A 448,758-nucleotide genomic window follows, 5' to 3' on the forward strand; every position below is an offset into this window, starting at 1 on the left:
GTACCACTTCTCTATATTGTAATTCAGTCCACATTAACAGGAAGCCTAAAGTTAGGCAAATAAAGTACCATAGGCAGCACTTGCTATAGATTGTATGAAACTCGCGCAAGTTTAAATACACAGCAATGGTAATAACCATACAAGAAACAAAGACAACTTTAATAGCACTATTTTGGTCAAAAAGATCCCTTTTACTTTGAGCCTGTTCATCAGTGTCCCTACCCTCAATTGATTGCACGATATTTCAAGCTTTACTCGCACTGCGAATCCTTTTAAAACATCTACCAGCACTCCTGTTCCGTTGTTAAGAATTATATTCACGATGATTTTGCGGATCGCCTTGTGTGGTTCACAGCAGAAAAGCACACAAGACTTCACTTGACAGATGCATCCTCTCGGGTAGCTGTCAACCTCTATCACAGCACCGTAGACCGATGTCTGATTTGTGTAGTAACCAACTTTGTCAATTGGTATTAAAGTATCTTAGCTTATTGTATTGCTAAGATCGACTGTATCAAAGTAGTCACACCCGGGAATATCCGCTGTTAGTTCAGAAATAATAATGCTCAATATTATTAGAGAATAGCTTGATTTGCACATTCTCAGCAATATAAATGTAGTCCAATAACAAATATACTCTAAAACAATATCTAAATGAATTAAAATATTTCTTTATAGAAATATAGGTGTGCGTATCTCGAAGCTTTAATACAAACTGACGAATTTGACTGTACACTCGTATTGTTGTTTCAATCTGACTCTACAATTTGTTATTTTGGATAAAGCCAAAATTTAACATAAAATTTTTATTTTTTGATTTACCGTATTTACGGGAAATACCCTCACATTTGTACAGAGTAAACGAAAAAGCTATATAAAGCAGGCCCTTGTGTGGAGGGAAACAAAAATTGTAAAACGCACAGGGGCTGGTCCCAAGTAACACATTACACAAAACATAGACAATAATTTAATTATTATTACGCAACGTCTTAGTCACACTTGAATGCAATCTACTAATATTAATAGTCTACTTAGTATTAGTCTACGAGTATTAATAGTCTTCTCAATTATTGCTAAACAACTAAAAAAATTAAATTGCGCGCCGCTTCAGATTGTGGTTAAAGTATGACCGCAATACCAAGATGTAATCTAACATTTATTAAACAGAAATATAAAATCCATAGAGCTGTCGAGATCCCGACCATAGACAGTGGCACAAATAATTTTTTTTGACAAAAGCGTACGTAAAAAATAATAAAAATAGTAATCTTCAAAGATTACGAATTCAAAAAATTATTGAAATCTTATTAAATAAAAGGGATGCAACCTCGCAATAAAATGGTAGTAGAGGAGGAAGAACGCAGTGCAATTTCAATCGTTTTCGCTGTGCCAGGCATCAAACAAGACTTTTCAAAAAAATTTTAATTTTTAAACAATGATGTTTAAGTGATGATAAAGATTAAAATGAATCTTTTGGACAAAAAAAATTGATTATTTTTCAATTTTATATGTAAAATATGCACAAAAAATATTTTTCAACTTTGACCAACAAGCCTGAGTAGGCCAATAAGTTGTAATTGTAAAGCTTAAGAAGTTTTCTATGAAATGGTTTTTAAATTTTAAAATTGTTTTCACTATTTCAAAAGATATGATTTTTGTAACGCAAAATGAGAAATGGCCCCACTGTGCACCATTGGGATCTACGTGCCAAATTTGGTTGCTCTATCTCCTATAGTCTCTGAGAGTCACACAGACCGACGGACTTGGCTATATCGACTGGGCTGTTGATGCTGCTCAAGAATATATATACTTTATAGGGCCGGAGATGCCTCCATCTCCCTGTTACATACTATAAAGGGTGTTTTTCTTAGAGGTTAATTTTTCGACAAAGCTGAAATTTTTTTGTTAAATTTGGCAACTCTAATGCCATTATGTTTAGTTTACTTTGCCATTTTATCATGAACATCGCTTGCAAATTGTGCAAATGTATCTCGAAAATAATGGTTTAGTTCGTGAACTCCTTCCATTTTATGGCCGACATAGCTCAATTAATTCGGTTAACCATAGATTGATTTCGCACTACGTTTACTTTATGTGACAATACGCAACCGCAGGGACGTCGAACAGTGCGCACCGAAGAAACAATTGCCGCTGTAGAGCAAAGGGTTGAAGAGGACCCAAATGAATCGATTCTACACCCAGCACCGTCCATCAGCTTGTTCAAGAATTAAAGCCGCGAGACCATGCAATGCGTCGTGATTTTGGTGTATGGGCCGAAAATGAGATTGATCTCGATGCTGGTGTTCATCGCAAAATTTTGTTCAGTGATGAGGCTCATTTTTATTTGAATGGCTACGTCAGCAAGCAAAATTGCCGAATTGGGGTGAAGATAATCCACATGAGACCCTTGAGAGGCCATTACATCCACAAAAACTGACTGTATGGTGTGCTCTATGGGCTGGTGGAGTCATTGGGCCATACTTGTTCCGAAATGAAGCTGTTACCGTTAATGGAAATGTGGAAATGAATGTGGATGAGATATGGTTCCAACAAGACGGCGCTACATGCCACACAGCGCACGTCACAATCGATTTATTGACGGAAACATTCCGGAGGGTAGCAATTTTAAAATTTTTTTTATGATCGAGCTTTGGAAATATCCAGATCTAGCTACAAAAGAGCTAAAGTGGGAACAATGAATCGTGCAGCTAACTTTTTTAGAGTTCATCTCATTCAAAATGGAAATTTCTTATATTTTATATTCTCTGAGTAGAAACGACAATAAATATATTCGAATAATTTTGAACAATTGCCGAATTTGCTCTTTTGAACATATTTATAATTTGCAGAGCTTTCATAAATAAAACGTTTGGAATTTGTTTTAAATATTTTTTATTTTTGCACTAAACTAAAGTTCAACAGGTTGTTTTTTGTATTTTTATTAATTTATAATTTTCGGTTTATCGCTTTTTTACGAACGTACGAACTAATTAACTTAAAAATTATTATTTTTACAACTGAAGACGAAAATGTGCTGCTCGGAAAGATAATCTCTTAGGCTAAATATCGTACCTATGACAATCAGTTTTTAACGTACAGAACGGGGCCCAAATGGAGCTCTTTTACAATTTGCAATGTATCTTTGTGATTTTAAATTTTATTTCAAAATTTTTTAAATTTTAGTGTTTTTGTTTTTTTTTTTTAGAAAATTCTTATGCTATTTTGTTTCCCAACAAACCGTAATTCATGCAACTCTTTCTCCCATTCTCTTAAGTTGGATCTTCGCATAGCGCCTAATTTCCAATCTAATGCATTTCTGCTTTACATTAACAACTACAAAAACATTTGCGATTTACAATTGCTAAAAACTATAAAATTTGTTGTTTATATGCATACGTTTGTAATTATTGTATTCTATTAATTAGAATTATAATTAATTACGGTAATTTTAATGCGTACGCCTCGCCTTGCCTCGCCGCTGTTGACTTTCTTCCTAACACTCATTTTCATTCTTTGTGGTTTAATTTTGCTTGAAACTTATTTAATTGCTTTGTGAATGTTACACAAAATCTCTAAAAGTAATATATGCATAATTTAATAAAGTTAGGCATATAATTTAAAGCATTTTCTTTCTTTGTAATACAAAAATATAATAATAATAATAATAACTACAACGGAATTGGATAGAGTGTGCGACATACTTACTATTATAAGTAGCATATAATTTATGTATTTCTAGTGGATATTCCTTTATCCCGTTTTTTTTTGTTTTTGGCAAAGAATGGATTAATGGGAGGACTAAGAATCTCTTGTTTTTGCTGATTTAGTTATGGTTTTAGTTCGTGACTGCCTCATTATCTGCTAGAATAAAATGCGCTAAGTAGCTCTTGAAATTGCTAAATGCTTGGGCTTCGTTTTTAATTGAGTTTAATTTAGAGCTTAGGGCCTACGAGTAATTAAATTACAGTTAGTAGTTGACGCCGCCCGACGACAGCTGCATTTAAAATTTATTTGTATGTATCTCTCACTTCCCCTCTGTCTATCTTGCATTATATTAAAAATATAACAACTAGTGCCCCTAGTAGCTGGCCTCGTGACCGGCTAAAATGTACAGATCATGTCCCTCCTCGCTGCCCAGCGAACCAGTGCGCAACAGTTGACTCTCCAAGGCGACAACCCTGTAAAGAATATGAGTTAAGTATATTGGGTAATGATTTGGGAGTAACACTCACTTATCACTGCCCAGCAGCCTATAGGTGCGACTCATGTCCTTGATCTCCTGCGTTATTTCGCCGTTGCGCAGCGACTTGCCCTGCATGCCGTGCTTGTGGAATGCTAATACACTGTCCGGTAGACAAACTGCAAGAGGATTACAATTGTTAACAATAGTGGATACATCAATTGCTAATGTGTTAATCCTCGCTTACCAATACTGTCCACATTGAAATCAAAATTGAGTTGGGCAACCATTTTCTTGTGCTGCTTGGGATTGCCCTGAAGTGTGACCACCTGCATTACATTGCCATAGCAGACGAGAATGGCGTCCTTATCCACCTGGTGGACGCGCACCACCTTTAGCAGGTCGCGACGCGGCACCATCGTGGCCATGGCGTCATACTCCAGATCCTCTGAGTGGAACCAACTGGCACCTGTCAAATAAAATTAAATATCATTAAAATGCTGTTAATTTAATGACAGAGCTGCTCAAAACTGCAATCAATTTAATAGCAATCCACTATGGACAATTTTATAATTTAGGTATCATAAAGTTCAAGATTTGGAGCTAGTATAATTAAAAGTAGATACTTTAAGTGTTGAACTAAAATTTTAGACTTTTTACCAATATATTGAATTTTTTGGTGAGGCTGATGGTCCAATTTCAAAAAAAAATTATATTAATCCAGTCTATTTAACATGCAAAATAAATTTCAAGTCTCTAACTTTATATTTAGAGTTTATGCCGGAATAATCCAAATATCGCCGAAGGGCAATCGCAAAATTTATATAAAGTATTCAATCTTTTATGATTGAAACCAAAAATGTTTAAATTTAATTTAATTGTAAAAGTTGCAATAGGCAACAAATTTTTAAGTAAATTATGCAAACAATTATTACAAAGATTTGGTTAAAATAACTAATCAAATCAAGATCTTTGATCTGTCCTTATTAAATTTGTCAACTGACTTTAAAATTGGCTCCTATGTAACATATAAGCAGAATTCTTGAATTTTACGGAATTGCAATTAAAAATATTGAATTAATTAATAACTGAAATCAGAATGAGTTTCCAATCATTTGTTTTAAATTGATAATAGATAATAATTTGTACTATCATAATAAATGCAATCAAATCAGTAGCAGCAATATTGATTTTGAGCATGATTGCAGTTTCTTATAGCTTTGATCAATGGGAACAACTGTCAACTGACTGTTCATGTTGATGAGCTCCAGTTTGAGGCAGCCGTTGAGGGCCTTGCGTACGCCCGTGCACACAATGGGATACTCCAGTTCCGGCGTGATGATCATCTCAAAGACCGGCGTATGGCCATTCTGAACGCATCCATAGCCTCCGCCTAGAATACTTGTGGCGGGCCAATCGCAATGCTTGAGCAACATGAACTTGTTGAGGGGATCGTACCACTGCATCAGGAATATGCCACTGGGTGTCGCTCCGCACAGATACTTGTAGCCGTTGTACGGATTGCGAGTGACGCAGCACTGTGTGCAGCCCTTGGTGTCCGGAACTTTGGTGGTCAGGGCAAATTTGCGCGGCACCAGACGCTCGGGTATCTTGTTCATGTGGAGCGAGAAGCGCACCGTCTGCTTCGAGTGCAACGCGACCAGATCATGGCGGTAAAGCTGGCAGGATTTGCCGGATAGACTCATGAGGACATCCTTGATCACATACAGCCAGGTGGTGCGACGTGGGAACAGTTGATCAATGGTCGCATCGTGGAGCTCGTTCATGTTGAGGTTGTAAATGCCCTCCTCGGCTCCGATCAACAGATGCTGATCCCGTGTCTCCGGATGAATCCACGAGGCGGTACAGTGCACTCGCAGTGGGCATCCATTGAAGATCTTTGAGAAACAGGCGCCCATGTGCACCTTGGGCGTCGGTGGCAGACCATTGGAGATGGGCCTGGGCGGCGTATGACGACGCCGATGAGAACGCTTTGGCGGCACAGGCGGCGTATTGTTCAGCAGATCCGGTTGCGCCTCTTTCTCCACTGCGAGGGGAGTGGGAAAAATTGAATGATTAAAATTGTTGATTTTAATTAAGCATTCAACCCAAAGAGTCCTTTTCCCACTATCAAAAGTCTTTATTTTATATTGTAGTTAGTAGTAAACAGTTGTAGTTTTTTCTTGCATCAAATATTGAATCAGTTAAAACTTTGTGAATACGACAAAAATGGTTGTTCTTTTATAAATTAAAATTATTTTTTTTCGTTAAGAAAAACTTTTATTTTCTTTTTATTTTTTATTTTTTACTATTATTTAAAATAAATAAATAAATTGTGATAGCAAAAGACAAGCTTATTTGTTACAATAAACATAGATATAAATTCAATTGAGATTTCTCTAAAAAAACTGTTTTATGGACATAAGACATTGACATTATGGGTGAATTAAAAATAATGCATCAATCGGTTGTTAAAATTGTAATCTACGACGAATTCTAATTGCCCCAGCAACCATGGGTCTAAAATTCAAATCGAGCGTGCCATTTTCAAAGTAAAACTATCGGTATTATATATTTTGATAATGGTCTGTTGGCGACGGACTACCTCTAATAAAAAAACCCCCAAATATAGGGCAATTTATTTAGGGTTACGAATTAGTTGTTTTAGCAAACATAAGTTTCGTAAAAGATTTAATAAAAAAAGTAGGGTATCCTCGAAAGTCGGATACCCTGAGCCCCAGTAGGATACCCCAGCTATTTGATATATGGAACCGTATTAAACCAAATTTGGTCAGAATGTACAAAACCAACTTAAACGCATATTCAGGGGTGTCACAGAAAGCGAAACCAACCGAAAATCTTTCAAAACTTCATACATTTTTGGGACATTTTCCGTTGGTTTCGTTTTCTGTGGCACCCCTGGTACTAACAGTTTGGTTAAGATATCTCAATAAACAAAAAACTTTATCATACTAAGAGTTAAATTTCGATTGAGCGTCTCTATTGCAGCTATATGATATAGTGGAACCATATTTGAACCAAATATGGTCAGGTTGTATAATACCAGCCCAGATGCATATTCTGTCAGTTTTGTTTAGATATCTAAAAAAAAAAGAACTTTTTATACCCAGAGCCCATTGAAAATGGGCGAAAAATGGTATAATGTGTTTGGCAGAATGTATATAACATGCAGAATGTATGTAACATCCGTCTGTCTGTCCATCTGACTGTCTGTCCGTCTGTTTGAACGCGTCGATTTCAGAGACCATAAGAGCTAGAGACTTCAAACTTGGTATGTAGGTATCGGGATATCATAGGCAGATCAAGTTATTTTGTATATTTGGATCGGACCACTAAATCATATAGCTGCCATTAAACGATACATCGAAAATGAAGTTTTAGTATGCAATAATAATAAAAAATTTAATAATACCTATACCGGAACCGGAGCCAGAACCGATATTTGTTTCGGTTTGATTCCCTGGTTGCAATATTTTCAAAATGTAGTTGGAATATTTATTTATTTTAGTTTTTTCATTGAATTTTTCTTCATTTTTATTTAACTGATTTAACTGAGGTACTACTCAACTCACCCTCGTCATCGTCCTGGGCACCGCCGTCGCTGAGGCTGCGCGTTCGCGACGACTTGCCCATGTCATTAAGCAGTCCAATCAGCTGATCCATTGAGCTATGGCGACGCGGTGAGTCCTCCACTCCATTCTAAAGAGGGGATGAATGATTCTGAGAACTGCAAGATGATTTAGCTGCAGTTACTCACCTGGTTGCTCTCGTTACGGTAATCACAGTTGCTGTTCTCACTCGTTCCTGCCGCTCCCGCTCCCGTTGCCGTCTGTGGTGTCTCTGTGCTGCTGGCAGCGCTGCTCCGCAGTAGATTCTGGTAGAGATGGGATGAGTTGCCCGCTGTGGCACCAGCACCAGTTGCTGTGGATGCTGCAGTCTCAGCCGCTGCAGCTGCTGTGCTTGTGGAGGCGCAGTTGGAATGCATGAAGCCATCACCGGCTGACTGAGTGACAATCGGAGGCGTGGCACTGACCTCATGCTTGTCCAGGCCATTGCTGCCACCGATTCCGCCGCCGACTGCATCGCCGCTGGAATTATCGAGGAGTAGTAGGCGATTATAAAACGATGCTGTTGACGCTGCTGCTGCTGTTGTTGTTGCTGCTGCTGTTGTGCTGCTGGATGCGAGCGATGTTGATGAAAGCAACCCAAGACCAAGACCAAGGCCAAGGCCAAGACCATGACCATCAGCACTATAAGATGATGCTTGAGCGGCTGAGCTGACCGCAGCCGCCGCCGAGCGATAGTTGCTGCTATGACGCAAATAATGCGCAGCGGAGGCGGAGCAGCCGGCACCTGAGCCAGAGCCAGAGCCCGAGCCAGCGGCGGTAGGAGCAACACCCAAACCGAGAGGAGCTGCATTATTCATAGCAATGTCAACGTCCAGACTGATATCGTCATCGCCATCGCCATCGCCAATGCTGGTCGTACGCAAATTGGATAAGCCCAGATAGGCGCTCAATCCGGGCATGGAGGCCAGCGAGGCGGACATGCTCAAGGGATTCGGATTGGAATTGGAATTTGAATTGGCATTGGAATTACAGTTCGAGTTGGAGCTTGAGTTGGAGTTGACCGATGTGGCCAAGGCGCTGCTGGTGCTGGACGAAGTCAGTGCACTGCTTGATTGGTGGTTAAGATGGTGGTGGTGATTGTGGTTGTGCTGTGTGCCAGTTGCAGTGCCCAAATGTAGCTGTTGTTGTTGTTGTTGTTGCTGTTGTTGATGATGATGATGATGATGATGGTGGTGATGATGATAATGGCCTCCACCGTTGCCGCTGTCGATTACGCTGGCGCGGCTGCTGTTGCCGCTGCCTCCGCCTCCGCCTCCGCCACCGTTACCGCCGACTCCTCCTGCTCCGCCCCCATTTATGGAGGCCATGCCCCCACCTCCACCTCCGCTTGCAACGGCGCCTCCAGCGACGCCATTGTGGGCGCAACTGCACTCGGCACCGAGTGCCGAATCTTTGGTGTCGTTCAATGGTAATGTTGCTCTAAGAGCGAGACAGACCGAAGAGAGACGCGTTTGGAAGAGAAAGAGAGAAAGAGAAAGCCAAAGGTGTTTGAGCTTCTTTCGTTGAAACACGCACAACAAACATACACTTTAGTGGTCATCCCTCTAGGAGGGACTGGGCAAACGTTGGCTGGGGTGAGAGGAGGGGTTAAGTGTTGCAACTGTTGTGTTTAGTAATGGGGCAGTTGCAGGTGTGTGTGGAGTGTTGGGTGGCTGTCAGTTGCATGCCCTTTCCTCTCAGACAGGTTACAGTATGCGTGTGCGTGTGTGTGTGTGTGTCTCCCTCTCTCTCCCATTGGGTGAATAAGGAGATGTGCCTCAGACTACACTAACTAATAGAATTATTTGACCAAAACAGTCGTCTTACTTTTTATTTCTTATTTTTAACAATGTAAAATGTAGAGAATACATCAGAAATCGGCAACTGTTCGTCTAAGTGCTTGTGCGTCTTTTTGGCGCCACTTTCTAAAACATAACTGTTTGAGCACAGCGAGCAGCAAGAGCAAAGACGTGCCTGCTTGTAAATTATTTACTATGTAGTTTTTAATTTTAAATATAAAAAAAAACACTATATAAAATGTTATGTAATTAAAATGAAATTAATTTTAACGTTTAAAGATTTAAATTTAACAAAATCTAATTATTTAATAACACTTTTAGGAAACGGTTTGCAACAAAGTTCATAGAAGAATTTCGATATTATTAATTATTTGCCTTATTTATATATATTTTTAAAAAAATATTACACTGTTTAAAATTCGAAATAAATAATAGGAAAGACAATTGTCTGTTTTGTCAAAACAATGATGTCAACTAGTGTACTTCTTATGCTTCTTCTTATAGTTTAAATGGTGCTGGTGGTTCTAGTTGTTATTTGTGTTAGCGTGCAGGATTGAAAATAAGACTTTAAGAGCTCGCCATGACGAATTTAGAAAGGATTAACAAACGTTTGAAGATATTAACTCAATTATTGTCTCGCCACTTGTGCTTTTTGTGGTTGTTTATTGTTTCTCTTATTGTTGTTGTTGTTGTTATTGTGTTTTGTTGAGTAGACACAATATAAATAAATGAGTCATAAGTTATGCATGAGATGCAAAACAAATGCGAATCAAATACACTCAACAAAAACACACATACACTCTCATATTCACATGCAAATTTTCACAAACACACACACACACATACATGCTCCACATAGAAAATTGCCACGCACATGAATGCACATAAAAAACAGAAAACATAGAGAGGAAAAGAGAAAATGAAACAACATGAAGAAAATGCTGGAAAATTAATTCTTCATAAACGAAAAGTAAAAGATTTTCCAAATAAAATGCGAAATGAGACGAACATAAAATGCAGCAGCAGCAAGAAAAACTAGTAGAGTCTGCTAGACTTGAATATACCCAGTAAGCTTTGCTAATGAGCTAAGAAATTTAAAAACTAAATATATCTTTAGTATCTTAATCTGTTAAAGATATAAAACTGCTGAATTATGTTAATAGAACCAAAGATAAACCGACTCTTTCGGCTAATGCAGTCTCTTTAAACCCTCTTTAAACATGTTGTGAAAAAATATACCCGTTTTAAGAGTTATGTAATTTGTACTGGGTATCGAATAGAAAATAAATGTGCTGTAAAATGTTAGCAGCAGGTGTTGCTGCCTTCAGAAAAGATGGGCGTGAAACAGTGGGAAGAAAGTGGAAAAGATGGAATAGAGTTGTCTGTTCATTCGTAAATTAGTTTCTTGGATTGTCTGTAAACATAATTGCAATTTGTTCGTCCTGAGGCACGCAATGTCTCAACTTATCAGTTCTTCAATTAGCACAAGAGTGTCAGAGAAAATAAAGGAGCGGGGAGTGCGTTGGAAAGAGAGTGAACTTTTTATACATTTGAAAATTCTTTGCTATTTGGTCTAATAGAAAAAGTTACGCTTGTGCGCATATTTTAACAAGCTTTGCATTCTATTTAGTAAAATGTTTGCTTCAGGCAAATGAAAATTGCTCAAATAAAAGCAACGAAAGAAATGGATTATTTTGCTGTCTATCTAAAGGGTTCCACAGGGTAAATAAATATATATATATATTGTATTTTCAGTCACATTAAAATCACCAAAGAAATATAAAAGTGTAGTCCCCCATTTTTTAATTCAATATAAAATGAATATATTAAATGTATTTTAAATTATATTTTAAGATATGAGTTTTGGCAGAATATATTTTTTTTGTTTTACAAAACCAAACCAAAATTGTAGATTTAAAACTGCAAATACTTTTACTAAGGATAACATAAATTTAACTAAGCTTGCGGATTATGAACGGAATTTTAAATGGTTGATATTTTGCTCTTGGTCCACCAAAAAGACAAACTAGTATTCTTGGTAATTGTTGTGTGTTTAAAAATTACTGATGTTTTTTACAAATTTCCCACATTGCTTTCCCCAAATTTTCTCAAAAAAAAAATAAAAATAAACATTGTCTTATTGTCTTATAAACAAGCATCATTATGGAAATATATATAGGGAATCCTCTCTTAAAATTCATTAAACAAATGTCTCCTCTGCCAGAATTCTTACAAAAATGAACAAACAAACAAACAAATAAATAAAGAAAGCAAACACACGCTTACCCTGGGATTATTGGCACTAGTTAGCCGCGCCAATAATAATAATAACAATAAAAGCAATGTGCGGACAACCATTGGCACACTCACACACACATTCACATAAAATAAATAAACAGTAAAAATTGAAAAAGGGTCGAAATGCTTTGGGGTCACGAATAGGCGACAAATGGAGCGTGTTCCTTTGAGCCTGTTTAGACCGTAAAGTTTCGTGTTTTGAGCGATCGCAAATTTGTTGTGAGATTTGTTCTTAGATGTCGTATTATGTGTGTTTGCTGTGCATAACTTAGTTATGAGGCGTGCACAGTGCGTATGCGTAATGTGCGTACTAGACAAAAAGCAAATTACGTATACGTACAGCAAAAGTTTTACCGAATAGAGACACAACAACATACAATAGACAATACACAAAACAAAAGACAATACACACAATGTAACAAAGTAACAAAAAGTAAGAGAGACAACCACAAATAATGATAGAAAGAGAGGTGGAAATTGTATAGAAAAATCTTAACTTAATATGAGTTGAATGAAAGTTAACAATAACCGAAAAAAAACAATGCAGGATGAAATTGTTTAAGAATAAAAACTGAGCTGATGATAATGCTGCTTACTTGACTAAGAAACACACTGAGGGAATTAAACTTAACACTAACTTAAAGTAAGAACATCAACCGTTAGTTTACAATACGTTTGCGTGTTGTGTGTGTAGAAGTATTGGTAAATGTTGGAGGTGGGGTGTTGTTTCTAGGGTGTCAGTTGCCCAGCTATGTCTAATTTGGGTTTTTCGTTTTCGCATTAGAAATTAATTCATGTGTAGTTACCTTAGCTTTAGTTCCTCATCAATATACTGTAAGAGGCTCCTACAAAAATCAAACACATAAAAATATACGAAAAAAGAAAACGAAGAAAATAAAAAAGAAATCGTGGTTAAGATTCCAGTTCAAAAACAAAATGAAAGAAAAAAATTATGTAATAAACAGTAACAAATCAAAAATCATTCAAAATCGCCCCAGATATTGTTATAGAAAAATATCGAATAAAATATTTGAACTAGCATTAAAACTACAGCCAGAATTTGTAGATGAAGCATTACGAAATCCTTTGATGAATCAACTAATTATATTTATAAAATTATGATAGCTTTTTATTTGTACATTTCGGTGTTGATTTGCTGCAAAATTAAGTAAGAGGCAAAGCAAAGAAAAGGCGACAAGAAAAACACGCCTCGGGATCAGGCAAACCGTGCAAAAAAAGTTAAATAGAAAATTGGGAAAATACTTAGAAAAGGAAGAAAAAAGGCGACAAGATGATGAGAAAAAATGCTGCCTCTCACACTCTCTTGGCTGTTACGGCCAATTAAACGCATTAGCCAATTTTCAAAGGCCATAATTTGTTTTAATATCACATTTTCCAGCACATAAATGAAAGCTAAACCCAAAATGGGTATATTAAAAACAAGATGAGGAAAATAACAAATCAAGGAAAACAGCAAAAATATGAGCTCATATTTTCTCAGTACTTTGGGCCAATTAATGTTGTTTGTTGCTTGTTGTTTGGTGTTTGAATTACTTGGAATATCCTAAAAGCAAACTTCTGGGACGCCACTTAGAGCAGTGCTCTTAGAAGTGGGCGTGGCAGTTCGCCAAGTAAGCGCTTTTTTGGCAACACATCAGCATTGATGCTGTCAATTTAATGGGGACAATAAAAATAAGTGAAGAAGTAACAAAGCCACAACATGAGGCAAGATGGATCCTGGCAAGTGGCTCAAACTCATGAGCATAAGCAAAAGGTAAAAAGGATTTTGACAATGTAATCGTGTAATATAACTTATGGGGCAGCTGAGCGTACAACGTGGCGTATGTGTGCTGCGCGAGTTTTCTTCTAATTGATTTCATTGCAAATGTTGCAATTTTCATTTATTGTATAGCATTTTCATTCTTTTCTTTTACTTTCCAACTCGCTGCCACTCTTGAGTCGAGCAAAATAAATAGCCAGGGAGCTTAGCTACAAATTGCAGCATTGCCACTGGGTGGCAAGATGGAGGAAATTCAACTGCCACAGCCGAGTGGTAATTATTTATCACGGCGTAATCCACGTTGCAGGCACGTAACGCGAACGAGTAACTTCAATTGTGTGTACGTGTCTTTCACTCTTTGAAAGTGTGTGTGTGTGTCAGTGTGTGTGCATGCAACAATATGCGGCAAGTACAAGTAGTAAGCACAGCTCTGGCACACGTGCAACTCAGGCCAATGAAGCTGTGCCTTGTTGAGAGGCGCGTGCCTCGACGCCTGTGTCAAATATGCCACCAAATGTGTGGCAAGCTGCAAGCTGCAGGTGGCAAGCACTGTCGCAAATTCTACAGGCAGCCAAGGCTAAAGCTAAATGTCATTAACGCGACAGACACAAAAGAGCTGCGACTGCGGAAGCAACAACTTGGCTGTGCCACAAAAAGCGGCACGGCAACAAAACGAGCAATTCTCTAGCGAGGCAGCTTTGAGCCAGACTCTAACCTTAAGGACATGTTCATAATCAAAGTGCCGCTGCAGCTCGGTCGCTCTATCGATGGACTACTAAAAGAAAAATACAGAGAGAGATAGGGAGAGTAATAGAAACAGTGTGAGAACAAGAGGCAACATACAAGATGAGCGAGAGGCAATGAAAGAATCAGCAATTTTCCAGGTGAGCTTTTCTGTATGCATATCTCAGGGACCGAGAATGACTGTTAAATGGAACCAAATTTAAACTAAAGAAATAAATCATTTTTAATTCGAATTTAAGATTTTTAATAATAATACTAATATTGTACAATATTTAATATTTTTTTAAGTTTCGATATACAATTTTTTTATATTCAATTTATTTTTACCTACAACTTATTTAAGATTTTAAAAAAGTTTCAAAATAACTCTTAATTGCAACTGTAAGTAAAGTAAAAATCGTAGATCATTCTGTAACTTTTAAATACAAATTGAAATTTAATTATTATTCTGCAATTTTAAGATACAAATTTCAAAAGAAATGTTGTAAGCAATATATAACAAATTGAAACTGAATTGATATGTCGCAATTTTGATTTGAAAATTTATAACAGTTACGGTCCCTGGTTTATAAGCATGTTTATGTATGGGCGTATTTGTGAGTGTATATGTTTTGTATGTATGAATTAAAAACAAATGACAATCTAAAGCAGTTAACGAAAGGCAGCAAATGCAACAAATATTCAAAGCTGTAGCAAAGTTTCAGGCAACGCGACTCAAGTAACTGTTATACACATACTGTTATAAGTATATATGTATTATATGTGGAAATGTTATAGTATATTCTGGGCCAACTTACATGTCACTTGGCAACGTTTCGGGACTAGAAGAACGCTCGTACCACGTCGAGTTCGTCATCATGCCTGCAGAAAGTAACAAAGAGTAAAGAATAAAAAGAAAGAGGAACAGAGAGATACAGGGTGATGGAGACGTAATTAATAGTGAGTTCCATTTGGGCCAGGTGATGAAATTGCTAACTTGCCTGTCTTGAGCGTGTGATTCTGAGCTGGAATCCCATTGGTGCGCGACGTCATCTTGCTGGCAATGCGCTGTGGAACGCCGGCAACTGTCTGTGAAAGGAGAGGGAGAGAGAGAGAGAGAGAGAGAGAGAGAGTGTTAGCAAGAGGACAGATAAAGTTATTGAGTTAGAGAGCAGACTTAGGCGGAGGGTTAGCCAAAGTGCCGTTATGATCCATCGTCAGGCAGTGACAAAGTTTTCAAGTTTCTGATAAAATCTCATAAATCAAAATCAAAATCATATTCGCCTTTTGCCCAGAGCCCAGAGCCACAGTGTTGCCTTACTTTAAGGCATTTAGGCAAAAACTTGGCGCTAAGTAAAATTTGAATATACACAAGTATATACAGTGGGGAGCAAAAGTGAGTACAAGTTCACAATCTTTGTCTTTCGTCATTCACAATAGCAAAACAATAAAAGCAACGGCCAAAATATGATTTTTTTTATATTTATCATATAATTTGTAAAAAATATGAGTAACTAGCAAACCTAATATATGTTAGTTGTATTCAAAGAGTTTAAAATAAAAATAAATAAAATTTGTGACGAACAAAATTCAGTTTAATCTAAAAATTTTAATTAAAAATATAAATTAATAAAATAAAAAGCGAAAATTGGCATTGTGCACTGTGAGCAAAATGTAAGCTAAAAAACCTTATTTCACCTATAAAATGTTACCTGAGTACTTAAGATAAAAAGTTCAAAGGTAAAGGTGCCTTAAAGCACTCTAACACACCTTTCCAATGATATATAGGACATATCTGTAGCTTCTATGGTTTGAAAACTGTTGAGTTATAAATTTTAGCGGGATTTAGCGTTTTACCGCTAAACTAGCGGTTTTTTCAATAAGTCGTAGAACAAACATTTCTAGATTTTCGCTTCTTTAGCGCGTTGATGCAAACGGAAAAACAGACAAACAAACAAACTGACTTTTCATTTCATTTTGAGAAGTCCACTAAAATGTGCCAATTTATTTATCTTTTGACCAGTTATCGGATTTGGGTGATCGAGGTATCAATCGGCGCGTATTTTTAATTAGAATTTTTAAAAAAAGGCCCCAACAGCCCCATTAGCTGCAATCATTTAATGACCCAGGTGAATTAGAGAAAGTTTTGGTATGCCATTTTAGTTAGGACTAAACCTTTTGATCGGTATATAACTTGATCTGATCGGACAGTCATAGAAAATTTTCCAAGTTAGCTGTATATATTGCTAGTCGCCTTTTGCACCCTGCTTTCGTCACTAGCGCGAACTGCCGTCCGCCGTGTACAAGTGGAGTGGAATCAAATTCCAAAATACATATTTGAGAATATGGTAGAGAATGTACCAAAGTTTATAAATTAAGAAAAACAGAAATTTCTTTTCTATGTCAAAATAATTTTAATTATTTGATCTCTTCAGTTTTCACGAAAAGTGCAAAAGTGAGTACATGCGAGTTCTTTTGGTTTTTTATTTTAAACTCTTTGAAAATAACTATTTTAGGCTTGCTTTTAGTGTTTTGTTATTGTGGATGACGAAAGACAAAGATAGTGAGCTTGTACTCACTTTTGCTACCCACTGTATGTGCAAGTCTGACACTCCTCCTTCCCCTCTTGGCCCTACCATCCATTCACCTCTCTTGGTTCGTGACAGGCAGTGAAAAGTTTTGCCTCAAAACATCCAAACAAATTGAAGATTTATGAGTTGACATGCGGCACACAAAATCTTACAAAAGCGTATCAAAAATGTGTCTCTTCCCTTAAATTTGCGTTTGTGAGTTCGGAATTTACATGTCTAGACTGTGGCATTAAGTTTTGACCTCCCAAATTACTGGGTATATAAGTTAGCATAAACTAGCTACAATTTTCATTTAAAAGTTAATAATAAAATAGTTTCTAGTTTGAATTTTTTTTTAGATTAAATAAAAAGCAAGTATATTACAAAGCGCACATATTTCAAATTTTAATTCTAGAATACAGAATATTTATTAAGCATATGCCAAAAATCTTTGAATGTTTTTAAAGATAAATCGTATTTTTCTAGCTTAAAGAAATTCTTTTAAAATCTGTCGCACAATTTAGGATAAAAGCAATATATCATTCAGCTGTCAAATAAATATAAAAAAATAAATTATAACAAACAAAATCGCAGTTTATGTCCACAAATCAAAGTTATATGAAATATTTTATATTTTATTTGGGCTTGACTCAACGGTTGTTATGCATAATTAATTATATTTTATCAACACACAGCCAAAAATGTTATTATTTCAAGAACCAAAAGAGTTTTTTATGTTTACCTAGCGATTTTTTCTCATTCATTTTAAATTTATTTTGTTTGTCTTTTTACTAAATTTAAGTTTATGTATTATATGTTTTGTCCATCTGCACAAAACTATAAGTTCATCTCTTAGAATTGGAATTATACTCTATTGTTTATCAATTAAGTATCAAAACTTTCCCCAATTTTTCAGACAGCAGTGGCAAGAGTTGCAAGTTGGCATATCATTAACGTGGCAGGCATTAGCTTTGGATAGCCACCATTATATTAAACTCCCAAGGTGTCTAATGGCCCACTAAATCTTCAATTTTGTACGCCACACAAAGCAAACTCGAAGTAAGTAAGAACGTGGCTCCGTTTCTGGCTCTGGTCTAGACTCTAGAGGCAACGAGGCAACACTAAAAGCGCAAATAAATTACATAAAAGGTGGCAAGTGGCTTTGCAACAAAGTCGTTGGCCTTGCCACAGTTTGAAGTGGACGGAAAAGGGACGGGACGGTAAAAGGGAAAGGGAGCATTGTCCTCACCTCCTCGTCGCCATCGAGACAATAATAGAATTGCTGATTGGGACTCTGGTACTTCAGGAGCAGCTCCTTTGCCACACGCTGTGGCATCTCGCACTGGACAAAAGGATGCTGCAACAGTCGCTCGGCGGTTGGCCGTTTCTTTGGATTCTTTGTCAGTGCGGTCTTGATGAAATTGTGAAACGTTGGACTCCATTTGTCCTTATTGCTCAGTGTGGGCGGCTTGAAGCCACTCTTTGACATCAGGAACAGGGCGCGCATTGGATGCAAATCGAACATTGGCGGTTGCAATTCAGCCAGTTCTATTATTGAAACGATAAAGGTTTAATACAGTCATCATTTCGAGATTAACTTGCATTGATTACTTACCAATTGCTGTTATGCCGCAGGCCCAAATATCACAAAGTTGATTGTAGCCGCCCTTTCGCTCCACAGCGGCCACCTCGGGAGCCATCCAATAGGGAGTGCCTGACAATGAGAGAAACAGAGAGAAAGAGAGAGAAAGAGATCAGAGATTGCATTATTATCGATTCGTATGCTAATTATCCCTTTATGCGAGTTTTCATTGCATTTTCCCCTTCAATTGTTCGTCATTTATTCATGTTGCCTTTTTGGCTGCTTTAATTTTAATTGAATTAACTTTATTGGCGCGATATGTGCTAATTATGCAGTAAACAATTTGCTGAATTATGCAATCCAACCGATTTATGGCCTGACACTGTGAATTACGCATACGCCATGTTGATGTCGTTTGTGTATGCGTGTGTGTGCGTGTTCCCGCTTTTAAATGTATTTATAATTGAATTAGGACAAAAATTCAATTAAATTTCGTACAATTTTCAACGTTTTGGAATTCCATATTCAATATGCAACGTTAAACGTTGAATGTAAAAGGTGACGCGTTGATAGCTGCCACAGTTGGCACACAATTTAATTAATAAGTGAGAGACGCGAACATAAACTGGCATCAGCCTGACTCAAGTGTCGTTTTATTAATTGCCACGTGTCAACAGTGTGAATGCCAATGTGAATGAGACCTGCGAATACCCTAAACGCAATCAGACGCTGCCAGTTGCACTTGGCATAGGGAAGATTATTTTTCAATCGAAAAATCTGTGTATGCAAACAACAAATTCACTTTGGAATCCTTTTCTCAATTGTTTACAATTTTTGCAACCTCTCATAGTTAATAACTATGATACAAATTCTAAATATAAATGCGATAAATACACACCTCTGATAGATAATAACTATAATAAATCTTCAAAATATACATTTCATTTTATCAACGCTTTTAAAAAGTGTATACAATGTTGCCTCATAGGACTTACAGCCAGAATGTTTTGCTAAACTGCTCCTTAACCTGATGTCAATGGGCAGTTAAGACTCTCACAGCCAACAGAGAGACAGACAGACAGACAGACGGACACAGTCAACCACATTTGTAGCTGTTGCCAAGTCATGGTTGTGGATGCTTGTTGCAAGGTGGCAACGATGACGTTGAACGACGCGTCGTTTGTTGTCGCTGACTTTTTAATGATACTAAACACAAACGTAAGCATCCTTTCGTATTTTTTTTATTTAATAATGAAACGCAGGCAGCTGTCGCCAACCCTTCTGGCTTGTATTGACAATGTGTGTGTGTTTTATTTGTCTTGTTTGTGGTTTCATATGCAGACACAGCAATAGACAGGGAGAACAGACAGACAGCCAGGCAGACAGACAGACAGACAACGTTTGTGTGCTTATCACCACATTTGTCACAGCAGCTGCGACAACAACAATGTCGCATTGAAGAAGCACTCGAGATGATAACAGTAAGCGACGTCACATTGTTTGACAACTGCAGACATAAACACCACACACACACACACCCACATATACCACATGCCACATACACCCAACCCACATACCTTACAGTCACTGTCATAGGTCGTCGTTCACAGTTACACTTATGTTGTCCTTACGGTGGCACAGTGGTACCAATAGATCATATAAGCTCGAATTAATTAATCACTTTGCTCAAAAATATTCAATCGTTATTTTAAAATCTACTTTGTGCTAAACAAATTTAATGTTTCTTAAAACCTATTTTAACTTACAAATAAACATTAAAAATTGGAATATTTCGTGTCGCCAAACTATTTATTTATTGACGCTTTTTAAACAGCAGGGACCTGAAATAATAATGATGAGCTTGAAAAATTAAACCCCACAAATCGTCCAAAAACAGTGGCGAAAAATAAACATATATTTTTGTACGCTAAATTCTAAAAAATGAAAAGCTTTTGTATTTAACTTTTATTTTAAAAATCATTTTTAATTATTACAATTAATTTAAATAATAAAAATAAAAAATAATTATTATTTTTCAAATAAAATGGCATTTGAATTCAATTTTTATTTTAAATTTTTTTTATAAAAATTTACAAGTAATACTTATTATGATTTTTATAAACGGTACTTAAAAACTAAGTAAATGGGTATATTATATGGAAAGTATGTAACACGCCTAAAATGGCCAGTTGAACCACTGTTCGTCGGTGGAAGGTTTTGTGTCTTTCCTTTGCAGCGTCATCGCTGGGCGCACAATTGAAATGTGTGGCAAGAACTCGCTAATTGTTGCCACAAAAAAGAAAGTTGAGCTCTCAAAAAATGTCATAAAGTGCAACAAAGTGGCAAGTGGCATGTGGCAAAGTTGCGGGCAACAAAAGGCAATCGAGCGCAATGAACTTTGCACCCAAGTTCAAAGATTATTAATGGCCAACGTTGGAAGCAGCAAATATTAAATTGCTCGCACAATTAGCAACAATTGCAATTTGCAATTGCAAAAACAATAAAAATGAAAACCAAAAAAGGGGATAAAAATAAAGAGCAGAAAATGCTGTAAAAGCTAAAAATTTATGCCAAAGCACTTTGATTTTTATGACGACTGCAAACACATTTCGATTTGAAGGAACTAAAAGCCTGTTAGCTTCATCCTTAGCCAGGTCAAGGCTTCTCATAAATCACATTCTCAGTGTTGGTAATCGTAAAAAAAACAAATCATTTTCATACCGCTTTTTTATGTCAATCACAGCTCAAATGTCACCCCACTTTATTGTCGTTGGACTTAACGGGAAGGAGGAAGCACTTTAATAGGCTTAAGACAAATGGGAGTTAAAACGAGGGGGCAGGGGCGTGTTTGATGTCATAATTTAATTAACGCCCAGTCTTGACTGCTGATTAAGCGAACAAAGCTCAAAAGTTTTCATTAACTGCACTCTCGCTGGGAATTTCAAGGCTTAAATTAATTGTTCGGCTCAAAGCTGTGGGCTGATTTATGGTCAAGATTTAAAACGTTTTATATAAACGTCTTCTGCATTCTTGTCACCTTTGGCAGAAAAACAACAATAGATGAGTAGAGTGTTATCAAATAGCAAGTACGTGAATTTCAAATAAATTACTTTTATTCATAAGCATTTATTAGAGCTTTTGAGGCTAAGAATAAGACAGGAGAATTAATTCTGAAATCGATTGTTCACGGCAAAAGTTTGATTTATGTTTTTTGTTTCTTTCCTTTTTTTTTTTTTTTATATATTCATGACAGTATCAACTAAAAAAATAAACGTCCGAAAGTACTATATAATTCTATTACCTTAAAGTTATATTTATATTTCTGTAGATTTTCCAAATAAATAAATTATTTGTATGATGTCAAAAAATATATATTTCTAGTAAGCAAGATAAATTAGACACAATTTAATAACCTGAATGCTAGTCAAGTGATGCTTTCAACTGTCTGTTGCGTAGTTTTGTAGAAAGTAATAACAGTCATTTATGTAAGGGTAAAATAAATGACATTAAAGGTCTTTTGTGCTTTGCGTATTTCAACTCGGTAAAAAAAACATTGCGCTACTCATTATAATGACTATTTTATGATTCCAGTTTCGGTTACATAAGTACTCACTTTATAGGCATATAGGAGAACCCTTTCCTTTGACCAGATTATACAGCTTTATTATAGCCTTTTGAGTCATTTGCTGACTACAGGGTATGAAAATTCATGCAAATGACTCTCTCTTTCTTCTCCTTACACATAGTGAGTATATAAGTACATATATACTCGTTGTATTTGAGGGTCTGCGTGTCATGAGATTGCATGTTGTCATGAAAATTGCAAAATGGCTGACGAATAACGTACCGCTTTCCCACTTACCCACTTTTCCTGTGCTGTCTGTCTGTCTCGATGCCAACAATTTGCTGTGCGGGGTGTCTGGACTGATAAGTTGGATATTTACATTTAAATTGCGTATACGACACGTTGTTTGTGTCATTGACTGCAGCTTAGCGTGCTTGGCAGAAGCATTTTAAAGACGCGACGAACACAAATGTTCATGTCCAGTTGTTGGACGCTGCTTTAAGCAGTTAAAAGCTTTCGCAAAGCTGCTCAACGCATCGCAGCAGAAATCTATTAGTCGTGAAAAAAGTCGCACACAAACGGAGGACATTTAAAACATACAAATAAAAACGAGGAAAATTATATTTTCCTTTGTGCTTGACGGCAACTCAACGGGAGCTCGACAGCTGCACAGCGGTTGCCATACAATGGCCAAAATCCATACTAAGTCTGCCAAAACGTCTACCTGACCCAACTGAATTGTAGTTCTCTTTCTCCCTTATCTTTTCATCTTAGTTTTTCGTTCTCGTCTTTGTCGCAGTTCTGTCGACGCTTTGGTTGCTTTTATTGCAATTCCCTGCTTTGCCATTTCGAGTTGTAACATTGTCTGCATTTGATATTTTCTTTCAAATTGAATTGTTTAAAATTCCTTTAACTCTCCCTGCTACTTCACTGTCGGTCTCTCGAGTGGTTGGCGTATCTTAATGGCATTTTATTATTTTTTATAAAACGTATTATTATTTGTATTATTCCTATTTATTATATTTTGCTTTGCTGTTATTGAGTTTACTTTTCTTTCATTGTGCTTCTCATTCTCTCTGACTACCTCTCTCTCTCTCTCTCTCTCTCTCGCATTACCTCTGAGTGTTATGTCCGTTATTACTGACAGCTGTTGTGTGTGTGTGTGTGCTTAAAAGCGTGAAAAGCAATTGTGGTTACTGTCAGAATCCTGTCAATACTATGAAACCGTTTTCTTAGCACTCCACACTGTGCCAGCCTCTCTCTCTCTCTCTCTCTATTACATCTCTATATCTTTCTCTTTTCTATATTTTATATGTTTCTGCATACACAATATGCCAGCACACACAGCACGATAAACACTTATGCCAACTTGATGAAAACTGTCTGTCATTTGGTTGTTCAAGTTGTCTGCAGTTTGGTTTCAGTGTCTCTCCTTCGTGTATCCTTTTTACAGCTTGCCTGTGACTAAGATTTGTGGTTTTTTATGCCAGTTAAATTTGGCCAAACTACCAAAATGCTACTTGTATATTCAGCAAACACATTCCCTTCTCTCTCTCCCTCTCTCTATCACAGTTTTTCTATCTTTTTCGTCTAATCGTAAAAATGGCTCTATTAAATTTGCATAAAGCCAGTGGCAAAATACCGCAACGAGAACACAGTTGTTGCAGCCGAAGGGAAGTTGCAAAAGGGGGAAGGGACAGGGGGCAATATGTTTGCAAATTTGTTTCAACTCAATATGTGCGAATTTTCAACAGATATACGAATCGTGCACAGCAACAGGGCATCAGTCATCGTCCTGGGAACTGTTGTACCAACTCCATAAATTCAATTAAAATTTATAAATAAATAAAACAATTCCATAACAACTCTAACTAATTGACTGCAGCTCTAGCTCTACAGTTCCTACATCACGCATACGCAGCATAACACATATGAAATATTTGCTGGCTTCCTTTATAAAAGAATTTCTCAATTAGCTACATGCGAGTATGTTAAATAACTTGAATAACATTAGTAGTTTTTGGCAGATAATCTACTTCAATATATAATTTAGGTCTGACTGATAGCCATGACTATATCATAGAATTACAATATATACAAGAACTACCTTAAAATATATCTGTTTAATGACCTCTTTTGTTTATTTAACGTTGGAAAAGAATAGGAGTTAAGCTTTGAAATAAGTGTGATTTTTATTTTTAATAATAGCAGAGAATATGATCGAAAGTCTAGAAGTTCCCTTCATTAAATATAATTGGTAAAATTATCAATCTCTACACTTAGCGTACGATATTCATATTAGATACATTTTAATAAAAATATTTAATATTTATCACGACTCTTGAATTTTTCTCACACTCACCTATGAAACTCTTGCGCTTATTTATGGTTGCCGTTATCTGTGCGGAGACTCCAAAGTCAGCCAGTTTAACGTCGCCATATTCGGTGAGTAGAATGTTGGCACCCTTGATATCACGATGCATTTTGCCCATCTGGTGCAGATATTCCAATCCTTTAAGTGTCTCGCGGCACATGTACGCGATTTGGACTTCGGTGAGGGGTCCAGTCACCTGGTAGATATCCTGTAGACTGCCACCGCCACAGAACTCCATGCAGATCCATAACTTATCCCGTCGCAGATAGGAGCCGTAGTAGGCAATGATGTTGGGATGTCGACAGTCGCGCATCATAAAGATCTCCTGCTGGATGATCCCAATGTCATCGGAGGGCTCCAATTTGATGACTTTGATGGCGGCCAACTCATTGCTCTGTATGCGTTTCGCCTGTAAGAACAAATGAAATGAATAGATTTAATATTAATTGAAATTCTGCAAAAGAAAGCTTTTCCAATCGCCAATCAATCGGTGTTCATCGGTACATAAAGATTCCCGCATTCCAAATACTGTTACCCTGATCATCACACACACACACAGACTACTATATTTACACACACTCTGAAATATGCGCTTTACCACCTTTCCCCGTTGTTCAGCTGCATTCATGCAAATATTTTTTTTCGTTTTCAATAAATTGTTTTGTGCGCTCGCCTATAAAAATGCAATCACTTGCCACGCCCCCCTATGCATGCCATAAAAGGCAGTGCGTAGATACAACATCAACATCTAAAGAGCTGTGAGCACCTGCTGAGTATATTAATATGCTGCTCACACAGAGCATCAACCTTCATTGCCATTAAATTGGTATATGAATATCGATCAATAAATTTATACTATCACTCAGTGTTTTCTCAGTAATAACCACTTAGGCCAAATTGAATTTTTCTTTCATAAAAACTATTTTCATTGCAATGCGTTTAAGTTAAAGCCTGATATAATAAATTTCAAGGGAAATTTGCTCAGAAGGACTTCTATAAAACGAATTATAGAAATTTTTAAATTTGAAAATTAATTGCAATTGACTTAAAATAATTTTTATGACAACATTATTAATCTTCTGAGAATGTCAGCTTCACAACAAATTGCTATTACTTCCGAGAGCTACTGTATTCTTTTAATGCAAAAAATAATTTTTATATGATATAGTATTTGATTTGCTAAATGAACTGTGGTCATCAACATTATTTTAAATTAATAATACTATAAATATTTAAAATCTATATGTATATTATTAATTTTATAGAATATAATTAATATGATTAATGCTATAGAATTAATTTTTTTACAATTTCAGAATACTACAAAATAAATTATAAATAGCTTTATCCATACCTCTAATTATATACTTATTTTGTTTATTTATTTATATATAAAATTTAGCATATTTTCCAAATGAAAATTTGAATACAAATTTAATTTAAATAAATAACTCATAGATTAATAAATGTTATTTAAATGTTAGAAATGTTAGTAACAGTTTACAAATAGCTATGTCGATTTAACCGTGTTTCGTTGGCTGTGGTTGCGACAACGCTAATTGCGTTCAATTGCCGCTTAAATGGGTTTAACCTTTTGCACTTTCTCAATGACTTTTAGCAGTAAATGAGGACATATTCGTTTCTGAGTGTGTGCACACATGTGTGTGTAACATATATAGTTGCTGTATCCACCTCATGGCCGTATTCATTTGCAACTCTGATGAGGCGTTCATTTCGTGGTATGACAGCTGACCAAACTGTCCAACTGACTGTCCAACTGACTGTCTCTTTATCTCTCTTCTCTTCTCTGCCGCTTTCTCTCTACATCTGACCACACGTTAGTCAAACAGCTAAAGTAAGTTAAGTTAAGCAAGTTACACCTCTTCCTGGAACTGCAATTGAAACTGGAACAAGACTTGTATGCACCGCTAAAAAACAATTCACGTTCTCATGGCGTTCATGTATCCACTGTTTATCCTTCAGGTAGTTGGTGAACGTGTATGTACATGATTCTACCATTTATCCAAACATCCCTGTACTTTATATTTTCTGCCTCTGGCTCGAGCGAGTTCTCTCTGACTGCCGAGTTTTTCTTTTTCCCTTTCTTTATTTTTATTTTCGTTGCATTTATTATTCAATGTGGTAACAGGAGCACCGTACTGGTCCTAGACTGCTCTCGGCGCTGTCTCTCCTCGTTGTTTGGCTTGTTGCCTGTTTCTATATCTGTATCTGTATCTGTGTGTGTGTGTGTGTGTGTGCATGTGTGAGAAGCAATGATATCTTTGCTTGCCTTAATGAAGATAAAGCGGATTTTATTGCTGTACTCATTCTTCGGTTCATGCTGTTGTTTGTTGTTCAATGTTGTTTTTCAATTTTTGCACGTTGCATGCATTTTTCATATATATTGGAATGTTTCAGTAGCAGCAACAGCATCCTTCATAAATTGGACAACAATCCCTAAAGCAATGCAGGCAAACGTTGCGTATACGTAATATTGCTCGGCACATGTGCAAAGTGTAACGCTGACAGGCAGCAACTTTAACCAGAGACAGTCATGTCTGTCTGTATGTCCAAGGACATCAGAGACGTGGCCGCCCGTTGTCGGCTTTACTTGTTCATCATCTTGCTTATGGTAAATAAATTATGCGTGATTTTTAGACAAGTTTCGCCCTTGCTCGCTTGCTCGTAAACCGGGCAAAAATGAAATGGCAAAGATGCTGCTGCTCTTGCGCTGCTGCTGCTGTAAGCATAAAAAGCTGCTGATATGGCCAAGGCAACAGCAGGATAACAGCAGCAGAAGCTGGCAGGAAACGAGCGCAGCACATCCTGCTATCCTGACATCCTTCCATATAACCAAAGCCTGAGATATGCAGCATCAACAAATTTATAATGAGCTGTGCCAGCATCAAAGGCAAGATGCAAATAAGCGCAGCATATATTTCTCATGCCACACCCAATCACTCATACACTCACTCTGGCATTCACTTCTGCACTCACTCCCACAATCACTCAGTCTTCATGCCGCAAAACTTGCTTTTGAAGTTTTCTATTTTTGCAACTACAAAAATCATGGCAAAACTTTTAATGACCTTTTTGTTGGGTTCAATTTCGAGCAGTCGTTTTGCTCTGTGAGAGACAGACACTGAGATAAAGAGAGTGATAGTAAAAGAGATATAGAGAGAGTCTGTCTTATATTTGTTTTAATTTAAAATGCATTAAAACAACAATAAACGCATAGTCAGAAGGATTAAAAATTACACAATAAATTCAAAAGCTATTAGCACAAATGATGTTTGTACTCGTAATTACGAGCACTCGTTTAATGTATAGCGAATACAATCGAGTATTCGCAATCGGCGCTATTAAGTAGACTACATACAATTTTCTCTTACGGACCATGTGCTGATCCTGGCTGAAATGAACACTAATAAGCATAATCAGCTCAACAAGCGTTTTGAACGATGTAAGATGGTTAGGGCAAAAGGTGGAACAGCAAAGCGGAGCAAAGAAGGGGGTGTAGTAAAGGTGATGGGCTACGGCGTTTCCTGTGCGTGTCCGGCGTATAATCGTTACAATTTCCGACATATGCATATGCATGAATAAGCAACAACATTAACAACAACAACAACCTGAGAAATACAGTGTATGTGCCACATACACACACACATAAATGCTATATATTTTATTTTATATATATATACAGACAATATACCATGGTTGACCTCAAAAACAAAAGGGTTGCCGTTCAATCCTCTTGACTGACGCATTTAAGCTGCCTCGGCTTTCAATATTTTTCGTAATGGATTTTGCGCAATAAACACACTGTTTAATTGCTTGTTGTCGTTGTTGTTGTTGCTGCTGCTGGCTGTCATTGTTTGCTAATTGCATCATAAGAACAATTGTATTAACCCGCATGTGTGACTGCACTAAAAACCAGACCTCCACATTGAGTTCAGGTAATTAATTAATATAAAGGAACCCAAACATGCAAGTGTAATTCGATTGCAGGACATTCTGATATGTGCAGCTAACGATGTTATTAGGTGTTTTCTACAAACTCTGGAAGTTTTTCATTGAATTGCTTTTAAAAACATCCAAACAAAATTTCAGTGTTTGTTAAAATGTCAAAATGTCATTTTCCTCGAATATATATTTTTGGAGTCACAAAAATTGACTGTCATAAATATATTTTAGATTTTAATTTAAACTTAGTTAAAGCAATAAAGAAATTCATTTGAAGCGTATTTATTTTCTTTTTGATTTGATTAAAAAATTTATTAAATTTAACTCAATACATTTTTAATTTTATTATATGTTACACAAAATATTTGGACATTTAAAAGGATTGCTTGCGCTTGTTCAGCACATCTTTCAAATTTCATTTCATTGTCTCTACAGCAACCATAGAATTTTCCCTCAAATTATAATAAGCGAGCGTTCACTGTAATTGCATAAATGCATGCAAGTTTGTCTGTATTTCTATAAAATATAGCTAGAGCATTCCAGTTGATTTCGTTTAAAAAACCAGTTTAAGCACGAAACGAAACGAAATTCTTAAAAAATTGTAAATTGCCAACGGAAAGTATTCAAACAGCATTCATATTATTATTTAAGAATTTAATTATATAAGCCTTGACATTTACATATAATACTCGTACTTTCCCAGTGAAATTAATACGAGTACTTAACCTGTGAGTCACGGAAAATGGAAAAGCTGCAGGAAAATAGGCCAGATCAAGTGGCAATTGATGAAATCGAAGGCCACCACTAGGTAGAGCAATTAAATGAGTACTCGAAACTTAAAATTCATATTACACTCTCGATGAGTGCAGAATTTTCCAGAGTTTCCAAAAAGATAATAAAAAAAAAAAATAAAAAAAAATTTGTATTATTTTTTTTTTAATTCTACGGTATTGCAAACCTTGCGCCGCAGAGCTCGATGCTTGGGGCAGAGCCCGGTGGTTACGCTCAAGTGGCAGTAATTGGATAGGGTCTGGGTCATTGCCAAGACGAACACCATAAAACAAAGACGATGTCGGCAATTTTCTTGTGCTGGTTTGATAACATATTTTTGTCTTTTTTTACAATTGACATGACATAAAGACTGGGAGACAGAGAGTACTGAAAATTTATCAAATTTGTCACTTGCAGAGGCGGCAAAAGAAAAACAAAACAAAGCGTAAAACAAAAATGGGCAATCAATCAAAATCGACAGCACAGCAAATCGATGAGTTCAATTTGTGCAGGAAAAAAACAAAACAAAAAACTCAAAACATTGAAACTATCCCCCCCCCCCTTCTTCATTCTTAATTATACCCTGTGAATGAAACGGATAAAGGATACAATAATCTTGCACTTGACGCTGATAGTCTCAGAATACTTGTTACAGGGTATCTTAAAGTACAACACTCAATAGTTCTTAACGATCTTTTGTGTCGCGTCAAAACAAAGCTGGCCCCTCGGGAAAGTGGGGAAAATGGACAAGGAAATGGGTCTACCGGCATTTTTCAAGCCAGCGTGAAATTTATCTTTTAAAACAATTGACAACAATTTTCGTTGTCATTTTTAAAGCAACATCCCCATCCTGGGCACCAAAAAAAAAAAAAAAAAACAAACAAACAAACAAACCAAACCAAATGTGTAGCATTTCTCTTATTTTTTCCTTTTCATTCTGTCGTATTATTTATTTCTTGCATAAAAAATGTACATACATTCAGACATTTATACATTCATTCATTCCACCGCAAATATTTGCCATTTTTCGCTGTCGGTTTTGTCGTTTAATGCGAGCATTATGTCAGCTTTTCAAATTGTTTATTCGTGTATGAAAGTGTCGTGAAAGGAATGAGAACGAGATAGACTAAGAAAAAGAGAAGGAAAAGTACACATAAAAAGTCATGTATTCACCTGCCGAATGTTTCTGTGACAAGGATATCAATTTAATCTTATTGTTAATATTACTTTCTTTTTTATTATTATTACAATTATAGTTATTTTGGTTATCGATGTACACATCTGCATAACAGTCCATAATGGAAAATGCAATATACATATTTTGCTTTCTATTTAAAGTTAATTGCAGCTTAATTGCCGCATAGATCCGTGAAAAGCGCGATAACAACAATTTTCCGAACCAGACAATAATTGTGTCTATTCTACCGTTAATTGCACACACATACACACAAACGGTCAGACGATGTGTGCATGTATTGGTGTATTCGTTCATTTCACGGTGTCCGGCAATTAAAAAGGAATTTTTATCGCTTGACACTCAATAAACAGACATAAAATGTAAAGCGCAGAATATAAAGAGAAAAGAATATGAGACACACACATACACATGTACTAAGCTTCTACACACAATGTACGACAACTTATCCGCCCACTTTTCCTCTCACAGTCTGATAATATTCATAATGAGCGCACACTTGGACGCGGCGTCAGATAAAACAAGTTAAATATGGCGCAGCGGAAGGAAGCATGCTAAAAGCCCCCACTGGAAGAAAGAACGAGGAAGAGGGAAAAGAAGAGGAAAAAGCTTAGTGTAGGGTAGAGCATTTTGAGCATACGTGTAGACAACAAAGAAAGATCGAGCGAAACAAAGCAACGTTGTCCAGTTGTGAAAGGCAACGCCTTATTCTTCCTATTTCCATTCCCAACCCTTTCTGTAGTTCATTAGATTTGTGGATGAAGCACGCCTACACAGAGAGAAATATTATGCAGCATTTATGATTAATATAATCATAAACATAACATTTATGCACATAAATTACCCATTAGATTAATTACAAATAAAACATGAATTATTCAGATTTGTATGTTAATAAATGTGGTCTTTCTTATGATTTATTCAACTATTCGTATTAAAATTTAACACTTTTATAAATCAAAACTAGCTTTTGTTTATTTATTTATTTACAAATTTATTTACCAATGCGATATTTGTATAATTATTAATTCGATTGTGATAACTGTTTAAAAGAAGATTCTCTTTAATATATTATTTATATTCATTGTGTTTATTCAGTTAAAATGTCCATAGCATTTTCCATTCCTTACTAAATATTTTCATGGAATTAAAGTAGATGTTTCACTGTGTGGAAGCCAAATTCAGTGTGAAGCTTTATTTTCAGTTGCCTGACCATGTAAGTGCTTTGAACCCTTTACGAGTACGAATATGTGCAGGGTCATTATCATTATCATTATCAGCGTATCGCGCGCTACTTAATCTGTCGACGGGAGCTAAACCTCTATACTCAGACATGGCAGAGTCAACGGGTCGAATCACATTCGAGGCGTCATTACAGTTTATGATTTGCAAATGCAACGCAGCAGCTGTGCATTTATTCCATCCGTGGGACTCGACAGAGGTTTTTTTCCCCCTCCGATAAGTACACGGACTCACGGACTTTTAAATCCGATGCTAGGATCAATACTGTGTAGACTCTTGAACCCAAAATGGATGTATGCGAGTACGTAGGAGTGTGCTCGCATGTACTTGAAATTGAACGAATAGTGAATATGTATTCGTGAGTGGAATGGGTGTTAATCGCCTGGTCACGAAAGCATAGTTGTCTGTAACGTTTAGTTTAATGAGTATCGCGTTTCATAGCCAGGACATGACAGGAATGTTGCAGCTATTTATTTACCACTCGAAAATGAGCTGAAAATATTTAATGGCCAACTAATTGTCGAATATTGTTAACCTAATTCTAGTTTCGTTATTAATTGTAATTTATTTGATATACCTTAATACCTGTAATAATACCTTTTAGATTTAAAAGTCACTGAAGTTAAAACGGTTTTTTTTATTCAATTTCGAACTTCAAGAATTACACATGTATATTTGTTACATACAATTGATTTCATTTTTTCTCCGGCTTTAATTTACATTAAATTAATAAAATCATATATATAGATAACCCTTTTTTTCTGATTAATCTCTTAAGCTTAAATCAAGCTCATTTAATGTTTACCCGTTTTCTATAATAATTATAACTCAGATTATAGCTGAATTGTCCCTGAGCTGGCGTTGTGCCCAATTAAGCAAACTACTTTACAGTCACGTGTATTTAGATCGTTCTCTTACCCACTTAACTGACCCACTGACACCGTCCGGTGGTTGAGCCACATCCACTGATTACCCTAAGCGTTTTTTCCATCTCTTTATGAGCCTCTTTAGCTTTTATTTGCTTTTAATTTACACCGTTCTTTTTGTACGCTTTATCCTTGCAAAGAGATGTGTTACAGCTCCCCATAAATTTAAGTAAAAGGGAAAAGAAGCTATCAACCATATTCTGAAACAGCTGCTTATAGAGAATCTGTGAGCTGTCTGCAGGAAATTTTGTCGTTTAACTCTTTAACTATCTTTTTTGACACTCTCTCTGCTTTCCTCTTTTACTTTACGTTTATTAGGCTCGAAATTAACGATTTCATTTTATTTCGCGCGCTCCTCTCATTTATTTCTATAAGAGCTGCTGGGGCAATAAAGACAGATGAGAATGAGAATGGTGGTGGAAGCTGAAATTGGGATCTTAACTCAGACTCAATTGACGCTTGTTGTGTGGGCGTGTAGAAAGGTCAAGCAATGTACAATCTGAGACTGTTTAACCTTATATAACTTCTATCGTTGTGTGTGTACGAGACACAAAATGCTAATTGAAAATACAAAATGATTTACATTTAAATTAGTTTGGTTGAACATGGCCTCAACCTGCTTTGGACGTTGACTGGTTGTTAAAGCCATTGGCATTAGGGTTAGAGCTATATGCAAATGTTGCCCAGATAAAGAATAAATAAAAACAAGAATAAAATGTATTATTATCGGAATGACGAAAATTTGATACCCTTACAGGTTGCTGTTTTCCATACTCGTAAGTATGTAAAAGGATTAAAAAAATCTTCTTCTTGGTTATATATTTCAAGAAACAAAAAAGCTGTTTGTACTAAAACTTAATTTTCGAATTATCATTTCTATGACAGGTATAGGATATAGTGGATAGTGTAAGTGTAAGATTGGTTACGTAATCTCAACAAAATAAGAAAGTTTTTCATAAAAAGGTTGAATTTCAACCGATCGTTTACATGGGAGCTATTATATAAGACAATATCAAATTTACAATCTGTGAGTTTATTTGAGAGAACATTTTTCTTACTAAATGCGGCATATACATTTTGATGGGTCTGTCACGACCCTTTTGATGCATTGCACATTTCGTTTTAAAATTTTAATACCTTCTGCATGGGTATAAAAACTTTAAGGAAGGCATTACTCATAGATGTGTTTCACTTGTTGTAGCACTCATAGAGCTCATCTATCTGTTGCCACTCTTTTCCTCTTGTCGGTTCATAACACAAGCAAATCACGTACTCTCATATGGTTAAGAATGTGGAAATGGAAATGGATATGTGGATATGGTTGTCAGAAGAAGAAGAAGATGAAGAGTTTTCCTTTTTACGCCCACTTGCACCTGCCGTTAGTTATCAGTGTAAAAGTTTATCACCCGTGCCACAAAGTCGTGCCACAGACCGCCACGTAACGTGCGTAACTAGCTGCCACTGCCACTGAAACTGCTGCTGTGGAGCAGCTAAATTTTTAACGAACTGGTTTATGCATGAGCTACTTTACAGCATTATGCATTGACAACGAGCGAGCCTTCAACCTTCACCCATTTACAAAGTGTGCAAGAAGCAGAAGAAACAACCTTGGACAACACTGGGATACACAAGGATACTCGCATCCATCATAGAGGAAACTCTGCGACGTGCGAATTGCTTTGATAAAGTCACAAAAACTCAAACTCCATTGCGGCCCATTGACCAAAACGCACCAATAAAATTGTGTACACGCTCCTGGCCACAAGAAACAGGGAATGAAGCGGTGAGGTAGGTGGGAAGGCAGATAAGGGGTTTGTCATGTTAACAAAGTGTGTCAACCGCTTGAGTGTGTTGCAGGTGTACAGTCACCTTTCAACTCGCTGCATAAATGCATGAGCTGTATGTGTGTGTACTTGCCACATGTGGCAAGGCAACTCTTTGTAAGAAGACAGAGTGGAAAAAGGACACTGAAAGGGACAGTGGAAAGGTAGAAGGGGAAATATGGGGCTGCCTCAACCTCATTAAGTCAGTCACATAAAGTTCTCGCACATTTTGCATGCTGCTAAACTAATTTGCTTCGGTTGAGTGCGTCTGCGACATGGCAAAAGTTGAGACAAACGTTTAGCAAGTGCTACAGCAACAACGGCAACAACAGCAACAACTACTACAACAACAATAACTTCAACGATTGCAACAAGCAGATGAAGAATGTGCAAAGGTGTCGCCTGAAGCGCCTAGTTACAAGAAAAAGAAAAAAAAACTGGTAAAAAAGGCTAAAGCCGAGACAATCCAACTATGAGAGATCCTGTACCTAAGCAGTAAAAGATACATGCACAATCGAGCAAACATTCCGAAAAACAAACTTATATTAAATAATTTCGAATTTTATGTTTTAAATCGTAATTAAATTTATTTATGGCACATCAAAACTGTTGTACGTATTTTGGATGTAGCTTTTTTCGATTCGAAGGGTCATGTGATATGATTAGAATAAACAAGAACCCACTTGCCTGTTGATACTAAAAATAAGTATATATATAACTTTTACCTGTTAAGAACATTTCGATGTTTCTTTTTTTCGAAAAACCAAATAGTTCCTCCTCACTTTTTATGTACAGGGTCTTAAAACACAATTGAAGTAGTTTAGTTTTTACTTGGCGACGCGGCAAATTAATGTGCATGAATTAAAGTTTGTCAACCTGCCTGACAGCCACGCCCACTCATCTTGCAGCCCTCTAGAGACCCACTGTCGTTGTTTTTTGTTGCCTGCTTTTAGGCTAACGCCTTGGAGGTCGACATCCTTCCGACATTTTTGCTATGGCGATTTCGTGTCGCGATTGCAAAATGAAAGCGCGTTTTATTGTAGTTGAAAACTGTTCCCTTACTTTTATTCCACTCTTCTTCTTCCCCTCTTTCGCGAGGGTTTTACGAGCAGCTGTTTTGAAAGCACTAAGCTCTAAGTGAGTGCCGCTCATGATTCATTTTTGAATCTGATTTTGGGAGGGAAATTTGGGAGCAAAAAAAAAGCAGAAAATAGTAATAAACGTGCTCTTCAGCTCAAATATTTATCATTGTTTTATTTTATGACCACGCATAAAAAACGCTCGGCCAAAATTTGTCATACAGCAAGGTTGGTAAATAAAACGAAAGTTTCTAATTCGTGCAAGAGTTTTTAATGCATAAAATAAATGCATGATTTTTTTTTAAAATTGAAATTATAATTCTTATTTATATCGAGATTAATTTCCTAAAAGTATATTTTTAAATCAAGAGTGATGACTACATTTTAATTTAGACAAAAACGCATGATTACCAAGACTAATAGCGTTCACTGAACTTGCACTAGAAATTGTTTAAAATCAAAATTAAATAAATAAAACCGAACTAAGCAAATCGATCTAAGTAATAGAGCTGAGGGCAAAGGTCATGATAAATGAAATGTGTTGAGAAAAACAAAAACAGCATTTACTGTTTATTTTCACACAAAATTAAAATAGAAAATTAACAACAACACATTACGTTTATAAACAGACATAAAAGCATCAAGAAGCTTGAATACACTTTCAGATGAATTATAAACATTTTATATCTGTAAAAAAAACATGAGTTAAGGATTATATATATTATCTAATCTTTAAGGAAAGAAAGACACCAGATACGTTGGTAGAAATAAGCGTCTAAAGCCCTGTTAACCCTTGGTGTTACCAACTGGCGGATACGCGACAAGACAGGAACGCGTGAAGGCAAATCGTGCATCAGGCTTATATTTGTTTCAAGCCAAAATTTTTTTTAGTATTTCTTTCACTATTCAAAGAAGTATCCAAAATCTTACCATGTATGAAAAGCATAACTAATTTTTTTTTTTTTAATTTTGTGTGCAGAGCATTATAAACAATAACATTATAATAAGAATGGAAAACATAGTCAAGAGTGGAATGAGCACGATCTATAAACAGCGTGCAAATTTTCCAAATGAAAATTTATAATTCGATTCTAAATGAAGCAAAAGAAAATGTCTATTCTTTTTTTATTTTCCGAGGAAAGTTAATTTTTTTTACATTCTTGACCTTAAAATGCCATTTATGATACACGGTGTATATTTTTTTTTATAAATTATTTCATTCAAGGCTGTTCTTCTTTAGCTTGTTAAAGAAAATGTCTAAATAGTTTAAGAAATTTCTTACGGCTCAGCTTATTGTTGTTTAGGTAATAGATGAAACCGCAGAGGTTGTCCACTCAGCCTTTCTAGACCATTTAACACGGCCCAAACTTCAATTAGAAAGCGGCTCAAGCTTAAGGGCAAACAATAAAATTGGCTACTTGAACAGTACACGATTTAGCCATGGCCAAATCCCTCGGCTGTCTAACCAATCCGCCCAGGATTACTGTGTGTGTGTGTGTGTGTGTGTGAAGGCGGGACAGATAGATAAAGAGCGAGACAGAGTAGATGATATGGTAAAGGACGAAGGCCACGGCTTGGCAATTCCCGTAGGATAATCATGTAAATTAAATTATGCTCTTTCCATGCATATAAAACTACCAATCGCACGAGGCTAAAACTGAATTGTGTACAACAACCCAAAACAAGTCAAACAGCAGCAAAAACAACAACAATGAGGAGGCAACTTTGGTGAGGCAGGTGAGTGTCAAAATGTGGGTCCCAAGTGCCAAGGGTAAACCAACATCGCTAAGCTCTAAGGTGAGATGATACTAATGAAAATACTTGTCATATGCTTGGATATCTGTTTACCTAAAAGAGAATACTGAGATATGAGATGAGAGTGTTCTCGTGACACGAAGTCTAACCAAAGCTATTGAGTGTTTACGAAATGCTAAGTTACTTAAACGGAATGAAAGAAGTGAAGTAAAATAAAACTATATGTGTATGTGCAAAGAAAGTAGATAGTTTAAAATTTTAGCTGCCTATTAGTTAAACATTACTAATTACTATTACTAATTTTCAATGATAGCTGACGTAACAATAAAAAATATGGCTGTGATTGTGATTGATATATTTTATATATTTACTTCTTTTAATATTTCTTTGAGTTCGTGACACGTCCCCATCTCTATACGAAAATAATTTTGAATGTTCGTGTGTTTTCATCAACTTTGAGTAAACATGCTCCCGAAATTTACCTAATTTTAAAGCTTATTTTTGCTCTCCTTTCTTTTGATTATTATATTTAAATAATTTTCTTATGCATTTTCATTTATTTTTATCATTTGTCTGCCCTCTTCTTCGTTCGACAGTCGACTTGGCAACGGCTTAAAATGCTTCCATATTGATACCATTAATTCGCATAGCATATCGCTGGGATTGAACAACTTATGGCCACTGAGGAGGCCAATTAGCATTGCTTCAATGACGCCGATGATAAATGCCGAGGAATTTCTTGCTGCGACACTGCAAATTTACAACAAAGCCCAGAGGCTAACGAAAATAGCTGTGGAATGGCAGCATCAAAAGCAAAAACAACGACACCAACAACAGAATTTGCAACTAAAACAACAACAACAACTGAGTCTAAATATTGAACGTGGTCGGTTGGTCAACGGGCCTAGTCTGAAAATAGCCGCAAACTATCCTGGGCGACGAGTACTCGGAAATTGGGTCATCCCCGTGGATGTTGTTGATGTTGATGCTAAAGCTGATGCACTGCAGCCGACGTACAGTGGGACTAGACTAACTTGTATTAATTATAGTTTTAGTGTCTCAAAAGCGTTTTTTTAAATATGTCTTTGTCCATATGACATCCTTAAAAAATTCCACAATTTACACTAGACAAAGATAATATTAATTGCTTACTAGTTTTTCCCACTGTACGTTGTGATAAAATTCCACAATATTTTGGGATTGTTCAGCGGGGTCCAGCTTAAGTGGCAACCCAACACTCCTCTTGCATAAATTGATAAACAATTTGCAACAGCAACAGCAGGAGCAGCAGCAACAACAGCAGCTGCAACAGGGGCAACCACTTGAACGCATTTGCCGCACGGGAAATACAAAATACGCCATAAATTTGCTGCTAATAAAGCAAAGTGCAATGTGATAGCGGATAAGGTGGATAGCTGAGCTCAGCCTGGAAGCTTTATGAAATATTCATGGACAGAGACATCTTCCCATGCCTCCACTTCCCTTCCATTCCATTCCATGCCCTCCCTCCATCATTCTCCTTCTCAGTTCAACGCTCAGCTCAGCACCTGATCTGAGCATCGATATGCGTCCTCTGTTTACGGCGTGACGGAAATTTAATTTATTTACAAGCCCAACGAGAGCAACGACAGACAAGTCCGAGGCCCAGGTCCAATCGAATGGCATCTTCATCTACTTTATTGGACTCATTACACATGAGTGTCTTCACTCTGCCTGTCGTTGCTTTCTTTCGGAAAAAAGGGGGGATTCAATAAATTGACTTTGGTCAATTTGTACGTGTTGTAATCAACAATCGCTGCTCGTTGCCAATGCCAAGGCGTTGTCATAATCATATAATCATATAATGACCTTATCAATATGAGTATCTACGTATTATTATTATTATTACGCATCCGCAGTGTGTTACACACAATGTGGTAACTGGGTTTGTTGCCAAAATGAAAGCAGAAACTGTTGCAAGTGTCTGCCAAAACAAAATAAGCCAGAGAGAAGTTATCTTGGGCACGCCGAAGATTTGATACCCTTACTGTACACAATTTTGGTCGGATTATTCCTATGACAACAATATGATATAGTAGTTTAATTTTAGCCGAATTTATTCAGGATTTACTAAATTGTAAAGCTGTGACATTCTTTGAGACATTTCAAGAAACAATAGTTTCTCATGCAAAATTTTAAAACCCTTTGCAAGAGTAGAAAAAGAAAAGACAGGCAAAAGAGCAAAAATCTCAGTAAAAGTGTCAGACAGCACGTGATGCACATACACATCAATGAGAGTGTGTGTGTGTGTGTAAGTGTTTGCCTCTAGCGCAAACTGTTTCCAATTTTGTGTGGTATTTTTTGAACATTTCATGCTGAAAATTGAACAAACGCAGCGAAGCAGAATCCAGGATTTAAAAGAGCAAGCAAAACTAACTAACGATAATCGATGGCTGTATTTTTGCTATTTGCCTTGCACTTGCTAAATCAAATTTATTGGGCCAAGATGAGAAATTGATGCCAGCCAAAAACTCGAATGGAAAACTTTACGACGACTTGGACTTTTTCGGTGTCGGTGTCAGACCTCAGTCGACATTTGCATCGATGTTTTTGGCGTACGTTTAAAACTTTCGCTAAATTGAATTTTTTATTACGTAAATATTGAAGTAGCTACACGTCAATCCCCTGCAGCAAGAAACCCTTGCTCTTTCTTCTCCTCGTTCTTTTTCTCTTCTCTTCTCTCTCTTTTCCCGCGCTGCTTGTCTGACATTTGCCTTTTGCTTTTTGCGCACTTTTTACAAGGATTTGCGCACGAACGCCCATGAGCATTCTATAATATTTAAAGCAGACGACTTTTGTCTCCAGCTGCCAGCATCAATTCCCCTCGCCACACCTCCCAACTCCATCTGTGTAGCAACTGAAACTGCTTGCGCGAAATTTATGTGCATTTTCTTTTATAGCATTTTCACACCGTCCAGCGCAGAAAGAAAGAGAGATAGAAAGAAAGTCGAGAGAAAGAGTTGCGATAATGTTGATAAGCCTTGGGTTATATATGAAATGGCAATGCAATTAGTCGACTGGCTATATATAAATTATATACTATATATATATTAGACATATTTCTGTGTGATATCGAAAAGCGGCAAAGCGTTTGAACATCTTATCTTTACCCTGAGCTGTTGTTGATTTATGGCAAAGCTCTCTGCTTTGTTTACTGCATACTTTTCGGGTTGAAGAGGCGATTCATGGGTTCAAGGTTCATGCGTAACAATTCGGCAATATTTCAATTCATGCCTTAGTCCTCAGCATTTTCATTATCATCATCATCAGCATCATCATTATTAGCTTCGTTCGATTTGTTTGCTGATTATCATAACAATTGGGCCAATATTATAATTATATTTGCAGCTGCTTTACACCACAAGATTTGGTGCATAGGATGAAACGATAAAGCGCGTACACACTCAGAATATGAAAGGAATAAAGAGACGTGAAGATAGCAAGAGAGAGAGAAATTGAAACGAGTGTATAAAGCGGACGAGGAAAATTAGACACCGACAAGAGTTGATTGAGTGCGAACTAAACGAAGACTTGGCCTGGTTTAAGCCAGGAAGGCAGGCATCCCTCCCACTTTGCCCCTCCCATCACCTACCCCTCTAACCCTCAACCACTGTCAGTTAACAATACACTCTCGTTGCTTTTTATTTGCATCAGCAAAAGATTTTTTTACGTCGCCGTCGCGTTTCGCATCTACAGGGAAAATAATGAATTTTCACGCTGCCTGTGTTGTTGTCGTTGCATTTGCTACTGCTCTCGGCCAGTTTTTAGTTTTGATTCTTTTTTTTTTTTTGTCATTTTTGCACAATTTTCCCCCAGCGTCAGAAACTTGTGGACGTCTGGCTGCCCCAGCGAACTTTCCCCCACGTTTGCCCTTGGCGTAATAGTTTTTTTTTTTTTGCCGACTTTGCCAAAAACTCCGCCGGCAGCGGCGACGCCATTGTCATTGCCTGTTTCACTTACTGTTGTTGTTGTTTCCTGTGCCGCCATTGCCGGCGGGAAAATTGCAATTGCAATTTAATTAAGCTGCTCGACCAACCTCGACACACCCTCCACCCACCCCACTTTCAACGCCCACCGACGAGCTTACATCGATAAGCGAATTCAAATTGTTTAGGGCTCAATATCAGTTAATTTTACCAACTGAATTTTAAATTTTTTCCACATTAGAAGAATGTGGAAAAAGAAAGAAAAACATATTTCCTCTCCTTTCGTTCAAAATATAGCTACAAATTTAATGCGCTATTCTAATTTCTAAGTTCGTTCCAATTTTAAAACGTTAAATTTAAATGATAGTTTCAATTTGACACAAAAATATATCATGGACTCTGAAAAAAAAAATCAAGATTTACGTTCTTAAACAGGCCATTTCCAAGTACAAACGATCTCAAAAGCTGCCTAAGTTCGGAATTTCCAAAGCTAAGGACAAAAATCTACGGAAATCTTAAAATGAGACTTTTCGGGGATACTTTAAGCACGTTTTGGGTTTAATTCGAGACTGAAAAAATTGAAAACACTACTTTAAGTATACAAAAATCTAGAACTAAATCCAAAATTTACTTGTTTCTAGTTAAAAATATTGTCACAACAAATTAATTTTAATGTTAATACATACACTAGCATGTGTCTTAAAATTAAGCAAAATACCAAATTTAAATAACATTTAATAATGTTGTATTTTCTTAGTCAGCGACATTTCGGAATAGGTGCTGATTTTCCCAGCGATCCCAGCTTAACGCCATATTTGCGTCGCTAAAACTAGTTGAGAATTCTAAGGTTCCACAATGTACGAAACGTCCTTTTTTTTACTTCCTTTAAATCTTGAAAAAAAACTATTTTAGGTACAAAAACATCTTAAACTAGTTTAGTACAAATAACTCAGTTGTTTCTGGAAGTAGACTGACGGATTATATATTTGCCTTGGTCTGGTTGAAATCGGACTACTATTTCGGATTGCTGCCATAGGAATGTGAATCCAGAATTCTAAATTTAAGATTGACTTATACTTAATTCAAGAATTTTAGTACACAGCAATCTTAAAATTTTAAGAACGAAACGGTATAAATTTAAGTACGGTCGTACCTAATTTTAGGATGGCATATTTTTCTTAGTGTACCTGTTCCGTCTTTCACTTTCGGTAAGATTTTTCGGAAGTGAAGTGTTTTAATCTCACTATGTGTTTTATTGCATGCTATAAATATAATGTTTAAGTCTGAACCATTCTGTATTAATTTAAAAATATTAAACTTAGAGTAAAAAATAAAATAAATTCTATATTTTTGGTTGAATACATCTTTCCAATATTTTAATATTTTCCATGGGAAATATGTGACTTGTATAAAATGTTATATTTAACGAACGACTACTGTATTAATCTACTCGTTTTTATAATTTTCCCTGAAATGTAAAAGCATTCAAACTGAAACTCGTTGCTTGATAGGTATTTCTCATCGTATAGTTGTGTACTTAGTTCATCATACACAAGAAAATAAGACCTTCAGCATATTTTCTCCGAGATATTCTTCATGACTGTTACTCCCCCCTCACATTCCCTTGCTCTTTGGCACAGACAGCGCCTCGGCATAAACAGATTCCATTTGGCTGCATTGGAGGCGCTGTTGGGGTGGGCGAGGAGGAAACAGGGCAATGGTAACCAACTGTTTGTTTACGCTGTGCGCATTTTATTTTTGGCACGCTACATATTGAGGGAGCTTAGAGGGAGATGGGAGTCAGGGAGGCGAAGCGAAACGCGAATCTCGACGCATGTTGCAGAGGAGTCGGTTTGGAATTCTTTTTTTGTGTATTACAACGCATTGCTGGCATTGTTCACCATATGTTGGCTCCAATCAATTGGCATGCTCCACAAAATTCCAACCAGTTGGTTTTGTGGTCGCACTTCTGAAGATGTTTCCCAGAGGATTCAAAATATTCGGTATTAATCTAATCGACGACTAACTTTGTGAATACTACGTTGGAAAAAGGATGGCATTATACTAATCGGGAGTAACGAGACCCACGCGGTTTCTGGGGCTGGTTCTCAATCGACACTTAAACCACTTAAAAACTTTATATTGTCTTATCAGGATGATGACAGCAGACGCCACAACAATAGCAACAATAACAAAAACAACGTCAACTAGCCACAATTTCAATATGTGTATGGTAAAAGGGAGGCAACAAACCGCAGAAAACAAAAATTGTTCCCCTCCCACAATGTAGTTGGTTGCATGCAACACAAAGCGGGGCGACATCGTTGTCTGCCTGTGGTAAAGTTCCTCTGACTTTCCGTCTACCCTTCTCTCTCTTCTAACTATGTCTTTCGCTCTCTGGCTGTGTGATGTGCATAGTTGTAAACAATAGGGAAATTAGTGCAAATGGTGAACAAATGAAAAAGCAGACAAATAGAAAAACCTAAAACGCCTGACGTACATCGAATTCGGTCGACGGCGGAAAACTACGCCAAATAACATTTGAAAGTGGCAAAATGAAAGAGTGAAAAAGCGGGAAATTGCTTAAACTGTACAGAAGATTTAATACTCTTTCTCTGTGGTAGTTCTTAAATAGTCACTTTTTATTTTACAGCAGTTATTAAAATGATATTTTTAAAACGTCGCACTTATGCTTAGTATTTAAAAATCGATATTCACTTTATTTTACATAAATTCACCAACTTACGGTATTCTTCCGAAAAATCTTGCCGAAAATGAAAACAGGAACAGTCCTAATTGTTTGATTTATCTTGAAATATAATTATCTTATGGCGTTTAATAATATTCTATTTTTTCTAATTCGATTCAATATCAAGCTAATAAAATTTTAAATGTGTTATTCAATAAAGTTAAAGAACACATTCTTAATCTAGTAAAAAAAGTTTTTGTCATATTTATTTTAATAAAATAAAAGTTTGTTTCTTTAAAAAAAAAGTAAAATAGTAAATTGTTGAAAAACTATTCATTTTTCTGTAAGGGTATAAAAATAAATGAGGTTCAGCTATTGTGACTAAAACTACAATTTGGCAATTCAGGCGACAGACAAAGAGTCTGAGAGACACATACAACCACACACACAACTTGATACAAACACATATGTATAAACGTATATAAAGTTTGTTTGTGGTTAAATTAGGGCGAGTCTTGGGCGTGGCACGTTGCTCACAAGCCCCTTATGATATGTTTAAGGTATATAAGTGTCTGCAAGCGAAGAGTTGAAGTGACAAAACGATTCAAAGAACCCCCGTTTGGACTCTCTCTGAAGATACACAACTTCTAGAACTCCACAAAGTGGGCAAACAGTCTTGTTTTCATCAGAAAACATTATTCGCAGAACTGGATAGTCTGATAAATCTTTCCCTTTCTGTTGACTTACGGAATTCTGACTATTTAGGTTTATTATTGACACTATTTTAGTCTGAATTTTACAAAAATTAGCTCCATGTCAACTCCAATATATGTTGGATTAAAGAATTACAATAAGAGAATTTAGAAGATTTTAAAATTTTTAACAAAACATATAACATTATAAATAAATTTAAACGTTTTAATTGTTAACTTGATTCTAATTTTGAAAAACTTTATTTATAATTAAAACTTTCTTTACTTGGAATGCAGTAAGTCGTAAAAATTTGATTATGATCTGTATAATATTATTATTAGTATTATTAAGATACGAATGTATTATAGTTTATTTTAAATAATAGCAAATACCCATTGCCTTAACACTTAATGTTAATTTCTTACCTTTTTAAATACTTTATTATGTTTAAAAAAGGGTTAATTGATTGGCTGTAAATTCCCAAGAGTTTAAATTTTAAATAAGGGGAAAAAAGTAAAAACTATTTAAACTCTGTAGTGGATATATTTACATCAATTTATGCATTAACTAATAAAGTGATAATCAACTGGTACTTAGAATTGAGCTTCTTAATGTAGGAGTTTCCAAGAAAGTGTTTTTTTTTTTACATTTGCAGCACATGTGATGGGGCACACTTCGTTTTGTTTCATTTTCTGCACTCATTAGCCTGGCAATCAGTTGAGCACCAGCTGCACCCACCCACACACACACATCTTTTAAGGTGGGGAGCAATTACTGACTGACCCAGGACGCGTTCCCATTAGAAATACCACTGGGAGGGTATGCTATACACTCAGAGCTGCTTTAACCTTTTCCTGTTGTGCTGAAACCCACATTTCGCCATTGTTATTGGCATTTACTGGCTGGGATTGCGTGCAAAATTGCTTTCCTGGCCCCCATCGGAGCTGTTTCCTGTCCTATTTTCTTGTCTTACAAGCGGCAGTTCCCTTTATTAATTTCATTCCGGCGGGTTTTCCAAAAGGGGGGCAGGGGATCGAAAAAGCGGCCACAACAGTTTTAGTTATATTGATTTTAGATTTGCCTTTGCTCTGTCTCACTCTCTGCCTCCCTCTCTCATTCTTTCTATGTCTCATATGTGTCAGTGCATTCACCTTTCTGATAGCCGACTTGTCCCCCATTTTCCCCATTTTCCGTCTAACCATGCCATAAATTATGCAGTGTCATGATAGGGCGCCACAAATACTGCTTATAGTGTTTGTTTTGTCGGCCTTCTCTTTGATTTACGACGCCTTCTACTGGACATGGTCCAGGACTCGCTTCGACGGTTGCCAATTAAAATAAACGCCTTAAATTGGCGAGCGGAAAGACGGAACTTCAATCAAATTACCTGACGGTGAAAGTTTTTCTCTTGCTGATTTCCAATTCGACGTTCTCAAAAGACGATTACGCTGGCAATTAAGAGGCGACCAAGTCAAAGTCGAATTAAATTAAACTTAATTTAAAATTCAATGCGAGTTTGGTCAACTTTTTATTCAACGAGCGGAAGTAACTTTTTCATTTCCATTAAATTGAAAAATGCAATCAAGTGCTCTTTAATATATGCTACATATTTTTGAATACGCCCAGATTTATGCTACAAGCTAACTAGAAATGTGCAACATTTGGTAGCAAGTTGGTAACTTTAACAGGATGAGATTTACCAATTATGTGGCTTCCAAATTGAGTTGTCTTCCGGCCCAGAAGACTTGCTCAGTTCCAAATGTAAAGCGAGTAAACTAAATTGAAGTAAGAAAAGAAGGACAAAACAAAGAAAGGAAAGCACAGACGGAAATGTAATTGAAAATATATTTAATTTCACAGTCAAAAGGATTGACAAGGGCAAGAACAAACTTTGGACGTTCTCAAATCGCCGCAACTAATTGCAACAATTGAGCAAAGCAGGAGCAAATGACAAAGTACACGTAGGTCGGATTGCTCCTCTAATGAGTTCACCCATTATTCACTCCATTCGAAATTTGAGCAATTTGTCAACGCTTCTCGTCGCAATTTCCGGAATGCCGACTGACGGAATTTTTGAAGTGACAGGTAAAAAGAGAAGAGCTCTGTGAAAAATGGCGACTTAACGCTCTCTATCTGCTCTCTCTCTCTTTCTCTCTCTTTCTTTCTCTGTGTTTATACTCCCTAGGGTGCTTAAGCATTTCGAACATTGTGTACCTTTTAAACTAATTGAATTCATGTTTTATTAATTACGGCTCAAAATACAGACCAAAAAACATCATGAATTTCCGGTTCACACACACATGCACAGCTCGTAAATAAGCGATTATGTTGGAGGACACACAACGTCCCAAAACGGTTCCGAGCAGCTTCTTGTCCACCTTCATACAAAATGTAGTACTAAAATGCAAACACTCAACAACCCAACTCCCACACACACTCAATCATATACGCATACACACACTCACACACACACACATGCAAGAGAGAAGGCAGCAAAGTTGGCTTAAACTTGTCTCTAATCCAGACATATGTTTCCATTTACTTTACCGTAAAGTGACTGTTCCCAGTCCTATCTTCTGTCTGTTCACAGCAATGAACAAATCAATTAGCAAAACTAATCCCACTAAATGCTCAGCCTCTGAATGTTTTTTACTTTCATTTTCAGAGCTATCTGCTGACTGTTCCTAGTTCAATTAGCCATATTAATCTCGTTCTATGTTCAGAAATATTTTACTTTTCATATTGATGTATAAATAAGACACACAATGGGTCAAGTAATAAAAAATCACAGTTATACTAAGCAAAATAAAAGTCTTTTCTTAATATTTTTCATTTCCCTTAGATTCCCTTAAACTATTTTTAAAACAATTAAAACAAAAATGTAATGATATAAAAACGCTAAGTACAAAGTGTATCTATTCCCAGAGCAATTTTCCACCTGTTCCCATCACAATTCAATTAGCTAAAGTTTAGTTTAGCTGCTAAACTAATGCCACTCTATACACAGTCTTTTTATGAAAGCAACTTGGTCTAAAAAGTATCAACTTGCCCCGCACACACTTAACCAAATTGCAATCATTGGCCTGAAACAAGAACTGGCAATGCAATTGGGGCAGGGACAGGGGAAGGAAATGGAAACAGAGTTTCAAGAGTTGTACAAAGTTTTTACTCCCGATGGTTTTCTGTATAGCTCCGCCCTGTCGGTCAGGAGCTGAAAGTAGTCGCATTTGAATTGGCCGTACTTAAGGTTCATTAGTTTTATGCAGAGTCGAGTTTCCGTTTTCCCCCCTTCCCTATATTTTACTTTGATAAAGTTCGATTTTGTTTTTTTTTGTTTCAAAACATTTGCTACAAATTGAATATCAACTGTAACTTTCTCTATTTCCATATTTCTTGGCGGTTGCCATGCAAATGACGATGCGTTTTTCACCTAGCATCGACCTTTGACACACCACCCACTTAAAGTGAATGCTTTAATTACTTTTAGGCAATGGACCTTTGGGAGACCCATTACACTTTCTTGCCCCCTGTCCCCGCCTTTGCTCTTCTTTATTTAAATGCCTTTTGCCCTCAAATAAAATTGAAAAGTTCAACTGCAAGGGACAAGCATTTTTCGATGTCGTTGTCGATGTTGATGATGATGTGAATGTACTCAATGCCGTTGGCATTTTCGTTTTATTAACAAGTTGACTGACCAAATATTTATGCAAAAGGAATCCAATACACGATGAAGCCCGTGTCCAGATCCTGAACAACACAGACAAGTGCAAACAAACAAGATGTCGCAAAAAGCGTAGGACATTGACTGAAAACATATGATAAACTACGTTTTTAAAATACAGTCAACAGTCTGAAAACAATATTGGTAAAAATGCTGAAGTATTATTCAGACAGCTTTTAGAAAATTTAACAATTAGGGTTTTCACTTGACAGTGGCAGCATGGCAGTGAGCACTTGTGCCAGACGTCACAACAACAACTTGTACTGAAAAATTTCCTGCCAGGGTGCTAGAACCAGACCCTTGACTACGAAAAGTCAGGCACATATGCCAATATAAAGATGATAAAAAAACACGATTAAAAGTCAATAATTTCAATTAAAAGTTAGTATTTTTGGCATACTTTAGGGTGAAAGTTTGACAACATTTGTTTAGTGACGTCACGACACAAAAGCATTTGTTTGACTGTAGGAAAATTTTACAATGCAACCCACAACATTTTTGGCAAGTCAAAACAACAAAAAATTAACGGTATTTTCATATTTTATAAATATATAAATTGTTAATAATGGGCGCATCAAATAAAAATAAATTAAAAACATTGAATGAGATTCCAGATTTGAGCCGGCAACTTTTGTACCTAGATCGTCAGCTCTAGCATCTAAACTACAAGGCGCTCAAAAATTTTCAAACCAAATTATAAAACTGAAATACAAATTCCTGGGCAGGACTGAAATGTGAAGGGATTCTCACGATTTCAGTAGTTCACATGTGACAACTGCCATGCTGCCACTGTGAAGTGAAACCCAAAATATTTTTAATATTTCTTTTTGTTAAAAGCTGCCTTGATTTTACTTCCAGAGTTGACTAAATCTATATGCCACCTTCCGTTGATAAATAATTTGACTTATCGCTCCACTTAAAATTTTATTTCTCTCTGCATATATTTAAACATAATATTGGAGCTAAGAAACAATAAATAATTATTTATTTTGAGATATATTGCGCTGAAATTTATATTTCTTAAAAGATTAAGATTGTGTCCTTTAATCATAAATAAAGCACAAAATGTAAAAAAAAGAGAAAAGGTATTTTAAAATGTATAATTTTTCACATAGAATTTTTTTTTTATATTGCTGTCTATTTACGTATGATCTATGACTTTCAAGCTCTCCTAAACTCAGCAGACGACAGAGAATAATAAAGTTAACCTACCTCCCAAGCACACACACAATCACACAGAGCACACTCAAATACCCACAGTAAAATTACATTCAGTCATTTGACTAAGGCTGGGTTGTTGTACTGTCTCTGTGTGGGCGTCAAGTGCCTGTGGCAAGTGTGGTGCGTAAAAGGTGAAAGGTTCTCGAGAGCATGACGATAAAGAGACAGAGTTCCACACTAAGGGAAATTTAAAATGCCTTTTACAGTAAAAAGGATACAAAATAAAATTTGTCACGTTGAATTAACTTGCCCTTCTACTCCTCCAGTCTTTCCAGCTGAACTCAACGATGCAACGAGGATTTTGCTTTTAATTTCTTGTGTCTAGTTTTTCTCTTTTTTTTGTGTGTGTGTTTTTTTTTTTTTGTGGCTTCAGCTAAAAGCTTTGGCCAGCTTTGGCCAGTTATCACCCTGGCCACCAGGTATCTATCTAAATTCTGCTTCTGCTTTTGCAATGAATGTTTTTCATTTATTTGTCTTTTGTTTCGAATGACCCCGACCCGATAACTAACAACAAGGACAACGACAACGACAACCACAACTACAAAATAAAACATGGCCATTGATTGACATCGACAATTCACAGTTGAATGACAGTCTACTGTATGCGGTTGGGCGGTGGGCGTGGCACGTGACAAAGCTGCATTGAGTTGGCTTTTAAAGGGATCAAGATGAGACTTAACCGGTTTAAGGTCAAACATCTGTACAATTTTCAACTATGCTCTAATTGAAAATCTGCAACAGCAGTCGAAGTGTATTTTATTGCCAAACACAATGAACTTGTTTTAAATTAAACAGTACAGTAAGCAGGCGCTAATGATAAAGTGAAGATTTAAAATAATATTCAAATCATATAAATACCTACATAAAAAATATATCATTAACATATTAACCAAAGTCTTATATTTGATTATAAAATTCGTTTAGTTTTAGTGCGAATAAGTTTATAAAATTCAATCATTTGTTGCAAATCTCTGGCAATTTCATTTAAAACTGGTTTTATTTATCGAGTAAATACTGTAGCAACATGGTTGCTCATTAAACTGCCTGCTTAATCTCAAAATGCAATAAATGTTCCTCCTCAGGATCAGGATTTGTTTGCATTGACTGTATGAGTGTTTGCCCCAGGCAAAGGCACCTCAAACTGAAGCGATCCATGACTATGGTAGATAGGGAGTGGCAAACACCATTCCACGCCGCCCCCGCTTGCCATCAGTCTCATCATAAATGGCAAACGTTGTTCTGTCAACGACTTCTCATCATCAAAGCCGTATGCTAATTTCCTCAGTTGATGCGAGTGTGCCACTCACCGAGCAGGCGGGCGAATCAATGAATGAGTCGGGTGCATGAATGAGTGCACGCGTTGATTCGCCACTCTGCGCCCGTTTTTTCAATTAGTTGGTAGGAGACAGGCATTTGTAGGGATAGCGGAGTAGGTGGTCGGTGAGCTCTCCTGCCTGACTTTAAGTCTTCAAGCGATAACAAAACCACACCAGACTGGCTAATTCAACATATCGCTTTATCGAGCCACATTCCGTGCTGTGTTACACTTTCAGCTTTTATAGCTCTTTCCGCAGATAACAAGCAACGACACAGCTGTTAAAGCTGCTTATAATCAACAGACATACAAATTTATACATATGCACAGAGATTGGTACCACTGTCGAGCAACTCGTGTAACTCCTTATCTAATCGACGCGACTGTTAACTTTTACTTCTTTCTAATATCAATGAGTAAATATTCTAGTTTTGTGAAAAAATAACTGATTTAAATTGATTTTTGATAATGATTTGACCATTTAATCAATCTTATTAAATTTCGAATTAATATCAACATTTTTTTTATGAGCTATGTTGATTAATGAATAAAATGTATCTTTAAACAAATTTGGTTAGTTGCACGAATTGTCGAATATCTTTTCAAATGGTCAAAATTAATCGTGATTAATTTGAAACTAATATATCAAGAAGAGTATATAAGCTTCAACATTATGCCTGTACGTAGCTGTGCTTTTCTTCTGTTTTTCATTTGCCTCATCATTTTACTTTTCCATGTGCTTTTTCACTTTTCTCTTTTCATTATTCATTTAGCGCTGACTTCGCACTACACCCATCCATTGTTTCAAATGTGCTGCACTCATTCACTGACTCTCTCCCTCTCTCTATATTCATTTCTCTTTCAGCAACTACAGCAACACCTTCGCATTCATCACATTCAACGAGGTGGGGCCAAAACTGCGAGTGTTCTCTACCTGACAGCGGTTTCCCAAATCGAAACGTGACCATTTGAACAACGTGTCTGCGGCAATGACAGTTAACAGTACTTTAAAATAAAAAACCAACTAACTTCCGGTTACCGAAGAATTAATACCCTACGTACTACAGTAAACCAATATTGATTAAACATATAATAACTGATACTAAGATTTTTGATCATTTTTCTTGTCGATTGTCTTAAGAAGTCTATAGTCTATAATATGGGTCTGGCATATATTTGAATTATTCTTCACAGAAGAAAACATCTGTATAAAATTGTACTCCAATAGTTTTTGACGACCTAGTAAATATTACTACCCTTTTTGGGACTATAATACTCTCCCCGAATTAAATTAATTACGTCTTCCCAAACCTTGTACAAATCGTTAAATTAAATCAAGGTTGAAGTCTTGACAAAGAAAAGTCCTTAAAACAAAAACTTTTCAGCTATTGGGACTACAAAATAGCCATATACAGTTGTACAATAAAGTGGCAACTACTTAGCACAATTTGCACAACATTCACAATCTATTTGCCACAATTTTCCGCCGACATTCACAAAAATAACAAGGGCGTAAAACCAAAGTACACAAGTGGCAGTGCAAATTTACTGCCGCATTTTGCGGCACTTGAAATTAATAATATGGGAAAACTCATAACCAGCCATCAATTGGGCGCCCATGCAGCCATTATTTCTACCATACATATATATTGCCCCACAAAAGTGATGCTCTTTGGGGGGAGACTTAGAAATCAAGTGCGACAAGAGCCTAGAACAGAGCGTTGCCAATGGATACTTCATGTAAATTTTCTTATATCGTTCCATTAGAGAGGGGCAGAGAGAGAAGAGGCAAAAGCACTTGAAGCAACGTCAATTATTTCCTATTTTTATGTGTACTGAAAAATTGGCATCTGACTCATTGCGAGCAACTCTTAAACTCAAGTGATAACAAGCGATAAGAGAAATTGATTTGCCAGGCACGTGACACAAGAGAAGCCTCCTCTTCGTAGGGGGAAACACACAGTAAATAATTTATGTGTACGAGATGAGCTTTTTTAGAGTTATGCAACAGCCAATAGAATGGTAATAGAAGGCTTGCAACAATGCCTGCCCCATTGTGTGCGCTCCAATTGCAAAGCACAAATTGAAAGCAGGCACAAGTCGGAGCTGCAACTGAAGTTGCAATTCTGATTGTGATAACAAAAAACTTAATCAAAAACTTGGAGAATAATGGTAGAATTTCCCAAATAGGTCATGCCTAGACAGGTAGCCACGCCTACTCCGACGACCACACTCCGCCTCTGCTAAACTCTATAGTTACAAATTGTGCAAAAATAGAAAATTGCATAATTGAAGGATCTGTGCTGGGGGAAAAATCCAGACTGCCATTCTGCCGTTCCCACAGAGCAGGAACAGAGCTCCACCTTTGCAGCAAACTGAGGCGGAGGATTGCGGGTGCGTTGGGTGGGTGGTTGGGTTGGTTTTTCACAGCGGTTGCATGCCACAGCAGGCCGTAGTTTTGATGCTGTTTGGTTGCATCCGCCTTTGGCATTGTTTGTGAAATATTGGTCAGCGGTTTGGACAGGGCGTCCGCCTGTCCGCCTGTCTGCCTCAACTGCCCATTGTTGCATAGTTGTGGGCGTTGCACGTAAAATATTGACACAGTTGCACAGTTGCTGCGTCGCCATCCGACGATCATTTACGTAAGTAATGCCTTGAAAAAAGAAACTGCTGAATTCTCTGCTATACAGAAAGTTGGCTCCTTTAGCAAACTTGATTAACTTTATTTTTATAACCTGCACTAAAAAAGACAAATGGTCTTTCAACTTTGTATAAAGAGAAAAGTGCTAAAGCGTCAGAGGTTTTCTTATATTAAATATTTTTAAATAAAAGTTTTTTCATTTTTTTTCTTTCGAATAACATTTTATATATTATTTATAATATTTTATTTTGTTATTATTCTGATACTGTCTAAAGAATTACAGGGTCTCTAACAGTTCGGCTCGCTCGACTTTTTTCTTTACCCTCCAGTTTTTCTCCTGCAATCGCGATGGGCCCCGACATAAATCAGAGACTTTGCGGCGCCCCTCGGTGAGTTACGTGCTCAACTTTTCAGCTGTCTCGTAATGAGCTGCGCTTGACTTTATTATCATCTTTAACAGCATCATCATCATCATCATCAGCTACACAGCATCGTTTGGTTCGAGGCATACCTCATCAGTCATTCCGTGGTTTCTGCTGTTCACACATTTGTCAAGGTCAAGGCCCCTGTGCGCCAGTCCCTCCCCTCTCCCCATTCGAAGAAAAAAAAAAACGGAATGTGAAAAGCGGAGCGAGAAATTCGAGCTGAGCAAATTCTCATCATCATCATCAGCTGTCAACAAACAAAAAATACAATTATATAACGAGTCGAAGAGTTATAAAGTTAGTTTGCTCTGACCAACCTCACAACACCCTACCTAACCCCGATCCTACCCGCCTGTTAAGTCTCTCCTTGTCTACACATGCTGCTTCGGTCTAATGAAGCGCATTTCCCTGCAAAACATTGAACTTGGACAACAAAGAAGGCGAGGACAACTTATAAGTAAACAGATACATAGTCGCCACTCTCTACATATGTACCCACATACATAACCATATGTATGTGTCTATATATACTACATATAGAAGCGGAAAACTAAGAGACAATGGCACATAAATTATTTGCTGGGGCCAAACACAAAAGCGTCGCTAAAGACTTTTTATTTGACTTTTGTCTCGAGGCGTTTCTTCATTTCATTCATTTAATTTCATTTGTTTTTTTATGTCGTTGCTCGTACTTCATTTTTATCATATTTTTCACATTTTCATTGTGTGTGCTGTAACTTTTCTTTTCGCTTTCATTTTCTCTGTTTAACTTTTGGTATTACTAACATTTTATGGTCTTTCTTGTTCCCTGTTGTCTCTCTGTTCTGTGTGATTCTGTTATTTTTTTCGGTATATTTATCTTTCTCTGTGTATGTTTAACTCGCTCTCTAGCTCTTATTGATTATGCCTCTTTTATTGTCAATTTTCAAAGAAATAAGTAAAATGCTCACTCTCATATAAATAGCTTTTTAAATATTACTTTTTTTTAGTTATTTTTTATAAAAAGTTCTTATATTCCAATTCAAAATTTTTATTTAATTGGCTAATCTTTTTAAAAAACTTCCACTTTTTGAGTCACTATTATCTCTTTCTGTTGTATTGCTGTATTTTCCTTTATTGCGAATATGTTTTTATATGTGTGTGGAAACTCCATTAGCTAATTGCTTCAGCAAACAAGTTCAATTCATTGGCCAAGTTTCGTTCTAAGCACTACTCCTCTCTCTCTCTCTCTCTATCTCTCTATTTTCTCTAGAGTATTTTTTTGTCTTTCTCTGAGTTCACAAAGTTTATTTCAAACGCAATTATTTTCTTTGATTGTATTTTTGTGTCCGCTTCTCACTTTCTTTTGTTCTCTCTAAAGGAATTTCTCTTTTGGGCCTTTGATAGCATCTTCTTTGAAACATTTCCATCACGTTTTTCTTTTTCCCTCGGCCCAACCACCCAATTCCACTACCGTCCTCGACTTACACCCATTCCAAGCTGTCAGGCCTTATAATTTTCATAATTTCATCATGTCTTCTTCAATTAAAGTCAGTTTAGTGTTTTGCGGCCTTTTTTTGCGTCGCAATCTTTGGCTTTGTCTAGAAAAGTAGGCGTCGACCTCACCCACTTTTCCGCTCAAATGGGCGAAAATGCGGATTAATTATGCGCAGGCTGTTATGCAAATCGCTTTTAGGGTTAATCACTATTTTCACAAGTATCTACTAGCTTTTAGATTTAAGAATATTTCGAGTATTTCGGTTGATGCAAAAAAAAATTTAATTCATCTTCTTTTACATGTTTTCAACTATTTTTTTTTTTTTGCTAATTGAGTGAAAATGAACGCAATTTTATGCTGTTCTCTACAGCATTTTTAATATAATTTAGATAAAGAATTTTTTGGTTTTAGCTTCATCACAAAGTAATAATTGTGTCTAATATTTTGACAGTTACATAATCCATAAGACCACAAAAGGTTAAAAGTTGTCATAAAGTTACAACAGAAAGTTTATACTTTTAAATAAATGAGGAATGCAGGCAATTTCGACAAACAAGAAGTATATAAAGTAAGTGTGACTGGGGCTTTATTGTTATCTTGCATCTTGGATTTCTTCTCCCATCACTCTCTCTGATGTTCTCAAACTTGTGTGGGAAGACGTTGAGAATATTGAGTCGTTAGTTTAATGCTCGTAAATGTTTGTGAATTGTTCTTGAGTGATTTTTCTAATTTATAATTATGCGCAGCTGCTTTTGCTTGGAGGCTTTTAATCGATTTTGCAATTGCAGCTGCCTCAAATGAATTTACTAGGCAAAACTTTTTCCGGTTTCCCCAAAATACACAAACAACAACACTTAATTCACATTTCTCATCAGTTGCTCGGTTCACAATGGATAGGGGGGCTTAAAATTGGAATTACATATTTTAATGCGAATTTGTTTGCAATTTGGAAAAGTTTTTGGCTCAGCAGCCCAAAGACTAATGAAATTATGGAAAGCAACAAACGAAAACTTTTTGCTCTCGATTATGAAACCTCTTCCGACCCGCAGCAGCACCCTGTACAGAGGGATGGAAGGTAGAGGGGAGGCAAACAGGCAGCAGCCGTTGTAAATAGCTCATTTTATTTGCATAATTTTACAAGTTTATAATCAACTACCCGGAGGCATCAAAACTTTGCAACGACAACAAGTCGCGGTCAGGTTGCCTTTCCACACTGTGCAACATCCTCTCTTGTTGGATGCAACACAACAACAACAACAACAACAACAACTGCAGCTACAACTACAACTATTGTCACTTTGCCTCAGAGCTGTGCAATTAAAACAAGAGTTCACTGAACCTTATCTCGAGACAAGAGACATTGATAGTTTCATTCTTCAGTTTCTGCTTCTTTTGCGCATGCGCAGCGTTGCCTGTCGAAACGAAGGCGTTACCTCCAACTCCCCCTTCTCATCTTCACTGAGGAGTGACTTTATGTTACAAATATTTGGATGGGGGGCAAGTTCATAATATTTCTGACTAAGTTTCTGCCATTCGACGATTTTAATATGGCAAATTCTTGGCCCAAGTCGACGACGCTGTAATCCGTGGCAAACTTTTCCGGCTTCGCCCAAGAAACGGACGCAGCTAAAAGGCTTGACTTATACTTGTCTTGGGCCCGAAAGCAAAGGGCAAAGTTTTGGCAACGTCATGTAGGAATCAACGTACGAGGGTGAGGATGAGGATGAGGACAGATCCCAGCAGCTCAACTCAGCTGTCCCCTCGGCAAATGATGCCAAAATTGGCCAAATAACAAGCTGAAGAGCCGCATAACTGAAGAGCACAACAACTGTAAATACTTCCTTTTGGATGGTGCCCCAAGGACAGGCCACCCAGCGAGAGTAAAAGAGACAAACAGAAAGAGAGAGAGAGAGAGAGAGAGAGACGATATAAGGGTGCTTCAGCTCTGGCATATATCCAATTTAAATGGCGACTGTGTAACCTTCGACTCGCCAAGTGGAAAACAAGAAAAAAAAATGGAGTTCAAGCTCAAGATGGAGGAATAAAGCATAAAGGCAAAAACAGATGAATCTCTCAATAGTCAAAGAAATGTCGAAACGAGATAGTTACAAAAAAATAAGTAAAAATCACCAGCAAAAAGGGAAATGAGAAAGGCTCATTGGGCAGTTGCGGCTTCTTACGAGGGTTGTGCAAACAACACCTAATTTTTTTTAAAAATTCTTTCAGTTGAAGAGAAAACCAACTATTTAGAGTAAATTGTATTTAATGACAACACTTAAATAAATCTTTATTCAACCAAAATAATAAATATAAATATAATATTTGAAGAGAATAATTAAATTGGTGCTGAAGGGATTTGGCAGACCTAAAAACAATATAAATGCATTTATTTTTAGAACATCTGATTTGCTATCTCAAACTATATTCTGCTTCAACACTTAAAAAAACGTCCAAGAAATAAAACATGTTTTCCTAAAGTTTGTAGCTATGTACTTCAGAAACAGCCTTCGTAGGATTGCCAGCAAGAACTACAATGATGAATGTGAGAAGCTAAAGGGTTAGAATAGAAAGACATAAAGTGAAAGATCTGAAGAGAGCATACACTGATAAAAAATAGTTTTTTTCACCCATTTTTTTTAAAAAGAAAAGCCAAAATAAAATGGATCCCTTGTTCTGTTATTTACCGGTCTTTTTTTGAGTATACACTCAATCCTAAAAAGAAATGAAAAATATTTGCAGAGAGAAGGCAGTGCAGAATCTCTTTCTGCGTGGTAAAGTTGTCCAAAATGATATCAGAGTGAGATAAATGTAAGCTCTGGCCACGCCCACACCTAGTAGGCGACAGACAGATAAATGGCATAAAAAGGATGTATTTGCCTCCCTTCAGCACCACCAAATACAGGACTTTAAACACAACAAGCAAAAATAAATAAATAAAATAAAAAAAGGACCTGGATTACCTTTTTTTTATTAGTCGACTTAGGGACATTTGCTGATGTCGGTGATGGGACTAAAGGGCGTGGCACAAACTGTGTAATACTCCTGAAATGGTTTAGAGCCAAATGGGATGAGGCGACAAGTCGAGTGAGTTGAAAAGAGAACAGGGAAAGGAGAATGGAGTCGGGATAAAGAAGAGGACATCTCCCCAATATTTGCACAACTGGGATTTAGGGTTTTGCGGGCGAGACAAGATTGGGGGCAACAAAATTGCTGGGAAAGCCGTGTAAAAAAGATATGGTAAGAGAATGTGAAAAAGGATGAATCCGGGCATTTTATTTAAATTTGGTTCGTTTAAGTTGATTTGGCGAGTGGATTAGTTAGGGTCAACTGAAGTTGCCAGTTCTAAACGATTGCAGGTGAGCTACGTTTATACTCGTATTCCCCGAAGTCATTTCCGTTCTTTGATAAGTTTTCCAACCATCACAAGTCAGTTGCAGCAGCATGTGGCATGTTGTCACAGCCAAGAAGTGTCCACAAAAAGAGCACACAATCCCAACCCCAGTGCCAACCCCTAAACCTAGCCCAACTAACCGCTCCACGCACCACATCCAACCGCCGTCAACCCTTCCAACAAAGAAGATGTGCAAATTATTGCGACGATGCGGAATTAGGTCATTGGGTTGAACTCCTCCTCTCATTGTTGGTGTTGTTGTTGTGTTCGCTCTTCTGAACTTTAACACAACTACGATGTATTTCCTAGAATATTTATTAAAAATTTAAATCACGAGAGGTAGAAAGTGGGCGTGTTAACCGCCCATTTGCATATCTCCCAGCAGTTAGTTATCTCTTCAAACCGAAACGCTTTGTCATGTGTTTGTTTTTGTTTTCGCTTGTGTCAAGGAGAGGGAAGAAAAAGCGTTAAATCGTAGGCAACCCTTTGACAATCTGTGTTTGCTTTTGTCCCGTTCGTTGTCCATTCAATTTCACTATTTTTTTTATTTTTGCTGCTTATTGAGACGTAGCGTCATTCAAGGCGCATATTTTTTTGGCTAGTCGCAGTCTGTTGGCTGTTTCCGCTAACCCCTTTTTCCTCTACTCGATCTTTTCTCCTTTGTGGCTGTGTCGCTGTGTCGCCTGACAAGGTTGTAACGTTTACATAGTGCGAATGATTGCTGCTGATTTGTTTGTGTTTCGATGCCAGCAGCACAAAAAAGATGAAAAACTGGTAAAACTGTCCCTATGGTTGACTCTTGCCAAAAACGAGGAACAGGAACACTGTTTTTCCTGACATCAAATCTGGCAATATAAAAGTTTGAATGCGAAATAAATTGGATTTTGGGTGGTGAGAACTGAATTTTCAACTGAATTTGATTAAAAGCATAAAATAATTTTAACTAAAGGTAGGCTTATGTTGTTACTTTTTAAACAAAAAAAGCTGACGTAGATATTAAAATACCTATGTAAGTGGAAAAGTGGCAAAATCGTAATCGAAAAAATCTACATTTATATTTGTTTAGCTTTAATAAATTTCGGTTAGTAAGGAAGAGTAATCTTAAAGAGGGCACCAATTTGGTAATTAATTACCTCAAAATTGATTTATCATACGGATTTTTATCAAGCAACTTAAAAAATTTGAGTTTAAAATAACATAGATAATAAATTTTCATGAAACATGAATGTTAGAGTGCATTGTTTTGTATGGGCCAAAAAAAATTTAAAAAGGGTAACCCAAATTCGTAATCTACGGTCAATTCTAAGAAATTTTCCCTAAGAAACAATAGTTTTAAAATCAGTTCCTAGTCCCCGCTTTTTGAGTTGAAAAACGTATTTTTCGAAATGGTTATTATTAGCATATCTTTAGTGTTTTTAGTCTGATCCTGACAAGATTGAATTCAAAACTTTTGTTCGGACCAGGACATTTAAAATTTTCTAGAACCATTATAGTCTCAAAGGACTAATTGTCCTTAAAACATAATTTTATAATCTTAAATTTAGACTAAAAACAAAAAATGTTTCACCTTAAAAAGAGGGGACTAGGAATTGATTTTAGAACTATGGTTTCTTGTTGAAAACATCTTAGAATTTACGGGTTACCATTTTTATTTTTTTTTTCGAAATAATCAATGCACCCTTATGTATATATCTGCATGACAAAATAAAATGAATTTTGCTTAGCAGAGTTGTTATAATAATAATTAAAATATATTCCAAATAAGTGTATTATTGAGGAACGTAAAGAATTCAATATTTATGCTATTTTTAACTATTTTATTTTTACAGAGAGAACCATTAAATGGTTTACATATGAATATAAATGTGTATGTGCGCACATGTTGCTGTAATTTATGCAAAATAAACGCATCTAAACAAACATACACACACACACATATACTGTTACGTGACCCGCCTTCTGATCTGCCTCCCCTTTTCAAATTTTTTCTATTCTATTCTCTGGGCCACTTCACTGCACTGCTTCAATTCACTTCGTTCTTCGTTCTTTTCTATAGTAATTTTCTCTATGCTCTCGACACAAACAACCACCCACCACCCACAATTCACCCACCCACTCACACACTCACTTATTCCTCTATGTCGAGTGGTTTGCACCAATTTTTTCATGTTTTCATGCGTGTTGCGTGCACAAGAAAAACAAAAACAAAAACCCAACAATGACGACGTTGATTGTAAAAATGTGTAGTACAATAACAACAACAAAAGCAACAGCAACAATGGCAAACAACACCAACCACAACAATGGCAACAATGGTGTAGCGAAGTCAAGTGCCTGGCTAAGGCAATCATCCTATGTATGTATTTGTGTGTATGTGTGCCATATTTCATTGCATAACTGTAACTGGCACTTTCTTCCACTATTCCTATTCCTACACTTATTTCTATTTCAACTTCCACTTCCATTTCTACCTCAGCTTCCTTTCGCTCTCATTCGCGCCTTTAAGTAGACTTTGTTTTGCGCCATTCTCAATTTGCCTCAATAATGAATTGCTCCTTCGGTAAGTTGTACTCCCCATTCTACTTTTATTTCCCCCTCTATCATCCATTACAACTTCTACTGCGGAAGTAACTCTGTCGTATTGTGCAATTTATTTGCACTGTTTGTTTGTTTGTCTGTTTTCGTTTGTTTCGTTTGTTTTGTTTGTTTGTTGCTCTCATTTTGCTCCTTCGAAGAATTTTCTGGTTGCCTTCGCACTAATTTCAACCTTTTGTCCGACTAATGACAACTTATACACATACATCTGTGTATATGCTTGCGTGTGTGTGTGTGTGTACTTTATTTGATTCAACAGCAACAAAAAATTGAAATATTTGAACTTTAGTCAGCTTTGTTGTTGTTCTAACTATTGCTGCTTTTATAGCTGTAAATTGATACCGACGGCAAGTCATAAAGTTAACAACAACAACAAAGCACACACACACACGGACAAAGGCAGACCTCGATAATGATGACGTGTGTTTTGATTGCTCAAATTATCGAATTTCGTTCATTTTTTGTCAAAGTGAAAACTTTGGTAAAGACATTTAGATATAAAATATACAAAAGTATAAAATGTAAAGTAATTTTACAAATAGTATTTTATAAGTTTTATTCACAATTGATTTCTACCTCAAATAAACTGCAAAGACAAAGACAAAAATTCACTTAAGAAGTTTATAGCTTTCTCGATAAAATAAAATTATAGAAAAACAAGTGGGAAATGCTATAGTCGAGATCCAATATATAAAACTAATAGATGACCTCAATTACCATAAAAAACGTATAATCTTAAAAATGTGGGTGTGGGGGTTTTTCGCGATTTGCGGGGGCGGAAGGGGGCGTGGCTTAAATTTGAAACAAACTTGACCTGCTCCAACGTCTTTGGAGTCTGTGTGTGAAAATTTGGTATCTATATCTCTAATAGTCTCTGAGATCTAGGCGGACAGACAGACGTCTACACGGACGGACAGACGGACATGGCTATATCGACTCGGCTGTTGATAGGGTCGAAGATGCCTCCTTCACCCTGTTCCATACATTCCAACGAACACAATATACCCTTTTACTTATTTTTTAAGTAACGGGTATAACAATTAACGCTACTAAAATAATAACGATAATAAAAAAAAATTGCACAATGGATTAGCTGCGTAGTTATAGGAAACAAATTTTCAGGATCTAGACTTTGAAAAAGGTAAACAGCACTCAAAACACTAAAATACAATGATCAGTTCAATTTGTCAATGAACTTTCAATTACATAAAATTTAAATAAAAATAACTCTATTTAAATTTTAAAACATTGTTCTTTTTTATGCTGTCCCCACACAACATATCAAATATCATACTTAAATAAACAGTCGAAACTCAAAACAGAGAACCAAAAAGTTTTTTCTCCTCTGCTTCAGCTCTTGGCAAACATCGTATTGTAAACATAGAAAGAATGAAGACTGAGTAAAGGAGTGAAAAAAAGGGGTATGAAAAAGAGAGACAGAGTTTGGTGGGGTGTATAATATTCATGTCTTAGTGTGTGTGTGGCGTCATAAATTCCAGCATGAGTACAACAAATTCCGCATGTGCAAATAAATAAATGTGCCAACACTGGCAACGGGACTGGGACTGGGACTGAGACTGTGACGACCATTGGGATTCATGCGCAGTTGGCTTTGCCGCATGACGCATGCAACACAACAACAGATTTACAGATCCACAGACCCAAGTGCAATACAGGCAGACATATGTTTTCCTATATATGTATGTAAATCTCTGTGCCCTTCCCAATGCCCAAGTTCTTAATCAATTTCCAAGTATTTTTATTATTTTGCTCTATTGATTTATAAAGATATTTTTGGATAATAAAATGTTACAATGTTAGAAATTACTTACATTTTAATATAGATGAATAATTTAATTTTATATAAATATAATTTTTTTAATTAGTTAATTTCTAGTTTAAGGCTTATAGCTTGACAATAAAATAATAAATATAAATATAATATAAGGACATTCAGACTAGATCGGACTCTCCAACCCACACTAAATAAACAACCACAGCTACCTTGTCCGATTTCCAGGCAATTTTATTTTGTCTAAGATGACTTTGGATTAACCAAATATCCCTTTTCCACATTTCTATTTGTGACTCCATTTTATTACTTATATTTTCTTCTCCAAAAATGTGAAGGTCTTTTATTTTTATGACCACATAAATAAATACTCGTAGTCACATATAAGCAGCATTAACAATTGTTCGCCCTACTGAGTTTCTACTGTATTTGTATCATCACATTTGATTACACAACGAAATGCAGATGTGTAAACATAAATACGCACATTCGAAATTGAAATTAATCCGCATAATCAATGCGAGCGCGTCTCTCACTGTGCCAAAAGAGAGGGGAATTTTTGGGGTGAGTGGAGGGGAAGGGACATAAAAATTACAGCTTTTTACCATTTTCAATTCACAATTTCCAACTAGATTCAGTTTATAAAGCGCATTGCTCTTTGCGTGGACTACGCGCGCCTTACATCAGAAATGCATTATGGCCACGCCCACTGCCCACTTTTCCTCCCTTCCCCCTCCCTGTCCACACCACAGCACCTTACGCACGCTCTTTAAAGTGCAAGGGCAACTCTACACACTGACAGTGAGTGCGAGAGTATTTTGTCATATTTTGTGCAGCTTCAACGTCGCAGCACTCGACGTGCACCAAAATAAACAAAAGTAAGAATAGAAGAAAAGGAGCAAAAAATAAACTGAAAAAACGGCGCATACTTATTTAGAATCCACATATTTACAAGGAGCGCCATAGAGCCAAGCGGAGCAAACAGATGTACAAATAAGTGAAGATGCAGCGAGGGGAAGGTAGGGGTCTCAAAGCGGCTGCACGTGCACTCATGCAGATGCAGATGCACCATGAGCAGCAGTAGCAATAGGGTATGCATCAGGAATGCAAAACAAAACAAAAGGCAATGCCTGAGTGGGTTGGAGGGAGGAGTGAGAGGTGAGGGGTGAGTGAAGCAGTGTATGCACATACATTCATACATAAATTCTAAATTGCAAACATGCTTTCATTTGCTTGTTTTAGCTGTGTGCGTGCGTGTGTGTGTGTGTTTTGGGAGAGAGGAATTCTTTTCTACAAAGTGGCGCTTAGTCTCTGTCTCTTTCTCTGTCTGTGTGCGTGTACATTGGCTTGTGTGTGGGTGTGGTTGAGTGATAGAGCAACCAAATTGGCAGCACTGCTCGTGGCTCGTGGCTGCACTGGCTGGCAGTGAATGAATGAGAGTGAATGATCAGTGCAATTTTAAACTTACCTTATATACATCGCCATATGTGCCAGAGCCAATTTTCTGTATGAGCTCGTACTCATCCTGCGGATTGCGTCGCGAGATGTCCGAGCTGAGCAAGTTGGCGTTGTGGTGACTGTGAGCGGCGGCCATGACGAGACGAGGTGAGACAAGGTGAGAGCGTGAAATTAGCTGAGAGGCAGCGCTGCTCCTTCAGTTGTGGTTCTGCTTCTTATTGGAGTTCTTTCTAGCTGTTGTCTTCTCTCTCTCTCCCACTCTATTTGTTATTGTTGTTGTGCCTCCGCCCGTTTCGGCAGCTTCAGAATTTAAAATTGTGCGCTGCTTTATTTTGGCCGTTGTTTTAGATTTATTTTTTGTTAATTTTAATTATTGTTAATTTGAGAAAGGGTGTTGCATTTTGTTTTGGAGGCCTTTGTTGGCCTTTATTGGCGGGAGGGGAGTAAAAAGTGTGTAGAGTTGCGTAACGTTAACTATTTGCGTATTTATAGAACTGGAAATTGAATCAAAATTAAAATTAGTTCAAAAACAAAACAAAAACACAAGCACACAATCACATAAAAATTATTAAGAGTGAATATCTTTTTGCACTCTCTCAATAATCACAAAATGCTCGTAACAACGGAATAGAACAGAAGAATCTAAACGAAATCAAAGCGAGCACGGCAAACAAATACAAAAACAAAAACAACATCATCAACAACAATAACAACGGCCAAAGATTATGATAAACGCGACGGCGGTGACGAAGTTTTGGCGTTGGCGTTGCACTGCGAGAGAAAGCGAGAGCGGTGGCAGAGACGGAGTCGTCGACGTCGACATCGACAACGGCGTCGCGGTCGCAAAAGTGGAAAAACAAGTGTCAGCCGCAGCAGCGATGACAAAAATTTGCGCTTAATTTATTTATTTCATTTAATTCTTTTTTGCTTCTTTTTTTTTGCTTTTTGTGTTTTATATTATTTGGATTTATCGGATGGCGTTTTATGATTTTATATTTATTATATGCAAGCATAAACAGATGCCAATTGGAAATATATCGCACACACACACACCGACACGACACGGACATGCGACAGACACGGCGGCGTTGGCAAACAGCATAGACACACACACACACGCACTCACAGACACTGGTACACACGCGACAACAACACGAAAACAACGCAACGGCGACGGCGACTGCGACGCAACGCTGCTGTGGCTGGCTGTTTTTTTTTTCTCTCTCAGCTTACTGCCGTATGATTTTTGAACATGTCGAGGCGTGTCTTTGTCGTTTCTTGGGCAAACTTACAACGCAGCAATAATTTTTCTTGTTGCTGGCGTTTGCTGCGAAGCACTCTGCGACAATGCACTTTTTTTGGTGCACACACGTGCTCACTCGATGAATTTTTCCAATTTTTATGAATAATTTTTACGCACCACAATCAAACACACACACGCGCGCGACCAACCGACGAGTGCAGCGCAAGAACACAAAAAAATCACAAATACAGCGACAGAACGTAACATTTTGAGGTGCTGCTAGTTAACAGAGAGCCACCACCAGTTTTGTTTGTGCTCAATTGGAGCTGTTAACTTAATGTAAATCTGGAAAGAAACCTTGGAAATGTTGCTCTGACAATGAGTATAAAGTTAATTTAAGTGCTTTTAAAGCACTGTGTCTAGTTATTACGAGTTTATATGCTTCTTTTAAGCGTCTGTTACAAAAGCCACTGTGTTACAGGTAATCGATAATTTTGTGGAGTCATATCGATAGCTGTGCACACAGTGCTGCCACTTGCTAACGGATGTCTAAAATAGTGCTACCCATCGATAGCTCGGAGTCAAAAACGGTTGACGCAAATTTAAAATTCGAATTTAGACAAAATTAAGGTAAACATTTTAATGAAGGTTTGAAGTTCGTCAGCCCTCGGGAAGAGAAGTTAGAAAATTTAATTTAAAAAAAAAAAAAAAAATTATATAAAAAATCAAGAAAATTCAAAAATAAAATATGCGAATATTTAAAAATTTCTGGAAAAAAAAATAAAATCTGAAAATGGGTGCAAAAGTTAAGAATACCCATTTTCGGAATTGTACTTTTTTTTAAGTACGAAAGATCAAACCAGATCGGGAAATTTTGCAGGGTGGCAGCCTTTGCACCAGGTGGCATTCAAAGTTAAACTCCATTTTTCAGTTTACCAGTAATTTTTTATTCAAAAAGTTTTTTTTATTGTACAATTATTATTCGTGATGGTAAAAAAAGAAATTCAAAATTCCATTAGGTTCGGTTTGTTGATGCATTGCAGTAAAAACTATTTAGTTTTAAGACAAAATCAAAATATTGCACTCGTGTATAAAATAAATAACATAATTAAAGATATTATTAAGTAGATTCATAAACATACATAAATACATTTTGTAAATACGTATGCGCAAGCATTTCCGTTTGTCTGAGTTCGGGAGTTTCAATTCTTTTTTCAGATTTTTCCGACATTTTTCTTAGTGTTAATAATGCAAACTATTTAAAATTATTATTTCGATTCGTTTTCTCTTGTTGTATTGTAGATTTTTTTTACAATTTCCTAATGCTACGATCGGCCGCAGCTGAGTTTAGTTTCGTTCTGTGAATAGAGAAATTGATAATATTATTAGTAAGTTTATACAGAAAGATTAATGAATAATAATATTGAACATTAAACGAAACGGATTTTCAGGCGGTACAATAAGCAGAAGACTCCAATAAGATTTTTTGTTTAAATTTTGAGTGATAAATTTAAATCCAAAAAATATAAAATATAAATTGTATATTTAGCTGTCATGCTAAAACAATTGAATAAGTTGCGTGTTAATTTTGTTTATAACAAGATGACATTTAACGAAAGTGGAACTCCATGCAAATGGTGGAAAGAAAGTCTTACCCATATGTTCCTAAGTTAATAACAATACTCTTAAGCCCCAACTTCAGGTGGCAACCGGACGGGAAGCTTGCCTATCGACTGCCTGATTAAATACATATATGTATACGTAATGTATGTATGTATTTTTGGAAAACACTCTTCGCACTTGGCGTCAAAATTACAAAATGCTGAATTAATCCGATATTTGATTTTTGCCTCTTATTTTACTTGCAGTTTATTTTGTGCGCTTAAATTTTACTGATCATTAGGCATCCTGTTTCCATGATTTCAGTATATTGTGACAGATGGTATTTGGTATGAGTATTTTTATTGTATTGTTTTGTTTGTTGTGAAATAGAAAAATTAAAATATATGTTAGAAATCTGTTGAAATGATAACGTTTTGCATAAGCAATCCATATAAGTATGTAAGTGCGTATATTGGTGTGTGTGTGTTTGTGTGTTAATAAATTGAATACAAGTTAGTATATGCCAAGCAAGCGATAGCATTGAAATACCGCAAATAAATACCAAATGCCAGTCAATTTTTCTACATATTCTTTTGTAATTCTGACGCCAATTGCAAGTTGAAAAGCTGAACAAAAATAAAGTTTTCGATAGAAATGAAAATTGCTTGTAATAAAAATTAAACTGCAATTAGCGGACTTTATAATAAATAGATAGAATAGTATTATATTGGATTTTTAAGTATAAATAGATATATATTGCTTCAGTTAACTAGGTTCAAATCTCGCTCTGTGAGTACCGGAAATGAGGTTCTATTATTGCGTAGGAGTTCGGGGGGAATTTTGTATATAAATATGTGTGTGGATTTTTGTTTGTTTGTGTGTGTGTGTGAAAAGAGAAAAAATAAAATAAATTTGTAAATTAGTTAGGTAAGTATTAGAGCCGACCACCAAATCAACGATAATCAAATGAATAAATGAAATAATTAAATAAATACGTAATAATCTAATAACTAAGCACAATTGCGAAGACGTCACTGTTAACAGGCACATCCCACATTATGCTCGTAAGTACTTACAGTTCCATGGAGAGTACTGTTGGATTGGGACACGCCTGTGGCGCCCTTATGTGACACTGCTTGTGGCAGATCAACTGACAGTCGCGGCACTCATAGCCCTGCTTGCCCGGTCGCCTTGGTATGGACTTCATGCAGATGGAGCACTGTAAGCCGCTTCTGTAATTGCACAGGATTGAAATGAGGTCAAAGTTGGAGTTTAGTTATGGACTAACAATCTCAAAAAATAATGGTAAATTGCTAAATATCAATATTGTTAAGAAAAAATATTACATCTGAGATATATATTGAGAGGCAAACGACTAATTATTTTATAAGTAACGGAAACAAAAATTAAAACACTACAAATTTTAGTGAAATAATATATTTTAGTTAGACCACAATGTGACTCGCTTGCGAGGAGTTTAAAAAAAATTAAAACCACATTGATAAAATATAAAATGCAAGCAATTTATGATACTTAAAAATTATCAATTGGAAAATTTGGTATTGAGCTAAAATTTAAAAAATCGACTTGTAAAAATCAATATATCGACGTTCCGCGGTTTATAGCATCACTCTTCAAAATGATTTATAATTTTAGTCAATAGATTTAACTTTGAACTTTGAAAATAAGGAACAAAAGTAGACTTAATAATTTTTTTTAAAATACATCTCGGCCTCAGAATTTAAAAAAGAGATCCTCAGAAACTGTATAGAAGGTTTCGTTTACCAGTAAGGTGACAAAATGTAAATAAATTGCTCAAGGCTTTTATGTGATAAATTGCTAAATTTTAATATTTTAAGAAATATTCCACTTCATTTAATTTGTCAAAAAAAACTATTTTCCACAAAACAAATTAATAAGTTAAGTTGATCGGAGAAAAGATCACATTGAAAGATGAAAACAATCAAAAAATATTTAAGTAAAACAAATATATTACTTGTTTTTTTATTGTATTGTATTGTCTGCGTGACAGACCCCCAAAAGTATATATATTCTTGATCAGGATCAAAAGCCAAGTCGATTGAGCCTTGTCCGTCTGTTTGACCGCGTCGATCTCAGAGACCATGGTAATTAGGTTCCTGGAGACCGTCACAGATCAAGTTTGTTTTTTTTTTTGATCGGATCTCTATATCATATAGCTGCTATAGGAACGATAGATCGAAAGTGAAGTTTTAGCATGAGAAACTTTTTGGTTTTTTGAGATATCTCGACCAATCTGACACAATATACATCTGAGCTGGTAATGTACATCCTGCCTAAATTTGGTTCAAATCGGACCACTATATCATATAGCTGCCATAGAGACGCTCAGTCGAAAATCAAGTTGTAGTATGAAAAAGTTTTTTGTTTTTTAAGATATCTTAGCTAAACTGATAGAATATGTATTTTAGTTGGTGTTATACATCCTGGACAAATTTGGTTCAGATCGGTTTCCTATATTATATAGCTGCCATAGGAACAATCGTTCGAAAATCAACTTTCAGTACGGAGTATCCTACTGTCGAGCGTGCTCGACTGTAACCGAACACTTGTTTTATTTAATTTTTTATGTCAATTTGGGTAAATTAGTATATGTTCATGTTTTCCCACCTATTTAAATCAGTATAGGGGGACAAGGGAGCACTTACCCGCTCAAATGCTTGGCTATGAAGGTGTGATCGTTGTAGATGTGCAACTTGGTGCCCTTGCGTCGCCAGCGAGGTCTTTGTGCAATCGCCAGAGGCACGACAAAATGACTGCAACAATAAGTACATAAGTAACTAGTTACATTTATGGATTGACTACTGTACTGTACCGCTTAACGCCATTCTCGACTGTCTCCAGCACGAGAGTGGAGGCCTCGTGTACGTAAGTTTTGTTGCTGGCCGAGGAGAAACCTGAGATGGCCGAAGATTCTGAAATTGAAGAGCGTCGTGAGTGGTCGGTCATGGACGAGCCAATGCCCATGCGGGGTCCTGTTGTTGTTGTTGTTGCAGTGTTTTATCATATACGTATATATATATAAATGTGTTATATCCATAGCCAAACAGTGTGGAGACCCACAAAATCACCCAAATTTTATTATATGCACATATGAAAGTAAATGAAAGAAAAACAAAAATACCAGAAAAATAATAATCAAGAATTGTTTAAAATGAATTAAATTAAATATGCAAATTATTAAGAAATAATATTTAATAGTGTTTTTTGTGTATTGTATTTATCGTTAATAATGTGCAGTTTTGAAAGCATTAAAAATATTACGTATACGTAAAAGAATCGGTATATACGAGTAAATGGAAACATACATACAGATTAGATTTGAGTGTGTTGTTGGTTAGCGTTCAGTTTGTAGATAGAGAGAGAGTATATGGGAGAAAGAGTAATACAAAGAACTGCATATAGATAAATACACAACATTTAAAGAAAATGACAGACAGTTGATACAATGGAAATAAATATAGAATGTATGTATATATTTAGTGCATAATTTGGGTTTGATCAAAGGCATACAATTGGAATTATTATGGCAAATGAAATGAGATATTTTGAATCAAATTAGTTTATATGAACATAACTAGAACTTAATCTCTTAACTGTGTTGAGTATTAAAACAAATCAGTTTTCTATAAAGAGTTAAAACTTTTCCAAAAAGATTTTAGTTCAAGTTTTCAAATATAATTTTATAATACTATTTTCATCTTAAAAAAAGTTTTTTTAAGCATGCAAGTGCAGAATTAATTGAATTATGTAATTACAAATATAAAAATGTATATTTAACTGGTTAAAAATATTAGTAGAGGAACTCTAAATATCCCAATTAGTAGAAATTGCAGAAAAGGAATATTAAAATCTTCAGTAAACTGTATTTTTAATCCATTAATATTTATAGCATAGTAAATACTCAACCCATTTTAATTCAAAATTATTTAAAAAATATTGTAGATAAAATGAAAAACAAATATGTGTTACTTTCTAAATTGTTGTTCTAATTTTAACTGTTTAGTCATAGAGAAATGCTACTCTATATATAGTGTTTTTAAGTGATAAAAGAGTAAGTGAAGTCTTGGAAATGTTAATGAATTCAAACAGATAATCACAAAATTCACAAATGTTGAAGCATTTTAGGGACATGTAGTTAAATGCTGTGCGTGTGGTTGTGTGTGGTGTGGCTGTGTGTGTCTGGTGTGGTGTGGTGTGGTGTTAATGTGTGTGATGTGACTCGAGACACGTGATCTGTTGTGGGTAATTACCAAGTGAATTGCTTTTAGACAGAGTAGCACGATCGACAGATAATGAACGGGAAGATTCACCATTGAGGGGTCCAGTGGTTGTTCTTGTTATTCCTGTGGTTGTTGTTGTTGTTGTATTTGTGACTGATTTATGATTATTATTGGGCTGATCGGCCGATAGGGTACGTGTCTTGGAGCGACTTAGCCGCTTCTTGAGGGTGCCAAAGAAATTACGTTTTTTGCTCCGACCGCGATCATCCAGCTCCGGTCCCATTCCCGCGCCAACTCCCGCTCCCATCTGCTGTCCGGGATATGGTAAGGTTGCACCGTTTCTGGACAAGCTATTCGAGTTGTAACCGGAGCCGCTGCCATTGGGTTGTCCGGTGAGATTGCTGCTGCCATTAAGGCTGTAATTATTGTGATAGCTACTTCCATTGGGGGATGATGCGGCATTTGGCTGGCCAAACTGCAAGTAATGGAATCACAATGGAATCGTAACGAATGGAGAGTTGGGAGTAAGTAACACTACAGTAGAAGGGATTCCCCTTGAAAACTGCATGCCATGCATTGCAAAAATCAACGAAACTCAAGTTTAACAATATACTCACCTCGGCGGTGCTCTCCTCGTTGGGGTTACCTGTTTCGTTGGCGGTTTCATTGACCAGGCCACTATCTACCTGATCCGATGTATCGATGGACTCGACATTAGCCGTTGCCTCGTTGGCGGCACGTTCAAAGGCCTCGGCAACGGCTTTATCGAGTGCTGTAGGAGTTTCGATCACCTCGATGCGACCATCTTTATTCATCTCGACCTGGCGGATGATGTGGCGTTGTGTTGTTGTGTTGTGGTGCGGTTAGAGAAGCGCAGGGTTAGGCAAAACGATCAATAAACAGAACGGGAAACAAATTCAGATTAGCTCGACATATTTTAATGTATTCATATGACTTGCGGTATACGATTAGTTTAAATAAATTTGAAATCAACCAAATACTGGAAACAGGAAGATGGCAGAATCATTACCTTGTATGCATTGGGATTGCTCGAGTTCTGGACGGGATCAAAAATAAAAGTGGAAAATAAAAAAAGGAGTTGAACAACAAGAAATAAAGCTTATATTCGGCATGCCGAAGATTTAATACCCTTGCAGAGTCCGGTTTAGAATATAGTAGACCGATTTTACAGGGTGTATTATTTCTTAAGTTTATATTATAAAAATTTAAAATCAACAACATACCCTTTAACATTTTTTTATGTAACGGGTATAAAAACACAAGCATAAATAAAAAAAAAAATAGATTCTATGATTATTATTAAATTAAAATGAAAATTTACTTATAATATCACAACTTTTTTAAATTCCGATCAAAAATAAAAGCCGATATTTATATTTTCTAAAAAGAATTGAAAATAAAAGTGATTGCTGTTTTCAAGATAACATATCTAAAAATAGCAAGATGCAAACTCAATCAAATATCGGTTTAACTTAAGATTTTTGTTATATCGGTAGTTGGGTTTTCGGTTCCTTGAAACTTGGTTTATCGGTTTCGTAACGGATACTGTTTTTATGATTTCTTGATTTCAAATAAGATCTGTTTAATGAGATAAATATTCAATTTTTAAATCAAAATTCGTTTGAAAAACGATGATTACCTCTTAGCAACATAATTAAATGCTTGACTGAACCAAAACTAACCTTTATACATGAATATATCGGTTATATCGGTTTAAATAATTTCACTAATTCGGTGTCGGTATAAAAAAGTCTTTTTTTGGGGTTAGGGTTTCAGTTACGGTTACCAATTTGAATCGGTTAATACCGGTTAAAGGTTGTGGTTTCGATAAAGGTTTAAGCCCTGAAAAATAGTATATCAGGAGTGCCACAGAAATACAAACCAAACGAAGGTTGGTTTTCGTCCCATTTTTTTTTGGGAGATTTTCGGTGAACTTTTGGTTGGTTTCATTTCTGTGGCACTCCTGTATATCAAGGATTTTCCCATTCATTCACATAAAATTTTTTCAGGTCTAATTTTGTAAAACTCATAACTTCAGTTGTAAAACAGTTACAATGCCCTCTGCAAGGGACTAGGAATCTAAATTAAATATATACTTTTGAAAAGGGGAAATGGAAGACGGAAGATGGCGAGAAGATGTTGGAAGTCACTTACCCGCTGCACGCTGTGTATGATCAGTGTGCTCTTGCTGGGCTGTCCTCCACTTGTGCCGGAGAGTGCTCCATCCTGAAGAGCACGGACAGCCGCATCGGCTAAATCGGCGCCATTGCGTATGTGCTCATTGATCGCGGGCGTGCTGAGGCGTAGTGCCTCCTTCAGGCGATTTGGACGAGCGCCGGCGGGAATCTCAGCACCTTCGATGAACACAAAGTCCACGGTGATGGCGCCAGCCACTGGCTGTGTCTCGTAGGGACGTGGCTGCAGCTGGAGCAGTTGTGTGGAGGCCGGACCCACGGCCAGCTCATCGATGCCAACCAGGCCGAGACCAAGGAACTTGGGTGGATCCGATGCAATCACTGGACGGTCATAGACCTCAAATAGTATTTCGGCAGACTGTGGGGAGAGTTCACTAAAATGAAATGGAATAAAATCAAATAAGTTTGGTAAGGATTTGGGATTTGTTTGACCTACAATAGGAAGTGCTCATCCCAGTAGGGTTTGCTGCCACGTTGAGTGCCCGTTTGATTCTTTTGGGCTGGCTCGTCCATCTCGATGACCACATAGGGATCGTGGGCATCTCGCAGTCCCTCGCCCTTGACAATCTTCACCAGCAGCCGACGACCGGATACCATGTGCTGAGAGTCACGCAAGATTCCCCCTCCCAGATGCTCCATGTTGTGCTGTGTATTTTTCCGAGCATGCAATGAGCGAGTGACAAGTGAATGGAATTAACAGAATTCAAAAGATTCAGAAGAGAACACACTTAAGAGTAGAAATTGCAACTTATGAAATTCGCCTTTAATTGTTTCAAATGGAGCCAAGGTGCATAAAGGGGGGAAAAATGGAGAGAGGGGGGAGATTTAAAAATTGTAATAATATTGAAAGTATTGATTGCCCTGAAAAAGAGAGAAAACTTTTACTTAGGCATTGCAATGCGCGAGAGAAAACGAGAGAGTGAAAGAGAAAGGAATTGAAACGGTAACGGAATCATGCGGACATTGTGAGATATGGAAAGCAGAGCTGCAAACCAATTTTGAAAAAATATAAACGGATTTAACGTTCTATATTTTTAATAATATCGAATTTAAGTTCAAAAAAACAAGTTTCAAGACCGTTCAATATCAGTTCTCGAACAGATCCTTTTCCTAATTACCTTACCGAGCTCATTTCCTTATTTTTGGCAAATTGGCAGACAACGACAAAATACTGCAAATGATAATTTGCTTACGATAATTATTGAGGACAAACTTCAAATTTTAGATTTATAATTTTTTATCCGGAGTTTGTATTAGGTTTGCAGCCCTGGCGATTAGGACGAAAGGCGAATTTCATAAAACGAACAGTCAAAATAACTGAGAACGTCTAACATATGAAAAGATATACACAAGAGAGACGATACGAGTATATGTATCTGAATGTTTTCAAGTGAGAGAGCAAGAGTTGTTGGTGTGGCGTAAGAACAATGAGAAGTGTTGTTTCTTGTTTGTGTGGAGAACAGTTGAAAGAGGAAGAGATAGAGAGAGGGGGAACCATCACTTTACAGTAGTGTTCTCCGATTTAGGTTGTGTAGTAGGGTGACGTATATGTCGAGTATATGCTGAATAATAACACACACACATAAACACATAAAGAGAGGGAGAGAGACAGAGAAGAAGAAGGGGAAACCACACACAAAATGGCTGAAGAAACAGCTTCTCACTGCTCTACACGCTCACCGCCAGCGAGTCATAATGGACGGGATAGATTACAGGTAGATCCAAAGGCTCCACTTCGGCACGTGGACAGGTCGAGTAGATGGAGAAGTCCACTGGATAGACGGTATCACGCAGTGCCGTCGTCAATATGTCGCTGATAACCGTCTGCAGTTGTTGCTCATCCTGATCCATGGCCTTGATGGCGCCCACCGAGTTCATCGCAATGCGCACCTGTTAATGAATCAGTTTCATTTCAGTTACATTCCGTGATATCTTCAGTAATATCTTTGAAAATCTTACGTCTGGATAGCCATCGACACGCATCTCACCCTTGAGCGTATTGTAGTTCATGGGTATGGACATGCGTGCACGGAATCGCGACACGGTGACCTTATAATGCGATGTCTCCACCTTGCCCGACTTTTGTCTGAAGGTCTTCACCTGCAGCACCGGCATCGCGTCACAGTCAAAGGTGATGAGCTGTAATTATCAAAAATTACCTCATTTAGTTGAAGGTCCTTTACCAAATTGAGTTCATTTCACCATTTCAGCGGGATTCTGCTCCTCGCAGTTACAGAAGATGTTGTTCAGACCTGGAGCTGGACTATCGGGCAGTACACGGACTACTTCAACGGCCACACCATGCTGCAATTGTAGAATATAGTAAGGTTAGAGATACCCAAGACTACAACTATCGATAGTACTATCGTTTCACTAACTACAAGTTTAATAATTAGGTAAACTCTTTTAATTCCATTATTTTATAATTATTGTCAGTTGATAGTTTGATGAAGTGTTCGACTACAAAACACTCTCTACTTTAGCTGCTTTACTATCGATTTAACTATCGTAACAGTACAAGAGGCGAATTTAATACATAAATTAAGATTACATTTTTTAATTCCTTAACAGTTTTTCTATTATTATAAACTTACAATGACTTACTTCACTTTTAATACGGTACAATCTTTAAAACTATCGCCACAGTAATCGAGCTCAAATAAATTATATATAAATATATATATTTTAATATTCCCTTTCCATTTATAAATATACCGCATTTTACTCATAATTGGGCTTAAAAGATACCTAAAATAAAACCAATATTTATCTCAAATTAAACCATATGTACAAAAAAGTTACAGTAAATACAGAAAATTTGAGTAAATTTTTCAATTCAAAAATCTTTTCTTAAAGCAGAGAATATATGAGTAACCGTAGAGCATTCGAGCTTATTCCTAAAATCTTATGAAATTTTCAGAATATATAGATAAAAAGCTAATGTAAATGCCAAAATTGAGAAATTATTCAAAAAATAAAACAGTTCGAACAAGGCGGAAGTAAAATAAACTTGATTTTCAAGAAATCTTCTGAATAAATTAACTTGACTTCTTAGAGCATCAAACTTTATACTTGACCATATTAAAACCGTTTTAAATGTAGAAAGGTCTACTGTCCTAAATGCTTGAGAAATCATTAGAGAACAAAACCAGTTTTAAGCCGGCGTTTTGGAAATGCTTTCTTGTTTTTTTCGGGAACATTACGTAAGCGATAATTATATTGAAATAGTTCATATAAATATGTGAACAATCCGGAATGACGAGAACCTGCGATAATGACTAACCGCACTCGAGTTTAGTCATAAACAAAATGCTGACCTTGGCCTACGTTCGGGGAGCGGACTCAGCGTACAAAAGGCGATAAAAAAGTTGAGCTCAAAACGCGTTTTTTCATGCCGGTTACGGCTGAGCAGATACACAAGCTTATGAAGCAGAGAAGGTAGCATTGAGGATGGGGGAATGACGATGAATTCAAGTTCAGAGAGACGCAGAGAACAGAGTTCAATGGACGAGATAAAGTACCAAATGACATCACAACTAGGTGACAATCAATGGGGCGTGTTGATGTTGATGATGATGTCAAGTCTTATAGCTGATGTCATGCCATGAACTTACCTCTTCCACGGACTTTCGTAGGGTATCATTGATGGCAATCACCCAGGACATCAGAAGTTCGTTGACAATAACCAGATCGCTGTACAGCCAACGGAATACCTGACTTGTCCAGGTGACGGAGCTCTGAAAATTATAATGAAAATAAATAAATCACACTTTAGGATTTTGAAACGCCGTAGTCGAGTGGCCGACAAAAAGACCCCCATTACTTTATCTAAATATGATATCTATGAATTTTAAAACTGCAACTGTAGTTAATTTACTGCAGACAATCAGACGATCTTAAAACAGCCATAACTACCGATATATTTTCTGATCTTGATGCGATTAAGTTTGTTTATTGAGAACAATAAATGCAAATGTTTACTAAAGAATTTAGTCAAAAAAAATACGTCGAAAACATAAAATTCTTTAAGTTTGAAAACACATTTTGGTTTTGAAAATATTTTAAATAAGACCAACATCTTATTATAAGAATAAATGTTTTTAAAATTGAAGTACACAAAAAAAAATAATATTTGGCATATGTTCAAATTTATAAAAAAAATTAGGATTATTTTCAAATTTTTAACTTGTTTTATTAAATATATTTTTATTTTTTCTGTCATGATAATTTTAAAGATACTCCAATAATGTTTTTCCCTGGACAGATTGGGGATTCGAACCCTAGCTTGCTTTCAACTGAAGCAGCGATTCTAACTAAAGCGCCAGGGGACCATTTTTGGCTCCAAATAAAATATGACATATTTATGCTTTCCTAACAACTTAAGATATTTATTTTTATATTAAGAACAGATATTTTTTAGAATTATATTCCTTATATTAGTAATTTGGTCTTAAAATGGTCATATTTTAAGAACAAAATAGTTAAGATGAATGATTTTGTTTTTACTCATTTTCAGGGTATAGGATCTTAAAAAAGAAGAAAAGAATCTCTAACTTACCGTTTCGGGTCCGACCACATTCGAAGGCGGTGGCACATATCGTTTCTTGCGATTCTCTGGTCCCGTGGAGCTTTGTCGCACCATACGACGTCGTGCACCGGCAGCACCACCAGCACCACCGCTGCCACCGCCCATGGGCGAGGCACTGGAACGTCCACGTCCCGCCGAACCACCGCTCGTTAGAGGTTTGGATAAATCATCGACTTTGCTTTTGGTGGCCAACAGTTCGCGTGGCTCCGAGAGTCGTTTCTCGGTCTTTGCACCACCGCTGGCTAAGGCACCACCGACTGGTGCAACGCTGCCCTGGCGACTGTTGCTGGCGCTGACAGATGCATTGGCGCCCTTATTGAGATACTTATGGTAAAGCAGCTTGCACAGCCAAACGGAGAAGAGGGCCAAAACGGCCCACAAGAATATGAACATGGCTAGGGAGTCCATTGTTAAGTCACCAAGTCCCTCGAACGAACAGATATAGTCATCGATTTGATCTGCTAGATCCATTATTCAATTATCCATGACATTGTTCCAGCGAGCGACAACATCATAAACATCGTTAAACCTAAAAGAAGATATACATATTAGTTAAATAAGATTATCGAAATCGAATTGGGAATCGAAACAGTTGTCCCATATAGTAAACTGCTAGTATCTAGTATGTATTCATATATGTATTTTCACAAAAACAACAGCTACAATCTGCCACTGGCTCTGGGATCTCGGAGATGTCTGAGATCTCTTTGGGTAGCCATGAAAAGCCCCCCAGATCTATTTATAGCATATGAAAAAATCATTTCGTTTAGAAAATATGAAAATTCTTGCACTTACTAAAAAAAATTGTTCACCAAACATACACAGCAATGATTTCAAAAATCGTTTACAAATTAATGAATAAATTTAATTATATTTCTTAAATTGTTAATTTTTATATACTTTTATTAAAGAAAAATGCGGAAAAAAAAGAATAAGAAGATGAACTCAAAGTAAAATTGTAACGTTGAAAAACCAAACCGAAATGAAACTGAACACAATTCGCAGGTTCATAACGTGTGTATCTCATGTGAGGAACGTTCTCAGATAATATTGTATCTGTATATGAAAGGCAGAAACACCAAAGAACAAAAAACTAAACATTTATGCGCCGACGCACAGAGCTTGCAACACATTGTGTATCTTAATGTGTAGTATCCATATTCTGACTAGAGAGCGAGAGAGGCAGTAAGAAAAACAGAGAGAGAAAGGAAGACAGAGAGAGAGGGAGACTGTGTAAAGTTTTGGACTGGAACTGAAGGCGGACGAACTAAGTATTGACGTCATTGTTTTTGGGGTCGCGACGTGTTCGAAAATAAAAGACAGAACATCAGAAAAAAAAAACAAAAAAACAAAACAAGAATGAGCTCACATTATAAGGTCTTGGAGACACCCAAATACCCTACATACCCTTGACCATAACAAATATTGTATTCGATTTGGTGATATTTGAGTAAAATTAAATAAATTTTTATAAATATATCTTTTAGAACAACCCAATATATTGAACAGATTTTCATAACGATCTTGACATATTATTAATTTATATTCTTCAACACTTTATGACAAAACTGTAGTAATCTCTGATTAAGATATAGGCTATTCAAAACGAGGAAGCTCTCCCACTGTAAATAAATAAATACATTTTGTTTGGTAGACACATAGAAAAAGAAATGACGTAAGATATTTAATGCCGAAATAATGCAAATACAATGAATCGAATTTGGAATCCAAAGCTATATTTTCTATTATATTTAGCGATTAAAACAAACATTTATTCACTTTGAACAGACTGCACTCTGTGAATAGTTGTACTTATTGACTATGACTGCTTGTTATACCCTTTCTTTAGCCTCCTTCTGTTACAGGGTAGCAAAGCATTTCCCACATTTTAGACACTGAGTGGTTGCATTTGGTTTTAGCAGCTATTTTCCCCTGCAAGTAGTTGGCACTTGTTGTAGTTAATATTTATACAATTTGTGTGTTTCTCTCTCGCTTCTGCAAATGAAATTTCATTTAAATTTGGCAAACGTTTCGTTCGATATTAACAAGGCTACAGCTATTGACTATAACTATCGGCCATTTGTTTCGCTTGGAGGCTGTCAGCCAAAACAATATCAATAACAATGAAACGATGCAGATTCATAGTTTCATACTTATAATCGATTCTAGTATTTTATTTTGTATTTTTTTTTTTAATTGAAAACCTCGTTCACTCATAGAAACTTTAATAGAGCGTGAAATACACCAAGATTTTTCTTAAGTCTATGTAATTTCACTATGACTTACAAAATAGCGATTTTATTAACTTACTTACAACATAATGATCAATAATAAGGATTTAAAGAAAAGCATTATTTATCAGCAAAAAATTAAAACTCATAAATTGATAATTTAGTACATTAATAAAAAATCAAAATGACAATTTAAGTTTTATTTTTGAGCAATAATAATCATAATTTTTGAGCACAAATACTCAAGGAACAATCATTACGTTTTAAGTTTTATTTCTTTTGCTAAAAAAAAAGATTGTTTTTTGAGTTATAATTATAACTTAAAATTAATCATTATATTGTAGAAAAATTAATAAAAAAAATTAAAATAACCAATTATATTGTAATTTTTACAACAAAACTTTAAATAATTACAGTCCCTGATTATTTTATTTTTAAGAGCATGCTAAATGCTTATTAAATCATTTTCAGTGTCTTGGCAATATTTTCAAAAAGGCAGATATATAACAGATTTTTTATCGCGGCACAGTTATTTTTAAAAATAAATATACAACAATTTTCTAATATCTAAATTCTAAAATATCGAAAATAACTTTTAACATAAAATTTTTTTTTTTAATAATACAAAATTTAAAATACTTTAATTTTATCGAAATTTTTAATGTGTATTTAGAAATATCTTTTGCTTAGAAAATAACAAAGATCACAATCAGATCTGGCCCTAAGAATACAAAAAACACGTTACAAATAAAGTATATATTATGCATATATAGTACATATATATATTTATATCTGTGTGATTGGTACTTGTGGCATTCTTACTGCGCCGTTGACTTTGACTTGGCTTAAATTGGCTCTCAGCTGGCACTGCCTGCTTGCCCATTTCCCTTGTCTCGCAAATTTCCCCTGATTTGTTGCTGTCGCGTCTATTGACCCCGTTGTAAGGGTGGGAGAAGAGGTGCGAGGAAGGCGCTATTACGAGAGCAACAAGTATTCATGTATATTTTTAAGCATAGAACAAAAGGCAACTGATGAAAATGCCGTGTGCTTTTTGTCTTTTCCTCGTACCTCTGGGTAGCTGCCAAAAGTGGGCGTTTGCCACGCCCCAATAAATCTTTACAAATGTTAATAAAGAACGAGTGTTTTTCATTGTTCTTGGCTGTTAATTGTCAAATACAAAATACCGGCGCTACAATGGGACCGATTCTTCCCAATTCTTTCCTCACTAACAAAAATAAATAGTTTTCTTGTAAGAGTCTGTTTTAGATCTGCCCTTATCAATTACTGTGATTTTAATTTCCTCCACTCTTCCACAACTAGACCTTCAATGTGTTTGTAATTAAGTCACAGTGACTGCAACGGGGCGTGACTCGAGGAAAATTCCGTTTTAATTGCAAGCCGAACCGTTAGAAAAGGTCATGAGCTGCGGGTTCAATGCGCGGCCACATAGATACAAAGATACACAGATTCATTACGTCATTACTTTTTCATTACACCACTTTACTTAAATAATAACACTGACTTCATTCGGCGGCACATTCCCTCAGTTTTCACACATGGAAAGAACAACATGTGAATGGAATATTACACGAAATGCAAATAAGACAGTCTTCAGAATACTGGAGACTGACTACCCTCACTTTTTAATAACTATTTGCTACAGTAGCTCGTAGATACAATTTTTCTATATTTTGCTGTATTTTTATACCCGTAACATTAAAAATAAGTAAAATGGTATATTGAGTTTGTTGAAATGTATGTAACAGGGAGAAGGAGGCATCTTCGACCCTATAAAGTATATAAATTCTTGATCACAATCAACAGCCGAGTCGATATAGCCATGTGTGTCTGATCTCAGAGATTATAAGAGATAGAGAAACTAAATTGGGCACACAGATTTTTATTGACGCAACGCAGGTTAATTTTGTTTTAAAATTTTGAATAAGACCTGAATAAGTTTTTTATGGTTATTAACGTTATCTATTAATATTACCTATTATCTTACTTAACCGCAACAAGATCGGACAAGTAGAACGGCAGTAATAGCTAACCAAAGTAATTAAAAATTAAGGCAATGCAAGCACCCAAAAGTATGCAGTGGTTTTTATTAGTAATTTCTTTAAAGTACTTTATATATATTGAAGTAAGTAACGGATATCTATGGTCGGGATCTCGACTATAGCCTTTCACACTTGTTTTAAATTAGTTTTATTTTTTGAGTTTAGGTCAGGTATTTTTAAAATGAACTATTACAATTAATAAAATACTTTGTAGATTAAAACTTAAATTTCATATTTTAAAACATTCTTTTTATTTTAAACTTTAAATTATAGTTTTAGCTAATCATCTGTATTTTTGGATAAATAAAATAAAATAATAAATCAACATTAAATAAAATAACATAAAGTTAAAATAAATTAAATGTTGTTCAATTTGTACTCTACATTGCATAACGAAATTGTTATACCCATCTGTGAGGGTACGCGATAAAAATGCAATTTTTTGCAGCGTTTAAATAACTCATTAAATTCAGATGCGCATTCATATTGAGAATTACTGTGCTTTCTATTTATAGAAGTTGAGTAAAACGATAGCTAAAAACTAAAACCGCAAAAACCCTTTCAACTTACATGCCCGCATGAGGGCTAATATGAAAGTACTTGGCTAATAATAAAAATATCAGCAATTTGTTTAATTGAGGTGCGAATAATTTGGACAGTAAATCGAACATGATAAAAGTAATAACAACTGCTGTTGAATACTTATCGACAGCTGATTCATTCACTAAAAGCGAGCGACGGAGTGAGTTGGTTATCTTATCAGTGAAAGTCGTTGTAAAGATCCTCAACGAAGTGGGTTTTGAACTGATAAGCCTGCTAATGACCTGCCCTCCGGTTAATGGGTCAATAAATTGTGTCAATTGATAGACACACACGTTTCAGCGCATTACGACACCTGATGATATCATTTGAATAATAATAGTAGTATTACTATATAAAATCTGATAAGGCTTCCCTTTCTCTCTATCTGTGTCTCTCACTACATATTAAAATACGTTAGTTCTAATCGACAAATTCGCATTCTATTCACTTAACAAAGGCATAAAATTAACAACAAACTTCAATTCAATTTAGATTTTTTAAAAACTCAATAATTAACGTCATGCAAAGTTTGTTTTTCCTCACAGTTGACCTTTTACTTTTGTATCGAAACAAAATTGAGGTCGTTCCTACAGTAGTCTCTCGTTAATGCACAACAAATAATTGTTATTTAATTAGTTTTAGCTTAAATATCTAGCATAAGCTTATCTGTGCAGTCAAACTAATTTAGGATGAACTTAAATTTAGAATGAACTTAAATTGAAGATTTTTCAATTGTAAAACTAAATTTGCAGTTTATTTAATAACAATTTTTTTATTTTATTCTGTCAGTTTTCATGTTCTCTTAATTCAATTTAAATTTTTTAAAGAAAATTTTGAGTTGTTGAATTCGTTTTTTGTTTCCGTTCATTTCTTCTTTGCCGAATTTGCATTGTGTGCGAGTGATCACTGTACTTGATGTGATAACCCTCCATTTTGATACTCTCATCATCATCGTTAGGCAGCGTCGCGTCGCTTAAACCGGAAATGGATATAAGTGTGGAGTACGTGGCGTATGCGCAATACATACACACAACTAATGACTGTTGCATTACGCATACGCACAGTTGTCGCCCTTTGTTGCAATTTAAAATGTTGCGAGTCAAAAAATTAAATAAAGTGAGGAAAATCTTATGATGACGACCCTGTCAGATTATATTTAAGTTGTGCGACTTTCTATCTGTCAAACTTTACACAATGTTGAGTATTTTTCGTAAGCAAGTTTCAAGTTGTGCTGTGTTGTGATCAAAGTTCGGCTGCAGATTAACACTTTCGGACCTTTCGACTTTGCACGCCAACTGAAACAAGTTTTGCTTGTTGTCTCCCAGACCCAGAACTCTGCCAGGCCAATTACACTGACTAACAGCTAAACTGACCTCGACAGTTGTTTCTCAAGTGAAATGCAAACCCGAACAGTTTTCTAGATATCTCTAAATTTCCATTTTTATGCTTTTTTCAGAAAAGCTGGTTTTGCTTGAATATGATTGAAATGGTTGTGAAGGCAATAAAAGTTAATACAAGGTAATTAAAGTCTACTTTAACGTCTACACAACATTTGGCGAAAAGCTTATTGATTTAAAAACAAAACTAAATATATTTAATTCTACTCGAAGTTTACTAAAAGTCTTAACTGTAAAAAGTTTTTTCTAATAATCTTACAATATTTTCAAAGATATCAAAGTGTACTTGATAATATCTTATCTGTAATTACTATGCAATAATACTATCAGGCTAATTTAAAACGACATTTTACTGTCTAGTTAAACAGCATTTTTATATCTAAATGTACAAGCTTTTACAATTTTTTCGGCCTGTAAATTGAAAATATCGATTAACAAGCATAATTTAAAAGATATAGCCTAAAGCTTTGCCGTGCACATCTTTTACCTTTGAAATATTTAAAACTAACGCATAATAAACAAAGAGGTTGTTGGTTTATTTATTTATTTAATTTTAGAAAATTCGATTATAAATTAAGAGCCAAATTAAAGTATATAAATTTCTTGGAAATATTTAAGTTTCTGACTTGACTTTGTGAGCTAGTGTTATCGATTATTACAATAGCTGTGTCAACACAGACAGTAAACAAATAAGACAGTCGATTCAATCGATTTGTATTACTTATTATTTGGGAGAAAGACAGAAACAAAGACCCATTAACTGATGTAAATTATTCGTAGTATTACAGCTGAGGTTGAGCTTTGTTTGATAGGGGTTAAGGGTTAAGGGATGGCTCACATACACATAAGCATTCCTCAACACAGACTTGCCTTTGATTTCGGCTTCGAAATTTGTTTACATATTGATTTTCTTTTTCGGCACAAGGTAAACCCCCCAAAAGACGAGCCCTCGTGCCTATTCTACAACCCTATCAGACACTCCTTTAACATTTTGGGTGTGTTTCAGACTTTTATTTGTTGTGCTGTCCAATATTTTTCTGGCAATATTTTGAGCTAATAGCTGAGGTATTTGAACTCTGTTTAAATGTTTTGACCGTCGCGCTGTTGAGTTGTCAGGACAACCTCGAATCAAGTCGTAGACTATGAATAAATTAAAGCTAAGTAACGATAGCATTAATCAAACATTAGTTCAATCAAAAACCTTAAATTTGTTTACAATTTAATACGTGTATCTTTGTTGAAGTCAGCAACAAAAGGAGAGAGAGAGAGAGAAAGACTGTGAGAGTGAGCTTTACTGAGCAGAAAGCTGCCTTTGGGGGTTGGCGTTCAGGGTAAGGGTAGGCGTATTTCCCATTTGGTAACTTCTGCGTTCTTCTGTTCGCCATTTATTCCTCTTTTCCCTCTTAAAACTCTTACAGTGTCTACTTTCGATGCCGTGACACACATTTCGCTTCTGTTATGTTATGGGGGGTGTGATTTTCCATTTTAAGGGAGTGAGAGAGAGAGAGAGAGTTGATGGAGTCTTGCTGTGTGAGCTGGAGCGAGCTTTCCATGTGGCGCTTTGTCAACGAGAAAACTGCTGTTAACTGAATGTCAGGCGTGCTGAGAAAGCGGCAAAGGAAGAGGGTGCTCCTGCAGTCGTCTAATGTGACAACATACGCACTTGTCTAGGGAGTCTAGGGGTAGTTCAACAACTTGGCAATGCGAAAAACTGAAAGAATGCTCGACTGTTAGATACTCAGTACGTAAATAACAATGCTCAAAAGTGTGAATATGGGAAGTCTATGCTTATATTATGCAAATATTAAAAAATATAAAGAAAAGAAGTCTACTCGACTGGCAAATACCCTGCACTGTTAAATAATATTAGTTTATTTTACAAAAAACGCTTTTCAGGACTTTTTGGTAGCTCAGTTTTTGTTAAATACTTTTGTCAAGCCTGTATGCCCGACTATCATATACCCTATGCACTCCTGTGACAACACACGCACTTTTTTTTAACAATCGCGTGTCGCATCGGAGTTAAAAAGATTGGTATTGAAAATAGCGGGGCATTGCTCGACTAGCAGATGCCCTGTATCAAAAATGTTTTTGTTTTCAGCCTTGATAAAAGCAAACATAATTTTCCTTTGTCCTTTGCCTATCTTTAAAGCATATCTTGCATGCCTCTAACCTAGTTTCAAAGTCACACAGGGTATACAAGATAAAACACACCCAATTGCCCAACCCAAGCCATCCTCTTGAGGGTTGCTTTTCTACGCCTAATTTATGAGTTTACTCACCATTCCATTTCATCCAGAGGCGACGTCATTTATGAGTGTTTTGTTTTTGTTGTTGATGGTTGTCGTTGTTGTTTGCAGAATATGCGTTGCATTGTTGTAAATGAAGACGTAGATTTTGTTTAAGGAGTTCATTTTTTTATTTTGCGCAGTGTAGAATATAAAATATAGCACATTTTTGATTAATTTTTTTTGCATAAAATTTATAAAGAAAATAATTTCATATTATATTTACTAATAGTTTTATTAAAGCTTATCTTAAGTTTCCACTTATTGGATAAGAATACATATTATATTTATTTATGTGTGTGTTTCCAGAATGGGTTAGTGACAGCCCTGCAAACATTTGAGCGACTTTACAATCGCGCATCGCCGAAAAGAGTCTTCTGGGAGTCGCGCGGGAGATTGATAGAAGATTTAATCTTCCAGGCGACTGTTTAGCGATAGTACGTTGTGTATCGATATCGAAGAAATGAATTAAGTACCTAAAATAACGGTGGCGATGACAACTTCTCCTTCTTTCTTCGTCATTAGCAGAGCCTTTTGCGTTGCGCACTGCGCATTTATATTCTTGCTTGTGAGCTGTGCGTACCAGAAAACACGTGTTTTATAAATATGAGATCTCAACACATTTTTTCCGGTAAGTTAACATAAAAAGAGATTTAAATCTGCAACATATTAAATATTTAGTTTCTTGCTGAAGCGCCAAATTATCCTTCACTAACATGACAGAACTTGGGAACTATGATGAAGTCTTGCAATCAGACGAGACTATTGGTAAGTCAATCCATTAAAATATATATATATATACATATATATTTACGGATGTTTATATTTCCAATTTTAGACATCCTATGTACACAATCATGGTGGAAAACATGAGGATTCTTTTACAAGATACGTTTTAAAAGCCATACTAGCCGATGAATTGGGTTTGACAGGGCGTGGAACAAATTCTAAGCCCAGCATCCAACAGTTTTATCTGTTTTCCATAATTAAAGGTAAGGGCTATATAACTTTTCGTTTATTTTATACATATTATATAATAATCTTTCTCTTTATATTTTTCAGACGTCGAACATAAGAAATTTCCTTTGGCTACCGATGAGGAAATGAATAAGATGTGTCAGCAGCATTTGGTACATGAACAGGACCAAATTAACAAAAAATTAATTAATTTAAATTTTAAAACTATGAATAATTAATTTTGCTTTCTCATTTATGAATAAATAATATTTATATAATATGTATAAATAAGAATTATAAATTAATGGTTATATTAAGGAGACTCTTCTGCGAGTCTTCTGCGCGACGCTTTTGCGATACTTTTAGGCGTCTCTTAGGCGATACTTCTGGAAGACTCTTTGCGACCCTTCCGGAAGGCTCTTCCGCGATACTTCGAAAGACTCTTCCGCGACACTTCGGAAGACTCTTCCGCGACTCGCCTAAGAAGTGTCGCGGAAGTGGCTCACTTTCTCCCGAAGGAAGTTCAGAAAGCGATTAGAATGCGATATCGCGGGCGATTAAATTAAACTTCTGGGCGAGTCGCCTGCGACTCTTCGGCGATAGAAAATGTTTGCTGGGAGTAGAGCAATAATAAATATTGTGTATGTGTGCGTATGTACATATTGTATGTGTGTTGGTGTTTGGAGCTTGTTTTGCACGTGAATGTATGTCAATCATTTTATGGTGCCAAAGCAAAAATAAAACCGAGCATTGGGTGGGCAGTAGAGTTGAAAGTAAACCAAGTACAGTGAAAGCAACCTAAAGTACAAAAATTTTAGGAAAATATAGTTTCTGAAGGGTTTTCCAAAGAACAAATAATCTATTGTATTGTATTGCAATTAATCCAAATCAAAAATTTTACAATATTTTTCTACATTCATTGGCTTTTTCAATGTCAACTATTTGAATTCGACACTTACATTTTAATTAAATTTTGAAAGTGAACACAATATAGGTTACATAAAAATTGTAATAAATCTTAAATGAACAATTAAGTTGAATATTCACATTTAAATTCGAAATGAAATTTGAGAGAATTAACCATAGTTTAACTTCGTTTATACAATTTATTTTAAGATTAGTTTTAAAAAAAAATGCGAATAAATAAATTACATTTCAGACTGTTTAAGATTACTTGAGATATTCAAAAGATTTTCGTTCCTCGAGCTTTCACTGTACTCTTTACTTAAGCAAATAAAAATAAAAGAGAAATATGTAAAAATTGTGAAAAACAATAAACTCACACTTTTTTGGTAGCAATTAATTCGTCGAAGGCCACTAATAAAAATTAACAAACAATTCTTTTACACTTGATAAAAAAAAGCACGAAATTTGTAAACTTTTAAAAATTGTCTACGCTTAAAGTTTAAAGTGAACCAAAACGTTGTCGCTTATTTTCGATTTATATAAAAATAACGTCGTTTAGTATTGCTTATTAACAAAAGTAGTGAAATGTTTTATTGCATTTATTTTGTTGTTGCTGTTAGTTACGAATTTGAACGTACTTTTTGAGCTTGTTCGTTTGTATTTATTTTTGATTAATATATTTTATTTAAATTGTTGCTATTTCTTCAGTCGTCGACGGAGCGCGAAAACTAAGAGGTAGGCGATTTGGACGTGTGATGAATTTTACAAAAGTCGTAAAATTAACTAAAAGAGAGATAATAATGTATTTATTTATTTTCGTATCAAATTGTCTGAATAAAATTCAGTGGCTTTGTTTGCTGATATTGTTATGTGAACATATTATTGAAATGTTTCAATGTCACGCTGATAAACATTCAAATTTGGTTGTTTGTTGAAATCCAAATACACACACACATACTGACACACTCACAAAAACATTTGTACATATATAAACAGTCAGTCAAGAAAGTGTTTTGACAAAATAAAAACTTACTTATTTGTGGATTTATTATTATTATTTTTATTTATTTTGAAAAGTGTTTAAGTTTAAAACAAAATTATATCGTAAAAAATAATAAGAAAAACATTCTACAATATATATTTATACATTTTTGGCAATTGAAAATGTGTAAGGTCTACACTGTAAACTTTTGATTTTGTCAATGCACTTTTTTGACTAACTGCCTGTTCATGTATTTGTTTTGGCCGCCACGTTTGTAGGCTAGCTTTTAGACAGACTTGGCCAAGATCTGAATTTTAAGCCAGTGTCAACAACAACAAATGCTTACTGCAGTGAGAATTGAACATATATTTGAGTATGTGTTTATTATGGTATATGCCCAAGCATATGTACAATGTACATATATAAAAAGTTGTTTTATTCCGTTTGGTTTGATTGCCACATTTCGATATACAATCTACTATTTTGACTACATAAATATATAAACATAAATCTGTACATATGTATGTATTTAATCTTATATACACAATATGCTTTTGTGCAAATTGTATTTTATTTTTGCAAAGCTTTTAAATATTTTGATTTTCTAGATATTTTGTCGTGTGCTGCCAAATTTTAGCCGCAATTGATATACACGCACACACACACACACGAACGCTTTTGTTGTTGTTATTGTTAGTGTTGCCTTTTCGTATTCTTTTGTTTTTGCATCGCTTTTCTTTTCTTTTTTTTATAGTTGCTTCTCAATAGGTTTGCCGCTGTTTTATTCTGGTCCAAACAGAAACACACACGCACGCACACACACACACACGCTTACACAATGTAACACAATTGTATAAAGTTCCAATAAGATTTCTTAATTAATGTTCGAATTTAAAGATTTATTATTTTTCTTGTAGAATTTCTTTTCATTAATTTGATTGATATTTTTTATAATATTTATAATAATAAAATTTGGCAAAATGCTTTTGCGCTGCGCTCGTACCACCCGTTCGCACTCAGCTGTCCAATAAGACTAACAGTTAGAGAGAGAGAGAGTCTAACAGTCCGATAACGCAAGCAGTTCCAATTTGAACTAGTGGTGTGTAGTGGAACTTTTTGAGCACGAACAACAATTTCAGATCTTGCTGCAATTACGCATAATTTCATTACAACTAAGCTAACGCGTTAATGTATAATCAACTAATTAGATCATTAACAATTATGCAATTAATTTAATTCTATTGCTAACATTAACTAATTCCCTGATTGTAGGGCATTTTGTTCAGTTTGTTATTCAGTTGGCTTTTTCGTTCGTTCTATTGACTCCTTTTATTGTATGGGTTGACTCACAAAGTGACGTCACAATCTACTATTAAAACAAGACCATAGGTGGCGTCTTTATGACTCGCAAACAAACTAAAACGTGGCGCCACAGTTTAAAATATGTAGTTAGTTTTCGGCGAACTTGTAAAATAGCATTTGTTAATTGGGCTTAACAATAGCAGTTCACGAACTGAGGGGTGACAATTGATTAGCTATATTATATATTAAATTCAAATGCAAATTGTGTAAGTAATATAATTAAATCAAACAACTTCAGCAAAATCGCAACGTGGACTCCCAAGTTGACTGCCACGTGACAAAAGCTTAGCTGCTTGCTACGAAAATAACGGTTTTAATAAAAAAGGCAATACATTTGATTACCCATATACTATATGTTTTGAATTTGAATTTATAAAATATATGTTTGAAAAGTCTGAAATTTTTAGTATGTATAACATTTGAATTATCACAAGCTCTATGAGGAGCTATTTTTCACCCCATCTGAAAGAGAATTGCAATAACCCCCTAATAAAAACAAAAACTAGTTGAAATGGAGCAGATAAGTAAAACAAATACGTGTTTTTTTTTTTACATACAAACGCTTGTTGTTTATTTCACTTTACGTTCTTCTGAATATGCTTATACGCATTCAACTCCGTTCGATTCCGATACGCGTATCCGCTTATAACTTATGCCACTTATGTATAGGTCTAAATGAATCCGTTGCTGATTTAATTTTTGATCTCATGTCAATATTTTGAATGCTGCTGACGCCGAGGCTTATTTGTTATATGCATGTATACTGAATATTTTTTTTTCTTGTTGTTGTATATAAGTGTATAATATATATATATTTAATTTAATACATAAAAATTATCGCGCTTGTCACTGCACAAACACCATCATCATCATTATCATCGTTATCGTTAAGTTTAAAATAGTTTACGTGTGTTTGTTGTTGTTAATATTTAATTTGTTGCATTTGCCGTTGCAGTTACAGCGATTGCAAAGATCATATATAAAAATACAAAAATCATAACATTTACATATACACTGCCCATATACAAATATAGAACTAGGATTAAATATCTATAAATCGAAGTTTACCTCGCACACAATCAATATATCAAAAATTATTATTATTTAAAATTAATTTCCATCTCGCAATCGCATCCATATTGTTGTATAAATAAATGTTATACTTAATAAACAATTTCATTTCATTTCGTTATATGGTACGCCTTAAAAACTAAACTCATTCGTGCCACAATTTCGTATGTCATATTCATATTCGTATTCATAATCATATTCATATTCGTATGTTATTCATTTCAAGTTGTTGTATATAAATTTCACTATTTAGTCTTAATTGTATATGGAAGTTGAAATTAGTACTCAATATGTTCAGGATCAACTAGGAAAACAATTTGTGTCTCTAATAGAGGAGGGGTGTACAATTATATAATTGCTACTTGCTATTTTGTTTAATGCATGGTTTTTATTTATTTTTTGTTTTTGTTTAATGTATTTTTTATGCAGCAGTCAATTTGTTTAATTTACTTTTGAATTTATTATTTCGCTGTAGCTAATACTTGTGGCATACAAAAACTCTGCCTTTGCTCTCAGTGTATTCGTATAGAGTGTTTATAGATTATCAATATCTGTTATCTATATAACTATATATATATATCGATTTTTTGTATATATAACGCTAATGCATTCAAAAGTGCTGAACACCACACTCAATTCCGCATTGAACAGTTTTGAAGACTTGTTGCTTGTTGTTCTTGAGTAAATTTCTGATTAATATCGATAGCTTATCGATTTGTCTTGTGTACTTCATCTTTTTTTTTTATGAGATCGTGACTTAGGAAAGTGTTTTTTGTTGTTGTTGTCAGCTGTCCGACTGGGAAAGTGTTGTTGTTGTTGAGTTCTCAAAGCACTCAAAATGTAACGAATACATCCATAGAATTAATTTTTGATTAATTTGTTGATACAGTTACGAGCATTCTATGGAATTGTTAAATTATCCGTGTCTGTGTGAGAGTGAGAATGTGTGGGTATACCTATGTATATGTATGCGTTTACAGTATTATGCGGTCCATAGAATAGTTGTAGATGCTTTTTAAAATTGTTTCCTTTTTTGTTTATTTTTATTTTTAATTTTTTTTTAAGTTTTTTGGCTTATGTTTGTATGTGTTAATAATTACGAGATTTTTTTTTTTCTTTTTTTTTTTGGTATTAACGAAAATCGAAAACAAAAGAAGCCAAAAGACAGAGTTTAAAAAAAGGGGAATGGGCGGCAAACACAGAGCAAAAGGAGACGTTTCATTTGTTGTTCACATTAAAATTGTTTATACTTATGTAAAAATAATTTACAATTGTAAGATTACATACTTAAATTTTTGTTTCTCATACAAAATTTGTTTACAGTTTGCGTTAAACTTAGAAATCGATTAGAATTACAATTATTTTGACTAAAAGTTCCTTGTTGTTGTAAAAAGCTGATATATAATTGCGTACTTTTGTGTAAGTATAAATTATATATATATATATATTTATGTTAATATTTATATGTATATATATATATATATATAGGTAGATCTATATATATTTAGGTATGTATATAAATTTGTATATATGTATATGCTTGTAAATACTCGAATACGTTTGGGCGCCATTTCAAATATTTAATTGAAATACATTTAAAATATTTAGAATTACACATTTAAATATCTGACGCGCCTTCTAACTCAGTTCATGATACATGCGCTGGCTAACGGAGGCGGAGACGAAGACACCACCACGCCCACCATACCGCCCCTTGCACACGGTCACTTTGGGACAATGTAGCTCTTCTACTTCTATTCAGCTTCTTGTTCATTTATACTTGGTGTAGACAGTGAGGGTTTGCGATATTTTAGCTTAGAGGCTAGGTATGTATTTTGATCTATCTACGATTGAACTCCGATTTGATAGCTGCAAGCAAAGATCATAATAGATTAGAGACAATGAGGATTGTGTGGGGTAATTTGTTTAGACCTTTTTACTTTATAGAAAACACCTTAAGTAGAATTGAAAGTTTGAAAATGTATTATGAAGCAAAATTATCATTTCTGAAATATACTTTTTAAAGGTAATTTCTTTCAAATTGTTCATAATAAATTTCCCGACATTTAATTCTATTCCAAGTGCTTTATATAAATACAAAAACAAAAGGTTGCTTACCGTCTATGATTTCGTTTTTGACTTTCTGTATCTCTAATCGCATTTCGCGCACGATTTCAGCTTTCAGAGTGTCCAGGTCGCTGTTGGACAATGCTAGCGACAGACCATCGCCATTAACCTGATATGACAAAGTGTGAACACACGGATCAATCAATTATCCATTGTTTAACTCACCTTGAGTATGGTCTCTTCGCTGGCGCTGCCGAAACGCTTCCTCATTGGACGCGGCGATTCACCGCCACTGTTCGTTGTGTTCTGACCGCTGCCTGTGCTGCCATTGGCTCCACCCTGCGCATTGGATGTGGCGCCACTGCTCAGCTTATGTGGCAGTGTATTCGACTTCTCCCATGGCCTCTGCTTAACTTCTGGTTCCGGTTCAGGCTGTGTAATAAAGTAATATTCAGTGAAAGTTTATACATTTTGTAATTTTAATATACTCACATCTTTCTTTTCGGCCTGCGCACGACGCCTGGCCAGCGTCTTGGCCATCTCGTCCATCATGGAGGCCATGCCATTGGAGCTGCGACCAATGGTGCCGTAATTGCCGCTGCCGCCACTTGAGGTGCTGCTGCCACTGTTCTCTGGAGCAGCCGTGGTGGACTAAACAAAGAAATAACAGATTAATGGAGTAATCAAAAAGTTATAATAAATTTGGTATAGTTTTTTAAAATTCATTTATTTAGTTGAAATTTGTTTCACTGTTTCACTCACCTTGTTCTTTTTGAGCTTGAACTGTTGCAACTGCGATGCCAGCGAACCCATGAGATCGGCTTGCGGATCATCCTTCTTTCCCCCGCCACCTGCTCCCATGCCAGGTGGTGGTGGCGGCGGCGGTGGTGCACCAGGACCACCAGGACCGCCTGGTCCACCAACTGGTGGGCATGGTGGCCCACCCATGGCTGGTGGTGCAGGTGGTGCCGGCGGCTGTGGTGGCGCTGGTGCCCCATTGAACATCTGTTGTGGCGGCGGCGGTGGTGCACCGCCAAATGTGGGTGGCGGTGGTGGCGGCGCTGGTGCTGCCACCTGTCCCGGTCCGCCGCCTGTGCTGCTCATGCGATTAAGCGGCGGAGGCATGGGAACACCACCACCACCACCACCACCCGGTTGCTGCATCATTGGCGGCGCCAATGGCACTTGACCATATGGATTCTCCGCCTGCGGCTGCTGTCCATTGTGCTGTCCATACCCTGGAGCGGGCATGCCTGGCGCCTGTGGAGGCTGTGGTATCAACTGCGGCTGACTGGCATAGACGACACTGTTGGAGCTGGTCGAGCTTGGAATATGGGCGGGCTGTGTGGCTCCATAAATGGGACCGCCTCCATTCTGCTGATGCACTGGCGGCATCGGTGGTTGTGGCTGTGTCGGGTATTGATGTAGATTAAGATTGGGATTAGAGTTTGAGAGCACATAATGAGGTTGCTGGTACTGTTGACAAATCAGGTGGTTGTGGCGATAGCAGTAGCGGTGGTTGGTGATGGTTTCAGTGGTTGGTTGTTTGGTTGTGGTTATGGGTACAATTTTATATTTGTGGGGGGATTGTAAGCCAATTTCGGACGGGCGATTATTCGGAATGAAATGAAACAGAAAGGAAAATGTAGCAACATAAGCAGAACTTTAAAGTTGTCATCCAGTGGACAACACCTTACCTGAGGGGGCGCATAGCCCGCTTGCACCATCTGCTGTTGTTGTTGCTGCTGTTGCTGTTGTTGTTGCTGTGTATTGTAGACGGGTTGTTGCTGTTGTTGTTGCTGGTACTGTTGCTGCTGCTGCTGTGTCTGACCGGGTGCTGGCGGAATTTGCATTTGAGGATTGCCCTGTTGTGGCAGTCCATTGGACGTTGGCCCGTTGACAGAGGGTCCATAGTGTGAGCCCGGCTGACCCGCCAGCTGTTGTTGTTGTTGCTGCTGCTGCTGCTGCTGTTGTTGTTGCTGTTGCTGCGGTTGTGGCGCCGGCGGTGCACTAAGGGAATTCCTTTAGTTTGTGAGCAAAATTTTGAAGTATCGACAATACGATGCGAATATCGATCGAATTTGGTTTTTTTTTTTTTTATTTTAAGAGATCAATGAGGTTATGATGCGACGAGTAACGAGTGACGAATAGCGTGTATCGAGTACGTAGATAACAAACCGAACGACGAGCGTGTTATAATAGAATTATGTGTGTGTAACGTGTAGCGAATGACGAATAACGAATAGTAAGGAACGAGTAGCGAGTACGATGACATTAAAAACAACGACGTGTATGTTACAAGATAATCAAATGTGTGTATGAAACGAGTCATTTTAAGCGAGTGACGAGTAACAAGTAGCGAGTTCCAAGTAACGCGTGACGAGTAATAAGCACGACGAGAGCAATTATAACGAAGTGCATATTACAAGGTAATGTGTGTGTGAGAAACGAGTAGTGAGTGAAGAGTAACGAGTATGACAACAAACAGAACGAAGGGCATGTTAAAAGAGACGTATATATATATAGTCGCGAATGACGAGTAGAGAGTAACGATTATAAAGTACGACGACACGACAAAAAATAGAGTTACGTGCGTGTTACAAGAGGATAAAGTGTTTTAGTGACATGACGATTAACGAGTGACGAGTAACAATTAACGAGTACGACGATAACGAATAGAACAATGTGCGTGTTGCAATACGAGTTTGTGCGTGTGTGTTGTGAGTATCAAAGAGAGAAGAGAAACGGAACAAAATCAAAACATATGTAGAGACTGATTGGTTGATGACAGAGCATGCCTCATGGACGATCTAAACGGTTATCGATAACTTACCTGCTGGTGCGATGATGTCCCTGCGGCGTTGGCGGACTCTGTGGTATATTATTCTGATTTGTTTGCGATGTGGGCGTTTGAGCCGAGGGCGTTATGTGACCGCCAATGCCATTATTTTGTCGCAGTATGGCCGCATCCTCGCTGGTCATTGTACGATAGCCCATATCCTCCTCGTAGCCGTTGCCATTTGTTGGTTGTCCAGTTGGATTGTTGACCACTCGACCGCTTAGCACCTGGCAGAGCAAACACAAAGCATTATTTAAAAGATGCCAGGAAATTCAAAAAGTGGAGAATAATTACCTCAAGGGCATGCATCATGGCGCGCGCAAAGTTCTCGGCATCGCTCTGGCTGGAAAAGTTGAGACCGTATACATACTTGGAGTCACGCCATTGATGGAACGTTGCCGTGGCCTGATTGTATTTCAGTCCCTTCAATATGGAGCAATTGATGACCACCTCGTGATCCTGTAGCTTGCGGCCAACGACACGGAATGTGTTATTCTGTTGATGATGATAGATCTGCACTTTGCTGAGACCCGAAGAAGTGCCCGATGGTACCCATTTCTTCTGGTTGTCATCATACACCATCACAGAGGCGCGGGCTCCAATAATGCTTTGTTCACTGCAAAAATAATACAAATACGTATTGTGATTAAAATGCACAAAAAAGACAAGTTTTTATATTTACGAAAATGTATTTTCCTTTTCCAACATTAGTTAAATTTATTAGTTTTAGTTCGTATTTTTAATCAAACTAAAAAAATATGAAGTAATTATTAAAATATATTAATTTTTATTATGAAATCATTTTAAAACTCTTAATTTCATATTAAAATTTACTTAATTTTGTAAAATTTATAATAAAAGTTATTTTTACAAGTCCTTGTACAAAGGAAGTACAAAGGGTCTACAATTTTGAAATAATAATGAATTGAAAACAAGAGTTTTAAAACTATTTTTAAATCAAAATATAAGTTTAGCGATTGTTTCAAACTAATGTTATTTAGATCAAAATAAGAATCAATAATGACAAGAATCAAGGAAAGTACATATTTTTATTATAATTAATTTTGTAAAATTTATAATAAAAGTTATTTTTTCAAGACCCTGTACTAAGCAAGAACAAAGGGTCTACAACTTTGAAATAATAATGAATAGAAAAGAAGAGTTAAAAAACTATTTTTAAATCAAAATATAAGTTTAGCGATTGTTTCAAACTAATGTTATTTAGATCAAAAATAAGAATCATTAATGATAAGAATCAAGGAAAATACATATTTTTTTAATTGTTATAATTATGGTTCCTGATATTAAGTATATATTAAGGAGGATGGCTTTGTATAGTGTATTTTTACAGTTTTAGTAATTCGTCACGCTTAAAAAGGGGAGGCGATATTTAAAAGCAGTTAAGTTGGTAAGGGATTCATAAGCTGTGCTATAATATTAAAATTCCCTGCAACGCTGATGATTGGTCATAAAAAAAACAAAACAAACATGGAATTTAGAACTGTAATTCCAAATACTTTCCCGATTAAATAGAAGTTCAAGATTTCAACTGAAGGAGAATGAGTCGATGGCTAAGACAAAACGGAAAGCGAATGATTAGATGATTAATTCATAGACACTTGACTTGATTTCAGTTCTCTGTTCTTTTCCATTTATGTCTCGGCTCAGCTTTCACACAGTTTCACACGATTCTGACTCGAGTGCAGTGATCTCTCAGCTCTCAAGCTGAAGCTGAAGCTTTGAACTGGGCAGGAAATGTAATGCATTTCTTTAGTCTCTGAGAAAATTGTGCACCTGTCACGCAGACGTCATCGTTGCCGGCCGATTAAATAATTCTAATGAACTTTTGCGCAACCTTTAACATTTTTTATTCGCTTTGTAGCGTTGACAATTAAAGCGGGAAAAGTCAACACTACACAACATACAAGTTGGAAAAATGCTGCAAACATCATGACATCGATGAGAACTCAGCCACAATCTGTAGTCTCATTTGTCGAGTCGTTGCTTTTGGCTTCGAGTTGTATGTTACTGGGCAAAATGTATAATGACAGCAACCCAACAACACAAGCAACAGAAACAACAGCCTCGACACCAACAACAGCAATAAAAACGAGTTAGGATCTGGCTCTATCTTCGACTGTAGAATTCTCGCAGATGTCGACTTGGTCTGGCCAAAACATGAGTAGTTTTGCACTTAAATGGATCTCTCGCTAGCTGGAAAAATGTAGAGTAGGGGCAGAGGCAGTGGCAGGGGAAGGTGCAACAGCAGCAGCAAGTCCACAGCTGTGCGGCCTTATATAACAAACTCTTGGAGGTAGCAATTTTGAACAGCATACGATTTGATTTCGCGGAACGAAAGTGAAGTTTATCTATGCATACTTATAATTTACCATAGATTAAGTGCTATAAAGGAGAACGCATACGCATGTTTTACAAGAGTACAGTAGTCACTCGAAACATGGCTTACGAAGTGCACTAAAAAATTAACTCAGTCTTTGGTTTCAGTATCTGATTCCTATTGTGTTTAAATTGTAATTTCTGCTGTTTGTCTGTTTACTTTATTATGTATTACTTTCGTAAACATTTGACAGGCTTCTCCGTAAGAGAGAGTATCACGTTTTTTCCTTTCTTCTTTAAAGTACTTAAAGAAAATTCTTATTTAACAGATTTATCAAAGTTTCTTTCACTTTTCTCTAGATAGATATCGTTTTATAATTTTTCTATGCTTGTTTAATCCTCTCTTACTCCTTCATGTTTATTATTTTTGGAGAATCACTTTGCTTTTGCATTTTTTACTCAATTTTTGCATTCTTAAACATTCTACTGGCTTCACTTTTGAGTCAAGCAAAACTGGCGATAAAGAAAATCAACGGCATTGGTTCACTGCTTGCTCAAATTGTTAAACAAATAGGCAAGTGGTCGGTTAATGAGATGAATGCAGATTGCATTCCATTTTGTTTAAAGACTTCATTACGACGAAGACGGCAGCAGGTGAAATTTTCACTTTGTTTTTTCGCTGCTCAACTTATGGATTAATTCGTGCGTTAAGTTTAATGCAGATTTGCGGCACGAAAGCTAGATTATTTTCTCAGTTTTCTAATTAGCGTTAAATTAGATGCACCTATGAGCACATTGATTGCAATTGGAGCTGACAGCGGGAATAGCGGAAGGAAAAGTCGATTCTTGTTTGATATCGGTTTAATTTGGAAGTAAATAGATTTAACGAGTAGCGAGTGGCGAGTAACGAGTAAGACAGCAAATAGAGCAGTTAAAAGGAACGTATATTCATGAGTTATATGACGAGTAACGAGTGAAGAGTAGCGAGTAACGAGTAGCAAGTAACGAGTAAGACAACAATTAAGAGATCGACATGCGTGTGTCAAAATAATGTAAGTGACATGACGCTTAGCAAACGACGAGTAACAGTTCTCGAGTGGCAACTCTCGAGTAGCGAGCAAAGAGTACAGCGAAACCAAATGGAGCAAGTGAAGTACATATGTACTATATGTGCGATTCAAACTCAATATCGATTCAATTTTAAGACAACTGCAGATTCGTTAAATTGGATCACCTTTGGGGCTCCGAGTAGAGGGGAATTACATGCTCTGAATGCAACAAGGACGTATGGAATGGACAGAGGCAGAAGAAAAGCGAAAAGAAGCGAAAGGAGGGAAAACAAATGATCAAAAACATACGTAAAAATTAATTTATCTTTGACCGAATTATGCCGACGCTGAGGGATGCGTTGTATATGTTCTTGCTGTTGTTGCCTCTGTTGTTGTTGTTGTTGCAGCTGCAGATAATGATGTATGTTGCTATAAAGATGATGCTGCTGCTGTGTTGTTGTTGTTGTCGAACGTGGTGATCTAATTGAGAACGACATGGAGCTGGCAAGTCTGGACGAAACAGAAGCAGAGACAGTGGAACAATTGGAAGTGGAAATTCTGTTCGTTATGGACTTGGAAGCTGGCGGGGCAGGGACAGGGACACTGGAAGGGGCAGGAGACTGGGGCAAGGGTACGCACTTGCGTAATGTGGAAAATATGGCAGCGGATGAGGAGGAAGAGGAAGTTGCAACTGAAACAGATGCTGGTGTAGATGTGGCGACTGTGTCTGGTAATGATGATGATGTTAGTGCTGCTGCCCATGATGATGATGATGAAGATGATGATAATGTGGCACCAACACCTACGCCTTGCGGTACGTACAATGGCTGATCATTGAGCAGCGACTGCGTCCAGGTGGGCGACTCATAGATGACAGTGGGCGTGGTCGTGGTCGTCGCCGTGGGCGTGGACGTTCCTTGGACCTTGGGCAACTGCAGCACGAGTTGTTCATGTTCATGATACGCTGCAGCGTTAGAACGTTGTCGTAAGAGCAATTCCTGCTGCTGATAATGATGGTACATGGGATGACGATAATCCAATAGATCCAATTCCTGCAGCTCCTCAATGCTATAGTAATCTCCACCAGCAACGGGCAAAGCAACGCCCTTGGATGTTGCTTTACTGTATAGACTTTGACTGCGCTTGATCAGCAGCTGCTCGGATTGGGATGGAGATTGAGAATGCTGTTGCAGTGGCTGCTGATGCAGTTGCTGCTGCTGGGAAGGCTGAAACTCGCACATGGTTGGATGATAGGCCAAAATGGGACCAGATACGGCGGCATTTCCATTGGATTTCTTGCTTGTGAACGAGGTTTTGGCGTAAAGTTTCTTCATGGCCATTAACTGCTGGTAAACATTTGCAGAGGCGATCAAGCAAACACACACACACACACACACACAAGTACACACACGATCCCACGATCAGTAAATGGAAATATATTTAATATGTATATTTATCTAGGGTCGCAGCGGATCCGTCAACTCGCGCCTGATCGAAATCGAACCTCAATTGAGACTGAACAAGCCAAACGAGTCTCAGCCAAAGTCAAGCCCCAAAGAAGCACACAGAGAAAGAAAGACGCGGAGAGAATGAGAGAGCCACTCACAGAGCGCAGACATAAGAAAAGAGAGCCAGCTAGAGAGTAAATGAGAGGTAGAGTAAACGATTAACGATCGCGAGTTTAGAGCCGAGTGCTTCGCTTTGGCTATTGAATCGGTCTGAAAGGTAAAATAATTACACTTCAAGACAATAAAATAATGAGACGTGGACTAGGAGTAAAAACCCATCAAGAACGAACGCTTAAGATCGTTTTGTCTAGACGCGCTCAAATCTCAGCTTACGACTCTCAGCTACAAACCCTAAAGCAACTGTCATTTATTCAGTCATTCATTGAGTCAGTCAGTCAAACTTACTCTCAATGTGTGTGCGCGATAATTACTTAAGAAACGAGCTCAATAATTTATATTTACCCCTCGAGTGACTATTACAAACATTTTCTGTAGCAAAGCAAGCTGAGGAGGGGAAGTGGAGAGGAATTGGATACACAGCTTGTGGCATGCTATGAAAAATTCATATAAATACTTGATACAAGTCCAAGTCCATTGAGCCTGCTGAGCAGTTGATTTTTTTTTATATTTATATACTCTATTCTACAGTTCTTAAGCGTACATTTCCAATTAACATTGTATTTGTCTATTGTGAATGCTGGTTGTACAATGTACATGTTGCTGTTATTGTTGCTGCTGCTGCTGTTACAGCTCGTTATAATGCGCAAGTCTGGTTTTTAATGCTGTCTGATTTGAGCTGCGATTATCGTGCAGCTTAATGGCTTTGTCAGAATGGGGCTGGACCAGCAAAGAGTCTAGACTCTAGAGTCGAAGCCAAAAGCCAAAAAGCTATAGCCCGAGACTGAACTCAAACTGTAGCTCATAGCCGAAATTAAAGTCAAAGACAGATCAATGGATCGTGTGCCGTGTCTTAAATGATTTGGCAATTTTTTATATTTTTATTACTATTATGTTATTTTTTTGCTATAGCGGCATTTTTATTGAGTACGTTGTCGTTTGTAATCAACAACAATTAAAGTTTTAGTGGGAATATCGAATAACAAAAGCTGTGCGATTTAAAAACAGAAAACACATATAAAAATCGTATTAAATATTAAGTTAAAGCCAGGCACCAATATATTTATATTGTCATTGTTAATTCTTATTAATAAATAAATATACTTATTATCATCTAAATAAGTATTAAATCAGAACTAATTTTCAATATTTACTGAGAAATCATATTTTAGATTTTTATAATAAGAAATGCCAATATATTTTGAAATACAGTTTTGATATATATGAACTTGCATTTTAATTGTGTTATCAATGTATAAAAGTTGGTAAGTAAAATACAGGGTAGCTGATTAGTTGGACACGCTACTAAACTTTCAAGTAGGCTTGAAGGCATTACCTGAAGCTCATTTTCAATGCAAAATTAAATTCGAAGCACTTTGAAATATATCATATAAATCTCTAAAAATCCCGTTTGTTTATTTTATTTTATACTTTCATTTCAGGGTAAAAAACCCATTCCGACATGACATAATCGTGACCCATTTCCAAGCATCTCTTTCAAGAGACTTTTATGTTTGCTTTTTTGATTTTTGGGGCGAAAGTGGGCATGTCATATAGCAAATAATTAAAAGGGTTACACCATTAGAAATGACGATGAACTTTGCTCTTGAATATCTTTTCATTTTCAAGCAATTACCCAAAAATCAAATAATGCACTTCAATTACAAAGACGAAGATGGAGACGCAGACTGGGAATGCACTTCAAAGCAATTAAATAGAAATTATAAAAGTTGAATGCCTCACTGGGCAATTGGAGCACGATTTGGGAAGAGGGAGATGGAGAAAGATTGAGATTCACTCCACAATTGGTCTAAATAATTCACATGCTAATAATCGTAGTCTACTTTGGGGCATACCTCGCCAGTTGCAACTGCAACTGCAATTTTAGTTGCAACTCCAACTGCTGAGCGTCTTCAGCAGTCGTCGGACAAATGTTACCCATCGAGCTGACCAAATGAAACTGTTAGAAGAGACACTGAAACTGAAAGCCAAGTTTAAGCCATTTCCCGAATTTCCTTAGAGACAACACTCCAGTGACATTTAATGATGACGCACCCAGAAAATGAGCCGCAGAACACAACTGTGTTTTTTTTTTTTTTGCTTATGAATCAGTTATTAAACCGCTAAGGGATCAAAAAGCCCTGACTAAGCATACACACACAACAGGGCAGCCGGATGGGCCACTCCCCGTCAAATGGCCCCAAAACAAATTATGGGTATTAACCTAAAAGTGAAGTAAAGTAAAGTCAGAGCTGTCTAGGGTTGGGTTCAACATAAATTTCGCTGATAACCCATAAATTTGGACAACACGAGACAGCGAACTCCGTCTATTTTTGAGCCTAAAGTCGCACAGGTGTTGAAAATTCAACAGACCCTTGAACTACACAATACTTGGGACAGATCAATTGAAAAGTCGCTGCTAACAACGAGCAGCATCATCATCAGGTCGTCAATTGAGTTACCCATAAAATCTATTAAACAAAATAAATGCAATCGACTATTCGATAGCAATTTAAATGACATTGTCAGCATCGCCATATCTTCATAATTGAAATGTCCTTCACACAAATCAAATGCAAACGAAAATCAAACAGATACACTTAGAGAAAGCGTACAGTTCAATTTAATATGTTCTCTTCATATAAAATAAGGAGAAAGAATAACTTTAAAAATTGTTTATAGAAAATGAAAACTTTAATTTTATACTTATGAGAATAAAATTTAGAATTTGTTATTATTTAACTATTAACTAGAAAATTTTGTTTTATTAATATTTTATTTTTTTAACTGTTAATTAAATTGGTTGATATTAATATCTACTTAAACTATATTACTTTTCTCACTGTAGACAACATATGTGAATTACTGCATCTTTGCTCAGATATAAAATTCTGTTTTAAATGGAAAATGCTGGAAAATTTATACACTTACGTCATTTTTGTTGTTGATGTTGTTAATTTTGCTGGTACGTGAGAAAAACTTTACGGTATGTATCACTTTTTTTTAAAAAAAGGTGTATGTTGCTTTTAGCTCCCCTCTGCTTCCTTCCACCGGGTTGTAAGTTCCTCTCTTGCTTGTCTCTGACTCTTTGCTGTTGTTGTTGTTTAATTTGATTATGAGATCTGAAAGTGGAGTAGAGAATAACGACAATTCGGTTAAAACTTGCACGTGTTCCTCTTACAGACACTTTATGTGCCATCAAAAATGTATGGAAAAGAACCGACGGCTTCCCTTTTTACAGTACGTTTCTCATTATACGATGGGAATTCAAGCATATGTAAGTGTTTATACCCTACAACTGCGAGAAGGTCGTTATCAATTTTATTTCGAAAATGCAATGATACAAAGTGTACATATGTAAAACATTCAAGCAATTGACAAAGAAAAAAGTTACTTATTTGATTTTTTTCTTTTTTTTTTTAGTTACTCGCAATGTATCTCATTAAATCTTTTTAAGCTAGTTCAAATAAAATAAAATAAAAAAAGGATAAAAATATTTAGTAAACCTAGAAAATCCCAATTTAAATGTAAATGTCAAAAAATTTATTTTTTTCTTTCTGTACAAATTTTGGTAAAAAAGTGGAGTGTCTTCTAGTCAAGCTGTAGGAACTAGAGCACTCTAATATGTTATCGTGTTTATCCTTTTCCTATTTGAATGAATATGAATTGATATTAGCCCATGTTTTGTCAACTCTAAGAATGCTAGAGAATCGTGACCTGAAAGTGTAATATATTCAATTTGATTATTCAGTTCGATTTTATTGTGAATCTTTGGATTAAGCCCCAGCTGACCTCGCTGATATATCAATAAAAAGAGACCTTGAAACTTAAGTTAGTCCAACCAATTAGCAAAAGAATCGCTTCTTGGCGAATGACAGCAAGTGAAAGCAGCTGCTGAATTAATAACAACCTAGGCAAAACCAAAACAAACAATACAGCCAAATATATATACATTCATACACATTTACAAAACTGAAGACTCTGAACAATAAGCATTGATAGACAATACAGTTTCTGTCTTATGACCTATTTACTTTTTCTTTCTTTCGGGTAGATGACATCTAGAGAATGGCGTGGGGTTTTGAAAAGACAAGTTCTTAATGAAAACCACAAGTAGTTAGTGCCATTTACATGATAAATGCGAAGCAGCGACGCTTGCTAAATGAATCGGGTCAGCGCATGGCCCAAGAGATGGTCTATCTAGGTAAGACTCCGGCACCCAACCATCCCCATCCCCCAATCCCCACTCGCTTTAGGGCAACAAATTGCAGCAGCAGTAGCAGCAGCAACTACGCAGAATGTTCTTCCGCGCGACTAACAAAATGTTGACCTACTTTTGCTCCACCTCCTCCTCATTCAACTCACTCTCTTTGGCAGCCCACAAAAAAGCAGAGCTTGCGTCATAGTTTTGCTAAAAACCTTTACAATCGTTATACGGGTCTCAAAACTCTGTCATCCGCATTTGTTGCCGGAAGTGTGTGCGCGATTTACAGAAACCATTGCGTATATTCGCCCCGCGCTGTTATCATTGTAACCATATACCCGAGGTATAAATCTGGTAATTAAGTTTGTTTGGCGAGAAATCTAACTGAATGCAAGGCTGTTCATTTCTAGAATGTTGGAGTAGGTTGAATACAGCGGAAAGTTCACATTCCAATCAAATAAAAATAATGAATTATACAAAATTCAACTAGAAAAATGATTAAAATCTGAATAATTAGAAATCCCAGGTAAACTTTTGATGAAACGGAATCTGTTTTTCCTCAATATTAATTAATTTTGGTATTTATTTATAAAAGTTTTTTAAAAGATTTTAAAATAAAATGTGTTTTATATTTTTTTTTTATGTAATCATTTAAATTAAAAATACAAACAAATTCATTCTAATTTATAATTTTTTGAAGAAGAAATAATAAAACGATTTGGTTAATATCTTGTTTTTGATAGATAATTCATTTCACCTATTTTCATTGCACTGTGTTTGATAACTAGATTATTTTTTTAATTGAATATCAGATTTGAGTGTAGACAAATCGAAGCGATCTTGTGGGAAGAATTCAAATTGTTCAAGCCAATTGTCTGCTCTCCTGAGAAAGTATTATTTTGAGTTGGACGAAACTTCCCCCGTTGGGTTAATCTTATTAATGGGATAACATTTTACGAGTTAATTTTAAAACACAAATGGGGAATTCCTCATATAGAATAAACAAACAAACTCCGCTGACAAAAACACTGAAGGACCAACATCCAGGGGGGCACATGTGCCGCTTCCTTTGGCTAGACCTGTCCTCAACTGGCGGGCAATTAAAATGTCCAATACTCAACGAGCAGTTACTGCAAACACCCCTTGGACCCAGGGATTTCCCCTACATTCATTTGACTCGTTTGGGTTTCACAAGCTTCACCCCCGATTGAATGACGGTTTCGGCAATGAACAGTTTTCACTGCATCGTTTCAATTTCGCCATTTAACCCATGGGCGAAATGAGGATCCGTCACAAGGGTGAGCATATAACACTCTGGGACTATACAGCGTTTTTGTTTACATTCATTGCACACACTCACATTTATTTCTAGGAATTTTCATGACTTTTACGTGTCTTTCTCATTGTGGTGTTAACTGGGGGTATGATGTCAGTCAGGACACACCACAGTTTGAAAGCCTCTTTCCTTCGGTTCCAACATGCCATTTTTTTCTCATGTCAATTTCAAAGCAAGGACTACAAAATGTTTGCACTCCAGAAAAAGAATACCAACATATTGTTCTGTCGCATTGCACATGGAAATTTGCTAATTTGTTTTTGCTTTTTATTAGCTTAGTTGCTTGCGTGACCCGTTAGATTTGTTAGAACACAGAGAGAAAAAGTTGAAAATAACTTTAAATGCGCTCGACTTGATTTAGTATTTGTAATTTAAGAAAATTGTATAGAAAAATTACAAATTAATTTAAAAAAAAAAAAAAAGGTTTTGAAGGAAGTAAATGTGACAAGAAGTAAACTTATTATTATTCATTGAAAAAGATTTAACTCCAAATAAGCCTTTTCAAAATATTAAAATAATGTATACAAATACTGGAAAATTAATATGAAACTGTGTATACAAACCTCCCCATGGTTGGAAATTCTTGTAATAATTTAACGTCATTGCAGTTGAAGTAATCATCATTCTGCACCTGTGCGCTTAGTCAGCCAATTAACGCCAACAGCCCCTGGCTAGGAGAACAAGGCCTGGGAGCACCTCATATACATGATGCATATGTAGATGTCGTAGTCCTTGCATATGATGTTTCTGTTACTGATTTCCATTTCCATTTATATTCTTAGCACTCGCATAATGCGATTCATTTCGATTGTAACACACTTTGAGTGAAGATCCCAAAACTGGTTTTGCATGGTAAGGAAAAGCATTCTCCTTTGTCTCTCTCTCTCTCTCTCTCTCTCTTACTCTCAGTACTTGGCCAAATTACTAAATTATGCTTTAATTTCGCTTGCTGTGAATTCAGGTCGCCACTTCAAAGTCGCCGTCTCAGCTCGGACTTCACTTTTCTGTGCACTGTGTCTGAATTGTAAATGCGAGCAGTTTATAAACTGAATCTTGTTGATGGATTTGCCAAAAATCGAGAGGAAAGAAATGTGCCTGGCTGGGGATACCCTGTAGCATAGTTTAATATGCGAATATTTAAAAAATCGACAGAACTGCATATGAAGAATAAGTTTCTGATTGTTACTTAATGAATAATAATTGAAAACAAATATAAAATCGCAGTGATGGACATATAATAAACAAAGCTAAAATCCTGAGTATCCATGTAATAATTTAAATTTAAGTAATACAATGCTTTTCTTATTGCATCTAATAATAATTGAAATACATTATATTTTTGAACATTTACAGGGTATACAAATTCGTTTAATCTTAATGATAGCTGCGATTGCTGCTTCTGCTGGGAATGACCTAAATTTACAAGTTAAGAATACGGAAGACTCCCAGGCATATCAAAATCGGCAAACGGAGTGATCAGCCAAGCGGCAAGTCAAGTCAAGTTTTGCATCTCATCGTGGCAGGGCTTCTTCAGCAGCAAATCAACAATATTTCTATCTACAAGCTATTAATTTCTGATAATTGTAGTCGCCCCCCCAATCTATGCTCAGCTCCGTATCCAGTACAATTTTAAAATTAAAGTCTAAGCTTGACCCCAAATGAAACTCTTCGAAAGTGTATTTGCAAGTGGGTATCCATAGAAGTCAGATCCACGCTCCATTTCCAAGTGAACATGTTTTAAAAACATTCATCATTATCTTGGAGCTGTTGTTGTTTTGGTTGAGTGACGGACTGAGCGTCAATTTAATGAAGCGCGGCAATTCTTTTTGGTAGAGAAAGAACGACCGATAATTATTGAATAATGTTTCTTACAACATCATCCATTAGCCCATCCCCTTTCCAATTGTCCATACATTTCACTCTCTTGACTTGCTTTGTTATCGCTGCAGATGCCACAACAAATGTTTCAGTGATAAAAGTTCAACAAGAAAGCGCGCAACAAAAGACATCTATTAAATTATTACACTACACTCACACACACACAATCAAGTTGACCCCACAATAGACCCAGAGCACGACAGTGCAACCAACCTTACCGCCCATAACACGAAGTCGAAACCAGCGTGTTGCAAGATAGCGCGCACAAAGTTCAAGTGAGAAGCGGACATAAAAATATCATAATCATAATATAATCAGTTAACACATTGGTGGTTGAGGGGTGTGTGGCATGCCACAGCAATTGAGCGCAAAATAACAAACAACAATGTAAATGGCGACAATAACAACTATCACAACAATAACATTTATTATGCTATTGCAGAAAGTAAGCGACTGCAAATATACCCTTTATACACAATAATATTCAAGGTAGTAATAGTTATCCTTTTAATCATTGAAGTTTTGAATAAGATCACGAAAGATATATTGATAATCAAAGTTTAAATATTAGAATTACAATCAATATTTTTTAATAAAGTGACAGCAACTTAATCAGATGCTGATATTTTCTTTATCACACTACTAACATCCTCCCTAATTCATTCCAGGGTATACATAGTTCAAATCGAGAGGAAAAATGCAGGTAATCTAAACCAAAATGTTTTTTCAAGCAAAAAGCGTCAACTACCGACCATTCGTATTATTCCAAATACTTCTACGTCTCAAGTGCAAGAGAGGAAATCTCTCTAGAAGTCACGGCACTTAGGAAATGTGCATCTAAAAGCTCTGTATATTTGTGTGTGTGGGGCTAAATACAGCAAAAAAAAAAAAAAAACTAAAAGTATTTTCATGCAATCAAAACGAAAAGAAAACTTTGCTCCGTCAGCTTTTAGTAAGTAGAAATACAAAAAGAAACCCGTTGGATGCCTGTGAAATTTCAGAATCAGACTCAGAGTCACAGCAATAGCCAGACCAACCGACCGGAAGCACTTCAAGTGCTTGCAATTCCACTTTAAGGCATAGTACGGAGTGTGCAACTGTTTGAGGAAGGGGAGGGAATAAAGGGAAGGGAGTGTAGGCATCAAGTCGAGGAAACTTACAACGATTGACTCGATATCAGCTTCGGTCACTGTGGCAATTCAATTTCATGTCTTTTCTTGCTCAAAAGATTTGTATTTAATCAGCATGTGGAGCATTTCCCGTTTTGGGCGAGGACGAGGAACGCGTAGAGGTTCAATGGATTGTGAAATGTCCGCATTACAATATTTTCAATATTACAAAATTGTAATACTCTAACAGATTATTTGTATTTTTTTTTAAGTTTTTGTGTCAATGACTCGATCAGTTAATGGTTCGTTAGCTTGTGCAATGACCTTCCCCATTTGTTTTTTGGAGGGGGCGACCTTAAAATTCTGCGCACTTGCTTTTATTTCGATTGGACTTGGCCACATTTTCATGATCAATTTTCACATCGTAATTTACCTTGAAAAGCAACAAAAACAACAGCAACATCAATAATAATATCAACAACAATACGAGCCCAAAACAACAGCCAAAGTATGTATTTCTTTTTTCGTGCTTTCCCAGAATTGCCCACACAAGAAACCAAACATTTGGTGGAAATGCAAGAGGGGAAAAGCACTAAATACATATACAATATGTTAAAATAAATGTACGTATTTTCAAATGGAATTTCTTGGAAAACAATGCAAATGAAATATCGGTAAATCAGCAAGAAAACTCGCTATAACCAATTGTAATCTCAAATTGCTGAAAATTAACGTTCTCTTCAGAATTTCGAGTTTGGCATGCAATTGCGGAGCGTCAGACCGTAAAATAAGAGAAAAAGAATGAACTGGAGTAGAAGGCGTTGTGGAGCAGTAGGAAATGGGCAGCAAGAATCAAATGCAACACATCCCCGACAATGGCTAACACCAGTTTGTGTTGTGGTAAAATATCTAGTCCGTAAAAAATTGTTAGATGATGCGCCAATTACATTTATATATAGAAATTAAGAAATCCATAGGATTTTACTATCTTTAAGAAAAAATAAATAAATTGGAATAATTTTTCTTGAGAAAACAATTACTTGACATACTGTACATATTTTTCGTATATTTATTTGCGTTTGACTAATATATATCGTGTCAAAACGTATACCTGACACTCGTAAAACGAATCAAATTTAATATTTATTTTAAATAAAGGCGAAATAAATATATATGAACTTTATAATGATTGATCGATTAATGAATGGGTATAAACAAATCTGACAAACTTTGATTACTTATAGGTAAGCTCAGTGAAACAATTACAAACACTTACAAAATCTCTAAGTGTGAAAACTAATTGTACCAACACTTCTGCCAAATTTGTCTGAGTGCATTGCTCAGCCAGCTGAGGCCGCTGCTTTCTAACTCAAATTTCAATGTATACATTTTGCAATTATGTTTATATTACAACGTTTATGCGATGAAATTCATGAGTTTTTCAAGTTGATAGATTATAGACTTTGATTCACCATTTCATGATATTATGATTATTTATTATCATAATTAGTGGGACACATTAAAACTTGTAGTTTTGATTCCTAGTTCATATGATTTTGCGAAATGTGCATAGTATAAACGCAGTTGGATGATCTGTGTGTAGCTTAGGATTGTGAGTGATGATACGAGTACCATGTGTGTTGTTTGTCTGTACTTGAGCCACAATGCGGCGTCGGCCTCCAAAGCAATAGCAAAGCCAAGACAATGGAACGTAACGCCTGAAAAAGCTGCCACTTAAGCGAATTTCATTCTCCGTTCTGCTTATCTGTGCATTTCGTTCATATTGTTGTTGTATCTACAATTTATGCCATACGAGTATATATTTATTTATTTATCATCATGCATATAAATACATTACATTCACAGACTCATATCGGGTATTCGCAGTCATTCATGTGCATGCTGAATAATCTTTGATGCGTTCCTCAACTGCGGTTATCTGCACTGAAAATGGCCAGCCGCAATTATGCCTGATTTTGATTAGTGAGACGAGATGAAGGGGAAAAAAGTGAGAAACGGAATCTTTGCTTTAGCCAAAGTGGAACTGACCTCTTAGTTAAATGTTGCCTGACTTATACTTAAGTCATTTCATGTCGATAGTTCATATCAATGTTTCTTTAGCCTCGTTATCATTTCACATGCCGCTTGCAAGTAAAATCATAAAAGATATGAGATTGTTTCCTCATTGCAAATGAATGACAAAATAATTAAAAAGAACAATTTATGAAAAAACAACAAACAGCAACTAAGAAAATATCAAAAGCTCTAATGAAAATCCAAACACGTTCCATGCATCCGATGGAACTGAAACAAAGACAGACAGACAGAAAGAAAGATAGGCAGACAGAAAGACAGGCAGATAGGCTCAAAGAAGACTTATGAATTATGCAGTTGACGTTGGCGCACCATAAAATTGAATTTAAATGCTTCAAGAAAATAGCAATGCTGTCGTTTTCGTTGTACAATAATGATAAAGTCATTAGGCAATACAATTGTCGCAAGTTACTAGTCGATAATTGAAAGGAAGCTAGCGGTATTAACGTCTCTCCAACTCAACCACCCAGTATGATGGTCAGATAGATAAAATTTGGATAGAAAATACAGAAAAAATGTTGATTCTTCATTTGGTTCTTTTACCCGCATTGCCACAACTCAGCAAACAGAACAAAGCCATAAAAAAAACAAACAAAACCCAAATGCAGATTTTATTGGATGATGCTGTGTGGGAGGGTGGAAGGAAATGACACTGGATAAAATGTAAATCGGCTATGCGGAAATGTTAATTATATTTGTGACAGACAAGAGTTAAATGCGTTGACCTGCAAGCTGCTTGCTATAACACGCGTGGAGGAAGTTTAGTCACAAGCTGACGGAGCAAGTTTATGATTCAGTGCAACTGCGAAGACATAAACAAAAGCAAACGCAGAATGAGAAAGAGTCAGGGGCAGACCACAAGGAGAACGCATAAAATACGTGGAAAAAGTTTGTAGCGATTTCTTGTGTACAAAGTTTTAGTCATCGTTAAAAATGCCGAAAAGCAAAGCAAAACAAACGTAAACAATGTCTGCGTAAAGCCAAGGGAAATAAATGAATGGCTGATAAAAGTAAGTATGTATGTATACACTGCAAGTATTTTGGGTGTCGTCTTTATCTTATCATTGAATAAGCGTCGTCCCCAATTGCAGGTGCTGTTAACAACTAGGTGGGAGACAACTAGGTTAACAGTGTTTAACTATTTTTGTACCTGAGTGTGACAACGACACTCAACTATCTAACTATCGAGTCCTCTCTGTCCTCTGTTTGCGTAGCGATTCATGCAAAAGGTCTGCAGCTCTGCAACACTGACTAACAAAGAGTGCAGAAAATGCAAATTTACTCCCGTCCAATAAATAACAAATCCATTTGAATTTGCTGCTGTTGTTGTATGTACTTATTGTTTTTGTTTTTTTCTACTTTGTGAACTGGTTTTCGGCTTTTTGTTTTAGCCCTATGTATGTTTGCATGTGTGTATGAGCTGCGGGTCTTTGGCCCGCTTCATTTGGCAGCAACATACATACGAACAAACATAAAATAAAATGTGAGTCATGTGACTTTAGTGATGCAACTTCGTTGTCACTTCGTGGGAGGCCATGGAGTGGGAGATACATACATACATATATGTGCATGTGTATGTGGGGGGAGGCGGTTGAGTCGGGCCTTGGCGGTGCATTGACATTTAAATGTTGCAAAGAGGCAAAACCAAAGCCAACATTGCTTGCCATAAATTAAAGTTCAAGCAAACATGATAAAGATGAAAGAGAAGTCGAAACATCAACAGCCCCACCCGCGTCGCTTTGCCCTCACCTTTTTTTTACTCTCTCAGTCTCTCTCACACACACATACACTCAAATTGGCAACGGTGGGTTTTGTTTGTTTGGCAACCTGAAAATAGGGAGTTTGGGAGTAGTGTAAGAGAGAGAGGATATAAGAGAGAGAGAGAGAGAGAGGATATGCCTGCGCCCAGTAACACCGAAAAAAGCAGCAGCAGCAGCAGCAAGAAGCAGAACAACAAAAGAGGAAGAAGAAGGCGGTCATTGCAGTGGAGCAGCCGAGGGCAACGCACAAAAACAATTAAAGCTGGCGCAAGGCACAGCTGGCACATACACATACACATTCACAATGCATGAGATGTATGCAAAAACAGGTTTGGATTCCACAGCGGATGCGACCCACAGCTGTTCCAGGTGTCTATTGGTCAACTTAGTAGGCTGCAAGCGGCAAAATTCACACAAATTTAAATAAAATGCGCAAAATGGCATAAATTATTCAGCTATAGCTTGCACTTTACACAAAAAAGGAAAAAATACACACACACACAGACGCATGCGAAAAAGGGCGTGTTGTGTGAAAGAAGAAGCAGAAAAGGGAGTAGGAATAAAGCAGCAGCCGACGTCGGCCGCAGCAGCCACCGCACTAAAAAGGGAGCAAAAAGCGGAAGTCGTGGGCAAAAACATGCGCAGAAAATGCAGCGGCCGCCGACGGGGGCCAACTCGAAGACAGATTCTCAGATTCAGCAGATGCAGATTATAAATAAATGTATATAAAAAAAGAACTTACCACAACATTTTGCTTAATTCCACAGTGAAAATGCGTTGGTGTTGGTGTCGGTATTGTTGTCTGCTGCCTGCCAAATACTCCCTTTTTCCTGCTGCAGCCAGCAGTGACGCACACACACACACACACTCAATGCGAGCGGCGGCGATAAACGCCGATAAAAGAAGTGCTTGCTGCGTCTTCCGACTCGGGTTTTTTCGCAGTCTTTTGTCAACTCCACTTTTACTTTTCCTATTTTGTTGCGACGAAAATTTTAGTACAATTTATTCGGTTTTTGGCAGCACTTTACTTCCACAGCACTCACACAAACAAACACACACACACATATGAACGAAGAGCGAAAAAATAAACTCCTTTTCAAGGAGTAGAGACACAAAATTTTTTTTCGGCTACTTCGTTTTGTTGTACTGCAACTCCGTTTTTTTTGCAGCTTTAAAGGGGGCTTTTAGGTTTATTTGATTAAGAATGCGAATGCTTTGTTTGCCTACTTCCAATTTAATGATATATTTTGCGCAACGCGATTAACGCGAATTAATTTCGGCCAAACTGTGCGAGCGACAACAACACAACAGCGCCATGTTTGATAGTAGAGTTGGTTTTTCCACTACCCAAAAACAGTGCTGCTAACTTGTTTTAAAAGTCATGTCGCAACAACAAACAGGCTGGCAGGCTTGGTTCGCGGACATAGTCCGTTTCAAAATTTGATCAATTTTCAAAATATATAAAATTTTGAAATTTCTATGATTTTGATGAAAAACTTTTTAAAATATTTGTAAAAAATTTTGTTTGAGTTTTTCCCAATTTACGAATTTCTTCAGAATTAAATTTGCAACTTTCTCCCCCGAGCTGTCAACTCTTTAGAGCAAAGAATAGCTGTTGCTGACTGGAATATTCAAAAATAGCTGATATTATTGCTATGTAAAAAAGCTTAAAAAAAACACAATGACAGCCCTGATCTCAAAAACGGTGTGGCAGCCTTGTATCCTAGAAAAAATACCGATAGTTTCGAACGTCTGGCAGCCTTTCTATGCAATAAAAGTGCGAGCAGTCTGGGAACGCGCGGGCGATTTAAAAATGTAACATAAAAATTGTTTGAAAAATCAATTAAACCAGTTATGTATGATATTGCAATGAAACTCACAATAGATAAAATAAAAGTCATTGATTCTTTGAAGGTTGCCACCCCTCAGGGAGAGAAACAACAAAATTTATTCCACAAATTTTTAATTTTTTATCAAATTAACTCTGAAAATAGCCAGAGCTAGCTATAAAATAGCTAAATTGAAGCAATGGTACGAACTAACTAGTGATTGCTTCGCCGAGACTGCCGATAACTATGTTCCTTGTTATCGAATTGAGTAAAACAATAATTGGGTGTACACACTGGACAAACCGCGCCAGCACTAAGTAATTTAAACTGTCAGCAACTGACAAACTGCAACAGTGAAATAAAACGCAGATATTATGTCCTATTTAAATGACTATTTTAATTTGTTGCACCGATTGAAATTTTTTCGTAATATTGCGGCGGTAGAAAATTTAATAAATTAAAATACTCCGTTATAAAAAATAATAATAAATACGGCCTGCACTGCAATTTAAGTAAATCTAATAGATTGCATTGCGATAGTTCTCCACAAAGTTTTGCACCAGCCCGGGCATCTCCGGTGCTCGACATAAATACTTGTGTCCATAGCGATGTATCCGATCGAATCGATGGAATTCCACTGGCCCCCAGGAGCGACTGCGCTTATCCAGAGCAATGCGGTATAAGCGATAGCCCAGATGGAAAGGCACCACGACATCGTCCTCGGCATGGACAATCATTATTGGCTGGGGGAACTCATGCACATGTCTGTCCGACTCGAAGCGCAATCGACTGTCGTACATTGGCTGTGAGATCGTGAAATCATACCAGGGTAAATGTCTAAAGGGTCGCGAGAACGGATGCAGTCGAATCTCGTCACGTATATTGGTAAATGGACTCTCCAGTATCACACCACGCGGTCCTCGCTCCTTTAAGCTCGCCAGCTTGGCGGCCATGTGAGCAGCGACTCCTGTGCCCAAAGAATGACCCCATATATATATGGGATTCGATGTCAGATTGGCAATGTACTCAAAGACCATCAAGGCATCTCGCACCACACCTTCCTCCGTGGGCGGCACTGGATCCGAATCGGCGTAGCCACGATAATCAAAGGCAAAGACATGATAGTTAAGTTGCCGCAGCAGCTTGTACACCTCGGACCGATGGCCACTGCCCCTTGTGGCCGTGTTACCGTGCAGGTACAGAACCACAGTGCCACCTGGCACACGGAGCAATCTCTCGTAAAAGAGCTGCTCATTCTCTGGCACAATGACAGGGAATTCCGCACGGAGCGAAGGTACTAGCTGCTGCAGCTCCTCATTGTTGCCTCCCATGTGGCTTGGCCCTGGCGTCAGATCGCTTGGTGCTCGGCTAGCCTCGTCCTCGTCGTAGGCCTCCTCGACATGGAGTTCCCGCTTAAATCGACGCACCGCATTCTTGGGCAGCACATGCCAGACGCCAATCCGTACACCACTTTTGTCTTCATCGTGATCCTTGACGGTGATATAGAAATTCCGTGTGGCATAGAGTCCAATGCTCGCGGGATTGCTCAAATCAAGTCCCTTCGGATAGGTGACTGCATAGAAAAAGAAACTGCATTACAAAAATGCAAAAGGGGGAATTCCCCATAAAAGACGAACTTACTGAAGGTGAGAAAGAGTATGCCACGTTGCAGCGTTACGGAGAATCGAAATGCCAGTGGCAGCAACACGAAGAAGGCGAAGAATACCACCAGGGCTATTATAAGGCAGGGTAGTCCAACTCTGTGAAGTAATCGCATGGTCAATTTTGGATTAATTGCGTCTATCCAGTCTGAGTATCATTATACAACGGTTACTACCACAACACAAATTAAGTTACTACCAATAATAGACTACACACAAAATCATAAGTAGGAAAATGGAAAACATAAAATTTAAAAGATGAAACTTGATAGAATTTCACACAGTTACTGGATCAAGTTGGAAGTTCGACTCTGCGGAAAGCACACCCAAAGCAAATGCGGAACACTATTTCCAATTTTTGGGATATTGCCAAATATTGTATTTATGCCACGATGCAAACTTTACACATTTCAATCATAACAAAACCAACAAACTAATAATTATAATAATGGTTAAAAAGTAAAATAATATTTTTAAATAAAAGCAGGCAATTAAATATGAATTAACAACATCAAATTGTGGCTAGAAAATCGTTGCGATCGAGCATAAATACTTACAGCCCAGTTAGCCAACAAATGACGAGTGTTCCGGGAATGGCCGTTGCATATAGAACTAATTTTAAACAACTATCAAGCTCGTACATTGTGCATTAATTTTCAAATATCGTCGTTAACACGATATTCAAGACTTTGTTAATTATTATTTGTTTATTTTTGTACAGCTGAGCGAGGTTATATTTGGGGCTTGATTTGATTTGTTCTGTGCAATATATATATATATATAACTTTTGTTTCTGTGTGTGATTCACTGAGTTTTACAATTGTACTAAGCGTCTACCCGAACGTAGGGAAGAGAATAAACAAAGTAACTTGATTATTAGCTTCATAATATAACATATCGTAAATAAATCAAAGCATGCAGAAAATCCCTCCAAAAAAATATTTAAAAAAAAGTAAAGCTGAACTTTGGAATGACCCATAAAATTGAGTTCCATGTTGCTGATAAGACAGAATGCGATCGACTTACAGACTATTACGGTACAAGAATAAATGATATCATATCTAATATTGTATACGATAATGATGACAAATGTTAATGATATGACACTTTCTGCACAATCAGCAACAAATTACGTAAAAATTAGCGAAATTATGTTGGACTACAAATTACAATTGATAGCGTTAGTTACAGAAAAAAAGTACTTTGAATTCACCTCTTGAAGAAATGCCGCCTACGCGCAAAGAGCATAACTGTAAATAGTCAAACAACAAAAAAAAAGATAGAGAACAATAACATTGGGTTAGAAATGTTTGGATTAATCATAAACAGTAACGATTGCCAATCAAAGCTGAGAAATAAGATAAAGACAATAAAGCAGAACAAAGAGAATTATTAATTTAGTGTTGTACATGTATGCTAAGTTAATTTTAATGATTCAACAATTTCACACACAATTTAATAAAGCGCCAAATGCAACGATCGTTGCAACCCGTTCGTTTAGTTTCGTATGACTGACTACTGAACCGAGTCAAAGCTTTAGATTGGGAGTGAGTAGGAAGGCAAGATCAACACACTGCAGTGTTGCCATTTTAGCCAATTTATAGCTAGACTTTGCTATTGAAAAATGATTATTGGAAGAATTGCTATAAGCTTGGCGGTTAGGTATTTTAAAATTGTATCGGGATAAACATGTTTTTAGAAAAGTGTAGCTGATAAGAACAATTTTTATGCAAAATTATACATTAAGTGCCAACACTGTCACACACACTTCACTCTCTCGCGCGCTCTCTCTTATCACTTGCTCTCTTTGGCCAGACAGCTGATCGTGTATATTACGTTCTGTGAATTCTTGCACTGGCAGCGATTTTAACGTGAATTGAATATAAATAATTGTATTTAGTTGTGATGCACTTGTTGCCTGATGCTTCAATTGACACTAAGTGAAATTATCTTCTTATTTGACTTACCGGCGCCTTTGTTATGGAATCTATTATAGCAAAATGCAGTCAATGGCTGTTTGTGTTGTCTTTTAATTGAAGTCGTCTATAGCAGCATCATACTTTTCAGTTTAGCGTCTTCTCTGGCTGCAATCTGGAACATTTCGAAACTACGTTAGTCGTTAAACGGATTTGCTTTACAGACGTCTCAAAAATAAATCAAATTACACTTCCAATTAGTTTCAAACTATTTTATGTAATTTATGCATTTTCGAAATGTAGCCAAAAACTATGACCGGTACAAATCGAGTGCCAATATAAAATCATTAGCTTACACAACAGAAATACTCATTAAATACTTTTTAAAGTTAGGCGTTACATGCAGTTGAAGTAATTATTAATTAAATTTTATTGGATTATTTTTCCTTTCAACAACAACAACTGCCAGTGTGTACACGGTGGTAACAAAAAAAAAACAGCTGATACTGTCTTATCGCATTGCTGTTGCCAATTTAGCTATTTTATAACTTGTTCTGGCTACTTTACAAAGTTTGTTTGCTAGAAAGATTTTAAAATTGCCATTAGCCGGAAATTTGGCTGTTTTTTCTTCCAGCTATGTTTGTGTTTTCTAAAACTCTTGCAAAAGTGCCTAGAAAAATAAATTTTGAAGCTCTCCAGCCAAAACCAGCCATTTTTTCCCTAAAAAGATGGAATCACTGTTTTGGCCCAAATGCTGCCAAAATTTTCCGATCTGGCAGCATGCACCACTAGAATTTTTTAAATTGCTGCAGGATTTTTGTTAGAATTTTCTGCATTTTTTAATATATTTTTTAGAATTAAACTTGTAACTTGTCTCCCCTTAGGGTGACAAACTTCAACCATTCATTAAAAAATTTAACTTAATTTTATCTAAATTCGAATTTTAAATTTTCATCAAATTATTAATTTAGTCCAAAGTTATTGCATTTTGCAAATTGCATTAACTAAAATTTAACATCAGCAACGTTATCGTTTCGCAGCGCCATCTTGTGGCACATTCGCGACCACGTTACTCCTCATTAACAAAGTGCTCCTCACTTAACAGTATAACAATTTGCAAACGCGCACAATTTAAATATTTTTATATAATTTTTCGCTATTGGTCAATAAATTAATAATTTGATATAAATTTATAGTTCGCAAATAGACAAAATAAAGTTGTTCGTTTTATGAAGGTATGAACTTTGTCAGAAAAGATACAAAAAATTCCTAGTATCTTTCTTTTAGATTCACCTATTTTTTTGGGTAAGAAAATCGAGCCAGATCAAAAAATACCTATTTTTTTGGGTAAGAAAAATCGAGCCAGATCGGAAATTTTTACTGAATGGGCAACCATCCACAGTGCTCGCCAAAATTACTGAAACCAGACCAAAAAACTTCCGCCGGCGGACAGAGCTCTGGTTTAGAAGATACGGGGCTTAAACAATTGTGAACTTCTTTCAAAGAGAAGAATATAGGAAAACTTGCCAAACTCGTGAAGGACAGCGAAAAATTATTTGCCAATTGTTATTTACAGTACAGCAGACTGTTAAAGCTTGTTTTCAGCTCTGTGTGTGTGAGTGTTTTTGTTGCTGTTGGGGCTGCCAACAGTTTTATTTTGACTCAAAAAAAAAGCAAACACACACAACGGCAGCGCAACAGCGAGAGTGAGGATGAAGAGTTTAGACGAAATAAAGTCGGAATATCCGCTGCATTGGCAGATATGGAATGGCAATCTGGAGGAGCTGCAGCAGCAATTGCAGACTGAGCAGGTTTGTTTGTGGGTGGGTGGCGAAATTAGTAGGTGCGGTTTCCACCCCTGGAAATAAATGATGACAAGGGACAAGTGTGTGTGTGTGTTTGTGGTGCTTTGCTAATTTAATTAGCGCCCTAGTGACTCGACTGCAAACAACAACAATAACAACAACAATGTTAGCAATATTAACAGCTCAACTTTCAGATTGATAAGGAAAAAATCGATCCGCGGGGCCGCACACCCTTGATGCTGGCGGTGCGTCTGTCGAATCTGCAGTGTGTCAAGTGCCTTTTAGCAGCCAAGTGCAATGCAACCTACGAGCATGCAGGCTGGTCAAGTAAGTCGAGGAAAGATTCCTTTTTTGAAATCAATGTACTCACTGTTGTTTACATCCATGCAGTTGTGCAGGAGGCCGTTTGTACCGGCGACGTGGATATACTGACTGCCATCATTGAGGTACGTGACTTGCAGCGTCATGTGCAACGTGTGACGCACGTGCCAAAGTTACTGCAACATCTACTGGATGCGCCCGACTTTTACATTGAGATGAAGTGGGAATTCACATCGTGGGTACCGCTCATGTCCCGCCTCTGTCCCAGCGATACCTATAAGGTGTATAAGCGTGGCGCCAACGTGCGCATCGATACCACGCTCCTTGGCTTCGACAACAACACCTGGCAGCGGGGCAATCGATCCTACATATTCAAAGGCGGCAGTAAGTGCGGATCCTTATCATATTTGCATAGTTATTATTTAAACGTGGATTTCTGTTGCAGAGGAAACGGCCACAATGATTGAAATAGACCACGACACGCATGAGGTGATGGTCGAGCAGATGAGCAGCGATATTGGCGATATTGTGGCCATACCACCGCCCATTGGCACAGTGCGTGCTCGGCTAGCGGCGCCCGTCATTACCAACAACATTGAGATGGACAAGATCAGTTTCGAGCGCAACAAGTCGGGCATTTGGGGCTGGCGTAGCGAAAAGTCCGAGATAATCAATGGCTACAACTGCAAAGTGTATGGCGCCAGCAATGTTGAATTTATCACCAAGACGCGCATGGACCACTTGAGCGAGGAACAGATCAAGGTTAACCATAAGACTAAACAATATCAAACACAGACGGTGTATCTAATGTCTCCCCTTCTTCTGCTACAGAACAAAACGGCGCGTACGCCTCTGCACAGCTTGTTGGGCATTGCCGATGAGGATTACGTGCCACCAGCACCACCACCAACGGATGCAGTAGCTGCGATTAAAGAGCGCGTGAGTCGCAGGCTTGTGGCTTTAATTGTCGTTGATTAATTGCAATATTTATTTATGTATTTACTAGACACCTTCGCCTCGTCTGGGCGAGGCAGCTGCCTGCAGTGAAAATGGCGATAGTGCCGCCAGCGCATTGCTGGCTGAGAGTAATGGCGGCTCCGCCTGTGGATCGGGCGCAAGTACGCCACGTTCATTGATCACGCCAGAGGAGTACTTCAGTGCCGAGGTGGATCTGCAGGGACGGGATATAGGCAAACCAAAGAATTTGAGCACAAAGGTGCAACGCTTTAAGGCCAATTTGTGGCTGGCTGAAGAGCATCCCATTCGTCTTCAGGAACAAGTGCTTCCCATACTGGATCTCATGTCGACCATGGCTAGTCCGCATGTGTCCAAACTGAAAGACTTTATAACCATGCAACTGCCGGCTGGTTTTCCGGTCAAAGTTGAGATACCGCTCTTCCACGTTCTGAATGCCTGCATTACGTTTGGCAATGTGTTCGCGATGACAACGTCCGTGGATCATGTATCCACGTTGCAGGAACAGGATCGCGTCACATGCCTCGTGGACGATCGATGCTTCGACATACCCAGTCATTATGTCAACCGTGGCGCTGACTCACGTCGCCAGATGCCACTCGACGAGGACGACATGCTGCAGTACGCCATTGAGCAGAGTCTGGCGGAGACGAGCGGCGCTGGCGGTGCTTGTGGCCTGGACAACGATTCCGACAAGGTCGACATCTGGGAGGTGCTCCGCGGTCAACATACTGTTGGCAGCGAGCTGCTCCCCGAGGATGACGAACAGTTGCAACGGTAAGGAACTCGGCAATCTTAATCTCGGTCTTTATTTAACGTACCCAATGTAATGTAACGCTAGTAATTCCCCCTCCTGTCGGCACCTACATAAACGCACGGTGGGAGCACCACCTAACCAGTTCTATGGGCGCTACTCGCCTTCGCATTTGGCACCGCCTTCAATAGAGCCACAGCAACGTGGTCGCTCCGCCTCGGCGGGAGCACAGTTTAAAAACGATCTTAGCTACATGAAGAAGATCTTCAAGTAGATTCCTTTCACCCAAACCAGTGTTTTGGAATTCTACCTTTAAAATTATCAAGTTTTCGAACCCAAACTTCATTCTTAACATAATAATTACGTAAATTTCATGCTTTTTTGTCTATAAAATCCTAAAACAACAAGATTAAATTGTTAACTTAACAATTTAAATGGCTAAAAAAATCAAAGAAAACTGAAAGCAATTTAGAAAATACAATTATTTTATTTAATCAAATTATGCCAAGATTTGAACCACAACCTTGATACGAATATATCTGTATCGCGTCGAACCTTGCCTTGCTTATCAACCATATACCCCTCATTTCCCAAAGTATTGCTAGCAACCATTTCACCCAAGCTTTCTGTGTGTGCGTCTCTTTCTCCCTATTCCGTTTACAGTGTGCTGCAGGAATCGCTTTTGGGCGCCAATGCGAATGCCAGCGGCTCTCCCGTGTCCGAGGATGATGACGACGGCGGCTTCCGGTACATGGACACGGATCTAGCCTTGGCGATGCGCCTCTCCCAGCAGGAGCAGCAGAAATTCGAGCTGGAGCGTCAGCGAGAGCAGGAGATGATTGAGCAGGCGCTCAAGCTCAGTCTGCAGGAGCATTAAGATCAAGTTGCTCATCAAATCAAATCCAAATCAAATCACAACCAACTAATCAATCAATCAATCAGTCAGTCAGCAAAAGTGCTAAAAACGAAATCTGTCTTTTGTTTGGTATCAAAATTGAAATTGTTTATAATGTAATTCTATAATTCTAGTATGTAAATTTATACCTATGTTGTACAATAGTTTTTATAATTTTTATTATTATCTTTTATATTTAATAACTCTTGTTGATTTCGCTCTCCTCCTATACGGTAATTATGCATCCTTATTTGTATTGTGATATGTAACTAAAAAGAAACCTTACCTATAAACGGAACAATTCCCTCTATTAACCCATACCAACTCAGAAACTCACAATATACATTATAACATAAATCTATACATAAATACACATATGTATACATATGATATCCATGTACTAGCTTTTGCTAACATATTTAATATTAAGTCCACACAATGAAGAGATAACGTTTAGGGGAAATGATAATACGCGTCACATGCATAAAAAAAAACAAAAGCAAAAAAACACATAAGTAAATCAAAAAAAAAGAAGAAAACTTCTAAAACTTCAATCGTCTGTTTCCTAACATTCTTATTTATTTAAAACGTATACATAATCTACTCCATATTTACTAATCAGCATTAACATTATTTTAATACAAATGCAAACATTTTTTTGAAAATGAAAATATATATAACAACTATGAAGTGAAATATAAACAAAATGCATTTAAGACAATTCTAACTTTGACATCAATGGGGATTTAATAACAAATTAATTATGAATTTTATCTAGAAGAGCTTTCTTACCACTCAGATTACGAAACCTCTGATTCATCTACCTAATTTATTTATTTGATATTGAATTAATGATAGAATTCTCAAATGATTACGTGTTTTTCTATAAACATTGAGACGTTCTGATAACGATCCTGATTAGAAAAGAAAGTGATAATAAAAACAAGTACATATGTAATAGGTATTGATTTATATATATTTATCTAGTCTGTGTTTGCTATTCGGAATTAATATTAATTTAGTTCTAAAGCGTACAAGAAAAATAGTTCAAAATGTCAAATTCGATATTATATATATAATTTATATACAAAGTCAGCTGCTGAATTTTGGACAGAACTTAACGTATTGAAAGTCTTACAAACTCATTGGGTAACTTAAAATTTTTCTTCGACAAGCCGAAGCATTTACTTAAAAATATTTATATATTCTAAGTACTGTGTTCACTCGCAAATCAGAAACACAATTATTAAATAAAATCTAAAGAATTTTCGTAATTTAGTGCACTTGTAAAAGATATTTCAAAACACTTTCAAATTGAACTTTTACATTTCGTTTCTAATTAGCGAGCCATGACTGTAGATGCAATATTGCGATTGCTTAGCAGCTGAGAACAAGATTAATCCCAAAACATGCATACATTTAACATTTATAGTCACATACATATACTTATACTATATTTAATCGATTGCAATTGGTAGAGTCAAACTGTATCCCAGCCCGAGATTGGGAGGGACTCGTCGTTAGTAGAATAAATGGCCTTGTTTCGGTTATGTACATGGGACTATGAAAGAGTCCCGATCCGATTAAGAGGATCTCCTTACGTATAAGAGTCAGATTCCATCTAAGTACGTCCGCTGGATGATATGTGAAGGAGTCTGGACAAACTAAATGTACTTGAAGCACTTTTGTTTGTCGTGCGGAATGCGGGTCTTGAAGAGAATGGAATCGGCGCGATATTGTGTGTTGAGCAGCGGCGTATAGCCAAAGACCTGGCTGAAGAAATTGATGCACTTGTGCCGCTCCTGGAAGTGCGTGTCGTCCTCGCTGAGCGACACCGGACAGCCAGGACAGCGGAAGGTCCAACGGGAGGTGACCTTGACGGGTGGTCGTCGCGTCAGGTGTGAGACGAGGAAATTCATAGCGATATCCTCGCAGTTCATATACTCATCCACCTTGTCACGTATGGCCTGCGGCAGGTGATAGCTGTACAGATACATATAGTATTTGTGGAGGAAGGCGGCTCCAGTGAGCACCATGCTCAGTTCACAGCTGTAGTTGGAGTTGTAGTGCCACATGTTGTTGCTGCTCAGATCCCAGGCATGGTAACGACCCGGGAATCCCACGATGCGGTCCCGATGTTCTCGCCACACACGAAAACCAAACAGAATCTCGTCGTGCCGCAAATGAGCATCGTCATCCACTGAGAGCACTGCCTCCGTCTCGATGACATCGAAGGGCAGGAAGCGATTGTTGAGGGAATTGCGTGGTGCTCGAACCACGGCTACGGGCACTCCAATGTCTGGCCAGCGCAAGTCGTCCAGCGGTGGCTTCGGTGAGTTCCACACGACGACCACCTTATGCAGATAAGGTAGTCCATAGAGGCGGCCCAGCGAGTCCATGAGCACCTGTTCGCGCTCATAGGTGAGTATCACAATGGTGAACTGTTCGCGCGGATAATTGCCGCCCAGAGCCTCACTGAATTCCTTGCCAGCTCCGCCGATACCCTTGCCAATTGGCCGGAATCCCGTGTGGGAACCCATGAACTTGGCTTCCGAAGGTAGCGCCGGATCGAAGGGAAGCTGTGGATACAGAAAGAACGGATCCATCCAGTCGTTCCAAGCTTCCTTCGAGTGCATGCGTAGTATTGTATAGTTCCTGCGAAAAGCTGGACTCGGATAGGGTGGCTCAATGGGACCCAGTGACTCCTCCGGCTCCGTGTCCATGCCCACGGGCGGCTCCGACTTTAACGGTATAAAGGTGTTGTTAAACACACTCTGGGCAACCACTGAAGGAACTGGACGTGGCGGTATACCCAGTCGATCCCGCATGCTGGCTATCACTGTGTCCACCGTTGCCTGTACCGAGCTGAGATAACGCTCCCAAATGAGACGCCCCTGACGACGCAGGAGCAGCAAGTCCGCATCCTGCACAGCACGCAAAAGGAAATGCAATTCCGTAATCCGTGCCTTGGGCAACAGGAGAGCTGCACGGCGCCAGTCCAGAGTCTCGGCGTACGGCAGACGCAGCTCATCAGCTCCCAGGATGACGGGCACGGCGCCAGAGCGCAATGCTTCGTAGAGGCGGGCCAGCATCAGCGTGGAACTGACCCGTTGGCCCAACGGAGGTAGGATCAACGCATACGTGGAGTCCTTGAGCAGCTGTTTGCGCGAGGAGTCCGAGCCACAGAGTGTCCAGTCGGGCTGGGTGTCTGCCTCCTGCACTTCAGTGGCGGGCACACATTGGAATTGCAGCATAAACTGATCCTGTGTGGCACTACGCGACATATCCTTGAGGTGCTCTAATATGAAGTCATCCAATGCATGGCCAGCTGTCTGCGTGGCCAATGCGGGACGCAACTCGCCCTGGAATGATAGCAAATACTTGCGACGAGCTGGCACCATGCTGGCACACTCCTGCCACACATCTCCGCCAGGTGGGCCCAGAATGGGCGGCACAATGAGGTCATAACCTGGCCGAAACTGTTCCCGCTCGAAGGAGCTCTGCACGATGATGGCACGCATCGTATTCAGCTGCAGCAGAGGATTGGTCCTTGCCGAGTTCAAGTCGCGTCGTGCCAGATTGAGAAGGACATGATTCCTTCCATCGCCACCCCAGTGGGGCAACTGGTACAGCTTTTGTATATCGATGGGTGAGTTTGTGGCGTCATTAGAGATCGTCGAACGCTGCTGCTGCTGTTGCTGCTGCTCGGCCTCCTGTGCCGCATACCGATTGTTCCGTAGCAGATCCTGCTCCAGCAGCGACTCTCCCACCAGAACCAGATAGATGCAGGCTTGCTTGGGATCTCTCACAACGTGTGCATTGTAGCCCAGCGTCTGTTTCAGTGTCGTCTTGAGGAAACCATCGATATCGTAGCCCGCACGCTGCACACTATAGACATCCGGATCATATAGGTAGACTGGAAATCCGGAGGTGAGACTGCAACGCGAGTGATCAAAGCAATTGTGCATTTCACAGGCAGCTGCAATTCCACTGCTGATGCCGTTCATCTTGCGGGGCAGAGTGCTGGGCAACAGGGTGCGGGGCAGGGCCAGCTCTGGAGTATTGCGCTGCACTGCCTCCCGTTGCGCCACCTGCGCCTGCTCCACCGAGATCTTTAGGCGCTCGAGTTCAGTCTGTTCACGCAAGAGTTCCTGCTTCAACTCCTCGATCTTCTGATTATATTGACTTATATCCGACTGGAGCTTTTGTCGCCGCGACTCCAATTCCCGCAGCTCCACGGACACAGTGCTCTGCAGAGAAATACATATTTAATATTATAAAAATTCTATTGCTTATCACTCACCTTAATTCGGAGCATCTCCTCGATGCGCATCTTTAAATCGCTGGCGCGCATGGCACTGAAATCCTCATAGGCATCGAGGAGAGGTCTGCTGCGGTGCACATCTGTCGGCGGTGCATCCTGCTCAACCTAATCCAAAGCGACATAAGATAATGAGAATAATGTAATTGGTAATTTAAAAACTTACGTTGAGCAACTTGCGATGTGCAAGCAGCGGGAGTAGCACCAAAAGCAGCAATATTAATAATGTAAACTTATAGAGCCGACATTGTCGCATCCATGAGATGTTCATGCTGTGCCTCTGGTTTGTTGTTGTTGCTGCTGCTGGTAGAGTAATCAGTTTATCCTTATCGCTACTGTCCTGGCTTTGATAAGCTGAAATGCCACTGGGCTTGTCCAGGTCAAAGGCCAGGGACATGTTGTGTAATTCCTACTTCCCCTATGCAATTTTTAACTCGCATAAGGCGATCTTTGCAATTGTTTTATTTACACACTAAAAATAAAAAATAGAGTCACTGTTGTCAACTTAGCTATTTTATAGCTAGATTTGGCAATTTTTAGAGTTTGTTTGCCAGAAAAATTTCAAAATTGCATTGTCTGGAAATCTGACTATTTTAAATATATATTCAGCTAAGTTTTGCTATTAATATTCTTGGTAAAACTGTGCAAAAGTCCAACAATAGCAAATTTAGCAGAAACAATCATTGCTCCCCCTATAAGCTTGGCAGTACTGGTGTGAAAGGCTGCCACTCGGTCCACCCAAAGTTTTCCGATCTGGCAGCTTGTACCAAGAAAATTCACATATTTTTGAATTTTTCTTAATGTTGAAGATAAAATATTTTAAAGTTTTGCAGAATTTTTGTTAGAATATTGCCGGTTTTATTATATTTTTTTTTATAATTAAATTTGTAACTTTTCTTTCCTTGGGGTGACGAGTTTCAATCCTTCATTAAAATGTGTTCCTTAATTTTATCTAATTTCGAATTTTAAATTATCATTAAATTATTAATTTTTTGAGTAGTTATTGCATTTTTAAATTTGCAATAACCTAAATTTAAATTTTTCAGTGTGGCCACACGCAATAACGCGCTCTAGTTAATTCAGCATTTTATTGATATTTCTGGTATATTTTAGGTATAAAATTTAACGACGTTACTCCTTATTTGCAATTTGCTCCTCACTTAACGCGCGCAGTTTAATTTTTTTTTAAAGTTTTTTTAAGCAATAATTTGCCTCGCCTTGTGCTAAAAAGTTGACTTTATTTTAGCCATGTTTCATCGCAACTTCATCTATTTTTCGGATGCTTTTCAGCCAGAAACAGCTATTTATTCCTCTAAAAAGTTTTTGTCATTTAAGTAGTTCACAGTGCTGACAATTTTTTTAGGGAAAAAGTAGAAATTGTTCTCCAAAAAATAGCTAAATTCTATCGTTGCTCCCAAAAAAATCATGGCGCGCAATTTAAAACAAAATGAAGCAATTGTATTTTTATGCATTTAGATTACTCATAAATTCACTATTTGAATTTAATATTAAATACCATATATATTAAAACGCGAAATCTATCGCATTGAAAGCCAGATTGGCAATAAAAATAAAATATACAAATTCACACATTTCACTCGGTTCGATCGCTAAAAGGGAAAAGCGACAGTAACAAAACATGCAAATATTGCAACAACATTTTCTTAATTGTTACTTGTGCAGCATAAAACCTGAACATATGCGAGGTCTTTCACAATAATCACTTAAAACACAATACACATACAATAAGTGTACATTTACAGTGACTTACAGTTTATTTCAACCAGAACCGTAATAAAAAAAACGGCTTTAGTCAGCTTTAACAACTAAATGCTTTAACTTATCAAACATAGTTTTATTTTTATGTATTTTTTACAAATATTTTAAAACAATTTAAAACTAAAAAATAAACCAAAAATAATGTCACATTTAGATGTCCATTTACGCATGCATGCACACAAAGCTGAGTGAGAAGAGCGCCACAGCAGCAGTCGCAACTGAAGTCTAAGCTCAGAAATCAGTCGGTCTGCGTTCGTTCGTCTAACTTGTAGTCATTCATTAGTGTTATCGCTGGATTGGTGTGTGTGTTTGTGCCTGAGTGTTTGTTGTTCGTGGCTACTTCTTTCAATTTATAGTTAAAGGCAAAAGTGTTAAACTAATTACAAAAATAATGAATACCTCAAATATGAAATGACACAACGTTGTTTATCTACTTCACACGGGCATTTAAATTTCAACGGTTCCTAACGGTTTAAAAAAATTTAAACGAAAAGACTTGCTGTAAAAAGACACTGCCAACTTTCAACTAGAAACGTAGATCAAATAAACTGAAAATGGGTAAATTTTTATTTATAATATTATGTATTCTTAAACTTTTATTAAAGACCAGCATGAATGTATTCAAAATCCCTTTTTATGCTTATACATAATTATAATATTTTTGGGTACAACATACTGTAGATTTGAATACATATTTACATAATTATGTACTTACTTTCGAGTTTATTGTATTTCTGAGAACCAACTATTTAAATTCACATCACGAAATATTACAAGTATTTATATCTTTATAAACTAGGCAGAAAGGTGAGGAAGTAGAAAGAGAGTTCGTTGATTAATGACTTTCTGTGATTATTTCATGAAACTGTAATTAAGAAAAGTGCTTGTACTTACATTAAGACTTCATAGTCCCAGTATTTATAAATAATGTTTAAATACAAATATAACATTATTGTTTATAAATTTTGATTAATTTCATCAAACGGGTTTTTCTCAAATGATATTTTAATTGGTTGAAAAATATAAAAATTGATAAGATGTCTTATTTCTTACCATGGTCAATAACATTTGAGAAAGACACGTTTAAAAGCAACTTAGAAACGAGATTTCATTTGAATGTGCAGATAAACAAAATCATTATTATTCTCACAGTTGTTTTGAATACAGGCTTATGCAAGGGTATTAAGTCTTCGGTATGTCAAAGATAATCTTTACTTCTTGTTGTATTTTTGTTCTAATCAAAATTAATTAACAAAGCTAACCCGACACAACCTAACCCAGAGTCGTTTAATTGAAAGTTAACCCTGATGGCTCCTGCCTATTCCTGGGCTAGTTTTACTTCGATCCGAGAACTTGTTCTTGTTGTGCTTTTGTTATTGTTGTTCATTTTTGTTGTCGTTGACCCCAGACAATGGGGAAAAACACTTTTGGATTTGGAACGTTCGGCTTATCGGGTGTGGTGGGAGGGGGGTCTTATTAGGGGCACATTCATTGCATTGAGAGCTGTTGACTGCCTGACTGTTGACTGAGAGCGGCTTCGACTGTGGCTCAGCTTCTGTAAGTGTGTGTATGTGTGTGTGTGTGTGGCGTGCGTGAGCTTCCGTCCATGCGCCTAAACCTACACTCGGAAAAACATGGCATCCTAATTTTAGGATGGTTCGTACTTGAATTTATACCGTTTCGTTCTTGAAATTGAAAGATTGCTATTCATTATTTTTATTAAATTAAGTAAGAAAGAATCTTAAGCTTAAAATTTCTATAAAATAAAGTAGCTATATGATTAAACAGACCGATTTTAACCAAAGTAAGTCAATATATACAACCATGACAATAATAATATCTATGCTGTGTACTTAATTTGGTTCGTTTCAAGATTAAAAAGAAATTAAATATTAAAATAATTTTTGTTCTATTACAAATGTAATTGAATTTATCTCAAAATGTACTTTAAGTATTTCAGAAAAATCTTATTTAAGTCATTCTGGGGTTGCGAAAAGCGAATTTAAAAAGATATTATTTTACTCGGTTTGCGAAATTTCAAACTTATTTAGTTTTTAGGATCGTTTTTACTTGAATAAATAGTACAAATAAGTACGGAATTCTTGATTTTTTAAATCTGAGTGTATCTATCAGCAGAACAGAGCGAACCCAGGGCGGTACTGAGCGACCTTTACGCTGCTGCGACTACAACGGTGACTACGGCTACGGCTATGCTACAATACAGCCCACAATTACCTTGCTTAATGACATCCGTTGTGCGTTTCGGCTGATTCGTGTCCGTTGTCCGACTGACTTTTATTGAAGCCGCAAGAAACTGGCTCACGGCGCCACGGGTAATGGATAATGGGTAATGGGTACGGTATTGCCGGCAAATACGGTTCAAATGGTCTGTGGATACCGAGAGGTATAGCTACTACTTAATTCAAATTCAGTACGCATTGACCAATCGCACGTTGCAGTTCTGCACAACAATGCATCTGAGGATACGCCTAACGTGTCGCAAATTTGAAATCTGGGGTAAGCAGCTTTTGCTGTTATTGTTTTTAAATTAATATACAGCCCTACATACAAGTACACACACATATGTAACATATTCGTATGCAAATACGTACTATCAACGGTAAATTGTGATGTGTTTTGCATTTAAATTAATTGCTCTACTTGCAACACGATTGCCTTTAAAACGGAGCTGCCACTGAAACTGCAACTCCAGTCTGTTAGTCGAACGCAGTCACAGTCCATACTTGCGGGTGCCATCAAAATGAGTGAGTGTAGAACAAAAGACAAACGTAAAATGCAAATCGAATAAACTAAACAAAAACTATTGTTTGTTTAAATCAAATGAAATCCGTTTAAAAAATAAATAACTACATCGTTGAACTAACAATCGAGATTGCTTTCTGGTGTATTTAGTTATTTTAAATAAATTTGGTGAAAAAGTGTGCAACAGGGTAAGGGAGGAATAAAAGGCTCCATAAAAACGGCAGAGTTAATCTATACATGTCCATCTCTGTAAACACCTAGAGCTCAGAAGGCTGTAAGGAATAGAGTAACCAAAGTGGGCATACCTGTAAATCCCACAGTTTTTATGATAAAAACGTTTTTTTGGGGGCAAACGTTTTAATTATTGTCATTTATTCCACTTAATCGCATTAAGATCGCATAATTGTAACGGTAGTAATAATTGCTTTAAGTTTTTAAGCATATTGTATATCGTTGGAGCTTAAAATTCATAGATAGTATTATTTAATATGTACATATCAATTTAGAAACGGGTATCTAATAGTCGGTGTACTTACTCGTTTACGATTGGAAAGGACCAACTGGAACTGCAATTAAAATCATCAGTAGAACAAGAGGTTAAATAAATGTGCAAATCAAATGAACTAAATAGAAACAAAAGTTAAAAACGAGTGTGAACCGATTCAAATTGAAAACAGTGCAATAAACCTCCTTTCCAGTGCAGCTTTGTTGCATTTAGAAAGTTTCTGTCGCTAAAGTTGTAATCCAATAAAAATGTACATGAAGTCACATGTAAAACCGTTACAAATTTAAATAAGTGCAGTGAACTGTAGTCAAGTCCTCATTCCAGTGTAGTTAAAACGAAGCTGCCATTGGAACATCAATTCCAGTGATTGAACAAGCGGCCAAAAATTATATTAATCGATATGCGTTACAAATGCAATACTTACACATATGTGTTTATATTTTGCCGCAATTCAGTTTAGCTTTTTGTGCCGGCTGTTGTGCTTTTGCCTTTAGCAGCTGATAAGCAATTTATAAGATAAAATGTTAAAGTGAATAGTGGCACTGACAACACATGACTGGCCCCAGTGTGCTTTTAGTGGGCAAGCGAGAGAGCTCGCATATTAATCACATCATCACAACTCTTGTAATGGGCTTGAGGAAATTGTTTAAATGTTTGTTTAATTAATTAATTTGTTGTTCTTACATATTGCACGTGATTTAAAATCAAAACAAATTACCAAGTGTGCGATTTAATAAGTGATCTTTCTATATTTGTATCAATAACAAATATGAGCGAGCAGCCGCAGAGTCTGTTTATGTCTGAGAGTCTCTCTCTCTTTTGCTCTCTGAGCGCGTGTGTGTGTGCGTGAATGTGGGAGAGCATGTTTGTGTCTAACAACCGCTGTTAGCTCTGACTTCACCTGTTCAAAGCTTAAAAGCTTTTTGCAGCTTAGCTGCAAAGCACTTTTCAATTGAATTGTTTTGTATTTTCTTTAGACTATGTCAAGTATACGCCGCTTCTACAGAGTGTATTTATTTTATTACCATGACTGTAGCAGAGTGTAAATCTTTTTAATTACATTGTTGTAAGACCTAACAATTAATACTAGATTCCATTTCATTTCCGTTACGTTTCGCGCACTGATTTTCAACATAAACAAATGCAAACGTGAGTACATTTATACATATGTGCATATGTATTAAACATTAAGAATTCAACTATAAACAAAAACGAAAACGACAACAAAGCTACGTTTCTTATTGTTTTCCGTTAAACTATAATGTTGACATTGACATTGGCCACTTTTGTTATTTTTTATTATTTTTATGCTGATTTCGCTGAGGTAAAAACAGCTTAATACATTCAGAAGGCAATTTTGCTGCATATTTAATTTTTAAATAAATTATGTTATAAATATATATTTTTATTTAAGTTATTAAAAATATATTTCTGCAATAATTTTAAAAATATTTTAATATATAAGGTGTATTTTAAATATTAAAAATTAAATTATTTTTTATTATCATAAATATTTTCCAAGTCAAATTAATTAAGTAGTTTATCAATGTTTATGTAAATAGTTTCAGATGTTATCAAAAAATGTTTATGACTGATGTACATTGATAACTAGATATCACAAAGTGGAAAATAACTTTTGACATAGATAGATAACAGAATTCTTCTATTAACACCGTGTTTCTTTGCTTACAGCCCTTTGGCTCTCCTCACTGGTCATCGGCCTCTATATACTGAACTTCACCTTAGCTCTTATCATACTCAACAAGGACGTGAAAACGACACGGGGTATGCTCTATCCGCGCGAGTCAGAGACGCGAGAGGTGCGCTCCCTGGATGGCATCTGGAATTTTGTGTGCTCCGACGAGACAAATCCAACGCAAGGTATACGGGATAATTGGTTCAGTAATGATCTGAGCAAAAGTAGACCCATCATTCCAATGCCTGTGCCGGCATCGTATAACGACATCACGACGGAACGAGCATTAAGGGATCATGTTGGCACAGTTTGGTATGATCGCAAGTTCTTTGTGCCTCGCTCCTGGGCTAAGGATCAGCGCGTTTGGCTGCGCTTCGGTAGCGTCCACTACGAGGCGTTTGTGGTAAGTAATAAAGTGGTGATGATGATCCGATAAATGTCTTCAAGTAATTATATTCCTAGTGGATCAACGGGGAGTCGGCCGTAAAGCACGAGATAGGACACCTGCCCTTTGAGACGGAGGTCACACATTTATTAAAATACGGCGCAGAGAATCGTATAACAGTAATGTGCGATAATGCGCTGATCCAGACAACAGTGCCGCAGGGTAAGATCTCGGAAGTGGCCAACGATGGAGGCGTTACCATCATACAGAGCTACACCTTTGACTTCTTCAACTACGCGGGCATCCATCGATCCGTCCACTTGTATACCACGCCCAAGACCTTTATTGAGGAAGTCGAAATACAGACAAGGCTATCGGACAATAATAGTGGTAAGATTCGGTTTAATCAGTTATCAGAGCTGTACTCAATGCATATAATATTTTTCTTAGTGGGATATGTCGAGTACAGCGTCGTTGTGAATGGAACCGCTGCCAATGAAGCGGACAATGCATTATTTGTCCGGCTCCAGCTGTACAATAGGGAGGGTGAAATGGTGGCCAACTCCACCTCGGACAGCAAGCTCGCGGGTAGTTTGAAAGTACAGAATGCCAATCCCTGGTGGCCTTATCTTATGCACTCTGATCCGGGATATCTTTATGAGCTGGAAATCAAATTGCATGCAGCTAATGAGGAGCTCCTCGATGTCTACCGTCTAAGTGTCGGCCTGCGATCTTTAAGCTGGACGAATACCACATTCCTTATCAACGGAAAACCAATTTACTTTCGAGGATTTGGGCGACATGAGGACGCGGATGTGCGGGGAAAGGGACTGGACAACGCTCTGATGGTACGCGACTTTAATCTCATAAAGTGGATTGGAGCTAATGCCTATCGCACCTCTCACTATCCCTACTCCGAAGAGTCAATGCAATTTGCCGATCGACATGGCATCATGATCATCGATGAGTGTCCCAGCGTGGATACGGAGTGAGCTCTTGAATTTCTATTCTGCTTCTAGAGATTTTTCTAATTTATTTTCCATTGCAGAAACTACAATCAGGCATTGCTGGGCAAACATAAATCCTCTATAGAGCAGCTCATACATCGCGATCGAAATCATCCCAGTGTGGTCATGTGGTCCATTGCCAATGAGCCCCGCACAGGACAATTAAATGCAGATACCTATTTCCAGTGAGTGATGATTCCTTAGTTTTCAGAAATTGTTTAATCTGTGCGCTTCTTTTCAAAGATTTGTAGCGAATTATACGCGCTCCTTGGACAGCAGCAGACCTGTTACGGCGGCTATAGCCACACCCTGGACAGATGATAAGGCGGTAAGTGGATTTAATTATAACAGTTAAGAAAAAGGAGAGGAAGCTCAGCAGTAAAGATGAATGGAATCCTCCTGCCTATAATACCATCGTTTATTGAGGTCGATAACGGAATCGACCTCAACCATTCAAAAAACTCGCTTTCTATGAGAATTCTGTGGTCAGATAGCTTACCTTAAAGAGTCAGTTGTGGTGAAGAGCAAAGAAATCTCGATAGATCCCCCATTTTATACTGGCATGACACTATTACTGGGGATTATATTAATCCAATTTTTCATTTCTCAGGGGAAATATCTGGACATAATCAGTTTCAACCGCTATAATGCCTGGTACAGCAATACTGGTCGCGTGGATATGGTCACTCAACGTGTCATCGATGAAGCATCCGCTTGGCACAAGAAATACGGCAAGCCAGTTCTCATGGCAGAATATGGCGCCGACACACTGGAGGGTCTGCATCTGGTAAAAATATAAGGATATCCAAGGAATGTGCAGCTGTAATCAAATGTCTATATCTTGTTGCAGCAACCATCGTATGTCTGGTCAGAAGAGTTCCAAACGGAGTTATTCTCAAAGCACTTTAAGGCCTTTGATGCTCTGCGTCGCAAGAAGTGGTTTATTGGCGAGTTTGTGTGGAACTTTGCCGACTTCAAGACTCCTCAATGTAAGTCAATTGTGAGTGGAGTACATCTTAAATTCCTATGATATTCCTTTTATTGCAGCTTACACGAGAGTCGGTGGTAATAAGAAGGGCATCTTTACGCGTGCCCGTCAGCCAAAGGCGGCGGCTCATCTGCTGCGACAGCGATACTTTGCACTTGGTCGCGAAGTGGATCAGTGCAGTTTGCCGGAGGATCTGTTCACCTACATTGTTGATATGGGTGGCAATATCAAGAAAGAATCCAGTGATTTATGAAGCTCATAAAATGCCATGCACATCGGCTGCGCAACACTTAAACTGACAACACATAAAAAAAAGAGTACAATTTTATAAACATACATATGTATATAAGCGAAAGCTTAAGAGTATTGTATATATTTATACTGTTTTTATAAGAAATGTTTAACTGGAACTGACCGCGAGTGCATTTCGCATTGCCTTCTACCATTTAACATCTTTTTGAATGTCGTTAAAACGTTAAATCCAAATAAAATTAAATTCATTGTTTTTTAAAAAATTCTTTTAATAAATTTCCCATTCAAACTAAACAAACTGCCAAAAAAAAAAAAAAGTTGACTAGTACTTTAGCTATTTTCAGCTTTTTTCGGATGTTCTCCAGCCATAAACAGCTATTTTTCCCACCAAAAAGTTGGCAGCAGTGAAGTGCAGTGTGACCAAAATATACAAGATATTTGTCACAAATATTTCAGAGCTGATGTCACTGCAGCGACCAAGTAACAGTGACAAAGTCACGAATGCATGTGTGTGGCACAGCTTTAATGTGAACTTATATTTAATTAATTTACTAATAAACATTTTTAGTTTAAAATTAGATAATAACAAGGGTGTATTTTTTTTATGACTGATCGAAGATCGAAGATAAATCCAAAAATTTGACAAAATTCTAACAAAATAAAAAGTCTTACAAAGAATTTTCAAAATTCTAGTTTTAAAATTATAAAAGTTTCCGATTCAAGCCCACTTTGGAAATTGATCACAGTATGAAAATGGGCTTAAATCCATGAACTAAAACAAGACTATTAAAACAAGTTGGCAGCACTATTATTGCATTTGTTAATCAGCTGCACTGATGCCTACTTTAGAAAAATAAATAGCTGTTTCTGTCTGAAAAGCATATAATATTGCACAGCTTTACCAAAAATATGAATAGCAAAACTTAGCTGAATATATATTTAAATTAGCCAGATTTTCAGCTAATAGCAATTTAAAAATTTTTCTAGCAAACGAACTCTGAAAATAGTCAAATCTTGCTATAAAATAGCTAAGCTGGCAACAGTGATCAGCTGTGCCGTCTCGGTCTCAATCTAATAAAAAATTGAATCATAAACATACACATTGTGTGTTCAAATGGATAACAATAAATGTATGGATTGAGAAAAATTAATCATCAAAATGAGCGCTTGGAAGTTTCTTTGGATTGCTATACTAAGCGCTTGTCTTTTGGTTGCAAACGGGCTGGAAGACAATACTGAACTCGTGGATGATAATCAAGATGATCAGCTGTTGGCTGGTAAAGTCAGGTATGACTATTCAAATGTAAAGACACCCCGTCCTACAGTTGGACTGCTCTATCCACGTGAATCGGAGACGCGAGAGGTGCGTTCCTTGGATGGAATATGGAATCTTATTCGGAGTAATGCCAGCGATCCTCAGCAAGGCGTGAGAGAAAAATGGTACAAGCGGACGCTCAGATCAACAGGTCATGAACTTATTTTAATGCCGGTACCAGCATCCTACAACGATGTGACTGTGGATCGGCAATTGCGCGACCATGTGGGCACAGTTTGGTATGAGCGTCACTTCTTTGTGCCCACTTACTGGCGTAAGGATCGTGTACGCACCTGGATACGCTTCGGTAGCGTTCACTATCAGGCTGATGTGTGGATCAATGGTCAGTTGGCATTGCACCACAGCATTGGTCATTTACCCTTTGAGGCTGAGATTGGACGCTTTGTCAACTACGGCAGCGAGAACCGTATCACAGTAATGGTGGATAACCGTCTAACCAATCGCACCATTCCTCAGGGACATGTCCTGAAGCAACCTAGCGACGAGGGCGTTGCCTATGTACAATCTTACACCTTTGACTTTTTCAACTATGCGGGAATTCATCGTTCCGTGCAGCTTTTCACTACGCCGGAAACATATATAAGCGACATTGAGCTGAAAACTCAGTTTGTGAACGAGAAAATGGGACGCATTGACTATCAACTGAGAATTGGCAATGGATCTGACTCAGCTCCGCAAGCTAATTATGTATTGGTGCAGCTGCGGGACAGAAATAATGTTGTGGTTGCCCATCAAATTAATCATAATGTTCACAATGGAACCTTTCTGATACCCAATGTGAAGCCTTGGTGGCCCTATCTGATGCATCCGCTTCCTGGTTACATGTATACCCTGGAGCTGCAGTTAATGTCAAAAAACAAAGATAGTGAAGAGGAGGGGAGTGCTGTGCTCTTGGATGCCTATCGAATGCCCGTTGGAATACGCAGTCTAAGCTGGAGCAACCAAAGCTTGTACCTCAACGACAAACCTCTTTACTTGAGGGGATTTGGCAAGCACGAGGATTCAGATGTAAGTTTTAGTTGTGAAAACCAAGAAACTAAAAGTAACAGCTTTATTCCATTTACATGAACAGATTCGTGGCAAGGGCCTGGATAATGCGGTACTATTGCGTGATTTCAATCTGCTCAAGTGGATCGGGGCCAATGCCTATCGCACTTCACATTATCCCTATTCCGAGGAATCTATGCAGTTTGCCGACGAGCACGGCATCATGATCATTGATGAGTGTCCCAGTGTTAATACGGATTTGTTTGAGCCACAGCTATTGGAAAATCACATGTCTGCATTGGAGCAGCTCATACATAGAGATCGCAATCATGCCTCTGTGATTGCCTGGTCAATAGCCAACGAGCCACGCACGAAAAAGAAGGCAGCCGAAGCTTATTTTGGGTAAGTTGGCAAATCGTGCAAAGTGAATTTTTTAATCAATTTCTATGATTCCACAGCGCCTTGGCGAAATATACAAGAACCATTGCCCAGGGACGTCCGATTACAGCTGCCAGCAATGTGGACACGCCCACGGCCTGCATGATGTCACAATTCTTGGACATAACTGGCTTCAATCGATACAATGCCTGGTACCACAGTCCCGGACGCACCGATATGATTGTGCAGCCACTGTATGATGAGGCCAGAAAATGGCACGAGCATTATAAAAAGCCGGTTATTATATTTGAATACGGAGGAGACACAATGGAAGGATATCATAGCGTAAGAAGTGATAAACAAGTAGCTAACTGACTGAAAGATATTTTGCTGTGATAAGTCGTAATGTCAAAATGTCTCTCGGTTCGATTTTCTATGAATCGGGGCTAAATTTAACACACTTGTAATTAATATTTATATACATTTATAATTTATAATCAGTTGCCAGCCTATATTTGGTCGGAGGATTATCAGACGGAACTGTTCTCCAAACACTTCCAGGCATTTGACAAATTGCGTAAACTCAAGTGGTTTATTGGGGAATTTGTGTGGAATTTTGCCGACTTTAAGACTGAACAAAGTGAGTTGATAAATACAATTATTAGATAATTATATAATTTAATTTAATAAATTTACTCTTACAGCCTACACACGAATGGGTGGAAACAAGAAGGGCGTCTTCACTCGCAATCGCCAGCCCAAGGACGCGGCTCATTTATTGCGAAAACGATATCATGCAATTGCATTTAAACTGGACAATGCCAGCTTTCCGTCGGATCTCTTCGAGTATATTATCGACTGGTATTGATTACACTTTGAAGCATAAAATGCTATCAAAGTTGATCTACTTCACATAACCATATAATGTATTATTTATACTGATAGTATCACACTTTTAACTATGCTATTTCAACACAACTGTCATGGACAAGATGCGTGCAATAACTGGGTCATCCTCGCTCGACTAATGTCAGCTTTTAATTAAATGCTGTTTCTGATATTAAACCAAATATTGTAAAACTTTAATTGAATAATAAGACTCAGTATACATACATAACTAGGCTTCGCGATCTGTAAGCAAATAGGAGAATTCTGTAGAAAATTTAAGTAAATTACCGATAATGTTCCAACAACAAGTATAATTTTATGATATGCTCAGGAAGTACTAAATAAACTGATAAAAGAACAGCCAAACCCCATTTCGTATAAATGCCAAACATCGCGAACTCAGAATCCAGTGGATTTCTGACTGTTGCCAAGATGTGTAACCTTGTTGTTGTGCTCGCATTGCTGATATCTGTGGGAAGCTATGGAGTGCTTTCCGCATCCAATGTCACGGGCCATATGGAAGATTATATACGACAGAATCAACGACAGTATGAGGCTAGATTGAAAAAATATGAGGATGAAATGGCTACATTTCGTGAGACCTATGGACGAGAATTGCGAGCAATTTCAGTGCAGGCGGATCAATTGCAATTAAAGCTAGAGGAGGCCACAGAACGCCTGCGTCCACTTGAACTTATTGATTCCTGGCACCGGCAATGTGTACAGAATTACTCAGCAAGTCTACCAACGATAGTCGCAATGCGAACTGCTCTCACCGCTTGCTCGACTGGAGCCCAAAACAATCTCAACGGTCACCTGCAGAATTCTGTGAATACCTACAATAGCCTCAAGAGCTATCACGCCAACAATGTGAAAGCGTTGTTTACCGATTGTGAAAAGCGTCATCCCGCATCCCAACAGAACTATACAGATTGCATTACAACTGCGGTGAGTAAGAAGCCGTGACCACAAATAAAAGTTATCAGTTTAAAGAAATCAAATCAAAAATAAATTATATAAAATTATGAAATAATTCAATTCCATATTTTTTTTATTATAAAAATAAAATAAATAGCTGAGATATCAAATTATACCTTCAAAGCGGAGACTGTTATCATTATAAGTTTTTTTTTTAATTTACCTTATACTGATTATTTATTTATTTTTATTGATTTACTTACAAGTAATGATTAATTTATAATATTACTCTAAAACTAGAAAAATAATCATTGTTTTTGTGCAAAAAATTAAGCTCATAAAATAATTATTATTCCTCGAAGTTACTTTATTCTTTTAAAGTTACTTTGAATAATTTGTATTAAAAAAAAAAACAAAATAATAATTGTTTACATTGTATACACGCTTAAAAAATTAAATACATTTTTTGGTGGTCTTTCATTGTTATCATACAAATTAAAACTAAAATTTTTTAATTATCTAAATTATATAAGGGATATTTAAATAAATACTGGAATTATTTATAATTATTTAATAATGTCCTATTTAGATAAATAGAAGAGGATTAGGCTATAAGTTTTCTTTTACAAATTAACAAATAACTTATTTTTATATCTTATAATTTTAAAATTGTATATCCTTTGTAATTCTCAGATTGCCACGGCCAATACGAATACAATTGCCAACCAGAAGAACTTCAACACATACATGCAACAGTCGAACTGTGCAGCTAATACACGTATTAACCAGGCCTGGGAATGTGCCTTCACCACTGTTCATAGCACCATTTCAACATTGGCAGTATCCTTACGCCTTATTGATGATTGCATTGCTAACAAGTTGGCCTGTGCATCCGTTTCCTGCACTACAGGCTGTAAGAATCACATGGTTATTATCTTAGACGACAACGATTTCTTAATTCCCACCATTAATAATCCCTTCTATGGATTTAATAGTAATCTCAGTTGCCTAGAGATTAAGTTCAAGGTCGAAAATTCTAATGTGGTCATCAACGATAAAAGAAATTAAAAACTTTTAAAATATATTGTCTAAGTATGTAAGCAAATATACATAGCTAAACAAATAATGTTTTAAAAACATGATAATTAAATATGCAAATACAGTTGTTAGCGGGATAAACATCTGAGTACACGTAAGGCCAATTTATCTTCCTTGATTCTGTAAACTTAAAGATACCAAATTCTTTTTGTACCAACACTGATAAAAAACAACAATATATTTTTTGTTAAGGGAAAAATAGAGTAAAGATTTTATGGATGAAAAAAAAAATAAATTTAAAAAAATGTTAACAGTGCAGCAATACAGGTTAATTGTGTAGAGATTGATTGTTGTTTTTTGACTACTACATCATAACTCAAAATGAGTGACATCGAAGAAGTAAACAAAAAACAGCAATCAATCCCAACTTTATTTTCTTTTAATTTAAAGCCAAAGACTTTAAATTGTTCATGCATATTAGCTAGAATTGCATAAGATAAATTTTATACTTTTTAAAAGCACTACATTTTGTGTAAGCCACCTGGGCACTGCTTGCAATACGAGCTCACTGCTTTTTAGTTGTGTGTTCTCTGCAAGCAGTGCACTTCAGGACAGCAGATAGTGGACTGCTTTCTTTGCCGTTTGCTTCCCTATTTATTGTTCGATAATTATTTCGCAGGGTACAATCAAAATATAAGTTTCTAAAAATATGCAGCTCTTGTCTTTAAATTGTGCAAATGAAATTAAATTGCGTAGCTGTTATTAATACTCATTCGGGGGTCGTAATATTGTAAATAAACTCGATCTATTAATGGTTACTTCGAATCGACTTACACAAATTGACTTCCGGTCCTCTCATGAGAACATAAGCGGATATGCCCTTTTCTGTCTGTTGCATTCATTGGTACAAAGGGCACAAGGCATAAAAACCCAGGGTGAAGCCCCTTGTGTAAATTCAAGATGAGCAACGTTTAAACTCAAAGAGGAATCCCATCAGAAAACAGCTGGATAAAAACCCCTCATGATAATGGTATCACATTCATCAAATTCTTTTTATAATTGAATTCCCAAAAAAAAACCATTTGTCACGGTTTTTTACATGTTAATATTCTTAGCCGAAATTCTTCCATGCAACTCAAGGGTATCTTTGTAACTTAAGCCCGTAACGAAAATGTGTAAATCTTTACCTGAATATGAATATGTATGTGTTCTTGATTTTCCTGGAGCTCGTGTTCATAGTTGGGCCGTGAGAATTTTTGGCTTAATTAGTGATTTTCTACTAGGAAATCAGAAACATCGATAGGATATTGAACATCATTTACAGGGTTGGGAAGATATTTGAACTCTTGGTAAATCTTTGCATCTCTTTTTTATGGATTCATATGGGTTCCTTTTTTCTTTAAGATCGCTGCGGGAGATTAAATTCCGTTCTTTGACATACTGTGTAGCGAAGTGTGGGAAAGGAATTTAAACTATCCAAACGGAGTTATATTTGGGAACAGGCAACCAGAGGAAAGCAGACAGTACCTTAAAGGTTAAAAGATCGTTGACTGTTGGACTCTTTTGATCAACGAAAGCATAATTAAAATTAATTAAAAATAATAACAGGTAAACAGTATAATCACAACGTCGTTAGAGAATCAACAAACATTTCTTACCTGTGTCAAATATTAAAAACCACCACCACCAAAAAAATACATTCTTAAGGCTTCCTTAGATCGTAAAGGAAGTCTTTCATCCCTCTTTAAATCCAAATTTCTTGTAGTTACCAGGATAACATCAGAAATAGCAAGCAGAGAGACTTGATTTTGCCAAAGGAAACTCCTAGGAAAGTCTAAGGAATCGACAAAGGAATCAAGGCATTTCTTGGAAGACAAATTCCAGTTTGTAGCGTCTTCGATGGTATTAGGCGAGCAGCATAAGGAAAACAACAATTTAAGAGAACTCAAGAGAAGCTCTACAAATCTACAAAGAAGGGTTGAAATTGTCACAAGTTGTAAGCGGCGAGCAGCGATGAGAACAAAACGAAGAGCAATAAATAAAGAGAATAAAAAAGAGAAGGAGAAGATGATAACACAAAGAACCGAATGCAGGTAGCATTTTTTCTGGAGTTTTTTAACTTTGAGCACAGCACACTCTGAGATCCACCAGCAAACCAGTTAAGCGTGTGAAAAAATGAGAAAAGAAATTAAGCGTGGGAGATTGTTGAGATCTGTGTTAAAGGGACTGTGGGAAAAAGAAACCTCCTGTCGATAAAGATCTTTTCTTAAAATTAAATTAGTTGGATTGGTAGGATTTGGTGGGAACTTTTCATTGATTCGCTCAAATATTGAACAGGCGAACAGACAGAACCGTAGAGCTAGATTCCCACGTTCAATGTTCAAGATCCCTCTCCAAACAGATCCTCCACGACTTTTGTCCGTTACATTTAACGGATGGGACTTTAAATGCGGAGGGTTTTTAATGCCATTGTCGCGGTTCGCTTGTGACAATAATGTGTGGGAAATTCTTGGCCAAATGCCGTTACAGCCACAAATTGTGAGCGTGAGAATTTTTCACGACCATTGACAAATGGTAACCAGGTTAACAGAAGTCGACAGTAGGTTGCACATAGAACTGTCAGAAAAAACATTTTGAAGATGCAGTCGAAGCATAAATAAACAACGAATTTGTAGACTAGACTCTTGTGGAAACTATTTTCCGTTTCCCAGAATTTCATATACCCTTTTCTTGTAGAATAAAAGGGTGTATTGTATTCGTTGCAATTCAAGTAATAGGCTGCAGGATGCGGGACAAATTCTATAAAGTATTTTGCTGATCAGCATGAATTATCAAAATCAGGGCTTAAAACCCTAACCTTTAGCCTGTATTAAACCATTGAAATTAGCAACCGTAACCGATTTATATATAACGGTTATTTTCGGCTCAATCAAAAATTAATTTGACTTTTATTATATTGTTAAGGTGTAATCATCGTTCTTCAAACTAATTTATTTTAATATTGATCTTTTTTTGAAATCAAACAAATTTTATTTATATATTTTTCCAACCAAAATCCGTAACCGTTACAAAACTGATATACTTCGTAGCCGATAACCGAAAAACAAATAACAAGCAATAACGAAACCCTAACTAAAAACCTATATTCCTATCGGCTTGATACGCTGATTATAATATATTTAAACGTAGTAATGGGTATGTTATAGTCGGGATCACAACCCGCTTGTGTTTGCCAACTGATCCATACATGCCACACACTTGCCTAAGTCTGTGCTTCTTGCTTCTTTAATCTTCAACCCCGAAAACTATTTGAGTTTCCAGTTTTCTGCGAGCCTGTTCGCACTCAAGACATTTACAAGCATCGAATTACACAAGACATGCCACTTGCAAGACGTGGCACGTGCCGTTGCAACCCCAAAATTGAGTGGCAAGCCTGGACGTCGTCAACTGTCGTGGATTGCTGAGTTCCTGCCCCTTTGACAGCCAATTTGCGATCATCAGCAAGATTGCAGACAAACCTAATTATAGACTTGTACCCTATTAATACTTGCCACGATCGATCAACGCGTTGTGCCACAAATTGTTGAACATTTAAATGCTAATGAATTACGATGTTTGTCACGATAATTTCATGTTTTTTACCAGGGCAACAGCAGCTGTCGGCGAGTTCTTAAAGCAAATGTGAGTAAATAACCAACAGGGGCGTTCCACACTTAATTGACTCAAACTCAGACCCAAGCATGCGGTGAATCATAATGAATGGTATTGAATTACTTTTAAAGAAAGCAGGAACAGGCATAGAACCTTACTTGTTCAGACCGCTGTGCCCCTGGGCAAACTTCACGCTTTATTAAAATGAACAAACAAATGAATAACCATTTTTTCCCATATGCAAATTACGAGTATATTAAGAAAGAGTTGAAAAAGTGTAGCAAATAAACAGGAGATCAGCAAATTGAATAAGTACTTAGATGTTGAATATTCTCGACTTAAGGTTCTATACTCGCTTCAACCAGCGTGCTGCTTACCTGTTCGAAATCAATTAGGAAAACAAACAAAAGGAAACAGACTCCAAATAGCCTGCGGCTTTAAAATGCAATCAAGCTGATCAAATTATTAGGAGCTCATGATCCCAGCGAAAGACTCTAGCAAAGATCTGGGTTTGAAAGGGAAGACACAAGACAGTAGATGAACAGATCAGCTACCTGTTCGTTGGGTATACACTTTAATTGGTTGCTCTTTTTTCAGGTAGTTTGAGATAATCTTGAGAGCATCTTGGGCAACTGCGTCAAAATGCTGTTTGCCCATTCGAATGCTATAGTTTAAGCCTTTGACCCTTTCACATGTTGATCCAAACGTTGTTAGCCTCTTTTAAGTATGATTTATTGATATTAAAGATCAGCAACAGATTAAAGACGATCTTCGACTATCTCCTTGAAGCTTAAACTCTTCTGCTGATTGTTTAAGTGAAGTGATGCATAATTTTGAAACAGGCTTACAGCACTTTTAAGAGTGTACATCGTTAAAAAGAAATTGGAGATAATCCCAGATCCATTCGACAATTCTTCAAAAGAATACAATAACAAAGCAATTCTTGGAAAAAATACCTTTCTGAACCAAAATCAACCAACCGTAACAGAAAAAATTATCCAAAACAGGAAAACAGCAATCTTAGAAGTAATTATTATAAGATTTACCAGATGTACTGTAAAACTTCTTCATAACAGAATGTTATGGATAGGATATTAATGAAGTTTGTATATAAATATGTAAAAATATCTTTTTATTGAAGTGTCACGTTATTTTTTGAAAATCAATGAAGCGTGATCACTTACATAATGTCAACAGGTTAACAGAAACCAAAGCAAGCTAATGGAGCAAATGAAATTGATGGTAATCTAGGAAAATTCTGATGCGTAACCAAATCGATGAACACAACAGGTTCTCAGTAATGCTAGTAAGGGTCACAGGAAACCCAAGATTTGAATCTTTCAGATCACTAAATGCATTCCAGCTACTTGCATCTCCTCTGGTGCAGCGGTACAAGAAAATCTACGATTTTCCACAGAGTGTTCACCAATTATGTTGTGTGGACTGAGATGCATCTCCTCTTGAGTGGGAAAAATCTTTGCTGAAGCTGTGCAACATTGATGTGCGCCTGCTATAAAGTTACACTTCGTTGCACTTCAATGAACGACTTAATTTTCTTCATAAATGATTTATCTCTTTGGGGGAAGAGAGAAATTAAAAAGCAGATTGAAAAGAAAGATTTTTAAGGCTATTTAAGAGACTGTAAAATATCTTTGACTTCTTATTTATAGAATGTTTAAAATGGACCCCTGTAACGTTTTTGAAGTCTTTAGAAAAAGTTCCAAATCGAAACATGTAAATATGTCGCATTTTAATAGGCGCACATAGTTTATAGACAGCATATCAGATCACTTTATAAAATACTGAACTAGACAGCAGTCTAGGAATTATGCTGGCCTGTTCCAATTTCGACAACAAAAACAAACAAACAATGAAACTACAATTAGTTACGCTCAAAAGAAAAATGAAGAAGTGGGAGATAGAAGAAGAGGAAGAAGTAAAATGTGTACATACAATGGCCGTTCGCAAAATGAAAATTTTTAGATAATTCCAAATTTTGAATGGGAGTATTCAAATATTTGAAACTTTTATAAATATTATTAAAATATTTAACAAAATATATATCTTACTTGAATATTTTTAATATTTCCTTACAAATTTTAGATTTTAAGTTACTGATTTAAATCGTTCTTATTATTGTGTGATCACTTTGCTACATATGTATGAATATCAATATCAATATCAATTGAGAATTTCCACAGAAACTATCCACATATATTTGAATTGTTCGACTTCTTATCGTACGCACTGTGCTCCTGTTGAAAATAAATTAGGTAAACAAACAGCAAATTGTTCAATAAATTCTTAAACAAATATCGGCATCAGTCGTGACTCAAAGTGCAAAATAGTAACAGCACCACAGAAATAGACAGAAGGCATGGGATTTCAATATAAAAATAAAAATATATCTATTGACATTGTGTGAAGTACAATAGCCGAAAATGTTCCCAGAGGATGCAGCGATGCATTGAAAATCGGAGAAAATGAGGGAAAAATCTTGTACTTCGCGATCTGTTTGCCCAGTCGCTTGTTACACTTCGTTACACATGGTTAACAATGTGTTTATATGAAGATGCTGCAGGTCACAGCAGGTCAAGTGAGTTTCTTTATACTCTCCCACGTCGCGTCGACATTTAACACAGTGTACCTGCTAGCTAAGATTTCTGTACGCCTGATGCAACTCAAGACCTTGGCTCCAATTCTAGCTGTTAAATATGAAGTTTGGAGAGCCCCAACATCTTGGGAGACTTTATACAATTTGTAACGTTGAAGTTCCCTGTCAGACACTATGAAAATATTTTTGTAGGCTTAAACTACAATTTATTAGAGCAAACATTTTCATTTTCTCTTGTCATCCCCCCCGCATACACAACCAAACGTATGTTTGTTTTTTATGCTATTGTAACTAACAGCGAGCCAAATAGGCGCGCATTTAAATTTAACAAATATCGTGTCAAATCCCTCTGGTAACATTAGCGATTGATTGAAAATTCAGCTTTGTTAACAGAACCAGATAGAATTTAACAGCCCCAACTTCGTTTTCTAACAGCATTGACACAAGAATTATTAACAGAGCAGATTATTTTGCAAAAGACAGCCGTTTTTATTTATTTTCTTTTATATTATTATTTTTTGGTGCTGAATATATTATTAAAAGAAATATCAAACATATAATTTTAAATACTTTTACTATTAGAGCAAAGTCATTATTAATTGCGTTAAAATAACAAAGACTCAGTTGCAGAATCCCCCCAACAAAACCGGATTTTCGACATCACTTGGCATCAGCTGGGTGTAGCCGTGATCGTCTAGTGGTTAGGACCCCACGTTGTGGCCGTGGTAACCCAGGTTCGAATCCTGGTCACGGCAATGCTACAATATGCATTGTCACGGAGCTCAGCTATATTTTTATTAAAAACTATATATAAACCACTTTTTGCGAAAGTATTGTATTTTTCAAAAGCTAAATTGATCATGATATGTTTTTTTAGATTTCTCAGGCTCGTTTCCAAATCAATATAGAATATGTTTAATTTTTTACAAAAAACAACAGTACCGTTTTAAAAAAATAAATTATTTTCTGCACATGCGATGCAAAATTTATTTACATACACACGATAGATTTAATAAAAGTTGATCTGGTAAAGAAAATGTATTAAATATCAAATATTTAAATGGCGTGCCGTTTCATTTGTAATACTCATAAGTGGGCAGACGTAGGCGAATGTGACACAAGGATGGCGCTGCGTAACTGGTACATATCTGTTCTAAAATGCGATCAACAGATGGCGCTTTAGACCGACGCAATGTGGTTCAAGGGCGCACCCTAGCAATATTATTTATCTGTTAACGATACACACCAAATACAATTATCATAAATTGTTTTTGTGCAGTTTTAGTGAACATTTATTAGAAAAATTGATCAAAATAATGATGAGCTTGCTACTCTTTCATACATTAAAAAAGGGGAAAAATTCAAATCTCTTAAAAAAATAAAACAGATTTGACGGGAAAAAGCAAAATTGGCAGCCCTGGTGTAAATTATTTTATGTTAACGTTTTTTCTAAAGCGCCATCTATGATTTAAGTTTAACTTTAAAAGTTCTCTGTTTCTGTTACTGTGTCAGTGCTTGTAAAAATATCATTTTGAGCAGCTGAACTCAACAACCGGTGTAGCCGTGATCGTCTAGTGGTTAGGACCCCACGTTGTGGCCGTGGTAACCCAGGTTCGAATCCTGGTCACGGCAATGCTGCAATATGCATTGTCACGGAATCGGTTTTATTTTTTAATATTTTTAATTGAATAAATTAAAAATTCAAAGAACATATTGAGTTGTTATTTTACCAAAGTATGTGCCTTGTTATTAATTCATCTAAAATAAGTAGATAAATATTTTTTTGACTCTACTCTAAAGATAAAAAAAATGCTAAGTTCTCTTTAAATTAATCATTAGTTAGCAATTTTATGGATTTTGGGTAAAACTACTAGTTATCTCTTTCAATGCCCTTGTGGCCATTACTGTTTAATTGTTTAAACAGCAGCTTTCATTAACCCGACGTAGCCGTGATCGTCTAGTGGTTAGGACCCCACGTTGTGGCCGTGGTAACCCAGGTTCGAATCCTGGTCACGGCAATGCTTCAAAATGCATTGTCACGGAGTTCGTGTATTTTTTTTTTCTTTCAATTTTTTCATCAAAAACTTGATTCAACAATAAATTAAAGTATTTCTCATTTAGCCGAATAAATTTCAGTAATTGTTTTGTATATTTTGTATTAGTTATATATTTTAGATTTTGATTATTTACAATTACCGTTTTGCATAACATAAATACATACGATATATATTCATATAAATAGCATTTTAATAATTATTGTAATTGAAACTATTTTCCGTTATTTAAACAGTGGCATAAAGCTTTATCATTTTGCAATTACCCTTACTATTGCATTCAATTAATAAATGAATCTGTGAATCTATCCGTACTACATACTCCTCCCTCAATTCAAAGAGCATTCAAAACACGCGTGTGCACGCGGAATGTGTAAAAAAAAGATAAAGAAACAAGTTAAAGAGAATAATTGAAAATTTATATAAAAAGTTCCAATTGAGAACTGCAAGTTTTTCATTAAAAAAAGAGGACACAAAATAAAAATGCCTAAACTGGATGTAAATAAAAGAAAACACTAGAAGAAATATGTCTCTATTATCTCCATCTGACAACTGACGACTGCTTTAGTTAACTTCATCTAATGCTGGCCATAGAGCAGCTCAGAGCCGGGCGGTATCTTGCTGGGATCGATATTAGCATTAAAGTAATTGGCGGGCGATGCCACAGCCGGCTGTGAATGTGGCTGTGGCAACAGCTGTTGCTGCTGATCCTGCTGCGGTGCCTGTTGCAAGGTTAAATTGTAAGGATTCTGTACATATTCCTGATAGATGTCAGCTGCATTGGCTGTCGGTACTGCTGCTGCTGGTGCCTCATAAACCGGCGCAAAGCTGTGTACAATCGATGCATTTGGCATTCTGCCCAACGATGGATATGCATTGCTGGCTAACAGATGACTGAGGGGCACATCATTTGTGGCAGTAACTTGAGGTGTCTGCTGCTGCTGCTGCTGATGCATTTGGTACTGTTGCTGGAATTGCTGTTGGTATTGCTGATACAGCTGATGATGTTGTTGTTCCTCTAAACTTGGCGGTGTTGCTGGCAGCTCAATGGCGTAACTATTGCTGTTGCTGCTGCTGCTGACAATGGGCGTAGTTGACGTTAGTGACTCCGTTGGCCTGTGCACAGGTGCTGTGTATGTGTTTGTCGCTGCGGCTGCCTCATTAACCAGATCGGGTAGAGAAGTGTTGATGTTGTTGCTGGAGGCCTGCAGCTCTGTTGTTGGCTGTGGCGCCAGAGGAGGCACCAAGATGGGCTGTGTAGCACAAACATTTTAATTATATAATACAAATTACAACAAATAGAGTCACAGTCGGCAGTGCGACCATTGACAAAAATTTCAACGCACCTGAGCAAACATAAAGCTGGGCACTTGGTGCAGAGTTTCTGCCATAGGTGGTTGCAGAATAATGCTGCGTCTCGGGGATTCCACAGGTGATGCAATGATGGGTGTGGCAGCAACACTAGGAGCTAGAGCAGCAGCTGGGGCATCGATGGCAACAGGTGCTGGGGCACTAATAATTAACTCTGCGGCCTGTTGTGCCTGACTGGGCAGTATGTCCACTTGGGGTAACTGGAGCACCTGTTGAGCGGTCTCATTGTTTGTCAAAGTTTGAGCTCGTTTGCCTGCAAAACGAGCAGTTGAATAGTAGAATATCTTGATTAATTATATGAACAATAGAACATAATTAGAAGGAATAAGGGCAATTCAAAGAGAACAACATAAACGTATTCAATTTGTTTTGATTCGATTTGATTTCATCTTCTTGGTCAGACTCTTAAGCAACTTTAACTTTATACGCAACCGGGCCCAAGGTTTTTTATTCCGCTTCACTTGCTCGGGAGAATTTGTATTATAGTCCAGGGTCTTGGCCGTGGCCATTGAGAATGTTGCCAATTCGTAGCTGCGCTTGGGAAGCGGCAATGATAAAGAATGATCATAAATGACTTTGGTATTGTCAAGCGAAATAGCTGGCGACACTAAATCTAAAGGCGGAGGCAGGTAACGTTGGTTAAAAAAGGATACTCCCTTAAGACAACGCCTGATACCACTAGGCAACTTCCAAATTGTATGTATTACGAAATCTACTTTTTATACATATAGTCGTCTAAATGAGAAAAAACACTATAAAAATTCCTATACAATTTAAATACTCGTATGTATTTTTTTCCAAAGGTAAGCTTGAATTTTGATGAATAGTCGAGAAAAAGTCTATTAATAATTTTTTTTAAATTTAAGTATGAGTTGTGCAATTTTAAATTACGAAAATAAGTATTACTTGATTATGTTAAAATGCTAGCTAAATTAAAAAAAAAAATTTCTCTATCTGGGGTTCTATATATATCAGAAAAAGTATCTTTAGGCAACATATACAACATATTTTTATCTTGTTGCCTAGTGTAATTGATAACAAAATCGACACGCACCTTCATCATGGAACAGCTCCGTTTTAAGGTTTGGCAGAAACTCGCCAATACGACGCCAGGTTAGCTCCCATAAAGCTTGTTGAAGGGTTCCGTCCTGGTTATGGAACACACGCACCGAATGCATCACCAACAACATGTTCTTCAGTATCTCCTGCATCTGTTCCGATAACGTGTCGGATCCCACCTTCATGAAACGCTCAATGTAGCCCAAGATGTCAAGCCACAGCTCGTTAAAGGTGGCGCCCAGTTCGATAAGTGTCGTCAAATGCTGCAAGAACATTTTAGACATAATCGTGGCCGTGCGAATGCGCGATTCCTCCAATAGAGATGCATCCAGCTGGGCAGCAGCCACACTCTCCGGCAGCAGTTCATTCAGCAACGGGAATAGCACATTTTGAAAACAGGAGGACCACTCGGCACCCGACAATGTCTGCAAATCATGGACCAACAGCGCACGCTGCTGGAGACATGAGATGGCATGAGTGCGCACCTCTCGCCGACGATCCATGGCCAGTCTGGCGATGCCCTGCAACAAAGGACACCAGCCGGGAGTCCAAAGTGCCGCAGATTGCGGTACCGTGCATCCCTCCTCCGCCCACCAACGAAAGATCTGCGCGGTACGTGTATATAACGTATACATCAGATCCAATAACTGTATGGACAACTGCTCATAGCGTTGTGCCAACTCCTCCTGCTCAGCGGCATTTGGTTGCTGATTGTCACCCACATCGGTCAGCGAGGTTAGATTGCCGGTCGACGTGGACATCGAACCGCCCAGCTCACGTGTGTATTCCTGACGCTTCTTCACGTTTCTCTTCTTCGAAACTGCCTCAAATTTGCGACGCTGGCGTATCCCTCCATCGCGGCATGCCTCCACAAAGATGCGAATGCAACGCACGCATGCCTCAAAATTATACGGAGTAATGTGTGCCACACTTCTCACAATGAAAGCCAGAGAGTCCCAGCACTTAAACAGTGCAAATGGTGCATGATCCAACAGTTGACAATTGAACACCAAAGAGCTGACAACGGGATTGCTGGAGCTAGGTGGCGATTGGGGTCTGAAATAGTAGAAACAGATAGATATTAGCAAATAAAAGTTGAAAATTAAATCGCTACGGTCACTAATATTAGCAACAAACTTTAACTCACCTGGATGCTGTGGACAGTTCGCTATCCTGGTTGACAAGTATCCAGTTCTCAGCGGTGGGACTTGAAGTGGCTGGAACTGTGGTCGCCACTTTGTTGAGCTCCGAGTCCGATGTGTAACCGCGCTCAAGGGTTGCAGTGACATCATCCTCGCTGCTCAGTGCACCATCAGAGGTGGCGTGTCCATTAGCAGTCTGCTGCTGCTGTAGTTGCAGTGCATCTTCAAAGTTTGGCGGCACAGCGCCAGCGCCAACACATTCCAGTAAATTGAAGACGATCTGCCAGTCCTGCTCGGAATGAATGTTCTGGGCAGAGGTTTTCAGCAGCTCATAGATGCCAATTGAGACTTGCTTGGAGATGCGCAGCAAGAGCATCGGCTTCAGTGTCAACAGCATTTTTAATGACTGCAAGACAATGGGACACAGCTCCTCGTTGCGCATCAGATAGATGGCTAACTTGAGCACGGCGACGATGCAGCGATTAAGCAGATAATCGTATCCATTTTGGGCACTTCCATGAAGCAGTTGATACATTTGATCACGCACTGCTGGCCACAAAGGAATCATGCGGTCCCGATTGTGTACCACAATCTTAACAAGAAACTCCATCCAAAAGACGGTGATGTCTTCGGCATAAGGCTGTCCGGAGGACTTCGGTGCCTGTGGCGCCGTTATCAGCGACAACACGCACTTGAGCAGCTCCTGGAGTGACTCCAGTTGAACAAACTTGGACTCTTGCAGCATTTGATCCAGTTGGCATTCCTTGATGCATTTCCGGCCATGCTTGATGAAGTCTTGCTCCTCATACGTTGGCTCACGCTGTCCCTCTGAGCTGATGAACGAATAGAGGCTGGAAAACAGTCCCTGCTCTTGCTTCTCTCGTGGTTTCTCCAATATTAACAAGGCCTTGCCATTTGGCTCACAAAAGTCTTCCACTTCGATAAGCGCTTTGGGCAGCAGTTTTAAACGGAAGAGCTGCAAAAACAAATCCAAAATGTGCTTCCAACTGTCTCGCAAACAATCGCCATATCCATGAACGAGCAGAAATACAGTTCGCATGGCAGCCTGGGCCTTCGCATTCAGTCCAAAGTTGACGGCCTGTTGAATCTCATTGTTCGCCGGCACAGGCTCGTGCTGCTCCACGCTGCTCAACAACGTGGTGAACTTGCACAAGGTCAGTATAAGCGCATCAAAGTCCGCATGAAGATTATAATGCGCTGATATAGCTGCAGATTTGCTAAAACCTGCAAGTATTACATTTTAGTTTAATCGAGTATAGATTATAATTTGAAAAAATATTGCATGTACACAGGTATATATTAATCATAAAGCTAGTTGCTTCATCTTACCTGCCAAGGTGCGTTGATAACCACTTTCAGTGCTTTTGTCAAACATGAAGCTCAGCGCGCTCAGCGAGGCGCCCCACACAATGTTAAAGATTTGCACATCGTAGGCGGCATCGTGTACATAATGGAAATGACCATCGTGGGTGGCGCCACGTCGCAACAACATCTTCCATAAATAGTTTTCGCGCACAAGACCCGTCTGCTCTGCAGGCATCACAATTTCTTCGTTTCTGTTTGAGATTTAAATATATAATATCTTGTATGTATTTGAATTAAATTAAGCATACTTAATGCCATTGAATATCTGCGCTAGCATTTCCTGATCAAAGTCCTGACCACCATTGAGTCCTCGTAAATTCTTTGTGAAATCTTCCAGTGTCATTGGGACATTTAATCGCTTGGCATTCGAATTATGCTGATCCATGTTCAACATGATGATGGCATAGGCCAAGCGAAAGGCGGCATCCACATTGGCAAACGGTTCCTTATTTTGATTCTGGAAGTCAGAGAAGATAAATATGTTTAAAAGGTATTTCGGATTTGCAATACGAAAATGTTGATTTTAATTAATTAATATAAGATATAAATTTTCATTTTGTAAATAAAAGTTATTTTGAAAGTTGATAATAAAAACTCTTACACTAAATAAAGTTAAATTGATATTTAGAAATTAAAATGAATAAAGCATCGAAAATCAATAGATATAGACAACTTGGAGATGGAAACCGTTCGTTGGATTAGCATACTTACGTGCCAATGATCCGAGAAGTGCTCCAAAACGAGGAATATCAAAGGCGCCTCTCCCGGCAAGCGGAACGTCTCCAGATACAGACGCAGAGCTTGATCCACACGCAGGCCTGTAAAGTCGAATGAGTCCACAAAGTTGATCAGAATCTTGGAGTCAACATTCTTCTTTTTCGAGATGTATTCGCCAATCATTTTCTTGTCCAAGCCGGGATTCTCGCGCAGAAAGAGTGCCACCTGCATGGGATCAAGCTGGGAGTGTAGAATGCCATGCTCCTGCAGGTATTGAATACCCTTGTCGGGTCGCTGATTAAACCACTCGGTGCCCTTGGACAGTAGACGCTTCTTCTCCTTAACGTTGACCAGATGTTCACTAGTTATGTCGCCACCAGCGCTCTTTGAGTGCAGACGCAAGCGATGTGAGCTGTTGTTGATAAAGCTGGCAATATTCTCGACAGGCTCCTCGCCATTATCGATGACAATACCCTCGAGTCCGCTATTGTGCCGGGAATGACGACTGCCGCCAACAGCAGCTTGAGGTGCTTGGACAATAGCATGATTGTGACTATTATTGCTCTTGGCAGCAGCGCAGTTCCGCTCAATGCAGTCGATGACACTGATCAATGTGTCCATAGATATGATGTGTGTGCTGTATACTGCATTTGTGGCAGATAGTGTGTACTTGCTGAGCAGATTTGTGAGACTCTCGAACATATCCGTGCAATACAGATCGCAATCGTAATTGATGTACAGCTCAGTGACAAATCCCGGAATACGCCAAAGCTGTAAAAGATTATCTAGCGCCAATTCCCTCATCTCATAGGGAGTCTTCGGATTATCGCTGGCTATGATCTCGCTCAACTTCTTAAGATATCCCTCCAGCTGGAACTTTAGATGTCCACGCAGCGATTCAAAGAGCAAAAAGCAAAGCTGCAAATCGGCGGCAAATATGCTCAGACGCTCCGAGGTCAGTAGCTGTTTAATGACAGAAAGTGGGTATTAATAATTGAAATGAATAATTTAATCTGAATCATATCTAACTCACCGATATCAAGTTCCTACAAAGATCATCCTTTACCAGCTCCAGAAGCGTCTCATATTTTCCAATGTTGTCGGCAGCCACCTCGAAAGCAACCGTAAGAAGACTCAGACCAGTGTGTATCATACTGTCAGAGTTTTGTTTGTCCAGCGGATTACACAGTATGATTAGAAATCGAAACAGTTCCTTTATAAACGGTAGCCCATAAGGCGTCAATGTGGCTGACAAAGCAGCTGAATCTTCTGCCGATGTTTGTTGTGTAAAGCGAACTCCTACAGAGTTAATATATTCACTGCTGTTGGCCTCCGTTAACGTTGAGACAATGCCTGATCTAGAGTCATCTTCGACATCAGCGGTTGTCTCCGTTTCTGTCGATATTTCAACTTGAATAACTGGCACATCAAGTGAGGGATCGACAATTGGTTCGTTACCCGCCGTATTTGTTGCTGTTGTTGTTGTCGGCGTTTGTGTGATCTTGCCCTGCATATCCAATATGTTGCCAGCTGGTGAAGCCGGTGTCGTTGCCAGTATGGGTGCCTTTAAATGCGCCGGCGCAGCCAGTGTGCTTTGAGGTGTCTGTGGTGGCTCCTCCTTGGGTTGCACAGCCGGAACAGAAGCTGGCTGTAGCTTGCGTTTATGTTTTTCAGGCGGTGCACCAGCCGCTTCGGAAATGGTAAAACGTTTTTGCATCACAGTGTCACTGTGATCCTCCGTAAACTGTGGCAGTCGCATGAAAAACAGCAGAACCATATCTTTCAAGGATTGCTCTGCGGAGCGACGTAGTAACTCGCTTAGACGCGGCTCAAAACAGATCTTAAAACAGCTAAGCATGACCTCGCACATAGATTCATTGCTGACGGCGGCACCTTCTGGACTACGGATCAGTGTGTGCAGAACTTCGATGACACGCATGAAGGTCACACTATCCGAGGATTGATCGGTGCCCATGAAGCGAGCATGCGTGACAGCATCCGCAATCAGCTCCACAATCACGGCCAGATTTGGAGTTGTGGGATCTGTAATTTTCAAATGTTTGAAAAATCAATCCCACTTCTAGGTAATTTCTTTTACTTACCTATGAGGCCGTATGACAAGAATTTATTGACTGAGGCGAGGGCAAGACTAGTTAATGGTCCTGTGGTATCCGCTGTGCGTATCACCTCCAAGAAGGGTGCCAGGAACACATTTGGCTCAATCAGACGTAGATCTTCGATACGGTTAAGCACTTGCTTCAGATCGATAAACAGCTTCAACAAAGCGTCTTTCTCATCATCCTGCAATTTATTGTGGGTTGGTATTGTAAATGTCGAATGCTGCAGCAAATGCTGCTGATGTACACTTACCACGTAGGCTGTTGTATTCCAACGCGTTCCACGTCGCATGGCCGTCATTAAGGTGGCCATTTCGCCGCGCACCACATAAATACCGTTGCCTGGCAGTGACATTGTGTCCAGACTTAGTGCTTCCTCGCTCTTTAATTGCACCTAATTGGCTTCCACCTTTCAGAATTTGGCACGCAACAAACAATTGTTGAAGTCCCCGCTGCTGTTGTTGTTGTTGTTGTTGCTGCTGCTTCTACTGTTCTCTTCTCTCACATATGTATGTTTTTTCTGCCTCTTGGACACAGCGCTCGCACACACACACACACAATCGCACACTCGCACACATACACGCACTAAAGGTGTATGAAATGGTGCGATTAATTAAACATTTTATTAATCCGAAATTTGTCAATAATTTGTTTCCGACTACGTTTTTGGTGACGTTTACGACGTGTATGTTCTGATTTCAGTCAATTGAGGAGCAACCCTGATAGTTTTGTTGACGTTATAACGTAGATATATCGATAGTTTCGCTATTTTATTATTAAATTGCGAGATGATGAGCAGCACAGAACTGTTTTCTTTTTGAAATCAATATATATTTAACGAAAACGAAATACGCCTGTCCTGGTTTGTAGTAGATATCGTGATAATTATTAGCCCAAAGCAAGTTGTATACAAAATCGGCCACGCAGCTGATTTTGCTCTCATCCCCAGTGTGACCATCTTTAGTTTTATTATCGATTACTTTATCAATTGATAATAACATGAAACAGCTGATTTGTTATCTATACCAGAATACGATTCAAACACAAATGTTTTTTTTTTCAAAATATTTAAATTAAGAACCTATATTAGCTTGTCAACTGTATAAGATATGAAATATGGGCTTATTCCTACTTTAAAATATGGTTACAATAACAACTATAATACATAATGGCGAAAGTGAACAGAATTATTTATGTGTTTTCACTAGGATTCTTAATTAAATTCTCGGTCTTTTGACGAGCAAACGCTGGACATCGTCGTTGGTGCATTTTGAGATTGCATTTCTGGGTAAAGGCTTTCGAGCAGTGAATACATTTGTGTGGACGATCGCCTTTGTGTCCGCGGATGTGCGTCTGAAGAATGTGATTTAATCCAAACGCTTTTGGGCAATAGGGACACTGAAATGGTCGCTCGCCGCGATGCCTCCGAATATGCGCCGTGAGGTAGGGATTTTGGGTAAATGCTTTTGGACAATGAGGACACTGAAATGGACGTTCGCCAGTGTGAACGCGTATATGCTCCGCCAGCAGATGATTTAACGGAAACGCCTTTGTGCAGTGGGGACACTTAAAGGGTTGCCCTGTGTGCGTACAAACGTGTCGCTTGAGATGATGACTCTGGGCGAAGTCTTTTGGACAGTGGGGGCATTTGTGCGGACGCTGTCCCATGTGTCCAGAGATGTGTCGCTTCAGATGCTGGTTTTGGGCGAAGGACTTCGGACAATGCGGGCATTTGTATGGACGATCAACCGTAATTGGAGAACCTATGGCTACATTCTCGTCCGTAAAGTAACTGCGGGACATATAAATAGATTAAATAAATATGCTTATGCATGAGTTAATTCACATATTTCATACTCTAGCTCCTTTTGCTGGGCCTCCACATTCTCTATCGCCTCAGTGCCCATCACGTGCTCTATTTTTACTGGTCCTAAATCTACGTCGCCAAATTCTACTCTGCTCTCTGATCGAAAGTTCGTATGAGCCAGCTCATCCTGATATACATTTGTGTCGCAAGGGACATCTACGTTGTCTGGGTGATCCCTTATAGCTCTGTTCGCTAGACCTTCGTCTGAGTTTTTAGTAAGTTTCATTTCATTAGTGGCCACATCCGTCTGACTTCTTTGGTGCTTATTGAGCAGCTGGCAAAAGAAGCGGTGACTGTGCTCGCACATTCGTTTGAATTTAAACGCGTGTTGTGCTGCTATAACACAGCGTAAACAAATCTTATTTGGCAGCGAATCCTCAAGTCTGACTTCACAGTTGGAGCACTCGTTAAGCATGTCATCAAGCCTAGTGTTGCCTATGTCCATATCATCTTCTACGACGACAAGCCCAGGCTTCCAGTCGAATATATTCACCAATTTAACAGAATATTCACTTTCTCTGGTCATACAGACTCGGCACACATTCATGTCTTCCATTAGTGACTCCAAAACAAATGCGCTGAAGCCCAAGTCTAGTGTTATTCCCCTTCAACGGACTGTGGATTCTTTTAGAAGGCTGCTGTATTGGCTTTTGAACCAAGAGCACGAGCTAAAATTGTTTATCCACTGCACAAAGACAAAGTTAATTAATAACAATGCAAATTTTAAAATAAATACATTTACAAATACACTCGCAGTGCTGCCAACTTGGTCTATTAGTCATGTTGCAACAAAAAACGCGTTGGCAGGCTTGGTTCACGGATTAAATCCCGTTTTCAAAATGTTTGCAGAATTTTTGTTAGAATATTGTCAAATTTCTGAATATGGTCAAATTTCTGTTTTCTAGAAAACGGTGGAAAAGGACTTCATTTGAGTCGAAACATCAATGTGGATCCTCATCGATGTTTTTAAAATAGAAATGCGATCGGGTAGAAACTTTGATGCTTCCTTCGATGTCCCATATTTTCAAACCTTCCGTTTTTTTTAAACAAATAAACTATCAGTTTAGTTTTTTTTTTCGCATAGTTGTGGTTTGATATCGTTTATATTTTAAACGAATTTAATAAAATAGTAATAATATTTTCATAACAAACTTAATTAACAATTTAAAATAATTAATGCTCTCTTAACAGTCTTATTTTTAATATTCTTTGTCAACACTTTCCACACGACCGATGTAATGTCAAACATCGATTCATCGCTATCAGCAAAAACATCGCGATACATCGCTCAAGAATAATCGATGTTCGATGCATGCCCATTTTCAGATCAACAGATTGTGGCGATGGGTCGATAGATATTTGTATATGTGAGAATCGATGATGCGAGCTATTGACGCTTATCGAAATTGAAATATTCTTCATTCTTTTCTCGCTAGCACGTGGTGCTGCTTGTCTAATATAATTAACTGAAATTCTTTGCTGTCCAATGCACGCTCGTTAGTTTATTACCTAGAGCTTGCGAGTGCTATTTTTAATGGACAAAGATTAAATTTAACAATATTACCAAAGTGTTGCGCTTTTCAATGGTGCTTCACTTAATTAAATTGTTAAACATACATATAAGCAAAACAATGTGGTATTTAAAGTACGCGTTCCACAGTAAACTGTCGCCGAATTCACAGCTAGGCGACAGTTATGCACGGCAACGCAAGAACAAATTGACAGCATTTAATAATGCACTGGCCGATTAAATCACGGCCCTTGTGTTTTGAGGTGCCGCCACATTAAAAAAAAAAAATGAGGCTATGAATCAAGATGTATTTATTATTAGGTGACTTGTTCCTTGACAGCTGGTAATCTACAAAAATGTGACGTGCTATTTCAACTCTCAGAGAGATAAGCAAACATGAACTGTCAAAATAGCTTGAATAAGTCAATTAACTCTAAATACATCTTGCTATGAATGTTTATTTAAAGGAAGACTAGCAACTTTATTATTAGTTTAAGTATTAAGCGTTTATTTCAATGTTTGTGATGCGCTGAGCAAGTGCTTCAGATTTTCATCCTGTGAGAGCGCCTTCTGCACGGCCACCAGCAACTGGCTATCGATTGCCCGACTGTGTTGCTGCACCAGCGGCAATCGACTGACGCGTCTGGCCAACTCCGCCAGCTTGGGCTGCTGCTGCAGGAACGTGTCCAACACCGATGGCGGTATGTTGGCAATCTGTGCCAGCTGCTGAACATGCGGCGCCACGTGGCCGGACATTGAATTCGCCGGCACCTTGGGCGAATTGAGATGCGGCGATTTTGGAGTCGGTGGAATTGCTGTGGTACTGGGAACCCTAGTTGGCATTGGAATAGGTACATGAGATGGCCATGGTCGTCGTGCGAACAGTGGACGCGGCGGCTTTACTGTTGCCAGCTGTGGTGCCACAAAGAGAGGCTTATACACCACGGGAGCGGGTGTGGGAGCGACAGTTGTGGTCTCCTCTGACCACATGCCGTATTGCTTCATAAAATCGTTTACATGCTGCATTAAGCCACCGCCCTCCTCCAACTCCCACTGCGCTGCCTTTGTGGTTGTTTCCAGCTTTGGTTCCTTCAGAGGCATCTCGTCATCGTAGTCTGCATCTGTGTCATTGTCTTCATCATTGAATTTGATATCGGGTCTTGTCTCCGCCTCGGGCTCACTTTGATCATAGTCCAGGGAGCCCAAATAGGCCTTCATTAGCGCAATTCCCTGATCATTAGAAGTGAGAGCACGAATATATTTGATGGTATCCTCCGCGTTGCCAGTGCCCAGCAGCTCACCCAGTTCCCGGATGCTCGGCAGCTGCTCCAGCCGCTTTAAGCCCAGTTTATTACGTGCTATGTAAAGCAAATCACTTGGATACTCCTCAATCAGTCCGATCGGAGCAGTAGTTGTAGTTGTTGTTGTAGTCATCGGTTTGAACAACTTGTAGACAGGAATATTGTAATAGAGCGCATTCTGTAGTTTTGGATTGAATTTGGACTTGTCCGTGTCCACAATTACTGCACTATCCTGGCCATAGAACTTGGGCATCATCAGGACGCGTCCATGGATGCAGTTAAGCAGTGCCAATGGCAGTAGGATTTTCATCGACCATGCAAACATTCTACTCGATTCGAGGTTCAAAGGACAACTGATGAGGTCTCACTGAACTCGCTTTCCAAATAGACTTGGCTAGAAATTGTAAACGATTTCCGTGGAATTTTCTACTCTGTTTTCCACGAATATTCGTCTCGAGTACGTGACTACCTGCTGTGTCATAGAAAATCTCAATTTCCATTGAATTTTCGCCTTTCAATACCTGCGTTACCTGCATAACAAACGCTTTCCCAGAGATCTCGTATTTCGGAAAAGAGAACACAAAAATGTATAAATGAAGATGATAGATGAGCCCTATGAAATGTGATTTTAATGATTTTAGATAAATCAGAAATTGCTATCTCGAAAACAAACTAACCGTTTTATTATCATATATAGTTAAAGACCTTAATTGGCCATTCAGGAGCAACAATCGTGGTGCAAATGTGTTGCATTCTGAAGGACCGTAGCGCACTTAAAAACTAGGGAACGACTTGTCTCTCCATCTTAGAAGGGAAATTCTAACTCAGTTAGATTCTCTAATGCATATTCCCTGTACATGGGGGGAACTTACATATATTTACATAGTAACGTACATGAATTTTGCAGCGTAAGACAATTTTGCAAACAATGGGAGCTATGCTATGTAAATGAAGAGTTTCTAGGATAAACAACACTCATCATTTGGATACACCCACAAGGGCGGGGCGTATGCAACGTTCGTGCAGTTTGTAGCCGAGTTTGGTTACCTCCACGACGGTATTGGACTCAACCGTGGAGTCCTCCTTTTGGAACAATGCTTCATGCAGATTGGGATCGAATTTTTGATTAATGGGATCCAGTGGCTCGAGGCCATGACGCTTGAACACCTGCAGGAGCGAGGCGCGTGTCATACTCAGACCCTCGAAGAGGTTCTTCAGATCTGCATTGGCGTCGAGCTACAACAGAGAATAACTTTAGAATAAATTATAGTCATAGACCACGAATGCACATACCTTCTCCTTGGGCACCGCTTGGGTTGCATGGCCCAGAGTGTCGGCCACCTCGAGCAGATCCTTACAGAAGCTCTGTATGCCAAAGATCTTGGCATCGCTTATCTGTTTGTTGAGGCGTGTTCGCATATTCTCGCTATCAGCCAGCGAACGCTTGTATTTGTCCAACAGTTCGCTGTTTTGTTCCTTTGCTGCCGCCAATTCCTTTGTCAGTCTCTCAATTTCCGGCGACTCAGGTGCCTTCTTTGGTTCACCTGCCTCATCGGCCGCTGGCTGCTTCTCTGTGCTATATCCATGTCGGAACTGTGTCTGGGCCGGTCTCAACAAGCTGTGGAGATAAAGATAACGTGCTTTCAATTTGATGTGTACAATTACGTCACAGAAAGAGACGGTAACATGCGGTGAGAAGTCACTAGTTTACCTCAGATTTTGTCCACCGGCAATGGATTTAATGGCACCCAATCGCTTGGCTAACATTTCAAAGGTTAATGCTGCTTTTGTTGCCATTTACGATTTAGTTCTTTTTAAAACTATGCAACTTTTGAGCTCTCAGAAATAACTTTTGCCGCAGAGCTTGCTGAACTATCGGTTATCGATACACAAAATGCCGAATTGTAATTGGTATTTTTTATAAGCAGTCGTAGCATTGACCTTTTGTCTAGCAGATGCTCTGACGTTAAATTCAAATATAGTACGATCAATGTTTTTCTTTCTATAATAAATAAGTTTTACCTAGCATTGCTAAAAATTCAAATTTTTAATTGTTTACCGGCGAATATAAATTAAACTACAGTTTGATCACAAGACACACGTCATAAAATGTTTAAAAATATGATTTAAAACATAAATTAAAGTGAACGTTCAGCATAGTTTAAGGCTGTCCTTGCCTTGAGTCATCTATAATTGTATTTTCAAGTACTTGCCACGCCCATGTTTGCCACCGAGTGAAAGCAATCAATATTAAAATAAAAATAATGAAGCTTGTAAATCTTTTTCAGTGGTACGTTACAAAAAATGGAGCAATTTCCTAAAGCCTAAGGCCTCCCACATATATACATATATATTTATGTGAAAATGTGGTGTATGTACGTTCGAGAGTGGAAATGCAAATTGTTTGTAATACTCTGTACCTGAAAAATATATAAATGGGTATCATTCAATTCGTAAGATATATAAAAAAAGCAACACATAAATCGAGATTAAAATCATAAATGTACATATATATCACATATATATTGAATCTGGTTAATATAATGGCATATATCGGTTTTAGCAAATATTTTCTTTCTGAAACATTGTTTTTTTTTTCGTTAAAAGCTGGATGGAAATAAAAAAAACAGATATGATATAAAGAGTTAAATTTTTTGTCGTCAATAAAAATTTTGAGGAACGCTGCTGGGTATTTTTAAGTCGACTCCGGTTATGTTTTGTGTGGATTTTGAACTTTTGCTTTGAGTATTGAACTTAATAAATTCAAAGTACGAGTACTTGTATGTGTGCTTATTCAATACAGCATCTCGTTCTATACACATGGATATACTCAACTGCCCAGTCATATACATATGCATATACAGTTAGTCAAGAAATTTTTTTGACAAACCAAAAATTTCAACATTTTTTCTTTTATTCTAATTATTTCATTTTTTTTTGCAATTTTAAATTCAATGAGAGTCTTAACTAATTTCTAATTTCATCGTAAATCGGCCTCTATTTGAGAGAGGTTTTTTTTAGTTTTATTTTCTGCAAAATCAAATGGGGTTTTTTTATTTTGTCAAAACAATTACTTAGATAGCTGTATGTACATACATATGTATTTATGTACATATGTTTGCATGCATTTTTTATATTTTATACTCTAGGGCATAGATAATACCATTTAGTTGAATTTCGACAGGGAGACAGTGAAGTTGAGCTTCAAATTGTCCGATTATTTGACGTCCATTAAAAAAATTCGTTAAGCATCCTGTTAAAATGCGTGAGGAGGATATACAATTGGCGCTCCAAATGGTTGCCAACTCTACCTCTGTGGATGATGAAAATGAGGGGGATGCCACAGCAACAACATCGCCGGGAAACTCTCCCAAGCCATTGAGAAAAACTCGCGTTTTGGATATATCAGAGAGACGTAAACAATTTCGGTGAGCAAGCAGAAAGACAAATAGTTTCTGAGCAGCCAAAAAATACTATGCAGTACTACGTTGTTGGCGTTGACTAGTCGTACTATAAATATAAGCGTCTGACGACAAATTTGCATGTATGCCGCTATTTTTATACAGTCTTTTGTGCAGTTTTGACATGTTGTATAAATTTAACATTGTGAATGGTTAACACATTTAATTTATTCTATTTTATTTTGTTCTTTTTGAAAGTTTTAAAATTGCCACCTTTTGTCAATGAGTTATCTTTGCTTTTCGATGATTTCGATAACGATTGTAATGTTGCCCAAATAAAACAAATGTTATCGACATTACCAAATGTCTGACAATTTAGTATTGTCTGAAAAAAAGTATGCAATACAAATTGAAATGTTACTATCAAGGTGCACTTTGACATAAATTGCATAAATCTTTAATTTATATTTTTGGGAAGCTGTGTTACCGGCCTGGTAACTGTATTTTTGTCAGTATTTTGCTAGTCACAGTCTGCAGTCACACTGTCTAATGTGTACAAATAATTGATTAAAAGACTGGTCGCACGGCCGTAAATGGCTTAAATCTCTTGGTATCCGCTGCTAATTAAAATGTCGGCACTACCAGGAGCCGCTAAGCACCAGGAATCGCCAAAGCCACCAACACAGGTTAACTCCAGTTGCAGGATGAAGGACAAGGAAAATGAATCGCAGCAGAGTCGAGGCAGCGGCAGCATCGATAGTAGCAGCTGGTGGTGGTGAGCGCTTGTTGAATTCTGTATGCAATTTAGTGTTGACGATGTAGCTATTTTCTGGATAGATCTCTTAATCTTAAAACTTTTTAAGCCAGAAAAGTTTCATCCTTTTTTTTCCGTGGAAACTAGTTGGCATCACTAGTGGTAATTAAACAACGAATTTATTATTAATTTAATGACCCAGTAGACAATTGTTTGCATGCAATTAAAAGTTCTGAGCCGCTACGCAGTTATTGTTATGCATTTTTTCGCTCCGACTGGATCTGGAAGTGTGTTTGCGTCTGTGTGTGTGAACTAAAGAAAACTTAAAAGCCGAAACAGCTAACAATAACAAATGCAACGAAAGAAAGTGCAAACTTTTCACTGTTATTCATTTTTGAATAAATATTGCCGAGATTTTCGTTTTTTATTACGAATATGTTACGGAAAAAGTTTTATTGACTGTTGCTAGCTTATTGTCACTTGTTTTAAATCAAGTACTTCCGATCGTTACGTCTTGGTCCATTAGTTTGACCTGATATTTGTAAGAAGAAACAAAATAAAGACAGCTTTCACTGCCTTGAGCTTTTTTTTTGTGGGTTTTAAGTCATGCTCTCTCAGTTGGTATTTGATTTGATCCGACCATAGTGGAATTACTATAAGGTGACATATTCCGTTATGCTGATGTAGTTATTTGTAAAGTGTAAAATCTTTATTGTATAGAATTTGTATAGTAATATTCAAATGATAATTGCACAAAATTTTCTGAGCGAAACAACTTAACATTAGGATGTATACGCTCATTCATCGAAAGATATAAATATGTATATATGTAACCATGTGTAATCCCGTTCAGTTGTGGATTCTGTTGGTCAACTGTTTTTTTTTTATTCTCATTTACACTCCACTTCGAGTTTTACCGTTGTGCGGTGTGTGCAGTGAAAACACTTGTCAAAGTTGTGGCCAATTTTAATTTTAGTCTTATTCAGTCGCGCTCAATTTACAAATGTTTCCCAACGTGTTTAAAAAGGCTGCGATTTTCCCACGTCAGAGTTCTCTGCACATTGAGGAGTTTAACTGCTCGAAGGAAAACAACAACAAGTGTTTGCTGAGGTGTAATCTGGACAGGATTTGATATATATACTCAAAACCGATTTTAATATGCGTATCCTTTATTTTGTAGGCGCACACGTAGCTTAAATGCTCCATCGCCTTTCCAGCAGTTTGGACCATGTGGTCGCATTATGAAAAACTCCGTGATGGTTATGCAAATTCAGGATCCGGCTAGTCAACGCCTGACCTGGTATAAGCCACCACTCACCGTGCTGGTCATCAAGAAGGTCAGCGATGCCTCTGTGCTGGCTCCATTTGTGCAGCTGGTGACTTGGCTGCTGATCGAGAAGAATATGGTCGTTTGGGTAGAGTCCGCAGTGCTGGAGGATGCACTACTCAACGAGGACACTCAATTTCAGGATATTCGAGACAAACTGGTGACCTTCAAGTAAGTTTTTTAAACCAAAATACAGTTGTGAATTAAAAAAAATCAAACCCAAATACATTTTTATTTTCGGCAAATTTTTCGGATGTGTATTTCTTTAATCTGTTCTAATTTCATTTCGTCAAAATTATGAAAGTTAAATTTACGTTTAGTGACTAAATTTTAGCCATATTGATTTAAAAACCAATAATTTGTAATTACTTAGCCTAAGTGCAACGTGCAAAACTATATATTAATGAATGCTATAAAATAACAAGGGGGCTCCACACCCTACCCACTTTAATAGCCTAGCCCTGGCTCGCTTCACTCCCAGTGAGGTGCGGCTACAGTCGAGCACGCTCGACAGTAGGATACCCTGTGACCAGGTACTCAGTACTAAAAGTTGATTTTCGACCGATTATTCCCATATACACAACCAACTTAAATGCATATTCTGGTTAAAATATCTTAAAAAACAAAAATCTTTTTTATACTAAAACTTGATTACCGACTGGGCGTCTCTATGGCAGCTATATGATATAGTGTACCGATTTTAACCAAACTTGGTCAGATGCACAGTTTGGTTCTGATATCTCAACAAACAAAAAACTTTTCCATACTAAAACATCATTTTCGATGTATCGTTCCTATGGCAGCTATATGAAATAGAGATCCGATCCATAAATAAAAACAAACTTGATCTGCGTACGGTATCTGGAAAATTACATACCAAGTTTGAAGTCTGTAGCTGTAATAGTCTCTGAGATCGACGCGCTCAAACTAAAGGACGGACGGACAGACAGACGAACATTGCTAGATCGACTCGGCTGTTAGTTCTGGGCAAGAATATATATACTTTATGTTTTCTGCCTAGTTTCCTTCTGCCTGTTACATACATTCTGCCAAACCCATTATACACTTTTTTGCCTATTTTTAATGGGCACAGGGTATATAAAATAAAAACTGAACACGCTTGAATAAAAATTAAAAGAAAATAATTGCCTTTAATAATAAATTCTTATATTATTATAGTTTTGTAATTGAGAAGATAAGTAAAGAAAAAAAATTTATATTTATTTAAAAAAAAACTATATTTCATACTAATGTCATTATTTTCATTCCACAGAGATGGTCGCGATGATCTCACCGATCGCATTGACTTCATTGTCTGCCTTGGAGGAGATGGAACACTGTTGTACGCTTCGCTGCTATTCCAGCAATCGGTGCCACCGGTGATGGCCTTCCATTTGGGATCGCTGGGCTTCTTGACACCCTTTCGCTTCGACAATTTCCAGGAGCAACTCACCAGTGTGCTGGAGGGTCATGCGGCGCTGACATTGCGCAGTCGTCTGCGCTGTGTGATGCACCGGAGGAGTGACAAGCGACACCAGACATTGGCGAACCATGCTGTCGATTCGGATGAACAATGTACACCCGCTCCCAATAGTATTTTAGTGCTGAACGAGGTGGTCATCGATCGCGGACCATCCCCCTATCTGAGCAATATTGACCTGTTTCTGGATGGCAAGTACATCACGTCGGTGCAGGGAGATGGTCTCATTGTGTCAACGCCCACGGGCAGCACAGCGTATGCTGTGGCCGCTGGTGCATCCATGATTCATCCCTCTGTGCCGGCAATTATGGTGACGCCCATTTGTCCACATTCGCTGAGTTTTAGGCCCATTGTGGTACCAGCTGGTGTGGAACTAAAGGCAAGTACTGACATTACCACTTCGAATCTTCAATACTAATGTAAATGTATTATAGATTTCAGTTTCTCCCGAGAGTCGCAATACATCCTGGGTCAGCTTCGATGGCCGCAACCGTCAGGAACTGTTCCATGGTGATAGTCTGCGTGTGACAACCTCGATTTATCCGGTTCCCAGTATTTGTGCACAGGATCAAATATCCGACTGGTTTGCATCGCTAGCCGATGGACTCCACTGGAATGTGCGCAAGCGTCAGAAATGTCTCGATGAACTCTCGGATCTAACAGCATCCGGATCGGAGGATACATTCGACGAGATTGAAAATCTAAAATTGTACGATTTGTAGGCGTAAGTTTTTTTTTTTTATAGAGGTCTCGTTATAAGCTTCAGTTGTAGATAAACTTTGCAATTTATGCATGTGTTTAAGTTGAACATTATAAAATGTTAATTTATAAGTAGACTTAAAATGTAGTTACATATCGATAAATATTATTAATGCGAATCAAAACGGAGTAGATCATTATGGATCACAAGTGGAGTCAACTTTCCGCTTTTATCGATATCGAATATACTAGCCGTTAAATCAGCTCAGAATATTTAAATTGTTGCTGTATCATTCCACTGACAGTGCACAGATAAAATGTTAATTTGATCGTCAGATTGGTGCCTTGCCACTTGTTGGTTGCATGTTGTTCACCTCGCATTTTTTGCTGCCTTACTTAAGTTATTGGCAGCTCCGATGCCACGCACTTTGTCTTATCCAAATACTGTTAGGAGACTTTTTGAAATGTTGCCCTCAGGCTGTACATGAATGAGATGCACGACGGCTTGTTACACGCTTCAGATTTAGTGCCATTGTTCATAAACAGTGTACGTTTTTTTTTGTATATTTCTGTGTATTGCTTTTACCTTTTTTGTTAACAAACTTCAAGGTGTGCGAATCAATATCAAAATGCGTATGCGTGTGTGTTTACTTGTTTGTATGTATGTGTTGTGACAGGTGTGCGTGCTTATCTAGTCATATGAAATGCGAAATGCATAAAATCTCGAAACATAGGCGTGTGCAATAGTTTACTCTGAACGCTGCCAGCGCACGGTTGTGTCTGTACGCAGAGCAATTAAATTGAATTAATTGTCAATTAAAGTCAACTGCAATAACCATGAATGTACAAGATATGGAGCGCGCTAAGCAAATTGTTAACGACGAGGCTGCGACAACACCGGGCAGCTCGCCAGCGCCTCTAAGAAAGACGATAGTGGATAGTTTGCTGGACAAACGAAATCAATTTCGGTAAGCGTACTATTCCATGTTAAAAAGCAATGGTAGCACTTTAATTTTAAAACGTCCTTGAAAAAAGATTTAAAATTAACTGCTGCTTTGAGTGTTGTAGCAGCCAGATTTCGAATGAGCTCAATTACGATTTGATTGAACCGCTTATCGATATGTTAAAAAAGTATATTTTAAAATATCGACGCTAAAATTATTCTTATATTAAATATCTACAACAACAAAATTGTGGGAATAAATTTATACTTGAGCACTAGGCTTGTCTGGGTTAAATATAAAATTTCAATGTCGTTATTTTGGTAGTGTTGCGTGTCGCCGATATTTAACAGAGTGGCATAATGTTAAGTCTAGTCGCTGTACAACCGTGTGCATGAGAAATCAACAATCGATATGCTATCGATATGGACAAATAAAAAAGTACATCAAAAAAACATCAACAAAACGTTGCTAACTTTAATTAAAGTAGTTTTTATTCGTTATAATGCACTAATTGATATATATATGTGATTTATAGCGAATAGGAATGATGTGCAATGTCAATAGCAAACTACTGTAGATATTTAAAAGGTGGCGATGGTGGAGAAGTTGAACATTCGCAAAATAGTAGTATTTCCACAAAATTGTATTGTGTGCTGTGCAGAAATTGATTGTGTATTGGCCCCGTGGCCAACTGTTATATTGTAAACCATGTCATCCCCCTCGTATAACATTGCCCCGTGTCCAACGCCAAAGACGACAGCCGCACAATCGGTGCCAGGTGCAACGATACCAGGCGCAGCATCAGGTGCACCCACTAATGGCGGATTTTATGACGAGCATGAAAATCAGTTGCTGAATGTGAACAGCGCACGTCACAATCATGTTAATAATGGATCGGCATCCTCTGCTCCCGGCCCTGGTCTGCTGACCAACGGCACTGCCAGTGACTTAGAAATGCGTTGGTGGTGGTAAGTACTAACAACAACAACAACAACGTTGTCCCCCACGTCGTATTCTCTATACTATGGCCAATTATTAAGTTTAAGTGCTTATTAAAAAGAGACACAAATACCAAAAACATTTTGTAATTATACCTTGACAATTGCCGTCAAGTGGCGAGTGCCGAGTGCGGCTTTGTCAGATGTGCTTGTTACCTGAGCGTGTTGATAATAAAGGGGGAGAGTGCAGCTTATTAGAAATGAGTATGAGAGAGTGAAGATTTGTGCGGACAATAACAATGTTGCTACGTTTACATAACGAACTTACAAGCTTTTATTTTACAAAGCAACAGTGTTGCCGATCTAGTCTTGTTTTTGATAGATTTGTCAATTTTAGTACTACTTCAGCGGATAAAATATCAAACATCAACTATCCGGAAATCTATTCTTTTTATTATCCGTGCATATTTAGATACAAAAAGGGAAATACATTACACTTTCTGCCTCTTTCAACACATGAAACATGACAAATATTTTAGAATAAACATGGTGCTATAAAGTAGTCAAAACATTTAATATAAATCTACTTATACTATACTCTGTCCCATTTATTGCTTACATTTTTTTCTATTTTTTTCTCTGGTCAGTGTGTCCTTTTTCCGTCCGTAAAAAGTAGTTGTCATCACTGCGTAGCAGTCAGCACCTGTTCACTTGTGCTCACTCTCTCTCTCGTGCTCTCTTTTTGTTACGCTCACTCAGCATGCTCTCCCATATTGATCATACGACGCGTGTCCGACTTCACTCAGCTGTTGTTTACAACCTGTTCGCTTGCCCGCCGCTCACTGATCGCTGTGTGACGACTGGAAACGGCCGTAAACTTTTATTTTCAAATCGCACAACGATTTACAATTTAATCACCTTTTTGGTGGTGTTTCAGTTCAGTTCAGTTATCGCTTGTTCACTGGACAGCGCGGTCGTGTTTTTTTGGCTCGATCTTTGCGCTCTTTCTTTCTCTCTCTCTTACTGTCCGCCTCTGTCTCTGTCACTCTCTCGTTCAGCGTTTGTCTATCTCTCTTACGGTGTGTTTATTGTGCCGCTTTTTCTCTCTGTCGGTCGTTGGCTTCGGTCTCCAAGCTCGGTCTCCAAGTTTCGTGTGCTAAATACGCCGTCTTATATAACATGTAATTAATTAGAGGACTTTGTATTACAACTTTTCTAAGTAGCTTTACACGATTTGGCATTTTCCCTTTGGTTGCCACTCGCTGCACTTTAGGCTCACTTTCAGTTTCTTTCAAGGGTCGCGACGTGTTAACTTCTAGCTTTACAATTTGCACTTAAACTTCGAGACTAAATTACCAGATTGTCGTATTGACAACCGTCAATAAATGGTTATATGTATACGGATTTGTTAAAATCACGTTTACAACGTGTGTCTCGCGTCAGACAGCCAGTCTAATGTCGTATACCGACCTTTCTTAACCCTCTGTCAATCCGCCAATCCAGACAATTTATAAGCACTTTAGTCTTTTGTTTAGTACTGCGCATTTTTAATTGATAGATTACTTGTATTATTTGTCTACAGATTGTCTTTGTTCAATAATTCATTACATCAACAAATAATGAGCTTTGTTGGCGCTTCCTTTGTTTACAAGCTTGTTCAAGTACACATTATTATACGACTCTTAATTGTTTCCTGGTGTACTACTTATATGTAATGAGATTTTAAATCGAAACCTTTTTATGTAACTTGAGTAAAAGCTGACAACTTTAATTCAAGTAGCTGATTGCTTAAATTCATAAATAAACATTTCTGAGATTTATTATAAACAGAGATCACGATTTGTGGCTATTTAAAGCTGGCTTAAATTAAGATCCGATTATATGATATTCAATTTATTTAACACTATATAATTGAATTATTATAGAATAAATTAAAGAAAAACATTACCATTTTTTAAATGACATTTTTTTTTCTACTTTGTAAAATAAAATATAAATTTTGGTCACTTTTCAACTCAATTGATTGTTGTACTTCAATTTATAAATGACCAATTAAGGCCTACGATTCGATTTAATGTCTTTCTCAGTCTCTTTCTTAGTTTGCTTGCAAATTGAATTTGGAATTTCTATAGAAATGGTAATGGCAATTAGTTGACGTCAGAGCCGGAACTAAGAGCAGCTCGGCGATGGGACCGTTAGTAAGCGTAAACAACAATTTAAAATTGTTATTAATTTTGGTAACAAAAACCAGTTGCAAACAAGCCACATAACACATATATTTTTGAATATTTTTCAAAATATTTAAGCTTTAACGGTCTAAAATTTGATTGGGCTTTTCCTAACCAATTTAAATGGTTGTGACTGTAATTGATTATGTGCGTGCTTTACGAATCGTTTATCACCTTTCGTATAAAAAAGGGAGCAAGGTCAATTCTGTTTACATTTTTGGCAGCTACTCAGGGCCGTTTCAAGTCGCTGCGCGGTGCAGACAATGCCAAAGTAAATGTAAAATGTAAAGCTAATTAAATATTCAATTCTAGAATTTGAAAAATAATTGCGTTGCAATGTGCTAAGAATTGAAGTCGACATCTAAACAATTTGTGTTGAAACGTGAAAACTTTTTGTTAAAAAACCCTTGACTCAAAAGTCAGTCATGGCCTGTCGCTCGGACATCGATTTGGCCACTCTCCATCAGCATCGGCTGGAGGAGCGCCTTCACTATGGCTTCGACTGGTGTGGTGCCCATGGAAGCAGCCAACGGCAGCAGCAACAACAACGTCTCACCCACTACAATGAGCAACTGATCCATCATAGCGTCACTCAGCAGCGTCAACGCTTGGCCAAAACTGGTGGCTATTACAAAATAGACCATAAAGATCCCAGAAGCGATAAGGATGAGATAACCAGCAAGGTTAAGGAGAACATTGCTAACAATAATCAAAGACAAACCCAACAACAGGCTGAGGACGTGTACGATTTCACGGACACAACGCGTCGCAGTCGCTCTGGCACTTGGCCGTAAGTAACGAAGGTTCAACTTGGCTACAAATGTATATATAACCAAATACAGTGAAACCTCTACTTAAGAGCAGCTTAAGAAGTTTCGTCATTATGTGCAAAAGCAAATGATCCGAATTTGAATGAAATTATTTAAAAGTTAAACAACAATATATTGTATTTCATAGATTCGCTGAATATATTTTAAATTAAATTATTCGTGCGTAAGAATCTACCGATAACCATTTAAACCATTTCGCTGTTCAACATTCTTGCCAAAATTTAAATTCTTTATAACAACTTTTTAAGTAAAATTGGTTTCTTATTATTATTTTTTACAAATTATAATACAGTCCAGTTGCCTTGCAATTTATTGACTTTTTAAGTCTTTGACTCTCTTTTCCCCTCTAAGCCAGAATATGTTCTCTCTTTTAGGTGTGTACTTATTTATTATGGTCAATAATATACATACAATAACGAAGGTGTACAGAATCGAATAATCATTTGTTTTGTTTGCCTTATTTGCATTTACTTTGGCTTTTATTTATTTATTTTTTTTTTTGATAAAACAGTCTTGTATCTAGATAAGAAACAATTACAGTACAGCTTCTTATCGTCGATATATAATTTATTTCAAGATAGCTTCAATAAGTAAGTTTGCTTTAGGAAAGTTCGACTGTAATTGAATTTGTGTAAGGGCAAAATAATTTTTTTTTACAATTTTTAATAATAATCATTAAAAAAAAACAAGAGACTTTTATGTACAATGTTTGTGTATATATGACGCTGAATAGTAATTGAAATTACGTGTAAGCCGTTTTTAATTTTTGATAACAAATTTTAAACAACGTTGAAGGTTTTCCAATGACATTGGAAGAGATTATGCACTGATTGCTTATCATTTGAATTTTGGAACAGAAAGTAAACTTGACTTTCAATACGTTTGTTTACAAATAATCGGAAATTTTAGATAGTAATCGAGTATTTGTACTTACTTAGTATATTTAAATTTCACAACTGTCAGCATGACGAATTTAATTCCGTAATCAGAATTATAGTTTATTACATTATGCCTAAATAAAACTACAGGTAATTTTAAAGGTATTTATTTGTTATCTTTTTTAGATTGTTTTTTTAATAGATTTGTGAAAATAACGACTTAATAAGTCCTTGACTCTTCTGCAGAGATCATATCATCGTTTATCTACTAGTAGTTTTTATGATCATTATTTAGCACTCATTTTCGACCTCTTACGTGTATAAACGAGTTTGTTAACACTTCGAAACTAAAGACTGATGTATGCTTTGATGACGACGATTGGCATTAAGCACCCAAAAAATAAAAGCACTAAACGTCCCACGTTTGTTTTTGTTTTTTTTTATTTTTGTTGGCCAAAGCTACTATATTTATTAACGATCGATTTGTTTTGAAGAACTTAAAGACATTGAATATCAGGCAATATCAATTAATTCAATCGGTGCCAGTTTGTGCGTGGCGCCATTCATAAATAAAATCAAATACCATACGAGTATTATTCGTACATTAGCTCCAACTGATGGAATTGTTTAAGAGACTGTTGACTGGTTGGTTCCAAAGGTGCAACGGGTCAGCAGACATAGCCTTCAATTTGCATGCGACTTGTATGCTACATTTGTCTACATTTTCGGTCTGCTTAACAACGAGACAGTCGAGTCAGTCAAGACTGTCCCTTAATTAATACGAGTACTCAAGTAAAATTGCTCCAAAGGCTTTTAGAAGTCAATGACGCGCGGACTTTTGACTCGTCACGGTGACGTCGGTTCTACTCGTATCTACAGACATACATACCTATATATCTATTAGTATCGGAACGGCACTTTACTTCCCAATTAGTCTGACATTGTTTATTGTAGCGCGTAGTGCTATTTCTATTTACTGACAGATTCTTGCACTCCTTTTAAATAACATGTGTAAGTGCTGATCAACAAGCAATTATCGATGGAAATTGAGCCTGCAAATCATATATCAGAGAAATCGCGAAACTTTTATTTATAATTAAAAGTTGAATTGAGATTTTAAACTCATAATTCATTATTTGAAATCTTTTAAATTAACAAATTGCCAATTAATCAACACCGTTTTAATACTAGTAATTTAATTGAATAGTAATTTTAATTATTTTAATAATTTTAGTGCTGTGCAGTGTAACAATTGTAAACTAATTGTAGTATTCGAAATATAATGTTTTTAATTGAACCATAATTTATATTGATAATTTTGTGTTCTGTTACATTACAAATTATACTTAATTCTGTAATTGTATTAAAGTCGAATAATTCTTATTTTTTAGATTAAGTTATGTATACAAAATTATGGTTTATTGAATTTAATTGTAATATTCGTTAGTACTGCGAAATATTTTAAAATTTAGAGTTATCTACTTGAAGGTATTACAGAGCATATGCAAGTCATGTATGCTTGACTTAAAGCATGGCTCATTTAGCCGGCACACAAACCAATTGCTCGGTCATTCTGTTGAGTCATCATCCACTAATCAATTAAATCCCACACTTAGTCAAGTTATCTACCAATGAGGAACGCGTCTGTCTCTTTTTTGATAAGCTCCCTCTCTCATTCTCTCAGCCGACGCCTGTGGCAACTGCTGTGTAAAATTCCTGTTTGTTGCTTTTTTGAGACTCTGACAAGTTTATTTGCGATGTAATGAAAATACCAATATACATATATATATATATATACTTGTATACATACTTGTATGTTCCTTTTTTCTCAAAAATGTATTGGCTTGTGAATTGCCAGTGATTTTGTAACCTTCAAGCGAACCACAACACAACACAACACAAAACAAAACAAATTGAGAGTTGAGCAACGAAAATTCCAACAAGTTACGAGTATTTGTATTTGCGATGTTGTTGTGTGAGGTTGTATATTAAAAGCTCGCGTGATTTTGATTAATATTGAAGTCAACATAGGTGTGGCTAATTAAGGAAAGACTTGAACAAAATATGCAGCATCAGAAATTAACTCTTGGCATGCTGCATTTTGGCCCAGTTAGCGAGCAGTCAAGCCAAGTTCAAGGCCAAAATCAAAACCAAAACCAAAACCTCAATCACAACCAAAGTCAAAGCCAAAGCAATGAGACTCTGGGAGAGCATGTTCCGATGGTGTTCGAAGCACGCATTTTAAGGTTTACAACAATACTTATTGTTTTATTCAATCTTTCAATTCCACAACTACAATTATGTACAATTCTTGTGTTTTTTGCAGGCGCACACGTAGCTTAAATGCTCCATCGCCTTTCCAGCAGTTTGGACCATGTGGTCGCATTATGAAAAACTCTGCAATGGTTATGCAAATTCAGGATCCCGCCAGTCAACGCCTGACCTGGTACAAGCCACCGCTTACTGTGCTGGTCATCAAGAAGAAGGACTCACAGGTGCTGCTGCCATTTGTGCAGCTGGTCGAATGGTTGGTCCAGGAGAAGAATATGGTCGTCTGGGTGGAGTCCGCTGTGCTGGAGGACAAGTTGCTCCGCGACGATGTCAAGCTGGAGCAGGAGAGCGCCAAGTTCCGGCAGGTTCATGAGTACCATACTGGAGTTCGTTCCCGTTTTCTGGCGTTACGCGAAAAGTTGGTTACCTTCAAGTAAGTAACAACTGGAAAGACAGGCTATTTTCAGCAAGCCGACAATGTAATACCCTTGCAGTGCCATGTTTTTCATTTTTGACTGATCGTTCCGTTCCGTTTCGTTAAGCCAAATTTAAAATACAAAAAGTTGTTTTTGATCAGATTATTTCTCTGGCAGCTTAATAATAAAGTAGTCCAATTTCAGCCAATATTAATCAGGATGTATAAAAAATACATAATGTTTAAACAGCGAAATTGATTAAGATATCTTATGAAAAGGCAATGTTTTGTATACTAAAGGTTGATTTTTGAGATATCATTTCTATAGCAGCTATATAATAAAGTAGTTCGATTTTAACCAAATTTGGTCAGGATGTAAAAGACAATGCCAAATACTCAATATGCAAGATTGATTGAGATATCTTAAGAAACAAAAAAGTTTTTTTTTATACTAAATAATGTTTTCGATATGGCAAAAAATTTGACAAAAACCAAAAAAAAAGGTCAATTTTTAAAAAAGTTTTCTTCATATCTAAGTAACAATTCAGTTCAACTATATTTAGTGAATAAGAACACAGCAATCGTCCTTTCCGATTAAAAGATATTAGCAAACAAATGCGATGACGTTACTTTTCGAAAATAGAAGCAGAAAGAATATATATACTTGACAAAATTACGCTTTTAAGGGTATTTATTATTTGAAAACTGCTTCTAATTAATTTTTTAAATTTTGTCATAATTTAGAGATGGTCGGGATGATCTCACCGATCGCATTGACTTCATTGTCTGTCTTGGAGGAGATGGCACGTTGCTTTATGCCTCACAGCTGTTCCAGCGATCGGTGCCACCGGTGATGGCGTTCTATCTCGGATCACTGGGATTTCTGACACCCTTTCAGTGTGATAACTTTCAGGAGCAAGTGACCAATGTGCTGGAAGGTCATGCGGCTCTCACATTGCGCAGTCGTCTGCGCTGTGTGATGCACCGCAAGGGTGAGCGTCGCAAGGAGTCGCTGCAACAGGCGTGCAACGATCTGTTGAGACCAAATTTGCAGCGTTCGTACAACTATTCGGAGTTCAATGGACCAACTGCCAGCAGTAATAATAATAACAGCAACAACAACAACAGCATTCTCGTGTTGAACGAGGTCGTCATCAATCGTGGACCATCGCCGTACTTGAGCAATATTGACATATTCTTGGATGGCAAATACATAACATCCGTTCAAGGTGATGGACTGATTGTGTCCACGCCCACGGGCAGCACAGCTTATGCGGCAGCAGCTGGTGCCTCAATGATCCATCCCTCAGTGCCAGCGATTCTGGTTACGCCCATCTGTCCACATTCGCTAAGCTTCAGGCCCATTGTAGTGCCAGCCGGCGTTGAATTGAAGGTGAGAGACGAGATATATATACTTTTTAGACGACGCACACTATTTATTCATGTTGTGTTTTCAGATATCCATATCGCCGGATAGCCGAAATACATCGCGTGTTTCATTTGATGGCCGCAACGATCAGGAGCTGAATCATGGCGATAGCCTGCGTGTGACCACATCCATTTATCCGGTACCAAGCATTTGTGCACAGGATCAGATATCCGATTGGTTCGATTCCCTGGCAGAGGGTCTTCATTGGAATGTGCGTAAGCGACAAAAGTGCCTCGACGAGCTATCGGATTTGACGACATCCAGTTCCGAGGACACGCTCGATGAGTTTGACAATCTTAAAATCTACGATGCGTAGTGCTCAACCACAACCACAACAAGCTGTATACGTCGTGGCTTATGTGTAGTTGTAGATTAGTTATTAGAGAATGTACAATTTGTAGACATGCTACATAGTTGCTATCTAGGAAAATACTCCGTTCTATTGTACAATATAAATTTATATATTATTATAACATTTGGTTGAATTTAATATATAATGTTTGCAATATTGTTAAATCTAGACAAATTTTTTATATATTTTGCTTGAGAACAAATTTGTTTAGGCTTTAGTTCTTAAGTTTTTCATTACGCAAAGTTCCGCGAACTTATGCAACAAATTGCATGTTACAAATTCTTTATGTATATTAAATAATATTAAAATAAATTGTATTATTTACTAAAACGTCACAAAATGCTCTTTACAATTGATTACTCGTAAATAAGAAACAAAAAGAACTCAGCTATAGCAACCACAGTCGACACTACAGCTGAAAGCACTTAAGAGGACTGCCAAAACGAAGAAAAAACCCGCACAAGGCTCAAAGGATGGCCAATAGCACTATACTCAATGGTCAGGAGCCACTTAAGCAGTCCCATGAGGCGACTAGAAGATGATGAATTGCTTTTTGGCATGGGCAAGTTTCTCTTGCCTAAATTAGCAAGTTTATTTGTGTGAAATTTCCTTTAATTTTGAAAATATTTATTAATTTAACATTAGTGAATTAAAGATATTTTGAAGTGAATAACGAATTTAATTCTTTTTAAATAAATTCAAGTTCTTGTCTCTGTATCCAATAAAGAAAAGCTCCATTATTTTGTGTTGGCCTAGATAAGATTTTTTCTGCTTCATAAATTATTATTACTTTACAGATTTTTCTATTTAATATAACATCTGTTGAAAAAGTTGAGATAGTAAAATATTTATGTAAAATCATTTTGGAACTGCAAACAGGGTATCTATTAATCAAGCAATAGGTATAGAGTATCTGCTGGTTGGGTACTACCAACTTTCTCATATGGATAATTTATTTTCTACACATTCGTATATCTGCTAGTAGGAATTCTAAGTACTTAAGTACAGCTTAAGTATCTGTCGTAATTCTAATATCTGCTTAATAAAAAGCATTGCTATAAATCAAGAAAGATTTAATAAAAGCAGGCTAAAATAAAATAAAATAATATTGAATAAAAATAATAGAATGGCCACAGAGACCATGAATGGTTGCGGCATCGCTTCATGGCTTTCGCCATTGTGAGTGGTACGTGATGGCAGCACGAAGTACGTTTCTTATCAATTTTCACGGTCCCTTAATGCCCCCTGCCCGATGTCCAGCCCCAACTCCAATGCCACCCCGCCTCACAGGCCTATCCATTTTGCTTCCTGTTCCTGTTGCATTCATTTCAATTCCAAGCAACAAGTGTGCCGAACCTCGAACGCAGCATCTATCCGCTTAGGTACGCTTCTTTGACTGGCGGATAACGGCAATGCGTATTATCCGGCCATTCTTATTGGTCATGCATGTTCTTATGCCACGCCCACGCCCATCCATTGCGCAGGCTTCGTGTCGGCAGTGCGTCTCGGACATCTCGGAAACTCAATTGTATTAATATTTATGTTAACATATTTGCAACAATTGTTCTTTATTTCCTATGCGTTTCTTATATTACTACATTCAATTAAATATTTAACCTCTTTTCCTGTTTAGTTGAAATATTCACACTTTTCTGTTTAAGTTAATTGAAGTTTTTATTCTATTTTACTTAAGATGATTTTCAACTTCTTGCACTCGTATCAAATAAAATTAACAAAAGTAGCAAAAAGTAGCAATTTTCCTGTCAATAATAAAATTGATCTATTCATACTAGCCGATCTGCAGACCTGTTATAAACTTTAATTGGGTTTCATATAGAGTTCAAGGCATTTATCATTAAAAATATTTGTTAGGAAATATTTAGTAGTATTAAGATCATATCAAATTATATATAATTGGAACATTGTCATTGGTACTTACCATATTGATCAAGTCGATTGTAAAATTAATAAGATTATTTAAAAAGTACATTTATTTAAGGTAGTTTCCTCCTGCATATTTTTAAGAGTTTTAAGAATTTCTGTAAATAATTTAAGATTTGTATAATACATTTACATTATTTATTGCTATTAATTAATGATTTTAACAATTTCAAAATATTATTTAAATAGATTTTGTATAAGCCATTTTCCAGTCTTTGGACTGCTTTAAGTTGCTGCATCTTTTCTAATCGATAAAAAACTTTTGTAACTTTCACTAGGACATCCTTTTTTCTTGACAGAACGTGAGAAAGATTGTGAATTTCCCACTGCAAAGTATTTCAATTATGCGTCAGAAAAAAAAATAATAATAATCCGAAATATGCGTGGAATTTCTTAATGAAGTTCGTGGTGACTGTATGCGCATTTTCTGGGATGCTTAAGACAATTGGAAGAGCGTAAAACGATGGAATCGTATCCGAAGCTGGCAAAAGGGGCACGTGCTGATATTTCAATTGAATGGCACCAAATATGCGACAGACACTCCATCCCCCCTCATAGGAGTAAAGGCATTTGTGGAGCAACATCGAGGATAAATGAAAAATATTTCGCTCCCACAAAACATACGCACAGGCGCACCACTTGACATTTGAACTTTGGCAAGAAGGGGGACAGAGAGGGGGCTGGAATAGAGGGGCTTTTGTATAGAGCCACGATAGAATTTTAAATGCTGATGACAGCTCAAGTTTTTTCCCCCTATGATGACTGGAGGGCGGCCTTCGCTCACTTGGAGCTGCATTTCAAACAGAATTATTCCCCCCGTTGCTTAACAAAAGGAAATTAAACATTTTCACTCGAGTTGCTTTTGTTTTCAAATATCTCTGATAAAAGTTGACCACCACAAAAAGATTATCTCAGTTTCCCGACCCCAATCGAAACAAACCAAAGTGACCCGACCCGCACATGTTGAATCACTTTGTTACCAAAATTAACAAAGTATTTAGTGTAATTTAAATCGCCTGCAAATTGTTTTCACATTTGTCATTTCTGCGGAACTACTCTTATGACAGCGTAAATTTTAAAATCTGGTAAGCTTAAAAATTTATTTCTCTTGCAGAAAAATTTGTACTTTGAGGTTGACGCATCATCGTTAGACTTGTCGTATTTTAATGAATTATTAAAATTAATTTTATACCAAATGAACTCAAAAAAAAAAATCCCCCAATCAAATTATTTTTGAAAACTAAACACAAAACAAAAATAAAATGCAAAATCCAATATCACAAAGTAAACTTTAAAAATAATAATCGAATTTAAATCTTAACTTTTATTTACAGGGTATCTGTCAGTGGACTACTGTGCTAAAGCTCTTTAACATGTTTTCTATTGTCCTGTTTTCATTTAACTCCATTTTCAACCACCCACACATATGTCTTTATGTATGAATGTACTGTATGTATGTGCGAATGTATTATTTAATATCATCAGTCATGCTAGATTTCTAGTCCATTAACTTTGAGGTTATTTGGCGACGCTACTTTAACACTTCAACGGTATTTGGGCCTTTTGATTTTCATTTTTGTTGATTCTATGAGTATTTGTAGACATTTTTCATTCAATTCTTATAGGACTGTTCCTAGCTTCCTTAAGTGTTTTGTAAATTGAGGTCTTGGGACAGGAATTTTATATTTCTATGCCAAAATAAAATGAGATGATTGAGTTTTATGAAAAATCAATGCTCTGTCACAGTTAAAAGTTCCAAACGTTCTTATAGAAATTGTATCAGATTTTCATTGTGTGTTATCTTTGACGTCGCTATCCTCAAAGTGATAAGTTAGATGACTAAATGACAGAGACACTCACTCTTTATTGGATATGTCGCAATCCGAGGCTCAATCGCGTGTTGATGCTTTATGACTGTGGTTCGTCAATGCCACTTATCGCGCTTCCTGCTTAGCTAATTGCATCAATTTGCAGCTTAGCAGTAGATCAATTATAATATCAACTCGTATTTGGTAAGCTTGACCTAGTTTAGAGCATCAGAGACTCTTGAGAATTCCAAGTACATCAGGTGAGTGCCCTTTTCTCAACAATAATTCGATTGCCACAATCACAGCAACAACACGTTCCTGCTTAGAAAAAAAAACTCCCCAGACACCTGTTAAACTGTTCCACAGAAAAAAACATGCAAAGAGAAAGTTTATTAAAGTAAATGGCGGAAAAAGTTGTACAAGATATGAGATAAAAACAATGTAAGGGTTATCTATTTATTTATTTAACATTGACTTAAAGCAGATAACATACAAAAAATTTAGCTTACAAAATGCAAAAAATAAAAAAAGCGTAAATAAAGTTGTTAGTTACCTTGGCTCTCTAGAAAAATAACTGTTTTCGATTCCCCGTCATATTTATTTTAGAACTGTGTTTATAAGTTCTTTTGGAATGAAACGCAATTAACTTAAGCGTCATATAAAAAAAAAATAAAATTTGGAAACCAGATTTTAAAATTACAATTAAATGAAATTCTATAAAATCAGAAATTTAAAACTGAAGAGATATTCAAAATAAAAAAGAGCTGAAAAGCTTAAGGTTATTTAAAAATATACAGGATATACAATTATGTCAGGTGTGCTCTACAAATCTCTAACAGCGCTTAAACAACCCAAAACCAATTGTTGGTGTTCCTGAAAATAAGTAACTATTGCCTTCAAATGTCTAAAAAATTCTTAATAGATGTCATAAAAATTAAATATTTATTAAATTCAATTAAAATATCTGTAAATTGAATAAAAATGCATAAAAAATATATTCGAAAATATTAAATCTCTAAAATTTTAGGAACACCAACATTTTAAACGGTTTTTTTTTCAAACAAATCTCAAAATCTCTAGATATTTCTGGGACACACCTGTATAATTTCAACAAAAAAATATTGCCTACTTTTTGGCGAATTTGTTTAGTCGACATTCGATAATCCTATTTTTAATAATTAGCATATCGATCTAGCATCCTTAAAGAATTTTAAACATTTTGTAAAATTAAGAACATTTTATTACTAATTCCACTCTTTTCACTGTTCTGTGCTTTAAGCAAATTTTTACATATTTTAGACATCACACATTATTTTCAGTAATAGAACATAAAATCGACTTGAGGAAAGAAAAAAAGCTGACGCCCATTTAACAGGAGAATCAATTAGGCATAATATGCTGGTGCTTGCGTGTGCACTCACTTACACACACACACATACATGTATATCTGTACATATATCTATACATATTGCATACTTACAGGCGCGTAACGCAATTGACAGTGAAAATAAAATCAAACAGCAGGCCCATGAGACACACACACACACACGCTCACACAAACACAAGCTCGGTCTCTCCCACTCGTCCACTTCATCTTTCTCATTCTCTTTTGCTCTCACTCGCTCTTGCTCTCTCACTCTCGCTCACACAATGAAGGCAATTGAGCAGAATCATTGCCGCTGGCAGTTTTCTGCAATACGCTTTAAGGGGTAGGCGGGCACTTCAACAGGCGGCGAGACCAACATCTCTGCCGACGTCAACGTCGACGCTTCGCACACAACAAGTTGCAGCGCAGCTTCGGCTTTGACTTCTGCTGCTGCTGCCCTTTCGCATCGCATTCCACATCCTGACGCAGTGAATGGAGTTTTGTCCGCGCCTCGTGCGGCGTTCGCAGTAGAATTTCAGTGCGAGATGAATTCTCGTGGCTGATGGACGTGTGTTTCGTTTCCACGTTCCCAGTGCAGCAACCGCTAGACACTTGTAGCACTTCATTTCTGATAACAGAGAGTGCATACGTAAAGCGAACGCAGAGGCAATATTTTCTGGTTCTAGCACATGGAAAATGTAGCTTAAATAATAGTTTATTAACTCAAATTTAATCAACTTAACAAATGCAAGCCTAAAATTGTGCTTCAAGTTCAAAAAAAAATAAAAATCAAAACACACGCAAAACAACAAAACAACAGAATCTGAAAATATGTGATTTGTCAGAGAAACGGGTGTAAGTTTAAACAAAATTTATCAAAGTAGAAAAGCAAAGTAAAAATATATTTAATATTACATAAGTAAGTAGATATTTTAAACTCTGAAAAACATCTTGATATGCGTTTATTTGTTCTATAGTATTCTTATTATTATACAATTATTGTGATTATTATTATAAAGCATAACAAGTACACAGTTGATACAGAGACAACAGATATCATTACATAAATGTTGTTTGTGAGTAATTCATTTTAAAATCAATATAAGCCCATGGGAAAAATGTTTTTAATAATTTGCAAGCAAACAAACACTACTCAGCATAGGAATTTTCGCATAAAGTGCTTAAATAATAAAGAAGAACTTTATTTTAAATAATTAACAAAACGAGCACATCATTAGCTAAGTCAATGGCAATGATATTATTATCATAAGCGAAACTAAAACGTTGTTAACCGGTGTAAAATATGTAAATATGAATAAAACTCCGTCCACCAATCAATTACATACGAGTATAGCAATTTGCGTAAAGTCTTCTGGGCTTTGCTTTCAATCATATTTTATTTTAGATACTCGTATACATATTTATTTTCGTTTGGGAAATAAAATAGAAAACCTTATGCCCACTGGCAGTTGACTGATTTTTGTGTGGCACATTTTATAGCACATTGTTTGTTGAATCAACAAGTGACCCAAATTGAGCAAACGTGATTTAAATTTTACTTTGGATTTTGTGCTTGTTGAGAAAAAAACGAGTTAAATTATTGTTGTTAAATTAGTCTTGTTTTTTCCATTGTAGAAACTAAGCAATAGTGTAAAAACAAACATCACAGGTAATAACTATTTAATTAAATTCTTGTTTTAATTTTGTATTGACAGGAATACTCCAACGCACAACTTCACCCTCAGAAATCAGAAATAACCCATAATTGCTTTTGAATACCTATAACCAAGTACAGTAGAACAACCTTAACATTAACGTCAATAACAACACATTCAACAGGCAAATTCCTCTTCTTCCTTCGTCCAAAACAAGCTGATAAGTCGCTATTCCAGAAAGTGGAAGTCGTTGATCAACTAATTGACGCTTTACAAATATTGCAGGTAAGCTTAAAATTGTTGGCGAGTAACCCCGTAAGGTATGTGTTTGTGTTTTTCATTGTAATGAATATTAACATATGAGTATTGTATGCAAAAACTAAAAATCTATAAAGTACTTTAAATGTGTATTTCAATTTAATAATTTTTTTTTTTAATTATACAATTTGATATGGCTCTCCAAGCAAATCTTTTTCTAACGGCAGTTTTGACACGTTTAATTGCCAATTACTACACGTTGAATTTATTCAGATTTTCACCCTCGTAGTTGCTACAAAATGCTACCGTTTTGTATTTATTACACACTTGTTACTAAAATGTGAATATAAGTTTTGCAATAAACTGAGACCTTGCTTGGTTGACTGAAACAAACAAGTATTTATTTTTTTTATTTATTTAATATTAAAGTCAACTAAAATCAGTCGACAAAAAGTTAAACTATGCATAAAATAAAACAAAATATAAGACAAAAGGATTTAAAAGTCCTAAATAAAAGTTAAATAAATAAACAACTAAATTATAAAACTTAAAAAAATATTTAATTGATTCAACATTAGTTGCAAGGATTGTGTAAAACCCAGATAAAACCCATTCATATCAATGAGAGAAAATAAGGAAAGTTAAGTTGTGTTAGTGACTTCGGGTTAAAAAATTTAGAATGAGAATTTTAATAGTAGGATGCCGCTGAGTTCAAAACTTGATAAAGTCGATTGTAATCAGCACAGAGTATTCGAAAAGGTTCATGCAGGGAGTAGTTAGAAGTACAAGTGTTAAGAGAAAGAGGAATAAAGTTACTGTTAAAGTTAAGGGACACTGACATCTGAAGTAATACAGCTTGCTCAGCTTCAATAAGAAACACAATTTAATGAGAGATAAAAAATAAACCAGATCATATAATGCTTAAAGTTTTTAAATACTTTAAAGAGCATCTGCTAGTCACTACTAGCGACCTGCTAGCAAAAGCATTTAGATAAGAATTTCTAAAGAGAGTCTCTAATAAAAAATAACAAAAGTTGTGTTTTCGAGTATACAATTGTAAATTTTTTTGTTGAATATATTTTTATATAAACAGAGACGCATTTCAAAGCCGAATATAAACTGAGTCTTGATTTTAATTGATGATATTTTTTACAAGCAGAATTTAAGTCAAGTTGCGTGCTCAGCAACTCAGGAAGGCAGCCGGCAAACAAGGGTCGTTTGACGGCCGTTAAATTTGATGCAATTAACGCTAGACAGAAGACACGGATTGAAAAAAATACAAACAAACATAAACAATTAAAGAAAAAAAAAAAATTAATAAATAGCATTGCACGTGTAAGCGAACAAAATGTTGTGCACTTTTTTGTCACGTATAAATATTAACAGAGCTTATATATTCGCTATAATCAAAAACGCGATGTTAATTAAGTCACCTTTAAATGAACAGAATTATTTGCTTAAACTGTTAAAAAGCACTTACTGTTATATTTAAAATATGTTATAAATTTCTATCTAATCTTATCATAGTTAGTTCAGATTATATATATTACTTTGTATTGGGTTAATTTAATTAATAATAAGAAACGCAAAGTCTTATTTAGGGAAAAAGAATATGTAATGAGATAAAAACAACAAGCTAATGGGAAATCGATTGACATTAGTATTTGCAATATATAATATTGATTAAATAAATATAATTTACTAAAGAGTATTATAGATTCAACTTTCACAAAATTGCAATTCCGATTTTTATTATTAGTTTAATATTATTTTGTTTGATTCTCTCATGAACAACGTTTTAAGCAAAGGGCACACGCGAGTAGATCGCATAAATTAAATACATGCAATTAAAATTGATGAAGCAAACTAAGGTAATAAGTATTATCACTCTGGATATGCGTTTTGAAGTTGTAACAAAAATTAGCATAGACTTTTTATTTGAAATTTCCCACGCGCATAAAACGAATCGCATGATCATTACTAATAAATAATTAGAAAAATGTATTTTAAAAACTTTAAAATGCATTCAATTGAAATTTAAGCACATTGAAATCTGCGGGGTATCTGAAATCGAAAATCAAAAACGAAAATACAAACTATAAAAATAATAGCTAAAAGTTTCTGTGTTGTATTTATAAAAATGGAAAAATAACAAAAATCATTAAAAAAGCTCTAAGCCACACGCCAACTATTTCAGTTTGAATTCAGAGCGCCGACTTGTCGGCAGAATCATCAGACATCTCAGCGCGATCCTCACGCGCTGAGAACTAGGGGCTTAACCCTAGAATTCCTAAAAAGTGAAAGTTTTAAATTTCAACGGTGATCATTATTAAATTGAATTGTGCATTATTAAAGTAACAGAGTGGAGTGTCATCAAATATATTCCATTATCACATATTTATGAATACGCAGAATCTCTTCTAGAATGTACCCAAACTAGAACTAAAATCGTATTGTGTGTGCTTAAGTGGAATTTAAAAAATAATTGACTAGCTTGACAAACCTGAAATGAGCACGACGGTAAGAATACCTGCCATCAGCTTTATGACAACGGCAAAGAAAACCAAAAAATTTTAATAAATTTGTATACAAATACAAAACTAACATCAATGATTCGAGCATACTTAATTGCTTTCGTTTTAAATATTATCACGGCCCTTTTACACCCTGTACTCACGTATATAAGTGTATTATACGTTTGAGCAAATAAAAAGTGTTTGTAAGAAACACAAGAACAGTTTCTATAATTTAAATTATGAAATATTTTAAGCAGAAATCAGAAATATTTGAATAATAATACTTGTGTATGTGAAAATGTGTTAAGATACAGGGCATCATATCGTCGAGCACTGTCAAAAAGTCATCTTATTAGTTTCACGTGTTTCCTCAAACCGAATTATTTTTCTATCGAACTGATATAAATACTAAGAATTAAAGTAGCAAAGATGCTATAAAATATACAGGAAAAAGGTATACCAGCAAAAATCTGAATTTATTTGTCAAATAAAATTTGATATTTGTTGACGTATGTATTTCAAAACTGCGTTCTTCCTAAAACTACGAGTTGCTTTCTGGATATTTTAAAAATTTAATCTCTTATTATATTGAATTAATTGAGATACATACTCGTAGTTTAGTGTCACAGCTAATTGCACAGATTATCAAATCATTCTTAATTGCACATTTGTTGTCATTCGTATTCCTCTAACGTGACACTATAATTAACTCCTTATGTAGTCTATAGGCTTCTATCTGGTTTTAATTATATCACATCTGTTCCATTCATAATCCATATACAAATCCAATTACCTTATTTGTGATGCGTTTCTCAAAATGATTTAATTTTTGTTTTGATTGTAAGTTGAATTTAGATAAGATTTCAATTAAAGAAAAATAAATATATCTGACATATTGTAGTTGTGTATACTTGTACAGCATAAGGTCTTAGTTCGTTGACTTCATAAGTATACAAATAAATAATCTTAAGTACTCTTTTACTCAATTCAAGAAAATTTTTTGTTCGTTTAATTTATGCTTATTTGAAAAAGTTTTATAAAGCGCAAATCACTTAAAGTTATTTTTTTTTATTCAAAACAATAATTTGTTTTTTCGTCTATTAACTCTGTCTATCTCCGTTTAATATAAAATATTTTTTGATGGAGATAGAAATACACACATATATTAACATAAATTTTATGCATACAAAGAATCTACAATTATTTATCTGTTAAACATTTTAGATGGATAAAAACTGTATTTTGTTGTTGGCTCGAGAGTGAAAACAAGTGTTTTTTAATGCCAAAAAGTGAGTGCTGCGAACTTTATTAACACTTTGAAAGCTTCTCTTTTGGTGCAAAGTGCACTCAATCAAAGCTCTCTTCTGTGGAAGTTCATCTTCCATCTTGTTCTCAATTACGAAAACGTTTTGATTTAATTGACGGCAAGTTAATTCAATTTTTGAAAGTCGCAACCACTCTCTTCCATCTCCTCACTCTCTGCCTAGTCAAAATTAGTCCAAAAGTTGTCTTAGAAGGAAAACTCCACCCTGTTGATTGTGGGTGGTTGGTTCTTCACTCGGAATAAGTGTGTTTATGACTTACATATATATGTATATGTATACATTTGGGTCGTGGCTGTATTGCTTTCTGTGTGATGTCTTTTAAACGAATTAGATGTGAAATTGAATTTCAATTTACGACGCGCGTCGCACACGCAAATTTCCAAAAATTCAAAGACTAATTTCAACTGTTACGATGCTTGTAAATGCAATTAAATAAATATTTAAATTTAAACACATTGTCTTATAATGCCATTAGACGAGACCCACTAATATATTGTGTGAAATTTCATTTCTTTGTTTTTATTATTATTATTTTGTAATTTGCACGCCTGCGAATGAATTGAATTCAACAGGCTGAGATATATAATTTAGTTTTAATTAGTGCAATTCACTGGGGCGTAACGAAGGCGGGGTACTTGTAATTCGATGCCTCAGTCGGAGCCCAAGCAGCTTACATTTTGATTACATTTTAAAGACAATCCGCTTAGCATGAGACTGATAATACGCCGTATTCCTCTATTGTAAATACGTGTATATTTCGCTATAGCAACCAGCGGCTGGCGACGCAATGCAATCATCGACTGATGCGGGCAAAGATGGCACACGTAAATACACAGCACCCCAACAGAAGCAGCAGCAGGAATCACTGGGAACAGGAGCAGGACTTGAAGCAGCAACGGGAGCAACCAATCAGACCACATCCTTCACCATAAATGGCAACAATCCTCAACCGACGACCAATACTCCCAGCAAGAATCCCTTCAAGCAACAACTGGAGAGCAGTCAGCAGAATGGCAACACAGTGGACACAGAATGTGGCATCATGGGTCTGGGCAAGGAGCAACTGCCACCAGTGCCACCCTATATTCCACGACCAATGACAGCTGGACAACAGCCACCGCCGGATCCATATCGGCAAGAGGATCCACGAGCTGCTGGCACCTGGTCAGCGGCCAAATCATGGATGGTCAGCTGGCGTGGCTCCAATCGTCTAGTGCTGGTCATCGTGGCCATTGCCCTGCTCCTGGACAACATGCTGTTAACGACTGTCGGTAAGTGGCAACCAAATAAAATTAAATATAAGTAAAATAAATAATTGGTAAGGCTACAGCCAAGCAAACTCAACTGTGAGTGACCCCTTACCTATTCAGTAAAAACTTTAAATTACAAATAAAAATAAAAACAAGTCGGAAAGGCTATAATCTAGATCCCGACCATAAAATACCCGTTACTTATTTCAATATATATAATAGTATTTTATAGAAATTATTATCTAAAAAAAACTACTGCATACTTGTGGCTGCTTGTATTGCCATATTTGTTAATAACTTGGGTTAGCTATTACTGCCGTTCTACTTTTCCGATCTTGCTGCAATAAAGTGGAATAATAGATAATATTTATAGATAACCTAATTTGACATAAAAACCAAATTATTTTAAAATCAGTGGTTGTGGTGGTTTTTGGCGATGTGCGGGGCGAAAGGGGGTGTGGCAAAAATTCCAAACATGCCGAATTTGGTTGCTCTATCTCTTATAATCTGTGAGATCTAAGCGCGCACACGGACGGACAGACAGACAGACGGACAGCCGGACATGGATGTTGATGCTGATCAAGAATATATATACTTTATAAAGTCCGAGATGCCTTCTTCTCCCTGTTACATACATTTGAACGAAAACAATATACCCTGTTACTTATTTTTTATTAAAAGTTATTAAAAGAAGATAATTTAAATCACAAAAATTGGTGAAACGGCATTCGAGCTCAGTTCTATAGCAGCAACAAGCCAATGGAGCCTAGATTTTACCTTAACAGACCCTTTGTACTTTTGGAGTACAGGGTCTAAGAATCGTATAAAATCGCATAAATCTCAAGCACATTAGCATTTCATGGCCATTTATCTTGGCGATGGAACGCAATCACCTGAAGATTATTCATTACCATTTCTGGTTATCGTTCTGCTTCTTCTTCATACATATACTTCTTGTTCTTGGCCATAAAAATCACCACAGAGCGCCACTTAAGCTAATGAATGTTGTGGTGGCGTCAGTCGCCATTCAGTTTTCCAGTTGAGTTCATCAATTCAACTGTCATTGTGCCAAGTTGCCAATTGTTGCCAAGGGATTTGCTATTATATTTCTCGTGTTCCCAGTTTTTGAGAATGATTCAGATTCCAATCCCAGTTGAAATCAGGCAACAACAGCAACAACTAATCAATGTTGGAGTACCATTTTCCAAAGTGCGTTGTCCGTCATTATCAAAAGCCGACACACACAGAGATGGGATTCGGATTCAGCTTCAGATTGCGATTCCGATTGGGGGAGGGCAGCTCCAAGTGCCGACAGTCAATTAAATAGACACGCGACCCGTTGCTGTTTCCTCTTGCTGCGTGTGACACTAAATCCATAGCAGAGGGGGTGGGAGGTCCGACAAGGGGGGTGACGAGCCAAGTGCTTATGTCAAGTGTCTGGACAAACACATGGACATCAAGTGGCCTGTGGCCGAACCACAATTGTACTCCAGTCTGGCCAATGTTTGCTGCGGCTGACAACACAAAAAAATACCATTGAGATTCTTCTTCAGTTTCTACATATAAATATATATATATATTGTTTTTGGACTCTGTATAAAAAAAGTACAAAGGGTCTATTAAATACGAAATACGCGTAACAGGAAGAAACAGGCGTGAAAGACACCATAAAGTACAAAGTGATTCCCAGCTTGTTTAAAGTTTAAGCCACTAGTCTTACGACACATTTTGAATGAATCGAACTCTAAATGGGAAACAGATATAACTGAAATTTTTGGTAAATTTGCTAATTAATGCTTTAAGCAAAATATTTTTGTTTAATTTTTAATATAAGTTAGATCTGTAATAAAAGCTGAACATATGTACGTAGCTTAAAATGTTCTGGATCAAATAAGCTGAGTGTGAGCCATGTAGCTGGGAGTATATATTCTTGATCAGCACTGGGGCCTTGTGCTCGAGTGTCGCTTTAGAAATTTTCGTAGCTGTAATAATTTTGTATATCCTTGTATATTTAATACTATTCGGTTTGTTAAAGATATAAGTTCACTTTGTGTGTCTTTTGCAATGTATAAGTAGCGACTGAAATTAACATAAACATAGCGTCATAGCTTCAGTGATGCCAATTTGGCCTTTTTTCTGATAGATTTGTCCTATTTTTAGCTCCTTCAGCCGAAAAAATCTCAAACTTCGTCTATCCGAAAATCTATCCCTTTTTTAGATCGTGTTCTTTCAACTAAAAAAGATTCTATTCTGCAATTTTAGGACATCTTTATCAATTCCCTGACAAACACCTAAATTAATTCCCTGTTTTTTTTGGTCGGTTTGTCCTGTTTTTCCGAGAAATAGTTGGCATCACTGCATAGCTTACATTCTTACAGAGTTCTTATCTGGTAATAACATACAGGCATGTATGCTGTTACAAATACGTTGCATTCAATTCATATTCTTAGCAAATACAATATATATTTGTAAAAAATATTTGTATGATTTGTATTTTCATTTTTTATTTGCTCTTTTCTGCAGAATAAGTACAGAGTCTCTCATAGTCGAGTTTGCTTGACAATAGCATTTTCTACTATTTTTCTTCCTTAAACGTTCATGAATTTATATCAACAAGTTGGAGGAGGTGGCAGGAGTTCGGCCGAAGACAAATAACGAAGCGCAAGCGGCACTCGAACAACTTGTTGATAGATACGGAAGTAAAAGTCAAAGCGAAAGTAGAGAAATGCTTAAGCAGCGCACAAAGAGTCAAACTATTAGCTCAAGCCTCAATTTCGATTCCTCCCTACTCTCCCTTTTTTCCATTGCCAAAAAAAAAGAGTAAGGAGAATCAAGCAAAGGAAAACCCCATTTCAAGTTTCAGCTTCAGTTCAGAGCTTCTTTTCTAGTTTCCGTTTCGCCTGTGAATGTTGAATGGACACAAGGAGGAAGAGTGAATGGGAGGATTGTGCGTTGATTTACCGAGGGGAAATCGAGTTGGCAGGAGGTTACAGTAAATATGCTTTTAGCGTTTGACTTGAGGCATTTCCACTTAAGTGCTTTCATTTCACCGTTAAAGGTGTTGAAGAGAAAATTGCGAGAAATACATGCTTATTACATTTGATCTCTGGCAATGAGCATAAAATGCTCATAAATTTGATTAAGCTGCAACCAGAGAATGGGGAATCCCCCCTTCAAAAAAAAAGGATGGAAAGAGAATTTCCTTGATTTATGTGGGGTATTAGGTTTTTATCTCCAAGTGTCCCTGTTGCATAAGTAAAAAGAAAACTACAAAACCAACTATATAATATAGTATAAAGTAGATTTTTATTGATTTTATATGTATAACAAGTAGGAAATAAACCAAAATGTTCAACTAGGCGTTACCATGAATTTATGTACAAAATACATGTATCACTTCCGCATTAACTAAAATATCATAATTTTTGGAGTATTTTCATTTGCTTCACATTTGTGAAATTAATTGATTACTTTTATATAGCCATCTTAGGCTTTTAAATTGAAAATTTCTTATAAACTAGTACTCACTTACTCTGAAACACAACTATTTTAAGCTTATTTTGGTCAGATAAGTGCATATAATCTTAAAATATTTATTTTTAAGTATTTTTAATTGAAAAAATTTTAAATTTACTAAGTCGGCTGAAAAGTTCATGGCGTTTTTTATATACGGTGTCAGTAGAACTTTTATCACATAATTTTTCTGTGTTTTACTATTTCAATTGTTAGATATATCGTGAATATTTTTGGGATGCGTTAGTTCCCGCTGCCTGAACTCTTGTTTTGGAGCACTGAAAACTGTAATAAAAGTGCTTCCCCATTCCTGTATTCTATTGATCTGGTCCCCTGATCTTAAAAGAATGTTACCAGAAATCAAATGCAATTGCCGGAAAAAGATGCAAACTTTGAGGCTACCAATATATCGCACTTAAAAATGATATCGACAATTTAAAAGATCGCTATAAACAGTGTATGGTTCTTGAAGGCATCTATCTTGAACAATAGAATTCCATTTTGTCAAAAAAATGTTTTCTTCTTCAAAACTTTTTAGCCGACCTATAAATTGGAATAACCGTAGACTTAATCCCTTTATAGAGTGTTTCTAATATAGCTTGACGATTACAAAATTTAAGAGAAAAAACAAAAATTAAACTTCTTTTAGAATATAACACGATGGAGGATTAAAGAATGTTTGAATACCAAGTTTATGTATAAGAAATAACTTTTCGGAACTGCAAGAACAATTCCATTTAAATATAGAAAAAGTTTCTATTCAATAGAATTTATAATATAAGATTAGCTATAATTAAATTAAATTCCATTAAAATTTAGCAAAAGTTACTATTCAATAGAATTGATAATATAAGATTAGTTATAATTACGAAACTAGCTTCGATGTCCATTTCATGGCTTCTCCTGCTTCTCGGCTATATCCAAAGTTTCCAGTTTCTCTAGACATGGTGTGGAACGCTGTTTGGTCGGCGTGGTGCTCAAGGAACGTGTCTTCAATGCACTTTCAGAAGTCTCCTGATTGGGGTTGAGATAGAATCCATCGGATCCGTCCTTGTTGAGGGATGCACTGCGTGAAAAGGGGAAATATGCGTTGAGCTGTCGTTCCATCACATCCTTGTTAATGGTTGTCTCCCAGATTTGCCTCTGGATGATGCTGCTATATCGCGCCTCAAAGCTATGCTGATGACGCAGTAGATCCGATGCATTGCGTGCCCCTTTGCCCCGTTGTTCCCGCCGTTGTTCGCGTTCACCGGACGTTGGCGTTGGCGTTGAGGGGCTTATGGGACTGCCCACAGAGTCTTCATCGGTTGACATTTGCGGTTAGTACGAGTACTAATTGCCGGAAAATTAAGAATGTACAAGAACTATGCTTGTTAGGATTACGGAATTGAAATCAGAATCGGATTTGCGGAACCTAAAGACTTGCAACTTGCCGCGTGCGCGTCTGAAACACGAATAAGTCACGTCAGGCATTTAACTGACTGTCTATCTGTCTGTCTCGTTGTGCTGTTTGTTTTTCAAGTATAATTCACCTATTGTTGCGCATTTTCCTTACCAAAAAAGAGAAAAACTCAAATGTCAGGCAAAAGTTTTTCCAGCTGCGTCGTAATTGCGAGCGTGCCTTTTGTCTTTTGTATTCTTTTGGCTTTCTGCCTTTTGACTAAAAGTTTTCCACGGCATTTGCCATTGTTACATTATAACGTTGTTATTAGCGTCGCGCCCACCATCCATGTCGGAGTCCATGGTGATAGCATATCCGACGTCAAAGGTCACAACATGCTCCTTTTTTTAGACTTGTCCTCGATGTTGTTATTGTTGTTGCTGTTGTTGCTGTTGTTGTTGTTGCCGCTGTCATGGCAGATTCATTAAACGGTTCCTCAGACCGATTCGGAATTGCATTGAAATAAAACGCGTTGGCTAAAAACGTCGACGTAAAAGCGACGATATGCCACGTGTGGCAACTGCCACCAAAGGCCTTGCATGACGCTTGAGCCAGACTTCTCACTCTGTCACTCTTCCTCCCACTCTCACTCTCTCTCTCTCTCTCCCGCATTGTTTCGGCAACAGTTGACAGTTGGGGCATGATTACTATGATATATGGAAATGGTCATATTGGCAATGGTAATAATTGATTTATGCCTGTTTACGTGTCGTCATTAACAATTGGCACTGTTAAAGTGAGAATTGCTGACAGTAGTCATCAATAATTTATTTATTGATCATTGCGGCATTGAATCATTTTAAATAGGTTTGATATATCGATTAACAAATCTAAACGAAGGAACTATCTCAAACTAAACTAACAGCTCTTTTTCTGCATTCAGCACAAGTCTAATTGCAATGTGTAATTCCTAATCCTGTTATTTTAATTACTCGCTATCCACGTTATTTCAACACCTCCTTCAACATTTAAGTAGGGCTTTAACCACAGATGAATTGCAATATTTGAAGATTATGTCTATCACCCCAAAAATTCCAATATGCAAAAACAACAATGAATCCTTTCAGTCAAAAGAAATCAAAACAAAGAATGTTATTAGGTATGAAAATGTCCTAGAGCGTAGAGTAGACATCGCACAGTGGGGCAATGTCTCATTTTGTTTTGCAATAATCATATCTTTTGAGCCAATAAAGATATTTCAAAAACTTAAAATGTAATTGGTGTAATAGACCCACTAGATGATTTAGGTTTGTCGGTCAAAGCTAAAAAATATTTTCGGTGTATATTTACATATTAAAATTAAAAAAAAAATCAAATTTTTTGTTCTTCAACATATACACTAGAGTGGATCAATAAAGAGTTTTTTTTTTGGTTTTTTTGAGGTAAGTTCCACCTAACAGACAATTGCCCATATAAAAAACACGAATAACTTCTCTGTAAAAAGTGAAAGCTCGATATTGATTTTAGGCAATTGGGCAATTATTCCTATAATTCATTGTAGATTACGATTTTTAAACCCGCTTTCTGCATTGTTTTTACTCCATACAAATTGACCCACTCTATAAATATTCATCTTATTTCATTTTTTAAACAACATTGTGCAAAATATAAAGTAGCTCTATCATTTTTTGTTTAATCTCGTAAGAGGCCAGGCACCGATTTTAAATAATATTGGTTAGCTATTACTGCCGTTCTAATAGATAACGTTAATTACTATAAAAAGCAGATTATCTTAAAAACTGTTGTTTTGTTGTTTTTTCGAGATTTACGGGGGCGTGTCAAAAATGTAAGCAAACTTGATCTGCGTGGCGTCTATAGAAATTTGTGTGCCGAATTTGGTATCTCAATCGCTTATCTTTTAAAATTTTCTTTACCGATCCCTCCTGTGGCAGCTATATGATATAGTTATCCGATTTAAACCAAATATAGTCATAATGTGCAAGACAACAAGATATTGTGTGAGATTGGTTAAGGTATTTAAAAAAACACAAACAATTTTCATACTAAAGGTCATGCTGCTCCATAAGGAAGTCATAAAAGTCGAAAAAACATCTCTACAGATAAAATATTATTATATCTCCGTTTCACTATAGATTTTTATTAATCATATCTTAAACAACGCGTAATTAGTACAGCTATGTCAATAATATAAAAACGAAAATTTAATTACTATTTTTCGAGCTTTTTGAATTTAAAAGTAAAAAAGCTAAGCAAAAAATCATAATTTTCTTAACTCATAAATTGATAGCTCCAAACTGAATGGTTTTCATCTAAGACTGTGTATGAATGAAGTATAGGTATATTCATTAGCTTTTAAAAAATGTAAAGCTTTTGGTTTTGGCATTCACATGTACTGATGACAAAAGTGGGCGCTCTAAAAACTATTAAGAAAAAAATCCAGATTTTTAAAAAACGGACCGATCGGGCGAAAATCAAGTCTTAGTATGAAAAACTTTTTAGTTTTATGAGATATCATAACCAAACTTATAGAATATTCATTTAAGTTAGTCTTATACATCCTTACCGAAGTTGGCTTAAATCGGTCTACTATATCATATAGCTGTTATAGGACCGATCGGCGAAAATTAAGTCTTAGTATGAAAAACTTTTTTGTTTAATGAGATATCGTAACCAAACTGATTAAATATGCATAACAATTGGTTTTATATATCCTGTTCAAAGTTCAATCGGACCACTATATCATATAGCTGTCATTGGACCGATCGGACGAAAATCAAGTCTTAGTATAAAAATCTTTTATGTTTTATGAGACATATTTACTAATATGATAGAATATGCATTTAAGTTAACTAAATATTTTTTAATTTTTTCCATTATTAGTTTTTGCCATAGTAAGTACGGGGTCTCCGACAGGCAAGTATGCTCGACTGTAGCACCGGCCGAATAGTTTTAAATACACATATTGCACATGTGCAAATATCCCGAAAAAAAAAACAAATTTCAGTATGATGGGCAAAAAAGGTGAGGGCATAGTCAAACTAAAAAACTAGCGTAAATACAAAATTTCAAGTCTCTAGCTTTTAAAAATAGACTTAATGCCGCATAAATCGAAAGGTCGCACATAATGGAACGGACAGATACACATAGCAATATCGAATCGGCTGTTGATACTGATCAAGAATATATATACATTATTGAGTCGGAGATGACTCCTTCTTCCTGTTACATTGAACAAACATAAATCGCCTAACTACAAAGCTTTTTTAAACATTGCTGGTATAAAAAGTAAACAAGTGAAGAAACAAATGTGTCCATTATTTCGTTAGAAATGAACATACTTTTTAGATGAAACCAAAATCGATAAGATCGATCGCAAAACAACTTAACCGTTCACAATTTTTACCCGATTTGAAAATCCGTGTCCAGAATGGATTCGTAATCTATCGCATTCGTACATATGTATATTACCACTACAAACGCTAATGTCGAAAAAATGAATTTGGCCACGATTTTGAGACCTAGTGTCCCAAAGTGCGTCGTAGACATAGTATCAGCGTAAGCCGAACAGAAAACAAGAGTCTAAGCTCTAGCCAAGATTAGACGACTACAATATACCCTGCCACTCTAAAAATAAAACATTCAACATTCATTCATTCAGAATAAATTCTGTGATTATATTTTCATTTATCATAATAAATTTATAATTTTATGTAAGACTCGACTAACGTTTGCACTGCATCAGATATTATAGCTGACCAAACGACGATCGAAACTAAAAGTACACCTGCGTGTCAATTGCAATCTTTATATGTATGAGTAAATGGTACTTAAAACTGATAGCATTTATCCTAGTTACAGAATCAAATGAAAAGTTGTTCACTGAGTCACATACTATATTGGTGAGGAATTTTATTATATTATTAGAAAGTAAATCTCTTCATGTGGTAAATGACTAGCGACGAAAGTCTTTCCATGGCCCCAAATGGTTAATGTTCAATATTGTGACCAGCGATATTCAATTTAATATGTAAACTTAGCACTTTCTAACAAATTAAGTTTTGATACTTAAAAATATAGTTACATAAACTTCATGATTTTATTGAATTAATTAAAACGTTTTCAATTTTTATAAAACATCAGATTTAGAAATCAATTAAAAATTAAAACAATATAGATTGCCAATTGGTTTTTTATTAAATCAGACGATGGTTCGAGACGAAACCTTGGATTCAAGAGTTTTTGAAAGCTAGTCTTTAGCCGAAGTTTATCTTTTGTATGTCTCCAAACTCAACTTAAAACATTTTTTAAAGCTATATTTTAGTGGGTATACGAAATTAAATCATTTTCTAATATTACTCTTCATTTCATTTCAAAGTCCTGCAAAATTTAGTTTGCACAAAAGTGATAAAAATATTTAAATGATCTTTATAAATTCGACTGTTTAAAAGCACAAATCACTGAAACTGGCGCTAAGGACATCTTCGGAGCTCGTTGTTGTTGCCAGGAGCAAACCCTTTTTGGGCAAGCTTGGCATGAAGATGTGCAACTGTTTGCGGCTGTCCAGTTGTGTTGCATTCAATCCACGACTACTCGACGGGGGCGTTCGTGTTTCCTCCGTTGTTGTGGGCGTGGCAGTCTGACCATTATATAACCTGGCCGAGGCTAAATGTCCGGCCAAGCGACGTGTGGTGCTGGCACTGTTGCTCAGCGCACAGAGATCAATATTGCGCGCCGGACGATTGAGGCGCACGGGAACACCCTCCTTGTTGAAGATGATGGTAATGGGCTTGGCATTGGAGGAATTGGAGCGGTAATTAAGAGCAGGCGACGGCAGTGCAGGTGGCTGCTTGGTTGCGGGCTTTCTGGGCACCACTCGCTGTGCCGAAGCTGCCGTGGAAATGCGTTTAAAGCTCATGCCACGCTGGTTAAGTCGATTACTCCGCTGGCTGCTTCGGGGCAGAATTGAGCTGTTGCTATTAACTTGCAACGGCGTCGCTGCCTTTACAATGTCCGCCCGTCCCGCCAAGTCCAGCCAATTGAGAACACGCTCCGCCAGACGCTCCTCCGGATTGGCAATGTGCGTGCTTGTGGCTGGTGCATCCTGCAGTGAACTGCGTCTTGAGTGCGAGTGATAATCCGTCAGATGATCCAACTGATAGCTCTTGCCGCTACTCAGCAGCCAGGCACGTCGCTTGGCATGACGACTGCTCTGCCGCCCACTAAAGTTCGAGAATCCATTCTGCATCTTGTTAGCCATTCCTCCTGGCCCTTGGCCAGCTTGCTGTTGACGCTGCAGTGTCAGTTTCGTTGCGTCCAAAAGTAAATATTCATCCAAGGTATAATCGCAACTATCGTCGAGTGTCGTTGACTGATCGTATAATTCACAGGAGTCGATCTGATGATTGATGCCTATACGATCTTTGATTAATTAAGAACTTTATCTTAAAAGACATTTTTTATTCTACTTACACCCTCGCCTCGCACTCTGCCGTTGGCACTGAATCCACCTCTGTCGCTCACGTGGCTCATAATCCAGTATAAAGTGTCGTCGGTGGCTGCGGCCCTTCTCCCCGATCCTCTCCAGCCAAACGGAGCGCACAAACAGCGGTCGACTGGCCGACTCCCAAATGGAACGCGCCTGCTGTCGCATTGACGCCTCTTTCTCGTCTCTCTATTCACCAAAATAACAAATCCAAGGAGATTTCGATTATCACGGCGTCCGGACTGTTTTCCTCATCGTTATCCTTATCCTTCTTGTTGCCGTCTACTCGCACTGCCGGTTGCTGCCTCACTGCCATCGCTGTTTTCCCTGACGACGAGCGTCGAGCGACGACAATGACGCGTCCGTCGCGACGCCGCCGCAAAATAGATTTTTGTCACTAGTGATGGGAGAAAAGTCGCTGTATTTATATCTGATTTAGTTAAACAGTGACTTTACACTCCTTGTACATTTATTTTTGCTAAGAAACTAAGAAATAATTGTGATCGATTGAAAATTATTATCATCTCCCATATCGTGAGCCATAAATTATTCAAAAAAATATTGGCTAAACTGCCACTGTAAATAAGGTTTCAAAATGGCGATCGTTGCAAACGCCATGGTGCAACTTGAGCGCTTTAGATAACAGATGGAGTGCGTAAGAAGTGGAAAGAAACTGTAACACTGCAACAGCTAAACAGAGCTATGTAAACTTAACATAAGGCTGCGCTGTCAAAGAGGAAGTATCAATTTTTTCGATAAGTAACACTTTTTTAAACACTTTCCATGAGAATCAAACAAAAAAAAAATGAATTTTATCTTGGTTGAAAAGCCAGTCACCGTTTTGGACAATCCCTGGTCGTGACTGCTTGTTTTGTCTGGTTGCCCATCACCCGCTGCTAACATTTTTTTGTGCCTTAACTTGTGGTTTAAGTGTCTTCGACACGCGAAATGCAACCCAAACCAAACAACCCATGCTTCTATGCTTTTATGTCCGATCCCCCAGTTGCAAAGCATTTGGCTCCTTCTCCATTAACCGTTTGTCAGCTACACGTGCTTCTCCATTTTTTGTATGTCAAATGCTCGGAGACAGTTTAATGAGTTACACGGTAGTTGATAGCGGCGAACTTTGAAATTACTCGGAATAACTTTCTTTCCTGAATAAAATTGCTGGGTTAATCATTTACGCTGGCGTTGCATTTTAAGTGGTAGACCCTATTAAAATAACTATGAAATTTGAATAAGTACTCTTCCAGCTAAATATAAATATAAATATAAATATGTATGTATCTTCCGAGCATAGCATGGGTTGCCTAGTAAATGGTTTCATTATTTATTGTAAACGCCACAAAATGGCATGTCGAGTTACATGGCCGACATATGTTGCGACTATTGTCTGTGACACGAGCTTACCTTAGAAAACACACAAGGATCAGTATCAAAATTAACCTTTGATGATTTTTCTTGCCAAAATGACTTTAGGTACGTGCTGTCACGATATGTAGAAATGGACTTCTTAACTGGGTCTCAGCATAGCATTATTATTTAGTAATGTACATTGCACAAGTATTAGCATAATTTGAAGGAACCTCTTTTGCAAACTATTCCACGTGTAGTTATAATAAAACTCTTTTAATTATTATAATTATAATTTACATAATTGTATGAATAAATTAAAATGTTGATCCTATAACGTAATTAATGTTTCTCTCAAAAAAGTAATTTTTTCATAATCTTTTAACTCACTTCAATAGTTTTCATAGCTACCTATTTGCAAGAAAATTAAATTTTTATTCAGAAAATTTTTGGTGTTTCTGAAACCAAAAAATTTGTGGAAAAATCAAAAATAATTAAATTAATTTAGCTTCATTTAAGAAAATAATTATATTAATTGTGATATACATATATCAGTAATTAACACCTTTGTTAAAAGTGAAAATATCAGGTGTGTTATACAAATTTATAACAGCGCTAAAGCAACCCAAAAGAAATATTTGGTGTTCCCGAAAAAAAGAAATTATTGATTTTAAATGTCTAAAAGAAATTTGAGATATTTGACAAAATTAAATATTCATTAAATTGAACTAAAATATCTTTAAAATTGATTTAAGATACAAAAAATAGTTCGAAAAGATTAAATCTCTGACATTTAAGGAACACCAACATTTCGAACGGTTGTCTTCAAAAACAATTCTATTTAAAATCTAAATTCGGCTGCCATAAATAAATTCTATTTATGGCAGCCGAAAATCATGACTCCAAAAATATGTCCGAATAACAAAATTTCTGACATTCCGAAATTTCGATCGATTTTTTTTGAAAGCAATTGTCATTAAAATCTATAGAGATATTTGAATATCGTTATTTATTATGAAAAATTTTAATTGTAAACTAAAATTGGGTTTTTTGTGGCTAATGAAACATGAGGTCTTAATTCCTAGTTGAATTTGTATATACGCGTAAGTAATAAGGCTGTTAGTAATCAACCACACGACTGTCTAGTTAAAAAGCCACACATTATGCCAACAACACTTCAAACTGAAGCAACAAGAACAAAAACAAACAGTGGATCAACAATCGCTCAACACTCGTTCAACTTGGAAACACAATTGAAACATGGCAGCAACATATGAATAAACGTATGAAAGAGGGGTGGGGAAGAGGGGCAACAACCTCGCAATGCCAGGAAATGCAATTACAGCAACGAAAGGAGCATAGGACTAAGTATAATATCGGACCTGGAGTCGGGTGTTGATAATAAATATAAACAGAGTCGAAACATGCAATAAACAAATTGAATTTTAAAACTGAGGCAGAGAAATTGAGGTGTGGTGAGATGAGGTGAAGTGAAGTGATATGGACTGTGGTGGGGTGTGTTGTGATGAGGTGGGAAAACAATTTTAAAATGAATGAATGCGAAAAATGGTTGCAACCTTTGTTGGCAAGGCCGAACAACTCAATTAGGGCAAGCAATCTGCTTCTTGCTAGTTGCAACATTGCCTGGAAGCCGTTATAAACTTTTGAGTAACAACAATTTTGCGGGCCTGTAACGCAATTAAAGAGCGGCTGGAGAAAATTGCTTTTGCTGCAGCAGCAACTAACGGTTTGGCCGTTAGGCTAATTGTACGTAAATTCTTTGTTGCAACTCAATTACAAAACCATTAGTCGGGTCTTTCATTTTATTCTATAGTACCCATCATACCCGAGTTTTTGTACGACATTCGACATCCGGACGCACCACTCGACAGTTTCCCCCGCACACCGCTCACCCTGCACACTCCGCCACCGCCAACACAAAATCCCTGTCCGTGCAAGGAAAACGACAATGAGGTGGCGACCCCGATCGAGGAATCCACATTCAGCTCCGAAGGTAAGCAACCGAGTACTGTAATAATTACCACGTCGAGGTGTGAAAATGACCCCCACTTTCCCCATAGATAACTTCACTTATTATCGCGAGCTGGAGGCACGGCACAATGAACTGGTCGGCGAAACGGTTGAAGTGGGTCTCCTATTTGCCTCCAAGGCAATTGTACAGCTGCTGGTTAACCCGATTGTGGGACCCCTAACGCATCGGTAAGGAATTTGTACTTATTGCACCCATGCCGCCCTGGTCGAAGTGGGTCTGAGAGATATTTTTGAGTTCCACAACAATATCCAAACATTTCACGCCAGAATATCTTTAAATTATTAAGCTAAAATCTAAGTTAAATATTTGATTCAAAGGTCTAAATGTGCTTATGATTGGATTTATATTCAAAAGTATTGACTTGTAAAAGTTTTCAGGTTCACTAAACAAATTTCAATACTAAATCTCTCGTGTTTGAATTTTTGAAAAAGTTGTAGAGCTTGACACAAAACTTTAAAAAACTATTTTTAACATTTTTTAAATTTATTTTAATTTTTTAATAATAAAAATAAAGCAAGCCCTCAAATCATATTTGTTACATTTATATTTTTGAGCAAAATCGAATCAAAATTTACTACATTTTTGACTTGTTGCCAGTTCTGTAAAAACTTTAAAAATTCGTAAATTTTTTATAAATTAAATGATTTTCTTCAGTAATGTGTTTTTTTTATGATTATTTGAAATCTTAATTAGTAAAAAGATTAAACATTATTAACTTGAACAGATATTTCTTTTGTAAAAATAATTTTTCCAAAATATTCTGTAAATTTTGAAACTTTCTTTTTCAAAATATTGGTTATAGGATTAAGATTTTGTATTAAAGCAATCGTCTTTAATGTACTTTAATCCTCAGAATTGGCTACAGTATACCGATGTTTGCCGGCTTCGTCATTATGTTCCTGTCCACGATAAGTATGAGTTTGATAATTCCTTAACAGTAACAGGCATTAATCTTCCTCTATTTACCTAGTTTTCGCCTTCGGTCGCTCATATTTGGTACTCTTCATAGCACGCGCTCTTCAGGGCATCGGCTCGTCCTGTTCCTCCGTCTCTGGCATGGGCATGTTGGCGGATCGCTTCACCGATGATAAGGAGCGCGGAAATGCCATGGGTATTGCATTGGGTGGCCTGGCGCTGGGCGTGCTCATAGGTCCACCTTTTGGCGGTGTTATGTATGAATTCGTTGGAAAATCTGCGCCGTTCTTGATCCTTGCTGCACTGGCTCTGGGCGATGGATTGTTGCAGCTGTTCATGTTGCAGCCATCGATACAAAAGGCCGAGACAGAGGAACCACCTTCCCTGAAGAGTTTGATCAGTGATCCGTATATTTTGATAGCTGCTGGTGCAATAACCTTTGCTAATATGGGCATTGCCATGTTGGAGCCATCGCTACCACTGTGGATGGTCGATAATATGGGCGCAACCCGTTGGGAACAAGGCGTGGCATTTTTGCCAGCTTCCATTAGCTATTTGATTGGCACGAATCTATTTGGACCGTTGGGACACAAGATTGGACGGTGGTTTGCCGCCTGTCTGGGATTGGTCATCATTGGTGCCTGCTTGATCTTCGTAAGTGTCTTCTGTAAATTGTTAATATTATTATTTATCAATGTCTGTTCCTTAGATACCCATGGCCACCTCAATCGTGCATCTGATTATTCCCAATGCCGGCTTGGGCTTTGCTATTGGCATGGTGGACTCTTCGATGATGCCGGAGCTAGGTTATCTGGTGGACATACGTCACTCGGCGGTATATGGTAGTGTCTATGCCCTGGGAGACGTTGCCTTCTGTGTGGGCTTTGCTGTGGGACCAGCGCTATCGGGATCACTTGTCAAGTCTATTGGATTCGAGTGGATGTTGTTTGGCATTGCCATACTCTGCTTCCTGTATGCCCCACTATTGATCCTGCTGAAGAACCCGCCGACCAGCGATGAGAAGAAGGTGCGTATGGCAAGAGAAGCTGCTGAAGCTGCCGCTGCCGAAGTTGCTGCCAATAATTCGATTGCCCACTTCATGGCATCCTGTCCGGCTATAATGCAGGACACTTCAACGGAAGGGGGCAAGACGAATGAGGGCTTTGAATGTTCACGCATGTGATCTGCTTTTTAGTCTATAATTTAATTTTACATATACTTTAAATTTTATTAAACAATACTATTTTAAATAAATATTATTTTAATTTAATTGTTTTAAAAATTGTATAAGTCCTTAAACAAATTTATTTTTTTTTTGTATAATTTTTATAGTTATTTTCAGAGTGTATATTTTTAGTTGTAAAACTTTTAATTATAAATGTTTTATTAAAATCTCAGTTCTGTTGGTTTTTGACATTTTGGATGCACTGCTTATTACAAAATTCTAAGATAATTGAAAAATACTAACAAAAATATGTCTTAACTTTTGCAGTCTTTAATCCATGGACGCGATCGCTCGCAGGTACGTTATGTGACCTATCAAAATTACGATGACGACGAATAAAATTGCAAAGACAAATTGAATAAAGCAATGTCATTTTAAAATGACCAAAAATTAAAAAAAAAAAGTACTACAAAGACCAAAGACAAAATTGAAGAACACAGAAAACACAACCAAAAATATCAGTAATATCATATGAAATCAAGAGAAATGTTTATAATTGTTTAATGTTTGATAAAATTCAAATTTAAAACCTGAATCCGAAAAAAACTTACAAAAAATATTATGCTTATAATAAAATAAGTAATCAAAGAGTTTAATCCTCAATAAACCCGAAACTTCCTAATTTCTGATCATCAACTAAGTGCAGGGACAGTAAAATTTAAAAACATGTTCATAATGTCGAGCCCTATTTCTGAAAGTGAAGTAAGCGGCAAAAAAAACAACTTTCACAGAAGACAGTTTTCTTTTAAATTATCGTGTGTAGTGTGTCTCTTACGTTATAATTGACAGGCCAATATTTCGTAAATAAATATTTTGGGTGCAGAAGCTGTTGGTATTTTTATGAACAATTTGCATAAAAAGACAAATTTCGGAAAAGTGTCGCTTGCGTCAATTTCGCAAATAGGGCTTGATGTTTGAAGTGCTACCAAGCAAAAGTCATAGGCATTAATATATTACAAATTTTGATTAGATTTTTTTAATTTGCTAAAATTTGGCTAAAATTAATTTAATTTTCTAAAGTGAAATTCTTTACAATAATGAAAGTATTTCAAAATTTGAATAAATTACTAAGTTTAAATCGTAAATGTAATGTATAGTCAAATATATAAGCTTAGGTCGCTTAAGCGAACCAAAAATCAGCAGCTACTTGTAAATTGGAGAATTACTTAGTTCAAGTTAGATTTATTTCAAACTTTGTAATATAAAGAACAAATAACTGAAGGTCTCTGATCTTGCTTGGGCTTTTAGGCTCTAAATATAACAAATCTTACTCCCAGAATGGAAGGTATTTGCAATATACTTAATGACAAGCCTTTGATTGCGGAGGTTTAATGTGAATCCCAAAACCAATCGTACTCAATTTATAAAATAGAAATTTTTTTTATTTGCCATATTATTAATATATATAATTATTATAAAAAAAATACTAGGAAAAGCGTACGCAAATGATTTCGAATGGACTAAAGACAAACGTTTGGAAAGCTCATAAAAAATACTTAATTCCTAGGGCTGTTACAGCGTCAATGTAACTGAGATCTGTATCTGTCAGTGTTACTTTGACGTTGCATCAGTCCTAGTATCGCAATTTTATAAACGCATTGTGCGCGGATTATCCGCATAGACATTAATGCTGACACTGCAGGGCGTTGATGGCGACTCCTCCAATCCGGATCTGCTGCTGCTGCGACTGCGACTGAAGTTGCAGCTTCTTTCCTGTGCGGCCATTGGTGAAGCATTGGCAACTCGCACCCGATTTACGGAGAACTGCAAATGCTCATCCGCTGGCTGCGACGTCGTTATCCGTATGGGCATGTTGTTTATCCGTGCGTGTATTGGAAGATTGGTGCTAACTGGAACACCATTAACTTGGAGGTTCAGCAGCTTGCGTTCATTGAGGCGTGTGGTGGAGAGTTGCCGCATGCTCGTGTGGCTGCCACTTCCAGCCACACTGGCATTGTAGTTCGAGGTGCCCGAGCTGCGGCGTTCCAAGCCGCCAGGCGGCGTTTCTTGTGGTCGCCGTGTTGTTATCAGTGGCAGCAGCTTGCGAGTGCAGCTCTGCAATCGCTCTGATCTGGAGTTGGCTGCCGACTGGCGAGCATAGCAGGGCATCATGCCCGGCAGCCGATCCGTGGATGCAGGCTTATGTAAATGGGATGTCATGACCACAGGTGGCGTAATCGAACTTGGCATGGACATCGCACGCATTGGCATACGTTGCAGTCTCTGTCTTTGTCTCTCCCTCTCCCTCTCCCTATCTCTCTCTATCTCTCTCTGCTGCTCCTGCTCCCTTTTAATGTGCATCTCACGCTCCAGCTCTCGAAGTCTTTGATTTTCCCGTTCCACCTCCAATTCCAGTAAACGCTGATGATCCCGCTGTCTTTCCGCCTGCCTCAATCGCTCCCGTTCCTTGTCTCGCTGCCGCGCACGCTCCTGGTCCTTCTTCAGTTCCTGCTGACGCAACGTTTCCAGGCGTTCTTGCTCGGCTTGCACCTGCAGCCGCTTGGCCCGCAGAGCATCCTGTTCAGAGCTCCGTTTACGTGTCCAGCTTGTGGCTTGGACATCCGCCATACTGAACTTGGACAGTCGCTTGTCTATCACAAAGCTTTCCGTACTCCCGCCACATTTTCGTCCTCCATGTACCGTATGTACGTTGTACGTGTCCGTGTTGCTGTGCAGACAGGAATCCGTCTCTATTTTGATTCGCAAACTTCTGTCCAGATCCACCTCCGAGTCCATGCCTCTTATATTAATGTTAATCGCACAACCGCTGCAACTGCTGGCACTGCGTCTGGGCGACAGTTTAATGGTGGCCTGGGATTGAGTCTTTTCCGGCTGCCTGAAGCTGAAGCTGCTGACGGAGGCCCTTCTGCTTCCCGTGCGAGTTGGACTTGTGCTGCAGTTGCTCTGTCTCATCGTGGTGACACTCTGACCACGTCGCATCACTTTGTAATCCTCTCGATTGCAACAAGAGCGCAGCAGCGGCGGATTCGTGACCACAGCTGGTGGAATACTGGCCACCGGATGACGCACCTGCACACTAGATCTCAATCCCGTGCCGATCTCTTTTCTGGCCGGCCTTGAAACGAGATTGAAATCTTGCAGAAACTGGCGACGTCTGGTTTCAACAAATGAGCTCGTTGCTGGTGAGGCCCTCGGTGATTCCCGTTCCCTATGGAACTTGGCATTATAGTAGTAGGTGTTGAAGGGCGGCGGCTCCGGCAGCTTTGGTGGTGGACGCTGATAATGCTGTACTGGATAAGCGGGACGTTCGGCATAGTGAAAGTTGTACGATTGGATTTTAAACGGATCGTTGTGAAAGACATCCGAAGTCTGGCGACGTGTATAGACGCTGCTGGGACTATCTGTAAACAAGAAGGCCTTGAGAATAGATTCATTCAGAAAATGTTAAATACTATATACTTACAGAATCCGCGACTCATTTTTTGCTAGAAATTTGGTGCTTCTCCAGGAATTTGGTCCAAAATTGGTACACAATACTGCGCTGCAATCATCTAAAGAGTTTTTTTATTTTTTCCAAATAAAATTATATTTTCAAAGTCCAAAATGAGAATTTTTTCAACGACGACTTTGTTCCACCTCAGAGCCCAATGTTGTGTTTTACGATTCCGGTTCCTGGGGCGCACATTAAATCTTCAATCTATAAGCAATACGGCGAAAATAGTTGTGCAATAATATGGTTAATTAAAGGCCAAACCTTCTTTAAGTAAATCAATTTAAAATACAGTATCATTAAACTTGTTGATTTTATTTGTTAAATGTTGAAAGTTAATATAAAACAAAAACGAAGCTGACTAGTAAATTACAGCTTAAACTAAAACTATTTATATCTATTAATATTATAAAATATGCTATCTTGGTCTGAATTCCACTCTTGCACAATTCACATAGCTGATTGAGCCGGAAATGGAACTCGGAACAGGGCTCAAACATAAATTATCTGACGCAATAAGGGAACTACGCATAAGTCCAAATGTACCATGTGTACTGGAAAAACTAAAATATTATAAATATACACTTAAGAACATTGGTACAATGCGTACACAAATTGTAAAATTTATTTTAAAATTAAATTAAATACTTTCGGTTTATTTCTTAGTTAAGATCAATTGGATCATTTGGATATTCACGCGAGTAACTTGAATGGCTGCAAGTTATTCTACGCGTTGTAGCCGCTAAAAGCTACGTAAAATCCATATTTTAAAATTGAATACACCGTCATCTATTGGGCAATACATAGAACATTTTTGAACGCATTGAATATTAGAAGAAATGTAAAAGAGTTGATAATCAATCGCAGGTATACAATGAGGTTACGCTTAAAGAAAAGAATTTGTACATACGCTGAGCTGAAAAAACTTGCTGATTGTCATCGTTATTTATTGTGCTACTATATTATTTATAAATATATAAAAAATTAAATTAATCATTCAAATATGTTGTAATTAACCATGCTTTTTGAAGAATTGCAAAATTCAATCATGCACATTAAAATAATAGCAATCTTAATTACCAAAAATAAACAAAAATCTATATAAAGATGTATGTAGTACAAAAGCATAGTGCAGGGTAAACAAACAGCTAATTTCAAAAGAATAAATTTAAAATTTATACTACAATATGGAAAAGTCTTGTTCGGTTTTCAAGAAGTCGTTGTGTGTGTTAAAGCTTAATCGCGGCTTTAGCGGTATATATAAATGTATACTAGTACGTGTGAATTAGACAATATAGCTTATAAATACATACATATACGTATACCTAGTGAATACATATATTAACAAATTACTGTCGTTAAATGTTATCTAAATTATTGCATTACTTAAATGATAATGGAAAAAGCTGGTATGGGGTCAAACAAATTATAATCCAAATATAACAACATACATATATGTAACTACAACTTGGAAATAAGTTTTGTGCACAGTATTGAAACGTATTTACAACTATATAAATATCTAAAAATATTTTATAATACTAATATAAATAACCGCACACACATACTCTCTCACAAGTATTGAAAACCGCAAAAATCAAATATTTATACTTAGCGCGAGCATTTTAGTTAATAAAAAACATATACTAATATAAAGTATTTTATATAAATATAAATAAATAACACATACATATATGCAGTTGCAACTACTTATGCATTTATCGAAATAATTAAACAACTATTAATAATGTCATGTGTCAGGTTGAGTTATTTTGGAACAACTATTCAAAAATCGACAAAATTCAGGAGAAAATGCAATATATATTATTTATAAGAAAAGCAAATACTTTAAAATAAAATCGCATTTTTCTCGTATTATATAACTATATTGCTATCAATAGTTGTCACTTGACAATTGCTTATACACTTACATAATTGTAATCAACTAACTAAGCTAATACAACTTACTATATGTATGTATACAATCAAATGAAAACTTCATTAAGTTTAAAAATTAAACATAACAAATATGTACTCATGTACTCGTACTCTTACATAAAAACACATAGATACACAAAATATGTAACTGAAGTTGTTGGTGAATAAACAAGCTAGACTCGAAAACGAATCAAAATGCATTTCATTAACTGTTTGAAAATATTACTAAATTACTAAGATAAAAAAAAAATTTTATTACCTTTTCGTCTCAACTTCTATACTTACTTGAATCCTTTTAACATTAAAAGAGTTAACACATAAGGTAACGTATGCTTTATTAGACTTTAATTTATTTACATTTATAAGTGGTAAAGGGAGTCATTTCCAAAATGATCAGATTATTAGCTCACCATTGCTAAATTACAACAAAATGTTTCCCTCTTTTTAAGTTGATCTTAAATTTGCTACAGTAGATTATAATTGCTATATACATACAATTTGCATATAGTTTTTGTTAATAATTTTTTCCTTTTTTTTATTTAATTTGCACTTTACACTTTACTTTAAGGTCAACTTTTAGAAAGCCTAATTAAGAAGAGAAATTGAAAAATAAACAGATCGCTTTAAACTTATTAACTAATAGACATATGTGCATCATGTGTGTGTAGAAATTAAACATCATCGAATATAAATAATTTTCAAGCGCATTTTCTTTAGGCCGTCGTCTTGGGATCGTCCGTTTGAATTGTATCATTCTTTTCCTTGGCAAATGTTATAATTTGGTTTAAACTTTCGCCCAATTCCTCCATTACCACACGCTCCGTATCCTCAATGGGCATATTCTGTTTTTCGTGCATAACAATGCGCGATATCATGCACATTATAGTCGCTTCTATAACATCGTCCGTTAAATAAACATTCGAGCGATTGTCCTGCGGAAAGGTTCCGTTTAGCTCTTTCATTTTGTTCGCATGTTGTTTCACATCAACTAGGCCATCCATTGAGTCCATATCGACATCGGGGCGGTCCTCCATATTACGACAGCCTTATCAGTTATAAAGAAATAAATATATGTATATTAATATATCATTTATAAATCAGTAAATCCGTTTTATACGCACCTACGCATTTACACATGCCAGAGCAGGGAATCTTGGCTTCGTAGCATTCACAGTAGTTCTTTAGACAGCCGGATCTCTTGCAATTGCATCCCTTGTTGTGTAGACGCATGTCACCCGAATTGGGCGCCGTAATTTTGGGTCTAAAAGGGATAGGAGATTATTTAATATGGTACGGTACACATAGATATTTTTAGAATTAGTTGTCAGAACTCGCATTGGGAATCATTTCATATTGGGGAGACTCACTTAAAGGCGCTTGGATTGCGTTCGAGGCAGCTGCGAATGGCACGCTCTCGTTTCACTTCATAGTCCAGATTGTTGAAGCAATCCTTGCAGGTGCAATCCTGACAGAACTCCCCATTGGCAAAGCAGTCGCAATAGAGTTTAAGGCATTGCGATTTGCTGCAATTGCAATGCTTGCGTCGTGATCCGCCTAGGGCATCAATTGTTGTGGTTGCTGCAGGCGCCGGAGTTGGTGGCGGTCTTAATATGTCAAATTGCTGCTTGCCAGGCACAGTCGCTTTATTGGCTTGTGCTGATGTTGACTGTTGCTGCTGTTGTTGTGTTTTTGATTGCGGCGACTGTTGTTGTTTCTGTTGCTGCTGTTGCCGCTGCTTAGCCTGCGCCTGCGCCAGTACCTGTCGCTGCTGCAGCATTTTCATTTGCTTGAATCTCAGCTGCTGCGGTGTCAGCGTCGTGGGACGACGCAGCTTTGTATCCGCCAGCGTATAGCCACGTCGCATAGTCGTGTTGAACATTGTACGCGGCTTTCCGTCGCTGCTCTTGTTACAAATCATATACCTGACGCCATTGGCATCGCTTTTTGTGACCAGATTGTAGACTTTTCTTGTGGCATTGTTGTTGCCACTGTTGCTGCTGCTGGCGCCCTGCACCGTGACGCGCTGCACTGGCGCTGATCGCGTTGGCGTCAGCTTTTGCATCTGCTGCTGCGATGCAGGCGTTGTTGCTGTCGAGCTGACGGATGTGGCCGACGTCTGCGGCATGGCAATAACATATCGTGCCTTCTTTGCATCCGGTCCAACTGCATCGCTGCTGCTGCTCTCGCTTGTCAGTTGCTTTATCTGCACATTGAGATCCGATAAACGATGCTTGCGTGCACCCTCCAAGCTACTATTGCTGCTGCTGCTCTTGACCAGTGTCTTGGCAGGACCCGGTGTTGCGGCAGGTGCACGCTGAAATTGAAATATATAAGGTTAATAATCTTCTTTTTACTTATTATTTTGTCCATGCAGAGGGAATTAAATACTCAGTCAAAAGGCAGATGACATTTCTCGTCTTTACTCAAAACTCACCCTGGGCACAAATGTTTGCATAGATGGCAGCGGGACAATGCTGCCCCCGGACAATGCCACCGTTGTTTTCATAACAATTTTGCTGGTGCTGCTGACAGATCCAGTTGTGCTGTTGTTGTTGCTGTTGCCAGGAGTGTTGTTGCTGCCGCTGACAGTGCGTGGACGTCCGAGTGGCACCTTTTGTGGACTGGTAGACACCTTATTGCTGCTGTTGGTGGGCAAAACACGGACATACTGCACACCGGTCTTGCCTGGTAACTGAATTGCATGCAGGCCACTGGGCGTGGCTGTTGCTGTTGCAGTTGCTGGTGTATTTGAATTGGCGCTGGCAACTGGCTTGGGTGATAATTTAATAATATTTTTACTTGCGACAACAATTTGTTTGCCCGTTGAGCTTTGCACCAACATTTTGCCCGCTGGCAATGTTGCAGTTGTTGCTGCTGCTGCAGCTGCTGTTGTTGGTACGCCTATAATGTTAGTGGTGTTGCCACTACTAGGACTGTTGTTGCCAGTTGTTGTACTCGAGCTGCTGCTGCTAGTTATATTGCTGATGACAGGACGAAGCGATGCACCCGCTGGCAGCTGCTTTAGCGGACCCTTGATGATCACCTGTGCCGTTGGTTTGCTGATCACCACATTGCCACTTGCCACATTACCACTGTTGTTGCTAAGAGTTGATGTTGTTATTGTTGTTGCCGTACTGCCTGCTGCCCTTACAGCAACCGTTGTGCCTGCCTTGGCATTTAAAAGTACAGGGGAAGCACCCTGATTCAGTTTGATCAGTTTCCCATCTGCAGTTCGGACTACTTTTATGGGCATTTTATTCTTCACTGGCGAAGCTGCAGCTGCAGTTGATGACTGAGCAGCAGCGGATGTTGTTGCTGTTGTTGCTGTCGAGCTGATCGCTTTCGTTGGTCCAATGGTTGTCAGTCCCCTGACAGCAATTGGTGAACCGGACACCCCACTCTTGATTAGTCCCGCACCAGTAATAGTCACACCTTTGGGAAGTATTGTTTGCCGTATACCACCGCCGCTTGCTGGTGATTGAGTCACCACACGTGTTGTCGAGGTGTTCACTGGCACCTTGGACGCTGCTCCGCCCGTGACGGGCACCGATTTCTGCAGGAACAGCACCTTGCCATCAGCGGTTTTTATTTGGGTCATTGTAACTCCGCCAAGATTCTTTGACGTCGTGGCGGCAGTGGATGATCCTGCTGGTGTTGCTATCGTAGTGCTGCCAATTCTGACTGGCGTATTCCCAAAAGATTTTAAAGGCTGCGCCTGCACCTTGTTTAGGATTTTCACATCTGTTACTTGGGTCGGCTTCGTCGGCGTGGTTACTATGCGAATTGGTCCGCCCAGCATATTCTTTAGTGCCGTTCCAATGGGCGCCGGTCCCGAAATGCGTTTGTTCTCCAATATCCGGACAATCGGCGGCTTTTTGGGTTTTGGTGTATTCAACGATTCGTTCAGCGAGGCTGACAAAAATTCCTCGTCCTCACCCTCGTCATCATCGTCTTCATCTGCATCGTCATCATCTGTAATATCATTATCATCTGCGTTCAACTGTTGCTCTTTGGACGTTGTTGGCGGGTCCAGCAAATCGTACAAGGAGAGTTCAGGCAAAGGCGTCTCATTATCTAGTTCATCCGTCACATCTGTAAAAAACATAACAATTGGCATTGCATTAATTATCCTTTATACACACTATTAACTATATACCCGATAGTTTTGACGTTCGAAAAGCAAACATATTTGTAAGCAATCAGCTTTTTCAATTCAATTTCAAAAACTTCTATCATGAAGAAATTAACAGCTGTAAAGTGCAGTGTTGCCAACTTTTTAGAGGAAAACCCGACGGCTGCCACCCAGTAAAAATGCCCGATCTGGTTCGATTTTTTTACCTTAAAAAAGCTCAATGTCCAAAAAAATATAAAGGAACATAGATAATATGTACCGTTTTTTATTTTTCTTAATTTTGAAGCTGGAATTTTTTGCATCTGTAAAATTTTTGTTTAAATTTTATCGACTTTTTTATATTATTTTTAAAATTAATTTTGTAACTTCTTCCCAAGAGTTGGACGAATTTTAAACCGTCCATTAAATTGATCAGCTTCATTTTATCTAATTTCGAATTTTGAATTGTCTTTAAAAATCTTAATTTATTGCTACCATTGTTGCTAAATAAACCAACACAAACGAATATTTAATTCAATTCCATCACTAATTGCAACTGCGATAACATTATCGATAACTATATCTACAAAAGACCACGTGAGCGCGTGATCGAAAATATTTAAACAATGTATTCTGTTTTTATAGGGGTTTGTTTATTATTAACTTTAATTTGATGAGCCTTACAAAATATTAAACGCATTGAAAAATAGCAGTAACCATATGAATATAAAGTGATTAAACTATATATGTAGGTAGATTTATTTACGACTGACTGATAAAACAGGGTGATGGCGATTAGACGCTTCTAATTACTTCTTGGCAGCGACCTTCTTCTCACGCGCCTTTTTGCCCTCCGTCAGCTCCAAACGCTGCGATTCTGTCAGTCCAGTCATTATTTTTGTAACGACGCCTGTGCCTAATGTTAAATTTCCGTCACGTAGCGTAAAACGCTGGCCCTGTTCCAAGACCATGGGGCGGATCAAGCGCAGAATTAGTTTGGTATCCTCGCCAGGCATGACCATCTCCTTGTCTGGTATTTGCACCTGAACCGCACAGTCCCAGGTGCGTGAAAACATCTGAAGTTGAATGAAGGACATAAAGGGCTTAGTGCGGCCACCTTCGTCCTTTGACAGAATGTAAACTTGAGCCTCCAACTGATCCAATGCCTTGACGCTGCCCGGCTTGCACATGACCATTCCACGTTTGATATCATCACGCTTAACGCCACGCACCAATGCGCCCAACTGGTCACCAGCCTGAGCTTCCTCAAGGATCTGATGGAACATCTCAACGCCTGTAACCGTCGACTTCAGCACCTTGTTATAGCCAACAAACTCGCATTCCATTCCTTTCTTGACCACACCACGCTCCAGACGTCCGGTGACGACAGTACCACGACCAGGAATGGAATACACATTTTCCACGGGCAACAGGAATGGTTTGTCCAACTCACGCACTGGTGTGGGAATAAAGCTATCCACTTCCTGAAGCAATTTAAGTATAGCCTCGGAGCCAATTTCCGGATTCTTGTCCTCCAAAGCGCACAATGCAGAACCTTTCACTACGGGAATCTTATCGCCATCATAGCCCATTTCGGTCAGCAGCTCACGTATCTCCATTTCGACCAGGTCCACCATTTCCTGATCAGCAGCATCGACCTTGTTGATGAACACCACAATATGATCGATTCCAATTTGCTTGGCCAGCAACATGTGCTCCCGAGTCTGTGGCATTGCACCATCTGTGGCAGCCACTACCAAGATGGCACCATCCATTTGAGCCGTACCCGTAATCATGTTTTTAATGTAATCAGCATGACCAGGACAATCAGTATGGCCATAATGACGGGATTCCGTCTGATACTCAACGTGTGCCACATTAATGGTAATACCACGAGCCTTCTCCTCCGGAGCATTGTCAATCTCATTGTACTTTTTGCTCTCGGCCAGCTTCTTGTCCGCCAGCACTTTTGTTATAGCCGCAGTGAGTGTCGTCTTGCCGTGATCCACATGGCCGATGGTGCCCACATTACAGTGAGGCTTCGTGCGTTCGAACACTTTCTTCTCGTTGGCATACGAGCGGACATATTGCTGCATGTTTCCCGTTGTGGCAGGAATGCAGCTAACAGGCTGCCAGCTCTTTGTCAAAGCTGCACTGGGGGCCAGACGAGCACGAGTCGTATTGCGTAGCAATCTCGCCGTACTCAGTGAACGCCGGCTGCAACGCAGTGCAACTCCGTTCCGACAGACGGCAGCAGCAAATGCTTGTGACATCATTTTGATGGCCTATGTTTTGCAATTACATGTATTGTTATAAAAGGCACGATTAACAGTAAAAGTATTTCTTTTACTTACAATTTTTAATTGAATTGCACAGCGATTTTCAAATGGAATTAATTACTTTGAGGAGATCGACGAAAATTGCGTAAACCTCAAAATGTGCTGTCCGTCGGCCCTGCCAGATCGAGTAGCGTATCCATTAACAGCGTTGCCACTTGTACAATTAAAGTACATACATATTTATGGACCGCAATTTTATATAGTGGCAAGCTTGTTTACGTTATGCACGGGTATTTAATAATTAATTCACCATTAAAATTATAAATATTTACACATTGTAAAATAAAAATATACCGATTTAATTTTGATAAATCAAAAAGAATATGATTAGTTTCAACAAAAACCTCATAAAAACGGCAATACTAACGCCAACTCCCCCCCACAGACTGTACTTGTGTACCACGCACACATACACACACTCCGTAAACTTTACGCGGACTTGCCAGATTGATTTTGAGGTGATCCCATATTGTTAAAGCGACATACACTATAATTTAGCCAAAAACTGAAATTGCGACTCAAGTGGGCACACATATATATTATTTATAATGCATGGTCGTTTGCCCAATCATGTTTTCACATATAAAAGCACATTCTCTATAGAAAGACTGTTTAAGAACTGAATACTCGTTTGCAAGAATTTGCGCGCGAGCAATTTACATACATACACGTACGAACGTATGTATGTCGACCGCCAGCCCCAACTGACGTACACGCGTTGTAGTGACTGGCCGCAAAGGTTGAAAATTCAATTTTAAATATAAATAGTTTGTAGAAAGATTGCTGAACTTACCGATTTCGGAGCTGACACTGGTGTCCATTATGTATTTCCCGCTTTGGCAGTACCTATGAGTCCTTATGAGTTACTAAATGAGTTTGTTTTGATACTTTGCGCGCACAACTCAAAACAAAAAAGAAAAATCTTATGGCTGCTTTCCCAGTGTGTACGACGGGCAGTTACGATGCAAGGCAATCAGCGTGCACTCACTGTGCATTCCCCAAACAATTTATAAATCACTATTCACTTTGCCTACAATTGCTGTAACACAATCACTTTCGGCTTGTACCTTCAAATTACTTTTTCTTAAAAGTATTCAAAATTCAATTTAAATTCAATTTTTATCACAACTGCTGCATGTTGGTCGGATGAGGAGGGTTACCAGAGTTGTTTTTATAGCCCATACACACGGTTGTACAGCGACAACTCTTAGCATTTACGTACTGTTAGTTAACAGTGATAAGTTATTTTTATTACTGGAAAAACTGGTTGTCCTCGTTTGTGGTTATATCAAAATCGCCAGTGATTAATTTTGATGATGTAATTTAATCCCGATTATGTATTTCTTTCAGCGGAATATTCAGAGCACTGTTCTGGTTTGCATGACCTACAAATCAGGTTTGAATTTGTGAGCTGCCACCCTGTTAACCACTGTTTTTAACAGAGCCATACAAATGTGCAGGGCTGCTTTTATGGTTATCGAAAAGAAATGTTAATTTTAATTACTTTTAGTAGTCGATAAGTGTTATTCGATAGGTAATGCGATATGGTATCGGTGCGAACGCACAAAAACGGCGCGCGGAATTAAATTTGTACAATTAATTATACCAAAACCAAGTATATTCGAAATTAGATAAAATAAAGGTGAATGTTTTTGTTTTGATTGTTGAGAGTTCGTCAAGTGTCGGGGGTTAAAATTAGAAATTTAATTTTATAAAAATTCAAAATTTTAAAAATTTTAACAAAAATTATGCAAAACTGTTAAATATTCTAGCTTCAAAATTTAGAAAATTTACCAAAAAGATCAAAGACCTAAATCAGTTTTTAAGGCTGCCAGACGATCAAATTAATTATAATTTTTTCTTCCGGGTGGCAGCGTCTTTACTAGAAGCATCACAAGTTTTGATTAAAGTAAATTTGTAGAAATAAGTGTTCATTAATGTTTAATAGGTCTAAGCAAGTTAAATTACAGTGCATCTGCTTTAAAATCAAAAGAATATAGCTGAAGCTCAGCGACATCAAGAGTATATACAAAAGTTATCTACGAAAGGAATAATAAAAGAAACTAAAATTCGCCGAATTTGTACATATATCGTATATCAGCGCGCGTGTGTGTGTGTGTTACTAATGGGGTTAAAAAATAAACAACAACGTCAGCTCTGAGCACTGCAGCATTGCCAGCAGAAACCACACGCCCTGCCTTTTATCGATATGCACATTGTTAACACTAGTTAATGCAGCTGAGAAGCCGGGCTTCAATTACAAAAATACAATTTTCTAAGGCGCCCACACAGGCAATGAGTAAAATTCGTTTAACAAATTATAAATAATTTAAAGAGAACTGTTATCGGTTGTCGGTGTAATATATGCTGCTGGCAACGCTTCGCAAGCTCAATTCCTCTCTCTCACGCACACACACACACAGCCGCCGTCTGTCATTCGCAGTTGCTTCGCCGTGAGTGCCGCTACCATCACTGCGCGTTTGTTCCTCTTGTTGCTGGCCTGGCTGCGGCCCCGTCATCGTCGTCGGTGTATTTTTAATCACTTTTCTCGCTGCCTGTGGCTTCGAAAATATTGTACAAATTCAAAGACGTGCAATCAATACACATATAAGTTATTGTTTATATAATAAGATTTGTTATGTGTTGATTTTAAATGCAAATGCTAAACGTACGTGAACTTTTGTAATATTTTCTACAAACAGCTAAGGGAGCAAACAACTAAAAACAAATTGCATATAAGTGTGTATGTGTGTAATATATATGTATGTGCGTGTGTGAGCAACAAGGCTGATAAATTTAAAAACAAAAAAAAAAACGTAACTAAACTAAACGACAAACAAATAATAAATCGAGTATCCAACATTTAAAATACAACACAATAAAAAATGGAAGCAATTGCCAAACATGATTTCTCAGCGACGGCCGATGATGAACTCAGTTTTCGTAAAACTCAAATTCTAAAGGTAAGCAAAAGGAAACGGAATGTCTATGAGATTCTCATACACATACAGTTGGTCAAGAAATTGTTTTGCCAGTTTTTAATAATTAAAATTACGGCCAATGAATCTGATTATTTGGATTATTAAGACTTGTTTTAAAAGCCATAGAAATTCAAGAATAGCTCTATTACATTTGCATTGTCAAAACAATTATTTGACTTACTGTAATATATGCATCTCATTCATATATTCATCTCATTAGGTAAAATATGTATAACAAAAAACGAAAAAAAAGGAGGACAGTACCATTGCAATTAACACCAACGTTGAGTCCTTTGCACATTTCTGCATGCATAATTTGTGAGCTTGCAACGTGGTTGTTGCCCACCTTATAACCCACATTCCATATTCCACATTCCACACTCAAGTCTGATGTATTAGTTGCAAATGTCGCCAGACAACGACGACGTTGTCGCTTTTAAGCAGTTCAAAGGTGTTTCCCATGAAAACTTACTCCAGACTTCTCTTCAGTAGGTAACAGATAGACAGATAGAAAAGAAAAATAGTGTGATACGGGATTGTTCTGTAACTAAATCCGTGTAAAGGTAAAGCGTGATTATCTGTATATCGTATAAACTATAGGCATACTCTAGGTACTCTTATATCTTTCACAGCTGGAGACAGAGCTCCAAGGACCGAAATCTTCTCTGGCGAGTCTGGTTTTATTTTTCTTACTTACTTGCTCGCTTGCTTGTTGCCACACCCCCTCTTTCGCCCCCAACTCTTGTTGCTAACCTCTTAGGTGTGCGCTTGCCATTCCTGAGGCCCTTAAAGCCATTGAATCTCTTTGTTTTGGCTAGCAAATTTTCAGGTTTTTTGTTGTCAGGTGGTGCAAAGCAACTGCTGCTGTAGTTCTCGATGTCTTTGTTGTTGTTGTTGTGTCTATTCGCTCTTGTCGTAGGTTAGTCACTCAGCAGGGGCAGGTTTTTTTTGCTTTGTCTCGCAGGGTCACTTGAAAGTTTTTCATGTTTGATTGATGATGACAATGACTTGGACTGGGCTTTATCAAACTGCAGCTGTTGCTGGTGTCTAAGGTTAATCATTTGCATTCAATACAGAACAAATGTGCATACGATTCGCTTATCAGGGACAGCTGATAATTTTTAAACGCTGCCAACACGCTTGAAGTTCATTTAACTTGCGTGCAGCTAATTCCGGTTATCAGGAACGGAGAAGCAAACAGAGAGAATGCTACGAGTGTCGGGCAGACAAACATAGAGGGTCACAGAGAGCGAGAGTGAGAGAGGAAGACGCGCTTAGTCATTGATATGCTCTCTCTCCCCCTCTTTTTTCCTCTCTCACCACGGCTATAGCTTTATTTGGAAGCACAGATAATAATAAATATATATACATATATACATAGATAGGAATGTGGGTGAACAATTTTTTGAGTGTGAATCAGTTGAAAGCGAAATGCCGGTTTTAAATCGAACAATACAACCACACTCAAAATTGATATAAATCTATAGAATAGAATAACTTAAAACGGCTTTGGTTGAATTGGGACACAGTGAAAGCCTTTAACGGATTAATCTGCAACCAAACAAAAAATATACCGGTTTTATAATCATAAAAATGTATCAAAATTTGTTCAAATAATTTAAAATATTAAGATCACATAACCGTAATGCCTGTAATTTGTTTACAATTATTTGGAATTCACATAATCAATCTTAATAAATATTTACTTAAGAAAATTCCCCTAAGCATTCTTGCAATTTCAATAAACACAATATTACGTGATTATTCTTACGTATTGACAAATGGACATTTAAATTTACTAATTTAGAAATAATGATAGAGTTACATAATAGATAGAAATTTACAGATTTATGTACTGTACTTTATGTATATAAATCTTTCATTATAAAACTTTCCCGATGCGACGTTTGAATGAATAAATCGTTTTTCTAAAAATAAACAAAAGTATTCGTCGCTTGTGTGCAATATACGATACGCCAGGCGATTTGAACGATAGAACTATGTATGCTAATTACTATTTCCAGTTAGCTAAGCTAAAATATTTGACAATAACAACAACATCAGCAGCAGCCGCTGGCAAACGTAATTGCTTTTTATATATATATATATATATACGCTTAAAATCCCCCAAAACAATAATACTTATCATCTATTTTTCCCCTTCTATTTATGGTCATCCATTTTAAGTTATCTGTTCATAAATTCTAGTTTTTAAAAGGTTTAATAATGTTGTATTAGTAATAATTTATTCATCTATTCAAGTATAAATACATATTAAACTATATTACTTATCAAAGTAATTTAAATACAAATGATGCCCTTGTTGGGAATGCTTAACTTCTATTCAAAGTATGCTCTTTTTTGGCTAATATTTTAAAGCTAATGCTTTTTAATAGATGTTAGTAAAAGATAAAACATCATTTTGTCGTATTCTGAGCAATTTATTCCAACTGAATCGGAATTCGAAATAGATTTTATTAGCAGAATTAAACTGTGCCAATCGATCAATTGTCGCGACGGCAAATTTTCCACAATTATTGAATAAATGCATTGGCGGCAAACATGTGAAATGTATCTATTTGATATGGGAATTCACTTTTAGTACTTGAAGTGTACATACAACGGATGGACGACTGACGTGGTTTTTACTAAATACTGGGAACAATTTCTTATCATATATTTTTTGTTTACTTTGAAACAGCGCATGTTGTGCCAACAGATACAGACTCGCATATTTGTAGCTTACCCATTTATCGCATCTTTGTATACCCTTGCCCATAAATAAAGTAAATCGGTTATACACGCCGTTATCAAATTTATGAATCAGACAGAAGATGACATTCCCCACTATATAAAAAATTACTAAACAACAATTGAGTCGGCAGAGATAATGAATAAATTTGATTATTAAATATATATATTTGCATTGAGCTGACAGTGTTACCTTACAACTGTTTGTAGGGTATCTTCTAGTGCAGCATTCGCGTTGCCAGCATTCTTACATGTTTTGTCTCTTAGTTTGTGTCGTTCTTGTTGATTGCACCCTGACACAGTTTGGTTAAATGGACAAACAACTGAATACTTTTTACTGAAATCTCTAGAATATTCGAACAAAAATCATAAACAAATTAAAGACAACCGAATACATATTTTTATGTATTGGTAAATGAGTACAATTGGTTGCCATTGAATAGTGACTCACTTTCAACCTATGAGTACAAAGTAAAATGTGTGAATTTCCAAACTTTTATCATAATATAAGCGAAACTTCAGTGGTAAATGCTTATCTCGTGAATCATAACTTAAATCCCTGTGCTATACAACTTGATATTGTTATTAAATTGATTGTTTACTTTACTTACAGATATTAAATATGGAAGACGATTCAAATTGGTATCGCGCTGAATTGGACGGGAAGGAGGGGCTGATACCCAGTAATTATATAGAAATGAAAAATCACGAGTGAGTACTTATTATAATTGAAATAAAAATATGTATTTATTAAACCTGCATCATTTTATTTCAGTTGGTACTATGGACGCATCACACGAGCCGATGCTGAAAAGCTGCTGTCGAATAAACACGAAGGCGCCTTTTTAATACGCATCAGCGAATCCAGTCCCGGCGATTTCTCCTTATCCGTCAAGTAATTATATAACTCTAAATTGTCAATAAAATAAACAAATTTTTTTTAAAATTTAAATCAATTAATCAACAGATGTCCCGATGGCGTGCAACATTTTAAAGTTCTGCGCGACGCACAAAGTAAATTTTTCCTGTGGGTAGTCAAGTTCAATTCCCTCAACGAACTGGTCGAATATCATCGAACGGCGAGCGTGTCGCGATCACAGGAGGTCAAACTGCGTGATATGATACCTGAAGAGGTGTGTTTACAACAAAAACAAACTATATGCATACTATATATTATGTTAAATTAAAAAAAAAAAAATTGAGCTTAATAGACGCATGTATGTTTAGTATGCGACCCACATGTTCTATTTAATGCCTATGACATAGATTCTTATTCACATAAACAATGTGTGATGCCAAAAAATAGATATAAAAAGTCGAAACTAATCATTTTGTACTCTTGCAGATGCTTGTGCAGGCGCTATACGACTTTGTGCCACAGGAATCCGGGGAATTGGACTTTAGACGCGGTGATGTCATCACCGTTACAGACCGATCCGATGAAAATTGGTGGAATGGCGAGATTGGCAATAGAAAAGGCATTTTCCCAGCAACCTACGTGACGCCATATCATTCATAATAAGATAAACCCCCCCATCACACACTTACATGCATAAAAATAAGCATGAATTAAAAACACAAAATACAATACGGAAAAAAAAACACAAAAACAAAAACAAATACCACACACTATGAGCAGCTAAACACAAATCTCAAGTACTGTTCAACATTTATTATATGATATGAACTTGGCATATTTGATATCGTATACACTTTAAACAGCATATAGCCAATTGCATTTTTTACGTTTTTGACAAACAGTTTGGGGATGTATTCTAAATTGTTATTAATAAAATAAAAAGTAAAATAGAAAGAACATTATGAAGAGTACATGTACCAATTAAACCGACAACTGCACTTATATGATGAATATAAGGAATGGCACACTATATTATTATTGTAACTGAACGATTTTTGATATAAATATATACTTTAAGTTCCATCAAATGTAATTGTCTTGTGCTTCAAAAAACGTACACAACTATAATCGCACTGTTTATTTTGTGTGTACGTGTGTGTGTGTGTATGTGTTGGTGCGTTTGTGACAGAGAGAAAGAGGAATTTATGATAATTAAATATATATTAAAAAAATTACCAATAATTTAACAAAAAAAAAAAAAAAAACTACAGCTTAAACAAATTCACTATGAAAAAAAATTTTGCCTAAATGTCTCAAAGCGAAGACATTTAAAATAATTATTATCATTATTATACTTACTATGATATATATTTATATATATTAATGACTCGATATTAAGCGCAAATTTTGCCTCAGTTGCACATGTACGTAAATTTCGACGCTCTTGTAACAAAATTACATGAAATCTGATTCCTCATTTAAATGCATATACATATAAATACAAAAAAAGAACTATATACATATACATATATATTTAAGAGTTTTTGCTTTTGAAATGTAATTGAATGATTATATTTGTTTCTCGACGAGCCATGACCAACAAAACATTTAATAAACATTCATAACATGTTCATTAAGTATAAAAGATTTCCTTGCTAATTACATTGTGCTATAATTAATTACATACATACATATAATAATATTTTATAATGCTTTTGCTTTGCGTAAGCGTTTTTTGACATCATTTTTCACTGACAAATAGTTGCACATTTTTAACATTATATACATATACATACATACATTTGCAAACAAATAAATATAAAGTTGCCAATATCAGTAATTAAATCAAAACAAATTAATAAACCATATTTTTTTATATAAATTAACTAAATCTCACAAGAAGTGGCAACAAAGGATGCGAACCGTTAGAAAACTGATTTGTGTTATTTACAATTAATCGGGCAGCTGGACACAACAGTTTTGCACTTTTATGCAGGCATTAACATATAATCACTAGAAGTTGCAATTTAAAACTTAATGAATCGTATCTAACCGTTACAATAAAAACGCAGGCGATCAAAATGCTATAAACGGGATGAACGATGAACAAGGTTGACACATGAAATAAAAATGAAAAAATATGATTCAGAGAAGCATTACAAATGATTATAATGAAAATATAAGAACATAATTTAAGCAAAAACTGATTTATCTAATAAAACTATTAAAAATCCATACGCATTTTGTCTTCTCGATATTAAAACTTGAATGTATAACAAAAATTTCTGAAACGCACATTGGAACTTTGGCTGCTGTTTATTTAAATATTCCTCCAGAGCCTTGAGAAATTGGAAGTGATGGAAATTTTAACCTAAACTAACGAAATTTTATTGTATTCAATTCATCCACTGATTGAGTTGAGAAGGTAACATCAAGATGTGTGCAAAAGAAATTAAATAATATGAAACTCAAAGAGTTGTTAATAATTTAAAATTTAACAGAGCAGACTAATAACAGCACCATTTAAACAAGCATAATGTATTTGGAACTTGTATAATATGCCAGCTAGTTCATTCTGTTGTATCGACATTTCACCACTTGCACTCAATTGTGTAATGTTAACAACAGTTTCCGAAAATGCAAAACACGAACTAAATGAACGACGCTAAATCAAGTCAGTTCATTTTTGTAAGCTTTTTATAAGCGGTACTGTTTTTATAAGCTTTTGTTTATTTTATTTCACAATCATTTGCCTTAATATGTTTTTAAATTGTAAAACCGTAGTTCAGTTGAAGAAATAAGAGATTGTGAACGTTAACAAGTGGGTTCGAATTACAAGACGAAAGCAGCTAATCAAATGGATGATAATCCAACTGTTGAACCACCGCCTGTACTTAACATATCTGGATGTCGTAGGCCGAGATCCCAAAAAGTAAAACCAAATACGACTGCAGTACGATCTGTACCCCAATTCGATTATAAAGAATTCCCTTCAATTTTAAGCAAAATATTATTAAAATCGAATTCTTCAACATGTTTAAAATCAATTGAATGTACAATAAAGTACTTGGGGGTGCTGTGTTTGATCAATAACAAATCCAACGGACGCATGTATCATATGTTTTATTCCGCAGAAAATTGTCTACGTGAAGACTATGCGATAGCGAGTTTGTTATATGCGAATAAGCCTGATATTAAGGCTATTAATAATATAACAATTGAAACAATTTGCCCTGAACTCTTGCACCGCAGTGCTTTACAGCATTTTACGCAATATAAATGGAATAAAGAGGGTAATGTTATGGAGACACCTATATCTGGAACTGATGAGTATAAAATGTCAAAAGAGCTACGCGATTTGGCCCAAAAGGAAAATCAGAAGCTGTTTACTTATATAAAATTCTTAAAAATGAGTAAAAGTTGAAAATAAATTTTATTTATATATTACATTTCAGATTTTATTTTTTTTTTACAAACTTTACAATCAAAAATAAATAATTAAAACATATTTGTAAACTACAATGCTTGAATAAGTATCAGAAGATTTAGAAAACTAAAATGGAATCACTATGTATTTACTTTGATATACCACATAAATATTCTCTAATTAATTGATTAAATTAAGTCATTAGAATGAACATACCAAAGCATCTTTGAATAACTTAAGTTTTTCTTAATTTTTTTCGAAATATTTCAGCAAAAAAACGCTTATCAAAATGAAAAGAAAACATTTCAATTTTAATAATAAAGCTTATTAATTACTGAAGAAGTTTAAATATTGAATTGTGGAGACAAAAAATAAATTCTGGGTATGTGCAGCTACATATTCTCCCGCCTCACACAATTGAAAAAATAAGATACTGTGAATGTGATAAGAATAGATACGGATTGTCAGACGCCTGCAGATAATCAAATGGAAAGCAATAGAACTATTGAGCTACCTGTGCTTAATATATCTGGATGTTGTAGGCCAAGACTCCAAAATCAAAAACAAAATGCTACTGCAGTACGATATGTACCTAAATTCGATTATACAGAATTCTCATCAACTTTAAGAATATTATTATTAAAATCGGAGCTCCCTGCAAGAGAATGTAATAAGGATTATTTGGGGATTCTGTGCTAAAAAAAAAGGAAGAAAGATAAAGTACTTATGTATCATATGTTTTATTCCGATGAAAAAAAACATAGGTGAAGACTACGATAAAACGAGATTGTTATATAAGAATCAGCCTTTAATTAGGGCTTTTAATAATTTAACAGTTGAAACACATTGCCCTGAGTCCGCAGTGCTGGAAAGCATTTTACGAAATTTAAATTAAGTGAAGATGAAAACGTTCTGGAGCCAACTTTTTGTGTGACTGACGAGTGTATCATTTCAAAGGAACTTCATAAATTGGACCAAAAGAAAGATCAAATGATGTATAATTATATACAATTCTTAAAAATGACTGAAAGCTAAAAAAAAATATGTTATTACAAATTGAATTTTGCTTATTATATTATTAAAAAAAAAAAAATAAATAAAAGCTTTGTAAGATTCGAAAAACATTACCAATTTTAAAATTTAAATTACTTGAATTTATAACAAAAGTCTTAACAAAAAATATACTAGAATCACATACTATGCTATTATGTTATTAGCCTAAATTTATATAAAAAAAAAATGAAAATAAAAAACTATTGTGATCAAGGAAATAGCGGCCTACTAAAATTTAACTTACCAAACTGATAACAGCCCCATACGAGAACAACATTAACCACCAAGTAACAGTCCTTGGAACCAGTGTAATAAGCCGACTAATTTACTCTGTTGTATTAATATTTCACCACCTTGCTCTTAATAACAGTTTCACAGCGGTGCTAAATGAACAACACTCAATGAACTTATTTCGCTTCTTATCTTATAAGTGACTCATGTTATTGTTTTTATACGCTTGTTTTAGAATCATTCATATAAATGCTTAGAAAGCCCAGATAAAAGTTAATTTAAAGGAATAAGCATAACGTTTTTATAAAGACACCGTATTTGCAAAATACAAGACTAAATTATGGCTGACAATTCAACTGTAGCACCGCACGTGCTTAATATTTCTGGAAGTCGTTCCTTAAGAAAAAAGACACCAAAACAAAACGAGAATGAAGTACAATCTGAACCCAAATTCGACCATAAGAAATTCCCATCAATTTTAAGCGAAATTTTATTTAAAGCGGACCACTCTACAGATTTGAAACCAATTGAATATGACAAAAAGTGCTTGGCAGTTATGTGTGTAAGAAATAACACAGCAAAAGTACGGTTGTATCATATGTATTGTACCACTGAAAATAGAGTATGGGTTGACAATCACAATGTCAAATTGTTATATAACGATATACCTTATAACCAACAAAGAAGGCATCATCTAATAGTTGACACATTTTTTCCCGAGTCCTTGCTCCGACGTGCTGTACAGCATTTTTCGATGTATAAATGGAACAAAGATAAAAATGTTTTGGAGACTCCTATGTCTGCGACTGACGAGAACATGATATTAAGGAAACTCAAGGAATTGTGCATAGACAAGGAGGAAGATCAGAGGCTGCTTAATTATATACAATTCTCAAAAATGAGTGAAAGCTAAAAAAAGTTATATTATTTTGTTACAAAAATTACAATAAAAAGAAAATGAAAAACTTTCGTACGATACGAAAAAGGATTACAAATTTTTAAATTGAAAATACTTTAATTTATAATAAGTCTTAGAAAGCTACACTGACATCACATTAATATTGAAATTTAGCTTTTTTTTCAAAATCTTTAAGCTGTTATTTATCATACTCATAAGATCCTTGTGACATCAAAATTCCACATTTATTAGCTTAAATTAAAAAAAAATCAATTGGGTTTTTAGGGGCTAGCAGCTTATTAAAATTTAACTGAGCAATCTGATAACAGCACCATACGAGGACAACATTAGCCACCAAGCAAAAGTCTTTGGAACATGCCGGCGAGTTCACATTATTGTTTTAATATTTCACCACGTTGCTCTTAACCCAGATTTACAACAGTGCATAACACGAACTAAATGAACTACACTTAATGAGCTTACTTCGCTTCTAAGTTTTGAAGTGAGTCAGAAAGAATCATTCGTGAATGTTATTGTTTTTATACGCTTATTTCACAAGCCATCAGAAAAATAGTTTGATTAAAAGAATAAACAATACATTTTTATTAAGTGACTAAGCACTGCAAAGTTAAAGAGGAAATTATGGCTAACAATACAGCTGTTGCACCGCCTGTGCTAAATATTTCCGGATGTCGTCCCTTAAGAAGAGAGAAACAAAAACAAAACGAGACCAAAGAACAATCTGCACCCAAATTCGATCATAAGCAATTCCCATCAATTTTAAGCGGAATTTTATTTAAATCGCACATCCCTGAAAATACAAAATTAATTGAACATGACAAAAAGTGCTTGGCAGTTATGTGTGTAAGAAATAACAGAGCAAAGGTACGGTTGTATCATATGTATTGTACCACTGAAAATAAAGTATGGATTGACAATCAAAAAATTGAATTGTTATATAAGGATATGCCTGATATACAACAAAAAAGGCATCATCTAATAGTTGACACATTTTTTCCCGAGTCCTTGCTCCGACGTGCTGTACAGCATTTTTCGATGTATAAATGGAACAAAGATGAAAATGTTTTGGAGACTCCTATGTCTGCGACAGACGAGAACATAATATTAAGGAAACTCAAGGAATTGTGCATAGACAAGGAGGAAGATCAGAGGCTGCTTAATTATATACAATTTTTAAATATTAGTGAAAGCTAATAAAAAGTTGCTTTTATTTTGTTACAAAAATTACAATAAAAAGAAAATTAAATACTTTCGTAGGATTCGAAAGACCATTAAAAATTTATAAATTATAATTACTTAAAAAATTATAACTAATTAAAAAACCGGGGGTTCCGTCCCCTTCTTGGTTAAGATATCAATCAGTTAGGTTAAGATATATCAAATAACAAACAACATTTTCATACTAAGACTTAATTTTCGATTGAGCTTCTCTATTTCAGCTATATGATAAAGTGGACTGATTTAAACCAAACTTGATCATGATGTATAGTATAATACCAGCCCAGATGCACATTTCATCAGTTTTGTTAAGATATCTCAAAAAACAAAAAACTTTTTCATACTTAAACTTAGTTTTCTTTCTATCGTTCCCATGGCAGGTATACTTGATCTGCGTACGGTATCTAGGAACCTACTTGCCAAGTTTGTAGTCTCTAGCCTTTATGGTCTCTGAGATCGACGCGTTCAAACAGACAGACGGACATGGCTCAATCGACTCGGCTTTTGATCCTAAGCAAGAATATATTTACTTTATGGGGTCTGCTACGCCCCCTTCTGCCTGTAACATACGTTCTGCCAAACATGTTATACCCTTTTTTGTCCATTTTGAATGGGCTCAGGGTATAAAAAAAACTATTGGGTTTCATGGGGCTAGCCGGCTTATTAAAACTTAACTTACCAAACTGATAACCGCCCCATACGAGAACAACATTAACCACCAAGCAAAAGTTTTTGGATCCAGTATAATATGCAGGCTAGTTCAATTTGTTGTATTCACCACCTTGCTCTTAAGAACTGTTTTATAGCACGAACTTAATGAACACCACTTAATGAACTTACTTCGCTTCTAAGCTTTTAAGTGAGTCAGAAAATAAGCTTTTATGAATGTTATTGTTTTTGAAAGCTTTTCTTTATTATTATTTCACAATCATTTCCCTTGATATATGTTTTGAAAGTCCAGAAAAATTGTTCAGTTAAAATAATTGGCATAAGGTGTTTAGAAAGTTACTACGCAGTGCAAAGTACAAGAGGAAATAATGGCTCACAATACAGCTGTGCTGAATATTTCTGGATGTCGTCCCTTAAGAAGAAAGAAACCAAAACAAAACGAGACTGATGTACAATCTGTACCCAAATTCGATCATATGGAGTTCCCATCAATTTTAAGCGGAATTTTATTAAGATCGGACCGCCCTGCAGGTTCAAAATTAATTGAACATGACAAAAAGTGCTTGGCAGTTATGTGTTTGATAAATAACAGAACCAAAGTACGAATGTATCATATGTATTGTACGACTGAAAATAGAGTATGGATTGAATATGACAAAATTGAATTGTTATATAAGAATATGAATTATATAGAGATTTGGTGTCATCTAATAGTTGATACATTTTTCCCTGCGTCCTTGCTCCGCTCCGCTGTACTGTATTTTACGATGTATAAGTGGAATAAAGATGGAAATGTTTTGGAGACTCCCATGTCTGCGACTGATGAGACCATAATATTAAAGAAGCTCCAGGAATTGTGCACAGACAAACAAGAAGATCAGAGGATGCTTAATTATATAAAATTCTTAAAAATACATGAAGCCTAAAAGAAAGTTCCTACAAATTTAATTTAAATTTTTATTACATTTCATTACAAATAATAAAATAAAAAGAAAATGAAACACTTTAATAAGCAATACAAACTTGTAAAATAAATAATTAGAGTTTAAAACAAAATAGTCAGAAAACTTCACTGGAATTATATTGCAATCATAATTTTAATAAGTATGAAAAAAGTTTGTGGTTTTTCAGATATCGAAACTAATCATAGAGAATAACAATTTGTTGTTGTCTTACACATTTTGACTATATTTGGTTAAAATCTGATAACTATATCATAAAGCTGCCATAGGAGGAATCGGATAAGCATCAGTCACACTTTGCGTATCTGGTAATGTGTTATATTTCCTTACAGAATTTAGTTGTTCACTATATCATATAGCTGCCATAGGAACAATTGATCAAAATCAACGTTAAGTAGGAAAACTATATTATTTTTTAAGACATTTCAACCAAACTAACAAATTGTGTATTTTACATCGTCTTATGCATCCTGAGCAAGTAAAGTTGCAATCGGACCACTATATCATATAGCTGTCACAGGAATGATCGGTCGAAAATCAAGGATTAGTATGATAACTTTTGTTGTTCTTAAGATATCTAAAATTACCCCTTACTTCCTGTCCAAATTTTCGAAAATCGGACCACTATAACATAGCAGTCATAGGAGCGATCGGTCGGTAGTTAATACCACAAAAAAACCCCTACACGAGGTAAAAGTCTAGTGACGAAAGCAATTTCTAGCCCCAAAATTTCTGATATCCCATTTTGTGACAAACAAAATTCAGTTTAACATAAAAATTTTAAATAAAAATATAAATTAATAAAAAAAAAACCAAAATTGGCATTGTGCACTGTGCGCAAAAAGGATGAGCTTCTTTGTGCATAAAAATTACTTTTTGCGCAGTGCCGAATGCCAATTTCAATTTTTTTTTATTAATTTATATTTTTATGTTTATGTTGAACTGAATTTTGTTCGTCACAAAATTAGATATCAGAAATTTTGGGGCTAGAAATTGCTACAAAATACTCAAATATAATAAAAATCGTTAGAGCCGTTTTGTCAGAAATCGCCAAAACGTAAGCTAAAAAACTTTATTTCACCTGAAAAATGTTACCTGAGTACTTAAGAAAAAAAAGTTTAAAGGTACGCCTAAAAGCCCCCAAACACACCTTTCCAATGATATATAGAACATACCTATAGTTTCTATGGCTTGGAAACTGTTTAGGTTTCAATTTTAGCGGTATTTAGCGCTTTCCCGCTAAACTTGCCGTTTTTTTTTTAAAAGTCGTAGAACAAACATTTCTAGATTTTCAAAATGAAATAGATCCCCATCATTACATCTAAGCTTTTTTTGGCGCTTTGATACAAACAGACAAACAAACTAACTTTTCATTTCATTTTGAGAAGTCCACTAAAAATTTCAAATTTATTTATCTTTTGAACCAGTTATCGGATTTGGGTGATCGAGGTATCAATCGGCGCGCATTTTTAATTAGAAATAAAAAATTAATATTTTTGACCAAAAGGCCCAAACTGTTCCATTAGCTGCAATCATTGAAGTTTTTCCACTCCCACTTACAGCCCCGTATCTCATGACCCAGGTGAGTTAGAAAAAGCTTAAGTATGCCATTTTGTAAGTAAGGACTAAACCTTTTGACCGGTATATTGTAGCATGTATACCCTACCATTATAATAAATCAAAGGGTATAACAATCCCTTAATACATTGTGACACTTAGTCATAATAAATACAAATATACAAATGTCCAAAGTACATTAAAAGACCGTTTAGAATAACATAAACATTCCAGCGCACAAGCAATACGATCCATCGCTTATATACAAGCCAATCGCGGCGAGTGAGAATGCTGAGCATGCACTTTTCAGCTCAAGTGGTCAAACCATACATAACATATGCATGCCTTCTGCATACATATGTATATACCAACTAACTTACATATATAAGCATTGCATGTTTCGGGTTAGCTGAACCCAACATTAACATATAAGAATCATTCTGAATAAAGTAACTAAGCGGAGCAGACGCTCCAAACAAACAATGTCTTGTCCATCATATTACTGCGGTGAACTGACTTATTAAAGTTTAATAAAAAAAATAATAAATACAATTAACTGATGTCCTGTGCAGTGCAAAAGTTTAAAGTTTCACAAAAAAAAATTTAATAAATACTATAATCCTGTGCAAGGACCAGCACCGGTCCCGCTTGAGCCCATAGGCCCAGGACATCAGCAGCCGATAAACAACAAGTGCGAAGGGCATACCGCCCTTTGTGCAATCGAGGGAGCATCAGTGTGCCAAGCCGGTGACGCCCAGTTAATGCGTCGTCAGAGAATAAGTTTCTACATATGCATCAAAGCTACATGCTCCATATGCATTAAACCTGCAAAGGCATTGCAGCATCAACAAAAATGATGGCAGAGAAGCCCAACTTCGAAACAGCTGTTCCTATTGAACAAAGGGATTTGCCGACGTTGCAAGAGGCCTTGCAGGCAAATCCAGCCGATGGACCACGCCCACCCACACTAGCTGAGTACCGGCCTCGCCAGGGAAAAAAGGCGATTCGCAAACACAAAAGGAGCGGACGAAGAGTGAAACTCTTGCAGCAACGGCGACTGGTCAAGGAAATGATCCAGTTGGCCAAAAGTGAATCTGACCGACAACGCTACATAGAGCGTCTTCAACACATAGATGAGCAGCTTCGCATTGGTGCGAAACAACGCAAACGGGCTGCATAATTGCGAATGCCCCAATTTGCCTTAACTTTAAGCTCTAATTTCAAGCCTATGCGGGAAACCGCTACTTGAAGAAATACTAAACACTGATAGGCTTTATACTATTTTTTTTTAAAACGAATGAAATGTAAACCGAAATGTGAGGCAACCACATTCTATAATAACTAATATTTTCATGTCTCTGGCGCTGGGTATCTATATACTCAGATGCAATAAAATATTTGTCTAATGATAAATTTTTTTTTTTTTTTAAATTTTTTTCTTTTCATATTATCATCTAAAATTTTATTTTTGATTTTCAAAGAAGAAAATATTTTTCTTTCTTTACGCAATCCCACATTAAAAAAAAAATTTTTATGAAAAATAAAAATGTTTAATACAAAACCTCATGAACGTAAAAAAAAAAATAAAAAAATTTTTCATTGAATATATATAAAAAGAGTTAAATTACGTAATGGGATGGTTTAGTGACTCCAGTGAGGCAAAAGACAACACTGCCAACGTTGTAAACAACGTCAAGATAATTGATCACACGGATGACAACTCATCCTGTTATTAATTATCCCGATAGTATTGGTTTTGCAATTTCTGCTTACACTCTATGTTAAGCATAACAAAATTATTAAGAAAAGATACATGAGTAGGGCAAATAACCAAGACAAGATCTTGAAATGAAATATGAATAAATTAAATAATAATGAATGCAAATTAATGTATAAAAATTACATTTTAAAAGGAACTAGAATTTGAGAATAGAACACTTTAGATATGTAGAAACAGAGCAGAGCCCCTGCTAATCTTTGATTTTGTACTAGAATATATAATAAAGTACTTACAAAACAATACAAAAATGGATATTTTGGAAGCGATCCTCCAAGTATACCAGTTAGAGCCAAACTTCGAAGCAAGAGCTTCACAATTGATTTTCACGACCCCAATAGAAATATCGCATTTCGAGACAAGATATATGGCTAGGTACAACCTAGGGTATTCGCCATTGATACATCGCACATACAGAGAAAAAGCAATTGTATTAATGACGGTACCAAACATCAATGTCAACAATAAATCACCCAACCTTGGGCTTCTATTTTCTGTCAACATTCTCTGAAATGAATTCGGTGCGATTTTAAGACCAAATGGTAATCGCGTGAAGCGATATGAGTCATTGCTCGTGGAAAAAGATGTTATATTTCTTGAATTTTCTTCAAGTTCAATTTGGTTGAAACCTGACATTAACTCAAGGCATGAAAAGTATTTCATCAATTCTGGTGAGCGGGAACTTATCGGAAAGTAATTTTTTGTTGATTTGACGATAGTCAATTACTAATCGCCATTTCTTTTCTTCCGAGTTTGGTATCGATTTTTTCGGAACTAACAAGAGTTCCCTACTTGTTTTTGGATTTCCTCAACTTGGCTATGCGGGCTTCTGTAGTTTTTGATATTAATGGGTTTATCATCTTTAAGTCTTAATGTTTGTTTATAAAAATTATTTGTCGCTATTGGTTCGGTATCCAGTCCGAACACATCACTATACTTGGTGCATAATTCTGTTAATTGATTTCTGAATTGTTCTGGAAAATTTTTCTTTAACTTTGAAAGTACTTGTTCGCTTCTGTTTTCTGGATTAGTGATATAAATATCGTAATCTGTTAAATTTTCATATTCGATTTTGTTTACTTTGACCAATTGGTCGAAATTAGTTGTGTTTAGAAGGCGAATGTATACATGTTTGGATGTTGCTATTGTATTTGCAACATAAATTCCATTATGTATTTCTTGATTTGGAACAAATATAAAATCGATTACTGAATTAAAGTCTATTTTTCGAATTACTTGGGATCTGGCTGGCAGAAGAACTGTATTGTTGCCAGCACTATATATTATTGGAACATAAATAGGATAATTTAAATTTTGAAGTCTAATTATAAACCAGTCTTCACTTGGTTTGAAATCTAATCGACAATTGAATTTTTTAATAAAATCAATGCCTATAATTCCATCACATGGTATTGAAAAATCTGAGTTTACTAAATGAAATTCGTGTGGAATAATATATTTTGTTGATTAAAGTTCAATTGAAGTTGTTCCTTGAGATTTTATTAGACCCTGGCCTATGCCTTGGATGTTTATAATTTTGTCTTCTTGAATTTTGAAATTATCAGAATTTATTTTTAGAAGTGAGATATCTGCACCAGTATCTATTAGGAGTGTGAGTTTATTTTCAGTTAAATGATTATAAAAAGTGACAAATATATTAAGACTATAATTGATGAAATGAACCTTTGCATTTACTGATTGCTTCCTAAAGGGTTCTGAGGGTTTTCCGACGCATTTTGCGCCACTCTCACATTGTTATTATTGTAACCTTGGTTGGAGTTACCTCGGCCTCTTCCACGATTATAACCTCGGCCTCCTTTATTATTGTGATTTGCACCTCGTCGATAATACAGGACAGTATTACTTTGACCTGTTACCTCCGTGCAACTATTAACAATTCATGTTTGTGAATGTGCCTGCCTGCATGATACGTTTTACCTTATCTATCGAGCAGTTTTGTGTTATAGCTTTTACAGCTGTATTTGTTAGCAAGTGATTGGCTTAGACCTTCACTGATATAGGATCCTTCAAGGGCCTTTGCAAGTTTTTCCACCGCTTGGGTGTATGGGTTAGCCGTTTTGTTTTTCTGTTGCAGATTAAGTAGCTTGGCAGATACAACTTCTACCGATTCTCCTTTTACTGCGTTTGACAGTTGCGTAATGATAGCAGCAATTGTCTGCTCATTACTTATTAGATTTCTCGCATGGCCTTTTAGTTTTGTTTTAATAAGGCTTATGGCTGTTAGCTCATGTGTGCCTTTTAAGGTATCCAATAGATTCAGAGAATCTAGATAACTTTGCAGATTTTCCGGCTTACCATCAAACTCTGGTAATAGAGATGTGACTAGCTTGATAAATTCTTCAACTGTTTGTGCCATTTCAGAAATTGTTGTCGTTGCCGGTTTTGTTTCGATCGGATCGCTTCCTTCTAGTGTTTCGATGTCACTATCAGATTTAGCGTCACTTGACTAAGTTGATTCGTCTAATCTCTTTAATTGGTCGGGATCAAACTCCGCCAATTGATTTAGACTTTCTGGCACTTTTATCTGAATATGTCGCCTATTGGTGACAGTAATCAATCTTGTGTTCAGGGATTTTATTACCCTTAAACATTCGGTATTGTGCTCAGATGTGAATTTGTTTTCGAAACGATTTACTAAGGTAACTATATTATTATATTCCCTTACTAAAATTTCTATATGATTTTTCAGTCTCCGCTTTTATAACTGCATCTTTATTAATGCATTTGTAAGATTTATCGAATTTGTTACGGAATGCGTCTATATGTTTCGCGATTTCGTTCCATTTCATTCTTTTAATGGAATTATGACATCGCCGCTATCGTTTGATACATTAATATCTCGATATCATATACTTTGTATATGCATTCTCGGGATTGGAACCCTCTCAGGCATTCCTTTACATGGGTGATTTAATGGTGATAGGATGTTCCGAAAAACACATGATTAAAAACCTAACTGATGTTTTTAATGTACGTAGGAAATATAACCTAAAGTTGCATCCAGAAAAATTTTCACTTTTTATGCATGAAGTGACTTTCTTGGGTCACAAATGCACTAACAAAGGAGTATTGCCAGATGACAAGAAATTTGACGTCATCAAAAATTATCCTGTCCCTCATGATGCGGACAGCGCAAGACGATTTGTAGCATTCTGCAATTATTATCGTCGATTTATAAAAAACTTCGTCGATTATTCACGGCACATAACTAGATTATGTAAAAAGAATGTTCCTTTTGAATGGTCAAGTGAATGCCAACACGCTTTCTAATACCTTAAAGAAAAGCTTATGCACCGCACATTATTACAATATCCTGATTTTCGCAAAGAATTTTGCATTATAACAGATGCTAGTAAACAAGCTTTCGGAGCTCCCAATAGCTTATGCATCTCGTTCATTTACAAAAGGGGAAAGCAACAAGAGCACAACAGAACAAGAGTTAGCGGCAATTCATCGGGCTATTACCCATTTTAGACCATATATTTATGGCAAACACTTTACTATTAAAAAGGATAACAGACCATTAACATATCTTTTTTCTATGACTAATCCCAGTTCGAAATTAACTCGCATGCGGCTAGAGCTTGAAGAATACGACTTCACAGTAGAATACCTAACGGGGAATGCTAATTTTGTAGCAGACGCACTTTTGCGTATTAATATAAAAGAACTCAAAGATATGCAACATAAAGTCCTGAAAGTCACTACCAGGCGACAAAGTAGACAAAATAAAAACTGTACAGTAGAAAATTATGAACTTCTGCCTAGACAAAGTCATAAAAATCTATCTAAGCCCAGCGTACATGAAGTCATTACAAATGATGAAGTACAAAAAGTAGTGACCTTGCGCATAACAGAATCTAAATGTTTATTTAAACATGGAAATAAAATTATCGCAAGAATTGAAGTTAGCGATTTATATACTAATGGAATTCTCGACTTAGGTCAGTTCTTCCAAAGGCTCGAAAAAGAGGCCGGTATATTAAAAATCAGCCAACTCAAAGTGTCCCCGAGCGAAAAGATCTTTGAATCAGTTTCAATAGATTCTTTTAAAAATATGGGCAATAAAATATTAAAATCGTTAAGAGTAGCGCTACTCCAGCCGGTGACCCAAGTAACAGATGAAAAAGAGATACAACAAATATTGGCAACATACCATGAAGACCCAATTCAAGGGGGCCACAGTGGCATAACAAGAACGCTATCGAAAATAAAAAGACACTACTACTGGAAAAATATGACACGTCATATAAAAGTGTACGTACGTAGATGTCAAAAATGCCAAGTGTCTAAAACAAAGACGCACACAAAAACTCCTTTGACTGTCACAGAAACACCTGTGAATGCTTTCGATATAGTGATACAGTTGGTCCGCTACCTAAATCAGAAAATGGCAATGAATACATAGTCACATTAATTTGTGACCTTACAAAATATTTAGTAGCCATTCCAATAAAAAGCAAGAGCGCAAATAATGTCGCAAAGGCTATATTCGAAAATTTCATATTCAAGTTCGGTCCAATGAAGACGTTCATTTCGGACATGGGAACAGAGTATAAAAACCAGATACTGCATATCATCACCAAACAATAGCGACAATAAAACGAAGTCATCGAACATTTAATGAATACATTCGTTCATACATCTCTGCAGACAAAACTGATTGGGACGTCTGAATTCAATATTTCACTTATTTAACACGACACCAACAGCAACGCATGAGTATTGTCCATACAAACTAGTATTTGGCAGACTACCAAAACAGTTCATAGATTTAAACAAAACTAATTACATAGATCCTATTTATAATTTATATGACTACTCTAAGGAAATAAAGTTTAGATTAGAAATAGCATACAAAAGAACTAGAATTATGTTAGAAAAAGCCAAGGCTTATAGGAAATTAGCATATGACGAAAAAACAAAAAATTTTGAATTAAAAGTAGGAGATAAACTACTTATAAGAAATGAAGCAGGTTACAAATTAGACCATGTATATTTAGGCCCATATATAGTAGAGAAAATAGAAGATAATGATAACATATTCATTAAAGTTAGTAAGAATAAGAAACAAAAAGTACATAAGGATAGGCTAAAAATATATATTCAATAAACGTTTCATGAAAAAAAAAAAATAAGGTCTGATCAACCGAAAAAAAAAAAATTCTTCTAATAAAGTTAAAAATAAAATAAAACGTAAATTCAAATATATTAAAAATAAAAATTTGTCAATGAACACAAATGTTGAAAAAAAAAGATAAAAACATTTTTAATACATATCTTTATAATAAGATAAATTAATTTCTAACACTAAATGACTACATGTATTACGTCATTTCTTTAAAAAGGGAGGTGTAGCATATCTACCCTACTATTATAATAAATCAAAGGGTATAACAATCCCTTAATACATTGTGACACTTAGTCATAATAAATACAAATATACAAATGTCCAAAGTACATTACAAAGTACATGCCTTCTGCATACATATGTATATACCAACTAACTTACATATATATAAGCACATAAATATAAGCATTGCATGTTTCGGGTTAGCGGAACCCAACGTTAACATATAAGAATCATTCTGAATAAAGTAACTAAGCGGAGCAGACGCTCCAAACAAACAATGTCTTGTCCATTATATTACTGCGGTGAACTGACTTATTACAATATAACTCGATCTGATCAGATTTTTGTATATATTGCTTGTCGCCTTTCGCACCCTTCGTGCTGCTTTCGTCACTAGCGCGAACTGCCGTCCGCAGTGATAGCTATGTAAGTAGGGAAAATGTAATATATTTTTTTAGATTTTTGTTGGGTAGTATTATAAGCTGTAAATTCCGATACCCAAAAGAAACTTGTCAACGAGCCATTTTATTATATTCATGTTTTCATCATGAACTAAATGATTTTTCTTCACTAAAGGCCTGACTCCAGCGGGTTCGTGTTATGCACTGTTGTTAACAGCACAGATCATAGCGCAAGGTTGTGTAGAGTTAATCAATAAAAAAGTTATTTTTTAAATTAAATATTTTTGATTTGGTAACATTTTTAACAAACAGAATTTCTGGCAGTGTTTTTTTTTAAGTTTGACGGGAATTTTTATTTCCGGGCCTGCTAGTCAGGCCTTAATGCAAAAAGAATTTTTTTTAATTATATTATTCCTTCCCTTACTAAGTTATTTTACAGAATCTAAAAAATTGTATCAAATCAAAAATATTTTATTTAAAAAATAATTTTTATTGATTCATACTACACAACCTTGCGCTAAATCTGTGCTGTTAACAACATTGCATAGTACGAACCAAATGAACAACACTTAATAAACTTACTTCTCTTTTTATCTTTTAGGTGAGTCAGAAATAAGCTTTCATGAATGTTATTGTTTTTAAAAGCTTTTCTTTATTATTATTTCACAATCATTTCCCTTAATATATGCTTAGAAAGCCCAGAAAAATTGTTCAGTTAAAATAATAAGCATAGGTTTTTAGAAAGTGACTACACAGTGCAAAATATAAAAAGAAATTATGGCTAATACAGCTGTTACACCGCCTGTGCTAAATATTTCTGGATGTCGTCCCTTAAGAAGAAAGAAACCAAAACAAAACAAGACCGAAGTACAATCTGTCCCCAAATTCGATCATAAGGAATTTCCATCTATTTTAAGCGGAATTTTATTAAGATCGGACCACCCTACATATTCAAAATCAATTGAATATGACAAAAAATGTTTGGCAGTTCTGTGTTTGCAAAATTACAAAACAAAAGTGAGGATATATCATATGTATTGTACCACTGAAAGTAGAGTGTGGATCGACTATCACAAAATCGAATTTTTATATAAGGATATGCCTTATATAGGAAAACGAAGGATTAATCTAATAGTTGACACAATTTGCCCTGAGGCCTTGCACCGTAAGGCTGTAAGACATTTTGCGGAATATAAATGGAATAAACAAGGAAATGTTTTGGAGACTCCTATGTCTGAGACCGACGTGGACATGATGTTAAGAAAGCTCAAGGAGTGGTGCAAAGACAAAGGGGAGGATCAGAGACTGCTTAATTATATAAAATTCCTAGAAATGAATAAAAGTTAATAAAAATATGTTATTGCAGTTATAATTATTTCCATTTTATTACAAAAATTTCTTATTGGGTATTTTGAAGTTTCTGTATTCATAGTTGCTTATAAGCTGGGCTAAAATATAACTATTAATTATAAAAAACATTGCACTCTGAAAGCCAATCCAGTTGAAAGTGTGCCACGTTTTAAACTCCAGCAAATATGCGGGTAGAAGCCAAAACGCTTGTCCGATAAACCAAAGAATTATCAAATATGTACACCGAGCCAATGACATAGACTTGAAGTTCGTCAGGCACAGTGGAAGAATAGCTAAATACCAGACAAAGTACTGAGAGGTAACCACAGAGTTATAGGTCACAATTACAAATGCCAAACTGAAGACACAAAATGGCAAAGTTTGCCGAAACTGGGCAAAACTTAGACTAAGATAAACAACAAGCAACAATTGAGGAGCCATTGTAAGGAATTTGATAAGCAACGTGGATTCCTTAACTGAATCCGTATTGTTCAGATATTGCATCAAAAAATGTAACGAAAAATTGTGCCGGACATCCTTTCGCAAAAAGTGATAGAAATAGGCTTCATGCAAATACTGCCATCCATATAGTTTATAAGAAGTCCAAGTGAAGCTTGCTAGTCCTAATAAGGTACCCAAAACAAGGCAGATCTGATGCTTATTAGGCAAAAAGATTCGGATGAGAAGTTCACGTGGTTTTCTTATAGAGCCACCGGAAAGACACAAATAGTACGCTAAACTGAAAAACATCGGGTAGAGGCGAAGATGTATAACCAGTCCATGAGCGAAACCGGCACAGAATACGGCAAAGCATTTTGATTTTTGATCCTCCGACTTGATAAGTAGATAGATGCTTAATATGACGAAAAAGCTGGTGAAACTATCGCCACTACCACGGGTCGATATCACGGCCGTAAGTGGATTGTAAAGCCAAAAGCAAGCAGATGCCCGTGCCATTTTCTCTGTTCGTTTGACGTCACCTTGCTGCAATCGGACTAGGATATAAATAAGGCAACCAATCAGTAGATCACATACTGAATAAATGACTTTTCCAAAGGCGGGATGCAGAGTAATGTTTGGTATATGAAGGAGTGCCATAATTGGGCTGTATCGGTAAGTGTGCCGTCCAAATGGTGACTCTCCGTCCACAATTAAGCGAGCGCCATCAGTTACCACTTTATAGTCAATATCGGTATATGGCACTGTGGATTTGGCATCGTGTATTTGGGCGTAACAAATGAGAATGAGACGCAACAAAGCAGATATTACGAGATGCGTTGGGTAATTGATCTGCAATAGGTATTGGTATCCAGTACGTAGCCAACTGATTTCTGTCTTCGCTGTGGACATCTTGCTCATGATGTTGGGTTGAATTTGTTTATAATTTTGTCTTTAATTCGGCGGCACTTTTACGTATACAGTTTAAAAATTGCTTAAACTCGACCTCGCATATATTATGCTGCACGTTGATATCCCGTGATACACAAGCAGCATATACGGATGCTTGCTCGGCACACTTTGTTAGCAATATTGGATAGCTACGGAGTCGTGTGTTGGCTTTGCGCACAGATTCCATGCCTTAACGTTTATGTCCTGGCACAATTGGACCCTTCTGCGGCAAGGGATCTGCTATAAAGGCGTCGTACAGCGGCTTGGAGAAGAACACCAGCAAAGATGTAGTGATAAATGTGATTTGGAAAAGTCGCGGATTACGTTGTATCCAGGAACGCTTTGGTAAAACTGCTGTTCGTTTTCGCTTTTTGTCCAATAAATCCTGAAGATCTTTAGGCGGCTTATATGGGGGTGCTGATGTTGTCATTATATGCTACTGCTAAGAAAAAGTGTTATTAATTTGCGCCTTAAAACACCTGAAATGTGCACAACACCTGTTTGGTAATTTGGCAGTCTTATCGCTGTCGGCTTTTTTTAAAAAAGGTTTTTCCAAATCAATACCACTGCAACAAATCGACTCCTTATGCCACTTTAAACAGCAAATGCGCATTTGCTCAAGCACCTCAACGCACTTATCTTCTTGGAAGTTATTTTCTGCAAATAAATAAATATATTTTTAATTTATATTACTGCATGTGCCTTTATTTATAAACGGATTGCATAAGATTGTCAGTAATAATATTTACCAGTCAAACAAGCTTGTATGCGGCAGGCGTAAGGCTTACAAGGATCCTTACGAGCCTTAGACATTTATTTAAAAATATAACACGAACTTAAAAATTATTAACTCAATTCAACAATATTCCGTCTGAATGAGAAAAAGTTTTTATAAATGAATTTGACATTAGACATTGTGGAATTCTGCCACCCGGTTTAAGGGATGCCACCCTGCAAAATTCTCAGATCTGGCAGCATGTAGCATTTTGGGTAAAATGTTAAAATTGGTAACTTAAATTTCTTTTACTTCTTTTTTTTCGGCAATTTCTTAATTTTTAAGCCGGAAATTTTTAATTTTTTGTAAAGTTTTCATTGGAATCTAATGTTGTTTTCAGAATTAAATTTCTAACTTCTCTCCCCTTTGGATGAAAAGCTGTAAAAAAAAAAAATTGGAATGAACGGGTCGTTGTAAGAACGAACGAGCTTATTCAGCGAATTGAACTAGAAATCCCAACTCTTGTTGACATTTATAGTGCTGGCACATCGTAAAAATTGGCACATTGTCAGGGGCTGCCACATCGTCAATGTTTTATTTAATTTAAAAAGTTTTATTTTATATACTACAAATAAAAAGCATAGGCGTTAAAAATAAATTTTAGAATATCGACCATTGAACAATGAAGCTTCCAGGAAATATGTTAACAATTTGAAAATTTATAACATTGTGGTGAATTTTTGTGTGAATGGTTGCCATTCGCAAAAAACAAACTATTTGGAACGTTCTTGTGTAAAAAAAACAAGCGAGTAATAAATTGGGCAATTTAAATTTGTTTAAGTAATATTGTGTTGACTTTGGTATTTGTTTGGACATAGTAGATATGCCGTCAAAAAAGAAAAAGTACAATGCACGATTTCCAGCGGTAAGTTGAGTGCACACACAGAACTTTTACAACAACTTCCTTTCGACAATAAATGTTGTGCGTGTATCAGTGATGGCTTTATCAGTTTGGATTATGCTCTATAAGCGCGAATGGTGTATTGAAACATATTTTGATGGGTATTTTAATTGACAGGGCCGCATCAAGAAAATCATGCAGAGTGATGAGGAAATTGGGAAGGTTGCGCAGGCGGTTCCAGTTATAATCTCAAGGACTTTGGAGCTCTTTGTGGAGTCCCTATTGACAAAGACGTTGCGTATAACGAATGGGCGCAATGCAAAAACCCTATCGCCATCCCATATGAAGCAGTGCATCATGTCCGAGCAACGATTCGATTTCTTGAAAGAGCTTGTCAGAAATATACCAGATATCAGTGTCGCCGAGGAAGCTGCATGCAATTATAATGATGACGACGTGCACAGCTCGGAGGATCAATATCCAGATTCAGATACTCCATATGACCTAAGCCTGCCATCAACATCGATACGAGGATTGCCCAACGGCAATAGTAGTACATATGTGCGATCCGTAAGCCTAAACGGAGTTGGCCTAAAGCGTAACCATAATCCACCACCAGCGACACCGTCACCGTCAGTTATAATGCAGACGGCAGCCGCCTTGGCACAGATGCAACAACAACTACAACAACAACAACAACAAAAAACTGGGCATTTGCCAGCGAAGTTAGCACGCTCCGAATCAACGCCTGCATATACTCCGCGCGGCAGACCGCCCAACAACAACAACCATAATAATAATAACAATAACAACAACAATGCCCACTACAGTAGTAGTAGTAGACAAACCCATGAAACTGCCATACCTGCAGCAATCTGCAGCTTCGATATGCTGAGTAAGCCTATAGTCAAGATTGACTATAGCAACGTGCAAATGCCAATTTCAACAGACACTGATGCCGGAAGCACAGCGAATGAGGCATTCAACTTTGATATTGCAGCCCCAGTTATAAACATTGATCTTACAAATATTGTATCAGCTGGAACGGCGTCCACACCCACACCGACAAAGATCTGTTATGGAGATAATACCAGCATCGTTGGTAATAATAACTCAATCTCTAAATTAGCATCGTCTGTCAACTGCATCGATGGAAATAACAAAATTCCAATCATTCCAAAGGCCACATCGGCACCACCAGCACCAATAACTGAATCGCTATTTGAATTAGACGAAGACTATGACAACATTTAAGTAGAATTGTATAAATGCGCTTATAAATAATTATAATGCATTAATACGACTATGTACGATTACTTTAGATTTAAGTAAGCACAATAAATATTTTGGAAAATGAAGACCATTATGGATTTTAAACACTTAATTGTACTTTTGATATATTTAGTCTTAAGATATAAGCAATCTAGGCATTAAGATGATTGTCTTTCAATCTACAGTTTATAATCCATGATAAAATCCTTAATTTCTTCTGTCCACTCCACATTCAACTGCTGACGAAGCAGCTTCAATCGACGCTCAAATTCAAATTGTAATAGGATCAAGATAGTACGTTGTATGTAGACACAAAGCGCCAAAAAGCTAGCGTGGCCAAGAGTGTAAACACCGCTAGCACCGATATAGAGTGGTTTTGTGGTTAATTGCAATGAAAATGTCTCCAGCTGCTGGGTCAGTGCTTTGGAAAGGTTTAAGTTATTAAACAATTGCAGTAGTCGTGTGGTGCGACAATAAGCTGAAGTAATTGCCTCACAGCTCCAGTAGAATAGATAGAGATCCAGATAAAGCATCGCATAGAGAATCATTATCACAGCGATAGCAAAGCAGTTCTTTGACTCACGATTTTCCTTGCTGTCCAAGACAAAGAAGATGTATACTCCATATACAATGTTCTGCAGGAGATTCCAAAGAAGCACACCCAATGTAACGAATTTAAGGTATACGGATAAATATCTAGTTAAAGCAGTGACATGATAGTGCTCTTGTGCTAGAGACTGTAGATCCGAGATGGTAAATAGACTAAGCTGCAGCACTGGGTTGACTCCATCCCGTAATCGCAGCAGACAAACCGTCTGTCTTCGACTTAGACTATTGTAGAGTGATTCCAGCTGTAGATTGAGATTCTCAAAGCGAAAGAGCAGGTGCATTAATACCGTGAAATAATGAAAGAATGTGCTGTGTATGACATTCAAAACGGTGGTCAGGAAAAACATTTCAGTCACTTTTTGCCAGTTAAGTTCCTGGGCAAAGTACAGACTCGAGATGAATAAGAAAAGTGACTGCGTTAGCATAGTTCCTAACTTGGTCAAGTGTATAATATCCAAGCGTCGGTTACCCGCTCCAGTCGTGGGCAACCATGATCGTATGTAACTCCTGTCCAGCTCGAAAATCCAGGCAGTGAGCTTTAGAAAGACGCGCTCCCTTTTCCGGCGAAATACAATAATAAATACTATTAATAGTAGTCTTGTTATAGTCATCCAACGGTCGCAATGAACTATTATTAAATTTTGTTGAAAATTCGATTCCCACATGGTTATAAGCTGGGCCAACAGTGGTGTGCTGGCCAAAACAATAAAGTTGCTGATGTATGCACAAATTCTATACCATTGCTTTGAGATGATGCACTGCCTCTGGTAGTCCACAATGCTGCTCAAGGTTCCAATGAAGATTGAGTAGTAACAGCCGAAAAGCAATAATCTATCCAGCAATTTCCGATGCCAAATGGTGGGCATTGAATTCATGGACAATGTTTACTGTCACAATGATGACAACCAACTAACTTCGAATACCCATCAAATTACAATGACACTGATAGAAAACATAATTTGGTTTATGGGTCTAATTACGTTCACATTTATCAATGAATCTAATCTGATTCAAATCAAATTTTTGTTCCTCTCAACATGGTTACAGTTGGTATTAAGTAAGAAGATCGACAAAAAAAGTTACAAAATACTGCACTTTTATATTTAAAAAATAATGGGTTTGTATGCTTAAATTGTTGTTGTTTAATTACAAATATATTATCTATGATTAACTATAAATACGTTTAAATATTGCAAAAACTACACATGCACGGGACGCATGTATTTCGATTAACTATTTGTTGATTCTTTTTGTTTTTATTTATTATTATCTATCAATGAAATCATATATTTGTGGGAAGAATTAAACAATATAAAAACACACAATATTACTGAGGCACTTTTTGGTGTTTATAACAATTACATTTAAATTAGCTGCACATTTCGTCAATATTGCTTAATAATACTAATAAATTGGCTATATACACTTACAAATCAAAATAAGTTTAATAAACAATCTTTTAAATGTTATCAAAATACAATACATCTAGTTATATAAATATATATAAATGCAGTTATATATATTTGCTACAAATAAATCAACATACATATTTTGAGTGTATTTAGAAAATTTGGCACGCGGAATAGGTAAGTTAAATTTGTTACTGTAATTTGTATGATTAATTCATTCGCTTTTATCTATCTATCTGAAATGCTTAAAAAATTGCAGTCTATTGTTGACGAACTTTTGCGTTATTTGTTAATTTTTGTTAACAATTAATTTCGTCCGGCAAATGAAACTTAACGAGATCGGAATACATACATACTTATATATCAAACTACACATTTAAGTTTATTAGCTAAGCTATTTACACGCGCCGATCATTGTGGTCTTTAATGTAATTTAACAAATACAATTAGCTAAATCCCTAATTGACAAAATAAAACATACATAAATATGTACAATACTCTTAGCACATGTGTGTTGGGCATTCAAAAAACTGCGCTGCTTTTTACATGTGGAATTCAAAATGTTACGTAAATCCACGACTTGGCGATTGCACTGGCGACGGTGGCGGCGGCAATGGGGAGAAGTATGTGGAGCTGCGAGATGATGGCGATGGCGGACAGGATGATTCCGGCACAATGCGGGCATCGCTGTGGTAATGGGAACGTGGTGTTGGCGGCGGCGGATATGGTTCGCTGTCATAACCATATTGCAGGCAGGCAGCTGCCGAACTGGATGACAACTTGGTGGCGCCACCATTACTATTATTGCTATTCGATTTACTTGTATAATTCGAATCGGATTCATCGCAAATATCCGTAGAGCATGGAGTCGGTGGCGGCGGTTGATTGATGATCTTGTAGTGCCTGTATGGACGACGTGAACGTGTGGCCGGCGATGGCGGTGGATTGATCGGATAGGCGACCATGCTGCTGCCATTCGTTGTCGAACTGGATGCTCCAGTTATGTGATTGCGATCATACGAGTTCATGCTATTCCGCGAGTTGAGCGTCGACATGCGCACTGCCTCCGCAACAGAGGCAATTTTCGAGACACGCTGAGACTTGCTCAGCGTCGATGGTGAAAGTGGATCCGATGCCTGATCATCCTTGGGCTCCGTGCGACTTTTTCCAATGCGTGTGCGACAAAATTGCAGCAGATAAACAATCGAGAAGATGATGACCATTGTGGCTCCAATCAATATCATAAATGCACGCTTATCCGATGCTGGCGCCATGCTACGTTGCTGACAAATATCCGCGGACTCGTCTCCGCCATCGGCGCAGTTCTCCCAGCCATCGCAGAGCAAAGCAGTCGAGATGCAAAGCTGTGAACATTAAGAGTAAATTAAGTTAATGAATCAGATTTATGCAGAGGTCACGAATATCAGTACTGAGTAAACTCAACTAACCTTGCTAGTTGGACACTGAAATTCGCCAGGTCGCTTGCAGCAATCGGCCTCGTCGTGTCCATTGGCACAGTTGGTGGTGCCGTCACAGACGAGCGACTTGTCAATGCACTCGCCCGACTGGCAGCTGAACTGATCCGGCCGACAGGATGGGCAGCCCACCTCATCGGATTTGTCGGGACAATCCTTTTGGCCATCACAGCGCCATGACGCTGGTATGCAATCCTTGTTCATATCACTATTCTCGGCAACGGGTGCCGCACATGTGAAATGATCTGGCCCACAGGCGGGCAGAGCACCGCAGTTCTCCTTATCCTCAAGTAGCATCAGATGCTTTGGACAGGAGCAAATGTCACGTGTATGGGTGACGCCATCTCCAGAGGCTACACAAATGTGGGAACATTTTGTACGACTGTGCAAACATGTGTGATTCCTCAGCAGTTTTGCGTCCGGCGTCCACACGGCACGGATGTCTGTGATCTGTGGCAATCGCTGCAGTTCCGCCGAGCGACGTTCTCCCGTCACCGTCACACGCTCCACTCCCGTCTTGTCGTCCAGCCAATAGACAAATCCTCCCAGAGCAGCAATATTAATCACCTGCGAGATGTGCATGGAAACCAGCGATTTTCTGTCAAAAAGAAGAGAAATTAATTTAACTTAATAGATACAATAATAAGTCTCTATAAATTTAATATAATTTAATATTAAATTACAATTGATGAATTAAATCAATAATCAATAAATAAAATTACAAGAGCTATTTTTGGTTTTGAAAATAAATTTCAAAATTAAGAGTGGTTATATTAATATGTTTAACAAAAATGTATCCATTTCCTGGATACCCAACTTTTTCATTCATCCAGAAAAATAAAATAATAAAATGCTTTCTTACACATTCTTGCCATTGATGTCCATGGCATCAATGCGCTTTCCGTGCGCATAATAAATCATATCCGATTGTTGATCCAAAGCAAGGGTCGTAACGCCCTCCAATTTGTAGGCCAACTCCATGCGCTCGTTGCCATCGACACGTGCCCGGATTATAGCCTGATGGCTTCCCACATCCGACCAGAAGAGCAGGCGCTTCACCGCATGCACGGCAATGTGACGCGGCTTCTCCGAGTCGCCGGTGTCAATGACGCCAATCGATTCGCCAAGGAAACTAAGAAGGATACGAGCTTAGTAAACAACTAAGATTTACTTTAAGGCTGTTACTTACCTGGTCACATTAATGCTGTTGGAGTAGGAGCACGTCCAGAAGAGCAAGCGTCCAATAATATCAATGGCAATGTCAAAGGGTTGTCCACTGTTCACCAGGACACTTGTCTTGGTGCCATTGGCCAGCGAACGTTTGATGCTATGACTGCGTCCTTCAATCTGTAAAAAAATGGGAGAAATTGAATTAGATTAAATTATAAGATTATAACTTTCAGAATACAAATTAGTTACAGATTTGTACAATAAAAACTGATTTTAACCCATGGACTTAAACCAATTTTTTGGTATGCTAGTCTAAACTTCTACATACCCAGTAAATATGATGTGTGATGGGATCATAGTCAACAGCACGGATATTCTTGCCGGATACGGGTAAAGGGACGTTGGGACAATCGGTGGCATTTGGAAGCAAGCGTCCAAAGCTGTTGCGCTGACTGAAGATGATATAGTTGCGTGGTGGAATGCAGGAGACGCCATCCTTGGCCAGCTGATAGTGTGTGGGACAGGCGCAGGTCATGCCCCGCCTACTGGGCTGAGCGAGACACAAATGGGAGCAGCCGCCGTTGTTCAGCTTGCAGGGATTAACGCCCGTCTGTCTTTTGTCATTGAAGACCAGCAGGGATGTGATGTACGTCATGCCAGAGTGGACGAGACTGCGATTTTGTCCAGTTGTCTTATGGACACGTTCAATATCTCCAGTGTTCCAGTCACTCCAGTAGACATAGTCCTGATATAGGGATACAGCGTAGGGTTCATCGATGTCACTGCTGACCAAAACTTGTCTCCGTTTGCCATCCCAGTCGGCGCACTCGATCTTCGTGGGACGCGACTGGGTAGCCCAATAAATCCGCCTGGTGTCCTGGTCAAAGGTTAAGCCCGCCGCATGATTCGCACTCGCTATAATCGTTTGCAGCTCGCTGCCATCCATGGCTGCCCGACGTATTGAATCCGATGGCGACTCCGTCCAGTACATGTAGCCACGTCGTGGCTCCAGGACCAGGGATCGCGGCTCCTCCACGCCCTTCCAGAGCAGCACCCGACGACTGCTGCCGTCGAGACGGGAGACCTCAATGCGACGTGCCTCCGCATCCGACCAGTAAATGTTGTGTCCCAGCCAATCGACGGCAATGCCATCGGGACCTATTAACCCGGAGTCAACAATGCGCTGCACATACGAGCCATTGAGGAAGGCCCGAAAGATGCACTTGCTCTTCTGATCCGTCCAATAGATGCGACGTTCGGCGACTGAGACGTCCAGGGCATGGGCATCCCGCACATCCTTAAAGGGTATCCGCTCATCGTTGTGATTGCCCTCGTTGTACTCAATGGAGATGCGTCCAATGTGCTCCTGGCGAGAAAACAGCAGAAATGCAGCGGGCACAACACAAGTTCGTTTATCATTGGACAGCTCGTAATCGATGGCACAACGGCAGACATAATCCCGTGGACGGTTCAGGCAGAGATGAGAGCAACCACCATTGCGCACGGCACAAGCATTCTGGCCACGCACCTCACGTAATCTGGTCACCTTCAGACCCATGAGATCGGGATACTGATCGACGACAACGATGCGATTGTTACCCGTGATTTTATGGGCACGATCGATGGAGCGTCGCTGCCAATCTGTCCAGTAAAGGTAATCATCCAGAATGCTTAAGCCGAACAGATGCTTGAGGTTCTCACTGATGACAACCCGTCTATCGGAGCCATCCATGTTGGCCACCTCAATTTTATCCGTTTTGCCATCACACCAATAGATCGTCTTATGCTCAATGTCCAAGGCAATGCCATTGGGCCAACCGAGATTCTCGGAGACTAAAACAACTCGCTCGGATCCGTCGAGGGAAGCTCGCTCCACTTTGGGTTTCCGTTCGTTCCAATCACTCCAAAACATCCAACCAAGCGAGGGAGCCACCGCAATGGCACGCGGCTCCTCCAGATGCTCATAGATGAGCACCTTGCGGGCGGAACCATCCAAACGACAGACCTCAATGCGATCCGTAACCGTATCCGTCCAGTATAGATTACGTGCCAGCCAATCCAAGGCCAAGCCATCTGGATGTCGCACCTCCGAGGTGACAAAGTCCGTAATCCCGGTACCATCAGCACGGGATCTTCTAATCGTATAGGCCTCCACATCCGACCAATAGATGTGCTCATCTACTGGGTCGTAATCGATGGCAATGGCATACTTCACCTTACCCAAGGGCAATGGAAATATCGTATAGTCCGGCGAATCGAGGGAGATCTTACTAATCTGCGTCCGTTGCACAATAAAGAGCATCTCCTGGGAGCCATTGGCACAGCTATTGGGGGAGAGGAGCTTCACACCAGTGGGACAGGCACAGCTGTATCCCTGGGCATTTGTGGCCAAGAGGCAGAGATGGGAACAGTTGCCGTTGTTGTGACTGCAGGGATTATCCTCGTATGGCTGCAGGGATGCGGACCAGGCACGCACTGAATTCGGCGCCTTTGGCGTATCGATGAGCTCCTTTAGGTCATTTGTGCGCAGATCCAAGGCATTCAGAGATCCACGCAACCAATCTGTCCAGTACAGCCGATTATTAAAGTATGTCAAACTGAATGGATACTTCAGATTATTGACAATAGTTCGTCGATTGCTGCCATCCAGTTTCATCACATCAATGAAACGAAACTTGCCATCCGTCCAATAGATGAGCTCACTCTCCAGATCCACAGCCAAACCATTTGGCCAGAATACATTATCCTTGACCAGGGTCATCCGTGTCAACGGATCTCCATCCATGCTGGCACGCTCAATCTTCGGATACTCGCCCCAATCTGTCCAGATGAGAAGCCTCTTGGCCGGCACAACAGCAATGGCACGTGGTTGATCCAATTCCGTCCAGAAGAGCACCTTCTGGTAGCGTCCATCGAGGGTGGCCACCTCAATGCGATTCTTCTCGCCATCCGTCCAATAGATCTTGTCCGTATACCAATCAATCGCCAATCCCTCCGGCTTATCCAATCCTGTCGATATCACAGTCTGCTTGGGTGCCTTGGACAACGGCAGCGTTGAATTTGTCTGCGCACACTCGATAATTTCCCGGCCGCAATCTGTCCAGCATACCAAGTTCTTGGCATAGTAAAAATCAATTGCCATCGCCTCGGCCAAATCCTTGACAATCACATCGATAAGTGGTCCTCCCGTTGGCTTTGTAATATTCGCCACTTGAATGTCATGACGGGTGGTGAACAACAACGTGGCTGGCGTGTTAATAAACGGTCCAGTCGAAGATGTGGCCACCAGCGAGGATGAAACGGGTCCTCCATGCACTGCAAAAAAAAGAGACAAAATTGTATTAATCTTTGCATTTTTAGTAACAAACAAATAGGAACACTACATTCGAGTGTGAGACTTATATACTTTAAATAAATTCACTTTAGACATCAGGCTAACTTTCCGTTAAAAAACAGAACAGAATATAGGACAAAGAGTATTATCAATAAAAAAAATACAATAAACTATTGTATACTAATTTCTTACATAATAAATGGAAATATTTTATTTAGAAATCATATTTTATTTCGTGAAATAATTAAAATGTATTTTGTTATTGAATTTCTTTCTTTATTCGGTGTGACTTATGAAAGGAAAAGGTTTTTTCGTTTTAGATATAGAATTTGGTTGTCCACCTCTTTTCCAAACTCAATTTAGGAAACATTCTGGAATACGTTTTTGATTCATTTCGTGGTTTTACAACATTGAATTTGCTCTTTTAGTGCAACTCAGTTGAGTTCTCAATCCGGTTTGAATGTGATCTCATGTCTACATTAAATCCAATTATAATTTCCCTATTCATACAGTCGCGATAAAATATTTAATTCTGCACACCTTCCTCTAGCAAATAGCTCAACTGTCGAGTGGTTAACAAACATGCAAATTACAACTACGCACTACTGGCTTAACTGGTTGTAGGTTGTTTATGGTACGTTGTACGTTGTAGGTGGTGCTGTACTTTCAAGTGGGCGTTGCAGCTGCAAGTGATTTAATTGTTTATGAATTTACAAACTCTCCAGCCTACGAACTTATATGGCAAGGTTTCAGTGGAAATACAAAAACAAAAACTAGCAAACGTATGATAAATATCAATTGAAATAATATATTTATTGAATAATCTCGATGCATCTCAATTTAAAATAATAAGCTATTATATATATATATTTTTTGAAACAAATTTTTATCTTCCAAATGAAAAAACATTTAGAAACTGAATAAATAAAGTGTTAAACTATGTTTAAATTGACGGGAAATATGGAAATCGGTTAAGTTTTTACAAAGTTATGAGCTTATAGTTTAGATAAAAATATTATATGAAAATTTTTGAATTTTTATTCCGTATGGAAATCGATTAAGTATTGATAAAGATTCGCGAGTTTCCCATTTTCCAAATTGACTCAGATGAATGAGATACCTCCATATACATCGGTTCCGTGCATAAATAATATGATTATCTTTATTTACACTTTTCGCACATTTTTAATCTGTTCAATTTCAAGTCTTTAAGGTGTGGAAAATTGCAAAGTTGCATTTTGTAAATGATTAACGGATGCTCTGGCTGGGGATTGGCAAACGGATCTTGGCATTGTGGCTTTATTCAGATCAACAGTTGCCGGTGGTAGCAGCCGGAACAACAATAACAACAACATTTAAATGCTAAATGACTGCGAGTAGCGTTATTGTTGCAACGGTATACGAGGTACATCATAGTAAGGTAAGAAGACTGGTCTTGTACCATAACCATGCCCATTCCACTATACGCCCACTCCAGTTTCGCTGAGTGGTCGCATTATGCAGCTGGAACTGCAATTGGAATTGGAGTCGGAGTCTGTGTCGGGTCTCCCCTTCAATACGAGTGCCTGTCTCCGGCTCTGCGCTAGTTTCAACGGAAGCTTCAGCTATTTAAATGTGTTGAGAGCTTGGCTAGCTAAATAGGCAACCAGCCGTCAAGCAGACAGGCAGACTGACTGAAAGGACAGCGCTCCTCAACGAGAACTTTTTGCCTCTTACTGCCAACGCTTCAACGTTTCTGCAATTTCCATTATTTAAGCCTTCTGTTGTTGTTCTATATGCTGGACGGCTTGAAAGGCAAAGTGGTAGAAGAGCTCCCTCCTGAAAACTTATTTAACAATATACTACAGAGAGAGAGAGAGTGCATTTAAGTTACCTTTAATAAGTAAGGAAAACTCTTATCGATAAGAGGGTATGGTATTTCTCAATACTATCGATGAAGTTTCATATTTTGTACTAGAAGTTACCAGTACCTTCTTTGCACATTCTTTACTCATTTTGCCTGAAAAAGGTGCAAAATTTAAGCTGCACTTAAGTTTCTTGTGCCTCAGTCGTCTTTTTAACTTTACTTTTTTACTAAACTTTTCATTTTGTGGTATAGTTTCGATGCAAGTAGTAAAACTTTTTTAATTACAAAGCAAACTTTTCGGGAACTTTTTATTTGCATCTTGCCGACCAAAAATAAAGCGAAATTATATCTTTGTTGTGAAAAAATTGTATTTTCTTATGTTCATTTTACATTTTCTTTGGTATTTTCATAATCAAGCAAAAGCTAAATCTAAAAGGTTACACATTTATTACTGGAACTTTGAAAGCTATTAATTTTTATACCCGTCATCACTTTACAAATAAGTTAAATCGTGTTCGTTGGAATGTATGTAACTGGGAGAAGGAGGCATCTCCGACCCTATAAACTATATATATTCTTGATCAGCATCAACAGCCACACCCAGTTTTTAAGATAATACGTTTTTATGGTAATTGACGTTATTTATTAATATTATCTATTATCTCGCCTAATTGCAGCAAGATTGGACAAGTAGAACGGCAGTAATAGCTAACCAAGTCATTAAAGATTAAGACAATAGAAGCACCCAAAAGTATGCAGTAGTTTATATTAGATAGTAATTTCTATAAAGTATTCTTATACATTTTGATATAAGGAACGGGTATTCTATGGTCGGGATCTCGACTTTAGCCTTTCCAACTAGTTTAAATTGTTTAACATCAACTGAAAGAAGTTACAAAAATTTTTGAAGCTTAAGTTTACTCAACAAACTTTGTTGTATTTAAAAAATATACTTATTGATGGCCTTAAAAGTTCTGTCAAAGAAAGCAAATTAAAATCTTAAAAATGTAAAGCAGTTTTTTTTAATGAATTTCAACTATTATGCGTGGAGTAGAGTGACTGCCACTAAAAGTCAGTTCTCTTCTGGGTGCCCATCAACGTCGTTTCTGTATCCCTCATCAGCAAGCAAAACGCAATCTCGCAAAATGCGTTTAAAATGCATCACAAGGCATAACAAAACATCATTGCAAAAATCTCAACAGCGACATCGACAACAACAACAACAGGCTGAACATAGTCGACCAAGGTCTACATTAACATTTAAAAAAGGTTCAAAATAAACATGGAAGAGGCGGCTGTCCGATAAACTGACTTCTGGTCTCGTCCGCTGACCACAAGCGTACATACATCATCATCTTTATGGGTCTGTTAACAAGCCAGAAGAACATGGTAAATAACATTAACTTGGCTACCAAATTAAGCAATAAAGGCTTCAAAATGAAATATAGCCTATACCTTGTGACAATAAGTACAAATAAGTTTGAGATTATAAAAATGAAATGTATTCGCTTATTAAAAATGTCAATATTATTAAATGCTTTCGAATAGTGAGGTGAAAATATCCATAAAAAGTTTTTATAATAACTCGTACATCAGAGTTACTATAATTTTATTATAATTTCGGATGAACCGATATTTACGAACGATAAAATTAATGCTACATCTATCGATATTTAATCAGAGGTGTTCTACACATCTCTAACAGCGCCAAAGCAATCTAAAAGCAATTGTTGGGGTTCCTGAAAAGAAGCAAGCATTGCATTGATGAAAGATTTCACAAAATGAAATAATTATTGAATTAAACTAAATTAATTTTTAAATTAAATAAAAATGCATAAAATACATTTTTTATAATTTAGTAAATTATAAAAAATACTTCTCAACGTAAAAATATTGTTGAAACTGGAAGAATGCCGATTTTTTTTACTTCGAAAATATGTTCGAAAAAACTAGATCTCTGACATTTGAGGAACACCGACATTTAGAACGGTGGTTTTCAAAAGCAATTATCTTAAAAAACTCTAGAGATTTCTGGAACACACCTGTATAACTTTATCGTGTTACAAAATGAGTAAACACACGTTTAACTTCGATTTGAATGCCTTGCTGAATCAACGTAATCACAAAGGCAAAGGTAATGATTGTATTAAAATGTATGCAAAACAAGCAGTAGTGCTTAAGAGACTGCTTGACTAGCAGATACCCTGTTGACCGAGTTGAAGACATGCACAATCGAAACCTTTATTAATTTAAAAACAATTTTTTTAAAAACATTTGTTAAGATGGTCAAGTTTGAGAGTACTTGAACCCTCTTTAAAGATTAAAGGGCATAACAAAGTCGACGCTGAATGAATTGACAGTGCTTTGGCTGTAGCTAAAGCTGCCTCTTATCATGCAAACATCATCAGCAATGCGAAACCATCGAAAAAAAAAATTGCAGCTGCGAAAAGCTCAGAAATGGAAAAGGCAATTTTGCCCAAAAGGAGCAAACCAGGCCCAGAGAAAAAGGGATAGAGAGAGCAATGAAAGAGAAAGAGAGAATGGTTAGCATCTTCTTATGCTTTCATGGCATTGTCTGCCGGAGTTCATGTTTTATTTAATAATTTAAAAATAAATATATTGCAATGATAAATGGAAAAATGTTGAATGGGGCAGGAACTTAGCCAAGTCGATGACACTTTCATTTGCATGACGGAACAACATTCAAATAAATATTTTTAGTACAGTCTGAAGAGCCTCAATGTGTTGATCTAATCTTGAGTCTCTCCCCCTCTTTTGGTTTGTTGTGGCAAGCATTCACGAAGTGTGTGGACTCAACTCGTTAGCAGCAACATGCTGCTTTTCTCTTCTTCCTCCATTCCCCTCCCTCCTCCCTACTTCTTGTGGTGTCTACTCTTCCAAAGGCTATTAACTGGCACAGCATGCAATTTGCACGTTCACAAAGACTTTGCCAAAACTCAGCTTCTCGTTTACGCTTCAGGGAAGCAGCGAAGTTTCAAGTGGCTATGCCGAATAGCAGATACCCTATTCTATATCTACATTACCCCATTTTTTAGCGCAAATATTGAAAATGCTTTAAAGCGCATTCTAATTAAATACTTGTGCCAAATACGTGACAGGCGACGGGAATGAAATGCAAACTGCGCGAGGAGTCTGATTCGGAGCCTATTCAGCACATAAAGTTTGCTGCTGATGATGCAGGAATGGCAACGGGGGCTCATGCCCCCAGAGTAGAGCATCCAGCCAAGCACAAGCACATAACGAGGCTTCAATGTTGCCTCATGCCACAGCAGCAGCAACAGCAGCATCAGCATCAACAACAGCCAACTGCACTCCGCCCACACATACATATTTACAACAAGAACAAGAAGAACAACAAATGCCAACTAGTTTGAACCATGGCCAGGCCTAGGCACCACAATTCATATTATGATAACGATGTGGGCTGGCCAGAAGTTGCAGCAGCAGTTGGGGCAGCATCAGAAGTTGCAACGACTGAGCCTCGCTTGCCATTCGCGTGCAAAATATTGTGTTAATATTTTTACGCCGCTGTTACTTGTTTGCTACTACAGTGAATCCTCGCTAATGGTCCGGTGTATTCAAAAAAAATACACAACACAAAAGGAATTAAGACCGTAACCTTTATTTATTGAAGCCGATTGAAAATTATATCCAGAACTGAAACCCTAACCAAAACAACCGTTTTTTATAATACCGAAACCGAAAAACCGAAATTCGAAATCAAAATAACCGATTAGTAACCGATTTAAGAAAAACGGTTAGTTTCGGTTCAATCAAGCTTTAAATTCAATTATGTTGCTAATGTGTAATCATCGTTTTTCAATCTAATTTTGATTAAAAATTTGAATCTTGATCATATTAAATAGTTCCTTTATGAAATCAAAGATTTTTCGTCACCGAAAACCGAAAAACAAAATACAAACATACAATAATATAAAAAAAACCTTTGCTTTAAAAATCTGTATTAATAATAACAATAATTTAATATAAGATTGCATTAGAAGAAAATACTAGAGTTATACTACACATTTTTTTTAAAAATAAGATATTTAATATTATTTTATAACTTTTTTTTTAACTTTTTAAATTTAAAAAAAAAAATACATTCCGCACCATACGCAAAAAGGTTAAGCTCATTATTACTCAAGATTTTGTTTTTACGCAGTGCCGAATGAATTTTCTTTTAAATTTATATACAAGGCTGGTCAAAAGTATTTACACAAAACTATCAATGGAAAGTTCTTCGAAATGCCGTTTGAATTATACAAAACTTTCCTTAACCTGTTAAGTACCCATTGAAATTTTTGAATTTATGTAAAGATCTACTTTTTTGACTTTTTTCCTAGGGCTTAAACAAAAAATGTTTTGATGCAAAAAGTTTCTCCAAAAAATTCTAATGGTGACTGCAAATTTTTCAAAAATATCTTCGCTTATATTTTCTATGATTTTTTGAAATTTTTCCTGCAAAACTATAGGTTTTTTCAAAAAGTCGAAGAACAAATATTTCTAGGTTTTCGAAAACGAATAAATCCCCATAATTACATCTAAGGTACTTTAGCGATTTGATGCAAACAGACAAACAATTTGACTTTTCATTTCATTTTGAGAAGTCTACTAAAAATTTGATCGAGGTATCAATCGACGCGTATTTTTGATAAGAATTTTACCAAAAGGCCCCAACAGCCCCATTAGTTGCAATCATTTAAATTTTGACCCTGCCACTTACACCCCTTTATCTCATGAGCCAAGTGAGTTAGCAAAAGTTTTGCTTTTTTGTTAGATAGTACTTAACCTTTCGATCGGCATATAACTCGATCTGATCGGACAGTCGTAGCAAATTTTCCATATTAGCTGTATATATTGCTTGTCGCCTTTCGCACCCTTCGTGCTGCTTTCGTCACTAGCGCGAACTGCCGTCCGCAGTGATCAATGTAAAAGTTGCTAAAAATTTCGGTAATAATACGAAGTTGTCTTAGTTCGCATTTGCGTATATTCACTGTAGTGCCGTCAAATGTTTGCCTGGTTAATTTTGTGGCAGTATATGTATGTTTTCACTTCGTTTTCGCATTTCGTTTCTGCCATAAACTCTTGCCCCATCAAGATTGGAGGAACTGCACAATGCCCTTTCCCCTGCCCCTTTCCCGACTTAATGTATTAGTTTGAGCCAACACAATGCGGGCCCCTCCAAGAGCCAAACAAAAAAGGCAATAATAATTATTTTAAGCCTGCTGAAGATATCTTATATGCAGACCATTCCAATGACAGCAAACTGATTTAGCGGTTCTTATGCAATTTGCCAAGCTATCTAGAGATTATAATGTTTGAAAAGTATAGGAAGTTCAAATTCAAATAAACAATGCAGTAAGAGAGTAATTAAAGAAGAATTATTGATAACATTTACGTTTACATATACATTTTTTTTTTTTTTAGATATTTTAAGTCAAGGACCGCCAATGAGAGCTAAGAAGCAAATTTAAACACAATAAATCAATGGTAAAGAAATCTTTTCCGGTAAAATGGAAAACATAATAAACGATATCAGCCAAAAACTTTTATTTACTAATTATATAATATAAATCATTTTTAATTCTCAGTTTTTATTTTCTCAAAACAAATAAAATGTAAGTCTTAAACGTTACAAAATAACACTTATTTAAAAAAAAAAAAAAAAAAAAAACAAGAGTTATTTGATTATTATTTGAATAGTGAACAAATAAGAGTTATTCCGTAACTTTAATTTATCAAAAACTTAAGTTAAATATCTATAAAGCCAAGTGTTGTATTATTAAAAATTAAATGTATTCTTGATCTATGATTAAATATATACTTAAAGTCTTTTAAAGTGGAGCAGAAATTAGCTAAAAACCCAACCACTTATGGCATCAATACTAATGAGATTTGTCCGAGATTCATATGTAAATAAAGGAAATAAATTTGAGAATTTAAGTATGCATTAATTACATACTTATCAATTAATTACTATACAAGACTATACTACACAATAAAACTAACTTGAAAGCGCTATTTATTGTCAGTCAGCATTTATTTAGCATAACAAAAGTGAACTTAGTTCAGAAACAGGCTAATACTTGAAGTACAGTAGTCATCCGACATTTAAAGAAATGACAAAAGACATAAGAGTACGAATGTGTCAGATACATAAAACGAAAAACATTAAAATTATTCAAAATTGCAGAAGAGTTATTTTTTATATATGATTTAATTAGCGAGCGTTCACTGTAGTTAATATTATATGTTTTATGGAATACCCCATATTTAAGAATACTGGATTGCTTTTCACATGCAAATAAAATATGAAATAAATTCGCATTTTGGTTCAACAAATTTTTTTGACTTTATTACAATAGACAAATACAACAGTTAAATGTTAGTTTTTTGTGTGTGGAGATTTTGGTTTAAACATTGTTTTCATCTTGTTAACAAATACATAGAAACACACACATAACAGACAATGTATAAAATTCAAATAAATATCGCATTGTTGTGTGTGCCTTTGGGCACCTTTTGTCAAAATTTATGCGGTTACCCGTTGAACTCTTCAGGTAGACGAGCAGAAAACAGCAAAAACAAAAAAAGAACAAACAAACAACATAAAAAAAACTGAAAATAAAACCCAGGAAGAACAAAGTTAAGCAAACGATTTAAGATGTTTGCTTCTACCTGACACCTTGCAGGCTCGTTAAAATACGAGCTGCGACTTGGACAACGATCTTATCGATCTCTCTCAGTTGTCGATAACTTGGCTTGTAGTCTTCAATAATAATTATGTTTGCTTTGTTCTTATGATTGACTGAGATTTTGTTGAAAAGATTATGCTTTTACGTCATGCTTCAAAATCATAATAATTAGCATACGCTAATAATTATGATAAACTCCTTTTTATCGCATTGTTATATGGGTATCCCTACATTTGTTAATTGTTGCATTTTAGCAAAAGGTTTAAATATCTTTTTGCCAAGCCTGTCTCTTATTCTTACAAAAAATTAACTGAGCCATAAAATTAAGGCTTAACGATATGGAAAAATTGGGAGGAGACAGTCGAACTTCTCCCATAAAAATTTAGCTTTTGACTCTAACAAAAGCATATAAAAAGAATTGAAACTAATTTAATAACAGTGCTATAATCAAGATCAATATACGTTATATATTTGAGTATTTAAGTATAATAAAAAACAATATAGAAAGAAGCGATATGATGAGATTTTAAATAAAAGCTTAATTAAGATATATGACACATTAATTCATATACAGATATGTCTTCGTCATAAGATCAATAGAGAAATGAAGAATATACAAACATTTTAAGGCACAGTAAGCATATCATAACCAATGATAAGAAGTGCGAAGTAATGCTTGTTTTATAATATAATTAAGCATTAAGTTGACGCGACATGCGTTGCAAATGAATAAATTAGTACATCACACATTAATGTCATTATTAAGATGCTAGTGGTCATCAGGGTAAATGGCATTATTATAAAAGCAAGCACACATACAGGAAGTAAATGAAAACAGTTTGAATCGAAAGCAAATGTTGCAATAATGTTGATTGCGGTAAGTTCTTTGCCTATTTCTGTCTCCTATCTCCCTTTCTCTGTCTTTCTCTCTGGGAGTGTGTTTTCCTGGCTGCCGTTAATTAGCATTTTCCCGAGCATCAAAGCGGCGTTGCCAGCTCGTTGAGCGTAATTTGAGAGATAAATTATAAACAAAAGGCGATTTGTATATCAACACATTAATTGTGAATGATATGCATTTGCTGCAGCCCTGGAAAAAGGGAGCTATAGTATGTATGTATGCATGCACTACAATTACAAATAGGCCCATTGATATATTTACACATACACACACACAGATAGACTTATGCATGTCCACACAGATGCAGGCGCAAAGCGCATCAATGATTTGTTTGTGCAGCCGTTGTTGTTGTTGTTTCTGCTGCTTGCCAACTGTGTTTGTCGTTTAAGTATATTGTTTATGTTGTTCTTGATGATGATGTTCTTGTTGCCTTTGTTATTGTTGTAGCAAACTCTTTTCAATTCTTTCCTTTGACAAAACTTCCTTTATCTGTGTATTTGCTGTAGGCCTTGCTTTGCTTTTAGCGCTTTCATTTTGTTATTGCCATTAGACCCTGTCATAGGGTCAAAATGGCAAATAGTCGGGCCTATCTAAAAGATATAAATGTATCTTTACACATGCAGTTATTGTTTAGACTTTTTTTTTTTTAACATATCATTAAGAGCTTTGTAATTAACTTATAACCGATTGAAAGATGTATTCATTGTTTTCAGATTTTTAATTTTTTTAAGGAACTTTTGTAGTTTCTTAATAGTTTTTAATTATAATTTCACATTCTCCAATGAAAATGCAAAGCAAATAAGATACATGCGAAAGCTATCGAAATACGTCAAGGGTATTAGATCGTCGACATACCCAATATGTGCATTATTTTTAAGTTTTTCTGTAGAGTGTAGAGTTTTGTCTTGAACTTTACGGACTCGTTAAGCTCGATATAAATTAGTATGCACAACAGGTTGAAAATTATACAAACAACAATCAACAGCAACATATGTTGAAATAAAGTTAAATTGGATATTCAGAGAGCATTAAAAAAAACTTCCAAATTAACCAGAAACTGAACTGAGCTGAAATGAAAATTGAGACTACGCTACGAGGTAAAAACTTAAAACCGATCATACTACACACACACAGTGAACATACAATATAGTAAAAAAAAAGTTTCAGCATCGAATGGCTTTAAAAATATCGAAGCAAAACAAAGAACTGGCCATCACAGCAATTACTACAGAACAAAGAACAGTGAAAAAGGCAAAACAAGCCCAAAAACAGATTCCTCACTGTACGACAAGAGTGTGAGCGTGTGTGTGTGTGTGTGTGTGTGTGAGTGCGTGTTTGTGTGAAGATGTGAGCTCTAGGGTGACCGACTCCAAACAAGTCACCGGAGACGCAGACTGGGCTAAAAAGGGTCGTCTCTCTTAACGATGTGCATGTTTATATGTCGACGCCGTGGCCCGAAACAGGGCAGAGCGGCAGAGCAGAGACAGAGGCTGAGGCTGAGAAGCAGAGGCCGGCTGGAAGGAAGGCTGGCTGGCAGGTAGGCAATGCACAGACATTTTAAGTAGTGGCTAAAAAGACAACAACAACCACTATGAGCAACCAAAGGGGCCAGACGCAATATAGACAACAACAACACAGAAGTATGTGCATATGTATTCTTACGTGTATGTAGCTTGTTAGCAATGGAAACCTCGGTTAAAGCAAAAACCTTAAAAGGGTCTTGTTTTTTTTTTACTCGTGCATGCTGCGCTTAATTCGTTAGTTGGCCAACGCCAACGGCAGTGTAAAGTTGGCCTCCACATACACACACACACACAGACATTTACATACAGGGAGTTAAGCAGAGTTGCCTGCACGCCTACAAATATGCAAATTATATTAAAAATTAAATACCTGGTGACATGGTTTGCCTTAAAGCTGGCAGGCTGCTTAATTTCTTTAAATATTCTTGTTTGTAATAATATGAAAATATTGAAAAGAATATTGAATCACAGTTATTTTAAAATAATTTCATTTACTTTAATTTGTTAGCTAAACTTTTTTTTAATATTTATAAATAGGTAATAATTAAAAGAAGAGACTTAGATGGATAAGATATCATTGAAAGTCAGACATTCAATATAAGAATCTTACACACCTTTTCATATAATTAATTAACTCTCTAATGACATATTTTTCTATCGTGCTAAGAAAATCATTATTAACGAATCTGAAGTCAGATTTTTAGTCAGACTCCTTGTTTACCTAGTATAGCTAAACATACGTACCCCGTCTTCAGCAGGGTTTTGCATCATCGCCAATTTTTTTTTTTAAATCATTCTTTTCTTATGTAAAACTCAAAAAATAACTTGTACACCTTATTACTTAAATTAATGGTATATTTTGTGCAAAAGACCTGAGTTTCAGATTCGCAACTACTCATTTTGCATATGCTTATGCCAGATCGGTCAATAAATTACCAACATTTTAGTAATGTCCGTTTGTCAAAATATTAGTTTTTGTAGTCTTAATGGAGCTTTTTGTTGACCCCGTCTAAAGGCCTTTTGCTACCATGTTCTTAAAATAACAAAAATTTAATCAAAACTGTTCGGAAAGTCTGTAATCGAAACCCCAGCTAGAAAAATACCCGTTACAAACATTTAGGACCTTGTATTGCTTCAACCCTTTCGGAACGAGTTTTGTTTTGAAACTGGGATACTCTTTTTAAAAAATTGTGTATGTCTAAGACTGATAGTCCCATTAAGAATATTTAGTGGGACATACAATTCCAATAAGTGTTCTTGGCGGTGTACGTGAATTTAGGTGAGACGTATGATCCCAGTATTCTCGAAAGGGTTGCAAATTCAAACAGCCATTAATGCTGTTCTGTTTAACCGATCTTGATGTGCTTAAGCAGGATGATAGATGGTTGTTGTGGTTCTTGACGATTTGTGGTGGAGTGAGAAGGCGTGGCAAAGATTAAAATAAACTTGATCTGCGTGGGGTTTATAGAAGTCTGTGTGCCAAATCTGGATGCTCTAGCTCTTATAGACTCTGAAATCTAGGCGCTCACATGGACGGACTAACGGCAATGGCTATATCGACTCGGCTTTTGATGCTGATCAAGAATATTCATACTTTATAGGGTCGGGGATGCCTCCTTCTTCCTTTTCCATACATTCCAACGAACACAATATACCCTGATACTTATTTTTTAAGTAACGGACAAAAAAAAAATGTGTTTAGCAGGGGTTAAACCCATAATCAAATCCGTAATCTTTGTCCGGTATCAAACGATTGATATTATTAACCGTAGCTGAAACTTTAACTCATACTCTGCTTTTTAGCAAAATAAATTGTGTGATTTTTTTATATTGCTGTAAATTGTAATTATCCAAAGATTATCTATTCAGATTGGTATCACATCACATAAAATAAAAAAATTAAATTTGAAGCTCTGGATCTTTTATTGATTGAAAGTTGTCATGAATTCCAATAGTGGTACTATTCATGAAATTATATAAAAGATACAGAAGTGTCGAGCTCTAATTTTTCATACCAATGCAAGTACACAAAGATTAGATATCTTCATTATTGGTATACTTGGTACAAAAAAAAATTAATTTAAAATATATTTAATGCCCTTTTGTTAAATTTAAAAAAAAAAACAAATTATTTTAATTTTTAAATTTAACAGCCACCATTGTTCCTTTCTAGGACCTTGACAACGCCTTTTTGTGCTTTTGGGTTGTAACAAATTTGTAAAACAGTCCTGTATAACAGAGTCGGTCAATTTCTATAAAGTAAAATGATATTATTTTATTTCAAAAGCTCTATTTTGATTTAAGACCGATGGTTATTGGGCAAACCTTCTAAGATTTTTTCGCTTGTAGCAAAAACAAAATGACCCACTCTACTGTAAAACCTTTTTTTTAGGATCTTGTATGCTGAGTCCACAAGAAAGACTAGTTTTCGAAATAGTTTTAACTTATATAAGGTTTGAAATGACTACAAAGACTAATTTAACTACGAAGTTATATTTCTTTTAGGATTGTGTGTTCTAAAAATTTCTAAAAGCAACCCAAAGGATGGTGTTTCTAAAAGCAATGCTTTCATATAACAAAAATATTTTGGAGAGATTAAGGTATTAAGGTATTTATTTTTAATTTAATAAAAATACCTAAAATAACATTTATATAACTCTAAAATTTTCAAACATTTGTTTCAAAATTAATTCTTTTAAAAATCTGTAAAGGCTTGTGTTTGTGGTGCCTTCGCCCTTGTCCAAAGTAATTTTTAAAGAATTAAAGAAGACGACTCTAATCAATAACTGCATGTGTACTATGATTGCTGTAATAAATTACCTTAGAAAAGTTTAAAAAAAAACTTGAACTGAACAAGTTTGTACATTAAAGTTGATTATGAATCCTGCAAAATTTTATGATAATATTATAATATATCATTTTTTATGAACCGCAGCCATATCAACTGTCTATTTTTAATGTGTATCAACATAGAATATATAACAAAACTAGGACGACTAATAGATAGTATAGATAGTATATTTACAAAAACCACCCGCTTTATCTATTTCAATTACCTGAAGTTTAGTCCTTAATAATTATCGCGTACTTGACAAAGACCCCTTTGTGCGTGCTCGAATATAATTAGCTATGCAGCCAAAAGGTATGAAATTCTGGTCAACTTAATGCTTTGTGCATATTAAAAAAGCAGCTATGAAAGTCCTAAAATGAACTACGACCTCTTCACCAGAACGTACTAAAGTAGTGTATTAACTTAATTATTAATTCGTTACTTTGTATACCCTGAAATTGTATAATTGTTATATAGGGAATGTGGATTAAAATAAACATGGTGGAATCATCTCTGATACATCTCATATTTCATACTTGATTAGATCATTTTATGTAGATAAATAAGAATTGTATACACAAATTTCATAAATTCTTAGGGCCGGTTTTTAAATGTCTTGTTAAGGGGTTTGATAACAATCTCAAAGATATTTTAAGGTAAAATGTATATAATGTCAAATTTGAAAATATCTCTTTGATAAACATTTAGGGAGACATTAAAAACCAGCCCTTAAACTATTTTTATAATTTTCATATTTTTTCTTATAAAATAATTGATGAATAATTGACATGAATAAAATATCTTGGACTTTAAATTGAGCCGTTTAATAATATCTAATTAAACTATTCATAAAAGCATTTTATAGCTTAAAATTCGAAAATAGGATATTGTCAGTTGGACATTCTTCATTGGCGCACTCGAACTTGTCTTTTATGTTGTCCACCTCATTAGCGTTTTTAGTATAACGAGTGGTGTGCTTTGGTTTCGCCTTTTAAATTATGTGCAATCAAGTGAAGTAGAGTACTACAGTTTAAATCAGTAGTATATTGTAGTGGCTGTATATTAGTAGTAGTAGAAACAGGACTAGATGTTGTTATTGCAGTGGCTGCAACAACTACGAAAACGGCGCACTTTGTGCTACGCAAAAGTTGTCAGGCCAAAGCGGCTTAGCGAAGAACGAAGCAAAAGAGAAGCGTAAAAATGCAACAGAAACCACAATTACAACACCTACACACAGAAATACACAGAGCGGGGGACAGAGAGAAACAGAGAGAGAGAGACAGAGAGAGTAATGTCTTTCACTGCTTGTTTTTCTCCTGTTGCTGTAAATCGTTTGTACATGTGTACATCGAGTGTTAATGAACTTGTGCTTTACTCCCCCTCAATTACAATTCGAATTAATCAAAAGGGCATCAAATGAATATCGATTTTTTTAACAGCCTAATAGAAAAAAAAAGAGTTAATGCACTTACCATTTTTATATTGCCAACTGTTTGAGATGCAGGAGCAAATGATGAGTAGAAAGCTTATCACATAGCTAAGATGGTTATTATTAATTACACATTTTTTCGTTGTGATTTGGCACAATTGTTTGAGCTTAATATTAGTATGGTGACTTGTATATGGCTTACGAGCCATTTTACAAGCTCCGGCTCAAAGCCCTAAAGACATTTGGAATGAACGAAACTTGGAGCAACTTATGGTCGTTGAGCGCGGCACAGAATCGTTTCTCAATTGCTAAATACAAATATTTACTGTGTTTATCGCATCGCAGAAACCATAACTAACACATGCACACACACACACACATTTACACGAAGAAGTTGCGACAATTGCAAGATATTTAAAATGCAGGTATTCCGCTTCGTTTGTGTGGAGAGAGTCTCTTCACGTTGTCTCATTTTTCATGTTGTTGTTGTAATTGGCACGGGCACGCGATAAGTAAGCATTGCGTCACTGTAACATCAAGTGGAATTTAGTGTTTGGTCTTTTTGGAAGTGGCTATAAATTCTGCGATTAAATTATTGGCGCAACAAGCCGGCAAATGTCGCAGTTGTCCATCGCACGATTCATTTTCTGACTGAAAAACAAAACAAACCATTGACAGTCGTTGTGCACGTCTCTTAACACGCCATAAATTTATTTAGCTACACGGCGTCCGTTCCGTACGTCAGATTTAGATATGTGTAAATATTACACTCGGTTTGGATTTGCTTTTTTACACTTTGCCCGACACACACATTTTTGAAGCCTTCACATATTTTAATCTAAGACTGCCGGTGCTGTGTATATCAATTAAATAAGCACAACAAAACGGTATTCAAAACAACATTTACACGAATTGGTAGCCATTTTCTTACTATTTATTTCTACAATTTACTTTAGTCAAAACTTGTGATGGCTTCTTGTGAAAGACGTTGCCACCTGGCAAAATTGCCGATAGTTCGAACATGTGGCAGCCTTTCAAATAAAAAAAGTGCGATAGTCAAAAGAAATTTTTCCAAAAGGTATCAATTCAATTTTCAATTTCAATTTTCAAGCTATTTCAATTTTGAAGCTAGAAAAATTTTGGTTACTATTTTGTCGAATTTAGGGTATATTTCTTAAGAATTTAATTTGTAACTTCTCTCCCTCAGGGGTGACAAGATCTCAACATTCATAAAAATTATCACCTTCATTGTATCTAATTTCAAATAATGAATTTTTACTAAATTATTAATTTATTGCCCGGCCTTTTTTAACCGGAACTAGAGTTGTCAATCGTTCGGAAAAACGTTGAAAGAGCTACCGTTTATTTGAACGTCCGGCAGCCTTTCGTTCATTTATTTATTTGGATTACATATTTGCTTCGCAAAACTGCCAAAAGGTGGCGACAAATTTGTAGAGCGTATGGCAAAATTTAAATTAAGTTGAATGGAAATTTCAAAATGCAATAACATTGCAATAACTAATATTTTTATGATAATTTAAATTTCGAAATAACATAAAATTAAGAAAAACATTTTTATGAAGGTTTGAATTGAGCTCTACAAAAAAAATAAAAAAAAAAAAAAACAAAATTTTAACAAATATTTTGCAAAAATTTCAAAAATTCTATCTTCAATTAAGAAAGATTCATAGAATAGGTGAATTTTCTTTTGTGCAACCAAATTCTCAATTTGATAAAAATGGTACAAGTTGCCGGATGGGGAAATTTTGCAGTGCTGCCAAGTTGTTAGGGATCTAGCTATAAATTAGCTAAGTTGGCAACATGTTGCAGCTGTGCCGTCTCATCTCAGCACGAAAAGTTCCCATCACTGATCACGGATCAAAATTGCAAATTTAACAAATTAGTAAATTTGATCAAAATTTAAATTTAAAAAAGAAGCCAAAATTAAAGTTAACATTTTAATAAAGGCTTGAAGTTTGTCAGACCTCGGGGCTGACGAAAATTCATAAAAAATTATGCAAAAATTAAAAAATTCTAGCCAAAAAAAAAAATACGAAAATGGGTAAAAAATTTCAGAATACCCATTTTCGAAAAAGTACTAATTTTTTTAAGTACAAAAAATCAAACTAGATCGTAAACTTTTACCTGATGGGCAACCCTCGATTTAAGGACGCCGCGCCGAATTTATTTGGTCCTCTAGTTTTTCAAAATTTTGAAAATATTTGAATGTTTGCATGCTCTATCTTGAATTTAAAGTGTTCTTTTAATAAAAGTAGATAGTTTACCAAATAATATTTAAATTACATTGTTTTATTTAATGAAAATCTTTGTACACGTATAACAAAATTTAATTCAGTCTAAATTGAGCAAACGCTAGGCATGATTGTCCATAAACTGCAACTCCGACCACAAGAGCAGCGAATTTGGCGGCAACGGTCTCGGTTGCGGTGATAGCAGCATAACCGATTGCCGCTCCATGTCCACATCAGTGCTAATAAAAACAGAGATAAGTCAAAATTTTCGAAATCAGTTAATGCTGATGGAAACTTACACACAACAAAATCCGGCAATATTAGTACCAATGACATCATCGTCCGTAGACTCGGCAAAGCTCAATGTGAGAATGTGATGGAGAAGTGCTTGAGTGGGCGTTACAGCGACAACCTTCTTTTTATTATCCTCTGCTTTCATGCCAATGGGCATACAGGAATCGGGCAGCGGCGGAGCGCCAATTTTAAACAGGCGCAGGTCCTGGAACTTAACTTCAAACGAAAAAGGATAGAATGGCGTACGTGGATTTCCATAAAAGTATTCCTTGATGCGTTGTTCGCGAGACTCGTGACGCAATCCCTTGCTGCGCTCAACAACGCCGCCGCTCTTGGGCAGCAGCACAACATGCACGTTAGATGGAACATCGCGCAATAAATCATTGTACAAACGCTCCTGATCCAACACGAAAATAGCACGGGCGCGATAGGCACGGGCGGAATGCAGCAAATGCTCGTAGCCGGAGCCCTTCACCCAGCCGCAGGTGTTGACAATGATGCCGGAGCTTTTGGCTGAAATGAGTAGGACAATTAAATACATGACTCCTCTATAAACAAACTACTTTACTCACTGCGCTTATTGGAATCCATCGACTGCAATGTGACTTCGGCCATTTTCGATACGACCGAATTGTAGAGAACACTATTGCTACTAGGACTTTTGTGGCCAAAGTGATAAACCAAGGGCGCTGTCTTTGCAAATCCCTCCTCAATGCTGGCGGGTCGTTCAATTAGAATTGTCGCAATATTACCAGAAATGGAAATGGCGCCCTGGCCGACATCGAGATCAGCGTACAGTGGACGCCTTCCCACACGTACCGCATAGTTCAACAGAATGCGACATAGTGTGCTCTTTCCAACATCCATGGGCCCTACGACCATTACAACGGGTCCGCGTTTGTCTCGTTCTTCGGCCTCGCTGCGAAACTGTTCTAATGCAGCGTGACAGTTGACATATTGAACCATGGGAGTCTCCTTGGACATGTAGCACACATCCATTTTGCCAGACACGTGCAGCACGCAGCCTTGGTAGGTAAATATGGCCACTTTGGCGCCGACTCCAAACTCATATTTCTTTTTCTTTACCAATTCTGTGCCAAAAAGTTCAGCAAATCCACTAAGTAGCTAAATTGACACAAAATAAATGTATATTTATTTTGCTAGTCAAGAGTAACAACTATTATTACAACTTACCGTAACTAGAACTTTGGCGTCTTTTTGCTCTATTTCGAAACGTAACTCGGAGTCCGCCTCCAAGGTGTACTCCTTGCCATGACTATTTTCGTCGGACATATCCTATGTGCATTCACTTAATTTTAATAAATAAATAAACCAACCCCGCACACACACACGACGTGTTATGATTTGTCTATTTCCACCAGTGCTGCCACCCGACCCAAAGTTTGATCCCAGAAAAATATTTCCGATCTGGCAAGTCGTACCAGTCAAACTGCAAACATTTTTGCAAATAAAGAAAAAAAAATTTTTTTTGAATTTTTCTTAATATTACAAATTGTATTTTTTTTTTAATTTTTATTAGGACAGTCATTTTTTTTAAGATTTAAAGTAGATTAACTAAGCTGGTCACACCCTACTGCGGTGCTAGTATTTAAATAGCATTCAGTGTGTTAAACAGCACTCTCACTCTGTAACGTTAGCCAGCACTAAGCAATGATGCGCATCAAAAAAAGGCGCTAACCGAATGTGTACACATTTAAAGTATTCTTTAAATTTGTTGTACAATTAAAACTACCAAATTAATAGTGTTAAAATGCGACCCAGAACTACAAGAACTCCAGGCAAAGCCAAACCAAAAGGCAAAGCGCAATCGGAACCAACTTCAAGCCCTTCAGATGATGATTTTCAATCACCGGATCGTGAAGATGAAACTGACTACGGCTTGGATTTTACCACCAGTCGTCTGACAACGCCTCGACGCCTGCCAAGCTCTACAATGAACAAATTTCAAAAGAGTCGTCAGAGCGAACTAGAGTCTTACGAAGACGAAAGTAATGAAGATGAGAACGACGAGAATCAGTCACCAGCAAATTCCCCAACACGTCGGACATCCGAAAGGATAACTCTGCTAAATAATACTAAAGATAACTCTGGTCGTAATTCAATACAACCAACGCAGGCGCCCCAGCAGCGAAAAGCGCCAAAAGCCCCCACGAGACGGAAACAAAAAAGGCCGGAACATCGCCTAAAAAAACTACAGCGGGAGATTGTCCGTTTGCAGGCGAATACCGGTTTCTTGATACCGCGTTTACCTTTTTCCCGTCTGGTGCGTGAAATAATGGCTGGTCTTACTTTATCGGTGTTTATGATAACAGAGGGCGCACTAGAGGCCTTGCAGACTTCAACCGAAATGTACCTAACCCAGCGATTTGAGGATGCCTATCTTCTAACCCAATTCCGTAGTCGAGTAACCCTCGAGGTGCGTGACATGGCACTCGTTGCATATTTTTGTAGAACTTATGGTAATAACTAAGAATTTTTCCCCTATTCATATAAGTACGACTCCATTTAGTTTACATTTGTTTAAATATTTTGTGTTGCGTTTGTTCTTTACACATAATTTCATTGACTTTGCTAAAGTTAAGATTTGCAGTTTAAATATACATACATTTATATTATTTCCATGTTCTTCTGTAATGTCTGTATAAATTATAAATTGCTTTTATAAACCTTTTCTTGAAAAAGGCGATAGGATTTTTTAATTAGTGTGGAATGACTTTCTGTCGGTTTGAAGTCTTAAATTTGATTATTTAATGCAGTCTCGATATATTCTGAAAATACCTGATTAAACAGCAATCTTTAAATAAACAATACTTTTATCCAGATTACTAAAACCCCTGCCTCGAAATTTTAATTTTATTCAAATAAAAGTTTCTATATTTTTGTTTATACGTTTTATTATAGAATTTTATGCTTTGTGTTTATCATTTAGAACATAGGCTCAACATTCAACAGATGGATGTCTTCAGAAAGTAGCAATTTTAATTTTTATATGTATGCTTAAATCCAAATCGATTGTTAAACAATAATTTAAATGTGCTTTTTGAAATGAGTCTACCATTTAGAATGTCCATAGGTACATACATACTACTCAGATATACATATGTAACTTTATTGCATATACATTCCATATTATTTTCAATTAGCATGAATATTTCTCTCAGTGAAATATATAAAAGTTATATTTAAATGACATAAATAGATCATTTCGATTTAGGCGAACGCTCAATAAAAACTAAATAATGAAACAGAGAGTAACCCAATATATTTATTAGTTTATGTTGTTCATCTCCCTAGACTTGAACAAAACACTCTGACTAAAGTTCAGCTAGTTGTATTTGCTTAGACTTAACCGTAAATTGAGCTGTTTGCACACCAAAAAATTGAAGTGGGGTTTTTTTGTATTCTTTCCCTCTTTCTTTCGTTTTTTCTTTTTTTTGGCATTTGTTAATGTTTTCTTATGATTCGTTTCGTGTTTTCTGTTTTGCACTAAATTACATTTAGCGCAGTAAAAAATACTGCAGACTACATTATTGTATGTTTACAATTTACACAATTATATAAAATATATGTATATATATAATATATTAGCATATAATTGATATCGGTATGCCTCCAGTTCTCAGTTTTCTTTTGGTTATAACAACATTTGTAAATTAATTATGCTATAATTTGTTTACTCTTTAACATTTAGACGGTAAATTTTGTTGGGTTGAGTTTAAAAATTTGTTTAAGCTTGCGCTAACGCCGTAAACATTTGTAAAAGGAAACTAGTTAAATTAAATGAAACCGCTGCGCCACATCCGGTCTAGTGCGCTTTGCTCTTCGACTTCCGGTGAGAGGCGCCACCATTTTTATCGGCTCCCAAGTTACTCTGACTGCCCACCGAAGTTGTGATCGAGCCCTTTGGGCTATAGGGTATCCTAAACAGATCGATGCGCAGATGCTGACATATCTCCAAGCAAACCTGGGAGCAATAACGCAAAAGATCCTGTGTGCCCCAGGCGAGAGCAAACCAAAGCAACCAAATCTCTGGTAGAATACAATTAAAGTACTGATTCAGGAACAATAGTGTCGGACCCAATAGCGACCAGTCCAGATACTCCATTTCCGCCTTGGTCATGTGCGCGATCTAAAAAAGGAAAAATGTTGATATCATTCAGGGCAGACCGAAAAGTTCCAAAATATTGGAGAACTCGAAATCAATTTTGATGTTTTTATGTTATAACTTGAGAATATGATATTTTAATTATTGTTTGAAATAATTACGACATATTTAACATAATATTTAAGTAACATTATATTTTTCTGAGACGAATCTTATTTTGTTTTGGGTTTTCCCAGTACTTACCACCAATTTGTTGGTAATCTTAGCCGCAACCATGCCAAAGGCCAGTATGTAAACGGAAGCATGCTCCGTGAAAATGTTCTCCGGCGACTTTTGGGCGATTATCAGAGCCGGCAGCACAACCAGAGTAAGTGGTATGCTGGGTGATAGCACGCTGGTTCCCTTTATTACGGTTTTAAAAAGGAAATCTATTAATTACATTTGACTTACAAGTTTTTCTGTTACGAGCTTGCAAATTGTGATATTTACGTTGCTGTGCACGGTTTTAGGGACACACACATTTTGCAAATTCACAAACAGAATAACATTTGACCAAAAACAAAAATTTCTTTTGGCTTATTTTGAAATGTATTTAATATTTTAATTACATGGTCTAGCGCTAATTGCTTTGTATGGATGGGTGTGGGTAGGTGTTGGTATGTGTGTGGAGTGTGTGTGTTGTTTGTTGAAGTCAAATTACAAGTAGTTAATATAAAGTTAATCAAAACACAAAACAAGCATCGTTCATGAAATTGTTCAAACACCAAATGATTTAACAATAACAAACACTTAGGATAAACAAATATACATAGACATACATAGAATACGTTATTTAACAATTACAGATAGCAATAAACGATGAGTAAGTGTCAAAGACGAGAGTGCTCGACTTGTATGTACCCTGTACGTATAAGAAAATCTCAGGAAAATCTTTGCTTCCAACTTTCTTGAATAGCTCTTGTATTTATTGTTTAATTTTTTTTTTTAATTTTAGCAGTATTTGGTGGGATCAACAGACAACAGGAACAAGCAAGTTGAAAAGTGCAGGGCAAAAACTATTCAAATACAAAGGACAAATATCTTTGGAGTGCCAAAGCTAATATACCCCTGTAGATGTACGCTATAAAATCGGTTATTATTGTTAAAGAAAACTATTCAAAATTAAGAAACAGACAACGGACAATATTTATATGGACCTCTGCAAGGGTATAACGAGTACTTAATATGAATGATAATGAAAGGCAATTACATATTCTTGCAAGTATAACAAAGTTCTTCTACTTGTCTAAGCAAATTCGCATGTCTCTGTGTATTGTGCCATACTTATAATCAAATCAAATAATATCTTACAGCAACAGATGATCCATTTTTGCCACAGCCATCGTTCAAAATGGATTTTGAGTAACGAAATACTAAGCTCAAATCAATTCCACAGGCCAAATACAATGGCAAACAACGTGTTTCACATTCAAGATATGGCACCTATTGAAATTTGCGAATTTTTGCAAGTTTTTTTTTATTTATTTTTTGTTGTTTAAATTTAGTTTTTTAAAGAAAGAAAGAAAATTACGCATTAATATTGGATTTTGAAACATTGAAATATATAGAATGATGCAATAGAAGAAATTAAATAAATTAATTTCAGAAGTTTGTAGTATTTTTAATTAGAAAGAAAGAAATTAATACTTGTAAAGAAAATAATAATTTGTTTAAAATATACATTTCTAATTTATATTTTATTTTAACACTTATTACGGCTCTATTCTATAACGCAGAACTGAATATACGTCTTTTAAACATTTCATTTATATCTACATATTATATTAAAAATTTGTCCCAAAAATGATTTTCCTTTTGAAAAATAGACAGATTCTTAAACAAAATGAACTATGCCAATATGAGTAAACCTTTATATGAAGGAATGTCAAAATATGCCAAAAATGTATATGCTATTCCGAATTCCTCTAGTCGCAAACTTATTAAACCAAACAAATAAATGTTATCCAAGTTGTTCAAAAATATTGAATTGGTAAAAAAAAAACCATTGAAAACCAAGAAGGAGCATGGATTAAATGGTTAGGGGTCCAGTCTCCGTGTGCCAATATGAGAGTTAATCTAGATTTAGTCAATCTAACAAATGTTGTTTTTAGTACGTGTTTATATTTGTATAATTTAGTACGATTAGTTAGTCAAATGATTAAATTTGGATTTGAAACATTTTGTAGTTTCTTTTATGAATAGCAATGCTTACAGCAACTGATGAGCCGTTTTTGCCACTGCCGCCTTCAATAAACATTTTTAGAAAATTGATTATGTTTAAGGTATAACCGAATGTAATAAATACTAATATTGTATAATTCCATGAAACGCCCACGATTGGTATCTATTGTAAAATGAGAAGAGATCACAGAACAAAACAAAAAAATAACAATAAACAAAAACATAACAATGTGAAAGAAAAAATTAAAAGATAAAGAGAACTATGACTCATAAATTATAAGCTTGAATAAATCTTTTCAGAGACAATCAACTTAAAGTTTTTATACTGAACGTTTTTCTTAAGTCGATTGCTTTCCTTTCTTTTGATAATTACTAATTTAGAGTATTAATTGAATATAGATATTATTGCACTTCTAGTTTTTTCAAGCTTTATAATTTAAGCTATCAAACTTATTAAATAAAAAATAAACTAGTCGAGCGTGCTCGACGTAAAGATACCCTGTACCCAATCGACTAGATTTCTTTTTTTTTTTAATATATTAGATTGATTTGAAAGCATTCATCAAGTAACTTCAGTTTCTTATCATAACACGATCGTACTGATTGCTTAAAAATCAGGAGTAAAGGGATTTAATAACAGCATGATGTTTTTATTTTATGCATTTCGATTTTTATTGGGTATATGGTATAAAAAAAGGTAAATTTTCGACTGACAACATTCGCAGTCTGCTAGTCTGACTTTAAAGATACGCTTAAAAAGAAGACTTAATCCTATAGCAAACTAAAAGCTAAATTTACGACCCGAAACCAACAGTATAGATAGCTAAAATAATGCTTAAGAGTATTGAAACTTGGACATAGATAAGACATAAATTCGATAAATAATTTTAGGTAAAACTGTTAGAAATATTAAATCGAATTTCACATTTTAGAGCGAGCTTATAGAATTTACAATTTGGCCTTTAAACAATTTAAGGAGCATGCCAAGAAGACGAAAAGGAAATAAGAATATGTTATGTGTTAAATCACATGGCGGAGCAGCAGCCTATGAAGCCAGAGAACAACAACAACAACGATACAAGTTATTAATTATATATATATAATATAAAAATACACATAGTAAGTAGAGATGTAGTAGATATTTAAGGCAAGCAATCGGGATTGGATTGATAAACAATTAGAAGGACCTGACGTCACGCCACGTACCTACAAAACGGCAGTATGAAGAATTTTAATGCATATATATTCTTTTATATATATATTTTTTTATTAAATATTTTTATACGCTTTCCTAGTCTAGAGCCAAAATATTTTTTGTTATGTGTGTCTTTATGTTATTTGGTTTGTTTGTGTTTGAGAATCGCACAAAAGAGCATAAAATGTGAAGGAAGTTTTTTTTTATTTTGTTAACATAAAATAAAATATAAAATATTTTAGAGCTTGTTCGTATATAAAAATAGCCACTTTAAGTCCAGATTTGGGAAATCGTGGGATACGTCACTTATTTTAATTTTGAAAAATTTTATTTAATTTAGAAATCTATATAAATTGAATTATAATTATGATATGAGCACATGATTTTTTTTTAAGAAAGTGGCATTTTAGTTTAAAATCATTTTAAGTCAAATGCGTTTATCTATGATAATATAATTTTAGTCTTCAAAAGCAAAAAAATAATTTGTTAGGTAAAATTTAATATTTATAATAGATTCAAAGAAGATGTTAAATTTATGTTTGGAAAACTTCTGAACATTTATGACATTCCTCTGTGACTCAAGTATAATTGTATTGTTTTTGAGTATTTTTTGGTTGTGTGTGCATGTGTGTTGTATGTGTGTGTGTGTTTAGGACTTACAGCAACTGTGGAGCCATTTTTGCCAACACCACCGGCCACAACGACGGAAAATACATAGGTTAGGGAGAGCACACCACACACAATGGTTGTTACTGCAGGAACAGCCCAAAGCTGAATATTGCCAATGCCAATCTGTGTTTACATATTTTGTTGTGAGTGTGCGTGTGTTTATGTTTAAATTGTTGTTGTGTTTTTGATTTTTAGTAGTAGGAGATTAGGCATTTTGCGTTGTTTTGTGGCAGTGACACGCATTTGAATATGTAACATAAAAGTAAAAGGTATTATAAGACGATTACAATGTGAATTGCAGTAATTGCCTATACATATAATAGATATGAATTCTATATAGTTTAAAATATGTACATCTATGTACAATATAAGTGCTGATTTGGTTCTTATTCGAGCTAGTTTAAACTTAAAAGTCTGCAAACCGATCTTGATTATATTCTCATAACAGAATATTTAGATTCAATAATTGAAATGGGGAAAACTATACATTGACGTTGTATTTTAATACATCAAAATATAAATAAATTCAATTTTTGTAATTTAACTTTCCCTTGTTTTCAAACCTAATCCGAAATGGTTCAGAAATGATTCTTTCACTGAATTGATGATTGTGAGAATGTGGAAGAATGTAATGTATCCTTAACTCTATGTACTAAACTAATTATAAATTTGATTATCTTAGATTATCTCATGCTAATTAACAAAACATACTAAGAAACTAGCTCAATAAATCAAACCAAAACGCAGACAACTCGATTATATATAGTAGACTAGCACTTTGAGAAACAGTTTGTAGTCTCAAATATTAAAGTTAAATATATTATTAGCATCTACTTTTACTTAGAACATAGCTCAGCAGCTTTCAAAAAACTCTAACTTAATTCTGGAACTTGAGAATTGCATGAATAAAAGGAACAGAAAATTAATTTAAAAAAATTAAGTCTAGTTTGAAATAAACTTAATGAAATAAGAAAAATAACGCGCATAACTTCTGAAATCAATATTACATATGTTAAAAACTCCTATGACTAATGCGACTGGACAGGCTTACCTTGGTTAACCAGATCTCGGGACCTAGTGCGGCCGATACCAGATGTATGGCGATAATGGAAAACTGAGCCTCAGTCACATCAATGCGTCCGAAACGCATCGTTCCAGAGACATACGTCTGCCAGTGCGCACAATAGAAAAGCGCAATGGCGCAAAAACACTGTAAGCAAATAAATGTAAAGTAAATATTTAAAGATGGATAGATAGGTTTGTAGATACTCACCTGAAAGAATAACCAATTGGGATAGTGACCCAATTGGCAGGATATGCACGCCGACAGGGCCACAAATATAGTCGATATGGAGTCACAGCCATGATCAAATAATTCGCCTAATGGCGATGAGGTGTTGGTGCGACGAGCCTGCTTCCCATCAATTGAGTCAAGACTCTGATAAACGAACAGACCGAGTGCACACAGGGCGCAAGTCCAACGTGGAGGTGCCTCAACGCCATTTGGACTATAGCTGTAAGTGAGAAATGCAAATATAAATAAATAACATATTATATGTATATTATTTGTGGGTCTATTGTTTAAGGTCTTGAATTACGTAAATTCTAGCAAACTGTTCTACATCTAAATATGCTAAGCGTCTGAAAAGATTTACTTTTATCATGGTGATAAATTCTTAAAAAAAAAAGAACTGAATGAGCAGTTAATAAACTCAATTACTATCTGTCCAACTCACGTAAAGAATTCCCTCCCTGTGCATTTTGTAATAATAACTCAGGGACAAAAATGTATGTGAATAGATGTATTCATTAATTTCTTCCCTACTAGTAATCATAAATCTATTGTTGGTATGTAATAGTCTACCATTGTAATCTATTCTTAGAATGCATATGCAAAGTTCTTCTTTGCTCACTATTCTTACTACCGTTGTCACAAATTTGTGTGTTACTGTTGTGTTTTGTTAGAAGACCGTATATTTATATATGCACCTATATTTGTTTCCCTTAGGTAAATCGTATTGTGGAATAAATTAAAGTCTAATCGCCCATATCGTCACCCGAAACAGCTTTTTGGTCTATAACTTTTAAGTAAAATCAGGTGAATTGCCACAAACTTGACAGAAGATTCGTTAAAGATTCGATTTTATTTCAAAAGTGATACTCTGTAACTACCGACGTCAGTATAATATATAATAGTCTAAGAATCGCGTGATGAGCATAGTCTTAGCTAATTGTTCAATGTCATCAAGTTTAAGCTCAAATAAAATTCCTAGACAGCAGCTGGCTTAACAGTAATTTACTGATAAAGCAACCTAAAATACTAAAATAGACAACCCAAAGTAAGAGTCTTCGATTTAGTAGTGTACTGTTCGATTAGAAGGCATTCTCCCTGTAGTCAGGTCTAAAGTACACACACAAACACCTACAAATACTTTTAGCTGCGCGATTCCAACAGCGCACAGTGGACAGCAATTGCCCATTAGAATCTAAATTGTCAAAGGTCAAAAATAAATTAATACATATATATATACCTGAGATTTTTGTTCATTTTGCTTTCGTTTTAATTGCTAAATTAAAAAAAAAAATATACAGTAAATGGCGCAACAAATTTTTTACAGATTTAAAAAATGCTGTAAAAATTTACTATAAAATTAAGTGAAATTAAATGGTTATTATATAGAACAAATTGCTGGAGTAGAACATTATATTAATTTAATATATATTTGCCATTATTTTTTATTTAAATCTGAATTGTGCACATTTAGCGGTGCGACGTTCGTACAATTTTCGCTGACATTTCTATATTTTTTATGTTGCTGAAAGCATCTATTTACTGCTCGAGGTTTGTTGTTTGTTTATCTACAAAGTTCACAATTAAGATGCAAATTTTGCACGTTGTTGGCTAGAAATTTGAAACCTCTTAAAAATTAGCATTCATTTGAACAGAGTGCAAGTGTAAGAAGCAAGGCTAAAGACTGTAAATGGATAAGACAGTGATGTATCATAAAAAAAAATAAAAACAAGTGAAACAAAAGTTCTCAAAATTCTCGAAAGAACCATTACGTGCTGATTTAGATCTACGCTTTAGTCGAATTCTTGCTGTAAAACAAAGTTTTTTTTGACTTACTCAATTTTTTGGGGTATAATGACTGTATACAGTGAAAGTTTTCATATGAAAAGCCTAATAGCAATATTTGAAAGGCCTGAGAAAGCCATCCGATAGTAGGAGCTTTCACTGTATGTACAAATATTTGGGAAATACAAATGCTATACTTAAAATCACACGGCTGTCATTTGTGGCCTTTAATTCTTACATAATGGAAATCAATTAGAAATGCAAATGTACACTTAATTGAATCAAAGCAAATGATCAATTGCAAACCATATTGCAAATGTTGTACACGACACGGGGGGTTAATTAAATTGAACCTTATATGTGTGCTGCATGTGAGCTCAGAAAGTGGACTGAATACAGTGTTATAGAGGTAAATAATAATCAGCATGGCAGCTAATAAAATTAGTCTACCCAAAAGGAGGGTCAATATGCTAGAAAATATATTAAATACAAGTGAATCAATATAACGATGGTCCAGACTATCAGAAAACCGCTCTGCAGATCAAATAATTCTCATAACTATCGTAAAATAATAATTAGAAATCGTTAAAGAAATCGCTGCAATCGCATTCCTAGTTAAATTATTATTATCTAAGCGTTATCTAAATAAATATAAATTATTAATATTAGAAATTATATGTAATGGCGTTGCGACGTTCCGCCACTATCTTATCTGAGGTTCCCCGCCAACTACAACAACACTTGTACCATTTGTTATGACGCGATACGGCAACAGTTACGCATTATGAAACGCACAGTTCGACTTTGAGTAATATGGCCTGATAGAACGATCCAATCGCAAAGGAGCAATAATAACAAAGTTCTACCTTTGTCGTAATATTTGACAGGATAATCAACCCACTAATGTGTTGATACGTACATACATTGTTATTTAATATTTTTGTTGAGCCAATCTATCCGAACTATTCAAAATTTAATCTAAATTAGAATTTTAAATAAATAAAAATATGGTACATTTTCGTAAACTGTACATTTACTTTGATCTTTTTACTTCAACTCTTGATTCATATTTGTCTACTTTTCGTCTCAAATAATTAAAAAGTAGTATTTTTTATTTGTATACTACTTCTATTTAAATTCACCGAAGTTAATTTATGTTGACAATAAATATAGAAAATGAACAGACATTCAATCGATGACCATGCTAAACACTTGACTAAAACTCGCTCACTTGTTTCAACTTTGAATTATATAATATAAAGACATTAATTATTAATTATAAAATAATTAATTACACAGCAGTTTCGATGGATGGCACAGGTTTCATCAGAAAGCTGCATTCCTTAGATAGGCATAACTACGTAGACTCATTTAACTATAATAACCGACCGGCAAGTGTTCTTCTATCTCACTTCCAATTAACCAATTGAGAATGTGAAAGAAATCAGATTCAATAGAAAATTCGAAACAAGAAGAGTTGTGCCGAAAAATAAAAACATTCTTAATATATTTGTATGCAAGTTCATTAAATGTACGAGGTTGCTGCGATTACATACATATGTACATACACACACGTACACACCCAAATATATACGCCTCTCTCAGAATAAATGTAACGAAAGTTGCAAAAATAGGGTACTCATTTGTTTAGGTTCAAATTGCACACCTTTGTATGCATACATGCATACATACATATGTATGTTACGTAGCAAATACGCTCATTACGAATCTTTACACCTAGTTATCACCTATCTATCAACAGCGGCTTTTCTTTGCGGAAGTATTGCAAAATGTATGTCACTTATGTATGTGTGCGGTGTGTGTGTGTGTTTGCATACAACGCCGGCTGGAGCTCAAACACGCCATATAACAGGAATCGTACAATCACGCGTTTGAAACTCAATTCCAAATTACGCTCCATATATGTACGTATGTGTGTATATAGAAAAAAAGATATGTGGGCTTTAGAAAAAATCAAACTTACCAAATTAATATCAACGTTGTCACAATGTTGAGTATTAGACCGACGATTGTGATTAGATTGGGCGCCAGCCACAGTGGTGTTTGGGCGACCAACCAATTCCACCAGGGCTGCAGCAAAGGATCCAGCAGACTAGCGCTAAAGCATGAGTATTTGTGTTCGCTAAGCTTGCGCAGCTGCTGGGGGCTGAGAATGTGGCATTCCTTATAGGCAAGCAGTGGCATTTTCTGTTTAAGCGGGCGGCAAACGTCGGGTCAGCAAATTAAACTTAATCACTAAATACTAGACTGTGAACTGTGACTGTGTGGCAAGGTGAGTATTTTATCGTAATAATTAATACTTTTAACACACACACACACACGCTTTTCACTTGCCTACACAATTTTCACTCGCGTGCATAAATGTACATACGTGTATGTACGTCTATGGTGTGATTGTGTGTGTGTGCCTGCCGTCCGTCGGAATTTTTTTTCTTGATATTTCACATGCAATATATTCTCACAAGCTAATTTTAAAACCGCTCTTTACACAAAACAAACACTCGCGTAACTCGGTTAGTTCTTAATATGTAAACACGTATAATTCTTAAAGCGTGTTCTTCTTGCACATGACGACTTTAGAAGAATATAATAATTTAACTTTTGTGCTCGTAACAAATGTGCTGTCGCTTTCCAGCCAGAAACAATTTTGTTCCCCATAAAACCTTGGCAACACTGTTTTGGTCCAAAGGTTGCCACCCGGTTCAAAGACTGCCACCGTGTAACATTTTCCGACCTGGCAGCATGTACCATTTTAATCAAATTTCCAAAACAGTTAGTTGCAAAAAAAAACTTAACTTTTTTTTAATTTTTAATATTGCAGATAGAATTTCTTAATTATTTGCAGCATTTTTGTTAGAACTTTGTCGATTTTTTGATATTTTTTTTAAATGTTCAATTTGTAACTTCTCTCCCATTGGGATAACGAACTTCAAACCTTTATTAAAATATTTTCCTTATTTTTAATCTAATTTCGAAATTTAAAAGTTCATCAAATTATTAATTTATTGCAGTAACTTCATTTTAAAATTTGCATTAACTTAAATATATATTTACCAGTGTGGTAAATATCTGATTATTGTTACTCCTCAGTCTTTCGTAATCTAAAACTTACTAAATTTCTGACAAATAATTTTTTAATCAAATATGACAACAAATACCAAACTTAGATGTCGAGAAATCTACACTGGGTTGAAAGTATCAACGATAAATTTTATTTGTATCGGTATTTTCACTGTTGCCAACTAAGCTATTTTATAGCTAGTTGGGAGTATTTTCAATGATCATACGGCGCGCAGTTTAATTTTTTTCAATGTTTTTTAATGCAACATTTTATAAAAAAAAATTTTTAATTTAATGAAAATATTAATTTGAAATTATATTAAATAAGTGTGAACTTTTTTTATGAATGCTGGGAGTTCGTTGTGCATCAAGAAGAGATGTTGTGCAACAAGGATAAATCAGTAAATTCCAAAACAAAAATTCTGCAGCAATGTTCAAAGTTCTAGCCTTAAAATTTCTGAAAGTTTCAAATTTAAGCTCATTTTCAAAATTGATAATCTGAAAATGAGCCTTAATCCGTGAACCCAGCCTGCCAGCCCGTTTTTTGTTGGACAACCTTTGTGGGCAGAATTTACATATTTAATTCTAAAAAAATCAGAATTTCGACAAAATTTAAACAAATATTCTGCAAAAAATGTTCAGAATTTTGAAAAATTACCAAATCGTTATCTAAAAATGGTACTGAAATGGTAAATGATCCAGATGCTGCAAGTTTTATAATTTGAAAACAACTAAAAAAAGTACAAACTTATTTGGTGTATATATTTACGCAATTAACGCATATTTATTTGCAATTTATTTTTAATTATACATACATATAAAATTGTGTTATTGAAAGGTTCATTCGGTTCAAGCATTGACTTACATATCGACAATTAAGACATTTTTAAAATATATAAACATAAATATATTTGTAAGTAAACCACCATTAAATAGTCAAATAAGATTAGGGTAAAAACTAAATAAGACCAGTTTCTATACAAAACATATTTTCTATATATATTCTTAGGGATGAAGCGTTTCCGTTAAGTGCTTAACACATAAATAAGCTAAAATAAAATAAAAATACTATGCATACATTTAATTTACAATTGGGTTGGGTCTTTGTTTATCATTTTGAAAAATAACTTTAAGCAATTGAACAAATAAAGCAATGGCACAAAATAAAAATTTTGAAAATTTACAGATAGATTATTTAAAAGTGTGGTTTTCAAGTTTACACAACAGGATCTTGTTTAAGTTCAACAATGGTTTTGAACTGTATGAAATTTTAAATTTGCTTAGTTTTCTATCGGACGTCTTTATTTTTTTGTTGTCAAAATTTGTTAATTTAGTTGTAACAAATATGTCTATTGCATTTTTTTTCAACCCATTTGCTTCAGTCTGCAGATAGAGTTGTCTTCATAGAATATATTAATATTCATTCCACTTGATTAGTATATGTATTTGTTAATACATACACTTGCAGCGGCACTACTTATCAATCTAAATAGGTATTATCTCCAGTCGTAATCGATTTCGATGCCTATTGAATGACACACTTCTCTTTTCCTCCGCTTATGTCTACTTGCTCCAATTCACGCGCTATTTCGTGATCGTCCTCAATGCTATTGTTGGATCAAAAGGATTAGTTTGTGTAGTAATGTCAATATTTATCATAATCACTTACGCTATTTCTTGATTGTGCAAATGTTGCACAAGCTGATCTCGTTTATCCACAATGGTCACCAGCTCCTCCAAAAGCAGTCGCTCCTTTTCACGTTGCACCTCCGTTTTGCGCCAATCCTCAACGGATTGAGCTGCTCGAAGTTCCTGATTCAACATAGTAAACTTGCGCTCCAGATCCTTTTCTTGTTCACTGGCAGAAAAAATTTTAAATTAATATAAGATTCAATTTTACAAAGAAAGTAAAGTTGGATATTTTTATTTTATAATTTACTAGTCCAAGTCTTTAAACAAATTGCAAAATATATAATACAAAATATTCTATTACTTACAGAATGTTCAGCTGCATCTGCCGTCGAAGTAAAGCATTTTTCTTGTTAACAAGTGTGAACCATTGAGAAAGCAGCTGCTCCTCAGTTTCCTCAGTTTCTGTAGAAAAGCAAAACAATCATTTAGTTACAGTGCTCGCTCGGTAAATATTAACAAGTGATTAAATGTAGTATAATGTTAGAATCTAACAAAGTCGGTAAAAGAAGAAAAAGTTTTGCTTTTTTGGTGGTTAAATTGTTCTCGTTGTCGTAGAGCGATGACTTTTAGTAATTAGTGAATATATTCTAGTTATTTGTGGTTATATATTTGTGGTATAATTTTTGTAAGGTATTAAAACGCAGTTCAAGGCTTTAACTCTATAATGAAATCAGCATTTGGCTTGAATAAACGGTTAAAAGCTTAAATAGACGTAAACAACAACACAGAGTATGTAAGATTTGCAGGCGGGCAGCAGGCTTTAAGCTGTTTCGTGCTCTTTGCGGGCATGGCAAAAGCAGTTAACAACGTTATTGGCCTTAAAGACACACGACATTACCACAAAAACCGTGCGAACGGCGTCGCCGGTGTTGATGCTGGCCGCGTTTATGGCCAACAACTCGATGTCGACGAGAGGACGCCGCATGGCCAGTCGATGACATAACCAGAGCATCATCATCATTATCAGCATAATAAGCTTGCAGGTTATCACAGAGGGATTGTCGGGAAGAAGCATTACCCAACAAATTGCTATGGTTATAGGAATCCACGTGATGTACGTGATGTGGATGTGTATGCTGATGACCAAGACGATGATGGTCATGCAAATGATGTTGTTGTTGATATGTGGGCCGACCCAATGTACAGTTTTCATTCGTATTCACAAAACAAGAATGTGCCCGGGGCCGTTGTCGTTGCTGATGTAGATGTGTATGTTGTTGATGCCGTGATCTTGATCGTGGCTGCATCTCAATTACTTGATCTTCGCATATTTGTTGCATCTCGATGCTGGAGTTGCTGCATGTGTCACTTAACGCATTTTCATCGTCATCATCATCATCATCACTTATACCACTACCAAATAAACTTTCATCATCGGAGTCGAGAAGCTTAATGCGAATCACATCACCACCACCAATGCTATTGCGTATTAGCCTAAGGAAAGGATTTGTACCCCTTTGATTATTACTTGGATTGCCGCCCATTACTGCACGCAGTCTCGCTTCCAGATTGCTCGCCTTTTGGTCGATTGCCTCCTGTTCCCGCTCCAATGCCTCCAGCTCCGATTCAATATATGTGAGCTTATCGTTCTACAACAAGAATTTATTTAATTAATATATGTATTTCTTGGAGCTGTTTTTAAATCAATTGAAAAATGAAAATTGATCAAGATCATTTTCTTTAAAATAAATTAATGATTGTAATTTTTAAAAATCAACTAAAGCAACACAGTCAGTGTTTGCTAAACGAAATGATTGCAGTTTCTTAAAGCTCTAAAATGTCAGAAAGTAATTTATTGACATTTTATACTCACTCTCTTCTCGTGCTTTGGTGATATTCTGTCCATGACGGCGTTGAAGGACTGCAATGGACTGACATTGGCATCGTTTATTCTATGACTAGGACTCGTATGATGCTCGACTTTATCCCAGCTGGGAGGCAACTTCTTCGTGGAGACATCTACGTAAGACTCTCCGCTGCTACTGCCATTGTGTATAGGTGAAATGGTACGTTCAGGTGTATAGTTGAATCTCTTCAGTTTGGTTGGGCTTGTTGGGCTGTCGGTGCCCGTTGACTTATTGCGTGTCTCCGATATCAGACGTCGTGCCTGTTCTCGCAATCGTTGCTGTCGCTCCTCCTGTTGGTGAACATTAATTATGATTATGAACAATTGAGGCTTGTATTTGAAATATGAAAATGAAATGAGGCACATGCAGGCCGGGCACAGCTAGCTAGCGTCTCTATATTTACTTACATCGTTAGCATCGCTGCGCTCGTTAGATTTGGAAATTTTTATTTTTTCCATCATCAGCTTTGCTTTTTCGCTCATTTCTTTGTGGCGCGTTATGATTCGCTATGAAAATCATGAAAATAAAAAACAAAAAAAACCAAAAAGAACAAAAGCAGAAGCCAAAGCCGAAGCAGGCGCAATTTAAATGTAAAAATTATATAAATCAAACAAACAAATCAACAAATAACAAAGCAAAAACAAATAACAACTATAGTCGAGTCACCGACTAGAGGATATCCGTTACATTGTATCTATGACATTTACACTAAAAAGGTGAAAAAATTATTTTTTTGTTGAGAGATCGAAGCGATTTCGTGCTTACTGCTTCGGTATACTTATGACAACTAATAACTTCAAATATACTGAAGCCTAGCATTACAAAAGTCGAATTCGCTCTCTGAGCGAATAATGCGTTCTCGCTCCACCCTGAACATAAACACCACTGGATTTTAGAAACTGACAACGACTTACTTTAAATTATAAAGTAATATAAAACAATAAAGGTTATAAAATATATTGCAAACAATTAAATAAAAAACAGCCACACCTGGCGTTATTTTTAACCGTAATTGATGGATTGAATAGTGCCAAAAATTAATTTGAAGCAAACTTGATTTGCTTGGCGTTTATGGAAGACGGACAGACGGCTGTTCAAGAATATATATACAATACATTATACCCTTTCAGTCAACGTGTAACGGGTATAACTAGATAATGAGAACTCAGTTTGTTAATTGGACTTACGTTCGTAGCATTGGCGTCTAACGATGTGGGTGACAACGGTTCCTTGGCGAATTTCTGAATTTCCTCCGGCGTATCTCCGCAACCATCAACCGGAGATGAGGATTTGTTTGTCTGGATTGCGTTGATTGTGTTTTTCTCCTTGGTCGGCGACAGAACTTTACCGATAATGCTCTTTGAACTAGTCAATATAATATTCTTAACATCCTTTTTACTAGTCGGCGACAATTGTTGCTGCTGATTGATTATTTCGTCGTCCAGCGAATTCTGATGCAAAAGCTGTGTCTTCAGGTGCGAGAAATTAATAAGATTCTGCGACAAATTGTCCGATTTGTAATTGCCAATCACATAGCTGGACTCATCGGAAGTCTGGCCTAAAAGATATGAAATGTGTAAATTTATTAAATATATAGATATTATTCATTTCTGCTAAACTTACCAATTTGTTCGATTTGCAACTGTTTTCCAGTAAAGTGTGCTCGAAGCTGATGCAGATAAGTCATGACTGCCAATTTATCCGGCACCGTCAGCAGATTCATGTCTCTGGGTTCAATAACACGTGGTATGCCCAATGTTTCCGCCGCATCGAAGGCAATACGACAATTGCCAACCACATCATGCGCACTCAGCTTCGACATGTCGCTATAATATATAAGATTATCTATTAATTAAATCAAGAATTACAAATATGAGTAGTAGGATAATTTTAATTTGTCCGGATCAATTTAAAAAATAAAAAAAAAAATGAAAGAATTCTTATTTGAAAACTGCAAAATTTAATATTTTAATTATTATTGGTAGAATTTTACAATAGATTTAATAAACAAAAATATAATAACAATTATTTAGTAATTTCAATTTATTGATAAAAGTCAACAAAAACATTTTATTTCAAAAATTATTATCATTGAAGTAACTGAATTAAAGTGTTTAAAGAAAAACAAATTTACATATACTTACATTAAATGGGGCATAAAGTGATGAATGATAGCACAAAAGGCCATGCCATTGCGCCAGCTGGTTGTCAGGTTTGTAACCTTAACATTGGGATAATCTTTGGTTACATCTTTGCACCATTCGAGTAAATCTTGGCCAGGAGTGTTATCCTTAAGCATGACCTTCTCCACTGGCTTTAAGCTATTCGTAGTATTATTAGCCGAAGATTTATTCGTTGTCATATTATTAACGGCAGGTGTAGACTCATAGCTTTTTTTCAAGTCCAAAGGTTGAAGTTCAGAACGCTTGGCAATGGATGAAACGACATTTGAGTTCTTGATGGGCTTTGGTTGCTCTGGGGAGACAGCTACAGTTTCCGATGTGTTGTCGATTGTCTTGGTGATGGTGGGTAGTGTGTTGCTCAACACAGCCGTCGACTGATCCGCATAAGAATTTGTGAAGTCGACGCCACTTGTGGACTCCTGTTTGTCAAAGTTGAGGGCTCGACTTGAAGTATTCTTCTTTGCCTTGCCCGTGACTGCTGGTACTTGCTCGAAGGGAGTGGAGGTGAGTACTTCATGGAATCTTTCGTAGTTATTCGGCTTCAATATGGGTTTATCTTCGGCTGCAATTTTGGTTGGTGTGCTGAGAGTAACTGGCTCAAGATTTACACTGGCACTTGGCGTTTTCAATGAATCTTCCAGTTCAACGTTTTGACCTTTATTATTTGACGGTAATTCCGCTGTCTGTTGTTCCACTTTACTTTCACGATCCGCTTCTAGTTCAAAATTTAAATGATTATATGACTCGGCCAATGGAGTTGGATCTTCGGATAATGAAGGAACTACCAACAACAACAACAACAACAACATCGATAGAGAATTACAGTTTGTGGCATGTAACATACATGGGTGGAAGTAGTGTCGTATTGGAGCAGATTTAAATGAATTTAAAAAAAAAAAGAAAATGTTTTTAAACATGTTTTAGTAAAAATATTTCCAAACAACAAAGTACATAAACTAAGAAATAGTATGTATCTTACGTGCTACAAATACAAATACATATTAAAGAACGTTCTAAAATACGATTTCATTCATTTTTTTTTTTTAAAATAATTTTTGCAATTATTGCATGTCAGAATTTAAAATTATATTGAAATTGCAATTTAGAGCACTCTATATGTTTTTATAAAATTTAATAAAAAATTATAGATAGATAGATTTATGTTAAGTTTAGGTGTAGATTTATGATTTATTTTTAAATACAAAGGGGACTGTTCTAAAGTACATTTTCGAAAAGATTTCACGGAATGTAAATATACCTCAGGGAATATAGTATATGTGCCTAAATGTTATTATCTGATGGTATGAAACAATTAATTTAATATATTTATAAGTCGTTTTTTTTATTTTTATGCACATATATTACTTCGCTAAATATCTAAATTCTATAAAGTTACGTACATCTATATCGATATTAGAATGGTTCTTTACATCTAAAACTAATATACAATATGCTTTAAAAATAATATGTTTTTCACAATATGAAATCATAGTTTATGAATAAATTATTTAATTTACTTACCACTCAGAGGCGTTGGAACATCGATGCAACCATTTAAACTTGTTGTCAACTGCTCCAACTGCTGCGTGAAATCATACAGATTATCTGATATATCGCCAGAGTTCTCCAAATCTGGTATATCCTCCAAATCATCAAGTGGTGCAACATCACAGTTATTCACTGACATCCATGAGACAATGCTTTGCATATCTTCATCGCTGAAAATTAAATTGTTTAATTAGTAATTCTTGTAATTGTTGATAAGAGTAAATAAGTACTTACGTTGCCTTCCCCTCGCGTAGGAAAACACAACTGATTGTCAAGTCCAAATCAGCGGATGTTATTTTCCGAGAAACCGGCTTAAGGTTCAATTTAAAACTCTGCTGCGTCGATTCGATACTTGCATATTTACGCATATTGATGTTTGCATTAGCCAAAACTCGCTTTTTACCCAACAGCGAAATCTAAAAGGGAAATTGATAAATATATAAATAAATAATAACGAATTGACTAGAACACTTACATCTTCGATTACAAATGTCCAGTCTTTGTCTTCAAGTTCGTGAGTGCGGGGATCCTTGAATAACGTCACCGATATTGAATGATTATCGGGCACTGCCCACGATATGTTGCCCACCAGTGGGTTCATCATATCGGGTTCCCATGGTAACGGTGAGCTGGCAACACGCCTCGAACGTCTCGTCCATACTACGGATAGATTTGAGGGACGCCTAACACAAAAAAGGGAACGAATATTATTCGATTGTATAGGTGGAAACAATTCTCAAATCATTTAAATGTTTTTTTAATATCGTTTTTATATCTAAGTTTAAGAAGACAGATATCTAAAAGTTTTTGAGGATTGCTGTTAAGTTTGGTCAAGAAAATCAGGGGTACCATACAAATCGAAAGCAACCGAAAATTTCCCAAAAATTTATGGAGATTTGGGAGATTTTCGGTTGGTTCGGTTTCTGTGGCATGAATGATGATCAAAACTGGGTGGGTTGACAACCCTTTCAAGTGGAATATCTTAAGATTTTGCACTGTGCAAAACTGTACACTTTATATATAGAAATATATAAATAGGAATATTTTTATAAGAACTATAAAGACAATGTACAAGCAAAAAGAACGAAAACACAGAAACGAGAAAGAAGAATAAGAAATTCCACACTTTGTTTTCATCTTGGATCTGTGTCTTGTCATGTTGTTGTTATTAACTAAATAAATTATATATAAACATATGTATTTGTATATGTATTTACTTATATACATAAGTCTTTGTCGTCAAATTATATTTAAGAGGCAAACACATATAGAAACCCATTAGGAGATTAAAGAGAATGATGCAGAATTCAAAAATCAAAAAAAAAGTTTTTGCATAATGGTCAAAGTACTTATGACGATTTAGCCATATATGTATACGTATATAAATACGTATAAAAAAGATTTATTTTTCAAAAGAAAAACTCAAAGATTTATAAGTACTTATTCTAATTTATATGAATTGATATCAATCCAGAAATATTTAAACCTGTAGATTGACTGTTTTTTGTTATAAGAAATTTAACGTCAACTATAAGCAGTAAATAAAAAACTGTACATTTAAAACAAAATTTTTAAAATATTAATTTTATTTTAAATAATATAATTAAAAACTGAACGAAAGGGAATTCAGAACAGTTCGGACTATTATATATTTAAATTATGCTCATGGATTCAACTGTCAGCATTTATCGGTGCTGTTCACAGTGATTGCATTTATCTAAGTAAAGTATTTAAATTATGCGGTTTTTGTGAGTAATACAATTTCTTTATATATCGTATTAAAATTAATCTTTCTTATGGCGGAAAAGCGGTTACTAAGAGGAAACGATGAAATACGGGTAAAACCAAATCAAAACGACTTTGTTTTATTTATATGTACATAGTTGGTTATTTGATTGCATTGTTGTATTGCAAGATAACAGGAAACGGAAAGGGAAGGGGAAAGAAGGGTTCACTTACCACTTGGCGGTGGTCTCCAATCGCAGGTCATGATAGGAGACGGTGAATTGAAACTTTGCGGCACGTTTGTTAACACGCTGCAAACGTTTCCACACGCTCCCCATTGCGATCCACAAGCGACTTAAAGGCTTCGATTTTTGTTTTTGTTGTTGTTTTTTTAAGGCACCAACTCAATGCAATTTCGTTGATTTTGTTTTGGTCTATATATCTTAATTCTACTGTAAATTTAATCACACGATAACTGAAATACTTGTCTTTCGTTTTCGTTTAAAGCTGTTCTTTAGGACAAATATTATTGCTTGGATTTTAAATATACGTCAGGAAAAAAAACCTCTGAAATAAGTACATAAGGGATATGTTAAAATTATATTTTAATCCTTACATTAACAACACAGACACACACTCAAGACAGACAGTTTATTTATCGCTTGTTAGGCCTTTACTTTATTTTTCATTATGTCCTTCATATTATTTGTTGTAATATATTTATTGATATTGTTATTTGTTTATGAGCACACAATAATTGCCTTTGACAAATTTCTCTTTCGATCAAAAAAAAAATTCAATAAATTCATTGCTTTTCTCAACCGGTAAATAGGGTTGATTGCATGACAAATTAATTGACTATGAATTAAGATGCATACGTCTTACATCAAAATATGTACATATATAATGTTTAATAATTTATATCTCACGTTGTTTATTTAAGATACTATCATTGATTTATGTATGAACACACACTGTTAGTTGTAAAAAAAAACATACATATTCACTTTTGTATGAGTGTGTGTGTTCATCGATCAACTTCGCGTCGGCTTTGTTTGCAAAATCACTCACACAACAACTAAAATGCTTTGGTGTTTTCTTGTCTCGATTTTATAGAACTACATACATATGTATATACAAACGTATGTATATTTACACAAATATGTATGTAAGAACACACATTATGTGACCTTTATATGTCAGTTTGTTGTCTTTTTTCCACTTGGTTTTGAGGGGTAACGCTTCTTCAACGAAGCGACATAAAAACTGAGCAATTGTTGGTGCTCAGCCGTCTACGCGATATAATAAATACTCATATTTTGTTTGTGCGTACGTTGTTATTGTATTATTATCCCCAACGATTATACATAGCGAAACATTTATTTATGTATGTTCACATTCATACACACGTACATATGTATATATCACCACTATGACATCACGCGCAGCTTGGAGCCAAATTTTATTCTACGCGTTCATTTTGATGGGGGCATTGTCCAAACGACACTTCGAATCATTGATTTTAAATTCGACACTGTTTTCCTCATATTAAAATCATTTTCAATAAAAATTTGACTTTGTACTTCTTGCCCAAGCAAATCCCAAACAGAATTGAGTTGGGTCATTTCGTTCTCTAAAAGTTCAAATGAACGGGTCACTGATATGAACGAGTGAACTTATTCAATGTTTCATGAACTATATATAGTTCAATTTGTTTAATTTCTCAAAATTGATCTGATATGTATCGAATGCTATCGATGTTTCGATAGAATTTCTATAAGCGCCAATTTCCACCATTCAATGAGTCATAAAATTCAGTTAGAAAAAAAAGAGAAAATGCATTTATTTTGAACGCAATCGTAATTCATTGGTTTATTTATATATTTAAATCGTTTCGTTTAATATTAATTACAATTAATTAAAAAATTAAGCGTGGCTGTTGTTTTTAGATTTATATGATCAGGAGAATGCATTTTTAAATTGAATGTGTTGCAGTTATGAATCTACATATGTATGGATGTGCAGGCATGCGAATACTATGTGTATGAGTCTCTCTAAAAGTGTTTCGTGTTTTTGTTCTTATGCACCGGCGTGACAGATGTTTAACTAACGATTCGAAATTTAAAAAATTTTGACATTTCGCATTAAAACATGGTGTTAAAATATTAGAACTTGAGACCTGCTTTCTGAATGTGCTATTAAAAAAAGTGACTTTCAATGCATATACATATGTATATACAAACACACATATATAAATAAATATTGTTTGTATATAATAATAAAAGTAGATGCGACGACGTATCACAAATAATGTGTAACCAATAAACAAGTTATCAAATCAATAAAAATGACTTTAGAATAAAATAGAAATATTGCAAACTACAAATAACTAAGAATTTTCGTATTCGCCAGACATTCTCATCATTAAATATGCGATTAGTGTATACCTAAAGGTAACCTATGTATGTATGTATGTATATATTTGTCATCATCATCGTCGTCTGCCACGCCAAATAAACACCACACAGTTTCTTATACACATACTAGTAGTATATATAGGTAAAATCTAAGATTTTTTGTTTGCCTGCGATTGTTTGCCTTGCTTGCAGAAGTCCTTGTATGCACGCTCAGTCTCTTCGTCCATTTCTGGGTCGAGGTCCAAGTCATTATCTCTGACATCAAAATCATCGCCATCACTGCCGTTGGCATCATCTTCAGCAGCAAGAAAATCACTCTCCTCGGCCGTTAGCTCACGCCCATCGGGGCCATAAAACACTGGCTCATCGCTCAGACGTGGTGGCTCTGGTGGCTTGGCCACATCACCATCATCTCCACCAAGTGCGTTTAGAACCTTTCGACCCCAATTGTTCTGTTGCAATGCAATCACATTGGCAGCCATTGCATATTTACCAGGCGACTTTGCTTCAATCGCTTTTAATGCAGCAATTATAATTTGCATGTCTTGTTGGCAATCAGCGCTTAAATCATAACCGGCCAACTTCAATGTCTGGCAAATGCAGCGCACATTCTCGGCACTCTCGCAGGCCAGAAGCTTCCTCAATGAGTACACGATGTTAATGGCAATCAATTGAATGCGGGCATCATCATCTCCGCGCAGTTGCATGTACAATTCGGCGAGGAATAGAGCTGTCTCTCGCACCTTTTGCTGCTGTTCAATCGATTGCATGTACTTGGTCACCTCAGCCTGGTGATACTCCAGCTTACACTTGAGCAAAGTGTGGAACAACGAATCCGGCTTGAGATTCAGCATGTGCAATAGATTGTACAATTTAGCGCCCATGTATCGAAAATTGGGCTGCTCAATTGATTTCTCAAATATATCCTCCATGGCGATCGAAAGTACATAGTTGTTACTCTCCATGCCATCAAAGATGGTTAGGAAACGTGATGCAATTGTATCAAATTGTCCGGGATTCTAAGAATCGAACAAAAATGATATCAAATAAAATTTAAAAATGTGCTTTGTTGGTAGTATGTAGAGTGTACACATGTTGAATTCGCTGGAATATGTGTTTACTCACCTGGTTAAGGCAATGTATTACAGTATCAAGATACTCTAAAGCAATCGTCTCCATGTCCGGATGAGACGAAGCTGACGAAGTTGATGCTGCAGCCGATGAAGTCGATGGTTGCTGCTGCTGATGTTGCTGCTGCTGATGTTGTTGTTGATGGAAATATTGCTGCTGCTGCGGCTGTTGTGCAATTTGTTGGAATGAATTATTTAAATGCGCATGACGTTGAAATTTCGATTGTGATTGGTGTTGTTGTGTGTGCTGTTGGTGTTGTTGCAGTGTTTGTACCTGCTGCTGCTGCTGTTGTTGTTGCTGATAATAATTGCCACCATTATGAGGTGCCTTGTTGCCAAAATACAGACGAGCATTCACCGAGTTTGATAGCTGCTGAATCTCATTGTTGAACTGATGATTCTGATTCTGATTCGGATTCTGCTGATGATGATTATAATTTTGTTGATGTTGATGCTGTTGCTTGTAACCATTCATATAGCGTGGCTGCTGTTGTTGATGTTGTTGTGCGTACGGTGTTGGCCCAGATGATTGATGTTGTTGCTGATATTGTTGTTGTTGATGTGCCTGAGGTGCTGCTGGGCCTCCCCTTATCCCCTTATCCATGCCACCGTTATTCGACTGGTTAGGTACAAAAACATTCGCGGTTATCGATAGCTTCGATGGCCCATATCTGTGCTGTCCATCAGTTGGCTGCTGCTGTGTTGCAGCTGCATAATTAACAGCTGGACCAGCCGCATAGCCAGCGTAGCTCACACTAACAAAATCATGAAATGCATGCGCCTGCGGCTCTAACGGCAACGGCATTCCAACGGCAGCAAGTTGTGGTCCGGCAGCACCTGGTCCGGCGGGATTCGGTCGGCGCAATTGCTTGTATTGATCCTCGGGTTCGAAGGGTGCACGGCATGACATTGCGGTAGCGGCGTCGGACTCAAAAACTAGTAAAGAGAAATGTATGCAAAAAAAATATATATATATATATTTTAATTGAATGCACATTGATGGCAATTAAAAATGCAAATCACATTCATGTTCCATTGCGGTTACGTCGAGAGTCGCAAATTCGTCCAAAGCAGCGGACATTTTGTTTCCCTCCTCGTTCCGAAATTTATTTATTTTTTATTTTAATTTGAATTTTTTTTTTTTTTTTTTGATTATTTGCATAAATCTGATTTCTTATCCAAATAACGATGACTGGACTGTTATTTTTGATCAACATTTAATATTTCATATTATTTTCACTGCCTACCTTAATTGTCGTTCAATAATTTTACGTATACGTCGATGCTATTTTTTTTTTTTCGTCTTGCTTGCGTCGTCACCTTTTGCTGCCAATTCAACTTTCTTTTCCTTTTTCTACATGCGTTTAGAGAATACAAATTTATACATGGGTTAGTAACGAATACACTTAATATAAATATATATATGGATGTCTTAATATAATAAATATTTTGTTGATTACAATTCTAAATTGTTCAGCTTTTTTACCTTTTGTGAAATTGTTACAATAAATTGCGATTGACTTGTTTTCACCGCGACAGCTACACAGGGTTGATAATCGAAATCTATCGATAAATTGATGGTGAATTTTGTCAAAAATTTGCCAGACTGCTTTTGGCGGGTCACACTGTCACTCACTTTGATCACAATTTAAAATATTAAAAATAAGCAATTTAATACAAATTTATAAATGTTGTTGTTGGTGAACAAAGTTTAATTTAGTTATTCCAAAAATTTGACAAAATTCTAACAAAAATTCTGCAAACGTTTTTCAAATTCTAGCTTTTTCTAGATTTAACGTTATAGAAGTTTCGGATTTAAGCCCATGTTGGAAATTGGTCACAAATATGAAAAGTGAGCTGAAATCCGTGACCCAAGCCTGCCAACCCGTTTTTGGTTTGGGGCATGACTAATAAAACAAGTTGACAGCACTGAAACACATTGTGTTTGATAGAAAGAATATAAACAACAACTATGCGAATATTGTAATTCACACTAGTCACACGCATATGTTGGACCAAATAATTTGAGCTGTGTAAGGGGAAATATATTTTATATTAGAAAATAATGGTTCGATGAAAATATATGTGATAACTAGCTAAATAATAAATAAGTGCAATAAATACAGGTCCACATATATATTTAGATGTGTTTGTGTGTCCCTGTGCAATAATGTGCAGTGCATATTTGTTCTTGAACAATATATTTCAAATGAAGTGTTGTTGCAATTATTAAATACATTTCGAGTATTCAGTATTTACACAAAACAAAATCACAGTGAGCTTTGACATTAAAGCGCGCGTACTAATGTAACAAACACATGTTTGTGTAAATAATATATTTAAAAATATACAAGTTCATTGAACTCGCTCATTAGCATATGTATATTCAGTTAAAACTGACTAACAAGCTTATAATAAAGTACAAATATATGTATGTACATATGTATGAAAATCTAAAAAAACACAAAGTGAACGAGGTGGGAGTGGCGAGAGTCCTCTTCCTCACCCATACATACATATACAAATATACGTATGTACATAGAAACAATGAATGTGTGACGATTGAGTTATCTCCAAGTGCCTCTTGAGTAGAAACTTCTTATTTATTGAGTTTGAGTTTGCGATCGTGACTAATTCGGACTTGTTGATATAATCTAATCTTTGTTTGTTGTTTTATTATGACCCCCGTGTAACTGATTTGGTTGTTCACTGCAAATATCTAAACTGACTTTTCCTTTTATGTGCTTTTGTTCGCCATTTCAAACAAATAGTTAGTCTAGTAATTGTTTGGACAAAAGAAAACCGTCGTTTTGAGAAAAACGCATTAAATTTTAATTTAAGGGGTTATATATAGTTATGAGGTCGAAAAAAATGAATTTTTCAAGAATTTTTTCTAAGCAAACTATTTGGTGTATTGATTTAAAACTTGGCAGGTATATTATGACAACCTTAAACTATATTCACATATAGTTTACCGGGAACGTTGATATTGCCAATTTTGCAAAAAAAAGGCCTCTTGCGGTGAGCACGATATCTCTGGACTGGATCATCTAAAAAGCAAAAACCAAATAAATTGCATTAATATAATAAATAATCTAGTGAATTATCGAAGGAATTAGCAAAAAAAATTTTTTTAAAAAATGGCGGCAAAGGTTCGATTTTCGACCAAAATTCGGCTCTTTAATTGTTCATAAAAATAAGAAATTTTCATCGGATGGGGAAATCGTTCGATTAATTACTAAAAAATGTAGTTAAGAAGCTTGTGTAAAAATTTCAGACCGGTTCAGCCGCTTCTGAGAAATCTTGCTCACCGACTTTGAAAACACCGTTTCGAGAAAAACGCGTTTAAAGTTTTGAAAGCACTTTACGGTCCCCTACTGTTACGCATATGTTATCTCTCGGTTCACTAATGTGTCTATAACTTCGAAAATATTAGACGGATCGACTTGAAATTTTGTGTGTGCATACTCATTTATATATATATATTAAGAAAATGCAAAAAAATCGATTTTTTGAAAATCCTAACTGTATATAACCCCTTAATACCATTAAAAGATTGTGTTTTATTTTATTTTTTATTGCATTTAAAAGGAAAAGGAAAATATGTACACAAAATCACATAAAAATAACTAAATGTAATGAATCTCATTGTTTCATGTTTTATATTTGTTTTAAGAAACATAAGAAACTAAAATAAAATAAGACAAAAAAATGCATATATGTACAAGAAAAGGAATTTTTTCGTTGGTCAAAGAATTACTTGACTAACTGTAGATGAGTTGTACTTGTTTTTTAGGGTATTATAACTTTGTCACGATATATGTGACACATTGCAGTTCTAGTTTAATTTATATTTATATGAGACTTTTGTGTTGCTAAAGTTTAATTAAATGAACAATTAACCGCGATAATTATATTTTTCAGATCACGTCACACCCAAAATGAACAGTTCTAATGGAAGGGAGCTAAAACATAGCTATCGGGACATAATCCAGGTGTTTTTGATGGACTTTAAAAAGGACTTCGATTGCAAAGATGTCGAGGATACACTACGCACAATATTAAAAAAGAAGGAAGTCGATGCTATTATAAAATCTCCGTCAATATATCAAATATATCTGTTGTTTTGGACATTACATGAACAATCATTGGAAGTGGTACAACGATTTGTCGAGAACGATATAAACAAGATGAACTATGATTATCTTATGTCTGCAATCAAAGATGAGTCTCGGAATCCAAGTTCAAGCACTGAAAATTACATAAGGGAAAGAGATATTTTGTATAATGATAATCAAAAGTTTACCAAATATAATGTGCCAAGAATTGAACCATATTTGGAATTGCAGAAAGCATTGCTAGAGCTGCGACCATCGAAAAATGTCGCTGTCGAAGGAGTACTTGGAGCTGGAAAGCAGTGGCTTGTCTTGGACGTATGCTCCTCTTATGCAGTCCAACGAAAAATGGACTTTAAGATATTTTGGCTAAACGTTCGTGATTGTCGCTCACCGGAGAATCAACTGCAATTACTTCAGTCCTTTCTCCACCAAATTGCTCCCAGTCTGCGCATTAATTTCGATCAAAGCGTTGACGTGCACATTGAGAGAGTGAAAGCTGAGCTGAGACATATACTTAAGGATAAGCCTTATAGAAATTGTCTACTTGTTTTACGAAATGTTCAGAACAAAGAAACCTGGAAGGTCTTTAACCTAGGATGCAAAATCCTGTTGACCACACGAGACAAGAGTGTCGTGAATTATCTGTCACCAGCAACCACCACTCATGTCACCCTTAGAGATGTCCTCACACCCTCCGAAAGAGAGTCATTATTTGCCAAATATCTTCCGTCAATACCTTCTGAATCACTTAAGCAATTATCGAATGTTCAAACAACAAATCCACTTCTACTAAGCTTTATTGCGGAGAATATACACAAAGGTATTTGTACGTTGGACAATTGGAAAAAGTATGTCACGTTTTAAACTACAATCATATATGATATATTAATATATTTAAAAACTTTTTAAACAGCATTAACTTTACCAAATTGACTACCATTATTCAAAACTCGCTTAACGAACTGAAACCAGCTGACAAGGAACACTTTGAAACGCTTTTCATATTTCCGAAATCTGCACACATACCTATTAAAGTGAGTATAAATGTTATACTAAATCTAAATGCAATTGATTTAGAGATAGAAAAAAAATTTACATATTTCAATGTGTAAACAAAAATACATTTTCCTTTTTTTTTTTTTTTTTAAATTTTTGTATATTTTTATGGTTTTTGATTAAATAAAAAAATAATATTAACCGGATCTTTTGATTTGAACTATTAAAAATAACAAAAGGAAATATGTGAATTTTGTTTTTCGACAAAATAATTACTTCACCACTTTTTTTTAATTTTCGTCCAGCTTTTGGGCCTAGTTTGGTCGGTTGCTGAACCGAGGATTGTCATTAATAGCTTGTACAAATATTCGCTGGTCAGAATACATGAAAATGAGACAATTTCACTGCCTAGCATATATTTAGAGCTCAACACACCCATTCCGAATGAAGCTGCCTTAAGCAAGAAGATTGTAGATTCTTACAAGTGAGTTACATAATTCTTAAATTAAATTAAGAAACTTAATAATTTTTCTGTCTTTTAGTATACACCAAGTGTTCAACCAATGCAACGATACAACTTTGTCGCAATTAGACTGTTATTTCTATAGCCACATTGGACACCATTTGAGCAAACTTAGTGATAAAAAGGAACGCGTTAATTTATTTCGCAAGATCTTTTTGGATTTTCGATTTCTTGAGCAGAAAATTCGTAATGATACAACGCCGTGGTATGCTCGTGGATCGATTCTTCATACTCTGCACGTTATTAAGTTTTACAGGGATCAAATTGTTGGTAAGTCAACGTGACTAACAAATATGTAATAAATAGTAATGAAATTTGTTTCATTTAGATAATGATAGCAATTACGGGGAACTTGTGAATGCGCTCTTGGTTTTTCTGACGAAAGTTGAAGAAAAGCTGATAAGTTCGAAATTTACGAGCCTATTGCAAATTGCCGTAATGTCGGGGGAAGGTCCAGTTCATGAAGAAGCGCTGCATCAAGTTCAGCGATTTCCGGACTTTGTTTGGTTGACAGAACAGTAATAAAAATAATATGTGTACCTATTTTTAGATAACTTATTAACCGAGTTCTCGAATTTCAGTGGTCGCTTTCATCAGCATCGGGAAATCATCAATTTGGGGCAGGATGAAGTGCGACATGCCATCTATCTGGACAATGACTATTGCCTGATGGCACTTAGTTCCCAAGAGCTTCTGCTTACGGACGTATCACTGACTGGTGATAAAACCAGTGTGCTAAGCGATAAAACTGATACCAGTGACATTACGGAGATGCGTGTGTTTAATAAACAGATGCATCTGCTAACGTTACACAAAAATGGTAGCTTGAAACTGTGGTCTCTGAGGGATTTGCTGCCACGTCGATCTGATTGCGACAATTGTCCGGCTATGCGTTCTCCTAGACTTGAACAGGAGCAAGAGCACTCAAAACCGCATGGTCCCGAGCAGTATGTCAATGACGCAATTAAACGTTTCATTGTTAGCAAATGCATATCAGCATTTTATCTGGATGAGAATGTACGCGCAGGAGATTATTCCATTCAACTCCATGTAGCATTTGACGATGGAGATATTTGTATATTGAACTGGGATGATAAGGACAAGAAATTTATAAAATCACACACGCCAATACTGCCAACAAAACAGTCTGATGTGCGATATTTTTCAAAAATATTGAATCGTTTCTATGTCGTCTGGTCGGATAAAAGCAATTTAACCTTTTGGAATTTGCGAAATGCATCAAATGTGACGGATGAGGAATATAAACAGCCGAAGGAGAAGGCACTTGCGATGGAAACTTATATCGAAAGACTTGACGATGGTGTTCAGTATACAATTATGATAATAATTTATGAGAAAAGTGTCTGGCGATTGAAATTTAAGCACATCGATTACTGCAACTACCTCAAGGATACTCTGACCGTGGAACGTTTGCCATTGTCGGACTCGATTCCGTCAACTGTAACCTGTGGCAAGCTGTCAACTGATGGCCGTTATTTAATGCTCGGCACGCTGGAGGGTATTGTTGCCTACGATTTGAAATTTCCATACTGTTTGCTACGAAGTAACGTCAGTGAACGTATAGTGTGTTTGGATGTCTACGATTTAAACGATTCCATTTTCAAATACATTGTTCTATGCGGGGCAAAGGGAAAACATTTTTTACACGTTCACACTTTGCGGAGCACGGATACGGATGTTATTACCTGGGTACACCATGTAGATGAGAGTGATGACCAATTGAAGGATCGTAATACAAAAGGACGAGCACATCTTGAACCTAATGTCTATCTGCGTCCGCTTTTGAAAATGACCGATGATGGAACATTGTATGCCGTCGATTCCAGAGCGAGAATTCATAAAATTCAAGCGACGATAGGACTCAATTCTGGCCGGAGACAGAGTATTGCCAGTTGGAAAACGATTGCAACACCGCATCTGGAATGTGAAAAATATATTACCGCCCTATGTGCTGGCAAGGATGGTACCATTTATGCCGGCTACAATAATGGTCAAATTATTAAAATCAGTGAGATTAATATTAGTAATATGCCCCACGTATTCGAGGACTCTATTGACTACCTTAAAGAGATCAATTCACAGAAACTACTTGCCTCATTGTGCAATTGCACTATTATATTGTCACTGTCGTCAACTGGGGATAATTTTTTTTTGCCATTTAACACAATGTACGCCAGACTCGTTTACGAACACTTTTTGCTTCTGTTTTCAGACAGTGGAGTCTTCGTAAGTCAATTTTTTATTACATGAGTTTTAAATTTAAATAGTGAAACAGTTTTAAAGTTTGATTTCTTTTTATAGCATTTGAATTTGGATAAATCTGAACAAGATGAAGCTGAACTTCTACAATTTGAGCAGCTACAATTAAAAAAAACAGAATTTATACAAAGTTTTGAAAGACCTTATGGATTTGATTTAAAGGATAACATGCTTTATTTAGCATTTGGAGACAGCACTTTAACGGTGAGTGCCGAAATTTTGAGAGTAAATTCTTGTTGAAGATTATTTACAATTATAGATAATTGTAATAATAATTGATACACAAATTAATAACTAATTATGTTTTTGATTTCAGGTTTGTAAATTGAGTGTCGCAGATAATGAACTAGACTTCAAACGACTTTGCAAGGAGAATATCAACAATCCAAGCCAAATAAATCATCTAACTGCCTCAAATGATGACCAACTGATTGCTCTTGGTTTTAAGAATGGAAATATTGAGGTATAAAGAGCAACATTATTTTAAAATTCTTCCAAGATTCACTTAAATTTAATTTCCTCGCAGCTTTACAGCTTTGAAAAACATCGGCTGCAACATATTTTCACCATTAAGCAGGGACATGAGACTAGCAATGCAACGCAACTGCGTTTTTCACCTTGCAAACAGGTGCTGGTCAGCTGTGCTGAACAATTGTGTTTCTGGAACGTGAAACATATGCGAAATAATCAGTCGATTCCGGAACTTCGCAGTAGGCGGCATAATCAGATGCAGCAACACATTAAGGCCAAAGGACGCGAGGAAGTGGATGCAGCGCGTTTCTTGGATGTATCTACGGAAAAGTCTTTTAACGATTTATCGTCGCCACAATGTGAGAAATTAATCCCTGTGGCAAAAAACAGAGCCTTTCTATGGGCGGATAAACGGGGCAATGACAAATTGCCGGAGCTGTTGGCGTGCATTAAATTTGTTGGCAACGAAGCAAGACATTTTTATACGAGCGCCGATTTTACGCAATTCTATGTAATAGACGACGAGGGAGTATTCTATCATCTTAAGGTATTGGAAAACAGTCCGGTGCAATCTTTGCGAGTAATCGACCATGTGCCGGATATTCATCTCATCGGACAAAGGCCAACTCTTTTCGATGAGCACCATGATGGTGATGATAAAGTTGATGATAATGACGGAGGCGTCGATGTCGTTGGCAGCGGCGACATGTTGCCCGAAAGGCAATCGAATCAGATATGACGCCAGGAGTGTGTCAATCCTTGGCGCACACTACATGAAATGGGACTATCCCCGTTCCCCCTTTTAGGATTGTTACTGTATTACTTAGTGATATTAATACTTTTTTGTATCAACTCAAACACATGAGTATCTCCCTCTGTCCTTCCGTGCAATAGATGTTAAGTTACTATGCATTATTATAAATATTACATTACATATGTATGTATGTTTGTAGATAGTTTTATATGACAACTCAATATCTAGCCTAAATATTAACAAAGTCACGACTTAATATTTACTAAATAGAAAATATATTTTTTTACTCGTATATTAAAAATAGTTTTTTCTTACACTCTATGGACAATATTTTCAAAATATTCAAAAATGCAACAAAAGTCAGTTTTAGGTAATTTTCTTAAAAAAAAATAATTTCTTTCATTTTTAAGCTAGACCTTTGAAATTTTGTATGAATATTTCCAATTTTATAAGTTTTAATTAGAAGTTATTGTAAAAAATTCATCCCTCGGAGGAGTGGCGAACTCAAACAGTCATTAAAGTTAACAACAATATTTTTTTTTTAATTTATAATTTAATGAAAATTGCAAAATTAAACACTTGTTTTAAAATTAAGACGCATTTTAAGTTCCGTACGGTAAATCTGTGGGGTTTGGGCGATAACTGTCTTATGATAAATAACCTATTTTATTTGCTTAGTGATAGCACTTAGTAGTTATATATGAGTAACAGCTGGTTTTTGTGTTTATACGATTATTTATTGTAACTGCACTACGCTCTTCTTCTTCTAACACCATTTAATTGCGAGATTGCATCCGTTTTTGTACTATAACTATGCTTAAGCCCGCCCAGATGCAGGCAAATCCGGGATAATGTAGTTAGAGAATTTAATACCAAAACGTTCTGTATTAATGGAATTGTGACGGTCGGAGGTGGAATCTCGTTATCTTTCATTAAAGTTAAAAAAAAATTTGTTTCATTGTATATCCACACACCTAAAATCTCTAGAGGTTTTTAAAAAATGATTTAAAGAATTTGAAAAGTTCGGAGCTTACAAAATGTCAGTAATTTTTTATATTTTTGATATACAATATGTATTTCCAAAGTTACTGAAGTCGACTGCCATAAAATTATTTAAAATTTTAACTATTATTAGTTATTAGTAGTCGTGAATTTTTTGCAAAACTATATAAGTTAAGACTTTTTCGGAGAGTAGTTTCTTGTGCGCACTCACCATACATAATCTTAAAAGAGCATTCAGGCATGTTCTAAAAATGTTCTATAAAAATCTATGCTTTTTTATAGAACATTTGAAAAGCAATATTCTATGCCACGAAATTGTTGAGTAAAACAAAATTGATTTTCAAATAAAATTAAATTGCCTATCAGGTGTGCTCTACAAATTTATAAGAGCGATAAAGCAACCGAAAAGCAATTGTTGGTGTTCCTGAAAAAAAGAAACCATTGCTTTCAATTGTCTACAAAAAATTGAGAAATTTGACAAAATTAAATATTTATTAAATTGAACTAAAATATCTTTAAATTGAATAAGAATGCAAAAAAATATGTTCGAAAATATTAAATCTCCAACAATTTTGGAAAACCAACATTTCATACGGTTTTTTTCAAAAACATTTCTCTTCAAAATCTCTAGAGATTTCTGGAACACACCTGTAAAGCAAATTTAGAATAATTTTTTTTACCAAATACTTTTCTGTATCTTTTACTCAAAACCTTTCAAGCACTAAGTTTGAAATTTTTTTGTTTTCTGATGTGAAGCAAAACGCCTCTGATGGCCGGTTTTCAATGTCTAGTCAAGAGGTTTGATAACTATATTAGAGATATTATGACGTAGAATGTATGGAAATTAATGGGAAATATGAAATGATCTCTTTGATAAAATGTAAGGAAACATTGAAAACTGATCCGCAGTGTTGCAAGCTTTTCTTTTGACGTTATCGTAAATGGATACCCTCAACAATTTTTACCAATGGACCACAGTGAAGTATCTTGACAAAACGTTAGCACAATTCGAAGCAGCTAAAAACAAAAAACAAAATCTCAGCAATACTTGGCGGCTTGAGCGGAGTTTTTCTTTGCATTCGTGGGATTTTAAAGCGTTCGATAAGTAACCAGAATCGTTACATGAATTTCTCTCCAAAATTATTCCCAAGGCTCAACAGTTGACACTATGGGATATGACATTAGATTATCTAAAGCGTTGGACAGACTACGAATTTCCGGAAATGATTTCTGGATTACTTAGTACAACTACTAAGCAAATAACCTATAGAAAAGTCATTTCATACAACGAAAGTATCCACAAAAAATAATAATAATAATCATTATTTACGGTCCCTGCATTTTTTATCTAAACAAAAAAATTTTGAAATAATAATAAAATTTCAATTTAAAAATAATATAACATAAAAATAAATTTTAAAGTTATTTGTCTTCTTTTAAAATAACAATTTAAAATCTGGTTACTTAGCCGATACGAATATCGGTATCGGTTGGGACTACGGGTTTGTTTGAGCTTTGCTTATCGGTTAAGCAAAACCATTGTATATCGATTTCGTGGCGGTTATATACCGATATTATTATTTATGTTCCCAAAAAAAAAAATAGAGACTTGTGAAAATGTAAAAACGTTTATATTTAAACAAAAATTCTTTGAGTTCAATATTCAAATAGAAAATAAAAATAAGCTTGAAAAACGATAGTTACTGCCCAAAAACATAATTAAATCTATTTCGGTTTATTGCAGGCGAAATCAAAAATTTGGTTTCGGTTAAGGTTTCAATTGCAATCGGTTAATAGCTTTAAACATACACATTTTCTTTCAATTTGATTTTAATAAAAATTAAATAGAGGTTAAAGTAAGTTTTATAATAAGTATTAAAGTTATAAGTTTTCCTTGCAGACACCGATGCACTTGAGCAGATACGTGTCCACGGGAGTCTGCTTGTAGTACTGCTGATTACGTCGATTGGCCTGAGTTCCGGCCATTTTAAAGAGCGCAGTTGAAGTTGCCATAGGTGAGAATCAATTTTGTTTGCCACTTGTTGCATATCTCATTCAATTCAATTGTGTCGTTGACAATTGTGCGCTGAATTGAATCTGTAATAGACTCAAATGAATATAACAAAATAGGGAAACCTCATACGAATTCCGAATAATTTTTAAGAAATTACAAAACGAAGTCAAAAAGTAAGCATAATATCTTAGGAATCAAAGATAAGAAAGAAAAAATGAAATCGTAAAAAAGGAAATTTCAATAAAAAAATTTTCTGATAACCAATATTATAGCAACTGGAAGATTCAAATAAATTGGGGCCAAAATTAGGAATAATGTTCGTAGGAAATAAAAGTTGGAAAACATAACTGGGAAGACAAAAATTAGGACAAATTCAAAATTGAAATAAGGTTATAGGTCATATATTTGTAGACAGAATGTTGACACTCGACGCTAATGTCTCTCAGCACACCCATTACACAATGATAGGCAATCCTGATCACCGACACTTTGTTCTCTTCCTCTCGATATGTAATGCTCTTCAGTGCCAAATAGAGTTGCTTATTAAAATCCTGTTCCATGTTCTTTGACGTATTTAGCTTCTTTTGAGTCTCCGCTTCCAGCTCATCCCATTGTCCCAGACGCCAGAGTATCTCGTAGTCTACCCTATCCTATGGTCGGCGACGTTGCAGGAGATTGGCCAAGGAGAGCATTCTATTGCTCTTCATAATGCTAATACACAGCTCACTGTTGGGCACATCCAGGTTATCCGATTTCAGCCAACAGCCAAATAGATTGTAGTTCAAACTTAGATAATCGACGCGGGAACGTAGGGGATTCAAAAAGCCGGAAATGGAATCCAGACAGCCAATAGACTCATAGGCCTAAAGAGAATCAAATTAATCACTGAATGATTATCATTATCAATTAACAAATTTTTTTATATAAGAAAAAAGAAGATAAAATAAAAACTATAACCAGCTACTGTAAACATTACAAGATTTATTATAAAAACTACAATATAATACAATCAAATAATACAGTTGTAGGGAATAATAATTTTGTGTAAGATATCTATTTTCTTCAAAAATAGAAAAAGATCAATTTATTATTTTTTCTTTTTCATTTAAAGTAAGTAAGTAAAGTAAGAATTACATTTTAAGTTTTGCAATAATAATTAGTGACTGTAATCAATAATACTATTTAATGATAATTTTTAATCTTTATTGATTTACTTACAATATTGTCAGAATTTTTGAGTTACTCGAACTTGAACAACTCGAAAAATAATCATTATTATTGAGCAAATAAAAAAAAAACATAAGATAATGATTTTTATTCCATGAGTTTTCCTCAAAAATAATGATAATTACATATTTTATAACATTACATTAATCGGTTAAGTAAACGAACGAGCTAAATTCCAGGTTGTAGGTCATTTGGTTCAGATTGATTCGAAACATATTTAGATTAGATTTTAATTTCGTGAACTTAAAATTAAGCGCAAAAATACAAACTGACAAAAGAAAGCGTAGAAAATACTTTTAAATCAACGTTTTTAAAAATAGTTTGCTTGCAGAATAGTACAGTTAGACTTTCACGGTTCCAATATATATTACCTTAGTCTATAAATAGTATGTAATGGGCAAATTGCACCTGTGACCTAAAAATAAAAGCCAAATTAGGCAACCCAAAACCCTTTCTTGACTAACTCAATGTGTTAGTACACATGTCTTATAAATTTTAACCAAGTAATAAATTATCGTAAAAGTGTATAACTCATAATACATATATATATATATATATATATATATATCAATAATATTGTTTGCGAATTTGACAAACAAAAAACAATATCCAAATGGTTTCGGATTGTTGTAATATTAAAGTGAAGTTTTCTTCCATATCACTTAAAACTATAAAGCTCTGTGACTTTTATAATTTCGGTAATTGATACATCGATTATATTCCTGACAGCCACATTCGCATTTAGAAGTGTTAATTCATTAACTTTGGTGCCGTACAAAAATAGTTTAATGGGAAGTGGACGATGATCTTGATTGTTTGGTAGTTTCATAATAATATCAGAGAGAAGCTTATCGGTGAGTTTCTTGCAATCCTGCAGACTTAAGAGTTGCAGCTTGGGACAGGCAAGGATCAGTCGGAGTACACCATTGTCCGTAATTTCGCAACTGCTGCTGATTTCGATTTCTGTCAAATTTTGCAAGTTGAATAGTGACTCCAATCCACGATCGGTGATCAGATCAATATCTGGCAAAATCAGCTTATGCAATGCGCTCAGCTTTCCAATATCTGAAAGGATATCGGCATTGACACCGGTTCCACTATAAATACGTATTTCGAAATGTTCCAACTGCTTGGACTTATGCTCCACCAGGCAAGTCATTATCATTGGAGGCAGCTCATCCACATCACGTCTAAAAAAGTTCAATATTAGCTTCCTTAGGTTTGGTATCCTTGCAATTTGATGATAATCAGCAATTTCGTAATTGTCGGTGCCAATGGAGAGAGTCTCCAAAGATTCACAACCATTTTCGTTGATTATCTGCTCGATACATGGGGATTTGGGAGTATAGTTTGGTAAGTGTAATTCCTTAAGCATCGGTAGCCCATTAAATATTTTCATCAACAATTCCGGCTGCGGATCTGGATCATAGTTTTCTAGAGTCAGCGACTCAATAGACTTTGGCAAACAATTTAAATCCTCTGCATTCCCAATTTCAATATGGATGATTTTCAAATTCTTGAGCTGATTTAAATGCTCGATCGCTTGCAGATTCTCACTGGTGAGACCCTCTTGAAGTATTTCCAGATTTTGAAGACTATTGAGATTTGCAAGCATTTTAAATATGTCGTAAGATATTAAACTGTCGTCACAAATTCGCAATGACTGTAAATTAATGCAGTGCTTTCCAAGAAATTCGCACACGAGGTCACAGTGATGTTTTGTGATTTCACCTTTTATACTCCTTACATTACATCCGGAAAGTTGAAAAAAATTACGCACTTCCCACGCAGTCATTTCATTAAATATTTCAAAATCAATAAGTTTGTCCAACATCGGTGACATTTCCTCATAAATGTTTCGAAAACGATAACAGGTGCGTGCAAATTGAATCCGATCAGATACCGATAATTCTCTGAATACATGCTCCAGGCAATAATCGTTTAGTTTCATAATGGCAGCAGTGTTCCCAGGGGGATTCACATTTTCCGCTTTATCCGGCATTTTTTCGGCATCTGGTTGAAGACAAGTATAACTTGGCTGAACTGTTATACGGCATTGACTGACAACATGCAACTCTGTCTTCAATGCTTCGGCAGCATGACGAGGATCCTTAAAGACAACGTAGCCAGTTCGTGTTCCATTCTCAAAGTCATCGACGTTAGTTCTTTTTCTTTTATTTCCACTCGAATACATATGAAATTTTTCAATGCATCCATATCTTTCGAAATAATCTTGAACCTGGTGCTGCTCCAGAGATTCTTCGATATCGTTTAGAAACAGATTCTTCACCAACACATGATCTTCTGTGTAGGCCAATTCCTCTTTGAAGTAGTATTTTACTTTAAACGACATTATGGTTGATAAACTATTTACGTCTTAGTTCAAGCTGAGATTAAAGAAATTTGATAATAAGTAAATAAGTTAAAAACAGGCGAAGATTCAGGTCCAAAACATACCCTCATTACGTTGCTTTTTTCAGAATCCTGTGTGTTCTATCCGTTTTAATTATACACGACATAAAAAGAAATAAAAAATATTACACCGATATTTTGTTTTGTTAGTCACGTTTATCGAATCGTTATCGGTTGCTTACACAGGCACGAGCCATGCGACTTGCAGTGTTGCCGATTTAGCTATTTAATATCTACTTCTGCCTATTTTTAAGGTACAACTGCTAGATAAATTTTAAAATTGTTTAATTATATATATAATTAATTATATATACTTTAATTATATATATTTTGCTATGAATTTTTTGTTTTCAGCAACTGTTATTTTAACATCTCAAAATAAACAAAATACAGTCCTTGATTATAACTTTTGTTCAATGTACCTACAAAATAAATTGGGATTTCTTACCTATTTTGCCGACTTTTAAAAATTGTCATCGTCCATAATGTCACCATTTGGGGTACTCCTCGTTTCGCAGGCCCACAGTTCCAAAATACATAATGCTGAGAAAATATGCCTGATTGCTGGCCATGATTGCATTGCTAAGATTAATGAGAATGATTCTGTGACAAGGATATGATAGGGAATGTTGGCTTAAAAAGGGAAAGCAATGTCTGGTTCTATCTAAGGTTAGAAAGAGAAAGACATACCAGTTGTTAGTGAGACGAATGCATTCACAAATATACAGAAATCGTTTAATGATACGCTTCTCCTGATAAAAACAAAAACAAAAATCTACAAACTTGGATTTCGGGCTTACCACTACTGGAACGACTTAACATAATGAATTGTAGGTTTTAGACGAATAAAGATATTGATATTGAGTTTTGTTGAATTGTCGCCTGTTGTCTAGCTCTGTAATATACCTACAAGCAACAAGTCTAGACAAAGAATGTTGTTTTTCAAAAGAGCACCTCATGAAAATGATTTTGAATAAGCGATCTACCACCTTAACTCTATTTATCCAAAATAGAGACGAAATCAAGCGCAGGATTTGTTCAAAATTGAAGCATGCATATTTAAAGGTCTTTTATGTGGTCCAACAAATAGACAATCGTTCAGAAAGCTCTACAACTTTAGTTTTATTATCCTCTTGGCAATGACAGCAACGTAGAGGTAACTTGTTAATGAATTTTAAAATATTATTATGTATTGATAATAAAAGTGATTGCAAGTGTACCAATTTTGAAAGTGACCAATTTGAATTTTCAAAGAAAGTGAGCAGAATTTTTTTCCTTTTCCATGTTTACCAGTCTGCCAAAGTTACAATTTTATCGAAACTTTTCCAAAAGGACTTAATAATCGATAACAATCGTGCATATTCAAATTCGGATAAAATAATTTAAGTCGATTTCGAAGACCAGCTTACTTTGCGTCCGGATAAATAAAAATCAATTTATAATATATAGTTTTGCTTTTTAATCAATTTAAAAATGAATTTAAATACAAAATAGGCTACACCTTAGCATATACAGATCGAGAAATAAGTGAACTCTCAATGGCAGTTGTAAATTTGATGAAATTTATATAAATGGTACAATCATCATCTGCTATGAATATATTCGATATAAAAAGTTAACTAGCGGCGTTATAGCCAATATAGAATAGGAGTACATAGCAGGGGAAGGGGGGTTACCAGAGGAAGGGAGAACGCTCTCGGAGAATACGCAAGCCGTAACGTTGCCATTCGCGTTGGGTAATCCACAGTTCTCGGGAGCTCTCCAACACCGACATGATGGCAGCTCCCTTCCAGGCGACCATGCCCACATCCATGCCCTTGGTAAAGACATTCACCTCGAGACCGGGCGGCACCTGTTGGCTAATCCTCTGCTCCAGCCAGGCGGAGAGGCCCCGCATCTTGGCCGTACTGCCAACGAGAAGAATGGCGCCAAACATCTTGCGGCGCGTCTCGTAGCTGACACAGCGCCCTATAGCACGGATGACGGCCTGATCCAACGACACCACCTGACCACTGGCATTATAGTACCAAGAGTTGTTGGCCTTTGCCTGCAACTGTTGTTGGTGTTGTTGTTGCTGCTGCAGTGAGTTGCTGTTGCTGCTAACTGTGGTGTCATCCTGGTCGACAACAATCAACTCCTCATCATCAGCTGTGATGGGCAGCTTAGCACTTGGTGTGCCAGTTCCTGTGGATAGTGGAATGCTTAAATCACCAGATCGTACACCATTTTTGCGACCCGTCTCCCGTAAATATTCGGCATCAAAGCAATCCTCGCAATCGTATTGATCCTGTGCAGATTGCTGTGTGTACACCGCTCGACATTTGCCGGTGATGTTAAGGAGCTCCGTGTGAAAGAGTGAGAGCGGTGCCATGATCACCTCGTCGCCCACTTGAATCGTATATCGCAGCCACTGTCCATTCGCCTGGCGCAGTGTGAAATGCTTTTCCTGTGCTCCACAAACACTGGCATTCAAGTGGCAGAAGCGCTCCTTGATCTCGTCCAGCAGCTGGGCATCCACATAGCTGTCCTGGACGCAGCACTCACGATAGGGGAATCCACATTTGCGCAACAGCATCAACAGGACCTGATCAATGTCACCTCCACCATAATCAAGTCGAACGCGTGCATCCAACTGGGAAATGCCATCTTCAATGCACGCTATCGATGTCTTCTGTGCACCAATGTCCACAACACAGCCATGGCCAATGCCAGCGCCATATGTGGCCGACACACTGTCCTGCACTAGGAAGCAACGCTGAAATCCCATGCGTTGCAGGAGCAGCGTCATTGCCTCGCGCAGATGGCGACGCACATAAACATCATTGACAACAAGGACCGCACTGTGGGTGCTTAGGTCTTCGAGTGGTATGCCCAGACGTTGCTCCAGTGCATAAGACCAGATCCTCTCCAGATGTGAGAGTGTCGCCTGCAGGGATCCCCCCTTCCCCTTATGCACATTGAGTTCGCCACGCTGTATGGGAAAATGGATGTCATAGTTGCGGGCATCGCTGGCGCTGAGCTGCAGTATATGCTCATCATACAGCACACTACTCTGCTCACTGTTCCACCTGTTGTACTCCTCGGAAACGGGCGGCGGAATTTTCTCAGCCACGCTGCTGCGATTAAAGTGGGCCAGTTGCTGGGGCGGCGTTGCGACCCTTAAACGATTTTGTTCATCAACAATGCAATGTTGTAGTATCCGTGATACCGCTAGTCGATGCTCCTCAAACTCCAGCTGCAATTTGGCCAAATTACAATTATCCAGTGGCGGCAGTAAGGGATCATGATGCGGACAATCCTGATCCCTCTCCCTCCCCTCCACCCCATCCACTACTGTGCGTCTGTAGGCGACTGCATGCAGCATTGTCAGCGGGTTCAGGTCGGCTGCACGTCCAATTCTCAGATGCTGTGATCCTGGATGTATTATGATTATCTTGGGAGCCTCGAGCGGTTGGCTTTGGAATTGACTTGGCGGCTGAGGCTGACTGTGCGATACACGGCCACTGCTCGTGCTGCTCGCCCGTGACCTCCTGCGACAATTGGACAAATTTTCCATTGCTGTTCTGTCTTCACTTTTCACTCAGTTCACTGCAATTGCTTTATCGGCAGCCCTGCCAGCTGCCTGCCGTTGAAAATATTTCGTTTACATTGCTTTTAAAGCAGTGATGGGCAAAGTATCGCACGCGTGCAAATCAGCTGCTCGATTTATCAATACACTCGCAAGCCCAAGCGCAACGATTTGATAAACGATAACGATTCAATAAACTATGTAGTGATGGAAAAAATAGCTGTTTCTAGATGGATAGCATCAAAATACGGGCTGGCAGGCTCGATTCGCTAATGTAATCTCCATCAATTTTTAAAAATTTTGCATATATTTTTATATAACTTCTTCCCCCGAAGAGTAACGAACTTCAAACCCTCATTAAAATCAAAACCTTTATTTTATCTAATTTTGAATTTGATGCAATTAGCAGCTGACATTTGAATTGTGCGCCGTTTATAATCAGATACAGTGTAAGCAGTGCTAAAAACGTCCGAGAAAAAACTATTGCACTTAATAGTGCTACCAACTTTAGTGGAAGATGTAGCTAGCCAGAACTATGAATAAAATAGCTAAGTTGGCAACAGTTCTGCAATGACATCATCCACTTTGGTTCAATTTAACATATGTTGCTCATTCTAGTTCTGCTTGGAGCTGTTAAACACGGCTGCAGGGATAGACAGTCAAGTAAATAGTTAGTTAGTCAAATAGTTCAGTGGTTCAATTCAATGACGCGCTCAATTAAACTTGTCCTGAAAGCTGCCCATCGTAGCTCAATTGAAAAATATAGTTTAGTAGTTTATTTTTTGATGAACTAACCATTCTTTGTTATCGATGGTCAACTTATTTAAATTGCAATTTTAAAAACGCAAAAATACTAATAATATTTACGAAAATTTAAATTTTGAACTTATATAAAATTAATGTAAACATTTTAATAAAGTTTTGGAGAAAATTTCATTTTAAAAAAAGATATGTATACAAATTCTAACACAAATTTTAAAAACTCTAGCTATAAAACAAAATATTTTGAAAAAGGTACAAAAATTCAGAATACCGCTTTTTGGGAAATGTACTTATTTTTTTACGTAAAAAAAATCAAACCAGATCGGAAATTATTACTGTGGTGGCAGCACGCGGCTTAAGGACGCTGCGCTGAAAAACAACGGCACTTTTCTTTCACTGAACGAGCTGTCTTGGAACACTGAATTAGAATTCTAGTCACTGAACTAAATGACCCACAATCAGGAATTAGTTCGTTCGTTCACTTTAGTGATTAGTTCAATAGAACTTATTCCGAGCCATTCGATACAACTCTAGAGTGTGCGATAAAAGTAAAAATAAGATTTTCAGCAGTTTGGAAATTAAGAAAAAATAAAGAAAGTATTGTTAAACACATGATAATAATAAAATCATATGTGCTCACGTCAATATATATGTGATAGGTGCGTCAATTTCACAACGCGTAAAAAGAATGATGCGCAGTGCGCTAGCTATTCAATTGAACCCTATAAAACAAAAAGGCAACAGTCAAGTGCGCGAGTGTGAGTGTATATAGCATATGAACAAACACATATATACATATGTATGTATAATTACTTGGTGAGTGTGATGATCCAACCAGAGGTGCTTTCGGGTCGTGCTTTTTTTTCTCCTATTCCTTATTGTAATCGTGACACAATTTGAGATACATATGTGTGTTTGTTCGTATATAACAACTATCAAAATTCAAAATAATACATTAAACGATATACGAAATCTATTGGTATATATAATCTTTTTAAATTAGTTTTTTGTCATTACTAATACAAAACAAATGTAAATAAAAGAGGAAGAAAAACAAATGTGTTTGCTATTCATGTTTTGTGTTTGCGTCGTCGTCGTCGCCCCGTGCCAAAATATTCGTCACGCCCGCACCTCTGTATCCAGCAGTAACACAGAGCAAAACAATATGGCTGCCGCCGCCACTTGTTGGATGTTTTAACATACTATCTATGCAGATTTACGAATATTTGTGTTGTTTTTTTTTTGTTGTGTGTTTATTTGTTTAGTGAAAAATTTTGAAATATTAATTTCATCGATCACGTTCGCACCCCCGATTGTTGTGAACCCTATGTACAGTGTATACATAAGTAGTTGTTTGTATGTATATGCACGTAAATGCATGTAGATACATACATATGCAATGAATGCACACTCACACACCCTTTATGTACATACATATATTAGTCGTGTGTGAAAACTTATTCAATTAAAAATTTGCTTTCGATATGTATATGACAAATAGGAATTTTTCTTTATTCCGTTAGGATTGCAAATGACGCGACTTGCATTTTAATTGTCGATTCAAATGTAAAATGCAATGAGTTCTTCATTCTATGCAAGGCAAATGCATTTAATCAACGGGTTGCATTGATAAAGCCTTACTATCGTTTCAGCATATGCATATAAGTATGTGTGGCATATATATGTGTGTACATATGTATATATTTCTGTGTTCGCGTGTTTGTTTTGTCACTCTTGGATTTCTTAAATCATCGGGTGTTACGTTTTTTTTTTCGGCTAAAACCAGTTCCTGGCGCGACACGCCTCCCAAAAATGAATTTCGTTCTGTGCTAAGTGAAACTAGTCAATATATATTACAACAACACGAGCGCGAATTTAGCGGAAGTTTTTGAGAGAGCGCTTTTCAAGAGCTTAAAGGAGAGAGGGCGTAATTGTGTGCGTGTCTGGCTGCCATGGCTCTGTGTTTGTGTATGTGTCTGTCTGCGTGTGTGTGTGTGATTATTTTGTTGCACAAACGGGAATTTCCCCTCAAGTGGCAGTTCATCATGACAGTTAGACTGTGAGCGTGTATGATAATTCAATGTTTAAATGTCTACAAAATCAAACTTAAATAAATAATGCATTAAAAACAGTGGTTTTTAATTCAAATTAAAATTTAGCTAAACACTAGATTAATTCGAAACTAGATACTCTTGTCTGACAAGAGAATGGAACGTGTTATAAATGAATTTGTAATTACCCAAAATATAATACACTCTGATGCAAAAGTATTCGTCGTGTTTCAGACGAGTTCTGTGCCTTTTGACATCGTCTACCAATTTTGATGTTACTATCGACATTTTGGATATTGAATACTTTAGTAAATACTCACTGAAATAATCCTCCTGATTTCGGATTCTATCGGCTAATTGCAAGTATCTTTTGCAATTTGCCGCAACAATTGGATTTATTTTTTGTAAAACCATCGCAAAGTACTCTATGGATGACCCATCAATCAAAAAACGGTAAGTTTCTGTTCAATTAAAACTAGTGATCCCCCAGTTTTTTTTTATCGCCAATTGATAGTAGATTTTTAAATGACAAAAATAAAATAAATATAACTAAACTATAGATGAATCCAAAATAGGTTTATGTGTGTTTAAAAAAACATAGAATTCTGACCGATTAATTAGCATAGACAACATTATAAGTCTAACACGAAATTAATTCAATTTATTTGCAATGCAATAAGCCAGTACTAGCTCTTTTAGAGTTTTCATCCACTCTCTTGTTTTGTTTTGGCTGAGCTGCGTTTTATTTTCCATTTTCTTTAGTACATAAGAAAACTATTATTATGGTTGCCTGTTTCCTTGGAAATACGAGTATACGGCTGCCAGTTAAGATAATAGGACTTGATATGCATTTCTATATACATATGTAAACAAAAGTATACATACAAATATTTATATACAGACTTAAGTGTGTCAGCTGTGGAATGAAAGCTTATTTAATATATGTGCATGTATGCTGTTGTTGCTCTTCTGGCTGGCTGACTTGTTTGCTTAATCCTCTTTTTAAGTTTTAGACGTCAAATACAGGGCTCATATAACGTGCTCATATTAAGGTTTGCTCTGAAATGATCAAATCGATACAAAGGTCAACATTTAATTTAGCAAATTGTACTTTATTTTTGTGTGTGCTCTTTTAGTTCAAACCAGGGACCGTAATGAATATTTTAAAAATTTCTTTTTGTCAAAAAATTAAAAAATACTTCTTAATAATTAAATTTAAATTTTTTTATAAAAACATTTTAAGTTGTTATTATAACAATTTTTACAACCTATCTTAAGATAAAGTTAATAATAATAATTGTAGAATAGATTTATATTAAAATAAAAATTGATAAATAGATTTATATCCAAATAAAAACTCAAGTTTAGGTATAATTTCAGTTTTTACTTTCTTAATGAATGTATTTAACTTATTGAAATGTATTTAAACTTATTTATTTAAATAAAAATTACCATTTATTTGCGAAACCTGGTTTAAAATGGGTGCATAATATGTGTTGGTTAACTATGGAATTACATATTTAATAGAAGTACTCATATTCGAACTTGTTTCTAATCAATATAGATATATTAGTACTATTTACTGTTTTCTCTATTCACACTAATATGTTATTTTCATACAGTTAAAAATATCGCATACATATTTTAAATATTACTAGATTATACTAGATTATTCCAACTTGTCTAATATAATGAAAAAGAAGACGATCGAGAACGAAGAATACACATACTGTGGCTTTAAAATGAAAACAATTGATATGTTACATCGATATTGTCATCGTATATATATTTATTTGCAAGCTCTGGTGAATACGATTATTTAGATATTCATAGATATATGTATGTTGTATGTGTGCGTGTGGGTGTGTAGACCAGTATTATATATGAACTCAGATGTACTATAATCAATTTATGCAACAAAGAACGTACTGAAATTAAATTGTATCTATTTTATGGCTAATTTAATTTGCGCTCAATTAAAAAAGGTCAAACAGTGGTCGTTTTGTTTGGTGAGTTGATCTCGCTTTGGCTTTGGCCGTGGCACTTGTTATAGGCATGATTTGTTTGATTCTGAGACAATTCACCACAACTAAAAAACTACGAATTTACGTGTACGAGCCTTAAACACACACATACACATACACACACACACACACACACAACCATACAGATTAGTCTGCATCATTTGCCTGGGATTATTGTTTAACTTTTGTAAGGGGGCCCTATTTGTAATTGCACAGACGTCATTGTTATGCACTTTTGTTCATTAGGGAAACGTAAAAATATTCTATTGTATCTGAAAATGTTTTTTGATTTCAATGTATGCTAATAGTATTTGTATATATCTTGTTAAATTTGCAGATTGATTGATTTTGGTACCGACGATCATGAGTACGATGAAGTTCAGGAGTTACCAGAGGAATCAAGCAATCCAACAAACGTGTCACAAGTTAGCAACAACACTGGTGACAACATCGACACATCACCCGCTGATGTTGGCGGCCCATCGACGAGTGTGGATTCGCCGCCAGAGTTGCCACCGCCAAAGCAGAAATCTGTAAAGAATTCTAAGAATAAACAAAAGCAAAAAGCCAATAAATCAAAAATACCACGATCCCCGTCCTTGGCCAGCAGCCTAAGCTCGTTGGCCAGCAGCTTCAGTGGCAGTCACAGCCACAATAGCAACAACAATAATAACAACAACGTTCCACCACAGACGCCTCCATTGCCAACCAGTTATCAGCAGCAGAATAAAAAGAAGGCAAAACATATGAATGGTGCGGATAATGATGGCGGTGCGAGTGCTACTCCGGTTTCCACTGCACCCACCACAACCACCGCATGTAACAACAACAGCAACAATAAAACGGCAACGAGTGATGGCGATGGCAACACCACCCCCACCACCATGGAGACAAATCCAGGATCATCGGGTAACCGACGACCCACAATACAGATTACACCCATTCCCCAAGTGACTACACCGACCACTCCAAATCCAGCATCACCAAAAAATTTTCAGTATTTAACATTAACTGTGCGTAAGGATGAAAATGGCTATGGCATGAAGGTTAGTATTAGACTTGCAATTTAAAATAAGAAATATATGATTTCTAAATATAAAATGAATAAATATTAATTTAGAATTACTGTAACAAATAATTTTAATTTTTAAAAAGAAGTACAAATTTACTAGACTATTTCAATATTAGTCCTACTATGTTGTAATTTTCTTTCCTTTTTTTTCAATGTACAAAATATATAGATAATGATATTTTTTTTATTTTCTAATTTTACTAAATATACTTTTAACTAGTTTTACTTCTGTCAGTCTATCTGGCTACCTATCTATCTACCTATCTTACAAACCCCTTGAAGGGTAAATCCCCTATATTTCATCTGTCTTACTCCGCACGATTAGATCATTAAAGAAATATCTTCAACTGATGTCTGACGCATACTTTGATTTAAATTTAATCTCGATATTTGCATTCAAGTCAACAGATAACCACATACTTCTAAATTTATATTTATTAAGTTGTCATCAACTGAGTCATCAACAAAACTAAGCGCCTTTTATCATCATTTACAGGTCTCCGGCGACAATCCGGTTTTTGTGGAAAGTGTTAAGCCAGGTGGAGCAGCGCAAATAGCTGGTTTGGTTGCCAATGATATGATTTTAAAGGTTTGTCCCCCACTTTATAACTAGATAATGGAAAATGGATATCAATTCTTAAATCTATTTATTTATTTTAATTTTTGTAGGTTAATGGACAAGAAGTGCGGCTGGAGAAACATCCGACTGTAGTTAATTTGATCAAAGGTTTGTTTAAATTTCATTTTTGCACTGATGAGGATGAAAGTCTTTTGATGGCTCGTTATTTAGAATTCCTTTACTTTGTAAACACTTCTTGTTACTTTGGGTATCTGAGCCTTTGGCATGAATTATGCGCGTTCTTTTATAATCACATTTACGGGGTGTCTCATTAAAATCTTTTTCACATGGATTACGCTTCGGACATCTAGTTTTATTATCTAACCAACCCTCCGCCTGTCTACGATCACATTTGGGGCATTTGCATTTTCTTTCCGGCATCGACTTTTTGACTTCCCCCTGCACAGAGTCTTTTGCACAATAATTATCGTTGTAGGGCGAATTGGGTGCATTTTTCGGAACAAGTCCCTCCGTAGACTTCTCATTTGGCTTTTCGCATTTGCAATCGGGATCGGGATCAGGACGTGGCTCTAATGGCATTACAAGTGTCTTGTCATCAATCATAATTTTCCGTGCCTTCTTTTCCTTTTCAATTATGCGATGCTTTTGATATTCATCGTATGCTTCTCGTGCGCGTTTTCCATATTCGGAGACAAAGCCGGGCACTATGTCAAGAACCATGGATACGTATGTGGGACACATGCTAAGGAAACTAAAGATCGTCATCACTGTTTGATTGTAGTAGTAGATGCCCAGATAGGTTTTCTCTCTTTCGGGTGGCAATTGAGGTACATAGATATTTAGATATTGACAGACTTGCTGGGCATACGGTTTGGCGCGATCTCTTGATTCGTTGTACAGTTTTATAGACTCATCCGACGAATCCCAAATGTCTAAACGTTTTGTGGCTATAATAACTGCAACAACAGCTCCTGTACGCAATACCAAATCAAGTATCATCTTAAGGCAAAAGAATTGTGGACTCTAAAAATAGGTTAAAATCTATTGATCTAATTTAGAAATGTACTTGAAATTTTGACTGTAAAAACCTGAGCAACTGAGTTCCCTAGACAAGTTCTCGTTTTCGACAAGTTACGTCATCTTTGATCATTGGCGGTTTCGAGCTATTTATCATGGCCAATTCCACGTAGCGGGAATTGCGAATGGAAGCCCTTTGTGTGTCCTTTGAGCGTTGTATATCCCTGAGACTGTCTTCAAACGTGCTTTTATTTATGATATTTGTCGTATGCATTAGAAATCCTTTCTTCCAGTCGTGCAGACGATGTGAAAAGTAAAAGCCTCGTTTAATAGCATTTTTATAGTCGTTTTGCGCTATAGAACACACTTCGTGTAGGTCCAACTCTTTTTTATTTTTACACTCTTTCTTAGTTTCAATTTCTTTCGTTTTCTTTAAACTCTGGGATGTATTCTCTGGTTCAGACCAAATGCCCATGTGCGCAGTACCAACAATAGCCCCAGTGAGTAGACCTAGACGTGCAAGAAATTTATAAGCCATAACGATAACAATACTCGTACACTTAAATCTGAATTTTTTTTATTAAATTGAATTTAGAATTTAATACATTTTTGACAGACTCGGAATTGGGTTATGAAATTGTTTTGCTTGGATTGTATGCCTACTTGACTGGACTGCCATTGATAAAGTGATTGATACTATTTTGTAGATCCTCCGAGAAGCGAGTACAGTATTGTGGCATTCGGCTGAGAACAATAAACGCAGTTTTGATGCTATCATTCCAAGCATCGATCCAGGACTCGCGCCATGGCTTCGCTGACTCCTTATTGACTTTGCAGTATCTTTGCATTAGACTTTTTGTGTAGGGCTTCATTTCACATTTGATATCCTCATAGATTAGTGCCGTCCTATCGGGACTATCCCAAACACCGAATTCCCTTGTCACCCAAACTGTTCCAGCTACAATAGCTATTTTTGTGAACATCCAAATGGCCATTGGGCCGATTGCCAATAATGTTACGAGTTTACAAAAAAAAGGAATAAATTTTTTCAAATTTAATCTATGTACTAAATAAATTTTTTGATGAAATTTCTTTCTATATCGCCTACTAATCATCATCACTTTTAAATAAACTTTTGAAATTGTCTTGCAAAATCTGGCCAAACTTTCGCCAATGCCCGGGTATCTTTTGAATAGTTTTCAGAGTGCCACTTAAAGCTGTTTTTAATTCGCTGCTCCAATTTGGTTCACAATCACAAGGTGGCTTCTTTTTATCCTCCTTATCGAAAAAGATGCGTTTTATCTCAATATTTAGATTGTTATTATTGATTTGCTCGTTGTCTTGATAATCCCATATGCCCAGCTCTTTCGAAAGATACAATGCACCTGAGGCCACTGCAAATTTAAGCAACGTTATTAAAGCCATTTTTTTAATAATATTTTTAAATTTTGACAATTTGTATAAAGCTTAATCACATATATTTTGACATATTCTGAACAGCTTCCACAATTGTTGAGCTGTCTATAAAACGAAGTCATAAGATGACACGGCCAACCTCTGTGGGCATTGTGCCAACAACTCCAATACTCTCTGGTCGCGATCGCACCGCTTCAATTACTGGTCCACAGCCCGTCGATGTAAGTACAATTTTTATTATAATTTCTTAATTCAGATCTTTTTTACATTTGGAATAATTCATTTAAATAAATAAATAACTCGATATAAATAAACTATATATGCAATTGCAGAGCATTAAACGTCGGGAAATGGAGACATACAAGATCCAAACTCTACAAAAGATGTTGGAACAGGAGAAGTTGAATCTCGAACGTCTTAAAGGCGACACCGAAAATCCCAGCTATAAACTATCGGAGGCAAACATTCGGAAGTTGCGGGAACAATTGCGTCAGGTTGGGGCTGAGGTGAGCTACGTTGAGTTTAATATCAAGACAATCTGTTTGTCCTTCGTCTTGTATCCGTTCGTATCACTGTACATACTTATTTATATACATATTAAATATATATGTATAATGTTCGATGTCGATCTTCGCATGTCTACATTTATTTTTATCATATTTCGTATGAAATATTTGCACAACTATATTTAAAACATACATTGTTTATGTGTTTACCTGCTTTTCATTTAGTTGAGGCCGTTCTTACAAGAACACATGCTAGGTTTCTCCCTCATTTACCTATTTTTTTGTGCCGGCAGAATAACGCAGTTTGAGATTCAGTTGAGTTAAACAAATTTTGGCTTATAATAATTTTGCAAACATTAAAAACAAATTTAACCAAATTAAAAATAACTAATATTACTAAACAGAAGACAGAGACAGCGACAGATTGTTCAAGTAGGTCTTTGACCCATATGCGGGTCTACTTCGACAAATATATTTATATATATACATATATTGATTGATATATGCCGTACAAAAGTGTATATACATATGTAAGTATATGCTTACGAACTACTCTCAATTCTATACAAATTTGTTAAAAGCTAACTTGAATGAATTGCAATTGCATTTAGGATACACCAACAATTAAATATCAAGCAGCTGCAAGCGACAAAAATACCGAATTACTAATGCGCAATCAAATTCTAAATTTGTCTGCGTCCTCTTTTAAACCTCATCATCATCATCTTCACAACAACAACAACACGAACAACAACAATAATCATCATCACCACCAGCACCAGGCTAGCACACCACAGTCACACCAAACACAACATTCATCACCTGCATTCCTATCGCTATTGCCACGTTCACTTTCGTCACTTTCGCTGGGAACGCGAAAGAATAAGATTGATAAAGATTTCGTAACATCGCCATTAAACAATACAACGGACTTGTTGCCACCACATCAACGAACTCCGGATGCTTTCAATGCAATGTCACAGTCACTGCATCATACGCCAAGTTTACTTCAAAATGCTCAGCGCAGTTCGCAACAGCAATTTGTGTATCAACAACAACAGCAGCGCTTAAAGGAGACATTGAAAACCAATCAATCGGGATCAAAGAGTAAGAATAAGTTTTCAATATCAAAGAGTCTCATCGAAGAGGATATACCACCGCCGTTGCCACAAAGGAATCCTAAGTTAACCTTGGATTTTGGTAATGCTAGCAATATGCATCTATTTGCTCCCATTTCTGACTTGGATCGAGCTGGCAGTCCGCAACGAAACTCGCCGCAGTCAAAGATGGCTTCTAATGATAGTCCTGCTGCCAATACCGTCAATAATAATGGTAATGCCAAAACAAAGCGATCGAAAGTGAAGACAAAAGCTCTATCTGATCCAAAAATGACAACACAAATGTTTTTACAAATGGAAACGGCATGTGGAATCGTTGGCACAACAACTGTTGATATGGCTGGGAATAGTGGCAATAACGATGGTGACTGTGTTCCACCACCATTGCCACCACGTCAGCCGGGCATGTTGTCCGAGGAAATGAATCGGGGTAGCTGCCAGAATTTAAGCAGCGGACGTGCACAACCAAATTCGTTAGGTACTGTTTACAATTATCCACTTGTCTCCACCTGTACCGCTGTTCAGAGTGACAATATGAAGGCTGCATTTCCACTATCGCAGCGACCAAACATTGTTAAGCAGTTGCAGCAGCATCAACAACAGCAACAACAACAGCAGCAACATCAACAACAACAACAACACGGCGGTACTGCAGTAAGTAATCAAAGTTCTCTCACTTTTTGTTTCCATAATCTTTACTAAAAAAATAAATTGAATTACCATAATTTATAGACTAACATTCATTGCTTACCCTACAATCATACATCTGTCCACTCTTTAGCACTCTTTACTCTGTTTACATTTTGCTTTTCCTCCCCTCACTTGATATAATTGTTTAAATTGCTTTAATTATCATCAATAGTTCCTATATTTTCTAAGTAGAAATCGAGTTTTATATCTACTCTCCGCTTAATCTTTATTTCAAATATTTGTATTTCCAGTTAATTGTGTACAGATTATAAAAGCCAATTAATGGGTAACATATGAATTATTACTTCTGCGATTGGTATACGTTTTCCTCGTATCCAGGAAATGAGCAATAAGCTTATGCAAATAATCTTGATTCACAAAAATATTTTGATCTTGACATATTGGTTTGTCAGTCAGCCTGTCGCAGTAGTTTGTTTAAATTTACGATTTTATATCGATATTAAAATAGCTACACATATCTTATGTGTATTTATGGCTAAAAATAGCAAATTTATTTAAAATTTATTTGAAATGATGGATAGTTTTGCTTATTCCAGTCGAAATTTCACGCCAATTCTATCAATATAAATATTAAAAATGTTTATTTATTTAACGTCAACAAAAAGCTGCAAAGGAAAATTTATTTAACATTTAAAAATAGGATTTCAAATGAACTAAATTTACAAATAAAATGTAAATAGTGAAAAGTTTTATTTGTTGCCAATAATCAATTATAATCAAAATATCGCCTTTCAGTTAGTTAACTGGAACCTTAACTAGACATTGACATTATTAGTTTCATTGTGACAAGTCGTAAAAGATCTACAAGGGGTATTCATTCTTCGGTACTTAAAATATATAAAGATACCGTATGTACTTATACTTTTGTTTACACATTTTATGATAGCGATGTTGTATAAGAAAAGGGGGACACATTTTAATCTAATGTCGTTACGGGGAATTGGGATATCTGCACTTATATGATCGTTATTTACTCGACATATTCCAATATATAAATATAAGCATGCGGATTTACAAGCAAGTAACTAACAACTTTTGTGTATAAATGACACATTAACAGAATTTACTCCTTCTTTACTCTTTCCTTATACAAAGTATTTGAATACACATGTAAAAATGGCACAATTAAATAAGTATGAGCTGATAATAATTACATATTTTCTATATTATATTCAACTATCAATATTAGAATGTATAAACATTGCACGTTTTATACTTATAAATATTCTATTTCACGTATTATTGTCTGTACATATCAATTTATAGTTTTTGTTCAGAAACTAGTTTTCATAAAACTCTAATTAAATTTTTTATAGGCTCTAGGTCAAACGCCACAACTGACTCAAATGAAGCATCGACGCGTTGGTTCTTCGCCAGACAACATGCATCCCAGGCATCCGGGTAAGTATTGAAATTATTTTGATTTAAATATAGCGAAAGATTTATCAATTATTTTACTATTTGTTTTGCAGATCGATTGGTGAAAACCACATCTGGCTCTTGGGAGATTGTGGAGAAGGATAGTGAGATAACGCCTCCGGGTACACCACCACCGCCTTATTTAACCAGCTCACCGATGCCCTTAGCGGAAGATCCCAATGAGAATTCTGCTGGCGGAGCTGGAATCTTCATAGAATCACATCACTTTACACCAATGGCATGTGCAACGTCACCGTCGCAACAGCCTCTACATTCCAGTCGCATACAGGCGGCTCAATCCACAGACACCCAAAAAGAGATTATTTCCATGGAGGATGAGAACTCCTCCGATCAGGAAGAACCATTTATTGATGAAAATGGGCCATTCAACAATTTAACACGTCTGCTTGAAACTGAAAATGTTGTTTTCCTAGCGGTCTTTCTCAACTACGTTCTATCGAACTCGGAGCCAGCTCCACTTTTATTTTACCTAATTACTGAGTTGTACAAAGAGGGAACTTCGAAGGATATGCGGAAATGGGCCTATGAAATACACTCAACTTTTCTTGTGCCTCGTGCACCGTTGTCCTGGTATCGCCAAGACGAATCTTTGGCCAGGGAGGTGGACAACGTTCTTCAATCTGAATTTGACAAAGTTGAAATATTGCGTACTGTCTTCCTACGCAGTCGCAAACGCGCCAAGGATCTGATCAGCGAGCAGCTTAGGGAATTCCAGCAGAAGCGCACTGCCGGTCTAGGGACCATTTATGGACCGACCGACGATAAGTTAGCTGAAGCGAAAGGTGACAAGCAACGGGAACAGATCGTTGACAAATATTTGATGCCCAATCTGCAGGGCTTGATGTAAGTCCGAATCCTGGTTAAACTCTTACCATTAAATAATTTTTATTTTTATTTTTTTAGTGACGACTTTGAAAAGGATTTGCCACAAGAAGATGCTCGGAGACTAGCCTTATGCTCTGCACTGTCAACGGTGATTCATCGCATATTTACAACCCGTTCTCATCCAAATAGCATTGTGGACCGTGTTCATCATTTTGTGAGTCGCGAAAAGAGTTTCAAATCACGTCTTATGGGCAAAAATCGAAAGGTTAGTTTTTCACAGTTTTAACTTAATAAATTAGTAGTATAACAGGATGTAATGCACTAATAAATGCACTATCAGTACGATAACTAGTCTCTCTTTTTTTATGGCTATCTACTTTTTTATACATATGGGATCCCATATGACAAAAATCAACATTTTTTTTTAAATCCCTTTTTTTCTGAGCTGTTTTAGAGAGAAAGCCAATTTCCATTTAACAAAGCATTAGATTTTTCTGAAAGCTAGTGAATACATCATTAAATCATTTAAACACAGTTTTAAAGTTAAACCAATAGTCTTACAGCTACACATTTTTGAATTAAGAAAATTATAATTTGTTCCATTTAAAAATATTTTTTGACTTTAAAATTCTAGGAGAACTGCAAAAAAAAAACTCTTACACTCTTTATTTTTTTCTTAGAAATGATATTAATTATTTAAAAGATATTATTACCTTAAATCCCTTCCAATCCACTCCAAATAACAATCAAAATGGTGCTGTAAGACTTGACTATTTAACACTTGTGGTGTTTTATATCGACTGACATGTGAAACGTATAACAAGAACTTTAATTATACTTTAAATACATCGCTTCTGTGCTGCTTTAATGTAATAAGTGTTTTTCTAATGTTTATTTCGATTAGATGTTGGTACGGGGTCATCCGTTAGTATTACGTCAATACTATGAAGTGACGCATTGTAATCATTGTCAAACGATTATATGGGGTGTAAGCCCGCAAGGTTATCATTGCACAGGTAAGTAAACATGTTTTTAAACATATATTAACTTGCAATGATCGATGCATTTTTCTCTACTATTTTTTTTTGTATGTTTAAATTTTTAGACTGTAAATTAAACATTCACCGTCCTTGCTCGAAAGTCTTAGACGAAGCCTGTCCCGGGCCACTTCCCCAAGCAAAACGACACCCGCACAACGATAATAAAATTAGTAAATTCATGGATAAAATCAGGCCTCGAACAAGTGATTTTATAGCAAGTGAGTACTCAACAGAAACACTTAAAATTACTTAAACATTTCGTAATTATTTTTCTTTTTATTTTAGATGAAAAGCGCGCTCGCCAGGATGAGGATTTGGATGCAGATTTAAGCAGTGGTAAGTTCAGGCGTTTTGTGTATCTTCTATATAAGCTATGATAAATGCATTTTATATGCTTAATAGCTTCAAACAGTGAGCATCTCAATTGTTTATTTATTATACCCATTAGCAGTCTTTGGAAAGGGTATATTGAGATGAGAACAAGTGAATTAGATGCAGAAGTTATTCTTTGTTTTCAAAAAAAAGTATGTATAAATAAATGCGAGTCACAATTCCCCAGGCAATCGAATTTTAAAGATATAACCTTGAAATTACACACATGTTTTACTGCGCTTTTTATTGAAACTATAAATTGATTATTGATTGAATTATAAACAATAAAGTTTAACAAGAAACTAGAAAGATAAGCAGTGTGTGACTGTATAAAGGGCATCGGTTAGTTGAACACACTCAACTCTCTCTCCCACTCTCTTTATTGTTATTAAATACAATTGAACATTTTAAATGATCAGTTAAATGAAAAGCGAGCGGAAAATGAACAGCGATCGCTGAAAGGCCAATTTGTTTAAACTTAGACGATCTCCGATTTTTTGTGGCTTTCATGTCTGAGTGTCGGAAATCTTCGCTCATTCCGTTTTTAGTTCTTGTTATGAGCGGTCGTGTTTCTATCAGCATTTCATTTCGAAATAATCAAATATTAATATATGTAATATTCCACTTAACTACAAAGTATATGTGTATTTCATTCATAAAAATGGTGTTGTGCAACTAAACAAATAATAAAGAAAATAACTGCCCGATTGACTCGATTGATTGATCCATTAATAAAGTATTATTAATATTTTTTACTCTTATATCTGTGTGTTAGTGTATATGAAAATTACATATGTGTATTAATAAATTAAGACTGACAATGAATTTGTGGTAAACATAATAAAAGCAAAAGTCAAGTTCTGTTTATCTTAAATGGATAACATACACACACTCATGTACATACGCGCTCTTGTGTGCCATATGTATGCCTGTTTATAAACGAAACGCTAACGGAACTGAATGCAGATGGTAGCCAAAACAACAAAAAATACAACAATTTATTTGGAAAATGTATAGTTTAAATTCTAATCGCAAATGCTATACAATTTTTTTTGGTCGTGTTATAAACAAATTCGACCTATGGAAGTTCGAAGTGTGTACGCGACTAATCTCTACCCTTTTTAACTTCGTCAAACTATTCAATATGCTAAGTAAATTCATGTTCAAATTCTGTGTTACGTTCCCCAAATAATGTATAACACTTTAAATTTTTGTTATTTGAAGCAATTGAATTTATTCTCATCATTGATTAAGCAATATTGGTTCAACAGCCTTCTATCTAAGTATACGCATATATATATATATATAAGGGTAACAAGCTTTCCAGATAAAAGAAATTTAATTCCATTTTATAAGTATGTTATTTTGTTGTTGTTGTTTATTTTAAAAACGCAAAGATAAAAACACATTTTTGGTTTGTCTGTGATTCAGAATTATATTGTTTTCAGTAATTTTCAGCAACGTAGAAGCAATTGAAATCAAATGTTTCGTGTTTTAGACTGCAGTAATGAACATTTAAACCATATGTAAGTGTGTGTGTGCTTACGAATGTGTGTACAATGTGTATGTGCTTCAGAAAAATTTCCAATATGTTTACTCTTGTGGCCATGTATCTACAAACATCTGTATACGTATGTGTATTATTCTGAAATTTCTTTAATATATCTAAAGATAGCAAAAATTTCAGTTCAAATGTCAAAAATGTTTGTTAAGAACTCTTCAAGTAACCAGCTAAGACTTAAACATATGTCTTTATTCGTGTAATATTTTTAATACGCTTTAAGAGATCAATAAGGCTTTATGTTTAATATGGTCTATATTATCAATTCGAGGGGCATCAGACAATGTGATTAATAACAATTTAACAAAGTTGAACTGCCAATAAAATGTTGGATTGAATCTTATGTTGAGCTCAACAAAATTAAAAGAGTGAAATAAGAAAATGTTAACGTAAATTTACTTGCGCGTGTCAAGCTAAATAAATGGATAGCAAACACGTTTTAGTAGCGCCTGCGGTGCGACGCAATTCCAGCATTAAACGTCTATTTTCATGGGGAGGTCAAGGTGAGTGATAAGCGAATTCATTGATTAATTTGTTAGTTGTAGAGCTATATTTTTTGATGTTAAAAACGCAAAAGGCTTTAAACATTTATAGGTATATTTCAACAAATAAATGAATATTAAATGAATTAAAAGTATTAATACAAACTATATTTTTAAAAATATACAAAATGTATTGGACCCCTCCTAAAAGTGCATACACCTTTATTAGTATATACACATGCGTCTGTTCGAGCACATTAGATAAAATTATTTGTCCTGTTGTCTGATTGACAATGAACTCACAGTCATGGTTTACTTTTATGACGTAAGCGGAAAATTTCTAAGAAAACGAGGGGTTCAATGTTGTCAGACAGCGACAGCTTCAACACAATGACACCTTTTTCACAAAATCCATCCCTGGGTATAAAATACAGGGTTCAAGGTTGCAAGGAGAAGGCATTTAACTTTATTCGATTTACTTAATTAATATTTTCAAAGTTCATCCGGAACAAGTTCTTTAACGAATTTTCGTAGTTGTGCCAATTATGTATTTTGAATACTTAAACTTTTCGTTCAGTTATTAATTCCTTTTTTTTTTTTTATTTGACGGGATTTTACATTGCGATTTATTCTTATTGAACTTAAAACACGTTTATGATAGCATTCACGGTGTGACTGTTCACTTTTAGCTTGGCAGAGTGGGAATTAAACCCAGTTATCCGAAAATAATTAGTTCTATTTGTGGCAGGTCGGCAACTCTAACCATAGAGCCATGGAATTACCAGCTATTATTATACAATTATTTTTATTTAAAATGTTTCATCCAATCTACCCATTTTCTGGTTACAGGGTATAAACAGCAAATAGCAATTACAGTTTATCGACTTGTGCGAGCTTTTCGAAGCTTGCGTCAATTTTGTTCGAAAGCTTTGTCACAAACCAATATTTTACAATTTTTTTTTTTATTTTTGCTCTACCTTCTTCTTTTGATTGAGATCGTTTGTCTGTAGGCACAACAAAAAGCTTTTCTATTTGAGTTTACATTTTAGCTTTAGTATTGTGCTTTCGGTCGCTCGATGAAGCACACAAATTTATTCTTAACGATTGTGTAATTTTCTATCAGCGACAAATATATTATTGATGATGTGCGATCAATCGACGATGGAAATATAAACTGATATTCATTGAATGTCGGTTGCCTTTACAGTTTTAATTGCTTTGCCAAAATTCTCGATCCATATACTATGCATTAAAAATATTGCTGTAAAATTGTTTTCTAGTGACTAAGAACAGTTTAAGTAAAAGCGTGTGAAAGCAAATAGTGAGCGAAATGAATGTCAATAAAAACGACAATAAGACGTATTTAAAAGTGTGACTAAATGCAGTTCTACTGAAAGAATTAGAGTGTGTGTTTCTGAAGCGTAATAATAGAAGAAAACATTATTGTTATATTTAAAGATATTTGTTTACACTTTTGTTTACTCATTAAGGAGCTTAAATATTGTATTAACATAAATATGTTTGCCATGTCATTATAATTGGCAATAAAAGAGGAAACAACTCAGATTCATAAATAATGAAATTTCCGTCTGTATAACTTATCAATTTTAATTGACATGCATAATTCTGATTTATGATAAAAATTATATTGTTTTATCTTATCTTAAAAGAGCATCTCCAAGTCTGCATGCCACGACTACTCACAATTACATTCCACAAATCAATCCAAAGTACAAATATCTATCTAATTTCTATTATTAACTAATCAACGCTCGTAAATTGAATTGATGAAATCCAAATGTGTTTATAAAGGCATTTTCGACCTCATTTCACGAAAAGAAATAAACACAGGAACGTAAAATTTTTAAATACTTTTGCATTTTTACACAAAAGCTATTTTTATATTTGTCCATCGAAATGTACGTACACAAGTGCAAATACATTTGCTATGTATACGTACGTATTCAAATACATAAAATTCACATATTTAGTAGTCAGATAAACATACTATACATACAAGTACAAACCTATACGCTTCAGTCATTAGCTTAATAATTTTTGTTTTTGTTATCCGAACATTCTGAAATTTTTAGGATTTATAGATAATTGCAACGAACCAAATCACCATTTATATTATTTAATAATACAAAAAGAGAACGTGATTTTTTCACTAAAAACAAAGAATTTTGTAAAGGGAAGTCGAATGTTAATTGAACGTCAGTCACATGTCAGATAATAGTACATGATAAATGATTGAGGGCGTACTAAGAGAGTTAATCACAATAAGTATCAAGTATATGAACTGCACAAAATGAAGACATATAAGAATAATGCAGATAGTGATGATGATAGCGATGATTCTACTGACGATGTCGATGCTCGGGGCAATAAAGAGAAAATAATACGATCAGCAAGTAAATCGCGTGTTTTGGTTACCGATCCCAAATATAAACATAATCGGATTGAGAAGAGCTCCTCTAAGAATAAAGTTTGCGATGCCAAGTCTGTGGGTCTTAAAGTAATCCCCCCAAGGAACCGTAACACGAAAAAAATCGAAGTAGGATCAGATGAAGATTCGGACGATTGTGACACCATAATTCAATTGACGAGAAACAAGTCCAAAGATAAAGCATCATTTATTGAGAATGCGCCCAAGCACACAATTAATCTACAGACGATTGTCAAGTTTATAAAAAGCAATAGAAAGTTACTTAGAACAGATGACTTTGCCTTTATCCGGCGAAAGTCTATGACGGAAAGTGCGTCTATAAATTCGCCAGTGATACAAGCTTTGGCAGATCTACCAAAAGATTCAGATGCTGTCAAGGCCGATAGAAGAGTGAAACTGGTAAAAAAAGCTAGTCACGATGGTGATTTTGTTGATAACCCATCGAGTTTAGAGAGCCCAAAATTACCAAAATCATCCAAAATATCATTCCCATCGCGAGTTGCAGCCAAGATAAAGAAGAAACACAAGATCACGTTGACAGATAGTGGATCAGGTGACAAGGCTGAAACCTATAAACAGCATTGTGGTGGTGAGCAGGTGGAAATTTCCTTAATAACTCCACAATACACTTTTTATTCTTTGTTGTTTTGTACTTGGTCCTTGACACAATCCAACTAAATGTATTTACCATTGGTTTACTTATTTCAAATAATTCTTTTATTTTTAGATCGCGTGCACTCATCTTCAATTGTTCGCCAGCCTTCGGATCGCAGGCCGGATGTGAACGTATCCCTGCGCTCCAACGGCAATGCATCCTGTAATACATCTCTGCTAAATAGCAGCGATTTGCACAATTCATTTCCCGCCGTAAACAACGCTAATTCGGATAGTGCTAGTGGAGCCAGTGGTGGTTTCCCAGATCTTACAACAAGTTCGGGATCTGGAACTTTAACTAATTCATTGACAGGTGCAATTGGTTTGCCAGCGATCAGCGATTTGCATACGCCAGATTCAGTTGAGAGCAATGTCCGGAGGGACAGGTAAGTCTTACTTTAAGCAAATATGTTATTCAACTGATTAACAATTACTTCCGACTTCTTCTTTACAGCTTTCATCCCCAACACAAAAGTGCACCAGTTTCTGTTAATCGATCGGAGTCGTACAAGGAACGTTTGTCGAACAAGCGAAATCGCAATAGTCGCCGCAAAACCTCCGATCCGAGTTTATCGTCTCGAAATACGTAAGTAAAATATTTAGTTTATCAATAAACTTATTAGGAGCCATCGAAAACTTGCTAATAAAAGTATTTTAAAATTAAAAAACTTTAAACTAGAGCAGTTGTAGTTAACTCTGTATTGAATTTACCTCTATTTAAAATTCCATTCCTTAAGAATCAAGAAAAACATTTTTGAAAAGCAGTCAGTTTTTCATTTGAACTTTATCTTTTTGTTCTCTATTTAAACTGTCTTCAATTCCATTCTTCAAGAATATATTCGGAATCGAATACTTTCAAGTTCCTTATCATAAAATTGAACTGTAAAAATCATATTATTCTAAAACGATGGCAACCTTTAAATTTGTGAGAGTTGTAACAACCTTTGGCTTAGAAATTAAAAGCACTATGAACAGTGAACCACCTGCAATGACATCAATTAAATTAGCTTACCTCTTAGTGTCGTTTCTGTAGTGGGTCATGGACTTGATACTGACGGCATAATGTAGGACAACGTATAACTATCATTTCAGAATTACGAGTATATTTCCGTCTCATTGCTAGACTGTGTGACTTACTGAATTGTCGGTTGTCATTGTAGTTGTGGGGGTATTATCTTTCCGCCGGCAGTCCCTTGGCTTTAAATCAACAATAAATGCGTTAGACTTATTGACTGGCTGCACCTCTCTCTCTGGAAAATATATATTAAGTGGCAGTATTCGCTCTAAACTTGGCCAGAACGGTACTGCAACTGTGCCCCCAACACAATTGAAGAATTTTGAAAAAACTTTCCATAATGAAAAGCAAGGCTCGCTATACGCGTAGTAAAAGTTGCAAAGAAATACTTGGACATAGCTATGATAAGTGAGGACACTTTTTGGATTTGTTGTTTTACAAATATTACGATGTTATCTATAGTATACGTATGAAATATGTTTTCACGAAAGACATTATAAATTAATAATGGATTACATTAATAAACTTGTCCAGCAAATAATCCAAATTGGGCTTATACAACAAGCCTCTTGAAAACCTATTTTTAATATTTGTAGTTGACATTTTACATACGAAACGGTGTGGAAAATTCATTTTCAATACTAAGAAAAAAGTTGCAGTAAAAACTTGAAATTTCCAGCTGTGTATTGATTGCCAATCAGCCAATTCAATCAATCGCAGGCGTAAATAAATTTATTGTTTGTTGCCTAACTTAACTAATAAGCCAATTAAACCGAACATATTTTACAGCGATGATCAACCAGACCTGGGCCTTACAAATTCCAATGATACGGGAAGTTCAAATTCTAGTCTCTCTTCCGAAAATGGCTTTGATAGTCCAAGCATCTCAATGGAACAGGTTGCTAGCGGTATTTCGGTAGCATCGATTGGGGCCCACGCCATATCCAGTACATCACATCTCCACCAGCATCCGCATCTGATAATTCAACAGAATGCAAATCTGCACAGTCAACAGGACTCGTTCCAAGGCAGCGTTGGGAGTAGCAGTAGTGCAAGTAATGCCAGCTTCTGGAATGCCGGACAACCGCCGTTGCAGCGTCAATGGAATTTTGAGAGCGATGATGAGGATGATTTGAATGAGACCGACTGGAGTTCTGTAGTAAAGGTTGAGATACTTGCAGCTCTAACCGATGCCGAAAAGAAACGACAGGAAATTATTAATGGTAAGATTCTTTTGCGATCTAGCTGCATTTGAGTCTAGAACTGATCAGATTTTTTTTGTTTCATTCACAGAGATCTATCAAACGGAACGCAATCATGTGCGTACTCTCAGATTGCTGGATCGTCTGTTTTTCTTACCGCTTTATGACAGTGGCTTGCTCCCTCAAGATCATTTATTGTTATTATTTCCACCCGCACTCTTATCATTGCGTGAGCTTCATGGAGCCTTCGAGCAAAAGCTTAAACAACGTCGAATCGAACATAACCACGTTGTGCAATATATGGGAGATCTATTGTCAGAAATGTTTGATGGACAACATGGTGAAAATCTTTGTGAGCATGCTGCTCAGTTTTGTGCACGTCAGCAGATTGCACTTGAGGGTCTTAAAGAGAAGCGGCATAAGGATGAGCAGCTACAGAAATTGCTTAGGAAATCTGAGTCTCATAAGGCTTGTCGTCGATTAGAGCTTAAGGATTTATTGCCCACGGTATTACAGCGACTGACCAAATATCCACTGTTGTTTGAGAATTTGTACAAGGTTACTCTTCGAGTGCTACCTGAGAACACAACTGAAGCAGAGGCCATACAGCGCGCCCTCGAGTCCTCGAAGAAAATTCTCGTCGAGGTTAACAAAGCTGTAAAAACGGCCGAGGATGCTCACAAGTAAGTTCCACTAAATTAAATAACTTTTATTGAAGTAATTTTTTTAATTCTTTAACGCAATTAACAAAAATAACTATTCAAGATTTCAATATTTTAATTTGAGAAAAAAAAATTACAAAAGAATTAAGAATTAAATATTTACATCAGCGGAAGGCACGTAGTGGCTTGATTGCACACTTTGAATACCCACCCCTGATTAAAATAATATAACATTCTAAATTTAACTCGATAAACACTCTTCATATTTCCAACTCTTTTTCACAGACTACAAAATATTCAACGCAAATTGGACAAGTCGTCGTATGATAAAGAAGAATTCAAAAAACTTGATCTAACACAACATCGTTTAGTGCATGACGGCAACTTGACAATGAAAAAGAATCCCAGTATACAGCTTCATGGGTTGCTCTTTGAAAACATGATTGTTTTGCTTACAAAACAGGTAAATCAAATAAAGAGTTTCTTTTAATTTTTGCAAAAATTATATCAAATTTTTGTTACAGGACGATAAGTATTTACTAAAGAATCTTCATATGCCGCTTGCCGTCAGCAATAAGCCAGTTAGTCCCATTATGAGCATCGATTCGGAGACTTTAGTACGTCAGGAAGCCGCAGACAAGAACTCGTTCTTTCTAATCAAGACAAAGACCTCACAAATGCTTGAGCTGCGAGCGACCAGCAGCTCTGAGTGTAAAACGTAAGTTGTTTTCTCTTGTTTTTTAACTCAAAGTATATGTGTATGTAAGCATGTGCAGGACAGTATTTTGTAAGAATAAGAAGGCTAAAAGTAGACAATAGCCAATAGCAAGGGTAAAAGTTCCAAAAGTTCATTCATTCGTTTTAAATATATGGTATACTTTATGTATATTTATTGTTGAACAAAGATGTATTTATACCTATAATATATTCATACATGGATATATGTATATTGAAAAGACTGCACTTGGTCGCGAGTGAAATATATGTATGTATTATAGATGTGAATCATTTTGCCCTTTATATGCATTTACTATACATATGCCAAACATAATACCCTTTTATTATTACTTGGGGCACGACAGAGCTTATAGGGATATTGAATAAAGTTCTTAGATATCTTTTATTATTACATATTTTGTTCTTTTAATTTTGATTATAACTTACACGTATATCTTATTAAAATCTATTTCTATAATTAAAAATAAAAAAAATACACAAAAGGCTGTGAATTGTTAGTAATGAAAATTGAATCTCCAATCTTCTTAGTTTTGCCTTCAAAGAATATAATTTATTTTGACATTACAAGGTTGTTATGTAATTTGCAAGCTGTTTCCCGCTCGATAAAAAAAAAACATTGAGCGTCATATTCACTTTTTTTTTGGCTATACTATAAAAATTACGCATTTAGTTGAACCGCTTAAGGCAAAACTACTTGAAGTCGGCATATTAACTTGTACAACAAATTTATTGAAAGCTAATTTAAAAATGCCGAATTAGGAGAAAACCACATGAGAAATTCCAAAGTCGTCGGATAAAATGTTATGCCTGCTAGCGGTAAAATAAATCAAATTAGTATAATCCTTTATTTCAAATATAATAGTAACATTTGTATACTCTGCAGTCCCATAAAATGCGCAGCATGTTATTCATAACATGATTTTGACAATTAATTTTAAACATTTAATATTTGTAAAAATTTTTTTTTTAGTATAATAAAATTTGTATTTCCTGTATTTATTTATTGAGTAAGTAAGTAAGGAGAGTATGTTAAAGTTGTGCAGGCAAGATTACGTTTTTTTTTAAAAGAGCATGAGCTGTATAAGCTTTATCTTAGCCAATTTCGGTGGTATTGAAAAATGAATTAATTTAAGCCCCTTTTTTTTGTAATTTACTGTCTATAATTCTATGAGTGATTGATTTAAAAAGAGAAAGAATATATAAATTAGACTCTTTAAAAAATAGTGATTTGAGTGTGTTTGTATACATGGTAATTATAAGAGTATAAAGTCTTCGTCACCAATAGAGTTTGTTGTTGTTTCTTCTCTTCTTTGTACACTGCCTCTCTCTGTTGCGCTCTATCGCTCTCTCACTCTGTGACTCTCTCAAATATGACCTCAGGGAAAATCGCGTAAAAGCCGAAGTATCATGGTGTCATCAAGCACATGCACATACATGTGCATATGTATATGTATGTGCATATGTGGTAGATGCCAACCGCAGACCGCCTGTCGGAGGAAGCGAGAGCTTTTCCAAACGTGTCGCGCATCGGCTATAATGAATGGTCTATGGGGTGATATTGTGTTGAGATTCTGCTAACTTTTGTTCGTTGTTCGCGTTGTTTGCGCTTCTCAGTTTGCGTATAGTGTTCAACGCGTGTGCGTGTTTTCCCCCCACTCAAAACGTGTTGTGTTCAGTGGAAATATTTTCATTTTGTAGTTGGGTCTTTCAGTAATATACTTGTACATACATACATACATACTCGTACTTTCATACAAATTTATTTTTTTGTTAAAGAATTTGAAATAGTTCTTTTAGCCCCGCATAGGATAATGTACTTCTTGACCTTATAGCATACCTATATGTACATATAGACAATTATTTATATATATGCTTAAACCAAATGAAGCTTAATGGCATATTCATTTCCTTGCTGGTCAATTTACGATGTTTTCATGTATATAACATATATACATATATGTGTTACATCAACAATGTTGCAACAATTTTCTAATTTTATTATTTATTATACTCATAAAGAGGACATTTTAGTTTAATTACTTTAGAAGCAACAAATGTCAAATTTAATTACTAAACCGCCAAAATTTGTGTTTTAAATAGAACAAACACCTGATTTTTGTCAGTGTAGATATATTGTATTACAATTATACAAACAGCTGGATATATGCCCTTTATCAGAATGTATACAATAGTCTTACAATACATAAATTATACTCATATACATATTGTATATAGTAAACCTTTTGTAATGGAGTCTGTTAAAAAGTTGCACAATGAGGCGACTTAAGTTACATGCAACAAACCGATTGTCATCAAAAGCATCAACAACAATTATCTTAACGAATTGACATTTTGCAATGTATGTTATGTATGTGTGTATGTATAGGGAAGTAAACGGAGTTTGGTTGTGACAATGAAACGACTTGAAAATATCTCAACAATTGTATTATATTTATTATTCTATTAGTCTGTTGTAACATGTTGTAGAGATGAGTTTTCTTTCGCCGGACGACACGTTAAGTGGCTTACGCCGTAAAAGTCTCTGTAATGGCGGACTATCATTACTATCGAACAAACAAAATCCGAGTTCTCTACAAGATCTAAGCAAAACAAAGAATAAACGTCGTCGGGGCAGTTTTAATGAGATCTTTAATCTTGGAGGTAGTGAACCAAATGTCATTCCCAAGCCCAATAGTCGCCGCTCTTCTTTGGTATCCAGGTGAAAGATATACTTCTACATACTAATAACTATAAATATGTTATTGGGTTCGTGATCCTGGTTTTTAAGATCTTTTAGCATAATTTCTGAATAAAAACGGTTTTTTTTTGCAAGTAAAATTACGAACAAATATTTTTACTTATATGTATATAAATACAGCACATCCGTCAACAACAATGTATTGTATTTTTGAGTATTACTCATTATTTCCGCTGAATTTTTTGTATTTCAGTAATGCGTTGTAGTCATTAGCATGTAATAATTTTCATAATTAGAGTATTTACAAAATGTCACGTAAACTTCCTAAATTTTGCATGAATACCCGCAGTATATACCTCACGAAAATAAGTATATAAGTTATTTATTAAAAAACAAGTTGAGATTCCGACCATAGGATACCCGTTACTTATTTCAATATATGTGCATAAAAGTACCTTAAAGATATTACTTGTATTACTTTGAAAACATTAATTCGCCAAATCTGCTGTTCTCCGATCAGGATTCGATTCAGTAGAATAACAGATAATAATAATATATAACAGTAATTATCATAAAAGACGTATAATCTTAAAAAACTGTGCTTGTAGTGGTTTTTCGGAGCGTGTTTTAAATTTCAAATAAACTTGCTCGGCGCGATGTCTATAGAAATCTGTATGCCAAATTTGGTTACTTTACCTCTTATAGTCTCTGAGATACTTGTGTTCATACAGTCGGACTTACGGTTTTTCGCGATTTGCGAAGGTGGAAGGGGCCGTAACAAAAATTTAAAACAAACTTGACCTGCTATAACGGCTTTGGGATCTGCGTGTGAAAGTTTGGTATCTCTATCTTTTATAGTCTCTGAGATCTAGGCGCTCACACGGACGGACAGACGGACATGGCTATATCGACTCGGCTGTTGATGCTGATCAAGAATATATATACTTTATAGGGTCGGAGATATCTCCTCCTTCCTGTTACATATATTCCAACGAACACAATATAACTAATTTTTTTAATTAACGGGTATAAAACCTACAAACTAAAAGAAATTTTTAAAATTTTGTTTGTATCTTATTTTTTTAATTAGTAGAAAAAAAATTAAATGTAAAAAAGAAATTATTATGAAATATGTACATGATACAGTTTCTCAATTTATTTTATAGAAAACGTGGTATTATTTACAAAAGTATACAATTTTCTTCTTTTTGTTTTTTAGTATTTAAGAAACATCTGCATTTCGCTAATATGATTTTGTATATCATACAACTTGTAGACATTAAATTCCCGAAAACAATATCCACATTTATGAAAAGTGTAAAAAATACAATTGCACATAATTTTACTTATTTTCCAGAGATAAGCTATGGTAACTTTATGAGTTTTACTGATTTTTTATTAAATAAACCTTTTTTTTGGTAAAAAAGTTTCGATTACGTTTAAGTTTCGACTCTAAGAACTCAATTAAAATGCCCACTCTTGAGATATATATGTGATAATTTCTTGTATCTCTTTGCAGATGGTTTAAACACATTTCTGACGCTGCTGCACAGCAGTATAAGCCCCGATCTAAGAACGCCAATAGTCAAGATGCTGTTGCCGATGATCCAATTATTGCCACGTTACCGCAATCGCATAACAAGGAGTCGGTGGATCCAACACCAGATCGTACTCAACCGGCGAGTGTGACGGCAACTGTTACCACAACGCCATTGGCACCGATGCTACCAATTGCAGTGGTAACGCCAGCGCCAACTGCAAGTAATAATTGTGAAATCGGTGCGACGCAGTTGAATAATAACTTGCGACGGGAGAGCACACAGAGTGATAATTCTGGCTATTATAATATAACGGCTAAGCGGCGTCTTAGCCAAAATGATGCTGCTGGAGCATCAGTTAGTCGCACAATGTCGACGCGCAGCTGCGGAGAGCCCAACAATAACTATCCAAATGTTGGGCAGGACATGAATCCCGTTGTGTTGCGACACACACAATCGGCACGGGAGGCCAACAACAACAGCGGAGGCGGAGGCGGCGGCGGCGGCGGCGGCGTCGGCGTCGGCGGTGACTCAAATGAGGAGCGTGCGTCAACTTACAGTCTAGTTGGCGGTCAGTCGAAGCGTGACAGTGCAAGCATCGTTTGTTCCAATAACTCAAATAATACACGAACATTGTTAATGCAGTCACCGCTGGTTGATCCCACGGCAATTCAGATCAGCATTAGTCCGGCTCACACAGCGGAGCCGGTGCTGACGCCGGGTGAGAGATTGCGGCGCTTGGACGCCTCAATTCGTGATGGCTTGATAGAGAAACAGAGAATTATATGTGATATCTTTCGCTTGCCAGTTGAGCATTTCAATGAGATTGTCGATATTGCAATGATGCCAGAAGCACCCAAAGACAGCGCTGATATTGCATTGGCTGCTTATGATCAAGTGCGGATACTGACAAAGATATTAAATGATTACATGCATGTGTCGCCGGAAAGAGAAATCTCAGCCGTATCCACCGCAGTGTGCGATCATTGTCATGATAAAGATCGCTCCCGCCGGACTACAGCGACCAGATCTCCACCACCTCCGCTGCCACCACCGAACAAACAACAAGCCCAGGGTCAACACCGAACGCCACAGTTGAAGCGGATACCCAAGCAGAAGGCAGCTGAAATTGAGGAAATCGAGGTCGCTATACATGAGGATGACGATGGATATTGTGAGATTGATGAGCTGCGCTTGCCTGCAATACCAACAAAGTCCCCAGATGTCTCTGCACCACTTGCATCATTCAAATTTGCAGTTGTGCCACCTGCCGAAAGCAACAACACAAACAGTTCGGAGACAACCAAACGACAGAGCACTATTAGTGTTGATAGCATTCCCGAAGAATCTGCCGATGAGTTGCAAAAGGGAGAATCAAAGATACCAGAGGTCGAACCCATTCTTGAAGCTCCTCCAAAGGTGGCACAAGAAGAAAAGGAAACAGAAGCCGAAACTGAGCCAAAAATATCAACAAAGATTTTGGAATCGGCAGCTGAAGCAGCTGTTGATGGAGATCAAAATGGAACAGAAAGTGGTGACAAAAGTGATCACATCGAAATCAATGATGTGTATGACACTTTGGTAAGTATTTATAGATAGTAAACAATAATATAGTAAAAGAAAATAAATAGGAAGCAAGTGTCTTGCTTGAGCAGTGACAACAGAAAACAAACAACAAAATAAAATGTCACATTTTGTTCTGTATGACCATCTTATTTGACAGGCAATCTTAAAGAGTCGAGCCATATTTGCGACCTCTGTAAATTGATCATTTAAAAAAATGTTTAAAATAAGATTGGAACTGATTCAAAGTTAACAAAAATATATTAAATAATTACAATATTTTAAGTTTAATGCTGATTAACATTATTATTCATCTAACTCAAAACAGGCTGCACTTAACAAAGCCCACACTACACTGTCCATGATTGACAACTCCACACAGACTGCAGCATTGCTGCCATTAACAAGTGTTGGTGTTGTCAAGGAAAAAGTGGTTAGTTCATCATCTACTGCTGTGGGAACAGGCGGAACTCTATGTGGACTCAATCGAATTCAGCATGCCAGCTCTCTAGAGCCAAGCGTACCTTGTCATGCTCTTAGCGGCATTGTAAATGTCCTCAATGAGCAAATTTCGCTACTTTTGGTGAGTTGAATGAGCTACCTACTCTTTAAGTACACTTAAATTATCTAATTAAAATCTCTTATTTATAACTACAGCCCAAAATTAATGAGCGCGATGTGGAACGAGAGCGTTTGCGCAAAGAGAATCAACACCTACGTGAGCTTTTGAGTGCAATGCATGAACGTCAGCGAGTTGATGCACTTAAGGTAATTTAATCCCGCCCCCATTTGCTAATTAATTATTGTAAACAAATGTACAGCAAGAAATAAGTATAAACAACACGCATTTGTATATTCATACAAACTATTATTGGGAAACGATTACATACAAGTATAAGTGTTGTTCGTTGTAAACAAATTATAAAATGTTCACAAATAATAACTACAATGAACGCTCGATAAATGAAACTCTCGACATTATACTGCAAAAATAAATAATTGCAAGAATTTTACCTTCATTATTTTTTAAACACGAGCTTGAGAAAAACAGAAGTTATTATTGTTTATTGAAAATGTTATTGCCCAGTACATACACATTTTAAAGCAATAAAAGACTTAAGTTTTAAATGATAATAAAAACAAAATAAATACCCCTATGGAGCGTCTACTGTAATTAGATATTTACAAAATTCGATTCGTTTAGGATAAATAATAAAATGTTTCCGGTTGAAACGTCTTTTGTCTTTGCTGTTGTCTTCTAGACAATTTTTATTACTCCATAAAAATTTAATGTTGCATATTGTGCTTCCTGTTGCCATATTGAAATGACGTCCCATATGGTCAACAAATATTCAGTAATTGGAATAGGAGATTTGGGATAAGCCAGAATATATAATAACTACAATATTTACAAAAATTTGTTTGCATTCCCTTTTATTTAGGAAACTCCAACCGATATCCTGACTATTCTGCAAGCGGCTGATGCAGAATTCGAAGACGATATTGATGCCATTTCCAATACATCTCTGACGCCGACTCCAACGCCTTTACCCATGTCAGCTCCTATCAGCGAGACCAACGTGGAATTGCCGGATCTTCCAGCACAAATGAAAACTGATTTTATAGAATCGATGGGCAGCAAAGATAATATTGACCAAGAGCTGCAGTTGCTCGCGGGCTCTTATAAGCTACCAGAAGCACTGATAGCTGCTGTAAAGAGGTACAAAGTTGAACAGGAGACGGAAAAGGAGTCGGAACGGGAGCAAGAACAAAATAAAAGCGTTAAAAACTAAGTAATTAGAAAAACACTTTATTTCTGCTTCATAAGCAAAATAGCTATATGACGTTTTTCTTTTTCTTCAGTTACAAGCCTTCTAAATATAATCCATTCTGGAGGAGATGATTGTGTGGACTAATGTTACTGTGGTTACCTAGAGCTACTCCCTCTTGAGACGAGATCTTCTAGGGTTCTGACGTTCTATGCTCTATGTGGAAACAAAAATCTTTATTAAGTATATAATTGTGTTTGTTTCGCTGCGCCATTGTCCAATTGAATTGGCAGTGTTTATGTTAATATATATAGCCTTATTTAAAATTAAACCTACTTATTAAAGCTGCATTTGCTTTACCAAGTGGTTAGCTGAGGGTGAAAATAAGATTTGATTTAATATACTTACAAAACATAAATATATTCCATATAGCGACATTAAATAAATCTGTAAAAGTTAATGTTGATAATTTCCTGATAAAAATTATAACTAAACACAAAAATCAATTATTTTTATACAAAATCATATCTATACTTTTGATGTAGAGCAAACAACACTAATGGTTAAATATACAATGTTTGATACATTTATACACCCACTGTATTATGTGAAACTAACTAAAGAACAACAAAGCATTATCTATCTATCGTATTTTTTAAGGCTTTATCATAGTTAAAGCTTAGTAAATCTATAAAATGTATTTAAATATAGAAAGAAAAGAAAGAAGAAAAAAAAAATTAGAAAATGGCAAATTGAACAATTGGCTAGCACACGTTTCAGCTAATTTGTACTTATATATACATAAATACACATTCATATGCAACCGCATTTGGTAGCGAAACGTGTGTAGTCAATTTGCCTTAAAAGAAATGAAATTAACTGTTTGGCCTTCATAATCAGACTTGTTGTACACACTTGAGCAAAGCTATTTAAATATGTTTTGAACACAACATCAAACTAACAATATAAATTTTACTGTTTTCGGATATTACATTCATAAATTTGTATTTGAGAAACGAAATGTTTTATATAAAACAATATACAAAGTATTTAAAGTGAGTACTGAAATTATAAAACTATATAATCCGTTTTCTATTTGGAGTGTGGATCAAATTTAGAGGATATTTTACAGCTAATGATGGTCATTGCCAAGGTGGTTTAACCAAGTTCATCTGTTTCTTTCTGTGGTACTTTAGTTCTTGCAGATCTATTAATCAGAAATCTATGCAGGAATCGTTGATCTTTAGCGATTTTTTACTTCCCAGTTTAATCACGTTTTTATTAAAAATTCAGCATGACTACTCACTGTTTGTTAAGTTGAGTCATCCTTGGGGGTTGATCATCTGGTAAGTTTGATCGGGATTACTGCTTAACCAAGAACTTCTTTGGTTATATATAAATAAGCATATTAAATTGCTGTTATTGGTTTTGATTTTTAAAAATATGTGTTATAATTTATTGAATTTTTTTCCTTTTTTTTAGTTGGGATTGGTTTTATTACATTATTGTTCAATGATTTTCAAACAAGTACATTTCTAATTTAGCTTCAATTTCAGGATGCCTTTTGTACCGGGGTAATTACTAGTAATATTTTTTGTTTCTCAACTTGTGTGTCCTTGAATGCATAACTTTTTTTTAATTATTTAACGCTCACGATTTCTACATGATTAATTTATAAATTTACATAGAATTTGAATGTTGTGTTGTTTGGCTTCAAGTTGAATTCTCAATGAACTGTCTTTTTTAAAATAAAAAGCGTTCCAAATTTCGACATTGTTTAAAATTTGCGCAAACGGAACTAATTGCTGTTTCAAAACTCGATTATCATTACTTTTCAGTTAAAGTTTATACGAATATTTCAATAATTTGCAGTTATTCCCTGCAGCAAATTTCGATTGAATTCAAATTTTAGAACAAAACTTTTATCTGTTGGTTTTGCATAGCCATTTGCACGTACAACTTACATATAAATATAGCCAGCTTTTATAAACGTACATACACAATACACAAATAAATAATGTATATACACATCTATGTAAGTGTATTTTTATATGTATATATTTTTTTATTTAACAAATACTTATGTACTTTACCGTTATTTGATGTTGCACTAAACAAACATTTACGTTTATTTATTAAATATGTTTACATTCATTGATATTGATTATTTTTCAATTGCATAGTACGAATATTTTTATTCAATTTATTTTACTATACATTTCATATTTGGGCCAACAATTGCCTTGGGACTTTTTTAAAAAGAATTTAAATAAAATTGGATACAAATTAGTGTAATCAAATTAGAAAGTATATAAAAAATAATACTAAATTTTTTAACAAATATAAGTGTTAAATTTAATACTGATATTCAAGTGTTTGGGTTCTTAACTTAAATTTTGAAATCAAACTTTCCGACCTGGAATTCGGCAAAATCCTGAAAAAAATCGGCTATTTTCAGAAATATTTAATTGCCCCAAGACAAAAACTCATTTATAATATATTTGTAAATACTTTTTGCTGAGCTTTTCACACATTTTTTGTAGTTTAACAATTGTTTGTTATTTTCAATTTTAGAATTTACAATTTGGCGTTGAATTTTTATTGTTTCTATCAATGCGCTAAGTTTAAGCGACCCTGGCCGCGGATCCTGAAGATTTCGGGCACTACAAAGAACTATTTTGCGAATAGAGATCAAAGGAGTATGTAGAAGAAATCTGTTTTTAAAAGGATATGTTTTGAGCAGTATTTTATGATGTCTGCTAGTTAACTAGTGTGGGTCAATTACTATATCATTTTACTGTACCGACGGTGTGTAAATTTGTCTAAAAAACATTTTAGCTTTGCTTTGCTTATTTTTTATACGTCGTGTTGTTGTCAAGCTATTGTCATCGTAAGCAAGCCAAAAAACCCAAAGTTGAGTATTGAGGGCCAGGGTCTTGCACAAGAAAAATTAATAAAATACATACACTAAATAACTAACAACGTTTAAAGCATAATTATATAGTATTTGCAGTATATATAATATATATATATAATCTGTATACATCATAATCGTATATAAGTATTGCAACAAATTTTCACTACAAAAACTGCACACAGAACTTAAGGGGCTATCTTATAAATTATTATCATTAATATTATTCTGTATAAGGATAGGGCTTTTAAACTAAGCAGTTTTCAGCTATCCAAACTCCTTTTCCTTGCTGAAGCAAATGCATGGCATTGTTGTTGTTTTTGTTGTTGTTGTTCTTGTGTTTTATTTGTTGTTGTTCGTATATGCTTGACATCGGTGTATTAAGTTAAGCCAACATGTGTACTATAGTTGTAAATAGTTGGTGTAAAAATTGTTTTTGCCATTTGCACTACCAATAAAAGTGTGTCGACACACACACACGGAGGAGGAGTACAACTTGCCCGCACTGAAGGCTATCAAATACGCTTAGTAGGTGGGTTGTTGATACTCCATGCCAGACTGTTGTTCCATGCCTGCCAAAAACCAGATGCAACAATTTTTAAATTCGACAAACTGTTGCTTGACCGGCCACACTTACCCTGCTGTGGCTGACCAAATGGCGAGGCGCTATACTGCTCATTGTCGTTGTCCATGGAGTAGCTGTATGCCTGCTGATGCACCACATTGGCCGGGTCAGTCTCAAAGGCCGAGGTGAACTCATCGCCAGCGCCAATCAAAAAACGTTTATAGGCCATAAATGCACAAAGAGCCTGGAATTCAAAGTAGTACAGATTTTAAGCAAAGATCGCTAAGATTATTATTTTAAAAATATAAATAAAATATAAAATTGTGTCAATTTGTTCAAACTATTTAAAATAACTTATTTTTTCTACACAAAAAACTACAGAAGAATTATTAAAAAATAATTAAAAAACAACTTTTATAAATATTGAATGCCCATGTCATAATTTTCAAAAAAAAAAGTATTTTTCACTATATCAAGCTTTTTTTCAAATTTCTTGGTATACTTTTCTTGTATTGGTATGTTGCTGCATTAACGTATTATTTAAAATTTTAATCAGATATATTTTGAATTTTTAAAATTCATAAATCTTTTTGAACCCTGATTAAAACCGTGCTAACTGGGCGGTGACTTACCCAGCTGAAGATGTTGAAGAAGCAAAAGACAATAGCTGTTTTCATGCTTCCGGCACCAATTCCATACGGCGGCATAGGAGCTGAGCTCCACTGGGACCACAAATAGAAGAACGCGATAAAGTACAAAAAGGCCCAAAGAGCTGGAAAAATTCAAATAATAATTACATACATAATTTAAAGTCGGTTCAGAGTTTATCATACCTGAGAATCCCATGTCCGCCATGACGTAACGCTTTCTGCTCTTCACCGATGACATGCGTTCGAACAGAAATTCGCCTCCAATGAATCCCATTGAGGCGAGAAAGCCAAAAACTCCAATGGTATTGCCATATTTACAGGCCATACCATCGTTATTATAAAGACAATAGTCCTTGCCGTCTTTTTCCACCCAGCCCTCCGAGGATATGCAGCCAAAGACCACAATGGAAAAGAGCTGAAATCATCATATCAAACAAAATGCAAAAAAAAATTACATACAAGACACAACACTTGAACACACATTTACAGCAGACACTGTGAAAAACATGAATTCCCAAATCGCCAACATGTCAGAGTTCAGCATTGCATATACAGAAATACAGTTGATCAAGTAATTGTTTAGACGAAGTTTAAAATTCACATATATTAGAAAGCGAAAAATAATAATACTTTTACTTGATTTTTATTTTTTTTTTATAATGAAACAAGTCAAAAGATTAAATTAAAAAAAACCAATCATGGCTTTTAATTTTTTTTTTTTCTTTTTGTAGTTACCTATTGTTTTAAGAGTAATTGGAAAAAATAAATATAGGGAGTGTGACTATATTCAAAAGTTGAAAATAAAATTGTTTTTATTTATTTGTAAAAACAATTACTTGACTAAGTGTCTATCTATTGATTTTAAAGAGCAGGTGCAACAAACCAGAAGTTCAAGTACACCGATAAACATATACACACACACACACACACACACACACAGACAGACACAGAATCGCACACTCGCATTCAGAGCGTATTTGGGCTTGTGACCCAATTTCAAACGAAGGCCAAGTTTAGTCAGTGTGAGTCGCGCCTGGGGATAGGCAATGCCAACTGCAATAACAAAGCAGGTCCTTGAATAAACTTGGCCAACTGACAGTTGCTGTTGTCGCTGTCATTCTGACTGTTGTTATTGTGTTTGTTGTTGTTGTGAATCATTACGTATGTACGAGACTGTGCCGTCAGCAGGAAAAGTGCCATTAAACGTAAATGAAAAGCAAACTCTTGTTAACCATTATTCTCACTCTAGACTTAAGGTCTACTTGACGGCAATGACGCACATGTTGGCCATTATATATGGACTTGGTTAACACTTTACGGCCTTTAGCTCACAATTTGACTGTCGTGAGACTTTTAATATCAACTGTACAGCTGTTTCATACTTTATCCTCCAAGCTTGTGGCATCTTTCAAGCTGCCTAAACAAATCACAAATCAGTTAACAACATCAAACACGAAATTCTAACAATTCCCACAACAACTTGACACCAACATTCACACACTCGCTCGTCATGCGAGGTTTGAACAAGAGGTATTCGGCTAAAGCTTACAAATATACGTATACTATTAGAATAATAGAAGAAAGAAGAAAATCCACATACTAATTTTAGTATTTATTATTAAGATCAAATTGGCTTAAATACTTTTGAAAATTAAAAACAAAAAACCAAGTTTTTTACATTAAATGTAAATGTTATAAATAAAGTCAAATACACGAGTTGAAAAATGTTCTGTAAGCTTTTGTACATACACTGAAAAAAAACCAGCTTCAAAAATCAAAAAACAATCATCTTAAATATTCTGTTCTTAACAAAAGACCATTTTAAGACCAAATTACTAATGCTTAGAATATTAATCAAAAAATATATAAGAATAAAAATCTAGAGTTGTTAGGAAAGTATAAATATGTCATATTTTATTTAAATCCAATAGACTCGCCTCTTCGGGCTCGAGTCCCACTCTTTTCAAAGAAAAACATAGTAAAGGAATATTTATAAAATTACCAAGCCCGAAAAAAATGTGTAAGTATCAAAATAAAACAACAAACAAAATTTATAAATATTAAAGTCTTCCTTATATTTTTTATTTGTTGAGTTACATTTTTAAAACATTTATTCTTATAATAAGAACTTGGTCTTTTTTTAAATGGTGTCAAACCCAAAATGTGTTTTCTAACTTAAAGAATTTTATGTTCTCGACGCAATTTTTAGGCCAAAATATTGATTTTGGAACATTTTTTTCCAGTGTATGTATGCTAGAAAAGGGTCTACGTGGGAGGGGTGGGAGGTTAGCTTTTTATGTGACTTACCCAGCAGAGGGCGCGTATGACAACTTGAGGTTTCATGGCGAACGTAAGTGGATCGAAGGCGCCACCAGCCTTGCCCCCGCCATAGGCACCGCCAGCATTAATGTTGAGTATTTGATTGAGTACATCCATTTCCGATGCTTACTACTTTCTTCCGATATGCAATATATTTGCTTTGTTTTATATTTATTTATTTAATTGTATAAATGTATTATTTTTGTATATTTAGTAAACGCGTGCGTCAGTCGTTGTGGTTAGTTTTTCCTTTTTTATTTCTTTTTTCTCGTGTTTTTCACGTCTTGTTGTGAAAAATCGAATGATTCTTACAACGCCAGCTCAAGGGCAATGAGGGGGCGTCTTGGACCTTGTGTGTGTGACTGTGTTTGTGTGTGTGTATAAAATCGCGAGCTGTGCGTTTGTGTCTGTATTTGTGCTATGTTTTAGTATATCGCAATAATAGAAGATTACAGCACACCAGAAATCGCAAAACTGTAAACTGGTATAATCTAAGGTTTTATTCCTGTCTTATGACAAACTCGCGTGCAAAACCGCACAACTTGTAACGGTTATTCAAAACAAACAAAACACACAAAACACACCAATTTTATTTTATTAATCATGCATTATTAATGAATTTTTCACAAATTTCAAGGGCCTGATTTTCACTTTTACTTTTTTCTCGCACAACGGCCAACGCGCAGGACTATCAGTGAAATGTATGCAACGGTACCGTATACTTTACAATTTCTTTGCTTGTGTGTGTGTGTGTGTGTATATGTGAGCTTTGCCGATAACGGCTTCTCTATTATCGATATTTATTTAACTATCGAATTGCCAAATAGTTAGCCTGTATCGATATATTAGTTAGGCGGCAACAGAGCTGCCCATACGTTTTTTGTCATCAATTCGAAAAATCATTTAAATTTCTACGTGTATTTATTTAATGCAATAAAGTGTACCTTGATCATGCATCGTCACTATTTAAGAAAACAAAGTAAAGGAGAAAAATGGCAAAATCGAAATTGGTTGAACGACTTGGTGTTAAACGGCTTGAAAGCTGTACCCTTGAATCCGCAATATACTCCTTATTTTAAAATGTATCAGCCGAATTTAGGGAACTTTCCTAGAGATTATACGTCCAATTACTTGGAGAATTCTGCGGAAAAGCAAGAATCTAAAAATCAGAGGAGACTCGAACCAAAAACTGCAAATACATGTCACACAAGCAACGACGAAAAAAAGGAGCAAAACTTACTTACAGAGCTAGCACTTGTCCAGCTATTCTCTACACAAAAGAGTTCGAAAAAGTCTTCAGAATTAATAGATAAAGTAAGCACAATATTTGGTAAATACACTTTTCCTCAAACACAAATATATAATAAAGAGTCCAAGATAAAACCATCAGAAAACACAAAGAATCAGCAAATTGTAATCAAGAAAAAAGTGGACTTTAAAAAAATAATTGCAAATAATACAATAAGTAAGGACTATTTAAGACCTAATAACTATATCAAAGGAAGTTTTCAGATTGTGAAACCTACAGTTAGTTCATTTATTCTAACCGAACATACATTAAAAAATGACGGAGAGGTCGAGTCAGATGATAGTCAAAAGAGCGAACAGAGCATCAAACTTAACCAGGAAACTAAGCGTACTCCTGAAATGCTCCCAATAATAAAGAGCGTGGAAAATGTGTCTAATGAAATGTCTCTAAAAGTGTTAATGAACAGCATTAATGAACTTAGAAGAAAAAGTCAAATTAATTTAATTGAAGCAAACGACAAAAATGTGCAATCTACGAGAAAAAATGAAATCGGAAAATCATTAAAAGTCCATAACAAATTGCTAAATAATATGGATCCTAATAAAAACATGCATATTAAAAAGTCATCCCATCACAAAATTGATAATACATTACTAGATACTAGTACACTTGAAAATGAGATTAAACCTAGCACGCACAGTATAACCGAAAAGAAAATCAGATATAGAAAAATGAAAAATAAGAAGAATATTGAAAAGATACAAAGTCAGGACAAGAGAAAAGAGCTACCAAGAGTGGAAATTAAAGAAATTAAAAACAGAGAAATCAATAAAACAGATATCAAGACTAGGAGAAATAAAACAAAAAAAACTGAGACACAGTTTAAAAAGAGAAAAGGAAGTGAAAAATTTGAGCTCAAAGTTGTGGGTCAGAAAAAATTATTAAAAGGCGTTGACATGTCTTACTTCCTAAGGGATGAAAGCTTCCCAAGCCTCCTTTCTGTAACTTTAAGAAAAAAGAAGTCGCAAGACTTCAGCAATCACTTAAAGGATTTCAGTAGTGATAGCGACTCGACAGAAGAAGATTCTAAATCACTATCTCAAGCAAAGTTTACTCAAATGTATGATGTTTTTTTATATGATAAGGAACCTGAAGGACACCTTCTAAAGAGGAGCCGACATTCGTTAATCCCTGAAGCTGTCAAACTGAAATCTAAACTGTATGAACAAAATTTACGATTGTCTAGAGATAAAAAAAAGGACGCAATAATAAATTATTTCAAGAACTCTAGGGTTGAATCAAGTGAATCAGATGTCAGCTCAGGGACATCGGAAGATAGCTTTAAGGATTGGTTGAGATCCAATAATGGGAAAAGAAAACGATTTTCACACCGACCCCATGGCTATGGCTATGGCTATGGCAAATTAAGTCAAACATCAATTTCATTAAAGAGCCACCACAGTCCATCAGTCAACTCGAAAACTGGCCCTAGGTCAATCCCACAAGAGAATGTTAAGCATCCTAAATTATATGTTAAAGTTCACTCAGGAGCTGAAGCTTCAGTGAAAAGAAATAAGCACCAACGCCTATCTTATCTAGATCAACATGATTTATATGAGGATAGATATTCCATAGATAGCGAACTAAAAAGGTTGCAAAATCAGGAGTTAAAAGAGAAACGTATTGCTACCCAGGCTAAAATAGCCGAAATAATGAAACATGTTCCAATATATGAAATGAAAGTTAAAAAACCGAAACGCAATTTTCTGAAAGAGGCTGAAACTCGGGTGTGGCTGCCCCGAAAACCCCAAAAGGAGACGATAGAAAGGCATATACCAAAAAAAAAATTGAAAACCAGACTGGAGATAATACCAATGCCCAGCGAATTGTCAGAATTGAAGCCATTAGTTATTCGTCGCTATTGTTTAAATAAAATTGAAGGAAAAGAAGCTGAATTGGATTCCCCTAAAATAGATTGCTGTAGTACCTGTTGTATGCTCGGTCTGGGAAAGACGGAATCAGAAACGCCTCTCATTCGAGAAATGAAGGCAAAAAATCAAAAAATGAATCTATGGGCATACTATCTTTTGTGGAAGAAGCGCAGGGCGTTGTTTAAAAGCGATTGTGGTTGTGTGTAGTCAGTTAACCTATGACCTAATTCAGTCAAAGATCAACTGACAACCTGATCAGCAAAAATGTGCTCCAGGGTAGTTAATTATATTTGTTAGATACGTTGGACTCCAGTTGCCGAATGCAAATATATTTGGTAACTGAATTTCAACGAGTTTATCAGACTATTAAAAGCATATGTTGTTCATATTAATAAATTTAAAAATATTCATATATAATAAATATTTATTCACAAATAATAATAATAACAATAACTAACCTTGACACTTTACATCGAATGACATTTGTCACCTTCCTGAAATTGCGCTTCTACTCTAGCTCTGCACCAAATCGCTGTGCAAGAGCAACTGATGCCGGCTGAACTTGTACTTGGCGTGCGCTCTGCCAAGCTCTCCAAATATATAGGATCTTACAAGCACACGCACTTATACTAACGGAGCTCACACACGACAATCAAGTGCAGTGAGCATGCTTGCTCGTTCAAAGTTTGCGACAGCCGTTTGCAGTTTATCGTGTGTGGACGCCTAAGGCCCGCATTGCAGTAAGCACAATTGCTCTCAGCTTTCATAGCTGCTCTTCTCTTGCATATGCTATTGCACACGCACACACTTACACAACTGAAAATGCACGACCACACATACGACCCTGTTGCTCTCAGCATCCACAGACACACACCTCGCTCTCAGCATCCACAATTTTTGCCACACACCAAGTACATAAAAGTAAATTTGAATTTTAAAGATTATTCAACGGGTTTTATTTGCGTACCAATAACAGGGATAGAAAATATAAATGCAATGCTGGATGAGAAATGTTTTAATTCTCGTTAATATGAATTTATTCATTAGTGAACTTTGCAGGACGTTTATCCACAAATGCCTGCATGCCCTCCTTGCGATCAGCCTGCAAAGAAAAATGTGTAAACAGAGAGAGAAAATTAAAAGAGGATTATTGAACTCACGGTGGAGAAAGTGGCGTGGAAAGTGCGACGCTCAAACTTGAGGCCCTCCTGCAATGTGGTCTCATATGCGGTGTTGACAGACTCCTTGCACAGCTGCACAATCAGATTGGAATGGGTGCCGATCTTCTCGCCTAACTTGACAGCCTCGCCGAGCAGTTGATCAGCTGGAATGACCTTACTGACCAGACCAACCTTCTCAGCCTCTTGGGCATTGATCATGTTGCCGGTGAGGCACATTTCCATTGCCTTGGACTTGCCGACCACACGGGTCAAGCGTTGGGTGCCACCAGCTCCGGGAATGGTGCCCAATGCAATCTCTGGCTGACCAAACTTGGCCTTATCACCCGCATAGATAATGTCGCACATCATGGCCAACTCGCAGCCACCGCCAAGAGCATAACCATTGACGGCTGCAATGATGGGTTTCTGGGTGCGGGCCACCTCGGTCCAATCGTTCAAGAAGTTGCCCTGAATGCACTGGGAGTATGTGTTGGGTGCCATCTCCTTGATATCAGCGCCAGCGGCAAACGCCTTCTCGCTGCCAGTCAGCACAATGGCGGCAATATTCTTATCCTTGCCAAAGTTCTTCAGTGCGGTGGACAGCTCCATCATCAGGCCATTGCAAAGGGCATTCAATGCCTTGGGACGGTTCAGAGTGATAACAGCGACATTTTGCTTCTCTCCAGTCACTTCGGTCTTAATGAATTCCCAGTTGCTGCCAGCTGTAGAGTGAAAGAGATAGCAAGTAAGTTGGTATCAAAGACCAGTGTTTCCAGTTTAGCTTATAATATGCTAGATCTAATCTAGATCAAAAGATTATTAATTTAAGGAAACATACTAATGTATTACAAAAAAATTTTATTGGCATTTCGGTATTGCCTTTTGATGCATGCATTTTGTTTCATTTATACTATTTTTTACTTCTCTTTTTAAAATCTAGCTTTTTATAACTGTCAATATTCTTGTCAGCACTGTCAAAGACCTTACGTAATTCATTCTATTTTCTGCTAGTCCTCAATTAATGGAATGGTAAAGAAATTTTAAAACTGCTCTAGCTTTCTAGGCATCCAGCCACAAATAATAAATATAACAAATAGGTGTATGCAGTTAGAAGTGGACTTTGATCTTTTTGCATGTGGTGCTTTGAGTACTTACAGCTACTGCTGAAACGGGTGGCCACTTGGGGCTGACGGGCGGCAGCCTGGAGCAGAGAGTGTGCACGCACAGTAAACAGTTTAGTAATGTTGGCCATATTTTACACCTGTTTAGCATTTATACAAATCAATCATTAGATAACATATATTTAATGCAAATTTCACAATCGGTACTTACTGATCAGAACACTGGAACGAGAGTGGTGGAGAAAAAACCGATCATAGATTCTTGACTGCAGTGTTGTCAACTTTTTAGAGGAAAAAATAGCTGTTGCGAGCCGGTCACTGTTGCCAACTTAGCTATTTTATAGCTAGATCTATCTATTTTTAGAGTTCGTTTGCTAGAAAAATTTCGAAATTGCCACTCTGCATGTACCATTTTAATCAAATTGCTAAATTGATTGCACCCAAGAAAATTCATTTATTTTTTTTTTAAACTTCGTAATATTGAAGAAAGAGCTTTTTAAATTTTTGCAGAATTTTTGTTAGAGTTTTGTCGATTTTTCAATAGATTTTTAGAATTACATTTGAAACTTCTCTTATTTTCCTTAATTTTATCTAATTTCGAATTATTAATTTATTGCAAAGCTACTGCATTTTTAAATTTGCACTTACTTAAATTTACACAGTTGTCTAATATTTTTGCTATTTTGCATCGAAAATTCAGTTTTTTTTTGGATGCTTTCCAGCCAGAAGCAGTAATTTTTTCCTCTAAAAAGTTGGCAGCACTGCTCAGCAGGGCTGTCACCTGAATTCCGAAAGAACAATCGATTTTCTATTTAAACGATGTGTATTAATATCGACTACAGGCATCAATCATTGCTTAAAAGCTGTTAACTTTTGAATTGAAATTATCATAAATCTTCCGCTTACATATGAAAATTTAGCATAAGAATTAGCACAGTTTGCATTACACAATTACACATTAGCAAATACATTAAAGCTAGAGTAGAAATATGAAACAAATATAACAAATATGAAATTCAAAGAAAAACATGTTTATTTGCGTTTTCGAAAACTTGTTCAGTGTATAATTCATTATGAAAACGGTAAGTAATTATGAGATTTCTGTTAGACAAAATTTTACAATTTAAATCAATGAAATTTTAAATGTCCAACAGTTTATGTTTGTGTAAACAAATAAGATTAATAATTACATTCCAGAAGCAGCTTTCTAAATTGAACAAAAGAAAAAAATGAAATACTTGATGCAGATTTAAGTAAGCACGCCTGCGATGCATTGAAAATACTGTCAGCCAACCAAGTCAAGTCGGGAATGGGGACGGACACAGTTCATCTACTTCTTATGCGCTGACATTGGTGGAGTGGCATAAAACTTGCGCTTCTTAATGGTGCCCTTCAATGGGGTAGCTATTTTGATTAAATAAAAGAGAGAATTGGACATGTATTCAAAACTTAATAAATAAACATATATATTTACCATATAGCGAAAATAGATCCCGGTTGTTGCTGGGAACTCGTTTGACGGCACTGCCAGGAGGTGCCAACGGCGGTGACTGCTCCATGGCCAGATATTGCTGCCAGAAAGTGCCCGGTAAATCCAGCAGTGCCTTCATTACCTCCTTTTGTGTAAGTGTTTCGGTAAAAAGGGCATGTTTATCCGGATTTGGCGATGAATAACCCATAATTGTGGGCCCAAATATCATGGATATGTTTTCCAGGGGCATCATAACCACTGGACAATTGGCAATGCGCTGAAAGTGCAATATGAGAAATGCCAAAGTATCGCGATTTGCGGTCGGCAGCTGTTCCACAGCCTTGTAAAGTGATTGCTCCGCTAGCTTATTATCTGGATTCTGTACAGCATTGGCAAAGTCCTTCCACTGGCTTGTGGGAATGAGAGGTTCAAGCAATGTGCGCAAGAAATCCTTCACACAACAGCATAGCACATAGATATCCGTGTTTCCCAGATGTGGAGTCGCTTTGCCGCGCAAGAACTGCTCCTTAAGCGCCTTGTATTCACGCTCCGACGACGACAGACGATAGAGGCCCACCTCGGTGAGACCACGTGCCTCAATCTCATTGACACAGTGCACGATAAGTGCTGGAATACGGGGTGTGATCGTTGGCGCAAAATCGCTTAGGTATCCCATCACAGTCTTGCCCGTGGGTGTTCCCGACTGCGGTACACAGCTGACGGTAAGCAGCTGGCGACAGTCGATGTGGCAGCGAACGGGACAATCCCGACAACGCAATCCCACGGCACCAAATCGAATGCTGTAACAAATTCGAATTTAAATAAATAATACTGAGACTTTTGTATCTATATATAAACTTACCGCTTCTGGCACTGAACACAGTTGTCGCCACGGAGGAACGTCTTCTGGCTAAAGCTGTGCTTGCGCATCAGTGGACGGTTCTGTTGTGCCGGCGATGAGGTCGCCATGGCATTATGTGGCGTCAATGGTGGCGCCATTGCCTCCTTAAGGCCAGAACGACGCGGCGTCGAGGATGACTGGACATCGGCAATGCGCTCGTGAGTTACGATCATAGGCAGCGATTCAATGGTGGATTCGGCACGTATGACACCCTGACCATCCTGTGGAATTGTTACTTTCGTGGTGGCACAGAAGCGCTCTGCGCCCTGTCCCACATCCAATGTGTGATGATCGACTCCAATGCCAGTTCCTGACCGACGATTAGTCGTCGTTGTGGTTGGTGTACCCAAGTTACTGGTATTAAGACCGGTGCTAAGACGAGACCTTTTATTGCCCACACACGGTACTGGATTCTTGGGCAATGATGGGCGATGCTCACGCCACGATTTCGAGCGTCGCACATCGAGGAAGTCATCCTCCGAATGTGTTATAGATAAGTCCGAAAGCAAAGATCCAGTTGAATTGATATCCCCATAGGATTTATCCTCGTGCAGTGTGTTCAACGATTTACGCTTGCGCGTCGATGCCGACGGCAGTGTATGGAGAAACGCTAACTTATCCCGCGTCTCGTTGTTCAGATTACGTTCGTGTCGTAGCAAATCGGCTACGGCCATAATTTTGCCCTCCATGGCGTCGCGCTCGTGTTCGGCCTGACGCCTGGCCTTGATCTCGGTGTCAATGATGCGACGCGCATGATACAGTTTGCCCTCCAAATCTCCCATCTTGGCCAACGATTTGTCCAGTTCCGTTTGCAGGCGCGCATTTTGCGTGGCATAGCCATTGCATTTCTCGTGATATAGCTCGAACAAACGCAAAAATCTTAGGAATTCTGTGCAGAAATATGAATTTAGTTCGAATTTCACTAGAATTTCAGTTAGACTGGTCACTTACCCTCCTCGGCGGTGCCGTCAGTCAGCACTTGCATGCAGCGTCGCAGATCGTCAAACGACGCTAACACTGAGAGCGTCATTTTCTTTGAGTTCGCGCCAATTTGTTTGCTGCAATTCAATCGTAAATGCTAATGCACAATACAAGAATTTATTGTACTTCGCTAGCACCCGCACAGCAATTGTTAATTTTCTTCTGATTTTTTCCTATTTACAACAATAAGGATGGCAAAGAGGAAGCACGCTTTAAGGGACGCGAGTTTTTTTTCTTTCAGAAGTGCCGTTGTTTCAAATTTTATCTAGTTATGTGCGATAAGTCAAAGTATTGCTATCGTATAAACTAGAGCCGCTTATTTTCCTATCGATACTTTATCATTCGATTACGCTCAAGCGTCGATAGCTTCATTTGACAGAAGCTGGTACATTATCAAAATTTAATTAATAAAAAATGCTTATGCAATTTACGTTACTATCTGTATTTGCTAATTTGCAGTATGAAATTTATTAAGTTATTGTAATGAATAATCGAATAGTTGAGCCAATTTTATTATCGATTGAGAAATAAAAAAACCAACAAATACAAATCTATCAACATCGCGCTACTAATGACGACTTATCGATGTTTCTATGTTTTTTTTCACATCCCTAATCACCCGCATTCGATTCGCAAAAAAACCAGTCGAAGTTTACGAGAAGAGTGTTTATTTTTTATTGTAAAAGTATGTCGGTTGCCTCACCTTCAAATCCCTCAATTTCCTTGCAAAGCAAGCGGTGGAATGGACTGCGTCATGTGCTGGAACGCGAGGGTCTGTTCTGCAAGGATGACTTTACTCCCTCGCCAGACAATTTGGAATTCCTTCAAACGAAGGGCAAGGTGCTCATCATTGGTGCCGGCGGTTTGGGCTGTGAGCTTCTGAAGGATTTGGCGCTGATGGGATTTGGTGACTTACATGTGATTGATATGGACACAATAGAGCTGTCCAATCTAAATCGACAGTTTCTGTTTCGGCGCACGGACATTGGCTCATCAAAGGCGGAGTGCGCCGCTCGCTTTATAAACAGTCGGGTGCCCACCTGTAAGGTGACACCGCATTTTGCCAAGATTCAGGACTTTGACGAGTCTTTCTACCAGCAGTTCCATATTATTGTTTGCGGCCTGGATTCAATTGTGGCACGTCGCTGGATTAATGGCATGTTGCTTTCCATGCTGCGATACGAGGAGGACAATACCATTGATGTGTCATCCATTATACCAATGATTGATGGCGGCACTGAGGGGTTCAAGGGCAATGCCCGTGTCATTCTACCTGGCTTCACGGCCTGCATTGAATGTACCTTGGATTTGTTTCCGCCACAAGTCAACTATCCGCTGTGCACCATCGCCAATACACCACGACTCCCGGAGCATTGCATTGAGTATGTTAAGCTAATACAATGGGACAAGGAGAACCCTTTCGGTGTGCCCTTGGACGGTGATGATCCGCAGCACATTGGCTGGATCTATGAGCGTGCCCAGGAACGCGCAAATCAGTTTAATATAGGCGGCATTACGTATCGCCTCGTGCAGGGCGTCATCAAGCATATTATACCGGCGGTGGCCAGCACAAATGCAGTCATAGCCGCCGCCTGTGCTCTGGAGGTCTTCAAGCTGGCCACCAGCTGTTATGACAGCATGTCCAACTATTTAAACTTTAACGATCTGGATGGAATTTACACCTATACCTATGAGGCAGAGAAATCAGAGACTTGTCTTGCTTGCAGCAATAATCCACAATTGCTGAACATTGAGAATCCCAATACGACAACGCTGGAGGATGTAATCAAACAGCTTTGCGAATCCCCACGATTCCAACTGAAGAGTCCGGCTCTGACCACCGTCATGGCCGATGGCAAGCAACGCACCTTATACATGGCCAATGTGAAGAGCATTGAGGAGGCGACACGCAAGAACCTTACACAATCTCTTGGTGAGCTGTGCCTTCAGGATGGTCAGTTGTTGACCATCACGGATGCCACATCGCCTACTGCAATGACGCTTCAGCTCAAGTATCAGGCCAACGAGGTTGAAATGCTATAAATTATAAACAAATAAAATGTCTAAACAATTTATTTATGTATTAAGATTAAATTTTTGTAGAGAGATTATCGTTTTCAAATGTAGTCTCTATTTCGAATTTAAAATTAACATATGTAAGAGTATATATCACATTTAACAGCTCATGTCTAGAATGAATTTCTTGCCGGTAAAGCCCTTGAAATTGAGCGCTGCTATGGCGGCTTCCTTGAACTTCTCCAGAGGCACCATCTCATGTGTGGGAGCCACAAACTTGCCTTCCTCCATCAGCTGGCAAAGTTCCCTGAACATTTTGGAACGCTCCGTTGTATTATAGTTCTCTTTGGACCAGCGTGTCATCCAGAATCCACGAAATGCAATATCCTTGAAAATGAGCGGACCAGTAGCGACGGTCACCGGCTCACGGGACATGCCGCCGTAGGTGACCATAACACCACGGTCGTCCAGATGTCGCGACACTTCCGTTGCACTCTTGCCGCCCACACAGTTGAATGCCAGCTTGGGACGTTTCAGTTTGCCGGATTTAAAGAGGTCACAGGTACGCATCTCTTCCTCGGTTAGCACAGCATTGGCGCCCAGACATTCAAGCATCATCTTCAACTCTGCAATCTCCGGGCGATTGCGCACAATGCCGACACTGTTGATGCCCCAAGCTCGGCACAGTTGATGGACAGCTTGGCCGACAGCGCTGTTGGCACCGTTCTGTATGACCGTATCACCTGGTGATAGCTTCACAAAGTCCTTGAGCATGCGATAAGCGGTGCAGGGATTCACGGTTATGGTTGCCGCCTCTGCCAAGCCCACCTTGTTGGATATGGCCATCAATTGATCCTCGTTGTAGACAGCGTGCGTCGTCCAGGTGCCCATACCAGTGGCTAGTGGCACCACATGTGATCCTGGCTGCAAGTCCTTAACCTTGTCGCCCACACAGACTACTTGGCCAACAAACTCATTGCCACCAACTGCCGGAAATGTTGGCTTCACTGGATATTTCCCTGCAAATCCATATGATATTAATATGTTGTACAATATTATCATAATAATATTACCCTGTATGGTGTTGATGTCAGCGGGATTAATGGGGGCTGCTAGAATTTTAACCAGCACCTGCTGATCCCTTGGCTCCGTCAGCCTATCCTCCACAATCTGCAACACATCCTGTGGCTCCCCGTGCTGTGTGTACTTCAGTGATCTGGCCACAATCGACATTTGGCGACTTAGCACCGACGGATGAACCAAACTTTTCAACGTTTTACGCAACATTTTCTTGGATCTGGACTTTGTTTTTTTTGGTACGAAAATTTTCACACTGATTGCATTTGTTATTGCTCCGGTATTTGGAGAAAACAGCTGTTTCAACTTTTACCTGACAGTCTGTTTCCACCATCAGTACTATCGATTAATCAATCGATAGCTGCGTCGCATGGTGTAATTTTTTATTAAGTTCATTCAATTTTTAAAATTGCAATAACTTTGAAATTAGCTAAAATTTTGATGAAAATTTTAAATTCGAAAAAAAATATATCTAAATATTAATGAAGGTTTGAAACTCGTCAACCCTTAGGTAAGAGAAGTTAGAAATTAAATTCTAAAAAAAAAAAAAAATATATATATATAAAATTGAGAAAATTCCAACAAAAATTCTGCAACAATTTAAAAAATTCTAGCTTCAAAAAAAAAAAATTCCAATTTAGTCAAATTTTCAAAGTTTTTTTTGATTTTATTAAATTAGAACAAGTTGCCACATCGGGGAATTTCTGTAGGGTGGCAGCCCCAATTAGAACAAGCTGCCAGAGCGGGAAATTCTGTAGGGTGGCAGCCCCAATTTAAAAGGACGCCACGCCGGGAGAACTAACGGTGCTTTTTGAACAGAACAGAAACGATTTCGGAAAAATGTTTAACAATTGAGAACAATCGACATTTATTGAGATGGCCGACGAAACAATAAAGATCTCTTACATTTTGCCAATTTTCGCCTTTTTTTTTATTAATTTATATTTTTATTTAAAATTTTTAGATTAAACTGAATTTTGTTCGTCACAAAATTGGATATCAGAAATTTTGGGGCTTGAAATTGCTTTCGTCACTAGATTTTTACCTCGTGTAGAGGTTTTTTTGTGGAATATCAGAAATTTTTGCAATTGCTTTTGCTTTTGACAGTGTAACTTTATCATTAATGCAGGCAAATAGTAAAATATATAAATTTAGTTGTTGAACGTATTTCATATTTGAAAATTTTTTTTTTTAATTATAAAGAAAAACAAGGGGGCTCCACACCCTGCTCGCGATGCTACAGCCGAGCATACTCTACTGTCGGAGACCCCGTACTTACTATGAAAAAAAAGTTTTTTGTACTAAGACTCGGATTTCGCCCGATCGGTCCTATGACTATATCATATAGTGGTTCGATTAGAACCAACTTTGGTCAGGATATATAAGTCTAACTTAAATGCATATTCTATTAGTTTGGTTACGATATCTCGTAAAACAAAAAAGTTTTTCATACCAAGACTTAATATTGGACCGATTGGCTATATGATATAGTGGTCCGATAACAACTAACTTCGGTCAGGACTTTTAAAACTAACCTAAATGCATATGCTATCAATTTGGTTTAAATATCTCACTAAACATAAAAGTTTTTCATACTAAAACATAATTTTGACCCGATCGGTCCTATGACAGCTATATGATATAGTGGTCCGATTTAAACCAACTTTGGTCAGGATATATAAAACCAAGTTAAATGCATATTGTATCAGTTTGGTTGAGATATCTCATAAAACCAAAAAGTTTTTCGTACTAAAACGTGATTTTCGACCGATTAAAAAATGTATTTATTCACTTAACAGGTAATATCTTCCAAGCCCCTCAACCAAAACGTATTACAACATATTTAAATCGTTAGAGCCGTTTTGTCAAAAATCGCCAAAATGTAAGCTAAAAAACTTTTTTTCACCTGTAAAATGTTACCTGAGTACTTTAGAAAAAAAGTTTAAAGGTACGCCTAAAAGTTCTCAAACACACCTTTCCAATGATATATAGAACATATCTGTAAATTTTATGGCTTGGAAACTGTTGAGGTTCAATTTTAGCGGGATTTAGCGTTTTCCCGCTAAACTAGCGGTTTTTTCAAAAAGTCGTAGAGCAAACATTTCTAGATTTTCGAAAAGGAATCAATCCCCATCATTACATTTTAGCTTCTTTAGCGCTTTGATGCAAACAGACAAACAGACAAACAAACTGACTTTTCATTTCATTTTGAGAAGTCCACTAAAATTTTCAAATTTATTTAAGTAGAAAAAAATACAAAATTTTACCAAAAGACCCCAACAGCCCCATTAGCTGCAATTATTTAAATTTTTCCCCTCTCACTTACACCCCCGTATCTTATGACCCAGGTTGGTTAGAAAAAGTTTTAGTATGCCATTTTGTAAGTTAGAACTAAACCTTTCGATCGGTATATAACTCGATCTGATCGGACAGTCGTAGCAAATTTTCCAACTTAGCTGTATATATAGTTAGTCGCCTTTCGCACCCTTCGTGCTGCTTTCGTCACTAACGCGAACTGCCGTCCGCAGTGATAAGTTATAAGAGATATATACCTGTACATATGTACTATATGTGCTTATTGTATGTAGAAGAAGCTTGGCACGTGACTTGAACTATATTTACCTCATTTGGTTTGTGAACCGAGTGCAAATAATGATTCAGTGCACCGATTGAAAAAAATGAAGGGCAAAATCAGTTTGGAGTTTTGATCAAAATGTTTTGGGAGCTAAAAGTTTTCGAAAATATGTAGAGGACAAATCCGAAATTTTTAAATAATACAAATATTTGTGATGCTTAGTTGTAAAACAAATAAAAAAGTAAAGTTGAATTTAAAAATATGATTTTTTTTCTCAACAATATTATGTCCTAGGACTGTAACTAACTTAAAATTTGATAATTTTGGGCCGAATGATAACATAATCAACGATATGATTATTCGATCGAGGCCTGGAAGTCAAACATGTTTTGCTTCTAACTAAACTTATTTATATATAGTCGGAGTGCAGTTTGAACGTGGCAAAAACTTGTCGGCAACCAACGAATTGCTTTGAAAGTTAATAAATTAGTTAAAGAAAAAATGACAGTTAAAATAATCGAATGTAGGAGAGAGTTGAAACGAAAGGATGTTAGAATTTAAAATGACATATATGGTTATAATGAAGGTCGCCACATGTTCTATTTAAATGCTGCTGCATCACTACAAGATTGTGATTTTATTAATTGAACAAAACTAAGTGCTACATAGTATCATAATTAGGAATTTTAATTGGGGCTTTCTTAATTATCGTCCTCATACTCATCGTCTTCGTCTTCAACATCATATTCATTGCCGTCCTCTCCAATATCAGTGGGTTTCTTTTGCTTGCTTAACAGCCACTCATTGTAAGCCAATTCGTCCTCAACAGATGGATCCGTTGATTCAATAAAGTCTTCGGCTCCGTGAAGAAACTCTTCTTGAACTTTTTTCAAGTGATTAAAGGGTATATTGCGTCTACAAAATTTATGTCCCCAGCCCAGATAAACCGATTCGCATGTATTTTCGAAAATAAATGTGAATGCGCCTGGCCAGAGATTGGACTGCAATACCAACAATCTCTCCTTTTGATTGGTATACTTGCTGGAAAAGCGCACCAACCAAGGAACAGAGCATTCATTGCCCATATCACTACCACAGGATGATAGAATATCGGGTCCAGTCTCGGGTTGAATAAATCCTTCCATCATTTCCTCTTCATCGCCTTCTTCTTCTCCTTCTTCTTCTTCTTCGGCCTCTTCATCCATTTCTTCCATAAGTCGCATCTTCAAGTATAGAGCCAGTGCTTTCTCCCGCTCCTTTCGAGCTTTTTCCTCATCGAACCATACAATTCTTCCTTGGTTCAATATATTCGGTCTACAGTGAACCCAAGCCACGGGAGTTGCTAATGTACTCAAGGGCTCAACTTCGAATCGTTCATTTTTCAGTAGCATCACATCATTATCTAAAAAGAGACAGGATTATTGTCTTGTTCTTTAATAACCTGTACCACAAGCATGAAATATAATATATACTTTTGATTATCGTTAGATCATTTACACGAACAGATCTTAAATATAGTAGAGCTAGACGCATTAAATTTAGTCTCCTTAAATGACTGTCCAGCTTATTATAAAAATTAAATACCTCCCCACGAAGTAAATAACGATTGACTATGTGTATATTAAATCTACAGCTTTGAGTTTTGACACAAATGTTTAATATCAAAGTTCGAAGCCGCCCTGAAAATTTCATCAAAACCGAATAAGAAACTCGGAATTTGTACAAGAAACAAGAATACTGAAAAATATAAGAGCCTGGGCGCAGGCGTAGTGATCTTACTTGTTATAATGTACTCGTAATTTACCTTGTTGCATATCTTCTTCACCCTCGTTGTAGTTGTCTTCCTCCTCGGCCTCTTCTTCGAGCTCATCCAAATTGACCCCATCATAAAGATCTTGCTCCTTTTTCGTCATTCGTCGATAATATCCCTGAGGTGCAATATGTGTTCCAGCAGAAATTCGTGCAATCATTGCGCGTAAATAATGCTTCTCCTTGCCTGGAAAACATGGATATGAAACAATATCAGATTCCAAGTCGCCAGTGAAGAACTTCTTGATCTGCCTGGAGACAACAATTTGACGTGGTGTCACAATTGGCAGTTCAATCCAATCGTCGTATAGACTGTTGACTACAAAGTAAGAGAAACGATTGCAGCCACGACCCACAACCTCTGGTGGTATATCATAGAACTCCAATTCCTCTGCCAGAGGAACAGGCTCCGCTTTTGGAATCATTTTCGCCAAATCGCCGGGATCATAGTTTTCCCAACCATAAATGCCAGGAGTTAGTTCCGGTCCAATATGTGATGGCATAGGTTTGCGCTCTTGATTCTTTCGCATTTTGAAGGGAAGTTGCTTTTCTCGCATTTCTTCTTCCATCATTGTTAATCGGGAAATGATTTCGTCACGCGTTAATGAGGCTTCCACAATATAATAGGAGCACTTCAATCCATAAATACAGCCCCAGAAGCGGCATTGCATTATTGATGGATGAGTCTGAAGACGATTAATGGAGCTTGCCAATTGAAATATATCATCTTTGCTGATACTAAAGCCAGACTGGTTCCAAAAGAATTGCAATTGCTCGACGCGCTCATTGAAAGATACAAACATTCGCAAGGAATCATCGAGGTCTATCTGAAGTTCCCCATCAGCATAGGGATATGCCTCTTCCCCAGTCATTTCCTCGTCACAACCCAAATCTGTGCCTTCTGCATTGCAGGGAAGCTAAAAATTATGATTTTTAATTAATTCCAACTATTGATATTTGATTTCGATTTGAACTTACCTTAATTGCTTGCAAAATCTTTTTTGCCGGTCGAAACATTCGACTGTCGGCAAATACGCCGTTTGGGGGGAATCTTTCAGGTACATGAAACTTTTGCTCACGAACATTTCTACTAAACTCTTCAAAGAAATCAATTACATTCGGGGGTCTTTCGTCAATAACTCGCTTTACAATATCACTTAAATGATCGAATCTGTAAAGGACAGAATTTAAGTTTTAAATATATAGACCTTGCACTTGTAAAAATAAAAAATTTTTATTAAGTATGTACCTCACCTAAATTTCTAGTATGGAATTACTGTTAACTATTATTACTATTATTACTATTAATATTAAAACAAAATCTATTTGTGCCAACTAGCCAAAAATTTGCCAAAAAAGATATGTGCGATTTAAATCAAATATATAATATGTTAGGATATATGTGGAAACTATATATTCAAAAATTTCGTAAGAACATATAATCTAGCAGATTTGCCTATAGTGCGCAAAAAAGCTGACAACTGGAAACCCGAAAAAAATTTCTGGCGTGCCGATGATGATCTATCTTTCTTTATATTTTTTTCTTTTCATTATAATCCTTACTTACAGGTTGTCACCACTCAAGGTACTATATTGTTGTAGTACTGCCTTGGCAATATTAACTTCATATCCAATATTTGGAGCCTCAAAAGACTCTGGCTTTTGGAGTCGACTCTCAGAATTAAGTGCGCCCATGGATATGGAAGTCGATGAGGTTGTCGTTGATGATGTTATAATGTTGGAGCATTGTGGAGAGGTCTGAAGCTCAGACTGAGTCTTTGCTATGGTCTTCTTGTCTTTCTTCTTCTTTGCAGTTTGCTGAGCATCCGACTGTGAAGTTGAGGATGATCCCATTGAAAAATTGCGACACGATGGATTATCGTTATCCATAATGTTGCAACTTAATTTATTTATTATCTTTATATGATGTACACTCAAAAAATATATTTATAATAATATATTCTTGACAGGAAAACACAGTCTGCATTGTTTTTTCTAAGCAATTTAATCAATTTGCATAGTTGTATGTACAATTACAATATACATTGGTTCACAAATGTGACGTCACAGCTTAAATGGTCAGAACTGTTAATACAAATATCGCATGCAATATTGCAATAATCTGAACTTGATGATGGGATAAGACAGCAATTAATTGCAGATGTGCACGCTTTGTCGAATAAAAAGTTTACGTGGACATTGTTATTGATTTTAGAAAAGTAAAGAGTCGAGCACAGCAAGAAAAAAATGAAGGGAAATAAATTGATATATTTTCTAAAATATAATTTCTACAATAAAGTGTAAATTAAAAGAAAATTCGTAGACATAAACAGATTGAAGTTATCATAAATAATTTACAGATTCTTTTGGATATGCGTTATTCTTATTTCTGGATGGAATATGGGCTCAATTTTTCTTTTAATGATGACAAGATTTCAAACCGATTCGACCAGCATTGGAGTAACGACCACATATATACATTGGTCAAATACATTTCCCGCCGTGAGCATTTGTCTTATAAAGAATAAAATAACTGAGGAGTTCACACAAACCGTAATGCGACGAGTTCCTCCCAATAAAACCGTAGATAACACCTATGTGAAAAATTTATATGAGTACCTGTTCTTAATACCCGAAAACAGTAATATTAAAGAAGCATACTGTAGAGGCTGGAATTCAACATGTGGAGTTAATATTTTGGAAATGAGAAAACAGGTACTTACTCGCTTATTGCAATTTTTTTTGTGTCTGATTTGTGGTTAATTTTTATTTATGTTTCGTTTTCCAGTTTCTTACCCACACGTGCAGAACTATTTTTAAAGAAATTTATTACGGTAATAACTTGTTGGAAAACTGCGAAACTATATTCAAATTTCATGAGCTGGAGGTTGGATACTGTTTTCTAGCCAACAGTCTTATTGATTAGTAAGTATTAAAACAATCCAAGCAGATAAAAATGATGTCAATATATGTATGAGAAAATCCCAAATGTGCAGGGTTGCAACAGAAATAAAACTAACTAGAAACCAACCCATTTTTGTTTTCGCAGATTTTCGGTTGGTTTTATTTCTGTGGCACGCCTAACAAAATATTCTTGGTTGGGGAACTAAATGTGGAAAGAATAATTGTTTTATTCTTAACAAATTTTTGATTCATAAAAATTAGAAATTATAATTTTATTGTATAAATATCGGTAGTAAAAGATGTAGGTATTTAAAAGAAAAAATTTAATTAGAAATTTAATAGTAACTAGGAAACAGTCAACAAAAAAACACTCAGCGATTTACTATTTTCTTACGAAGAACCACCTTCTCCCTTTTATATAACAAATTTATAATCTGCAGTTTACAGCAGTAAAACAATACAGTGTGCTTAAATTGTTAAAATTAATTTTAAAAATTCCGACAGGACTAAAATAAGTTTCGACAAACTGTTGCATCTCAACCTGGCCTAAAAAATACTGCATATTATTAATTTTAGCAAAAACCTCGATGAGTTGCCTTTGAAATATACATCGTCGGATAAATACCGTAATCTGAAATTAGTTTTACAGACTGATCTACTATACAAATATCAAGTAGGTATTTTGTAAACTAGTGATTTACTGTATTGTAATTATCATAATAATTTACAAAATAGTTATATGTTCATAGTCCTGAGGATGTACCCTATTTTAATGCGGAGGGATATCCTGTTACAACAAGACCAAAAGTCTATAGTTTTAATATTGAAGAGCTGCATAATAATAATGATGTTATTCTGGAAAAAGTGAAACAACGAATGTGCAAATTTCCGGAAGAAAGCAATCATTCAAAATTTGTTTACAGGTAAATAAACTGGATAACAGATAGTTAAACTAATTTAATGTTGTTATCCGAATGATACATATTGTGTAATATATTCATCTTTTGTATTATTCCAGCTTCTCAGCCTGCATGTCTCAATTAAGGCAGCAAATGGAGATGGAAATGTGCAACTGCACTTTATTTAATTCCATGTCGTGTAATATTTTTCAAATAGCTGTTATTATAACAATACTGTTTTACTATCTACTCACTATCTTATAGATAAAATTACATTCAAATTATATTATTATTTTTTCAGATCAAGATTATTGCGATGTCCAGGGAATAAGATGTTTGCAGAAGGGTAATATTGTTTTATTTTCTATAATTTTACAGGAGATTGATGTTTAGGCTTTGTAAATGTTATTTTTAGCTTTCGTTTCAAAACTAGTAAAGGATTACGTTTCCATCAACTTGGTGTGCTTGCCTTCCTGCATGGAACAACAGATAAGCTTTGTTGGGTAAGATATTCTTTCTAGTAGTTCTTATATTTAACTCCTTCGTTACCCAGTTTCCTATTTCCATGCCTAGCTTTTATAAATCAACTAACCCAAGTTCCTTTTTTCCGATTCAGATCAATAGAAGAACGTGTTGACCAAAAGGATTTCGTTGTTGAAATTGATATTGCCAGTCCACCTTCAGCTAGGTTTTACCGCATAGTTACTCAGACCAAATTAGATCTCATAGGTAAATCGAATAACTAGCCTAAAATGTTATTTAGATATTTTTTTTTAACTGCAAGTCGCAATCATTTAATAATATAAATTCCATATTTTCTTTCCAGTTGCGGTCGGAGGTGTCATTGGACTATTTGTTGGCTTATCTTTGCTCAATATTTTAGAAGTAATTTCCTTGATTCTTCAAAAAATTAAGAAGCTATTCACGAAATAAATTTATTTAACTGCAGTAATGAAATTTAATTATTTAACAATGTACAATTTTTAATATGTAATAGTTTTATGGAGACACTTTATTTTTATCTTGAAATAATACACTTTGCGACGTGTTTTACATGCTGCATTATTAATTCATCTGTTAGTTTTTCAAGAACATCCCCTGTTATAGCATAAATATTTTCCCAGTGTACGTCCTCATTATACAACTCGTAAATAATCACCTTTTCAATGTGATCGGGTTTGCCTTGAGTATAAGATTTTGAGCAACTTTCAAGGCGCTTTGAGAGAAAGTTTGGTGAGATATTGAATATATTGCTTTGTCCACATCGCAACCATCTTGAGGAGCTCAAAATGTTCATAGAATCATCTTGGCCTAGACGTTTTGTACGCTCTTGTATTAATTCAAAAGATATATCCTCGCTTAAACGTTCAATGTTAAAATTCTCTTCCTTATTTAAATTACATGCTTCAAGACAAAATTTGATCTGTTAAATAAATAATTAGACTTCTGTGCTTACTTACGTAATTTTTGAGAGACGTTAAGCTGATTAGCAATAGGAAGACCTTTAATTCGAGCAACTAAGGGAGTTTGAGGTGGGTTTGGAATTTCACACAGCTTGTCTTGAGTTTTAACATTCTGAAATAGTTGTGCATGATATTAACAAACAGACATCAAAATTTTACTATATATACCTGACAAGGTGGGATAACATCGATTACATTGCATCGAATCTCAGATGATTTTTCCGTTTCCATCGAGTTATTAATCGTTTTATGGGTATTATGCGAAGAAAAAGAACCAACTGCAACGTCAGTTTTACCTCCTTCTTCCGAGTCGCATTTAGGTATTTCTAATTTCTGACTCTCAGATTCTACAGCATTATCTTTTTCAGCTTCGCAATAATTAAAACTATCATTATTTTGAGGAAATATTGTCCTCTGGATTGATTCCTTGTGGATCTTTCTCTTTTTGAGCCATAAGCATAAATTATAGAATTCAATATTTCCTACAGATCTGTCCATTAAATTCGACTGCAGAACATTATATTGCCAATAATTTGTGTTAGATAAAAAGTTAATCCTTTGTTCTTTCCTTACATCGTGTGGAAATAAAGAGAACTTATCGCCATTATAACTTTGTAAGCAAAGCATCTCGTTTTCAATAGGAAATCTATGTCCATTTTGTTTGTAACGTAGCAATAATCTAAAAAGAAAATAAAAATACAATATATTTTCGGATTGAAATAAACATTTTATTGATAAAAGATAAATAGTGTTCATTTACAACTGATTCCGCATAATTCCCAAAACATAAGCTTACCTGTTTATATATTGTCTCTCTTTATACATATTTAACAAAAGACTTTCTTGTTTTTTCCTAATTTCGGAAATGTGCATTAAAAGATTTTCAGACTTAAGTCGTTCCATTTGAACTTCAAACCAGAAAATTAGAGTGATCGTTCGATCTACCAATGTTTTCTCGCGAAGTCTTAAAAGATCTATTAGACTTTTGCAGTGAGTTTCATCAACAACGGATAACTGTTTATTCTACATAAACCAAAAGTCAAATTTAAGCGCTAATATAATACACAAATCATATACTTACCCAATATCTTCCACGTGAAATTTTTGTTAGGTTTTTTTTATTGTCAACTTTTGTGCTTTCTTCTGTTGGCATTAGTTTTATTGGACTTCTTTCAAACCGTCTAATAAGGTCGACCCGTTTGGCAATACGTTCTCGTAAAGCGTTTAAAGCATTTGCCAATTTGGGTCTCTTCCAATTAATTGGAAAATTCGATTGCGTATTTTTTATTATTAGTTGAAATGGTGGAATCAATAAAATAAATTGCATATTTATTTCTATATTAATACGAGTTAACGAATCTTGTGATCCAATAATTGGTCTCGAGGCTTGCAATATAAACTTTGTTGTTTGAATGCAATATTGATTGGGTTTATTCTCCGTGCTATCGTTCAATTTTATTTTGATATGTTTCATGTTCGATCTGGTAGTTCTCGAGGGGATCTGTCCGACTTTTAGTTTCTTTTGCACAGCGAGTAAAAAATTGTAAGGATAACTTTGAGCTGATCTTCGCCGCTGCAAAGACGATGTAAATATATATCTATACATAACGGCCTAGATCCCATAACGTCGTTGAAAATAACTCGAAATTTTATTGTTTTCAATCAATAAGTCTTTCCGAAGAGATCAATGTAATATAATATTAAATATATAGGTCCTTTAATGTGAGGTGTTCCTCATGACACTCTATAAACTTAAATGAATAAAAAAATTCAATTGCTCGCTTTAGCTAACTGCCCAAAAGTATGCAATGTTTTTAAAAAAGTTTCAAACAGCCCTCGCAGTGTACCTGTACGTGACAGCAGCCACAATTGCAGCTGATACCACATTTAAAGAAAAGAAGTACCATTTGCCATAAAGGTGTACAATAGATTTGTTTATATAAAAAGTGTACCAGTTTTGGTACAATTGTCTTAGATTTGGAATCCTGACATCACCTATGTACCATTTGTGTATGTGCTAGCAGGGTATTTTTTCGTCCAGCATTTCTAAATGAAAAACTTACATTTATTATTTGGCAAATCTCTCATGAGGAAAGAGGTATGCTTTACACAAACATAAATATGTACATATATATGTACATATGAATATACACGCCCACTCATACATTTATACACATGTAATTTACCTTTGTATGCTTTCGAAAATATTCCATTGCGATGTGTTACACAATTTGTGACAGACAACTAAGAGCACTCAAGAAAAGAATAATTATAAATCTATGTAGATACACATGTTGGTATTTACATACATACATTTCAATATGTATGCATATGCTTATGTAGAAAAATTAATGTGTACATTCATAGATACATAGATACACAAATAAATATGTACAATATGTCTGCATTATTAATAATCTATTTATACTTAGTATATGCACATTGCACATGTACATATGTTGTACATATGTATATAAATATAATTTGTTATAATAATAAGAGTATTGCTCATAAATATGTATCTACAAACGTACGTGTAGGAAGGTATATTTGTGTCTATATATGTAAACAAACTACAGTGGCTCGCAGCTGTATATGCACATATTCGTATGTACATGTGCAAGTTATATGCTGCCACAATACTAATCATTAATATTAGCATATTTATTAATATTAGTTTATGCTGCGACTTTAGAACGGATTTAGGAATTAGTATGAGATTAAAATATAAAAGTGATTTCGATTGTTGTAAACGAATGTTTGTATTCAGTATGGGCTTTTACGAAGCAGTCAACGGCAAAGCATTCGATTATATTCATCACTTTATTGCTGTGTTTCTTACGCAAAATGTATTTTTTCTTGTTGTGCCGTGTGCATCCACAAATATAGACTACCAGTGTACAGAATCTTTCCAGTTTAGTCGGCAGCATCTTTGACAGACAGGAACTTCGTTACAAGTATACCTTCATCGGTATGTATACCATACATATATGTACATATATATGTGTTACACACCCACATACGGTTCATACATACATATTTGAATATTAATAATTTTTTTTTTGATAGCATAAACAAAAGACTTAACATACTTAAATTATTTATTTAAATAATACTAAATAAATAAAATTAAAAACATTTTTCATTTATTATTATTTAATTTAATTAATAAATTAAATAAATAAATTAAATTAATTTAATTTAATGAATACTAAATAAATAAAATGAAATTAAAACAATTATTTTCTTTTTAATACCAAAAACCAAAAAACAAAAACATATTTTTTAATTAATTCACATTTTTTGCAGTTATATCAAAATGCCATTCGTTCCCGTAGAGACTCCCAAGTGCCCCGCGTGCGGCAAATCTGTCTACGCCGCTGAAGAGCGCGTTGCTGGTGGCTACAAATTCCATAAGACTTGCTTTAAGTGCAGTGAGTATTGCTCACCTCTCGATTATACTAGAAATATCACTAACGTTCCAAATTCAATCCCCATTTAAGGTATGTGCAATAAGGCTTTGGATTCGACAAACTGCACCGAGCACGAGAAGGAACTATTCTGCAAAAACTGTCACGGACGCAAGTACGGTCCAAAGGGTTACGGATTTGGCGGTGGTGCTGGCTGCCTGTCGATGGACTCTGGAGCACATTTAAGGAAAGAGTAAGTATCAAACCATATTCGCATTTCCTTATTTGTATCTATTTATTTAATATTTCAAAATTTATTTAAATATTAATATCGTCATTTTTTTCTATTTTCAATTTTCAGTTAAATCGGTTCCTGACCAACTATGTTGTTGAAGTCAACCAGTTGACGTCTTGACCCTAAGTGTTATATTTATCCAGATATATGTAAATTCTATGGTAAAAATTATTTTTGTATTCATTTTCATCACTGACTGTAACCTAATAAAAGGAATTTTAAAATAGAACTTAATAATTAAAAGATACATTTAAATCGTTTTTAACTCATAAGGTGAATTGTATACATACAATCGTTTCTATATATAAATTTGTATATATACAACACCAGAACCCCACCCCCCCCCACCACCCAACCTCTGCATCATATCAAAAATCAAGTATGATTACGTATCACGTATTTGCGGCAGATATTACAATTTTGTCACAACACATTGGAGGAGGTGTGTCAGACTATGCACATAGAATATATATTTATCTTATATTATGTATACATTCTTGATTGGGATGACGAACCGACTGAAAATAGCCATGTCTGACTATCTGTCTGTCTTTTCTCACTTTTCTAGCTAATTGGTTGAATATTGGTATAGGTTCTTCTTATGATACGAGTATATCATATAGATACAATTGATGGAAACATTTTTTTCTTTACAGAAAAATATTTATTTTCATAAGATTCAAGAATCCGTTATACAAAGAAATGTTCTAATAGCAGGGTGACTTAATAATGAATATTTTCCCACGAGGAAATTTAGATATTTATGCTGCACTTTTATTAAATAGTAATTGAAATTGAACAGTTTTCATACAATAATACTAATTTACTGAGTTCTGCTTAGTTTGTTAAAATATAGCTCAATGGGAAGTTGTGGAATAGCTGTGGTGTGAACAAGTCCCTTTTGTGGATTGGGTAAACGCTTTCTGAATGTCGGCATCGATCCTCTCAAGTTTCTTCCGTTAGCATTCGATATAGTCATTATTGCAGATTCAGCTGCAAGAGCCGTAGTTTCAGTTACATTCGTTTTGCTTACAGATCTTGAAATTGGCGTACTTCTTATAGCACTAGGTTTCTTTGTTTCAGTAGTTGGGGCCGTTGATGTTGATGTTGATGGTATTTCTGTGACATTCTGTGACTGTATTTTATGTTTTGTAATTGATTTCGCTGTAGGCCTCAATATCTTTGAATAGGTGACTTTTGCATTTGTCAAATTATAGTTATTTAATCTTGTGGCATTGGAGTCTACCTTTCTTTGTCTTGAATAGGTTTTAGTTCGCCGGGATTTACGGGGTTGTGGTGCTTCTGTACTAGATGTAGTGCTTGTGCTTACTGAATAAGTATTAAAAGAATATTTCTTTGAGGTGACGGGCGAGAATTTCTTATGGTTTTGAGCAATTTTCAATTTAGTAGCTAACAAGTTTATAAAAGTAGTAGATGTTGCACTTTTTATTAAACTACTACCAGTAGTTGGAATAATATTTTCCTTATCAAGTTTGACTTCTTTAGTTTCGATTAATTCATCCATTTTCTTATCGTCGACATCATTTAATATTGTGCTGAAAGTTGTAGTTAATGGACTTTTTTCGCATGAATTGCAAATTTCATCTTTATGATTGGATAATATTTCAAAATTTGGAAATGAGGTGAAATTCTTAAGCTCAGATATTATATTGAATACATCATTAGGTAAATTCTGATTTAAAAATACGGGTTTCGTTTCCACTTTTGTCTCACTTTCAACAATCTTTGTTGCAGCTGGGATCCAAACTGGCATTGTCGTCTGTATACGATTTTTAGATTTTTCTATTGGCAAAATATCAAAAAGATCAGCTTCATGAATATCGGGCGTTAGATTCTCGATTAGCTTACTACTTTGAGTTGTAAAAGGAGGTGGCATTTCCTTAGAAATTGTTTCCTTTCTTTCTGGCTTGTAATATACAATATTATCAGAGGAACTGGGTATAATAACATCATCGAGAGTGAAATAGGTATGAGATACATATGGTACAATTGGAGTCGGAGTAATTGGAAGTATTTTATACTGGGGGGACATATTGTTCGAAATAATTTCAAGTGGCCTTAAAATATGTGGTGCTGTTATAATGCTCTTTGTTGCGGATATTGTCATATTCTTCTCCGTGCAACTTTTAATGTCTTCATAAGAAAGCTCATCATATTGTTTGCTTGGCTGGAATCTAGTATTCGGTAGAATCTTTGGCATTGTTGTCGTTGACAAGCTGACCGAAGTCATATATGATTTTAAGGTATTTGCTGAGATTGCGCCGTCAAAGGCATTTCGATAAGGGGCTCTAAAATGTAAAGAAATATTATAAAAATAATTTCTTATTTGCATATTAAGCAAATTACATAAATGTCAAAATAAAATAGAAAAGGACGCTACCTCATCGGATTCCCATAGGATGCCGCCATCTGAAGCGGAGCATTTTGATATCTTGGTTTTATCTGAAAATTTCCCATACGCTGCTTTCTTGCAGTTAACATCGGTTGTCCCATCGAGTACCAGTAAAGTTTCCTTAACTTATTTGGTTGGGTATGACCTATTTGATTATAAACAAAAAAAGCCTGTGGATCAACAAAGCCAAAATTAGTATAAATTTAAAAAATATTTTAGTTGTAATGTAAGTTGCATCATTTAATAAAATACCAAAAAACACGTGTTTTGTTGTATGATGAAACTGATAATAACTGAAAATAAGTTGTTTTGGTAAAGAATAATATTATGTGTTTTTTATTTTTAAAAATCGTTATAGCCGGTTTTATCTTAAAAGTTTTATTTAAAACTTGTTCTAGAAACTTAATTAACTATAATGTAATGAGGAAAAAAAGGAAGCAGGGAGCTTTTGAAATAAAATATGTATATTTTCACTAAGTCAAAACATTTACTTTACATACCGTATAGATATTATACATTTTATTAATATACATTTACATACCCCTGTTTGTTGCCGAGCATTGTCAGAAGATATTTTTGCTGTGGACACTATAATTATTATTCCTAAAATAAACCGAAATATAATTGTTACTTAGGGACTACAACAAATTTAATTCCATTGAATGCAAACATCTTTACATCGAAAAAGAATCAACATTAATGATCATGTTTCACTTATTTCGAAAAAAAATTACAACTGGGGGAAAGGCAGTTCAAGGTAACATAGAAAAGTGAAAGCTAAAATTATTTTAAGATCACACGTCAAGCTTATCGGAATTCATTTCAGGTCTTAACTTTCGCGAAAAACTATCACTCCAGAATAAAATTTTTTCTTTATTAAATAATGATTAATTTTACCAATGACAATATATATAATATTGACTGTCCGCAGATGTTGCCCGAACATGTTGCAAAACTTCACTGCAAGAAATTAAATGCTAATATATCTATGAGGTGCCTGACTGCAATATTTAAGATTTAATCTTTCAAAGGAGTTTGCAACTTGAGCATACTCTTTAATTACAAAAATATCTACAAAATACCATATTTAGGGAGCCTAAAAATTTTGCAACACCTTCAATCTTATCACACCTTGTAAAAGTATTTGTTTTATAATTATGATGTATGCTTTACATTGAAAATAAGTCAACAGAGCTCTAAAATATTATTGTTTAGGTACTTGCGTTAAATATATAACGATAATCACATTTTTGCTAGTATCTCTTAGTATAAGGTAGTCAAGCTTCGTATACTTTTGACTGAAGCATCATTACTTGCATAAATGAACATCGTCGGATCCCTGAAGCATAACAATCCATGCATGAACAACTTCTTTAACACGTCTTTCTCATGTCTGTATTTTGGTAAAATCAAGAAAAATTGCTTTCTTTAGGGTGGCGAAAATTAAATACTCTTGCAGATAATTTCGATACGATCCAAAAAAGGCACAATTTTCCTGAAAACAAAAACAAGAGATGAATGAAACGATAAGTACTCTTGCAGATCTCCCAATTGTTCAATTCAGGTTGATGAAGCTCCCCACAAGTTTTGTGGGAAGTCCATATTTAAAATTATCTTTACTCATCTTCGTTAAGCAAAAGTCTTTCAATTAAAACGCTGTAATTCTTTCATTTATTGTCTATGACGCTCGCAGTATAGATATTAAAGAAGAACTCTGTAGCATTAAACGCTCGTTTCTTTTATCAGCACAAAGTCTCGGCGATGCTTAGGAAAGAACAATAATAAACATTTGATTTTCATATATATAGTATGTATATATATATTTTTATATATATATATTGCCTAATTTTATTTTTTGTTAATAAACTTTATGTGTTTGGAATGACAAACTATGCTTATTTGGTATTTAGTGCTACGTCTCAAGATAATTTTCTAGTCTAATAAATAAATTAGTCAAAAGTTATTTAAAGAAATATGGTATATTTGATTACATTCTTTATTGGGATGACCATTCATTGATCGGGTACGTATTACCCATATATTGTTGCTGACGAATTGATTCATTACTTGTCTGATGATTTCCAACAGAATTCCAAGGTTGTCTAGGAAACACATTTGAGTTAATATATGCCGCAGAGCTACCACTATAACCAGGCGCTGAATGGAAGTTGGAATGATAAGGAGAAAAGTTAAAATGACCGTAGGGACTATAATTATTGAGATGATAATTTGCGGGCGTTGTGGGTGTGCTCTTATTGTCATAGTAATTATAATATTGGGGAGGGAACGAATGTTGAACGTTTTTACTGGAAAAATATGAATTTTCCGCAAATTCATTATTGGGAATAGTCGTTTGTGCATGTGATGTATTCGGTTGAACGTTAATGGAACTATTATATGGTTGAACAATAGGCAATTGTCCTTCATGCTTAAATGGTTGTTGCTTTTGATATTCTAAATTTTCCGACATCGGATGCAAATTTGTTGGATTACTCTCCACACTTTGATTCTGGCTATTAGTTTGCGGTATTTGTGGTTTAGGTTGTTGGAGTTCGCCCAAAGTTCCTGTTGCCGCAAATGGTGTAGTCTCTGGAGGATCATTTTGTGGACATTCCTTAGCTGTCACGCCATTTGAGATTTTCTCCGTGGGTTTCTCAATCGGTTTGTCTGAAAAAAGATAACATTTAAATACCGTTTCGATTATGAAAGATTGATTGTCGCTACCTGGCTCTGACGTCTTCGGCTTGGGATTATCTGTATCACAGTCAGATGTAATGTCAATTACGTCATCTTTATTGTTGTCTTTATTATCGCAATCTGTGCGCTTGGAAGTTGTTCTGATTGCAATTATCTTGCCACTATCCAACTGCATATATATTCCTTTTGTTGATTTTAGCACCATAACCCTTTGGCCGGCTTTGAGTATTATGTTTGATTTTTCAGACGAATTCGTTGGAATGACAACATCTAAAAAAGAAAAAATGTTAGCAAATTAAAAATTTTCCGAGGGTACTGATTGTTTTTATCAAATGCTTACCAAGGGGTAATGTCATTTCTTGAGCTGTCATTCCTTGTCTTTGCCATACTTCGGCAGGAATCCATCGTGTTGACCGACCTCCGACTACGGTGTTTGTATTCTTTTTTGTTTGCAGCGGTTTAATCTGCATATAATATAATAAATGTTATAGGTATATAAGGCTAAGGTATTATGAATTCTTGCACAGCTCTTTCATGATCCTTTACTACTTACAATTAGGAACCCTACGAATTTCGAATATAGCATATATTTTATTACAAAAAAAGTTTAAACTAAGAATTAAATAAAAATATAAAAACAAATTCAACAAAATTAATTCATTTAAAGTTAGAAACCCAATAATATCTCTTTGTTTTCAGACTTCGGTTGAATTTTATTTTTAAATAGTACTATATTTCATTATGCAATTACTTTGTTACAAAATAAAATTTTTTAAGTCCTCTTTTTAGAGTGCTTTGTAGAAATTCGCCAAAATAATTATCAATTAAGTAAAAGCCGCAAAACCCTCTCTTACAGGTACTAACTTTCCAAACCATGCTAGATCAAGATTACTTACCGATGCGACAGGTCGAGTGACAACAGTGCCATCGTTGTTCACAATCTTGTATTGCATTTTCCCTGAGGCATATGTTAATTTTTGATTCACTGATGCTTTCTTTTCGAGCTCATAGCTTCTGTGAGCCTGTCTCTTTTCAGCTTGTGAAAGTTTTCGATCCTTCTGATCAACCAATAAGCTTTCATGAAGAAATGGATCTTTTGTGATATAATTCTTATGTAATTCAATAATTGTATTAATTATTGGATCCAAATGGGGCGTTGTCGCGTTAATAGTTTCATCTTTTACTTTAGTTGGAGCTGATGCTGGAGCTGATGCTGGAGCTGAAGCTGGAGCTGGAACTGTCGATGGAGCTGCCTCATCTGATTTATGACTTTCACTATCGACGCGTTCGTCATCTGAGCTGTAGTCGTGGCATAAATTTGTTATATCCTTCATCGATAAGTGTGCTTCTGGGTTGCACTCGTCAACAATTCTATCTGACATTCCTTGCTTTTTAATTTGTCTGTCGTAAATTTTCTTTTCAAGGCATTTATCCATTACAATTCTGTACACAAAACATTGTTTTGTTTGTCCATACCTGCAATGAAAATGATTGTTAAAACGTTTGTCAATATAAAAAAAATTACTAAGCAATAGTAATAGAAAAGCACAAAAGTTATTGAAATAACTCAAAATCATACAGATTAAGAGCAATATTTCCCAAAGATTTTTTGTAGTAAGATTAGCATTTGTATATACTAAATGAAAATATTATTAATATATTTTCTGAATTGTTACCATAAGTTCTATAAAAGAAAATTAAACCATAACGGATATTTTTTGTTAAAAGTATTCTTATTTCCCTCTTATATATTGTTTACTTACCGATAAATTCTATATACAGCTTGTGTGTCGTGACATGGATTCCAGCTGGCATCAAATATGATAACTCTGTTTGCGCCAGTTAAGTTTATACCCAAAGAGCCCGCTCTTGTAGATATTAAGAACAGCTTAATGTTACGATTTGCATTGAATTCATTGACGAGTCTTTCCCTTTCCTGCGATGAAGTCGAACCGTCTAGTCCTGAAAATTTAATTTTAGTTAATTGTATTGAAATTTATTTAATATAACACAATACTTACGAAAATACGATACATTTCGAGTCCATAAGCTTGTACTGCCCGGCACATAACTTGATTTAAGGAACCCTTCAATTAAATTTAATGTTAGCAGACTTTGACTAAATAACAATATTCGATCGCCCATAAAAATACTCTCTTTCATAATGCAAAAGAATATTTCCATTTTTGGTGAACTTGATATTTGGTCGGGTACGTAGTTTTTCATGATGTCAAGAGCCCAGGAACATGAAAATTCATCATTTCTTTTGGACTTAATTACTTTTTTAATTGAGTCATTGTTAATACTGTTAAGGCTCTTCATGTTTGAAATATTGTTCTCGCTTGAATTCATCAAAATGTTTTGTTGACTCATCGGAATTGGCAGAGTATTTCTTTCAACTGTTTTTATTTCATTTGTATCCAAGTCAACGATTTCGGAAGAGCCAGTTATAGTTTCAAAATCTTTTGCCATAGTCGAATCAGTTGGTTTTATAGCTTCCACATAACTTGGTTTGGAAAGCATCGTAGAGTCCAGCCAATAATTGCCTTTTGTCTCAGTGCTGTAGCTATTATAATTTAGTTGATCCTCCTTATCCGTACAGTAACTGCAATTTATATAATTTTAAATAACATTTATCAATATATAATAGGTTAATTATTTAATATTCTCTTTAATCTTAAATAAAACACTCTGGCTTTTACTTTTTAAAGATAATTTCTTTAAAATTGAAGGCAGAAAAGATTCCGATTTAATTGTTTTATTTATTTTAAAGGACAATGTTTATAAATAAATTTACCTTTTATTAGCGAAGTTCTTATTTAACTCGGAATTAGCAGAATTATTAAAACCTGCACCACTTGAAGACTGTTTTGACTGTTCGTTTAAGTTAAGATTGGGTTCATTGTTCTGAATGTTAGTTTGCTGAGGGATTATTGGTGCCACACTACTGGTAACACAATGGCTTGGATCGACCACTGAACTTGTGGTGGTTTTTGAAGATTCGTCATCAATTTCTAAATCTAAATCAGTCTCACATTTTTTTAGAAAGTTGTATAAAACATCGGGATGATTCCAAATTTTACAACAGACTGCAAAAGCTTTTAATGGATTAGGAAATGCCTTTTTTCGCACAACGTCGGTCATAAAGGTATCGTAAAGCTTTCGTTGAAATGGTGTCATTCGCACAAGTATAACGTATTCTAACTTTTGGGGCAAAGTGCTTTGCAGTACAGTGTGCGAACGTCGTTGAACAAAGCCCAATAGCAAGGAATGGAGGACATGTGCTCTGTATCTCATCAACTTGATATCATCGGGCGTGGAGTCGACACACTGTCCATTTTGGATGGGTCTTTCGAACATGTTGCAGAACTCCGTTCGTGTGCCCAAATAATTGGGACGTACAAAATCCACCATACACCAATATTCTAATAAATTATTTTGTAGAGGATATCCGGTTAGAACTATACGGCGACGAGTTCGTATTTGTTTTAAGGCAAGCGAAATGCCAGCATGAGAGTTTTTAATTCGATGTCCTTCGTCACAAATGACCAAGTCGGGTCCTGGTTTCACCAAAGCTTCAAAGGCCATATTCATAAGATCCTTACTAGAATCATGCAGATCATTCTGATTTTTGCCCTTTTTCTTGCGTGTTGTTACCAATTTAAGGGCGAGCAAGCGAAAGAGTTCATATCCGATTAGAAGAACACCTCCTTGGTGCACCCAATTTAATATAACCTTTGCGCGAGCCGTTAGGTTCTTTTGTTGATCGTTTAGAACGAATATATCGAAATTCCGAGGTCGAATATTGTTATCTTCAGAATGTCGGGGAACCCACATATTAAATTCACTCAACCAATTTTGTAATGTATTAATTGGCATTACGCATAAAACCGTCTTTGCTGATGTGTGTCTTAAAAATATATCACAGAAGGAAACAACTTGTAATGTTTTGCCTAACCCCATGGAATGAGCGAGTATGCATCCGAAGCCGCTTGATTTTTGAAATCTTCGTGTTGATTCAATAATGTTGTCATATAAAAATCGCACTCCGCCAATTTGATGGGGTTTTATGACTTTGGCAATCTGTGGAGCCAAATACAATGTCTCTTCTCCTTCAGGATGTGCAATATTAACAACAACACGTCCATGCTCATCAGGGATATTATACAGATCTTTGACATGCATGCCACTATTTGTAGCATCGTCACTTTCATTGTAATCCTCCTCCTCTTCCTCCTCCGACAGCAATATGCAATCATCATCCGAACTGTCATCGATGGTAACTACCTCATTCGATGCTGGTTCGGTGCTGGTGTCCTTATCAAGAACCTCATCATCCATGCTGCAACTTAAGCTACTGCTGGTCTCATCACATGTTACGGATGCCAAATCATCATCGGGCAATACAATTGAATTATCAATTGGTGTTGACAGAGACTCGCATTTGACCTCATCCGAATCTTCCAAGTTCAAAATGCGAAAGAAATTCTGTTGGACAACATGTTTTCTTATTTCTCGCATTGATTTTTGCTGATCAGCAACCCGAGCTAATCTCTCCGATTCCTCTCGTTGAGCCGCAAGTGTTGTTGTATCCAAATTGTTTTCGTTCATAACATCTCGAATATTTTTCCTCAGGTGATTATTCTTCTTCTCCTCTGCAGCGGCCGACAACATGCCCTTCTTAGTGCTCGTACTTTCATCCTTTCCATGTGTATTCTTCCTTTTTTGGCCCTGCGGAGGCACAAGTGAGTTTGTCGTTGGTTCAGTCATACTATCCATTGGAGGGTAGGGGTGTAATACAGTGGGCGTCATGGTGCATTGATTGCTACTTCCTCCAGTATCTAAGGCCGAATGATTGGCAATCAACTCGGAATGATTCGTCATCATATCCGAACGATTCGCCATCAATTCTGTTTGATTGGCAATCAACTCCAAATGATTGACAATCCTTTCTGGATGATTGGCAATGCTCTCTGGATGATTCTGAATCGTATCCGTATGATTGGGCATCGTATGCGGATGATTGGCAATCGAGTCCGTATGATTGGGCATCGCATGCGGATGATTGGCAATCGTATCCGTAGGATTGGGCATCGTATGCGGATGATTGACAATCGTATCCGTATGATTGGGCATCGTATGCGGATGAGTGGGAATCGTATGCGGATGAGTGGTAATTGCATCCGGATGAGTGGGAATCGTATGCGGATGAGTGGGAACTGCATCCGGATGATTGGCAATCGTATCCGGGTGATTGACAATCATATCTGGATGATTTAACATTGCTGGTGAATGATAATTAAATACATTTGGATTTGTACATGGATTTGTCTTATGTATATTTTCATTTTCGATTAAATTCGATTCCTGAACACGGCACTGATTTCCATCTTCCATTTTAGTTTTTTTTTGTATACCTACAAATAAAAGAAAATATATTTATTAGCGAGTTTGATAGTAAACACATTTTGTTCCCAGTCTAATCTCTTCAGTAATCTCTCTTTGTTCTGACTGACTCAGTGCAGTTCGTTACAAAAATTCCAAAAATTCCGCAACCGATCAAACTAATCAGAACCAAGTTACACGTGGGTGGGCTAAAAAGTTGGCCTAAATAGGAACCGATAAATTTTTAAATGGATATTTATTTACTTCTCCACATAATCTTCTTAAAATGAAATACACTTTATATAACGATTTTACAAATAAGATTGATTAACAATATTATATTTTATTTAATAAAGTTGCCTTTTCCTACTTAGGCCACCAACTTGTCGGCCCACCCTCGTAGTTTGTATTTGAATTAGTTTTATCATAATATGACCAAATTATACACATCAGTTATATATTTAAAATTATTAATCTACAACAGACTTCGAGGATATTTAAACTTCCGTTTCTTGGTTTTCATTAGTTTTACCGATAAATCACAGCCTTCTGTAGGTACATACTAGATTATGTACTTGAATTATTGTACGCAAGGCAAATTTCTTCAATTTTACACAGATAAATATATTTATGCAGAATTAACATAATTCACTTTTGTATGTATATAGTTTTGTTTATTTTAATTTGACTACCTACCAAATTGTGTGTTATTTATAGAATAATCCTTATGTAGCGTTTACATGTATTTTTCTTTTGTTAAATTTCATTTTATTTCAATATTATCGATGATTTACACATGTTATGCACATAGAGATATAATTAAACAATTATAGCCGGCGACTCAGATTGAGATCAAGTTTTTAGTTTTCAATATATGTACATAGGTATGTAGACATGAATAAATGTCTTTATGATCATATGCTAGTACATAGTTAGGATATAAAGATTGTTTTCTTCATATTGTTTACATTCACAGATTACTAAAATTGTATGAAAACCATGACAGTTGAATTAAAATATTTTCTTAATTGTTTTCAATTTTCGAACAAATTTGCTTTTCTCATGATAAAAATATGTATATCTACTGTATTCTATTTAATAACATACATACATATTTTCATGGATTGCAAGTATAAATATCGATATATCGTTTAACACGAATTTTGTAAAAATACCAAACTTACACTTTCCAGTCTATAAACACGGAAAGACCGTTTTCAATATAAATAAAGTATATCACATCTATAAAATTTTTAATTAAAAATATTTATATCTTAAATTTTTGTATTATAATAATATAATATTTATCCACATCCACTATTGCAGATAATGATATAATGCAACAAGAGTTATCGATATACTTTGAAAATTCGCGTAATTTACTTTCCAATTTTCTTATCTCATAAAATAAATTGGCCATACCTTTATTTTTATTTTAGATTCTTTTTTTTGTCTATTTTGAAATAGCTATTTTATTGACATTGATGGATTGATATGGACGTTCCGGTATGATGAAGTTTAACTTTTTAAGTATATAGTAATTAAATTAAAAAACATATCTTTCTACACCATATTATTATTGATGTAGCTACCATTAAAACACTAAGCAAATAACCTGTAGTTTTCCTTTCATTGAACGAAAATGTCCACAGACATTCATCCACGGACTTACTGTTTAATATGGACTTGAAAAAAAAAACCGTCCTTTTTATCAGGAGCATAGTAAATTTCACCCGTTGACGCAATGTCTGTGGACACTTACGTTGTATGAATTGAAAACTCTATAGATTATTCGCTTAGTGATTAAAGCTAGCAGTTCGATTATTTGATAACGTGTAAATGTCTTTCAGTGGAAACACTGCAATTCGATACAAGTAAGCAGGTTTTTCGATAACTAACATTTACTTAGTGTAAAAGCAACCCTGCGTCTGTCAGACAACCGGAAACTCGAGAAAAATACTTCTTTCCTTTTCCCTATTGGTAGGGTAAATACATGTTGGACCTTTGATTTTTATAAAAAAGACCAATGTAAGTGAATGATTAAAAATATAAATATTGTGCATATAAATAAACATGTTTTCATTCCCTAGATGCCACGTGAAATCAAAGAAGTGAAAGACTTCCTGAACAAGGCCCGTCGCTCCGATGCGCGTGCTGTGAAAATAAAGAAGAATCCATCGAACACCAAGTTCAAGATTCGTTGCTCCCGCTTCCTTTATACGCTTGTCGTGCAGGATAAGGAGAAGGCTGACAAAATCAAGCAGTCACTCCCACCAGGTCTGCAAGTGAAGGAAGTCAAGTAAATCAGCACTTTATAAAGAAACATATGCGTCAAACTTGTATTTCAATGTACACGGTTCTTTGATCATTCTTCATGGAATAAAACATGCAAAAGTATCGGTTTAAAACATAATACCTGTGTTTACTATTGTTCAAGTGCCTGCTGTGTATATGCACATGTGTTTATATGTTATAAATAACAACGTAATGAGCAATATGTGCATTCATACATATGTATGGATGTGTGTTAATACACAAGCACCACGAGGATTTAAGTGCTAATTTTAATGTTGTTAAACAATTGTATAGGTGCTATATTTAATAACATACATAGTTTAAAGACGTATTATGGTTTTTGGAGCCAAATCAATCTGGAAATCTAAGCGTGTTAAGATTATTCCATTAATAACAAGTAAATGTATCTTTTGCACATTTTCCAGCATAAAAGTCAGCAACGGTTGATCAATTTTACCGAATTCAATTCATTTCCACCTTTAGCTCTTGTTGTCCATAATTGATTTGGGTACTATATCCGAAAATCCAAGCCGTTACCATGTCGAATAGTTTACCGCCCTTTTATTTAGTCAAGTTGTAGTGGGACTTTTGAACACTGCATATTTGAACGAGCGGAGTTTTGCAAATTGCCGTTATATGGTCGCCTTCTTTGGGACCCCAGCAGAAAAAAAAAATGAATTGCCGCTAAATACGGCTGCGTTTAAGTTCCAACATTACACAAATAAAACAGCTGTTTCAAGTAATATAATTTATTTGTCTCTGCCAGAAGCGAAACAATTATATAATCTATTTCTTTTCAGTTAAAGCACTTTTCGACTTTTTATTTGTTTACTCAAACGCAAAATGTGATTCGGCACAGCTGAGAACTCTCTATAATATAGGGGTCGGAATAAAAGTATTTAACACGAGTTTTAAGGCGAGTACTCAGAAAAAATTGTTCGGACGCCAGCGAAAAATTTTCCAAAATTTGCAGAGGTCTACAGGAAGTGGCCAGTGGCGCCAATGCAACACACAAAATGAACCAAATTGGAATGGTTACACTATTGCGTCAGTTGCGCTGTTCTTAAACTTTGAAAACGCACAACTGATTAGAGAAGGAAAACGCACATGGAGGAGGCATAGGGAATGGAAAATTTAGGATATTCTGTGTGTAGTAATTCAATGAATATACGAAGACAATGAAAAATAACTTGTGGCCAATTCTATTTTATTTATTAAAATAAAAAAAGATTGAAAACTTTTGCAAACTGGCAAACCCCTTGGTTTGCCAACTCTGTCTTTTTTTCTGAGAACTGGTTAGCTAGACCGCTCCTAAATTTTTTTTTCCTAATTTCGCCTCCACTTTTTGTTATATAGTTGACAGCCCGCGAACAGCATTTTTCTGTCCAGAGTACTCTGCTTTATAAAGTCGGTACGGAGATGAAATAAGACGTGGGCATAGTTGTCCAACTAAGCTTAGAAAACAGCTGATAATCGAATGAAAAACGAAGAAAGAAGATTCGGTTAGCTTCGAGGACTACATTGATAGAATATAAACTAGAACTGAAATTTAAACCAATTGCGGACATAAAGTATACAATGTACAATTTTATATCATATATAAAAATAGAAGAAGATGATCATGCAAATGTGGATTTAGCCGAAATGCGCAGCGCGTACAAATAACACATGGACAATCGTACACTTTTACAGCATTGCCTGTTCTTTGTTTTATTATCCAAATCAATCCGTCCACTTTGGCACACTGACTTCCGGTTGCCAAATAAAAATATTGAATAAATAATTAAAATACTATGTAATTTTTGACGCTTTTAATTTTTGTTGTTTAGAAACAGAGTAAAAACTTGAAACATCGTCAAAAAAAAGCTTTCATGTGATTATTTGTTATTATTTTACATTATACATAAGCTTATCGTTTTTTAACATAAAATGTATAATTATTATACTCCATGAAAGAAATACAATTAAAGATTCACTATTGTTATTTAAATAGTCGTTTTGGAGCAGTTTGTTCAAAACAGTAAAATGAAATAATATTTCGTTCCGTTTCCATCGTTCCGAAAGTGCTTATAGCATGTGAAAAAAATTCATGAACTCTATTAGACTAGCAACTCATGTATAAATCCAGCCAAGTGAACCACCACCCAAATTGATTAGTCCGGTTGTTCGTTGCGGTCGGAAGGCTAAGCGGTAATTGTGTTTTAAAGTATACATACATTGCAATTGGTTTTCGAATTTTGTAAAAGTACTCACATTTTACAGAAAAAAAATGGTAAGGGCTGTTTTATATAAAGGTTTTTAATTGAATAAAAATAAATTATGTTTAAAATAATACATACTTACATCCCACACATAATACGATGATTCATTAAGCCATTAATATGTAAAATGTATATGTACATATATGTATTTAAGCACTATGCACTAAAAATATTTTTTGAGATATACAAGTATGTATGTATCTACAACGGTACATACAAAACTATATGAATAAAGAAAAAAATATATATATGTGGGAATGTATATGTATACGGAAATGGATATATGTATATATGTTCGTATGTATGAGTTCGGAAATATAAATACTTGGTATGGTATATGTATGTATGTCTGCATATGTATCTATGTATTGCAAGACATACATACATACATCTGCAGACATTAGTCAGAATAGGCTGAGTAATGCTCATAATATTAATTCCAAATTTATCAATACATGTTCATACATATACATATACGTATGTATGTGCATCTGTGCAGTTACGTGTGTATGTGTATGTACGTCGAAATGTGTGTATGTGATTTGCAAATTCATATGTTTGCAAACTTTCAATTTAATTCATGCAGGTATATATTGAATAAAACTTTTACCAGACAAATTATATATAAATATATAAATGTTATAAATTTATACAAAAATACCTTTGTATGGATTGAATATACATATTAATACAATATAATTGTAAAATCCAATTGAAAAGTTTGGTTAATTTACTTTTCACAATATTACCGGCAAATTTGAATAATGTATTCGTATGTACATATGTATGTCTGTATATGTCTACCATACCATTCCTACACATGTACATACACACAAACACACACAACCATACGAGATTTTGCACACACATGTGTGTGTGGGTATATGTACATGTATTAATACAAGGGTTGCATACTATACTCGCATTTGTTTATGATATTGGCATAAATGAAAATAGAGTTGAAAATGCTTTTTCCAACACTCGTTAAACGTTAGTTACATTTATATAAATAATTCGATGAATATATTTCGATAAATATTATAGTTGGGTACAGTTGATACAGCATATGAAAGAAATTAATATTCCCCAATAATAAGAGAGCAAAACTTGTCACATCTCTTGACATTTGGACGGTGAAGGATGTGCGCATATGAGTGTGTTTGTGGAAGAGAGGGAGAGATGAACATGGGGGGAAGAACCAGATCCAATAGAATAATTGGCATTGCTGGGGCCCATATAAGGCAGTGTACGAATTCTTCTTATCTTGAAAGCTTTAAAGATACTTGAAAATAGCGCTATTTGTATTCCTACTGATTGTTAATTTGCAACAAACGTTAGATTTTGACGATAGTACAAGAAACTTAAAATAAAAAAAAACACCACAAATACAAGAATTTTCCGCCCCTGAGGGTGGATTTTTTACAGTTGATTTTTTATAAGACAGCGATATGCTTCTTTGTTTAGAGCTTTTCCCATTTTCACTTTCACAATGTATAAATATAAATATAACATATAATAATATTTTGAATATTTGACAGGCTTCTGGAGTTACTGTTTCGGATGTATGCAAAACAACATACGAGGAAATTAAAAAGGATAAAAAACACCGCTATGTCATCTTCTACATTCGTGACGAAAAGCAAATTGATGTGGAAACTGTTGGAGACCGCAACAGTGAATACGACCAGTTTCTAGATGATATCCAGAAGTGCGGTCCTGGAGAATGCCGGTAAGTCATTATCAGTAGCTAACTATCTATTTGTCTTCATATAAATCTATGAATCCCTCTATTATATTCTCTCTTCATTTTCAGATATGGTCTTTTCGATTTTGAATACATGCACCAATGTCAAGGAACGTCAGAGAGCTCAAAGAAGCAAAAGTTGTTCCTCATGTCATGGTGTCCCGATACTGCTAAGGTATACAAACATATTCTCATATTAAATCGTTGTAACATCATAATTTATACTTCAATTCAATGCAGGTTAAGAAGAAGATGTTGTATTCCAGTTCTTTTGATGCTCTCAAGAAATCGTTGGTCGGAGTCCAGAAGTATATACAAGCTACTGATTTGTCAGAAGCATCTCGCGAAGCCGTTGAGGAAAAACTGCGAGCTACTGATCGTCAATAGACTACAAGATCGAAAGTCTGTGCAATGCATTTAACATAAAAAACGTGCATGAATCAGCGATTACATATGTATCCGGTCAAGATCGCCAATTTGTATGAAAATTTTCTACATAATTTGTATTTTCAGTATAAATAAAGAAAATTAATTTAAAAGCCACTCTGTAAAGACTTATTGGAAAACAGTACTAAGCTAATAATCAATTCCCGATGACTATGATAGGTGCGTAATAATGCAGGAGCAGCAGTTGAAAAAGCAGTCCTTGCGAAATTTACGCCAAAGTCGCCAATAAGTCTACCCTTGTGAGTCACTAAATAAGATCCAAGTATATAACAGACATGACAACGAAGAAATTGCCTATTGGAAGGTAAACGGAATTTGAAGTTGATTTGTTCCTTACAATCCAGTACCCGGTAATTGTCTATTGGTTCTGTTCCTTCTCAAGAAAATAAAATAAAAAACCCCAAAAAGGTGGTGATGATGAATTAAGCTATACAAAATAGCGTTGTTTTGATTGACTCAATTAGAAGCGTGACTTTAAATAGAATTGCCTTTAAAATTTTGGTTTAAATCAGGGTATCAAACCGAATCGAATATCGCTTAGTTAGTGATTCAGTTATGTTTGTATTTTGGTTTTCGGTTATCGGTTACGAAAAATCTTTTTATATCGGTTTCGTAACTACCGGTTATTTTTTTTGTAGGTTTCGGTTATGAAGTGCATGTATAATTTCGGATCACAAAAAAATTAGTGGAAGAAATGATATAAAAAAGTTAATATATTAAAACAAAGCTTCTTTGATTTCAAAAAAGATTTATTTAATAAAATCAATATTTAAATTTAAAATCATAATAAGTTTAAAAAACTATGATTACACCTTAAGAACCTAGCTAACCGCTCCACATGAATCGGTTACTAATCGGTTATTTCAGTTTCGGAATAATAAAAATGTGTAGTTTTGATTAGGGTTTCAGTTACGGTTACCAGTTTTAATCGGTAAGCACCGGTTGAGGGGTACGGTTTCGTTTAGGGTCTTAAGCAATGGCCTGAATATAGAATTTAACTTGCATTTTTAGCAGTCAAATTTAACTTAATGCTGTAAAATGTGTAATCGAAGTTCAATTTACCAAGTCCACGTCGACGCTATGTTTACATGTGTTTAAGGAACTTTTGGAATCGAACATTTTCATAATATATACGAGTCCAACTTTGAATTAGTACGCGAAGAATATTACCAAAGCATTGTTCGAGGAGACTAAGCTCACATATAGATTTGTGCTATCATTAAATATGTTTATCAACATAATTTACTGGTATTTTTAAGGTGGGTAACTAAACGAAGAAAATGTTATACACACGAAAATAATAAAGTTGAAAGCAAATGTGCAATATCTAGTTTAAAAGTATGAAAATAATTCAAAAGCATATAGTACGCCGTTGTGGATTGAGCTGAAGTTACATACATATATATTTATTTGCGAATTAATAATTTAATTTGTTTGATTGACAAAATATAAATTTTATCTGACTATATGTTCTTTGTAATTTAAAAGAAAAGTGTGTATTTGCTGATACATACATGCATTCGTGCAGTAATCTATAAAGCAGCGACACCTCTGTGAAAAATCGATATTTTTAATAAGTATCTACGGACATTCGTACAAATATGTATATATGTACATACATGCTACGTACGTATGTCTGTATGAGTATGTATTTTTGTATGTACAAACGCTAGTTTGGAAAACCGCTTGAGCAAAGTCGGCTTAAGTGACACGAAGTTTGTAAGTAAAATATATCATACATTGTTTCCGATTATGCTTTTTTATTTAGTAAATGACATGGTTAATGTAGTCCTTACACTGAAATGTGAACTTTTTACATACAAGTAATCAAGGGGCGTGGCGTTTGTATGTTTACGTACATACATAGCAGAACATGTACATTCAGACATACATAAGATTATACATATGAATGTGGGTACATATATACATACATTCAAATGTACCTGCCAGTAAGGAACAAGGATATTCCACAACTCTCTGGCGATTGTTTTCTTTGTCTCTAATAAATAATACTGTAACACATGCAAATAATATGTTTGCTGTTTATAAGGTGTGACATTCTTATACATTGACACTCAGTTTAAATCAAATTTTAAGTCTCTGAAAAGAAAAAATATTTTGGAATGTAAATGCCAATTTTTATGCAATTTAATTTGTTTTTATTTTATAAATAAATTACACATTTCATTTGAATCTTGTCTTATTTCATATTTGTTATTCCTATCTTATTGTGTTGTTTTTGCAATACATATTCAGTGCCGAAAATTAAATACATTTGCAGGTTGTATAAATATATATTTGCTTTAATATTTTGCTCAAAAGTATCTGGAGTTTGAAAATAATAATGTGTGTCGATGGAGTTCTTCACTAGCAAAAATTGACACTAACATTATCAGCCGTGGTTTGATAGTCTTAGAATCGATTAGTAAGAAGATAGCTGTTCAAAATTATCGAATTCAAAGATCTATTTGAAAACTTATTCCGTATAGAGTTTTATTCCGAAGTGTTGTTAAAGAATTATGATTATATTTTTATTTCTTACAGATTTAAAACTAAACTAGGATGAATCCACAACAAAATTTAAATATAGAGCCGTCGATGGTGTCGGAATCGGGTCATATACAAACCCAGTACACGGCATTTCAAAACTTTGAGCAATACACCGCGGCTGGATATTCAAATGCACCCTTATATATATCGAAGCCAGCGGGCATGGGGACCATTCCTCGAATGGCGCCTCATTGCTCTACAATTGGGTCTCAAAATAAAATAGAAACCACTTCTCAAGAAGTATCAATTCCCGGTATGGAGGGTCATGCATTAGTACCGACCGTAAGATACATTCAAGCTCCACAATTTGATGAAGGTGCCGATTTTGGTATATCTGGTTTACCGCCCTGTGGCCTAGAACCTCATTACACAGATGAGCAAGTAGGTCCATATGGCTTTACTACAGAAGCTCCTTATGGGTTGCCGGGTGTAAGTGCAAATATGAAACAATTTGCTTCGCGGCCATTCGACAATAACCTTAATGGGTCCGAACCAGCTATTGACTCACAATGTAGATCTTTTGAGGGTCAAGCTGATTTCAAATTAGCACCATTTGCCACAGGTTCATTGAACACTGCCCAACCCAGAATTGGTGAGAAGGAGGATTTCATTGGGGGATCCGATAGTGATCTGTGCTCAACAATGAGATGGCGTGATCCAAACCTTTCGGAAGTGATTAGCTTTCTTAGCAATCCAAATAATGCTATCAAAGCGAATGCTGCAGCATATTTGCAGCATTTATGTTACATGGATGATCCAAACAAGCAGCGCACAAGGACGCTTGGAGGAATACCACCTTTAATTCGATTATTGTCATACGATGCACCAGAAATTCACAAGTAAGTATTCCAATTATTTATATAAATAGCGACTCAAAAAGTTATAATTTAAATATTTTTTCAACTTTTGTTTTTTTCATCTATGCTCCAGTAATCGCATACTTTACACATTTTGCTTTCTTTGAATTTTAAGTTGGGGTCAATAAACTACTTAAAGAGTCTAATAAATGCTAAAGTATTAAAGAATTATATAAATTGGTTTGTTTTTGCATTTTAGATAGTAAAAATATACAAGAAAAATATTACTTTTTAACTCGCTGCTCTTTTTTAAACCGTAAAAATCTTGTGATTTACAATTACCGAAGAACTTTCTTTTACGGTTAACTTTTTCCGGAGCATGGCTAATACTTTCTTTATGCTCATTTTTATAAACTTAATTTTTAAATTTATTTCATTTTTTTTTTATAGAAATGCATGTGGAGCCTTGCGCAATTTATCGTATGGTAGACAAAATGATGAAAATAAACGTGGAATTAAAAATGCTGGCGGAATAGAAGCATTGGTGCATCTTCTATGTCGGTCTCAAGAGACTGAGGTTAAAGAATTGGTAACTGGAGTATTATGGAATATGTCCTCATGTGAAGACATTAAACGGTCAATTATTGATGAAGCGCTGGCTGCTATAGTATGTAACATTATTAAACCGCACTCTGGATGGGATCCCATCTGTTCGGGAGAGACATGTTTTTCCACCGTATTTCGAAATGCTTCTGGAGTGTTGAGAAACGTTAGCTCCGCTGGAGAACATGCCCGAGAATGCCTTCGAAATTGCGAAAACTTGGTGGAATCACTTTTCTACGTAGTACGATCGTCCATTGAGAAGAACAACATTGGAAATAAAACAGTGGAGAACTGTGTTTGTATACTTCGCAATCTCTCCTACAGATGCCAAGAAGTTGAAGATCCTAATTATGATAAACACCCATTTATTATTCAAGAAAGAGCCATTCCATCGTCATCAAAAGGTAATTAAGCTACTGGCTCATTGAATAGTTATGGTTATTTCATTTATAATGTATGCAATTTCAGGAGAGAACTTGGGCTGCTTCGGAACCAGTAAAAAAAAGAAGGATTCCGCATCAAATGAGTCGCAACAAGACTACATATTTTCAACAGAATATTCAAAGAGTACAGGAGCAAGCAATCCAACTGGCAAAGGATATGAACAGCTATGGCAACCGGAAGTTGTACAATATTACCTATCTTTGCTACAAAGTTGCTCAAATCCCGAAACTCTTGAGGCCGCAGCTGGTGCAATTCAAAATCTTTCAGCATGCTATTGGCAGCCCAGCATCGATATTCGAGCAACTGTGCGCAAAGAGAAAGGTCTTCCGATACTCGTGGAGCTATTGCGAATGGAAGTTGATCGTGTCGTTTGCGCCGTTGCGACAGCGTTACGCAATCTGGCCATCGATCAACGGAATAAGGAATTGATTGGCAAATATGCAATGCGCGATTTAGTCCAAAAATTACCATCGGGTAACGCTCAACACGATCAAAATACGTCGGACGACACCATCACAGCAGTATTGGCAACCATTAATGAAGTCATCAAAAAGAATCCAGAATTTGCACGATCACTTTTGGACGCCGGTGGCGTTGATAGACTAATGAATATCACAAGGCGCAAAGAACAATATACAACTTGTGTTATAAAGTTTGCTAGTCAAGTTTTGTACACAATGTGGCAGCATCATGAGCTGCGTGAAGTCTACAAAAAGAATGGTTGGAAGGAGCAGGATTTTGTTAATAAACATTTTGCAGCACACAGTACCCCGCCAAGTTCACCAAATAATGCTAACAATACTCTTAATAGACCAATGGCATCTCAGGGACGAACGCGTTACGAAGATCGAACAATCCAACGTGTCCCGAATCCTTCTTATAGAAATAAAGAAGCAACAGGAGCTGCTGTCATGTCCAACAACGATACAGCATTGTTGTCGGAAATGGTTCGAAAACAATTATAAAGTGTATATTGTTTGTTAATTATTTTATTAGTTGTAGATACACACACACACACACAACCTATTCAACTCTTGCAATAATTAAGAGCAGAGCTTGCAAATAAGTTTCGACACAAATTTGAAAGCAATCCCCTCACTCAAATGGAAGAAAAAAATGAAGCACTCTCTAAATTTTTGAGCTCTCATCAAATGGGAGTCTACAGATAAGCAAATTGTATAATGGGTCTTTTTTTACATTATTTAATATTTATTAATTTAAAATTTAATTAGAAAATATGCTTTTAATGTAGTGATTTAGAATAATTAATTAAATTAATAATCTTTAAATACATCCCGGTGTTTGGCTATCAAATGCCTCCGCATAATAGATGTTTGGTCCATTTGATTCATTTTTAAAAATTCGAATTTAAAGTAGAACCGCATTTGTACACACAAGATTCATTTTCGTTTCAAGTTGTCATTGCCTGAGCAATTGTGAAAAAGAAAAACAATTAAGTGTGTCTTTCCCCTTTTTTTTCTGGCAGTATGAATGTGTCGAGACTTTTTTGTGAGCTTTGATTAAGAGTCGACAAAATAATTGTGGTTTTACTGGGGCTTTATAATTTTTCTAAGGTGATTATGGGTAAACATATTCATTATCATAATGAGAATACGCTATTTCTGTTGGCTCAAACATTTATTTGATTTCGTACTTTATACAATAAATATAAAAGTTGACAAGAATGGGCCGAAAATTCCCATTATAAGTACATATCAACTCTATTTAAAATAAAATCAAACTTTTATCCGATTGTCTTTTAACAAATCAAGCATTTTAGTTAATGTATTTTAACCTTTTTGAATATAATAATTTCTTGGTTGGGTTCTACAATCTACAAACCATTAAATCATAAGTTTTGTACTCTTCTGAATGTTCAGAGAAAATCTTTCTCAGAAGTCTAACAGAAACCCCAGAAATGCTTAGAATATTTATAAAACCCCAAAAGAATAATTTTTCTGTTTCCTTATGTTATTGTATTACAAATTCATCGTTTCTTTAGTGTATGCGTTAAGATTTTATAGCATTGATTAAAATAATTGTAAGAGGTGTAATTAATTCACACCTATTATGTGCATTTGACTACAAAGTAAAATAAGATCATTCATGAACATCTTTGTGTATTTATTATATTGGAACAGGACTTAAAATACATTCGATTGTCCCAATGTTACTTGAAAATCTGGGCAGGATTGAAATCCAGAACGAACTTGGCCTATCGAACATTTCTAGGGTTAAAAGTAATAATAATTACAATATCCAACGAATTTGGGAATCAGCTAAAATTGACCTTGAGTAACTCTGGCATTACCCGTCGGCCTACGACCCATCAAGAAATTTTTTTATTGGTAAAAGAGACGTTTTATTAATTTTGATGGGATCGAGCTTGATTAAAATACGTTACTATAGTTTGAATGTGCGAAAGACTAAGGACTGATAATTTTTAACTTTCCCATCGCTCCGATTGCTCCGCATTTATTGATTTAGCCCCGTATGGAGTTAGACAGAGCTGTCCGCCAGCGGAGAGTGTTTTATATTTTGCAGTATAGAGACAGTGTTGCCAGTGCAACACAAAAAAATAAAAAAACTAAAAATTTAGTGGTAACACGGTTGTTTCAGCTGTGCTTTGCTTACATTTTGAACATACGGAACTGATTTGGATTTGGAGTGCATAGTTTGTCTCAAATAAAAATTCAAGGATGAGGATTATATAATGGCATGCAAGCAAATAGTTGCTTAAAAACTTTATGTTTATTATAGGAACACCCTTTACATGCTTTACGAGCTTATAATGCTTTAAAATTTTAAACCATTTTTACCGCCGTTCTGTTTAGCCGATCTTGATACGATTAAGAATGATAATAGATAAAAATCATAGGTAAGCTAAGCCGCTGTTAAATGTTTATCTAACTAATTTCGCCACTGTTTCTTATATGAAGTTGACAGCCAGCGAACAGCATTTATTCGACGTGAGAGCCATATCGGCTAGCGTTTACAGTTATCAAATTCTGCAACGGTTCGGTTTTTTTTTGTATACCAGAATGTATTTTGGTCTACGCCATACGGGCAATAAATATAGAGGAAGCACACTAATATTTTTGGGGTCATGACAATAATCGATAGTATTGTTATTCCGATAACAACACATTTTTAAGAGCTGAATATCGAATAAACTAAAATAGCTGTCTCCTTCCCTGGCAGTATAAGTCGGCTTTTACATTGTTTTTCAACTGCCTTGTGGATATGATCAGTCTAAATATTTAACATTAATAAAATGGATTATGAAACCTCCTTACCTGAGCTCGGTGGTAATTTATATTAAAGCAAACAAAGTAGTTGCATCTGTTTTACTTGAAAAACGTTCATACATGCATGTTTATCTAAACGTATGCATATACTTATGTTTTTATTTAGTTGCATATATTTAGAGACATGCGTATGTATATAATATAAGTACGTGCATATGAAATATTCGCATCTATTTTAAAGTGAGCGTGTCAAAATACTCAGTTATGGATACATACAAATAAACACATAAGTGCCTATGTACGCAAAATTATTGCGTACATTCTGCAGATAAATGCATATGTAAATATAAGTATGTGTGTATGTCGGAAACATGCCAAACCTACGATAAGCCAATAAACACTACTACATGTGCATGCAAGTGTGCCATACCTTTTTTGCCGTATCTGTATGCAGACCGTGTTGTGTGTGTGTGTACATATGTATGAACAATACTACGCAAACTTAAGATGCTGTTACATACATACATTTGTTCTAACATATATATACGTCTTCTATATATAAAATTGTTTGTGCCGAGTGCCTGACTGATTCATCAACACACAGTCCGCACCGCAAAAGGTAGAAAGTTGAATTTCCCGCAGTTGTTTCCTTTTATGACGTAAGTTAGCACTGGAAAGGGATTTTGTAAAATTCCGCCCTCAAGGGGAGGTATATGGGTGGAAAAGTGTTGTATGAAACTTGAAAGATATTCATCATTTTTAAAGGTAAACAAATTGAGAAAATGTTAAAAACTGTATGGAAAATGTTTTAATATTTCTACATAAGGTGGTAATTGTCATGATTTTCCCAATTCCTATTTTGATATAGTCAGGTTCCTTTGTAAGTACAATAAGTCAATTAATTGTTTTGACAAAATATTTCATTCAATTTAATCAATTTTATTTTATAATAGTTAAAAAAAAACATTTAGCCAATTTTTTTAAGTGATCAAAAAACATACTTGACTAACTAACTAAGCTAGCATCTGTTTTGAAGTTATTTACTTCAGCAGCGGAAATTTTGTCTGGAATGAATTAACTTCTTTTAAGATTGATATAATTCAATTATTTATTCTGCAATCACAGTGGAAGTTTAAGTTACAGAGTCTGATTAAAGTTTGAAAACAGAAAGTCAATAACGTTCTCAGGTTTGTTTATGTTTTTGCCATGTTCTTTGTTCGCCTTTGTCTGATATTTTCAGTAGATAAGCATCAATTTCCTTATAACTTATTTTTCAATTCATTTTGTTTATTTTTTCTTTTTGAAGACCTAATGGCGCTGACTTGTAATGAGAGGCTCGAACTTTTGGAGTCACTTTTAAGTGATCCCGATGGCGATAAGAAGTTAAATCAAAGCCTAAATTTGGAGGATAATTTTAAAGGGCATCAGTACTCCATGGATGCTTTATTGGACACATTTATCCTACTTTACGATGAATGCAGTAATTCATCTCTACGTAGAGAGAAAAGTGTATCCGATTTTCTAAAACTTGGTAAGTCAAAAATTAAAAATTGATCTAGAAGTGTATTAATTATTTCTTAAATTTTTCAGCAAAACCCTTTGTTCACATTGTAAGAAAACTTCGGCTAACGCGTGAGGATTTTGAAATATTAAAAATCATTGGACGCGGAGCATTTGGTGAAGTCTGCGTTGTACGCATGCTCTCATCAGAAAACATTTTCGCAATGAAAATATTAAATAAATGGGAAATGCTAAAACGAGCAGAGACAGCTTGTTTTCGTGAAGAAAGGGATGTGTTAGTACTTGGAGATCGTCAGTGGATTACAAACTTGCATTATGCGTTTCAGGATAATATCAATTTGGTATGTATTTGTTTCAATTTGGTTTGTCAAAGATTTAATATGATTTTAAAAAGAGTTTGCAAATATCGCTCAACACTTTTAAATTCTTTGTCAAATAACACTTATTATTGGTCACATAGAATAAACAGACGTAAATTTCACTTTCAATTTTGCATTCGATTTGTTCCTTAAATATTTTTCAATTAGCCCTTGGCAAAAATAAGCTTTCAAATGGTTTTTTTATAAGCTTTTCTGTTGATAAAGCCTTTCCGACACTTTATTTTATATTATGCATACAGTCAATGAAAGCACATATGTGTTACTCTACTTTGTTAGTGCCCAAACACTTTTGCAACCTTTGCTTTTAAGTGATAAATCAAACATAATTTATATTTGATTGAGACACGTTTTCTTTTCATATTTTGTAGTACCTGGTTATGGACTATTACTGTGGTGGCGACTTATTAACGTTATTGAGCAAGTTTGAAGATAAGCTTCCCGAAGACATGGCCAAGTTTTACATAACTGAAATGATATTGGCAGTTGATAGCATTCATCAACTGAAATATGTTCACAGAGATATAAAGCCAGACAATGTTTTGTTGGATAAGAGGGGACACGTACGATTAGCTGACTTTGGTTCATGTTTACGTTTGGATAAGGATGGAACCGTTCAGTCAAATGTGGCAGTAGGAACCCCCGATTATATATCTCCTGAAATTCTAAGAGCCATGGAGGATGGAAAAGGACGTTATGGCACTGAATGCGATTGGTGGTCCTTGGGCGTTTGTATGTACGAAATGCTGTATGGAGAGACTCCATTTTATGCCGAAAGTCTAGTGGAAACCTATGGCAAAATAATGAATCATCAAAATTGCTTTAATTTACCAACACAAGATACGCAACACGCAAAGTTATCGGATGCATCCAAGGATTTACTTTCCAAATTGATATGTATACCTGAGAATCGACTTGGTCAAAAGGGTTTACACGATTTTATGACACATCCGTGGTTCGATGGCATCGATTGGAAGAATATTAGATGTGGCCTCGCACCGTATATACCAGAAGTGTCGAGTCCAACAGATACATCGAATTTCGACGTCGATGATAATGATGTCAGATTAACGGACACGATTCCTCCTTCGGCCAATCCAGCATTTTCTGGTTTTCATTTACCATTTATTGGATTTACATTCTCACAAAATTGTTACTCATCAGACTCTAGAAAATTTGAAAATAAAAACCAAACTTCTACATTTGCTGATGCTCTTGAAAGTTCGCTTGTGTGTAGTGAACTATCCAAAGATTCAGATAGCTCCAACGAGTTGCTAAATAAGCAGTTGAAAACATTAACAGAACAACTATTGTCAACCAAACAGGAAAAGAGTGATTTATCTGCAAAATATAACGAGGTTTTGGAGCGCCTTAAAACTCAAGACTCTGAACTTAAAGAAGCTATCTCTCAGCGTAATGGTGCAATGATGGAATATTCGGAAGTAACCGAAAAATTAACCGAACTTCGAAACCAAAAACAGAAACTATCGAGACAGGTAAGGGATAAGGAAGAAGAGCTCGATGCGGCAATACAGAAAAATGATAGCTTGAGAAATGAATTGCGAAAGTCTGATAAAACTCGAAGAGAACTCGAATTGCATATTGAAGATGCTGTTAACGAAGCATCAAAGGAAAAAAAAATCAGAGAGCATGCAGAAGAATGTTGCCGAAAATTGCAAAGCGATTTTCGAAAGTCTATACCAAATGTGGATGCAACAACAACTCCCATAAATCTTACGTCGGGAATAGCAGCATACGAAATCGAACGAATCGAACTTCAATATGCGGAAAAACTGAATCATCAACAAGCGCGTCACAATTTGGAGCTAGAAGCTCTGCGAGATCAGCTTAGTGAGCTGGAAACGGCAAACTCAATACTGTCCAAGGAATTGCAGCAAACACATGAAAAATTAAAGTGTACTTCAATTGATTCGATTGCTGAATCAGCGGAAACGATTTTAGAATTTCAGAAGAGATACGATTTAGAGAAATCAACGTGGCTCGAAGAAAATCAAAGGTTAAGTGCTGAGGTGAACGTAAAATCAAAGAATTTACGTGATCTACAAACTGAGGAAGTTGAAATTCTTAAAGAATTGCAAGTGAAACGCGAAGCAATTAACCATTGGGAGCTACAAATGGCCGAGATTATCCAATGGGTGTCAGACGAACGAGATGCCCGCAGCTACTTACAAGCTCTGGCTACAAAGATGACGGAAGAAATCGAATATCTAAAGCATGTTGGAACCTTTAACAATAATGCCGTAGATCATAAAAACTGGCGAAATAGGCGATCACAAAAACTGGATAAAATGGAGTTACTCAATTTGCAAAGTGCCCTTCAACGGGAAATTCAAGCCAAGGCATTTATAGCTGAAGAGTTAAGTCAAACAAGGGCTGAATTGATTTCTACCCAGAAGGAAGCATGTGATTTTAAAAAGAGATGTGATTCAGTTTTGTATGATCTAAAAAAGAAAGAAAATGAACTGAGGGATTTACAAAAAGTTGATATCGATTATTCTGAATCATTTTTGAATAAATCTTCGCATCAAAATAATGCTTTCTTTAAAGATATATCTATAAACACGGACTCGATCGACACCGTGGAATCATATGTTAACGATACTAGAGACAATATTTCAACCTCATCGAATTTGTTTCAATCATCAAATACTGGAATGCTATTTAATTACGAATCAAAATATGCACATAAGACTGCTAAGGACAATTTGAGTATTAAGACGTCTACCATGAATGATGACATACGATCTGAGAGTAGTTTAAATTACGAAGAATCAAAAAAGAAAACTTCTGGCAATACTTCAATCCACCAATTCCTTGTGCGCACTTTCAGTAGTCCAACAAAATGTAATCACTGCACCTCATTAATGGTTGGACTAACAAGGCAAGGTGTAGTTTGTGAAATTTGTGGTTTCGCCTGTCACACAGTATGTTGCCAAAGAGTTCCGACCATGTGTCCAGTTCCTATGGATCAAACGAAGAGACCGTTGGGCATCGATCCTACGAGGGGAATTGGAACAGCATATGAAGGCTACGTTAAGGTCCCTAAATCTGGAGTCATTAAACGAGGATGGATTCGTCAATTTGTTGTCGTCTGCGACTTTAAACTATTTCTGTACGATATATCAACTGATCGATGTGCGCTACCAAGTGTTAGTGTATCCCAAGTGTTGGATATGCGAGATCCCGAATTTTCCGTTGGTAGCGTACGGGAAAGTGATGTAATACATGCAGCTAAAAAAGATGTACCATGTATATTTAAGGTCAGTGCTTTGAATTCTTGTAACATAAGCTAGAGGTAGCAATTACGTCTCAGCTTATTAAGATTGTCTGTCAAAAAAAAAAAAAACAGTTTTTGTCGGACACATATAGTAAACAGATCGAAATGTCACTTCATAAGCTGTATTCAGTTTTCTGCTGTCATTGCTCTAGCAAGACTTTTTTATCACATGCTTTGCTTACCAATGAGCATTGACGAAATACTTCCAATTTCCAAGAGTCTTCTCGGCACTTAAGTTGTGTTATTCAAAGTTGTTACTTCTAAGACATTTTTTTGTTTTTGCTGAAAGCAAGCTGTGTTGTGTACATTATATTATTGGTGAATATTTACCTATTCTTTTTTTATTAACAGATAAAAACAGCTCTAATTGAAAGTGGAATCTCATTAAACACTCTGATGTTAGCTGATAATGAATCTGAGAAATCCAAATGGGTTATCGCATTAGGAGAACTTCATCGAATATTAAAACGAAATAATTTACCAAATACGGCCATTTACAAAGTCAACGAAATATTGGATAACACTTTATCGATTATACGAAATGCTCTATGCTCTGTTATTACATATCCAAATCAAATTCTTTTAGGAACCGAAGATGGGTTATTTTACTTAAATTTGGATTCATATGGTAAGTAATGTTTTCCCATCAATTTAAAAAATGTTTTGAAAACTTATAATATATCTAGTGTACCTTTTCTTATTCTTGAAATTTTAATACTATTATCAATTTACAGAAATCGCTCGAATTGGTGAAACAAAGAAAATTCTTCAATTATGGTATATAGAAGAAGAGCAGATAATTGTTATTCTGTGTGGAAAACAACGGCATTTGAGGCTTCTACCTATCAGGGCATTGGAGGCAAGTGACGTGGAATGGATTAAAGTCGTCGAGTCTAAAAACTGCATTTCCGCGTGTACCGGAATTATTCGCCGATACCCAAGCATTGTTTATTCATTTATTATTGCACTTAAGAGACCCAATAATCACACACAAATCATTGTTTATGAGATTAATCGAACGCGTACAAGGCACCAAAAAACGTGCGAATTCACAATCGGATATTTAGCTCAACATGTTCAAATATTATCCGACATGCGCCTGGTTGTTGCTCATCAAAGTGGATTTACGGCGTATTTTTTAAGAGGAGAAGCAACTGCTATGTGTAAGTATCTAAAATCTTTCTTTTGATTTTCTATCAGATTTATTTACAACAACTTATTTTTGTACAGCTTTAGTTCATCCGGAAAATCAGTTATGCGCATTTTTGAATTATTCTGGCGTTGATGCTGTGAGAGTAATTGAAATATTATGCCCAACGGGTGGCACCTTCGGAGAATACCTTTTAGTATTTCAAACCCTCGCTATATATGTTGACTTACAAGGACGCAAATCTCGTGACCGAGAAATAATGTATCCGGCTTTCCCTACGTATATAAGTAAATATTCAGTTACATGAAAAATTAAAAAACGTAGTTGATTAAAAAATTTCGTTGTTTGCAGCTTATTCCGACGGACATTTATTGGTATTCTCGGAGACTCACTTGGATATTTTCAACACACAAACTTCTGAATGGGTTCAATCTATTGGTATAAAACAGTCACTTCCATTAAACAATGTAGGCAACGTTGTTTTAACATCTATTAATGATACACCCTTAATAGTTTACTTGGCTAATATTCATACGAGTAAGTGGCATTTATCGTGCTTTTAGAAAATATATTTATACAAATTTTCGTTACTCTGTCATTACAATGAATTAAAAAGTTATATTTTTTTTTTTATTTTATGACGCATTAATTAATTGGTTTACTTTTGTATATTATATTCTCCTAAGAGGGACTATTGCAACATCGGGATAGTGACCGAAAGGGAGTCAGCAATATTAAACGTAGATTTTCAATCAGAGAAATAAATAAAACAGTAAAAAGGTAAGTTTCAAATATTCCTTTTATTGCACTTATATTATTGATTTTATTACTTCTATTGCAGTGATCGGAGATCCAAGATGATATCAGCTCCATCTAACTTCAACCATATTTCTCATATGGGTCCTGGAGATGGTATTCAAAATCAACGCCTATTAGATTTGCCTACAACTTTAGAAACAGCCGAGCACACTAACAAACAACTCATATCTTCATTAAATTCCGTAAACCAATTGAGAAAATCAAATTTTCTGGATCAAAGTTAGTACACAAATTAAATACAGCGGTTCAGTTGGCTTAAATATACATTTAAATATATAAATTTGTTTCTTTATTAATGCAAATTGTTTGCTTTCAGCTGATGGCAACTCTGAGGATTTCGGTAATGATAACATACCCTCTAGGACTCCCAGCCCAATGGGGGCATTACTTTTTGATGATCTTAACAATATAGATTAACTTGTAATACTCATATTTATTCAACCCATTTCGAATAAAATTTGTCAAATTAAATTTATTTTCTTCACTTTTAGATTCATTTCCTAGATAATTTTGTTAAAATACCATTCGTTTTTGTTGTAGATATTCGATAACGAAGCTTAGCTTAAAATTTATGCAAGGCTTAGGATCTTAAAAACGATATACTCGTTACTGAGTTGAAATATATCGACCCCTTTTTGCGAAAGTACCGTATGTTACAAGAACTAAATTGTTTAGGAGATAAGATTTCTCGGAATAGGGTGATTATACCGTTTCCAAAATTAAAGTGCACATTAATATTGAAATTGTTAATTTATAAACCAAAATAAAATTGTAATAAAGGATTTTCTACTCATACGATTCTTTTCTGCACATCCATAGTTTTGAAAATTTTGTTGCAAGATTTAGTACATACGATATTAAATAAAATGTAACTTGTAAAGCAAATGGAATCAACGTTAAAAAATACAAATACAAAAACAAAAGTAAGAATTTATTTAAAGTATTTAATTTAATTAATTTTTTTGTAATAAAAATATTGAGCCGAATTTAACTATTTTCGGTTGTTTCGGCCAAGTTATCTTTGTTATTGCCAGAATGCTTAAGACTTAGGTATTTCACATAATATTTTGGACGAATGCTATTTTTAAAACGAAGATTCTAAGGAACATAGAGGCTTCGGCTTAAGGTCAAAGTCTATATATGTAACCTTAACTTTTTTATTGCAATTTTCGATGAATTGACAAGGGGCTGTTGCGAAAATTATCTTAATCTATTTGGTCAGGCTAAATTGGCATATATATATCCAACTTTTAATATCTGTGTAATTTAATTTATAGCATTTTTTGCCCGCTGCAAAAACAAAAATATATATATAATTGGCTGCTATTTTAATAAAGATGTTAGAAAGAATAAGTCGATATACGTTACACTCACAGTGGGCATAAAAATTTGTTTTTTCCCATTAGAAATTAAGTTGTATGAACTATACAATAATTTAGAAAGAATAAGTCGATATACGTTACACTCAAAGTGGGCATTAACATTTTTTTTTTTACATTAGAAATTGAATTGTATCGAAAAGAAACTTTCGCGTACGAAAAAATTTACAGTAATCCAACTTAATTATAGCAATTTCCGTTAAAATATTTTACCAGGATATGCGTTTGGTGACTTAGAACAATAATTCATTAAAAATTAACTTTCGGAAGAAATTTATCATAACATTATATTATTTCTACGTATGAATTTTGAACTCCAACTGTAACAAACTACTGCTAGTTTTAAGACGTTAACGGCCTTAAAGCAATATGGTTGCTAGTATATTCTGCATGCTAATTTTGGTTACTCCGCCTTTTATAGGATCAGATCAAGGTATTGATACAGACGAATAACACGGCTTACGATGCTGACCAAGAGAAGGGTCTCCCTGTTACACACATTGCAACGAATACAACATACTCTATAAATAACGGATATATTAAGTGCTTATTTTACGGATCGCTCGTTTCAAGTGAACGATAACAGCGTCCGGCGTCGATTATTTGATTATTTTGCATCTTTATAAAATTAATACTTCTATTCTATATTCTACTGCAACTGTAAACGAAGTTTACATAATATGTAAATACAAGCAAATTGTCATATAGTCGATATTAACTGTATTGTATACAACTAATTTTCTCATTTTTTATTTATTCAAATAATTCTGTTAAAAATATTTTAAGACATATTAAATTAAAATGTATCCAGTTTTAGTGAATTTAAAATTCTTTGCACTTATTTGTTCGTAGCTAGTTGTAATGTATAATATTAAATTAATTAAATTAAAAAAACTTGTATAAATTATCGATATATCGTTTACGTGGCTATCGAAAAGTGAATACAAAATGCGTCCGATGAAAAAATATTCTAATAAAGTTATCGAAAACTAGTTCCGTTTAATGTAACCAGTTCAGATTGTGACAAATCTAAAAATGATAATATAATTCAATCTTATCATTTTGTTGAAAAAACATAAAACCGCCTGTTTTGATATGCAAATATCTCGCGAGTAAAGAGCTGTAAGTATTCTAATTGAATAAAACGTGCTTTCCATTTGTTTAATGGAATCGTTTTGCCATGCAAACATGCATTCATTTTTGTACATGCGTATGTGTGTGTGTGTACAATACGTGTATGAGTTTCTGTGAATTAAATACAGCAGGCAAATATTGAAAATTAGTATATATGCACGTTTTAAATAAAATAAGTGCAATTGTTTTAAATAGTATACCAATAACAGTTGTACAAAAATACATTTAATATATTCGTGTTTACGCACTTGCATACGTACATACATACATGCAGGCAAACGTACACATACATACATACACACATGTTAAATATGTTGTGCCGTTTGCAGTTGTTTATGGCATTTTGCAAATGACTTGCTTGTTAATATTACAAATAATCCTTCCACGCAGTCAGATGAATACACTACGTATAGCTTTGTGAAAATTACAAATAAAGCTTTAAAATAAATAAAAACGTTCACCAAAATATTGCATTTCAATTCTTTTGCATGTTTATTAGCAAATAAAGGATATCCATATAACTGCAACATACTTTTGACATTTGGTCGCTGCCTAATTAGCACGGCAAACGCTAACTGTGACCGGCCGCCAATCCTTGAGAGAGGTTTCTGTACTGTCCATCCCTGGCATACAGGCGGCGTTTTATTGCTTTCTATACAATTTTTAATTTCTTTACTTTCCCTTACGAATCGTCGGTGACATGCTCTATCTAACCTGAAAATTGCGTTATGATCGAATTATAAATTTTATAAAAATTTGTAAATATTATTTACCAATTTTATATTTCCTAGAGCACGGGAAAAAACTGAGCTGTCGCCATCTAGCGGTCATAGTTGTAACGTTTTAGTGTGCTCTCTCTCTCTCGCTCAGTCGAACAGTTTTGATGGCAGTGATCTTATTTGTTTTCTAATAGATTTTAGTTAGAAGATATCTTTAGAATTTAATATATTTGTAACTAGTTAATTTATTGAAATTAACTTTGTTATACACTTAACACATTTTATATTTACATACGAATGTGCGGACTCTAAAATTCTACTTCGTTTTTTAATGTCATCATTACTAAGCTTTCATTTGCTTTTTTTTTCAGAAATATTCGAAAGCTAAAATGTCGGTACACTACAAGTTTAAGAGTACCCTTCATTTCGACACAATTACCTTTGACGGTCTCCATATATCCGTTGCGGACTTGAAAAGGGAAATTGTGCAGCAGAAACGACTGGGGAAAATTATTGATTTCGATCTTCAAATAACAAATGCTCAAAACAAAGAAGGTAAGACCAGTTTTTATCCTCTTATATTTTTGGTATCTTAATATCTCTTAATATCTTTTCTATAGAATATAAAGATGACAACTTTTTGATACCAAAAAACACCACGCTAATTATTTCTCGGATTCCGATAGCCCATCCAGTAAAAAAGGGATGGGATCCGTCCGCGGAAAATGCTGTTTCTACGGCGCCCACAAGTAAACCTGATAATTTAAATATGGATCTATTTAAAATGCAAGGCAGTGAAGAGGATAAAATACAAGCCATGATGATGCAAAGTACAGCTGATTATGATCCCAAAACGTAAGAATGATTATATACTTGCTCTCTATTTGATTTTTTTTATATTTTACGATTTTGGTACATATACAAATTTTTAAATTATGCAGGTATCATCGTATTAAGGGACAGTCTCAAGTAGGCGAAGTGCCTGCTTCCTATCGCTGTAACAAGTGCAAGCGCGGTGGCCACTGGATTAAAAACTGTTCCTTTGCAGGTGGAAAAGAACAATTTGAAGTAAAGAGAAATACAGGTATTCCACGATCATTCAGAGGCAAGCCGGAAGGGTGAGTAATAACTTTTATCTTGATTGTTCCTTAATCTTTCCTTGGGTGTATATTAAATTTGTATTCTATTTTCAGTCAAGTTGAACCGGAAACATCAAAATATTTATTGTCTACCGAAAAGGATCAAGAAATTCCAGAGGACTTAATATGTGGTATTTGCAGAAATATTTTCGTTGACGCCGTTATGATACCGTGTTGTGGCAGTTCTTTTTGCGATGACTGTAAGTTTAAACTAATGTTTACATTATCAAAAATTATCACTATTATCCTTATTTTGTTTGATTTAGGCGTTCGAACTTCTTTGCTGGAATCGGAAGATAGCGAGTGCCCAGATTGTAAAGAGAAAAACTGTTCGCCAGGATCTTTGATTCCGAATCGGTTTTTAAGAAATTCAGTTAATGTTTTCAAAAACGAATCTGGCTATAAGCTGGCAGCATATAAGCCTGGTAAGAAATTTCTTTCATTAAATAATCGAATTTATATTTACATTTTATGTTTTTATATTATATAATGTGTCTTTTGTGTTTTTAGTTAGTAAATTGACTACGACAGTTGAGAAGGAGGATCCCGTTCCAGCTCAGCTTCCGGATGACACTAAACCAACTGAAGAAACGGAAGAGGTTAATAAAAAAGGAGAGGAGGTAAAAGAAGAAGAAGGAGAAAGAGGAGGAGAAAGAGAAAGAGAAGGAGAAAGAGAAGATGAAGAAGAAGAAGAAACAGAAACGATTGAAAGCTCCAACATAGGTAGAACTGAAACAACCAAAAAAGAAAAAGATAAATTTGATTCAGACTACGAGGATAATATAACAATCAAAATGCCACAGAAATTGATCGAGACAACCACAAGCATCGCCGACAGCAAGAAAGATGAGGTAAGCTATAGTCTATGCATCAAATAATAAAATAAAAATGCTTCGAGCTTGAGTACAACTATCCCTTAATCGATTTGAAATTGTTAAATTTAGTTTATATTATCTGTGTTTCTTTATTGTTTTAGGCTACACCGATATATTCGCAAAAGTCGCATGGAAATAACGTCGTACAACGTCGTGAGCATAATTATGAATACAAATCGGATATTGATATAAAACCACATAGCAGCTATGCTAAAAATGAGATTGTCAAACATCCGAATGAGCGAAGTCTTTTACCTACGCCAATTACCGGACACCACAAACCGTATCCAAATCACAATATGAACGAACAAAGAGAAAAACCCTTGATGAATTCTGATCAAGCTCATCGTATTGGCGTGTATAAACCTGCTTATATTCAAATGCCCAGATGTCCAACAATGATTCACATGGCCCCATATAATAATGGCTATAATAATATGCCACATAGGCCACCAATGAGGTGAGTACAATAAATCGAATCAGATTAAGTTGAATTTTACCGTACAGTGGCGAGCACATGTGGACTTGTAAAACCTATAATAATGCAGTCATCCCTTTAAAACTTTTTTTTTATTAAATTCTTTATTTACATAATAGTGAAACAAGATACTAACATTATTTCAATGAGCTGTGTATTTTGCTCAAATGACTTTGGCATTTTCTACAAACTCTCCTTTAAGTTCTGTATGTGTTTGTTTGGAATCTTCCTTTTTTATTTTAATATCATTATCAGACAGGATAGGTATTTCCCCGCTTAAGTGCCGCTGCTAGGCCGAGTCTATGCAGAGGTCTTATCGCCATCCGATCACTGACGAGTTTGTCTAAAGCCGATGCATTTTTTCTTTTATTTTTTTTATAAACATAAACTATGAAAAACAAGCAGAAGTGGTGGATACTCTGATATTTTTCTTATTTGTTAAACAAAACCTATTTAAGTCGATCGTTTTGAAGTTATGTTATTAATTAGTTGAATTATTAAATTAATAAGATAAAAACAACAAAAAATTTCCAAATTAATAATCCATTTTTATGGATTAAAATTAATATACATGTATTTAAATGTGCTTGCCTTTGTGTACAAATCTTTTAAAAACAAAAAAGAAAATCTCCAATCTTTAAGAAATAATTACCATTTAATAAATGCTATATTTCTTAAACATTAAAACTCTTTACTTATAAAACATTGCATTTAAAAATATATAACAACAAAGGGCTACTGTGTATTAAAAATAGATTTACGATTAGAAAAAAAACCTTTAAGCGCATGTACTTCTATTTCTTATATTTTTGTTGCATTTCTTGTATGACCACATGTACTTAGGACAGTCCTTATCAATGTTGGTTTTTTGGTTTATTGGGATTCTAATAATTGAATTTTTTTGTTTCTTTATTTTAGCTTTGGCCATTATCAAAACCAACCTGTGCATCAAATGAATCCATCATATATGCCCTCGGGGAATATTAATATAAATCCTTCGCAAACATTTCAATCAACGAATTTAGCTTCGATTTATCAAGGAGTTGCAGCAAAAGTTGGCACTGGGTAAGTAACTTAATATTACATTTGTAGTCTAAGGAGAGTAATCAGCTCGAATTCATTCTCAAACAAAAAATAAACTCAAAAGTTATATGACATACGTTTCATATCACATACTACGTCACTTGAAAAGTTTTGAAAATGACATGTTTCTAGCACTTTTAGAGCCAAATGCTGTATGTCATTTGAAAGCTCCATTCTTACGGTAAATATGCCGGAGTTTTCAAATCGATCTATTAAAAAGCTTTTTTTAATCAGCTGTTTAAAGAGCACATGTTTTGGTATTATGTCAACCATGGAGATTCATTCCAAGCTGGTAAAAGTATTAAAGGACTCTGCTCCTTCGTTTCCGACTGTTCATAGATGGACCTTAGAATTCAAACGAGGTCGTACGAGTGTCAATGATGTCCCACGTTCTGGACGGCCAAAAACTGCAACTAAGAAAAAATGATTGATGCTGTGCATGATATGGTTATAGCAGACAGACGATTGACACTGATACAAATAGCAGAGGCTGTGCACAACTCGGAGGAACGGGTGTTTCATATATTGAAGAACGAATTAGCGTTGAGAAAGGCAAGATGGGCTCCACATTTTCTAAATTCGGATAAAAAACGCAATCCAATGTAATTGTAGCAACAGCATTTGGATCTTTTCCAGAAGAATAAATCCGATTTTGTGCGTCGATTTGTTACTATGGATGAGACTTGGGTTTACCACTATGATCCAGCACTGCGACAACAAACTTCAGAGTGAACTGAAGCCGGTGTTTCGGGTCCGAAACAACCAAGGTGGTTAAAATCATCGAAAAAGGTTATGGCTTCAGTTTTCTGGGAGGCGAAGGGAATATTGTTGATTGCCTACTTGCAAAGTGGTAAAACAATTGGACTATTTGGATGCGATGATTAATGAAAAAAGACCTGGCTTAGGTAAGAAGATAATCCTCCATCATCAGGACAATGCTCCGGCCCACAAAGGTGCTTTAGCAATGGAAAAATTGCGTGACTAGCGTTATGAATTGTTGGCACATCCACCATATTCACCAGATCTGGCACCCTCTGACTTCCATTTGTTCCCACACCTCAACAAATGATGAAGTGATAACTTCGGTAAATGAATATTTTGAGAGTATTCCAGAAGAACACTTCAGAGGGCTGTAAACGAATTGGAAAATCGCTGGAAAAAATGTATTAAGCTCTGAGGAGATTACACGGATGAATTAATTTAGCTTAACCTTTATAATTTTTTTTATCATTTCCGCTCGCAAAACTTTTCAAATGACCTAGTATCTTAAACAAATTTTAATCTGGCTACAGGGCATTATCTCTAAGTTGAGTATGCTCAACTGTAGGGTTCTTAATTGTTTTTAATCGAAAATTCCATAATTTAAACTTGCATATATTTGATAATATTTATTTATCTCTTTTAGACTTATAGATGACCCACTTGAAGCCTTCAACAGAATAATGAAGGAGAAAGAGAAACAAAAAGTGGAACGTCGTCGAAGTCCAGGCCATCACAGATCTAGATCTCCAGGAAGGCCGAGACATCGCTTTAAGTCCCCAATGTACGACAGGGGTTCGTCCAGAGAAATGAATATTAAGGATAAACGACCACGATCTCGGGATCGAAAGCGAGAGTACAGCTATGAACGAGGACGACAAAGTCGAGTTGTACGCCATTCAAGCAACGGATCAAATTCACCAAGTGACAAGAAGAAGAGGTTATTCTATATACTAAGCTATTCTTATATATTAAAGGTTTAATTTAATATTTACATTATTTATAATGTCTTCCTCAAGAAAGACTGAACACTTGGGACAATATTCTGTGATAAGCCACACTTTTTACCAAATTCTATAATACTTTAACTAAGTAGATTCAATATTTAAAAAAAGTATTTTGAAAATACCTCTATTCCGTTTTCATCTTAAGTCAGTTAAAAGATGAATAAATTTTAGTATGGTTAGTTATTTGATAAAAAAAATAAATGAGCAACTTTAATTATCTAATTCGTTACCTGAATTTCAAGTATAAAGTAAGATGCATAAGCAATTTTTGTTATTTCAGTAATAATTATTGTAATTTTGTTGGCATCGTTTACATATTCTGGCTAAACTACCAATCGAAAAATAAATAATTTATACCAATTTATCCGTCTGTCCGTCTATATAATCCAATCGATCTCAGAGTCTTTCGGAGCTAGAGGCACCAAATCTGATGTGTTGATTTATGTAGAAATACGAGTAATAATAAAAAGACTTCTGCATTAAGAATACAGCAATTGCATAACGAATAAGGTGCCTAAAATTTAAATATTTATATAAAATTCATTCATAAACAATTTTAACTAGTCGGCCGGTGCTACAGTCAAGCATACTTGACTGTCGGAGACCCCGTACTTACTATGGCAAAAACGAATAATGGAAAAAATTAAAAAATATTTAGTTAACTTAAATGCAGATTATATCATATTGGTTACAATGTCTCACAAAACATAAAAGATTTTCATACTAAGACTTAATTTTCGCCCGATCGGTCCTATGACAGCTATATGATATAGTGGTCCGATTTGAATTAACTTTGGACAGGATATATAAAACCAATTGTTATTCATATTCAATCCGTTTGGTTACGATATCTCATTAAACAAAAAAGTTTTTCATACTAAGACTTGATTTTCGCCCGATCGGTCCAATGACAGCTATAAGATATAGTGCTCCGATTTCAACCAACTTTGGACAGGATATATATAACCAATTGTTATGCATATTTAATCAGTTTGGTTACGATACATAAAACAAAAAAGTTTTTCATACTAAGACTTAATTTTCACCCGATCGGTCCTATGACAGCTATATGATGTAGTTGACCGATTTGAACCAACTTCGGTAAGGATGTATAAGACTAACTTAAATGAATATTCTATAAGTTTGGTTACGTTATCTTATAAAACTAAAAAGTTTTTCATACTAAGACTTGATTTTTTTCCCACGATCGGTCCTATGACAGCTATATGATATAGTGGTACTATTTGAACCAACTTTGGACAGGATATATAAAACCAATTGCTATGCATATTTAATCAGTTTGGTAACGATATTTGAAAAAAAACAAAAAAGTTGTGCAAACTAAGACTTGATTTTCACTCGATCGGTCCTATGACAGCTATATGATATAGTGGTCCGATTTGAACCAACTTTGGACAGGATATATTAAACCAAGTCATATGCTTATTGTATTAGTTTGCTTTAGATATCTCATAAAACAAAAAAGTTTTTTATACTAAAACTTGATTTTTGACCGATTGTTCCTATGGGCGCTGTATGATATAGTGGTCCGATTCAAAAAAGAAACAAACTTGACCTGCCTGCAAGATAGAGGAATCTACATACCAAATTTGGTGTCACTAGCTTTTAAATTGTTCTCATAATTTGGATATGAAATTTTTTTTCGTTTTGTGGGCGATAAAGGGGGCGTGGCCGAATTTTGAAACAAACTTGATCTGCTTGCAATATAGAGGAACCTACATACCAAGTTTGGTGTCTCTATCTTTTATAGTTTTTGAGATCTAGGCGCTCATACAGACGGACGGACAGACGGACATTGCTATATCGACTCGGCTATTGATGCTGATCAAGAATATATATACTTTTTAGGGTCTGCCACGCCTCCTGCCTGTTGCGCACATATTCGTTAAAACAAACCCAATAGACCCCTGTACTTTTTTTAAGTACGGGGTCTAAAAATGAAAGTGATATTTAAAGGGAAAACACTGTTAAATATATATTCTGTGGAATATAAATTTGTTCTACGCATCAACATCTTAAGAGTTACTGAATGATTTTTGTATACGATTTGAAATATATTTTTGTTTAGGTGATAATTGTAACAAACAAATTATTTTGTACATTTTTTTACAGTTTTTGGTCTAGATTGATTTTCGTTTGTCAGAATACTAGTGAAAACTTATTTTCCAATTGCTTAAAACTATTTTAATATGATATCTTCCCATTAAAAAAAGGAATCCTAGTTAGCGCGAGACTCGGAATATATGTAGATTCTGCTTACGATAATGAACAATAATGACTTTTCTACAGAATAATCGAAGGCGTATGTTGGATTCTAGGGATGAACTTTGCTCTAAAGCGATGTACAAGGAACTTATGCTGGAATGGAATAAGAGGATTTCGTTTATGACTGCTTTACATATTCATCAATGTTACATCGACTGAAAATGGAAACACCTGATCGAGAAGAAAATCCTTAAATTGTTCAATAACAAAATTTTGTTATTTAGTTTATTCAGTCCATTTAGCTCTGTGACCTTTTTTGTTCCCAAATATTCATGACGGGACTGAGTTACGATGTATTTCGTCTTCTTAAACCATTCACATCGAATCGCATCGCTTAAACGGAAAACGTTTGTATGAAACATTTTTTTTGTTCATCTTATTGATTTTCTAGAATCGAAGTGACGCTAATTTCTTTCAAATGTTTGAATAATTAATTTAACTTTTGCTTTGTTTTCACTTAAGGGTGGCCAAATCTACAGATGCTTCTAAAAGTAAAGTTAATCGAATAATCTATTGGTTTCCCAAGCTAAGTGAGATTACTGTAATCATATTGCGGTTAATAAAATAAATAAATACCGGGGTTGATTGCGAGGTTTTGTAGACAGAAACAGGGTATACTTAGTATTCAATAAAATCCTTGCAGTTCCAAGTCTGTTGGCAGAGGTATTCCATCTGTATCCGATAGTTTATTTTAGTGAAAAAAAATATATGGCTTGCAGTTAAGGTCAAGATTAATTTTATTTCTTCAAAGGAGATATGGAATCTGGATAAAAACCATTCTTTAATTAAATTATTTTAAAAAAGTTTAAATAAAATGTTATTTATTATAAAACTCTTTTTTCAGATATGTACATAGACGTTCCCCTTCGCCAAAATCAGGACATAAGCTGCGTTTAAGAGAAAAATCTTTGACTAGACCGTATGTATCGAAACCAGATACAGTAGAGCCACCTCCTCCTGGCTTTGAATCATTGCCAATTGAGAGTTTAGCTGATATTGATAGAGACAGAAATAATAGAGCTGTAGATCAAGATAATACCAGATATGCAGACGACGACCATCACTCCCGCAAAAGACAGAGGACCTCCAGTAAGACCAAGGAGATCAAAACTGTTGATAATAGTTCCAGAAGCCTTACCCCTCCATCAAAATACAAGATTGCAAAAATTTCGAAAGTTGAATGTACTGAATTCTACGAAAGGTCCCCAAAAACACCAGAGAGAATCGAAAATGATTCTCATGTCATGTCATTGGAAAAGCCTCAGAGTGAGGCTTTGATCTATCCGGACAATAAACCAAGTATTGTGAAATCACACGACCGTTTGGAGTTGAATGACGACATGGGAAAGGAAAATAATATTAAACTGAATCTTCAGTTAAAAGATCGAAAAAAGAAGAAGAAGGACAAGTCGGAACGCAAGAAAAACAAGAAGGATAAAAAGGACAAAAAGGAAAAAGTTAAAAAGCTGTATGCCGAGAGCATTGAGTCGGCATCAGCATCGGAAAAATGTTTAGGCCTTGATGCTTCTATGAATCCATGTAATGAGAGCGCTGAATTTAATTCAAATGATGTACTTCAAAATATATCCGATTGCATTGAGCTTGATACATTGAAGAGAAATGATTCTATCCTTAGTATGGAGCTATCGGATCATGATTTAATTAGAGATACTATATCCTCAGTTAATGAAATGAATGATGTCAAAATATCAAAGTGGGAGTTAGACGATAATAATTTAAACAGTAATTTATTGGATCCTAGCAGAAAAGTTCCCTGTAATAAAATGCAAGACCATTCGGAAATAACATCTGATGTTATCCGAAAAGCGGAAAATGCGATTTTTGCGAAAGCTATAAACGCCATAAGGCCCGTCGAGTTTAAAGTTGTAATAGATTCTAAGCACAACAGTAAGGATCGTTCAATTTCTATGAAAACTGATCATAAAGATCGTTCGCATTCCCCGAAATCAACCATTAACAAGTCTGTCAAAGAAAGGCTAGGTAACAAAGTTGTAAGCGAACGACACTATTCATCAGATCGGTCAAGGAATGATCGAAGAGAAAATTCGGAGAGAAAGTCAAGTAGCGACCGACACAGGTATAATTCTGGAAGTTATAGTTCCCGAAGAAGGGAAAAGGATTCCAAAGAACGAGTTGTGGCGATTGAAAGGAAATTTGATGATCATAGAAATCGCAGGTCAAGCGAACGAGAAATCATAACTGTCACACACAAGGATACAAACTTTTCTGAATCCAACAAATATAAATCGCAAGCGAAGGACAAATCATCAACAGTTGGCACTAAAAGTGAGAAACGAAATTATGAATCAGATCGTAGCTCATATAGAAGCTCTAAAACAGGAGAAACCCGTCAAGTTTCATCGGTTGCTTCAAGACCAGACAACCCCCAACGTCGACCAGACAACCCATTCAGAAAATTTGATGAAAATAATTCATCTAGCAATAAAGTTTCAAAATTCGACAACTCAAATAAAAGAGATGGGACACCACAATCTTCAGATCAAACCGAACATAAAAGGAGAAAAGATAAAAAACTCAAGAAACTTAAAAGTTTGAAGAAATGTTCGTCAACAGAATCAGTCAAAAGTGAAAAACGAAAAGATGTAAAAAGCAAAAAAAGAAGTAAGGTTCTAAAAAAAAAGAAAAAGTCCAGGAAATAGGTTTTTGAACAATAAATCAAAGAAGTCAGATCGAAAAAAAAATACTTAAAATATATGATATACGATAATAAAAAATAAACATAATACAGCAAATATTGTAAATGTAAAATCGTGTTTTTCCTTTGGATAAAACAATTGGGTAAATAAAATACATTTTTTCAGTTTTAAATATAAAATACTTTTTATCTCAAATGTATTTTTTGGGCGATTTTATTACAGTATAACGAAGGTATATCGACCAGAGACGTTAATCGACGTGCACGACTAGCCCAAAAAATTCCATAAAACTAAGAACTAGACGTTGATATATATATTGATTTTTAAATTCTGAAATCCGTTGTAAAATTCGATGTTCTTTTTAAATTAACATCACTTATTCTTAATTGCATACTTTATGGGATAATTTTTAAAATAGTGGAGCTTAAGTATTTCGAAACTAACAGAAGTATGCTACATAAAGCGCAATGACAAAAAATAATTTTTACAATTTAAAATTATGATGATTTTTGTATGTTATTTATGCATAAACATGTACGTACAAGTGTAAATATGTAACTTTTTTAAAAATAAAATGATAAAATATCTTAGATTAAATAATCTTCCCATTTTTCTATTTATGTAATACTACTGCAAATTACATGGAAACAAGATTTGTTTACAAAAGGAAAAACTAGTTTTTAAATGAATGAACATTTTTTTTTTTAATCCGTAAGATGAATTTAATTTTTACAGAGTACAACTTTTGTTTGTATGACATTTGCAGTAAGAGTTATATTAGAATATTTGCTAGTCTTGTAACATTATATACTAGCATACAAAATGTACATATTTACAGGTTACTTACATACTATCCGTAAATATACAGACAAAGATACGAGTACATGCATAGGTCTTACATATGCACATGTACATTGTATTACTGCAAAAACCAAAACCACTCTCACTTTCGTTAAGCACAGTAAACGAGTTCCACTTTTGCTCTCAGTGTGGTGAGTTTCTCAGCGTGTTGTAAAGCTACGATTTGCTGTTCCGTTAATTAGGGCCGAACTTTCAACAAGCTGCATTGTAGCTCAGGCAAATCGAGATCTAAGCACGTCTCGTATACAGAAAAGTTTCACCTACGGTTATGTTCGGTTGTGATTTATCAAATACCACAAAAACATTACGATTCTTAAAGTCCAATTAGTTGTGCCCACCAATGCAATACTACAATAAGCGATAATAACAATAAATATAAAAAAGTCGTAATACAAATTAGATAATATCATTTCGACACGATTGTCGATGCGATACGTTGCAGAAATTCAAATAAGAGAATGTGCATGTGAAGGCATGTTGTGTACATACAACTATTACATACTACATACATACACATATAACCACATATGCAACTTATGATCCAAGATATTAACTTAATAAAGGTCAAACCAAAATATGTAATAATATCGTGTGTACAAATTAAAATACAGTATTTCAATTAATTGATTTGACAAAAAAAAAACAGTATTAATTTCGCTTATTTTATTTCACAAAAAAAGGAATAGGATATCATTATTTTACTTCTAACGATAAATGTAATACAAATAAAAATTAATTTTACTTTATTAAAAAACTACACTTGTTTTACATATAAATTTCCTGCAATTAACGCAAATGTGCATTTATTATAAAATAAAATTTTTTAAATATATTTTTGTCCAAATATTTGGGCTATGTGTCGTTGTGTGAATTTGTGTCTTTGTCAAAACAATTATATAAGATACTGTATGCTAAAAATAAAATATGCAAATATAATTCGAGTGCAATTAATTATGTCAATATTATTTAAATTTATTAGTTCAAATTGGTCTTATGCAATCGAAATCAAATATTGATAACTCTAGACAAAAGCGAAGAATACAGTTATAAAAATTAAAACGCAAATCGTATGAAATAATTTGATTAGGCCCATTATCCAATTAACAGTACAATCCGTTGCTGTGTTTGGCCATAAAACATACGTACAGATACAGATGAATGTATCTCGTATTCTTGCAAGTTGTTTAAAAATATTTGAATTAAACGCATATACTATATAAACGAACGTACACATGTCATTTCTTTGTCTTTTGTTATAAAATATTTGAAAGTACATAGACTGTTGAATCACATTGTGTTGAGACAAAGGCGAAGAAAGAAGAGAGTGTGGACATGCAGTTAGTCAGCAAAGTTTTTTGACAAAGTGAAAAATTTGATGAAAATTATAATTTTTTTAAATAAAATGTATAAAGAAATATATATTATTTGAAAGAGAAATTGGGTAAATTGTTGATGTTGTGTCAAAAGACTTTCTTGACTAACTGTATGTGTGTACATTCATAGTTACATATGTGAACAAATACTATAATACAGCGTAACTGCAAATTATCTATAACTTAAGTTAATACAAATTAAATACGAAAAGACGGCCAATCCAAGTGGCTTGGCTACGCGGTCCGCTGTAGTAATGGTAGCCTTCCAGACGCGGTTCAGTGGCCGGCTGTCTATAACAGCAATAGCAACAGCAACAGCAATTCTCTTGATCGCGAATATCGTCGTATATTCGGGCGTTTCGGCGGCGACCAACTCCAACTCGCTGCGCTCCATTGCGGGCAATGGAAATTCAAATCTTCGCCTAGCGCTGCCGCGTACAAGCGCCAGTCAAATAAACAGTGCGGGAGGAGCTGGAGGAGCAGGAGGGGGCGGCGGTGGGGGAGCGACGGCAAGCTTTAAGCTTGCTGCAAAAACGTTAAACTCAACGCGCAATGGAAACCTGCGAACAAGGTAAGGTTTTTATAATTTTAGATTATGCTGCATAAGTATGCATGTATTTTTACAAACATTTGCAAATCTTTTATAGTATAGACATAAATACATAGGTATATATATTTTTTATTTTACCTTTTTACACCATTTTTATAGCATTGATAGTGAAGCTGCATTAGTCGCCACAGTGGTTGCCAGTGGTTTCCAGTGGCTACAGTGTCCCACAGTGTCTACAGATTCGGATGTATTGTGAGCTTTTGTGTGAAATCAAATGGTCAAAACAAAAGATTGCGGCAACAAACTGGTTTTCGCACACTGGTTAACTGTAGTTTCCATCAACACACACCATGAATGAATGAAAAAGAAAATAAGCAACAACAATTCATTACATCTGCAGATACATTTACTTATTCATACGAATATACAAACTTAGTCGAGTATTCAGTGTGCTTATTTCAAGCAATTCGTTGTCTCAATTGTCAAACAATTTTAGACCTTCTATAGATTAAAACAGACCAAACAAATGATCTATTAAGATTTCTATAAAATTACTAATTTTAATATCTGAAATATTTTTCAATAGTTCACTTATAGAAGTCGACAAAAAATATATTTCTCAGTTTAGAAACAATTAGAAATTAAGATTTTGAATAAATAATTAGTTTAAAAATTATCCATTTTTATTTTTTGGCTAGGATATATGACCTTCTACTAACTGCACTCCCTTGTAGATTTTGCAAGTTAATTTATTATTATTTTCTGTTTAATAAAATGCGAAAATTACGTTACAGACTGTCAATAACATTGGGTCAGAAAACTTTATAAGTCATGGCCATTGGTTCTGAAATACATATATACATAAAAATATATATTTTGAGTTGCTCTCTAATTTTGATTAACAGAATGAAATACAGATATGAATGATTGCAAAATGTGCTTATATTTTAATAAAACTTTTATTATACCCTGTACACTGTTTATTTCCCCATTGTTTCAAATTGTTGATACATGATGTTAAATATGAAAGAATTATTGAAAAGTCCTGCTACCTTCAGATTAAAAATACCTATACTCAACTTAACGAGGACATTCACAGGGTATCAAACCTTTGTGCATTGACTATTTGTGTTGGCAATGGTTAACTTGTTGATTGGCTAGCACACTAACTGGTGGAAAACCGGTCTGTTGTGCCCGAGAGTGTGGGAAATGGGCAAATAAAACCAAACTGCGCTGTTTACGACTGCTTGGACCAAAGTGAATGTGATGCAAATTATTAAATTTTTTAAACTCTGGCACAGCAAATCAATCAATGGTGCCAAGTTTAAAAAACTAACAAATTATGCATAACAATACAAATCTTTCTCTTAAGCCCCTGGAATTGATTGATTTTTAATTAGAGAAAAACTATGCTACCTCGACAGTTATTAAATTTTTTAAAAGAATATATAGAATACATATAGTGAAAATAATACTATAAAGGCTGCCAAATATTGTAAAAAATAAAGTTGGCATCTCGGATATAACTAATTTATTTAATTTTAACTAAGCTGCTGCGACATTTATTCAATTGATTTAAAGATAGTATTGAAAAATAGATAAAATATATTGAAAACATTTAATTTTTTTTTTAATATAAAAAAAATTTAAAAATAAAAAAGTTGAGACATATAATCATTATTATTAAGCCAAACACACTATATTCTTGTAAATCTGAACTTATTTGAATCGTTTGTTAATTTTAAACTCTTTTAGAGAACAACAATTGCTGAGCATATTTGAAATAATAATAACAACGCTTGAAGGAAAATTGAAAAGAATTGACAACCTGGGGCGATCAGTTGAAGATCTGATGGGACATATAGAGACTTTGGAGAATCGTGTCACAAATAACGTGGAAAAGACAGAAGAGGCGCTGTCTAAACTAAGCAGTTTGGATTCCAAACTTTCCAATGTCGTTTACATTTTACCTGAAATGGGAGCTCATTCGGTCGATGGGTTTCACGTGCCAAAGACTCCGACGACAACATCATCATTTCAGCTTGATAGCCGTCTAGTTAAGTTGGATCAGAAAGTTAGCGATATTGATTCAAAGCTAGAGGTGCTGAAGACCCAAATTGATAATAACTTTTTGCAAGTCGATGACTTTAACGCCGAGGCAAGTGAGAAAAAGCCAATTACAATGAATGTAGTGGAAATCACAAAGGCAATGACTGCCGAGGTTATGACCCATGTCTCGTCGGAAGTTAATCAACTACGCGACTCCACCGACAATATTGACAAGAAGCTGCAGTTCCACATAAACATTGAATCGGAGAATATAGGACGAATGCTCCGCATGATGAACGACATTCACGATGCTGTCGTCGATCATCACGAGCAATCAAGTGGTTTCAATGTGACGACAACTGCGTTTCCAGCTATCAAATCCAGTAAAATTGATGCCCTCGTTAAGCAGATGCGGCCCATGGTCTCGGTATCGGAGAAAATGGATGAGGTATGGGATGTTGTTGTGGGCACAAAATCATCTGTTGATCATTTACTGCCCAAATCGGATGCACTTCTTACACAAACTCAGCGCCAAGAACGCGCAATTGGCGAAATCCATCAGGATCTTAAAACGAAAACGAATTTGATAATCAATAATCTGGATATGGTTGAAAAGCGTTTGAAAAAACAAGAGGACGATGTCCAAGTGCTTTCCCAACGTCCCGGACCAGCAGAACTTTTAGGGGATCCAACAATCGATCGCTTAGTCGAGTATGATCCCAGCAGGTAAGTTTTTAAATTTATTCAATTATTCATTATTAACATTCATAAATTTTTTCTATAGATACTCGGTTATCGATGAAAGTTTGACTGACTTAATCGAGCCACCAACAACACCTTCGTCGACAACACGAACTTCAACAACCTACAACACGTCAACAACAGCATATCCGACATTGAGCACTCCCACGAGTTCCATGTCAACCAGCAGCCAAGCCACTTCTTCCAGCTCCAATCTAAATAATATTCTGGGTTTTATGATAAATGCAACCCTCACAACGGCAGCAACAACAGCCTCATGGAATGCAACTCCCACGAAATCATCATTTCGTAAGGGCGGAGTTATCTTTCCGAGTGTAAAGAATAAACCCGCTGTGGTTAACAACACCTTCACCAGTGATATATTCACACTAAAGGATGTTAAGGTAAGTCCTGTAGACATAAGATTAATCATGCTAGAGACCTTGCATACCAAAATTTCAATCCACTTCAATACAGACCAATTTGAACCAGCTCGGAGTACTTTCATCTGTTTTCTGTTGATTAAAAACCCAAAAGTGTCTGTGCAGTAAGAACTTAGAATAACACTTTTTTAAAAGTTAACAAGTAAAAAAATTACTTGTTAAAATTTGTATTTGTCAAAAATGCATATAATAATAATTATGGGTGGTAAATATAAACTAGAGTTATAATTCGTTCCTTTTATTTTATGTGTCGGAACATAACTCTTGTTTCAAAAACAATCTTACAGTGCTCAGCCACATTTGCAACCTCCAATTTATATATTTTATCGCATTAGTAAACACAGGTGTTTCTATATGAGTATATGAAAAAAAATTGGAAACTCAGTTCATAATGTAATATATTTGATGCTGAAATTGATTTACATATACAATTGGTGATGGTGACAATGATAGACAATATTGATTTGGAATGTGCTAAGCTACATAGATTTTCTAGTATCCACTAAATTACATTAATACCTATACAGACTTGAGTGGGGATTACTTAGGACAAAACAATTCCTTGAATTCCTTTCCAAATCTGAATTTGAACATTTTCTTTACAAAAAAATATTTGTACCGCAATGTGCTCTATTTTATATAGAAAATCAAAAAGTTTTTTATCTGTAGAAAAGTACATAAAATACAACATTGGTCGATTAAGCATGATACTGCAATCGAAATTTGTTACATTTGGCTAATATCTGTATAGGTATCTAAATTGTATATGCATAAATTCAATATGTTGCAGAAATACTAAGCTGTGACGTCAACATAGATATATTGATAGACAGAGATTAATGACATCAGTTTAAAGTTCGTCTCTAAGGATTTTTTCTTTGCACGAGCAGGTGTGACTAAAGTTCAGTTTTTCCATATCTGGATGGACATCTACTGGCGCTATAAGACGGGTGCTCCACTCTTTAAATAATACCATATGATAGCAATAAATATGTTGTGGCATAAGATTCTCTTCCACGAATTGTCGGGATGCCGATACGATTTCCTTGACACGCGAATCATTTTCTTTAGCCCAAGTTATTTTTTCGATAACATCGCTGAGATCACGCTTGATGGGCACAAAATGCTTATAGGGAACTAGCTTACTGTAGAAATGCTCGTAATAATGCGAATCTTGCTTTAAAACTAATGATCCGCCTGCAAGTAAATAGGGCAATCGATACGCAGCAACAGCTCCATCAATGTTTAGTTGATATTTGTACTAGAAATAATACAATGTATAAATATTAAAGTAATACATAAGACGGTAGATCAAACATACCCTGAAGAACTCCATGAATGAAATATGAGGCACCTTGGGACCGTATTTATCCTCTTCATTTCGAAAGAAGAAGAAATTTGTAATTGAGGCGTTTATTAAGTCCGGATACTTTCTAGCAAGATCAATCAATTGCAATCGCTCCCGCCGTGAATCTCTGCCACGAAAGAATGCCTTCTCCTCTTTACTGTCCCAAGAGTACTCGCTTTTTTGCACTGACAACATGTCCAGCATAACACGTCCCATGTTCTCAATTGTGGATTCGGTTATATCGTATGTGGGCAATGTAATGTCGTAAGTGTCGTCGCTTCCGCACCAAGAGAATATTGGATAGGGTCCGGATGTTCGCTGTTGTCCGCCCTTCTTCGAGAGTGGCCAGTCGCCGAGGTTTAAATAAAACTCCATGTCCGGCAAGTAGACAACACGAGCTAATGCAGATAACGTTGCATCCATAAACATCTTAAAGCCCGTGTATTTGCCATAGCATTTGCGCCAAACCTCCTGATTCTTCACCACATAATGGCACAAAGAGATGCTCTCGGGTGCATTATAACGTTTCAACAGATTATCTCGAATTGCACTGAAGTTCACACGCTTGAAGGAGTGCAAGTCCCAAGATATCTGTTTGTCACTTGAGAAATCCGCACAATCGTTGTTTAAAAGCCAAAGATTGAGCTCCTGGGGACAGTAGCATCTTTCCGAGTACACCTTATTACGGATGATGTACGGCGATTGTGCCACATGAGAGTTGTTAAATTGCACATTAATCTCGACATTGTCGCACGAATCGCCGATGGTGTAACGAACAATGCTGGATCCATCTCCGCGATCAATAATATTTATATTGGAACGGCATTTTCCATGCGGCGAGTTTCCTTTAATTTGTACTTGGAACTTGGCATACGTAGGCGAGACAAACCTGCAAATGTAAAATGAAAAAAGGCGGTCATAACAAACAACTTGCTTATTATTTATTCATTGAATGTTTACTTTTTTCCACTCTCGTCCACGGCATGAATGAAAAAGTATCGAGCCGGCAATACAATGTGGTCTGGCTTAAGTCCAGGTCCCCAAACGAGAGTTTTTTTGACATCTACAATTTGATCTTTGCAAACCGAGAATCGCAAATTAAATATGACTGCAATATAAATAATTATGTTCAACATTTGAGATTCTTTTTTTTTTTTTTGTTTACACCACTGTTTCCAAACCGAAGGTTGCCACACGGTAAAAATTTACGATCTGGTTCGATTTTTACCCAAAGAAATAGGTAAATTTCAGAAAAAGGTATTCGGAATTTTTGTACCTTTTTTCAAATTTTTGTTATTTTTCAGATGGAATTTATAACATTTTTGATGAATTTTTGTTAGAATTTTCTCGATTTTTTTAATAAATTTTTTTTATTAAAATGTTTACCTTCATTTTGTCTAGTTTTGAATTTTAAATTTTCCCCAAATTTATTATTTATTTTATTGAGTTTTTTGCATTTTTAAATTAGCAATTTTTATCAGTGCTGGCAGTTTGGCCGTCAGTGTTGAGGTGGCACAACTGATTTCCAAATGTAGCTTCCGTGCTGCCAACTTGTTTTAATGTCATGTCGCAAGAAAAAACTAAAAATACGCGCCACCTTTTGTCTGTCTTGCGAAACAAAAATACGTCACCTATGATGTTTCCTTTTAGAAAACAAGTATGACAGTTTTAGATCAAAGCAAATTCAACGGACGCGGAATAAAAATTCTTTAGTTAATGAAAAATTTTAATTCGAAATTAGGTAGGGCGAACTCGTCACCCCTCATGGGAAAAAGGTGTTCAATTTGATGTAATATATTTTTAAATATAATATATTCGGCAAAAAAAATTCCAAACTTCGAAATCTAGATTTAAATTGGAATTTGATCAATATATGGAAATGGAACAATTTCCGGAAGCCAAGCTTGCCAACACGTTTATTGTTGCGACATGACTATTTCCAAATTTAACGACACAACCAGTAACCAATTAAATTATTACATTGCCTTTCAGGGTTTCTCCTGTGTAGATATCTTAAATGCTGGGATGAAACAATCTGGAGTATTTTACCTGCAAATTCGTGGAACAACCTATTGGTTCTTGAAAGTGTTTTGTGAACAGAGTATTTCAGATGGAGGTTGGACGGTAAGGTACCATACTCATTTCCAAAAACAACTGTTTTAAATTTTTGAAACCGTAGGTCATTCAACGGCGTGATGATTTTGGCGAACCCCGAGAAAATTTCAATCGTGATTGGGCGGACTATAAAAACGGATTTGGCGAACCAGCAAAGGAGTTTTGGTTGGGCAACGAAAACATATATATGCTGACAAATAACGAAGAATATGCCCTGCGGGTGGAATTAGAAGATTTCGAAGGAAATAAACGGTATACAATTTGTTATTGAACCCTGATAAAAACTTGTATTTTATAACAATTTTTTAATATCTATAGATATGCTCAGTATTCACATTTTAAAATTCATTCGGAAGCGGATTATTACAAACTAGAGATCGATGGATATGAGGGAAATGCTGGAGATTCATTGAATGATCCATGGTACGGCTCAAACAATAGTCCATTTTCAACCTATAACAAAGATAATGATCGAAGCTCTCTCAACTGTGCAAGTATGCTCAAGGTAATAAAACTAAAAGTTAATTTCACATATAATTACTTCTATAATGAACATGTATTTTTCTGATTTAAGGGCGGCTGGTGGTGGAAGTCCTGTGGTCGTGGTCTTAATGGACTCTATCTCCATGATCCTCAGGATTTAACTGCTCGCCAAGGAATTGTATGGTTTCGCTGGCGGGGCTGGGACTATACTTTAAAAAAGGCAACCATGATGATACGTCCTCGGATGCCTCAGCCACAAACTATGACCTTAGGCCCAGTGACTGCAAATTAGAATTTCTTGAATAATTTTAACCTAAACTTTTAATTACTGAGAGAAGAATTTCTGGTAGGTTATTAATATCCGCCCATATTATAGCGAATCATGCATAATAGCAAATTTTATATAAAAGCATTCTGTTATTTTAATTGTTTACCATTTAAAAATAATAACTTATTTTTTCATGTTGTATTGAGTCGACATAAAAGCTAGTTAAATCTCTTAAAATTGTGTAATAACGTTATAAGTATTAATCTTAAAACGCCGCAATCATCCCATGTTTACTGTAAATAAATTCACTGTTGTTCTGTTTGTATTTTATGTATACAAATTAAATCATCCCAACAATATAAAAATTAAATACTCACAATCGTAAGTAGTTACACAAATTTAAAAGCGCGCCTTTTTCTCTTAACCTGATCGATAATAGTGATCGCGATAACCATTCTGACTATGCAGCTCGTTTGCGATAGCTATTTAGTTTATCATAAGTTGGCAGGACCGTCAATAGCTACATTTTTGCCGGAAAAGAGTTTTATCCACAGCAGAAGAATATTGCAATGTCAAAAAGATGTAAATAAAATTTAAATGTTGCATTTGAAAAGCTAACATTATGTTGAAATTTTAAATAATTTTAAATTACCCGCACTTGTATCATTCATAATATCAGTAATCGATATCATCTCGACCAATTATTTGTAATTATCACATTTTAATAGCCAACGAAAAACACTAATTTTATTTTAGTGGTTACCTGACTATATTATAATATTGATAAAAATTATTGTTTGGAAATTATATGATTATGGATTATATTTAGTTAAATCAATAATCGATATTGTAAGTCACGCTTTGGCAATAATGAATTATCGATACGATGTGATCTGTTCGATCAATGGTATATGCGGGAATGCAAAAATGTACATACATATTCATGTATGTATGTATGTATCTATTTATGAAATATTGTGTATACCTGTGTGGAAACGGTGGTGTGTTAGTTCCTTGTGAACATCTGCCGGCTTGTGAAATGACCTTCCCTAGCAAGCATATGCATAAACGAAGCAGTAAAGCCATATTAAAACGGAAAAGACGTGCAACAGTACGAAAAGCGCGCGGCTCTTAAAATTTAAAAAGCTAGCAACAAATAATATAAATAAAATAATTAAAGATAATCGTGTAAATGTTGCTGCAATTATTTGTAAGGCTCTGCATTATTGTCGTTTATTTGCGGCATGACGCTAACTGTGCGGATCATCATAATGATCAAAAAAGTAATGACGCTTCGAAAAATTCGGTGCGACATCAGAACTGGAAGCGATTGGAAATGATGGACGGCAATGGTTTATACTTGCTGCAATGGTGGCTTCATGAAAAGGATATTTACTTTAGAGTGACTGTTAACACGCGTGGTTTCATTGGCCTTGGATTCTCGCGAAGGGACGGACGCATGTCCAGTGCTGACATGGTATTGTTATGGGTCGACGATCACACAGGAAAAGCAAATGCATTGGTGAGAATATTGTCATTACTAATAAAACCAAAATCTTTGAAAAACTATCGTTGACCAAACTGTTATACCCGTCACTCGTCTGATGTAAGGGTATATAGCATGTACATATATAACTGGGAAAAGGATGTGTGGCAGGCCCCATCAATTGTATTATGTATGTCAAGTAATTAAAACAAAAGGCGCATAAAGTTGGTTAGGAATTTGTTGCGACTAAATAAAATATGCACATATTTGTTGTGCATTTAGAAAAGTATTTCAATTCAGTATATCTCAATTTTTGTATAAGAATAATAAGAACAAGTTAATTTCATAGAACCATAAGAAAACAATTAACTGAATAAGGGCCGCTTTTTCAATGTCTAGTTAAGGGGTTTGATTAGTTATCAAATCAGAGATATTTTGACGTAAGATATATAAAAATCAATGTCCATATGCAAGTAAATAAACACCTTTTAGATCATAGACTATAAGAACAAATAGTTCGCACTCCAAAATCGTATTATTCCGATTTTAAAGTGCCTCAAAAATATTATTATTACTTCGTAAACCGATAAAATCTCCACCACACGAACATTTTTGAGGGGGAAAATTCCCTATTATAATGTACAATCAATCCAAATAATTCAAAGATCGGATAAATATACAGGACATTATGGATGTTTTAAGTGTATATTTTTATAAATAATATTTATATGTCGATACAATTAATATATATTTAAACTGAGTAACTGGTATCTCATAGTCGTGGGCTCAACTATAATATTTGACAATGATAACAACAAATTAATATATTCTAAACAAATACTAACAATATAATTATACATTTAGGATTGCCACGGTTCTATTCATCATCCGCATGCGGCTCCACTGCAAGATGACACTCAAAATTACCACGTTATTAACGGTCATCAGAATGAGACCCATACATATGTCGAGTTCAAGCGTTTAATTGAAACCTGCGATCCTTACGACATGCCATTTAGCGTATGTTAATTTGATAATATTTAATTGAAATAAATTTACTTAGCTTGGTTATTTGACAGGATGATACGATTAAAGTGCTGTGGTCCTTTGGAAATATCGATCCCATACATGGCAATTTAGAAGGACATGGACAGAACCGCGGTGCCAAATCTTTACATTTGCTGAATCCCGTGTTTCGCAAACAGAGCGTCACAAACAAACAGGAAACTCATCAATGGGATATTACTGTCAATAATGTCACTATTGAGTCCACAATGGATACTCTCTACTGGTGTAAGATCATGAGCATTCCCAAATTGACTGAAAAGCATCATATTGTCGGCTACGAGCCTCTGTTAACCCGTGTTTCGTAAGTATATTAATATTAATATAACTAATTTTATATAGTTAGTATTATATTATATATTATATTTTAATGATTTATAAAGAATCATATAAATATTGATATCTATTTATTTAGTTAGTAAACTTTTGGTTTGATTGTATCTTAATTATTTTAAAAGTCTTATTTCTTAAATTTTTTATTTATATGTAGATTTATATTTTTTTATTCAGGGGTGCCACAGAAAACAAAACCAACTAAAAGAAATGTATATGACTATATAATATATAATTTATTTATTTACATAGCAATTTACTAAATATTTTATCTAATTTGAATATAATCTTAAAAATAACTATAAATACATATTATTTATTTAGAAAATCTCATGAAAATATGGTGCACCACATGACACTCTTTGAATGCGCTACGAAATCTTATCCCAGTTCGAACTCCGCTTCATGGGACGTTTGGGTTAGAAGCAGTGGCACCGTTTGCAATAGCAACTTATTAACTCCGCGTGACTGGGATTCCTGTTCGACACCAGTTGCGGTGTGGTCCATTGGTTCATCCGGACAATTCCTGCCTGCACATGTTGGCATACCAATGGGTGGACAGTCGGGAGTCAAGTATTATATGCTCGAAATACACTACGATAATCCAAATGCTTTACACGGTAAGTTATAAAATGCAGCTCACATTAAAATGTTTTCCCTTATGTATATTGTTGTTTATAGCCGTGGATCATTCTGGTTTTCGAATTCACTATACACCACAATTACGCCCTAACGATGGAGGAATCATTATCAGCGGTGTATCTATTTCGGATACCCAAATTATTCCACCTGGACAAAAGTTGTACCGCAATGTTGGCATATGTGGACCGTCGTGCTCAAATGTGGTATGACTTAAATTCTGAAAATATATCATACACATACCATAAGTATCTCATATTGGTATACTTTCAGTTGTTTCCCGACGATGGCATTAAAATCATATCTGGAACGCTCCATTCGCATCGCGCTGGTCGCAAAATGAGTCTGCGCCATGTGCGAGGAGGAAAGGAACTGGAGCGCATCATTGAGGATGATAACTATGATTATAGATATCAGCAATTTCATCAGCTAGCGAACGAGACGGTCGTCTTGCCAGGAGATTACATTATCACAGATTGTGCTTATGAAACAGTGCATCGCAAAAGGGCAACCTTTGGTGGTTACTCCACAAAGCAGGAAATGTGCTTATCATTTATTACATATTATCCAAAAATCGAACTGGCTGGTTGCTACAGCATGACACCAGTGCGAGAATTTTTTGAGCTATTTGGCGTGTACCAGTTCTATTCCTTAAATATGACAGATGTGGAAAACATATTTCTGTACAATGGCAATCTGCTGGATTACCTGCCCAACACAATTTATGGGAAAACAAAGAATAACCAAGCAAATATGACAGCTGAAGATATTGCCATCGAAGATTCACTATTAAGTACGTAATTTTTTTTGAGTCAATAAGTAATCCACCCAAGTAGGAAAATGCAACTTAATTAGTTCCATTTAAGGAGGTTGCGTTTTTCTACCAATGCCAATGAGTTATCGGCCCACCTTTATAAAACTGTAGATGGTATTTTGTAATAATGACCTTATTTTTCACTACAGACAAGCTGCTCATTTCTGATCCTGTCGAGTTCCACGATCGCACATTTCTTTCGCATATAAATCAGCTGCCATGGTCAGAGCCGTTATTTACGAAACGCGTGGAGCATGCTATGATAACTGGCAAACATATGACTTTTTGCCGTGTGTCCAACGAGTCAATGTCGATTGTAAGTCAATCCCATTTTGTAATCCTGTAAATACTAATGAGTTCTTCAATTACAGCCCTCGGAAATTATTCGTTATCCGAACTTTACGACATTTGTGAAACCGCCCAGTAGATGTCCATACAATCTTTTCATCGATACCATGCAATTGAGCTCAGCCGGACAAAAAATTGTAGCTCCTTTGTCATTTTGCTTGCTTCTAGCTGGAGTTTGTCTTCAGAAACAATTCCAAATATTTTGGTTATTGCCTATATATTTAAGTTTTAAACATTAGTGAAGTCTGAAACAGCACAGATTAATTTTAGTTTTTAATCCAAAGACGTAGATTTTTACAAAAATACATTTGTAATAATTTAATATTTAATAAATTAAAATGTAAGAAAAATTGTAATTAAAAAGAATATACATAGTAAAGATTGTTATTCAGGTAAAGAAAAATTTGCGATTGTCAACATTGGTTTTAAACATTTAAAAGCGGTTTCGTAAAAAATAAATCAATTTTCATGTCTTAAAACTAAAGAAAAAAACAACATTCGTATCAAGCTTTTGTGCACACTGTTTCGCTTTCTTTCTTGCTCTTCGCAATTCGAGTCAAATTTTATACCAAACTTAGATCACTTATTTTCCGACTTAAATTAAATAATTAAATTCTTCCATGGAATACCCTTCTTTTATTAAGCTATCGATTAACCGATAAGGTTGACGATAATCTTGTAGCCATTGTGCTACAGTT

The 448,758-nt window shown here is 35.9% G+C and overlaps 57 protein-coding genes, 1 long non-coding RNA gene and 3 other non-coding genes across 123 annotated transcripts; 25 read left to right on the plus strand and 36 right to left on the minus strand.

Moving 5' to 3' along the window:
- Window positions 1-3,269: 3,269 nt before the first annotated feature.
- On the minus strand, window positions 3,270-66,169 carry LOC117784107 (mitogen-activated protein kinase kinase kinase kinase 5). 4 transcript variants are annotated; one of them, XM_034621732.1, is made up of 14 exons: window positions 66,058-66,169; window positions 64,648-65,131; window positions 24,489-24,909; window positions 18,595-18,693; window positions 18,229-18,527; window positions 15,411-15,498; window positions 15,228-15,291; window positions 12,713-12,751; window positions 7,959-9,249; window positions 7,774-7,900; window positions 5,430-6,227; window positions 4,428-4,649; window positions 4,233-4,359; window positions 3,270-4,178 (listed from the first exon to the last, which is right to left on the minus strand). In XM_034621732.1, exons 2-14 carry the CDS (start codon window positions 64,771-64,773, stop codon window positions 4,079-4,081), a joined length of 3,801 nt encoding a protein of 1,266 aa, XP_034477623.1. In that variant the 5' UTR covers window positions 64,774-65,131; window positions 66,058-66,169; the 3' UTR covers window positions 3,270-4,078. The 4 variants fall into 4 exon arrangements, with proteins under 4 accessions (XP_034477623.1, XP_034477622.1, XP_034477624.1 ...); XM_034621731.1 differs by having other exon boundaries at window positions 65,930-66,169; XM_034621733.1 differs by having other exon boundaries at window positions 7,959-8,289; window positions 65,930-66,163.
- Window positions 66,170-66,971: 802 nt separating this feature from the next.
- LOC117784108 lies at window positions 66,972-89,502 on the minus strand. Of its 22 annotated transcripts, XM_034621737.1 has the most exons (17): window positions 79,344-79,386; window positions 78,519-79,077; window positions 77,575-77,697; window positions 76,163-76,264; window positions 75,920-76,099; window positions 75,641-75,850; window positions 74,397-74,605; window positions 73,920-74,334; window positions 72,775-72,801; window positions 72,362-72,565; window positions 71,775-72,219; window positions 70,337-70,496; window positions 70,170-70,277; window positions 68,559-68,714; window positions 68,280-68,292; window positions 67,536-67,788; window positions 67,090-67,238 (listed from the first exon to the last, which is right to left on the minus strand). In XM_034621737.1, exons 2-16 carry the CDS (start codon window positions 79,017-79,019, stop codon window positions 67,780-67,782), a joined length of 2,862 nt encoding a protein of 953 aa, XP_034477628.1. In that variant the 5' UTR covers window positions 79,020-79,077; window positions 79,344-79,386; the 3' UTR covers window positions 67,090-67,238; window positions 67,536-67,779. The 22 variants fall into 22 exon arrangements, with proteins under 22 accessions (XP_034477641.1, XP_034477639.1, XP_034477627.1 ...); XM_034621739.1 differs by lacking the exon at window positions 68,280-68,292; XM_034621750.1 differs by lacking the exons at window positions 67,536-67,788; window positions 68,280-68,292 and having other exon boundaries at window positions 66,972-67,238; window positions 70,337-70,436; window positions 71,835-72,219.
- A 2,351-nt stretch (window positions 89,503-91,853) lies between these two features.
- LOC117783284 (protein enabled) lies at window positions 91,854-116,013 on the minus strand. 5 transcript variants are annotated; one of them, XM_034620608.1, is made up of 10 exons: window positions 115,425-116,013; window positions 105,233-105,423; window positions 97,585-97,906; window positions 97,285-97,517; window positions 96,149-96,461; window positions 95,214-95,927; window positions 94,944-95,102; window positions 94,677-94,883; window positions 94,503-94,620; window positions 91,854-94,253 (listed from the first exon to the last, which is right to left on the minus strand). In XM_034620608.1, exons 2-10 carry the CDS (start codon window positions 105,235-105,237, stop codon window positions 94,225-94,227), a joined length of 2,100 nt encoding a protein of 699 aa, XP_034476499.1. In that variant the 5' UTR covers window positions 105,238-105,423; window positions 115,425-116,013; the 3' UTR covers window positions 91,854-94,224. The 5 variants fall into 5 exon arrangements, with proteins under 5 accessions (XP_034476499.1, XP_034476500.1, XP_034476498.1 ...); XM_034620609.1 differs by having other exon boundaries at window positions 95,214-95,858; window positions 96,149-96,473; XM_034620607.1 differs by having other exon boundaries at window positions 96,149-96,473.
- Window positions 116,014-116,941: 928 nt separating this feature from the next.
- On the minus strand, window positions 116,942-120,263 carry LOC117785142 (lysophosphatidylserine lipase ABHD12). 3 transcript variants are annotated; one of them, XM_034623046.1, is made up of 5 exons: window positions 120,140-120,260; window positions 119,386-119,422; window positions 118,730-119,005; window positions 118,153-118,271; window positions 116,942-118,084 (listed from the first exon to the last, which is right to left on the minus strand). In XM_034623046.1, exons 3-5 carry the CDS (start codon window positions 118,813-118,815, stop codon window positions 117,030-117,032), a joined length of 1,260 nt encoding a protein of 419 aa, XP_034478937.1. In that variant the 5' UTR covers window positions 118,816-119,005; window positions 119,386-119,422; window positions 120,140-120,260; the 3' UTR covers window positions 116,942-117,029. The 3 variants fall into 3 exon arrangements, with proteins under 3 accessions (XP_034478937.1, XP_034478938.1, XP_034478939.1); XM_034623047.1 differs by lacking the exon at window positions 120,140-120,260 and adding an exon at window positions 119,625-119,672; XM_034623048.1 differs by lacking the exon at window positions 118,730-119,005 and having other exon boundaries at window positions 120,140-120,263.
- A 1,236-nt stretch (window positions 120,264-121,499) lies between these two features.
- Window positions 121,500-125,377, plus strand: LOC117783824 (ankyrin repeat domain-containing protein 13D). 2 transcript variants are annotated; one of them, XM_034621371.1, is made up of 7 exons: window positions 121,500-121,899; window positions 122,088-122,220; window positions 122,284-122,598; window positions 122,660-122,976; window positions 123,046-123,153; window positions 123,221-123,966; window positions 124,031-124,582. In XM_034621371.1, the coding sequence occupies exons 1-7, from the start codon at window positions 121,801-121,803 to the stop codon at window positions 124,215-124,217; spliced, it is 1,905 nt and encodes a 634-aa protein (XP_034477262.1). In that variant the 5' UTR covers window positions 121,500-121,800; the 3' UTR covers window positions 124,218-124,582. The 2 variants fall into 2 exon arrangements, with proteins under 2 accessions (XP_034477262.1, XP_034477261.1); XM_034621370.1 differs by lacking the exon at window positions 124,031-124,582 and adding an exon at window positions 124,607-125,377 and having other exon boundaries at window positions 121,506-121,899.
- Window positions 125,378-125,793: 416 nt separating this feature from the next.
- LOC117783823 (exostosin-3) lies at window positions 125,794-129,649 on the minus strand. Its single transcript, XM_034621369.1, has 3 exons — window positions 129,326-129,649; window positions 129,142-129,267; window positions 125,794-129,088 (listed from the first exon to the last, which is right to left on the minus strand). Exons 1-3 carry the CDS (start codon window positions 129,554-129,556, stop codon window positions 126,503-126,505), a joined length of 2,943 nt encoding a protein of 980 aa, XP_034477260.1. The 5' UTR covers window positions 129,557-129,649; the 3' UTR covers window positions 125,794-126,502.
- A 5,112-nt stretch (window positions 129,650-134,761) lies between these two features.
- Window positions 134,762-138,791, plus strand: LOC117785019 (beta-glucuronidase). Of its 2 annotated transcripts, none has more exons than XM_034622894.1 (9): window positions 134,762-134,858; window positions 135,953-136,305; window positions 136,365-136,677; window positions 136,738-137,275; window positions 137,336-137,479; window positions 137,538-137,622; window positions 137,905-138,081; window positions 138,145-138,283; window positions 138,342-138,791. In XM_034622894.1, the coding sequence occupies exons 1-9, from the start codon at window positions 134,834-134,836 to the stop codon at window positions 138,533-138,535; spliced, it is 1,968 nt and encodes a 655-aa protein (XP_034478785.1). In that variant the 5' UTR covers window positions 134,762-134,833; the 3' UTR covers window positions 138,536-138,791. The 2 variants fall into 2 exon arrangements, with proteins under 2 accessions (XP_034478785.1, XP_034478786.1); XM_034622895.1 differs by lacking the exon at window positions 134,762-134,858 and adding an exon at window positions 134,972-135,355 and having other exon boundaries at window positions 135,899-136,305.
- Window positions 138,792-139,578: 787 nt separating this feature from the next.
- LOC117784328 (beta-glucuronidase-like) lies at window positions 139,579-142,428 on the plus strand. The gene is made up of 5 exons (XM_034622036.1): window positions 139,579-140,878; window positions 140,943-141,259; window positions 141,316-141,580; window positions 141,737-141,875; window positions 141,940-142,428. Exons 1-5 carry the CDS (start codon window positions 139,694-139,696, stop codon window positions 142,101-142,103), a joined length of 2,070 nt encoding a protein of 689 aa, XP_034477927.1. The 5' UTR covers window positions 139,579-139,693; the 3' UTR covers window positions 142,104-142,428.
- A 56-nt stretch (window positions 142,429-142,484) lies between these two features.
- LOC117784330 lies at window positions 142,485-144,397 on the plus strand. The gene is made up of 2 exons (XM_034622037.1): window positions 142,485-143,071; window positions 143,735-144,397. The coding sequence occupies exons 1-2, from the start codon at window positions 142,505-142,507 to the stop codon at window positions 144,107-144,109; spliced, it is 942 nt and encodes a 313-aa protein (XP_034477928.1). The 5' UTR covers window positions 142,485-142,504; the 3' UTR covers window positions 144,110-144,397.
- Window positions 144,398-151,027: 6,630 nt separating this feature from the next.
- Trnah-gug lies at window positions 151,028-151,099 on the plus strand. The gene has a single exon. It is a non-coding gene; the product is annotated as a tRNA-His (tRNA).
- An 805-nt stretch (window positions 151,100-151,904) lies between these two features.
- Trnah-gug lies at window positions 151,905-151,976 on the plus strand. Its single transcript has one exon. It is a non-coding gene; the product is annotated as a tRNA-His (tRNA).
- A 314-nt stretch (window positions 151,977-152,290) lies between these two features.
- Window positions 152,291-152,362, plus strand: Trnah-gug. Its single transcript has one exon. It is a non-coding gene; the product is annotated as a tRNA-His (tRNA).
- Window positions 152,363-152,891: 529 nt separating this feature from the next.
- LOC117783545 (Golgi-specific brefeldin A-resistance guanine nucleotide exchange factor 1) lies at window positions 152,892-160,933 on the minus strand. Of its 2 annotated transcripts, XM_034620988.1 has the most exons (10): window positions 160,444-160,932; window positions 160,176-160,374; window positions 159,107-160,116; window positions 158,068-159,036; window positions 157,605-157,813; window positions 157,321-157,547; window positions 155,976-157,215; window positions 154,824-155,884; window positions 153,745-154,022; window positions 152,892-153,651 (listed from the first exon to the last, which is right to left on the minus strand). In XM_034620988.1, the coding sequence occupies exons 1-10, from the start codon at window positions 160,543-160,545 to the stop codon at window positions 152,977-152,979; spliced, it is 5,970 nt and encodes a 1,989-aa protein (XP_034476879.1). In that variant the 5' UTR covers window positions 160,546-160,932; the 3' UTR covers window positions 152,892-152,976. The 2 variants fall into 2 exon arrangements, with proteins under 2 accessions (XP_034476879.1, XP_034476880.1); XM_034620989.1 differs by lacking the exons at window positions 152,892-153,651; window positions 153,745-154,022 and adding an exon at window positions 154,103-154,382 and having other exon boundaries at window positions 160,444-160,933.
- A 343-nt stretch (window positions 160,934-161,276) lies between these two features.
- Window positions 161,277-162,794, minus strand: LOC117784008 (zinc finger protein 28 homolog). Its single transcript, XM_034621600.1, has 2 exons — window positions 162,048-162,794; window positions 161,277-161,982 (listed from the first exon to the last, which is right to left on the minus strand). The coding sequence occupies exons 1-2, from the start codon at window positions 162,611-162,613 to the stop codon at window positions 161,382-161,384; spliced, it is 1,167 nt and encodes a 388-aa protein (XP_034477491.1). The 5' UTR covers window positions 162,614-162,794; the 3' UTR covers window positions 161,277-161,381.
- A 1,215-nt stretch (window positions 162,795-164,009) lies between these two features.
- On the minus strand, window positions 164,010-165,202 carry LOC117784753. Its single transcript, XM_034622561.1, has one exon. The coding sequence runs from the start codon at window positions 165,191-165,193 to the stop codon at window positions 164,075-164,077; it is 1,119 nt and encodes a 372-aa protein (XP_034478452.1). The 5' UTR covers window positions 165,194-165,202; the 3' UTR covers window positions 164,010-164,074.
- A 319-nt stretch (window positions 165,203-165,521) lies between these two features.
- Window positions 165,522-166,742, minus strand: LOC117784754 (grpE protein homolog, mitochondrial). Its single transcript, XM_034622562.1, has 3 exons — window positions 166,580-166,742; window positions 166,162-166,486; window positions 165,522-166,104 (listed from the first exon to the last, which is right to left on the minus strand). The coding sequence occupies exons 1-3, from the start codon at window positions 166,663-166,665 to the stop codon at window positions 165,847-165,849; spliced, it is 669 nt and encodes a 222-aa protein (XP_034478453.1). The 5' UTR covers window positions 166,666-166,742; the 3' UTR covers window positions 165,522-165,846.
- Window positions 166,743-168,044: 1,302 nt separating this feature from the next.
- Window positions 168,045-172,808, plus strand: LOC117784972 (NAD kinase). Of its 3 annotated transcripts, none has more exons than XM_034622836.1 (4): window positions 168,045-168,296; window positions 170,204-170,521; window positions 171,624-172,209; window positions 172,265-172,552. In XM_034622836.1, the coding sequence occupies exons 1-4, from the start codon at window positions 168,130-168,132 to the stop codon at window positions 172,550-172,552; spliced, it is 1,359 nt and encodes a 452-aa protein (XP_034478727.1). In that variant the 5' UTR covers window positions 168,045-168,129. The 3 variants fall into 3 exon arrangements, with proteins under 3 accessions (XP_034478727.1, XP_034478728.1, XP_034478726.1); XM_034622837.1 differs by lacking the exon at window positions 168,045-168,296 and adding an exon at window positions 168,773-169,044; XM_034622835.1 differs by lacking the exon at window positions 168,045-168,296 and adding an exon at window positions 170,035-170,133 and having other exon boundaries at window positions 172,265-172,808.
- Window positions 172,809-173,912: 1,104 nt separating this feature from the next.
- Window positions 173,913-182,892, plus strand: LOC117783723 (NAD kinase-like). Of its 4 annotated transcripts, XM_034621256.1 has the most exons (5): window positions 175,458-175,592; window positions 176,952-177,429; window positions 180,674-181,051; window positions 181,778-182,426; window positions 182,491-182,892. In XM_034621256.1, exons 2-5 carry the CDS (start codon window positions 177,065-177,067, stop codon window positions 182,776-182,778), a joined length of 1,680 nt encoding a protein of 559 aa, XP_034477147.1. In that variant the 5' UTR covers window positions 175,458-175,592; window positions 176,952-177,064; the 3' UTR covers window positions 182,779-182,892. The 4 variants fall into 4 exon arrangements, with proteins under 4 accessions (XP_034477148.1, XP_034477147.1, XP_034477150.1 ...); XM_034621257.1 differs by lacking the exons at window positions 175,458-175,592; window positions 176,952-177,429 and adding an exon at window positions 173,913-174,441; XM_034621259.1 differs by lacking the exons at window positions 175,458-175,592; window positions 176,952-177,429 and adding an exon at window positions 179,269-179,358.
- On the minus strand, window positions 174,843-175,857 carry LOC117783725. 3 transcript variants are annotated; one of them, XR_004617381.1, is made up of 3 exons: window positions 175,691-175,857; window positions 175,330-175,580; window positions 174,843-175,271 (listed from the first exon to the last, which is right to left on the minus strand). It is a non-coding gene; the product is annotated as an uncharacterized LOC117783725 (long non-coding RNA). The 3 variants fall into 3 exon arrangements; XR_004617380.1 differs by having other exon boundaries at window positions 175,641-175,856; XR_004617382.1 differs by having other exon boundaries at window positions 175,768-175,783.
- A 9,412-nt stretch (window positions 182,893-192,304) lies between the features above and the next one.
- On the plus strand, window positions 192,305-211,220 carry LOC117785159 (synaptic vesicular amine transporter). The gene is made up of 8 exons (XM_034623066.1): window positions 192,305-192,362; window positions 194,450-194,954; window positions 208,518-208,697; window positions 208,765-208,903; window positions 209,590-209,648; window positions 209,707-210,305; window positions 210,361-210,678; window positions 211,144-211,220. Exons 1-8 carry the CDS (start codon window positions 192,351-192,353, stop codon window positions 211,213-211,215), a joined length of 1,884 nt encoding a protein of 627 aa, XP_034478957.1. The 5' UTR covers window positions 192,305-192,350; the 3' UTR covers window positions 211,216-211,220.
- Window positions 199,338-199,805, minus strand: LOC117785763. The gene has a single exon (XM_034623979.1). The coding sequence runs from the start codon at window positions 199,758-199,760 to the stop codon at window positions 199,338-199,340; it is 423 nt and encodes a 140-aa protein (XP_034479870.1). The 5' UTR covers window positions 199,761-199,805.
- On the minus strand, window positions 204,245-205,646 carry LOC117785764. The gene is made up of 3 exons (XM_034623980.1): window positions 205,563-205,646; window positions 205,318-205,519; window positions 204,245-205,257 (listed from the first exon to the last, which is right to left on the minus strand). Exons 1-3 carry the CDS (start codon window positions 205,644-205,646, stop codon window positions 204,290-204,292), a joined length of 1,254 nt encoding a protein of 417 aa, XP_034479871.1. The 3' UTR covers window positions 204,245-204,289.
- Window positions 211,221-212,236: 1,016 nt separating the features above from the next.
- Window positions 212,237-214,504, minus strand: LOC117784027. The gene is made up of 2 exons (XM_034621622.1): window positions 214,301-214,504; window positions 212,237-214,238 (listed from the first exon to the last, which is right to left on the minus strand). The coding sequence occupies exons 1-2, from the start codon at window positions 214,314-214,316 to the stop codon at window positions 212,464-212,466; spliced, it is 1,791 nt and encodes a 596-aa protein (XP_034477513.1). The 5' UTR covers window positions 214,317-214,504; the 3' UTR covers window positions 212,237-212,463.
- A 2,079-nt stretch (window positions 214,505-216,583) lies between these two features.
- LOC117785512 (protein lin-54 homolog) lies at window positions 216,584-223,892 on the minus strand. Of its 2 annotated transcripts, none has more exons than XM_034623585.1 (5): window positions 223,509-223,892; window positions 218,700-220,357; window positions 217,633-218,579; window positions 217,387-217,526; window positions 216,584-217,310 (listed from the first exon to the last, which is right to left on the minus strand). In XM_034623585.1, the coding sequence occupies exons 1-5, from the start codon at window positions 223,534-223,536 to the stop codon at window positions 216,979-216,981; spliced, it is 3,105 nt and encodes a 1,034-aa protein (XP_034479476.1). In that variant the 5' UTR covers window positions 223,537-223,892; the 3' UTR covers window positions 216,584-216,978. The 2 variants fall into 2 exon arrangements, with proteins under 2 accessions (XP_034479476.1, XP_034479475.1); XM_034623584.1 differs by lacking the exon at window positions 223,509-223,892 and adding an exon at window positions 220,422-220,533.
- LOC117785513 (elongation factor Tu, mitochondrial) lies at window positions 221,102-222,875 on the minus strand. The gene is made up of 2 exons (XM_034623586.1): window positions 222,731-222,875; window positions 221,102-222,661 (listed from the first exon to the last, which is right to left on the minus strand). The coding sequence occupies exon 2, from the start codon at window positions 222,650-222,652 to the stop codon at window positions 221,186-221,188; it is 1,467 nt and encodes a 488-aa protein (XP_034479477.1). The 5' UTR covers window positions 222,653-222,661; window positions 222,731-222,875; the 3' UTR covers window positions 221,102-221,185.
- Window positions 223,893-225,181: 1,289 nt separating the features above from the next.
- On the plus strand, window positions 225,182-230,801 carry LOC117785514 (protein enhancer of sevenless 2B). Its single transcript, XM_034623587.1, has 5 exons — window positions 225,182-225,678; window positions 229,061-229,158; window positions 229,223-229,342; window positions 229,415-229,580; window positions 229,793-230,801. Exons 1-5 carry the CDS (start codon window positions 225,601-225,603, stop codon window positions 229,964-229,966), a joined length of 636 nt encoding a protein of 211 aa, XP_034479478.1. The 5' UTR covers window positions 225,182-225,600; the 3' UTR covers window positions 229,967-230,801.
- Window positions 230,802-248,254: 17,453 nt separating this feature from the next.
- On the minus strand, window positions 248,255-249,619 carry LOC117784286 (GPI mannosyltransferase 1). The gene has a single exon (XM_034621983.1). It carries the CDS (start codon window positions 249,601-249,603, stop codon window positions 248,281-248,283), a length of 1,323 nt encoding a protein of 440 aa, XP_034477874.1. The 5' UTR covers window positions 249,604-249,619; the 3' UTR covers window positions 248,255-248,280.
- Window positions 249,613-249,841, minus strand: LOC117784289. The gene has a single exon (XM_034621988.1). The coding sequence runs from the start codon at window positions 249,818-249,820 to the stop codon at window positions 249,623-249,625; it is 198 nt and encodes a 65-aa protein (XP_034477879.1). The 5' UTR covers window positions 249,821-249,841; the 3' UTR covers window positions 249,613-249,622.
- LOC117784287 lies at window positions 249,804-250,072 on the minus strand. The gene has a single exon (XM_034621984.1). The coding sequence runs from the start codon at window positions 250,061-250,063 to the stop codon at window positions 249,824-249,826; it is 240 nt and encodes a 79-aa protein (XP_034477875.1). The 5' UTR covers window positions 250,064-250,072; the 3' UTR covers window positions 249,804-249,823.
- Window positions 250,002-250,543, minus strand: LOC117784288 (cx9C motif-containing protein 4). 2 transcript variants are annotated; one of them, XM_034621987.1, is made up of 3 exons: window positions 250,383-250,543; window positions 250,131-250,290; window positions 250,002-250,072 (listed from the first exon to the last, which is right to left on the minus strand). In XM_034621987.1, exons 1-3 carry the CDS (start codon window positions 250,444-250,446, stop codon window positions 250,063-250,065), a joined length of 234 nt encoding a protein of 77 aa, XP_034477878.1. In that variant the 5' UTR covers window positions 250,447-250,543; the 3' UTR covers window positions 250,002-250,062. The 2 variants fall into 2 exon arrangements, with proteins under 2 accessions (XP_034477878.1, XP_034477877.1); XM_034621986.1 differs by having other exon boundaries at window positions 250,002-250,075.
- A 506-nt stretch (window positions 250,544-251,049) lies between these two features.
- Window positions 251,050-252,609, plus strand: LOC117783457 (dr1-associated corepressor homolog). The gene is made up of 2 exons (XM_034620865.1): window positions 251,050-251,273; window positions 251,427-252,609. The coding sequence occupies exons 1-2, from the start codon at window positions 251,232-251,234 to the stop codon at window positions 252,501-252,503; spliced, it is 1,119 nt and encodes a 372-aa protein (XP_034476756.1). The 5' UTR covers window positions 251,050-251,231; the 3' UTR covers window positions 252,504-252,609.
- A 1,484-nt stretch (window positions 252,610-254,093) lies between these two features.
- LOC117784179 (low-density lipoprotein receptor-related protein 6) lies at window positions 254,094-276,765 on the minus strand. Its single transcript, XM_034621842.1, has 6 exons — window positions 275,807-276,765; window positions 257,513-260,499; window positions 257,204-257,361; window positions 256,877-257,146; window positions 255,988-256,612; window positions 254,094-255,903 (listed from the first exon to the last, which is right to left on the minus strand). The coding sequence occupies exons 1-6, from the start codon at window positions 275,970-275,972 to the stop codon at window positions 255,103-255,105; spliced, it is 5,007 nt and encodes a 1,668-aa protein (XP_034477733.1). The 5' UTR covers window positions 275,973-276,765; the 3' UTR covers window positions 254,094-255,102.
- A 1,287-nt stretch (window positions 276,766-278,052) lies between these two features.
- Window positions 278,053-279,704, minus strand: LOC117783395 (protein CLP1 homolog). Its single transcript, XM_034620784.1, has 4 exons — window positions 279,504-279,704; window positions 278,882-279,434; window positions 278,315-278,822; window positions 278,053-278,254 (listed from the first exon to the last, which is right to left on the minus strand). Exons 1-4 carry the CDS (start codon window positions 279,600-279,602, stop codon window positions 278,137-278,139), a joined length of 1,278 nt encoding a protein of 425 aa, XP_034476675.1. The 5' UTR covers window positions 279,603-279,704; the 3' UTR covers window positions 278,053-278,136.
- Window positions 279,705-279,962: 258 nt separating this feature from the next.
- LOC117783314 (histone H3-like centromeric protein cid) lies at window positions 279,963-281,150 on the plus strand. The gene has a single exon (XM_034620673.1). It carries the CDS (start codon window positions 280,081-280,083, stop codon window positions 280,798-280,800), a length of 720 nt encoding a protein of 239 aa, XP_034476564.1. The 5' UTR covers window positions 279,963-280,080; the 3' UTR covers window positions 280,801-281,150.
- Window positions 281,151-281,212: 62 nt separating this feature from the next.
- LOC117783313 (cholinephosphotransferase 1) lies at window positions 281,213-292,288 on the minus strand. Of its 5 annotated transcripts, none has more exons than XM_034620669.1 (8): window positions 291,951-292,288; window positions 291,580-291,803; window positions 287,793-288,033; window positions 287,571-287,729; window positions 284,687-284,818; window positions 283,786-283,917; window positions 282,679-282,837; window positions 281,213-282,459 (listed from the first exon to the last, which is right to left on the minus strand). In XM_034620669.1, exons 2-8 carry the CDS (start codon window positions 291,798-291,800, stop codon window positions 282,136-282,138), a joined length of 1,368 nt encoding a protein of 455 aa, XP_034476560.1. In that variant the 5' UTR covers window positions 291,801-291,803; window positions 291,951-292,288; the 3' UTR covers window positions 281,213-282,135. The 5 variants fall into 5 exon arrangements, with proteins under 5 accessions (XP_034476560.1, XP_034476559.1, XP_034476562.1 ...); XM_034620668.1 differs by having other exon boundaries at window positions 291,580-291,876; XM_034620671.1 differs by lacking the exon at window positions 284,687-284,818 and having other exon boundaries at window positions 291,580-292,288.
- A 1,179-nt stretch (window positions 292,289-293,467) lies between these two features.
- On the minus strand, window positions 293,468-303,285 carry LOC117783514 (EH domain-binding protein 1). Of its 4 annotated transcripts, none has more exons than XM_034620934.1 (14): window positions 303,085-303,284; window positions 301,906-302,238; window positions 300,422-300,629; window positions 300,181-300,362; window positions 299,920-300,116; window positions 298,360-299,179; window positions 297,839-298,041; window positions 297,403-297,773; window positions 296,623-296,721; window positions 296,182-296,505; window positions 295,822-295,957; window positions 294,674-294,770; window positions 294,346-294,534; window positions 293,468-294,283 (listed from the first exon to the last, which is right to left on the minus strand). In XM_034620934.1, exons 2-14 carry the CDS (start codon window positions 302,007-302,009, stop codon window positions 294,202-294,204), a joined length of 3,012 nt encoding a protein of 1,003 aa, XP_034476825.1. In that variant the 5' UTR covers window positions 302,010-302,238; window positions 303,085-303,284; the 3' UTR covers window positions 293,468-294,201. The 4 variants fall into 4 exon arrangements, with proteins under 4 accessions (XP_034476825.1, XP_034476826.1, XP_034476827.1 ...); XM_034620935.1 differs by having other exon boundaries at window positions 303,005-303,284; XM_034620936.1 differs by having other exon boundaries at window positions 295,837-295,957; window positions 303,085-303,283.
- Window positions 303,286-304,102: 817 nt separating this feature from the next.
- LOC117784153 (polyadenylate-binding protein-interacting protein 1) lies at window positions 304,103-306,799 on the minus strand. 2 transcript variants are annotated; one of them, XM_034621809.1, is made up of 4 exons: window positions 306,705-306,799; window positions 306,242-306,572; window positions 305,214-306,154; window positions 304,103-305,107 (listed from the first exon to the last, which is right to left on the minus strand). In XM_034621809.1, the coding sequence occupies exons 2-4, from the start codon at window positions 306,297-306,299 to the stop codon at window positions 304,238-304,240; spliced, it is 1,869 nt and encodes a 622-aa protein (XP_034477700.1). In that variant the 5' UTR covers window positions 306,300-306,572; window positions 306,705-306,799; the 3' UTR covers window positions 304,103-304,237. The 2 variants fall into 2 exon arrangements, with proteins under 2 accessions (XP_034477700.1, XP_034477701.1); XM_034621810.1 differs by having other exon boundaries at window positions 306,466-306,572; window positions 306,705-306,798.
- Window positions 306,800-307,163: 364 nt separating this feature from the next.
- LOC117784238 lies at window positions 307,164-314,652 on the plus strand. 4 transcript variants are annotated; one of them, XM_034621911.1, is made up of 10 exons: window positions 307,164-307,251; window positions 309,143-310,184; window positions 310,250-310,370; window positions 310,638-310,816; window positions 310,875-311,125; window positions 311,184-311,373; window positions 311,437-313,102; window positions 313,178-313,339; window positions 313,452-313,598; window positions 313,662-314,652. In XM_034621911.1, exons 2-10 carry the CDS (start codon window positions 309,160-309,162, stop codon window positions 314,343-314,345), a joined length of 4,425 nt encoding a protein of 1,474 aa, XP_034477802.1. In that variant the 5' UTR covers window positions 307,164-307,251; window positions 309,143-309,159; the 3' UTR covers window positions 314,346-314,652. The 4 variants fall into 4 exon arrangements, with proteins under 4 accessions (XP_034477802.1, XP_034477803.1, XP_034477801.1 ...); XM_034621912.1 differs by having other exon boundaries at window positions 307,176-307,286; XM_034621910.1 differs by lacking the exon at window positions 307,164-307,251 and adding an exon at window positions 307,326-307,493.
- Window positions 314,653-318,676: 4,024 nt separating this feature from the next.
- Window positions 318,677-321,165, minus strand: LOC117783974 (F-box/LRR-repeat protein 16-like). 2 transcript variants are annotated; one of them, XM_034621556.1, is made up of 2 exons: window positions 321,070-321,165; window positions 318,677-320,990 (listed from the first exon to the last, which is right to left on the minus strand). In XM_034621556.1, exon 2 carries the CDS (start codon window positions 320,954-320,956, stop codon window positions 319,262-319,264), a length of 1,695 nt encoding a protein of 564 aa, XP_034477447.1. In that variant the 5' UTR covers window positions 320,957-320,990; window positions 321,070-321,165; the 3' UTR covers window positions 318,677-319,261. The 2 variants fall into 2 exon arrangements, with proteins under 2 accessions (XP_034477447.1, XP_034477446.1); XM_034621555.1 differs by having other exon boundaries at window positions 321,061-321,165.
- A 1,289-nt stretch (window positions 321,166-322,454) lies between these two features.
- Window positions 322,455-324,747, minus strand: LOC117785336 (actin-related protein 8). Its single transcript, XM_034623290.1, has one exon. It carries the CDS (start codon window positions 324,569-324,571, stop codon window positions 322,688-322,690), a length of 1,884 nt encoding a protein of 627 aa, XP_034479181.1. The 5' UTR covers window positions 324,572-324,747; the 3' UTR covers window positions 322,455-322,687.
- Window positions 324,748-327,631: 2,884 nt separating this feature from the next.
- On the plus strand, window positions 327,632-356,651 carry LOC117783263. Of its 6 annotated transcripts, none has more exons than XM_034620564.1 (24): window positions 327,632-327,849; window positions 329,758-330,466; window positions 330,989-331,081; window positions 331,162-331,219; window positions 333,590-333,726; window positions 333,838-334,011; window positions 334,623-335,783; window positions 337,157-337,241; window positions 337,313-338,123; window positions 338,184-338,370; window positions 339,010-339,121; window positions 339,211-339,363; window positions 339,431-339,481; window positions 344,737-345,049; window positions 345,118-345,249; window positions 346,468-346,901; window positions 346,972-347,563; window positions 347,828-348,005; window positions 348,067-348,260; window positions 352,498-354,097; window positions 354,408-354,662; window positions 354,737-354,847; window positions 355,522-355,872; window positions 355,943-356,651. In XM_034620564.1, exons 1-23 carry the CDS (start codon window positions 327,824-327,826, stop codon window positions 355,870-355,872), a joined length of 7,917 nt encoding a protein of 2,638 aa, XP_034476455.1. In that variant the 5' UTR covers window positions 327,632-327,823; the 3' UTR covers window positions 355,943-356,651. The 6 variants fall into 6 exon arrangements, with proteins under 6 accessions (XP_034476455.1, XP_034476457.1, XP_034476459.1 ...); XM_034620566.1 differs by having other exon boundaries at window positions 327,635-327,849; window positions 334,788-335,783; XM_034620568.1 differs by lacking the exon at window positions 334,623-335,783 and having other exon boundaries at window positions 327,644-327,849.
- On the minus strand, window positions 331,120-332,086 carry LOC117783266. The gene has a single exon (XM_034620573.1). The coding sequence runs from the start codon at window positions 332,069-332,071 to the stop codon at window positions 331,226-331,228; it is 846 nt and encodes a 281-aa protein (XP_034476464.1). The 5' UTR covers window positions 332,072-332,086; the 3' UTR covers window positions 331,120-331,225.
- Window positions 332,521-333,451, minus strand: LOC117783268 (MICOS complex subunit MIC13 homolog QIL1). The gene has a single exon (XM_034620576.1). The coding sequence runs from the start codon at window positions 333,205-333,207 to the stop codon at window positions 332,749-332,751; it is 459 nt and encodes a 152-aa protein (XP_034476467.1). The 5' UTR covers window positions 333,208-333,451; the 3' UTR covers window positions 332,521-332,748.
- A 616-nt stretch (window positions 356,652-357,267) lies between the features above and the next one.
- LOC117783267 (synaptogyrin) lies at window positions 357,268-363,011 on the minus strand. 2 transcript variants are annotated; one of them, XM_034620575.1, is made up of 6 exons: window positions 362,954-363,011; window positions 362,285-362,703; window positions 360,161-360,392; window positions 359,960-360,099; window positions 359,400-359,571; window positions 357,268-359,334 (listed from the first exon to the last, which is right to left on the minus strand). In XM_034620575.1, exons 2-6 carry the CDS (start codon window positions 362,411-362,413, stop codon window positions 359,288-359,290), a joined length of 720 nt encoding a protein of 239 aa, XP_034476466.1. In that variant the 5' UTR covers window positions 362,414-362,703; window positions 362,954-363,011; the 3' UTR covers window positions 357,268-359,287. The 2 variants fall into 2 exon arrangements, with proteins under 2 accessions (XP_034476466.1, XP_034476465.1); XM_034620574.1 differs by lacking the exon at window positions 362,954-363,011 and having other exon boundaries at window positions 362,285-362,898.
- A 3,391-nt stretch (window positions 363,012-366,402) lies between these two features.
- LOC117783265 (probable enoyl-CoA hydratase, mitochondrial) lies at window positions 366,403-368,097 on the minus strand. Its single transcript, XM_034620572.1, has 4 exons — window positions 367,969-368,097; window positions 367,792-367,897; window positions 366,637-367,358; window positions 366,403-366,578 (listed from the first exon to the last, which is right to left on the minus strand). Exons 2-4 carry the CDS (start codon window positions 367,886-367,888, stop codon window positions 366,513-366,515), a joined length of 885 nt encoding a protein of 294 aa, XP_034476463.1. The 5' UTR covers window positions 367,889-367,897; window positions 367,969-368,097; the 3' UTR covers window positions 366,403-366,512.
- Window positions 368,098-368,791: 694 nt separating this feature from the next.
- On the minus strand, window positions 368,792-371,472 carry LOC117783264 (rac GTPase-activating protein 1). The gene is made up of 4 exons (XM_034620571.1): window positions 371,081-371,472; window positions 370,091-371,018; window positions 369,232-370,028; window positions 368,792-369,161 (listed from the first exon to the last, which is right to left on the minus strand). Exons 1-4 carry the CDS (start codon window positions 371,157-371,159, stop codon window positions 369,088-369,090), a joined length of 1,878 nt encoding a protein of 625 aa, XP_034476462.1. The 5' UTR covers window positions 371,160-371,472; the 3' UTR covers window positions 368,792-369,087.
- Window positions 371,473-371,719: 247 nt separating this feature from the next.
- Window positions 371,720-373,216, plus strand: LOC117784395 (nedd8-activating enzyme E1 catalytic subunit). The gene has a single exon (XM_034622121.1). The coding sequence runs from the start codon at window positions 371,798-371,800 to the stop codon at window positions 373,151-373,153; it is 1,356 nt and encodes a 451-aa protein (XP_034478012.1). The 5' UTR covers window positions 371,720-371,797; the 3' UTR covers window positions 373,154-373,216.
- Window positions 373,217-373,221: 5 nt separating this feature from the next.
- On the minus strand, window positions 373,222-374,563 carry LOC117784396 (enoyl-[acyl-carrier-protein] reductase, mitochondrial). The gene is made up of 2 exons (XM_034622122.1): window positions 374,200-374,563; window positions 373,222-374,145 (listed from the first exon to the last, which is right to left on the minus strand). The coding sequence occupies exons 1-2, from the start codon at window positions 374,411-374,413 to the stop codon at window positions 373,286-373,288; spliced, it is 1,074 nt and encodes a 357-aa protein (XP_034478013.1). The 5' UTR covers window positions 374,414-374,563; the 3' UTR covers window positions 373,222-373,285.
- Window positions 374,564-377,375: 2,812 nt separating this feature from the next.
- LOC117785262 (radial spoke head protein 4 homolog A) lies at window positions 377,376-380,537 on the minus strand. Its single transcript, XM_034623192.1, has 4 exons — window positions 380,155-380,537; window positions 379,566-379,758; window positions 378,583-379,504; window positions 377,376-378,180 (listed from the first exon to the last, which is right to left on the minus strand). The coding sequence occupies exons 1-4, from the start codon at window positions 380,475-380,477 to the stop codon at window positions 377,480-377,482; spliced, it is 2,139 nt and encodes a 712-aa protein (XP_034479083.1). The 5' UTR covers window positions 380,478-380,537; the 3' UTR covers window positions 377,376-377,479.
- Window positions 380,538-380,612: 75 nt separating this feature from the next.
- On the plus strand, window positions 380,613-383,338 carry LOC117783791. The gene is made up of 10 exons (XM_034621335.1): window positions 380,613-380,674; window positions 380,948-381,302; window positions 381,376-381,512; window positions 382,068-382,164; window positions 382,227-382,414; window positions 382,510-382,589; window positions 382,692-382,736; window positions 382,806-382,893; window positions 383,007-383,119; window positions 383,217-383,338. Exons 1-10 carry the CDS (start codon window positions 380,613-380,615, stop codon window positions 383,321-383,323), a joined length of 1,272 nt encoding a protein of 423 aa, XP_034477226.1. The 3' UTR covers window positions 383,324-383,338.
- Window positions 383,339-383,381: 43 nt separating this feature from the next.
- Window positions 383,382-385,474, minus strand: LOC117784332. The gene is made up of 5 exons (XM_034622039.1): window positions 384,935-385,474; window positions 384,650-384,876; window positions 384,022-384,532; window positions 383,851-383,965; window positions 383,382-383,794 (listed from the first exon to the last, which is right to left on the minus strand). The coding sequence occupies exons 1-5, from the start codon at window positions 385,457-385,459 to the stop codon at window positions 383,409-383,411; spliced, it is 1,764 nt and encodes a 587-aa protein (XP_034477930.1). The 5' UTR covers window positions 385,460-385,474; the 3' UTR covers window positions 383,382-383,408.
- Window positions 385,475-386,672: 1,198 nt separating this feature from the next.
- On the plus strand, window positions 386,673-387,792 carry LOC117783334 (muscle LIM protein 1). 2 transcript variants are annotated; one of them, XM_034620709.1, is made up of 4 exons: window positions 386,678-386,824; window positions 387,163-387,287; window positions 387,357-387,516; window positions 387,625-387,792. In XM_034620709.1, the coding sequence occupies exons 2-4, from the start codon at window positions 387,173-387,175 to the stop codon at window positions 387,626-387,628; spliced, it is 279 nt and encodes a 92-aa protein (XP_034476600.1). In that variant the 5' UTR covers window positions 386,678-386,824; window positions 387,163-387,172; the 3' UTR covers window positions 387,629-387,792. The 2 variants fall into 2 exon arrangements, with proteins under 2 accessions (XP_034476601.1, XP_034476600.1); XM_034620710.1 differs by lacking the exon at window positions 387,625-387,792 and having other exon boundaries at window positions 386,673-386,824; window positions 387,357-387,520.
- Window positions 387,793-391,931: 4,139 nt separating this feature from the next.
- On the minus strand, window positions 391,932-399,114 carry LOC117785256 (helicase ARIP4). Its single transcript, XM_034623184.1, has 8 exons — window positions 398,750-399,114; window positions 395,466-398,085; window positions 394,690-395,273; window positions 394,432-394,630; window positions 393,565-394,144; window positions 393,009-393,132; window positions 392,696-392,938; window positions 391,932-392,638 (listed from the first exon to the last, which is right to left on the minus strand). Exons 2-8 carry the CDS (start codon window positions 398,063-398,065, stop codon window positions 391,968-391,970), a joined length of 5,001 nt encoding a protein of 1,666 aa, XP_034479075.1. The 5' UTR covers window positions 398,066-398,085; window positions 398,750-399,114; the 3' UTR covers window positions 391,932-391,967.
- An 837-nt stretch (window positions 399,115-399,951) lies between these two features.
- On the plus strand, window positions 399,952-400,466 carry LOC117785259 (60S ribosomal protein L38). The gene is made up of 2 exons (XM_034623188.1): window positions 399,952-400,081; window positions 400,144-400,466. Exon 2 carries the CDS (start codon window positions 400,144-400,146, stop codon window positions 400,354-400,356), a length of 213 nt encoding a protein of 70 aa, XP_034479079.1. The 5' UTR covers window positions 399,952-400,081; the 3' UTR covers window positions 400,357-400,466.
- A 1,999-nt stretch (window positions 400,467-402,465) lies between these two features.
- On the plus strand, window positions 402,466-404,896 carry LOC117785258 (cofilin/actin-depolymerizing factor homolog). The gene is made up of 4 exons (XM_034623187.1): window positions 402,466-402,620; window positions 404,148-404,338; window positions 404,423-404,528; window positions 404,594-404,896. Exons 1-4 carry the CDS (start codon window positions 402,618-402,620, stop codon window positions 404,738-404,740), a joined length of 447 nt encoding a protein of 148 aa, XP_034479078.1. The 5' UTR covers window positions 402,466-402,617; the 3' UTR covers window positions 404,741-404,896.
- Window positions 404,897-405,943: 1,047 nt separating this feature from the next.
- LOC117785257 (catenin delta-2) lies at window positions 405,944-411,305 on the plus strand. 2 transcript variants are annotated; one of them, XR_004617495.1, is made up of 5 exons: window positions 405,944-406,059; window positions 407,345-408,189; window positions 408,598-409,154; window positions 409,219-410,494; window positions 410,525-411,305. XR_004617495.1 is itself a non-coding variant. In XM_034623185.1 (4 exons), exons 2-4 carry the CDS (start codon window positions 407,363-407,365, stop codon window positions 410,157-410,159), a joined length of 2,325 nt encoding a protein of 774 aa, XP_034479076.1. In that variant the 5' UTR covers window positions 405,944-406,059; window positions 407,345-407,362; the 3' UTR covers window positions 410,160-411,305. The 2 variants fall into 2 exon arrangements, 1 of the variants encoding a protein (XP_034479076.1); XM_034623185.1 differs by having other exon boundaries at window positions 409,219-411,305.
- Window positions 411,306-412,389: 1,084 nt separating this feature from the next.
- On the plus strand, window positions 412,390-420,082 carry LOC117783692 (serine/threonine-protein kinase Genghis Khan). Its single transcript, XM_034621221.1, has 11 exons — window positions 412,390-412,502; window positions 413,749-413,973; window positions 414,033-414,304; window positions 414,712-417,621; window positions 417,990-418,266; window positions 418,373-418,801; window positions 418,869-419,075; window positions 419,140-419,325; window positions 419,475-419,568; window positions 419,630-419,826; window positions 419,924-420,082. Exons 1-11 carry the CDS (start codon window positions 412,469-412,471, stop codon window positions 420,022-420,024), a joined length of 4,932 nt encoding a protein of 1,643 aa, XP_034477112.1. The 5' UTR covers window positions 412,390-412,468; the 3' UTR covers window positions 420,025-420,082.
- Window positions 420,083-421,980: 1,898 nt separating this feature from the next.
- LOC117783364 lies at window positions 421,981-433,249 on the plus strand. Its single transcript, XM_034620742.1, has 11 exons — window positions 421,981-422,108; window positions 423,211-423,394; window positions 423,460-423,694; window positions 423,781-423,957; window positions 424,033-424,178; window positions 424,245-424,403; window positions 424,489-424,829; window positions 424,955-425,313; window positions 426,250-426,396; window positions 427,820-428,113; window positions 431,311-433,249. Exons 2-11 carry the CDS (start codon window positions 423,229-423,231, stop codon window positions 433,145-433,147), a joined length of 3,861 nt encoding a protein of 1,286 aa, XP_034476633.1. The 5' UTR covers window positions 421,981-422,108; window positions 423,211-423,228; the 3' UTR covers window positions 433,148-433,249.
- Window positions 433,250-435,568: 2,319 nt separating this feature from the next.
- On the plus strand, window positions 435,569-443,732 carry LOC117785005 (fibrinogen alpha chain). Its single transcript, XM_034622874.1, has 7 exons — window positions 435,569-435,949; window positions 437,684-438,703; window positions 438,762-439,122; window positions 442,502-442,633; window positions 442,689-442,876; window positions 442,943-443,129; window positions 443,199-443,732. Exons 1-7 carry the CDS (start codon window positions 435,633-435,635, stop codon window positions 443,397-443,399), a joined length of 2,406 nt encoding a protein of 801 aa, XP_034478765.1. The 5' UTR covers window positions 435,569-435,632; the 3' UTR covers window positions 443,400-443,732.
- LOC117785004 (protein O-glucosyltransferase 2-like) lies at window positions 439,543-441,684 on the minus strand. The gene is made up of 3 exons (XM_034622873.1): window positions 441,470-441,684; window positions 440,483-441,398; window positions 439,543-440,422 (listed from the first exon to the last, which is right to left on the minus strand). Exons 1-3 carry the CDS (start codon window positions 441,643-441,645, stop codon window positions 440,012-440,014), a joined length of 1,503 nt encoding a protein of 500 aa, XP_034478764.1. The 5' UTR covers window positions 441,646-441,684; the 3' UTR covers window positions 439,543-440,011.
- A 547-nt stretch (window positions 443,733-444,279) lies between the features above and the next one.
- LOC117783975 (MOXD1 homolog 1) lies at window positions 444,280-448,344 on the plus strand. Its single transcript, XM_034621557.1, has 8 exons — window positions 444,280-444,897; window positions 445,726-445,881; window positions 445,941-446,230; window positions 446,584-446,879; window positions 446,941-447,104; window positions 447,172-447,691; window positions 447,862-448,028; window positions 448,084-448,344. Exons 1-8 carry the CDS (start codon window positions 444,568-444,570, stop codon window positions 448,297-448,299), a joined length of 2,139 nt encoding a protein of 712 aa, XP_034477448.1. The 5' UTR covers window positions 444,280-444,567; the 3' UTR covers window positions 448,300-448,344.
- The last annotated feature ends 414 nt before the right edge of the window (window positions 448,345-448,758 follow it).

This window comes from Drosophila innubila (assembly GCF_004354385.1).
Source record: "Drosophila innubila isolate TH190305 chromosome 2R unlocalized genomic scaffold, UK_Dinn_1.0 1_C_2R, whole genome shotgun sequence".
In the NCBI taxonomy this organism is placed as follows: domain Eukaryota; kingdom Metazoa; phylum Arthropoda; class Insecta; order Diptera; family Drosophilidae; genus Drosophila; species Drosophila innubila.

Coding starts and splice junctions, on each gene's coding strand:
- LOC117784107 (XM_034621732.1), bottom strand. CDS start 64,773: ATGGCCGCCGCTCACAGTCACCACAACGCCAACTTGCTCAGCTCGGAC. Junction 15,499..18,228: donor GTCTCGATGGCGACGAGGAG/GTGAGGACAATG, acceptor CTCCTTTCACAG/ACAGTTGCCGGCGTTCCACA. Junction 4,650..5,429: donor GGAGCTCATCAACATGAACA/GTCAGTTGACAG, acceptor TTTATTTGACAG/GTGCCAGTTGGTTCCACTCA.
- LOC117784108 (XM_034621736.1), bottom strand. CDS start 79,019: ATGGATCTAGCAGATCAAATCGATGACTATATCTGTTCGTTCGAGGGA. Junction 75,851..75,919: donor GTGTCGATGGCTATCCAGAC/GTAAGATTTTCA, acceptor ATTCATTAACAG/GTGCGCATTGCGATGAACTC. Junction 72,566..72,774: donor GCAATCCCAATGCATACAAG/GTAATGATTCTG, acceptor ATCATCCGCCAG/GTCGAGATGAATAAAGATGG.
- LOC117783284 (XM_034620610.1), bottom strand. CDS start 102,016: ATGGCCATGAAGAAACTTTACGCCAAAACCTCGTTCACAAGCAAGAAA. Junction 95,103..95,213: donor TCAAGCTCAAAAAGAACAAG/GTGAGTGAAACA, acceptor TTCTTTGTTTAG/TCCACCACGGCTGCTCCAGA. Junction 94,621..94,676: donor GCGAAGAGACCATACTCAAG/GTGAGTTAAACA, acceptor TTGTCATATCAG/GTTAATGGCGATGGTCTGTC.
- LOC117785142 (XM_034623046.1), bottom strand. CDS start 118,815: ATGTACGAGCTTGATAGTTGTTTAAAATTAGTTCTATATGCAACGGCC. Junction 118,272..118,729: donor ATTTGTTGGCTAACTGGGCT/GTAAGTATTTAT, acceptor ATTACTTCACAG/AGTTGGACTACCCTGCCTTA. Junction 118,085..118,152: donor CATACTCTTTCTCACCTTCA/GTAAGTTCGTCT, acceptor TTTTCTATGCAG/TCACCTATCCGAAGGGACTT.
- LOC117783824 (XM_034621370.1), top strand. CDS start 121,801: ATGAAGAGTTTAGACGAAATAAAGTCGGAATATCCGCTGCATTGGCAG. Junction 122,599..122,659: donor CTACATATTCAAAGGCGGCA/GTAAGTGCGGAT, acceptor TTTCTGTTGCAG/AGGAAACGGCCACAATGATT. Junction 122,977..123,045: donor TGAGCGAGGAACAGATCAAG/GTTAACCATAAG, acceptor CTTCTGCTACAG/AACAAAACGGCGCGTACGCC.
- LOC117783823 (XM_034621369.1), bottom strand. CDS start 129,556: ATGTCCCTGGCCTTTGACCTGGACAAGCCCAGTGGCATTTCAGCTTAT. Junction 129,268..129,325: donor CACATCGCAAGTTGCTCAAC/GTAAGTTTTTAA, acceptor GCTTTGGATTAG/GTTGAGCAGGATGCACCGCC. Junction 129,089..129,141: donor AGGAGATGCTCCGAATTAAG/GTGAGTGATAAG, acceptor ATTTCTCTGCAG/AGCACTGTGTCCGTGGAGCT.
- LOC117785019 (XM_034622894.1), top strand. CDS start 134,834: ATGGGCTTGAGGAAATTGTTTAAAT. Junction 136,306..136,364: donor TCCACTACGAGGCGTTTGTG/GTAAGTAATAAA, acceptor TTATATTCCTAG/TGGATCAACGGGGAGTCGGC. Junction 137,480..137,537: donor AATGCAGATACCTATTTCCA/GTGAGTGATGAT, acceptor TTCTTTTCAAAG/ATTTGTAGCGAATTATACGC.
- LOC117784328 (XM_034622036.1), top strand. CDS start 139,694: ATGAGCGCTTGGAAGTTTCTTTGGATTGCTATACTAAGCGCTTGTCTT. Junction 140,879..140,942: donor GCAAGCACGAGGATTCAGAT/GTAAGTTTTAGT, acceptor TTACATGAACAG/ATTCGTGGCAAGGGCCTGGA. Junction 141,581..141,736: donor CAATGGAAGGATATCATAGC/GTAAGAAGTGAT, acceptor ATTTATAATCAG/TTGCCAGCCTATATTTGGTC.
- LOC117784330 (XM_034622037.1), top strand. CDS start 142,505: ATGCCAAACATCGCGAACTCAGAATCCAGTGGATTTCTGACTGTTGCC. Junction 143,072..143,734: donor CAGATTGCATTACAACTGCG/GTGAGTAAGAAG, acceptor TGTAATTCTCAG/ATTGCCACGGCCAATACGAA.
- LOC117783545 (XM_034620988.1), bottom strand. CDS start 160,545: ATGTCACTGCCAGGCAACGGTATTTATGTGGTGCGCGGCGAAATGGCC. Junction 157,548..157,604: donor CAGATATTCAATGGCATTAA/GTATGCTTAATT, acceptor AATCTCAAACAG/AAACGAAGAAATTGTGATGC. Junction 157,216..157,320: donor TTATCAACGCACCTTGGCAG/GTAAGATGAAGC, acceptor TAATACTTGCAG/GTTTTAGCAAATCTGCAGCT.
- LOC117784008 (XM_034621600.1), bottom strand. CDS start 162,613: ATGGAAGACATGAATGTGTGCCGAGTCTGTATGACCAGAGAAAGTGAA. Junction 161,983..162,047: donor GCCCAGCAAAAGGAGCTAGA/GTATGAAATATG, acceptor TATGTCCCGCAG/TTACTTTACGGACGAGAATG.
- LOC117784753 (XM_034622561.1), bottom strand. CDS start 165,193: ATGTTTGCATGGTCGATGAAAATCCTACTGCCATTGGCACTGCTTAAC.
- LOC117784754 (XM_034622562.1), bottom strand. CDS start 166,665: ATGGCAACAAAAGCAGCATTAACCTTTGAAATGTTAGCCAAGCGATTG. Junction 166,487..166,579: donor GCCGGTGGACAAAATCTGAG/GTAAACTAGTGA, acceptor TTATCTCCACAG/CTTGTTGAGACCGGCCCAGA. Junction 166,105..166,161: donor AAGCGGTGCCCAAGGAGAAG/GTATGTGCATTC, acceptor TCTCTGTTGTAG/CTCGACGCCAATGCAGATCT.
- LOC117784972 (XM_034622836.1), top strand. CDS start 168,130: ATGCGTGAGGAGGATATACAATTGGCGCTCCAAATGGTTGCCAACTCT. Junction 168,297..170,203: donor GAGAGACGTAAACAATTTCG/GTGAGCAAGCAG, acceptor TTTATTTTGTAG/GCGCACACGTAGCTTAAATG. Junction 172,210..172,264: donor CAGCTGGTGTGGAACTAAAG/GCAAGTACTGAC, acceptor AATGTATTATAG/ATTTCAGTTTCTCCCGAGAG.
- LOC117783723 (XM_034621256.1), top strand. CDS start 177,065: ATGGCCTGTCGCTCGGACATCGATTTGGCCACTCTCCATCAGCATCGG. Junction 177,430..180,673: donor AGTCGCTCTGGCACTTGGCC/GTAAGTAACGAA, acceptor TGTTTTTTGCAG/GCGCACACGTAGCTTAAATG. Junction 181,052..181,777: donor GAAAAGTTGGTTACCTTCAA/GTAAGTAACAAC, acceptor GTCATAATTTAG/AGATGGTCGGGATGATCTCA.
- LOC117785159 (XM_034623066.1), top strand. Junction 208,904..209,589: donor GTGGGACCCCTAACGCATCG/GTAAGGAATTTG, acceptor TTTAATCCTCAG/AATTGGCTACAGTATACCGA. Junction 210,679..211,143: donor CGACCAGCGATGAGAAGAAG/GTGCGTATGGCA, acceptor TAACTTTTGCAG/TCTTTAATCCATGGACGCGA.
- LOC117785763 (XM_034623979.1), bottom strand. CDS start 199,760: ATGTCAACCGATGAAGACTCTGTGGGCAGTCCCATAAGCCCCTCAACG.
- LOC117785764 (XM_034623980.1), bottom strand. CDS start 205,646: ATGGCAGTGAGGCAGCAACCGGCAGTGCGAGTAGACGGCAACAAGAAG. Junction 205,520..205,562: donor AGGAAAACAGTCCGGACGCC/GTGATAATCGAA, acceptor TTTGGTGAATAG/AGAGACGAGAAAGAGGCGTC. Junction 205,258..205,317: donor GCAGAGTGCGAGGCGAGGGT/GTAAGTAGAATA, acceptor AAGATCGTATAG/GCATCAATCATCAGATCGAC.
- LOC117785512 (XM_034623584.1), bottom strand. CDS start 220,452: ATGTTTGCTTTTCGAACGTCAAAACTATCGG. Junction 220,358..220,421: donor TCGAACGTCAAAACTATCGG/GTATATAGTTAA, acceptor TGTTTTTTACAG/ATGTGACGGATGAACTAGAT. Junction 217,311..217,386: donor TGGCATGTGTAAATGCGTAG/GTGCGTATAAAA, acceptor ATAACTGATAAG/GCTGTCGTAATATGGAGGAC.
- LOC117785513 (XM_034623586.1), bottom strand. CDS start 222,652: ATGATGTCACAAGCATTTGCTGCTGCCGTCTGTCGGAACGGAGTTGCA.
- LOC117785514 (XM_034623587.1), top strand. CDS start 225,601: ATGGAAGCAATTGCCAAACATGATTTCTCAGCGACGGCCGATGATGAA. Junction 229,159..229,222: donor ATAGAAATGAAAAATCACGA/GTGAGTACTTAT, acceptor ATTTTATTTCAG/TTGGTACTATGGACGCATCA. Junction 229,581..229,792: donor GTGATATGATACCTGAAGAG/GTGTGTTTACAA, acceptor GTACTCTTGCAG/ATGCTTGTGCAGGCGCTATA.
- LOC117784286 (XM_034621983.1), bottom strand. CDS start 249,603: ATGAGCAAGATGTCCACAGCGAAGACAGAAATCAGTTGGCTACGTACT.
- LOC117784289 (XM_034621988.1), bottom strand. CDS start 249,820: ATGGAATCTGTGCGCAAAGCCAACACACGACTCCGTAGCTATCCAATA.
- LOC117784287 (XM_034621984.1), bottom strand. CDS start 250,063: ATGACAACATCAGCACCCCCATATAAGCCGCCTAAAGATCTTCAGGAT.
- LOC117784288 (XM_034621986.1), bottom strand. CDS start 250,446: ATGTCTAAGGCTCGTAAGGATCCTTGTAAGCCTTACGCCTGCCGCATA. Junction 250,291..250,382: donor CATACAAGCTTGTTTGACTG/GTAAATATTATT, acceptor ATTTATTTGCAG/AAAATAACTTCCAAGAAGAT.
- LOC117783457 (XM_034620865.1), top strand. CDS start 251,232: ATGCCGTCAAAAAAGAAAAAGTACAATGCACGATTTCCAGCG. Junction 251,274..251,426: donor ACAATGCACGATTTCCAGCG/GTAAGTTGAGTG, acceptor TTTAATTGACAG/GGCCGCATCAAGAAAATCAT.
- LOC117784179 (XM_034621842.1), bottom strand. CDS start 275,972: ATGGCTCGTAAGCCATATACAAGTCACCATACTAATATTAAGCTCAAA. Junction 257,362..257,512: donor TCACACATCATATTTACTGG/GTATGTAGAAGT, acceptor ATTTTTTTACAG/ATTGAAGGACGCAGTCATAG. Junction 256,613..256,876: donor GACATCAATGGCAAGAATGT/GTAAGAAAGCAT, acceptor TCTTTTTGACAG/AAAATCGCTGGTTTCCATGC.
- LOC117783395 (XM_034620784.1), bottom strand. CDS start 279,602: ATGTCCGACGAAAATAGTCATGGCAAGGAGTACACCTTGGAGGCGGAC. Junction 279,435..279,503: donor ACGCCAAAGTTCTAGTTACG/GTAAGTTGTAAT, acceptor GTGTCAATTTAG/CTACTTAGTGGATTTGCTGA. Junction 278,823..278,881: donor GATGGATTCCAATAAGCGCA/GTGAGTAAAGTA, acceptor TACTCATTTCAG/CCAAAAGCTCCGGCATCATT.
- LOC117783314 (XM_034620673.1), top strand. CDS start 280,081: ATGCGACCCAGAACTACAAGAACTCCAGGCAAAGCCAAACCAAAAGGC.
- LOC117783313 (XM_034620669.1), bottom strand. CDS start 291,800: ATGCCACTGCTTGCCTATAAGGAATGCCACATTCTCAGCCCCCAGCAG. Junction 284,819..287,570: donor CCGAGATCTGGTTAACCAAG/GTAAGCCTGTCC, acceptor ATTTTACAATAG/ATACCAATCGTGGGCGTTTC. Junction 282,460..282,678: donor AGATTACCAACAAATTGGTG/GTAAGTACTGGG, acceptor TTCCTTTTTTAG/ATCGCGCACATGACCAAGGC.
- LOC117783514 (XM_034620934.1), bottom strand. CDS start 302,009: ATGGGGAGCGTGTGGAAACGTTTGCAGCGTGTTAACAAACGTGCCGCA. Junction 298,042..298,359: donor CACTTTATGCCCCATTTAAT/GTAAGTATATGT, acceptor TATATATTATAG/CGACATGTCGAAGCTGAGTG. Junction 296,722..297,402: donor TAGACGCCAATGCTACGAAC/GTAAGTCCAATT, acceptor TGATTTTCATAG/CGAATCATAACGCGCCACAA.
- LOC117784153 (XM_034621809.1), bottom strand. CDS start 306,299: ATGTCCGCTGCTTTGGACGAATTTGCGACTCTCGACGTAACCGCAATG. Junction 306,155..306,241: donor AACCGCAATGGAACATGAAT/GTGATTTGCATT, acceptor TCTCTTTACTAG/TTTTTGAGTCCGACGCCGCT. Junction 305,108..305,213: donor TAATACATTGCCTTAACCAG/GTGAGTAAACAC, acceptor TTCGATTCTTAG/AATCCCGGACAATTTGATAC.
- LOC117784238 (XM_034621911.1), top strand. CDS start 309,160: ATGAACAGTTCTAATGGAAGGGAGCTAAAACATAGCTATCGGGACATA. Junction 310,371..310,637: donor CTGCACACATACCTATTAAA/GTGAGTATAAAT, acceptor ATTTTCGTCCAG/CTTTTGGGCCTAGTTTGGTC. Junction 313,103..313,177: donor TTTCAGACAGTGGAGTCTTC/GTAAGTCAATTT, acceptor TTCTTTTTATAG/CATTTGAATTTGGATAAATC.
- LOC117783974 (XM_034621556.1), bottom strand. CDS start 320,956: ATGTCGTTTAAAGTAAAATACTACTTCAAAGAGGAATTGGCCTACACA.
- LOC117785336 (XM_034623290.1), bottom strand. CDS start 324,571: ATGGAAAATTTGTCCAATTGTCGCAGGAGGTCACGGGCGAGCAGCACG.
- LOC117783263 (XM_034620564.1), top strand. CDS start 327,824: ATGGATGACCCATCAATCAAAAAACG. Junction 335,784..337,156: donor AACAACACGGCGGTACTGCA/GTAAGTAATCAA, acceptor AATTTTTTATAG/GCTCTAGGTCAAACGCCACA. Junction 354,098..354,407: donor ATGATGTGTATGACACTTTG/GTAAGTATTTAT, acceptor AACTCAAAACAG/GCTGCACTTAACAAAGCCCA.
- LOC117783266 (XM_034620573.1), bottom strand. CDS start 332,071: ATGATACTTGATTTGGTATTGCGTACAGGAGCTGTTGTTGCAGTTATT.
- LOC117783268 (XM_034620576.1), bottom strand. CDS start 333,207: ATGATGATTAGTAGGCGATATAGAAAGAAATTTCATCAAAAAATTTAT.
- LOC117783267 (XM_034620575.1), bottom strand. CDS start 362,413: ATGGATGTACTCAATCAAATACTCAACATTAATGCTGGCGGTGCCTAT. Junction 360,393..362,284: donor TCATACGCGCCCTCTGCTGG/GTAAGTCACATA, acceptor TGATGATTTCAG/CTCTTTTCCATTGTGGTCTT. Junction 359,335..359,399: donor ATTTGGTCAGCCACAGCAGG/GTAAGTGTGGCC, acceptor GGTTTTTGGCAG/GCATGGAACAACAGTCTGGC.
- LOC117783265 (XM_034620572.1), bottom strand. CDS start 367,888: ATGGCCAACATTACTAAACTGTTTACTGTGCGTGCACACTCTCTGCTC. Junction 367,359..367,791: donor CACCCGTTTCAGCAGTAGCT/GTAAGTACTCAA, acceptor TTCACTCTACAG/CTGGCAGCAACTGGGAATTC. Junction 366,579..366,636: donor TCCACGCCACTTTCTCCACC/GTGAGTTCAATA, acceptor TTTTCTTTGCAG/GCTGATCGCAAGGAGGGCAT.
- LOC117783264 (XM_034620571.1), bottom strand. CDS start 371,159: ATGACGCTCTCAGTGTTAGCGTCGTTTGACGATCTGCGACGCTGCATG. Junction 371,019..371,080: donor TGACGGCACCGCCGAGGAGG/GTAAGTGACCAG, acceptor ATTTCTGCACAG/AATTCCTAAGATTTTTGCGT. Junction 370,029..370,090: donor TGTGTTCAGTGCCAGAAGCG/GTAAGTTTATAT, acceptor AATTTGTTACAG/CATTCGATTTGGTGCCGTGG.
- LOC117784395 (XM_034622121.1), top strand. CDS start 371,798: ATGTCGGTTGCCTCACCTTCAAATCCCTCAATTTCCTTGCAAAGCAAG.
- LOC117784396 (XM_034622122.1), bottom strand. CDS start 374,413: ATGTTGCGTAAAACGTTGAAAAGTTTGGTTCATCCGTCGGTGCTAAGT. Junction 374,146..374,199: donor TGACATCAACACCATACAGG/GTAATATTATTA, acceptor ATGGATTTGCAG/GGAAATATCCAGTGAAGCCA.
- LOC117785262 (XM_034623192.1), bottom strand. CDS start 380,477: ATGGATAACGATAATCCATCGTGTCGCAATTTTTCAATGGGATCATCC. Junction 379,759..380,154: donor ACCTTGAGTGGTGACAACCT/GTAAGTAAGGAT, acceptor TGTCCTTTACAG/ATTCGATCATTTAAGTGATA. Junction 379,505..379,565: donor AGATTTTGCAAGCAATTAAG/GTAAGTTCAAAT, acceptor CATAATTTTTAG/CTTCCCTGCAATGCAGAAGG.
- LOC117783791 (XM_034621335.1), top strand. CDS start 380,613: ATGTACAATTACAATATACATTGGTTCACAAATGTGACGTCACAGCTT. Junction 381,513..382,067: donor GCCAACAGTCTTATTGATTA/GTAAGTATTAAA, acceptor TATTAATTTTAG/CAAAAACCTCGATGAGTTGC. Junction 382,165..382,226: donor ATCTACTATACAAATATCAA/GTAGGTATTTTG, acceptor TTTACAAAATAG/TTATATGTTCATAGTCCTGA.
- LOC117784332 (XM_034622039.1), bottom strand. CDS start 385,459: ATGTATAGATATATATTTACATCGTCTTTGCAGCGGCGAAGATCAGCT. Junction 384,533..384,649: donor GAGAGACAATATATAAACAG/GTAAGCTTATGT, acceptor TTTTCTTTTTAG/ATTATTGCTACGTTACAAAC. Junction 383,966..384,021: donor ATGTTATCCCACCTTGTCAG/GTATATATAGTA, acceptor CAACTATTTCAG/AATGTTAAAACTCAAGACAA.
- LOC117783334 (XM_034620710.1), top strand. CDS start 387,173: ATGCCATTCGTTCCCGTAGAGACTCCCAAGTGCCCCGCGTGCGGCAAA. Junction 387,288..387,356: donor TAAGACTTGCTTTAAGTGCA/GTGAGTATTGCT, acceptor TCCCCATTTAAG/GTATGTGCAATAAGGCTTTG.
- LOC117785256 (XM_034623184.1), bottom strand. CDS start 398,065: ATGGAAGATGGAAATCAGTGCCGTGTTCAGGAATCGAATTTAATCGAA. Junction 393,133..393,564: donor TCACTCGACCTGTCGCATCG/GTAAGTAATCTT, acceptor TATTATATGCAG/ATTAAACCGCTGCAAACAAA. Junction 392,939..393,008: donor AGAAATGACATTACCCCTTG/GTAAGCATTTGA, acceptor TTTCTTTTTTAG/ATGTTGTCATTCCAACGAAT.
- LOC117785259 (XM_034623188.1), top strand. CDS start 400,144: ATGCCACGTGAAATCAAAGAAGTGAAAGACTTCCTGAACAAGGCCCGT.
- LOC117785258 (XM_034623187.1), top strand. Junction 404,339..404,422: donor TGCGGTCCTGGAGAATGCCG/GTAAGTCATTAT, acceptor CTTCATTTTCAG/ATATGGTCTTTTCGATTTTG. Junction 404,529..404,593: donor GGTGTCCCGATACTGCTAAG/GTATACAAACAT, acceptor AATTCAATGCAG/GTTAAGAAGAAGATGTTGTA.
- LOC117785257 (XM_034623185.1), top strand. CDS start 407,363: ATGAATCCACAACAAAATTTAAATATAGAGCCGTCGATGGTGTCGGAA. Junction 408,190..408,597: donor GATGCACCAGAAATTCACAA/GTAAGTATTCCA, acceptor TTTTTTTTATAG/AAATGCATGTGGAGCCTTGC. Junction 409,155..409,218: donor CATTCCATCGTCATCAAAAG/GTAATTAAGCTA, acceptor ATGCAATTTCAG/GAGAGAACTTGGGCTGCTTC.
- LOC117783692 (XM_034621221.1), top strand. CDS start 412,469: ATGGATTATGAAACCTCCTTACCTGAGCTCGGTG. Junction 417,622..417,989: donor ATGTACCATGTATATTTAAG/GTCAGTGCTTTG, acceptor TTTTATTAACAG/ATAAAAACAGCTCTAATTGA. Junction 419,569..419,629: donor ATAAATAAAACAGTAAAAAG/GTAAGTTTCAAA, acceptor CTTCTATTGCAG/TGATCGGAGATCCAAGATGA.
- LOC117783364 (XM_034620742.1), top strand. CDS start 423,229: ATGTCGGTACACTACAAGTTTAAGAGTACCCTTCATTTCGACACAATT. Junction 423,958..424,032: donor TTCAGAGGCAAGCCGGAAGG/GTGAGTAATAAC, acceptor TTCTATTTTCAG/TCAAGTTGAACCGGAAACAT. Junction 424,404..424,488: donor GCTGGCAGCATATAAGCCTG/GTAAGAAATTTC, acceptor TTGTGTTTTTAG/TTAGTAAATTGACTACGACA.
- LOC117785005 (XM_034622874.1), top strand. CDS start 435,633: ATGGTAGCCTTCCAGACGCGGTTCAGTGGCCGGCTGTCTATAACAGCA. Junction 438,704..438,761: donor GTCGAGTATGATCCCAGCAG/GTAAGTTTTTAA, acceptor TTTTTTCTATAG/ATACTCGGTTATCGATGAAA. Junction 439,123..442,501: donor TCACACTAAAGGATGTTAAG/GTAAGTCCTGTA, acceptor ATTGCCTTTCAG/GGTTTCTCCTGTGTAGATAT.
- LOC117785004 (XM_034622873.1), bottom strand. CDS start 441,645: ATGTTGAACATAATTATTTATATTGCAGTCATATTTAATTTGCGATTC. Junction 441,399..441,469: donor GTGGACGAGAGTGGAAAAAA/GTAAACATTCAA, acceptor TTACATTTGCAG/GTTTGTCTCGCCTACGTATG. Junction 440,423..440,482: donor CATTCATGGAGTTCTTCAGG/GTATGTTTGATC, acceptor TATTATTTCTAG/TACAAATATCAACTAAACAT.
- LOC117783975 (XM_034621557.1), top strand. CDS start 444,568: ATGTTGCTGCAATTATTTGTAAGGCTCTGCATTATTGTCGTTTATTTG. Junction 444,898..445,725: donor CAGGAAAAGCAAATGCATTG/GTGAGAATATTG, acceptor TTATACATTTAG/GATTGCCACGGTTCTATTCA. Junction 448,029..448,083: donor CCAACGAGTCAATGTCGATT/GTAAGTCAATCC, acceptor CTTCAATTACAG/CCCTCGGAAATTATTCGTTA.